Below are 501,883 nucleotides of genomic sequence, written 5' to 3'. Positions count from 1 at the left end.
GTAGATTGAGCATTTAGTTTAGTTAGGAAGACCTGAATTCAAATAAAATACCTGACTTCAGAAACTGCCTAGCAGTGTGACCTCTTAACCTCTGCCAATGCACAATGAAATGGTCATCCACTCTAATATCTTTGCTATGAAAACCCAAATGAGTCATGAAGAGTGGGATGACTGAATGTGACTGAACAGCAATATCCTATAACAAATGCAGAGCTATATTCTAGACAATTGATATTTTATCTCCCATTTCCATACCTTTGCCCAGGTAGCCTCCCCTCCTGCCCCTCAAATAGAATGCTCTCCCTTCTTGCTTCCGTTTTTTAGAAACCCAGCTCCCTTTAAGGCCCCATTTCAAGGACTTCCTCCTAACAAAGGCCTTTGCTGGTTCTCCCAGGAAAGTTCCCAGTTAGTTCATTATTTTGCATTTAGGGGCATTTTTTGGGGTTTGTTTTTATATTTCAGTATGCATATTGTTTCCTCTCAGTTGAATGGAAGTTCTTTATTTAATTGTTTTTCAGTTTTGTCTGACTCTTCATGATCCCCTTTTGAAGGTTTTCTTGGAAGAGATTTGTTTGTCATTTCCTTCTCCAGCTTATTTTACAGATGAGGAAACTTAGGTAAACAGGGTTAAGTGATTTGTTCAGAGTCATACAACTAGTCTATGTCTGAAGCCAGATTTGAACTCAGAATTTCTTCTCCATTAAATATGAGCTCCTTGAGTGCAGAAAATATTTTTTGCCTTTCTCTGGTTGGTTAGTGCTTAGCACAGTATCTGGCACATAACAGGTGCTTAATAGATGTTTATTGACTGACATTGACATAGTGCAGCACTCTAGCCATTGTGTCATCTAGCCAGTAGGGACGTAGTTTTTTTGTAACCTCAGTGCCTAATAAAGTACATGGAACAAACTAGTCACTGGATAAGTGCTAATTAAATTGAATGATTTGTTTTTCCAGCTTGGTAGGACCTGTCATTGGTGAAACTTTCTCCTTTTTTTTTGTTTCTTTTTTTAAAAATAGTATTTAATTTTTCCAATTAAATGTAAAAGTAGTTTTCAGCATTCATTTTTATAAGATTTTGAGTTCCAAATTTTTGTCACTCCTCCCTCTCTGATCCTCCCTCCCCAAGAAGCAAGCAATGTAATATAGGTTATACATCTGTAATCATGTAAATATATTTCCACATTAGTCATGTTGTGAAAGAAGAAACAGAACTAAAGGGAAACTTTCTTTCTTTTTTTTTTTTTTTAATTAAAGCTTTTTATTTACAAGTTATATGCATAGGTAACTTTATAGCATTGACAATTGCCAAGCCTTTTCTTCCAATTTTTCCCCTCCTTCCTCTCATCCCCTCCCCCAGATGACAGGTTGACCAATACATGTTAAATATGTTAAAGTATGTTAACTACAATACATGTATACATGTCCTAACAGTTATTTTGCTGTACAAAAAGAATCGAACTTTGAAATAGTGTACAATTAGCCTGTGAAGGAAATCAAAAATGCAGGTGGACAAAAATAGAGAGATTGGGAATTCTATGTAGTGGTTCATACTCATTTCCCAGAGTTCTTTCGCTGGATGTAGCTGGTTCAGTTCATTACTGCTCTATTGGAACTGATTTGGTTCATCTCATTGTTGAAGAGGGCCACTTCCATCAGAATACATCCTCATACAATAATGCTACTGAAGTGTATAATGATCTCTTGGCCCTGCTCATTTCACTCAGCATCAGTTCATGTAAGTCTCTCCAGGCCTTTCTGAAATCATCCTCCTGATCATTTCTTACCAAACAATAATATTCCATAATATTCATATACCACAATTTATTCAGCCATTCTCCAATTGATGGGCATCCACTCGGTTTCCAGTTTCTAGCCACTACAAAGAGGGCTGCCACAAACATTCGTGCAGATACGGGTCCTAAAGGGAAACTTTCAAGAACTCTGTGTCACCCTCAGATCACAGTGAGACAAAAGATATTAGTGGATTATCTTTTATTACTTAAATGTACACATAGCACAAATCACTTTGAAAGCTGTATACTACAAAACTGCACTTTTAAAATTCCAAGAAGCATATGAACTATCATAATCACTCACACCAATCAAATGGAGGACATTGTGTGGGACCTAGTAGGACTTGCTAAGACTCTTGAATGAAAAAAAGTGTCCAGGGATAATAGGTGTAATGAAACATATATAAATTAATTATTTAATAAAAGATTAAAAAATTCTTATCACAGTAAAATTGCTTTTATTTTATTTCCTAAGCAATGCTATGAAATATTTTGTTTGCTCATTAAAATAATTTGGCACAGTGTAGGGTTGGTTATGGACTTCTACCACCAACCAGCTTTTGTGGAAAAAATATTGGCCAAGCTAGTCAAACGCTGGCCAGTTGGCAAGCCTGTATCTCCCAATGCTATTGTCCTTTGTTTCTTAATTTAGATCCCTGGGGGAGTATTCAGTGAAGAAACCTAGGAATATGCCTTCAAGTATAAAGCTGTAGCTTATGTAGTGTTATGTTCCCAGTGCCCAGGAATACTGCTTGCATCTCCTTGGGAGTTCCATTGTTGCAGGCATAACCATGAATAAAAATTACAAATTGCATAAGATGTGTGTTGCCCACACAAATTACATATGTCCGTACAGGTTGGCCAAACGTGGCTTGGAGAATACATTGAGGGATATCTCTGGAGCCTTGCCCACCCTCTCCAAGACTGTGATTCCTGTCTTAAGCATGGGGAGGCAAGGGAGAAGGTTGCCAGTTTTATTTTCTAGTCTCTAGACTTAGGGTGCTACCTGCCTACCTAAATATTTCTGGAATAGGGGTAAAAAGTTATTTCTGTGGTCACTCTTAAGCTTGTTTGGAGAGGAGGGAAGGGGGAGGTTATCCCAAGCTTCCACCTGCAGACTTCATTCTTTCCCACACAATGCTATTTCCATAAAAGTCAGTCACAAATGCCAAATAACAAGCAGACCCACTTATCCAAGCAAACAGAAAATCGAAATTGGAGAAGGTGTTTAGATTAGAATATTCCAAAAAACAGAGTACATATACCAGTAAATACATGTGAACTTTTAAAATGAGAAGATAAGATCTCAGTTTGTCCAAGAAAGAGATACCAATCTCAGCCAAGGAAAAATTCCCCAAAGTCTAGGGAGGGAAATTGGATAATTAGGGAGGTATGGAGGAGCGAGCTTTCCCTACATGTCTGACACTTCTTTTCTTCCTCCACATGCCTGAAGTTAGTCCCTAAGAGTCTGGAACCCTCTCAAAGGAAGAAAGAATGTCTCCCCTCTTCAAAAGAGAGTGACTCCTTTTTTGTTTATACATGTGTATGTATGTGTATGCACATATTTATATACATGCATACACATCTATATTTCAATTATTAAGCATTGAATTTTATTTCTCCCTTTCTTTCTCCCCCTCACCCTGTTATGGGCCAGAACTCTGAAATTGAAACAAAGGATTCTTGCAAGATACTAAGTGGAATTGATAAAAACAATGGTTATCTAGTTTAGCATGATGACTAATAGTTCTCTAAGTTCAGTATGATTCATTTAATCTTACAACAAATAATGGTTTCCTAGTGATATAATGATTGGCTTATACTCAGTGTAGACTCTCAGGGGTCCTCAAACTACGGCCCCCACGGGCCAGATACAGCAGCTGAGGACATTTATCCCCTTCACCCAGGGCTATGAAGTTTCTTTATTTAAAGGCCCACAAAACAAGTTTTTGTTTTTACTATAGTCCGGCCCTCCAACAGTCTGAGGGACAGTGAACTGACTCCCTATTTAACAAGTTTGAGGACCCCTGGATTGTAGAGCATATAAACTAGGAGCCTCAACTAGGTTCATCAAGATTCAGAGGCTAGAGAAGAGAAGAGAAGAGAACTGGAGACAGGAACTCAAGCTCTCAGAACCAAGGAGAGAGATTCATTCAATCTTCAGTCAGGCTCCTAAGGGACTGAGAGGCTCTGAGAGAGGGGCAGGGAAGACAAGCCCTTGGACTCAGATTCATTTACTCCATCTCACACCATATTGGTGGCAGGCTCTCCTCCTTAGCTTCTCCACTGAAACCAAGACTCCAGAAGGCCTCTAAGAAAGCTGCCCAGACCCAGACAAGGAGACAATCAAGGATTTGGACTTTAACCCCTGGCTATTCTTATGGTGATTACTGAAGTGAAATGAAGGCTGCTCCCAGAGACCCCAAGAAAACGGAACTAAGAACATTACACCACCCCGAGTTTGGAGGTGAGAAAAGGAGACATAAAACTGTTGTAACAAAAAAGCATACTCATGCAAGACAAATTCTCCTATCCCTCACTTAAAAAAGAAGTGTTGCATTCAGCACATTAATCTATCATCTCTCTATCATGAAAAGGGCAGCATTCTTCAGCATTGGTTCTCTGGATTCATGTTTGATCATTGTATGCACCAGAATTCTTAAGTATTTCAGAATTTTTTGTTTTCATAACATTGATCTTATGACACAAATTATTCTCCTTATTTGTTCACTTCACCTTGCATCATTTCATTCAAGTCATTCCAGATTTCACTGAAACTCTCTCTTTTGTCATTACTTATAATAGTATTCTATTTCATTCATGTAGCATAACTCATTCATTCATTCCCCAATTCCTGGGCATTCCCTTAGTTTTCAGTTCTTTAACGGTACAAAGAGCTGCATAAATATTTTGGAATATTATAGATCGTTTTCCTGTTCCTTTGATCTCTTTTGGTTATAGGTCTTTGAATTGTGTTGCTAGTTGTGTGACCCCTTTTTTAAGAGGCTTCTCCAGGTTCATCTTATGGGAACTGGTAGAGTTTACACACATTTGGGAGTACAATGGGGGCTATGTTTTCTTATTTGTTGATTTTTAAATTCTGATTAAATGTTTTATTTTAAGAATGTTCCCAAAAAACTCTGCATACCCTTTGATCCAGCAGTGTCACTACTGGGTCTATAGCCTAAAGAGATCATAAAAGAGTGAAACGAAACTACATGTGCGAAAATATTTGTAACAGCTCTTTTTGTGGTAACAAGGAGTTGGAAATTAAGTGAATGCCCATTGATTGGGTAATGGCTGAATAAGTTATGATATATTAATGTATTGTAATATTTTTCTTTTTTAAACTTTTTTTTCTTTATTAAAGCTTTTTATCTTTCAAAACATATTCATGAACAATTTTTTAACATTAGCCCTTACAAAACCTTGTGTTCCAATTTTCTCCCTCTTCCCCCATGCCCTCCCTTAGATGGCAAGTAGTCCAATATATGTTAAACATGATAGAAATATATTTTAAATCCAATATATGTATACATATTTATACAATTATCATGCCACACAAGAAAAAAAGAGAAGCCAAATAAAATGCAAGCAAACAAGAAGAGTGAAAATACTATGTTGTGAACCACACTCTGTTCCCACAATTCTCTCTCTGGTTATAGATGGCTCTCTTCATCACTGAACAATTGGAACTGGTTTGAATGATCTCATTGTTGAAGAGAGCCACGTCCATCCGAGTTGATCATCATATAATCTTATTGTTGCCATGTACCATGATCTTCTGGTTCTACTCATTTCACTTAGCATCAGTTCATGTAAGTCTCTCCAGGCTTCTCTGAAATCATCCTGTTGGTCATTTCTTACAAAACAATAGTATTCCATAACCTATACCATAATTTATCTAGCCATTCTCCAACTGATGGGCATCCATTCAGTTTCCAGTTTCTGGCCACTACAAAAAGGGCTGCTACAAACATTTTTGCACATGTGGATCCCTTTCCCCTTCTTTAAAATCTCTTTGGGATATAATCCCAGTAGAAACATTGCTGGATCAAAGGATATGAACAGTTTGATAACTTTTTGAGCATAGTTCTAAACTGCTCTCCAGAATGACTGTATTTGTTCACAGTTCCACCAACAATGTTGTAATACTATTTTTCTATCAGAAGTCATGAGCAGGCTGATTTCAGGAAAGCCTGGAAAGACTTACATGAACTGATGCTGAAGAGAGTAGAACCAGAAGAATATTGTACACAGTAATAACAAGATTGTGTGATAATCAATTATGATAGACTTAGCACTTCTCAACAATACAGTGATCCAAGACAATTTCAATAAACTTGGGATGAAAAATACCATCCACATTCAGAAAAAGAACAATGGAGCCTGAATGCGAATTGAATGTTTTCACCAATGATTTGGTATAGTTTTTATTTCTCATGATTTTCCCCTTTTGTTCTGATTTTTCTTTCCCAATATGATTCATATGGAAATGCTTAAAATGATTATACATGTATAACCTATATCAGCTTGTTTGCTGTCTCAGGAAGGGAGAAGGTAAGGGAGAGAGAAAAAAATTGGAACTCAAAATCTTACACAAATTAATGTTGAAAACTATCTTTACATGTAATTGGAAAAAATAAAATACTTTCAATGCGTATTCCTCACTTGATTGACTGGTAGTAAGGTTCAAATTGAGTTCACATGATTTTAGGGTTTGTATGTAGCCTGGCTGAGGGCTCAAGGCAAATAAAATATAATGATTCCTAAAAATCATCCCACATGGAACCCATAGTTCAATCGAATTCAAAAGTAAGTAGAGCATGGACTGTATAGAAAAAAAAAGTACTTAGATATTGTTTTCTCAAAACAGCCTTAAGATTCTGCTTTATAATGATGGTTTTAGGAATGATAGTCAATTATGTGCTTCTTCAAAAAGGCTGCTTATTAAATGGAGAACTAGAATGAGTCATTTCTTTATGTGCAAGGCTTGTTAAAAGGGGTGGTGGTGATGGATTTTAGGCAAGGGAACTCTAAGTGGCCCCATCCATCCTCATGTGTCATGAAGGACTATACTATAGTGCATAATATATCTGCCACTGATAGGACAGGCAGTCCTGTTTGTTCTTAAGCAGCAATTTACAGTCTTTTCTAGCCAAGGCTGCAATCCAGATAAAATACTAGTCCTAGGGTGGGGAAGTGTATGTGTGCGGATAATGTGAATGGATTTAAATGCTCAAGAGAGAAGTTAGCATCTTATTCTAGAGGCAATAGGGAGCTACTGAAACTTCTGGAGCAAGGGAGTAACATGGTCAGATTTACGTTTTAGATCTTGTTTTGATAGTTGTGTGAAGGGTGGATTGGAGAGGAGAGAGTGATCTTCGACAGCAATCTGGTATGATAGAAAAGGCATTGGCTTGCTCCTCACTGAGTCCCATTTAGATACTGGGTTGCTGCCAGGGAAATGGTATTTTGCTGGAGTTCATTCACCCCCATCACTTATTATTTGCCAGGTTCTAAGGCTACATAGAAAAGCAAAGACACAATTCATTTGCTCAAGGAGTTCATATTCTAATAGGGGAGATTTTGTGCAAGTAACTATCTATGTAAAAAAATATATATCCTGGAAATGGAAGGTAAGAAGTTATTGAAAAGTAAATACATAATTGAAAATGATTGGATTTGAGTTGAGTCTTGAAGATGGCCTAAGGAAGTCAGACACTTCCTAGGGAGAAGGAATACCAAGGATTATCTAGGAGTTCAACAGCCTTATTCTCCAAATTAGGAAATTATCCAAGGCCGGCCCTCAAGGTGTTTGTGTTTGTGTTTGCTGGCACACAATTTGCACTGGAAAAGTGAAATCCTAATCTGTTTCTCGTGAACTATTGGCCCAAAAGTCACCATCAGCACAAAGACCTTGCATTAATCTCATCCATTATCCAAAGCCTCCAGGTCTCCCACTAACTTTCTGGTTTCACTCACCCTAATTAGGTCTGTAGAAGCACGAACTGTAATGTTCCCCCAACTTCTGTGGGGACACCTCAGTGTCTAAAGGTAAATGGGGGGAAGGGGAACTAGTGGGAGGAAAAAATGGGAAAGTACCTTGCCCTTGCCCCAGGTGCTGCAAAGCTGAAGATCAGACCAGCCTGGGGGCAGAGGTGGGAGGGATCTGGTATCTATTTAATCACCCCTGGTTGGTATCTGTATCACTCTTAGCCAGTTCACTTTCATCTAAGCCTGCCAGGTATTGAGCAAGCTGTGAAACTGTCCTGTTAGGATTGAATAGAAAGGATATTTTCTGCATGAATCTACAGTCCCCAAAGCTTTCTCAATCTTCAAATAACCTCACTGATGGGGATCAGGGTTTTTGGTTTTTGTTGTTGTTCAGTCATGTCTGAACCTATTTGGGGTTTTCTTGGTAAAGATACTGCAGTTATTTGCCGTTTCCTTCTCTAGCCCATTTTACAGATCAGGAAACTAAGGCAAACAGGGTTCAGTGACTTGTCTGAGGACAGTGTCCGAGGAAAAGATGATTTTTTTGGACTCTAGACCCAGTGCTCTATCCACTGCAACACCCAGCTGCCCTAATGAGGGTCTATAGGAATGACTAAAGGTAACCTCTTATTGGTCCTCTGAAGATAGGTGTCTCTCACCTGAATGGCCAATCAACCATTGTGGCTCCTTTAGCTTCCTCTCTGATATGGTTAGCCATAGCCCCTGAGGGAATGAATCGCATAGAGGCCATTCCCAATTGGGACTGGAAGGATAAGGATGTAAAATGTGATTCAAATTGAACTTTGTTTTTATTATTTACCTCTTTGGGTCTCCATTTCCTCATCTCTCCCCGGCATTTAACTATGGACCACCCTCTACTTCTGCACACTGGCACTTTTCTGAGTTTTCTCTCTGGTTCTCCTCTTATCTGTCTGACTGTTCTCAGTCTATTTCACTAGCTCCTTATTCATGACACTCAGAACTGGGGGTGATCCTTAAATATCAGTCCGGGACCCTCCTCCCTCCTTTCTCCCTCTCCTTCCTTCCCTCTCCCTCTCCCTTCTTCCCTCTCTCTCTCCTTCCCCCTCTCCCTTTCCCTCCTTCTCTCTTTTTCTCTCTCCCTCTTCCTCCCTCTCTCCCTCTCTCTTCCTCCTTCCCTCTCTCCCCACCTCTCCCTCTCTCTCCCTCCTTCCCTTTCTCCCTCTCTCTTCCTCCTTCCCTCTCTCCTCCTCTCTCATTCTCTCTCCTTTCCTCTCTCCCTCTCTCTTTCTCCTTCCTTCTCTCCCCTTTTCTCCCTCAAGTCTTTCCCCACCCTAGACCCTCTAACACAGTACTGCCCAAATGATTTCCATAAGTGCCAATCTGACTGTATTATTTTGTTGTTGTTATTATTGAGTTGTTTTAGTCATGTCTAACTCTCTGAGACCTCATTTGGGGTTGGAGTGGTTTGCCATTTCCTTCTCCAGCTCATTTTACAAATGAGGAAATTGAGGCAAACAGAGTTAAATGACTTGTCTAGTAAGTACCTGAAGTCACATTTGAAGTCAGGTCTTCTGACTCCAAACCCTACACTCTTTCTCCTTTGGTACCTTGTTGCCCTGACTCTACTCAATAAGCTCCAATGAACCATTATTGCTTCTAGGATAAAATATAAACTTCTCCATTTAGCTTTTAAAGACCTCGTCCCAATCTATTTCCAGCCTCTTCTTTAACATTCTTAAATGCTGGAATCTAGAAAAACTGACCTTATCTATATTAGTCAAAAAGATTTCCTCTTTTTTCCCTGTTGCTTCATAGATTCCTTTAAGACACCGCTGAAGTCAGGCTGATTTCAGAAAAGTCGGGAAAGACTTAGCGGAATTGATGCTCAGTGAAGCTAGTAGAACCAGGAAAACATTGTGTGATGATCAAGTGTGATGGATTTGGCTTTTCTCAGCAATGTGGTGATTCGAGGTAATTCCTATAGACTTGGGATGGAAAATGCCAATCGCATCCAGAGAGAGATGAAGATTAAATGTGGATTGAAGTTTAGTATTTTCACCTTTTTGTTTGTTTCTTTCTCATGCTTTTTCCCCTTTTCTTCTAATTTTTTTGGTACAACATGACAAATATAGAAATATGTTTAAAAGGATTGCACATATTTAACCTATTTTAGATTGCTTGCTGCCTAGGGAATGGGAGGGGGAAGGAGGTAGAACAATTTAGAACACAAAGTCTTACAAAAATGAACATTGAAAACTATCTTTACATGTATTTGGAAATTAAAATACTTTTTAAAAAAAGACATAGCTCATGTTTCACCTTCTACACAAAATCTTTCCTCATCCTCCAGTCCCAGCTGTTAGCATCCTTTTTTTCCTGATCACTTTGTATTTCACTTCTTTACATTTCTTTATATTTTTAATGATATTGTATATACATGAATTTATATATATATATATATATATATTTGTGTATATCTTTGGTGTCTCTCACATTAGAATGTCAATTCCTTTCAAATAAGATTTGCTTCATATTTTTTTGTATTTGCATGAAAAAAGGCTAGCATTTATTTAGCATTTAAAATTTGTAAAGCGTTTATATATTAGTTCAGAACAACTCTGTGAAGTAAGTGCTATTATTATCCCCTTTCTTTGGATGAGAAAACCGAGCAATCGAGAGCTTAAATGATTTTCCCAAGGTCACACAAATTGTAAATAGTTGAGGTAAGATTTGAATAGGATGGCTAGGTGGTAAAGAGTTTAGAGTACATGACCTGGGGTGGGAATACTCATTTTCCTGAGTTCAAATCTGACCTCAGACACTTACTAGCTGTGTGACTCTGGGCAAGTTACCTAACCCTGTTTACTTCAGTTTCCCCAGTTAAATTTTGTAAAATTTGCAAATTGAACTGGAGAAAGAAATGTCAAACCACTCTGTTATCTTTGCCAAGAAAACCCCAAATGTAAATAACTGAACAACAATAATAAAAATTACAATTTAGGCTTTTCTGACTTGGAGTCCTGAACTAGATCTACCTAACTGCCTATACAGTAGGTATTTAATAAATACTTATTGATTGAGTGAAGGTCTATAGCTTCTCCCTCAATCACGCTGTGAAGTAAGTATAACCACCCCCAAATGACAGAGGAGGGATCTGAATAAAAAGAGGCTAGGGGATGACTAGGGACTGTCCTTGATGATCCCCAGGCCAGGATTCTTGCAACTGCAAGGGCTGCCTCTCTCTGACTAAAAGGAGCAGGGCAAGCCTGCATTATTGTCTATTGCTCAAGAAATTAGCCACCCAAACTGTCATTTGGATTCCATACCCAGAGCGAAACAAGATTGAGAGGGCGTGGAACAGCTGAGTTTCTAAATGTGCCGGAGGTTATTTCTCAATAACTCTCTGTCTCTCTGCTTTGAAGGAGAAAGGTGAGGGATGGGGTGGCAGCTGGCATCGGGCGGCTCTCGGGGCTTTTCTTGAGTAGGAGTTTTACCACCGCTTGTCTAAGAGGCCCTGGCACTCTCTGTTCCTTCCAGAAGAAGGAAAGTGCTACGTGAGATGGCCCTAACAGAGCCCAGCTTCCTGTAGAACACAGCGAGAGCTATGGGGGAAGATTCTGGTCTGATAATGTCCTGTACCCAGGCCAGGGAGACTCTCCCTGCAGGGCAGGAGAAGGTGTCGCCTTGGCAGGACAGCCTGGCATGGCTGCCCACGTAATGCCTTCCTGTCTGGGTTTCCTTTTAAAAGGTCTGATGTTCTGGCCAATTGGTGTTGTGGGCTAGGAAAAATGAGTAAGCAACAAAAGATTGTAAATTTACCAAATATATTTAATACATAATTGTGTAAAGTGGTAGAGAGGATGATCTAGTTGACAGAGAGTCAGTCTTAGAGTTGGAAGTCCTTGGTCCAATCACAGCATGATTGAGGGAGAAGCTATAGACCTTCATTCAAGCAATAAGCATTTATTAAATGCCTACTGTATAGGCAGTTAGGTAGAGTTCAGGACTTCAAGTCAGAAAAGCCTAAGTTCTAATTTTTGTTAATGTTGTTCATTTGGGGTTTTGTTGGCAAAGATAATAGTTTGACATTTCTTTCTCCAGTTCATTTTGCAAATTTTACAAATTTACAAAATTTTACAAAATTTAATGACAAATACTGGTTATAGGATCTTGGGCAGGTCACTATAATATGATACCTGTCAGTATTCCAAACAACTCTTTAGGACTGTAAGTTTGAAATAGACATTATTGCCCCAATTGGTGGAGGAACTTTCACACCAGGAGTTCCTTACCTATACTGATAAAAATTATGGGTCTGAATTCATATCCTTCTCTACCTCTCTACTACCATAAAAAGTTCAGAGTCAGGCATTGGGATATAAAGACATAACAAAAAAGTCCTTGCTCTTGAAAAATAATTGACATTTCTATAGCACCTTAGGGGCATAGGGAGATGGACCTGGAGTCGGGAAGATTCATCTTCATGAGTTGAAATCTGTCCTTAGATACTTCCTAGCTGTATGACCCTGCTTAAGTCACTTCATCCTATTTACCTCAGTTTCCCCATCTGTAAAATAAGCTGGAGAAGGAAATGACAAACCATTCCGATATCTTTGTCAAGAAAACCCCAAACACAGAGCATTGGAGTACCTTCCGACTTGGAAACCCTCCTATGCTACAAGTGCAAGGATCAGGGAAGTTCATCCTAACATGAACCTGCTTGTTCTAACTCAGCTTTATTAGGCCATCAGTGACTTCTAGAAAATTACAGAAGTTGGGTATTAAAAGGATTTAGATTTCAAGGAACTTGAAGCATTTGTACTTTGAAGTGCAAAGAGTGTGTTAAAGACCATGAACTTGCAATGAGGGAAAGGAGATTCTGAGTCTGAAAGTGTGCCCCCCATGTGAGTAGAATCTTACACTTCTTCCCCCTTCTCTCCCTCCTCCCTTTACCTTAGGATAAAATTATACTTTTCCAATTACAAGGCCAGTTAAAAATCAATACAAAGGTAGGGGAAAACAGATCATTTTTCTTATGGAAGTAACTGTTTTCATTAATTTTTCATTAGGCTTGCATTTGTTTTGCTATCCATCACTGAAGGAGCTGTAGATTACATTTGGGCTACTGCATGGTCCTTTGAATTTAGAAGATACTGCCTGATAAAAGCTAGGAGTTTTATGATCAGAGACATAGCAAGGGAACCTGGGGCAATTCATGGGGCTCAGGTGAATAAAAAGAAATTTTTGTTTTTATAATAATTATATTGGTTAAAAAGTTTACCTAGTGACCCTCCACTCTCACCCCACCATATTGCTAAAGAAGTCCTACTTATGAAATAAGCAAAGTATTGATCATTCAGCCCATTTATTTCTCTCACACACAACCAGACAGGTTCATTTCTATTGAGATTTTTTTTCCTTCTGGAGCAAGTTATAGGATTCAATTAGTTGGTATGCTTTACTAGTAGTGCTAGGACTTATGCCCTTGAGTCCTAGGGTCCAGATGATCATAATAACAGCAATGATTCACATTTTTATAGCATTTTAAGGATTCTAAAGTACTTCATGTAGAATAGTACCTCATTTGATTCTCCTAGAATCTTGTAAGGTAGATGGTATTTTTAGTCTTATTTGTTTAGATGAAGAAACTGAGGCAGAGAATGAGTAAGTGGTTTATCCATAGTTACATAGCTAGTGTCTGAAGCAGGGTTCAAATCATGATCTTTCTGGCTCTGAATTCAAATTCAAGGAAGGTTCAGTTCCATGAGGTTAGCCCTTTAGGATTCGTTTTACCTAACCTTCCAGCAAGGTTGTAAGAATTATAAGCTAGTTCTGGGGCAGCTAAGGGATGCCATGGTGCACAGAGTGCGGGGATAAAGTCAGGAAGACTCATCTTCCTAAGTTCAAATGTGGCCTCAGATACTTACCATAGTAAGAAAGTAGATTGTAAGAATTGGACATGACTGGAAGTGACTGAACAATAAACAACCTTTGAATTCCAGGGGAATATGTGAGCCAGGATGACTTCCTGTTTGTCAGGAGAATTGAAGCTCCCTTAGTTGAATTTATAAGAGAACTGATGAAGTCTGAAAGTAGATTGAAGCATACTATTTTCATTTTTTTAATAGTTTTTTTCCCTTTTGTTCTGTTTTTTCTTTCACAACATGAGTAATATGGAAATATGTTTTACATGATTGTACACCTATATCAGCTTACTTATCATCTTAGGGAGAAGGGAAGGTGAGGAAAGAAAAGAAAATTTAAATAAAAATTTTTTTTATTTTAAAAATGAATGTTAAAAATTCTTGTTGGGACAGCTAGATGGCCCAGAGGTTAGAGCACCAGCCCTGAAGTCAGGAGGATCCGAGTTCAAATATGGTCTCAGACAATTAACACTTTCTAACTGTATGACTCTGGGCAAACCATTTAACCCCAGTTGCCTCAGGGGGGAAAAAATTCTTATTACATGTAATTTTAAAAAAATACTATTTAAAGGGGGAAAAGAATTGATCAGAAAGGAATTGTGAAATAAGCAAAATATTGGTGAGAAAATCATACCACTTCTTACTTCAAACTGTGGCATAATAATTATTAGTAGTAGAATTATTAACGATGGTAATAATGATAATAGCTCACGTTTGCATAATGCTAAGGCTTATGAAACTCTTTCCAAGCATTATTTGAGCTGATCTTCTCGAGCAATAATCCACTTTATAGATGAGAAAAATGAAGGTCAGAGAAGAGAAGTGAGTTGGCCATAATTACAAGGCTACTAAATAGAAGAGGTAGGATTCAAAGCTAGGTCATCTACCTCTAAGTTTGGTGATGTATTTTACCTCTTGCTGAAAAAGCTACTGCCCAGTGGCATAACAAGGTTAGCTATCCTGGGAATGTAGCTGTAGTTAGGAAGTCAAACATATTGAGGAGATATTGGAATCTTAGTGTTGGGATATTATAGTTTATAGACTATTAAAGTGATTTGGAAGATATCTTAGAAGTCTAACTTCTTACTGCTTAAAACCCCTCTCCCTAAGTGGTCATTTAATCTTATCTAAAATGGCTTCAGGGATAGGGAACATAACACCTTACAGTTTTCCAAAGTGGTGGTACTGGGATGGGCCTAGGAGGTGGAGTATGACATAAAGGCTAAAATTATTAGCTATTTTTCAGTACAAGTCCTCTCAGATACATACTTTTTCCTAACACAAACAAAATTCATTGCATAGTTGGCAAAAAGGAAGCCTACAATGACACATGGGCTCCAACTGGGTGAGTAAGTGAGGGTGGCAAAAAGGAGTGCTCTGTTCTGAGGCCACAGGCAATAATCCTGGAAAGGAGAATAGGTGGTGATCCCACCATTGGATTTCTCTTCCATCCATCATCAGGTAATAGGGGAAAAGGGTAGGAATATCTGCATGTGAGAGGCATAAAAGGAATGGTGGTTGTTTGTGGCTTGATATGTTTCTTTGCTGATCTCATGCCCCCCATCAGCCTTGTCCTATAATACGTGGAAAAGGAGCCCAAATTCCTATTTTTTTCATACCCTGGACCTCAGAGGTGCCCTAGAAGAAAGCATCAGGGTATCATCATTAAATAGTCCCTCTTGTCCCCATCTTCCATTCCACCCCATTCCCTGCTGCAGATAAAGATACTTTCATAGGACAAGGTCCAGTCAGGCTGGATCAGAACTTTCGTTCCCAGGTAAATCATTTTGGGTAAGTCACTTATCCCTTTGGGCCCAAATTTCCTCAACTGTAAAATAAAAAAAAGAGATTTGAACTAAATAAATTCAAAGATCCCTTTTATTTCTTTGATCTATGCAGGGAATACAGTGCTTTAATACTTATTATTTTATTGTATTTTTATTTTTTCTTATAAAATTGTAATACATTTTTTCATTTTACTTGAAAAAATATGAACTAAGAAAATTATTTGCATGGATTTTTGCATGAAACATAGAAGCTGCAACAATTTTTTGACGTATAAAATGGAGACTTTTGCATAAAATTTGAAAATGATTGTACTACATCATGAGAGAGCTCATTTCATTTTCAGTCAGACAATAAACATTTATTAAGTGCCTACTATGTGCTAGGCACTGTGCTAAATGCTAGGAATGTATAATTAAGGAAAAAACAATCCCTGTTCTCAAGATACTAACTGTCTTATATGGGAGATCATAAGCAAACAAATATGTACAAACTATATATGGAAAAATAGGAAATAGTTGAGGGAAAAGGACCAGAATCATGAGTATCTGTCAAAGTTTTCCTGTAGAAGAGAGGAATTTTAGACATTTCTCATTACTGATCCAAATAGGCCTCTGCAGTTTTCATCAGAAGTTTCTAGCTTTTTCCTTTGGGATCTTATAGAATTGTAATTCCTCTTCCTGATGACAGCCCTTCTGATGTTGAAAAAATTCTTTCCTTTTGGCTTCCCCTTTCCTTCAATATGTCCCCAAATGACATGATTTCAAGTCACACCACCATCCTGGACACCCCTGCCTTGAACCCATTCCTGGCTGAATTTTTCCTTCTTTGAATGTGGATGGCCAAAACATAACTCAGTTCTCCAGGAAAAACCCAATTAACAGAGTACCACACAAAAGTGAACTTCCATCATCGCTGACACATCAGTTATCTATGAATGTGGCTGATGTCACATTCTCCTTCTAGTGCCCTATGACAATGTCTCTCTGTGGCATAGAAGTGATTCTAGTTTTTTAAAGACTGAGTTCTTAGAGCAGAAACTTGGGGTAGGTTCTGCTAAGCTGGAAACTTTTTAAAATTTTTGATGATAGTATTTTATTTTTCCAAATACATGCAAAGATAGTTTTCAACTTCACCTTTACAAAACTTGTGTTCCAAATTTTTTTCTTTCCCATCCCCTCCCCAAGACAAGCAATCCGAGATATGTTAAATGTGCCATTCTTCCAATATTTCCATATTTATTAAGCTTTGTAAGAAAAATCAGAGCAAAAGGGGAAAAAATACAAGAAAAAAAATTGAACAAATAACAACAAAAGGTGAAAATACTATGCTTTGATCCACATTCGGTTTCCATAATTCTCCCTCTCTCTCTCTCTGGATGTGGATAGCACATTCCATCACAAGTCTATTGATATTTAGACTAGAAAAATTTAAGAGGCCCTCAACAAAGGATCTTCTCTGTGTGTCATCCAGGACTGATGGTTACTAGTTTGGCCACAGGATAACAAATTTTTCAGTCAAAGAAAATCTAGACTGGTTACTGAGGATTGGAGGGGTTGTGATCAGCCTCATTTCCTCAAACTGACAAAATCATGGGTGCTCCAAAGATTTCCATCTTTGTCTACAATTTACTATACAGGCATTTAAATGGTATGGTGTGATGAGCTGCAGTCAAACAGGTTTGATTTCAAATCCAGTCTCATATATTTACTAGCTGTGACTGAGCAAGTCAGTTAACTACCTCAGTTTCCTCATATGTAAAGTGAACTGGAGAAAGAAATGGCAAATTACTCCAATATCTTTGCCAAGAAAACTCCAATTGGGGCCATAGAGAGTCAGATATGACTGAAACAACTGAACAACAACAACAGAAATAATAGCTTTTATGAGAGATGACTACCTGAACTAGAATGATAGCAAACAGTCAGCTGAAGCTACCCAGGCTTTTCAAATGATACAGTAATCAGCCACATCCCCCTTTATCATTCAAATCATGCATCTTAACTGTAGATACCCCTCCCCCCCCCCACACACACACACACTCTGTCCTGGTCTTCTTCTATTTTATTGCTTTATTTTTTTTTAAAGTGTTATGCTTTTTTTTTTTTTTTATTAAAGCTTTTTATTTTCAAAACATATGGACGGATAATTTTTTGACATTGACCCTTGCATACCCTGGTGTTCCAAATTTTTTCCTCCTTCCCCCACCTCCTCCCCTAGATGGCAAGAAATACAATATATGTTAAATGTTAAAATATAAATTAAGTCCAATATATGTAAACATATTTATACAATTATTTTGCTGCTTAAGAAAAATCAGATCAAAAAGGAAAGAAAATGAGTAAGAAAACAACAACAAAGAGTGAGAATGTTATGTTGTGATTCTATTTCAAATTGATCATTCTATCATTTCATATGTGATTGGTTGGTTGGTTATTGTCCTTTATTCTCAAAGAGAACCAAAATGACATCTCGTTAGAATTGAGTTACAGCTTGTCCAACTGTGGCTGATCAGATCAATACAAGTTTGGAATGCTTTACCACAGATTGGGCACAAATGGTCCATTTGAGCGTTTTTGTGTATCTTATGTTTCTTTTGAGCTAACCCAATTCTGCTTTGCTCACAGAGCCCAGCACCTTCTCTGATGAGGGCACAACATGCTGAGTGGTCCGGTGTCAGTGTCTCCCATGTCATATAATCGATTTTAAAGTTCTTAAGAGAAACCCTGAGGGTCCTTGTATTGCTTTTTCTCACTACCTTGGGAGCACTTGCCCTGTGTGAGTTCCCCATAAAAATTTTTTTTTGGGCAAACATACATTTGGCCTTAGAACAATGTGACCAGCCCAAAAGAATTGTGCTCCCTGAAGTAGAGTTGGAATGCTTTGCAGTTTAGTTCAAGAAAGGACCTCAGTGTATATGGTATCTATCTGGCCAGGTGATCTTCACATCTTCCTAAGACGATTCAGTTTCCTGGCTTGGTGTTGGTAAACTATCCAGGATTCACAGACATACAACAATAAATTTAGGGCGCAGCAAGATGGCACAATAGATAAAGCACCAGCCCTGGAGTCAGGAGGACGTGAGTCCAAATATGAGCTCAGCCACTTAATACTTCCTGGCTATATGACCCTGGCAAGTTGCTTAACGTCAATTGCTTTGCCATAATTAATTTATTAAACAAAACCAATAACAATGATGTCAGCACGATGGCTCCATAGACCTTCAGTTTGTTGATCAATCTAACACCTCTCCTCTCCCACACTTTCCCTCAGAGCCTCCCAAACACTGAGCTGACTCTGGCAGCGTGTGTCAACCTCATCATCAATATGTTCTTCTTATATTTAACATGTCTAAAACATACCACCCCACCTTCCTATTTCTGTAGAAGTCACTGCCAGTCACTCAGGGATGTAATTTTGGGGTCATCCTCTATCTTCACTCTCCTTCATCCTACATATATGACCAGTTGCTTAATCTTGTCATTTTAACCTTTACTTCCCATCTCTTTTCTCTCCCTTCTCTATTTATAGAGCCCCTACTTTCTAGTTCAAGCCCTTATTTTTATTTATATTTATATTTGCTTGAATTATTACAATCATCTCCTAATTTATTCTCTAATCTTCCATTCTCTCCTCCCTTCAATCCATTCTACAAACAGGAGCCAAATGATTTTCTTTCTTTCTTTCTTTTTTTTTAATTGAAGCTTTTTATTTTCAAAACATATGCAAGGATAATTTTTCACCGTTAACCCTTGCAAAACTTTATGTTCCAATTTCCCCTTTTCCCCCCTCATACCCTCTTCTATTTGGCAAGTAGTTCAATATATGTTAAACATGGTAAAAATATATGTAAATTCAATATAGGCATACATATTGTTGAGTTACAATTATCTTGCTGTTCAGATCAAAAAGGAAAGAAAATAAAATTCAAACAAATTACAACAAAAAGAGTGAAAATGCTATGTTGTGATCCACACTCAGTTCCCACAATTCTCTCTCTAGGTGTAGATGGTTCTCATCATCACAAGATTATTGAAACTAGCCTGAATCATCTCATTGCTGAGAAGAGCCATATCCATCAGAATTGATCATTGTATAATCCTGCCATTACTGTGTACAATGAAATCCTGCTTCTGCTCATTTCATTTAGCATCAGTCCATGTAAGTCTCTCCAGGCCTCTGTAAAATCATCCTGCTGGTCATTTCTTATTTCTTCTACATAATTGCTGCTGGTGTCCTATTGCCTCTAGAATCAAATGGAAAATATTTAATTTTCAATGCACTTTGCAATCCACCCCCCAACTTATTTTTAAGTCACCTTATACATTATTCCCTCTCCCATGCTCTGTAAACTGGCCTTTTTGCTATTTCTCATGCCTCATATTCTATCTTTCATCTTTAAACCTTTGCAACCATGCTGTCCCCCATGCCTCAGGTGCACTCTCATGTCTGTCTCTCAGCTTCCTTTGTTTCCTTCAAAACTTCGTCCAACTTGTAGAAAGTGAAATGAGTAGAAGAACTAGGAGAGTGCTATACATGGTAGCACCAATATTATATGATGACCAACCATGGAGGATTTAGCTATTCTCGGCAATATAATGATCCAAGACAAATGCTTTCTACTTTTAAATGAACTCAAGACACCCAATCCATATGACTTACATTCCAGAAGTGGCAACAACAGAGACAATTAAACAGCTGACATTTATATAGCACCTTAAGTTTTAACCTAAAAGACTATTTTATCAAGATCTCACATAGAGCAAGCATGAAATGATGGACAAAGAGTGATGGAATCTAAATGCAGATCAAAGAATATTTTTTGGGGGGGGGCAGTTCTTTATTTTGAGGTGAGCCTTTATGGTCTATATTCTCTTTTACAATCCAACTAGTGTGAAAGTATGTTTTTCATGACTGTACATGTATAACCTGTTCAGATTACTTGCCTCTCAGTGAAGTAGGTAGGGAGGGAAGGAGAGAATTTGGAGCTCAAAATTTTGAAAACAAATCTTGAAAATTGTTTTTACATGTAATTAATTGGGGAAAAATAAAATAATACATTAAAAAACCCAATCCTGTTCAAATGCCACTTTGATAAGAATCCCTTTCTGTTCTTCTCCTCTCCTACTTTACCTGATATTTATTATGCATTTATTTGCATATAAATCCATTTATTTATATATCTCTCTGACATTGTAAGTTCTTTGAGGGCACAACAACCTTCATAAATACATGGTAATTGATTATTTTGGGTTTTTTAAATTTGTATTTCACCGTTTATTTGTAAAAGTCTTTTTTATTTCTTTTAGAGCTTTATTATTAGAGCTTTTTGTTTTTCAAAACATTTGCATGGATAAATTCTTCAACACTAACCCTTGTAAAACCTTGTGTTTTAATTTCCCTCCCTACCCCATCCCCTCCCCTAGATGGCAAATAGTCCAATATATTAAACATGGTAGAAATATATGTTAACTCCAATATATGTACATATATTTATAAAATTATCTTGCTGTACAAGAAAAATCAAATCAAACAAGAAAAAAAAAGGAAAATAAAATAAAATGCAAGCAAGCAAACAACAACAAAAAGAGTGAAAGCTGCTAGGTTGTGATCCATATTCAGTTCCCACAGTCCTCTCTCTGAGTATAGATGGCTCTCTCCATCACAAGCCTATTGGAATTGGACTGAATCATCTTGTTGAAAAGAGCCACGTCCATCAGAATTGATCATCATATAATCTTGTTATTGCCATGTACAATGATCTCCTGGTTCTGCTCATTTTATTTAGCATGTAAATTCTCTCCGGGCCTTTCTGAAATCATCCTGCTGGTCATTTCTTACAGAACAATAATATTCCATAACATTCATATATAGTGATTGATGCTAATGTAGACATCTTTTCAATCATCAAACTATAGTCTTTGATGTGATTATAAATCCATCTCACCAGGCTATCGTGCCATCCACATCTCTCCATTTTGTCCACAAAGTTGCTAGGAGAGACTGTCAGATGCTTTCCTAAAATCCCGATTATACCTGTATCATTTTCCTGATCACCCATCCTGCAACTCTATAAAAAAAAAATGGAGCAAGGTTAATTTCACCTGACTCATTTGGAGTGGTCACTGCTTCCATTCCTAAGTAATCACAGACTATCTGTTTAATTCTGTAATTAAGCTCATTAATCTACAGTTTCCAAAATCCACTTTCTTTTCCCCTTTTGAATATTGAAGCAATATTTTTCTAGAAGTAAACTCCTGGCACTTCTCTTCCATGATTCCTTAAATCATTGGATTTGGACTCAGGAGACAGGTTTAAATCTTGCCTCTAATATCTAGTTGTGTACCCACAGGCAAAGCATTTCTAACTACTCTGGGTCTTAGTTTTTTTCATATGAAATCGGGATAATAACTGTGAGTACTTACTTCGGTAAAGTTGTAGTGAAGATCCAATTGACTATAAGGTACGCAAAGTACTTTGAAACGCTTAAGGTTGTTGCTCATCCTTTGTAATTGAAGAAAACAGAAATGATAACCCTGTGGGACAGCGAGTCTCAACTATGGTTGATCAAGATCAATACGAGTTTGCAAGGCTTTTACAAGAGGTCAGACACAATAGTCAATGAGGACATCTGGGATGGAGAGGTCTTTAGATTTGTGCATCTCATGTTTCCTTTGCTACTGTGATTCTGTGTTGCTACAGAGTACCGCCCTTCCTTCATGTAGCTATTCCATGCTGTGCCGGGGTCTCCCGTGTCTCATAATTGATGCTATAAGTTCTTTAGGGAAATCCTGTCTTTGCATCGCGGCTTCCTACCCCCTGGCCCGATGCTTTCGCGCTCTGGGTGAGATCTCGGTAAAATAGTCTTTAAGGTGCTATACAAATGTCAGCTGTTTCACTGTCACTGCTGTTGCCACTGCCGGAATCTAAGTCTTATGGATTGGGTGTCTTGAGTTCACTTAAAGCAGCTAGGTGCCCTATTACAATTTCTTTGCAGATCACTATCTTCAATTCACTCTTATCTATTTTTATTCTATCTTGTCCAAGCTCGTGATCATTCTCCTTGACAAAGAAAGAAGCAAAAAGGAATTGAACATCTCTCTTTGTTGTTGCTGTTAAGTCATTACATTCATGCCCTCCAGACTCTTCCTGACTACATTTTTTTTTTTTTTTGGTGACTTACCCAGGGTCATATAACTAGTAAGTGCCTGAGGTCAAATTTGAACTCAGGTCCTCCTAACTCAAAAGACAGTGGTCTATCCACTTACCTATCTGCCCTTTTTGTTTTTGTTTTTTGTTATTGTTAAGGGTTTCTTTTTTTTTGGTTTTTGTTTGTTTTTGCTGAGGCAATTGGGGTTAAGTGACTTGCCCAGGATCACACAGCCAGGAAAATGTTTTAAAGTGTCTGAGATCAGATTTGAACTCAGATCCTGACTTCAGGGCTGGTGCTCTATCCACTGCACCACCTAGCTGCACCCCCCCCCCTTTTTTTTTTAACTCAAACAAAATTTTTAAATTATTTTTACTTAACTGCTATTTTTGCAAACTTTACTTTGTTTGGAGGTTTAGCCTTTCCTATGTTACTACTATCACAAGCCCATGGTGCCATGCTTCTTTCCATTTATTCATGGTTATGTTTGTGTCTCTGATTCCATCTTAGGTGCATCTTTTAAAATCTGACCTTATAGTCAGTTTTTAGATGTTTACTTTTTTCTCTCTCATTGGAAAGATCAGAATTTATTGTTTGTCTTCTATCCCTCTTAATCCCATTTCCCTTTTAGAGTTTTAAACCATGGGAGGAAATGTATTCTTTTTCTGAATTTTTTCAAGTTTGTTTTTCAGAATATATGTAGGTACACATGCTGCTCTTCCTAGAATTTCCATTCTCATCTATGATGAATTTTCATCTGTTTACTTTCCCTCAAATTTCCTCTCACTTTTACTTTCTCAGTCAGATCTTCCTTATTAACCAGGATTGGGTATAATGGCAGCTTCCTGGTTACATCATCTCTCTTCGGAGAGATATTAATTCGTTCGTAAGACAGATTAAGAATTTATTACATGTGGAATATAAATTGTAGAAAGTGCGTGAGCAATTCTTAGCTCCCAACCAATTTTGTAATCTAAATTAGAGACTCATCCATTTCCTCTATCTGGCCTCCCAACCTATAGTACATTTTCACACATTCCTGTTTCTCTCCTTTAATTTTCATCCAGAGTCTCTCTACTATGTTTTATTTTTCAGGTTTGAAGATTTTGACACAGATGGAGCTCTTTTTTTCTAAACTGACATTTATGTGGATATTTTAAGTTTACAAAACTTTACATATATGGTTTTATTTACCTGTTTTACCTATTCTTGTTTCATTACCTATATTATCTTACCACAACTCTTCCTACTGATTATTATTATCAACTGTATATTCCAGAAGAAAAAATTCAGGCTTATACTGTGGTTTCCTACCATCTCTTTAAGGTTATATTGCTATATTTCAGCCTCAAGTGCCATTCCAGAAAATCTCAAGGAAAACTTAGAGGGCTTATATACCTTCTCATTTTCATTTTACTATTCCTTTTCTTGCATATTGGTACATAAATTAGTACTGTTCATGATGCCTTTCTCTTGTGAATTTCTAGACATTCCCATTCATCATTCTTTCTATATTGCATTTGATATGATCCCCACAATCCAGGTTGGCAATGTTATCTGGATATTTTCTCCTGCAACTTCTTCCAATTTCCCCTTTAAAGCTCTCAGGCTCTCTTGATAAGATTAGCAGGTTTTTATACTATCTACTTTTTTCTTAACCACAGGTTCATCATTGCTCTATCCTAAGTTATGGTCCAGAAATCCAAATCTTCTCCTCTGCCACTCATTTTTTAACACTACCTTTTTTCTTCCAAAGTTCTAAATTTCAACTGGAAGAAGCAATGAAAACACTAACAATTCCTCTATTAAAATTTTGTCTCAAAATTCGATCTCCAGAGTTTTTCCAGGTTTCTTCTGGGGTTATCTTTCTTTACCATATCAACTATCAGTAATGGTTGGTGGTTGGCTAGTTTAATTATGCAGTGTGAGGAGTGGCTAAGGAACTGAGGGTGTGTATAACATGGAGAAGAGAAGATTTTGAGGACATAGGGTATATTTGAAGGGTAGTCATAGGATAGAAAAAGTAGATACCTCATATGGAATTTCACAAGGATGCTCTGTATGCTTTCTAAAATTGGAAGGCAATGTACTATGGTGGAAAGAGTTTTGGATTTGGTGTCAGAAGATCTAGGTTTGAATGACATTTCTGTTATTTACTATCTGAATGACCATGTGAAAGTCTCCATGTTGTACTGTGCTATGGAAAAGCTTGTTTTGTTCCATAATTTAAAAATAAAATAAATTTATAATAATTAGAGGGTGGGCTAAATAACATTTTCGAGATATCTAGTCTTTCCAACACTGATGTTCCATAATTCTAAAGTAGTGATTTTTTTGTTCCTGGAGGTATTTAAGTAAAGGTTGATTATTGAGGGGATTGATGCCTTAAAAGGGCAGTTAAGTTAAATGTCCTTTGAGATTCTTTCCAAGTCTAAGACCCCATGTTAAGATTTTTTTGGAAGGGTAATTCTAGGTTTCTTTGACTAAACCAGGCAATACTTACATACTTTCTCATTTTCATGTTAGTATTCCTTTTCCTGCATATTGGGACACAGACACCAAATGCCATCAGTATTGTCCATGATCCTTTTTCTTATAAATTTCCAAACATTCCCACTTTCTGCAGTATTGAGTCTATTGTGGTTAACTATTCAGGAAAATTAAAAGTGGTAAGCTGTTGAAGGTTCTATGTCACCTACTAACCAAACAGCAAATGACAAGTTTTTGATTCGAGGTCTGGCACAAGAGAAGAGCATCTTCTCTAGTTCTCTTGGGGTTTTCAGTGTGGTGACTTGTCCCTGTGCTCTGCTGTTGATTCAGCAGATGATGAGCGAAAGAGCTGCTTTAGATCTTGAGAACACTGTGTCCCGGGTGCTGAAGCTCACAGCAAATGCCATGACTTTTGATTTAATTACAGTATCAACCTTCCATTAATTTGAGCCTCACTAAGTGGTGGGAGGAGAATGGCAAATCTGAACAGATACACACACACACACACACGCACACACACATATTTTACATAGGTTGTTAAAAGCAATCAACACCCAAATAGAGGCAAATGTTGAGAAGTCGGCTTAATGTGCTGGGGACCTATAAATTAAACCTTTTCCTTAAAAAACAGTGACTAGGCATGTTGAGGCAAAACTTGTTACACCATTCATTCCCTCCCTCCACTGGAGCAGCAAGCCCGGGACCTACATGATAAAACAAAGGCTATTTTGTGTCCATAGATGAACTCATTTATCAGCTCTATTCAGGCTGAAGAGACAGAGGAACAGATCAGTCTTTAAAAATTCTTCTTACTGCCTGCCCCTTCCACTCCCCCCTTTACTTCTCAACCAGCTACTCCCTGTTAACCCAGTCACCACAGACTGAAGTTGGCCAGAAAGAGAATTTTAAAATCCAGTCTCCCTACAAAATGGCAAAGTTTAACATGTTATAACAAGTTTCAAGATTGAATGAAGGCTTTTTCTGAAGTACAAAACATAATGTCCTTTCACCCCTCCCCCCCAAAGTATTTTTTAAACCTGGAAAAATTAGCAAATTGAAAGCATCATGGTTGATTGGTTTGATATCAAAATGTAGACTATTTGTTAGGTCAATAAAACTATTTTTCTTGGTGATTAAATCCAAAAGTTAAGGACAATTCATTTCAGAGCCTTCATTCAGAAAGCAATGAAAAAACGGGCATTCAGCAAATGAAGCTGCCCGAGTGTTCACTGGGTTGAGGAATCTTGACTTTGGAAGCTTTTGTTTTGATGTTAATGAAACGAGCCAGACAAACTTTTATTGCAGGTTGAGCTTTTTGAACATTTTTACAAAATGTCTGACTTTACAACTAATGTGACAGGGATGTGATTTTGTTTCCTTTGAGCACAGATGTTCTTTTCTCCTTTGAGGTGAGAATAAGGCTGTTATTGGAGGGGAGGAAGAAGAAAGGGGGTTTAGAGAACTAGCTCCAGTTGATGAATTTAATGCCCCTTGATCAGTCCTGAAAGGTCTTGGCTAAGCTGCCATTTTACATGGCTGAGTGCATTTGGCTTAATTTATGGAGGCATATGGATCTTGTAGACATTCTCATCTTCTAACATCAACTTTGCTGACTTTGGGTGCTTCCAATAATCATTCTGGTTTCTGGGAGCTGAATCTTTCTGTCCCAATGTGAACTCACCATTCACTGCTTCAAAAACAGATGCAAAAGGAGTTAGTTCCAAGTGCCTCCTTTTAGGTTAAAATCAAAACAAACTTCAATAAGATCAATAATATCAAATACTAGTGTTGTGGTTCAACTGTTAGTGAGTTACTAAAACTAGCTCCTTCCTAGTTTTACCTTCTTTCAGGTTGGGGGGTGGGAGGGATGGAGTGGGTTGTCCTCTCACTTAGAGAACTCCTTTGCACCAAGCTCTAAACAATAAATTGGGTTCCTTTGACTATTTCTTCAAGGTCCTGTGCCCCCAGAGAATTCTGCTATCTTCTATTTGTATGGCTGCTTAGACAGATCCCCTGTGGGAGAGAGGGGTTGGTAAACAGTCCTAATAAAATAGAAACTATTTTAATAGTCAGCATGTGAATTTTTAATGAGTGCCAAGATCAAGTAGATTGATCTCTTGGCTAAACTTGCTTGCAGGAGTAGTTGGGGGAGAATTGAATGCATGGAGGCTGTACATTGTCAGACAGGATTCTTTTAAAAGTGAATTTTAGGGGACAAGAGGTGGTATAGTACATAGAGCACTGCTCCTGGAGTCAGGACACCTGACACTTACTATCTGTGTGACCCTATACAAGTTACTTAATGCTGATTGCCTCCAAAAAACTGAAAACCAAATCAAAAAAGTGAATTTTAGGATTCCCAAATATGATTTTTTGTATTATATATTGAAGCATTAGAAGCATCTGTGGTATAATAGTTATATTTGAATCCAGGAAAATCTGGGTTCAAGTTTAGTCTTTTATAACATATTTAGTGTGACTCTAGGCAACTCATTGAATCCATCAGTAATCTAGACAACTCTCTGGGACTTTAAATTGCAGAGAAAATGCTGAGCTAAGTTGATAGAGGGAGTTTGTTTATTTGAGAGTTCCCCAAATCAGTAAAATCACAGGTCTAGATCCTACTGAAGCCATTTTCCCACTTGTGTGAACAAATCTATGAAATTATGGCAACCAGTGGGTTAACTAATATTCAGCTGTCAAATAGTCACAGGATCATAGTTTAAGAGCTGGAAGGGGTGATAGAGGCTATCAAGGACAGATGAAGAAACTGAGTAACATGCACATTTTCTGAGGGCACAACTATGTAAAGGATTACTTTTGCAAAAATGCAACTTGCTTAACAGTATTTCATCATTTCCTCTTGGGGCGGGGGAAGAGAATCCTACTCAAGAGACCGAACCTTTAAAAAGATAACTCATGTTTCATAACTACAGCTCCAATAACTTCTACAGAGATGTTTAGGATTAATGAATAAATTGTTCACTCCCCATTTTAAATGTCCCATGGGCGCAGATGAAGAGGCCAGGGTTGCTCAAGTCCCATTTTTGGGTAATGCTTGAGTAAACCTGGGTAGAGCTGCACATGTTAAGCTGCCCCTACTGGTCTTGCTTCTTTCCCCAGGAATGGAAGCTTTTTAATCACCTAGGTTTGGCTTGACTGCCTTAGTCAAGTTTTAGTGAGCTAATTGCATCTGCTTCTCTGGCCCTCTTGACCCTGTTAGTCAACAGCAAGATTAAAAGCCTGTACTGTCTGTTCCTTATCCTGACAAGTACAATTTGAAAGACTGATGGTAGGGGTGGGGGTGGAGATGAAGAACAAGGTGATTCATACTCCCAGTCTACTTACCAAATGGGAGAGACAGAGATTGAGAGACAGACACACAGAGAGTGTGCTTCTTGACATCACGTAGGATACAGTTTGGTTAAGCTCTGTGTCCCACGTCAAGGAAAGGAGATGCCAGGGGAATCTTAAAGGAAATGCATGGGAGAGGTAGGGTGTAATGAAGGAAACTTTCACACCATTAACACGTTAAGGAGAACTGGCAAGCAATTGAACAAGGCTAGTCCAACCCCCTGATTTTAAGTGAGAGCACACTTAAGCCTCGAGAGGCTGAATGATTAGACTTCAATCCTACATCAGTGAGTGAGCCAAGATTCAGACTCGGGCCTAGCACTCCTCGCTGTATTGTGATGCCTCTTTGTCCAACCTTTGATTTTACAGAGGGCAACTGAGCGCCATTACAGGTCCTGGAGCCGGAAAAGGCCTAAGAGAATCTGAGCTTGTGCTTTATATAAACCAATAGGCCAAGGCTGATGAGCAAAAGGAAATGTGATGATTAGGTTTAGAGATTGGACATGTGTAATTTGTATCAGTCTGCTTGATGTCTTGGGGAGGAAGGAGGTAAGGGAGGGTAGAAGTAACAAATTTGGAACTCAAGATCTCAAAAAAATGAATGCTGAAAACTATCTTTGCATATAATAATTGGAAAAAAAATAAAATACTATTAAATGAAATGAAAGTTAAAAAAAGAAATGAAAAGTTAAATGAAATGAAATGAAACTTTAAAAAAAGAAATTAAATTTTCTAAAGGAGAGATTAAAGCATGAGAGACTATGTGGACTATTATGGATTATATAGAGATGGATCATATAATGTTCTAAGTCAGAGTTTCTGGCATGAGGTATTGTCATGTCATCTTCTCTATAACTTTTGAGTTTTTATTAAGGACATCAACAGACCAGGGCAGTATGTGTAAGGCAAGTTCTCTATCTTAACTGGTAAAGGAAGAAGCCTTATCAATTCCATATTACTGCTGGACCCTTCTGCACCCAACCCCCAAGCTCTCTTGTTGATACTTTTTCATTAAGCTTCCAAAAAGGTGGGAGAAACAGTATTAGTATTGTTAACTGAAGTATCACTGAAGACACTTTTTAAAAAAACCTAAAACAAAAACAAAAAATCTTGAAAAAATTATATGTAACAAGTCTACTTGCAGAGGAAATGTCATTAGCTTAATCTTTTGCCTTTTGTTGGGTATTACATGGATATATATATATATATATAAATTAAAACTGCAGTAAAGTTTTAGTCATAATGATTTGTTATTGCTTGAATATTTAACATTCCTCCCAAGGCAGTACAAAATTTTAGCTGGGGTCTAGTATATCTGAAGTCCTTAGAATGATACAGACATTCATCATTTTTAATTGTTAGGAATATAAACAATAGTCAATAAGAGGACTAAAGCTCTGAACATACACTGCACCTTCTTACTTTTATGCCTCAGCTTACATAATTTCCTCTATCTAGAATCACCTCTATCTTGACCAATGGAGCTATGCTTGGAGACTCAGCTCTTCTATGATTCCCAATTATGTCACCTGGCAGCAACTACTTTCTAATAGAACCGTTATAGTACTTAGGCTGGGCCACTTTATGTTAGTCATCATACACCGGAGTTCAGTTATTTGTGAATACATTTTATCTTCCTTAAAAAGACCGCAAGATTTTGGAGGTAGCAGTTTGTTTTCTTGTATACAGCATACATTTTTTTGTAACTTACAGTAACTCATACTGTACCTTGCACATGGAAAATGCCTTATAAATTCTTGTTGATTGAACAAATGAGTGTTGGTTACAAATATAAGTAATAGTCATTACTCATCTGATTCCCACCTACAACCTAGTATGAAAATTTGTCTATTTGTTATATTTTATCATACATGTTTTATATATATGTATACACATATAAATCTAGGCCTTTGCTGAGAAAGCATTACATTAAAACATTTCAGAGAGCTAGCTATTTTTCAGTCTTTGTAAAGTCAGGTTCAATAAATAAACTAAGTTATTCATCATAGAAAAATGATTTAAAACCAGATTTCCTTTTATCTATTTTTTTCCTAAGAACATTCCTAGAAAGGAACAATCCCAACATCTTCTGACCTGAGTTGAATTGCACTTTATGCACAGGTTTCAATTTTCATATCAATCATTCATTCAACCAACCAATAAACATTTATTAACTACCTGTTGTGTGCAGAGCAACGGAAGTGAGAGGGATGGTACAAATTATAGATGAAACAGAGTTCCTGCCCCTATGGAGCTTTCAGTCTAGGAGAGGGACAAAATAAAAAATTAACTAATGCATACTTGCATGATAAGTATTTGAAAACTGAAAGTTTTTAAAAACTGGTGGCAATTTAATTGTCCTTTAAGGGATGGACAAGGATGTAATAAACAAAAAAGTTTAAGGGACTCCGCTTTAGGTAGAAAAGCAGGGTGTATGAAGGCACAAGTAGCATTCCAAAGAAAGAGAAACCCAATTTGGCTGGAGTTTATAGGGCATGAAAGTAAATGATAGGAGTTAAGATTGGAGAGAGTGGCTCAAAGTTGGGTAGGTCTTTCAATGGCAGGAGAAGGAGTTTGAACTTCAGTTGATAGTGGGAGCCCCTAAGATTTGTGAGTAGTGGATGACATGACCAAATAAATATAGGAATAAAGATAACTAGTCTCTAGCTTGTATGGAAGTTCAGTTGGACAGGGAGAAATCAGTTTTGAAGACCTATAGGAATGCTCATGTTACCAGTTCACTCAGGTGGTAATAATATGGACAACTTATGCGCCAAGGGATGTTACGGGGAATTGTGAGAGGAGGATCAGATGGAGAGACATTGCACAGAGGGAGTTAGCAGGATTAGGTAATAAAGAGAAAAAGGTCAAAGCTAACTAACACAGGTTTTTGAACATGGAAGATTAGGTAGATTCTTTTAATTTACCTCCATGCACTAGGGGCTCCAGCTAAAGTGAACTTTAACTTTTGAACATTACTTGTATCTTTATTCACCCACATTCACGGCTACCATTGTTGGAAATAGCGAAGGAGACAGTTTAGGAAGAAAAATAATAAACTTATCTTGGGACATACTGAATTTGATATTCTTGTGGAGGATATGATTGGAGATAACCCGTAGAGAGATGATGGTTGAGGTCTTGGAAGTGAATGAAACTGCCAAGAAGAGTCTAGGGGGAACAGAGACAAAGACATAATTTTTGGGAAAAAAGTGCTCATGGTTAGGAAAAGGAATTAGGAAAAAGCAAAGACTAAAAGAATTTCTGAAGCAAAGAGTGGAGTGGTTGTGTTAAGAATTGTAAATGACAAGGGAGGACTCAGAGAGTCATTATATTTGGTGGTTAGGAAACTATTGGTGACTTTTGATAGGACAGTTTTAGCTGATTTTGTTTGGCGAAACCAGACTCTAAAGAGCTGAAGAGAAAGTAGATGGTGAGGAAATAGCAGCATCAAATATAGATAATTTATAAAAAAAATTTAGTGACAACAAGAGGAAAATGGGCAGATGGCTGTGTGGCATAGTAAGGAAGTCTTTTATTTTCATTTATTTAAGGGACTATGATCATCTGAAATCCTATTCGTTTTAATTATAGTTTTCATTTAGAAAGTAAAATGAAAACAGTTGTAACTCAATAATGTTTCTGAATTGCTGCAGATTCTTCATTATATGAACAACCTAAAGGTTTCTAGCAATTAAAGAAAAAATCCCAACAGTGCATCTTCCCATTGATATATAAAATACATGATAGTGCATTGTAACTGGACTAGACTTGGGTGGGAAGGAGGTGGATTCATTCTTAGGTGACAAAAGTATTCTGGCTTCAAATTGGAGAGTTCAGTTGGCACACAGTAGATGCTTAATAAATGTAAACTGAGGGTGGTTGTTCAAGTCCTTAGCCCAGTCTTTGATTTCATGAGTGTTTGAATAATGGAAGGTAACAAAATTTGTCATGACAGAAATGCAATTGACGGTGAGATGAAGACTAAAAAGCGCAGATCTATACGTAAATATAGATCAGAGAAGAACTAGCAACATTGTGGAAATCTGTGGTCAGGTTGCCTTCGTGCACTTGGGAGTGTGACAGGAACTACTAAGTGTTACTTTTAGTTTCTGATATCAGAAATATTTTCCTTACTGGTGGTTCCCAGGTGTTGATTTAGAAATTTTATAAAAGGAAAAAATTAAGGATGGAAATAATCCATTCCCACAGGGACTTCCCTGAAGTAGAAAGAAATTATAGATTATCTGTCAATCTTATCAGCATTTAAATATATATATGGATAAAGTGGGGGGAGAAGGAAATGGAAGGCTCAATTCCAAAATGACTACAAATATTAGAAACAAGTAAATCAGTATGACATTCTGATAAGGGTACTAACCCTGGAGACACATGACCTTTGTTCAAGTTTTATTGCTAATTTTATAGCTCGTATGACCGACCTTAGGCAAGTTCTTGGGTCTCAGGTTCCTCTTCTACAAAGAGGATTTAGACTAATCTGAAGTCCCCCTGAGCTAAGCTTTCTCAACCCCTTTCCCTCCACAGCCACAGCCATAAGGTGACTTTCTTGACAAGTTTCCCTCCAGAACATAGACTGATTTCTCTACTTACTGGTGGTTAGGGATGAAAAGGGAAGCAGCAAGCGTTTCTGTGCTTGCCAGTAATGTGGCATTAGGGGAACACGGTTCAAAATCATCTGCCTGTGTCTTATTCCCACCAGTGGAAACAGGCAGAAATGCAAGATGGCCACCATTTCTCAAGCCACTTTCTGATATACAATACAGTTAGTTAAACCCAGCCTGTTGTCCACTGTAGCGGGTTCAACGGAGACCCCGATTATTTTAAACAGCGTTTATTGTATTTAATACATTATAAAATTTGAAAAATTGTAGGAAAGCCGCAGATTCAAACCAGAGCAAACTCTAACAAGTAAAATTCTGGCCCCTTTGCAAAACTGTCAGTTTAAAAACAACGTGATGTTCACATTGGCGAGGCAGACGAAAAGGTGAGACTTTGTACAAGCTATGTTTTAAACTTTCAGTCTAACAACTTTCAGACGCAATGTGCTTGTGAATGGGGTTCTGAAGTCCTGAACTGTCCCCTCTTCAAGAGAGGCTTCCAAACCTCCATCTGCAAAGGAATTCAATTCAAGGTATAAAAAAGAAAAGAAAAAGTGAGGGGAGAAAGAGAGAAAATGGATGGCTGTTTGGCAATGGAAAACGTAAGGAGATTGTGTCCTCACCGGTCATGGCTTGTTTATTGATAAGCGGGCCTCAGGAAGGCCTAGGACACTTAATGGCCATCACAGCACCAACTTCAGCTACCACATCATCATCATCATTATTATTTTTTGCATTTCCTACCTTTTGACATATATATTTATATTTATATATTTTTTACACCTTGAGGTTATTATTACTATTCCAATTGTTCCCATATGAATACAGGTATGGTCTCTATTTGATATAAATGTGTCTTTATTCGATTTTCATTCCAAGACTTGGTTTGGTGTCCCAACTGCACATGAATGTCCCTTTTTTTCTTTTCCTTTTTTTTTTCTTTTTGCATAAGAAACATGTCCATTCAGTCCAGAGGCTCCTGCTTTATTCGAATGACAGAGGGTGCACGAGATGTCCGTCTGAGCTCTCGCCTCAATACGTATTCACTGAATTGGGAAGAGTCTACCCCTCCTCCACAGGAGCCCACAATTTCAAAGCCTCTTTGCTGCAACCTCTCAAGTACCTGGAAGAGACAAAAACATATATTCAGATGGGAGGGAAATGAACCACTGGTCACTAGGAAGGAGAGGAATACTGAGGTGTCTTGTCAACATAAAACAGGGTCAGACTGCTGCCTATTTTGTTAATCTTCAGGTCCAACAGTTCTCATAAAAAGCCATAGTTGGTCTTTGCAAGTCCAGAAGCATTTACCTGTTGAGTACTGGGCTAAGTGCTGGAGAAGCAAAGAAAGACAGGCAAAAACACAGTATTTGCTAATAGGTTACATGCTGACATCAACCAATTCCAATTTTTCTGGAGGTACAGAAGCACTCAAGTAAAGCTTCATTCACATAAGTTTCCCCATTAGAATATAAACTTCTTGAGTGCAAGAAGTATCTCATCCTTCTCTGGAATCATGGATGGTCATTGCACTGATATTTTTTACCGTTTTCAAAGTTGTTCCTCTCTACAATGCTGTTGTTGTATTAATATTTTCCTTACTAGTTTATAAAAATATTTAAAACTGTCAAATTTCATAATATTGATATTATGAAACAAATTATTCTTCTATTTCTGTTTTTTTCATTGTACATCAGTCTATAAAGTTGTCTATTTCCACATTTTTAAAAATACAACAGCAGTGCATCACATTCAATACACTGTAATTTATTCACCCATTCATCAGATGATGGAGATGCCTTTCATTCCAGGGTTTTGTCACTAAGAAAGCCTCTAGAATTATTTTTGTACAAATGAGAGCTTTTCCTTTTTCTTTAATTCCTCCAAGCCTACCACTAACATTGCTGAATCAACATGCATATACTATTGAATAACTAACTCTGTATAATTCCAAATTTCTTTCCAGAACTGTTGTACTCATTCACAGGTCCACCAACAATGTATCAATCTGCCTGTTTTCTAACATTTATCATTTTCCTTTTTTGGTTGGTCAATCTGAGGGGTGTGAAATAGAATCTCAGAATTGCTTTAATTTGCATTTCTCTAATTAATCATGATTTGGAGTATTTTTTCCATAATTGCCTGTTAATATCTTTAAATTATTTATCAATTGGGAAATGCTCTATTATAAATATGAATCATTTCCTTACATATCTTAGAAATTAAAACTGTAGGGCAGCTAAGTGGCACAATGGATAGAACACCAGCCCTGAAGTCAGGAGGACTTGAGTTCAAATTTGACCTCAGATACTTAACACTTCCTAGCTGTGTGACCCTGGGGCAAGTCCTTACCCCAACTGCCTCAGCCAAAAAATAAAGAAAGAAAGAAAGAAAAGAAAAGAAATTAAAACTTTGTCAGCAAAACTTGCTGCAAATAATTTTTCCTCGTTAATTGTTTACCTTTTAAGCTTAGCTTTATTAATTTGTTTATATAAAAAACTTTTAAATTGGATATAATCAAAATTATACATTTTATGTTCTGTGATTTTCTCTGCTCTTTGTTTATCATATTTCTTCTATTCATATTTGTGACCCATTTTCCTACTTTGCTTAAAATGTGACTTTTTATATCTAGGTCATGTATCCATTTGGAGCTTATCTTGATATAAAGTTCAAGGTATTGGTCTAAATCTAGTTCCTTTCATACTGTTCCCATTTTTTCCAAGCAGTTTTTGTTAAATTTTTTATTGTCCAGTTGTTTCAGTCACATTTGACTCTTTATCATCCCAAATGGGGTTTTCCTGGCAAAGATACTGGAGTGGTTTGCCATTTCCTTCTCCAGCTCACATTACAGATGAGGAAACCGAGGCAAACAGAGTTAAGTGACAGTAACTATCTGAGACCAGATTTGAAGGCAGGCAGATGAAACTTCCTGACTCCAGGCCTAGTGCTCTGTGTTCTATGGCACTACCTAGCTGTCCTTTTGTTATATATAGTAAGTCCTAATTCCAGAAGTTGGAGTCTTTGTGTTTATCAAACACTAGGATACTACTAATACATTTGCTTCTGTATGTGGTGAATCTAAGCTGTTGCAATGATTAATCTATTTTTTTTAACCAATATATCAGCTGTGTAATAGATTTTAAGATTTGGCATAGTGAGATCTCCTTAATCCCTCCCCCCCTTTCATCATCATCATTATTATTGTTGTTGTTATTATTGAGATTTTTGGCCTTTTGGGCCTCCATTGGAATTTTGTAAATTTTCCCCCTAATTCTATAAAGTACTTCTTTGGTACTTTGAATGGTTTGACATTGAATAAGTAATTTAACTATATTTTCATTTTTATTGACGCCTACCTAAGAACAACAACAATTATTTAGGCCACTACTTCTGTAAATAATGGTTTGCAGTTGCATTTATACAATTCTTATATATTTCTTGATAGGTAGATTCCTAATTATTTTATATAGTTTATTTATATTAAATGAAATTTTTCTTTTTATCTCTTCCCACTGGGTTTTGCTGGTATTATAAAGAAATACTAATGATGTAGATGAATGATTTATATTCTGCTAAAGTTACTAATTAGTTCATTTAATTTATAATTGCCTCTCTAGGGTCATTTGCAAAGAGTATAATAATTTTTTAATAATAGCTTTATATTTTCAAAATACATGAAAAGATAATTTTCAACATTCACCCTTGCAAAACTTTGTGTTCCAAATTTTTCTCCCTCTCTTCCCCTAGACAGTATATAATCTGTGTTATACATCTGCAATTCTACTATACATATTTCCATATTTATCATGCTAAACAAGAAAAATCAGATCAAAAAGGGGGGGGGGGGGAAGAGAAAGAAAACAAAAAGCAAGCAAACAACAAAAAAAGGTGAAAAAATTATGCTGTGAACCATATTCAGTCCCCACAGCCTTCCTTCTGGATGCAGATGGGTCTCTCTATCACAAATTTATTGGAATTGGCCTGAATCACACTATTATTGAAAAGAGCCACGTCCATCAGAATTGATCATAACATAATCTTGTAACAGTATACATGGTTCTCTTGGTTCTACACTTCACTTAGCATCAGTTCACGTAACTATTTCCAGGCCTTTCTGAAATTATCCTGCTGATTGTTTCTGATAGAATAATGCTGTTCCATAACATTCATATACCATAACTTATTTAGCCATTCCACAACGGAATGATAGGAATCCACTCAACTTCCAGTGCCTTGCCATTACAAAAAATGGCTGCTATAAACATTTTTGCTCATGTAGGTCCTTTTCCCTTTTTTTTAATGATCTTTTTGGAATCAGTAGAGACACCGCTAGATCAAAAGGCAGTTTGATAGTCTTTGGAAATAGTTTCAAATTGCTCTCCAGAATGGTTGGATCACTTTACTACTCCACCAACAATCTATTAGTAACCCAGTTTTCCCACATCTCCTCCAACATCATTATTAAAAAGTAATAATTTTGTTTCTTCTTTTCTATTCTTATTCCCTCAGTTTCTTTTTCTTCTTATAGCCAGTATTAATAGTACTATGTCAAACAGAAATGGTGGCAGGGGACATCTTTGTTTCACCCCTAACTTTTTTTGAAAAATCTAGTTTATCACTATTATATATGATGGTAGCTAGTAACTTTTTAAAGAAAAGGTTCATTTATTCTCATGTTTCCTACTATTAAAACATATGCATACAAATGGCTGTTTTATTTTGTCAAAAGCTTCTCTGCTTCTATTCATATAATTTTTGTTGATTTTGATATTAATATGGTTAATTAAGCTTATGGATTTTCCAATATTGAACCAATCTTGCATTCTTGTTGTAATTCCAACATGATTATAGTTATTATATATTATTTTAGCCTATTACTATTTTATTTAAACATTTGTAGTGATGTTCATTAGGGAGATTGATTGGCAGTTTTCTTTTTTGATTTTTACTCTTCATGGTTTATGTATCAAGATCATATTTGTGTCACAGAAAGAATTTGGTAGGATCCTTTCTTTTATTATTTTTTTCCAAACAGTTTATATAATCTTGGAATTAAAATATTTTTGAATGTTTGATATAATGCACTTGTATTGCAATCTGTTCCTGAAGTGTTTTTCCTCTTTCAAATCCATTGTTCAATTTCTTCCTTTAAAGTTGAATTATTTAAATTATTCACTTCTTGTTCTGTTATTTTGGGTATCACATTTTTATAAATATTAATTTATTTCATTTAAGTTGTCAGTTTTATTGGCATAGACTTGGGCAAAACTGTTTCTAATAATAGCCTTCATTCTTCACTTGTGAATTCTCCTTTTTCATTTCTGATATTGATAAAAATTAGCTCACGCTAAAAGTGATTCAGTTCTCATCTACATAAACTAAACTATTTAAATCTGCATAACTTTTACTTGCTGCATTCAATAAACTGAATACTTGGTGATCTGAATATGAATGCTGACCTTTATGTCTGGCTAATCCATTTCAGAGTAGATGATTTCCTGCAACATGCTAAAGGAATCAAAATGAAAGCTTTAAGGAAAAGTGCCTAGCATCGACAGGAAAGTAATCTCTCTATGAGACTTGACTAATGGGCTTTTGCCAAAAAAGTTTCTTTGACATTATTTGGAAAACATCCTCAAAGGCCCAGAAAAATTTTGGAAAAGCCCTTCAGCCTGGCAGCCTCTGTCTTCTGCAAGATCACGGCAATGGAATCGTGACTAAGATGGTCCCCAATGCTGACAGGCCTGACGATCACATTGTCATGAATTAGAATGGCACATGATTAGTCAGCCTCCAAATTAAGCCTGAGAGGCTGGGCTCTCCAACCTCGACTGCTTACAGGCCGCTCTACTTCCCACAATGCCCCCAGTTCTCACTGCCAAGAAACAACACCTGGGTGACTTGTATTTGATTCAGACTTTCCCACTGTGATTTTCTGGAGGTGAAGCAGCTGGGCTTGTGGCTCACAGGGCCTGTGGTGGAGACCAGGAGGAAACCCTCACCTTCCTGTTCTAACTAGAATAATCTGGTGAACCTGCCTTGCAACTGGATTTAAGCCACTGACTCACTGGGCTGGGAGAGGGGCCAAAGGTTCAGCAGGACTCGATGGACATAAAGGGACGGCTCCATTTCTTCCTTGAGGGAGGGAGTGGAGCAGGGAGGGGAAGAAGAAAAACTTCAGAGGTTCAGGGAGAAGACTGCAATCCGCTGTCCCGTGGTGCCCACCTGTGCAAAGACATTCAGGGGGTGTTTTCTGAAGGGCCATTTTCTGCTTTGGGAATGATCTACTTCAGATTTTTCAGATTCTGTAACACAAGGGAGTCTCTCTGCTATGGGCAGAGCCAAGTGTCAGAGGGTTAAGGGACTTCGAAGGAAGCTAGCTTAATTAATATTTTGCATAATTAATCCTGAACAAGAGCTGAAACCATTTATTCCTCCTAACTTCCACAAGTGATTTTAGCCACGGATCCAAGCGAACTGGCACAGCTGAGCTGATAAAGTACTGGTATGAGTTTTGAGTTCTGCTTTTATCTCTAATTATATAAGCTTAGATACATCATTTAACCTCTTTTTTGTGACCTAGTTTCTTTCTGTAAAATGGTGATAAGAGATACCTACCTACCTTATAGAGATAAAGGCATGTATAAACTTTGAGATATTTACAGGAGTAACACTGTATCCAATTTTAGAAAACATTTATCAACTATTATTAATTACTGGGGATCCAAATTTGAAACAAACCAAAGCAAGGATCTCATAATCTGATAAGCTTTGAATAAATCATTGTCAGATAGAATAGCCTTCTTAAACCAATGTCTGAAACACAGCTTACCTGAACTGAGTTGAGGTGACAATATCCATTCAGTGGAAATCTGATGACATGCGTTGAGTCGTGATTCCAACCTGCGTTGACTGAATTACACATCACATCTCCAATTTCTGGGAACACCTCTTCTATCAAAGATTTATCACCACTGAGTGTAATCCTCTCTCCAAGGTCTGGGGCAACTCGTACCACTAAGCACTCACAGGGTCTAGAAAAGCGGCCATTTTCTCGATCTTGTTTCCATCTTTCCATCTCCATTAACATGGGCTGGAGCTGAAAGTACTTTGCCTCTTCATATAACAAAGTATAGTCCTGGGAAAGAAGAGAAGGGTTTGGGGAAGAGGTGTTTCATTGTGCTAAACTATAATAAACAGTCTGGCAAATAGAGCATTAAAAAAACAAAACAAAAAAACCTGCCTCTGTGTTTAAAAAAAAAAAAAAAATTTTTTTTTGACTTTTTTTGTGCATTTTTTTACTAGATTTTTAAATGAAATCAACTACATTTTTTTTTTCTTACTTGAAGTTTGTAAAGACTGAATAATTTCATGCAATCCAGAGTTAGCCTGCACAAAGTCTGTGCCGTATAATGAAAAGGTCAGCGCCTTTGGGGTAGTTCATTTTCTTAATGGAAGGTAGGAAAACCTGTTTTAGCATGTAAAGAATTTAGGAAAGAGAGATTTTACAGATATATAGATGTGTTCTGTTTTAAGAAAACTCAAATATATTAGAATGTATAAAACCAATATATTTGAGGAGAGTTTTCAATTTAATAAGCCCTTTTGTGCATTTTAAGTTTGTTTAGACTGACAGAAATATGATTTATGTTCAAACTTTGGAGAAAAACCTATTGTGTAAAGTGAGGCACACCTGTAGGAAGAGATCTACTTTGCCATTCTTAATGAGCTCCGCAGAAAGCCTGTGCCTCTTGCCAACTCAGCGGTGGTGTGGCAAAATAATGAGATCACTCAACTGACAGGTCAGAACAATATCAGGTCTCTTCTCCATGTGAGCACAAGGCAGGCAAACATGTATGGGGAGGGGTGGAGGGAAAAGGGGAAAGGAATTCTCAAGTGTTTGTGAAAAGGAAGCCATTTAGATTTTTTGCATAATTCTGTCTCCTGGAAAAAAAAAAAAAAGATTGATACTGAGTTTAAAAATTCTTCTAGCACACAGGTATTAATTAAAAATCAGCACCCCAGGAGAGAAGGCTTATAGAGGCGAAAAAAGAATGAGAAGGGAGAGGACAAACAAGGTCAATATTGTGTTTGATGGTCGCTATAGCCACAATCATCATGGGGTAGGGGATGAGAGACAGCTTGCCCAGGCATGTTCATGGTGAAAGTTTCCACCTTCTGGCACAGTCCACGCAATGGGCTGGTGCTGCCAAGTGAGGACGATTGAAATCTTTTTGGCCCAAGTGTCGATCATCAAAAAGGTCTTTGTTATTTGGCATAGCAATGCTGTAGTGTAAGGAGGAACGGATGGAAATGAGTGAACCATTTTTATTTTATTTTCAATTTGCCCTTTTGCTTTTGACTCAACCAGAAGCAGAATTAGCCCCAGGGCATTAAAGGTAATGTGGTTCCAGGAAAGTACCAAAGAGCTCCAGAATTCTACTTGCCTGATTTTAAGTCATAAAGTAAGAGTTATATGAAATAAGAAACTTTTATCAACTAAAAGGTGGAGGAAGGTGTCAGTCTTAAAATGGACACGAATGGTAGCAGTAACTTTTATTTCTTCTCTTGCCCAGTCATTTCTCAACCAAAATACTTTTAATTACTATACCCTTTCTCCAAATGACATGACTTGCAGAACTTTCACCAGTCTGGTTGCCTTTTTTTCTGAACCAATTTAGTTTGTCAGTGTTCCTCTTGTAATAAAGCGCCCACAAAATCATTTATAGCAGGGTTTTTTTTGTGTGTGTTAGCAAAACCATGGAAGTAAAATGGGAGCCTATTATTTGGATAATGGATGAACAAATTGTGGGATATGAATACATTGGAGTATTACACCCTAAGAAATGATGAAAATGAACAGTTCAGAATTGAATGAATGAATGCATAAACATTTACTAAGGGCTTATTCTGTTCACAGCACTGGAATATAGATAGAAAAGTAAGCTGACTCTCTTTTCCCAAGAGTTCACTTCTATTGGGAGTGACATCACATATAGGTTTCAGTTACAAATCAGATAACTGGAAGTGCTGCCCCTCCCGTGCTCTTGGGCTTACCTACCATTCATAAGATTTGTATGAACTTAAGCAGAGCAAACAGAACCAAGAGAACATTTTGCACAAAGACCACAAAAATGTACATGGAACACTGATCAATGCGAGGCCCTAACCTGCCTGCTGCAGATTGACGGTGCCATAGGCATGGATTAATGGATGGGGCCAATGGTTTTGCTGGTTTTGCATCACTAGAACTTCTCTGTTGGGAAGTGGAAGTGATATTGACCAAAAAACTATCAATAAAACATTTTTAAAAAAACACCCAGGCATGAACAGGATAGTGGCACATGACATTGGGGGCACTGGGGTTGGTAATATTCTGAGCTGAGCCAAGATAAGGCAACAAGCAGGATTCTAAGTCAGGTGCTAGGAGAAAGGGCATCCATCATCTGTCCAGATGGATCTGTATGAACTGCCTGGAGCCTGGGCTTCCCTGTTTTAGTGACCACTTTCTCTTTTATGATAACAATCAAGTATTGCGCTGGATAAACTCCCTAACTGAAAAAGATTGTGGCTATCAAAAAATATATAGAAATTGAAAGCCAGAAGTGAAGACACACATTTCTACTAGTTTTTTCCTGTTTCTGTGAGATTTAATTTCATGGTATGGTATGGGGGACTCAGATGATAGCCCTTTGAAAAGGTCATGTTTTTCTAGATAGAATCTTAGGGAAAGAAACCTGGAAGTTCATCCAGCCCTATCTCATATAGGAATCCCATCTCTAATATATCCCCAGGAGGTGTTCATTCAGCCTCTACTTCAACATTTTTATTGATGAGAAGCTTATTACTTCCAAATTAAATTCAACAAACATAAGAACCTAAACTATAGTATACTTAAAGCTCTCTCTCTGTGAAATACATACATACACACACACACACAAATACACTATGCTGAATATCTAGAAAGACAGATAAAACATGATTCCTGCTTTCAAGCTAATGGAGCATCTAAAATATATGTACCGCCCTCACCCCTCCATGTATGTAATGTACCACACACATATATCTACAATTAGAGAACAAAATGGAATGTGATAAATGCATAAACACTCAAAATGCTCGGAGAATTTAGAGGCAAGGACACAAGGAAGACCATTTCATTTCTGGACAGACTTAATTGCTAAAAATTCTTTCTCATTTTAGGCCAGAGTCTGCTTTTCCTTTAACTTTTATCCAATAGTTTTAGTTCTAGTAGTTCTAGTCTTGTTTAGTTGATTAGTTGTGTCCATGTGATCCCATCTGGGGTTTTCTTGACAGAGATACTGGAGTGGTTTGGCATTTCCTTTTGAGGCTCATTTTAAGTTTGAAGTAACTGAGGCAGACAGAGTTAAGTGACTTGCCCAGATAGCAAGTGTCTGAGGCTGGTTTTGAGAGGAGATCCTCCTGACTCCAGCCTGGCATTCTAAGCAGTGCCTCAAATGATGTGGGAGACTCACATACCTTTCTGTAGCTACACAAAACAAATCTAATCTTTTAACCCTACAATGGCTAATACAATATTGAATAGTAGTTGTGATAGTGGGCAATCTTGTTTCATTCCTGATTTTACTGGGAAGGGTTCCAGTTTTTCCCCATTACATATGATGCTTACTCAAGTGTTTTTATTAGAAATGGATGATGGATTTTATTAAATGCTTTTTTTTGCATCTATTGAGATGATCATATGGTTTTTGTTAATTTGGTTTTTGATATAGTCAATTATGCTAATAATTTTCCTAATACTGAACCAGCCCTGCATTCCTGGTATAAATCCTACTTGGTCATAGTGTATTATCCTGGGGATGATTTTCTGTAATCTTTTTGCTAATATTTTATTTAAGATTTTAGCATCAATATTCATTAGGGAGATTGGTCTATAATTTTCTTTCTCTGTTTTCAGCCTACCTGGTTTAGGTATCAGTACCATATCTGTGTCATAAAAGAAATTTGGTAGGACTCCTTCAAACCTTAATTTTTCAAATAGTTTATATAACATTGGAGTTAATTGTTCTTTAAATGTTTGGTAGAATTCACATGTAATCCATCTGGTCCTAGGGATTTTTTCTTAGAGTTGATTAATAGCTTTTTCTATTCTTTTTCTAAAATGGGACTATTTAACCAATTTACTTCCTGTTAATCTGAACAACCTATATTTTTGAAGGTATTCATCCATTTCATTTATGTTATCAAATTTACTGGCATAAAGTTGGGCAAAGTAACTCCTAATAACTGTTCTAATGTCCTTTTCATTAGTGGCAAGTTCTCCCTTTTCATTTTTAAGACTAATAATTTGATTTTCCTCTTTCCTTTTTCTAATCAAATTTACCAAGGGTTTATCTATTTTGTTGGTTTTTTCATGGAACCAAGTATTAGTTTTATTTATTAATTCAATAGTTTTCTTACTTTTAATTTTATTTTTAGAATTTCAAGTTTAGTGTTTGATTGGGGGTTTTAAATTTGCTCTTTTTCTAGCTTTTTTAGTTGCAAGCCTAATTCATTGATTTTTTCTTTCTCTATTTTATACAAGTAGGCCTCTAGAGATATAAAATGTCCCCTTATTACCAAAAAAGCTTTAATAATAAAAAAAGAAACATACTATACTATATATAATGTGACCCTGGGGACAGTGCTCTTAGCCCATATCTAAAACCCTAAGTTGTAGAACAGTTGTGAACCCGTTTTATAGAAACAGTTTTCTCAGTAGGTTCTCCCTAAACCAATGAAATAACAGATACAGTCTAAAAAATTTTAATGTAATGGAATATCATGATGTCATAAATAATGACACTAAACTGCTAGTATGGAGGAAATTGTATGTGATAATATGTGAAATCAGTTGATCTAGAAGGGACCAACATTGATTATAATAACTCTATGTTACAACTAATTGCATATATCAAAGGTCTTTGTCTCCTAGTAATAGCAGCATGTGGGATAAGTTCAGGCAATCTCTGATCTCTAGCCTTCTTGTATATGCTTTGTTTTTCATATGTTTTCACCATCAGAATGTAAACTTCTTAGAAGCAGGGTCTGTTTTAGTCTTTCTTTGTATCTCTGCTTAGCCCCAGCACAAAGAAAAACCACTGCTTACAGGGACAAGTGATTTTGTCACTGTGGGAAATTCTTCTGCTGATACAGACTACAATTCACTTGTCACTCAAGTGAGTCTTTGGGAGCTTTCTGAAGTTTAGAGAGGTTGGAGAGGTAGTAAGTGACAGAGATGGAATATGAGTACTGAATTTGGGTATAATATTCTAATCTAGCCATTATAACATTTTCATTTCTCAGTACAATTACATAAAAAGACAAGAAAGAAAGAAGGAAGGAAAACAAGCCAAAAGTAGTGGCACTTTGGGGAGGCTTGGCAAGGAATCATATTGATCAAGTATTTGTAAATTTGTTTGGTTCTGTTTTTTTTAAAAAGGTTAAAGGTCTTATGGATGATTTTACCCTTTTATACACACACACACACACACACACACACACACACACACACGATTTTTTTGTTGACAGTTATTGATAAGTTTTTCATGGAAATGAGTCTATAATATGGAAATATGTTTAAAGTGATTGTATATGTATAACCTATATCAGATTGCTTGCTGTTTTGAGGATGGAAAAAAGGGAGGGAGGGAGAAAAAAACTGGAACTCAAAATCTTAGAAAAATTAATATTGAAAACTATCTTTACATGTAATTAGAAAAATAAAATACTATTCAGATTTTTTTTTAAAAGGGAGTAATAAAAAGAAAAATGAGTTGTTTGTCATGATTTGCTCTTAGAGAACTCATAGCATCTCTAGGCAATGGGGAAGGAGTCAGTAAAGATGTGAGCTCTGAAATTTCAATATGAAGATGGAATCAGATGGGTTTCCCTCCACCCTGCTGTCATATGTTGACATTATTCTAGTCTCTCAAATCAATGGCTTCTCTCTCTTCTTAGTTTATTTAAATTGCTGGGAAGAGTGTAAAAATAAAACCTCTTTTTCATAACTGTGACACTTTGGAGGCCAGGCCTCCATTCCTCAGGACATTAAGTCTAGCATTCACCATTATTATAGTTATAGTTAAAAACTTCTCTATCATGTTTATCCTTGGTTAGTAACTCATACCATTTTCTAAACACATTGTTCAAATTAGAGTTTTATTAGAGAATTTCCCTGTATAACCACTTTGGTTTCTTTAGATGGCTGTCCTACTTCTTCCTCTTGAGGATCATCTGTGATTATATTATTAGAATTTCATTTTTAGTGCTTTCCTTTACTGAGTCATGTTTTTTGGTCATGAGATGATACACATTATTCCTTTGGACTTTTGAAAATATGTTTCCTCAGAATTCTAGGTACAACTACTTCTTTCCAAGGCTCGAGCTCCTATTACATCACTGACTAGTTCTTTCTCCTTTCTGATTAAAATTAAGTCTGACTTAGCAGGGCCTCTTCTTGTTTCTCCTAACTTTTGAGAAGTGAGATAGTCCATGAGATTAAGCAAACAATTTATTAGAAAGCCTGACTTATCAGGAGATTTCCAACAGATGTTTTTTTGTGGCTAATCAAATATTCTTCTATTATCTTTACCCTAAAAGTTTACTACTCCTTTGAACTTTACACACTTGGAAGTGTACTCTGTCCCTGTGTTCCCTTCTACTAATTGGGTAGTTCCAACTTCTACAATTTCCATTAAAATTTTTTAAATTCAATTTTATTTTATTTTGAGATTTCACTTCCTCCCCCTTCCCCTAAGTAGATAAAGCAAGAAAAACAAAACACATTACAGATATGTATAATCAAGTAAAACAAATTCCCCCATTGAACATGTCCAAAAAAAAAAGCCTCAATTTGTATTCTCTACATCACCTCTATGTGAAGGTGGGTAGCACATTTCCTCAAGAGCCTTCTGGACTCCTGTTCTTTGTTGATCAAAGTTCTAAAGTCTTTCAAAGTTATTTGTCTTTACAATGTCAAATTTATTATTGCATAAATTACAGAACTGTCATTTTAAGGAAAATATCCAGGTCAGCCATGTCTTTATTCTTCTTCATGTTTCACTCCAGAGAACAGGTAATTTCCCTCCTTGCTTCCTGCTTCTACTCCCTACCCTTCCTTTCTATCACCCTCTTTTTCAGCTTCTTTTTATGTGTTGTCTTCATTAGAATAATATAAGATTGTCTTTCTGCTTGCATTTGTAGTCCAAGCACTTGGCACAGAGTTTGGAATATATTATTTGCTTAACAAATGCTAATTGATTTGACCACAGTCTCTATCTGTTCCTTTATCCAATTAAAGACTATGATGTTATTCTGAACATACATGTAATCACTGAACCTTAGTTCACTTCACACCTGGATATTTTAATATGCAGACCAGAGAATATATTAATCCCAAAACAAGATTTCTTAACCTTTTTTTCTGTTATGTAATCTTTTGATAGTCTGTTAAAGCTTTTGGATACTTTCTTAGGATAACTGTGTAAACACATTAAAAAAAAATTCATTGGATTGCAAAAGAAACCTACTATATATGAAATATAGTTGTCAAAATGTTAAAGAAAAAAAAAATTTCATGGACCTCAGATTGAAAACTCCTAGTCTAGAGTATTATTTTTCAAAATGAAGTCTTGGTTCTATAATAGTTAAGGTAAGGCTCATAAAGGAAAAAAACAAAAACAAAAAACAAAAAAAGAAAAAACAAAACAAAACAAATAAACCTCCCCCCCAAAAAAAACCAAAACAAAAACAAGTACTTAGAAGGATTAAGACCTTAAAGAATAAAAAATTAAGTAGAAAATACTAAGAAAAAAGAGGGGGAAATGTGAAATTTATTTACATTCTAGATATCTATATAGAAAAGTTTGGGAATGAATAGTCTTCAAAGACATTTCCAAATTTTCCAAAGACATTTAATGATTAAAAAAAAAGAACAAATGGTGATTGCTTAAATTGTACCTTTGAAGATTATTCGGATTGCTAATTAGGAATTTGGCTCAGGTATAAATTTTACAGAAACGAAATATGAAGGGACAATGGATGATTTATAGACAACAGACATTGTACTTTACAGATTTAATACACTTAATAAATTATTATAGTATTAAATATAAGGAAATCAAAGTAGGTAATAAAAAACCTCCCTTTTTGCCACACACCAGCATAATATAATCCCTCCACACCCCAAATTCCTTGTCCCTTTGTCAATGTCAGGAGCCATGAGTGACAAGGAGAAAGTACTTCTTACAATGTTTAACAGGGAAGGGCGAAAAATAAGATTTTTTTTTCTGAACTCAAAATTATCTTGATTATCTAAGAAATATTACTATCTCAACTATTTTTGTTTAGTGGCCTAGAATTTCTCTCATTCTCAATTTCCTTCTGGAAGTATTCAACAACAACAACAACAACATCATCATCATCATCATCATCACCATCAGTATTTTTATAGTGTTTTAAAGTATGCATAGCAATATACATAAGTTATCTCATTTGATTCTGGGAGGTGAGTGCTATTATTATGCCCATTTTACAGCTGAGGAAATAGAGAGCTTAAGTGACTTGTCCAGATTCATCTAGCTAGTAAACATGTGAGGTAAGATTTGAATGTAGTTCTTCCAGGTTGTTGCACCAGAGAGCAGCCAGAAGATATATTGTAATTTAATGCTATTAACTCATAGTTGAGAAGAAAACTATTTCAAGGATTAGGTTTTATGTTATTTAAAAATAAAACAAAACATAGACTATAGATAAGTTCTAAGCCAACTTAAAAGATGTCTGTACAAAAAAAGAGTGAATAATGGTCTAGAAAGGTCTTAGAATAGGGCTCATATCTGGATGAGGAGGTCCTACTTCTAAATAGATAATCTGGATTCTAAAAATCTCCAGTTAGAGAGATTCCTCTGGGAAAATGTTTTCTTTCCAGGGCTTAACTGTTATCAGCAAGTTCTCCTTAGGCAATATCTAATTTAAATTCTTCTTTGTAACTTAAATTCACTTTTTCTTATTCACTTCTGAGTAAAAAAAAGAGATAGGACCTTCCAGTAAATAATTTCATAATGCTAAAGGTATCTTTCAGCCTTCTGTTGAAGCTACATAATTCCTATTTATTTCCTCTCCTTGTAGAACCTGTTTTATTCCCTGAAATTACCTTATGGGCCACTAGATACCAAGTTTTCCATATTTTTGTTAGGTCTACAGAGTTCTAAATAGTAATAAACAAGTCTAGTGCTAAATTTACATCAACTAGTCATTTCCCTCTCAATTCTTTCTACCTCTTCTTCAATATCAGGAGGTAAAATGGCTCTTCTGAGCAATACCAAGGCCTCTACATGTGTCCTTGAACCCAGTTCTTCTCACATCTAGAATTTTATCTTTTGCCCATCTTCTCCCTCTTAATTTTTAATCTCTCCATATGCATTTCTTGTCTACAAACATACTCAGATTTCTCCAACCTTAAAAATAAAGGTCTCAAGCTATCACTGCATATTCCACCCCTTTTTCATGGATAAACACCTAGAAAAAAGTCTCTAAACTCATATTTTCACCTTTCATTCATTTCTTTACCCTTTGAAATCTGACTTCTCCCTCTTCTACCATGCAACTCATTCCGAAGGTCATCAATGATTTACATTTCACAGTGTTCATTTTTTATTTCGAATCCTTCTGTAGCATCTGACCAAGTTTTCTTGCTTTGTATTCTCTTCTCCCCTTGTGGTTCTCATCTCACCTTAAAATGAAAACTTTTCTCTTTGATGTTGAGAGCTTCACGGTAAGGTCCCAGGCTATCTTTTCAGCCTGGTTACATAATACTCCTCCTCACACTTTTCTGCCCTATCTGTTGTTCCCAGGTCCCACACTTGTGCTTTTGTACAGTGCTCTCCTATGCCTGCAATCAAGACTCATCTCCATATGTCCTTCAAAGGATCTTTTCTGATTGCCCCAGTAGTTGAAATCACTTTGTGGTGATGTTTTGGGTACGGAAGCCTCACTATGGTGCTCTTCATGCTGAAGGACTCACATACAGGAAAGGTAGTATGTGATAAGCTCCTTTGGTATTTCAGTAACCAGACCTGCTGAGATATAGTCTATATCTGGCCTGCCTTATATTGAATATGCAAAACCAAAAATATTTTGGGGTTCTAATGTGCTTTCTTTTCCTGTCCTAAATGTAGTGGTCTATATTTAACATAGCTTGGCTTCATTTTTGACAACCTGTGGGAGTATCTCTGAATTCTAATTCAGTTGTCCAAGTCATAGGACTGATGGCTCTTAGTCATCCCCAAACTTAATCATTTGATTTAATTCAGTCAACATTTATTTAATTCATAGTATGTGCAAAATGCTGGGCTCTGCTCTGGGGATATAAAGTTAAAAAATGAAGTAGGCAGGGCTGCCTCCAAGGGGCTTAGAGACTTTCTTATCAATTCTGAAGTGTTCTAAATTTACTGTTGGGAGGTGACACAGAACTTTGTGGTTGGTGATGGACTTGGAGGCAGGAAGATAAATCCTACTTAGACACTTAATAGTTGCATTAGCCTGGTAAGCCACTTTACCTGAATCTCAGTGTCCTTGGCTGTCAAAATGATGATAATGAGGGTAGCTATTTCCCCTCTGTGAGGACCAAATGATAGTTACCACTTATATTAAATCTACTCCTAAATAAACTAAAAATATGAAATTTAAAAATTTTCCACTTCAAAACATATCATAGATCTTTATTATCTGTAGTTTAATACAGAAATCTCACCTTAAAATCATCCGGAATGAGTAGTTTTGATGTTCGTAGAAAATTTAGTATATATCTGAACATCTGTCCATCTCTGTCAATGAAATAATGTTGTTTCAGACTGTCCAAAACAATTGGCTCCGTGCCATCAAAAAGTCTTCCAATTCTGTGGTGGAAAAGAGTGAATGAACAAAGAGGTTAGAATTACAATCAATATTCCATTCAGCCATCGAGCCTGAAAGCCATAGATTTCAATCATTCTAAAAAAGGGAGGAAAGGTCAGATGGGGGACCAGCCTTAGTTGTCTTGCCTCTGAAATACATAGTGCCTGCATGTCCCTCAACAAGGCAGTTACATCTCTGGCTACCCTCAAGCAAATGTCAGAACCCAGGTTGTAGAGGAGGGACTGATATGGAGGAAGGCTAATTGGTAGAAGGAGTTTCCTTATCAGGGAGGAATGAAATCTGTGTGGGTAAAATCAGGAATCCAGACCTCCCCCTCTCCTCCCCCCCCCCCAAAAAAAAAAAAAAGTTCAGGTGATCACAGAGCTTGGCTTGACATATAAGCAGTTATAGTAAGAGAGTCGTGAAGATCTGTATTAAGGAGACAACTTTATAGCACTCTGAAGCAAGAACCCTGGCCGCAAGCTTTCACTTTTAAAGAGAACATTCAGATGGCTTTTGTGGCAAGGTGCTGCTTCAGCACTGGAGAAAATACAATTTCAAAGAGCCTGCTGAAGAATTGTTTGAATTATTTTTTTATTGCTATATGAACAATTTATTTTCACCCAACATTTAAATGCCTGTTATATTTGTTAGATACTAGAGAACACAAAGATGAAAAATGATAAAGTTCTTATTCTTAAGAAGATATATCCAAATAACTACAATACAAGGCAAAGCAGAATGTAAAAGAGGGTGTACTGAGATCCAGAAAAGGGGTTGTAGGAAATCATAAGGAAGATTAGTCATAAGAGGTAAGAGTCAATACTTTTAGTATAGGGGGATCAGAAAAGGCTCCAGAAGAATTAAATTGGACCTTGAAGAAAGAAAAGGATTTTGATAGATGGATAGGTAGGAGTATATTCCTAACAATCTATGTAAATGAATAAGAAAGGCAGGCAAGATTAGTGAACCTCAATTAACGCAGACTAGTTAAAAAGTTAATGCAGGAAGAATTTCTTGTCTTTAGGAAATTTGCTTCCAGTGTACTCTAAGGACAAAGTAGTGTCTGATGGCTATCATCTAGATAGCCATTTTTTTTTTTTTTTTTAAGAAGGAAGAAAAATAAAAAGTTCTGGCATAAAGGTACCTTGTCGAGGTTTGAAACACTAACTTGGATCCATCCTTTTTTTCTGACTAGCTCAAAGAGGTGATGGCAGGAAAACATTTAATGAGTCATTAAAAAATTCTCCAGGAGATGCCAAGTACTAAAGGCATGAGTATTTTAATGGAATTCAAGGAACCTGATCCATACCAAGATGGGAACTGCTACAGATCATTTTGCTTTTCTCTTCTTCTCTGCCCCCCTCTCACCCCCATTTATTGGGACAGGGAAGGGAATAAGCATTTATATAGTGCTTACTATATGCAAGGCACTGTGCTAAGATAAGCACTTTACAAATATAATCTCATTTCATCTTAATAAGGAAGAATTTTTGTGATAAGGTTAACTTGTCTGTCTTGAACTTTTGTGACTACATTACTTTACAGAACAATATCATTCGAACTTCATTTAAGAAATCAAGGGGGAAATGCCCCTCTTCTAGCAAATTGGACATAAATGAAATTTGACATGAGAATTGAAGTGAGAAAAAAAGCAAAGAAAAAGTAGATGGATGGCACATGTTATGAAAAGGATGGTTGAAATTATAAATTATAGAACAATTGTTTTTGCTGAAAAAAAGATTTGGAAGTAACAGATGGAGATAACAGGAATTGAAAGTGAAAAGCAAAATCAGTAAGTATAATAAAAGATAACAAGCTGATCACAGGGACTTGCTATTTACCTGTCTGATCAGAAACCACAACAAGAAAAGTTTTATTATTTATTTCATGCCAGCAAAGTACTCTGTGCTATTAAAGGCGGAGAAGATGACATGGGTCTTATCCTAGGGCTTTATTTGATCAATTAAACAGATAAAAGGTCCCCAGCTGACAGATTTACCTGGTAAAGGTAAATCAGTGGCAGTTTTGGCAGGGGGAAAGTGGAAAAAACTTTTGTTAGGGGAACATAACTGAACAGTTCTAGAAAGGAAGGGCATGAATAGAAAGCATGATGGCCAGAAGATGAAAGTCTCCAGGCACCCTGGCAGGACAGAAGAAGGGGCATCTTGTTACAGCCAACTGGGCTAAGTAAAGAACACTGAGTCAAAGAACATTTAGGAGAAAAATAACAATGTGAAAGGAAGATGGTGCTAGCAATGGCAATACTAGATCAAAAAAGAGAGATCATAAAAATAAAGGTTATAGTACCTGGTATTCTCAACCAATGCTCACTCACTTATTCAACAAATCTTTATAAAATAAAGATACTGCTACCTGCCAGATACTGTGGTAGGAAAGCAGGGGTGGGATGACGTGGTGGTGGGAGGGGGCAGGAGAAAAGAAAATTTATTAATAGTAAGGAAGGTTTGGGAAGCACTTTACAAATATCATCTCATTTGTTCTTCACAATATCACCCTGTGATATAGGTGCTGGTATTATCCCCATTTTCCAGGTGAGGAGACTAAGATTTTGAGAAATGATTGGCACAGGGATGCCCATCTGAAGCTAGATTTGGAACCACATCTTTGGGCTACAGATACCAAGCTCAATCCATTTTCCTGGTTATGCTACTTGTCAAGCAGGAAGGGTCTTAACTGAGGAAATGAAGAAACAGCTTAAATTGCCAAAAATTACACAAGTGAAACTATGGTAATATTTCAGTCTTCTGGATGGGTAGTACAATTTGAGTAAATGATAGACTGGAGAATTTCAGGTCAATTAAATGGATAAAATTACAAAGTTGAGCTGGCTCTAATTATTGAAACATGTGAGAAGTACAAGAAATCAAATGGCAGAAACTTTTTAGCTCTTGCTCTTGAAGGGCACCTGAAGTTGAACAGATTTTAGGGACCTTAGGATATCTTTACTGTTCACTAAATGACTATGACTAAGGACCATTCAAAGAGAAAATGATACAATGCAGTTGATATTTTTGGATTTGTTGAACCCAGGGATTATATTGAGAGCCTTCTTAGTTAAATATCTTTAAGGGTGCAGAAGTAGTTTATCTTTCTAATGTCTGATAATGTGTGTGTGTGTGTGTGTGTGTGTGTGTGTATTCATCTGTATTCTTCCCTGTTCTTTTGCAGAGTTGGCTTATGTTTCTGGAGTAGCAGAAAGACACTTAGGATATCTTAAGTATAGATAGATATACTATATCTATATACTATATAGATATAGATATATAATACTAGTATACGCTCTATATAAGATACTAATATATATAAGATACTCTCCTTAAGAGTGTGGACTTGTGCAATGGAAAGAACCTTATTTGGCCAGTTTGCTGGGATTCCTTTTCTCAAGAAATTCTCTTTTGAGTAGATTAGGGATTTATACAGTGCCTACTATGTGTAAAAAGAAAAAAAAAATGAAACAGTCCCTGCCTTCATGAAGCTTATGTTATATGTGCCAGGAAACATACTAAGTGGTTTTGATTCTTACAACTCTGTGAAGTAGATGCTTTTATTAATTTCTATTTGACAGCTGAGGAAATTGAGGCAGATGGAAGTTAAGTGATTATAAGTATCTCAGGTTAGATGTGAACTTCCTAACTCCAGGTCCAGATACCACAATGCCTCTAGACTCAGGATGTTTTTCCCAGGCCTAAAAGCAAATTCCACTGAACAAATATGTATTTCTGACAAAATACTGTCACACTGTCTTACCTAGAAATAAAACTATAAATCTGTATCATCCTATTTGCTTGCCTTTCATTGCTTTTCTTCTTTCTTGCTTTAAAATAGAGGAAACGTGCTTTATTATACTGGACTTAGAGTTGGAGGAGCTGGGCTCTGGTTCCATCTCTGCTGATTATTACTTGTATGACTTTAGGCAAATAATTTGACTTTGTGATCCTCTGTTTTCTCATTTGTAAAATCCTGTTGTAAAATGGAATTTCACAGTTTGAGGTTCAGGAGAAATGAAGAATGTAAAGACATTTGTGACTATAAATTATAACTCAAAATAGTGATTAATATTCTTATTGTCTTTTATTAAAGAAGCACTTTTTAAGCTCCAACTATGTACCAGACATTGCAGTAGATATTGGAAATATAGAGACCAAAAATGAAATAGTCCCTGTCTTCATGAGACTTGTATTCTATTTCTCATTCTTGTTACTTCTTCACTTTTTATCAGAGAGCAGGTAGGGAAACCCAAAAGAGCTATCTGCTCTACATGTTGCTTCTCTGGACACTGACCTAGGGTACCAAGATAAGAGACTTTTGATTGGATTTATAGATATTGCAATTGAATTCTAGCTACAGTAGCTGTTTTTTTTTTTTTAATAAGTTCCTTAATTTTTTATTCTAGTTACATACGATTTGATGTAATTTAATAACAGGACATACATAAACATATTGAATAGAATTTATTTATTACACAAACTCTGGCTTTTCTTTATCACTGTTTTTCTTGTTACCCTATATTATTAAGCAACCAGAGATGGAGTGATGGAGTTACTGTTACTTTAATTGTTACTCATGTTACTAGTTATTCACGACCCATGTTATTGCTCTGAAAACAGGCTGCATCTTTGAAATGAGCTCTCTGGGAAAAAACAAAAACAAAAAAAAACCCACGAGTTTAAAATGGGGCAGGCTAGGTGACACAATGGATAGAGTGCAGGGCCCAGAGTCGAGAAGACATCTTTCTGAGTTCAAATCTGACCTCAGACATGTACTAGCTGTGTGATCCTGGGCAAATCACTTAACTGTCAGCTTCAGTTCCTCATGTATAAAATGAACTGGAAAAGGAAATGGCAAACCATTCCAATAATCCTTGTCAAAAAAATTCCAAATGGGGTCATAAAGAGTTGGACACCACTGAAACAACTAAAACAACATCATCATACACTGAAAAACAATTACACAAAACTATTATAGTTGAAAAAAAAAAAAAGAATATTAGTCATTGTGTTTTTCTTTAAAATTCCAAATTTGAAATTGTTCATCTATTTTATTTGCATAAATTAACGATATATACACCAATAATGATATCTGTATAGAGCTTGTTGTAAAAGCTAATGGAAGCAATTAAAAGCTCTAGAGGAAATATTTTCTAAGTAGAAGTAGATCAAAATTTTACCTACAATGGGCATTTGGAAAGCCCTATGCAATATTGGCAATATTTTTCTTGATTAAGCACAGAAAAGGAGAAAGAAAAAATCATTCAGAAATGAATGAAAAAGAAAAATGATAATAGCAATAAATTAAGGAATTGCAAATTTCCTAGAGAATTAATGGCTGAAATATGTATAGCTGATAGTTTAAGGTTGAAGTTTGGGGAATTAAGCTGCTCAGCTACACGGATCCTTCAGAAATATTTCAAGTCTTTATACCAGAACAATTTCAAAACACAAGTTTATCCAGGTAACATATTGATTGTAATAATAATAATAATAATAATAATAATAACTAGCATCTATATAGTACTTTAAGATTTGCAAAGCTCTTTACAAGTTTGACCTTCACAATAATGAGAGGCATATTATTATCATCATATTATAGATAAGAGTTAATTGAGGCATTCAACCCAGGGTCTGGCATCTAAGTAATTGAGGCAAGATCCAAACATATTTAGGTCTTCCTGATAACAAGTCTCGCTGCCTCCAAGTATGCAAACAAATAAACAAAGTAAAATGAACTGAATCCAAAGAAGGAAAGTTAAAGAAGCAACATCCTTTTAATCTTTGGAGATGCTGGATTCCTGATGAGCTGCTGCTTTGATGTAATTTGATCTAGGAGGATAAGTGAGTGAGTACTTATGGTGGGAATGGATGGAATGTTTGACATGATGCAAATGAAGCATATTTTCTAATACAGAGCTGGGGAAAAAAAAAAACCACTAAAAATGTTCGGGTATAGTTCAGGTGCCGTCTCCCTTTCTGATCTAGAAAGAATAGAATTTTTCTTATATAGAATCATTAGTTTATATCTGTAGACACCAGAGAGAATATTTATTGCAATGAGTTATTCTTTATAAAGAATTTATAAATGGATCAATCAAACACTGTTGCTACAGGCTATCAGAACAGCATGTGGAAATAGCTTCTTTCTAATCATCTTCATTATAAGAATATTTTTTTACCTGTAGTAAAATTAGAATGTAAGAGTATTTCTAATATAAGCAAATAAAACTTCTGAAAAGGAAATAATACTTTATTTTGCTTATAGCTTTTATTTATATATCTAAAACGTCTGTCACAGAATACTGAAGTTAGAAGAAATCTTGAGAGCACATGAGAACATCTGGTATTGCCCCTTAGCTTTAGGCAGATGAATGTCTAAAATAAAACTTTCAGAGCAAGTGGCTGTTTAGTCTCTTAATGCTTTCTATAGACAAAGACTGCAAAGCCACTATTGTCAGCCAATTTCACTGTTTCCAAGCGAAATCTTTTTGCTGAAACATAATCTACGTTTTCTTGTTTGGTCCCATGGAAACATGGAAAAATCCACTCAGTAGCATCCTTTTTATAAAGACCTTTCATATGCTTAAACACTGTCAACCTTTACTTGTCTCTTTTCTCAGCTTTCAGAAGTTACTTTTCATTTTTTTGTTTCTGGGCTATGTATTTCCCTGATCCTCTTTCTGTTTCTTCTTTCCTTTTAAAAATGTGTTGACCAGATAAAGTACTCAAACCACCAAAAAAAAAACAAAAAAAAAAAAAAAAAAAAAAAAAAAAACCACATAGAGATCTTAAATAAATTAATCCTAGAAAAAGAAGTAGAACAAGTTGTGAAGGGATTATCAAAGGGGGGTGGAGAAGAAGCTCCCTAGTTCTAATAGATCCACAGGAGAATTCTGTCAAACTTTGAAAGAAAAATTAGCAACCAGAATACACAAATTATTCTCAAAAACTGAGAAAGAACTCTACTAGATTCTTTTTATGAGACTAATATAGTTCTAGTACCTAAATCAGGAAGGATAAAATATAAGAGAACTACAGATTAATATTAATATCAATTCAATTTTTTCTTTTTGATAAGCCCTTTTTATTAAAACTTTTTGTTTTCAAAACATGCATAGATAATTTTCAACATTCATTCTTGCAAAACCTTGTGTTCCAAATTTTCTCTCTCCCTTCCCCCCCACTCCCTCCCCTAGATGGCAAGTAATCTAATATATGTTAAACATGTGCAATTCTTCTATACATATTTCTATACTTATCATGCTGCACAAGAAAAATCAGATCAAAAAGGGAAAAAATGAGAAAGAAAACAAAATGCAAGCAAAACAACAATAACAACAAAAAGTGAAAATACTATTGTGATTCACATTTAGTCCCCACAGTCCTCTCTCTGGGTGCAGATGACTCTCTCCATCGCAAGATGATTAGAACTGGCCTGAATCATTTCATTGTTGGAAAGAGTCACATTCATTAGAATTGATCATCATATGATCTTGCTGTTGCTGTGTACGATAATCTCCTGGTTCTGCTCATTCCACTTAGCATCAGTTCATGTAAGTCTCTCCAGGCCTTTCTGAAATCATCCTGCTGGTCATTTCTTACCGAACAATAATATTCCATAACATTCATATACCACAATTTATTCAGCTATTCACCAGCTTATGGGCATCCATTCAGTTTCTAGTTTCTGGCCACTACAAAGAGAACTGGCACAAACATTCTTGCACATACAGATCCCTTTCCCTTCTTTAAGATCTCTTTGGGATATAAGCCCAGTAGTAACACTGCTGGATCAAAGGGAATGCACAGTTTAATACCCCTTTGGGCAGAGTAACAAATTGTTCTCCAGAAGAGTTGAACCAGTTCACAACTCCAAACATCAATATCTTTTCTTGTCATCTTAGTCAATCTGACAGTGTATAGTAGTACCTCAGATTTATCTTAATTTTCAGTTTTTGAACAATAGGGATTTAGAGCATCTTTTCATATGACTAGAAATGATTTCAGTTTCTTCATCTGAAAATTCTATTCCTATCTTTTGACCATTTATCAATTGGAGAATGGCTTGAATTCTTACAAATTTGAGTCAATTCTCTACATATTTTAGAAATTTGGCCTTTATGAGAACCCTTGGATGTAAAATTTTTTTTTCCCAGTTCATTGCTTTCCTTCTAATCTTGTCTGCATTGGTTTTGTTTGTATAAAACTTTTAAACTTAATATAATCAAAATTATCCATTTTGCATTCCATAATATAGTCCAATTCTTCTTTGGCTACAAATTCCTTCTCTACAGATCTGAGAGGTAGATTATCCTTTGTTCTAATATGATCATTCTTTATGTCTAAATCATTAACTCATTTCGACCTTATCTTGGTATAGGGTGTTAAGTATGAGTCAAGGCCTAGTTTTTGCCATGCTAATTTCCAAGTTTCCCAGCAATTTTTGCCAAATAGTGAATTTTTATCCCAGAAGCTGGGGTTTTGGGGTTTATCAAACACTAGATTACAATAGTCATTGACCATTGTGTCTTATGAATGTAACCTATCCCACTGATCAACAACTCTATTTCTTAGTCAATATCAAATGATTTTGATGACTGCCCCCCCCACCCCCTCCCACCCTGGTCCCACTTTCCTATATTAAAAATAAAGGGGCAGCCAGGTGTCAAGTGGATAGAGCACCAGCTCTGAAGTCAGGAGGACCTCAGTTAAAATCTGATCTCAGACACTTAACACTTCCTAGCTGTGTGACCCTGGGCAAGTCACTTAGCCTCAATTGCCTCAGCAATAAATAAATAAATAAAAACATTTAAAACCACTTGATTATCTCAGTAGATTCAGAAAAAGTCTTTGACAAAACACAAAACTCACTTATGCTAAAACTCCCTACATAGACTTTTTTATTATCATAAAAATTATCCATCTAGAATCAAAAGCAAGCATCTTATGGCATATAAGCATACTGGAAACTTTCTCAATAAATTAAGGAGTAAAGCAAGATTGCTTACTCTCACCTGTATCATTTGATATGATTCTGGAAATGCTCACACAGCAATAATACAAGAAAATGAAATTAAAAGCATAAAGATATGTAAAGAGGAGATAAAACTTTTACTATTTCTGAGGATATGATAGTTTATTTAGAAAATCTTAGGAATCAGCAAAGATACCAACTGAGACAATAGCTTCAGCAAATTCACAGGTTACAAAATAAACTTCCCCAAATTAATAGCATTTCTCTATGATATAACAAAATCCACGAGGCATTAATAGAAAAAAAAAACTTTCATTCCAACTAACTTCAAAATGCATAAAATATCTGGACATCAATAATGGCCTTTAAGATTTGTAAAATGATTTAGAAATATCATTTTATTTTTATTAACACAACAACCCTGAAATGTTAGGTGCTAGGATTATCTCTGTTTTAAAGCTGAGGAAACTGAATGAAGAAAAGAGGTTAAGCGATTTGCCTGGAGTCACACAGCTAGTAAGTATCTGGGTCTGAATGTGAACTCAGATACTGATATTGTACTTATGATAAGGTAAGCAGTCAAATGGGAAAAAAAAAATCTTTGTAATGAACTCTGTAAGGTAAAGGTTTGATATCCAAGATATAAGCAATTAAGAGATATATAAAATAACGAATACCATTCCCCCATAAGTAAATTCCTCCATAAAGATTTATAAATGGTTCCCAAAAGAAGAAATGTAAACTATTAACAATCATGGGGGGGAGGGGGAAATGCTTCAATTCACTAATAATTAAAAAAATGCAATCAATTTTGAGGTCTTATTTTATACTTTGCAAATTGTCAAAGGTGACAAAAACTGGGAATAGTCAATGCTGAAGCTTACTGGAAGATAGGCACACTACTGCATTATTGGTAAAGCTGTGAATCAGCATAATGATTTTGGAAAACAGTTTGGAATTATGCAAATAAGGAGACTAAAATATTCATATCCTTGACCCAAGGATTATAGCACTAGTTTTATACTCCAAGGAGACCATTGCTAATGAAAATGTCCCTATGTACACACCAAAATATTTATAGCAATATTTTTTTTGGAAAAAAAAATATATATCAACTAGAGAATGGCCAAACTATCAATAATATATGGACAAAATATTTATAGCAATATTTATTTTTTTTTTGGAAAAAAACATGTATCAACTAGAGAATGGCCAAACTATCAATAATATATGGAATATTACTGTTCCATAAGAAAAATATGATTAATAAGGAAAAGAGGTATGGAAATAATAGGAAAAAATAGAATAAATTGAAACATGGAAAAATAAATGGATGTAGAATGAGATAAGCAGAGTTAAGAAAACAATACACAATGACAACAAATATAAATCATTAAAAAATCCAAAATTTACAAAATTGCAAAGAACCAAAATGGTTCCAAAACACAGATATGAGATGTCCCCACCTTACCCCTCTTAAAAAATGGTTGGTCCTACAAGTGTGCTATATTGCCCATATTTTCAAACTTTAAAAAATATATTGATCAAGATCAATCCTGACATCAGGAGGACCTGAGTTCAAATTTGACCTCAGACACTTACCACTTCCTCTGTGTGACTCTGGGCAAGTCACTTAAACCCAACTGCCTCAACAAACAACCGAAAAATGGATTGATCAGTTATACTGATTTTTTTCCCCTTCATTTTCTTTTATTTGGTGGCTTTCATTATTATATTATATTATATTATATTATATTATATTATATTATATTATATTATATTATATTATATTATTATCAGATGGCTTTCAGGAATGGGGAGTGGTAGTGAAGGAAATTATGGGGAAAAAAAAGATGAGTAAAATGTGTATGAAAAAGAAAAAAATTTGCTTCCTTTCCACCCTTTTTTGTTTAAAAAATAGCATTTACTATGTGAGGTGGCTGAGGAAAGGGGAAAGGAGACTGGGAACAATTTTTTTATGATATAAAAAATTCAAGAAATAGCAACAAAAAATTAAAAAAAAAATATTGGCCTAACTGGATACAATTTGACTCATATGGTATATTAGAGAAAGATTAGCTCCTTGTTCTTATATGTCGTATTTTTTTCTATTTTGCTTTCATGAAATTAAAAAAAAAAAAACCCAAATAGCTTGCAATAGTGTGTAATCCCGAGTCTTTTATTGTTAAGTGTGTTTCTAGTCAGTGTTTCTCTCCTAGATTTGTTAGAAAGTTTTTTTTTTTCTCTCTAGTCCGTAATCTTTCTCTATTGTCCACAGTGAGTTACACTCTACTTCTGAAGTACATTTTGAATTTTATTCTTGGATTTCTGAATAGAAAACTTTTATGATCTCCCTGTTTGGTCTCAATTCTTGATCTCTTCAGCCATATCATCAACAATGGGCCTTAGGACTGGTTCCTGTGAGATACCTTTTTATGCCATCTCAAAATGACATCAAACAAACTATTTACAATTACCTTGGAGTCTGTTGTTCATCCTATCAACATCCTATTAATCGTGAATTTTCATAATTTTCTTGTTTATGAATAGGAATACTATGTAGAGTAAAAGCGAAAGTCTCACTGAAATAAAAATCAGTGTACATATTACTTCCTTCTTTGACTCTATGGCCAACATTTCTGTCACAGAAAAAAATAAATTGGTCTAGCATGTTTGCCAGGCAATGTTAGATACTCATTAGCATTTTATATATTTGTAAACTTGTTACTTATTTTTCTCAAATGTCAATTTATAGTGGAATTATACTATTTTTAAAAGTGGAGATAAAATTTCCCTTTTTCTTAATTTTCAAGAAATTTCATTGACTTCTCAAAAATACAGACTAGTGCTCTCATTATGGTGCTTTCCCAAGTCCTGACCTACCCTCGGGGTGCAGGTCATTGGACTCTGATGAATGGTACATTCCATTTTTAGATTCACTCTATTATTTCTTTGCCATGGAATGTCCGGCTTTTCATCTCGACTGGTAGCAGCCTCTTCTAGAGGCTTTCAGGAAAGCTCCCACTGCGATACTTTGTTTCATTCCTTCTTGGGTCAACTCTTCCAAAGCCTTGGCAACTGCCTTGCTGCTGCTCTTGTATTCTTCCCCTCCCCCTCCAGTTTAGGAACCATGAACTGTGACCAAATAAACTCTGCCTGTGTTTCTTAATGAGGATTGTCAATCTATTTTTCTATGGTCCCCTCACCATCATTGTAAACTTTGCAGACCAAAGTGTTCCACCCTGGCCACCACCCCACTCTGTCTATGTTGTCTCCCTATAAGCAACTAAGCTTTTTCAGGATAGAGATTGCCCTCCTTCTTTCTTCTCCTCCTCCTCCTCTTCCTCTTTTTAAAATACAAAGTGTGCTTGGCACATAGCAAGTGCTTTTACAATCACGGATTTGTTGATTCATTCATGTTTCCATTACCACCTGGATAAAGAGTTCAAAAGAAAAAGTCTCCTACAAGAATTCAGCTGATTTTTAAAAAAAATTATAGATCTCTATGATTTTTTTGTTTTTGTTACTTATATTTCCTCCTGTATTTTCTACCCCCTTCATTCCCAGACATCCATAACTGTAATAAAGAAAATTTTTAAAAGAACAAAGAATCAAGGTGATTTTCTATTAACTCACTTCTTCACACACACACACAGAAAAGGAGTCTTAAAAGGGCTTAGAGAGTTTATTTCAACAAACAAATCTGAATGTTTAAAAAATGCAGACAATGTTACTATGATTAAAGTCCTAGACTAACACACAAAAATCTCTGTGCACACAAAAGTTGCTTATCTAATAAAAGCTTGCAGAAAATGTTGAAGTGATCCTATTCTTCAGATCTTAAATGTGAATGAACAGTCTGTTTCAATCCACACCTCTATTTTTTAAAACTCCAACATCTCTACAATGTGATTTCTTTTCACACATCTGAATACTAGCGCATGGGAAAAATAAAGATGAGCATTCTGGATTAGTTTGTGACCTAAAAAGGTAGCATCATACAAGATCACATCTTGATAGCAGCACTATCTTATTTTCCATTTAAACTTGAGCATTAAAAACAGTTGAGACATCATTCCATGCAAATTAAAATGATCTATTTCTCTATTTTTAGTGCTTTGTCCTTTGCTCTCTCAATAGGTGGGGGAAAGTGTGAGAGGAAGGGAGAGAATCTGGAACTCAATTTTTTTTTTAAATGAAGGTTAAAAATGAATAAGCATTTTAAATAATATGGTGTTCAGTCATATCTGACTTTTTGTAAGCTCAGTTGGGGTTTTCCTGGCAAAGATATTAGAGCAGCTTACTCTTTCCTTCATTTTACAGATGAAGAAACTGAGGCAAGCAAGGTTGTCATTTGCCCAGGGTCACATGACTAGTGTCTGAGTCTGGATTTGAATTTAGGTCTTTCTGACTCCAAGTCTAGGCTCCAGCTACTGGGGGATCTTAAACTGTCAATTAAACTGAAAGCCAAAAAGAACTGAACAAATCTGAAATAACTGTTTCCCTTCAGCAATTTTCCATAGTCTATAATGCATGGGAAAGTTTTAGAACAAAATCAGACAATGAAAAGATAGGGATGGAGCTGGAGCTGTGATTTCCAGGTATAGGGAACTCTCAGGGGAGGAAATTCTTTCAACTCAGTTTGGCACTTCCTTAACAAATTATAATCTGAGGAGAGTTGCCAAGAGCACCAAAAGGTTAATTAAGGCTCTTGCCCAGGACATCATACAGTGTGGTTCAATGGATAGAACACTGGGATTGGAGTCAGGGAGACCCCAGTTTAAATTGGTCTACAGACACTTACTTATTGTGTGATCCTGGGCAAGTCACCAACTTCCAATAGCCTTAATCTCCTGGGGAAGGAAATGTTGAGCATCCCAGTATCACTGCCAAGAAAACCCTAATGGATAGTGTCATGAAGAGAATTACTAAACTTCAAGCCTTGCTCTCTAGCCAAGTTGATATGGATTGTTTTTTTGAAAATCAAATTGTCATTCCTTTTTATATCCATCTGAATATTAATGAAAAATATGTGAGGATTACTTATCTCTGGTGAAATTAAATATAAAAACAAAACAAACAAACAAACAAAAAAACAAAGCACAAAACTCTGTGAAGCCTTTTAAGGCAAATACTGAACAACTGATGCTTCTGCTAGAACATCAGAGCTGTTCATGAGAAAAAATATTAATCAAATTAGTACCTCCTCAGTGTTAGCAGATTTTGGTCTGCCTGTTTCTTAATTGTTCTAATCTAAACCAACGAACATGAATGTAAGAGAATAATAAATATGAAACTAAATGAAGTAGAATAAATTTTAAGTCTTTATATTAAGAACTTCTACATAGAGTATTAGCGAATCAGATCCAAATATTAAAATTGTTGCTTGCAGTAATGTCTTAAGCACAGAAAAGAAACAAACTGAATTTGAGTGTGTGTATATAAATAGAATGCTACAAAAAAGCAATTAATTATTAAAAGCAACCCAAGTTGCATATTCAAGAAGATGCAGAAATTTAGATCCACAAAACAATTTTGTTGAATAGAGGAAACAGCAGAATCAGCTATAGATCTGACTCAAAAATATAAATAGTTTCTGCTTTCTTACCTAGGGAATATGAGGAAAATAAAAACTTTCCAAAATATCACTTAAAAAAACCTTTAAATTATTGTATTGATACCTGGGAAATGAAAAAAAGTAGCATATTTTAACACTGTAAAATCCTGTTTACAAACTGGCCTCCTTTGTTTCTAAACTGGTCCGGACTATCAGAATTCTTTATAGGAGCTATTCTAATTAGAAACCAATCATATTAAAGCTATGACATTGTGGGAAGTCTCCTGCTTGTAATTTTACCTTTTTTTTTAACAGAAAAAAAAGATAAAAAGTCTAGTCAGGATAAAGTATTATTGAAAGTTCTAGCCAAGCCAGCTGTTTCTCTTTGCAAAAAAACAATTCTTTCCTTTGTAACAATGCCAGCAAAGTAGTGGCTTTCAATGGCTCTTTTAAAAATTTACTCTCATGAGTTAACCGTCAGATGTAAAAGTATACACATATGTATATGTATACACCCATACATATAAACAAAAAATTAAAACATTTTACCTGGGACAAGGTAAAAGTTTGAAATGTTTTTGAAAGCCTGCAGCAGACATATGGAAATATCTCCAAATAGAAAAGACACCTATTTTACTAATGATTAGCTCCTCCCCTTCACCTCTTAAAGACACATATCCTAGAAACCATTCAAGGATTTAAAAGTTTCAAAAGGCTAGGCAAATAGTAATACTTCTTTTTCATTTTCCCATTGTTAAATGTGAACAAAAGCTCTGGGGTTGAAGGAACCGCCAAGTGATTCATAAACTCCCACAAACATAGATTGAAACAAGACTCTAGGATGACAAAGCAGAAAGGAGGAGTTCTTGCCTCAGGACTACTGAGTTATGCACCTCCTTAAAAGAACTGAAGTAAGCTAGAATTGGACAAGAGTTATATTTATAAGTATTTCAAAAGCATATAAATGTAGAGAAAAAAAACCTTCTAAAATACATAAAGCCATCTAACTCTTTCACTGCCCCACCTTAATGCTTAGTTTGCTAAAAGAATACCTCTTGCATCATTGAATCAAAATGGCAGCATGAGAACCATGCTCTCAGAATGCATGTATTCTGAGCAATTTTAGATTTAGTGCATACGTGGCAAGATCAATTAGACGCTAAATGAAATGAAAATGATAAATGAAAAATATGAAGCTGAAATCAAGTCTTATGATTCAAGGACAACCCTCCAAGGTATGTGTTATTGGGAAATTATGAAAGAAAAACGTTGACAGCATTCTGCCTTTGGCTGCTTTGGATTCAACAATGCAACCACTGTGGAAGTGTCTAAAGCAAGAGAACACACCCCACTATGCCTTATTGTCTTGTGTAGGAAGTTTAAGGATTTATCCAGAAAAATTAAATTGGTCTGTAAGGATATGGGAGTACTTAATAAATAAATCTCTCAAACAACAATGTCCTACCCAAATCTACTTCAACAGTTACACCCTGTTTAACCAAACAATCTACCCTCCTTTTCCCTACTCTAATTAAAAAAGAACCTCTTCCTTTTCTTATCCCTTCAAGAGAACCTTGGAGGCAATATTTATTGCTACTGCTTCAGATTACCTCATGAAGATAATCATTTGATATGTTTTGTATGCAATACTACCACAATCAGAAAATTGTTCCTTTCTTCTGGAAACCCAGGAGATAAAAACTAGGCTATAATCAAGAATGTTATTTTTCAAATACAAAGACATGATCTAGACAAAGAACAGAAAGAGGAAAAGGTGTTGGACTGGGAACATTGGACTCAGATCCTTATCTTGTCACTTCCTATCTGTGGAATTCCAGGTATATCATTTTCCGTCTCTGGGTCTCGATTTCTTCTTCTGTGAAATGTGGATATTAATACTTGCACTGTGTGCAATCAGAATTGCTGAGATGGATGTTGTCTGTCAGCTATTAAGACTGATGATACTGCTTATATGAACTACTACCTATAATCTCTGAAAGGTAAATAGTTTCTAAACTGTTAGATATATCACCACCACCTCAATGCATGTTTGTTAGGATTTGTGCTAACCTACCAGCAGCTCAGATGACTAAGTTGATTGGTGTTGGGACAGGAGTTGGGAAGATCTGACTTCAAATCTAGCCTCAGGCTCCTAGGATTTGTGTGATACTGGGCATTTTTTAACCTGTTTGCCTCAATTTTTCCAACCGTAAAATGGAAATAACAGTACCTATACCTACTCCTGCTGTGAGAATTAAATGAGCTATTTGTAAAGCCCTTAGCACAGTACCTGGTACACTGTAGGTGTTAATATTAATGCTTATTTTCCCCTTCCCCCTTTCCTACTCTACCTTTAATTTGATTTCAGGATTTTGCTGATATGAATGACAATTTTTATTCTCTTCTGTTCTAATGTGTCATAACAGTTTTCACGAAATGCTACCTGCACTACATCGTCAAGATGATGTTTCGATGAAGCATCAAACCCAGAGCCCTCAAGATAAAGGATTTAGTGGGACACACTGAAAAGATCATTTTTCTCCGTTGTATTGACTGTTCCCAGCCCTTTTGGACTAGAAGAGTTTCCATTTTTTATGTAAGCTTGTGCAAGGCCCTCAGGGCTTTATAAACTCTTAAAAAGAAATCAATGTTCAGATGGGTAGAAGAGACCCAGGAAAGCCTAATGAGACTGGGTAGGAGTTCTGGAACTCATTCAGCTTGGATCATGAAGACATGTACGGGCGAGCTCCAATGCACCTCTCAGGGAAAAGGAAGCCCTCCAAGCTCAGAAATATTTGCTACTGTTTAAAGCTGGTGGTTAACTGTTTTGCACAGCTATAATTTATCTTCTGCATGGGGGAAACACAATAAAAAGAGTTACACAAGAGTAAAAATAATCATTACCACAAAAGAAGATAAGTAGCAAGGTCGTTACTAAGCAAACTGATACATGGCCTTTATGTAGTAGCAGGAAACCATGATCGAATGACAAGGGTCTCTGTTCTATCAGCATGTCATCTTGATTAAATTCAGACAACTCAGTTAACAGCCAATGGGATTGGGGGAATAGAAAAATGTAATTTTTCTTCTGCAAAAGAAACTGCTAGATTTCAAAGCCGTTTTGTATGGATATCAGAACTTCTAGGTGAGGTTGGGAATATTTTAGTCTAGATGCATAAAGTCTATTAATAGTATAATATAATAATAATTCACATTTTCATAGACACTTAAAGTATGGTAAGTACTTACTATACTCATTTGATCTCCATGTTCCCATTCTACTGAGGCCAGAAGATTAAGTGACTTGCCCTGATTACCTCTTGGTCCTACAAGGGCCATTTAGGGCACATTTGCTAAGAATTGATCAGGTACTTCAGTATAAGATACTTGGAGAAGAGATGAGAAATGTTACCTTTCTGTATCTTCAGGCTTAATGATAACAATCTTTTAGAAGAACACTGATAATTTATATATTGATACATTATAAAGTCTGAATTTCTGATGAAAAGTAATGACATTTTAGTGCATTATCTAAATGGTGATAATACATTAAACTGAAAGATAGACATGGCATATTTTAATAGTCTAGGACCAAACCTCAGTTACACTTCAACCAGAACGCATTTAATACATTAATGGATTAATGGATTGTTCCATCATTATTTCCTGCCATTGCAGTCCTCTCAGTCTCTTAAAAACAACACTCATTTCAAGCCTCTAGATGTATGTGTATTTTAATTCTATTTGAAAATAATTTTAAAAATCTATAATGAGGAAAAATTTAATTATTTACAAAGGACATCAATATCAAATCAACTTCAATTCAAAAAAAGGTTACTACTACAATAATGGGCTAGATAGTGCGACGGTTCTTAGGTTCAGAGAAGAAGTAGGTCCTGTCATTTGGCTTAATGGCCTGGGCAGATGATAGTGATACAAATGCAAGTAACTATAATACAAAATAATACACACTAGTGTCCATAAAAGAAGGACAGTCTTGGGGAGGGTGTGTGTGTGTGTACATGGAAGGCTTATTGAAGGAGATAGAATGAATGGGTTTTGGTTGAAAGATGTTATTATAAAACTCATTTGAACCAGAGATGCGATTGAAGGCAATTGGGCATGTGGATATGGAGCTCAGATGAGAGTTCCAGGGCTAGGTATTTCAATCTGGATGTCATCTGTTCAAAAAGATACATGAAATCATGGGAGTGAAGGAGAAAATAAAAAGGGATAAAGAAACAGCCAAGGAAACTCAGAGAGAAGTAGGAGAATGAAGCAAGTGATATCTTAGAAACCAGAGGAGATGTTATCAGAAAGGGGCTCTTCAATGGTGTCAATTGCTCCAAGAGATTAAAGAAGATGAGGCCTGAGAAAGGATCTTTGGATTTGGAATTAGAAAGTCAGAAGAAAGGCATTTCCATAGAAAGATGGAAGTCAGGCTATGAGAGGCTGAGGTGAGGGGGGAGTAAGGAAGCAGAGGCAGTAGCTGGATAAGCTGTCTATGATTTTTTCCACAAAATTGATTATAAAGAGGACAAAGAGAGAAGTCAAAGAAAATGAAAAAAAAAAAAAAAAAAGGTTAAAAGATAAAGAAGATTTTAAAATCCTCAAAGGAGAAGGTTTTATGTGAAGATTAAGGAGACCTAGAATTTATAATTCAATGAAAAGAAACTAAATAAGAAAGTGAAAGTCAAGATACAAGAAGAGGGAATAATTGATAGAACAAATTATTGAGGGAGGAAAGTGGAACTAGAGTCCTGTAAACTAGTGGAGAAATTACCTCTTGGAATAGGAGGGAAGTAAAAAGGGGAAGATGAATAATAATGCCAAGATGTTTTGAGGAATTTTTGTCTAATGCTCTCAGTGAAGTATGAGGCTAAGACACCTACTATATGTATAGGAGCTGAAAGTAAAGCTGGGAGTTTGTAAAAAGAGGTTAAGTTTTGAAATAGATCTCTGATGAGAGAACTAAGACCAGAAGGTTAAGAGATTCAGGATTCCTTTATGCTCTAAAAATTACTGAAGACCTCCCTCAAAGAAGGTTTTGTTGTTGTTGTTGTTGATATGAAATATCTCTTGATATTTATGATATTAGAAATTAAAACTGAAAATTTTAAAATATTCATTTTAAAGTAATAATAAAAACCCAATTTTATCAAATGACATTTTGTGAAAAGTAACTGTTTTTCAAAACAAAAATTTAGTACAAAGAGTGGCACTGTTTTATACATTTTTGCAAATTTCTTTGATGTTTACCTTAGTAGAAGACAGCTGGATACTTCTATCTGCTGCTTCTGTACCCAGTCTGTTGCAATATGTTATTTTGGTTGATGTATATAAAGAAAATATGGTATCATACAGATATGGAATTGGAAAAGAGGATTTTAATAGACAAATAATGTATTATTATGAACCTAGTTTTGACACTGCATTAAAAAATCTTGGGGACCTTGGAATACATCTTGAGAACCTCTGGTTTAGAAATTTTACTGAATGGAATTCAGGAGTCTTAAGTATTAAAATGAATACATTCCACTGTATAGATATCATGCTATATAATAAGTCAAGGTTTATCATCATGCTTGATAATCAAATATTTCATATATAGACAAAAATTTTGGTTCTGGTGTGGTATATTTGCCCTGGAGTGGTTAGAAGAATTTACAATTTGTGCTATTGGAACAAAAATAACTATATGAATGCTTGTTTTCAAGATAAATGAACATTCAATAAATACTAATCTACATGATCACAGCACCATGAAGCTGGAGACTTTTGTCCTCATTAATCAAATAAAAAATTATTTATCTTTGTTCATCCTGCATTGCACATAGTAGGTATTTAGTAAATATCTGTTGATGCAAATTAGTCAATTTTCCTCCTATAATATAGAAGTGGCAAAATGTATAATTTAACTAATACATGAGAAGTTTTAAAAGATACAGGCTGGAAACTATGCATGGACACACACTTAAAACCATACACCAAGATAAGATCAAAATGGGTTCATGATTTAGGCACAAAGAACAAGATCATAAATAAATCAGAGGAACATAGGATAGTTTACCTCTCAGACTTGTGGAAGAGGAAGGAATTTGTGACCAAAGAAGAACTAGAGATCATTATTGATCACAAAATAGAAGATTTTTATCATATCAAGTTTTTGTACAAAGTATATGTACAAGCTTTTGTACAAACAAAACTAATGCAAACAAGATTAGAAGGGAAGCAATAAACTGGGAAAACATTTTTCTAATTAAAAGTTCTGATAAAGGCCTCATTTCTAAAATATATAGAGAATTGACTCTAATTTATAAGAAATCAGGCCATTCTCCAATTGATAAATGGTCCAGGGATATGAATAGCCAATTTCAGATGATGAAATTGAAACTATTTCTACTCATATGTAAGGGCACTCCAAATCACTACTGATCAGAGAAATGCAAATTATGACAACTCAGAGATATCACTACACACCTGTCAAATTGGCTAAGATGACAGGAAAAAATAATGATGAATGTTGGAGGGGATGTGGGAAAACTGGGACACTGGTGCATTGTTGGTGGAGTTGTGAATGCATCCAAACTTTCTGGTGGAGTTGTGAATGCATCCAAACTTTCTGGAGAGCAATCTGGAACTATGCTCAAAAAGTTATCAAACTGTGCATACCCTTTGATCCAGCAGTGCTACTACTGGGCTATTAGTAAAGAAGGGAAAGGGACCTGTATGTGCCAAAATGTTTGTGGCAGCCCTTTTTGTGGTGGCCAGAAACTGGAAAATGAATGGATGCCCATCAATTGGAGATTGGCTGAATAAACTGAGGTATATGAATGTTATGGAATATTATTGTTCTGTAAGAAATGACCAGCAGGATGAATACAGAGAGGCTTGGAGAGACTTACATGAACTGATGCTGAGTGGAATGAGCAGAACCAGGAGATCCTTATACACTTCAACAATGATACTGTATGAGGATGTATTCTAACGGAAGTGGATTTCTTTGACAAAGAGAAAATCTAATTCAGTTCCAATTGATCAATGATGGACAGAATCAGCTACACCCAGAGAAGGAACACTGGGAAATGAGTGTGAACTGTTTGCATTTTTATTTTTCTTCCCAGGTTATTTTTACCTTCTGAATCCAATTTTTCTTGTGCAATAAGAGAACTGTACAAATATGTACACATATGATTGTATTTAAGATATACCTTAACATGTTTAACATGTATGACAGTGCCTGCCATCTAGGGTTAGGAGGGAAGGGAAAAGTTGGAACAGAAGTGATTGCAAGGGTCAATGTTGAAAAATTACCCATGCATATGTTCTGTCAATAAAAAGCTATTTAAAAAAAAAAAAAAGAAAAGAAAAAAAAAAGATTACAGGCTGCCCCTATTTGCTAGTCAGACTTTTTGGATGCATGAATTCTTTCATGTTGGACCTGAGTCTCTGACCAAAGAGGAACGGGTTCCCACAACTCTGCCCTGCCACTAACCTCATCAGCAGGATTTGAAAATCCTTCCCCATGGCCAACTCTACTGTGATTGCAAATACAATATTTATTTCACTTTTGCACCACATATTAGAAAAGGTTTCAAAATGGCACTCCCCGATGACTAAAAACCATTACATTGAATTCCCAGTCCCTATATTTATGCACACCTGCATCTTTGATTTCCTTCACAAGCTAATTGTACAATAATTCAGAGTCTGATTCTTTTTGTACAGCAAAATAATGTTTTGGTCATGTATACTTATTGTGTATCTAAGTTAATATTTTAATATATTTAACATCTACTGGTCATCCTGCCATTTAGGGGAGGGGGTGGGGGGGGGTAAGAGGTGAAAAATTGGAACAAGAGGTTTGGCAATTGTTAATGCTGTAAAGTTACCCATGTATATATCCTGTAAATTAAAGGCTATTAAATAAAAAAAAAAAAAAAAAAAAAAGAGAAAAAAAAAAATGGCACTCCCCAATTACTTCACTTGGACCCATAATAGATTCTAAGCTATCTGAATACAGGGGTGAGTTCTTTTTATCTTTGTTTACACTGCAATGCCCTGCACATATAGCAGGTGCTTCATAAATGTTTATTATCTCAGTCTACATTCATCACATAATAGTATAGAAAAAGAAATATGAATCATTTAAATTTCATTTCTTCACCTCTTTGCACTCAAATGCTCTAATGGAGGAGACATTCAGAAGAAAACCTTTCATTTGGTTGGTAGCTGGATCTGTTCCTAGAATGGGACTGGGTGAGTTTATACTTTTATAATGTTCTATTTAGAGTAATCAGGTTGCAAAATCTTTTCCTGGCTCCAGATTTGAAGCAGGAGATACAGATCTACATGACCTGCTAGAGGAGCCTGCAGTGATATCTTATGGTCCTTGGAGACTCAGAATCTTTGACCTTGGAGCTGGTACAATCAGAGTCACTAAACAGCTCAAGACTTTAGGGAATAACCAAGCCTGAAGACTATAGTTAGATTCTCATCTTTCTTATCTTATCATTGTAGAGTACTTAACATAGGAGTTACTGATAGGGAGTTGTCATTTGGACAGGGTAGCAGCAAATTTAATTGATTTGCATAAGCATCTATTATAATACAAATGATTTTATTTTATTTTTTATCTATAAGGGAGTAGGTTCCCTAGGACTTTTTATTGTCCTTGGTAACTCAATGCAAATATCTACACAGAGTCCTAGAAGCTAGAGAAGCTTCAAGATGGCAGCAGAATAGCACTGGGTTAAACTACACATCAGATAATCCGCTTCTGGATAACTAGATGTTGGACAGAGTTTGCTTAGAGGTATCCTCTCAGTTCCTCACTAGAGATTCAGTGTTTTAAAGTGAAAAAGAGCCAAAACCTACTGAATATTTTCCTGCACATCCCACTCTTCACCCACCCCTTTTACTTCTATAAACAAGCAGCTACCCATGGGGTGGTAAGGTCTCAAGGCCAACACAGCCCATAAAGGCCTCTTACAGACACCCTCTGTATAAACACGGGCCTACAATGCTGCAGATAGTTATCCTCTTTTTTGACTAGATCTTCCTTTTAAACTACAGACAACTGTAGAATACCACTCTGACTTCTATATCCCAAAGTGTGGGGGAAGTTCTTAATCTGTGAAGAACACATCTACAGAGCAATTGAGATGTGATGGTCACTTACTTTCTGAGTTTGTACTGCCTAGTTTTACTCTAAACACTTTTTTGTGTTCTTTCAAAAATTCTACTTCTTAATTGTGATGACCGTGTATTTTAAAATCAGCCGGAGTCAGGAATTCAGGTTAAGAGAAAATCTTCAATCTTTATTCTCAGCAGAGGTGAAGAAGGATCGGAGGTAAAAGGGAATTGGAGGTAAGAAGCTAGCTAGACCAGAAGCCACACAACCAGCAGCTCCGAGCATGGAACCCAGACTCAATCTGCCCCAGCCTCTCTTCCTGTCTCTCTGCCTCCACCCACCAAAATCGTCATTTCCTATACAACACATCAGGACTTGCACAGAGAGTGGGCGGGACCATTCTTTATCCAAGCATATATATTAAGAGTATGGTCCAATTACTATTTAGTCTCACGTGCTTGGGACCTCAGTGCATCAACTCAAGCCTCAGCCCATTAAACTTAATCTTATACTTTTTAATCTTTATCTAGAAATAAGTCTGTCAATGGCTCCAAAAGGACCATACCTTTAAAATTAAACCATAAAAAAAAAGAAATCCACACCTTTAAAATTAAGCCCAAATTGCTGACAATTTAATAACAATTAAAATATATCACACAACTCTATAACTGTTTTCTCAGGATACATGTTCTCATGGATATCGGTTGTATCATTGATAGGATATACCATTCATTCAACTGATACAACCAATATCAGCATTTATTAAATGTCTATTATATAGCAGTGTGTACTGACACTCAAATGGTGAAAATATTTTCAGACAGATTTTCAGATAGACTGAAGTCTTTCTGCAAGGCTGTCTTAGCTTTTTCTTATTTCATGCAGTACTTTGTTTAATAAAGTTCTTTTTTTTTTTTTTTAGATATCTATGGATCTGGGAGTAGTATAAGCCTTCTTCTCACATTTATTTCAGTACCCTTTTATTTCTCTCACTCAGTTCTATCTTAATTAATCCCAAACATCTACATTAACCAAAAGCAAAAGTTTTAACAGTAAAGTTGCTATACTTAATTTATAAATTATATATATATATAATATATATATATAAATTGACATATAAATTATCAAGTTATATAAATAGTGGGGATGATATATAAATATATGTATTTACCATATGCTGGAGAGTAGAAAAGAAACTAACAGAACTCTAAATAGATAATTGGTAATAGTTCAGGTGTTATTTTGAGTCACTCAAACAAACAAATCTAACTGTAAAGCTTAAAATAAAGAAACGGGCATTTATGGACATAGATTAGTTACAAAATGAACTGAAACTACTCTCTAAAAAAAATACCTCCTTCATAATATAACCTTCAGACTTTGCAAAGGGGAAGTAGAAGGCAAGCCCATAGTGTATCTAAAATGGTATTTGGTTCCCAGATTTCTCAGGTCGCAAGGAAATGGGAAGGCATCATATGATTTATTCCTCCAAATTATTCTCAAGGACAAGATTTTACAGGCTAGCTTGCTTAGAACAGAGGATAAAGCACACATTTTGTTTGTCTGATTTTGTTTCCTAATAGCAAAAGAAGCTAGCTAGAAGTAGTATAATGTAAGTTTCTGAACAAGAAAAGGGTCTTTCATCATAAAAGGTCTTTTGAAGTCAATTTCATTTACTCTCTGCCTAGGAAAAATGCTTTTGAAAAAAGGGGTACATAAAGAGATCATAAAGGGAAAACTATCCACATGGACAAAAATATTTATAACAGCCTTTTTTGTGGTAGCAAAGAATTGGAAATTGAGGGGATACCCATGAATTAGGGAATGGTTAAATCAAGTTGTGGAATAGGAATGTAATGGAATACTATGGTGCTATAAGAAATGATGAGCAGGCAGGTTTCAGAAAAATCTGGTTAAAACTTACATTAATTGATGCTGAGTAAAGTGAGAAAAACCAGGAGAACATTGTATATAGTAATAGCAACATTTTGTGAATATCAACTAATAGACTTAACTGTTCTCAGCAACATAAAGGTCCAAGACAATTCCAAAAGACTCATGATGGAAAATGCTATCCACATCCAGAGAAAGAACAATGGAGTCTGAATGCAGATCTAAGTATACTATTCTCATCTTTTTGTGTGAGTGTGGCTTTTCCCTTTGGTTCTGTTTCCTCTTTCAGTGTGATTAGTGTGAAAATATGTTTATATTATAGCACATGTATATAGGAAGGAGATAGGGAGAAAAATTTGAAACTCAAAATCTTATAAAAAATTAATGTTGAAAACTATCTTTACATGTAATCTGGAAAAAATGAAATACTATTTACCAATAAATAAATAAATTGTTAATTAAAGAGTGGTACAGCAAAACTGTAAGATGAAAAGAACAGAAGGAAAAAAAAAATGTCCCCTCATAACCTAACTTGGAGAATCTTTCAATTAATTTGCTGAGCATATTCTTCCTCATTTAAATTTCCTTGAAGCTGAATTGTCTAGTGACCAAGGAAGCTGACCCAGACTGCTATAAGCTCCTTGAGGCCAGGGCTTTGTTTTCCGTTTTCCTCCTTGCCAGGAACACTTACTTCCAATAAGAATTTCTGCCAATTTCAAATAGCAACAAAGAAAAAGAGTCTGTTAATCTTTATCTTGATAGAAATAATACTTTATTAGAAAAAGAAAAGAGTTACAAAGTAATGGAAGGACCAAAGGAAAATGTATCTTATGTAGTTCAATGTGAACGTAAAGAAAGATAGAACAAACAATAGGTAGATGATGGAGAGGACATTTGGCTCTGGGGCCTTTTCTTATCCAGTTCTTATCAAGATCTTATCAGTTTCAGAGCTCAGTAGAGCACAGCTTTTTAGAAAATTTTACATAAAGTTTAAATAATAAAATCATAACTCTAAGTGAAAGACGTGGATTAGAGGGCCAGCTTCAAAGATGAATAAGACCCAGGTTTAAAACCCACCTATCATGCATACTTGTATAACCCAGGGCAAGTCCTGTGATCGCACAGTTTTTTAGGCAATTTTGTTAAGTTGCAGAATGAAGGGGCCACCTGCACTGGCAAAGGGACTTTTCTTCCTCCGGAACTCCTTGTGCCAATGAAATCCAAGGTCTGGTCTCTATCCCTAAAAAAGCTAAAGTAAAGAATCACTGAGCCCAAAAACAAGATTAAGGAAAGTTTTTCAATTTTCCCAGATTGGGAAATTTACAAAGAATTTGTATTCACGAAGATTCAAACATTAAAAATTTAATCATCCTCAGACTACTAAATAACATCCATTTTACTCCTTTAAATACAATCTTTGTCTCTGTCTCTCTTTCTCTTTCTTTCTCTCTATCTCTCTTTCCCATTCCTCCCTCACCCCTCTTTCTCTCCTTCACTTCCTCCCCTCCCTCCCTTCCTTCCTCTCCCCCTCTCCAATGGCTAACAATCCTGCTGAAGCTAGCCAGAAAGCAGTTGGTTGCTGGCAAAAGCATCTATTCTATATCTTGGCATCTGTATCCAAAAGCTCCAAGCATACCCCTTGGGTGGCCATGGGTGTTGACTTCAATGCTGGAAGCTGAGTCAATTTAGTTTTGCAATTACACACATATGCCAGTATGCTTAGTAACTGCACTGCTATTTAGAAGAGCTCCATTTAGCATAATCTACTTATGTGGGAGTTTACTCATGTCCTAGGTTTAAAATATACAAAAGTTTTGTCAAGGAGTGAGGCTGGATGGTTCAAAGGATTGGTAACTTGAGATCTACTCTTTGACTTCTAGGTCGCTTGTTCACATCCAGCCCTTATTGTTAATAATTGAACAATTACCACCTCACAGTTTCAGTTAGCAATATTAGTTAATTTCCTATTTGCTTTTTTCTTTAAGAATACAGCAAAAAAACCAATAAGCACAACTGGAATTAATATTGCTCTTATTGGCAGTGGAAGGAAAGGGCAGACAGGAGGAGAGTCTAAGTTTGAAGGCAAATTTAAATTCTCCATTTTCTGTGAAAAGAGAAATTATGTTCCTCATAGTCACTGACAAGGATATATTTTAGAGTAACAATGGGAAGTGCCAAGGAGTCAAAATGTTAACAACAGAAGGAGGAGATTACATATTATTATTAATAACAAAATAGTAGCTAGCAAAGGATATCTATATATTTATAATTTTCAGATTTGTGTATATCATATGTATATAGGGACATGTCTTTTTCCACATGGAGTTATTTTTCTAGCTTTCCCCCAATTTTATTTAGTACCTTTTGCCATAGAACATCAAATAAGTTATAGTGCAATTTTTTGTATTAAAAAATTTATAAGTAAATAAAAACCTGAGGCTCCTCTAGTAAGATCAATTCTTAATACTGGGTTGGAAGTAGGGGGAAGGGGAATTGAGATCAATATTACCTATATGAAACAGGAAGAAATAATTGTTTTGCCTTCTAATATTAAAAAAGTTTTAGAAAGATTATTTTGTAACTACTCATTATTTCTTCAGTTCATTTGTATACTTTAGTTTCATTATTTATAACAACTGAGGTGAATAACAATTTGAGATATTAACCCAGGATTTCACATAAGAGATAAAACTTGGGTAGGTTTTTTTTGTTTTTTTGTTTTTTTTTTAGCATTACTACTAACAGCTACTTATCAGTCAAGAGGGGGGAAATACCCCATGAACCTAGCAACACTAGAACTACTGCTGACCTTGGTTAGTACATGTTAAAAATGGATATTTTCTTTTGGTAAAATGACCATGAAGTCAGAGCTTAAAGTAGTGACTAAAAAAAGGCTTAGACCTATATTTATCTAGTGAAACATTTTGTCTTGTCTGAAGCCAGTTTGCAAAAACCCACACACATCAAAATATGTATAAGAGGCACCAGAACACAGTAAATAGATAGACGGCTGGCCTTGGAGGAGAGAAGACTGGAGTAAAAGCCCCACCTCTGATAATATTAAACTTCCCAGTGCCCTAAACAATGGGCTTGTGGAAAAACATGTGGAAGACATGTGGAAGAACAGAAGCTGATCTAAATTGGGAGAGGGATCTAAATTCCATGAAATTCCTACATCAATGAAATTACAGGTTTGGATAAAAAAAAATTATTTTTTTTTTTCAAAAAATTCAGTTCTACAAATATTTATCAAACATCTACAATGTGCAAGATACAGGAAAAATACAAAAGTTTCTTCCCTTGGAAAACTAGGAGGCTGCACTATGGAAACAGATGAATGAACTGAAAGAAGTGTCAGGAGACAAAAATATAATATGTGAGGGGCTTCATCTGGAAGAAGCCACCTGAGCTGAGTGTGAGGGAAACTGGGAGTCTAAAGTGGAAATGAAGAGGGAGGATATTACAAGAAGTAAAGGCCCAGGCATGTGAGACAAATAGCTGAATTTAGAAATGGATTGGGTTAGTAGATTTATTGAGTTAACAAGCAGTGTGTGTGAAGGGGAGTGATATGTATTAAGTCTGGAAAGGTAGGTAGAAACTATATTCTGAAAACATAGGGATTCTTTTTTATTATAGAGATAACAGGGAGACACTGAAGTTTTCTAAGCAAAAAAGTGGCACAATTGATATCTCAGAAATTTAGCAGTACACAAGGCAGTGAAAGTTCTTTGAAGAATTTTTTTAAATTTGCAAAGAAACCCAGAATTGAAAAGAAAAAAATTCAGGAACATTTTATTCTTCTGGGATCTTTTGTTTGCTAAATGATTATATCCTCCTAACCACATCAAGCTCATTTTCCCTTTGTACTCAGGAAAAAAAACAAGAAAAAACTTCTGCTCTAGCTCCGAAATGAACATAAGACAGATGACAGTTGGAGGATGAACAGAGAAAAGGCTCTATGGGCCACAGAAAATGTTCTAAGCCTGATGCTCAGGCACCTGGAGCTGGACCTATTTGTAATCCATTTTCAAATGTAGAATTCTACACTGCCTAGTATAATGAAAAGGACATTGGAACTGGGAGACCATCATAGAATCATATATTTAGAGCTAGAAGCTATCTCAGAGGACCTGGTTCTCATTTTCCATTTGAGAAAACTGACTACAAGAAAAGTTAAGTGATTTGCCCTATTTTATGTATTAGATCCTGCCACATACCATCAAATCAAATATAGTACAATTTTGAAAAAACTTGAATAAGAGGCAGAGCTGGAATTTGAACGTAAATCCTTGGGACAGCCAGAGCACTTCTAAATCCTGGAACTGTCATTGTCTGGCTGTATAGAATTGGGCAAATCATTTAACTGAGCCTCGGCTTTCTCATCTATAACATGAACTGCCAGATAAAGAGAAAACACCATCAACTAATTGTTTTACTTTCTAATAAAATGTTGAGGAAGAATAGTCATATTTGGACTCTTATTGGTACAATTCATCTTAATTAGTACATATTGTTTGCTAGGTACTAGGCTAGACATTGGAGATCCAGAGACAAATAAACAATTGCTAACCTTAAGAAAGTTTCAGTCTATCAAAGAAACAACATATAAAATGTACACAAATTTTTGTTTGTTTGTTACATTTTGCTTAGGACAGGTGAGTGGCAAAGGTTTTAGGAGTTGGAAAAATTAAGAAAAATTTCATGTGATCACTTGAATAGAATTTTGAAGAAAAGAAAGGAATCTAAGAGGTGAAGGTGAAGTAGGAGTGTATTCAAGGCATGGGGCCAGCCAGCACACAGATCCAAAGAGAGACGATAGAGTATTGTGTGTGAAGAACAGCAAGAAGGCTAGTAGAGTGTAGAAAGTGGAATAATCTATGATATTGAAATGGTAGGTTGGGACAAGGTTGTGAAAAGGCTTTTAAAAGCTAAAAGGTACAAAAAGTACTTGATCCAGAGGGACTCTGATGCAGTCATTCAGTTGGAAAATTCTGTATTTCAATAAAAAGCTAGGTTTTATATATATATATAAATTTCTATATAAAGGTTATGCCTTTGTATGTTTATGCTAAGCTATTTATCTTCTCTTAAGTAGGAGAGAATTAGACTAGAGTGAACTTCATGCAAGACCTTTCATATTTTAAAACTTTATGTGTAAGCTCAATAAACTTGATTGTTTGAAAGGAACATTCAGATCTTTTTCAAAATGTAAAGTAAGCAATTCAACATTCAGTTGTTTATAGGAACTTTATGGATGTATACCTGTTTTGGCTCAAAAGCTGCAGATAGTTGTCATTTTGGAAAGAACCAAAATAGCTCTACATGCATTTGTATGATGGTATTGATCTTAGAATCCAGCAACCCTACATCGTACAGTCAGAGGGAAAAGTTAGAACTGTTAATCATTCATGAAAACAATTAGATTAGAATAGAGTAGAATGATGAGCAGAATGGATAATTGTGTCAGTTGTAGTAAAAACCAAACGCATACTCTTCGATCCAGTGACGCTGGCCTCCTGGCTATTCCATAAACAAGACAATTGATCTCTGGACTCTGGGCATTTTCTCTCTGAAATGCTCATTCTCCTCCAATCTAACTACTGACTTCCTGGCTTTCCTTTAAGTTCTAACTACTAAGTTTTATAAGAAGTTTTTCTCAAATCCTCTTAACTTCAGTGCTTTCCCTCCACTAAATATTTCCTAGTTATCTTGTATATAGCTCGCTTTGCATATATTTGTCTGCATGCAATCTCCCTCATTAGATTATAAGCTCCTTAAAGGCAGGGTCTGTATTTTGTTCTTCTTGTATCCCCAGAATTTAGCATAATGCCTGGCACATAATAGGTGCTGAATAAATTTCTACTAGTGAATTAATGAAAGGAGAGATATTGGAGGCAAAGAAACCAATAAGACAGCAGAGGCAAGACATACCACGTTATCTAGAGTAAGGCTATTGCTATAGGGATAAAGAAAAAAGGGGACTCTGATCTACAGTGGATATGTGGTCAACCAGTATGAAAAGACAATGTTATCTTCTCTTTAAAATTTTTTTTTAATTGATATTTTGTTTTGACATCACATTCATTTCAAAATATGTTCTTTTCCACTCCTTTAACCAGAAGGTTTTTTCACCTTCTTATCAAAGGTGCAAAAGAAATAAGATTAAAAAATCAGACAAAATTAGCCAACATTTCTATCATGTCTGACAGTATATACAATATTCCTTATATTTATGGTCTCTCACCTTTACAATGATTAGAAGTTGCATTTATACATGGTATTTGGAATTTTTGTTGTAGCTATTGTTGTTCTTTCTGTTTACATTGTCACAGTGACTGTATACAGTTTTTTTTTTTTGATCTGTTCATTTTACTCCATCTAGGTTCATATAAACCTTCCAGTGATTCTTTCAATTCTTTTCTTACAGAGCAGTAATATTCAACTGTATTTTTGTACTATAACTTGTTAAGCTATTCTTAAATCAGTCCTTATCTACTTGTTTCTATTTTTTCTCAAAAAGAAAAAGAACTATAAATCTTTTGATGTATATAGAACCTTTCCTTCTGTCTTTTATCTTCCTGAGATATATGCCTAGCCATTGGCTCTCTAAATCAAAAGGATGGGAATTTTTAGCCATTTTCGTAGGACAATTCCAAATGATTATTGTTTTGTTTGCATTTCTCTTACTCATTGTGTTTTGGAGCAATCTTTCATATGGTTTTAGTTAAAAATTCTTTTTTAGAACTGATTATATCTTTTGACCATTTATTCACTGGGAAGTGGCTTCTTACAGATTTATGCTAATTCCCTATATTTCTTAGATATCAGACCCTTGGCAGAGCCATTTTATGGCAAAATTTTTTTTCTCTATTTTGTGGTTTTTTTTCTTAGCTTCACCAACTTTGTGAAAAAAACTTAATATAATTGTATTCAATGTAACTAAAATTATTTTTTTGTTTTTTTGTTTTTTTTTTAACAATATTATAATTCATTTATTTGCAGTTGATGTTTTGAATCCATTGAAATTCTCCATCATTAACTGTTCACAGCCTGTCTTCATCTGAATATTTTCATGTGAAGTTATATTCACTAAGCTTCACAAGAATATTCTTCATGATTGCCTTGAAAATCATTTAACAACCATAACTTAAACTGAATTCTGTGAAATTATTTTTTTTTACTGTTTCTTATTCCATTTATTTATTTATTTATTTAATTTTATTTTTTAAAATTTAATAGCCTTTTATTTACAGGTTATATGTATGGGTAACTTTACAGCGTTAACAATTGCCAAACCTCTTGTTCCAATTTTTCACCTCTTACCCCCCACCCCCCCCCCCAGATGGCAGGATGACCAGTAGATGTTATACATTAAAATATAAATTAGATACACAATAAGTATACATGACCAAAACATTATTTTGCTGTATAAAAAGAATCAGACTCTGAAATATTGTACAATTAGCTTGTGAAGGAAATCAAAAATGCAGGGGCATAAATATAGGGATTGGGAATTCAATGTAATGGTTTTTAATCATCTCCCAGAGTTCTTTCTCTGGGCATAGCTGGTTCAGTTCATTACTGCTCCATTGGAAATGATTTGGTTGAATTATCTTTTTTTGTAATCTCTGTTTTATTTGGTTAAGAGTTCTACCATTTGCCATTGTTAAAAGTAACTGATCTTGTCCTCTTCTACTTTTTTTTTTGGGTCATGGTGTGATCTTTGATATTCAAGTCATGCATTTTGAGCTATTGCATATGGTAAAAAATAATGCTTATTTTGAACCTCATTGTTGCTAAACTGTGTTCTAGTTTTCTTAGAAGTTCTTGTATGTACCATTTTCAAAAGTGGAAATACCAAATGTTAACAATCACTTGAAAACCATACAGTTTCACTAATAACAAATGATACAAATAACTTTGTTGCTATAGCAGCTTATCTACCAATTTCATAAAAATCATTAAGAATTTAACTATTCGTTGTGCTGTTATAGAGAAAAAATTTATGCATTGATGGCAAAACTGTAAACTTGCAGAATTTTTTGGGGAGAATATTTTGGCAATAGGTAGAAAAAAGTTACAAAGATTATCATCCCCTTTGACCCAAATAATGTTGTAGTTGAGAATATGCCTTGTGTTATTTTGTTTAAAGGCATAATCTCTTCAAAGGTGTTTATAACAGTATTATTTGTGATGTAAAAAACCAAGAAATAACCTAAATGCACAGTACTGGAGGAATGAAAATTCCCCCATCGATGTAATAGGCTACTATTCTATAATTAAAATGAGAAAGTATGAGGATAAGGAAATGTGTAAAGGCATTTGTGAAATGATCCAAAAAGAAAAAAAGAAACCAGAGCAGCAGAGCAAACAATAATTATGAGCATATATGAGGGGAAATGAATAGAAATGAATACACAAAGAATACTGATGAAGACTTGGGAGGGAATGAAAAATAAGCTATGACAATGACAATTTATAGGATAAATTTCATCCCTTTAAATGCAGTAGTTCCAATGTAAGCTTGGTTGACTGTATTCATATTCATTATCTTAATAATCATTATCTAAAATTATTTTTTAAGAGAAGAAAGATAAAAGAATGATTTGACACTAAGTAGATAGCTTGCAAAGAAAAAAAATTGCAGGACTTAGCAATGAACTATTAAATAGCAAGGCAATAGGGGGAATGAAAGGAGCATAACCCAGAAGCTGATGTGCTGGAACCCACTGTGACAAGGAAGATAAAAATTGGAGAAAGCCTGTGAAAAGAAGATGTGTAGATTGATTTTTTTCAACCAAATTGGTGAAGCAGTTTAGCAAGTCAAGAAATCTTTGAAACACTCTGGATCAAGTGGGGCACTTTGACATAGATGGTAGTTAAACCTGCCAGAGAAGTTGTGTTGTTCAGGATTTTTAATAAGAGATTAAGAACTCTTGAGAGCATCCATAAACCAGTGAGTGGGTTGGTGAGGAAACAGACCTTCAGAGAAGGCACCACAGGAATAACAATGATATCTGAAAATATCTAATAATTGTGAAATAATTAAACTGACAAAAAACAAACAAACAAAAACAAATCCCAGCAATAACTACTCTGATTTTTTATCAGTGCCAAAGAAAAGTGATAGGAATGATCTTTCCAAAGAGCAAATTAGCTGATAGGAGAAGGTTAATCAGAAGAATTGTAACCAATTAAGAAACAAGGATCGGAAGAAAATGTTTTCTTGTTATATATAAATGTGTAATCATTAATGTAACATATGTCAAGAGTTAAAAAAACAAACTCAAGAAACGAAGTGCTGCTACAGATTATGCCAGCTCATCTTGCTGGAGTTTAGTAAATACTTGATTTTTTTTGGTTTTTTGTTTTTGTTTTTTTTGACACATATAATATGGGACATTTTCTTTTCTCCCTGGTATTCAGTATTTAAATGTAAAAGAAGCACTGATCTTTTCATTAATTGAAGTATGTAATAATAAAAAAAAAATTCTTTCCTAGATACAAGTATTTACCTGTGCAAAAATGTAATCACGATTAAGGTAACAGACCACAGCATAGAGTTCAATGCTCTAGGGGAAAATACTCAGTCAATAATGCTGTTAAGTGACTGATATGGTAATTACACATTTATAAACACACATACCAAAGAATATGTCAGGGAGTTAGTCAAGTTTCTGTGATAGCTTTGAGGTTAGATGGCTCCTTTTTAAAAAAGAATCATTCCCCTCCTATCTTAAGAACTTTTGAAACCAGACAACTTCTTGTTTTTTTCTATGAGTAGGAACAGAAATAGGAAGTGTACAGACTCATGTCAGCTCATTCCTACTCATCAACTAACAGGACTAGCAAAGAACTGTTGTTCTGAAGAAGCAGAGCAGAGAGCCAGAGTGGTCAGCAAGACCATTAGTAGATGTTCCAGAGCAAAAGTGAATCCCTTCTTTGTGATTCCATTAGAACTGAGGGGGGAAAAATCCCACAAGCATTTACAGTGCCAGATTTAACATAACCCTTCCCCTACAAACACTTCTTTTGCTTGAGCTGTTCAGGATCTGAGACCATTTTTGCAAGATTGCCTTGTGTACCAAGACTTTTGCATGGTGTCCTGAAAAATCCTCCCTCACTGGAAAAATACCGTATCTCCCTTTTCTGCTTTGCAATCTGATTATCTACAATATTCATGACCCAACTACCTGCCTCTAGACACATGTATAGGGATTTATAAGGAATTGTGTCTTGGAACAGAAGGAAGAAAAATAAGAGAGATAATACTTCCTTTGGAAATACATTAAGAAATATGAAGTTCTTTAGAAAAGTCAAATACAGTAGAACTCCATCATAACAAAGCTCATTATAGTATGAATTTGGATTCTGTGGGTCAATTGATGGCCTTGCAAATAAAACTGGATACAGTAAAAATCCATTACTACACAGTAAGTTTATATGGCAGTTAATCCTCTTCCCCAATGTCAGTGTTATGAAGGAGTTTCACTGTATCTGGCCTTGAGAAAAACAGTTAGATTACCAAATGCATACACTTTATGTCAACTGACTTGCCAGTTTTCAAATTACCTTGATTCAGGGTATTTGGTGAGTGTGGCCAAGCTGCTGGTATACATGTGACCACCCACATCAATGTGGACGGGTGCATTGGATTTTGTGAGCTGTGCTGGAGTAGGAATGCCTTGATTGTTCAATGGAGATGCAGGGGATCTAGTGATCAGAGGTCTTGACATATTGGGCCGACTGTCCTAAGGAGAGACAAGCAAGTTTAGACATTTTTCTTTTTTCTTTCCTTTTTTTTTTAAGGCAAAAAAGAAAATATACATAACATACTGAATAAGTCAATGATTAAAACTGACATTCTTTATATGTTAAAAATCTGAAAACCAGTGAATCTTTAAAATTTCACCAGTTCTCATTTGTACTATAATGAATGACAGAAAAATAAATGCTTTAACTGACAAAAGAAAGGAAGATTTTACATGTTCAATGATAAAGATTTGTTCTTAATTAATATTTACTACAAATAATTTTGTGAAAAAGAAGGGTCCCTTATACTAATGAATTCAGCTTCCATTTAACAATGGGAAACTTCACATGAAGAATCACTAATCATTTTAAATTAGAAGATAATCAAAGCCTAAAACAATAAGCATTTAAATAAAAATGTCCATGATTTCTCTTTGATATGCATTTAGACTAGATGAATACAAACCTTTAGCCTTTATGTTCCACAGACTGTTTTCTGGAATTTCTTTTTGTCAAATTAGAAGTTAAATGAATTTGTTAAGCTGTTCCAATACTTAAAGTAACTCTAAAAATAAGTCAATGGATTATGTTTTTAACCAACCACTTAGGAAATGCAAAATTACTAAAGGGTGTATCACTTTTTTTTTTTTTTTTTTTTTTTACTTTTTGTCGAACTTAATTCTTTGTGTCTTTTACCTTCAATAATGTTTGCAAAAAAACACACTGCTTTCTGTGAAAAACAAAACAAATTACACCCCAATTGATAAATGTGTCCTTGTGAGGCATATGTGAGGGACAAGGGCAAGTGTGCAACTTTTTAAGGAAATCAAACTTCAAAAGAAGAACAGAAGTACATGCTGATGCATCAAATATTAAATATAGTCACATGGGAATAGGTGTCATAAGGCAAACATCTTTAATTTATATAAGACAGGATTCAGGGCAATTTGTCTTGATAATCAGAACATTTCTGGGTTGCTGGGATTAAGAAAGAGTATTGCTGAGACCATGAAATGCTGCTTCCCTCCCAAGTTTATGATACAAATATTTCAAATACTGCTTGAACTAGATTTCACACTGCTTAAAAAATTAAAGCACACATTACAAAGAAAGCTAAAAGTCAGGTATTTGGCACATTGTTATTCGTTAAAGGGACTAGGATTTAAGGTCTCCATCTCAGTAATAAATTGAAAGTATTTAATGCATGGTCTCTCTAAGATGAAAGTCACAAATACAGTAACAGACTTATAAAAGAGAAAGAGATTGTTCTTTGGAATAAGCAGACAATGTGGGTCAAATATAGTGATAAGGCATAATAAAAAGCAAAGAAATGCTTTTGATAAAGATCATAAGGGGAGAAGTCATGGAGCTTTTGTTCATAAAATGCAATGTGATAAAATATAAATTTGCAAAACATCGTATGTTTTATGATCTGGAACTGCTTTAGGAGCTACCTGGGGCACAACTGCTGGAATATTTAGCATTAACCACATGTCCAGGCATGATGCAGAATACACATGCTTCTTAGAATGCTCAGTCGCTCCTATGAATGGAGCAGTGATTGGGCTTTTGTACACACGGTTTACCATCTGTGTTCTATATGCTGCACTGAAGAGAGCCAACAAATAGTAAAAGAAGAGGAATTAATGAGGTGGTGGGTAAGAGGAAATATGAAACAAAGACGTGAAATTGGTAGAAAATATAAAAATAAACAGCCAAAGAAAAGAAACACAAAGAGAAAAGTAGCATTTGGAAAATGTTTTAAAATTTTTCTTCTTAAAATGGAAACATAAAACATATGCTACCTTACTTCTTTTTAGAGAATGATTTTGTGGCTGAGAAACACACACTCACATACACTCACACATACCCCTGTTATGACTGAACACATCACAGCACCATGAAGTCTGTAATAGTTTTTCAATTGGACATATTCTATATCCTGCCTGAGGGTGCTCAAGAGAAAATGAACAGATTTGCAGGGTTAATATTGTAGTTAGACTGTGACCTCATTCAGTGAAGCTATAATACTGCAAGGACTGTATAGAAGGAGAAGAATTTAAAGCATAGCAGATCACCTGAAGGGTTCCAGATTTCTTGGGGTATATGCCATTTAGGCTGTAAATCATAAATACACAGAAGCTTCAAGTCTAAAATTAGATCAGTGCTTCTCAAAGAAGGGGTTATGAATCCATATGGTTAAAGCCCAATGAGGCAAAACTGGTACTCCATTCCTTGGTGTAGCCATCCCTTTTCTTGTCTCTTTATCCTGTGTCCCCATGCTTAAGGGTCTGGGTCACTCCAAGGCTAAGCTGATAACATCTGAAAGGGTTTAAAGTTATACTCCTCTTAAAGGTGCTTGTATTTTGCTAGTGGACTTTCTAGTAGTCACATATTTCAGACAGGGTGGGAGAATGGGGTCATTATGGGGAACTGAGATAATCGTGAGAGTACATGGCTGCTTGCCCTTGTTAAGGCTAACCTTGGCGGCTAAGACCCATGGAGCTCAGAATAGCTATTTGACGGTAGCTATCACAGGTTTAGTTCAATTTTTTTTCTTTTTTACTTTATCTAGTCTTTCCCTCACCACTTTCCCACCACCCCATTACCATCTTGTGCTATACAGATAAAAATGCTACCGATCATTTTAAACAGGAAAGCTGTTCCAATATATAGATTATATCGGCCAGCCAGAATGTGGATCCACTAACACTACTGGAAAGAAAGACACACATCTCTGCCCGATTGGTGGCAGGCCAGAACATCTCTAATAGTCTTTTGCCCACTGCTTGGAAAAAGGTCTCACCATCCCAGCATTACAGAAATTTTACTACTTTTCTTCTCTTTGAAGGAATAATGCAGAAAGAGAAGACTGATAACACCTTCCTCCCAGAATAATTGTGAAGATGGAATGAGGATGATATTTGTCAAGAGTTTTATAAATGTTAAAGTACTATATAATGCTATCACCATCACCATTATTTTGAAGTATTTTGAAAATCTCTGGGTTAGATCAACAATAATTTATATTTAAAACTTCAAGATACTCAATAGTCTCCTATGCCTGAATAATTCATTTCTCAATATTCAGATCAAGCTACTTGTAACTTTTGAAAGAAAGAACTGAGATAAATATACAAAAATTAAGTTATAGTAAATAATATTTATGTAGCATTTTATGGTTTATAGAATAATTTCCTCAACTATGAAGCAAATAATGCAAATATGAATCAGAGGCTCAGAGATGTTGTAATTGCTTTTGGTCACACAACTAGTAAAAGCTGAAGTTGAGATTCAAATCTAGATCTCTTCCCTTAACCCAAATCTTTAAAAACCTTAAAAAAGAAAAAAAAAATCTTTATTTGACCATCACCCATTCAAACTAGCCTACTATTTCACTCTGCTTTTCTACAGCCAAATAATTAGAAAAAGCTGTCTATTCTTATCTGTATTTCCTTATCTATTATTAACTTTTCTTTCCCTTCTAATTTGGCTTCATACTCATCACTCAATTGAAGCTGTTTTCTCCTAGGTAACCAACAATCTCTCTTTTAAAATAAAATCAATTTTATTTTATTTTCATCAAGATCTTCATTCTCTCCCTTCCATCTTCCACTCCACCCTCATCCCACAGAGAAAGCAAGAAAAACAAAAACCCTGCTATGAACATGTATTATCAAGCAAAATAATATCTATTCTAAACTGGCCATATCCAAAGAAGGAAGATATGTGTCAATATTCTCTCTCTCCTCTTCTTTCCCTCACTCCTTCCACACCTCTCCCTAGTCTTTATTGGTTATTTCATCAGTACTTATGGATTCATTTGTTTCTCTCTGTTTCTGTCCCCTTCCCCCCCCCTCCCACCCTCTTTCCCTCCTCCTGCCTTAAACCTACTTCTCCTTAAAATTTCCCTGTCTTTCTACTGAGGACACCACCAGCCAGCCAGGTTCAGGGCCCTGAAGACATCATTAACTCTTCATAATCTCTCAGCCTTAATGTTAAGAAAAAACTTTTAAGATACAAACATTAGAAAAAATTTTCTGACAAGTAGACTTTTCCAAAAAGCAATGGAAAGTGATGAGTCTCTTCATTGGAGAGTTCTTTAAGCAAGGGCTTTTGTAGTGGAATATTTTTCAGGGACAGGTAGATTAGATTCTGAAATGTGATAATACTGAAACTAAGTCAGTTGCCAAGTCATGTCAATTCTAACTCTCTTTCATTCCCTTCTCTTCACTTTCACAGCAGCTTCATCATCTCTTGCTTGGACCACTATATCTGCATATTTGTATTCCTGCATCCAGTCTCTCCTCACTCCAGAATCTCCTCCATTCAGTTGCCAAGAGTCTTAGTAAAGCACATATCAACCTATAATTTGCCTGCCTAAGAGTCTTCAGTTTCCTATTGCGATTAGGATGATTTTAAAAAGCTTTTGCCCATCTGGCAACAATTCACCTTCCAAGGTTAATTTCCTATTATTCCCCTTCACAATCTCTACATTTCAGCCAAACTGGCCAATCTGCCGTTTCTCAAAGTTGGTATTGCAGCTCTTGGGCCCATGTTTTTATGCAGGTTATCCCATATGCCTAGAATGCATTCTCTCCTTTCCTCCAAACTCGTTGGAATCCTTAGTGTCTTTCAAGGTTAGTCTCAGGTGTTATAGCTTTCCAGAAGTCTTTTTTGGGTTCCCTCCCAATTAGTGTCCTCTTTCTCCTCAAATAGCCTTGCATATACTTAGCTATGCAAATACTATATTCCCCCAATACAAGGTAATCCTTTCAATTTACCTCTTTGTATTCTTATTTAACTAGCACTTGGAATTAGTTATAGGTGCTTAATAAAAGCTAGATTTTGATTTGCTTCTGTCAAATCCTCTGCTCTTTAAATGCCATTACTCTGTCTTTTATGGATGCTGTTTAAGTATATGACTGAAGTATGTGTGGCCATTACAAATTACTTTCTACATGTTTACTTAGATTATGGATGGAAAATCAAATGCAAATGAGCTCAGAGTCAACAAATATCTCTAACAAAAACAATGACATTAGCTTTTTGAATTATCAAGTGCCTTTCTTTGTTGTGTCACATTTTGTAAAAAAAAAAAAAATAAAAACAAAAGCAAAACCCATTTAAAAATGAAGGGTGGAGGGAGGAGGAAGAGAGGAACACAGTTTTGACCTGGATACTCTTAAAAAAAACAAAAACAAACAAACCTATCTTAAAAGAAAACAACAAAAAACCTGACAACAACAAAATCCATCTTCAGAAGGGAATGGCTGCCCTGAGATTTTCATTTCTGATTGTTCCTTTGTTCATAGATTGTCAGGATGATCAATTTATTTTTTTTTAACTTCCATATATCAGTTTGTAGCTGAAAAAAACTTTGTAGTTTTGCACATCCATCTCAACTGCCCAATACCAATGATTTTCCGATGGCAGGATCCTGGAAGGGATTTGGCTTCAGGCACCTTTCAAATGAATCTGATGAAAACCTTAGCTCCTAAGTCTAACCTTGCTGTATGCTAAGGAAATGGGAACCTGGGGAGCAATGCCTTAGACTAAATGAGATGAAGTTTCAGCTTGAAAGTGGTAATGACTTTATTTGCTGGGGATATACACCATATCAAGTTTTACTATGATGGTAGACTACTAACTATTTCACTGTGGAAATAAGCTGACTCTTTAGTTATTCTCAGAATTGCATTTCAACAGAATAATTTTATTAGTGTATTGAAAGAGTTTTCATTTTCCATATTAAGTGACAGTAGAGAAAGGACTTTAAGCAAGATTACAAAGTTTGCACAAAATTTAGCTAGGGTAGGCATCCATAAAGATATACTGAGTGCATCATCAATACCTCGGAAATTTGGAATGATTAAGAATAGGCCTCTTTGGTGAACTGAATTTCCTGGTTAACTGATGGTCAAGGACCCACACATCCTTGTCTGAGGCCAGGATACTCATTCAAGAAGGTTGGAACAATATTATTTCCTTTGGGAATGTTCTGTCCATGGGGTAATGTCTTGGCTTATGCATTCTTAGAAATACAGCACTTTCTTTACCTACCACAAATCTTTAGTCTGGTAACAATATAACTAACTGCAATATCAACAAATTTTAAAAGAGATCTCATAAAAGCACAAAGTAAAAGTGTTCTCAGATGACTTTAGCTAAGCAGAAAATGCCTATGGGGAAAATAAAACCATTCCCCCAAATTTCACTTAAGGAAAGCAACAAAGTCCCTTTGGTGGAAATACAATACCCTATCACTTTTCTGGAGGTAAATTAACCAGCAACATCACTTATTTGAATATAGAAGAGAAACAGAAGGAAGCAAGAAAGGTTTGGGAGAACACTAAAAAAAATGTCAAAAATCCATGAACCTCATTTCTAGCAGTTCTCATTTAAAAGTCTACTCAGTAAGTGAGAGTTATGCTGAGGCATAATGGAGAGTGTTGGGTTTGGAGTCAGGAAAATCTGGATTTGAATTCCTTCTGACACTTATTCACTGTATAAATATGGTCAAATCACTTAACTTCTCTGAACCTTGAACTCAGGTACAACTTATTCACCAAGTTATTGTGATCTTGATGGATTTGGCTGAAGGCAATTTCCACACTGGGAAGTCACTGATAGCAAATGGGTTATACATAATTCTAAATCCCAAAGTTTCTTGATCCTCAGCATATCAGAAGGAATTAAGCAGAAGGGAGAAAGATCCTGCTATTTGGACACACTTTTCATCAAAAATAGTAAGATATAACATCTAGAATCACAGAATCTTAAGAATCAAAAGGTTGTACAGAGATCATCAAATTCAACCTGTACCCAAATTATGAATCCTGCCTAAAATACCCCTAATAAGTGATCTTCCAGTCTTACTTGAAGACTTTCTAACACAGGAGCCTCCTTTCTTTCTCTAGCCCTGAGGCCAATTCCATTTTTGGATAGTTCTAAATATCAGAATAATTTTCCTTAGGATGAGTTGAAATATTTATACCAGTAACAGCTTCCTCCCACTGATTCTAGTTTTGTCATCTAGACTTTGTCATCAAGTCTACTTGTGCTATTACTCCATATAACAATCCATCAGGCACAAAGTCATTTGCCATTGTGCCATGACAATAAGGGAGGAGGCAAACTAAAAAAGTAGATAAAAAGAGCTTAGAAACCATAGCAGTCTTGGGACCACTTACTGCAGAGGCACAGGCACGCGCATCTTAGTGGAGATTAGAGCATTGGGACATTACAGCCCATTAGCTAATATTTATAATAACATTTATAGAAATGGCATTGTAAAGGCTTACAAAACGCTTTCCTCAAAACCACTTTGTGTTAGTGGAACCAAGAGAATATTGTATGCAGTAACAGCAACATTGTTTGAAGAACAACTGAAAAGCAAAGTTATTCTGAATATTATAAATACTCAGGATATATGAAGGAAAATGCTATCCATCTCCAGGGAAAGAACTGATAAACAGAAGTATGCATAGTATGGTTTTACATATACATATATATTTATTTATATACACATACACTTATACGTGTGTGTGTGTGTGTGGAAAGGGTAGTTTTCTCTAGTGTGAAGTTGGAAGGGAGAAAGTTCAGAACTTAAAATATTAACAATAAATAAATAAAATTGTTTTAAAAGAGAGAAACAACCTGTCCATGTTGATAGATAGTGCAAGCATTATTATTCACATTTTACAAAGTAAACTGAGGTTCAGAAAGATTACATGACTTTTCCATACAGATAGAAAATGTTAAATCTAAGATGTGAACCTAGATTTTCTGACTCTAGTCTTCCATGTATTATTTCTCAATTATAAGGTATATCAAGAAAATGTTAAATTATATTCAATTTGTTGTTCAATTGTTTCAGATGTTTGACTCTCCATAATTCTATTTGGGGTTTTCTTAGCAAAGATACTGAAGTGGTTTTCTATTTTTCTCTCCAACTCATTTTACAGATGAGGAAACTGAGGCAAACAGGATTAAGTGACTTGCTCAGGGTGACAGCTAGTTAATATCTAAGGCTACATTTGTACTCAAATTTTCTTGACTCTAGATCCAGTGCTCTATCCACTGCACCACTTAGATGCTCCTATCCAATTATAAATGTTAAATTATATTGAATGATATTCAAATCTTAAATCATATTCTTCCTTTCCTAGAAAGATAGAAACTGCCTTACTAAAATGTTATCTGTATACAATCTGAGCATCCTTACCCCAATTCCCACCTCCACCGAGTGAGACCCAGTCTCTTATCTGCTACCTTTTCCCCTGAGGGTTCTTAGGGTACCCTACAATCCCCCTCTGGCATGCTTTACTCAGTCAGGATTAAGTAGTTTTTAAAAAAGGCATATTCCCTAAAGTGGTACAATAAGAAAAGTTGGTACAAAGAATGACCACAAAGGTCAGTGACACATTCTTGCCTATGTCGGGAGTACACAAAGAGTGGGCCTGAGTTTAGAGAACAAATGCAGCACAGGTAACTTGTAGCTCTTGACAGCTGGAAGCCTTCCCCTGCCAATTGCAGGATGTGCAGGAAGTGAATGTGTATCCACCTGGCCTTGGCTCTGGATGCAAACAGTGCTGCCTGCTGATATGGGGACACCAGCAGAACCCTGAAGGGAAGATGGGAACAGCCAGTCTGGAGGCAGGAGACTGTGTAGTGTCTTTGCTAGTTCTTGGGTTCTGGGTGTCCAGTCTGTTCTTGGCTGCGAACGATGCAGACTTTGTACCAGTAAGGTCTAATTTTAAATCTCATCTCAGACTAGAGGACTAGTTGTGTAACTAGTCACTTAGCCTCTGTTTGCCTCATTTTCCTCCTCTGTAAAATGGGAATAATAGCACCCACTTCCCAAAGCAGTTGTGAAGATCAAATAGACAATCTTTGTAAAGCATTTTGCAAACTTTAAAGCACTATACAAATGCTAGCTATTATTATTATTACGTATCATTACTGCTATCATTATTGCTGCCAACAACTGATCAGGGATGCTATTAGGGATATCAAGAGGAAAATGAGAAGTCCAATATCCTCCGAACCCTTTAAAACCACAAAGGTGATCAAAGGGTGGTAGACCCTTTGGCAGGGCAGCAAGACTAAAGGTAAGCCATGGCTCTTCCTTCCTCCTCCCTCCCCTTCTGCCCCCCTTACTCCAGGTGGTAACTTCTCAGAAATGTGCTAGAAAACCTAAAAATCTCCAATTTCTAGAAAAACCTTTTCTTTTATCAACTCATTTGAAAATTTATGGATAGTTCCTGTGAGTCTGATCTAGTTTCACAGGCTATTGGTCGTGTCAATTTATCCTTGACAAGCTAAAGGTCAGGATTTTTAACCTTTTCCATGTCACGGATCCTATTAGCAGTTTGATGAAACCTATGGATCACTTTTCACAATCAGTTTTTAAATGCATGAAATAAAATAATGTAGAATTACAAAGGAAACAATTATGTTGAAATACAGTTATCAGACTATATATACAAGCCAGGTGACCCAAGAATCCCCCCAGATCTAAGATCTTTTTGAATAAATGAATGAGACATGCCGTTACAGAAGTAAGGCAACATAGCTAAAATAGGATTGGGGGGAGGTATCAATCTCACCTTTATAACAATATGTGTTGGAATAAATTTTGGAATATCTACTTAAAGTGGTAAAGATTAAATATAGATTTGGCATTTGGCGAAGTAAACTCCCGTTATGAGGCTACTTAACGTGAAATAATGCATTACTTAACAAAATGAGTGAAATATGATCTCACATTTGAAAAACCAAGTTTAATTAATGACTCAGTTTATAATAACATACTATATGCCTAACAAGATGAGTTCCTCTGTGATTGGGTTGGACTACTTGGCCTCCAGTGTCTATTCCAGCTCTAAATTGATGATCCTATAATCCTATAGAGGGGCTCCATTTCAATGAGGGAAATGACCTCTGGAACAAGAGAGTATTTATGCTGGCACAGCAAGCAATAACTTTTGTCACAAAACAATTAGAGAACAGGGGCAATATATAATCAGATTCTAATTACATAGAATACTCAACAACCAGAAAAACAGTTAAAGAATGGGGAGATCAAGGTAAATAATGAATGACATAGGGATGACTCAAGAATAAAGGGCTGTAGTAAGGGAAGAAAGGAATGTTTAGGAATGTTTAGAAATGCGACAAACAACAGATGGTTGTCAAAGAGAGAGGGAGGGAGGGAGGGAGGGAGGGAGAGAGAGAGAGAGAGAGAGAGAGAGAGAGAGAGAGAAAGCGGGGCAATTATATAGTAATTATTAATAATTAGTGTTATTGTTATAATTGTAATTATTAATATTAATTACAGAGTAAAGAGTAATCAGGATTGCAGAGGCAGGTATAAACATATAAATCTCAATTTGCTTTAGGAACTCTTGACTAGCAGAAAAAATCTAGATTAGATTTAGTTTCTTCAGACAAATCTATAGTCCGAATCATAGAGGCATAAAACAAAATGCTTCACAAATTCTTTGTAAAAGAGAGGTAAGTAGGTAAAGCAATGAACTCATTCGAAACCCACTTTGCCCACGTTCAAATACTTATAAACTTCACCAAGGTATGCTAAATCTTTTGCCAGATGTGGATTATCCATAAGACATATTTTAGCTTAATTGATATATTATTGTTTGAATAAGTTTTTCTGCCAAATTGCAAAATATAATGGAGAAAATAATTTAGGTAATCATATGAAGAATGATGACTTATTTGTTTACTGAATTTATCTCTTCATTCTCTAAAGACAATAAACTTGTATATGAGAAAATTCAGGTGAAAATCTGTCATATCTTCTTTTATGGTAACATAAAACAAATTTACAATTTTTTTTTCCTCTAGTAGTATCGCTCATATACTTTTTCATATACTTTTTTGAAGATCCTTAAAATCACATAGTAATTTTTTAATCTACTTAAAATTTTGGTATTTTATGCATTTCTTAATCTGAAAAGGCAACATTGGAAGATAAATTCATATTAAATAGATCCTGCTCTGATTTAAATATAGTATGTTCCTTTTAAAAAAGGAAAATTACAATCAAAAGTGTTGCTTGGAGAGAAGCACTTTGGTTGAATATTTCTGAGGTATGAGGAAGGAAAGATCATTTCCTCACAGTTTTGTACTTTAGATGTTATTTATCATACATAGAGATGATTTTATTTACACATCATCACCAGGATGCACAGTTTACTTTCCCAAGGGTGGTAATGGATTTGCATTGACCATTCCATTCATGCTTAGTGTATGACCACAAAGAATTTATAATTAACTGGTCTCAAAGGGGTTCTAATCCATGACAGTGGTCACATAAGCTTGGCTCCTTAATGGAGCTAATAGGCCATTGGCAGTAATAGAATTAAATAATAAATTTGCTTTAATGGTTTCCTGAATTTGAAAGTGTTTAATATTGGGTGTCCCAAAAGTCTTAGTGCAGTTTAAAACTTAATAGCTTACTGATGCTTAAAATTCTGCTAAGAATTTTTAGATACCCTGTTTAATTTCAAGGATGAAATGCATTTGGGGGAATAATAATAATCTACATTTACAGAGTACTTTAAAGTTTTTTTCTTATGACTACCCTGGGGGAGATAGGATATTATTTCCGCTTTACAGATGAGGAAATTGAGGCTCATAAAAGTGAAGTGAGTAATCCAGTGACTCACATAGATAATAACCAGCTTTTAAAATTCCAGGTCAGGGTAAATTAAAACTCTATAACCCTCTCCTGAAATAGGTGAATATTCCTGACCTTCATTTTAAACAGACATAATTGTTATTTTAATATGCTTTGGTACAATGATTTTTTAGAATGAATTTAAGAGTTGTAAAATAAGAGATAAGAAAATTAAGACCTGTTAACAAGTATGTTTGTCTAAAGAGAAGGACATTCACAAACATATATTATATATATAGCTACAAGCATGTGAATAGGTACAATTCTGCAAAGTTTATATTCAATTATTTGTATATTCAATAGATAGATGTTTAACACCTACCATATGAACTGTGCTATTTAAAGTTACAACATCATTGGGAAGACAAGTCAAACACATAATATATCAGTATAAGTACTATGACAAGGCATATTTGATTGAGTTATATTCATTCTGTTTACTTGAGTACCTACTAGATACAAGTGCTAATGGGGAATACAAATTTGAATAATGTACATTTCCTATTCTAAACATAAGGCTTGTAGACAAACAAATATGTAGTAATCACATAGGTACACAATTGAATAATAGGAAAATAAGTGCTATATGTGTAAGAGGGAGGTTTTAAAAGTGTGACCAAAGGAAAGTGGAATCCGAAGGCTTTATGATAGAGGTGGCATTTAAATTATGTTTTGAAGGTAGTTTAGAATTTCAATAGGTAAAGAGAAAGTAAACACATTCCCAGCATGGAGAAAAGTAGAAGAGAAGGTATTGAAGCCAGATAGCATAGAGTATTTTGGGAAATGTAAGCAATCCAGTTTCACTGCAGTGTAGTGTTCTTGGAAGAGAATGGTATGCGATAGAGTACCTGAGTAGCAAGATAAATAGTTTTTACTTTATAAAGTAGGCATTGGCAAGTCATTAAATGTTTTTGGGTAGAGTAGTCACATAATCACAGCTGCTAGAGTGTTAATATGGCAGTAAAACACAGGATGGATCAAAGGAGGAAAGCACATGGCAGCAAAGAAAAAGGCTTACAAAAAAAGTTTGTAATTAGTCTAGGCCAGAGGTTCTAAGATCAAAAGGGGATCCACAGATAGATTTCATAAGGTCCATGAACCTGAATGGGGGAAAAATTACATATTTATTTTCATTAATCTCAAACTGAAATTTAGCATTTCCTTTAGAAAAAATTATTCTGCTAAGTGGTCTATAACCTTCAAAAGACAGTCAAAGGGATTGTCCATGACACAGAAAAGATTTAGGAAGCAGTGAGGCAGCTCAATGAATAGCTGGTCCTGGAATCAGAAAGTTCTGTGTTCATATTTGACCTTAGATATTTAACACTTACTAGCTGTGTGACTCTGGGCAAGTCACTTAACTCCCCCTCCATTTTTTAAAAAAGAATCTTTGCAAAAGATAAAGAATGCCTAACCTTGGATAATGGAATGAATAGCAAAGGAAGGTTCTTTATCCTTGGTGATTGGGGAAACTAGATTATCATTAATAGAAATAAGAAAATCAGAAGAAGTAATAATTTGAAGGCGGCATGTGATTAAGTTATTTTTTTGAATATGTTGACTCTGAAGTTCTAGAGTGTCACATTTTTAAAGTTAAAAAGCATCTTTTAGGCCTGGAGAGACTTACATGAACTGATGCTGAGTAAAATGAGCAGGACCAGGAGATCATTATATACTTCAACAACAATACTATATGATGATCAATTCTGATGGACATGGCTCTTTTTAACAATGAGATGCACCAAATCAGTTCCAATAGAGCAGTAATGAACTGAACCAGCTACACCCAGCGAAAGAACTCTGGGTTTATGTTCCAAAACTAACCCAGTTTAGTTTTGGGTTTAGTTTAGTGGTTCCAAAACCCAGTTTAGTGGTTATGACTATGAACCATTACATAGAATTCCCAATCCCTCTATTTTTGTCCGCCTGCATTTTTGATTTCCTTCACAGGTTAATTGTACACTATTTCAAAGTCGGATTCTTCTTGTACAGCAAAGTAACTGTATGGACATGTATGCATATATTGTATTTAACATATACTTTAACATATTTAACATGTATTGGTCAACCTGCCATCTGTTGGAGGGGGTAGAGGGAAGAGGGGGAAAATTGGAACAAAAGGTTTTGCAATTGTCAATGCTGAAAAATTACCCATGCATATATCTTGTAAATAAAAAACTATAATAATAAAAAAAAAGAAAAAGAAAAAAATCTCTTAAATAGTAGAATATATACACATATGCACATATATATTTATATATGCACACACATATATAAAGCTGCACATATATGTATGTACACATACACATGTTTATACACATGTATGCCTAGTGAAGCATTTGATAAGCCAAAAATTCCCTTTGTACTACACATAATTGTCCTCTAAATTGTAATTTGGAAGTTCAGACTTTTGTTTGCATTTTCTTAAAGGAATGGGAGGAAGGGGGATCACTTTGTTGTCTGTACACATCTATATTTGGAATTAAACTTCATTTAGAGAAGGGTATAGCTATACTATATCTAACTTTCTCAAATCTTATATTTTCTTTTTTTTTTTTCTTAAAAAAAGAAAAACAAAGACTGACTATCCCATCCTCACCTAGGGTACAAAGGAGGTAGCTCTTCACAAGCCAGAGCCCTCTCTGGTCATCCTAGAGCTTTGACCCAATTAATTTCTGACCCAGACTAGTTAACTCTTCTAAAGCAATCTGGTGGCCCTGGCAAGGCGGGAATGGCAGTAGGTTTATTATATGAAAGTTAAACTTACTGTAGACACCCAATTAGCTTGGCCCACTAAACTCAGAACTCCAGAGTTCCTGAGATCTATCAGCTTCAACCTCCCTTTTAGCTGGAATTAAAGGCTTGTACCAGTGTTTTGGCTTAAAATATTTTCACTGATAAGATTTCCAAAAATTTTTCCTATATACATAATATAGTCAAAAGCCACTGACAGTGAGGAAACCTGAATTCTGGCCAATGATTTTCCCTTATGACCTAGCATAATAATTTTTGGTTGCTGTTCATGCATTTCTCCTCCTTTATAAAATAGCAAGAGTAGGGAAGTGGATTAGAGATGGCTCCCTAAGGACCAGTCCTGAAACTCTATGACTTCAAAAATGACAGTAATTCAAACATTTTCCTTGTTAAGTAAGTTAGTGCAATTAGGATTGATATGAAACATGATTTTAATGAACTGAAGTCAGAACTAGTGAAAAACAATCTGAAATGTTAAAAAATGTTTTTTTTTTAAAAGGCCAGCTGCTAAGGAAAAAACAAAACAACAACAACATCAACAATAACAACAACAACAACACATTAAAAGTTCCTGAACAACAAGAGTATCCTTCTGACCAGTTTAAAAAAATAAACTATAAGGTGCCTAGTAACACAAAAATGTCTTATATGAAATAATGTGACTAAGAGGCCAAATGTCTATTCCAGAATGATACTCGAATATTGGTTTCCTAGGACAGTTTGAAAACTGCTTATCTGAAACTTTCCCAAGAAGTAAAAACACTCCCTTTAGCGCTACAAAATGGATGTTTTTAATAAAGTAATAAGCGATTGTTAGAAAAAAAATTCAGAGTTGTCTTTTTCAAATAAACATATTGGGCAGTCAATCAAAATAAAAAGAACTATGTTCCATATTCATAAAGTAGAATCAATGGATCATATGTTTTATTGATTAGCACATCAAAGATCTTTTACAAACACTATTTGAAATATGGTGCTGTTACTATCTTTAATTTTAGAGATGCTGATCCATCGCCTTTTCTCTTCCCCTTGATTTTAGGGTCATGTTGATGTGTGGGTACATTATTCTGGTAGCTGAAGCCTGATTTCCTGGTGTTAGCCTTATAATGATCTGTGGAAGGGCTCAAAGCTTTGACAGCCAGAAGCAAAATGTGGTCAGTGAACTCTGCAGTGGCCAACAGTGACCTGCAGCAGAATTGTTAGACCCAATGTCAACAAAGTAGATTTGTGAGTCTTGAGCTAAGAATATTTATTTCAAGGAGTATATTAGCTGATGAAAGTGTTTCTATCCAAGAGCAGATGGATGAACAGATAATCATTTAAATAAAGTTTACAAAGAAGGCAAATGAACAATAAAGAAGGTCCTGAAAAATTTCCTCCTCAGCATTTTAATGCAGTGGTTCTGTTGCTTACAATTTTTACACTGTAAAGGAGATAACAACTTTGTTTCTGGATAAATATCTTATGTAAATATTGTACATTAGCAGGAGTAAAAACAAAACAAAACTTCAAGGCAATTATAAGATCAACCTACTGGAAAAACTGCTTTCCAAATGTGAATGCACTTGGGAAAATATATAACAATAATTACAGCTGGAATTTACACAATTTCTTATCTCCCAGGGTCTTAAAAGAATTTTGCAACAAATATCACCTCATTAGTCTTTGTAAGAATACTGTGAGGGAAGAAGGAATACCCACTATTCTCCTTTTGCAAGAGAGAAAACTTGAGATGCAACACAATTTTTAAAAAAAGTCATTGTGTGGAAAATGAATGGATGCCCATCAATTGGAGAATGGTTGAGTAAGTTGTGGTTATATGAATGTTATGGAATATTATTGTTCTGTAAGAAATGACCAGCAGGATGAGTACAGAGAGGATTGGCAAGACTTACATGAACTAATGCTAAGTGAAATAAGCAGAACCAGGAGATCATTATATACCTCAACAACAATACTGTATGAGGATGTATTCTCATGGAAGTGGATTTCTTCGACAAAGAGAAGATCTAACTCAGATTCATTTGATCAAGGATGGACAGAAGCAGCTACACCCAAAGAAAGAACACTGAGAAATGAATGTAAACTGTTTGCATTTTTGTTTTTCTTCCCAGGTTATTTCTACCTTCTGAATCCAAGTCTTCCTGTGCAACAAGAGAACTGTTCGGTTCTGCACACATATATTGTACCTAGGATACTCTGTGACATATTTAACTTATATAGGACTGCTTGCCATCTGGGGGAGGGGGTGAAGGGAGGGAGGGGAAAAGTCGGAACAGAAGTGAGTGCAAGGGATAATGTAAAAAAAAATTACCCTGGCATGGGCTCTGTCAATAAAAAGTTATATAAAAAAAAAGTCATTGTGGAGCGAGAGGTTTCTAGTGATTTGAACTTGAAATTTTCTAAGGGTCAGGAAAACCATAATTTTGGTTTTGCTTCTTTAAGCCTATCTGGTGGTCTGTGGATGCACTGGGGCTTGGTTTGGATCTGACTTTAAAAAGCCTGGGGCTTTCACCATTTATCTGTGGATTAGACTGTATGGTACTGGACCACTTACACTTCAAGATTTAAAGATGTGCCCTGGGATTTCTTTAGCATTGTTACTAATCCAGCTCAATTTCCTTAGATAGTGACTTTAACCATGAGATACAATTTATGAGGTCAAGAGTGAGAAGGAGATCTAAATGCTATTTTTTCCAAAAAGAAAAATCAAAAGGATTATACAAATAGGAGAAGGGAAAAGGGAGAAGAAGAAATATGAGGGGCAAGAAAGATTACAGATTTAAAGCTGGAAGGGACTCAGAGATCATCTAGTCTTAACTTTGGATCTGTGAACTATTTTTAAAAAATTAATTTGGTTAATTGTATTTCATCATGACAGGTTTCCTTGGTAATCCAAAGTATTTTATGTATTTGAAAACATTATTCTGAGAGAGAGCCATGGGCTTCACCAGAAACTCCCTTGTTTGTTTTACAAGAATGCTAGAATTCTGAAGTTTTTCACTTCTATACTATGTATTTAAAGTCTCCCCTTTAGTTGTCCAGAGAGAACTGGAAGCTGGAAAAGTGTTTAATTGTTATATTCTTTCCAGCAGGATACCCAAATGATGGTATCCTGGTTATCATCTGACTGAAGATGATGGGGCTGGAAGCTAATTTTTCTGAGATGAAATTTCAGCAACACAAGTCCAAAGATTACTTACTCTGTCACAGTAAAAACAAAAACTTCATAAATATCCAATCACATTATTAGCATAAATTGCTTTTGATTAGGCACCAATGAGGTGATGCATGATTTTTTAAAATATATAATCAATAAATCATTCATAGGGCAGCTAGTTGATGTAGTGGATAGAACCCCAGCCCTGAAGTCAGGAGGACCTGAGTTCAAATCTGGCCTCAGATACTTAACACTTCCTAGCTGTGTGACTCTGGGCAAAAGTCACTTAACCCCAATTGCCTCAGCAAAAACAAAAACAAAAAAAAAAAGATGTCAATGCAGAATTATAAAATTTGCTGAAGTTTGGAACTGTGCTCAAAAAGTTATCAACTGTGCATACCCTTTGATCCAGCAGTGTTACTACTGAGCTTATAGCCCAAAGAGATCTTAAAGGAGGGAAAGGGACCCACATGTGCAAAAATGTTTGTGGCAGCCCTATTTGAAGTGGCTAGAAACTGGAAACTGAGTAGATGCCCATCAGTTGGAGAATGACTGGATCAGTTATGGTATATGAATGCTATAGAATATTATTGTTCTGTAAGAAATGACCAGCAGGATGATTTCAGAAAGGCCTGGAGAGACTTAGATGAACTGATGCTGAGTGAAATGAGCAGAACTAGATCATTATACACGACAACAACAAGACTATATAAAGATCAATTCTGATGGATGTGGCTCTTTTCAACAATGAGAGGATTCAAACCAGTTACACTTGTGCAGTGATGAAGAGAGCCATCTACACTCAGTGAGAGAACTATGGGAACAGAGTGTGAATCACAACACAGCATTCTTACTCTCTCTTGTTAATTGCTTGCATTTTGTTTTCTTTCTCAGTTTTTTTCCCCTTTTTGATCTGATTTTTCTTGTGCAGCAAGATAACTGTATATTTATACACTATATATATGTATACACATATTGGATCTAACATGTATTTCAACATATTTAACATGTAATAGACTACCTGCCAACGAGGGGAGGGAGTGGGGAGGAGGAGAAAATTTGGAACAAAAGGTTATGCAAGGGTGATGTTGGAAAAATTACCCATGCACATGCTTTTTAAATAAAAAGCTTTAATAATAAAAAAATAAAAATAAAATTTGCTAATATTACAAGACACCAGTGTGTGGATCAGAGTAGTGAAATTTGTGGGCTACTAGGCCTTGGGTTGAGAATTACTGTTTTAAAAGACCAGAGACTTGTTATAGTTGGACAAAGGGAAAATACTTTAAGTAACTGGTAAAATGATAAACTTCTAACTAGTTCCTTCTTCACTGTGGAATCCATATACCTTATTCTGATATGAAGGTATAAGGAAGACATGAACTGAAAAGATGGCAGATGACCAATTTAATGGTGTTTTTATACATGTAAACACACACACACACACACACACACACACACACACACACACACCAGTAATTCTCTAGTAAACTGAAAGGTGGCATTAGGAAAGATAAGAGAAGAGGAGAATACATCACCTTGGGAGATACCCCACGAAATTGAAAATTTTTTGCACAAAATAACTGTTATTCAACCAGAATCCTAAAATAAAACAAGTTAAGAAAATATTGGAGTAACCAAGATTTTCTGGCCCTGAATTTTTCCATCTCTCTCCTTCACACACTTTTCTTTATCTATTCTACTAATTGAAAATGGAATGTCTTAAGTAATGGAGCATAAGTAAGGAAAGGAGAAACAAACTAACCTGAAGCTGGATTTGTCTGAAAGCTGAGGAATAATAAAATAGACATGTAGCTGCAAGGGGAAAGTAAATAAGCTACACAGGTCAAGAAGAAGCTTGAGGAGACCTATGTGAACATTTATTTTGGAATATGAGTACTAAAATATTTTGAAATAATGTTTAAACATTTTCAAGGTACATTCTGAAATTTCACTACCCACCCACACCCATCCTGTGCCATTCTTCACAAAGTTTATTTGGCAAAGAATTATTTTAAAACAAGCGAGAAGAGATACAGAGGAAACTGGCTGGTTTGGGGGTTTTAAAATGTAGCTTTTCTTTTTCTTTTTCTTTTTTTTTGGAAATAACAATTATAACCTCTTTAGAAAATCACTTTCAAAATGCCATGCTATAATTAAATGTCTCTTGCACAACTTTCCTTATTTCTCCAAGGCTCTCTAGATTGTCCTCCAGTAAATTACCCTGTCATATTACAATCTGCTTTATGCCCTTTAGGGTATATCCCACAAGGAGGGTCATCCCCGCTGACCATATCCCGACTCATTACCTGCATCACTAAGAAAGAATATAGATCAGTAAAAACATTGGCTCAAGTAAGGGAAGGACTGGGAGGACCTTTGTTTCTGATTTTACCTTGGTTCCTAAAGCTAACTGTTTAAGGAACAGTTTTGGCCTGGATAAAGGCTTTTTTCATAAACAAAAATTGGTTTATATATTTTTTAAATTTTTTCTCCCTCCACTTAATAGTACTTAATTTTTTCCAGTTACATGTAAAATAGTTTTTAACATTCTCTTTTATAAAATTTTGAGTTCTACATTTATTTTCTCCCTTTCTCCTTTTCCTCCCCCCACCCTAAAATGACAAGCAATCTGATAAGGGTTATACATGTACAATCATTTTAAATGTACTTCCACATTAGTCATGTTTGTTTGCATTTTCGCTGTATTTCATTTCTACACATCTTTTGAAGATTTGCAAAGGGTCTTATACCTGTTATTTCGTTTTAACCTCACAACAACCTTTAGAGAAAGGTTGCTATTATAATCCCCATTTTTATAGATGAGAAAACTGAACCAGACAGAAATTAAATGACTTGCCAAGGTTTCCAAAGCTACTGAGGGAAAATGTGGGCTCAGAGCTTCCCAAATCCAGTTGCAGCACTTTCTCCATAGTACCACTTAGCCATTTCATCTCCCAACATACATTCAGGTTCAGTAAGCATGTTCATGAACTCAGACCCTTCAAATCATAACATCTGGCTTAAACTGATAATCCTGCAACTAGAAGTGGGCTAAAACAATCACAAATTGTCTCATTAGGATGGACCACTCACTGCCTTTTAGCCATAACACAAAACAAACAATATTTTAGTTTACATAGATGTAAGGTGTTTTAAAGATTACACCAGTTTGCAAACTGTCCAAATATTTCACAGAATGTTTTTTCATTAGAGGAAAATCAATTCCATGAATCAAAAATTTTTCTGACTCTCAACTATTACTGTCTGCCTCTTAGGGGCAATTTTAAATGAATGGGTATTCAGGTGGATTGACAGAGTAATACCGATAATACTCAAATAATAAGTACTGTATCAGAATGTAATGATTAATAGAAACTATGTATAAAAGAAACAGAAAACTGTAGGTTTTAATTAAACTATACACACGATTAATACTACATCTCATGTCATATAATCACTAAGCATATTAACAATATTCACGAAGTTAATAGTATTATCATAATTTTTTATTTACCTAACAAATTATTTTATTGATTTAGTCTTGTCCAATTCCCTCCCCAAAATTATATACATTTATTTTTTTTTTTTTGTTTCAGCAGTAACTACTTCCCCCAATACAACCACATGTGTAGCAATGATTATTGATTATAGTAGTAAGTAAATGAAGAGAAGGAGAAATGAAGGGAACAAATGCATTATTCATTCATTCATTATTGGAATTTTTTTTTAAATGAGGGGAAAATATTGAATTTGGTAAATCTGCCTTTTTAAAAAGCTATCCCTGTTCTGTATTTAAAACAAACACTGTAAAAAGCATCAAAAGCAAACTAAATCTGATCTACAAAAATACTTATAACAGCTCTTTTTATGATGACAAAAGAACTGGAAATTGAGGGAATGCCCATTAATTGGGAAATGGCCAAACAAGTTATGGTATATAAATGCTATGGTTGATAAATAGGATGGTTTCAGAAAAATCTGGAAAAACTTGCATGAACTAATGCTGAGTGAAGTGAGCAGAACCAGGAGAACATTATAAACATGAACATCAACTTAGTATGATTATTACCTGTGATTGACTTGATTCTTTGTAGCAATAAGATGATCCAAGATAATTCCAAAAGACTCGTGATTTAAACTATCCACATCCAGAGAAAGAACTATGACTTCTAAATGCAGATCAAAATATACTATTCTCACTTTTTTGGATACTTTTTTCTTTTTGTTTCTTCTTTTTCTTCTTTCACAACATGAGTAAAGCAGAAATTTATTTACATGATTGCATATGTATAATCTATATCAGATAGCTTGCTCTCTTGGGGAAGAGGAATGAAAGAGAAGGGAGAAAATATTGAACCTATAAAAATGAATAATGAAAACTGTCTTTACATATAATTGAGAAAATAAAATATTCTCTGCCAAAAATAAACAAATGAATAAAAATGATATTAAGTATAAAGTATAAGGAATAAAGAAAATATTAAAACTACATAACAATTGTGTAAGATTACAGAACTCATTGGCTGATTACAGATTTGGAGCTGGAAAAATTCTCAAAGTCCATTTGGCCCAACCCCCTCATTTTAGAGAAGAAAAATGAGTTCCATGGAATACCAGAAATTAACTTGCTCAAACTCATATATGTAGTAACCATTGGATATGAGATGAAGCAACTGACTTTAAACATAGATTCAGAAGTTCACACATTTTAACTGATAATGTAGTGATTTTTTCCAGACGGACAATAACAAAATAAATTTTAGTTTAAGAAAATCTAAATTCCTGTATGCTTCAATATTTCTATAGTTTGGTCATTTAATTAATTGTAGGTGTGTCTTCCAAAGGGCCAGACTGAAACCTACTCATACATTCTTACTCTTTTGACAATTATACCTGTCTAGCCATAAATCCTAATGCTGGATCAACTCAATGTGTTTCCCTTTTTATTTCCTACTTATATGGATGCCAGAAGCAAATGGGCTGCTTCTGTAATCCTTTGCTCTTGCTCTGTGACAAACCCTCCCCAATTTCCCAATAATATAACTCTTCGATGACATTTCTATGTTTACTCTTGCCTGAAATTCACCATTGATTATCATATGTAGGTTTTCTGTGTGTCTGTCTCCGCATTACCATTAGGTGACTGAAAATTCTGAATCTTTTTTGATGGCCTTACCATACACCTTGCTACAGTGCTTTTTTGGGATCACTGGGTCTTCCCATATCGTTCAATCCATTATCCCTTCTCAGATACACAGCACTAAACTTCTAGAACTTCTCATCCTTCCTTCCTATCTGTTGCCTATCTGTATCAGAATGCAAGTTCCTTAAAGACAGGAAATCCTTGGTTTTTTAATTTATATCTTCAGCATTCAACATTGCATATGTTCATAGCAAGCACCTAATAACTGCTTTTTTCAGTTACTGAGTTTTTCATTCATTCTTCAGATTACAATTTTCTATGATTTGTAGCTATATAATGCCACTTGATACTAGAATATTAGTGTAAAGATGAAACTATCCAGATATCAAGTATCTTCTTTTTTTTATTTCTTATGTCAGCAGAGTGAAAAAGAACACTGGACTGACTAGGAATCAGTTCTGGACTATTCTCAGTCCTACCAATAATTAACAATGTTATACTTTTTACTATTTTTTTATTAAAGCTTTTTATTTTCAAAATATATGCATGGATAATTTTTCAACATTAACCCTTGCAAAACCTTGTGTTTCAACCCCTCCCCCCCCCAATTCCTCCCCTAGATAGCAAATAATCCAATATATGTGTTACTTTAGACATACTGCTTAAACTCTCAGAATCCCAAGGACCGTTCAGGGCAATTTGTGTCTGAGCAAAATTCACTTCTCCATTATTGCCAAAAAATACTTAACTAGTGAAGAGTTCATTACCTCCCAAGGGATCCTGTTGCACTATAGGTTAGCTCTGATCCTTAGGAAGGTTGCTTTCCATTAAGTCACTGTCTCTGCCTCCCTGCAACTTCTGACCTAACTCCTGTTCCCCAGTTTTCTTCTCTGAAAAACAAGACTGCAGAATGAGAAAAGAATTGGAAGCCCACTGATTGGGGGGGGAATGCTTTTATCAGCAGAGCCAGTGGTTAAGTTCTCAGTGTAAGCTTTTATTTATACCCTGGGCATCAGTAAATGCCTCAAATCATGGCTTGACATGTTTTGTTGATTGCTTTGTAAGAGAACTATGAAAAAAATTGCAATAATGCAAATTAAACTTAAAGGTGTGCCCATGACATTGATACATTGTTGGTAGAACTGTGAACAGATCCAACCATTCTGGAGAGCAGTTTGGAACTATGCTTTAAAAATTATCAAACTGTGCATAACCTTTGATTCCAGCAGTGTTTCTACTAGGCTTATATCCCAAAGAGATCTTAAAAGAGGGAAAGGGACCACATGTGCAACAATGTTTGTGGCAGCCCTCTTTGTAGTGGCCAGAAACTGGAAACTGAGTGGATGCCCATCAGTTGGAGAATGGCTGAATAAATTGTGGTATATGAATGTTATGGAATATTATTGTTCTGTAAGAAATGACCAACAGGTGGATTTCAGAAAGGCCTTGGAGAGACTTACATGAACTGATGCTGAGTGAAATGAGCAGAACCAGGAGATCATTGTACACAGCAACAAGAAGATTATACATTTATTGATTCTGATGGACCTGGCCCTCTTCAACAATGAGATGGTTCAAACCAGTTCCACTTCTTCAGTGATGAAGATAATCAGTTATTCTCAGAGAGAGGACCGTGAGAACTGAGCGTGGAACATAACATAGCATTCTCGCTTTCCCTGTTGGTTATTTGCTACCTCAGTTTTTCTTTTTCTTCCTTCTTGACCTGATTTTTCTTGTGCAGCAAGATAACTGTATAAATATGTATACATATATTGGATTTAACATGTATTTCAACATATTTACATGTACTGAACTACCTATCAGCTAGGGGAGGGGGTGGGGGGAAGGAGGAGAAAATTTGGAACAAAAGGTTTTGCAAGGGTCAATGTTGGAAAAATTACCCATGCATATGCTTTGTAAATAAAAAGCTTTAATTAAAAAAAAAAAAAAGATTAGGGATGAATTTGATTGGGATGTCAATAAAATTTGTTTAAAGTGAAAAAAAAAAAGTGTGTCCATGGTAATTTTTTTTCCTAATCACTGGTACATCTGAGGTTCTATCATTCTATGAATTCAAAAGACAATAAGTAATTAAAGTAGCCCTTCTCAGGCTTAGGATTCCTTGTAGCAGAAATAATTGAACACTCCTATGTTTCTAATACTGTGCAATTTACTTTGGGCTTGGGCTTCCAAGTGTGGAAATCAACAAACCTTTGGATGACTTTTTACAGATCAAAGCAGGAACCCAAATTATCTTTGGCACAGAGGAATGAAGATAGGGATGCTACCCAGCATAGATTTGTACATTTTAGAAATACTGACTGAAAAGAAGTCTGCTCTTGCCTTAAGCAGCCCAGGAAATGCTATTTTGCAAAGGAAGAAGCACTGGACTTGAAGTTAAGCTGCCTGAGTTACACTGCTGCCTTTGCTACTAATGAGCTGTGTGACCCTGGGCAAGGCACTTCACTTATCTCAACCAGTTTCTGTCTCTGTAAAATGAAGATATGGACTAGGTGCTCTCTGAGATTTCTCTGAGATCTAAAATTCTATGCTGTAGTGAAGAGGACACAATGCTTGAAGTTGGAAGAGCTCAAATGTAGAGCTTGCCTGGAGTTGGAAGACTTGAGTTCAAGTCTGTGGCCTCTGACACATGCAGCAGCCAGGTGACTCAGGGGATAGAATGTGGGCCTGGAGTCCGGAAGGCTCATCTTCCTGTTGTTCAAATTTGGCCTTAGACACTAGCTGTGTGATCCTGGACTAGTCACTTAACCCTGTTTGCCTCAGTTGCCTCATCTATAGAATGGGACACAATGAAAGAAATGGCAAACCAGTCCAAGAAAATCTTTGCCAAGAAAACCCAAGAAAATAATGTTATGAAGAGTTGAACACAAACTGAATATGACCCGGAGTTGTCTCAGTGTAGTGGAACATTGGGACTACAGTCGGGGAGATTTGAGTTTAAAATCGGCCTTTGATGCACCAGTCGTGTCACCCTGGGTGAATCACTTAGTGTCATAAAATGATTTAACGTTTGTAAAAGGTTTTGCAAATCTTTAAACACTATATGATGCTAACTGTTAGCATTTATTTCAATAACAACCCAGGGAAAACTGTTAGCACGTATTCCTATAGCAATTCAAGGAAAGTAAGTTACTTTCTGAAACACATGTTTATTTTTTTCAATGTTTCTGCACTAGTTGCTTCAAAAATCAGGACAAACTTAATTTTCAGTATTGCAGTTAAATGGCCATTAGTCTGATCATTCTTTTGTGAAATTACCCCTTAAGTGTCATGTTTCAGTGTGCATGGCTTTTTTTTTTTCGTATTTTATATTATGAATCCTAACGGTTAAGGGCTAATCCAAGCATTGCACTAGAAAACACAGGGAAGTAAGAAAAGACAAAGTCTCCTACCTAAGCCTCTCCTTTCTAAGTTTTGATGGGATATTCTCTCTCTTCTTCTCCCTCTCAGGAGCTAATGTTCCCATAATCTCTCCCTTAGCAAAAACTGCTGAGCTGATAAATTCATTCACACTAATGTTTTAGTTTAAAGTTTTACTTTTTCCATGGGTAATTGCTCTTTAATAGGGCTTAGGATCAAAGGAACTCATCTTTAGAGATGGCATTTCTAAGACCAGTGATCTTATGAAGGGAGATCTGTTCTGCTTTCCTTAAATTAACCACATATGCAATCAACCATTCTGGGTAAAAGTTATATTAGCTTTTTTATAAAAGGCTTTTAATTAAGCAGAGAAGTTAGTAGCTGAGTAGAGGTGGATTTCTCCCTTTTAAACTATTGCCTCCTCCCTTTCCTAAAGCAGGACAAACTTCCAGCACAGCATTTCCCAACTGGAACCCAGAACAGCTCTGGGATTGAATTCATAATAAGGGAATCCACAGATGCTTGGAAATGAGGTCTTGTGGGCAACTCTGAGATGCAGAGTTGGGAAATTTCATGATAAAAACGGAGGAAATCAAACTTATTTTTATACCCAGAAATTGTCATATGTAATAAATACATAGGTATGTAATTTCATATTAATATTTCAGAGAGAAAATATTGAAATTTTCCTATGGAACCCCCACAGCCACTGCAAAAAAAAAAAAAAAAGTCAATGGTTCTGTGGAAGATGGATATGGTAATGGAAGTGGAATAGAATAAAAAAAGATTACATTTTAACTCAGTCTTAATGCCAAAGAGCAAGGTATAATAAGAGGCAGGGTAGTATAGTAGAAGAAACAGTGGAATTAGTCTGAAAGCCAGCTCCTCTGTTAGGCTAACATGGGCAAATTAATTTCTCTCATCTGTAAAATAGAAATAATAACACTTGTAGTTTTCAGAGTTGTTAGGAAAAGCTAGCTGATGAGATAAAGATGAAACACTTTGTAGTTTTGAAGGGCTATACAAATATGAGCTATTAACTATGCATGTCTTCTGTGACCATCTTAGTCTGAGAAATGCTGTGCTGGAATTTTGTCCTGCTTTAGAAGAGGAATGGCAGTAAGTTAAAGAGAGGAGTCCACCTCTACTTAGCCACAGACTTAAGAAAATCATTTAATTAAAACTTTTCCTAGAACTTTAATTCAGACCTGGCTATGAGCGGATGTGGTGTGATTTCAGGGAAACCAAGAAGGCTTACAAGCTAAAACATCAATGAAATGCCATCTCTAACGATGAATTTTGTTAAAAGCCTATTAAAATGCAAAAACTCTTAGAAGGGTAATATTTTAAGCTATATCAACAATAAAAACTTCAATAAAGTTACTTTGGTTGGAAGGAAAAGGTTTTGGTGAGAGCCTCATAACTACAGGAGCTTCCCTTTCCTTTTGGTCTTTAGGTCTCTTGCCTCTCCAAAAATCAAACAAACAAATCTGAAGCACCCCTGGGCAATGAGGAGATCCCATGACTTGGTTGCTTTGTGGGGGGAAAGAGGGAGAAATATGGAAATGTTAATTTGGAGGTTGGCATGCAAATACAATGGAATCCAGTTAATGAATGTTGTGCTGGTGTGCATTTGTTAAACTACTTAGAGAGGTATCTTGCTCTAACAAATTAGAGTTCAGAAAGAACCAAAATACTTTTACAAGATTTAGAAACGGAAGGGATTCTTTCAGGTCATTTAATTGAACACTTTCATTTTATAGATGAGGAAAGATTTAGATATTCATTCTAGAACACAACCCAGATTCTCTGATTCCAAATCCCAGCACTCTCTCCATCACAATTACTCCTGAGGAGGTAGCACAACGTGGTACAGTGGAAAGAGCACTGGTTCTGGAGTCAGAAGACCCAAATCCAACTTCCACCTCCATTCATTGTTGTTCAGTCCTTTCTCAGTGACATCCAACTCTCCATGACCCCTTTTGGGGTTTTCTTGGAGTTCAATGACTTGTCTAAAGTCACACAGCTAGTGAAAACCAGCCTTCCTGACTCTCAGCTTGCCTTTCTCTTAAGCGGTTGAAAGTACTCTTAACTTCTACCACAAAAGTGGAGAAAAGAACCCCATGTGGAAAAATGTTTGTGGCAGCCCTCTTTGTAGTGGCAAGAAATTGGAAACTGAGTGGATGCCCATCAACTGGACAATGGCTGGGCAAATTGTGGTATATGAATGTTATGGAATATTATTGTTCTGTAAGAAATGATCAGCAGGATCATTTCAGAAAAACCTGGAGAAACTTATGTGAACTGAAGCTAAATGAAGTGAGTAGACCAACAGAATGTTGTACACAGCAACAACAAAATTATGTGATGATTACCTGTGGTGGATATGGCTTTTTTTTTTTTTTTTTTTAAACAATGAGGTAATTCAGGGTAATTCCAATAGACTTGTGATGGACAGAGCCATCTGCATCCAGAAAAAGACTATGGGAACTGAATGTAGATCCCAACATAGTATTTTCACCTTTTTTTGGTATTGTTTTCTTGCTTTTCTTTGCTCACCTTTTCCTCTTTTGATCTGATTTGTTTTTTGTGCAGCGTGACAAATGTGCAAGAATTACACGTTTAATCTTTATTGGATTACTTGCTGTCTAGGGGAGGTGAGGAGAGAGGGAGAAAAATTTGGAACACAAGGTTTTCCAAGACTAGATACTGAAAACTACCTTTGCATGTATTTTGAAAAATTAAAAGCTATTATAGTAACGATAACAACAAAAAAGAATGACCTCTTCTTTGTTTAATAAATAGAAGGAAACTTCTGTACTTTTGATCTTTTGATACTGCATCAATTTTAAAAAACTAAAATTTGCGACTAGGGAAAAATTGTACTATTTTGTTTTCAAATCAATTCTTCATGTTTAGAATTAGGTGGAATTGATTACAGATGATAATCTGAGTCTCCCAACTTTCACAGATATTTCATAAAAATTAACCATTCTTGAAGGAATCACTATTCCTTTCCAGGATTCATTGTTTTATTACATCCCCAATTTTCCTTCTCAGGGATTCCTCCTGTTACAAAAATGTTTAATTCATTCTTGTTTTTCCAAAAAACATGTCAACACTACATGTCAACAAAGAGTTTTTAAAATGAGATTATTTCATATCACTGTTGATGTATTCTAGTTTCTGACCAAATTGGACTATAAGCCATGCCCCTAACATCCCCACCACCCCCATTTCCCTTTTGACACACCTTTGAACACTCTTTTCTCTAAATCTGGACTTCTTCCTAACTTCTACTTCTCACTATCTATCTTTCTTCAGGAAAAAGCACTAAAGAATAGGGAGGGAATCTTAGAATAGTAATTTCCAAGATTCCCTCCCTATTCTTAGTGCTTTTTCCTTCCTCAAAATATCTTGTATTTATTAATTTGTGCTTATATTAAATCCTTTCAGAAGAATGCAAGTTCCTTGAGGATAAAGATCATTTAAAAAATTTTTTTTGTCTTTGTATTCCCAACATTTAGCTTAGAATCTGTATATAACATAGTAGGCATTTAAATACATATTTACTGAATTCAAAATTGTTTTGAAGCCTGGATGAACCACCTATATCCTTATCCTTAAATATCTTTAAAACTGCTTATTATCCAAAGATTTTTTACCTCCCTAAGAAAACAGCATCCAGTTCAAAAACTCTGCCTCATCAAGACCAGCACACACTCCCATCTCCCATTATACCTTTCCCTGGAAGGTACCAAAGTAAAGTATAATTGCCCAGACACAAGCTTTGTCTTAACTAGTTTAATTTCCCATCTGAAACCCTACTTTTCAAGCAGTAAAGAATTCCCAGAAGCTCTTCTGTTAAGAGCACCACCCACTCTCTGAGTTGTATTGTTAGGCATTGTGTGCTCTGAGAAAGCAGGGCTCACCAATCTGTATCTTAGGGATCAAACCAGCAAGGCAGCCACAGACAATTTCTGACATTACTAACCAATGACACAGAGATCACGATACTCAAACTGCACATTCAGCTTTTTCCTTAAGACCCCATATTTGTATAATTCAATGTCACAAAATTCTAGAGTGTATCAGGCTTGCATTTATGAGAAAATTTTAAAAATCATTGCAAATGTGGCTCCCGAGCCAAAAAATTGTGATCACCACTGCACTAATCATTTTCTTACCTGGCTTTTGGCTCTGGCTCAATTTCTCTCCTCTCAAAATAAGTGATTTTTAAAAATAGTTTATAATTAGAAAGCACTTTACAATTTATAAAGAGTTTTCCTCCCAACCAACAATCCTTGGAAGTAGGTAGGCTCACATGCTTTATGAATTAGCCAACAGAGACTAGACAGAGGAATACATGGCAGTGCAAGAACTGAAGTTTTTTGATTCCAAATTCAATTCTCTTTTTCCACTTTGGCAATCTCCCTCTTCGTAGTACAATTTCAGTTCAAAAGATTCGATTTAGCTCTTAGAGAGGAAAGAGAAAATAGAACAGAAATTAAGAGATTGTGATCTTTGTATTCAATCATTTTTCAATCAGGTCCAACCCTTCATAATCCCATTTGGGGTTTTCTTGGCAAAAATATTAGAGTGGTTTGCCATTTCATCTCTAGTTCATTTTACAGATGAGAAAATGGAGCCAAATAGGGTTAAGTAACTTGCCCAGGGTCACACAGCTAACTAAGTGTTTGAGCAGATCTGAATTTAGGAAGATGATTCTTCCTGACTCCAAGTCTAGCACTTTATGTATTAGGAATACAATAATAAATACTGAGAATAAAAATAGGTTTATAGTCCCCTATTTATTATGCTTGTGTTTTCTTCATAAATGGAGAATGCTGGTAAATAGTTACCATGTAAGTGGGATTTTGATTCAGTCCACATCAACAGATATTTATTGGTTATCTATATGTAGAGAGATTAAAAGATGAATAAAATCTGATACCTCTCCCCTAAAGGAGCTTATGATCTAGTAAGAGGGATAAGATAAATACAGAAATACCTGTAGAGCAAGAAAATAAAATAATTACCATCAGAGAGGGGCAAACAATATGCTATGAGGTGTTAGAAAAGTTTAGGGTACCAGGAAAGGTTTTATGAAGGAGATAGCATTTGAACTGATTCTTGAAGGACTGACAAAATTTTAAAAGGTACTGATGTAAGAATAGAGAGAGTTGAATAAAGGCAAAGGAAGTGAAAGGTCATGGGAAAATTCTCGAGGGGTGTATTAAGGCCACACTTAGTGAATATTTAGAAAGGGATAAGATAATTACAAAGAGACAGCATGGCTTTATCAAGAATGGATTGTATCATACTAAATTTATTCCTTTTTTTATAGAGATTATTGAACTGATATGTGAGGAAAATGTGTATTACTCTTCAAAGAAGTTGAAGAAATGAAAAGTAGATAATAGAATTAAATAGGTTTAAAATTAGTTAGATGGCCAGATTTTAGTGAAACTGGGAAGGCTAAATTAAAACCCACACTCTCACACCATCAATCAGTGCTGTTGTAAGCCAAAATGCAGTAGGATTCATGATACAAGAAAAAGACTAAGAACCTCTTAGGTTAGGTGATCTCTAAGATTTCTTCAAGTAAAATGGTTTTATCACCCAGGTTCTCTAGCTTTTTATGCGTCCATAGGATACAAAGGGGCTCAAATTGTTATAAAAATATAATTAATGAATTGATAATGCTATAAATGATAGTTAAGTAGTCTAGTAGACAAAGCTCCTGGGCTGGAGTCAAAAAGACCTTGAATTCAAAATTAATACACTAGCTGTGTGACCCTAAGCAAATTATTTACCCCTGTTTGCCCCACAGAATGGGCATCCATAGAATGAATTGGAGAAGCAAACCACTCTCATATTTTTGCTAAAGAAAACCCAAAAAATGAGATTACAAAGAGTAGGATACGACTAAAATGACTGAACAATAATATTATAAATATATTAATAATCAATGATGAACTCTTCCAAGAATATTACTTCAATTTGATTTTTGTTGCACATATTAAAGTTTTCCTAAACATATCAACAATCAGATTTAGGCCTTTTCTCATTCTGAAGCAGCCAGCAACCTGTACACAAATGCAATAAAATAGAATCATGAACCTGTTATCTTAATTCTTGAGCTTCAGAGAAACATTCTTTTTCTTATCTCTGTCCAGAACATTCACTCTACCATTCCCCTACAAAGAACATCCAAAAGTCCAACATCTAGGGACTAGGATGGAAAGATGACAGGAAGAAACTATTCTCTTCAGCATAAAGGACATCAAGATATTTCATCCCATTACTGAAATATTCATAAAGTGCTTAGCCTAGTGTATGATATATACCATAGAATATATGCATGCTTATTCCCTTAATTCCTTCCCTTCTTCAACCTCCATCTTCAAATAGACTTGGGATCATAAGGGGTCATTTGGTCAACAAACATTTATGAAGTGTCAGCAACTGTGCTAAGTGCTAGGGATACAAAGAGACAAAAACAGCCCCTGTGTGAAGAAGCAGGCTTGTCAAGAAAATTTAACTATATCTATCTATCTAAACTATTGGGGAGGAAAGGGGGAATAAAGATTAATTTAGATGATTTAAGTAAAAATGTAAGCTGTTGATAACAAGAGACAACTCCAAGATAAATTATGTGTTGTTTGTTTAAAAAAAAAAAAAAGCTACAGTTGAGACTACACCAAAATCTTAGGGCAGTTAGATTGAAAAATGAGCTTTCTATGTCTACATGGAAGTTAAAAAAAAAAAAAAAAAAAAAAAAAAAAGGGCAACTGCTCTCACAAAAACAATTGCTGCTTCTCTGTTTTCCAAAGAAAACCTGTAAAAAGAAGCCTTTTTTCCCCCCTCCTGTAAGAACCCAGCTTGAACCTTGTTCTAAGTGCTGCTATTTGGTCAAATAGAGTGGTCTGTTTAGAGTCAATGGACTTCAAAGCAGACTACACCTCCGAAACTGACCTTTTGTGGAACTTTAAAAATCACTTGATGTGATTCTAACATTTGACAATTTAAGAACTTTTTTTCTCTTCCTGATCTGATCAAACTAGACAGGTGAACTAAACAGAGCTCAGGTAATGCTTTGTTAATGTGTTGTTTTTTTCTTTCCATATAAAAGAGTATCTTCTTTAAGTCTGAGTCTCAGTTCTCAATAAAAATAAAAACAGTGCCCGGTTTATACACAGATGAAAATGGAGAAGAAGGAGAAAGACTGCCCAGTGCTTGTTTACTCTTTACCACTTGCTTTGTACAAGAGTCCTAAGAAGAGGTTATGAACATTGAGTAATGTGCAATCAACATCCTCTGAGGAAGAGAAAGGATATAAAGCAGAAGCCAACAAATACAATCAAAGATAGTCATGCCCAAGTGTGAGACTCTAGGGTCACATCTGTCCTCAGTACTAAAAAGTACTGAACTCTCATTTCTCCATACAGTGTCTCTTTGGTATCTCACCAGTTCTCACTGGTTTAATGATCATAGCTACCTAGACATTTGTAGATTTCTCAACATGTGTTCAAAAGAGAGTTGCATTGGATTTGCCTCCTAATTAATCCTTTCCCCAATCTTTCTATTTCTACTAAGGGTACCAGCGTCTTTCCAGTCCACTACCTTGGAATTATCCTAGTTGTTTCACTCTCCCTTCCCTTTTCTTCCACCAAGTCTCATCTGTTCTATCTCCATAAGACTGTTTACATCCACACCTTCTGTTCACTTATACAGTTTCTACATCATTAGGACCTCATCTCCTCTCATTCTGACAACTTTAATAGCCTTAATAGTTTTTTTTGCTTCCAATTTCTCCCTTCCCTGATCCATTTTCCACAGTTGCTAAACCGATATTTCTAAAACACAGAACTCTTCATGTAATACCTATATCCCAAAATCTTATTTGGTTTCCCATTATCTCCAAGACAAAACACAGACACACAGATACACACATACTTAAGCATGGCATTTTAAACTCCTCTAGAAAATGGCTCCCTCCTATCCAGTCTTACTTCATATCACTCTCTTTGGGCATGAGTCAAGTCAGCTGGTTAGCTGTCTCCCATAGTTGACTTTTCAATCTCCTGACTTTGCAGAGGTAATGTCCCATACCTGGGATGTATTCTAAAACCCTTGGCTTCCTTCAAAACACAGTTCATGAGCTACTTCTTAAGATGCTCACTTTAAAATGTTAAGTTTTTATTTTTTGTTTTATTGATGACTTGTTTTTAGATTACATTCACTTGTGGCTACATCAATGCCAATGCCAGCAACCAAAGTTTGCTTCTTTGTGACATTACTATGTGTACATGTTGTATTTACCTCCAGTAAAATAAAAGGTCCTGAAAGTAGGGGCTGGTTTATTTTCATCTTTGTATCCTTAGTGATTAGAACATAGCAGCTGCTTAATAAATGTTTGCTGACTCAAATTACGCTTTTGAGTTTCAAGACTCATAAAGATGATGGAATAATTCCTTGCTCTCATTCCAAACCCAATTCAGCCCTAAGCAGTAAGTAGATGGCTGCCCAAGAGGTATGACTTAAGGGTAGGCCCCAGCCAGCTACCCTCAGATGACTTCTCCATCGTTCTGCAATTTCCATCATTAGGAGTCACTCCACTAGTACCAAAACAAACATAAGGGTACTGCTAGAATGCATTTGTCACTGTGAATGAAGGGAGAGAGGTGATGTGCCTTTCCTCCCAAATATAAAAGATACAGATACAAGAGTTATCTCAATAGATATGGCAATTAACGCTACTAAAGATCATAATGTGACCAAGGACAGAAATTGCAAATCAGTAGCTTATGAGTGAAAAAATAGCTTATCATGTCAACTATTTGTCATAATGGAAGACTAGAGTAATGTGATACAGATGGGTTTCAAAGGCCAGGGAAGAAGATGAGGCACAGCAGAGACCAATCTTAGGCTAGCTAAGAAACTAGAAAAATGGCTCCTCAGGAATAGGACAGGGATGGATTTGATGTCTTAGATTGAAAGGGGACTGTGGGACAAGGAGGGCATATAATATGGATACTAAGTCCAGGCAGGGGGACAATGTAATACCTGGCTCAGGCACTAAAGAGTGACTTGGCTGACTTTTATAATTTGGCTTAGAATCTGTTTTAGGAAGTATTTAACTTCCATCAGGTATTTCCTGATGTGTTTGGAAGTTAAAATACCTGTAGATAAACAACACAGGACACAACACTAATAAATCTTTTGAATGTAAATAGGGTTCCATGAGTGGAACCAATGGCCTTTTAATTAAAAAACATTCTTCCTCTTGCCCTGGGATCCCGTAGAAGACTAAATCGAGAGAAGAACATATATCATAATTACAAAGCATTTCCTTCCAAATATACTTGCCCCAAAACACACAGAGTCCTTGGACATAAACTTAAGGTACAATGATACTTGAGAGATCTGCATGTAGGAAATACAAATAGCAAAGGAAACACTAACAACATCAAAAGAATATTCATCAAGGGAAACTGACCAGTTGAAGAAAATATGAAAAAAGGCAGAGAGGCTTATATATATATGTTTTTATTAACTGTACTTTATAACATTAGACAGTAATATCTAAATTACAATAAAAATATAATCTTTGAAATTGGGAAATAGCTCCAATTCCAAATATAGCACTGATAAGCTTTGAAAATACTGGTTTTATTTTCTATGATTTTCATAAGATGAAAGGTAATTGGGCTCCTGATTCAAGTCTCAAAGGTATAAAATAATTTGATGGTTCTTTCCCCAACTCTTCGCCATATACAACATTGTAAAAGGTACATCTAAAATCAAATATTCATTTTTACATCTAAAAAAGGGTTCCTCTGAATTTTAATTGTTTTTTCCCTTAAAGAAATCAGAAAACAAGGATAGTTAGGGACAGGGAAAGGTAAAAGAGAAAGACTGATGCAAAGTAAACAGGGAAGGAAAACATAAATGGAGATATCCTCATAGAGAACAGAAAAGATTTGCCTTGATTAGCATGCCATAAGCCTATGGCCAGAGTCTCAAACTTTCCTCTTCCAGATTCCCCTGCCTCATGCACCTCATCCTATTAGTTCCACTCTCTAGCTGCTCTCATAATGAGCTCACTAGTCCAGGACACATGTGTCTTTGTGTATTTAGTTGAATGCACTTGATTTGTTTTGTCCAGCAAGAAGTAAATAAGACGAAACAAAATTAAATTTGGAATATGAAAAGTAGATAGCTCATCAAAGTCTTATTATTCTCATCTTTTCTCCTAAGTGGACTTGGATAGAATTTTAAACTTAATTTCATAACGACTAATTTTATTTTCATTTTTCAAACAAGAATGGAAATCTTAAGTTCTTACTATTCAAGATTAAGTAGTTGACAATAAAGTTAGCTTTCAAAATTCTTTAAGTAAGAGACAGGTAGGTAGGCAGTGGATAGAGCACCAATCAGGTAGGCAGTGGATAGAGCACCAATCCTGAAGTCAGGAGGACCTGAGTTCAAATCTGATCTCAGACACTTAACACTTCCTGGCTGTGTGATCCTGGGCAAGGCATCAAACCCCAATTGCCTCAGCAAAAAAACAAATCTCTTTAAGGAAAAAATTTTAAAAACCATTAGAAATAATTCAATATTGTTTTCCCAAAACAATCACCAAATATATATTAAATGTTATATGTAGAAAGAAAAAATATATTATTACAAACCAATTGGAAAATGTTGATCAAATTTCAACTATCATGTATTGAGTTTAAAACAAATGTTAGAGATATGATGACAATGGCATTTGAGGGGTCCTCAAACTATGGCCCGCAGGCCAGATGCAGTAGCCGAGGACGATTATCCCCCTCACCCAGGACTATGAAGTTTCTTTATTTAAAGGCCCACAAAACAAAGTTGTTTTTACTATAGTCCGGCCCTCCAACGGTCTGAGGGACAGTGAACTGGCCCCTTATTTAAAAAGTTTGAGGACCCCTGAACAAATCCTTAAAAAAAAAGGTTACCAAGAATCAAAGAAAATACTTTATAACTGTCTTATCTTAAATAAAGTGATATAGTAGCTAAAAATGATTTCTATAAAAGATAAATTAGGTGGTAATTCACTTTACAATAGAATTCTACACTTTAAGTAGCAAGCTCCCAACAGTGTTCTTCCAAACTACACTTAAAATACAATTTAATTTGTATATAATAATAGCCAACATTTGTATAATAATTATATGCTGGGCACTGTGCTAAGGATTTTACAATCTTTTTGATCATCACAACCACCCTGGGAATTAGATGATATTGTTATCTCCACTTAAGTGACTTGACCAGGGTCACATAGTTGGCCTGAGGTTGATTTGAACTCCAGGCTTTGTCCATGTTACTTCCTGACTGCCTAAACCATTTTTCAATACAGTTTTTTTTTGTCTAAAAGGAGAATCACCTTCACCTGCATTATAAAACACTGTATAAGGCCATTCAAAGATAAAACATTAGCAAACTGCTCAGGGCTTCTTGGTACCCCCAGACTCAAATATAAACCCCTGTTTGGCAGAGCCTTGTTGACTGGCTTTACAATTTACAATGCACTGTGTTCATAACAACTTTGTAGTAGTGTAAGCATTACTATCTTTATTATACAGATAAAGAAAATGAGATTATCTAAGATGATGATGAGTTCTATAAGAACATCTTGCATCTGATCTGATTAGGTTATTAGCTTATTTGTTTCCTTTGGGACAAACCCTACAGCCACCTAACTATCCCTACAACTACTACACGGCATGATTGCTCACTGGACACTCTCAATTTCTTCAACTAAGGAAAAATTCCTGGCTCTCAGCCTTTGCATCTCTCTGTGGATCAGTTCTAGGTTGATCTCCTTGGTGCTCTTGAGTCCGATGACATCCTTAATGCTCCATCAGTGACCACAATGCCTGTTTCCTCTTGGATATGCAAATTATACAACAAACCTTTTACTAACTTGAGTTTCTTGTTAATGCGACATTAATAAAAATGGAAGAGAGAGAGGAGAAAGGAGGACAGGGAGTAGGAAGAGTGCAGATGGATTCACAAAACTGCTGAATCCTGTGGCGAAGTGCGGCGAGTGTTGAGGACTGCAAAAGCATAGTCAGCTACCCATCCCTGGAGACTTTTACCCCTAGAGGATCACTACTATATGGCCCACACCATCACTCCCCAGTAACAGTCTTCCACCAGACACCTCTATTATGTAACTGCTCTCACAGGGTCTGCTCTATTCTCAAATCTGGGCAGAAACCCTAGAGACAAGAGGTGTCTCTTCTATTTCTTTTTATTCAGTCACCTTCTGATTATTCCATGGAACCAGCAGATTCAAATATGCTCAATGAAGGTTTTTCCCAGCCCCAAAGACCTTAGGCAGGCTCCCTAAATTGGTGCAGGTTTCCTTCAAGGGAGACTGCTGAAAGTTACTCTATGGTTTTTTGAAAAACTAGCATCATAGGGTTGTCTGGGAGATGAGAAGTAAAATATAGTTATACTTGGCTAGCCAGAAAGTTACTTTTTACATTTTAGTAACTCATATGTTACACTTAGAATATCAAGACATAATATTTTTATTCTGTACTACTACTGATCTTATCATAACTAGCTTGTATAATTTTTTTTTTAATCTTAAGAACTGAGAAAACTACCATCCCCAACTTGAAAAACTCTTGTCAACTGAAAAATCTATGCAGGGAGAGAATAGAAGTATATATTTTTTCCTAGGAAAAGAGACAAATATAGTCCATGAGCTTCTCATTCAGGCTTCAGTTGAGTAAAAGGAATTACCTAGGCTTTAACTGTCCGTAGGAAAGATGAGAATCAGCTGACTAATGATGATGCAATCACATCATAGAGGTTCCAAAGAATCTGGCAGAGTTGACAGTAAAAAGTTGGCAACAATGGCCAATGGGGAGGTCCTTATTCTGTGAGTTAAGAGGCACGAATTCTAGTTCTTTTCTTGCCACTGATTCTGCAAGCCAATGCAAGAGATCTGGAGTTAAAAGGCTTGCGTTCTAACTCTGACTTTATGGGTAGTCTCTGTTCTGTCATATGTAAAATGAAAATGGAAGATCTCTACAATCTCTTCTAACTCTAAATCTTATGATTATATCTCACTCAGTGATTCCATTCCCACACCCATAAAATAAAAAACATATGGATAGAGAGCTGGCCTCCAAACCAGGAATAGTTAGCATTTATACATCACTTTAAGGTCTACAAACCACTTCCTGCACCTGTTAACTCATTCAATTCTCACAAATAAGTGAAGGAGTGCTTTAATTATTCTAATTTTTCCAAAAAGGAGGGAAGGCACAAAGTAGGAAAGAGACTTATCTGGAATCACATAGGAAGTGTCTGAGCTAGGGTTTGAACTCAGGGCTTCCTGACTCTAAATCCTGTGTCCTATCTACTGGGTCACCTGGGTTCCAGGAAGACTGAATTTCAAGTTCTCTTTCTGACACTATCCTTGTGACCATCGATGTCTTTTAACCGTAGTGCAAAACAACTCTCTAAGAACACAAGTAACAAAAAAGGTGTTGACCTATACAGGCAAAGGCAACTTCATCTCAGAGTTCCCTATTCTGATGACATCATAGTTCTAGTCCCTATCTCTATAATAAGATAATGACACACAGTCTGGTGTATAGAGAACATAATAAGGAACCAGAAAGACTATGAGTTCAATAGCCCATCCCCCTCAAATTGGCCTATGATCAGTGATTCTGGGCAAATCACCTACTTCTCAGGACCCCAAACAATTCTGAGTAGCATTAGGGAAAGGGGAAAAAAGAGGGGGGAAGAAATGTTTTTTTATAAGTTCCTTGTACCAATGAAAAAAAGTCCAGACCAACAATTAGAATATATCTATTTCAATCTTATTTTAGCTATTTTGAAACCAGCATGAGAAATATAAGGGGAAAAAAAATTCTATCTATGAAACATGCAAGTTATTAGAATAGCACAATTATTGAATCACCATTGAATAAGAAATACCCAATATACCAAAGATATTTTTACATAGATGAGAACATAGTCTTTGGTTAATAATGCTATTATTTGTAGAACCTGCTAATGTTAATAGTTTGGGCTTTGTCCAAGTAACAGCAAACTGATAGAACAGAGATCTTTTCATATCATTCATATAAAACACAAACACACACATACAGGAAAACAAAACCCTTAAAAAATGGGCAAGCAGATCTATTCTACTGGTTCAACCAAATTTATGCCCCCAATAATGATTTGTTCACTTGCAATTGTTATTTTATGATGATGTTAACTAGACTTCTAAAAATCTGGTAAAAATTTCACATAAAGCAATGAAGTCCTGTCAAATGTAATTATTTACCTTAGCTTGATTTATTGTTAATAGAAGTCAAAATTTTGCAAGTCTAATCTTTCTTTAGAGCACTCAAGTACCATTTATTCATTCTACTTCACATTTCTCCTTAATATTTTTTCTGTATTTTGAAGGCTATTAAGTTCAACTTTTCTGTATTAGGAGGTAAAGTTATTTAAACAACTCCATGGTAGTCTGAGCCTACAGAAGATGCCCAGAGGTATTTGTCAACTATATAGAGTTCTTGTTCTAAAGGGTTTATATGAGGGTTTGTTTAAAAAATAAAAAAAGCCTCTTTCTGCAATATTCCCTATTTTACTTTATTGATTAGGTTTTAACAACAACAACTTTTTAAAATTCACATTTCTAGTTTTAAGATTTGTTAAACACATTGTCTAAAGTGATCCTGTTAGGCAAAGCAGAAAAATATTATCACCATTTAACAGATGAGGAGACAGAGGCTGACTTGGATAATACCGTTTATAATGGAACTGGGACTCCCCCTCAAGTTTCCTAACTCCAGGCATAAGGCTTTTTCTACAAACTACACTATTTCTCACTAATATCAGAAGTGGTATTTATCAATCAGATTCCTCCATTGGGCCATTTGGGCACAGTCAGTAGTAGCAAGGCTTAGGTTTCATAATCCTAAAGAAAGATTTTGTTCTGTATCCAGAGATTGCTCCAAGGCTGTTACTTCTAAGTTTCAGCTGTACTATACATACTTCTCTTCCTCAACCTCTCAATATGGGATTTCCAGTTACTACTTGTACCACTTCATCCTCATTTTCCCCCTATTTCCTTGGTAGTGCTGGCTCCTGTCCTGTGCCTGTTCAGGTTTTATGGAAAGAAGCTGGTACCAAAATAACTGACCCAACAGCAGTGAATTCCCCATTTGAAGCAGCAGCAGAGTTCTTAGTTTTTATTTGCCTGTTCCTTCCTTTTACTTATGTGTATGGGGGAAGGGAAGGGAAAGTTAATTGAGTTGATCAATCAATCAATTATCCTCCCCTCCCAAAGTAAATGACAAGATATTATGTCCTCATATTTCTGTCAACAATACACTATAGGTGTGAACATGGTTTTCAATGAAATGGGAAAGTCCTGATCAATTTAGATGTTTTTTTCAGAGCTACTGGCTGGACTGGAGTATGTATGAACTGCTTGAGGAAATTTGGTAAGGTCACCTATATCATAGTGAATCAGTTCATAACCTGTTGGGAAGTGGAGAAGAGAGAGAAATCAAGCCCCTAAAAGGAAATGGTTGAAATGAGTAAAGGGAGGGGATGAAACCTGGCCTTGGCTTCTATCAAGTCCCTTCCTGGCTGGAGAGGGACCAGGTTCATTTCAAAGGACCAGGAGGATTTTACTTTTTATAGGAGCTGTGTGAGTTTCTCCCATTGTCATATGTGCCCCAAGACTGAGCCTCTCTTTACCCTGGAATCTGTGTACATTGGTTAGAGTATATTGTGGACTTTTGGGGGGATGCTTTGTACCAATTATGCTACCAGGCCAAACACCTGTTTCTTAAAAAGTGATCATTTGGCTAAGCAATATCAAATAATAATCAAAGGGAGAAACATGACAATGGGGACTTGTAAACTACAACACTAGAAAGGACACCCCTAAATATTTAGGACTAATGTTACAGACCTAAAAAAGAAACATAGCCAAGTAAATGGGAGTTGGAAGAATATTTACTCTTGTAACTATGTTATACTTGCTTTATAAAAAGCATCAAAGGGGGACCAAGAAAAGTAATGAATTTATAACCTTCCCATAAGCCACATGATTCAGTTAAAGAACTCCACTTGAGCACCTAAAGATTTAGTGAGATCCATGTTATATGGGTATTTTGCCTCAGGATATATTTTCTATTACATCTTGATTAGATCTTTTCTGATGAAAATATAGTCAGGAAGATAGGACTTTCTTTTTAACCTACTGCAAAAACTATTTGCAATTCACTTTTGCCTCATTAGAACTAAGGTAGGTTTTTCTGGGGGGAAAGAGGCTATTTGATGAAATCTTAAATCAGCCTCAATCACAATTTTGAATTCTAGATTTTTAAGATATCTTAATACAGCATGAGTCCAGACTGGATATCATTGATACATTATTTTTAAAAATTCAAACAAAAAAAAAAATCCAAAATAATTATGTACTATTCCTTACCTATTATTAGAATAAAACTGAGTTTTGAAGATCAGGTTATAGCTTTTTTTAAATAAATAGTCTGTTTTGCTGAGCTACAAAGAATTCTACTCTTGTGTTTCCTTTTATTCATTTCAAAAGAATTTTTTAAAAAAAGATTGCTATATTTATAATATCCTCAGGGTCAGTGGAACCAAATATCATAGGACTCTTAACATTGGAGTTGTTTAGGCTAGGGTGGAGCTCAGAAATTAATATCATCTTCATGACACAAAGAAATGAAATTTAGAACTTGAGGAACAAATTATATTTTTGCATTTCAGCTAACATAATACAGTAGTTTTAAGTTAAGAAACCCATGATTCAACATGACCACTCTTCCTATACTTCAAACTGCTTCTTTGTCTTTGGTACACTATTATTCAGTAAGCTTTCAGTTCAATTAAATCAACATCTATTAAATGCCTACTGAAATGTCTTAGAATAGTAGAATAAGTAGTGTCTTCTATGAATTTTGTCCAGCTGAATTTGTCCACCACAAATTCACTTCAACCAGGCTCTTGCTCCTCTTCCTTGGCAATCCTACTAATACCTTACCTCATTTCTCTTAGTAAATGTCATAAACATTTTCCCTCTTCCTCTCCTCTCCTCCACTATATCTCATGATAAATAGTGCACACATTTAAAAGCGATGATCTAGCTTCCTGCTTCACAGAAAAGACTGAGGCTGTCTGATGGAATCTCTCTCTCTCAGTTTTCCTCTTCCACTCCTCATAACTTGTCAATATTATCACCCATGCTCTCTTTTCTCTTGATTACTCCTTGCTCCTCACTAACTTTTTATTTTGATCCCATTCTTTCATGGTCTTGCTGCAATAACTTCCCTCTCATTTTCACCACTAACCTGCCACCCACCTACAAAACATGTTCAGGCCTCTCCAATCCTAAAATTTTTTTCTTGATCCATACCACCTCTCCTTCTTCCAGGTACAGTCTTATTTCTTTCTGCTTACCTTCATAGCTAAATTTCTTTAAAATAGTATTTATACTACCACCTACTCACTAGCTCAAAACCTGGGTAATCAGGTTCTCAAAATTCACCACTGATCTTCTAATCATCAAAACAAATAATCTTTTCGAAGTCCTCACCTTCTCATCTCTCTGGAACTTTTGAAATAGCTGACTTCATCCCACTAGATATTTAGACACTTTCTTTCCATTTCCTAAAAAGATACCAGACTTCCCTGGTTCTTCTTCTAACTAACTACTCTTCTGGTTCCTGATCTTCTTGACTCAGGACCTGCCTTTGGTCCTCTACTCCTCTTGCCCCACCATCTAATTCAATCCTATGACCTTCACTGTAATTTCTATACAGATGAGTACCAAATCTATATGCCCAGTCCTGACTTCTCTTTTGAATTCCAGACCTTGCATCTTCAACTGTCTACAGGTTATCTCTATCTGGACATGCTCTTGGCACTGCAAACACAACACATTCAAAAACCAACTTAATTATCTTTCAGCTTCAAATTTCACTGTGTCTACCATCCACTGAATTGTCATGTTCATAAATCATAAAACACTTAAGTGTTTTCTCTTTCATTGCTTCTTATGATTAATCAGTTCCCAAGGCCTCTTGAATTTATCTTGGAAATAGCTGTGGCATCCATTTCTTTTTTTCTTGTTACCACTATATTCAGTACAAGTCCTCATAGCCATCCAACTGGACTCCTAAAATAGTCTACTCACAAATCTCTACTCTTTACTGCTTGCTGTTCTCCATTCATCAACAATACTGCTGGCAGAATAATCTTTCATATAAATGAGATTCCTACTTCTATGACCAAAAATGTTTTGTGGGTCCCTATTGCCTAATAAATTCAAAACTCTCTGATCCAGGCTACATTTTCAGTCTCTTGTTACTCTTCTCCCTGGCATAACTCTCTGTCCTTCAAGATAGACTGGGTTTCCTACCTCCAAGCATTTTCCCAGTCAGCTCCATATGCCTGAAATGATTTTCCTTTATCCTACTGAATTCCTATTAATCCTTTTAAAGCAAAACTCAAATGCCACCTCTTTTTCCCTTAAGTACTCTAGTTGCCAACAACCTTCCTACTCAGAGCTCATATAGTACTTTGTTTTGTTAACTGATTAATGCTATTATCATGTTGTGTTTAATAGTTAGTTACCAATGTCTTATCCCTTTACCAGACACTTTAGTTCCTTGAAGAAAGGGATCAGATCTTACCAATTTTGCATCTCTTACAGCACCTAGTGAAGAACTCGGTAAATAATAGTTGCTCATTATTATTTGCTATTCTCTCAAAACTCTCAAAATCTTGTCAAATTGATCTCTGAAGAAACTCAACTCCATTTAAGTTATTAAACCTCTCCTTCACTATTTTCAGTATCTTTCTTTTTACAAATTACATTTTTTGTTCCATTAATGTTCTGTCCTTTCTTTCCATTAAAGGATCCGTATGTTTGCAGCTGCCCTTCCCAAAGACTTCCTTGCAATTTAAATAGTATGTATGGTAAGGAATAATGATTTTAATCCATTTCATTCTACCATTCTGGGCAGGCAAGCACTCAATGCCAACAGCAAGAGAACAAGTTAAAGACTTCTACAGAGGAGCCCTGTCATCCCATGCCAAAATTTAAACTCTCACCCTATAAAACTTCACACCATTATTAAGCATTTTCTATTTGTAAAATGCTTTACAGTCATATTTTATTAATTATTTTATTAGTTGTAACTTTGCATTAGAATTGTGTGGATTTTTTTTTTTTAAGTGCTTGCTCTAATGAGAAATGTCCTGGATTGACAGCAAGAGAGAATACAGCTCCATGCTACAAAGCATACAGAGAACTGGTATAAAAACCATGAGATCTCCTCTATGGTTCCATTGATGTGTCCTGGCTAATCAGAGTCATGGTTAGTACTGGGCTATGTCCCTTCAGTAAGCTACCTATTAGAATGTCTGCTCCTCAGGAGCAGGAACTGCTTTATTTTTGACTTGGTATCACCACCATTTAGCATATGCCTACCTTTTGGTAAGCATTTAATAAATTATTGCTAGCTGATAGATTCATCTTCTTCATTGAAATTGATAGATTTTATTGTGTTTTTTTTAAAGGCTGAAATTAATCCAACGGTCACCTTATAACAACGTAAATTACTTCTTGCAATTAGAATAATCTAGACAAATATGAATATGAAAAAGCTTGACTACCTATGTTTCTCTTTAATTTCCTGACATTTGCAAAGCTGATTACATTTTGGGGATCCATTTGGTTTCCATATAGGTGAACCTAAAACTAACCTCTCCTTGTAATACCCTGATTTTGTCTTTAAATTGTCCAATATCTGCGACAAGCAGAGCTGTAAAGCACTACAGTCATTACAAGCCATTCTTCTCACTCCATAGATGATAAAACTGAAGCACAAAATTGGGCCCTACCTAAAGTCACATGACAGCAATAACTTTCAAACTCACCCTTTCAAAATCTGTATCACATACTCAAAATCTGAAAGAAATTAGAATGGGTCTATAATACAGTAACACCTCACACTTTCCATAGTGAATTAAAGTTTATAAAACATTTTTATCATAACTATTCCATAAGTTAAGTCTAAAAATTGTCATGTTATGGGTAAGACCTTCAATAAAAATTTTTTTTAGTTATTTATATTTCTTCAGTTACTACTCAGAACATAAGATTAAATTTTATATGATGGTGAATCTAAAGTAGTTTGAATATTGAGTTTTTTCTGTTCCACAAGATTGGAATATAGTAGTTAATAATGAATTATGAAGATTTTTCATTATATGGAGATGGCTACTTATCTAAAATACTGATATTTTAAAGACATACCAAGTCCTTCATTTAAATTCAACCATGTTTAAGACCTTATTAAGTGAAAGACATTCTGCTAACTTTGGGGTGGGATAGGAAGAACCAAGGGGAGGGGAAGGGTGGTACAAAGACAAAAAAAAATAAATAAAAAGCCCCAGAACCCCCCAACATTCTGTCCTTTGCAATTTTTATTCAAAGGAAAATTTACAAGGTATGAAACCCCAGCATTTGTAACATTAAAATTTCTAGAACTTTTCAAATTCTCTTTACATATTATCTATGTTTTATTTTATTTTATTAAATATTTCCCAATTCCATTTTAATCTAGTTGCTACTGCACTCAGGAGTGTCCTGGGATCACATGGCCAGCCCCCTGGTTCCTACTGGTTCAGGAGATCTTTAAAATTCCTCCTAGCTTTAAAATCTTATCATCGTAGAAATTTAGAAAATACAAAGTTAACTTCTAGTTCATTTATGGAGCCCTTACAGAAAACCTGAAATAAAGTCCGTAATACTTTTGTTTGGGTTTCCAAAAAAGATATAGATATTATGATGATCAACTGTAGTGGACTTGGGCTCTTTTCAACAATGAGGTAATTCAAGCCAATTCTTTGTGATGGAGAGGACCATCTCCATTCAGAGAATGAACTAGGGGGGTTAAATGTGGATCACAACATAGTATTTTCACCTTTGTTTTTGTTTGCTTGCTTGGTTTGTTTCCCTCTTTTTTTTTTCCCCCTTTTTTGATCTGATTTTTTTGGTGCAGCATGATAAATGTGGAAATATGTTTAGAAGAATTGCACATGTTTAACCCATATTAAATTACTTGCTGCTGGGGAGGGGGAAGGGAGGAAGGTAAGGAGAATAACATGGAACACAAGGTTTTGCAAAGGTGAATGTTGAAAACTGTCTTTGCATGTATTTTGAAAAATAAAAAAACTATTATTTAAAAACAATAACTACACATATATAACCTAAATCAAACTGCTTACCATTTTTAGAAGAGGGAAGAAGGTAAAGGAGAGAGAAAATTTTGGAACTCAAAATCTTGTAAAAATGAGTGTTAAAAATTATCTTTACATGTAATTGATGGGGGGGGGGGGGGAATATACTATTAAAAAATAAACGATGTATTTAAATTCATTTTAATTAATTGTTTGGCTTACCCCCAGCAATGCATTATTTTCAACATTTCCACCTGAATACAATCCAGAGGAAATAATGTCTTTTTCTTTGTCCTCTGCTACCTTTGTTTTCTTCTTTGGTCTTTTTCTACTGAGATTTCTTTATTAGTATTAGACTTGCTCATGAGCTCTCTTTTCATTTCCAAAGTCTAGGAAACCTAATTGAAAAATACTTCTTTCTCAAATGACTATTGATTTTATGCTCATTTAAAAGCCCCATTCATACCTAAATACAACATGGTACTAAAGTGCCAAAATAGTTAGTAGCTAAGTAAATGTTTCTGTTGTTTTGCAGAATATTTTTTTTAGATACTACAGCTAATTAGACATGGGATCATATTACACCACAGTCATTTTTTAAAAATGATTCTTATAAAACATCAAAAATCTTTCTGGAACTTCACTTCCTTTAGTAAAAATGATAGCAAGTTGCAGCATGTTTCTGAATTGAGTAGAATTGGCAATTCTAGGGCTACTATCTGCTGCACTTATGGAAAGCATATTAGTAAAAAGAAAAGACAGGTTAGTTAATATATTTATGCTTCTTATATTCCCTAAACAACTTTTGCTGAGAGTTGTATCAGTCTTCCTCAATCTGATCAAAATGAAATACATATTTTATAGGTTTTTTTTTAAAAGGAAGACAGGGTACCAATATTTGTTTAAGATATTTAAAAAAAACCCACACCAAATACATTAAATCCTGCATTTTAGGAAACAAAATAAAAGTTTTAGTGAATTATATCACAAAGATCACCAAGGTAAACTATTCCAAAACTTCATACAATAACCTTATAGCCTAAGTATTCTGGTTACCAAAGCTAGTAGAAATATAAGCTCAATTATAGGTAATAAATTATTATTTTAGTATATAAATTAATTACATGACCCATAAACTATTTGGTAAATATATAAGAACATTTCTTTATGTGCTATTAAAAAAGCAGTGACTCCTTTGACTTTGGAATTTATATAAAATATTAAGACTCCTAAATTGCTGCATTATAGCAAGGTCATTGAATCTGAAGTCAGAGTATCCAGCTTTGAATCTTGGCCCTACCACCTGCTACCTGTATGATCTGACTGAGCAAGTCATTTTCTAAGACAATAAGTAGCTGGTAAGGATCTATTTCTATCTGAGTTTGTTACCACTGGTGTAGAATATCTCTAAAGTTCTTCTATTACTATAATCCTATGATTCCATAAATGTTAACTTCCAGTTCATTTATATAACATTCATAAATTTTATATATGTATATACAAGCATTTGTACAAGTACATATAGACATGACTATGTATATATATATATATATATATATATACATGTGTATGTGCACATGGGTATATACACATATATCTATATGCATGTATAGTAAATTTATTTCTAAGACAAACTTATTAAGCATAAGAATCACAGCATTAGGACATGAAATAAAAGACATGTGTTTTTCAAGTCAGCAGTTTTATGGAAACCTGTCCTTTGCAAGTATATTACCCATTTTATACCAGGAAACTTTGAACAGACGTTTTAGTATTCCCCCAAATATCCTAACCTCCTCAATTCCTCAATTTACTCATTTCCCATTACCTACTCCTCCACTCCCCACCACTGCTATATTCCCAAAAGATGCCCATCAACCACCAAATGCTCTACACCCATATCTATGACCTTTAAAACTTCTTTATCTACTATGTTACTACTGAGCCTCATGCTCTGCTTTGCAACTTCAAATTTGGTTCTTTGTCCATACTATGACTTCTAACCCCTCCATCTCTTGGTTCTTTCCTAGGTCATCACTCCTGCATTTTTCTCTCTTCTTCAACTTGACTCTTAGGGGAACCCATTCAGCTGTACACTGTCCTCTTTTTTTTAGTCTCTTGCTCCTTTATTGAAGATTTTGTCCATCCATACTCTAGCCTTGGATTATTCCCTTCATGTCCATTCATGTGCTACTGAATGAAGCTGGAGAAGATCATGAAGTTTTTAATATAATTTTAATTGAGTCCTTCACTGGGATGAGGCAGTTTACTATCCCATTCATCATAGCAGTTTTTCTCAACTTTTTTGTGCTACCTCAAACCTCCCAAGGCTCCCCCTTCCTACACCCTTTCAGTGTGAACATTGATTTGTATTTCACCAAAAAAATGGAGGTCATTCACAGAGTTCCTTTCCTCCCCAGTGCCTCATCTCACATCACTCACTTTCCACTACTGTATCTCCTCCACCCAGTTGACATGAAATGGTCTTGCTAATAAGCTAAATCTCTCTATAGATATAGGTGACTCCTATCTATCCCATCTTCTCCAGCAGAATGCCACTTATTTGTATTAGCTGCTTCCCAACCTACAAACAAGTCCAAGTTACTTGATCTATTTATCTTCCCTAGCTATCATCTGATCTTTCTTCTCTTTTGCAGTTAAACTTGAAAAGGCCATTTATCTACAGTAGGTACCTCTACTACCTTTCCTCTCAATCTCTTCTTAGCTCTTTTCAATCTGGTTTCCAGCCTTCAACTTAAACTGCTTTCTCTGAAGTTACCAATGATCCCTTAGTTGCCAAATCTGACAACCTTTCCTCAATCTTCACTTTTCACTTTTCTGCAGTTTTTGACACAATCACACTCTTTTAGATACTCTTTTAAGTTTTCATGACAATGCTCTCTCCAGGTTCTCCACCTGGCTCTATGATCCTTCCTTCTTTGCTTCCTTTCCGCAGTCATCCATATCACAGCAGCTAATGATGGAGGTCCTCCAAGATTGTGTTCTGGATCCGATTCTCTCCTCCCTCCATACGCATGTTGATCTCATCAACTCCCATGGAATCAATGGTCATGTCTACACAGGTGACTGATTCTCAGATACTCTTATCCAGTCCTAACATCTCTAAACCTGCATTCCTGTATCTCCAATTGCCTCTTAGAAAACTGGAACTGGATGTTCCACAGCCCTCTTGCTCTCATCTGTGAACTCATTATCTTTTCCCCCCAAACCTCTTCCTAACTTCTTTCCCTCATCCTTCCAATTAACCAGGCTCCCAACCAATGTGTCATTTTCAACTCCTCATTCTCACCCCCTTGATTCAATCAATCCTCAAGTCCTGTTGTTTCCACATCCGTAGTATCTCTCATATACTCTCTTCTGACATGTTACAAACCTAGAATAGGTCCTCATTACCTCAAGTCTGGATTATTGCAATAGCTTTCTGGTTAGTTTCAAGTCTCTCACTTCAATTCATCCTCCACTCAGCTTTCAATATCTTACTAAAACAGTTTTGAGTACATCACTACCTTTACTCAATAAACTCCAGTGTCTTACTATTACTTCCAGGATCAAATATAAAATCTGGTCATTATCCCTCCTCATTTGACCCTCTTTCTACCTTTCCTGTCTTAGATTTTTCTCTCCTCCAGGTACCTATGATGCAGTGAAACTGGCCTCCTCAGAACATTTTCACTGGCTGTCCTCCATACCAGCAATCTTTTTTCCCTTTTTATCTGCTTTATCTTTATCTAGCTTCTCTGGCTTCTTTTCATTCTCAGCAAAAGTCTTACCTTCTACAAGAAGCCTTCTCTGGTCTTAATCTAAGTGCCTTCTCTTTGAGACTACCCTCTCCTTTATCCTATCTATATCTTTTTTTTATACCAAGTTGTTCCCACTATTAGTCTGTGAACTCCTTGAGAGGGAGGTTGTTTTTCTGCTTTTGTTTGTATCCCCAGTGCTTATCATAGTGACTGGTCCACATAGACACTTAATTGCTAGTTGAGGGGCTTGCAAGTTTAGTTTAATAACAGTAAAACTATAATAATAATAACAAACTAACTTTGCAAAGGTCAGCAGCTGCTACTGGAAAATGCTTTCTGATGTCAGGGCATGATTTCAAACCCTTCAGGGGTCCTCAAACTTTTAAAATAGGGGGCCAGTTCACTGTCCCTCAGACTGTTGGAGGGCCGGACTATAGTAAAAACAAAAACTTTGTTTTGTGGGCCTTTAAATAAAGAAACTTCATAGCCATGGGTGAGGAGTATAATCGTCCTCAGCTGCTGCATCTGGCCCGCGGGCCGTGTAGTTTGAGGACCCCTGCTAAGTTTTGAAGAGAAAAAAAAAACCAAGCAAAATGAAAAAAGGAAAGTAATATTTCTACTTGTAATTAAAATTGCCTTCTTATAAATCTTGTTCTGGTCAGTGAATATTATTTTCTCTAGGAATAATTATCAACATTCTACCTTGAATCATACAAGTAGCCAAAAGCAGTGAAAGGAGATAATGGTGTTTGGCTCAAAGAATTGAATTTAGCATAGGTATTTTATGTAAACAGAGGAAAAAGAGAAGGGGACAAAGGGAGGGAGGGAGAAGGGGAAGTACAAGAAATCACTAGAGCAAGTACAGCAGTATGCATCAGATTTAATATCTACCACAAAACTGTCAGATTTCATTTGAAGGGAATCTAAGACAGACCCACAATACCTCAACAGATAGGAGAAAATATAGGAATTGGAGGGACTTTGTGTATGAAGTCTCACCAAGATACTTTCAAGAAGAAAAGTTGTCATTTGGAGGACTGAACATTAGCATATTTCTACATTAAAGAAACAAAGCAACACAAAAAACCCTGTGATATGCAAGTATGCTGGGAAATAAAGTACAAATACACTCCAGATCCAGAAATGACCATAAACATTAACAAGATACTTAAAATATTACATGGTACAAAATATGAACATGCTATAAATAATATCATTTATTCTTTTGGTTCTGCATATTTTTTAAATCACTTTTCTAAGATTTTTTTTTCTCCCATCATCTCCATAGATAGCTATATTAGTGTCAAAACAAGAAGCATCTATTAAGTGCTCACTATGTGACAAGTACTATGCTAATTATTGGGGTTAAAAAAAAAAGGCGCTAAGTCTTAGCAAAGAAGAGCCTATGGTATAAGCATTATATTCTTTTCATTTCACTTGTACAGCAAAGATACTCACCAAACAAGAATGATAATGATGATTTACTAGCAGCATCATTTTATATTTCATACACTCATCCAAAGTGCTCTAAGTGCTATTTAAAAGCAATAAATCCTATAACCTTATGTTTTTGGTGAGAGATAACATGAACCCCTTAATTGTAGATAGAGAATCTAAGGTCTCAAATTCTGAAGTTATGAACTCTTCCCCCTATTAGTCATCTCCTTAGAAAGCATTTAATCTGAGAGATAGCTTAAATAATTAGAAAGATCAACTACTAAAAATTTCATTTAGAAGTACAGCCTATATATGTACACTTGCTTCTATTTAAACTAGTATTGTAAAGAGGTGGTATGAGATATTGAAAAGGGTACCAAAGAAGATCAGAAGACATGCATTCTTGTTACTGATTCCTCTATTACAAGACCAAGGACAAGTCACAACCTCTGTGATTGGGTAAAAGAATATATTAGCAACTTGTTCTACCTACTTCATGGAATTGTGAAGATTAAACAAGAAAATTTGTATGAAGCTTCACAAAAAAGTAAGGAGTTATTATTTTGTTTCTTAGCATTCAACATAAAAACAATAACAGATTTTCAAACTATCTTTCTCCTAAACTATGTCCTAAAACTTCTTTTCAAAATATTATTAAAGAAGTAATCTACAGCAAGTTCAAATTATAAAACTGTTATCTTATGCTATAAACTCATGAAAAAATTCCCTAAAGTTCTCTTTTACTGAGGCTAATTAACAAAACTGAATGGAAATAAACTTTGCCTAACACACAGGATCACCACAAGCATATATTCTAGGAGACTAAAATATTAGGAAATTCTGTATCATACCACAATGATGATAAAGGAAGAGAGAGGAGTTGGATAAGAAAGAGTATGGTCAGACATAAGGCACACAGTTTATGATGTTCTTTACCTCCCTCCTCTCCCTGGCTCTCCAAATAACCAGTGACCACATACCATCTAAAGTTCTTGTCTTTTTTTGTTTTTTTTTGAGGCAACTGGGGCTAAGTGACTTGCCCAGGGCCACACAGCTAAGAAGTATTAAGTGACTGAGGTTGAATTTGAACCCAAGTGCTCTTGATTTCAGGGCTGGTGCTCTATCCACTTCACCACCTAGCTGCCCGCCCCTCGTCTAAAATTCTTTAATTCGTCAAATATTGACATTGTTATTATTCGAAATGCTTACCTTATCAAAGCTCCAGTTGAAACTAAATATCAATTTTAAAAATCACTTATTATTTGGGGATATAAAATTTCATATAAATGCAAATTACTTCTTTAAATACTAGCTTTATGCCAGGCATTGGTTACAAAAGATAATAAATGGAATAATCTACTAAAAATAAGTTAAATTATTTCTACTATACAATCTTCTTAGTTTATTTAAGTAATTCACATTGGTGTGACTAAAACCTGATTGTCCCAGTAAGTCATTTAAATTTTAAAATATCAGATAGTAATTTCTGTGAATTTTTACTCAGTAAATCATAAGTGAGATATTTTGAGTTGTCATATACTCAGCTAGTATATAAAGAAGTAAAATACATACACTTTTCCACTCCCGTCCCATATTTCACTTTTCAAGTGGTTCTAAACTACCAACTAGGACTCAGGGGGGGGAAAAAAAATCACCAAAAGAGTTGCTTAATTGCTTGTTGACAAGTGATGAACATTTGTGGAAAACAGCACTGAAGAAAGAGGAACATGATTTCAGAAATCATATAGCAATGCCCTAAATAAAAAGGTCTCCTGTGAAAGAAAGTTCACACTTGGATTCAAAAAAGATAAATCAGCAAAAAGGACACCCTTTATAACCCAACAGTATATGAGCACCTAAAATAATCTATAATTAAACTTTCAACTAAAGTTTAAATATTTTTGTCATTCAATATTACAAGACAGCCTCTACTTATAAAAATTTTTCATTAAAGACTTGCCCTTAAATTTACATGACACAAATAAAAACTAACACACCGAAGGCTTGCTGTCAAATACAAATATGTGCATTTTGGGAAAAAGAAAGTGCTACATCTGATTTTAAAAGTATGAGCTGGTAAGAAAAGTCTAACTGGAAAGAAAGTGATGAACAGGAGCCAATAATTGAACCTAAAATGGGTCTAATTAGGACCTTCCCCCTAACCAAAGAATGTGTGTAATTTGATCCTTTATCAAGTTTATAGCTATGGGCATTTGATAATACAACCCCATATTCAATGTAATTACAGCCCACAGGCCTGACTGTAGTAAAGTATTTCAAAGGATTTTACCATTTACTTATTTCTAGAACATATATAATATCAGGAAACTCATTGTCATAAAGATCACTTTCACCAATTAAAGATCAGTTATGATCTTTCTTTCAAAGAATAGTGGGTAATGTTTTTACATCATCTCAGAAGTAAAAGTAAACAAAAAAATGCTGTAATTTAAAACATTTCTGTGTTTCAGCTCTGAAATACTTTTGCATTTAAAAAAAAATCAGCAGTAGCACTTTTTGGAGAGGTAGTAAGGAAAAAAAAGGTTGTTTGCCCCTGAAACTCTCCAAGTCCTGAAGAACTCTCCTTCTTGTGATTCAAAACTAGCAGTTTTAGATCAATTAATTTTCCTTCCCTATTCCTTATTAAATTTTGCCCAAAGAAATTAAAAGGCAAATTTTAACTAGCATAATGCAGGGTCTACAATGAATTTGGGAATAGAAAATATAGAGAAATAAAAGTCCTACTGAATAACAGGGTGAATAAAAGTTTGAAAACCTCAACTTGTCTTTTTAGTGTCTACTATCCAAATATAAATGTCCATATGCATTTCTCTTTTAAATTAGAGTAGTTTAGATCTCAAAGTTTAAGCTGAAACATGTTTCAATAAATAGTTTTTTTATTTTGCAGCCAAAGAAAAATTTTTGAATGTTAATGGACTATAGATAAAAATCTAGTCTAAACAGCCCCCCTGAACTGCAGTTAAAGAATTGGTTTCTCTTTGCAGGAAATTCATTTTGTAATTAAAGCTTTTTTACTTGGAAGCCCATAATTAAAAGTTATTATGTTATACAGGACATCAATAGAGATGAAATGGGATCAAAATTCTTGCCTACCATCTAAATAACACATAAGGAAGATAGCAGAGATCTAAAGATTTCTCATTTGGGGATATAAAGCATCACATAAATACAAAAAAAAAATAATCTCCTATTCAAAATAATTTTAATCGTTTAATAGTGATGAAAATATTAATACAGTAAGTTAAAATATTGACTTCTTTTTCAGAATGATTAGTACAAAATTAATACAAAATGTACAAATTAATACAATGATTGAACCAATCATGCTGAGATATTTAGGTCATAGGATTTAGAGCTGGAAAGGACCTTAGAGGATATTTAGTTTAATCCCCTCTTGGAGGAAACTGAGACCTATATGTTAAGTAACTGAATAAGTGAGAGGAGCAGATTTTTAACCTGGGTGACTGACATTCAGGAATCTTTCTTCATTGTACCACACTGCTTCTCTATTTCTTTATTCTGATCTAACTTTATATGTTCACTTAGATTAAAATACAATGTGTGCCAAATGAGACAGAGGATTACCTTCTTAGTAGTGCTAATGGCAAACTGATTAATTACAAAGATTCTTGGTATAAAAAGTATATACATGTACCTAAATTTCAATACTTTCTCCCTGGCTCCACCTTTTATAAAATAAGAAAAAACTTTTTGGGAGAAAAAGCTTCTACAAATATCTCACGCTAACAGTGAAACTATTTTTGTGTATTTGTTTTAAACAAATTCATTAACTTTAGAAGTATCAATTAGTATCAATTAGTAGTAATAATTAGTATTAATTCTAGAATTAATTAATTCTGCAAGTTTGTTAAATACACATTATTTTTATGTCTTGTAGTGTTGATGGCATAAAGAAAAGGGATTTTTAATAAACATCTTAAACTGGATTTTATTAATTATTTCAACTGATCAGCAACTTCATATTTTGTTTCTGTAGTGGATTAAATGATCCTTGTACTTCCTACCACAAAACCCAAAGCCAGAGCTAGTTCCCTAATTCTGTCAGCATATGGCTTCTCTTCAAAGACTGAAGGCAATGAAAAATCATGTGCTCCAAATCAGGATGCTGGCCCTACTTTGAGCAGGGTTTTTTAGAGGTTTTCAAAACCAGCTCTTGCCTAGGCACAAAGTCATGACAGTGAAATACCAACAAACTGACTGCTTCAGTGAATTTCTTGATCTTGGTTAGATTTTATGCGAATGGGATATATTTAAAAGGTATTTATTTGGAAATAAAGCAATTTAGAGTTAAAACAAATTAAACAAGAATTTATTGCAATGAGCATATGGATATCTTCAAGTCCATTTACATAGGCTTATCAGTGGACCTCTGTTTAGTACAGAATAAATAGTATATAAAACTGGAACGGTTATTTAACTGGGATAGCTAAAACAGACTTTTACTATTATCTCATCTCCCAGTGAAGTGAAAGATGAGCCTGTAAAATTACATACTTCTAACTTACATAACTTCTGCTAGACAGAACAACTCTTGTCAGTGGCATGGAAAGTGCTATATTTCAGTGCAAATGGGAGCTACAGTGAAGATGTTATAGGGGTATGGTGTTAATCTTTTCAAATGCATTGTACAAGATTTCCTTCCTAGGGCTATAAAGCTGGAGTAATGCCTGGATGATCCCAGATCACAAATAGTGTGACAAAATAAACAGTTGAAACCACCTCTTTTATCTTGAACCAACATCATAACAATCCTGTACAGTTAAAAATGTTAAGTTGTCTCTGAATGAAAAAGTTATTTAAAAATCGATAAGATCTAGGTCCTTAAAATTCATACTTTAAAGGAATAGAAATTGAAATCCCATGCTCCTTTAACCTCCAATAGGACATCTTCATCTTTTTCAACTCATCAAACTTTCTATAGGGTCCATGTCCCCACAGAGGGACATCTACATTTAAGAGCAGAATTTTGGCAATTAGTTAAAATAACTTTTTTTAAAAGTAATTTACAATGTTGGAGGACAATAAAATTATCAGTCTGTGGCCTTTAAGTTATCAAGAAATCTGTAATACTGGTCAGCAGTGGAATTTAGTGTCACACCACTTGATAAGGTCTAGTCAGTAATAAGGCTAGAAAGTCTATGTTTATAATTAAGGAAAAACGATTGAGGTTCGAGGTACAGGGCATTTCCTGGGGATTAATGACTAGCTGGAAGAGTTGATGGCTTAAAGCAATGCCTCGGGCCATTAACCCCAGCCGGCCATTAATCCCCAGGAAATGTCCAAGACCTCAATCGTTATAGCTGTTTTAATAAATACAGGAGGGAAAAAGTTTAATATCAGCTTCCCATTTAAACTAAAAAAATCCATTCCATATTTATGATGCTCAGGCTTAACATACAGAGTCCCCATAGGAGTTACTGTTTTAAAGATTTCCTTTCAAAAAGTTTTTTTAAATTTCTCTTAAAAATGGAAAGAAAAAAGGATGTGGAAGAATGCAATTCTAACATAAAAGAAAAGTTGGATTTCATGTCTTAACGGAGATGTACTTAAAAAACAAACAACATTTCCACAGAGTTCATCTATATTGATGGTTGAAGTGTTTGATAATATGGATCCAAAAATCCACATTCAAAATCCACTATAGCCTTAAACTGAAGGCTAGAATTATCTATGGTACTTCAAGAGAAAGTGTAAGACTTAGTACACAATTTCATAGATCCAGACTTTAATACTCAGGTTAAATAATGTTTCTCTAAAAGAAAATTCAGCGAGAGAAAGTACACATGAATGTCTAGTGAAACAAAAACACTACTTCCTAGTCTGATATGACCTCAAGGAATATTAAGAAGGCACAACAAAAAGCTGTCTTGTTGGACTACTACAATCTCAAGTAAACAGAACTTTTGATAAATGTGCTTAAACTTCACACTTTTATCTGTTCAGTTAACATTCTAAACCACTATTTAAAATAAGTTACTGTTTCACCAAAGAACCCAAACCTTATTATATCTTTTTTTAAAAGAGAACTAACATACTTGAAAAAAAAAATTTCCCCATTCTTATTAATATCACAAATGAACCATATACCACTAGAAACACAAAGATACACACAGCCTACAGGTCATGTGTATTTTAGAGAACTTCCATGTTTATATTAGCATTCACAGCCCCCTTTCTCATTTGGCCTTGAGGCTTGCTGATTAGCTGGTAAACTGTTTGAAAGGGTCAGTTTGTCCAGAACTGGAATTTCCACTTTGGAAAGAGCACAGAGGTACCTTACATCTGTTCATTAAATGGCCTGACTGACAGTTGAAATTCCTAATTTTTTTCTTGATTATAAGTGAGCAAAAATTCTGAAATGTTCCTCTAATAGAGTGGGGAGGGGAAGGGCAGGCAGGAGGATGGTAATTCTAAATTCCCATTGTATATTTTTTAAAAAGACAACTTATTCTAATCTCAGAAGAAACAGGAGAATCTGGAAAGTAAATATAATTTTTAAAGTACTCAAGGTTTATTTGTTTTCTTCCCACTTCACCAGAATAGAGACAGGAAGTCTTCCTTTTCCAACTATCAATGATCTCTTTCTCCCTTGCCTTCTTACAGCACTTACTGCCTACTCTACTTACTGTCCATTTATCACTGAGTGGAAGAACTCTACTTCTGGCAGAGGCCTTGGAGATCATTTAGGGCAACTCCATCATTTTATAGATGAAGAAATTAAGGCCCAGATAGGTTAACTGACTTGTCTAAATTTATATCACAAACGAGTGACAGGATCAGAATTGGCACCCAGGTCTCTCAATTTCCCCTTAAGTGCAGCTTCCACTGTTTTGTTTTGTGATCACCTATGATAATGTATGTACACATGTGGGTGTTTTATGTCTTGTTTCTCTAACTTCTCTTTATATTCTTCATAATGCCTGGCACAGTGCTCTACACATTGTAGGCACACAATAAATATTTGTTAATTAGCTCGTAACTGCAGGTCTCAACTCTTAACTTGAACAATAATTTAAACAAGTTGAGTTTAATTTCCCCTTACTATAAACTAAGCTTCATATTCTATTTAATGTTACATAGAATTATTTGTTGCAGTATATTTTGGCACCAAAGTCCAGCTAACAACGTAAAAAAAGTATTCCTGAAGCTAAATGCCTTTTACCAAAACAAAAACAAAACCCTGTGGGAACTATGGTTGGAGTTTTAATGATTTGTAATGATGAATAGTCTCCCCCCTCCCCCAACTTCAAAACTTATCAAGAATATGTAAAGAAATATTTTTATGGTCATTCTATTTATTAAGTAATTTTTTTTTAAAGCGGTGCACTTACACATATGCCCGTAAACCAGGCACGCAAAACTTCTCTAACTTAAATGGCTTTATGTAACTCTTGAGAGGCTTCAGTAAGTTCAACTAATCCTATTGTTCTTGGCACACAGAAGTTTTAAAAGCTATTGCTCAGCAGTGATTTGCCTGCTCTCATACCACCGGTTTAAGAGTAATCTTCCCTTAAATCTCCAAGAAAGACCAACGTAACAGCACAGTGAAACGATTCAACGCACTTCGCATTCTACTTCTTTTTAAATGGCCCAAAAGCACAGACCTGCATTAGCACAAAAAGTTAGTCCCGAAGTGGCACCAGAGAAACATTTCATGCATAGAGTTTGGTTTTGGTTACCTGGGTGGGGGAAACAATAGCAGGTGAAACTACTGTGGGAGAATTGGTGCTTCGGTGCCCATTGACTTCGGGAAGAAGAGGCAGGGGGTCGTGTTTCACCGAAACTACTACCACCGCCGCCGCATCTACGGGCTCCGAGGGGCGGATGCACAGTCTTTTAGGGGAAGAGGGACCGCAGACTTCACTTGCCCCGAACACGGCTTCGTAGAGGGCCCGCTTGGGAGCAGCCTCCGCTTTCACGTCGGCCACCACCTGGCTCTCTTTGGGAAGGATGTAAGTGTTCCCCAGCGAAGGCGGCTGGGGGCGGTGGTGATGGTGGGGGGCGGAGGGGTGGTGATGGTGGTGGTGGTGGTGGTGGCGAGCTCCCCCGTTCAGAGCCTCGGCGTAGCAGCCCTGCGGGGCGGGGGGTCCCAGCTTGGTGCCTATGCCTGCGATGCTGTTGAGGGTGGCGATGGAGACGGCGCCGATGCAGTGGTTGGTGTACGTTTTGGACAGCTTGGCTGCCTTAGAGAGCATCTGCATCCTGGTGCCAAGTAAGTTCTTGCCGATGGCTTTGTTCTCGTACCAGGTCACATCGCCCTCGTTGCAATGGTCCCGGGGCCTCTGGAAGAAAGCCTTGCAGAGTGGGTTGCGCTTGGACAGGTACTTGACGAAACTAGCGTAGGGACAGAACTCCGTGCCCGTCTCGTACATGCGGGGCAGATTCTCTTCGTCGCTGCTCTCCGCCCGCTTCTTGCTCCAGGACGACGAGCGGGACTTGTGATAGGGCCCCAGGGACTTGAAGTAGACGAACTTGCGGCCGTCCTCGTCCATGGCCAGCCCGAAAGAGTCCTCCTCCAGCTCCCGCTGGTTCTCCCGGCCGCGGGTGCAGAAGTACATGCACGCCTCGAACCAGACTTTGTTGAGCAGCCCGAAGGGGGTGTTGGTGCTGAAGACGCTGGAGGTGTACAGCTTGCGCAGGTCAGCCCGGGTGATGGCTTGCTTCTGAACCACCGGCCCCGCGCCCTGCTCCTCCAGCTTGCGGATCACCGCGGCCAGGGTCAGGTTGGCGCTGCGCAGCTCGGGGTCCTTGGTGAGGTCCAGGGTGCGGCAGTAAGGGGGCTCGTTGAGGTAGCGGTTCAGAGAGCTCCGGATGCTGATGAGCGACGACTTGCTGTAGAGCTGCCCGCTCTTGGAGCGGGCCTCGGCGTAGAAGGAGCGCAGCACCCGGCACAGCGCCCCCTTGTCCATGGTCTCGAAGTCCGGGCTCTGCGACTTCTCGCTCAGGTACTCCCGGAAGATGCGCACGGCATAGCGGGTGGCCAGCCGGGTGTTCTCGCTCAGCCGGGCCCGCTCGGGGCGCTGCAGCAGCTCCGGGTCCAGCTCCGGGTCCTCGGCCGGCCCACTGCGGGGCGGCAGCAGCAGCGGCTCCGACTCCGGGTCCAGCTCCGTGCTCTGGTCCATATGGATCATATGGACCGGCTCGGGCTCCAGCTCTTCCCCGGCGGAGTATTCGGGCTCCAGGGGCTCGTCCCAGTCCAGACCCATCTCCTCCTCCTCTTCTTCCTCCTCCTCCTCCTCCTCCAGCCCCCCACCTCCGTCCTCCTCCTCCTCCTCCTCCTCCTCCTCCTCGTCCCCCGTTATCTGCACCTCCTGGATCTCGTCGTCGTCGTCGTCCTCCTCTTCGCCGGCGCTGCAGTAGTGCGGGTGGCTGGGCCGGCTGCTGCCCCCGCCGCCGCCGCCGCGCTCGCCCTCGCCCCGCTCCCCATTGTTCTCGGCGGCGGCGGCGGCGCCGGCGCTGGCGCTGCTGCTGGGGCTGGTGTTACAGTCCCCGCTGCCAGGCATTCTCGCCATATTGCCGTCTCTCTGCCAGTCCTCGGGCAGGGCGCATGCGCTATATTGGACCGCAGCGCTGAGAGCTTTTGTGTTTAATGACCTTCAGCTACCGGGAGGCAAAGCCGGGCTCTTAAAGGGGCCGCGCTCCAATTGTCAGCGCCAGCCGCGCCGCGGCGGGGCAGAGACAGGCGGGATGCAGGGAGGGTGCAAAGTTGGGAGGGCACGTCGGACAGAGAGAGGACCACAGAGCAGTAAATGCACCTTACACCCCCGCCCCCCGTCCCAACATACGCGCGCGCGCGCCTCAAGGAAAAGTTTTAGGGGGAAAATGGGGAGGGGGGAGAGGAACGAGGACGGGGAGGTCGGTAGGGGAAAGAAACACGCCCCACTTACCCTCTGTCTGGAGAGTGGCAGTCCCGGCCCCGGGAGGGCGGACCGGCAGGAGGGCTGGCCTCACTTCTCTAAGTAATGCCCGAGGAGCGGCGCCCCCTCCCCCACCCCCTCATCGCCCCCCCCGGAGCTCGGGGTGGGGGGCGGCGGCGGCGGCGGCGGACCGATTCTCGGGGGCTGCCCGGAGCTTCCCCAGCCGCCCGGAGCGGAGTAGAGAAGGTAGGTAATGAGGAGGGTGGAGGAGAGAGACGAGGAGAGCCCCGCACCCCTCCCCGCCCGCGGCCAGGGCGCAGCCGGCGAGGCTTGGGAGAGGGACTGGGCTGGCGGCGGCGGCTTCTCCCCCACCTACTGCTGGCGGCGAGGCGAGGCGCAGGGGCCCGGGGCCAGCGCGCGGCTCCCAGCTCACTTTCCGACTCACACAGAGGAGCGAAACACGCCCAGCATCTACCTCGTCCCTTTGGACTCCTCCGACAGACACTTTTAAGTTGTTATGAAAAGCCCGGGGCGCTCCCCGAAGGTCTGGGGCAAGTCCGCGCCCGTCCAGCCTGGGGAAAGAGCAAGGGAGAGAGAGAGAGAGAGAGAAGGGAGGGGCAAGAGGAGAGGTGGACGCGCAGCAGGGGATGGGTGGGGGGGAGGTGTTAGAGACCCCCGGGACCCCTCCCCTAGCTTGGCTCCCTCCCCCGTCCTCCCTTTCACTAGACGGGGCTGACCACCCACCCGGGCCAGTGGCTCCAGCGGATAGAAGCTGTCGCCATCCCCATCTCCGGTCCAGCCAGAGAAAGTGAACAGGGATAAGGGAAAGTAGCTTCCGCGACGTGGTCCCTGATGCGACTTATCTCCAACTTGCGAGGACGCTCAACAAACCAGAAGTACCAAAGTTCCCTTAGATCCGTGCATTGCAGAGCTTATCCACCAAAATTTAGTCAAGAAGTTATTGGAAGCACTTAACTACGTCCCAGGCGCTGTTCTGAGCGCTGAAGATATCAAAGACTAAGTACTGCTCCTGCCCTCAAGGAGTTCACAGTCTAATTAGGAGAAACAACATGCAAATACCTAGATACAAATAAAATATATGCAGAATAAATTTGTAGGTAATCTCACAGGGAAGTCACTAGCATTAAGAGTGTGTGTGTATGGGGCGGGGGGGTTTGAGAAAGGCTTCTTGCATAAGAGTGGGATTTTAGGTGAAACTTGGGGAAAGCTGGAATAGTTGGGAAAACTTTCAGGCATAGGGGACTGTCGGTGAAAAAGCACACAGTTGGGAAATAACACGATTACTGCTCGAACCCCATATCCCTAACACACCCAGGCTCCTGGGGGAAAAGGGTGGGGTCAAGTGGCAAAAAGCCAGAGAAACTCTTTCGCCCTAGCTTTCGCTCCAGCTCTTGGTAAGTACTCCTTAAAAGTAAGTGACCCCTAGTCCTTACATGAGTCTTCATTGATATTGAACAGACATGTTCTATGGGATCATAAACACGTGTACCATTACACAAAATGCCCTTTTATTCCATCAGGGTACATTGCGATCTCCATATTCGAGAAGAGGTGGAAACTGAGCCCAAGAGCGGCTTCTAGCTGCGGGGTCCCTTTGGCTCTGATCTTTTATTTTCTCATTCAAGTGTATTGTACCCTAAGATTTGAGTCCACATCAAACTCATTTCAGCAAGGAAACTGAAAAAAAAAGGAAGTTGCTACTTCCCACCTCCTACTTCTCCCCACCCCGAATAAAACTTTATATAATTTTATCCATCATTGAAAGATTTCTTATGTGTATGTATGCACACACACACATACACACACACACACACACACACACAAGTGGCGTTTTAATGTTTGTTATACTTGAAAGTTTACTTTTTGTTTGCTCTACCTAAACTACTTTCGCTCTGTATTTTGCTGCCGCATTTTTTTTTCTTTTTTTGGACTAAGCAGAGCAGAGAGAAAATCGTTCCAAGTGGTAAGCAAGTTAAAGCAAGTCTCTTTTCTTGCCTCCCCGCCCCAATTGTCTTCGGGGTTAGTGGAAAGAACAGTCTTCCCACTAAGCATTTGGAGAGAGCCATCCCGGAAGGCTGTGTGTGAGTGAGCCCCTAGGGTTAGAAGACAACGCATTGACAGCTCCCACTAGAATCTTTAGGTGAAGGAAGAAAGACTGCTGGCTCCATAGGACATCGCAGCGGCCGCTCCCCCAATCCCCTACCCTAAACCCTTTAAAATAAGGAGAAAGGCGTTATTAGCTTCTCTGAGTCCAGGGCGGTGTATGGCTAAATTTCGCTGTCGAGCTCCTGAGTGGTCGCTCGGACCCGCGCGTACACACACACACACACACACACACACACACACACACACACACACGATGAAATGAGTCTTTTACAGAAGTCTGTAGAAAGGACCCTCCTGAGACCAAGACAGCCTGCCTCATTGACTAGGGGATGCTCTCAAGTTCTCAATTGTCCCACCTTCTTTCCGTCCTACCCTGCCTGAGTTGGGAACTTGGACAAGAGTGTGGAAAATTGAGTCTCATCTATCTGTTATAATGGGTTTTGATTACGGCAATATTCTTACACAGCCGAAAGTATCCACAAAAAAGCCGTTTACAGAACTCTGCCCAAGAGTCTAGAGGTGTGTCCCTACACTTGTGCAAGGGAATGAGCAAGTACCGAACAGAAGAAACATTTGGATCCTGCCCAGGGAGTAGGCTATCCACTTCTTTCCCTCCTCAATAGGGTGCTGCTTTGAATTCTATGCAATTTGCCTGAGGCAGTGTGCCGGTTTGGATGCTCCGGGAAACAAAGTAACAAAAAACAGTTTCCAGTTGACGTCAACTTATTTCCAGAAACGAAAATATTTTTATGCTCCCAGTACAAAACCACCCTTAGGGCAGGTCTACACAGGCACAGGGACACGCACACATACAAACACAAACCCACCATTAAACTAATACGGAAGAAAAAAAGTTTCAGTAAGCTCTATCCAAATACAATTAGCTGGACCCTCAATTAAATTGGATATGACACAAGCTCTTTTGGAACTTTTTCCCCATCCTTTATTATAAGGTGAAGTAGCTCTACTAACCACATCACTTTCAGAGAGACGTGCAATTTTAGAAAGACCTCAGAAATCTTTGGGCACAACCATCTTTAATAGATTGATTTCTTAGATGCTAGCTCAGTTGACTCCCTCATACAATAAGACTATATCAACATCAGTCGGCTATATTATGTGACCAAAATTGCATTTTTAAGGATATACAGAAACAGTCAAGCAATTAGAGAGTTGCGGATTGTTTTGTTTTGTGTGTGTTTTTTTTTTTTTTAACGGAGGGAAGTCTTGAACAAACTTGGACTCCTTAAACTAATACAATTCTCTGAATACATCATTTTGTACAGCTCTCCACTAGAATGCGAGAAAAGCTATCTTTTGATCTAAAAAGGCAATGCTGACTATTAGCCCATTCATAGGCAGACACTTTCTCTTTTCACAACTGCCAAGGAACAAAGAACAAGCCGGAGAAGTTTCTCAGTGTTACGCGTTCTAGGAGGCTTCAGCTCAAATCTGCATATCAACTGCAAAAACTGAAAGCCACCTTAAGAGACCGACCACTAGAGTTCAAAGATATGTTTTATTTGAAATACATAATTCACTGCTTCTTTATGACTTAAAAAAGATTCCTAGTTTTATTGCAAGCTATCCTACAAAACTGCTTACAACTCCATTAACAAGGTGTTTTCGATTTCAAAAGGTACAGCATTACTTTATTTTATGTCTTTCATCATCGTTGTTTAAGGGTCAGCTAAATATCTATTTTGCATTTCTACTACATTAAAGTCTTTATCCCCCAGTCTTCATTGTGGTGTGGAGAAGACCTGTGTTGTGCGAGATTATGCCAAAAAGAGCACAAAGCAGGTCAAATCAATCTGAAGAGGTTTGGAATATAGCCCAAGGACAGACTATATCTAAGGTCTGATGAACAGCCTAGCTAAAAGAGGAGAGAAGCTCTATAAGTATTTGTATTCCCAGCATTTAGCACAGTGCCAGGCACACCTTAAGTGCTAATGCTTATTGACACTTGACTGACAGATATCACCAGAAGGCAGGCCACCAAGCTATACAATGTTTCAGCCGGGGCATCTCAAGAAGACTCTTAGAGCTCATTTACTAAGGTTTAAAGGAGTCTGATGAAATCACAGATCCAAGAATATAGAAACACTGTATTTACCTATTTCATTTCAACTGTAACATGGTCTCTTGACTAATTATTTTTTTTCCTTCATTCTTGTATCTAAATTTCTATTTCACAAATTTTTTTTCATTTGATGCCTTAAGTAAGGAACTTTGTGTTATCTCTCTCATATGTATTGTCCCTGTGTTTCAGGACTGAAAAATTGCATTTAAAATAGACTACAAGGTAAGTTTTTTTTTCTAGCTAGCTATGAATAGTGTAAATATGGTTTTTGCCAGATGTTACCGGAAGAGAGAAGATCCCTCTTCCTCCCCAGTGAAGTTTCAATAAAAAGAGCTAGCTAGAAAGACCACTTTCCTAGCAGGGTGAATACTGACCCTTCAATAACCAGATCTAGAGAAAAGGAGATCTGCTCATTATGAAGGGAAGGTTGAAGAGGACCGACATTGGTAGGTTTGTGTGCCCCAGATGGCAGGGTGTAGAAAAAGGATTTAGTTCCTAACTTAAAAGAAACAAAAGAAAAGTTATATCCACTTGCCTCAGTTACTGAATACCAAAGAAAATGCTTTTGAAATGTGTTTATAGGATTAAGTATGGAATAAAAGTGCACTCCTTTTGTTTTGAAGTTTGCTCAGTTTAAAATCTATTTGATTGCAACTGGAGATCATCTAGTGCAATGTTATGAATTCAGATTAGAATTTAATACATAAAAACACCAAATGAAAGGATGAATAGAGCCAGAGAATGGAAAGAAAAATATTTGATCAAAATTTGATTGTTCACTACAATCGCTATAAGAGAATCTCTATTTCTCAATAGAGTGAAAGCGGGAGAAGGGATAATCAGTGGAGGCTCAGGGAGTCTAGGGCTGGGAGGAGAGCCTGACAAGCTAAGGAGCAAGAGCCAGCTTCAGCCTCTATTCCTATTTTCTGTATACAGAGGACGCAAAACCCAGGCCTACTTGGCTAGACTGCTAAAAAGCAGCTGCAGCTGAATGGGTCAGAGCCCTTGAAGAGAGTAAGAATGAGGACTGCAGAATCTTAGGACATAAAGAAGACTCCCCGATCCCCTTTAAAGGGATGCTCTCTATTGAAATGGAGAGGCAGTTATCCAACTGCATAAGTGTTCTAAGTGGCGGGATGATTGTCTGTTACCTCCACTTTAGCTGCATTACAATTTCAAAACAGAGCAGACTGAATCTAATTTAGCAAATGACTAGTAACTAAAGGAGAATTCGGTTAACAAGTCCTGATATAATCTTCCTGTTTTTGTTTTGCCCAAATTTTGGACGATTGGTTTAGGATCTTTTTTAGCTTGCTGGGCAAAGGAATGTAAGTTTTCCTCAGGAAATGAAGCTGTGGCGCCTAATTATGTATATTTTTCCTTTGAGTGATAAAACTGGGGGAAAGACAGCGTCATCTCCCTAGGTAAAGTTAGAGGCTTTGAAAGTTAAATGTAAAGTACAAAGATTCAAGCACCAAATTTTAATGTTAGCTCTCCTATTATGTACATTCAAAAGATATATGGCACTTAATCAGCTCTAATTTCTCCTATCATATTATAATATTTACTTCCAAGACACTACCATGCTATATTAAGTGTAAATGAAAGGAGAAAGCCATGTGAGTTCATTTGTTATTGTAATATCCACATTTATATCCACATTTTCTAAGATAATTTCAAATATTACAAGTTTCTTTAAAAAGTCATTTTAATGGTAAATTTCATTTCCTACGGGGAAAGCCTAAACACATTATGATATATATATGTAATGAAATGTTACTGTGCCATAAAAAATGATAAAATGGACACTTTCAGAGAAAACTGGGATATTTTCAAAAGAAATTGGGAATATTTCTACTAATCGATGCAGAGTGAAGTGAGCAAAAGTAGGAAAAGAATTTATAAAATGTCAACAACATTATAGAGACAGCTTTGAAAGACTCTAGAAATCAATGAATGCAATGGAAAACCATTTGTTTAGAGGAATGAAGATTAAATATGCCACCTAATAACTGCCAAGAAGTGATAAGGATTAAAAAGCAAATCAAAAATACATTTTTGAAGTATGCATATTTGTTATGAGGGTTTTCTTTTTTTTTTTTTCTTCCAAAAAGGAGAGGGTGGTGGGAGAAAGAGATAATAAATGCCTGTAAAAAAAAAATAACAAATAATTAGTAGTATTATATTTAGAACTTAAGGTTCTTAGATTAAATTTATTGAAAATTCTTGAACATTATGTGATTGGTGAAATTTATTAGCACAGTAAATCTAACTTCTATCAGAGCTTAATCTGATGCTTCATCATAGAACAGAGATGACCACATATTCTGCCAATCAAGTGGAACTGGCAAATTTCTAGTAGGGCTGGGGCAAGAGATTGCCTGTCACCTCAACCAGCCTAGTTAATTTGGATGGATTCATCACGAAATTGGTGCATGGTCATAACATTTTTGGCCATGGGTTATTTACAAAGGCATAGAGGAGTTGCAATCTGTATCAACAGAGAAAAGAGTCACACTAATAAAACTACAAACCCTTGAAGTAGTGATTTTAAGTCTAAATTACAGAAACATGTTATTACACAAGTTTTAAAAAACTGAACTTTGTTGCAGCTTATATTTTGTAGTAACTTTACTGAAAGATAGGGCTTTTTACAATTCATTATCACTTTTGCCAGGTTGTGGGCAATGGAAAAATAAAGTGATAAAATACAAATCAGTGAAACTTGCTGTTTTTTCAGCAGTTCTGTACATAGGGTTGGGGAGGGAGGAAGGCAAATCCATTTTTTAAAGTAATGATTCTTTTTATTTGTTTTCTGTTGCTAAACATAATTGAACATTTCTATAGAAGGGGCATTGGGAAATTTTATTTGACATAATAGAGTATCTGAATATTAGTTTAATCATTTAAAATTATAGAGCCATATGGTATGATAGAATTCTGGGATTAGAATCTGAAGTATGGATTGAATCCTGGTTTTTTTTATTTCCTGTATAATTTTTGAGCAAATAATTTCATCTCTCTGGATCAGTTTCTTCATCTGTAAATTCAGAGGACTGACTTAGATGATCTTAGAGGTCCCTATCAGTGGTAAGTTTATCACCACACATATTTAGATTTGAGATGATATCTGGTCCATTTAAACAGATATACTTTCTATATTATACTACTAATGTAATCGAGAATCATATTATCTGGACAGCTAGATCCACAGTGGATGGAGCATTGGCTCTGGAGTCAGGAACACCTGAGTTCAAATCCAGTCTCAAATACTTTAACACTTCCAGCTGTGTGTCACTTAACTCCAATTGTATTATCAAAAAGAAAAAAAATTTAATAGTTAATCATATTATCTTGTTCTAGATTACCCTATAACCAGAGCATATTGTCAAAAATACAAGGTTTCACTTGTTTCACCCTGATTGGTCCCAATTAAGGCAGAACCATTTTTCTATGTATTATAAAAAGGGCACTATATCTTTTGGGTACACAGTAAATATTTGTGATGATGAAGATGATAGAGGTAGTGATAATAACGATTCAGGACGAAAAATGTAGAATATAGGTCAGAATATGGGTCAGGGAACTACAGCTAAGTTAAGTCCCTTACATCTAGCAGGTACTTAATAAGTCTGCTGAATTTGAACTGGTGACCTAGAAATCAAAAAGTTAAAGTGAAGGAAAAGCAAATGCCAATAATTCGATACTCTTATGACTTTGGAGAAAGTTTATAGACCAGATTTTTAAGTTCTAGATATCTGTATTAAATATTTAGTCATTCAGTTACAAATCTGGAGATTTGCTGAGAAGTAGTTATGTGATTGCCCCATGGCTATGTTTCTAAATGAACTAAAAAAGAAAAAAAAAATCCCCCTTCAAATACCCAGAAGCACTAACCCACATTTTGAACTAATTGACTTACTTTTTTGTCAAGAAAGCTATTTTAACTTATAGGGGCACAATGGTTTACCTGAACAATTACACCATCTACCAAAAAAAAAAAAACCTTCCTTTGACCCTGCTTTCATCCCTTACTGTCCTATATTTCCTCTTCCTGTCACCAACAAACTTCTTGAAAGAATTATTTATATACATACTACTACTTTTTTTCTTTTTTCCTATTTTCCTTCTCTCAACCCCTTGCAATGTGGCTTCCACTTCCACTGCTCTACTGAGGCAATGCTCTGAATTCGGAAAATATGGACAGAAGGGTAGGTTAAAACCAGGTTATAAAGGCCTTGAAATGCCAAACAGAGGGATATACATTTGGTCCTAAAGGTAATAAATACTGGTGTTTACTGAGTAGGACATATGGTGAGATCATTAAGTATTTTAATCAGATTTTTAATACTTTGGAAAAAATCATTTTGATAGTTGTTTGGAGGATAAATTAGAGAGAGAAGAGATGTGAGATAACAAAAATAATTTGGAGGCTATTACAATATTTTAGGCACGGAGAATACCTGAACTAGAGTAGTAGCTGTGTGACCAGAAAGAAGGAAATTTATTTGAGATGTTGTGGAAGTAGACTCAATGAGACTTGGCAATTTGATTAGAAATGTGAAGTGAGAAGGTAAATTGAACCATAAAATAAATTAGGGACTTTTAGAGGGAGTAATTAGAAAGGACATTTCAGAAAAGGGCTGGGAAACTAGAATAGGAGTAGGTGGGACTGGCTCATGCAAGGGCAGGAAGGCAGGAGACAGAATGTTGGGTAACAGGATAGTTCTAAGTCAGTCTGGTTGGAATGTAGAGTATGCAGATTAAAGTTATGTGAAATAAACTTGGGAAAGTAATTGGCACCTTTGACTGGATATTCATGGTTGGTTGAGATGAGACAGAATGAAAAGTAAAATTAGGAGAATGCCAATGTCAATTAAGACCCCAAAGATGAGGGGATTGTAAGAGTTAGAGTTCTCTTGTTTCATGGTTGAGAAAATTAAGGCTCAGCAAGTTGAATGTTCTTTTTTCCCACTGTGAAACATTTCCTCCTGTTTAGACTACTGCTATAATCTCCGACCTGTTCTTTCGGGTGCTAAACCAGTCTTTCCAAAGCATAACTGATCATGTCACCTATTGCCCCCAAACTTTCAATGTCTCTTCATTGCTTGTAGAATCATGTCCTAATTCCTTAATTTAGCATTTAAGGCATTCTATCTCCTAATCCCAAAAGGTTTTTTTTAAAAGCACATCTTTCATTTAGAATTCAGTGCAGTTTATACTTATTAAAAAAAAAAAAAAAACCCAAACCTATGTTAACTTTACTGTACAATACTATGCGTTCTCTCTTTGCTCCTACCCTTTATAGCCTCCCACCTTGCCCCTTCTCAGAAAAAAAAGTAAAACAAAACAAAACAAAAAAACCTCCAAATGAAAAACGAACAAACAACCGAGTATTTGAAATTATTCAATTTGAAAATTGAAACTGAGATTTAAAAAATAATCCTTTGGACTTTTGACCTTCACAATTATCTTCCTCTTTAAGAACTGAAGCTACTTGAGGACAGGGACTGACGATGTAATGAGAGGTGAAAATTCACATTCTGTAATTTCTGTAACACCTAATTAATGGAGAATGGGGGAGGAGGGACTTGCTCTTTAGGATAGGAAATAAAACACTTTTTTTGTGGTTCCAAAGGTGCCTAACCTAGGCACCTTTTCTTGCAATAAAGTAAAATAAATTTTTCCTGCATTCAAAAAGAAAAGAAAAAAAGAAAGCCCTGCCACCATCTCCTGATTGAGGGTTTGGCTTGAGACTTCTTGCCAAGAGGGATGACCTTTGCCCCACTCTGGCCATCTACCCAAGTGTCCACTCCATTTTCTCCATAGATACTTCCATACCACATGTGTATCCTCAGACCCCTCTTGTGTCACCTTCCTCACAGTCTGGCAAAGGAAGGGTCTACTTATGTAAAGTGAGAACTATCTGTCTGAACTTCAGAGATTTGTTGCTTTATCACTATGGGCTCTCTCTAATAACACAGATTCCTAACCCTTGACAACTAAGTGGATGATCTTTAGGAATGGCTATAGTCCTAAATTTATCACCCTGGAAGAATGTGACAGAAAAGAAGAAGCAAGACTACTGAGCACTTGGAACTGAAAAACAATCTGGGGTGTCTAACCAAAGAATATGGAGTAAGAAGTTCAGAGGGAGAAGCAGTTGTCTTTCTTCCAAGTAATGACAGTGATGTGGGTCAATGGGAAGAGAGGAAACAAAGGTGAAAAGAGGCAGAATGCACAGAGACTTCCTAAGAGGTGCTGAAGCAGCTATTTGATAATTACAACATCGACCTGTGGTCTACAAGAACATATCCTTTTTACTTCTTAATCCATGTTTCAATTCATGCCATTCCAACTGCTTTAAGATATGTTCCTTACCTATCTTTCCACCTATCTAAAGCCTACTCATTATTTAAATCTTCCTTCAATATCCTTGTCAGAAGTAATAGTTCCTTTCTTACACAAGTTTTCAGTCTTTTGGACCTTGTATTATTTTTCAGTTATATGTCTTAACTCCCCAATTCCTGGAAGGTAGACACTGTGTCGCATAGATTTCCATTCGCTCTCTTACCCACAGCTCAAGCACAGTGTTTTGGATATAGTATTTCATATTTTCAATCAGATATTAATATCAATAAACTATATCAGTTATTGTTAATAATTGTCATTACTATCAGCTAAATTAGTATAGTTTTACCATAGATGATAGAATTTAGATCTAGAAGGGATTTAAGAACTTTTCTAGTCCAAACCTTCTTTATATCCCTAACTTACCCTACTCCCAACCCTACTTTATATAGAGAGAGTCTGAGACCTACAGAAAAATAGTATCTTCCTATATTTCCAGAGGTAGAAAGGATCAGGACAGAAAGGAACAAGATCGAGATTTCCTTTCAGGTCCTCTGAACATACATTCCCCTAAATATCCTGGTAAAATTCTAAAAACACATTAGAAGGAGCAATGATAAAGAAAACTTAAGTCCAGGAAAGCACCTAGACTGGAGAAAAGTTAGGGTAGGTGAAAAGCAAAATTTAGTGGCAAAGTGGATAAAGTCCTGGATCTGAGGGTCAGGAAAGCCTGAATTCAAATCCAGTCTGAAACCACTAGGTTCCATAGTAAGAAATAGTGCCAGAGCAGCACTCACCTTGCAAGGGCCTTATCCACAGCAAGAGGGGACCAGACCACCATCCAGCATCCTGTGAGTAATTCAGGAACTAGACAGCCCTATCTAGATGACCTGAGCCCAAATCGTCGTAGAAGATAAAACCAGACAAATTAATACATATGCTCTGAATAGCATAATATCTTAATTTTAAGTTAATCAAGTTGTAGGGAGAAATAGATATTTAAAAATGGAGACACATCTAACAAACAGATAAATGAGAAGAAGTGAAGGACCTTAATAGAATCTAGAAAAATTAAAGATAATAGATCTGAATGAAAGTAGAATGGTATTTTTTACAAAAACTGATCATATATTAGAGCATTACAAATCTTAGAAATAAATGTAAAGAAGCAGAAATGCATTCTTTAATGACCATAATACAATAAAAATTGCATTCAGCAAAGACCTTTGAAGAAAGAATTAATTGGAGACTAAATAACTTAATCCTAAAGATTTAGTGAGTCAAAAAATAAATAATAGAAACAGTAGAAAATTTCATTTAAAATCACAGTAATTTAATATACCAAAATGTATTAGTTGTAACTAAAGTAGTTGTTAGGGGAAATTTTCTATCTCTAAATACTTTCATCAGTGAGTGAAAGGACAAGTGAGTGAATTGGATGTGTAACTAAAAATGCTAGACAAATGAAAAGTTCCTCACTCAGGAAGAGATTTTAAAATCAAATGTGAGATTTACAAAACTGAAAGCAAAAAAAGAGAAAAATCAAATTGATAAATACAAGAAGTTTTAAAAAATTAAAATAGACAAAAAGCTAATATGATTTTTAATGTTTAATGGAATCATACTTGTAAATTCATCTGATCCTGGAGAATTTTTTACCTTGAGTTCATTTTTTTGATTCAATTTAATTTTTTTTTTTTATAATTGGGCTATTTAATAATAACCTAGATAGAGGTATTAATTTCATCTATCAATTTTGTTGACAAATAATTTGACAAAATACTTTTTAATAGCCTCTTGTATTTCTTCTCTATTTGTTGTAAACTTTACCTTTTTAATTTCTGATAGGAACAGTTTGATTTTCCTTTCTTTTAAAAATGAACTATCTTTTGATAGAAGTGAATTCTATCAAACATTAAAAGAATGATTAATTCCAGCATTGTATAAACTTTTCAAAAATAGGCAAACAAGACACTCTTCCAAACACCTTTTATGAGACAAATATGGTCTTGATGCCTAAACCAGGAAGAAACAAAGCAAAGAAAGGAAAGATAATAGATCATATAACAAAAAATAAAACTATACAGTTATAGCAATACATGTTAAAGAAGCTTTTGACAAAATACCTCTATTTCTATTTAAAAAAACACTAAAAATAAAAGGAATAAATGATATCTTCTCCTTATACTCTGATTTCTTCCATACTATTTTCAAATATGCCTGAGTCTTTTCTTCTTTAAAAAATCTTCATAATCCCACCATACCCTCAAGCTATAATTCTATATTTCTCCTCTTTTTCTCACTCAAGTTCCTAGAAAAGAACTGTGTATAATTCCTGCCTTCATTTCCTTTCTTCTTACTCTCTCTGGAACACTTTGCAATCTGGCTTCCAACCTTATAATTTAGTGAAGCTGCTTCTTCAGAGTTATTAATGATCTCTTACTTGCTGAGTCTATTGACCTTTTAAAAGTCCTTCTTTTCAACCTATCTGATGTATTTGCTATTGCTGATCACCCTTTCTTCATGGATAGTCCTTTCAGGGTTTTCAAAATCTTGCTCTATTTCTGGTTCTCATTCTATCTATATTACTGTTCCTTTTCTTTGTGAAAAATTTTATACTTTATTTTTTAAAATTAAGTATAAAAACAATTTTAAATCATTCATTTTAAAAATTTTGAGTTCCAAATTCTCTCCCCACCAAATCCCTCCTTGAGAAGACAAACAATTTGATATAGATTATAATGTGCAGTCATGCATGGAAGATTTCATATTAGCCATGTTGCAAAATATAACACAGACCAAAAATAAAACAAAACAAAATGCTAAGAAAAAAATTTTTTTAAAGTATGATTTGATCTTCATTTAGACTCCATCAGTTCCTTCTTTGGAGGTGGATAATTTTCATAAGCCCTTCAGAATTGTCTCAGATCATTATATTACTGAGAATAGCTAAGTCATGATCATAGTACAAAATTTCTATTACTGTGTATAATGTTGTCCTGATTTAGTTCACTTCACTTTGCATCAGTTCATGTACGTTTTTCCAGGTTTTCTTTGAAAGCATCCTGCTTATAATTTCTTATACCATGATAGTATTCCATCATATACCACAACTTCCCAATTGATGGGCATCTCCTCAATTTCTAATTCTTTGCCATCACAAAAGATCTGCTATAAATGTTTTTGTACATATAGGTCCTTTTTCTTTCTTTTCTTTTTTTAATCTTTTTGAAATATAGAACTAGTAGTGGCTTATTATTGAGTCAAAGGGTATGTAGCATTTTATAGCTCCCTCAGCATAATTTTAAATTGCTCTCCAGAAAGGTTGAATCAGTTCAAAACTTCACCAGTAGTACACTAGTGTTCCAATTTTATCATGTTCCCACCAACATTTGTCATTTTTTCCCCTGTCAATCTGATTATTAGTCATCTGATAGATATGAGATAGTACTTTAGAGTTGTTTTAATTTGCATTTTCTTAATCTATAGAGACTTAGAGCATTTTTTCATATGTCTATAGATAGCTTTGATTTCTTTTTCTGAAAACTTTTGTTTATATTCTTTGTCCATGTATCAATTTGGGGAATCTCACGTTCTTATATTCTCTATATATTTGAGAAATGAGATCTCAGAGAAAATTGCTATATTGCACCTTCTCCCCAGTTTTCTGTTTTCCTTCTAATCTTGGCTGCATTCTGTTATGTTTGTGCAAAATTTTTAAAACTTCAGGTAATCAGAATTATCCATTTTATATCCCATAATGCTCTCTCTATATTGTTTGGTCATAAATTTATTCCTTATCCATAGACCTGATAACTAAGATATTCCACCCTCCCCTACTTTGCTTATTACATCTTCTTTTATTATATTTAATCATAGACCCACTTTAATCTTCATATACAAAACTAGGAGCTGATTTTATGGGGAAACTAATAAAACAGATAAATCATTGGTTAATTTGATTTTTTTTTTTAAAGAGGAAAACCAAATTACCAGTATCAAAAATGAAAAGGGTAAGTGGCAATAAAGAAGAAACTAAAGCAATTATTAGAGCTATTTTGCCTAATTATAAGCCAATAAATCTAACAATCTAAGTGAAATGAATGAATATTTACAAAAAAATATAAATTGCCTAGATTAATAGAAGAAGAAATAGAATATTTAAATAACCCTATCTTAGAAAAAGAAAATGAACAAGCCATAAATGAGCTATCTAAGAAAAATCCCCAGGACCAGATGTATTCACAAGTAAATTCTACCAAATATTTAAAGAACAATTAATTCTAGTGTTATATAAACTATTTGGAAAAGTGGACAAAGAAAAATTCTATCAAATTCCTTTTACAATTGTTCTTTTTCTATCTTCTTTGGTGGTTTATATCCATGTAATGTCTCATTCACTCATAACGTAGACATGTGTATTCCCAGTGTCTCCCATGAGATTTACCTTCAAGTGCTCATTACCAATGACAAGTTTGGATAACTCAAATGGGGTGTTCCTGAGACATCTTCGACTCAACATGTTCCAATTTGAACTCGTTGTTTTCTCCCTCTTTTATTCCAAAATCACAATTTCTGTGAAAGGCATTAACATTCTTTTTGTCTTTTGGATTCATAATTATAACATTATCTTTGACTCCATATTTCCCTTTACGTTACATATCCAATCAAATGCCAAATCTTGACCTTTCTACCTTGACATACCTTGAATATGACTACTTTTTTTACACACACTATATATACACATACTCACACATTCACACATACACAAAGCTACAATCTGAGGTCAGGCCTTTAACACCTCCTACTTAGATTGCAACAGTATCCTCCTACCTGATCTCCCTTCTTTTAAGTGTCTCACGTGACACTACAATCCATCATACATGCTGCAACCAAAGTAATTTTCCTTAAATGCATATACTCTATCCCTTTAATAAACTCTAATAGCTGTCTTTTTACCCCATGAATACAATATAACTGGATTGTTTAACTTTCAAAGTCCTATGTAACCTGGCCCCAATCTTCTTTCTAGACTCTAGGACAGAACTGGATATCTGTTACTTTTGTTTTCTTTAATTCAATCAACCATCCCTACAACATTCCAAATCAAATACTCCTCCCAGCCCAAAGTTCCACCTCTTTAGAACATAGTCTCCTTCTATTAGAATGTTAAAGTTCCTTGAGGGCAGGAACTTTATCTGCTTTTGTATTTATAGCTTTAATCGTTTAACAGTGTTTGGCAAGTATAAGAACTTAATAAATGCTTTTTCTTTCTTTCACTGATTTATAATCATGAAAGTCCTTTAATATACAAAAAATAATTAGACCTAGTAGTTGATGGTATAGTGAAGGAATGCTTAATTTCTAGAGCCTTTTTTAGGGATGAAAAAATTTTAGACTGAATTTCCCAGATGTGCAAAATTTCTGGAAAATTTGCTGAGTGGTTAATGCTACTTAGCAATGATAGAAATTATATTAAGCCTTTTTTCTCAATAGAAATCACATACATAACTTCTGGACTCTATAACAGTGTGATCAACATTAAACAATTTATTTTTATGACGATTCATTAGTTCTGCTAAAGGAAAGTGAGGAAGGATTTGCCCTTTAGAATAGAATACAATCTGAACCTACAACTTCTCCTGGAAAGTACTTTTGTAAACTGTTTAGTACAAACTTCACACTGGAAGCTTTAATAGGTATATGAACAGATATATCTTTCTGATTATCTTCATATGTCATACATATATAGGATATACATTTTCAGAAAAGTGTCTATTTGCAAACACTCAGAACTCAGCAAAGGAGGGTCAAATAGAAAGAGTGAGAAGTGAGCATGGTTAATATATGAAACTTAAAATATATAAAAATTATATTAGATAAAACAGATAAAAACCTGTTTTCCAAATCAGCATTCAATGTTATGTAATTATTACTGTCCTCATGGGGCTGTTGAAATAAAAATTCAATGTCAATAGTGTAAAAAACTTATTCCAAGAATTCAAAAACAATCTCTGCCTTAAAATATCTTACTCAAACCCTTCCCTTTCCCAAACTTACCTATTGAAGTTGAGAGCACCACCATCCTCCTAGTCACCCAGGCTTCCAACCTAGTTATCATCCTCTATTCTTCATTCTCTATCACGGGGCTCCCCACTCCCACCCCCACCTCATCCAATTGTCGCCAAAATCTATAGTTTCTACCAACTCAAAGTCTCTCCTACTCACATTCTTCTCTTCTGTGATACTGACACCCTCCGGGTGTAAGCGGTCATCACCTCAGGCTTGAACGATCGAAATAACCTTCCCGTGGGTCTACCTTCCTCAAGTCTCTCTGTTTCCACTATTCAGCAATCGAAATGACCTTCCTAAAGCACAGATCTGACCATGTCACCCCTTTTGGCAAACTCTAGTGGTTTCGTATCATCTCCAAGGTCAAATATAAAAATCTCTGACTTCCAAAATCCCTCCTCACCTGGCTCCTTCCTACCTTTTCCCAGTCTTCTTACACTTTACTCCCCTTTGTGCACATTCAATTTCATCTCTAGACTCTGCATTTTCACTGAATGTTCCCCCAGAATACTCTGCTTTTGTCTCCACCTCCCACTTTCCCCGTTTCCTTTAAATCCACCTTTTACAAGAAGTCTTTCCCAGTCTACATCAATGGAAGTGCCTTTCTTCTTAAATTATCTCCGATTTGTCTTGTATATATCTTGTTTGTAGAAGGTTGTTTGCATATTGTCACTTTCATTAGACTACAAACTCCTAGAAGACAAGGACTATTTTTGTTTTTCTTCACCTCTCCTATGCTTAATACAATGCCTAGTCTTAGGAAGCACTTAGGAAAATCTGATTGATATGATTTATATCAAAGAAGACAATATATTCACTCATAATTATATACAAAGTAAATCTATAAGGCATTTATAAAAATAAATATATGGTAATTATCTTTTTGTGAGGGAAAAATTTCACTTAGTCTTGAAACTGTGCCTTTTGGTGTTAATGGAGCTTTGTGATTTATTCTTCCTCTAAAATGGATGGGTGAATAAGATTTTGTATTTAGAATGATCTATCACAGCAGTAGTTATTAAACTCTTTACAATGATCTCATGAAAAGCATAACAGGTGCCAAGTTTATCCATTATTGCTGTGATTATTTGGATGCATTCTTTGTTTTTGCCATTTATTGAATTTTATTGCCATCACAGAATACTGGGGGGGGGGAGGGTGCTGGAGGGAGAGACTTTTACTTTTTATTTAGGACAACCAGCATTCTGCTTAGCTTTTGGCAAGAATTCTTGGTAGCAATGACAAGAAGGGCATTTCTGACCCTCATTAACTACCTACCTTATCTAATGGCTCCAGCTCATTTAGCTTGGACGGTTTCCCTTTTGAAAGATAATGCCTAAGCAGAAAGAAGCCTGTAAGCATTAGGCTGTTCTTTGCCTTGACGCGTCATAAACGTTTCCTTAAAGACATTGACCTTTTCTTCTCATAAGTCTCATTTTACAGAGGGTATTAGATCAAACAGGCACCCTAATTTTTCAGCATAAGAGAAGAGAGAACTCCAGAAGCAAAAGTAACAAAATCTGTCTTGGATCCAGTCCTGTCCTGTTCTTACTCTGATTCTACCTCTCTTCTGGCCAGCTCCATCCCTGTTTTGCAGAGGTTCCCAGACCAGTTTGAGTTGCTACTTTTGTCTTTTCTGAGACTAAACTGATGAAATCTCTGTATTTAAAGTAACTATAAAGTTACTATAGCACATTGAGCCCAGAAACAACTTTTACTTTGAAGAGAGATTATTGTTTGAAAATTGTTCAGACCTAAGAGGATGGAGGGATATATCACTAGCCTTGGAATCAGGTAGACATCTTCATGAGTTCAAATTTGGTTTCAGATACCCCTGACTGTGTGACCCTGGATAAGTCACTTAACTCTGTTTGCCTCAGTTTCCTCATCTGTCAAATGAACTGGAGAAGGAAATAACAGATCATTCCAATATCCTTGCCGTGAAACCTCCATTTGGAGGTTGCAAAGAGTTGGACATGACTGAAATGAGTCAACAACAAAAGAGGAGGGAGGATGGATATACTGAATGATTTTCAATTTGGACTAATCTATGTATGAAGCTTGAATTCTAAATAGAAGAAGTGCTGTTCCTGCAGCTCATATAGACAAAAGTATACTTACTCAGGTAATGTGTACGCTGCAATGCAGGATAACCTTGAAGACAAAACACAGGTTCCACTGCTTCATCAGAAAGTCATAGCCCACACACCTGTCATTCCCCTAGTGGCATCTTAGTTATATGATCCCCAAACTCTTTCTTGGGGGGATTTGGAAAGGAGGACTGGTAGCAATGGTGGGTGTCATTTGTGGGAAATGAAAACTAGAGTGGAGAGGTTATCTCCTTGGCCAACCCTGGAGCCAAAGACCCTTTATCCCTGAGATAGGTCAAGAAACTATTTGCCATTATTCATGGTATTATGGGCCCAGGGAACAGAAGGGAAGATATTCTCTTGCTTGATTTAGAGCAATGGGAACCACATCTGGGTTCTCAAAGACACAGAAATTAAAAGTTAAAAAAGAAGGTAAATGTTAAAAATTAGAAGTTATTCATTTTATATGAGGAAATTGAGGTGCATAGAAGGCTTTCTCAAAGTCAAAGGGTAGCAAAGGGATCATTTGAAAACAGATTTACTGATATCACATCCACCGATCTTTTCCCTTAATCATTGTTTTTCATAGAGTTTCTTGGAAATATAGAAAAGAGGAGGAGTAATAGAGAGCAAGAACTCAGTTCTTGTAGACTCTTTTCTCCAAAATTAGTTTCTAAAACTGATTAATATAATGAGGTCTCAGTCATTTTGGCTATGACTTTCTAAAAACAGGTTAATAAACCTTACCACTTTAATACAGACTCCCCAAGCATGTCTCAGAGGACTGGAACTAGATCTATGTTTTTTATTGTTGTTTATTCACTCAGTAAACATTTATCAAACATCTATTTGTATGCAATGCATTATCCTGGGTACAGAGAGACCTATAATGATAAAACACAGTCCCTCTATTTATAACAATAGCTCACATTTATTATTGAATTTTAAGGTTTAAAAATATGTTTCTTATAACTCTGTGCATTAGCCTACAACAACATGCAATTAAAAACTTAAGTGTGTTTTGATGATGTTGATGGTAGTGATGATGACCATAGGTAGGGCATCAAAATAGATAAAATGTCAAGATTGCCCTTGCCTCCTCCACTGTCCTTCACTAAATTCCTACTCCAATGTCCCATCATGGTACCCTAGATTTTAGAAGAATGTCAAAGAAGCATAGGTGCTGGCAATTTCCATCAGTCTGAAAGGCTTCAAATGCAGACTTCGTAATGGACTCCAACAGACCCCAGTCTAGCTAAGTTGAGAGAAGCTCACGAAAAAGTTTGTTACATAGCTATGAATTTTTTTGGCCTCCATATTACTAAAACCATTTATTAAGATGTTGAAAAGTAACAATCTGAGTTATGTGGAGAGATCACTTAAAGGGACCTTATTGATTATTTGGTCAATCCCTTCATTTTACAGATCAAAAATTAAGGTCCAGGAAATTAAATGACTTATCCATGGTGGTAAGGATAGCTGCCAAGCCACCCACTATCACCCTCACTTTTGTGGTGTTTTGAATAAGACTGATATATCTTCAAATCAATCTGTTTAACTTGAATTTGAGTTTCATCATAATGGCAATAATGAACTTGAAAATTATATAATTGTAATAATAATAACTAACATTTGTGTAACACTTTATGCTTTTCAAAATTCTTCACATATATAATGCATTGCAATTAATTAAAATTTAACTTCATTTAACATTGAGCTTTTAAAATGATTAATAAGGCATGCTCTTTCTTTCTCTGTTCATGTCATTTGAACAGCCCTGCTTCATAGATATCAGACATACTTCCAAGCATATCAAAGTTAGGTAGAATATTGAGAATATCTAATCCAACCTTTCTTTACTTGTGCCTAAAACACATAGTAACTAAAGTCTCTGCATATCACCAGTATATGTATATCTACTTTTATGTGAGTCAATTCATAAAGAGTTAAAGTGGAGGAGATATATTTATGCCCACCTGCATTTTTGATTTCCTTCACAAGCTAATTGTACAATATTTCAGTCTGATTCTTTTTGTACAGCAAAATAATGGTTTGGTCATGTATACTTATTGTGTATCTAATTTATATTTTAATGTATTTAACATCTACTGGTCATCCTGCCATCTAGGGAGGGTGGGGGTAAGAGGTGAAAATTGGAACAAGAGGTTTGGCAATTGTTAATGCTGTAAAGTTACCCATGCATATAACCTGTAAATAAAAGGCTATTAAATAAATTTAAAAAAAAAAAGAGTGGAGGAGAGATTGACTATTTTAAATATGATTCTGTCATTGATGCCATCAGATAGTATTTTGTGATTATGTTTTCCTTCCATCCCATTATGAAAAAAAGGTAGACTATCAAGATTTGCTTTTCCCAATACCAACAGACTTTGTGATGCAAAGTGCCATTCACACACAGAGAAAGGACTACGGAGACTCAATGTGAATCAAAGCATAGTATTGGTAGTTGATTGTTTGCTTTTTTAAAAATTTCTTTTTGAATTTTGAAATATAAGGTTTTGCAAGAGTGACTGTTAAAAACTCTTTTTATATGTATTTTGAAAAACAAAAACTCTATTTTTTTTAACTTAAAAAAAAAAAAAAAGAACAGCCAGTTCATCAGAAAACAGTACATTAAGGATAGAGACAAAGTAAAGAATCAAACATACTTCATAAGCTCTTACTCCAGCCTGATAATGACTTCTAGTTCCGTCCTCAAATTTGGAACTAAACTAATGGGGAGAGAGGAGAAGGTTAATCAGAAGAATCTCTCAGTTGTGCCTCTTCCACTAACATCCTCCATAAATAATTCATCATGGTATGTGGAGATTCCCTGACACCTTAATTGGCATTAATCATAATTATAAATAATAAAGATTTATTTAGATAAGACTTTTCCATATATAAATACTCTCCTCATTCCCGTTTCTTTCCTAATGAATGACAACTGTGAATTTCTAGGGAAAGTGCAAAATAATATAACCACAGTTCTGATTCATAAAACTTAGGAGAAACTGCCATTATCTTCAAATAACTCTATATAAGAACTTTCACTGGATGCCATTGAATGAGGTTTCCATGGAGAAAAAGTTACTTCTATATGCTCTAAACCGTGCAGTGGTTAGAATGCAGGTTAGAGTAGCCAGGAAAACCTGAGTTTAAATGTAGCCTCAGACATTTGTAAGCTATGTATTCCTGAAACAAATTATTTAACTTGGATTGGTCTCAGTTTCCCCATCTGTAAAATGAGAATAATAATATCACTTACCCCAAAGGATTGTTGTGAAAAATCAAATGAGATAATAGTTGTAAAGCACTTAGTTTAATGACTGTTCCATAGTCAATGCTATATATAAACGGTTAGCTATTATTAGGCATTTTTATTGATGTGGGGAACTTACCCCACTAAAGATTGGCCAACTCTTTTGTAATTTATTGCCTTAGAGAGGTGCCTGGGGCCACTATGCATTTAACTGACATGCCCAGGGCCACACAGCTGGTGCCAGTTAGAGGAAAATCTTAGGTTTCTGGACTCTGAGGCTGGTTCTCTCTTTACCTGGCTGTTCTCCATTTCTATAGAAGTAATTTTAGAATATGTATCCAGTTTCACAATTGTGACCTTCAATAAGCTAACAATAAAAGAACCCTTTTAAAACTTTGATGACTTTAAAGGTGGAAGGAGAAAAAAATGATCTTGGACTTGGCCCTAGAAATCTTGTTTTGAACCTAGATATATGTATTATTATCTTTGTAACTCTGGATGACTCCCTGAATGTTTTTTGGTCTAGTTTTCTCCTTCTGTAAAATGGGAATAATAATAATATCATTTCATCTGTCTTTTTAAAAAAATGACAACATTCAAAAATACTATGTAGGTAAATGTGAAATGCTTCAATTTATAATATAATATTGATATTATAAAGAACTGATAACATTGTTCTTTCAGTATGCTATCCAAGGAACACCACATTAGTCTATCTAAAATGGAATAAATTTAATTTCTTTAACAGTGGTATTGCAGTTGGCAAATATTGTTGCTTCAGTTCTCTCTCTCACTTATACACACATTTGTATACTATCATATGTATATACATATTTATACACACACAAATACTTTTATATTATATGTATACAGGAAGGAAGAAAAGAAGAAAGAAGGGAGGGAAAGAGGAAGGAAGTAAACAAGGAAAGTAAGGGAAGGATGAAGGAAGGAAGGAAAAGAAGAGGGAGGGAAAGATGAACAAAGGAAAAGAAGGTAAGGGAGGAGGGGAAGGAAGGAAAAGAAGAAAGGAGGGAAAAAAAGGAAGGAGGAAACCAAAAAGAAGAAAAGAAAGGCTGAAGGAAGGAAAATTGTGACACGGTAGAATTCATGCAGGCTTGGAAAGGGAACACAAAACAGAAGCATTATTGTTTGTTTATTTTGGTTCTTTCTTGTTAAAGGGAGTAAGTAAGATTTTGCATTTTGTTTAGTATGTTTATTTGATTGTTTTAGTTGATGATTATTAGGTTTATAATAATAAAAAAAAGGAATGGCAATATTATTTTCCTAGTATATTAGGATTTAAAGGCCTTAGTTAGGTCATCGGCATGGTTCAAATAGGGATGTGTTAAATCATTTTAATTGGTTCGACATATTATTTTGTTATGTCAGAGTGACTAGTTGAATGTGTGTGTGTGTGTGTGTGTGTGTGTGTGTGTATGTATGGGGATGCTAAGCACACATCATGAAGGATTTTGATTTAGTGAATAAGCTATTATGACATTGGAATGGTTAGCCTGTATGGTTAGTGGAAGTCTTTTGACTAAAGTGAGATCCTAATATTTGGAATTGAGGGATTGGGTAAGGCATTTAGTTGCTTTTTGAGACAGAAATTGAGAGTGAAATGTCCTATTATATTGATTAATTACTTGGAGTGGAGTCACTGAACATAGGTTTTTATATGTGTTTAGGATGTTTTCAAATCAATCAACCAAGTAATTTAATCTATGACTACGTTGAGAACTATAAACAAGGATTCATATAAAATTGCAATAAACATTTATTAAATGTCTACTGTATACAGAATGAGACACTAGGTAGCACAACGGATAGAGTACTGTCTATGCAAACAAACGAACCTGAGTTCAAATTTGGCCTCAGACATTTATTGTTGTGTGATCCCAGGCAAGTCACTTAAACCTATTTGCCTCTGTTTCCTCATTCTCACCCATGAGCTGGAGAAGGAAATGGCAACCCATTCCAGTATCTTTGCCAAGAAAACCCCAAATGGGATCACAAAGAGTCAGACACAATTAATAGACTAAATAACCACAAAAACATACAGAACACTGCTAAATACTGGGTGATAAAAACTGGGATTGTGATTTTATTGATACCTAGAGCCTTTTACCAAGGCAGCTAAAAATTATATTAAGTGACTTGCCTTTACTCCCATAGCCAATGTGTCAGAGGTGGGAATTGAACCCCAGTTTATCCTGGTTTCTACACTCTCTTCCTACCTATTATACTATACCATTTTATCTTTCCTAGGGGAAGATTGCTGAAATTAGATAAATCTTTTGTCTCTTGAAGGTAACAGACTAAGGCTTGGTACAGTGATTTGCAAAGAACAGGCTCTTAATAAATGCTTTCTGGATTAGACTGGATTAGTTAAATACAATAATTTAGAAATTCCAAAGTGTTTATTGCTGTTTTGTTTCAACATTGATAAGAAAACAATAATGATAACAATAGTAAAAATCATAGTATTATAGATATGACATTAGTCATAGTATTATATAATATTACATATGATCAATATAATAATACATAATATGGTATAATTAACACAAAATAATAAATGCTTTACGTTATGTTACATAATATATCATGATACTTTATTACATTATTATATTTATAGCTCACATTGTATAATACAAAGTTTATAAAACACATGATCTCATATATGATCTCATTTGATCCTCACAATGAATCCTACACTTTTTGTGTAAGGAAGTATAATCCTACATTTATCCATGTGAGCTAAGTGCTGAGATATTATCTCCATTTTACAAAAAGGGGAGTCAAGTCTGGATTTGCCCATGGTTACTCAACTAGTAAGTGGCAGATGCTGGATCTGTACTTATGCGTCTCCTGACCCAAGGTCTAGCAATATTTTTGCCAAAACTAGCACAAACCAACATAACAGATGTAGTAATACTGTAAAGGCAGATAAAGAGGCTTTTCTAAAAAGAGTTTAACTTTGGAAATAAGCAATTCAAAATGCTTTATTTGGTAAAAGTTAGTTTTTTTAAATACAGACTCAGATCAAACGTAGTGACATTCAAATTGATTTGCTTCACAAATCCCACCTTTCCTTCAAGGCACATTGGATATTTAGAGCTTGAAGGAAGCCTGTGGGCTATGGTAGTCCAAGAGTTTAAGAGACTTCCCTAACATCACATTAATTTTCTTTAGCTATGGAAACTCATGGCCATCTCTCTATCTTTTGGGCTCTCAGGCTCCCAGTCTTCACCCTTTACTCATTTGATGTAGCAGCTTGGTAGGAAAATGCTGGCATTGGGCTCAGGATGACTTGAGTTCAAATCCCTAGCTAGACATAATTATTGTGTGACCTTGAGCAAATCATTTAATTCTATCAATTTCAGGTTCAGAATTTGTAAAATGAAAGTAATAATAGCATAAGGTTGTTGAGATGATCAAATGAGATATTTCCTTCCCCCCTTGCAAACCTTAAAGGGCTATGTAAATGATAGCTATTATCACCACGTATTACTGCTTCCTTACATCTCTTGTTTTGTTATTCAATCTCTAGAATTCTTTGGATTCCTTAATAGTGTCTCACACACAGAAGTTCTTCAAGAAATACTTATTGTTTGAACACATGTAATAAAATATAACTTCATCTCAGTAGGGTATAGGAAACTTCCATTTAGTTGAAATACAAACAATAAGAAAACCCAAATATTAATAATTAGCATTTATATAGCACTTTAAAATATGCAGCTCTATAAAGTGGTGGGAACTATTATATCTCCAGTTCAGTGACAGAGAAGCAGAGGCTGAGAAGCATTTTAATGACTTGTTCTGGGTCTCAATCAGGATTTAAACTCAGGTCTTCTGGATTATTTACTGTGTTATTTCATTACTTTTAAATAACATCCTTTTTTTTTTTTTTTTTTTTTTTTCCAACTACAAAGTGATTCAGGCCAATTCCAACAGACTTGTGATGGAGAAATCCACCTGCATCCAAAAAGAGGACTGTGGGAGGGAGGCAAAGGGAAGATAGGGGGGAGGGGGAAAGAGGGTGTAGTGGGTAGAGCCCCAGCCCTGAAGTCAGGAGGACCTGAGTTCAAATTTGACCTCAGACACTTAACATGTCCTAGCTGCGTGACCCTGGGCAAGTCACTTAACCTCAATTGGCTCAGCCCAAGAGAGAGAGAGAGAGAGAGAGAGAGGAATGTGGGGTCTGAATGTGAATCCTAACAGAATTTTTATCATTTTTTATCATAGTTTGTTTTTTTTTTTTCTCTTTCTCATCTTTTTCCTTTTTACTCTGATTTTTCTTGGGAAGTATGAAAAATATAGAAATATGTATGGAAGAATTGTACATATTTAATATATATTGGGTTACTTGCTGTCTAGGGGAGGAGGTAGGGGAAGGGAGAAAAATTTGGAACATAAAGTTTTGCAAGAGTAAATGTTGAAAATCATCTTTGCATGTATTTTGAAAATAAAAGGCTATTATTAAATAAGTAAATAACAGCCTTTATGTTTTTTTTTTGTTTGTTTGTTTGTTTGTTTTTTCCTGAGAAAGATAGTTGAAAAGAAGTAAATCAGTGGCTGGAAGGAACTCATTTTAAAAAAGAATTGGCAGAGCTAGGACCATTCAGTTCAATCTCATCTGCAATTTGTGTCTATACTAATTTAATATCACATTAAGAATTAATATTTACAAAAAAATTTAACATTTATAATGATGACTTCTGACCCTTCTGAGACCTCAGAAGATAGATTAAATTATGTTCAGTATAGTTTTACTTGTCTATTTTATTCCAGTAATTCAAAAATCCACAATCTATTTATGATAAAACTGGTAAATCTTCAGTTAAACAGAATATTAATTTAGGCAGGACACTGGTTTTCCTCCTAAACAAATGAGAATTTACTATTCTACTAAAATATAAGATCAGTAAAAGTTTCAAGGTATATTATTGGATCATATTGGTATTGGTATTGATATTGGTAAATGAAAGTGAAGATAATATCTCTTAATTTTAGTGCCTTCCTTCTTTTATTTCCTCTTTATCTTATATTTAGCTTTTTTTGTACTTGTTTGCTTGTTGTCTCCACTCTTAGAGTGTGAGCTTCTTGAGAGCAGGAACTGTTTTTTGCCTTTTTTGTATCCTAAGCTTAATAAATATTTATTGACTTGGCGATTGGCTAAATTTTTCTGAATGATTCTACTCTGGATCACAGTATCACAGAATTTTAGAGTTGGAAGGGACCTCAAAGTCCATCCAGTCCAACCTGTTAGCTGAATAATTCCCTCTATTACATAATTGACAATTGGTTAAACAATCTTGGCTTGAAGACTTCCAATGAAGTTAAAGCCAAGTCACCTGAAATGTGGCAGGATGACTATGTTAGATGATCTCATATCATCATGTTGCCCATTCCCAGGCTAAAATTGTTACTCCTGGGCTCTTTCAAGTAACAAGTGTTGCTAAGACACGCAGCAACCAATTATAGTGCTATCTCTGCTATGGGAAAAAAAAAAACCCAACAACTTGTAATTAAATTTTGCAGGTGCAACAATCTTACCACCATGAACCTTAGAGGAAATCTGTGAAATTATCCTGAGCAATTTTCTCTGGAGTAATTTGGAAATTAGCCCACCTGGAGACATAAACCCACAATTTCCTCTGCCATTGTATAATATCAATCTTTATCTTGTCAAAAATGCCAAGGCTCCTTTTGCATTGAGAAACTTGAATCTGAATACACCAATCCAAGCAGTAGTGAAGAACATTTCAAAAAGCCTGAACTTGTGGCCCACATTTGTAGTTATGCCTTTAATATCATAAACACAACCGAAAGTACTGCAGGGTAGAAATAATCTGCCAGAAAAGTATTATTGAGTTGTGGCAACTCGGATACATGTGCAGACTTGAAAATGTTTCTTGTGCCAAAGTTTGAGTTCCTTTGTAACCACACACAATGTCTTTCCAACTGGCATTCAGAAGAACATGATGTGCTAACACAATGCAATGGGAAACAAGGCTTTTTAACACTATATACAATCCTTTTGTCAGGAAAACTTTTGGGGAAAAATTGTCTTTCAAATCTACTTGTTGTCTGGGTATAGAGGGATAGAGGAGTATGTAGTATAATATAGACATCAGAAAAATGTATTTGTCTGTTACAGAGATTCTATATTTCAATCTATGTTTGGTATAACTGTGGGCAGGTATTTTCTTCGTTTCAGGCACACTATCCATAAAAGAAGGATATTGTTTATATGTAAGAGATCTTTGGAATGTTCATTCATGGCTAGTATGATTCAAATAATCTAATATCCTTGAGGCTTTGGTGGGTTGTGTTTTGATTTAATTGCTCCTAATTTTTCTTTTCTTTTTTTTTTTTAAGCTTTTTGTCTTCATTTCTATTTTCTCCCGTTATATGTTAAGCACCTTTTTTTAACATTTGTTTTCAAAATTTTCCAGATTCTGCTCCTTCCTCCCTACCCCCCCCCCCCATTGAGAAGAGCCCATGTGAAGTCATGCAAAACATTTCCATCAAAGTCATGTTGCAAAAGAAAATATAAATCCCCCCTCAAAAAAAAAAAAAAAAAAACCTCCTAGCTGTGTGACCCTGGGCAAGTCACTTAAACCCAAGTGCCTCAGCAAAAAAACAAAACAAAACCAAAACCAAAATAAAACCCAATCAAACAAAAAACACTCAAGAAAAAAAAAAGATCATTAAAAAGTATGCTTCAGTCTATGTGGAGACACAATCAGCTCTTTCTCTGTATGTGGAAGCATTTTTTTTATCAGGAATCCTGCAGAGAAGTCTTGGATTCTTTTATTGCTGAGAACAGCAAAGTCATTCACAGCTGCCCATCCCACATCTTTGCTATTACTAAGTACATAGTACATTTCTCTTTGTTTGAGCTCATGGAGAATTTTCCAGGTTTTTCTGATAGCATCCTGCTCATCATTTCTTATAGAACAATAATATTCTTTCATAATCGTATACCACAATTTATTCAGCCACTCCCCAATTGATGGGTATCCCTTCAATGCCCAATTCTTTGCCCTGAGAAAAGAGCTTCTATAAATGTTTTTAGAACTATAGATACTTTTATTTTTCTAATCTCATTTGGGATTCATGCCTAGTAATGGTATTGTTAGGTGAAAGGATATACATAATTTATAATCCTTTGGATATAGATCATATCTTTTGATCATTTATCAATTGAGGAATAGCTTTTTTTTTTTTTTTTAAATAAAATTGACTTGGTTCCTTATACATTTGAGAAATGAGGCCTTCATCGGAGAAACTTATTTCAAAAATCTTTTCATAATTACAATTGCTAACTGGATTCCTCCCTCCCATTTATTGTTCTGTCTTTCTTTTCACCCTGTCCTTTCTCAAAAGTCCCTCCGTCCTTTTGCTTTGCTAATCCTCCTCCAACGTGGAGTCTCTTCAATCACTCTCTCCACTTTTCCTTCCTTTCCTTCCTTCTTTCATGCAGGGTAAAGTAGATTTCTACATATATATTGAGAGTGTATGTCATTTCCTCTTATTAATTACTCCTAATTTTTCAAGGCTGCCAGAGCTCAGAAAATTTATTTTCCAGCTGTTTCTATTATTCAAGTGCCTGATACTGAAGCAAAACTCTGGTGGCAGTTACAAAAGTACATGGACTTGATATTACTTATTATTGCACAGATTAGTTATTTTTACATTTCTCTCTCCATCTCTGTCCTTCTATATTTCCATCTACTTATTTATACATACTACATTATACATACATGTTTAAACATCAAAGATTGGTATTACATAAATTCGTTCTAGACATCTGTCTACTTTGAATATGATTAATCCTTTTCATTTAATTTTCTATTTTTCATTCCTGATGATTAAAAGAGCAATCAGTACAGATGCTAAGTCTGACATATTTACAAAGGTTCAACAATGTGGAAAACAGTCAATTGGTCCTGGATTTCCCCTTCATTACCATCTCTTGTCATGGTCTTTTTTCATTGCTTCTTTCTGACTCAATTTGAAGATAAGTCTTTTTGGAGTAACCTTTCTGGGAAAAAATGAAACTTTCTACTACAATTGTTAAACCATTGTATTTTGGATTCCCAAGAGAAAAGTTTTAGAAACTGATAGCATTTTTACTAGTTTTCCCAATCTTTCACAAGTTTGACGGGTCTTGATCTGTCTTATGCTTTAGAATAAGTTTGTATAAAATCTGAGTCCTTGCAGGAAGTTATGAGGAATCATAATGCAAGGAAAAAACTAGTTCTTATTTTCTATCGAATCTTTAGTACAGAGTTACCAAATCCATAAAGGCATATGGAGTTAATCTGGTTCCAGATGCCTTTGAAATATTACATTTTCCAGTTTTCAGTATTAAAAAAAATTAGATGGGGAGGGAAACAAAGCACCTACTATGTGCCAGGTAGTATGCTAAGTGCTTTACAAATATTATCTCAGTTGATCCTCATCTAGTGTCATAATATTGTACTGCTGCCCCCACCCCTCCTCGAATCACAGAGGGTTATACTTTTAACCAGAAGAGTCAAGATTCCTTTGTACTTGAAGAGGTAGAGAGATCTCTTTTACAGTGGGATGTGTCAAAAGAAACTATATTATTATTAGGCCCAACCTCAGATCCCATCTTTGCTTCCTCCAGCTAAACTTAGCAGAGCTGTGATGATTTAACAGGGGTGGGTAACCTTTTTTTCTGCCAAGGGCTATTTGGATATCATTTTATAACATCATTCTCAGGCCATACAAAATTATCAACTTAAAAATTAGTCTGCTACACTTGGTCAAAGATTTAATTAAATTACCCCTAATGTGATGACTGGAACTTGGGTTGCCTTTGACAGGGCCAGATCAAATGATTTCAAGGGTCTTATACAGCTCGCTGGCCTGTTGGTTACTACCCCTGATTTAAAACATGCTTTGAGTATTTAACTACAAAACTCAAAACAAATTGGTGGATAGGGAGTAGCAAACATCAGGGTTGGCTGCCTAAACATGCCATTTATTTGTTGGATCTTCATTACCTGCTGCTGTATAGGGAGTATGTGAATATGAATAACAACTTTTTGTTTTCTTTTGTTTTTTTCCCTTGCAAAGTGAAGGGATAAAAGAGTGTTTGAAATGCACTAAAGCTTTCTGTTTCATACCTGGTTCATTCTAGTTTTTCTTCTTGGGATGCCAACATTAAATACTTTTGGGAAATGATTTTCAGTGAGGTCATTTCCTTTGCCAGTACCCAAATTACCTACTCAGCACTGCTGTGGTGGTTATCTGTGTAATTTTTAGTTCTAGGGAGAAGAGCATGGTGCCAATTTCTTAAGAGGTGCTTATTATGAATAATAGAAAGCAAATATAATGACCACACATCCATTGCACAGGAAATAATCACAATAAAGAAACCCCTTCAATACAGATTTGTCATTTATAGTTGACAGAACTGCTAAAGGAGGTTCCTAACCATCTCTTCTTCTCCCCTTTCCTCTTTAGTGAATAGAGGAAGGCATGTATTTGGGAGAAAAGATAGACACAAGATATAGGAAATAGCAAAGGAATTTCTTCTCTTGAATCAAGAACATTCCTTGAAATAATTAGAAAAGTCATCCAAAGACTTGGATACACTAGAGGGAAATTTCGTTTATAGCATTTTTTTAAGGAAAAAAAAAAAAGTGATTTTTCTACAAGCTATCTATAAATATCAGAAGATATTTCCTATCTGTATAATGTATAATCTGTATATAATCAGGTTTTGTATGCTGGTAAGTATTTAACAACACTTTTAAGTATTCTCTACATCTCATCATTAAATCTAAAAAAAAAAAAATCACAAAACAACAAATAAATCAAGCCCTGATTTGTAGCATTTTCCCATTCTTGAGGTGTAAATGCTTATATTGAAAATTAAACAATTGGCTCTGGGAAGCTAGTAGGACAAGCCAGTACCCATACTTCCCTGTTTATAATTTAGGGAGTGGCTTGAGGTTTGCAAAGTGCTTTCCTCAGAACAGTCTGAGGTTGGAATTACAAGTACAGAAACCTCCATTTTTATTTTTTTTAATTTTTATTTATTTTTGCTGAGACAGTTAGGGTTAAGTGACTTGCCTGGGATCACACAGCTAGGAAGTGTTAAAGTGTCTGAAGTCAAATTTGAACTCAGAACCTCCTGACTTCAGGGCTGGTGCTCTATCCATTGCACCAACTAGCTGCCCCCATACTTCCATTTTTAGAAGGAAATGGAAATTCAGTAACATTAAATGTACTTGCCCAATGTCACACAGAGACAGAGACAGGGATTTGAACTTAGGTCTTCTGATTGTATGCTCTGTAATCATTCTATAACCAAGCTGCTTCTCACATCTGTGTTCCAGAATAAAGGTTTACTATCTACTCCAAAATCATTAATTCATTTTCAGGCTTTTTGTTATTATTTTTGGCTGCTGCTATTCTTTCTATTTACATGATTGTATTTATTGTGTATATTGTTCTTCTGGCTTCACTTACTTCACTTTGAAATAATACAATAAATCTTTCCATGCTTCTCTGAATTCATCATATTCATCATTTCTCACAGCAAAGTGATACTCCATTCATTACCTTCATCTACTACAATTTGTGTAGCCATTTCCCAACCAATGGGAATCTACTTTGTTTTCAATTCTTTGCTACTACAAAAAGTGTTACTTTTTGTATGGAAGGAGGTTGGCCTATGACAGATTCCTTTTCTGGGTTGATGTAGTATCAGTGTGGAGTTGCCCTCATATTTGTTCTCATCTCAACCCTTCCTTTTTTATTGATTTCTAAGCAGAAGTCCTTTCCATGGGGCAGTTTCATTTTTATGGGAGAATGGGCTGTATTTTTTCCAATTCTATTAATCCACCCAAATAGAGAAAGTAGATCCAAAAATTATCATACATACATAAACACACACACACACACATACATATATATATATATATATATATATATATATATATATATACACATATACACAAAGCATATGTCCATTTTATTAAAATTTAAATTACAAATTTATTATTGAAAATTTATAAAAGAAAAAAGAAAAAAAATCCACAAAATATTTATAAAAGAAATTTTAGTAATTAAACATTCAAATGTTTTTGTAAACTTATATAATTTATTCTTCTGAAATTATTAAAGCTTAAGATCATGCTAATACCTTATAGTAAAGCATAACAAACAGTAGGACAGTTTGTGTTTGTCTGAGAATCTGTTCAGTACATGAACAGGAATAGAATGGGAAGGTAGGATGTTGCCTGATGGTGATAGAAGGTCTTGAAGGTTAAGGAAAATATTTTAAACTTTACAAGGTAGTCAGGTAGTGTGGTGCGCAGGGAGACCTACTTGTTCTTTCAGATGACTGGGGGACTGGTTTTTTGGTGTGGAAGAATGAATCTGAGTGATTAGTCACTGAAATTTGATATGTTCTTGGATAAGAATGGGATAAAGTCATATGTTTTACAAGAATGTGGGATAACCAGCCAGCTAATAGCATGCTTTTCCTTTCTGTAGTGCTTACTGCCTTTGTTGACTGCCTGAGGATGTATTTTTTTTTTCTCTTTATTATTACCACAGTTGGACTTGGCAATAAGACTTTTGTCTTTGATTCTAAAAGAAGCCATAGAATATTTTTAGTTGAGAACAAAATCACCTGAAGTATCAGGGAAATGAGACTCTGGTGTCTACAACTTTAAGGAAGATTAAAATCATTTGGCTACAGATATCCTAGGCTAAAACAGAAGCATAAGATAGGTCTTTTTTCTTCAACCTGTATATTAATGGGTCTTCAATAACAAAAAAAGTATTATGAAGTCCTTTCATGTTATAATTTCAGTCACCATTTTAATTGTGCAAAGTTTCCCTGGCAAATAACTGAGATTTTTTGGTAAAAATCCTTCCACTTATAGATAGTTGTAAGAATTTTTAATTCAATTCAATTAATTAACATTTATTAAGAACTTTCTGTGAGTTAGGTATTAGATGGGACACAAAGTTAAGATATTGTTTGGGTTCCTGCTCTCAAAAAACTTAGTTTTATAAATGGAATTGGCACCAGCATAAATAACTTTGACATATGCAGCACAACACACAACAGACGTAAATGAGTAAAAAAGAAAGGTACAAAGAATTCTTTGAGATCCAGAGGAGAAAATATCATTACTAATTGAGGGAACCAGAGAAGGATTGCTAGAGGTGATAACTTAGCTAGGTCTTAAAATATGAGAAGAATTTCTACAGGTGAAAAGTGTTACAAGCACAGTATGTCCCCAAAGTCCTGATGCAGCTTTAAGATTTTTAGTTTTAAGAGTAAAAATGCTATAAATTTATAAAAGCACTTTTAGTGAAAGGACAGTTTTTAAAAATATAAATATATCTCTCTTATGTGCAATATATGAGATATATCTCATGTAATATAATATCAGAAACATTAATATCATTATATTAGAAATAGAGAATATATAAAAAATGTTTCCCACATATGAAAGATATATTAACATAAATTAAATCTTAATATTATAAATATTTAATAAGAAATATTTTTATTAAAATTCAACATAATCACTGTTTTCTGCTATACATTTCTCTAGTTGATTTTCAAATTTTATTTAAAAAGTTTCATTCAACTCAGTGGCTGAAAGGATTACATTTGTAATCCTAGCCTTAAGATGGGAAAAGGAAGAGAACAAACATTTATATAGTATCTATTTCATTTCAGATAACTGTGTTAAGTGTTTTATAAATATTATCTCATTTGATTCTCACAACAACCTTGCAAAGTGCAAGATGCACTTGCTAAATAGCTGCTATTGTTACAGTTGAAGAAACTGAGGCTAAGTGACTTGCCCAGGATTATATAGTGAGAAAGTGTCTGGGACTCCATTTGGTCTCAGATCTTCTTTACCCATCACTCTATCCATTGTGCAACCTAGCTACCTCATCTAAAGAACAAGGTTTGGATGCATTTACTTTGATGTTATATATACATTTTGATGTGACTACAAAAAAAAAAAAAGTCTATTGGAGATAGATCTAGTGACTTAAGTGATTGAGAGAACTTCTTCTATTGATCCACCAAATAAAGCAGATCCAAAAATTATAATACATATATATATATACCACACAATGCACAGGGTTGTCCATCTTATTAAAATTCAAATTACAAATTTATTATTGAAAATTCACAAAACAAAATAATTATAAATTTTACTAATCAAACATTCAAATGTTTTTATAAATTTGTATAATTTATTCTTCTGAAATTATTAAAGCTTAAGATCACACTAAGACCTTATGGGAAACCATAACAAACAGTAGGACAGTACATGATTTTCTGAGAATCTATCCAGTATGTGGACAGGAATAGAATGGGAAGGTAGAGTGTTGCCAGATGGTGGAAGGTCTTGAATGTTAAGGAAAATATTTTGAACTTTACATGATAGTCAGTCAGTTGGTCAATAAGAAGGTTAAGCACCTTCTATGTTCCAGGCACTGTACTAAGTGTCAGATGTAAAGAAAAGTAAAAACCTGTCTGTGCTCTCAGTGGTGCAGTTATGTAGCACAATGAATAGAGTACCAGAACTGGAGTCAGGAAGACTCATCTTCCTGAATTTAAAACCAGCTTCAGCCACTTACTATTTGGGTGACCTTGGGCAAGTCACTTTATCTTGTTTGCCTCAGTTTCTTCATCTATAAAATAAGGCGAGAAGGAAATGGCAAATCACTTCAGTATCTTTGCCAAGAAAACTCCAAATGAGGTCACAAACATGATTGAACAAGCTCTCAAAGAATTCATATTTGATTGGAGGAGAGATCATGAAAACAGTTATAGATAAGATATAGATAGGATAAATTATAGGTAATCTTAAATGAAAGTTAGACTTAACTTTAAGGCGGATAAAAAAGGCTTCCCGCAGAAGGTGGGACTTTAACTGAGATGAGAAGAAAAACAGGGAAACTAGGAGGCAGAAAGAAGATGAAGGAAATTCCAGACAGAGGGGGCAGCCAGAGAAAATGCCCAGAGTCAGGAGATGTTATATCTTATTGGTGGAACAATTTGGAGGTTAGTGTCACTGGATTGAAGAGTATATGGAAAGGTAAGAAGGGGTCAGGTTATAAAGCACTTTAAAAGGCAAACAGAGTGATTTATATTTGATTATTGGGGACATTAAGGAGGCACTAGAGTTTACTGACTGGGTAATGGTGATAGTGATGACTGGTCAGATTTCTGCTGGGAGAAGAATGCATTGTAGTGGAGAGAGACTTGAGACAAACAGACTGATTAGGCTATTTTAAGTCTTAGCCTGAGGTGATGAGAGGGGGTGTCTTTGCCAGAATGGTTGGTCAATCAGAGGAAAGAAGGAAAAGATTGGATGGAATGAGATCACTTGTGTATGTAGAGGGATTTGGTTTCTTCATGAGAGGGAGGAGAGAAGAAGAGAAATTGGAAATTAGGAAGAGGATAAGACTTTGGAAGGAAAGATAATAAGTTCAGTTTGGGATGTTTTGAGATTGAGAGTCTATGGAACATCTGATTTAATATGTCTGAAAGGCAGTTGAAGATGGGAGAGACTGAATATTGGGAGAGAGATTAGGGCTGGACAAATAGAACTGAGAATCATCTACAAAGAGATGATAATTGAATCCATGTGACCTGATGAAGTCAACAAGCAAAATAGCATTTAAAAGAAGAGGAGAGGGCCTAGGGCAGAGAGGCCTGGGAAACCCCCTAGTGTTTGCAGGTGTGCTGATCCATCAATGGAGATTCAGAAGGAAGGATCAGACTGATGGGATTAAATTAGGATTAAAATGCACCAAAAGCATTAAGAGCAGAGAGTATCAAGAAGAAAATGATTAAAGATTTGAGGAAAAGTCAAGAAAGAAAAGGGATCAAGAAAAGGCCATTAAATATGGCCTTTGAAAGAACACTGGTAAATTTAGAGAGAACAGTTTCAGTTGAACAATGAAGTGGGAAGTCAGACTGTTAACAAGTCAAGAAGAGAGAGAAAGAAAAAAGTGGAGGTATCTGTTGTAGATGGTCTTTTGGAAAATTTAACCATAAAAAGGAGGAGCGCCATAGTAGGAGTTATCAGGAATGGATGAATCAAGTAAGGGTTTTTTGAAGAGTGGAGAGACATGGGCATATTTGTAGGTCATAAGGAAGCAGTCACTAGACATAGAGGGACTGAATGTTAGTGAGAGTAGTTATAATAGATGGGGCTATCTTCTGGAGAAGATGGGATGGAACAGGACCACTTATGCATGTAGAAGGATTTAACCTCTTCACATGAAACAGGGGTGAAGGAGGTGAAACAGTGATAGAAAGCATCTGAGTGATAGGATGAGGAACAGGGGAAAAGGGAGCTCTTGTAAAAGTTTTCTATTTTTTTCCCCAGTGAAGTAAAGGGCAGGTATCTCATATAGAGTACAGAGGAAGGGGGAGCTATGGAAGTCTGAACAGAAGTAGGGAGTTGCTAAAGTGTTTTAAGCAGATGAGTATTACTGAATTGCATATTTTAGTAGGAAGAACAATAGATTTTGAGTCAGACCCAGATTCAAATTTACTTTATTACCTGTGTGGTTTTTTGAGGCCTCAATTTCCTTATCTCCAGAAGATAGTAATAAATTATATCTGAGATCACTTGCCATTTGGAATTATATCATTTTCTCTATTAAAGTTATGAAATTAATTCCAATTGAGGTGCTATATGTCACAGTGGGATAAAGTGCTGGGCTGGCGTCAAGAAGACCCGAGTTCAAATTTGGACCCAGATACATACTAATTGTGTGACCCTAGGCAAGTCACTTAATCCTATTTGCCTCAGTTATCTTATCTGTAAAATGGGAGTGAAAATAATAGAACCAATCTCAGGATTGTTGTGAGTATCAAATGAGATAATAATTGTAAAATGACTAGCACATAATAGGTGCTATATAAATGTTAGCTATTATTATTATAGAGATACCTAAAGATTGTAATAAACTTAATTGACCACTATCTGAAGAGACAGTTAACCATTATATCTCTAAATGGACACCATCCTTTCTCTGAATTGGGTTTGATCTCTTTAGTGAATCCATAGAGTAACATGAAAAAAAATGCCCAAGATCATAGTATCAAATGCCTTCTTTCCCAAAAGCAAGCCTGTATCTGTACTTCTAACATAGGAGACAGAATCCAGAGGGTTTGACTCTGGGTTGCTTCTGGTCTGGAGGATCTGGGATGTTTCTTGCACTTCAGGGAGAAATCTGGCCCCAAAGCAGGGATGGGGTAGGGTGGGTATCTGCTGGTATTCTGGCCTGAAAGGTCATCTGAGTCCTAGAATTTAAGTCTTAGATTTGACCTTGAAGACATGCTGGTATAAGATGGGCACATCATTCTCCTCCCATCTCCAGCCTCAATTCATCTGGAAAGTGAAGAATTTGGACTGATGTAGCCATCAGATTCTTTCTGCTCCTAACATTCTATGACTGTGGTTCAGAAGCTGAACCAGGAAGATTATCTAGAAGTTGGTATTAGTAATATGTAAGGCATAAGATATTAAAGGGGGGCTTTTTTCCCAATTATATTCATAATAGGAATCAATACTATACCATAAAGTATTCTAACTAGATGGATTTCTTAACCTATAGGGTTAATTATACATTTGATCAGGAAAAAGAAGCATTCCACAGTGTAGTGTAAAGAACACTGACCTAAAAATCAAGAGACCTTGGCTGTAGTACTAGTGCAGTCACTAATTAGCTGTGTGACTAGCTAAGTTAATTGATCTCTCTGGGCCCCAGTGTCTTCATCATATCTCCTTGATTCTGTGATTTGCAAGACTGGGCTCAGAGAGGCCAAGAAGGATGTTGAACTAGTTGGTCTCTAAGGATTGATCCTTACAGCTTTAAAAATTCTGGGATTTGTGTTTCAACTCAAAATGTATTTGTTTGAATGACTAAGATTCTCCTTGTCTTTGGGTTAATAAATGATAGTGTAATACACTCATGCCAAAGGCACAGAGGGCCAAGGGTCACCATTTGGGGATATTTCTCCGCTTCTGGTTCAGAGCCATCATCCAGAATGCTAGAGAAATCTCTCTAGGGGACAGTCCAATTCTGCTGATGCAAACATGCTGACCACATTATATCAGAAGCAGCTTTATTACTCAAACAACCCAGAAAGGGGAACACAGAGAAACCCACATGTGGTTTCCTTTGACCACATGATCTTTAATTGAGTGCATCTGAGAGATCATAATGTTCACATCACTGGTCTGATAGATGTCTTTCCACTGTCCGTTTTTCTTTAACTGGGGGCTTCCAGTGGCTTCTCATGGAGTATAACTACAAGGCTAGAGTTCTCATATCTAGAAAGAGATGCCCTTCCTGCAGTTCTATTCTGGGGCTTGGGAAACAGCCTCGACACATTAGTTCTCTCGCTCTCAAGAGGCAGAAGGGTAGAAAGTAAAAGATTGGATTGGGGTGAAGGATTTGTGGTTTCATTGTGGTTCTGCCACTTATCAGGGGTGTGACTTTGGCTCCTCATTTTTACCTCTCTAAGTAAAATGAGGCAGTTGGAATAATTGATCTCTAAGATCTCTTTCATAGAGATCACTCTATGGCCTCTTTCACTTCTCTAATATTTTTTTCCCACAAGAGAATCTCTCTTTGCTTTATCGAAGAGCATTCTTACTCCTCTCTATGGCCTGGGCTCATCTGATCTCTGTTACGAAGTTAATTGACAATTTTGATTATAAGAAACCGAAAAGATTTTGCAACAACAAAATTAATGTATCTAGGATAAAGAAGGGTAGTAGATGATTCAGAAAAAAAATCTTAGAGATATTATATCTCTGAAAGGGTTTGGTATTCAAGATATATAAACAACTCAATCAATTAGTCAGTAGTCATTTATTAAGCACTTACTACATGACAAGCATTGTGTTAACAGCTAACAGAAGAACAGATCAAAAGTCACTTTTCAAAAACAAGTGGTCAAAGCTTTTGAACAGACAGTTCTTGAAAGAATTGCAAACTATTAATAATGCCGTGAAAGGATGTACTATATTACTAACATTCAGAGAAATGTAAGTCAAAATAACCCTGAGTTTTCTCTTTACTTGAGCTAATGGGCAAAGATGACAAAAAGTAGGAGGTCAATTTTGGAAAATTTGTGGAAAGACAGACAAACTAATTAGTACAACTATCCTGGAAAGCAATTTAGATTCTACAAATAAAGTAGATAAAATGTCCATTTCCTTTGACCTAGAGATTCATTCTATTACTTGTGATTTACTCACAAAAGATCTTTAACAAAGAAGAAGGGTTACATATATACCAAAATACATAGTAGTGCCTTTTATGTTAACAAAGAATTGGAAATTTGATCCTGTCATTTAGAAAATGGCTAAATAAATTGTATATATGAGTATAATGGAATATTACTGTACTGTAAGAAACAATGAATGTTTTTGGCATCAATTAGGAACTTATTGAATCATTATTGATTGTGTGATGCCAGTTCTGAAATCTAGATCCAAATAAAATAAGACTGTTTTCTGCATGCCATCCCTTCAAGGATGTGAAACCCCTAGGTGGCTTAATGGATACAACACTGGACTTAGAATTAGGAATACTGAAATTTCCCTCACTTATTAATTCTGTAATCCTGTTTCTTTCATTAATAATAGCACTCTTTTGCCAGCGTTGTTGTCAGAATAAAATGAGACATATGTATATTGCTTTGAAAACTTATATAAATGTTAGCTACTATAACAACAATAAGGAGTTCTGAATTTGGGAGGGGGGGAGAAACAATGAATATAATGAATAGAGAAACAGCTTATGATATATTAATGTAATAAAATATAACTATGTTTTAAGAAATAATGAGGGTGAGAATTACAGAGAAATATGGGAAAACTTACATGAACTGATGAAGAAAGCAGAGTCAGGAAAGCACTATGTACAATGACTAGAACAATTAAAAAAAACCCAACAACTACAAAACAATCAAAATTGAATATTGTGAAAAAATCAAGAACAACCTTATCTCCAAAGAAAAGAGATGAGAAGAAAAGTCCTCCCACCTCCCATTCCTTGGGGAATGGGGAAGGGACAGATATAGAACATTGCATACAATATTAGATTTTTTTTTTTTTGATATATTGATTGGTTGGAATGGGGAATGGACAGATATAGAACATTGCATACAATATTAGATTTTTTTTTGATATATTGATTGGTTTTTTATTATTGAATTTATTCTCATTCCTTTTCTTTTCTTTCTTTTTTTTTTTTTAAACTTGTTTTAAGAAATGACTTTTTGGAAGGAGAAGGGTATCAGGACATCTAAGCAAAGGTGCCTTGAGGACAGTAGGAGATGCCCAAATCGGAGGAAGAGACATAATCAGATAAAGAAATAAATATTTAGGAGCCATCTGAATATAGGACCTAGTCCAAGCAGTAGGAGTGAATAAATTGCCTGAGGAAACAAGCCTACTAGGAGAACTTTGACTAGCTTTCTCTTTCACTTAAATTCCTTAAATAACTGATATTTAAAACAAATCTCTTCTTTTATCTTTCACCAGAAAAAAGCAGGACTGGAAGCAAAGATGTGTCTCTTATATAAAGAGATGGAAGAATATAACTGGCCCACAGCCCATATGGTTCATTGGCAATTCATGGCCTTCAGCATGTTTAGGTGAACCTCCAGTGTCAAACTCATGGGAGATGATGAAAGAGAATGATGTCTAATAAGTAGGTGCCAATGGATTAAAGATAATAAATACATCATTGAAATAAAAGAATTCTTGTAGTTTTGGAGTGACCATGTGCTATAGAGTCAGTTGTTTCTTCAAGAATGACAGTAAAGGAGAGCCTGGATGAGTGAATGGGAACCCCCACCAAGAAACCTATAAACTTTTTGAAAGGACGTTGAAACTGGGTATCCTGTCCCTATCCCCCAGCCTGAGAAGATCTGGAAACCTCTGTAGTGCCCCATTCTTGATCACACTATAACCAACCATATTTCAGATCTGGTCCTTCTACCCAATACTGTGATAGAAAGTTTGAGTTGGGGGAAGAGAGCATACATTGGGGGAAGCTGGCATCTGTGCTCCTTCTGGGCCCATATTGCATTAGAGGGACTTCTGCTACCGGGGGATGAAGGGCATAGGCTTAACTCAAGGGATAACATTTACATTGAGCTTTAAGGTTTACAAAGGGCTTTACATATATTAGGTCCTTTGAACAGAAGCGGAAACTGAGGCTGTAGGAGTTTGTACAGGGTTATACTTCTAGTTAGTATCTGAGGCAGAGTTTCAACTCTGGTCTTTCCCACCCCAACTGTGGCAATCTACTACACATCTACAATCTTTAATCTCTATGGGTTCCTCCAGATTACTGTTTTACTGCAGTCCCACAATCAGGTTCCTTAAAATTGCTATCCTTAGAGGAGTACAAGCAACTTCACATTTCCTGCCCTGGGGCAACATTTGATGGCCTCTCCCTAGTTACATCCATCTCTTGGCATACAGTAATCTTTACCAAAAATAAATAAATAAATAAAATAAAATAAAATAAGGACTATATGCACTCTCTGCAGCCAAAAGTTTTGTTTCCTATTGGCCTTAAATTCTTCTAGCAAATTGAAATCAATTGCTCTCTTCCCATATAAATAGTTGCATGTGTGTGTTCTTCCCCGCCTCAATCCTGTAGTATCTTGATTTTCTGACAGTAATGGCTAAAACAAAGATTTAAGCCCAGGTCTTCTGACTCCGATTGCAATGATCTTTCTACACATGATATTGATTCTGATCGCCAATCTAACAATTTTATAGATCTTCCATCTAAAATCTAATAGGACTGGATAATTCAAACGTCCTTGCAATGAGCTAATGTATATAGATGTATGTTATAATGGTAATGTCTTCCACACAGGAGCTATTTTTATGAAGAGGATAGCGCCTTGAATAAATAATATAACTAATAATAACAATAACATGAGAATGTTGTAAAATGCTAAGGAGAAGCTGAAGTTGGACTTGGTGTCAGAAGAGACTGGAAGGTACAATGGATAGAGTAGTGGCCCTGGTGGTAGGAGGATCTGAGTTTGAATTCCGCCCCCCGCCCCCCTTGTTGTAAGACTCTGGGCAAATCATTTAACTCCATTGCTTTCAAAACTAAGATGAAGAAGAGGAAAAAGAGATTAGGACACTCAATCTCCCTGAATCTGTTTTCTCTAATGTAAAATTAGTGAAATAATATCTCACCTCACAGGATTGTTGTGAGGATCCAATGAGAAACTACATGTAGGGTTCTTTGCAGTCCTTAAAGCATATTAAAAATATCAGTTGTAATTATTTGGAGTATCAATAATAAAAACCAACTATGAGACAGGCACCAAGAGGACAAAAAAATGAGTCTTTGCCCTCTAGGGAGCATTCAATTGAGGGAGACAAGTACATATACAAACATATGTAAAACATACACAAAATAAATACAAGGTAATTAGAGAGGAAGGAGATACCAGCAGCTAGAGGAATCAGGAAATGCCTTAGGTAGATGATGAGGCTCTAAGAAAAGTAGAGATTCTATGAGATGAGGAGAGGATATACTCCAGGCCTAGGCGACAGATAAGTCTGTGCAAAGACATGGAGGTGGAAGATGTAATCTCCCATGTGAGGAGCAGTAAAAAGGCTAATTTGGCTAGACCATGCATACAGGAATGCTTATCTTCTCTATGGCTTCCAAGGCCCACACAAGGGTAGTTTTTGGCTAATGACCAGAAACCCTGAGGGCCTTCTCCTCTCAGATTTATTTATTTATTTACTTAGATTTTGGGGGGCTTGGAGAAAGAGGAGGTCATTTGCCTCAATTGCTAACTAGTTTTTATCACTAAATGGGTGTGTCCTCAGTCAAACTGAGACCAGTTGAAGAAGACCTTAGCTTAAAAAAGCCAAGGTCTCCTATTGCATCCAGGGCCATCTCCAGTTGCCTTGATCTATATCTGGTCACTGGACCCAGAAGGCTCTGGAGGGGGAAAGTGAAGCAGGTGACCTTGCACAGTTCTCCCTCATTTAAATCCAATTCACTTGCTTGTCTTGGCACCTCCCTGATATTAGGGCCTCTTTGAGAACAAAGGGCAAACAACAATAACAACAACAACAACAACACAATTGTTGTAATTACTTCTTCCTCTACCTCTTTCTTAAACTGTAGGATCTTTCATTTATTTAAGGTCAAGACCAGAAGCAGTACAAAACTTTTGTGAAATTTGCAGTAAGATAGAGAAAAGATCCCAATTCCACTTAAAGAAAATGTTTTAATGAGATAATTCAGATCAATTCCAATTGAATTGTGATCGAGCCATCTGCATCTAGAAAGAGGATTGTCAGGACTGAATGTGGATCACAACATAGTATTTTCACTTTTTAAAAAAATTGTTGTTTGTTTTTGTTTTCTTTCTCCTTTTTCCCTCTTTTTTGATTTGATTTTTCTTGTGCAGCATGATAAATATGGAGATATGTATAGAAGAATTGTACATGTTTAACATATATTGGATTTCTTGTATAAGGGAGGGGGGAAATGGGGAGGAAGAAAAATTTGAAACACAAGATTTTGCAAGGGTGAATGTTGAAAACTATCTTTACATGTATTTCTAAAATGAAAAGCTATTATTAGGGCCTAAAGGCAAATTAGAAATCATTCAGATAAGACCTAGAAAGGTTAGATAATTTGTCCAAAGTAACATGCTATAAAACAGAGAGACAGGCTTCCTCATGCTGAGTGAGACTAGTGCTCTAGCCCATAAGTAAGAAAGGCTGAAGATTGGTTGAATGAAGGCTTAATATGAAGCCTTTATCATTCAGGACTGAATGAAAGTTATGACTGTGGAAATGGAGAGGAAGCAGACAAAAGATTGACAAGACAGAGGATGTAATGAATGTGAGGGGCAAACAAGAGAGAGAGCCCCAAAATGGTACCAGAATTGTGATCCTTGAAGATTAAAAATAAGACTAATTAGGTAAGAAAAAAGGATTGATAATAAACACACATTTCACATTCGATTTTAGGTATTAGGGGAACATTCAGATGTGGGTACCCTGAAGACAGTGGGAGATGCCCACTTTGGAGGAGAAATAGAGAGAAATACACAAATATTTAGCAATTATTTTTATACAGGTCAGGAAAAAACAAACTGCCTAAGGGAATAAGTGTTATAAGAAGTTGAGGATCTTTCAATTTCATAGGATTATAGATTTAGAGTTAAAAGGAAAAAAAGGCTATTGAGATCTACCCCCTTATTTTTACAGAAAAGGAAGCTGAGATCTAGTTATACATAGGGTCATGTTGCTAAGAAGTATCTAAGGCAGAATTTGAACCCAGGTTTTATTGATTCCAAGTTCAGTACCCTCCTCATTATACCACAAATCTTCTGAAGTGTTTTAAATAACATCTCTTCTTGTCTATCTGTACTCATAGACAATTAGCACCAAGTTTTCCTGTAATAAGCAGCTGTAATAAGTAGGTTTGCACTTACAAATGACCTGAAAACTAGTCAAAGCCCTTTAAAAAAATCATCAGTCTATCTATATGTTTTTCTTAAAAGTTTCCTTTGGGGTCATCAGATTTAGCAATTAAGAAATCACAGATACATTTAGGAGAAACTAACAGTAAGCATGCAATGGATAGAGCACTGGCCCTGGAGTCAGGAGAACCTGAGTTCAAATCTGACATAAGATACTTGGCACTTACTAGCTATGTGACCCTGGGCAAGTCACTTAGCCCAGATTGCTTTGCAATAATAATAATAATAATAAAATAAGAAAATCACAAATTTAAAAAAAGAGAATCTCCTTTAGTATTAGTCACTATGCTAGGCAGATGTGGGTATATAAAATAGCTTTTGTTCCTGCCCTATAGAGCTTACATCTTCTCAAGGGAAACAGCTAATATATATAAGTAAATGTACAATATGATCAAGATAAGATCAAGGATCAAGATTGTCCTTCATTCTTTTATTTATTTTAATAATATTTTATTTTTCCAAATACATGCAACATTTTCTTCCTTTCCTCAAGACAGCTAGCAAACTGATATAGGTTAAACATGTGAAATTCTTCTAAATATATTTCCATCTTCATCATGCTGTGCAAAAATAATAAGATCAAAAAGGAAAAAAAAACACAAGAAAAAAAAAACCAAGCAACCAACCAACCTGACATTATCTTACAGGAAATCATAAAGGAAAACTCCATGATATTTTAGAATCAGAAGGTAAAATAGCCATCAAAAGAATCCACTTATCACCTCCTGAAAGAGACCCCAAAATTAAATCCTCAAGGAATATCGTGGCTAAATTTCAGAACTATATTGCAAGCAGCCAGAAAGAAACAATTTAAATACTGAGAAGCCACAGTCCTTAGGATTACTCAGGACTAGCAATTTCCACTTTAAAAGATTGAAGGGCCTTGAATCTGATATTCTGAAAATCAAAGGAACTGGGATTATAGCCAAGAATAAGCTACCCAGCTAAGATGAGCATGATCTTTCAGGGAAGAACATGGACATTCAATGATATAGGTGAATTTCACCTATTTCTTCTCTCTCTCTCTCTCTTGCTGAGGCAATTGGAGTTAAGTGACTTGTTCAGGGTCACACATCTAGAAAGTGTTAAAATGTCTGAGGCCAGATTTGAACTCAGTTCCTCCTGATTTCAGGGCTGGTACTCTATCCACTGCACTACCTAGCTGCCTCAGTTTCCCCTATTTCTAATGAAAAGCCCAGAACTGAAAAAAAAATTAATCTCCAAACACAGAACTCAAGAGAAGCATAAAAAGGTAAAAAGGAAAGAACTCTTGAGAACTATATTTCTGTTATGGGTATACTTAGAGAATGTGGGTATAATTTCATTTTATTATGGTAATATGAAAAAGAAACTAAAGGTGGAAAGGAGATCATATTGAAAGAAGAGGAAAAAGGAACTAAAATAAGGGAAATGATATCCCACCAAGAGTCAAAGAAAATCTATTATAATTGAGGAAAAGCAGGGAGGGGATGAGCATTGTGAGAATCTTAGTCTCATCAGATTTGGTGTTAAAAGAGAATATCAGACATATTTGGTATCATAAAGAAACATGTCTTACCTTATAGAGAAGAAGGAGAGAAAGGGGGGAAAGAAAAGGAAAGACTAATAGAAGGGAAAACAGAAGAATTAGGGGAAAGGTGTAAAAGAGGGGAGGGGCTCTAAAGAGGGAGGACTGTTGAGGGAGGTGGTCATCAAAAGCAAAATTTTTTTTGGGGGGGAGAAGAGGAGGAGGAAAGAAAAGAGAAAAGGATAACAGTAAATAAGTCAGGAAATACTGAATTAGTTATTTTAATTGTGAATGTGAATGGGATGAACTCCCTCATAAAACAGAAGTGGATAGCAGACTGGATTAAAAGCCAGAATCCTACAATATGTTGCTTACAAGAAATACATTTAAAGGATAGTGATACATATAGAGTGAAGGTAAAGGGCTGGAAAAGAATCTATTATGCTTCAAGTGAGGAAAAAAAAAAGTAGGGGTAGCAATTCTGATCTCAGATCAAGTATCTAATTACAAGAGATAAGGAAGAAAATGCTATCTTACTAAAGAGTACCATAGATAATAGAGCAATATCAGAACTAAATATATGCACCAAATGGTATAGCATGGAAATTCCTAGAGGAGAATTAAGAGAGATGCAAGAAGAAATAGATAGCAAAACTATACTAGTAGGGGATCTCAACCTTGCTCTCTCAGAACTGGATATATCAAACTACAAAATAAATAAGAAAGAAGTTGAGGTAAACAAAATGTTAGAAAAGTTAGATATGTTAGATCTTTGGAGAAAATTAAATGGAGACAGAAAGGAGTTTACTTTTTTCTCAGTGGTTTATGGAACTTATACAAAAAATTGACCATGTATTAGGGCACAAAAACCTCAAAATCAAATGCAGAAAGGCAGAAATAATAAATGCATTTTTTTCAGATCATGATGCAATAAAAATCATATGCAATATGATTTTATGCAAATTTCGCCTGGAGAAAATAGACCAAAAAATAATTGGACACTAAATAATATCACCCTAAAGAATGAATGGGTGAAAAAGCAAATCACAGATACAATCAATAATTTCATCCGAGAGAACAATAAGAATGAGACAACATTCCAAAATTTGTGGGATGCAGCCAAAGCAGTAATAAGGGGAAATTTTATAGCTCTAGGTGCTTACTCCTCTTCTCCCCCTTCTTCTTCAAGAGAAAGAGAAAATCAATGAATTGGGCTTGCAACTAAAAAAGCTAGAAAAAGAACAACTTAAAACCCTCAATTAAATACCAAACTTGAAATTCTGAAAATAAAAGGGAGATTAATAAAATTGAAAATAAGAAAACTATTGAATTAATAAATAAAACCAAGAATTGGTTTTATGAAAAAAACCAACAAAATAGATAAACTTTTAGTTAATTTTATTAGAAAAAGGAAAGAAGAAAATAAAATTGTTAGCCTCAAAAATGAAAAGGGAGAACTTTCCACCAACAAAGAGGAAATTAGAGCAATAATTAGGAGTTATTTTGCCCAACTTTATGCCAATAAATTTGATAATCTAAGTGAAATGTAGAAATATCTACAAAAATATAGATTACCTAGGTTAACAGAAGAGGAAATAAATTACTTAAATAGTCCCATTTTAGAAAAAGAAATAGAACAAGTTATTAATCAACTTCCTAAGAAAAAATCTCTTGGGCCAGATGGATTTAAGTGTGAATTTTACCAAACATTTAAAAAAGAATTAATTCCAATACTATATAAACTATTTGAAAAAAGGAAAGAAGGAGTCCTACTAAATTCCTTTTATGATACAGATATGATGCTGATAGCTAAATCAGGTAAGGTGAAAAGAGAAAAAGAAAATTATATATCAATTTCCCTAATGAATATTGATGCAAAAATCTTAAAGAAAACATTAGCAGCAGGATTACAGAAAGTCATCCCCAGGATAATACAACATAACCAAGTAGGTTATGGTTGGAACATATACCAGGAACATAGGGCTGGTTCAATATTAGGAAAACTATTAGCATAATTGACTATATCAATAACCAAACAAAAATCATGTGATTATCTCAATAGATGCAGAAAAAGCATTTGATAAAATCCAACACCCATTCCTATTAAAAACCCTGGAGAATATAGGAAGAAACAGACTTTTCCTTAAAATGATCAGTAGTATCTATTTAAAACCACCAGCAAGCATCATATGTAATGGGGACAAACTAGAACCATTCCCAATAAGATCAGGGGTGCAACAAGGTTGCCCTCTACCACCATTACTCTTTATTATTGTATTAGAAATGTTAGTTTTGACAATAAGAGAAGAAAAAAGAGATGAAAGAAGTTAGAGTACGTAATGAGGAAACCAAATTATCACTTTTTGTAAATGATTATGATGGTATACTTAGAGAACCCTAGAGAATCAACTAAAAAATTATTAGAACAATCCACACTTTAGGAAAGTTGCAAGATACAAAATAAATCCACATAAATCATCAGCATTTTTATATATCACTAACAAAATCCAACAGCAAGAGATACAAAGAGAAATTCCATTTAAAATAACTGTTGATGGTATAAAATACTTGGGAATCTATCTGCCAAGGGAAAATCAGGAACTATCTAAGCAAAACCATAAAACACTTTCCACACAAATAAAGTTAGATCTAAACAATTGGAAAAATATAAAGTGCTTTTGGATAGATTAAGCAAATATAATAAAATGACAATACTACCTAAAACTAATCTATTTATTTAATGCTATACCAATCAAACTCCCAAGAAACTATTTTACTGACCTAGAAAAAATAACAAAATTCATCTGGAAGAACAAAAGATCAAGAATTTCAAGGGAATTAATGAAAACAAAAAAAGGCAAATGAAGGTGGCTTAGCTGTACCAGATCTAAAGCTATATTATAAAGCAGTTGTCATCAAAATCATTTGGTACTGGTTAAGAAAGAGGGTAGTCAATCAGCGGAATAGGTTAGGATCTCAGGACAAAATAGTCAATAACTATAGCAATTTAGTGTTTGAGAAACCCAAAGACCCCAGCTTTTGGGATAAGAACTCACTATTTGACAAAAATTGCTGGGAAAATTGGAAACTAGTATGGCAGAAACTAGGCATTGACCCACACCTAACACTGTATACCAAGATAAGGTCAAAATGGGTTCATGATTTAGACCTAAAGAGTGATATTATAAGCAAATTAGAAAAACATAGAATAGTTTGCCTCTCAGATCTGTGGAGAAGAAAGGAATTTGTGTCAAAAGAAGAATTGTAATTGAACATCAAATAGATAATTTTGATCATATTAAATTAAAAGGGTTTTATACAAACAAAACCAATGCAGACAAGATTAAAAAGGGAAGCAATAAATTGGGAAAACATTTTTATATTTAAGAGTTCTGATAAAGGCCTCATTTCTAAAATATATGGAGAATTGACTCAAATTTATAAGAATTCAAGCCATTCTTATTCTCCAATTGATAAATGGTCAAAGGATATGAACAGACAATTTTCAGATGAAGAAATTAAAACCATTTCCAATTATATGAAAAGATGCTCTAAATTGCTATTGATCAAAGAAATGCAAATTAAGACAACTCTGAGATTGACTAAGATGACAGGAAAAGATAATGATGAATGTTGAAGGGGATGTGGGAAAACTGGGACACTAATACATTGTTGGTGAAACTGTTAACAGATCCAGTCATTCTGGAGAGCAATTTGGAACTATGCTCAAAAAGTTATCAAACTGCATAACCTTTGATCCAGCAGTGTTTCTACTGGGCTTATATCCCAAAGAGATCTCAAAGGAGGGAAAGAGACCCACATATGCAAAAATGTTTGTGGCAGCCCTTTTTGTAGTGTTAAGAAACTGGTAACTGAGTGGATGCCCATCATTTGGAGAATGTCTGTATAAGTTATGGTATATGAATGTTATGAAATATTATTATTCTATAAGAAACAATCAAGAGGATGATTTTAGAGAGGCTTGGAAAGACTTACATGAACTGATGCAAAGTGAAATGAGCAGAACCAGGATTTCATTGTACATGACAACATCAATATTATATGACAATCAATTCTGATGAAAGTAACTCTTTCCAGCAATGAGTTTTTTGATAGTAGTTCCAAAATCTTGTGATGAAGAGAGTCATATACATCCAGAGAGAGAGGACTGTGGGAACTGAATGTGGATCACAACATAACATTCCCACTCTTTTTGATGTTGTTCACTTGCATTTTGTTTTCTTACTCATTTTCTTTCCTTTTTGGTCTGATTTTTCTTGTGCAATAGTTGTATGAATATGTTCACACATATTGGATTTAACATATATTTTAACATGTATAATATATATTTTATTGCTTGCCATCTAGAGGAGGGGAAAGGAGTGAAAAATCTGAAACATAAGGCTATGCAAGAATCAATGTTCAAAAATTATTTGTGCATATGTTTTGAAAATAAAAATTAAAAATAATTTAAAATAAACTACAAAAAAATTAAAAAAATTAAAAATGGAGAAATACATTAAAAAGGAAGGAAAAGAAAATTTGGATAAAATTACCTCATATAATCAGGATACACAAGTAGATATCAAAACAAACAAGGAGAGAAAGGAGGGGAGAAGCTAACACTTGAATCTTTTTAATCATGTCTTTTTTATCTTGTTCACGTGAAGATGATTTTTCTGTCCTTAAGTATAAAACTTATACTTTATAAAGTATACTTATACTTTAAACATTAGGTTTAAATGTTAAACCTAATGAATTTTTACTTATCAAATTCAGCCCAGTGTTTTCCTCTGTCAAGTTCTCTAAGGATTACGAATCTATCCTGTAATGATTTAGCTATCCCATCCAACTTAATATCATATGAAGATGAAAAGGGATCCCTATGACTCTCCATTGGAGATTCCCTATCACACTGTCAAATCAAAAATATTTACTCTTTCAATCTGACCAAACAGTCCTGAATCATAATTTTATTTTCATTGAATCTATATTTTGCCATATTCTCCACAAGAGTAGAATGAGATACTTTATCTAAAGTTTTGCTAAAATCTAGGCAAACCATATCCTCAGCATTCCTTTCATCTGCTAGCTTTCATTCTGTCAAGAAAGGAAATGAGGTTAGGATGGCACAATGTGTTCTTGGTGGAATTGTGCTGGCTTTTTCTGATCATTTTCCTTTTTAGATGTTCATCAACCATCTCTCTAATGATTCATTCTAGAATTCTATTAGGAATCAAAGTAAAGCTCACAAGGTTGTGGTTTTCAGATTCTGTTCTCTTCTCCCTTCTATCCCTTTCCAAACTTTTCATAACTCTTCTGTTTTTTTTTCCAGAATTTTAAAAATATTGCTGACATTCACTCAGTAATCACATCTGTTATTATTATCAATACCTCAGAATGCAGTTTTTCTGGACCAGATGACTTGAATTCATTAAGAGCAGCCATGAGCTCTCCTACTAGTGGATCAATTCTGTTAGTGATTTTTGTTCTATCACTTCTAGTACAAAAATCATTCTGACAAAATAAGAAATGAGCAGTTCTTCTTTTTCTCTCTTGTCATGTATCATTTTCTTCTTCATCTCAAGCAAAGGTTCTACTACCATCCGTTCTTTGAAGCCCCTTTTTCTCCCAACAGCTAAAAAAGTCCTAGCACTTCTTATGATGTCTTTAACTTCCCTTGACAACCCTAATTCATTCTGACCAGAAGATCCAGAGCAGCCTTGTTGCTACTTTTACAAGACAATCTTGTCATGATCACACACATATGTGTGTATGTACAGATAGATAGCTACATGCATGCATATGGATATATACCTATATCTAGTTTTATAGCTATCTATATATCTCTATCTAGTGATATAGATTCTATCTATATATTTTTATCTTGCTATATAGAAATCTATCTATGTCCATATGCTTTATAAGACCTTTTCATGATGTTTTATATTAATAGATAGAAAGATAAATTTAGATGCAGATAGAGTATCCTTACCTATCCACATACATATCTATCAATACATTTATAGTTAGAAAGAGATCTATGTGGTCTACATATATAAATTTAGACATTTTTATAGATAGATCTACATTAATGTCTACACACATATATATGTATTAGACATAGATAAGAATATGTGCATATTTATACATGTACATATAAATATATATTGTATATTTATAGCAATATCTATTACCCTTTAAAAATCTTTATTTAAAACATACTAAGATAGTATTAATTAGCATCAGTTTTGCCAAAGAGAGAGACACACACACACACGGATCTATCTTTGTTTATTGATGTATGCATAAATATTTTTAAAAGGGATATATCTAGATAGATATTTAGGCAGATATCTACACATATTTGTATATATATATATATATATATATACCCACAGACAGAGAGACAGAGACATAGATACTCTTCTCTTCCCTAAACTTTGTTTTTATGTTCTGTATGTTTCCTTTTAAAACCTAAAATCTCACCTTAGTTGGTGAGCTCCCTGTGCATTTATATTGTTTTTTTCAGACAAATCCCATTTTTCCTCTTTATTGGAATAGTTTCCCTTTGTGTCGTTAGAACTTTTTTTGCCCCTAAAACTTATTTTGAGAAGGTTAGAGAAGTCATGGCAATTGGAGAAAGCATCTCCTCCTCATCCCCCTAATTTGCTGGTCACATGACTCAGAAGTCATTTTCTGCTTGAATAGTTCCTGTTCCTTTTCAGCTTTTCAGTCCCTTCAGTCCTCTCTTTCCTCTCTTTCATCAGACAATTTAAAATATGCTTTCTAAGCATCTAGGAGGCCTGTCAGATCTGCCCAAATCTCTTCTCCTTTATCATAAACCCTAGGAGTGAGCAGCCACTTCCTCCCAGGGGGCAAATCATTTCCATACCAACAACACATTCCTCTCTGTTACCAAGAATCAGATCCAGAATAGAATTCCTCTTTTTGGTTTCTTTCCTGTTATAAAGGAAGAAATTATTCCTAAGGCAAATTATCAGCTGAGAGAGAAGACAGAAGGAGAAGGAAGGGCAAGAGAGATGCTTTAGATGTCCAAATAACTGGAATTTCCAATAGCTGCTATTTCTTGTCTCTCCTAAACTGCCCACCCTCCATTGTTGTGATTTACTTTTTGAATAAATGAGCCTTAAGAAGTTCAAAAATTTTCCCAACTTCTTAAGTATAGTGAGCCTTTGAATGTGTAGAAAATGCAACTAACAAACCAAAATAAGCAACTATTGTTGGTGTTATCAGCAAGTGCCTTTCTGATCTCAGCTCATTATGCTGAAATAATGACATTTTTTGAAAAGCCACAGTTTTTGGGAACTGCCAAATCCCTCTTTAAAAGAATTTTTTAAATAGAAAGAATAGCAGATACAATTCTGTATACATATACATATAAGCGTGTATAAACATATGTGTCTAGGATACATGCATATAAAATACATATACATCTTTATGATATATTTATATATGAAATCTATGGACATGCATGTATCATCAGATGTCCAGAAGTTCAGATTATGAGCTTCTTATTGTGAAATTTACACTTAATTTAAAGAAAGTAGAGAAAATCAGCAGACCATATAGTTTTGACATAAATAATATCTCATGGATATGAAATGGAAGTGATGAACAGATTTAATGTATTAGATCTGGTAGACAAAAGTACCTAAAGAATTTTAGACACACCCTTTAGATTCACAATATTGTACAGGAGGTAGCAAGAAAAATTATCCCAAAAGAAAAGAAGAGCAAGAAAGCTAATGGCTCTCATGAGCCTTTACAAATAATTGAAGAGAGAAGAAAAGTGAAACGGAGAGAAGAAAGGAAATTGAATGCAGAATTCCAGAAAATAGCAAGAAAAGATAAGATTTTTTAAAATGATCAGTGCAGAGAAATAAAAGATAACAATAAAGGAAATACAAGAAATCTCTTCAAGAAAATTGGAGATGTCAAGGAAATGTTTCATGCAAAAATGGGCATGATAAAAGATAAAAAAGGTAGGAATTTAACAGAAGTAGAACAGATTAAGAAGAAGTGACAAATCTGGAACTGTGCCCAAAGAGCTATCCAACTGTACTTATCCTTTGATCCAGCAATATCTCTACTGGGTCTAATTCCCAACAAAATCATAAAAGGGGGAAAAAGACCCACATGTGCAAAAATGTTTGTAACAGCCCTTTTGTAATGGTAAGGAATTGGAACCTGAGTGGATGCCCATCATTTGGGGAACAGCTGAATAAGTTATGGTATATGAATATTATTGTTCTATAAGAAATGATGAGCAAGCTGATTATAGAAAAGCCTGGAGAGATTTATGAATGAAGTGAATAGAACCAAAAGAACAATGTATACAATAACAACAAGATTATGTGATGATCAATTGTGATGAATTTGACTCTTTTCAACAATGAGGTTATTCAAGGCAATTCTAATAAATTTGTGATGGAATGTGCTATTTACATACAGAGTGAGAACTGTGGAGATTGAATGTGGATAAAAGCACAATATTTACACATTTTTGTTTGCTTGCTTGTTTTTTTCTTTCTTATTCCCCCTTTTGATATGACTTTTCTTACACAAATATGGATATATGGGCATATATTTAGAAGACAAATATGGACATATATTTAGAAGAATTGTACATGTTTAACCTATATTGGATTGTTTGATGTCCTGAGGAGGGGGGAAGGTGAAAGGGGAAAAAATTTGGAAGACAAGGTTTTGCAAAGGCGAACATTGAAAACCATCTTTGCATTTTTTGGAAAAATAAAATATTATTAAAAATAAGAGGTGGCAAGAATATATAAAATACATTTTCAACATTATTATTGATATTATCAATAACCACAGATATCCTGTATAATGAAGCCAAATGGGCCTTAGGAAGCACTACTAAAAAATTAGACTGGTGGAGGTGATGGAATTCTAGATGGGCTGTTTAAAATCCTACAAGATGATTCTTATTAAAATGCTGCACTCAACATGCCAGCAAATTTTAAAAACTAAGTAGTAGCTTCTGAATTGGAAAAGATCAATTTATGTCTCAGTTCTAAAGAAGGGTGATTCCCAATGTTCACGGTGCTGAACAATTACTCTCATTTCATACCTCAGAAAAGATTCTGCACGCTAAGCTTCAGCATGCTATATGTGAACCAACAATTAGCAGAAGAACAGGCTGGTTTTTGAAGAGACAAAAGAACTAGAGACCATTCAGTGGACTATGGAGGAAGCAAAAGAGTTCTAGAAAAACATCTCCTTCTGCTTCATTGACTCCTCTGATTGTGTATATCCACAACAAAACGTGACTAGTCTTTAAAGAGATGGGAATACCAGATCATCTTTCTTGTTTTCTCGGGTCCCTCTTTGTGGCTCAAAAAGCAACAAGAAGCCCAAGAACTGAATATGTAACAGCTGATTGGTTTAAGATTGGGAAAGGAATACAACAAAGTTGTATATTGTCACCTTATTTATTTAATTTATATCAGAGTACATCATATGAAATACCAGCTGGATGAATCAAAAGCTGGAATTAATGTTGCTGGGAGAAATATCAGCAATCTCAGATATGCAGATGATATCATTTGGATGGTAGAAAGTGAAGAAGAATTAAGAAGCCTTTTGAAGAAAGTGAAAGATAAGAGTAAAAAAAAATCTTGCTTGAAACGTAACATAAAAGAAAAAAAGATCATGACAATTGGTCCAACTACTTCCTGGAAATAGAGGGAAAAGAAATGGAAGCAGTATCAGGTTTTATATTCTTGAGCTCAAAGATCACAATACACAATACACAAAATCACTATGCAACTGCATCCATGAAATTTAAAGAAGCTTGCCCTATAACTGTATGCATATGTATGCATATATTGTATTTAACATATACTTTAACATATTTAACATGTATGGGACTACCTGGCATCTAGGGGAGGGATGTAGAGATATCACTTTACCAAAAAAAGTTTGTATAGTCAAAGTTATGGTTTTTCCAATAGCTATGAGATTTGGACTATAAGGAAAACTGAATGCTGCAGAATTGATGCTTTCTAATTGTGGTGCTGGAGAAGAGTTTTTGAAAGTTTCTTGTCACAAAGTGATCAAACCAACTAATACTTAAATAAATAAATTCAGATTATTCTTTGCTTGGACAAATATTAAAGCTGAAGTTTAAATACTTTGGTCATATAATGAGAAGACAGTGATCATTGGGAAAGACCCTGATATTGGGAAAGATTGAAGACAAAAGGAGAAGGGGACAGCAGAGGATAAGAAAAATAGATAGGGTTATAGAAGAAGTGAACATGAGTTTGGACAGAGTTTGGGAGATAGTGAAGGACAGAAGGGCCTGGTGTGCTACAATCATGGTCTGACAAAGAGTCTGACACAGCTGAATGACTGAACAAGAACAAATATGTAATATATACCCATCTATGCTATATGTATATATAGTTATAAGATATAAAATACATGCACATGTATACATACATATATTTAGGATATGCACATATAGATCATTTACATGTATGTATATTTGCATGCAGATAACATCTAAATATATATTCATATTTATATACACATATATAAGATATGCATGTATATACAAAAATATGCACACATATGCATGTATATATTTAAATTTATAAGCAAAGAAGCATGATTAAGCTTTTTCATCCATAGAGAGATTTATTGGCAAGGAGTAAAATCTTACTTGCAAAATTCTGTGTTGTGTTGCTATTTTAGAAGTCCTCATTTACAATCTTTTTATTTTTCATGCCTTTCCATGGTTATGTTTTCCATCATTCTTACTATATGTATATTCACATATCTTCTTACATATGTCTGTGTATCAGTGCTGTCAGCTCTCACAAGCTGGGAGCTGTGTTTTGTCATGAATACCATTTCAAGCCTTATTCGATTCTTAAAAAATACCAGTTGTTGATGGTGATAGAATATTTTATACTTAACATAATCTCTTGCCTCCAAAGAAGTGAAAATAGCCCTGAATATATGATCTCCTTTATTCTCAGGTTTTTAATTAGTATTTTTATATGTGTAGGAGTACTCAAATATACCCAAAAAGTTAACTTAAACCTTTAAAATAGAAATTCTAAGTTCTTTTCTAATCCTTCTGTATAATCTAGATTACTTTTTAAAAATTTAAATAATATTTTATTTTTCCAATTACCTGAAAAGATAGTTTCCAATATTCACCTTTGAAAAATCTTGTGTTCAACAATTTTCAGATAAAGAAATTAAAACCATTTCTAATCATATGAAAAAATGCTCTAGATCATTACTGATTAGAGAAATGCAAATTAAGACAGTTTTGAGGTACCACTTAGATTGGCTAAGATGATAGGAAAAGATAATGATAAATGTTGGAAGGGATATAGAAAAACTGGGTCACTAATATATTGTTGGTGGAGTTGTGAACGGATCCAGCCATTCTGGAGAGCAATTTAAAACTGTTCCCAAAGGGCTATTAAACTGTGCATACCCTTTGATCCAGCAGTGTCTCTACTGGGCTTGTATCACAAGGAAACCATTAAAAAAAAAAAATGGAAAAGACCCACATGTGCAAAAATGTTTGCAGCAGCCCTTTTTGTAGTGGCAAGAAACTGGAAACTGAGTGGATGCGTATCCATTAGGGAACATCTGAATAAGTTGTGATAAATGAATGTTATGGAATATTACTATTCTATAAGAAATGATCAGGAGGATGATTTCAGAGAGGCCTTGAGAGACTTACATGAACTGATGCTGAGTGAAATATGGGTAGAACTAAGAGAACATTGTACACAGCAACAAGATTATGTGATGATCAACTCTTGTGGATGTGGCTCTTTTCAACAATGAGGTGTTTCAGACCAGTTCTAATAGACTTGAGATGGAGAGAGCCAAATATACCCAGAGAGAGACTGTGGGAACTGAATGTGGATTACCACATAGTATTTTCACATTTTTTGTTGTTCTTTGTTTGCTTTTTCTTTTTCTTTTTTTATTTTGTTCCCTTTTTGATATAATTTGTGCAGTATGATAAATGTGGAAATATGTATAGAAGAATTGCACATGTTTAACATATATTGGATTACTTGCTATCTAGGGGAGGGAGGTAAGGAGAAGGGAGAGAAAAAATTGGAACACGAGGTTTTGCAAGGATGAATGCTGAAAACTATCTTTGCATATATTTTGAAAATAAAAATCTATTATTAAAAAAGAAAAATCTTGTGCTTCAAATTTTTTTCTCTCTCCTTCCCTCTTCCCAAGACAATAAGCAATCTGATATCAGTTAAACATGGGCATTTTTTCTAAACACATTTTCATACTCATCATGCTGGACACACACACATGTGTTTTGAATCAGATCAAAAGGAAAAAAATACAAGGAAGAAAAAAAAAAAGCAAACAAACAAAAAGGTGAAAATACTACATTCAGTCTCTATAATTCTTTCTCTAGATTCAGAGGGCTTTTTCTATAACAAGTTTATTGGAATAACCTCATTGTTGAAAAGATCCAAGTTCATTATAGTTGACTATCGTGTAATCTTGTTTTTACTGTGTACAATGTCTCTTGGTTCTGCTCACTTCACTTAGCATCAGTTCATGTAAGACTTTCCAGTCTTTTCTGAAATCAGCCTGCTCACCATTTCTTATAGAACAATAATATTCCATTACATTCACATACCATAACTTAGTCATTCTTCAGCTGAAGGGCATCCACTCAGTTTCCAGTTCCTTGACACTACAAAAAGGGATGCTACAAATATTTTTGCATATGTTAGTCCTTTCCCATCATTTATGATTTCTTCTTTCTTTTTCTTCCTTCTTTCTTCTTCCTCCTTCTTTCTTTTTCTTTTATTTTTTTGAAGGCTATTGGGGTTAAGTGATTTGCTCAGTGCCACACAGCTATTAAGTATCTGATTTGAATGCAGACCCTCCTAAATCCAGGGCTGGTGATCCATCTATTGCACCACCTAGCTGTCCCAGTTCTAATCTCTTCTCCACATTAACTAGTTATATGACTTTCAAAGACTTTGCTTCTCCAAATATTAAGTTTCTCATCTGGAAAATAAGGGAGCTGGACTAGATAATTTCCAGATTATCAGGGTTTTTTTTTTTTTTTTTTTTTTGATCCTGAATTTCTTAATCTAGTTTTCCCTTAATTACATAGTTCTCTTACACAATCTTCTTCCTCACTTTTTCTAGTTTAGGTTATTTTCTCGCTTTCCTATAACAGTCATAATTTGGTTCTCTTCTCTCCAAATCACAAGACTACCATTGTAGTTCAGGCCTTTGCAGGAGTATCCACATTGTTCTCCTTGTCTCAAGCGTGTCTTTTTAATGCCACTTCCATACTGCTGCCAACATTATATCCCTAAAATACAGATCTGATCCTGTCACTCCTCTGGGAACAAAAATGAAATCCTCCATTTGGCATTCAAAGCTCATCAGAACTTTCTTTCCTTTTTTATTTCTTTAACATGGGAATAGAGATGGTTATGTGAAAAAGACCTGAAGGGGGTGAAAAAACCTGAAGGACCTGAGTTTAAATCTAACCTTAGATACTTATTTGTTCTGTGAGCCTGGTCAAATTATTTGACCTCTGTCTGCTCTAGTACTATTTTCTGTAAAATGGGAATAATAATATTACTTGTCTCACAGGATTGTTGTGAAGATCACATGAGATATTAATAAAATACCTGATTCATAAGAGGTTGTTAGGATTCTTACAAGGTATTAAGATAGTGGAATTGATAGAGAATAATTACCTAATTTAGCATGGTTCAGTATGATTGATCTGATCCTACAAGGAGATGTTATGGGCCAGAACTTGAAACAAGATACTAAGTGGAATTGAGGAGACAGTGGTTAAATTTAGCATTGATTTTAGACAATAATTACCTAATTTAGCATGGTTCAGTATGATTGATCTGATCCTACAAGGAGATGTTATGGGCCAGAACTTGAAACAAGATACTAAGTGGAATTGAGGAGACAGTGGTTAAATTTAGCATTGATTTAATACTACAACAAATAATGGTTTCTTAGTAATATAATGACTGATATATACTCAGGGTACAGTATATAAGCAAGAGGCTCTCAGGGACAGACACAGAAGCCCACTAGAAGCTCTAGGAGGAGGAGACAGATTTATTCCATCTTCCACCTTTATGCTGCCTGGAGGCTGGAGGCTGAAGCTGGCTGAGGCAAAGGACTAGCGGCAGGAGCTCTCAGAACCAAGGAGAGAGATAGGCCTCCAGAAAGCTAACTGGGCTGGAGGAAAGGAGACAAGACTTGGAAAGAGACAATAAAGGATTTGGACTTTAACTCCTGGCTGTATCTGGGATGATTACACTGAACTGAAAAGAAGGCTGCTCCCAGAAGCCCCCAAGAAACCTGTTCCCAGAGAACATTGCATTTTAGAGAAGAACATTACAGTAGGTCTTAATAAATACTTGTCTCTCCATCTTACCTTCTATCCCCCTCTGCTTTTACATATGCTACAGTCTATTCAAACTAGACTAAAACATTCTACAATATGTGCTGTCTTTGTTATACTAGTTAATGTTTTGAGAACAGATCTGTGGAACAATTCTTAGTACATTAATCCAATTCCCTATGCTTTGTAATGTTTTTTTCTCTTCAGCTCTACCAGCTAAAAATTCTAGCTAAAATCTCACCTTCAAAAGGAAGCTTTCCCTAGCCCCTCTTAATTTCAGTGCCTTCCTTCTGTTAATTTTCTCCCAATTATCCCATACACAGTTTTCTTTGTATATATTTATTTGCAGGAGACCAGTCACCAGATTTGCATACTTAGCACTTTCCTGGCTGTGTCACCCTGGGCAAGTCACTTATCTCCAATTGCCTAAGCAGAAAACAAACAAAAGACCTCTACTCATTGACCATCATACTGATACATTGGTGCCTCTTTTTCATTCACATTAATTTAGGCCATACTCACTTCTTGCCTAGGGTATTGCAGTGACTTCCTAATTAGACTCCCTGGCTCAAGTCTCTCCCTACTCCAGACCATCCTATACACACTGCTGCCAAAGTGATTTTCTTTAAGTGCAGATCTGATGATGTTACTTGCCTGCCAAGTAAAATCCAATGGCTCCTAATTGCATGTAGGATAAAGTATGAATGCTTCTGTTTGGTTTTAAAGCACTCTATAATCTGATCCTCTCTCTCCTTTGTGAGCTGCCAAATTGGCCTATTATCTGTTTCTCATACACCACCCTCCATTTCCCTATTCCTCAAGTGCCAAATTCACAACTTTAGCATTATCTTTGACTTCATTCACTTTCCTTTTCCCACATTTCAAGACAGTTTTCAAATCTTGTCCATTCTTCCTCCAAAACACCTTTTTGAGACCTCTCTCTCTCTCTTTAAATTTATTTTTTTATTGAAACTTTTTATTTACAAAACCTATGCCTGGGTAAATTTTCAACAATGACCTTGCAAAACTTTCTGTTCCAAAATTTTCCCTCCCTCTCCTAGATAGCAGGTAGTCCAATCCATATTAAATATGTTAAAATATATGTTAAATCCAACATATGTTTACATATTTATACAATTATCTTGCTGCACAAGAAAAATTGGATCTAGGGGGAAAAAACCTGAAAAGGAAAACAAAATACAAGCAAACAACAACAGAAAGCATTAAAATGCTATGTTGTGTTCCACACTCTCTTCCCACAGACCTCTTTCTGGGTACAGCTGATTCTCTTCATCACTGAACAATTGAAACCAGTTTGAATCATCTCATTTTTGAAGTGAGCCATGTTCCATCAGAATTAATCATCATATAGTATTGTTGTTGAAGTATATAATGATCTCCTGATTCTGTTCATTTCACTCAGCATCAGTTCGTGTAAGTCTCTCCAGGCCTTTCTGAAATCATCCTGTTGCTCTTTTCTTACAGAACAATAATATTCCATAACATTCATTTACCACAATTTATTCAGCCATTCATTCTCCAATTGATGGACATCCATTCCATTTCCAGTTTCTTGCCTCTACAAAAAGGGCTCCACCAATATTTTTGCACATATAGGTCCCTTTCCCTTCTTTAAGATCTCTTTGGACATCCCTTTCTCTTTACTTAAATAGCTAACACTTTAGTTCAGGAGCTCATTGTCTCTCCCTTGAACTATTGCAGTAGCATCCTAATTGTTTTTATCCCTGCCTCAAATCTCTTTCCATTCCAGGTTATCCTATATATTCTTACCAAAGAAACAATCCGTGGGGCAGGCAAGCCAACCTACTTTAAATAGCCAGGCACTCTGAAGGTGGGATAGGAGGCAGTGTGGGAGATGTGAGTCAAATTGGTACTACTATGACCAATGTCTCCAACTAATGACCAATTGTATCCACAGCTACTGAAGACCCAGAATAGAAAATTCTGGACATCAAAGCCCATGCTATTGTCAAATGGTTCTCTATCAAAAATGTGGGTTTATTGCTGAAAAATGACATTAAAGAAAATGCATCATTTTTTGCTTGCTGCTGCATCCTAAGGGTTTTGGGTTCTTTCTGTTGGACTTGCAGCTGAAATCTCCTCCTATGGATGCTCACATGTACATACACATATCTACACACATATTGTCCCTCCCATTAGAGAGTGAGCTTCAAACCATGCATACCCTTTGACTAGCAATGGTACTATCAGGTCCGTATTCCAAAAGAGATAAAAACAAAAAAAGAAAAGGACCTGTATGTACCAAAAATATGTATAACAACTCTTTTCTGGGGGGCAAAGAATTGGAAATCAAGGGGATGCTTGACCACTGAGGAATGGCTAAGTAAATTATGGTATGTGAATATAATGGAATACTATTGTGCTATAAGAAATGATGAGCAGCATGCTCTCAGAAAAACCTGGAAAGACTTCCATGAGCTGATGCAAAGTGAAATGTACTGTGTATAAAGTAACAGTAATATTGTGAGATGATCAGTTGTGAATGACATAGCTATTCTTAGCAATACAATGATCCGAGATAACTCTAAAGGAGTCATGACGAAAAATGCTATCCATACCCAGAGAAAGAACTGATGTGTCTGAGTACAGATTGAAGCATACTTTAAAAAAAATTTTTTTTATTATAGCTTTTTATTTACAAGATCTATGCATGTAATTGTACAATATTTCAGAGTCTGATTCTTTTTGTACAGCAAAATAACGTTTTGGTCATGTATACTTATTGTGTATCTAATTTATATTTTAATATATTTAACATCTACTGGTCATCCTGCCATCTAGGGGAGGGGGTGTGGGGGGGTAAGAGGTGAAAAATTGGAACAAGAGGTTTGGCAATTGTTAATGCTGTAAAGTTACCCATGTATATATCCTGTAAATAAAAGGCTATTTAAAAAAAAAAAAAAAAAGATCTATGCATGGGTAATTTTTCAGCATTGACAGTTGCAAATCCTTTTGTTCCAATTTTTCCCCTCCTTCCCCCCATTCCCTCCCCCAGATGGCAGGTTGACCAATACATGTTAAATATGTTAAAGTATAAGTTAAGTACAATATATGTATACATGTCCAAACAGTTATTTTACTGTACAAAAAGAATCGGACTTTGAAATAGTGTACAATTAGCCTGTGAAGGAAATCAAAAATGCAGGCGGACAAAAATAGAGGGATTGGGAATTCTATGCAGTGGTTCATAGTCATTGAAGCATACTTTTTTTTTTTTTAACTTTATTTTTCTTGTTTTCCTTTTTGGTTTATGTTTTTTTGCCCCACAATATGACTATTATGGAAATGTTTTGCATGACTACACCTATATAATCTATATTAAAAATTGCCTGCATTCTCAATGAGGGAGCAGAATGGGGAGGAAGGAAGGGAGAGAATCTGGAATTCAAAGTTTTAAAAACAAATGTTAAATGTATGGGACTACTTGCCATCTAAGGGAGGGGGTGGAGGGAAGGAGGGGAAAAGCTGGAACAGAAGTTTTTGCGGAGGGTCAATGTTGAAAAATTATCCATGCACATGTTTTGTATATAAAAAGCTATAATAAAAATTAATTTAAAAAAATATAGAAAAGATAACAATATAAAAGTTAAAATAATTGTTTTCACATGTAATTGGGGAAATAAAATATAAAAGAAATTAAAGAATGTGAGGTCTATAAGAGAAAGTATCATCTTTGATTTCCTTTCATATCAATGAATGTAATATAATGTTTTACACATAATTAATGTTTTTTCACTTATTCATTCACACCCACAGCTGTAAGTAAGGAGGAAAACAAGGGATTTATTCTTATTATACAATAAATTTAGGGGCAAATGACAGGATCTCTGATCCTTCAGTAATTTAGCATCTATTTAACAAGAATAATTGGTTAAAATAAAAAGCTACCACAGGGGAAGTAGAGTAAGTTGATTCCTTATTCTTTCTTGCATAAGCCCACCCTGATCTCAATTGAGGTCTCTGTTTCTCTACCCCTTGGATGGTGTCCCAACACTCTCTCAAGTGAGGACATGTTTCATAAACTTGTCATAGGTGTAGTTTCTAATTCCTACCCAGGTTACAAAAATTCCCAATTGTAACTCCTTAGATACCTCCAATTATAACAGGCTCTTTGATGAGAAAGAAGTCTGGCAGAAATATAGACCAAGAGACAAGTTTCCTTTGGCATTCTTTCCTCATGCCCTTCTTTCCCCCACTATTTATAGGGATAACCAACCATTTTTGACATACAATGAATGAATGTCCCTTACCTTAATGGTCACAGTGTTAATTCATTATTTTGTATTGAATCCAATAGACTATATTTATTTTTAAAGGGAGGAAATTCCCAAGATATTTACTACTCGTGAATAAGATCTGACTTCATCAGAAATCTGTGTGCTCAGGAAATGTAGTTTTAACATCAAAGTGAACAAAAGCAGGACAATAATAATAACCTTAATTCCTTTCTTTGCCAAGATAAGGTATAAACCTCAATTGGTTATTTTTAACAGTAACCAGATTAGGGATGAGTGAGTTTTATAGAAAGTAAAGGGGAAAAAAAGGGATTAGAGCCTTTCCCAGAACCCCAGGAGGGAATGTCAGACCTGGGATTCTCACTGGGGAGCTCTCGATTGCCAATCTTATGCTCAATTCACTAACCTTCTCTGGATTGCTAAAGATTAATTTTTAAAGTGACAGCTAATTGTACTACCAGGGCCTCTACAATAGAGTTAAATACCCCCCTGTAACAGCCACTGCATTGGGGATGATGCACTCTCATAAAAGTCTCCAAGCATTAAATATGTAAGACAGTATTAAAACAAAATTAAACATCTGAAGTTCCTGGCACCGCTGCATCATGGCCTAATTCTCCAATGTGCAGTGATTTAAAAATAAAATCAGCTCCTGCATCTCGAGGATGGTATATCTCCATGCTGTGCAAATTAAATGAATGATGTTCAGACCGCATGGCCTCTGATTATGCACGGAGTTCAGCCCTCAGGAGGTTAATGGGGCTGTGTTACTAGGTGATGTACCACCAGGTCTAGAGGTACTGCAGGACAAAAGGTCAATGTGCAAATTTCCTTGCCCTTTAAAATTCTGGTCAGAATTTGCCATTTGAAATATTAACTGTTTGGGCTTTTTGTCCCCCTTTCCCTTTAAGATGGTTTTAATTACTTACATTAGGATAGGATTGGAAGCTTGCCTTTGAGGTCTAAAATGGAGGACAGGGACCGGGCTCTAATTCTTCTAGATTTTTAATACACTGGAATATTTTCCATAACATCTACCATCAGAATTAACATGACTTTATAAGGATAAAATCAATCGCCTTCCTGCTTGGAAACATCATTTAAATTTCAAAGGCTCCAAAACAATGGCAATAAAGCATTAAAAAGAGAACTGATATGCATATGAAGTGACTGCTTCTAAAATGGTAATGTGTTGTACTTTCAAAGATGTCTTGAATTTAGATATATATATTTTTCAATATAGCAAATATGCTAGTGATTCTAGTGTCTCAAAGAAGATCCCTACCTAACTAAGTGATTTAACCTTTTAGTGGTTTAGTTTGTTACCCGTAGAGAAGGGATGTGACCTTTTGGACTTCACAAAATGTTTGCTTTACAATTCTCTGATATACTTATTATAGAATAAGTATTATAGAATTGTATTATTATAGAATAAGATATATATATATATAAAGTATTTTACCAACTTTAAAGTGCTAAGTGAATATCACCAATTATAAATTTTGTGATCAAAGAATGAATTATTAATTTTTTTGGGGGGGGGTTTCATTGAAAGTAGGAAACATAATTGATCTTTGCATTCCCCAAGGGGCTGGTATGGTTACTGTACACAGAGTAGATATTTAATAAATCTATACTTGTTTAATATCATTGAATCAAAGAGTTTCAGAAGGGAACCTTAGAAAGGAACTTAACTGAAGTTCCAACTGAAACTTTAACCAAAATTCCTTTATGAAAACTGACAAGCGATTACATTAATTTAATAAATTAGTTAGCAATTTCGCAAACCTTTAAAGGTTTGCGAAATTCTTAACAATGTTTTCTTATTTGATCTCCACAACAATCCTGGAAGTTAAGTGCTATACTATCCTCATTTTGCAGAAAAGAAAACTGAGATTGAGAGACATTGTGTGACTTAGATTAATGGAACTTGAGTTAACAAGTCTAGGGTTTCATGTTTTGAAATATGTAATAATTACTCTTTGGCCATTTAAATTGTTGTTAATCTACCCATTCTAGTTCCACACGCTTCAATCAAAGGGATTAGAGAGAAATTTTTTTTTTTTTAATTCCATAAGAGTATTTATCCATAGTCTTGTAATTTAAAGTCTGGATATGGGTTTATCACTCACCTTTTTGTTTTTTTCCAAATTAGTTGACTCTGCTCTGTCTCATCTATAGTCTATATTTATCACTTTAGAAAATAAAATTTAGAGTGTTTTGCATAAATTATTTCATTTATCTTGACAATATCCCTAATAGGTAAAGAGAAGGCAAGTATAAACATATGTATTTTATACATAGAAAAACAGGTTTTGTTTGACTAAAGAAATAAACTATGTCCTCCCTTTAAAAATTTCTTTTTGATTTGTGATAGGTATTGCTCAATTTAAAAAAAAATAGCTTCATCCTTCCCTTTTCCAAGGTTGAAACCTGAATTTCAGGGACATCATTGCTAGATATTTACTGAATTTCAATTGTGTGTAAGGAACATTTAGAAGGGAAATGGGAGATGGAAGACAGGGATAAGTAAGAATGTACAATAAGCAGATATAATTCAAGCCTATAAGGTATTTGTAATCTAAGGTGGAGTCAGATAGGAGAGATAAACAACTACAATTTGTTCATACTTGGGAAACTATAAATGGATACATCACACCCACATAACTATGATGCAAAATATATTGTTATTTTAAACAGTGGAAAGGATCCTGGCACTTAAACAAGAATGTATAGTGAAAAGAGTTCTGTACTCAGAATTAGGAAGAACTGGTTTTAAGTGCTGACTCTCACATTTACTAGCAAGATATAAGTAGGAGTTAGTCTTTGAACTCTAAGACTCAGTTTCTTAATTGATAAAATGGCAACACAAATTTTAGTACAAGTTCCTTCACAAGATTATTATGAAATTTAAATGAGTATGAAAAAATTCTCGATACAACTACAAAACATTATGAACAGCAGTTTTGGTTGTTTTTTTTTTTTTTTTCAACTGGCTGCTCATATTAATATATGAAGACCATTTAGGAAGGAACAAGCAGTCTAAGAAAAACTATATATGTATATGCATTTATATAGCAACTACTATGTGCCAGGCACTGTGCTAAGCATTTTACAATTTTTATCTCATTTGATCCTCACAACAACTCTATAAAGTAGGTGCTATTATTACCCTCATTTTACATATAAGGAAATTGAGGCAAACAAAGAGCAAATGATAAGTCACACAGCTGGTAAATTTTGGAAACTGGGTTTGAACTTGGGTTTCCCAACTCTTAGCTTTTTATTTTATCCACTATGCCACTTAGTTGCCCAAATTTTTTTATACCCAATTTACTTATTATATCCTGTTAAAATGGCACACTAAATAGGACCTTCATAACAACTAATTTTTAAAGTTACATACAATTTTTTTTTCTTGAGGAATATCTTCTCTAGGTATATGTGTGCAATTATTTTTACACACCAAAACCAAACCAAAACAAAAAATAAATAAATAAATATACACACCAATCAAGTGAGCAGAACTAAACAGCATGACTGATATACCAGAAGCCTAAACATTCTGCCCACCTGAGTATGGAAATAGCAAGAAAAATATTTTCCATTCTGACCTACCTGAAAAAACAAAGAAAAGACAGATGAGGATTTTGTTGGATCACAACAAACTGAAATGTCACTCAAAGGATTTAGATTGGAATGATAATGTAGAATTACACATTACTCTCTTTCATACATTCATTGGTTCAGCCAAACTAGCCTTTCTATTTCTTAATCCAACATACCATTTTCCCTCCCTGTGAATTTGTACATATTGTCCCCTAAGCCTGGAATGAATTCTTTCATGTCCTACCCTTAGGATATCCTATTTTTTTCAAAGTTCAGCTTAATGGGGCCTTTCCTTTTTTCCCTAATTTTTTTTTTTTACCATGTATATACTTTATTATTATTTTAAATAGTATTTTATTTTTCCAAAATAGTTTTCAATATTCACCTTTGCAAAACTTTGTGTTCCAAATTTTTTCCCCTCTCTTCCTTCTTCCCTCCTCCCCAAGACAGAAGCAATCCAAAACAGTTAAACGTGGAATTCTTCTAAACAAATTTCCATATTTGTCATGCTGTGCAAGAAAAATCATATCCAAGGGGGGGAAAAAAAAACCATGAGAAAGTAAAAAAGATCCCAAGCAAACAACCAAAATAAAAACAAAAAAGTGAAAATACTATGCTTTGATCCACATTCAGTCTTTATAATGCTCTCTCTTTATAGTGCAGATGACACAATATTATAGACAAACTATGTATTTATATGTATACACGTTGTTTCCCTCAATAGAAAGTAAGCTCCTTGAAGTCAGGACTGTTTCTCTATTTCCAGAGAATAGAACAATGTTAGGCTGGAGGCACTTTATAAAAGTTTGTCTTTTGATGGCTTGACTGAATGATGGCTATATGGCTGAGTAGTCAAATCCAAGTTCTCCGACTACAGTTCTAAATATCTTTCTTTTTCTATATCTAGAAATCATTTTCCTTCCAGCTTCCATATCATGAATCAGGTAGGTGGTGGAGTAGCTAGAAAGTTGGGTCTGGAATAAGCAAGATTTGAGTTTGGCTCAGACACTTCTTAGGGGAAATAACTTAACCTCTGTTTGCCTCAGTTTCCTCAAATGTAAAATGGAAATAACACTACCTACTTAACAGGGTTAATATTAGGATCAAATGAGATAAAAGTGTTTAGCATAATACATAGCATAGTGTATAAGTACTATAAAGTACTTATCCCTTTCCTCCTTACAATTAATATTTTGAGATTAATAAGGACAACACTCATCATTGCCAGTTAAGGAAGTATTTTCTTTTTCTTTCCCTTCCATTTAAAAAATTTTCTTTTATTTCTTATTTTCTTTTCAATTTCCATTTATCTTAGCTTCTTTTCCTCCCTCAATAATATTTTACTTTTCCAAATACACATAAAGATAGTTTCCAACATTCATTTTTGTAAGTCTATGTTTCAAATTTTTTTCTCTCCCTTCCTCGAATTCCTCCTCCCTAAGACAGCAGTCTGATATAGGTTAAACATGTATAGTTCCACTAAACATATTGTACGAGAAAAATCAGACCTAAAGGGGGAAAAAAACAAACAATAAGGTGAAAATATAATGCTTTACATTCAATCACAATACTTTTTTCTCTGGATTTGGATAGCATTTTCCATCCCAAAATTATTGGAATTGTCTTCTACCACTATATTGTTGAGTCTCTTATTTCTAATTTATTTTATTTATTTTTCCCCTTCTGCTTTTCTTTCCCACTGATCTACCCTATAATAAAGAATAAAAGAGATAGAAGGAAAAGCAGAGCAGCAAAATATTTGGGCAATTTCTAAAGCAATAGAAACCCATTATCTAATTATCTAATAAGGTTTTAGACATTAAAATCTATTCTTTAGAATTTAATAATAATAACTAACTTTACATAGCATTTACTATGTACCAGGTACTGTGTTAAAACACTTTTAATTATTATCATTTGATCCTCACGATCTTGGAAGATTGGTGCTATTATCTCCGTTTTATGGATAAGGCAACCGAGGCAACCAGGTTCAGCGGTTTCCCTTTGAGTCACACAGCTGCTTAGTGTCTGAGGTCAGATTTGAACCTTGGTCTCCAGCCCAGTGCTCTATCTACCATTTAATCTAGGTAATCTACAAAAAAGGCTTGTCATTCCTATAAACTCTGGTCCAGCAATTCAGTAATTACCTTGCTTTGCTATTTCCAGGTTGTCTAGCCTGACCCTGACTACGGAGAAGAAAGAACGTTTATTTAGCCCTTTCTGGTGATTGGGCCAATGCATTTGGCACAAGTTGGAGCTTCCAAAGTAATCTTTCAAGGTCATCATCTCTCCAGGCTTAGTAAATTTGAAAATATTGTTCAAAAATACATTTGGTTTCAAGCATATTAGGCACAGGGTCAAAGAACAGGCATTACAGTAAAGCACAGTGGTAGTTTTGCTAGCTCTGAGGAATGTCAGCTGTCAGCCAGTCCTGAAGAATATGCGCAATATCTGAAATTTGTCAATGTGCCCTTTTCCAATTGGGCTTTAGGAAGAGATCTACTACCAAGGTGCCAGGTATCAAATTACCTTTTGAAATGTGTCAGGAGAGTTAGAATAAGCAAATAAGAGGCTTTTCCTTTGCTTCATAGTTACTTTGATGTTTTTTGATGCCTCTATGATCTCATTCATATGGGTATTCCATTCAATATCCTGACCACAACCTATACCCCCCCTTATCCTGAATGTTTGCCCATGTCCTCAGTCTTCAAAAAGGGGGACAATCTCATGCAAGGAGCCTTCCTTTAGTTCTTTTGACTTTGAAGTAAAAATAGCACAACTGAGGAATGAACATAAAGGGAAAAAAGTTTTTGTGTGAATAATTCTTCTTCTTTTTTTTTTTTTAATTTAATAGCCTTTTATTTACAGGATATATGCATGGGTAACTTTACAGCATTAACAATTGCCAAACCTCTTGTTCCAATTTTTCACCTCTTACCCCCCCACCCCCCCCTAGATGGCAGGATGACCAGTAGATGTTAAATATATTAAAATATAAATTAGATACACAATAAGTATACATGACTAAAACGTTATTTTGCTGTACAAAAAGAATCAGACTCTGAAATGTAGTACAATTAACTTGTGAAGGAAATCCAAAATGCAGGTGTGCATAAATATAGGGATTGGGAATTCAATGTAATGGTTTTTAGTCATCTCCCAGAGTTCTTTCTCTGGGCATAGCTGGTTCAGTTCATTACTGCTCCATTGGAAATGATTTGGTTGATCTCGTTGCTGAGGATGGCCTGGTCCATCAGAACTGGTCATCATATAGTATTGTTGTTGAAGTATATAATGATCTCCTGGTCCTGCTCATTTGTGTGAATAATTCTTATAAGCTTATTGGATTAATTGCCTTGAAGAGGATCATAGTGGGCTACAGATCCAGTTACTCCATTTCAACCCAGCATTTTAAAATTATAGTGCAAGTGACTAACATTTCTATTTCTCTCCTGTGAAATTATCTCACATTAAGGAAACTGGTATGTAGGGCAACTTTTGTTGCCTATTTCCTTTCACAAAACTTAAATAGGTGTGTGCCTTCAATTCTCTTTTCAAGATGGGATCGGATATTTAGAGTTGGGAGGAATCATCAGTAGTTTATAATTGATTATTCTAAGTAGAATCATAAATAAACATTTTTTCAGTTGGGGCTTCAAAAGCAGTTGAGCAGGGACAAGGTGTGAAATAGATGGTAAAAAGGAATTTCAATAAAAAATAGTCATGATGGGAGTAGGGTGATTTAACAGTGGGAGTTACATAGAAAATTGGACATGGGAAAAGATTGTTACCCTAATGGGATTTGGGGTGTCTCACACAGAATCATGGACAGGTAAAAAATGTGGGACAACTAAGCGTTGAAGGGGATGCTGGGCCTGAAGTTAGGTTGAGTTATGCTTTGGACATTTCTTAGCTTTGAGACTCTGACCAAATCACTTAACCCTATTTGCCTCAGTTGCCTCATCTGTAAAATGAGCTAGAGAAGAAAATGGTAAACCACTCTAGTGAATTAGTCTAACCATTCTGAAAAGCTGTTTGGAATTATGCTCCCCAAAAGTGACTAAAATGCTCATATCCATATGCCATAAGGACAAAGATATCAAAATACCAAATTTTAATAATAATAAAATATATAACAATATGTAATAATAAAAAAATAATTAATAAAATAATAATAATATATAAGCAGCATTTTTAGAATCAAAGCAGGTATTATCAGGTAGGGAATGGCTAAACAAATTAGAGAATGTGGATGAAATGGAATATTACTGTGTTATAAGAACTGCTGAATAAAAAAAAATTCAGAGAAGTATGGAAAGACTTTTATAAACTGATGTATAGTAAACTCAGTGAAAATAATTTCTATAAATATATTTATTCATACATATGAAATATATAGTATTATATTATAAATATGATGCTAGTCCTATACAGCTGTAAACAATAATATATGTTGTAGTTATACAACAATATATGTTGTAGTTATCATCTATCTATCTATTTAGACTACCGCTGTAAACAATACAAAAACTAAATCAAATGCTACTTCTATATATTTATAATGACAAAGCTTGGACTTAGAGAAGAGAGAATTGAGAAAATGCATCTTTCTCTATTCTTAACACAGGTGGGTAGCTATGGGTATAACTACAGTATATATTGTACCACAATATTGATTGGTTTTGTTGAATTGTTTTCTCACCTCTCTTTATTTTCTTTTTGTTTTTATTACAAGGGATGGCTCACTGGGTGGCAATGAAGGGAAAGCAGGGGGAACTATGCCAGGCTTCCCCTCAGTATTAGCCAGCTAGTTTCTTTCTTTTTTTTCTTTTCTGTCCTTTCCTTTCTTTCTTTCTTTTTAAGCAAATAGAGGGGTGAACGTGTAACTGGAGATGGGCAGAAATGAGAATGATAAAATAAGACTCTTTTCTTATTTGAACTTGAAATATTTTGTCTAGGAATAAAGAGATGATGGCAGTGCCATGGTCTACTGTAGTCTGCAATATCATGTTCAGTTCTAAGTACCACAGTTTAGAAAGGGCATTCATTAGTATGAGTGTGTCCATAGGAAAGCAGCCAGAATGGTGAAGGTCCTTCTTCCAGGTCATGTCACATGAGGATGGGGTGAAGAATTGGGGGATATTTAACCTAGAAAATAAAACACTCAGAGCTGGGGGAGAAGTTTAAATAGGGTACCTCTTTTCAAGTACCTGAAAGACTATCTGGAACCAAGTAATTAGACGTGTTTTCTTTGATTCCACTGGCAGAATCAGTGGAGGAAAACAGCAGAGATAAACTGAGGCTAAATTACAAGAAAACTTCTAAAAACTAGCTTTCTCCAAAAGTGGAATCAGGTGCCTCAGGTAGAAGGTATACCTCCTTTCACAAGGTGTCTTCAAGGAAAAGCTGGATGACCCTTTGCTCAATTCTTCATCTGTAAAATAAGGAATTTAGACTAGGTGGTTTATAGAAATTCAAAATCCTATTATCTTAGGAAAGACTATTCTCATATATGTGAGTGTGCACAGGCATATGCATGTGGTGTCTGTAGAGAAAGAAGGTGTGCAAAAAGTATTTTATAAATCTTATCTTACAACACTCCTGTGGAGTAAGTGCTATTATTATTCCCATTTTACAGATGAGGAAACTGAGGCAGACAGTGTTTAAATAACTTGCCAGGGGTCACACGGTTAATAAGTATCTGAAGTTGGATTTGAACTCAGGTCTTCCTCTCTCCAAGTCCCTTGTACAACCTAGATGCATATATATGTATATGTGTACATATGTATTATTTGCATGTATATACACATATATGTACAAATGATGATTTGTAAATATGTATATATGTATTTATCGTACCACTTCCACATATGTAGAAAGGTACCATTCATTTCATGAAGCTAGATTTTAAAAGTCCTATTCACAAAGCAAAATTCTGAGTTGCCCATAACTTGGCCGTATAATCTCAGCACTAAGGAGAAAGTGGGAGGGGAGGGATTGGGGGGTGGAAGTGGGGGCAGAATGACTTTGTTTTTACCCTTTCTGCCCAGGGTACATGCACTCATATATAAATGCACAAGGGGGCAGACCAGAGCTTCATTGGAAACCAAAGTCTTGAGGATCTTGAACTTTTGGAATTTATGGTTAACAGTAAATTTTCAAGAGAGAGGAAGAGAGAGACAGACAGAAAGATGGAGAAAGTATATGTGTGTGTGAAAGAGACTGAGAGACAAATGGGGTGGGTGGGAGAGAGCCAAATCTTTACTTAACTGAATTATCATACATTCTAACAAACATGCTATATAAATACAGAAAATGCTGAAGATATTCAGGCAGGGTTCATTGGTATGGTAAACAGCTTTTGCTGAATTCAGTTTTCATAAGAAAATCTGCTGGGTAGGGTTTTAGTTGAGGTCTTTCCATCCCTCCTCAAGTCAACTATCTTTTCTCTGATGAATATGAACATTTAAGAGAGAGTCTGGAACTGTGCAAAGAACATATAACTGGAAATGGAGAGTCCTAGTTTCTAGTCCTGATTGTTTCTTACTAATTTTATAATAGGGACCAAGCCATTTTCATCATTTCTTAAAGGAAGAGTAGAATTAGAAATCTCGCAGCTCTAAAATCTTTATTTCTCTTTATTTCTAGTTCTCTCCTCTCGAGCTCCAGGCTAATGTCTCCAGCTGCCAAACAGATACTGTCATTGAATATCTTGTCTTAAACTGAACATCTCATTTAAGTGGAACTTATTTCCCTTGTCCTTCCCTCTGCCATAACTAGTTCATTGACTTGTTTATCTGCCAAACATTTACGAATGCTCACAGAACTGCCTTGCACACTTATGGCTGGGTAAAATACCATGGAACCTCACCCTCCGAAGTTCTCTAGATCTGCCAATGGTAAAACCATTCTTTCTTCCACCCACATTCCAAATCCTGCACTAATCTTTGACTTACTCCCCTAATTCTTCAACCGCATCCTAAATCATTATTTCCTCTTGATTTTTCATTTGAAATAACTCTTCCTCTTCCTCTATTTTTCTCACATTTGCTCACTAGTCCTTGCCTTCATCATTCCTAGACACAGTCTGACCACATGCTGTCCTATTTCAATTCACATTAGTCTCAGGACTATCTGATTTTTCCCTAAATTATGCTTTCATTAAGTGACTAACATACCCCCAAATTTTCAGTTAATTCTCTTTTTGCCAAGAGGGTTATCCGACTCCATCTTATTTATTTAATCTTATTTCCCACAACATCCTGCCTCCACTCCAATAATGTCACTCTCCTCAATATCTTGTGAATATGCCATGTTCACTCCTGTTTTTGCAAATTTAATCGCTTGATTCTTAGTATTTGGAAAGTCTTTCCTTTTCCTCTCTGACTATTCAAATATTGCCCTTCCTTCAAGGGTTAGTCTTCTCTACCTCCTCCTTGAATTCTTCCTTGACCACTCTAGTTTACATAGGATCATGATTTATCACTGAAAGGACCTTAGAAATCATCCAGACCAAATCCCTGATTTGATTTCAGCCCATTGGATCATAGATGAAGACTTAGAAGGGATCTAAGAGACCATTCAATGCAACCCTCTTCTTTTATCCAGTGTCTCACAAGTAATAAACAAAAGATGTGTGATTTGAACTACGTCCTCTGGCTCCAAGGCCAGAGTTCTCTCTATTATACTACTTGCCTCATCAAGTCCTAATTGATATCTCATATCCTAACAACATCTTGTTATTAGAACCTTGGGGCAAGATTTTGACATTTTTGTTTCTGGGATATTCTACCAAGATAAAACATATGGCACATACAGGGACCCCCCACAATCTACATGTGTTACAGTATAATGACAAGAAGGAAAGTACTGTCAGCTTAATGGAAAGAGCCAGAAAACTACTTAGATATTTTGCAGCAAAACAATCTCAAATGTTTACCTCCTTAAGTCGAGCATATGTATTACTATAGGGAATTCCAATCATGAGACTGCTGTGGTAGCATAGAATTGTGTTCAAATCATACCTCTGTTGCTTATTATCTGTGGGTATTATTATCTTTGGGCAAATCACTTTACCTACCTAAGTTTTAATTTCCTAATGGGTAAATGAGAGGGTTGAATAAGATGACTTCTGAGTCCCTCCCAGCTCTATTTTGAAATTTCTCTAGCATCAACCATCCCTTTATAACTGAGTAGACAATCTGAGGGAACTGACAAAGGCATGGATTTTATTTTGAATAATAATTCAAAATCTGAATTTATTAGAGAAAGACCTAGGGAGTTTACTGAAGCATATAAGGATTAAATAATTTAACCAGAGTCACATAGCTAGAAAATTTCAAAGATAGGATTTGGACTCAGGTCTTTCTGGATACAAACCCAGTGTCATATTTACTAACCTTTCATCTTTATCATCATTTGAAAAACTGATGTGCTTTAATCTGACTATTTATTATAATAAAACATAATAACCAATTGAAATTAGATTTACAAAAACAACTCAATGTTGACAATGTTAGCTATTTAGTATCTTCTGGAGAGATTTTTTCATATCTAATTTAGTCACTGAGATGGCATGTTGGGCAGATCTAAATTTAAATCTGGCCTCAGACATTTCCTAGCAGTGTGACCCTGGGCAAGTCACTTAACCTTTTTTGCCTCAGTTTCTTTATTTGTTTAAAAAAAAAGCTACAGAAGGCAATGACAAATCACTCCATTTTGCCAAGAAAACCCTAAATGGAATCATGAAGAGTCAGAAATAACTGAATAACAATTTGATCAATATACAATATTTGCTAATTATACTTAGTATATACTGTACTGTTCTAGAGATATAATGGAAAGATTCATCAGAAATTATAGCTATGGCTTATAAAAAGCCAGATCCCATAATAACAGCAAACATGTTAAAGTTTTCAAAGTTTACATCTTTAAAGTTTACAAAATATTTTTCTCTCAACAATCTGCATCTGCATCTGCATCTTTGAAGGGGACTCAATGGAAAATGCTACCCACACACAAAGAAAGAGTTATGGAGTCTCAATGCAGATCAAAGCACACTATTTTCATTTTTTTTTTCTTTCTTGTGGTTTTTCTTTTTTTGTTCTGATTTTATAATTGTACATGCATAACATCCTTGTATACATCCTGCATACATCCTTGAATAAGATGCCCCTTCTGAGTTAAGCTAATCAATTCTAACTCATCACCATGCTGTTGATTCAAACCTTGACTGACAACCACCTTCCTCAGCTTCCTTTCCTTCCTGATTAGAGAGAGACAGAAAGTGGACTGTTTGGGCTCAATGTACTCTTCATCTGCAGCTCTGCCTGGTTTCAGTTCCTCTGAACAAAATACCTTCTAGTTCCCTGACTCTTTTTGTGTATTTTCCCTCTGCTGAGGGTAGAGACTTTCTTTTTATTAATTGTAGCCCCTGTGCTTAGCACATAGTAAGTATTCAATAAATGTTTATTGAAGTGGAATAGATCAAATTTTAAGTAATCTAAACCAAAGCTTCTTAAATTGTAATCACAGCCCCATATGATGTATAACTGAATGTGGGGGTTGTGAAATTATGATTTATTATCATTAGTAAATGTTTGACTTGCATGTCTATTTTATATATCTATATATTCATGGCTGCACAAATTTTTTTGGATGAAAGGGGATTGTAGGTATATGAATGTAAAGAAATATTATTGTTCTATAAGAAATGATGAGCAAGCAGATTTCAGGAAAACCTGGACTTACATGAACTGATGCTGAGTAAAGTGAGCAGAACTAGAAAAATATTGTACACAGTAACCGCAACATTATGTGTTTGATCAACTTTGATAGAGACAATTCCAAAAGACTCATGATGGAAAATGCTATCTACCTACCAAGAAAGAATTATGGAGTTTGAATGTAGATCAAAGCATACTATGTTTTTTTCTATCTTGTGGTTTTTCTTCTTTGTTCTGATTGTTTTTTTTTTTTTTTTTTTTTTTTTTTTTTTTTTACAACATGACTAATATGGAAATATTTAATATGATTGTACATGTTTAACCTATGTCTTGGGGAGGAGAGGGAAGGAAGGAGAAAAAAATGGAAATCACAATGTTATAAAAGTAAATGTTAAAAACCATAAAGTTAATAATCAATTAAAAACAACTAAAGAAAAGAAAATGGATTATGACTGGAAAAAGTTTAAGAAACCCTGGTCTGAACATTATTTTCTCTGTTTTCACAGAGGAGGAAACAAATTCAAAACAACAGATAGAAGTTGCAAGAAACAAATTTTGGTCCAATGTGAGGGGAAAACTACCTAACAATTAGAATTATTCCAAAGTAAAATAAGCGGCTTTGGGAGGAGAGAGATTCTTCCTTCATTAGAGTCTTTCAAGCAAAGAATGCATGCTTGCCCTCTGGGGATATTCTAGAAAGGTGATTCTTGTTCAGGTATGAGTTGGACAAGAAAACCTCTGGATTCCTGGAGAAACTACATAATATATCCTGAGCTTTTCAAACTTCTGTGAACATGTTTCTCTACCCTAGTATCTTGTAGAAATGAATGCTTAATAGAATTACTTAGATATTTGTTAAATTGAATTGAATTTGCAATGACCAGTCATGATTCCAAAGAATCAATGATGGAGCATACTACTCACTTCTTCACAGAGGTACAGAAAGAGACATATTTTTGACCAATTCAAGAATTTGTTTTTGCTTAACTATGCACATTTCTTACAGAAGTTTTCCTTTTTTCCCTTTTTTTCTTTTTCAAGAAATAAAGGGAACTAGAAAGAGAAAAGTAATTTTTGTTAATTGAAAATACATATGTAGTAGATTGAACTGATTTGAAGATGTGAATAAAGAAGATGCAGGGCAAATGCTCCATTCTTGGTGCTGCCATGACACTCATTTTCCTTTGTTCAATCTCACACCAAATAATGTTCAGCTCACCATACCCCTTACTTCTGCTAATAAAAATACTGTTCTTCACACAAATGCCAACCTCCACATCTATCACCATTTAGGATATACCAGCCATCCTCCTACTTGCTTCCCAATAATCTTCTTCACTCAACTCCTAATAGGATCCATTCTAATCAATATGGTACAAAGCATATCCTCTTTTACATTATGTTTAATTTGCTGACTTTTTCACGTACATTTGTTTTGTCTCTCTATTTAACTTGAACGATAAATAGAACATAACCTGTGTTCTATTTTGAACAGCATATCTTTTTTTAACATTATTTTTAATTTGTTGACTTTTTTCTGATTCTTTTTCTACAGCAAAATAACGTTTTGGTCAGGTATACTTATTGTGTATCTAATTTATATTTTAATATATTTAACATCTACTGGTCATCCTGCCATCTAGGGGAGGGGGTGGGGGGGGTAAGAGGTGAAAAATTGGAACAAGAGGTTTGGCAATTGTTAATGCTGCAAAGTTACCCATGTATATATCCTGTAAATAAAAGGCTATTAAATAAAAAAAAAAAATTGTTGACTTTTTTCATGTACATTAGTTTCATCTCTTTATTTAACTTGAACAATAAGTAGAACAGAAACCTGTGTTCTATTTTGTCCACATCTGCCTATAATTCTTTTGTAGAAAAGCCTCCCCAAATGAGAGGATATGGATGGTTTATATTCTGTCCATGTCAGTAAGATCCAGGGAATCATTAGATAGTTCCTAATATACTGCTAAACACATAGTAGGATCAATTTATTGTTTTCGATTATGAGTGTTATGTTGGAATACTACATTGTGCAGTGTTGTGGTGTGAGAATATACAGTATTTCCAAACTATTTTAGTATGATAATGAAAGAAGACTAAGGTTTCCCAAAGCATCTTGTGCCATTGCTAGTGGTCTTGACTTATGTCTTGCCACTGAACTCCAATGATTCTAAAGGAGAAAATGAGGTTAATGGCTTTGCACACTGTCTCATTTAAATCCAATTCACTTGCAAGTCAAGACATCACTCCCTCCAGTCACTGGTCTTCTAAAACAAAGGACAAACAACAGCAAGTGTGGTTGTATAATTTGGAATAAAACCAATGTAAATGTTATTATACTTCCATTTAAAACATTCTTCCCTAGAGTAATTATTTATTAAACAACAATTATGTGATAGTAGCACTGGGACCCTGTCAAAATGTACATTCTATATTTCATTTTCAATCTCTCACTTTCTATTGCTTGCTTTTTTAATGCCTAAGAATCCTCTTGACCCTCTCATTCCTCCAAGTAATTATGCCATAGTTCTCCTTCCCTTTACTGCTAAATTTCCAGAACATGTAGTCTACACTTGCTGTTTTCTCTTCTTGATATTGCTCACTTTTCAACCTGTGGCAAATTATTCACCATTATTAGTCTATTGAAACTAAATTCACAAAAATCAATGCCTTCTTGAAAGATGAAAGAGTAGGCCTCAGAGTGAGGAAGACCTAAGTTTAAGTCCTGGCCCTTACTATTAACTATTCTCATATTTTATCCTGTTGTTTCCCATTTTCTTGAGTTCCTGCAGGCCAGCTCTTCTTCTCATTTACCCCCCCTTCACCTGCCCCACATGTTCTTTATCCCTGTTGAAATCCTTTCCTTTCTTCAAGGCCAAGCTTAGAGATCACTTACTCTGTATTCTTTTGTCTCTCTCTCTCTCCAAATTTCTTTCAGTACTTTAGATATCATTTTTCCCCTTAATCATATCAAGATAGTTGGATATTGTATCCTCTTTAGTAGATTGTAAACTGAGGGCAAAAAAAAAATGTCATTTTTCTTTCTTTTTTTTTTTTTATTTAAATATTTATTTATTGATCAGCAGCCTGGTTTCCCAAAAGCCTGGAGAGACTTATGTGAACTGATGATAAGTGAAGTTAGAACCAAGATAACATTGTACACAGATTATGTGATGATGGACTTTGTTCTTATCAACAATGAGGCAATTTAGGGCAATTCTAATAGTCTTGTGATGGAGAGAGCCATCTGCATTCAAAGAGAGGATTATGGAGACTAAATGTAGATCACAATATAGTATTTCACTTCTTTTTGTTGTTTCCTTGTTTGCTTTTTTTTCTTTCTCATTTCTCCCACTTTTGTTCTGACTTTCTTACTTCTTTCTTTCCTCCTTTCCTCCTTTCCTCCTTCTTTCCTTCCTTCCTTTCTTTCTTTCTTTCTTTCTTTCTTTCTTTCTTTCTTTCTTTCTTTCTTTCTTTCTTTCTTTCTTTCTTTCTTTTTTCCTTCCTTCCTTCCTTCCTTCCTTCCTTCCTTCCTTCCTTCCTTCCTTCCTTCCTTCCTTCCTTCCTTTCTTCTGAGGCAATTGGGGCTAAGTGACTTGCCCAGAGTCACATAGCAAGGAAGTGTTAAGTGCCTGAGGTCATATTTGAACTTAGGTCCTCCTGACTTCAGGGCTGCTCTATCTACTGTGCCCACCTAGCTGCCTGCTCCTATTCTGATTTTTCTTGTGCAGCATGATAAATGTGGAAATATGTTTAGAAGAACTGCATATATTTAACTTATATTGGATTACTTGTTGTCTAGGGGATGAGAAAGGAGGGGAGGGAGAAAAATTTGGAACACAAGGTTTTACAAGTGTGAATTTGGAACACAAAGTTTTACAAGGGTAAATGTAAAAACTATCTTTGCATGTATTTTGAAAAATAAAAAGCTATTATTATTTTTTAAAATAAATTATTTATTAATTTATAAATTAAAACAAGCATTTTCACAATATAGTATAATAAAAAAAGATCATTGCTATGAAATGGCAAATCTATTGTGTACAACTTGTGATTCCTTCTAAATGTATATATAATAAAGTTATCATGTAAATTTCTTATCTCCCCTTTTTTCTTCCCACTCTCGTCCCCAGATAAAGAGATTAGATGTAAATTGTTACATATGTGTAAAATCATTCTATATATGCTTCTATTTATCAGTTCTTTCCCTGAATGTAGATAGCAGCTTTCTTCATATGTCCTGTATAGTTAATTGGATATTTATAATAGTCAAAGTGACTTATTCACTCAAAAATCATTCTTAAAACAAGTAGTTTTTCATTTTTTCATTTCAAGAGCTATACACAGTAGGAATTTGCAGATGTTTACTAAAGAAGTGTCTGTGGAATATAGAAGTAGGAGGAGTTGATTAGAAATCAATAAATCTGATACGTAGTACTGGCTATGACACTAATTGAGATTTCGAATGAGTCAATTCATCTTTTTGGTCCTAGGGTTCCTCATATTTAAAATGAAGCTATTGAACTAGATAAACCCTAAGGTCTAATATTCTAAGATCTTTTGACTGATTGAGGTATGAATTTAATGTGAATACAGCCATTGTTAACAACTATAACTATTTTTAGGTTAATCCATTTGTGCTGTCTTTGTCCATAATTATCCACACACCTCTTCTTCATGCATCTGTACAAAGAAGGGAAAGATACCTACATATCTGTAATATACAGTTAGCTAGTAACTCCATTACAACTCACCTGAATTTTTTTCAATTATGCCAAAGGCATCTAAGAAGGGCAAGCTGAAAGTTTTCAAAGGAATGGTTTGCATTTAGCAGGGAAAAAAAAAAGTGTCCCAAGTAATTTCTAAAGTGGTAAAATTCCCCTTTCTGCCCTTTTTCTAGAGTTTTAAAAATAGTCTAAATGGAATTTCACTCTACTTTCTAAAATGAAATTTACCTTTAGGCTGAGGAAAGACATTAGAAATTTCATCCCAAAGAATTTTGGAGAGGAGGGACGAAAGGGAGGTGGAGTTTTAAGTGCCTGAAGATAGGGGCTTCTAATTAAACTGCCCTCTCAACCATAACTCCAGAGTGTGTGCTATAATCATCACAATTCAGTTTAAACCTGGGTTTGAATTATAATTTGGTTAGTTCAGAGGCTTTCAACTGTGGATCATAGTTCTTAAAGAGCTTTTGATGACTGGGAGTCAGAGGACCTGGCTTTGAACACCAGCTAAGCTCCTTAGGATCAGTGAGAAAGGCAAGTTACTTTTCTTTTCTCAGCTTCTGTTTCTTTATTTGTAAAATAAAGGGTTTGGACTGCTAGAATCTATTCCCAGTCTATATCTATATTCTGTGACTTTTCAAAGCTGTATAAAATATGAACTTTTTTTGCAGTTAGGGTAAATATATTTGACAAAAATATAATACGTAAAATAATATATAATACATAATAAAAAATTTAAAAAGTTCCTTGACCTTATGAGGCTAGGTTGAATCACAAGAGTTAGAGTCAAAAAGACTGGAGTTCAAATCCTTCTTTAAACACTAGTTAAAACAGGCATTTAAGCTTTGCATGCCTCAGTTTCCCTATCTATAAAATGAAGATAATAATTGCCTCCACCTTAAAAAGCTTTGCATGAGTATCAAATGAGTTAACATGTGAATTGTTTTGCAAATCTTAAAATACTATCTGTTATCATTATGCTGTTGTTTTTACATAGCTCAAGAAGCTCTCATTATCAGGAATTGTTATGTCACATTAGTAGTGTACAAAGAAAATAACTGTTCCAACATCAGTAAGACATGCCCTTTTCCAAGTAAGTAAAGTGACATTGTACTGATAGATTACTTTCTATTCTTCTTTGTGATTGTTAAGCATGCATTTACAATGCACAAATCCATAACCTTCACCAGCTCAGTGAAGAACTGATTTATACAATCATAATTTAGTTGATTAAGAGATCAAGAAATGCAACTACCATAAAACATTTCATTCATGGCATGAGTTGAAAGGAACCTCAGAGACCATCTATTATTCAAGGTAGAATTCTCATTATACAGTAATCTCTTCTATATAGTAGAGTTAGGAGTACAGTGCCCCTACAATCTGAAAAATCCATATAAAATTTTTTGGTCCTTCCTTTGTACCAGAGAATAAATCTGAATTTTTTTCTTTTTATTTTATGGGGTGTTTAGAGTACTTTATTGTAAAATTTGGATTAAGTATTTGGTTAGAAGTTCTGTGTCATTGTCTGGCCTTCACATGTCATTTGAGGCTTCTGCAAAATTTCCAAAAACCCCTGCCATTTAGTTTTTTTATGCTGATCAGTGATATATTGAAACTATGATGGAGAAAGTCATGATGTAGAAGAGATAAATGTAATATCTTAGAGCTCCAAAATTATATTCCCAAAGGATAGTTTTGGCTATGTCATTCTCCTAGTCAAGAAGTTTTAGAAATTCCCTTCTATATTTGGATTAAATATGAATTCCTATTTGATAGTAAAAGCCTGGATTCAGCTTAACATTCCAGGTTTTTCCCCCCATGTTACCCTCCTTCTCACACATATATGCAAGCTCACACAAATAGACATAAATATATATATATATATGGGTTCTGTTATTATCTAATAAAAAAAAATGGAAACTCCTTGAAGGCAAGATCTTTTGCATTTTTTATTTTGTATCACCAGTGCCTCAGATATCTGAATCTCCATTTTCTTAACCTGTTCAACTTCCATAATCTGCTCCTCTGTTCACCCTCAGCTACACACTGAAATGGTTCTATTCTTTGTTTTATCACTGCTTTATTGACTTCCACATTCAACAACTTAAAAATTTCTTTATCTGACCATAATCTTTTATCATTCACTCTCTTTATATGCCTTTCTACTTTTAAGCCTATTTTTCTATAAGGAAGGATTGATTAATCAATTATTGCATTCCATTTAGAGTAAATAACAGGATGCTACATACAACCTGATATACTTTCTCTCGAACTCATACACTGCTGAATGGGGCTCAGGAAAGTCATATGATAGTATTGTCTGAGTCCATGATAAATTTATGTTTTACAATCTTAGCTGGACTTTCATGACAGGAAGGTAAACCTCTTCTCTCCTTAAACTTACACACACACACACACACACACACACACACACACACACGCCTCTCATAGCACATTCTTCCCCATCCTCCTACCTATATATCTCATCTTATACTTTATCAATAAAATCAAATCAAGACCATTTCCCATGAGCTCCCTTTCCTTCTTCACAATGGTTTTCACTTCAATATCCCTGGACATAACTTTCCATTTAATCCCCTTTTATTCCAGTCTCTGATGAAGAAGTGGCTCTTCTCATCAAAACTAACTCTTCCACAAATACTCTTGATTCTATTCCCTGTTGTCTTCTTCCACAGATTGCCCCTATTATTTAATTTCCACACTCATTCTTCAATCTTTCTTCACCTACTGGCTTCTTTCCTACAAACATGTCTCTTCTATTTGTAAAAACAAAACAACAAACAAACAAACAAAAATTGTCTCATTGGATGCTTTCCTATTCATTATCATATTATAATCTCTTTTCCCTTTCATGGTTAAACTCCATGAGAAAGGATTCATGATGAAAAAAGCTATCCACTTCCAGAGAAAGAACTTATGAAGTCTGAATGCAAATTGAAGCATACTATTTCTCATTTCCTGTATTTGTGTATGTGTATGTTTTTTCCTTTGGATCTGTGCTTTTTTTTTACAACATGACTAATATGGTACTGTTTCCATGATTAAACATATCAAATGTTCATAATTGAACTTAAACCAAGTTCTTCTTGTCTTACGAAGGGAAGTAAGGGAAGGAGGGAGAAATTTGGAACTCAAAATTTTTTCAAAATAAACGTTAAAAATTATCTTTATACATAACTGGGGAAAAAAGTAAAACATCATTTATAAAGACTCCATGAGAAAGCCATCTTTAAATGGTGCTTCCATTTCTCCTCTCATTCTCTTCTAAATCTTTTATAATATGGTTTTAACTTGATCATTCAACTGAAACTTCCCTTTTCAAAAGTAACAGGAAACTTTCAAATGTTAATCTAATGACCTTTCCTCATTTGTGATCTTCCTTGATCTTTCTGCAGTCTTTGACACTATTGATAACTCTTTTTTTCTCTAAGTCTCCATGACACTGTTCTCTCCTGATTCTTTTCCTATCTCTTTGATTGTTCTCAGTCTCTTCTGCTGGTTCTTCATCCATGTCAGGCCCTTTAACTGTGAGTATTCCCCAGTAATCTCCCTTGGTTCTTTTCTCTCTCTCACTTTGTGATTTCATTAGCTCCCATAGGTTCAATTATCATGTGTATGCAGATGATTCTCAGAGCAATGTGTGCAGCTGCACACTTTCTGGTGAGATACAATCACGTATCTTCAATAGCCTCTTGTACATCTCATACTAGATGTTCCATAGGCATCTCAAACTCACCATGTCTAAAACAAAATTAATTATCTTTCCCCTTTCACCCTCATCTCCCTTAACACTGGACTAGCACTGCCACTGTTTTCCATGCCCAACTGTCTGTCCCAAGGGAGAGAATTCTTACTTATATCTCTACTTTTTGCTCCTTTCACAGACACTGACATCAAGTGTCTTCTCTGTCTGTGTTCTAGCCTGTGGAAAAGAATAACTGTTCAGGAAGACTGATGAGAGGCTGACATCCAGTGTATCCACAAGGCCTGATACATGTAGCTTGGAATTGCAGAGAATTTACTACAGAAGTTTTGAAGTTAGCATTTTCAGAGTTAGCACAATCACTTTCTCAAAATATTTAATTTAATTTAATTTTTAACCAAATGTATTTGGAAATCCACAAGTTTTTTTTTTTTTTAATCTTTTTCTCCTTTTCTTCTTTGCTCCTTCTCACCTTCTTTTTGGTTTATCACTAATTAGGGGCCTGACTCTCTCATTTTGAACACAGGCCCAGATTTTCAATGGGAAAGTACAGAGAACTATACAGTTTTAACTTTGGCTACGTGTGAAAATTATGTTTCTCACATTGAGGATCAAGAATATCTAATAATGTTCTCCCCATCACTAAAGGACATTCCAGATTGCTGGGGGTGGTTGCGGAGGTTAGTGGTGAGGAGGAGGTGTGGTGTGTGTGTGCATGTGCTCAAGAAGATAAATGTGTTAAAACTTCTATTATGGGGTCAACCCACCTAGTGTGGCAGCTTTCTACACTGCTAACTTCAAGAACTGGAAATGGCTCCTCAGAGAGGAGATGGATCTGAGGCTGTGGGGAACCCATGTTAAAGAAATTCAGGGTGCTTCTCATGGGAATGAATCGATGTGTTGCTCTAGGATAGCCAGAGGAATACAGGCCTAAACCCTTTTTTAGGAATGGGTATTGGAAGAGAAGAGCATTTACAAATGCCATATTTGTTCATCTTAACATCCCTGGTCTAAAAATGACAGTAAAGGTTCATGGGATTATAGTACTAGATTTAGAAAGAACTCACCTATTCCAAACCCTTCATTTTACAGATTAAGAAGCTAAGGTCAAGAGAGATAAAATAATTATAATAACAATAATAGGTTTATAAAATGCTTTAAGGGTTTTAACACCACCCCTTTTTAAAAAAAAATAATCTTTACAAGTCTATGAGGTAGACCTGACTAACTCTTAATGACCCCATTTAAGGTTTTCTTGGCAGAAATACTGGAGTGGTTTGTCATTTCCTTCTCTAGCTCATTTTACAGATGAGAAAACTGAGGCAAACAGGATTAAGTGACTTGCCCATAGTCACACAGCTACTAAGTTCCCAAGGCCAGTTAGAAACTTGGGAGGATGTCTTCCTACCTCCAGGATCCATATTCTACCTTCTGACCCACTTAGGTGCTATTATCATCCCCATTTTACAGATGATGAAACAGAGAAATTAAATTACCTGCCCAGGATCACATAGCTGGCAGGTACCTAAGACATGATTTAAACTCAAACAATCTTGACTCCAGGCCCTATTCTCTATCTTCCATACCATCTGGCTGCTCTAGGTGTATTAAAGTAACAGGATAGCAAGCATCAGAGCTAAGATTTGAATCTAAGTCCTCTGCATCCTGAACCTCAGGGTTCATGACCACTGTGTCATAATTTAGAGCAGGTCATAACTGCTTTCTTTGACATCTTTTCAAAATTCTGTGCCCCTCAAGCATTTCTAGTTTCCATGAATAATTTATTCTAGACCCATCATACATAAATTCATCAAAACTCTTCTTGAACCTCTTTTACATTTTTGTTCTGTAACACTCTGGGAGTATAGGTGGAGTAACAATTTCCTCTGTAAGTTTGCCCCTGCTCTGAAAAGCCCAACTTCATTTCATTTGTCCTACTGTGACCATTTTCAAATTATGGGCTGCCTTTTAGTTTGAGAATATCCATCGATTTCATGGATTCTGATAATATCCTTATCCCAGTCATCACCATTCCAGACTAGTGTCCTTTAAAAAAATATGTTAAAGGTTTTGCAGAGTGAATGGTGAAAGCTATCTTTGCATCTATTTTAAAAATAAAAAGCTATTATCAAAAAATGAAAATAAATAAAAAATATGTTGATGAAAAAACTACCTCCATTTCCTAAATTGTGTCAGCTATCTTTCTCAGGATGTTTTACATCAATTTTAGAGTTTTTTTGGAGGAGCTGACTAGAAATACCCAAAGTCAAGCTACCTATCCTTGAGGCAACAGTTATATGAGGGGGTCCACAAAGTTATACATGTACTCGGGTAGGAAATGAATAAATAATGTCTTTCAATATACATAGTACTCTTTTAAAAATGTGCACAGATGCTGTTATGATGAACAAAACAAAAATTTGTTAAAAGTATCACTGAATTTATAGTAGCTTTCTGGCATCATGTATTTTTCCTACTAAATGTATGATAGTACAATTATTAAAATGTGAAGGCTAGAAATGGTACTCAGTCTTTGAAAGTTTAGGAAACCCTAGCATCTAATGTATATCAGGTCAAAAGCTCATGAATTTAGAGCTATGATTTTATACAAGAATAATATATTTCTTGCCTGAGTATTGTTTTTAAAAAGCTAGCATTTTGTCGACTTTTTAAATATAGTTATAACAATATGCTGAATGGTTTTATATGATCTGTGATACAGGTGTCAAACAGTAAACCTGTAAGCTACAACACTTTTGAATGGCCTGTATCATGTTAAAATGCAATTGGAAAATATTTAACAAAATAAATAAAGATAAGGTACAACATAGATAATGTTACATTTAAAAACCTAAGTCAACATCTGACTGTTTTCTTATGAAAGGTTTAGTGGCCTCTGGTTCTATTTGAACTTGACAACACTGGTCTACAAGTTAGTATACTATACTGGACAAAGTGCTGGAGTAGGGAGTTAGGAAGACCTGCACTCCAATTGCACTATGGATGCTTATTAGCTTTGTGACTAAGGGGGCAGTTCACTTAACTCTGAATTTCAGTTTCTTCCTGTATAAATGTGGTAAAATGACCAAGTTTCTGAAATTGGCATGGGGAGGATAGATGAAGGACCAAAGTCTTTCCATTACACACAAGAGATTAGGGAGAATCCAAGGCAGCAAAAGAAGGATAAGATACACTTCTTCTCCACTGTGTCAACCTCCAAGAAAAACTGAGTTCTTTATATTTACCTATTTCATTTCCTTTTCTTTTTTTTTTTTTAATTTACTTATTTCCTAATGGACCATACTGAAAAGGCATTGCTTCCTCTTCATTTCTCAAAGCATTTGATTTCTTTAGCATGTGTTTAAGTGACAGGATCCTTAACCAGGGAAAAATTGGTTTTTTTAGTTGACAAAATAATAAATATTGTTAACTTGTTTCAACAAAGAAAGGAGAAGGTATAATAATGGCAGAAAGCTGTTATGAAAATATAATCTGTGACTTAGAATTTAAATTCAGAATTTACACAGATAGGTTCTATTTTTAAGGATTTGCAATAATGATCTCCTTGGCAAATTCATCAAAACTTTCCTTGACTTTCTTTTATATTTTCAGTTTGTATCTCTCTGGGAGTATAAGGGGAGTAACAATTTCACTAGGTTTACTATTTGCTCTGAAAAGCAGAACCTTGTTTCATTTATTCTAATGTAACCATATTCTTTTTTTTTTTTTTTTGAGCAATTTAATCATTTTATTAACAAGGCCAAGAGGTTATTTTAAAATGGTAATTTGACCATCTCTTTTAGATCAAAGACAAACACTTTATCAGGGGTTTCTTGGGACTCAGGGGAGACATTAATGTGACTTTTCAAACTATGGGCTGCCTTTTAGCTCTAGTGTACAGATATTTGGTGACCAATCTGTGTTGACCCTATCCATCATTTTCATAGATTCTGATAATATTCCCACCTCAGTCATTACCTTTTCAATCCAGAGTGTCCTTTGGGAACATTAGAATTTGGTTCATGTCTAGGTCACTACAATGAAAGGAAAGGGCCCTTAGCTCTCATGCAAGGCATTCAAACTAAAATATAATGAATATGGGGCAGATCTTATTTTATGCCGCTTTTTAAAAAAATACAGAAAAAAGCAAAGAACTCACACCAGAGCCCATAAATAGTCTAAACACCTCTTGTTTCCTCTCTGGTGACCTGGTGAGTACCGCTTTTTCTTGGGGATTTGTACAATTCTCTGGAATTACAGTACTAGATCTGAAGGTCTTCTATAAGGGAAAATGCTTTCAGAATCACTAGAGATCAAGTTTTCTCATCTTTGCAATGATTTTATCCTCCCCTAGGGTTTTTTAAAACTTTTCCCACTCACAACCCCTTTTTGTGACCCATAGGTATTTACAAATAATAAATCATAATTTTGCAGCCTCCACAGTTAGTTATGAGATCCCATATAGATTCACAAAACACAGTTTATAGATGATTCACAAAACACAATTTAAGTAGCTAGGCTATAGAGTACTACACTAAAATTGAGTGTCCTCTGTCCAACAAAGGGAAAACCATTCAGGACCAATAAAAAGCTTGCAAGAGTCAATAGAGCTGATAGTGGGGAAGGACAAGGTTCAATTTTGCTCTTTGATATCAGGGCTCTATCCCTAGGGTTTAGTTCTTGCCTGGCCTAGGTATTCATCTATTTAGAACAGGAATCACTTCCTTTTAATGCTGGCTTATGGTACCACAGTTCCCAGTTTGGCCACCAAACTATTCCCAACCATTGCCTCTGTTCTTTGCTATTTTTGGAATTATGCAGTTCCCTTCTTTTTTAAAGATAGATGATTCACTAGAAACTGAACTGGTTTCTTAGAAAAGCTATAGGACTATGGACCTAGGTAGGCTTCCCTACAGAGAATTAGACTATTCATATATCTCACTGGTTTCTCTCTAGCTGTCTCAACTCTGGCACTCTCCATGTCTATTGGAGGCAGCTAAGTTGTTCATTGGATAAAGTGCTAGGTATGGAGTCAGGATGTCCTGAGCTCAGATACTTACTAACTTAATGTGAACAAATCATTTAATCTTGGTTTCCTCATCTGTAAATGAGGGGGTTGGACTTGATCATATCAATGCTTGATACAAAAGCCTCATCCATCTTAACTTTATTAACACTGATAACAATAGCTAAATCTACTATGTTCTAGGTGCTGTGTTAAATGCTTTACAATTATTATCTAATTTAATCCTCACAACAACATAGTAGAGTAGATCTATTTTCTTCATTTCATTGTTGTTCAGTCATTTTTCAATTGTCCAACACTTTGTGACCCCACTTGGAGTTTTTTTGGCAAAGATTCTGGAATGGGTTTGCCATTTCCTTCTCTAGCACATTTTACAGATGAGGAAACTGAGGCAAACAGGGACAGCTAGTAAGGTCAGAATTGAACCCAGCTCTTCCTAGCTATACTAAACAATGAACGTTAAGAGAATTTCACAGAGGGTCCTACTCAATATATTCTGTATTACAATTTTCTTTTCACTTCAACTCAAGAGTGAGACATTTTCAATATAAAACTAATGAAAAAAAAATCCCACAGTGGTGATAAAGATACACATAGCAAGCTGATAATATCCACTTTCCACAATGACTTAACAGAACATATCTGTTAAGAATTTATAAGGAGAGCTGTATAGAGAAAGATTCTTAGATATTAAGATGAACTAGATTGAATTATCAAAGGCAGAACCGGGAGCAAAAGATGGAGGATGCAAAAGGAAGATAAAGATATGATATAAAGAAAAACTCCTAACTATTAGAACTATCCAAAGATAAATAGCTTGTCTGGGGAGGTAGCTCTTCCCCTTCACATAAGATCTTTACTAGATTGGAAGACCAAGTGTCAGCAATACTAAACAGGAAATTCTTCTTCAGGTGTAGGTTGGAGTAGAACGGTTTGTAATCCTTCCCATCTCTAAGATTCTGTGATTCAGAAAGATTTTGAAATTTTTGTAACTCAAAATGAGTCAATTCACTTGTGAAATGAATATCATTATGATATTCATTTTTTGAATAAAGACCCACAATGCTTTGAACACAGTAAGTGCTCAATTAATTAAATTAAGTAGAATCGATTCTTGATTATATGTATAAATATAAGAAAATGTAGGAGTAGACAATCCAAAATAGTGGATAATCCAGAAATCATTTATATTGGAATTTAGAGTATGATGGCTTTTTTTGTATTTATATTTGAACATAGGTATATTGGATATAAGATTTTCCTTCTAAAAAAATGATAACATGCTGTGAAAATCCAACTATAAGAAAGGTGGCAACTATCCAGTTTCTTCCCTCACTACTATACTTTTTATTCCCATTGCTTGCTACCTTGGAAATCATCTATAGACTAGTATAGAAAAGATGATTAGGTTCCAACAGAGTTAAGATGTTAACAAAGCTGAAATTAAGTAAATAAGCTATTAATGAACTATTGAGTTTCTAATGGACCCTAATCTTCCTAAAAACTTGAATCATATATAAATTTTGTGTTTTCTCTTGTACCTAATCCCATGCTCAGTACACAATAGTAACTTAATATTTGTTAAATGAATAAAACAAATCAAGGAATAAATGTAAGTTAGACACTAACTATTCACATAATAGAAAAAATTTGCCTAAGATAAACAACTATGGGTGATAGACAACTGAAATAAACTATAATTCAAATTTATCATGGTAATAGGTAATAGAAATAATATACACAATTGAAATAAAAATATAAACCTAGGATAGAGCACCAGCCCTGAAGTCAGGAGGAACTGAGTTCAAATCTAGCCTCAGACACTTAACACTTCCTACCTGTGTGACCCTGGGCAAGTCACTTAACCCCAATTGCCTCAGCAAAAAAAAAAAAAAAAAAAAGTATCAACCTAAAACTTTTTAGTCAGTGAATCAATCTTGACTATTATATATTGATCATCATATAGATTGATCATCTACTTTGAAGATTAGCTTCAGAAAAGTTTTATTATTTAACATTTTATTTCTCCCCAGTTATATGCAAAACAATTTTTAAACATTTGTTTTTAAAATTTTGAGTTTCAGATTCCCTCCCTTCCTCCTTTTCCTACCCCACATTGAGAAAGCACATGTGAAGTTATTCAAAACATTTCCATAAAAGTCATGCAAAAAATCTTGAATCCCAGGCTGGAGTCACTCTCACACTTTGAATCTGGTTAGGGCTATCTCTCCCTGATTGTAATTAAATATTATGCCTTCTGAGTATGAACTCATTTTAATATTAATTTAACAGTTTGAAAGGACAGATCTGAAAAAAAGTCAAGAATAAGTTACAAATTCAATATAAATGATTTGAGATTATCTACCATTGTTTTCTTCCATCAAAGTGAAAGGTCAAGAGCTGATTCCTCTCTGAATTTTTTTTTTTTTGCTAAATTATTTTTTTAAAAAATAGTAAGTTGATCTAAAATTATTACTTCCCTCTTCTCTACTTTCTGGAAGAAGTAGGGAAATAGCTAAAAGGTAGACAGCAATAAGAACCAGGAAGAGTTTCAAGAAAATTGTCTAATTGTTCAAAAATCAGCAGCATGTAAAAGAAAGAACAAGGGACTTGCAGTTAGAAGACCTGGATCTTATAATGACTCTGCCAATCACTATCAAACTAGGTGACCTGAAGCAGCCAGCTTCATCCCTCTGAGTCCTAGTTTCCTTAGTGATTAAAAAAAAAGTGAGAATAAACTGGATGGTCTCTAATGTGCCTGCCATCTGTAAAAGTCTATGTTCTAACTAAGTCACTTCTTGCATAACTAAGAATTGACCTCATATTCCTGGGAAAAAGTAGAGGGGACTTTGAAGAAACAGAACAATTACTGTCATACAGTATTATATAAATATATGCAAAATTGACTTATTAGCATCTGTTGAAAAGAATTTAGAACAGTTTGAAATAAACAACAGCTCACAAGCACTTAACTACTTCTGTAATAAAAGAAGTATGGAATTATAGAATGTCAGAACCCTTATTTGGCTCAGAGTTTATCTAATTCATCAACCTGAATCGCTGTCCTCCCTAAAAACTCCTGCAGCAGAGGTAATCCAGCCTGCATTTGAAGGCACACTGGGAAGGGGAACTCCTTATCTGCTTTTGGATCGCACTAATTCACAGAATCACAGAATTTTAGAGTTGGAAGAGACCACAAAGGACCTCTAGTCCAACCCATGCTGGAACAAGAATTCTTTCTACAAAACAACTCATAAGTGGTCAAACAGCCTCCACTTAGAGACTCATGGGGACCAGAGAAGTCATCATCTCCCAGGGCAGCCATTTAGATTTTGGAACTGCTTTAAATTCATCTCTGCAGTTACAACTTTCATCCACTGGTCCTAGTTCTCTCTGGGCAAATAAGGCAAGTCTTTTTTTTTTTCAAATGATCTCCAAATTCGTGAACATGATTATCATGTGCCCTACTATGCCTTTTCTTCTTGATCCTAAACATAATTCGTCTCTACAGCAAGTGAGGAGGCCAAGGGTAGAAAAGGCAAATGGGAGTTGTCTGGATTATTTTCAGGAAATTGCAAATCACTTTTACTGACCCCAAGCTTCTCATGAAAGCAAATTTTTTCAAGACTAACATTTTACTGGCGTCGTTAAATGGTAATGAGATATGGAACACAGCTGCCTCAGAAAAGCTAAGCATGAACATCATACAGAAGGCAATAGTAAGGCTGCAACACAGAACCAATGAGGAACTCTAATGAAGAGCAGAAATGAAGGATGATATCAGGGAACTGAATGGTAGGAAGAGCAGACAGTATGACCACTAGTAAGAGCAAGAGATGTTAGATAGACAACTAATACACTTCACTGCTGCCTTTGGAATATCAGGAGAAAATGAGGAAGGCCTCTAGGACATAGGGTGGACTTCCTATGGTGAACTTTTGGGAGAATATGGACAGCTCTTGGCCTGGTTCACTGTCCATCTTTATTCTTTGTCCCATATATACATTACTGGGCTAAATTTTTAGAGAGAGTCTATCCAAACGTATGTTGAAATTTGTGTAATAAGCATTCTTCATCCATTTGGCCTTTCCTGTATCAGATATGCAAGCCAGTTCTTTTGAATGATTGAAGAGCACTTCCAGGAGGCTCTACAATATCTTGGGAATTAATATAATCAATACAAGGTCATCCTTGTGCAGAAGCATCTGGAGGACTTCATCATCCAGAGGAAATTCCTCTTGTACCTGGACCTTGTACCAAATTGCCTCTATCACAGAGGTGGCTGTTTTTGACAAACATCTATATTCCTATTTTATGCCTCTCTTGATTTTTTTTTTTATTACTAGAAGATCAATGTATAAGGTTATTTCTTTTGCTAGATATTTCTTAATGTAGGGAGGGGAGACACCTTGCTTGGTAAAAGAGCCTGTATTGGCAACATTTTGTTCTACTAAGTTAAATACTTCTTTATAATTAACAAACTAAAAACACAATGAGATCTTATATTGTTTACATTTTTTTAGTTGATTATGAGATGATAACAACGTAGTTTGGTGTTAAACATTGTTAACAAAAAGTTTGCTTGCTTCTGATCAAATATCTTTCATCAAGAATGCTTTCAATTAATGTATGGATAGCTCTCATAAAGATTTTGAATAGATGTGAGACTAGACACTAAGTTGGCAGTTATTGAAATTTCTTGGTTTCCTTTCCCCCCCAAATTAATAATAACCAAGATTTTTTCCACACTTTTGGTATCTTCCCTTCTTTCAGATACATTGTATATTGGTCCTTCACTGTTCTCACAGTTATATTTTGCCTCCAGCACAGAGTTACTGTATATAAACTTGATCTAATCCTGCTGATTTCCCCATTTTTGTTCTCTTTAGTGCCATTTCTATTTCCTCAATAAGGCCCATAGGGACTGTAAGGTTAAGGTCCAAGTGTAGTGGTTCAACTATCCTTGATAGAGAAAATGATTTAAAATTTTTTTTTCTTGCTGTTGTTCTACTCTAAGCTTTTCATTTTTATCCTTAAATATCCTTGGGGATGGTTTTGCTTAATTGGATATTTTACTAAGCTTTCTTTAAACTAGTTGTACTCTTCTCTGTTTCTTTTTGCTTTATGAGATCATACTGCCCATAATAGTCCACCATCCTTCTTTGTAAGATTTTAAAGATGAGTTTATATTCTAAACTGATGTTGCCTTTGACAACCTTCTCTGTTCATTTGGCAAGTGCCAAATGTTTGCTAACCAAATACTTTCTGGGCTTTTTTGTTGTAGCAATTAATTTATATTGATTTCACTCCTGGATAAATTTATTACAGTGAGTATTGATATCATTTCTGTTGTCTGTTTCCTATATTTAATTGCTTATAACTTGTTTAAACCTAAAATTCCACACCATGTTTTTCTCATTGTTATTCTTGCTTACTACCCACTACCTTCTTAACCAGCACTCTACCACCCTTACTGCAGAAATGTACTCCATTAAACTGAAGGTCATTTAAAAGGGTTTTTGTTTTTGTTTTTTGTTTTATGAGTTGCCATGGGGGGAAATATCGTTATCACATGGTCAACCTTTGTAATTAGCTAAGTTGGTCCTTGGTAAACAGATGCAGTATGTTAATGGAGTCATCCTTAAAGATTGGAGGCCACTGGTAGCACACTGGATAAAGCATGGGGCCTAAAATAAGGAATAACTGGGTTCAAATCTGATCTTAGACAGCTACTCACTGATCAAATCACAACTCCTATTTGCATTAGTTTCTGTCACTGTAAAAATGGGGATAATAATAGTGACTACTTTCCAAGTTGTAAAGATCAAATGAGATAATATTTGTTAAAATAAATAAAATGTTTAGCACAGTACCTGGAACATAGTAGGTACTTTCTCTATATGTTTATTCCATCCCAAGACTTTCATGCATGGTAAGGTCTGTTGGAGTCTGTGTTCTGCTGGCATAGGCATCAGAAACCAAAGATCACCTTCATACCACAATGAGGGCCAGGAGAAGGACTCTAGCAAGGCTCACAAACTATATCAGAATTTCACCAGCAATTATGGTCAAGATCACTGGCCCATATTTGAAAGTATTGACTTTCATTTTGTTGTACACTCCTGTATGACTCTTGTCACCCCATTTGGGTTTTCTTGGCAAAGTTACTAGAGTGGTTTGCCATTTCCTTCTCCACTTCATTTTATATATAAAATGTAAAACTGAGGCAGACAGGGTCTGAGACCAGATTTAAATTCAGGAAGATGAGTCTTCCTAACTCCAGGCCCAGAGCTCTATCCACTGTATCACATAAATGCCTTAAGCTCCTAATTATTTCTAGCTATTTGACTATAGGTGAATCACTTAATCTCTTCAAGCTTCAGTTTCCCCATTCAAAATATAGGGACAATATTTCTTCAACCTAACTTCAAAGAGTGATTGTGGAAAGAACTTTATGACTTTTACCATTGCTGTATAAGGGGGAGTTTTTGTTCTTTTTATTTCCCTTTGGATCATCTTATCCATCTGCAGTTCTGTTTTGACTCCCCAACCTATACTTTCTCTAATTTTTCAATAGCGTTTTAGCAATAATATTTGAAAGTTTTTTCAGTATCCTAGAAGATGGTTCGTTATAGGTCTGGTGACTTGAATTCATTAGGAATCGCTAAGAACTCCTTTACTATCCCTTCATTTACTTTGAGTATCATTTTTTTGTGTGTGTGTGTGAAACAAATTTTATTCCATTTTTCAGTCTAAGGACAATTCTCTTTGATAAAGAAAATAGGAATAAAATAGATGAGTAATTCTCTCCTCTCATATACCCTGAAGTGATACACAAACTTTTCTGTGATCTTCTTTTAGCATCTTGTAACTAAAACGCTCTTTTCTGTTGTCCTTGTTGTCCATTGCTAACTTCAATTCATTCTGAATATGAGTGTTTCTATACACTACTCTTAAGCAGCAATGCCGTTCTTGTCTATTCATCAACAAACTTCTTTTCTTTCCATTCCCTTTTTTAGGTTAAATATGTACAATTCTTCTAAACATATTTCCATATTTGTCATGCTGTGCAAGAAAAATCAGATCAAAAAGTAAAAAAAAACTCTAAGAATCAAAGAACAAGAAGAAGCAAACAATAACAACAAAAAAATAAAAATACTATGCTTTTCCCCACATTTAGTCTCCATAATTTTCTGTTTGCAGATGACTTTTCATTCCAAGTTTAATGGAATTGCCTTGAAAAGAGCCAAGTCTGTCACAGTTATCACCACATAATTTTATTGTTACCATGTAAAATATTCTCTTGATTATGCTAACTTCATTTAGTATCAGTTAGTTCATGTAAACTTTTCTAAGCTTTTTCTGAAATCAGCCTAGTCATCATTTGTTATAGAACAATAACATTCCATTATATTAATATATCACACCTTATTCAACCATTCCTCAACTAATGGGCATCCACTTAATTTCCAGTTCCTTGCCACCACAAAAAGTGTTGCTACAAGTATTTTTATACATATTGGTCCTTTTCCCTCTTTTATAATCTCTTTGAGATACAGACTCAGGAGAGACACTGCTGAATCAAAGGGTATGCACAATTTTATAGCCCTATGGTCATAGTTCCAAATTTCTTTCCAGAATGTTTGAATCATTCCACAAATCCACCAGTAATGCATTAATGTCCCAGTTTCCCCACATTTCCACCAACATTTATCATTATCTTTTTCTGTCATCTTAGCCCATCTGAGAGGTATGAAGTGGTACCTCAGAATTATCTTAATTTGTATTTCTCTAGCCAACAGGGATTTAGAGCATTTTTTTTTTTTTTTTGGTATGACTAGAAATGTCTTTAATTTCTTTGTCTGAAAATTATCTGTTCACATCCTTTGACCATTTATCAACTGGGGGAATGGCCTGCACTTTTAGAAATTTGAGACAATTTTCCATTTTGGAAAAGAGGCCTTTATCAGAAATACTGGCTGTAAATTTTTTTCCCCCAGCTTTCTGCTTCCCTTCTAATCTTGGCTGCACTGGTTTAGTTCGTAAAAAACCCATTTTTAATTTAATGTAATCAAAATTATTCATTTTGCATTTCAAAATATTCTCCAGTTTTTCTTTTGTCATAAGTTCTTCCCTTTCCCACAGATCTGAGAGGTAGCCTATCCCTTGTTCTTCTAATTTGTTTATAGTGTCACCCTTTATGTATAAATCACAAATCCATTTCATCTTGTACAGAATGTTAAATGTTGATCAAAGTCTAATTTCTGATTTTCCCTGCAATTTTTGACAAATAGTGAGTTCTTATCCCAGAAGCTGGAGTCTTTGGATTTATCAAATACTAGATGATTATAGTCATTGACTGTTGCGTCTTATGAGCCTAACCTATTCCACAGATCCATTATTCTATTTCTTATTATCAATTGGTTTTGATGACTGCTGCTGTATAATATAGATTTGTCTGGTACAGCTGGGCCACCTTCCTCTGTTTTTTTTTTTTTTTTTTCATTAATCCCCTTGAAATTCTTGACCTTTTATTCTTCCAGATGAATTTTGTTATTATTTTTTCTAGCTCTGTAACATACTTTCTTGGCAGTTTGATTGGTATTGCAGTAAATAAGCAAATTAATTTAGGTAGAATCATCATTTTTATTATCTTTCTATTCCTTTTAAAAGTCCAAATTCATTGATGATTTTAGGCAACTTTGTTGTTGTTCAGTTACTTCAGTCATGTCCAACTCTTTGTGATCACATTTGAGATTTTCCTGGACAGATATTGGAATGGTTTGCCATTTTCTTTTCCAGTTCATTTTACAAAGGAGGATAGTGAAGCAAACTGGGTTAAATGACTAATCCAGGGTCACACAGCTAGTAAATGTCTGAGGCCAAATTTAAACTTAGGTCTTCTTGACTTGGCCAGGTGCTCTACTGAGCCATCTAGCTGCCCTTTTCAGGCAACTAGTTTCTCATTATCTTCCTCTTAAAGATACTTGCATTTTTACCATAAAAACATCCCTATTCCATTGTGCTGACCTGCCCTAGAGAACATGAAATCATGAGAACTTTATTATCTTTTTTCTTAATTCTGAAGCTCATTTTTCCAAGGCTTAGGATAATTTTCAGACTGGTAGATAAGCCCCTTTGTATCTATCATAAACTCACCTCTTAGCAAGGTTCTTATCATTTCTATTTAAGCAGTCTGTTATTCCTTATTAGTCAGAATCAAGTAAAGAATAGCAATAGAAAAGCAATAACAGAATGTTATTTCTTCCACATTTTTAAGGATAAATTTATTATGAAGATAAATAAAAATTTTATCAATGGCTTTTTTTTTTTAAATAAAGACCTTCAGCTAACTCGATAATTATAGTTCAATGGGATCAAGTCTACTTCTGATACCTACTGGCTATGTGTCCATGGACATCTCATTTAACCTCTTAATGCCAAAAAATAATTCTCTATAACTACAAGTTTCATATCTGCATTGGTAAAGGGACTTTCCACATGGAGGAGTTCATTATATCAATAAATAATAAATAATAATAATAGTTAACATTTATATAGTGCTTATTATGTGCCATACACTATGCTAAGCTCTTTTACAGATTTCATTTGCTCCTCATCACAAATTTAGGAGGAAGATAATATTATTATCCCCATTTTACTGATGAGGAAACTGAGATAGACAGATATAAATAACTTGCCCAGAATCACACAATTAGCAAATGTCTGTTGTTCATTTCTTATTTTCAGAAGACCAATGATATCACAGACTAATGTTCTATTTAAACTTAGGTTTTCCTGACTCCTAATATATTTTATTGACTTTTAAAATAAAATAAATGCTATCATTTAAAAAAATACCACTCTGGCCACAGAACACTCTCTTGAAATAATTAAGTACAGTTAAGTAAAAGGCTCATTGACCATGTATGACAGAGTATTTCTTTTTTCCTCAAATTGAATTTACCACCTTCCTATGTAGATGAGAGAGGTATGTTTTATCATCAGCCACTAGGAGTGAAGGGCAGTCATTTGATTTTTTTTTTTTTTTAGTTATGGACTAGATTGCCTCTAAGCCTAAGGTTGCTGCTATCTCTAAACCTATGACTTTATGATCTATTGATCCAGGGACTTTTTTATTTGTCCCATGACAAAAGTAAATCCTTAGTGAAGGATTTCTGAGAAACATGAGAAAACTTGGATGAAATGATTGAGTGAAGTGAACAGAACTAAGCAAATAATTAATATTAATTAATTAGTACAATATACTTTTGTAAGCAACTTTGAAAGATTTAGGAACAGGGGCAACTAGGTGACACAGTGGATAGAGTTCTAATCTGGCCTCAGACATTTGATACTTACTAGTGCATATCTGGGCAAATCACTTAACCCTGATTGCCTACTCCTTCCCCCAAAACAAACAAACAAAAGCAAAAGCAAAAAGAAACACAACAATTTAGGAACTCTGATTAACACAACGAACAACTAAATTTTTAGAGGATTTAAAATGAAATATGCTACCCGTAATTTGAGGCATTTTAGGTAATGGGGGTGGGGGGGGGAACATAGATAATGTAGGAATTTATTTTGTTTGTTAAACATGTAGGTTTTATTTTTGTTGTTTTCTCAATTGGGAGAAGAATAGAAGATGGGTAAGAGAGGATCCAGAAATCTGAAAATAAAATTTAATTGGAATATTTTTTAAAGTAAGTTCTTAGTTGTTTGCATTCTGTTTCCCCACTAGAAAGTAAACTCCCTGAGGTCAGATACTGTTTTGGGTTTTTGTATTTTCACTATTTAGCACAATTCCTGGCACATAAGAAGCACTTAATAAATGGTTATTTGATTAATATATGCTCCCTATGGTCTTAACCTAGTCTTAAACTATGTTTCTTCGAGGGCTTCATGGCTACCAAAAACAATCAGTTTTACTCAAATGTGAAAATAAGTTTTAAATGACTGTATATGTATAATCTATATCAGATTGTTTATTATGTTGGGGAGAGGGGAGGTAAGGAGAAAAAATTTGGAACTCATAATCTTAGAAAAATGAATGTTTACAACTATCTTTACATATAATTGTAGAGATAAAATAACTATTGAGAAAAAAAAGAATCAGTCTCACTAATGTGCAGAATAGTTTGTTAATTATTTATTTGCTATGATTTGAGGGATATGAAAGGGTTTTTTTCCCCCTCACCAAATAATTCAAGCTTTATCTCAATGCCTGAACTTTTTACTGTTAGAATCATTACTTTGAAATAAAACAAGGTAGCTCTAGAAGGCACTACTTAAAATGCATTAGGTGAATTATAATATTATCATGGATTAATTCAGATTAGCTAGCTATCATCTAGTTTATATCCTAAAGGATAGGGCTAAGGTCAGGTTAGTTTTTATGAGAAAGGCTTAAGGAAAGTCCAGAACATGATGCTACAGGAGAGTGAAGCCTCAGTGAAGTTTTTTAAACAAGGAGAAACTCTGGATGTGTAGAAGACCTTTAAAGTTACCAGGTGACTTTGGGGGAGGAGGTATTTTTTCCAGATTCTAGATTATCAAGATGTCTTCATCCAAGTCTTAGCAAGTTCCTGAGCAGAAAAATGTGAATTTATGGGGGAAACCACCAAATTCTATTTGACAGGATATCCACCTTCATTCTTTCTATTTATCTCTTTAAAATCATCTTGGATAGGGAGTGGAGGCAATTTTCTTTCATATGGAAGTTGTCTGAGGAGTTTCTAGTCTAGCTTTTGTTCTTTGGTATGGAAACCTTTTTTTTTTTTTAAACCTCCTTTTTAGTTTCTGTAGAATTGTTGAGAAATAATATTTCTCCAGTCTAATACCAGATTTATTTTTTTTCCAGATTAATTTCTAGACTTTTCCCCTTAGGGAACTGGGAAAAACTAAAGCTAAGACCTTCTTTTGAAATGGAGTAAGAGCAATATAACCAATTCAACTCTTATCAAGATAAAAATCATTGCCTCCCTAGCCCAAGAAGTGATTGACACACAGACTCACCGGAGGATAAAGTCTTTTCTTTTGAAATTCGAGGTTAAGATATTGCTGATAGGCAATGAGTGGTCCAAGGAGGAAATAAGTAGTTGTGGAATGTTAACTCCAAACTGTATTTTAGCATATTATGATCTTTTCCTTGTTCATGATTCCTATAAAAGTTACTTCAGATCTTCTTAGGGCATGTCAGAGGGCATGGGGTAGGGGTGGGGGAGAATGACTAGATTGGACATCTCCTTTCTCTTTCATTTTTTTTTTTCCTTTTTGATCTGATTTTTCTTGCGCAGCATGATAAATTTGGAAATATGTTTAGAAGAATTGAACATTTATTAACCTACATTAGATTACTTGGAGGTGGTGAGGGAGGGAGAAAAATTTGGAACAGAAGGTTTTGCAAGGGTGAATGTTGAAAACTATCTTTGCATGTATTTTGAAAAATAAAAAGCTATTATAATATACAAAAAGAACTCAAGAATGTTGTTCTCCATGTTTGATGTGTTCATGATATATGATAAATGATATTATATATTCTACCCAACAGAGTTCAAATTTGGCCTTATATACTTAACTGGCTATATGTCACTAAGCAAATTATTTGACCTGTTTGCCTCAGTTTTCTCTTCTGTACAACTGGGATAAATAATGGTACCTCTCTCCAAGAGTTGTGAGGATCAAATGAGATGATAGTTATAAAGCATTTAACATAATGTCTGGCACTTAGAAAGCTCTATATGAATGCATGTTGTAATTATTATTAGGCTACAATGGATAGAGTACTGGGCCTGCAATCAGGAAATCCTAGATTCAAATCCAGCCTCAAAGTACTGGCTGTGTGACTTGGCAATTTCTGTCTGCCTTAGTTTCCTCATCTGTAGCATGGGGATAATAATAGTACTGACCTCCAAAGGTTGTTGTGAGAAAAGTTTTAAATGACTTGTCAGGATTTATTTGCCTAAGTAAAATAGAAGCAAAATACCCTAAAAAGAAATAGAATATGCTATCCATTTTCAAGTTGTTGGGTTTTTTAAAGTAAAAACTTAATTTGGTAATGTTTTACATGATAGAATAAGAAACTGTAAACTTGAAAGTTTTAGCACTCATCACCTAAAGGCTTTGCAATGAATTTGAGATGAATAAAAATTATGCTAATTTGCAAAAGATTTAATGGAGTAAAATACATAAATCTGAAAATAACTTGAAAAAATGATTTAAAAGCAAAAAAGTATAAGTTTAAGAAGGTAATTAGTAGTACTCTTCAAATAGAGAGTAGATCAACAGCATTAGAAAGAAAGTGAAATACCAAATGAATTAACAATTGAACATTCTAAAAAAGAAAAATGCAATTCTATGATTTTCAAGGCTCAGTATGGGTTAATCATTTAGTTAAAAAAAAAAGAAGAGAATTAAAAAAGGGGTTAGATGTCATTTACACTGACAATATAGAACTGAAATTTAATTAAAAGGCAATGAGAAGTGTATAAGATGCTCTTAAAAGTAAAAATAGTGGATCAGTTAGGTGGTGCAATGAATAGAGAATAGGTCCTATGATCAGGAGGACCTGAGTTCAAATGGGACCTCAGACACTAGCTGTGTGACACTGGACAAATCACTTAACCCTAATGGCCTTCTTTTCCCCGCCTTCCCTCCCCACCCCCCCAAAATAAAAAAAATTCTGTGAATATAACTCTACAAACATTGGCATTAACTCACCTAGACCCTTCAGATGCATGTCTTAATTTCTGATTCCCTAACAGTAGGGAAATAGAATGAGTGATTTTTTTCACTTAAACAAGTCCACAAAAAGAAACTATGTGGTATAGTCGACAGAGAGCTTGGAGTTAAGAAGACCTGGCTTTAGACACTTATTATCTCTGTGGTCTCAGGCAAATAGTTTAACCTCTATTTGTCTTAGTTTCCTCAAACAGGTAATAAAATGACCCACTTCCCAAAGTGGTTATGAGAATCAAATGAGATAATATTTGTAAACCACTTTGCACAGTGTCTAGAATACAAGTGCTATTTAAATGCTAGCTATTACTATTATAATATCACTTCCAATATCATCATCATCCAAGATCCTCATTTTTCTAGCTATCAGAATCTCCATCAAAGGCTAGAAGAAAAGTCCAGGATTTTGTAAATGTCAATGCTAGGTTTTGTTAGCCTTTAGATATGATGATAGTGAAATTGGTATGCCTGTAAAGCTGTGAAACTCCACTTTTGAAGTTGTACTTAATCTTTGCTCATGATTTCCAAGCTTAATTTCAGAGAGTCTGGCATTTTTGTGGATTTGGGGAAAATTGCTGAAGTTAAATAACAAGAATTATAATTGAGCAAGTTAAAATCTGGATTTATATTAGGTTTGATAAATTAATTGGGATCCAATATTATTCATGACATGGTTGGTATGTGCTCTCCATGGTAACACCTTTATAGTTGTGACAGTAAAAGTGAGAAATATCCTGTCCTAGCTTCTGAATGAAAGTTGTTTATCTTTCATTTTCAATCTGATTTAGCTCATAAGAGAGTAAACTGGGGCTGCTATGCTTGCTACAGCTTCCTGGAGCCATAGGTGAGAGCTGAGTTCGAGGCAGACAACAAAAATGAATGAGTAGCCCCCAAAAGGCTTAAAAAATCCTCACACTAGAGGTCCTAGTCCCATTTGAACATCCCATACACCCCAAGAATGCAATACAAAAATTTATATTTATAGTTTTTTCCATATAGATAATTTAGAGATGTATTCTATGGGGTTAATTTATTTGACTGGTGATTAGTTTTACATTTATGCTGAAGCTTATAAAATTGTTTTATGTAGGTGTGAAGTTTTTTTCTTCGTGATTTTGGGGATTTGTTGTATGGAAATGTTATTGATTTGGGGATGATATGATTTATTTGTAATATAAATGAATGAATGAATAGAGTATTGGTTAAGCATTTACAATTTACATTGGTTAAGCAAAGCACTGTGCCAACTACTGGGGAAACAAGAAGAAAAGTAAATTTTTACTAAAGGAGAATTCCTTCTCTCAAAGAACCCCCATTTAAATTGGAGAGACAATACATAAGGAAGTACTATATTCTCTTTAATCAGATGCTATGATGACTTCTAAATTAGGACCATGGGTAATTAGAGAATTTTTTGCTGCAAAGAGAGTCTTTTTCCAGTTAATGATCCTTCTAAAGCATTAAAACATTATATATTGTTTTGTCAAAATGTCATTTTCCTGGGGGGTAGAGCCAAGATGGCAGAGAAAAGGCAGTTACTCACCTAAGCTCTCTCCCAAATTCCTCTGAAGACCTTTAAATAATGCCATAAACAATTCCTTGAGCAATAGAACCCACAAAAAGATGGAATGGAATAATTTTCCAGCCAAAGAAAACTGAGGTCTCTCATAGCTGGGTTAAGAGTGGAACACAGTCCAGAACAGGTTGCACCAGTATAAACTGCGCCCCAGAAATCAGAATCAAGCTTTGAGAGCCACTAAATTAGCAATGGCAGTAGCTGCTTCTAGAACTCTCAGCCTATAGACAGTACGAGGATGAACAATGGTCAGAAAGAGATTATAGGAGGTCTCTTTGCTAGCACTGAGGCAGGGTTCTGTTTCTTTGCCTATACTCAGATCCAGGTGGCAGTCCTGGGTGACTATCCCAGGATGAGGAGGAGTACTAAGAGTGCTCATGGTCTCTCACAAACCAAGACCCAGAAGAATAGCAAACATACTACTCCTTAGATCATACCTTGTTAGAACTGAAAATTTACAGATTCCTAAAAGTATCTATGAAAACAGTTGCACAAAACCCAAGAACTTGGGACAGTGCACCCTCCAATGTGGAAGCAGAATTCTATTTTAACAGAGTTGAAAGTCAAGTAACAAGCTGAGAAAATAAACAAACAACAGGAAAAATTCTGACCATTGAAAGTTACTATGATGACAAGGAAAATCAAAACACACTCTCAGAAGAAAACAAAATCAAAGCTCCTACATCCAAAGCCTCTGAGAAAAATGTGAATTGAGATCAGGCCATGGAAGAGCACAAAAGAATTTTGGAAATCATGTAAGAGAAGTAGAGGAAAAATTGGGAAGAGAAATAAGAATAATGAAAGAAAATAATGAAGAATGGTTGTAAAGGAAACACAAAAATACTGCCCCCCCCCCAAATTACCTTAAAAACAGACTAGGCCAAATGGCAAAAGGGGTACAAAAAGCCAATAAGAAGAAGAATGCCTTAAAAAAGCAGAATTGACCATGTGGACAAAAAGGACACAAGTATTCATTGAAGAAAAAACTCCCCAAGATAGTTGTGTAAATGGAAGTTAACAACTTTATGAGAAATCAAGAAACAATAAAACAAAACCTCCAAAATGAAAAATATAGAAAATAATATGAAATATTTCATTGGAAAAATGACTGATCTGGAAAATAGATCTGGGAGAGATTATTTTACAATATTGAACTATCTGAAAGCCATGATAAAAAAAAAAAAAACGAAAAAAACAACTGAACATCTTTCAAGAAATTATCAAGAAAAAATTGTCCTGATGTTCTAGAATGTAAGGATAAAATAGAAAGAATCTACCAATGACCTCCTGGAAGAGATTCCAAAATGAAAGCTCTCAGGGATATTATACCCAAATTCCAGAGCTTCCAAGTCAAGCTGCCAAAAGGAAACAATTTAAACGCTCTTGGAGTCACAGTTAAATTAACATGAGACATAGATGTTTTTACACTAAAAGGTCAGAGGGCTTAGTACATGATATTTTGTAGGTCAAAGGAGCTAGAATGACAACCAAAAATTACCCAGCAAAACTGAATATAATTTTGCTGGGGGGGGAAAGTGGATATTCAATGAAGTAGATGACTTTTAAACATTCTTGGTGAAAAGACCAGAGATGAATAGAAAATTTGACCCTCAAATAAAAGATTCAAAAGAAGCATAAAAAGGTAAACAGGAAAGGGAAATCAGAAGGGATTTAATAAAATTATGCAGTTTACATTCCTACATGGGAAAATAATATTAGAAACTCATAAGACCTTTCTCATTATTAGAGCAGTTAGAAAGAGGATATATAGACAGAGGATATACATGTGAATTGATTGAAGGGATGATATCTAAAAAAATTAAAATTAAGGCGTGAGACAGCAATGTACTGGGAGAAAGGGAGAAGCAGAATGAGGTGAATTATCTCACATAAAAGAGGCAAGAAAAAGCTTTTACAGAGAAGAGGAAGAAGGAAGAATGTCTTCTTGTATAAAATGACTAATATGAAAATATTTTACATCTTTGCATATGTATGATTTATGTCTGATTGCTTACCATTTCAGGAAAGGGAGAGAGAATGGAGGTATAAAATTTAGAATTCAAAACTTTAAAAAAACCTTAAAATTTTTTTTAAACATGTAATTGGGGAAAAAATCAAATATTGTATATAAAGAGGGGGGAAAGAAGGTATCTATTAAATATGCAGAGCAAGATACTGAATTTCTGCAATGTTTTGTAAACAAATTGTTACCTTTAGGGACCTTACTGATTTTTATAATGTTAATGCATTTTGTAACATAATGTAATTTAATTGATAATCCAATAATAGAACTGCAACATTATTTTACAGGATCTGAAGTTGGGAAAGAAAAATAAATGATTAAACTCTATACTAGGGATTTTAAAATGATGCTTTGACAATCAGTTACTTCCCATTTTTCTTGCTGCTTAAGACTATAGTTGTCCTGTAAATCCAACTTGACCAGATCTACCTAGCATTTGAGTGTCCTTATTGTCCAGGAAAGATAAACCAATTTTAAATGAATGCTTTGGGATAAATCCAATGATGCAGTTTCCATCTGCAGTACACATGAAGACCTAGAAAAAGACGACCCGTTAATAGTCATTGCTCTGGATCCAGAATTTCTGGAAAGACAAATTATGGCCACATATGGTGACTTCACTCATCAATGCTTGACTATACATTCAAGAAATCAAGAATCCCTTCTAACCCATTGCTGTAGGATTTTGCCTAGATATTTTCAGATGGGGAATGCAGCCATTCATATTACGAGTTCTATAGCTATGACCTGTGAAGGTAGTCTGGGCCCTGACTAATGGACCCTGGAAGTTTGCATAAATAGTCCATCCTGATATATGGGATCTTAATACTTTCTAGTAGCAAATACATCTTGAGGATGAGAATGTATATTGGAAGAATCCACTTATAGATTCAGAATATTTATTCTGTAATAACTATGGCTAAAGGGATCACACAGTGGATCCCTGTCATAATCCATTAGACTGTAAACTCATCGAAGGCAGGGACTGTTTTTTGTCTCTTTTGGTATCCCCAGCACTTATCCAGTGCTTGACACATAGTAGGCATTTACTAAATGCTTATTGATCTATTCACTATCAAAATAAAACTCAAATTGCCATTAAATTGGACTTCTTTGATGCCTGTCAAAACTGTTCATCTGTATAGCTGGCTGGCCATTGTTTAGAAAATTAACAGAATACTCAAATATATTTGGAACCTGGGTCTTGTCTGTCTATGCTACTGCTTTTTGTTCCTTAATTCAAGGAAATGTCCTGAGTCTATCATTCTTTTTGGTATACTGTTATAGCATCAAGAATAGTCTTGATTAACTTATAGTCTTGCTGTCTTCAGGGAAGCAAAACACAGAAAATTATATTCTTTGGAACAACTAAAGTGATATGTCCTGCTGCTACAAAATTTAGCGTCCAGAATGAATACATATGAGATATGGATTAAAGGGAAAATATTGAATATGTTTCGAATTGTTCAGGAACACAAAGGTGAAAATTGTGGTGTGAAACAAAACCTCCTTTTATTTTCTCCAGAAATATTAAAAAATATTTCTCCAGTCTAAAATTCTTTCCAGATCCTTTTTGTCTTTTTTAGGAAAATGGGAAGAACTAAATCTAAAGCCTCCTTTTGAAATGGAGTAAGGATAATAATTAAATTTAACTTTTTTTTTTTTTTTTAGATACATTGTCTCCCCACACCCAGAAGTAATTATTGGTATACTGACCCACCTAAAGATAGCACCGTCTCTATTGAAATCCAAGATTAGAATATCCACTACAGAAAAGAATTCTTTTCAGTCCTGGAGGGGAGCACTAAAAGAAGGAATAAAATAGTTCTGGACTCTTAACTCCATTCTGAATTTTTAGTATATTATGATCTCTTTCTTTATTCAGGATTTCTATAAATGTAACCTCAAGTTGTGGAATCATTTCAAAGGACTGGAGAACTTTACCAGTTTGACCAACTCCCTCCAGTTAGAATTGCTTGGATATAGATTAATGATATATGAAATAAAATTATTTTCAGCAGTCTTGAGTCCAAATTGCAGAATATATTATTATTGATATTAATGTTTTATCTTTGACAGGGGTGTGGCTATTCTCTGTAAGACTTCATTTATTCACCAAATACGAAGGTAGGAGTTAAGTTCTGCTTGCTTCTGTGGTTTTTGCAGTAAAACAAAATTATCTATACTTCAAATCTTGTTAGTTTAGTTTTATAATGGAAAGTCAATTAACTTTCATTGCTTTTTTCAGATTTACTTGGGCTTGGATATATAGAAATCTTAATTGTTCAAGAAATATATATTTAGTTATTTTGGACAGGACTGTCAAACTTGATTATTACCTTTTCAATTTTACCCAGGCTTCCTAGCTCTCATATCATTGGTAAACTGCCAGCTTATGTTAGGGAACATTATGGAAAGTGAGGACAAGAATCCCTAACATACAGAGCAAATACCAAAACTTAATGAATATTCACATTTAACCTACTAATTCCAAGGAAGAACTGTGTGGAGAGATAAATGCTGAAACAAGTGAGAAATCAAATATAAACTTCCTTTGGTTCATAACTTTATGTATAGTTTAAAAGAAATCATAGGATTCAAATTCAAATTCTATAATTGCCATGTAGTATCTGTGAGATTTTTTAACAAGTCACATCATGGTGATGTCAGTTTTTCCATTTATAAAATGAAGACATTGACCAATAGGGGTTTATTAAACTGGAATGTGAGAACTTGTTTATTAAAAACTATAATTTTTAAACTGGTGTTTTAATAGGATTGACTTAATTTGTAATCATATCTATTTCATTTTTTGCATTTTAAAACATTATTCTGTGAAGAGATCCCCAGGGTTCAACAGGCTGCCAAAAGGGTCTGTTACAAAAGAAAGGTTAAGAACCCTGGAACAAGCTGATCTCTGAGGTTCCTTTCTGTCCTAAATCTATGAAGTAAGAACTAGGTTTAACCATGCTACAGGCATAAATGAGCAAAGCAAACATGCACAACATTATTGTACCTGTGTGATAGGAAGGGCTACTTAATCAGGAAGGGTTAATACCAATTAACTTTTCCTAAGCCTATAGTAATAGGAATAAGGAAAGATTATCATGTGGAAGGAATGTCATTGATAAACATGAGTGGTACCAATGCAAATCTTTGCAGACCGACCCAATGCTTTTCGAAAATGATTTGTGAGGCTGTAAATATAAAAGGGCACCTGATGGAAATTTAGAATGGTAATGAATTTTAAATTGATTCCTCTATGACATATAATTACAGTAGAGCCTCTTTATACCATTCCACATTGATCACTTTTGTCTCTCTACTCCTATAGCACTTGTAAATCTGAATCTTACACTTTAGCACTTCATTGGGTTTTAATCTTATATTCTCTAACCCCCATATTCATCTGTCTATGCAGTTGTATTAGTCTATTGAGGCATTATACTAGGATTTATAAGTAGCCCTGTATTCTCAAAGGTTATGCTATCAAATCATAAGCTCTGGGAGCTCATCCTCAGAAGACTAGTCACCTCAATGAAATTTTTTAAATATTTTTTTTATTTTTTCCAATTACATTAAAGATAGTTTTCAATATTCACTTTTATAAGATTCTGAGTTTCAAATTTATTTCCTATCCTGCCTTCTTCTCCTTTCCCTGCTTCAAGATGGCAAGCAATGATACCCAGTGAAAGAACTCAGGGAAATGAGTTTGAACCACTACATAGAATCCCCAATCCCTCTATTTTAGTTCACCTGCATTTCTGATTTCCTTCATAGGTTAATTGTACACTATTTCAAAGTCCGATTCTTTTTGTGCAGAAAAATAACTATATGGATATGTATACATATATTGTATTTAACATATTTAACATGTATTGGTCTACCTGCCATCTGGGGAAGGGGGTGGGGAGGAGGGAAATAATTGGAACAAAAGGTTTTGCAATTGTCAATGTTGAAAAATTACTCATGCATATATCTTGTAAATAAAAAGCTATAAAATAAAAAAAGGGAAAAATGAATAAAATCTCTTGCTTAAAAAATAAAAGATGGCAAGCAATCCTGATATAGGTTATATAAGTACAATCATATCAAACATATTTCCATATTAGTCATATTATGAAAGAATCAGAACAAAAGGGGAAAACCACAAGAAAGAAAAAAATAACAACAAAAAAAGTAAAAATAGTATGCTTCAAGGTACATTCAGAATCCATAGTTCTTTTTCTGGATGTGGAAAGCATTTTTTCATCACGGCTCTTTTGGAATTGTCTTGGATCACTATACTACTGAGAAGAGCTGAATCTATCAAAATTTATTATTGCACAATGTTCTGGTACTATGTACAATTTTCTGGTTCTGCTCACTTCACTCAGCATCAGTTCATGTAAATTATTACAAATTTTTCTGAAATCCATTTGTTCATCATTTCTTATAGTACAATAGTATGAAGAATTTCTTTAAAATCATGGCAACTCAAGAAGGCAAAGAGAGTTTGTGATTTTTATGGTTGGATTCTAGCCCATGTTTTATAGAGGCAATCAAGCATCCTCAAAATATACATGAAAGGGATGTGTGAATTCCTAGAAGATAGAGACATACTATTTTTGTATCCTCCAAAGTGATTGCCTAACAAAATTCTGGATACACAGTTAGTGCTTAATAGATACTCAAATGGTTCAGATAAAAAGAAATATTTGGGGACCCACAAAATTCATAATTTAATAAAGTCCTTTGTAGTTTTTTTGTGTGTATGTTCTATGAAATTTATTTCACAAGAAAGGAACTCACTCCACTTTGCATCTGTTGCTCTGCCTAATTTCAACTCAAAGGAAAAAAATGCTTCTGAGTTGGGTATGCTTCTGAGTTGGGTACTCCCTGCCCCTTCCCTTTCCTGCCTCCTTTTGTTTGTTGTTCTCCCCTTTAGATTGTAAGTTCTTTGAAATCAGAGACTGTCTTTCTTTTTATCCATTGTATACTAATACTTAGCACATTGCCAGGCATATATTGGGCCCTTAATAACTGTTTATTGGATTGGATGGCTTGGGATATCAAATTCCTCTAAAAATAATCAAGTCCAGGGATTGCTGATAGGCAATTCTGAATAGTTTTGAATTTGTTTATTCTGGAAAACAGGTTGTAATTATGTTTTGAGAAGTGACCAAAATCATCCAGAGAACTCATAGTTAGGCATATCCTCAAGATGGTCAAAGACACAAAGAACGAACACATATACACTAAATTATTCATGTCAACGCTTTTTAAGGTAATAAAGAATCAGAAACAAAGTAAGTGTTCATTGATTGTGGAATGCCAAATCAAGTCGTGGCACATAAATATACTGTAATATCACTATACCATAATAAATAAATACAAAGAAGCCAATGAAGTATAGGAAAACATTTAAGATTATCCAGAATATAATAAGCAGAATTTAAAAATTACATATACAAGGACCACAACAATGTAAATAGAATCTAAGAACAAAAAAATTGAAATGAATGCTATGTAATTATGAGGAAAAAGTTGGCCCTGCTCTCTTCAATAATGAGATGATCCAAATCGGCTCCAATTGTTCACTAATGAAAAGAACGAGCTACACCCAGTAAAAGAACTATGAGAAATGAGTGTGGATCATAACATAGCATTTCTACTCCTTCTGTTATTGTCTGCTTGCATTTTTGTTTTCCTTCTCAGATTATTTTTACTTTTTTTCTAAATCTGATTTTTCTTGTGCAGCAAGATAACTGTATAAATATGTATACATATATTGTATTTAACATATACGTTAACATAGTTACATGTATTGGACTACCTGCCTTCTAGGGGAAGGAGGGGAAAAGTTGGAAGAGAAGGTTTTGCAAGGGTCAATGCTGAAAAATTACCCATGCATATGTTTTGTAAATAAAAAGCTATAATAAAAAAAATTTAGATAAAAAAAAAAAAAGTTGGCCCTGGAAAAGAATTGAGAAAATGTATCTTCCTTTTTTTTTTTTTTTTTTTTTTTTCAGAAGTGGGGAACTGTGGGCTTGGAATATTACATATATATGGTCAGACTGAACTAAGATGTTAGTTAATTTTACTGAATTTAATGAAATTTACTGAATTACTGAATTTTACTGAATAAAATTACTGAACTTTACTCTTTTAAATATTGGTTGCAAAGGATGGGGAAGGCAGAGGAAAGATATATTCTGAAATGAAACTAAAATAAAAGCAAAAGATCAAAAATATGTTTCAAAGACAAAAAGAAAATAATCTCAGTTTGTATTAAATAGCTAACTGTATAAAATAACAGGAATCATCATTGTTATCAGCATAGTGACACAGCTAAATGGCATCAAGGCTTGTAGTATGGTGGGAAAAAGATGGTTTTGGCAAAGGACTTGAGTTCTAATCTCATATCGAGATTTACTATCTATTTATTTTTTACTATTTACTATCTATGAGACTGAGTAAGTCCCTTAATAGCTCTGGGTCCATTTTCCTCATTTTACAAATGAGATTTCACTAACTGAAAATCTTTTTAACTGAAAATCTGTGGTCCTGGGATGTGATCTCCAAGGAGACTAAATTGCACAGTTAGGGAACTATGAATGTGTAAAAATGTATTCTATTAGCTTGTCCAAATCCAGATTAAAATCACTGTTCTGTTCTTATTGCAACTCACTCTGGATACCTGAGGGGAACATGCAGGATGAAGGCAGGAATTGCATGTGTTGCAGGAGTGTGTGTGGTCAGTGATTAATTCTGGGTTGTGGATTTTTTGATTAGGGCAGCCTGGCTTGTGCTGCTGGGGCTAAGGAATGGAAGGAAAATCAGCAAGTTCTGCTGGCATCTTCCATAGCGGATGGGGGAAATGATGACTGGAGACTTGATTGAGACTATGAGAAATACCTGAGGCTATTCCAAGCCCTGGCTTGTGAGTGGGTACCACTGCCATCTGCTGGACAGAATGGATATCAGGCTTGTTTGGATAAGCTTCTCTGTTACCTATAGGAACTGCTGAACATTTTCCTTTGTGGGGAGAAATGCGGAGAAATCTTTGTTTGGAATCACACCGGCTGTTCTCCATGCTAAGTAGCCAGAAGCTCTTGCACACTTGAGACTGCTGAGCACAGTTTGCATTCCTGGGGAAGGTGAGATGGGCTTCTATGAAAGAAAGGAGGGAAAGGCTGCTAAATTTGGTGACTACTTAAAGGAAAAGGCTTGAAGTCCTGGGGTGCATCCACATTTATCACAGACCTACTGTCGCATGTTCCCAAATAGCCTACCTGATTAAAAAAAACTCAGCAAAACAAAACTATAAGCAGTCTGAATAATGATTTCTTCCTGCTGGATTTGGAATCTTGTGAGAAAGGAAGTAATTGCTCGCTTGAAAAAAAATTCTTTATGAGCTGTTATGCTACTTCTGCTCTTGTGTGTATTGAAATAACAAAATTTTAAAGAGTAGCACATAGCAGAAAATAGGAGTTTTTCATTGACAAAACTTTTTTCCTTATCACAATCCATAAATTTCCAGTAAGCAAACTGCTACAAAAATGATAATAACATTTAAAACACACTTAAATTTGACAATATACCCAACACATATTATGTCTCACAGCAATGGAAAGTAAATACAAAACTCATCTTAAAGAAGATTAAACTAAATCTGAAGGAAGTTAAATGATGTGACTGGAGTTATACAGCTAATATATCTGAGGCAGGATTTGAACCCAGGTTTTACAGATACAAACTCCTACATGCTATCCACCCTACCACAGAGCTACCTCATGACCAATTACTGCAGGGAGCATATATAAAAAAGATTTTTAGATAGGTTATTCCTTGTTCCAACATATATTTATAATATGTTTAATATTTCTTCAATTCATAACTTTTCTTCTCAGTGGCAGTCTGTATATGTAGCAACTTCTGAAGTCAGTTTTCAATGAATGAAAAACAAAGCCAAATTTTACATAACAGAATATATGTTGGGTATTGATTTTTTTTTTCCCCAAGGGCAAGAAAAATATTATTTAACATTTATGGAAGATAAGTCTTTTTTTTTTTTTTTTTTTAATGGTCAGGCAGAAGACAACCATATATATAAGTTAGGAAATTTTTTTCAGTCACATCCAAATCTTTTTGACCTGATTTGAGGTTTTCTCTCCAAATATGCTGGAGGGGTTTGCCATTTCTTTTTGCAGTTCATTTTATAAATGAGGAAACTGAGGGAAACAGTGATGTGACTAGCCTAGGGACACAAATTGGTCTCAGGAAGAAGAGTTTTCCTGACTCTAGGCCAGACACACTATCCACTGTGCCACATTGCAGTCCTATTTTAATGTCTATGCGGTATTTTAAGTGTTATATCTTGGAAGAGTTTGGAGCCAGAGGACTTAGCTTAAATTCGATCTCTGGTGCTTAACTACCTGTGTGACTTTTGGCAAATGACTTAACTATATGGGTCTCAGTTTCCTCATCTGTAAAAAGAGTAGATTGTATCAGATGATCTCTAAGGTCCCTTCCAGCTCTAAATCTATAATCTTTTTAGGTTATGCATTCTGAGTATTAGGCTACAAATGTTACAGATGAGGAAGCTAATACTTAGAGAATTTGCTTCTCAAACTTAGCAGGCAGTACAACAGGAAGATGATGAAACTCCTGATTTTGCTTTCTTTACCAGGTCTGTGTATTTTGAAAGTCTTTTGTTTCATATAGTTTACAGATCATGAGCATCTGGGATGGCAAAGTCTACTTAAAAGGTTGCTCTCAAGTTTTCATAGATCAATGCTGTCCGTATCTAGGTGATTGTGGGCAGCAGCTCAGTTTGAGATAGGTCTGGTTAGAATATGGTTTATTGAATAAGTTCTCCAGGATCTTTTGGGGTTTGTTTCTGTAGTATGGAGATTTCTTTGTGGTTGATAATCCATGTTTTATATGGGTCTTCTATCTTGTCATTCAGTGGTTCTTGGAAAATACCATTTCTGGCAAAAAGAGGAGCCAGTGATTGAAACAATGTCATAAATAGGATTTTGGCCAGATGTTACTAGGGTCTTTTGTGACTCTGCAATGAAATCTGACTATCATGCATTAATAATGACATGGCAAAATGATATAAGTTTGAGTAACCTTATCCTGGGTTACATTAGCTATTATTCTTCAGAGAGTTAAGGGAAATTGATTTGTATAGATAAAAAGTCAATATCCATTTGCATACTGATAATAAAAATCAACTTTTGTTTAGTAAATACAAAATAAAGATTCTTATATAAGTTCTTTTTAGACACAGTCAAACGAAAGGGATCCTCTTTATTTCAAATAAATTCAAATAAATAAATATTTATTTATTTAATACTAATTACATTCAAGGTTTTGGAAATAGAAAACCAGAAAAAAAAAAAGTACTGGCCCTCAAGGTGCTTATATTCCAGTGGGAAGAGATTATAAAATGCAGAAAGATAAGTAAATGCAAGAAAGAAAGCCACAACTACTGAGTGAATTTAGAATGGTTTTAGGTAAAATCTGATCCATGAGGGAAATTAGGGATTGTAAGGGGTGAAAGTTTGAGGACAGGCAGTACAAAGGGATATCAATTTAAGGAAACAGCTGGTAGCCAAAAGTGTGGATACAATGAGTATTGAAAGGGAATAATATGAAATAAGTCTGGAAAGATAGATAGGAGATAGGTTGTTAAAGAACATCACCATTACAACATTCATAAATGGTCATCGACTGAGGAGGAACCCATTACTATCTTTCAACTGAGGCAGCACATTACACTTTGCATGACTATTTCTTAGAATGTTTCCCTTTATTTCAAGCTTAAATTTGTCTCTTGATCATTTTCACTCAGCACTCTGGGGCCAAGAACAAATTAATTCCTCTTCCATGGAATAGACCTTTAAATACTTGAAGTTTTCCCTTTTCTTTCTTCTTTTTTTAAAAAGCTTTTTATTTACATACATATGTATAGATAGTTTCAAATATTCACCTTTGCAAAACATTGTGTCCCCAATGTTTTTTCTCCCTTCCTTCCTCCACTCCTTCCCCTAGACATCAAGTAATCCAATGTATGTCAAACATGTACAATTTGAAGTCTTCACTTATTGAGGCTAAACATCACCATTCAAAAGGATGATATTAGAGAGGTGTAAAGAGACTTCATTTTATACAAGGGTGGAGAAACTAAGACCAAAATACAAATAGTGAATAGTTCAATTTTGCTGGAATGGAAGGCATATAAAGGGAACTAGTTTGAAATAATTCTGGAAAGTTACTTTAGAAGTGGACTACAGATTGGGATAAGAATTCATTATTTGACAAAGACTGCTAAGAAAATTGGAAATTAGTATAGCAGAAACTAGGCATTGACCCACACTTAACACCGTACACCAAGATAAGGTCAAAATGGGTTCATGACCTAGACATAAAGAATGAGATTATAAATAAATTAGAAGAACATAGGATAGTTTATCTCTCAGACCTGTGGAAGAGGAAGGAATTTGTGACCAAAGAACTAGAGATCATTATTGATCACAAAATAGATAATTTTGATTCTATTAAGTTAAAAAGTTTTTGTACAAACAAAACTAATACAGACAAAATTAGAAGGGAAACAATAAACTGGGAAAACATTTTTACATAAAAAGGTTCTGATAAAGGCCTCATTTCCAAAATATATTGAGAATTGACTCAAATTTATAAGAAATCAAGCCATTTTCCAATTGATAAATGGTCAAAGGATATGAAGAGACAATTTTCAAATGAAGAAATTGAAACTATTTCTAGTCATATGAAAAGGTGCTCCAAATCACTATTGATCCGAGAAATGCAAATTAAGACAACTGAACACACCTCTCAGATAAGCTAAGATAACAGGAAAAGATGATGCTTGATGTTGGAGGGGATGTGGGAAAAGGGGGACACTGATACATTATTGTGGAACTGTGAACAAATACAACTATTCTGGAGCACAATTTGGAACTGTGCTCAAAAAAAACTATCAAATGTGCAAAAATAATTGTGGCAGCCCTCTTTGTAGTGTTTAGAAACTAGAAACTGTGAGTGGATGCCCATCAGATAGAGAATGGCTGAATAAGTCATAGTATATGAATGTTATGGAATATAATTGTTCTGTAAGAAATGATCAGCAGGATGATTTCAGAGAGGCCTGGGGAGACTTACATGAACTGATGCTAAGTGAAATGAGCAGAACCAGGAGATCATTATACACTTCAACAACAAGACTAAAAGATGATTGATGTGGCTCTCTTCAAACATGAGATGATTCAGACCAGTTCCAATTGTCTAGTAATGAAGAGAGGGGACCGTGGGAACTAAGTGTGGATCACAACATAGCATTTTCACTCTTTCTGTTATTGTTTGCTTGCATTTTTGTTTTCATCAGTTTTTTTTTTTCTTTCTAGATCCAATTTTTCTTGGGCATCAAGATAAATGTATAGATATGTATACATATATTGGATTTAACATAATTCAACATATTTCACATGTATTGGACTACCTGCCATCTAGGGGAAGGGTTGGGGAAAGGAGGGGAAAATTTGGAACAGAAGGTTTTGCAAGGGTAAATGTTGAAAAAATTACCCGTGCATATGTTTTGTAAATAAAAGAAATAATAAAAAAATTTTTTTAAAAAGAAGTGGACTACAGAACGCTGTGAATGCCAGAATAAGTAGTTAAGTAGATAACAGAAAAGGGTTTCCAGGAGAAGGTATAAAGAGCTGAAGAGAGGAAAAATAGGATGAGAACTAAAGAAAGAGTATTTAGAGACTATTGGTAACCTGGCGGAGAGCAATTTAAATTAAGTGATCAGCTTAGAAGTCATACTGCAAGAAGTTGTAAAAAATGCAAAAGACAAATGGAAGGATGGTAGTTGATACTATTTTCCCTAGGAGTTTGAATGGATAAATTTAGATGGGAGCAGCATGTTTGGTGGATTATGGAAGGAGACCTAGCCTCAATCTTGGTTTCCTCATAAATAAAATAAAGTCCTTCCAAGTTTGGATCCATGGTCCTATGAGCCTATGATTTCCTCTAACAGGAAACAAATTGGAGAGGGAGGGGAAGCAAAGACATATCTTACCAATGAGACCTTTATGGGAACAGAAATTGAATGCATTAAGGGAATTCATCTCTGACCAACCTGCCCCAGCCAAAAAGTTTATTAAACTAAATCTATAGATGCATCTGTGATCCTCTATTATAATTTCACAAAGTGTGAAAAAAGTTTCTTTGATTTGGAAGAGGAGGTTGGCCAATAGCCTAGAGACTGATAACACTTTAAAAAGCTAAGTCTTAGAGTCAGACCAGGAACAAGGCAGCAGTCAAGAAAGAACTTAGCCTCTGAGAGGAAATCAAATCTTTATTCTCTCTCAGAGGATTGGAAGAGGAGAAAATTTTCTGACTCCTTCCCTATATTTAGCCATGGTCTTTTGAAATCAAGTTATATAACCAATAGGAGATAGATATCACACTTATCAAGAAGCAGATATTGGGGGGGGGGGGGAATCCAGATAGATATGGTGAGACAGACAAAGAGAGACAGACAGACAGAGTGTTATTTGAAGAGAGAAGAAGTAGATTTTTTAGCAGAAAAGAAAAAGAGGTGACTATGGACTCAAGGAAAACTAGCCCTAGCAATAATAGTAGTTAATATTTATACAGTGGTTTGATGTTTGCACAATGCTTTGTTTATATTAATTCATTTGATTCTCACAACAACCTCTGTAAGATTTTACCTATAGAAAAGCAAATCTTAAAGAAGTTAGGTGACTTTCCCAAGATCACACAAGTCATAATGATCTGAGGCAGGATATAAACTCAGGTTTTCTTGAATGTAAGCCTATTACTTTATCAACTTTATCACCCAGTTGAATAATCTGAGTAGCCTGGTAAGTAAAGGGGAAAAGCATATAGACTCCATGAGGAAAGAAAGGAAATTAATACACTTCAATTCCTGTGGTGAGTTGCCCTGGCTACAGGTTTTTTCTACAGATGTGCTCCACAATTATAGTCTCAATTTGTGATCACTATTCCTTTGGATGTTATGTGTATTAGTGAGAGAGTACACCCAGATTTCTGTGTTTGTGTGATGGTAGGGGTAAGGGGTGGAGGGTGAGAGGTGATTTTTTATTTCTATAATCCTTTCTGTGCCATATTAGCATGTTTGCTATCAGCTAAAATGTGTCTATTGTCTAACTGTTAATAAGAAAACTATTAGTGGAAGCTTTCGAGCCTTTGCATTTGGAATATAGACCTACATAACTTAGAACCTGTGAGTGCTAAGTATTCTGTGAGGAATCACATTAGAAGCTGACCCACAAATTGGAGAATACAAGAAGAGGGGCTACACCTAACTGAAGGATTTTTTCCTCAACTAAAGGATTACTCATTATCTGAATTAGCAAAAGCTTTTATATTTCATTTTGGACCACAACATATATATAATTTCCCAAAATACAGTTCTGTTATTGTTATAAAACAAGTTTTTGAAGCCACACTAGATTGGAATAGTATTAGGAGAATGAAATTCAGATTAAAATTGTAGGATGAAAGAGGCAAAAGTTAGTGGTGAAGAGAGAAAAATTATATTACACTAACTGTATATTTACAGAAAGATAAGAGAAAGAAGTATAAAGAAATAGTAAATTCAGTTATATTTAACAAATCATGAGTTTTGTTTTTTAAAAAAGTAATGTTTTTAAAGAAATAAAATTAGAATTTCTAATCATGTGGACAACATAAACTAGTCTAGTAGGCAGTACTGAAGTTAAAGAGCTTCAAAAGCTTATTCTCTTACGAGTTTTAGAAATTCCTCCTGAAATCTTTTTACACAATTGATTTCCACTGCCTGTTAAGAAAATATTTGCTTTCAAAAAGGATAAACTGCAGGCCAATCCTTATCCAAATTATCACAAATCCCAATTTAGCAGGGAATTAATGAGGTTTTACACTAGAGTATAGTAAAGGAAAATAAGGGAACAAATTTTTTGGACTCTCTAATAAACAAAATAGAAAAATTATATATGACTCATATCCTATATATCACCACTATGTTAGGTACCTTAGTTTTGAAAAGAACCACTCAGGATATAAATCTAACTCATTTGAAATGTTGCCTAGTAAAATATGTGCAACTTTCTAAGCCTTCTCACTTAATATCTCATATTATGAAATGTGGCTTGTGATGAAAGGCGATTTCATTTTAAATTACATTTTCTGCATAACATTTCTTCAGTTTAATCTCATCAACAATCATGTATGAGTTCATTATTTAAGTTCAGTAGAACTGGAGCTATCGAGAGAGGATCTGGGTTCAAATTTCCTCTTCTACTTAGTAACTATATGATTGCACAAATCACTTCATTTCTCCGCATCTCAAAAAGTAAGAGAGTTGAACCTTTATTGTTTTTAAAGCTCCTTCTAAGTTCTGAATTTGTGATGCTAAAATGTAATTGTCCCATTTTCATTCAATTATACATAACTGTAGCCAACATTGTCAGTGAGCCTACAAAGACTTCTATAAAGATATTATTGTTCATAAAAGTTAAAAAAATATAGTTTATAAAAACATAACCTAAAATAACACAAAGACTTGGGAAGCTGATTTATCATAACAAAAATGTTTGAAGGGCAGTAGTTTGAATTGTAATTCAAATGAAAAGCATAACCTTTTCAGAGAAATGCCAGGGCAAGTGATCATTTCTGAAAGAGAGCATATTTAATCAGATCTTTATGGACACTGAATCTTTCCCATTATAATATCTCTTCCCCTAACTTTAATAGTTCTTTATGAAAACAAAATGCACAGATTAAATAATTTTAGGGCCAAAGAATATTTTACAAATTAAGTGGCATGTTTTTATATTAGATTCATCTTTTAAAAATCATTATCAAGGGTCAGTCTCTTCCCCTCATTTTCCTAATAAGGATGTAATCTATTCTGGGCAATAAATGCTATATGTTGAATAAAAATAAAACTTTCCAAAAATCACAGAATATGAAGGAAGATGTTAAATTGCTATTATGTAAAGATGGACACAAACAGAACTATACAAACCTAGTATTCAAACACTAAAGAAAGAATTAAAAACACACTATGTTCCAGTTAGAAGAGAGACCTCTAGTGTGTATGTGCTAAAGCTCCTTTAGTGTGTGTATGTGTATATGTGTGTGTGTGTGTGTATGTGTTGAGCTCCAGGCGTAATTAATACACCAGAATCACTGCAGTCATTTTGAATACTCTGATGGTAAATTTACAAAATATCACACACTAAGTTAATTTAGAAATGTCTTTATTAAGTTAATGCCATTTTGCTTAGGTAGTATCAGTTGCCTTGTATAAGCAAACAACGAACTTTATTTTGTGATTCAAAGTTTAAAAATTCCATGTGGTCACCTCCTCCTAGTAATAACGAAAACTTCAAACCTACTCTCATTATAATAACTGCTAACAATTTTTTCAATCAAAGAGCAGTAGGAAGCCTGAACCAAACTGTTACAATCAGTGTGCATTCTCTTGCACCCCAAGCACCTTTATTTCACCAAGTGGTATAAAAATAATAGCAATAAATTAATCATGCTGGTTGTTCATTAACTTATTAAATAAATAAAGTGATTTGTTGTAAAGGACAAAGATGGCTTAACTGTTAGGTTCCACAAATTCTAAAAAAACTAGGTACCTCCTTGGTTTGGAGATCAGATGTCATTACATTTTTTGAGAATTAGTTTCAGTCTTTAAAAAATCCTCTATTTTCTCTTCTTCCACATTAAAAACACATTTGAGGTACACAGAGAATGTTTTTCTTTCAAAACACACACACACACTCACAAAACAGGAGGTCTCTTAAGGAGTCTACTGCTGAGAAGGTAAAAGCATTTTGCTCATTTTTAATTTGCTAAAACAATCCAAGCCTGCTTGGTACCCAGAGGGTATTCTCAAATAAACTTGTATCTCTAGCTGCCAGCTTAGTTGATTGAAAACAGAAGGCGAACATTTCTTAAAGAATGAGTATGTTAAACTGTTATGTCTCTCCTCCACCCCCACTCTCCCCAATCAGGGACAGACATACAGATACACACAGAGAGAGAGAGAGAGAGAGAGAGAGAGAGAGAGAGAGAGAGAGAGAGAGAGGAGAGAGAGAGGATTTACTCGAAAGCAACCAGTCCTATTATCTAAGAGATAATGCAGCACTTGTACCAAATTACTTTTGCTCACTGTTTTGCACCTTTTAGAGAGGAAGTCAAAGCCACAGAGATATGGGACAGTTCCTGCGAGCTGCTCCCAGACTCACAAAGCAGCAATTCCTATTTGCAACTTTAGTAACTTTGTTGGCTCTCGCTCATCCAGCCTCCGGAGCAGTCACGTTGAAAGATATTTTGATAACAGAAGACCACTTCAACTACAGTGCAACTGTTAGAAAGCACAAAGGCAGATGCGTAATAGCTAGGACCTAGCGGGTGTAATGGGAATAGTGAGAAGTAGTAGGATGGCTCAAGTGGGGGAGTGTGAATCAGTGGACACATGTTACTTTCATCTATCACCGCGAATAAAGGTATGGGGCTCCCTGAGCTAGGAACTGTCTAAATATTCCTTCTTGCTTATTGGGAAAAGAAAAAAAGAAAGAAAGAAAGGAGAGATTTCACTTTTAACCTGACCTCCCAATGAAAAGCCCCATTTTCTTATGTTGTCTTTACAGGCAAGACGTGGAGTCCTTATTTAGTCCCGGAGGGGGTGGGGGTGAAGGAAAAGGAAGCACACACAGCACACTTCAATGAAAGTGGGTGAAAATAATCTCCCCTTCTCCCCTAGGGGAAGGGTTTGGATTAGGGCCAAAGAGCTCCTACTCCCTACGCCTCAGGCCATGGGTGCAAACCAAGCGGGCGAGGCAGAGAGGAAGCTCTGTCCCTTTAAGGGAACCTAGGCAGACAGAAGGGGAGGGAAGGATGCGGGCTTCGGGCTCAGGCGCTGCAGGCACCGCAGGGAAGAGGCGAGCGCAGCAAAGCCACAGCCATTACCTGCAGGGCTCACATCCTCCTCCTCCTCCTCCTCTTCCTCCTCCTCCCCCTCCTCTTTCCCCTACCCCCGCAGCCAGTCCCCGCCTCCCAAGGAGACTTCTAATCCAGAGCATGTGCCGTGCCCTTTATCGCGGAAGGGAGGAAAAGAGGGGGGGGAGGAAGAGGAATGAGAGCTTTAAAAAAATAAATGAAACGTTTGCACCCAAAAAAGGCGGTGTTGTGTGTGTAAGGGTGTGTGTATGTGCAGCACAGACAGACAGAAGCTGGAAAGAAGGGGGCTTTAACAGGTCCCCAGTGTCTGCCCAGGGGGTGAATGCACAAGAGATCCGACCAGCACTGCAGGGGGGAGAGGAAACCACTAGCAGTCGGCTGCATACAAAAGGGAGACCAGGTCCCTCTTGAGAAAAAAAGAGAGAAAAGAAAGAAAAAAGAAAATAGCCCCGGGGCAGCATCTGCACCAGAGCCACAATGGCGCCTTTCACGGAGCTTTCGGGGGCACCGGGGAGACAGGCAGAAGCTGGGGAGCAGCGGCGAGCAAAAGCCAGGCGGCCTCGGGCCTGGCCCCCCCACTCCCCACCGAGCGCTCCTGCTGGCAGGGGGCGGTGCGGGACGCGGGGGGCAGCTCCTGCCGCCTGCCACCCGATGAGCCATCTCCGTGCACTTGGCAGGGGGTGTTTCAGAGGGACAGACCGGGAGGGGAAAGGAGAAGAGAAAAAGGGTTTTGGGGGGGGGCCGGTGGAGCGAAAGCAGGGCTTGGGTTTAGGTGCGGGGGGGCGGGGTAAAGCGCTCCCAGGGCTTCCAGGAGGGAGCCGCGGCCGCTTGGCACAGACGGGGCTCCCGGAGAGCCACCTCCAGCTCCTGGGCACCGCCGGGATCCGGAGGGGCATTGCAACTCTCGCCGCCGCACACGGTGGCAAACCCCAGACTGGGGCAGCCCGGCCCGCCGCCGCGCACTCTTCTCCTCCCCCCTTCTCCTCCAGCTGGCTTTTCCAACGTTTGGTGGAGGGAGGAGGGGAAGGAAGGAAGAAAGAAAGGGAAGGAAAGGAAAGGGAGGGAAAAAAAAAGAACTGGAGGAAGTGGCAGCCGCTGCCGCCGCTCATCGGAGAGGAATTTGCCAACCCCACCGTGGCTGGCTCTGTGTGTGCGAGAGTGTGGAGCGCTCTCTCCCATGCCTGGCACATGCGTAAAAGCGAGTTGCGCCCAAAGTCCCAGCCATACCCTCCTTAGCAAATAATAACAAACCCAAACCGTCAGATCTTACCTGAAACATTGAAGCACAAAGTCTCTTTCCAAGTCCCCTTCCTTTCCTCTCCCCCCTTCCGATTTCTCTCCCAGCGATCTGCTCAGCTCGCTACACCAGAGAGAAATGCAATAGCTTGGCTAAGGTAGACAGAACAAAATACAGAGAAGAGTTGCTCCAGGGCTTTGAAACCCCTCAAGGCAAGGATCAGGATACAATTAGCTCATGCCTCTACCTCCAGTCTAAATCAATCTCCAAAATAAAACTTAAATCAAATTAACTGATCACACGGGCAGAAAATTGATCTCCTTCAAAAATAAAGCTGTACATATATGTATTTATAAATAGATAAATAGATATATATATAGGGATTTTTTTTTTTGAGATTTTTTTTGGGGGGTGGAAAACCAGTCTCGTTCCAGCCTCCAACTTGCTTTTTACTCTCCTCTTGCACAGAAAAGCTGATTTTAATCGTTGTGATTAGTTTTGATGTAACGTTTCCGCAGGCGATTTCTGCAAATGGATGGAGTGTTTCTTTGCCAAAAGAGGGAAAAGCAGCAGATGATGATAATTATAAGGATTGTGAGTTGTTTCTTTTTATTTGTATTTAGATCTTCCTCTTCACTTTCCCGAGTTGACCTGACATTGCCATTGCACTAAGGTCGGGCAACTTGTTGATTAACATCACCTCCTCCTTGGATCAAAGGATATGTGATAATTTGGCAATAGAGCAACACATTTTCTGTTCCCTTGGCTATATAACTTCCCAAATGACGTGTATAAAAATAAGCACATGGAGTCTGCTTTGCCCCAATCAAGTCTCAATCAGTGCCTCAGGGTGATACACAAACTCATTTCAAATGTTCAACCATGCAGAATTGCAAAAAGATTGAAGGAGTTACACTGCATTTTTTTTTTTTTCAAAATAGCAAAATTAAAAGAAAACAAAATCCATGGAAGCACATTCAAGCATCTACCATTCAGGTTCATGTAATGAATGTTCCCAGGCTAGCCACTTCTTTCTCCCTTCCCTTCCCTTTTTCTCCTCAATGACTCATATATAAGAACAAGTTCTCTATACTTCCATTATTTGACAGAAAAGCTCAATCTTTCAGGATAGTAAACTAAGCTTGAACATGTTTTGATGGTTTAATTTTACTTTAATTCTTACCTTTTCTACTCATTTTCACTTCCCTTTCTTTGACAGGTCTTTGTTCAAAAAGATTGTGCTTGGGCTGTTATCTTAATTTCTTTGTAGTTAGGATGGGGTATTCTCTTATAAACTCATGGGTCACCTCCCATTAGTGTCACATCCTTGCAGGATACTTTTTGAAATGGTATGTTTCTGAGCACTTCACAGTCCATTAATTCAAAGACTTTGCTGACATTTCTTATGAAAAAGACCAGACTGTAAGGCCAGAGATATTCAATAAAACCCTAAATAAAATCAGACATGTCCAGCAAATACCTGCAATTGGCAGCTTGGAGTATTTTTTTTTTTTTTTAAATCATCCTTTCACCTTCAGGCAAGCCATTGCTATAATGCCACAAAAAAAAAAGGAAGGTCTGATCTTACTGCTTAAAAATATAGTCAATCAGACTAGACTGGCTAATAACATGGACTGATTATCACAGGCAGGGTGATAGTGGTCAGTACTCAGTCTTTATTTAACAGGAATATTATGACATAGCCTTCTGAATTGAAAGTAGCTACAGTTTTGTAATTAGAAAAAGAATGATATATAATATAAATGTATATATACATACACAAATAACAAGTATACTATGGCTTGTGTATATATGTATGTGTGTACATATATATTTATATGTACATATATATCTATGTTTTTTACATAGGTATGTATGCATATATATCTATGTATGCCTAGGAGGCAGCTAGGTAGCCCCGTGAATGGAGCTTTGAGCCTGGAATCGGGAAGATTTAAGGTCAAATCTGGCCTCAGACATTTATTAGCTATGATTCTGGGCAAGTCACTTAACCCTGTTTGCCTTAATCTTAACAGAAGAAAGAAATGGCAAACCATTTCAATATCTTTGCCAAGAAAACTCCATGGATGGTATGGTCCACAGTGTGGGTAAGAGTTGGACATAAGTGAATCACTGAACAGTAACAACATATGCATATACATATATGGAAGCACACACACATATTGAGTGTATGCATATGTGGATGTGTATGTAAACAGGCCATAGCATACCTGATATATATAATCCCCATAAGCACATGTGTGTGCACACACATACACACACAGAGACATATACATTCAGACACACATAAACAGAGACCCAAATTGTGTAGTCTGATCTGCAATAGAATAACCCCATAACTTCTGAATTTAGGGCTAATTACAACTTGATTTTTCTTATTGTTGATAGATAAGATATAAAATTTATAAAAGTATAGGGAGAAAAATAACCAAGAAGGAAAACCTCTAGTCACTGGTAAATTTTCATTTCCATTTGGAATAATAAATATGTTGGCTATATAAATACAAGATATGCCTAATAAAGTAATGTGACATTTTAAAACTAATGATACACAAATTATACTTTATATCCAAACCAGTGTTTGAGTCTTCTTCTTTTTTTTTTTTTAAAGCCACCTTGAAAGCTAGCTCCTTTTCTCATGGATGATCAAAACATTTTTATTTTCAGACTATTCTGTAGTTTAAAAAAGGACACACACACACACACACACACACACACACATGCACATACATACACACACATTCCTGAAACAATCTTTAGTGGTGATGACTCTTTATACTTTGAGAGTTTAATTTTTATAAATAATCAAAAATCATTCAGAAGCAATTTCTATGAATAAGATTGGGAATCATGTGAGAAGAGTAAAGCCTCCCAGTGTGGGCACTTTGAAGGGAACAATGCTCATTTGGGTCTATGCATTCTGAAAGGTTTATTTAACATAAACACATGCAGACACACTCTATAGCTATGACTTTTTAGTTATACCTTGTACAAACAATGCTCTCAATTTTTTTTTAAAAAAACATCACTTTAAAATAACCTCCCCCTTTTTAAAAGAATCATTTTTCTTTATCAGTCTCAGACTGATTTGGTGGGATTCCCAGTGGCAGATAGGCTGCAGGATAAGTCCTGATGTTATTGGAATAATGATCTTGAATCTCTCTTATTTCAGAGGGACTATAAGTTTAGGTATAAGGGATTGCAGAGGGCAAAGCTGGCCTGCACTAGAGGACAATAGTGAAAAACATGTTTTTAAATGCTCGGATTTTGCTCTATGTAATGCTATAAAGATGAATTTGAACTCTTCAAATAAAAAAGATAATGTATTTATTTAAAATTAGAAAATGAATGGTTTATTAATGCTACTTGAAAGTATGACATCCTTAAGAATGGGAAGAGAACCATGTCCTGTCTATAAACCATTTCTAAAATAAGAACTTTCATTAGCATAATTTTTTTTATGTTGAAAAAAGCTTAAGAAGTCCATTTGTGAAGTATATCTGTGTATACTAACCTCCTTTCTTGTATTATTGCTGTGTCCCTTTTCTCAGCACTTAAGGAATCCACAGAGCATGTATGTGAAAGCTATTTCAGTATTCCTTTTCTAATAAATAAATGAACTAATGTGCCAGCAGCCAGGCATTCATTAGCAATGTGAAAGATCAAGAAAGGAAAACTTCAGGAAGGGAACAGGTAGTTTTTAATCTTTTAAGATAATTAAGAAAATAAAATCAAGAACTACTGATTTTTAAAGGCATGAAAACTATTTTTAGAGTGTTTAGATCCCAATAAAATGAAAATGAACAGAAGTTTAAAATGGTAATGATTCTAGAAGAGATAGGATGCTCCTTAAAAAGAGCAGAGGCTCAGCTGCAATGTGAACTATAAGACAGCTCATTTGGTAGCACTATTATCACTGAGGCCTCAAATGACTAAGTTTACACTGAATATCAACATTTTGTCTAGGGATAACCCTGCAGTATATTACTGGTGACAATGTTAGATGATGTGTACATTAACCTCTGGAGATGAAATGTGAAATTGAGGAACCTTCCATTGTGGGATTGGGATGCTCAAATCCAAGTTAGATTCCATTTCACTTTCTATTAAAGAAGACAAGCCCCAGTGCTTTGGTTTAACTTCTTCATTCCCAGTTGTATGCTTATTTGCAAAATCAATTAACTCTTTCTGGCCATTGAACTATAGGTATTGTCTTTTAAGGGTTGTTTGTTGTTATTTTTTTAAAAATGATTTTTAGTTTCTCTCTGTGTATCTCTTTTTCTCTTTGTCTCTCTCTCTCTCTCTCTCTTTCTCTCTTTCTCTCTCTCTCTCTCTCTCTCTCTCTCTCTCTCTCTATGTCTCTCTCTCTGTCTGTCTCTGTCTGTCTGTCTGTTTGTCTCTCTCTCTCTCTCTCTCTCTCTCTCTCTCTCTCTCTCTCACACACACACACACACACACACACAAAGTTCTCACACATTTACTCTTTCCATTTCTCTCCCTCTCTCATAACAAAGGAAGGCAGTTTAGGGCTGAGAGATATCCAGTAGTCCCTACCATTAGTTTACCATCACTCTACTGATAGGACTGAAATGTATGTTTGATCATCAGTTTTCTGGAACCAAGATTAAACTTGCCAGTTAGTGCTGCCTTTTTTTACATCACTTTGAGCCACCTTTGGTGAATTTATTATAGCAAGGCATTGACTAGGGTTGCAATTTGCAATAATGAGAAATGCCTACAGAAATCAGATCACAGTTCCATTGGACTCTATTCCCCTATTGCAGTTTTTTTTGCCCTGCATCAGCCCATGCAAATCTTCCCATACTTCTCTTAGTTCTTCAACTTTGTGGGTTTCTTGTCACAGTCATATAGCATAACTTGTTCAGACATTCCCTAGTCAATGGATACCCACTTTGTTTCCATTTTGTTTTTGTTTTTGTCCAAAGAATGCTCCTATGAATATGTTGATATTAATGGAACCCAGGAAGTTCAAATCATGATATCTTTGAACTTGGAGATAATTTTTACTCATGAGAAAATCAAACTTGAGTTACTTTATTTTTATTTTTAAAGTCTTTTTCAGGAAAATCACCTGGTTTTTATCAGCTTATTTGAGGCCCTGCCTAATGCAGTGGAATGTGAACCTTTCTCTGTAGTTGAATAAGAGCATTAATGAGCTCAAAAATGTGCTACTTGATTCCTGAATTTTTACTCAGACTCTCACCTGTTTATAATTAGCTTCTTAGAAACTACACTAGCTTTCTAGATTATTGTCAATATTAACAGGTTACAATATCACAGTTTTTTGAAAAGGTAAAGTTAATGTCATAGTTTGAAGGTATCTGTTGAGGGCAAGATTTTGATTAAAGTAATTCTGATTGTAAATAATGTGACCCTTGTGTGTCCCATATTGAATTAGTCATATTGTCCTTTCAAAGTTTTCCAAAGTTATTCCAAAGTAAATATGACAATTTCAAATTAAAAAAGGACAATATAGATGTTAAATGAATATAATCTAACTATTGTCATACCTCTTGAACCACAACTAAAAGCCTTTTTTTTTTTTTAAAAAGAGAGAAGGAAATCCAAAAAGGTTATTTAAGCAGAGATCTATCTATCTATCTATCTATCCTTCCATCTATCCTTCTACCTATCTATTTCTTTCTATCCATCTCTTTGTCCATCCATTAATTCATCAATTTATCTATCTATTTGTATAGTTGGGTATTCAGATTTTATCTATAGGCTAGGGAAGGTAGAGGGATGTAGCAATATAGACTGAATACTGTTACAGTAGGATGAAGCACCCCTATTCACATTTATTCATTCAGCAATCCCCTATTAAGTTATTCCTATACCAGCATTATGGCAGGTATGACTAAGAGTATAAGAGGGAGATAAGATATAAAAGTGGTTGACAATAATGCACATATTACATGACAGAGAATAAGGAGAATAAGGGATTGCTAGGGAGGGCTTTTTGGAACCGAGTTTTGAACCAAGGATTGGGCGTGGTTTGGTGGAAAGTAAATTGGAGTATGAGAATGAATGAGATCATGCCATATGAATATCTGTTTAAAAAAAAAAAAACTGGGGATGGAGAAAAGAAGACTTCTGACTTCAGTGTGTAGGGGTATGGAGAAAGGGAGAGGAGGAGGAGAGTCACATTAACAGTCTCCAGGTTTTTGAAGGACTGTGTGATAGAGAAATTAGACTTATCCTGCCTGGCTTAGAGTGTAGAGGGATAGTAGCAATGGATGGAAATTGCATGTAGGCAAATTTTAACTGGGTAAAAGTAAACATTCCTAGCAAATAAAACAACTTAAGAATGAAATGAGCTACTGTGGGAGGTAGTGGGTTCCCTGTCACTAAAATCCTTTAAATCAATGCTAAATGAATATTTATTGGAGGGAATTTGTAAGATAGGGGCAAGATAGGGGTTGTTGTTCAGTATAGGTCCTTCCAACTCTGAAATTTTTTTTTTATTAGAAATTTGTAAAGAACCGTATTTTTACTACATAGTCGTATTTTTAACAAATAATCGTAAATGGATTTTAATATATGAAGTAGAGACAGTATCTAGGAAAGTATTGTAGTTCATGTTGATGTCACAAAAGAAGGAAATTTGTATATCCAGGAACATCTATCTAGTTGAACTTTCTGTGGCAAGCATTTCTCTTATGACGACAACTGAATCTAATTTCATTAGAAATCATAACAATTTTGAGATCTTATCAGAGGACAACTTTTTTCTGTTCCTTTGACATTCTTATCTTTTGACAAAAGTTCTTCACATGTAAAACAATTAATTATGGCTATATGAGTGATTGTTGTCTCATTGAAGAAAGACTTGGTTCCATTTCCATGGTGAACCTTCTCCTTCCCTCAACTGTTGCTCATCTTTTAGAACATTCAGCAATAGAATAAAAGGCTATTTTTGAAAACTGTAAATTAAATAGAAGAAAAAAGAAATAGGAAAAGGACTGGCTCAAAATTTTAAAAAAGGATTCATTCAATTAACCTACTCTTATTTATTTCTATAACCTATAATAACTATTTTTTTTTTTCAAGGCTTAAGGAAAGTTTTTTCTTATGATTCCATTTACACTGGTGGATCATTCCATTTCAGGATTTTGCAGTGGCCATTCTAGGGGAACTTTTTTTTTTTAATAATAAGATAAACATTTCATTAGTTGCTTTGTACTATTTCATATCTCAGTGCTTTATGGCTAACCAGTTGGTATCGAAAGGTACTTTCCTCTATTTGTGGTGTAATGTGTCTCATTCACAGCTCATCCGCTAAAGAACCACTTAGTTTTGCTTCACTGTTCCACTGCCCGAACCAATGCTGTTCAAGAGAAACTCTATAATACAATTGAGGCCCCTTCAGGGCACCATATACATTTATGTAAGTTATCTTTTCCTGCATCCTTTGGGGGTCAGAACCTCTCAGCTTTGCTAACCATAAAGAGTACCCCTAAAGCATATTAGCAACTTTAAAAAAATCTAAGAGATATGGATGTCATATTTCAAATTTTAAAAGTTAATCAGAAAAATACACAAGAAATTTCTCAGAATGAATAATGAAATTTATTATATTAATGCCATAATTAAAAGAAAAAAAAAATCTCTTTCTAACAATGGTAGAGATACCTACAAATGAATAACCTGAAGGAAGCAAAGATGACACATTGATCAAATAAATATAAATTTTAATGTATTATCTTTAAGTTATCTGGGAAGAAAACAACTTTTAAAATATGGTCTAATGATTTTTTACATGAGTTCAATTCTGATTAGCTAAATGGCACAATGAACATATAAGAGATGAAGAAGTGGAAAGCAGAGACATGGGGAGTATGAAACATGAGTGTTTTCATTGTTTCAACATTATTATTGTTATTGTTATTAATAACAATGGCAATAATAGTGATAAAGGAACAATTACAAATAATTGTAGTGAACTTTCATTGTGTAAAAGACCATCTGGCTGTTGGAGTCAGACATAAAATTCTAAGCTCAAATCCACAGTCTGTCCCTCTAAGGTTGCTCTGTAGATAATGGATATCTTAATTTAAAAAAAAAAATAAAACAGATATCCATTGTACCAATGTATAGCATCTCCTGCTGAGAAAACAAAGCCTGCTTGTCTATTAGCCTTCTAACTGTTGATGTCCTAGCAAGGCAAGAGCTCTGTGATCATGAGAGTAACTTACTGTTTTCTCTTCTGAAGGCTTTTGATAAGTAGAGCATGTATTCCGCTGTGTAATCCCTAATTTTTGCGCCAATACCAATCTTCCCAAATTTCCCTTTCCTCAATGAACAAAACTTAAAGCCGTAATGGATTACACTGAATTGGATTCTAGGTGCAGAGGATCCAAATTTTGCTCTACCAAAAATAAATAAATAAAAAAAAGCCATTTTAACTATATATAGGAGAGAATATTCAATGAGAACCTCCTATCACAATGCCTTGCACATATTAGATAATGAATATTTGTTGTTTCTCTTTAAAATTAGAAGGCCTGGGTTGTTTTTATTTTAGGGGTTCTCTTTACTAACTAAAAGTATGGGACGAAAGAGCACAAAATAATGACAGGGCATTCAACTCTCCTATTAACAAAAGTCATCTACATAACATATGGGAAAGAAGTTTCATGTGGCAAGAACTACTCGAGAAGAAATGTAGCTGTGAACCAAAGGAACTCATCATATCAGTGTGATCCAAATAAGACCATATATCTTTGTGGGGCAAAATTCCTATTCAAAGCAGAGAGGTGTGGTGAAGATTTGTGAGATAAAGAACCAGCTAAAGCACCTGCAAATTTTTGAACATTGGGATAGTTAGGTTTATATAGACAAATCAGCCATAGACCTCACTTACTTTTTAGTATTAATTACCCTGCATAGAGACACTATATCACAATATGATAACAGCAAATCATTTGGATGACTTTTTTTTTTTTTTTTTTTTTTGCCACAATCTCAGCTTACCTTGACTCAGTTTAGCATCTAGGAAAGATTAGATTTATTGGACAAAGAAGATACATATAGAACATACAGGAGATAATTTTAGAGTGGCAGTGGTATTTGAGCTAAATCTTGAATGAAGCCATAGAATCTTGGAGAGAGATGAAGGCAGGAGAATATTTCAGGTTTCTGTGTATGAGGGCAGAAGGGAATAGCGAGTGAAAATGTCCCGAATTGGTAGATGAAATATCATTTATGAGAAATAGCATCGTGGATAGTACAATATAAGAAGAAAAGGAAGATATAAAGAGGGACAGGCAGGTGGCTCAACGAATACATTTCTGGGCTTGGAATCCTGAGTTCAAATCCGACCTCAGACACTTGCTAGCTGTATCAGTCTGGTTTACTTGGTTTTCTCATCTGTAAAATGAACTGGGAAAGGAAATGGCAAACCACTTCACTATTTTTGCTAAGAAAACCTCAAATGGGATCATAAAGAGTCAGGCACAACTGAAAAGACTGAACAACAAGAAAAAACTCAGTGGACCTGTTTTTCTATAGGCCTTATATGGAATAGGACAATTCATTGGGAATTCCCTCTTTTGACTCTTTGGGGAAAATGAAATTTGTTTTTTTGGTTTTTTTTTTTTTTTTTCTAAAAGGAACATTATTTTGTCCTGCAAAGCATAGAGGAAGAAGAAGGGAGATTAGGGGATAAAATGACCAATTTGTCTGTTTTTACTTTTTTTTTTTAACTTTTCAAAGTATTCATACATAGTCTTATAAATCAATTGTTTTGTCTTTGTTCCTTTATAGTTAACTAACTCCAGTGTTAGCACCACTACCTCTGTTCTTTTCCTCCTCTTCATTTTTTCCATTTCCAAGTCCATTTCTGTAAAATATAGAACAACTTCTTGTTCTTTACTATTAGTCCTTTCACCATTTCCTTGTTTATACCACCCTACTCTTGGTGTCTCAATATGAAAATCAGACTTTTCTCCAAATAGCATATATATATATTACAGAAACAAGATTTTAGAACTGAAAGGAAACTTTGAGATCATTTGTTCCATTTTACAAGTGGAGAAGCTAATGCCTAGAGAAGAGATAAAGGTGATATATCTAAAGTTGCATAGGTGACAGTGACAGAGTCAGGACTTAATCCTAGGCCTTCTGACCCCAATAAAATTCTCATTTCACTGTTCTCATTCCAGTTCTCATTCCACTGAAAGTCCTTCCCACAAATTCTTTAGGTTATCAGCAATTTAAAATAATCTTCACTTGAGTTGTGCCAAAATAATCTGTTAAAAATGGACTTAACTCAATAAAACATTTTTTAAAAATCCATAGGTCACCAAACACCCGGTTTGACTGATTTTTCTTCTATATAATTGACTTTTTTTTTTTTTTTTTAACTCAATTGACAGACTCTATTAGTTCATTTAATGCCAGGTAGACACAACTCTATTTCTCTGGGCAAATCTAACTTACCATGTACTCATTTGTGGGTTAGTCATAACCACAAATCAGACACATTGGACGAGTTGCATCTGTCTTTGGAAACCCCAATATAGGGCCCCTCTGTCCTGTGAGTGAGCAGGAAATGAGTGGGTCTACCCTGAAGGAAGGTCCAGTAATTGTCAGTGGTAAGCCTGATTCTTTCTGTATCCCACCGCTGGAGGCTCTCTCTCCCCTCCTCCTCTCCCTCCCACCCCTCTTCTTTTTTAAGGAAAGCAGAGAGTAGGATAGAGGAAGGAAGGTAACACGACACTGCAGAAACTATCTGTTTTCTCTGTTATTGCCCTGCATAATAAATACCCTGCAACACAGAGCTTTACCAGAAGTATGAGTAGCCCTTCCCTTAGAATCCAGGGCAAACGAAGGAAAAATATAGGACCAAAGATGCATGGCTACAGACAGCAAAAATACAGGACTTCAGAACACTGGAGCACATTCATTCTTATTGCTGTTTGGATGCTCAAGCCATACTCTTCCCTAGCCCTACCAACTGTAAACTCATTTGAAATCCTTCTTCTCTTCTAAAATGCCATCCTTTGTCCTTGTTAGTTGAGAACAAGGGGGAAAGTATCTTATGAGACACTCAAGTTCTATGGAAATGCCTTCACCTCCTAATTAGCTACCATTTAATTTAAGGGGAAAAAAACTTGATTGGGTATATTTTCCTAATTAGACTAGGAAAACCTAGGGGAGTGCAGATACTGCCTCCCTCAGGAAGGCCATTCACGACAACCAGGAAACCCAGACTTTCCAAAGAAAAGCTTTTTTTCTCTTTGTCATTACTTTCTCAAGCCTCTGCATAGGATGAACTGGAATTTCATATAGATTGAAAGGCTTTATATTCACTGTATACATACGTGATATAAACCAAGTTAAAAAAGGATTATACAAAATTTTGAGTTGAATATCTTAAAGCAGTAAGATTTTTCCAGTTTTTCCACATATAAAGTGACGTGAAGTTTATATATATATATACATGTGTTTATAAAGACATGTGTACTGCTATATATTACAGATATACAGATGTCCTTTTCAGGAGAGTAAAGGAAATTGTTCATGAAAATGAAAACTAATCTCATTATTTTCAAATGAATATAAGATTTTTCTAAACAGGGTCAGATTATTGACCTATGTAGTCTGATATCTTGCTTTTGGCAATAGCCAATACATAATACTTCAGACAAATGGGCTGGGGGTGGGGAAGGAACCCTCCACACACAAAGTCAATTGTACTATTTTATATACAAGGGGAAATGTCTTTTCTAAGCTCCACAGGTGATCAGTTTATGCCCTGAAGCATGAGAATTGATTATCCTTGGCTTGCTGGACTCTAAATGCTGTTAGTGGTCATCAAATGGCCTAGAATTATGTTTAATTCTAGCTAGAATATTAGATCGAATACCCTCTTGAGTTTGATAGACTGTTAAGTGATAGTTTTAAATCATAGATGTAATAATCATAATTGTAATATGACAAAATACTTTTGAAAACGGCTATTTTTAATATACGGTTAATTTCTATCTATATTTTTGATATCAAAAGTAGTGTCTGAACTTTGAATCTTTAAGATATGTATTAATCAATATGCACACATACATATATCCTTTTCTTTCTCTCCCTCTCTTTATCCCTCTCTCTGTTTCTATCTCTTTCTCTGTCTTTGTCTTTCTTAATAAACACACCACTCAATCACAACAACACAACAAAGATAGGCTTATACAGCACCAAGAATACCATCCAAACATCACTGGAAAATTATTGCTCATGTAACATTGTAAATAGGCACTATATTATTTATATTGATGTCCTCTCTCAACTAGAATTCTTGTATAATCATCCTGGAAGTTAGTCTACCTGACTCTAGAAGTGCATTGATTTTAGTTTGATTGGATGTCAAAATCAGACTGGTCAAATTTTTTTCCTGTGCCAATTTAGAGCTGAATTCTTATCATCTTCCTGGAGTTCGTGCAAAAATCATATGGAACCTCTCAAACCTTTATGCTAACATTATTTGTGTTCTGCTTTTAAATATCCTTTTTAGGACAACATCCAGTCAATTAATTGAGAAATCCTGGTGAAAGTCCCTGGAAGATGCCTATGTATTAGTTTCCTAAAAAGCAAATCGAGTATTTGATTATTACAACTATAAGAACAATAGCAGGGTATGTGATAAAACATTGAACATAGGATTTCTCAATTAACTGACCTATCAAATTGACCTATCAAACCTATCAATATTTAAGGAACTAAAGGTTTTACAGATGGATTTCATGAAAGATGACTGAGTTGAAGAAGAAAAAGAAGGAAATGACATGAAAAATAAGGAGAAGAAATTGTAATCAAGATTGGGTGGGGGGGTTGGAATTGTGACGAAAGCTAAAGGTTGAAATCTGGGACAAAAATTTGGGAAGGCTTTAGAAGCTAAAGTAGAGTGGGAGACTTAAAAAGACATAAGCTAAAGGAGGAGGACTGAGCTAAAGAAAAATGTTAGGACAAAAGGAGAATAGGCTCATTTAATGAAATAAAATGTTCTTGGAACATAAATAGTTGGAAATAAAAGTTAAAAAAAAAGATAGGAAAAGAGAGGGATGAAGATTCTACCTTTACAATCTCTCTCTTATACATGCCTTCTCTCCTCTGACATTGCTACTGCCCTGATAAAAGCCCTTATCACACCAAGCTTGGATTATTGTGATAGATTTCTGGTTTGGTTTCCTTTCCTCAAGTCTCTCTCCACTCCAATCCATCTGCTCAACTATCAACTTGATCTTCCTAAAGGGCAGATCTGATTATGTCAAATTGTTTCCCCAATCCTCCAATTCAGTGAACTCTAGAGATTATTTCCCCTAAAATCAAATTTAAAATTCCTTTCTTTGGCTTGTAAAGCTCTTTCTAACTTGCCTCCCTTTTACTTTTCCACTCTTCTTAACATCTTGCCCTTTTCCATATACTGTAATATCAAGTGACCCTGATAGTCTTCTTTTTCTTTGAACAATCTCCCAATTCCATGCATTTTCACATGCTGTCTCCCATGCCTGAAATTTTTTCCCCTTTTCTTTTGACTTTTTGGTTTCCTTGGCTTCCTTCAAGTCTTAGCTAATATGTCATCTTCTATCTTTCTTGGATCCCCAAGAGAGGTTGCACCTCTCTGTTGACCATCTCCAATTTATCATATAGTTATTTATATGTTTTCTCTCCGGTTGGAAAGAAAACTCCTTGAAGCAAAGAATTTTTTTTTTTTTTGCCTTTCTTTGTATTCTCAGGGTTTAGCTCAGTACTTGGCACTTAGTGAGTACTGAATAAATACTTGTTGATTCAGTTGGACCTTGGGAGAACAATTATTAGGCTATTACAGTAGTCTAGCAAGAGGTGATTAGAGACTGAAGTAGGATAAAGGTTGTGTGACTAGAGAGAAAAGGATGGATGCAAGAACTTTTCAGGAAGTAGTATCTATAAAATTTAATAACTGTTTGAATATAAAAGATTAGGGACAATAAATCTTAGGGTATGAACTTGGTGACTTGAAGCTCAGTAGTGCCTTCAACTAAATTAGTTTGGAGGGAAGACAATTTTTTTTTCTTTTTAGAAAGATGTGTTTGAGTTCAAAATGTTTAGTGAGATACTATGGAACTATTCCCATATGGGACATTCAGGTGGAAATTTGTCCAACAGGCAGTGGGTATTGTGATATTAGAGTTAAGGAAAGATTTTGGGTATAGATAGAACATTCATAGAGTATTTGCTATGTATCTAATACCGTGCTAAGTGCTGGGAATACAAATACAAGCAAACAAGATAATTCCTACCCTCAAGGACTTTACTTCTATTTAAATTTTATTTATTTATTTAATTTGTCATTTATGGAATAAAGCAAGCATTTCTACAACATAGTATAATAAAAAATGATTGCACATGAAACTGCAAATCTATTATGTACAACTTGCTATTCCTTTAAAAAAATGTAATAAGTTTATCAAATAAATTTCTTCTTTTTTCTTTTTTCCTTCCCTTTCCCCCATTAGACACACATACATATATTCAATATGTGTATATATATATATATATATATATATAAAATCATTCTAATCACCAATTATTTTTCTAGATGCAGTGTTTTCATATGTGCTGTGTAGTTAATTTGTAATTATTGTTACTGGAAAATTACAGTAACAATTATTGTAAATTGTTATTTATAATGGTCAAAATGATATTCACTCAAAGTTGTTCTTAAAATAATATTGCCATTATTGTGCACAAAATTCTCTTGATTCTGCTCATTTTGCTCTTCAAGGAGCTTGCATTCTAGTTGGGGGAAGATAATGTATAAAGTGTGATTTGAAAGAGGGAACAGAGAAGAATGTATGTACCAGCATGATTTAGAACGGTGGCCAGAAAGTGACAGACGTAAGACCTGGTTCTAAGCAATCTAAGGCCAAAAGTTCACCTTTCGGAGACCATGATAGTTCCAGGGGTAAAGTCCAAAGTTCTGATGGAGAAGAGATAGAGATTATGTTCAAAATCTATGCAGCACGGTTTGGAAACAGTAGCTAGGAAGACAGATGTAGAGATGTGAGAGTCATCTGTGTAGAGATAAGTGAATCCATGAGAGCTGATAGATTATCAAGGGAGAGAGGATAATTTAAGAATAGATCTTAGAATAGCACTTTGAAAAGATGCTCTCAGATTAGTGTATGAGAGGAAGAGGAGAATATAGGAAAGGATTGCCTAAGGAATGATCATACAAATAACAGGAGAATCAAGACAAAGTATGTCAAGGAATTTTAGGAACCACAGAGTATCCAGTTGCTTTGGAGGCGCTAACTAGGTGAGAAGAGTTGATGATGCTGGAACTGAAGGGATTCACAATCAATTGTCTACTATGATTCTCTTGGGAAAACACAAATTTGTTCCTGTCCTCCTCCAGCCCAAACCTCCACCCCCATCCTGTAATTGTTTTACTTTGTTACAAAAAAATCTCTCAGGGAGTGGGGGTAATCTGTGAATGTTTGTAATGTAAAAATAAAATACATCAATAAAATTTTAACAACAACAAAAACAAACTAAAAAGAAAGAAAAACAACAGAAGTGTCAGGATCTCATTCTTATTTTTAGGAAACCTAGAAAGTCTGCTCAAAATGTAGGTTGGTGTCCCTTCCAGAAAAGGTGAAGGGGCTAAAGGAATACCTCTCCACTCTGTTATTAGAGAATGAAGTGTTTCTTTAAGAAAAGGAAGGAGACCTCTAATAATAAAGTTGTTGAATATGCCTAGATACTTCTTTCTGCTATCTCCTTTTTAGTAATAAAAAAGAGAAATCCTGGTCTTTGACAGGTGGTTAGAGGGTGGATGATCTCCAAGGTATGATCAGGTAGATACCTGGATGTCACCAGAAGAGAGATCACCCAGTAAGGATCAAATTAAGAATTGAGCAGCATTAGTTGGTGACTTCTTGCTGAGGATTACTGAAACTCATAATTATTGACATCATAGAGAAAAATACGGAGGAAGAAGAGGAGGAGGAGGAAGGGGAGAAAGAGGAGGAGGAAGATGAGAGGAAAAAAGAGGGAGAGAGAGAGAAAGAAGAGAAGAAAAAAGAAGGTGGGAGAGGAGAAAGAGGCTTTAATGTTGGTGCATGTACCCATGATGTCACATAACTTCCTAATTCCTTTTTAAGTAGTATTTAATTTTTTCCAATTACATATAAAAATTACAATGTAAATTTTTAACATTCATTATTTTTTTTATTTCTAAATTTTCTCCCTCCTTTACCTCCCCCCTCACTAAGACAAGAATTTTATATAAGTTATATGTAAAATATATTTACATATTTAAGCCATGCTGTGAAATAAGAAATAGAATAAAAGAAAAAGAAGAAACCACAAAAAAGTAAAAAAATAGTATTCTTAGATTTGCCTTTGGACTCCATCAGAACTTCCTAATTCTTGCCAAACCAGATTATTACTTCTTCTGACAATTACAAATGACACCTTGGCAGAAGGAATCTACCAACCACTTTTAAAGATGATGAAGACTTTGGACAAACAATTGAAGACCTTAGATATATAGTTGCTGTGTTTTGTTTCGTTTTTTAAATTGGTGCTGCTAAAAGAAATTTGAAGATCTAATATTTGATAACTTCTTAAGTGGAAGGAAGGTGAGGAAGAGGTAATATCCAAAAACAATTGAAAAAGCATCGGTCTTCAGAGTAAAGAAAACCTGACTAAGGAAGATATGAGTTTAAATTGTCTCAGATATTAATTAGCTGTATGTCTCTAGACATGTCAATTAACCATTATAAAATCCAATTTCTTCATCTACAAAATGGGGAGAAAATAGTACCTCCCTTACAGGATTGTTGTGAGAATAAAATGTGATAATATTATGAAGTGCTTTGCAAACCTTAGAACACTATATAAATAATAGCCATTAAGAAAGCTTGAGTAACTGGGAGGACAAAATTATCTATCTATCTATCTATCTATCTATCCATCTGTCTGTCTATCTGTCTGTCTATGTATCTATGAACAGGCATAGATAAATTTGGAAGGAGAGAGGGTCTGAGAGGAAGATAATTAGTCAGATCAAATCATTTCAATGTTATTAAATGTCTATGATATGCATGATAGTGTATTAGATGGTAAGAATATAAAGACAGTCAATCCTTGTTCTCAAGGAACTTACATTCTGCTATGGGGGAGATAGAACATGTACACAAATAATGCCAGTAAAAAAAAAAAAAAAAAAAAAAAACTAGAAAGAAGCACAGAAAAGCTGAAAATAATTTATTACATTGGTTTTCTTTAAATGGAAATTTATTGTGTTATACTGAATTCTCTCTTCTCTTCTGTTATGCACATGGAAAGGGTTTTTTTTTTTTTTTTCCCTTTCCTCATTTTGTATTTAATTTTTAAAATGAATAAACAACAAAAACAAAAACCAAATAAAATCAGTATGAGGGAATTTTTTTTCTTTTTCTATTTTTTTAAATTAAAGCTTTTTACTTTCAAAACATATGCATGGATAATTTTTCAACATTGATCCTTACAAAACCTTGTGTTCCAAATTTTCCCTTCCTTCCTCTCGTCCCCTCCCCTAGATGACAAATAATCCAAAATATGTTAAATATGTTAAAATATATTAAATTCAACATATGTATACATATTTATACAATAATCTTGCTGGACAAGAAAAATCAGATCAAATCAGAAAAAAATGAGAAAGAAAACAAAATGCCAGCAAACAACAACAAAAATAGTGAAAATGTTATGTTGTGCTCCAAAATCAGTTCTCACAGTCTTCTCTCTGGGTGTTGATGGCTCTCTTCATCACTAGATTAATGGAACTGCCTAAAATGATAAAAGTTGAGAGACAAGAGAATGTTAATAATGGGGTTGGGGGAGGCAGGGATCAGAAAAAACTTCAAGGAAGCAGTGGCATCTGATTTGAAATTTGAAGAAATACAAGTATTATGGGAGGTGGAAGTGAGGTAGATGTAGCTTATCCTAATACATTGAATATACTAATACATGGAAGTGGGAGATGGAATAGTATCAAATTTAGCAAACAATCAATAATCCACTTTTCTTTGAATGCCAGATCTTGAAAGGATGTAGTATGACACAAGATTGCGAAGATAGATGGGAGTTATTTTGTGGAGGATCTTAAATTTCAATCTAAGGATTATCAATTTTGTCCTATATGTGATAGAAGATACTAAAAGTTTTTGACATCAGAAACTCAATTTCCTTATCTGTAAAATGAGAATAATAATATTGGCATTTCTTACATTACCAGGCTACTGTGGTGGGGGGAGAGGAAGCTTCTTTCTCATTACTTGTGATGATAAAGTCTAAAATTTCCAACTTGTTTTCCTTCCTTAGTCCCTCTTTAAGTAATGTACAGTCATTATTTAGTAACTAACCATCTTTGTAGCATTTATGTGGACTGCTTCCACATCTGCCTTCTTTTTCTTAAGGCAAAACTGTCTTAAATTGTATACAATTTTGTAGAGCAGTTCTTCCCAAACAAATTTAGCTACTGAATAAGGAGGCATATTTCATTTTCATTCTTTTAGAAAGGCAAAGCTTTTGACCTTTAGAACTTTAGCATTCTAAAGTCTGTCAAAGTTAGTTTTCTGAATAATGTATTGTCATTGCATAAATGGGTTTCCTAGTTTCTTCTCACTTCATTCCTTATCACTTCATAAAAATCTTTACAGTTTTTTATGAAATTGTCCATATCATAATTTTTATGATACAAAATTCCATCATATTCATTTACCATAATTTGTTTAGACATTTCCCCAAAAGGAGGACCTTATTGATGTCATCTTTTTCTGGATAGTCAGTTCCCTTCCCTTTCTTGGACAGGTTGCCAATCTTGAGTGACACTATCCTAATGGTCACGATGCTTGACAATTCAAATCCAGTTTAAACAGATGAGCACACTTGGGTTTTAACTTTAAAGAGGCATAGAGAAACAAGAAGATTGAAGACTTCAGAGAAATTCTAGGGATAATGGAGAATGGAAGAAATTGTACACAATAACAAGCACTGAATTTCTTGGAAAAAAAAGCCATAGGGCTCCCAAGAAGAACAGCAAAATTTAGCTCCTTTTTTAGTCTTCCAAAACAAAGGGTGAAAAGACTCAGTTCCCATGCAAGTACTCAGGCTAGCAATATTAAGCTGACTTTATTTAACTTTTGTCTAACTTTCAGAAAACAAGGGAATCACAACTAAACTCATAAACAATGCAGACAATTCTTTTTTTTTTCCATTTCTAAATGGAAATTTCTAAATTCTAATTCTAAATTCCATTTCTAAATAAATTCAGTGGCATAATAGTAATTGCTGGCGTTAATGTTAAGTGGTTTACAAATATTATTTCATAATCCTGGGAGGTAGATGTCACTGTTATTTCTATTTTACAGTTGAGGAAACTTTGGCAAACAAAGTTAAATGACTTTTTCTGGGCTGCCTAACTATGAAGTATCTGAGACTGAATTTGAATTGAGGTTCCTGACTCCAGGGCTAGTGCTCTATCCATTGTACCACCTCACTGCTTTTATAAGTCACTTTTATTAGCTGACCAATATAAGTCGGTCAAAAAGCATTTATTAAATGTACCTGGTACTGTGCTGAGTGCTAAGGTAAAAGACAATCCCTGCTCTCAAAGAGCTCACAGTCTAATGGGGGAAACAAGAAAATAACTATATACAAACAAATTGTAGATGAGATAAATTGGAAATAATTAGACATTAGAATGAAAGGGTGATGTCCATCTTCCTTCAGGGTCTAGTGAGAATGGACCTCTATCCCATGCTGCTCTTCTCTTCCCTCTCCAGGACCTACATAGTACAAATGAAAGAAAATGACCAGGATGAATCTCATCTTTTTATCCCTTGTAATTCCTAAATTCTGGATCCATATTGGTTTAGAAACTCTGTCATTCTGCTACTGCTTCTGATCATTGCCATCTCTGATTACTTCTTTAGGAGTGGATTTTTTGTGGGGAGAGGAGAGTGAGGGAGCGAGCATGTGGTTCTTTAAAGCGTAACTTTTTAAATTGTGATTCTTGAATCCCATATAACTGAATGTGGGAGTTGCAAAATTATGTTTGATTATCAGTAAATATTTGATTTGTATAACTATTTTTTAATCTAAGGTCATGTAGAAATTCTTAGGCAAAAAGGAGTCATGAATGGAAAAAAGTTTAAGAAGCCCTGCTGTAGAGAAGATAGATAGAATATAGACCACACTTCTTTCCAGGAAATTTTTTTTTGAGAAACGAATCTTCTCTTAGTTTCTGAGTTTCCTGTCTTTCATAATGAACCTCCTCTCTTTTAAAGGTCAAGCCCAACCTCAGATACGTGTACTGACTGAATCAATTATCAATCAGTCTATCTTAAGTGAGATCTCAATAGAACAAGAAATGTCTAAGACAAAAGCAGAGAACTGAAATGTTATCAAGGATGTATCATCAATGCCAGAACAAAGATCTCTTTGGTAGGGATGATAAAGATTTTGTACCCTGTATAGGAGATTCTACAAATATCAAAACAAAGAATCACATGAATGTGGCAAAATAGTCCTAGAATAGTGTGTAGATGCATCCTTGGCATTTATGTTAGCTGTAAGCACATATCTAACTTCTTTTCACTGCTTTGGAAGAATGGTAAAGTCAAGAAGGGTGGTACTTGTCCAGCCTGATCTACAACTTGCTCAGTTTGTGTCTGTGAGTAGCATAAAGTACCAGCACTGTGCTCTTGCTCGCTCTACCTTCTGGACTTCCAGGAAGTAAATAGAGAAATACTTTCCTATTGGTAGGGGAAAGAAGATGTTGCAGGGAAGATAGGAAATGTAAAAGAGTAAGGCATACCACAGACATATAGTGAAGTGTTATTAATATAATTCTAATTACTCACTTAACCAATAGGTATTCATTGATCTCAGCATTATGCTAAGGCAGTGGTTCTCAAAGTGGGGACTCCTAGGAGTCTTCAAGACCTTCTTAAGGATTTTGAGAGTTCAAAGTAATGTTCACAATAATACTAAGTTATTTTAATTTCTAACATAGTAAATGTAGTTGTTACCCATCTTAAAAAACTCTGAAGGGTCTTCAATAACTTTTATGAATGCAAAGGGGTCCCACAAGCATTTGAGGACTAATGAGTAATTATTTGAGACATGACACTTGAAACCTCAAGGAGCTCAGACAAGATGAATCCTAAGCTGTTTGATGCTGATTATAGTCACAATTGGTGTTATGGGAATGGAGTAATCCATATAAACGGAGACTGTTGGAAAAGAGACTGTGATGTTATGGAAAGAGCACTGAATATTGTAATAAGCCAGAACTCTGTACTTGAAACAAAGATTCTTACAAGATACTAACTTAATGAATTGATAAGACAATGGTTATCTAGTTTAGCATGGTGATTAATAGTTCTCTAGTTCAATATGATTGATTTAATCTTCCAACAAATAATGATTCCTTAGTGATAAAATGGTTTATACTCAGTATATATATAATCTGGGACAAACTCAGACACAGAGATTTATTCCATCTCCCATCTTTGTGGTAGCTGAAAGCTGGAGCACAAGCCCTCAGACTGAGACAGACTTCAAGACAGAGACCCTTATGGTGGTCCTCCTGCCTCCCCCACAGAAACCAAGACACATTCCCAAGGACCTCAAGAAAGCTGGCCAGGAGTCTCAGGCAAGGGAACTAGACTTTGAAGGAGATAATAAAGAATTTGGACTTTAACACCTCACTATTCTTGTGGTGATTACTCTGCTAAAAGGAAAGCTGGTCCCAAGACCTCCAGAAAACCAACTAGAAAACTACAGAATATAAAATCAAATAATTGGGATTTGAATTCTAATTTCACTACTTACTTGGTATATGCTAGGCTACATTTCATTAGTCTAAAACATTAGGATGTTTTACCTGGATTAGTCCCTCCTGACTTTAAAGCTTAAGAAGTAAAATTTCAGCTGAACTTTTATTACTAATTTTGTTGTTGTTGCTGAGGCAGTTGGGATTAAGTGACTTGCCCAGGCTCACAGAGCCAGGAGGTGTTAAGTATCTGAGATCAAATTTGAACTCAGGTCTTCCTGACTTCAGGACTGGTGCTCTATCCATTGCACCACCTAGCTGCCGTCAGCTGAACTTTTTTTTTTTTTTTTTTAAATTTAATAGCCTTTTATTTACAGGATATATACATGGGTAACTTTACAGCATTAACAATTGCCAAACCTCTTGTTCCAATTTTTCTTTTTTTTTTTTTTTTTTAAGCCACTTATTTTTATTGCATAGACTGTAACATTCACTTAGCCATTACTGAATAGCTACTATGTGCTAATAGTAGTACAATACTAAAAAATAGCTTATATTAAATATCACTTTAAAGATTACAAAGTGACTCACATACATTTTCTCATATGGAACAACAAAAAACATATTGGTAAATCTCTTCTCTCCTTAGTATAGCTGTTGTGGCAACATCTATCCAAGAAGCAGCAAATAAAAAATAGTGAAATGCCATCTGAACTAGTGGTAGATAGCATTATTCTTGTCATTTTTAAAGTAAATTTTAACTTGTAGCTCTTGTTTTTACATCATAGACATTTCCCAATATATTCTTTTTTTTTTTTTTTTTAATTTATTTATTTATTTATTTATTTATTTTTATTTATTTAATAGCCTTTTATTTACAGGATATATACATGGGTAACTTTACAGCATTAACAATTGCCAAACCTCTTGTTCCAATTTTTCTTTTTTTTTTTTTTTTTTTTTTTCCCTAGATGGCAGGATGACCAGTAGATGTTAAATATATTAAAATATAACTTAGATACACAATAAGTATACATGACCAAAACATTATTTTGCTGTACAAAAAGAATCAGACTCTGAATTATTGTACAATTAGCTTGTGAAGGAAATCAAAAATGCAGGTGTGCATAAATATAGGGATTGGGAATTCAATGTAATGGTTTTTAGTCATCTCCCAGAGTTCTTTTTCTGGGTATAGCTAGTTCAGTTCATTACTGCTCCATTAGAAATGATTTGGTTGATCTCGTTGCTGAGGATGGCCTGATCCATCAGAACTGGTCATCATCTAGTATTGTTGTTGAAGTATATAATGATCTCCTGGTCCTGCTCATTTCACTCAGCATCAGTTCATGTAAGTCTCTCCAGGCCTTTCTGAAATCATCCTGTTGGTCATTTCTTACAGAACAGTAATATTCCATAATTTTCATATACCACAATTTATTCCGTCAGCTGAACTTTTAAGAGAGAAAAAGAATGTAGACATGCAGACAGGAGCAAGGGATGTCATGACATTGGGCAAGGTATGGATGCAGGTTAGGAATCATCATGGCATATGGAGTAGGCAGCAGAGAGAATTGCTTAACTAGGGAGAAAATACATGCTCCAGTATAGTAAGAAACCAGATTCTACAAGGAAAGTGAGTCAACTCAAGAGGTCCTTGAAAGATTTGGATCTACCTATTGGAAATCATCATAAGTTCTTTTATTTGTCATTTAATTTAATTGATTAAAAAATTAACAAGCATTTAGTATTTTTTCTTCTCCCTATCTACCCATTGAGAAAAAAAAGAGAGAAAAATAAAACCTTTGCAACAAATATGTATAGTTAAATAAAACAATTTCCCACATTGGCATTTCTACAACTGTGTGTATAATTCTGCATCATTTGTCTATCACTTCTCTGTCAAGAGGTGGGTAACATTCTAGATCCTCTGGAATCATGGTTGATCATTTCATCTAGTTCTTTGCTGTTGTTATTCAGTAAGTTTTCAGTCATGTCTAATTCTCTGACCACATTTGGAGTTTTCTTGGTAAATATGCTGGAGTGGTTGGCTCTTTCCTTCTCCAGCACGTTCACAGATGAGAAAACTGAGACAAATAGAGTTAAGCCCAGGATCATATAGTTAGTGTCTGAAATTTGAACTTAGATTGGAACTCACCAAGATGAGTCTTCTTCACTTCAGGCTCAGCACTGTATCTACTGCGCCACCTAGCTGTCCTTAGTTTTTTGTTTTTAATTGTTAATTTTTGCAGTAGTGTTGATTTCTTGTAAATTATTCTGTTGGTTCTTTTCACTTCCTTCTGCATCAGTTCTTCCAAGTCTTTTGTAAGACAGGCTTATGGGCACTCCCTTTGTTTCCAGTTCTTGGCTAATCTAAAAAGAACTTTTATAAATATTTCTGTACCTATATGACCTTTTATTTTTCCTTTGAGACAGAGCTCTTATATGGGCATCATTGGATCAAAGACTATGAATGCTTTAATAAGTTTTTAAGCAACTGCATACTGGAATGACTGGGCCTAATTATGCTCACAAATAGTGCATTAGTATGATTACTTTTCTGCAGCCCCTTCAATATTTGTATTTTTCTTTCTTTTTCTGTCATCTTTGACAATATGACAGATATGAAGTAGAACTTCAGATATGCTTTAATTTACATTTGTCAAATTTGCATGAGTGAACGGGACACATTTATTCCCTGCATGACTGTTTATAGATTCTTGATTTCTTCCTTTTAAAACTGCTTGCTCATATACTTTGATCATTTATTTATTGGAAAAGAGCATTTATGAATTTGAATCAGTTCCTTATACCTTTTAGAAATAAGATCTTTATCAGAGAAATTTATTCAAAGATTCCTCTTCCTCTCACCCAGTTTCCTGTTTAATATTAGCTGCATTGGTTTTGTTTGTACAACCATTTTAATTTTATGCAGTCACAACTATTTTATCTTCTATGATAATTCAACCTCTTGTTTGGTCATGAATTCTTCTCCTATTCATTATCTAAAAGGGCATTTCTTCTTTACACCTTTAATTGGTATGACCTTTTATATCAAAATTATGTACCTATTTGGACCTTATCTTGCTAACTTGTTTTAGCTATTGGTTTATGCCTATTTTTTGTCGATCTGCTTTCCAGTTGTTACAGCAAGTGTTTTCTAATAATACCCTTTGTAAGTTTTTGTATAGAAGAGTTGCATAATATAAGTGATATGTTAAGATGCATCTTTCAGAGGGCATATAGGAAGAATTATAAGATTGGAGAGAAACTGGAGACGGAGAAAAGCCAAAAGGCTGTTGCAATAATCAAGGCAGTATCATTTCTCGAATACATAGAGAACTGAGTCAAATTTACAAGAAAACAAGTCATTCCTCAATTGACAAATGGTCAGATGAAGAAATTAAAGCTATATTTGTACTCGTGTGGAAAAGTGCTTTAAATCACAATGGATTAGAGAAATGCAAATTAAAGTAACTCTGAGGTATCATCCCATATTTATCAGATTGGCTCATATCACAAAAAAGGAAAATTATGAATGTTGGAGAAGAAATGGGAAAATTGGGACACTAATGCATGGTTGGTGGAGTTATGAACTGATCCAACTATTCTGGAGATCAGTTTGGAACTATGCCAAAAGGGATATAAAACTGTGCATACCCTTTAATCCAGGAGTGTCTCTATTAGGTTTGTATCCCAAAAACGTCATAAAAAAGGGAAAAGGACCTACATGTATAAAAATATTTACAGCAACTATATATAGTACATAATTAGAAATTGGGGAATGCTCATCAATTGGGGAATGGCTAGACAAATTGGGGAATGTAATGCAATACTATTGTGCTGTAAGAAATGATAAGCAGATAGATTTCAGAAAAACCTAGAAAGAATTTCATGAACTGATGCTGAGTGAAGTGAGCAGATTCAGGAGAACATTGTACAAGGTAACAGCAACATTGTGTGATGATCAAGTCTGATAGACTTTTTAGCAATACGATACAAGACAATTCTAAAAGATTCATGACAGAAAATGATAACTAAGTCCATAGAAAGAACTGAAGCGTGAATGCAGATTGAAGCATATTATTTTCACTTTTTGTTTCCCCCCTACACTTTTCTCTTGTTCTGTTTTCTTCTTTCACAACATGACTAATATGGAAATATGTTTAATATGATTGCACATTTATAAGCAATATCAGATTGTTTGCTGTCTTGAGAATGGGTGAAGGGAGGGAGGGAGAAAAATTTGGAACTCAGAATATTATAAAAATGAATATTGAAAACTTTATATGTAATTGGAAAATATACTATTTACATTAAAAAAAAATAAAGCAGGAGGTGAAGAGACTTCAGACCAATATAGTGGCATTAAAAATGGAAGGAGAAAAGAAAGATACCCTTTGATCATGAGACTGAGGGTGGGGCAGGTAGACTGAGGCTGGTAACTGTGATTATAGGACAGGAGTTCTCAATCTTTTTTGATCCTCATGTCCCTTAGATTTCATTAAGCATCTTCAAATTCAGTAGTCAACATGAAAGGAAAGAAATTCTCGAGTTTACTATGTATATGCACATAACTAACAAAATCAATTAAATCCGATATGATAAATACAGCTATTTACCAACTATTCCCCATACCACTTTAAAAGGGTTTTCATGTGTATCCCCAGGTCAAGAATCTCTGATGTGGGAGTTAAAAAGAATAGCTATTCAGCTCTGAACCTTTGTTGAGTGGAGTAAAGGCTTTTCTGCACCTTTGAAAGTTTCTACTATTGGAGTGACTCTTCTCCTTATTAGAAATCCTAAGCTTTCAGAAAGAAACCATGAGTGTCTATTTGTATCTGTTTAAAACACAACATTACTAGTTTTTTTCTGCATTTTTCCTTCTTTAAAAATTTTTTTTATTTAAAAGTCACCTCTTTTTTGGCCCTTGCCAAGTGCATTTACTGAATGATTCTATAAGAAGTGAAGAAATATATTATTATTCTTTTGCTTTTATCATTCCCCTTCCCTTTTTTTTTTTTAAAGTTTGCTTACCTAACTGAAATTGTGTAATGTACTTTACAAGTTTGCAAACTGCTTTAACATGCACCATCTTATTGATTCTCCAAACAACCCAAAAAGCTAGTTAGGACAGATTGCACTCCAACCCAGATTGTCTCCCTCCGGGTCTGGGGGTTACTATGGGTTCATCACAGAATCATGTAGTGCAGAGTTCCATGTAACAGAAAACCACATACTGTCAAGGGCAAAGAGAGTCATTAGGAGAGCAAATGGATACCTGGGCTATGTGGGCTCTCTTTTCTTTCTGTTGCTGTTGGGATGGGACTTGCCAAATTGTTTGCAATTTCTCTTTTTTTTTTTTTTATTTTTTTATTTAATAGCCTTTTATTTACAGGATATATACATGGGAAACTTTACAGCATTAACAATTGCCAAACCTCTCGTTCCAATTTTTTCACTCTTACCACCCTCCCTAAATGGCAGGATGACAGTAGCTGTTAAATATACTAAAATATAACTTAGATACACAATAAGTATACATGACTAAAACATTATTTTGCTGTACAAAAGAATCAGACTCTGAATTATTGTACAATTAGCTTGTGAAGGAAATCAAAGAATGCAGGTGTGCATAAATATAGGATTGAGATTCAATGTAATGGTTTTAGTCATCTCCCAGAGTTCTTTCTCTGGGTATAGCTAGTTCAGTTCACTACTGCTCCATTAGAAATGATTTGGTTGATCTCGTTGCTGAGGATGGCCTGATCCATCAGAACTGGTCATCATCTAGTATTGTTGTTGAAATATATAATGATCTCCTGGTCCTGCCATTTCACTCAGCATCAGTTGTTAAGTCTCTCCAGGCCTTTCTGAAATCATCCTGTTGGTCATTTCTTACAGAACAGTAATATTCCATAATTTTCATATACACAATTTATTCAGCCATTCTCCAACTGATGGACATCCATTCAGTTTCCAGTTTCTAGCCACTACTGAAAGGGCTGCCACAACATTCGTGCACATACAGGTCCCTTTCCTTCTTTATAATCGCTTTGGGATATAATCCCAGTAGTAACACTGCTGGATCAAAGGGTATGCACAGTTTGATAACTTTTTGAGCATAGTTCCAAACTACTCTCCAAAATGGTTGGATTCGTTCACAACTCCACCAACAATGTTTGCAATTTCTCTAAAGAAATACGTTTTTCCTACTCCAAAAGAAGAGCTTCTAAAAAAGCTTGCACACATTGATATCAGGGAGATGATTAGGTGTGAATAATAGGAGTAAACCTTATATAACAGATGAAGAAATTGAAACTATTTCTAGTCATATGAAAAGATGCTCCAAGTCATTATTAATCAGAGAAATGCAAATTAAGACAACTCTAAGATACCACTACACACCTGTCAGATTGGCTAAGATGATAGGAAAAAATAATGATGATTGTTGGAGGGGATGTGGGAAAACTGGGACATTGATGCATTGTTGGTGGAGTTGTGAACGAATCCAACCATTTTGGAGAGTAGTTTGGAACTATGCTCAAAAAGTTATCAAACTGTGCATACCCTTTGATCCAGCAGTGTTACTACTGGGATTATATCCCAAAGCGATTATAAAGAAGGGAAAGGGACCTGTATGTGCACGAATGTTTGTGGCAGCCCTTTTTGTAGTGGCTAAAACTGGAAACTGAATGGATGTCCATCAGTTGGAGAATGGCTGAATAAATTGTGGTATATGAAATTATGGAATATTACTGTTCTGTAAGAAATGACCAACAGGATGATTTCAGAAAGGCCTGAGAGACTTACACAAACTGATGCTGAGTGAAATGAGCAGGACCAGGAGATCATTATATACTTCAACAACAATACTAGATGATGACCAGTTCTGATGGATCAGGCCATCCTCGGCAAATCAGATCAACCAAATCATTTCTAATGGAGCAGTAATGAACTGAACTAGCTATGCCTCAGAAAAGAACTCTGGGAGATGACTAAAACCATTACATTAAATTCCCAATCCCTATATTTATGCACACCTGCATTTTTGATTTCTTCACAAGCTAATTGTACAATAATTCAGAGTCTGATTCTTTTGTACAGCAAAATAATGTTTTGGTCATGTATACTTATTGTGTATCTAAGTTATATTTTAATATATTTAACATCTACTGGTCATCCTGCCATCTAGGGGAGGGGGGGGGTAAGAGGTGAAAAATTGGAACAAGAGGTTTGGCAATTGTTAATTGTTAAAATCGTGTATTTTAAGATCAGCACGAGACAGGAATTCAGGTTAGGGGAAAATCGTCAGTCTTTATTCTCAGTGAAGAAGGATCGGAGGTGGAAGAGAATCGGCGATAGCAATGTGTGCAGCTGAGTCAAGAAGCTAGCTCGACCAGCAGCCACACAACCAGCAGCTCGGAGTCTCGAACCCAGCCCAATCTCTCCCAGCTTGTCTTCTCCTCTCTCTCTCTGCCTCCACCCACCAAAATCGTCATTTCCTATACAACACATCAGGACTTGCACGGAGAGTGGGCAGGGACCATTCTTTATCCAATCATGTATATTAATAGAGTATAGCCCAATTACTATCTAGCCTCATGTACTTGGGACCTCAGTGCATCAGCTCAAACCTCAGCCCATTACATTGTTAATGCTGTAAAGTTACCCATGTATATATCCTGTAAATAAAAGGCTATTAAAAAAAAAAAAATTAGAGCATTTCATCATGATTTTATAAATAGTTTTTTTTCTCACTTGAAAATTGTTCATGTCCTTTTGATCATTCTCTATTGGGAAATAACTATGATTCTTCTTGATATGTCCTTTATAGATTCTGAATGTCAATCTTTCTATGATATATTGCTTTCAAGTATTTTCTCCAACTACCTTTTTCTTATAATTTCAGAAATTTTACTTTAATTGTGCAAATCCTTTTATTGTTATGTAGTCAAAAATTCAATTTGCTTAATGAAAATGTTCTTCCTCTCTATAAAGAAAAATATTCTTTTGTTATTAAAATGATTTAAAATATATATATAAAAAAAAAAAAAAAAAGAAATGACCAACAGGATAATTTCAGAAAGGCCTGGAGAGACTTACATGAACTGATGCTGAGTGAAATGAGCAGGACCAGGAGATCATTATATACTTCAACAACAATACTATATGATGACCAGTTCTGATGGATCAGGCCATCCTCAGCAACGAGATCAACCAAATCATTTCTAATGGAGCAGTAATGAACTGAACTAGCTATGCCCAGAAAAAGAACTCTGGGAGATGACTAAAAACCATTACATTGAATTCCCAATCCCTATATCTATGCCCACCTGCATTTTTGATTTCCTTCACAAGCTAATTGTACAATATTTCAGAGTCTGATTCTTTTTCTACAGCAAAATAACATTTTGGTCAGGTATACTTATTGTGTATCTAATTTATATTTTAATATATTTAACATCTACTGGTCATCCTGCCATCTAGGGGAGGTGGGGGGTAGAGGTGAAAAATTGGAACAAGAGGTTTGGCAATTGTTAATGCTGTAAAGTTACCCATACATATAACCTGTAAATAAAAGGCTATTAAATTAAAAAAAAAAAAAAAAAAGAGTAAACCTTATATAACATGAATGATCGCAAGGTGTTTTATAAGTTGTCTTATTTAATCCTCAGAATAACTTTAGGAGGTAGATGCTATTATCATCCCTATTTTGCAGATGAGTAAACTGAGGCTGAGAGGTTAAGTGCTTTGTTCAGGCTACCATAGTTGATAAGTGTCAGAGGAAGGACATGAATTCAGATCTTTCAGACTTCAAAGCCAAGACTTTAACCATCCTCTCTCAGTGTGGGTAAGGGTACATTCTGGACTTCAAATAAGGGGGAAAGTGGATTTTGCTCATCCTGACTTTCCTTTGTTGTCCAAAGCCTGACCCTAGCCAAGTAATTTTACATTGTTCAATGTTTAATTAATTAAGTTAATTAATTAACACTTTCCCTTTGATCGTTCTCATTTTAATTCCTAAAAGCAAGATTTCAAAAAATGTTTTTCTCCCTTGGGGTTAAGTACCTTAGGTTGTGAACTACAAGCTCCCTTTTCTTTTATAGACTCTTTAAGTCTTTGGTAAACCCTGTAAGGGAAATTCTGCCTTCTATCCAAAAGGGAAACTCAAAGCAAATACTAAACTATTAGTCCTTCCTTGGTCACCTTTAAGCACCCATTGTTTGCTGTGAGTGTGGGAGGGAAAAAAAAAAAGAAATCACTTTTTTTCCTCCAGGTGTTGAGTCTCTAATTGGAGAATCAGAATGACTATACATGAAAAACAAATAGAAAAGGATTGCTGGGGCTCTATATAATTAAGAGCTGGATGATAGACTGCTACTGAAGTTCAAAGCAGAAAATGTTTACTGTGAACTGAGTGAATTAGGAAAGACCCTATGGAGGAGATAGGTCTCGAACTGAGTTTTGAAGGGAATACAGGAAGTGAATAAATGGACAGGAGAAGGAAGATAAGAATGAGCAAGAGAGGAAGGAATGGATATGTTTAAAGACAAAAAGGAAATTGAATTAAGTGGAGGATCAATGTTGGTGAGGACAGGAAATAAAGAAGTTGCCTGCAGGATTTGAGGATTATAGACTTAGAGCTGCAAGGAATCTTGGTATTTTCATTTTTACTAATAAAGGTAAAGAAGCTCAGAGAGATAAAGGGCTTCGCCACCATGGCCATGCAGATCTTAATGGAAGAATCGGGGTTCAAATTCAAATCCTTTCATTCCAAATCAATATCCTTTCCACTGTGCCATGATTCAGATTTGCCTTGCTTGGCAGAAAGAAGATGATTAGAGAGTTTTGATTTGTTTTTAGCAAGGCCATGAGTGACACAATACAACCTAGCTTTAGGAAGGCTGATCTGGCTATATTGTATATTGTGAATATGGTTCTTAGGGAAAAAAGTCCAGAGATAAGAGAATTGCTTAGTGGGATTAATTTTACGATTGACAAAATATTGATTTGTGTGTGTGTGTTTTTGTTGTGTTTGTTGTGTGTGGTCTCATGCTAATGTATCTACCCTGGAATATGAATTCTGGCAGGAAATGCCTTCTTATGACCTTTGTAGCCACATTCCTTATATGATATTCATATATCATATTTAGTAAATATTTGTTGATCGTGGCGAGATGAGACCAGTATTGGCTGCTTTGCTAAAATATAGAAAAGTTTCATTTTATGTTTTCTTATATTTTATTTTCATGCCCAAATTGTCCTTGGGGTAGGAAGGTCTTAATTTTCTTCCTGAGACAAATACCATAAATATATTTCCTATCTCCTTTTCTTACTTTACCATTTTTTTGTGATTGAACATTCTTTTTTTTTTTTTTTTTTTTTTTTTTTTTTTTTTACTACCAATAGGATTACAGTTTTAATTATAGAAAGTCTCTCCACTTAGGCCCTCCTCAGTTTTGTTTTGTTCTGTTTTAACCTTTTCCCAAACTTTAAAACAAGATTCTCTACTATCTATCTCCTGGAGTACAACTCAAATCTTTCTCCTTGAGCTGAGTTGTAGAAACAGAAGAGTTCCTTGGGAGGCTGTAAAATGACCTGTAAATAGCCTGGGCCTGGACAGACAAAAAATTGAGAGCCTACAAGAGAAAGCACAGGTTACTAGAAGAAAGGAGTATCAGAAGTGTTTATTTCTGTTTATCTTGCATTTCTAGTTCAAATAAATTGACCCTTTTCAACAACAGAGCATATATTTTTAGATTAACTTTGGATGGTAGCAATGAGATGTGGAGAGGGAAGGAAGTGGGGAGCTTTAATTTCCTATATATTTTGTGAGATAAAGTTTACAGTTTTTAAAGTATTAGATTATTCGCCAGTCATTTTTCTTCTTAACTATATCCAATTTACCTCCTTTTATACTTTGTTTTTGTGCTCAGAGGCATCCAGACCTTCTGCACTTTAACATGGTGTCTTAACTAGCCTCCAGATGGAGTCTCTTAGTTGAGGTTCTCTTGCTACTCATCCACTTTGCCCTTCAGCCTACTATTAACCATTTTCCTCTTAGTCTTAAGGTATGCTCTTTCTTTTCAAGTTCATAGTCAATGAGCTTCCCTTTGGGAGTCACCTTCAACTATAATACCAAGCCTAACAGATAGGGGCCATGGGTTACCCAGTATGGCTTCTACAAGCCATCCCCTTCTAGTTATGTAAAAAGTAATTTAATTGTTGTTTCCTCTCCAGTAGAAATTTAAACAAGTTCAAATGCAAAACAGTTGTTTATAGTGTCAATACAACCGCATTTTAACGTAGCCCAGTGGGTGGGTTTCACAGATAGTTAAAATCACAGGATTTTATGTTTCTCTCATTAGAATTCTCATTCCTTAGCATTTTTTTCTTTCCGTTTTGACTAATTCTTAACTGTCAAAAACAATTTTGTTTTTGACAATGCTGTTTCTGTTAATGTTCTACATCTTCTTATCATTTTTTTAAAATTACCAAGATTCATGACCCAAATAGCCTTTTTGCTTGCTTTTGCTATGTTTTTGCAATGCTTCCTATAAGAGACAGATAGAAATTCGATTTCCTAGGGTCCATCTCGCTCTAGGAAGCCTATCTTCACATACGCCACAGAATTCTTTCTTTGGGTTTGCCAGAGCTTGTATCTTCATTTTACTAGGGTGTTCCTCTCATCTAACTGCTCCTTTCTCTCATTACACCCCACTTTGTATGCTTTGCTCTATCATTTGACTTTCCTGTTTCCACATTAGCCCATTCATTCCTTTGACCACTGGGAATGCCACTTTACTACTCCCTAACCTCAGGAAACCAGATCAGGTGCATGCCAGACCGAATGATAGAGTTTCATTTCAATTTAAAGCAGTTTTCTGGAGAACACTTCGTAAAAGTTCCACTCTATAATGTAATGTCTTTTTGCTTCTTCCAGGCCCTTAAAATAAACACTTATTTTTCACTCTCCACGGTCCTTTTCTGCTACCATTCCATGTTAAACATTATGTTCCAGTGGTGAAAAGGGTCAATTCACTTGAACTAGAAATTCAGGGTAAACAGAAAAATACATTTTCTGATTCTTCTTTTTTAAAGTAACCCGTGTCTCCACTTCTAGCTTTAAGTCCAATCTCTCCCAACTTCTCTCTCCTTACTATTACACAGGAACTTTGGCTATTTATTATCTCTCAAGTAACCCTTCTGTCTTTCCAAGGAGACAGAGCTCAGTGTCTCCAGGAGATAGATGGTAAGGAATGTTGCTTTAGCTCCTGGTCTTTGCTGAGTATATATCTTCTCACTAGAAATGCAAAGCAATGAGGCTGGCAAGCATAACTTCTCTGGATCACACCGGCTCATCCCTTAAGATTGAATATAAATCACAGTCCATAAAAATGCATAAATTTTCAGTCAGATGACCTAGGTTTGATTCCTTGGTGTTGAACAAACTAGGATTAACCTTTCTAGGATTTAACAGTAATTCTTTCATTCTTTCCACTATATCATGTTGTCTCACATCTGTAAGATGAATAGGATAAACCTTGATGCCCTAAATTTATGATCCTCTAATAAGAAAGTAAAGTGGTTTGATTCGTTTAAGTAAGATATTGATTACTAATAGTGCACAGTAGTGTATGTTCAACCTAGGACCTCCGTATGAACTGAAAAATATGAAATTTAGAAATTATTTTATTTTATATTATCTGTTCTAGCCATGATCCACTCATCAAGGCAAAAGGATTTCCGTTCTACCCTCCAGACACACTTTCTAGGGAGTAGGAAACAAGAAGAGGGTTCAGGGAATGAGTCACAGGAGATAGAGCACAGGTAATAATTAGTCATAATCTCAGAAACTATACTTCCAAAACCAGGGCCTTTGACTCCTAGATCTTCTTTAGGTTTTGAAGACTTTTTTTTTTTTTTTTTTTTTTTTGCAAATGTCAATTTTCGGTGATTATCTTCATACTGACTTGGCCCCGAAGCCTCAGGAAGACTTATAGTACAGCTCTATTTCAGTCATAATTTTCTATGTTTCAATCTATTGCCTGCTTATCTTTATTAATTCCTTTTGTTTATATAACACAGTTATTCCTAGATATTATGCCAACCGCAAAGTGAGTCTTCCCTTATAACAAGAAAAAGCAGTTAAGTAAAATCAAACAAAACTAAGACTGCATCTAACAGAATTTGTAACATCCTACACCCATAGTCCTCCATCTCTAAAATAAAAGGAAATTCCTATGTCCATTTCTTTCTTTCTTTTTTTCCCCTTTTTTAAATCTTTGAATCTTAATATCTAGTATCAAGGTAATTGATTTTTCTTTCTAATTATGGGAACATTTCTATAAGTCTTATTCATTTTATCTTGCATGCATGCATACAGTAATGTTTTAATAGCCCCAGTGATCAATTAAAACAATAGAATCAAAGAATTTTAGGATTGGAAGAGACCTTAGAGATTATTCCACCAAGGCAGAAATCCTCTCTACAATATTCCTGACAAATGGTCCAACCAGATTCTGCTTGAAGATCAGTGGTGTTTAAACTTACTATCTTACATAGTTATATCATATATCTAGAGTTGGAAGGGACCCAAAGCATTACATGCCTAGGCTCCTTTAGTCCTTAGGAAATTCTGAGTACAAATTGTCGTTTAGCGTTACATACCCACTGTCCATCTACCTTCCTTTGTTTATATCTCTGTCTCTGTTTATCTCTCTGTCTTTCTGTCTGTCTTTCTCTCTGTCTGTGTCTGTCTTTCTGTCTGTCTCTGTCTCTTTCTGTTTCTGTGTCTGTCTTTATCTTCTTCTCTGTTTGTAATTGTCTCTTTCTCTTTCTGCCTGTGTCTGTTACGTCTGTCTCTTTCTATGTCAGTCTGATTGTCTCTCTGTCTTTCTAACTCTGTCCTTCCCTTCCCCCCCCCCCACTTTTGTCCCATTAAAAAAAGGACAAAACCCCAAAACTTGATCGTGGATGTGTTTGGGATATATCAATGCATCAATTTATCAGTAAAAGCCAAACTTCTGAGACAAATTCCCTATTGCCAAAATATATATTCGTCTCCATTTTGATATCTTTCATTCACTTGGATTAGTATCTATTCCTTTAAAAGGGCAACGTCCTGCATCTGTTAAAGGGATAATTGGCTGATTTGCTATTCTTTACCCATTCTCTTCCAAATTATGATTTTACCAGCTGTGACCTCAACTAGGCAGAAATATTTTCATGATATCATGGTGAGGATTCATGCAGGAAAACACTAATAAAGTATAAAGAAAATAGCATTAGAAGCCTCAAGGTTAACTGTTCCTCCACTGACACTTTGAGTCAGAGACATAGTCAATTTTAAACAGATTTTTTAAAAAAGGACAAATCAAATAAAAGCAAAAAAATCAGATAAAAACCAAAAGTTAGCTTTAAAATATTTTAGTTCAAATTGAAGTTTTGCCTATCTCTTTATAGTGGAGATGTACAATCAGAGGGGGAAAAAACTTTGACAGACTTGTAACTTAAAATATTCTTGTTTTCCTCCTTTTGCTTGGCCACTGGGTGATTGGAACTATGTATTTCCATTTTCCTCTTTACTTGTTTTACAAGGTAATCCCCATCTCCTTTTCATTCTGAAGTTAACAAATACCAAATCCATTACATTGAATTCCCAATCCCTATATTTATGCACACCTGCATTTTTGATTTCCTTCACAAGCTAATTGTACAATAATTCAGAGTCTGATTCTTTTTGTACAGCAAAATAATGTTTTGGTCATGTATACTTATTGTGTATCTAAGTTATATTTTAATATATTTAACATCTACTGGTCATCCTGCCATTTAGGGGAGGGGGTGGGGGGGGTAAGAGGTGAAAAATTGGAACAAGAGGTTTGGCAATTGTTAATGCTGTAAAGTTACCCATGTATATATCCTGTAAATAAAAGGCTATTAAAAAAAAAAAAAAAAAAAAAAACAAATACCAAATCATTATAACTAGCATTTCCAGTAATGCATTGTGGAACAGAATGAGGGGATTGTACATGAAACTGTGAATGTCTGTTATATAGATCATATTTTTCTTTTAAAATTTAAAAGTTAACCATGTAATTTTCAAAGATCTCTTGCTTGTTTGTGATTCAACTTTCTATCCTTTATCTTCCTTCTATCTCCTTCCCTCATCCTATCAAGACAAAACAACCAACCAAATAAGATATATATGTGTGTGTATATACATATATATATGTGTGTATATATATATATATATATACATATACATATATGTATATATATATATATGCAAAACAAATCCCCCAAATGCCCATGTACAAAAATGTAATGTCTCATTCTGCATCCTGAGTTCATCACCTCTCTTTAAGGACGCAGAATGAAATTATTCATCATCAGTGCTCTGGAATCCTAGTCATTTATTGGATTGGTTAGATTTGTGACTTTCAAAGTTGTTTGCTTTTAAAATGTGGTTATTACATAAATTGTTCTCTTGGTTCTGCTTATTTCACTCTGTACTAGCTTATACAAGTCTTCTCAAGTTTCCCTGAAACTGTCTTTATCATTTTTCAATCAATTTTCAAATAATATTCTATTACATTTATATATCATAATTTATTTAGTCATCCCCAATGGAGGGGCATGTTTCAGTTTATAGATCTTTGACATTAACCGAAGAACTGCTATGAATATATCTTTTTGTACAGAAAGATCCTTTTCCCTTTTTGTTTGATCTTTTTGGATTGTAGGTTGAATAGGATTATATGTGGGTTTATTTTATATCCTACAACTTTGTTAATGTTATTTCAATAATTTTAGTTGATTCTCTGGGGTTTTCTAAGCTTATCATCATATCTCTATAAAAAAGTGATTATTTTTATTTTCTCTTTGCCTCTGCTTATTCCCTCAGTTTATTTTTCTTGTCTCATTGCCATAGTTAATATTTTAATGACTATCAAATAAAATGGTAATAATAGATATCTTTGGTTTAACTCTAATTTAACTAGAAAAGTTTCTATTTAATCTCATATATAATTCTGTTTTTTAAAATCTAGTTACCATTTACTATGCTGAGGAAAAATCAATTCATTTCTATGTTTTTCAGTGTTATTAACAGAAATGTATTGCATTTTGTCAAGTGTTTCCTGCACCTATTGATATAATTGATATAAACATGTGATTTATATTATCAATATTGTCTATTATGTTCATAGTTTTCCTAATATAAAAGCAACTCTATATTCCATGGTTAAATCTAAACTGGTCATATTGAATAATTTTCTTATGTTACTGTAGCCTTTGCTAATATTTTATTTACAATTTTGTTGTCAATATTTACTAGAAATTAAGGTCTTTCTCTGAATAATTTCTTCAAATGACTTTTTTCTCTCTTTCTTTGATGTAGTGATATAGCCTGATTGATGATATTACAATTGTTTCCTTATTAGCATACAGGAAGACAAATTCAAAATTTGTCTTGTAGCAAATTCATTTAAGCATAGAATCAGGAATGTCAATTGACACAAATGTTAAAAAACAACTTTGTTATAATTTACTCTAATTTCTTCTGTCTCTTCAAATGAGCCTTAAATACAAATAATTACAAGTAGATATTATTAGTTTACTTTGAAATAACATTTTTCATTTTGCTATCTTTAGTTTCTTCATCTTATGAATAGAAAGAAATATACTGCATCAACTGATGCAGCTAATATAAACCTTCTGAGCCAATTTGTCTTTCTCTTTCTCCCAAAGTTAGAAAAATAAAGTCAAGGGTTTTGGGACAAGTGAGTTTTTTTTTTTTTTCCTTCTTCTTCTAGGTTGAGGTACAGGAAGAAATGAGATCATGAGGGATTTCCTTCCAAATGCAATAACGGAGGCCCATTTGTCATTTGATTTCAGAGGTTTAAAACTTGTCAGATGTGGGAATTGAAGGTGAGTAACTCAGTGAAGGTCAAAGTAGGAGAAACCAGGCAGGAGCTGAATATGGATTTGAACTGTTGCTTCATTAACACAAAATGTATATATGTATACATACATATATACATATTTATGCACATACACACGCACACACACTATCTATAAAATTCTTAGTTACCTACCTAGTGTCCCTTCAAGGAATTAGCCGAGGTGTGCTTGGGAGAAGTACGAAATATAAAAGATCAGATAAATAAGAATAGTTCACATTTTCATGGCCTTCTAAAATTTACAAAGCATATTTTTTACAATGACTTTTGAGGTGGGTAGTGAGAATATTATTAATCCATTTAACTGATGAAGAAACATAATGACATGAAAAGATTTGTCCATCATTAAATAATTAGTGTACATATGATCGAGGGCCTGAACTGAAATCTCCTGATTTCAGGATTAATGTTCTTTTTCCTATTCCATATAGTGATTTGGTTCCATCCTACTTGTTCGACAGGTGGATTGGAATTAATACCTCATAATTCCATTGAAACTATCCTAAAACATATTCTAAAATGCATCATAACTAATTTTGCTGTATTAGGTGATTGATTAGAAGGTTTTCTGGTCCATTTGATGAAAGAAGTAAGTTGCAAGGCATATCGGGTATAAACATTTCTATTTCATTCCATTTAAAAAAGATTTATTAAGATTTATTAATGCTAAGACAAGACAGTGTATTAGATATTGGCAATATAAAGGCAAAAGACAAAACTGAGAGCTCCTGCTCTGTAAGAGCTTACATTCTACTGCAGAGAAACTCCAAGTCCACAGATAACTAATATAAAACATATATAAAATAATTCAAAATAATTTCAAGATCCAGAGAGTGCTGTGAGCTGAATGGATTCAGAGAGGTTTCATATTGAAGGTGACACCTGAAATGAGTCTTGAAAGAAGCTAAGTAGATTCCAAGAGGAAGTGAGAAGGATGATTATCCTAGTGGTAAGAGGCAGAATATCATGTGTAAAACTAGCTAATGTGTTAATTTTATTAAAACAGAGAATATAGGAAAGGCAGTACAATGATGGACAAGTTGAAAGGGATCTGGAGGCTAGATTTTAGAAAGATTTAAATGCTGGAATGGGGATTTTAAATTTTATTTTAGAGACAATAGCCGGTGAGGATTTTTGAATAGGGGGATAGGACATGGTAGATGCTCTGGGAAATAGGTGATCTTAAACTTCTTTGGGATGATAGTTTCTAATGTGATATCTGTAACAGCCTATAGCTGGAGAGTAATGAAAAATATAATCCACTCTTCCAAAAGAGAACGTTCTATATCTTCCTAGTGGAATCTGCCATATTATCATAAATCAGTCACCTAGCATAAATCTATGGTGCATAGAGTGCTTGGAGGAATGACCCCTTTGCTTAGAACACAGAAGAACAAGTATGCGAGGATTGTCACTGAAGTGCCTTCTACTTTATACATATAAATATGAATGAATGTGTGATTTTTTTAAACTTTGAATTTTTTTTTCTTTCTTTGAATCCTGAAGCTTGTTTATTTGCTTATTTTAAATTGTCAGTCAGGGACTGAGGAGTTTCATTTCTGTGTGTTCCTCCAACTCTTTTTGCAGCTTAACAAGTCAAATACAAAACTCAGGGGAACTAACTAGTCACATGATGGTACAGTGCATCACATCACATCATTGATTGGTTATACTGCACTGGAATGCTGTAGAAGAGCCTGAAACCAAGAAATCTGGATGCCTTAAGCTTTGAGCTTTCCAATTAGGCTGAAAGGTTCCCTTGATAACCAGTAGTGCTGAAGCTTTTAATATTGTTTGCTCTATCAGTTATCAGTAGCATGTACCAGTTATGAAGGCTGGCAGATGACTTCACACCAGTAAAGCAACACACCTGACTCACATGATCAAATATTCTATCTGAAAAAAATCTTCCAGTTTACCATAAACTGGGCATAATTGGGAGCAAATGCTGCTCTCCCTCCTTCAATGCTATCTCTGCCTGTGCAGCCTATTTTGCATCCAAAGATACATTTGAAAGTAGAAATCCCTTAGAGCTAAATATTCTAAACTGACAGAAGAATTTCTAGTGGCACACCAGCCTAGAGCCATGTTTTTATGAGGACATCACTTTCTATTTCTAAGCTTCAGCATGCACTCATGCTTCCTCATTGCTGGGAGCCATGCCACATCAAGTTGCCTCCCTCTCAGCTTTTAATGTTTTTTTAATGGAGTCCAGTTTTCCGCCTAAGTTATGGCCAGCTTTCTGACAAATTGTCAGACACCTAAGCAGCCATAATGGAGGTGTCCCGATGTGACACAGGAAAATGGGAATGACAAAACTCCCATGTCATTAAAAAAAAGTATTACAAATAATTCATTTTTATCTGATCTTTCCTGAGTCTCTTATGAAGGCTGAGAGGGGTTTGAGGAACATTTAAAAATTAATATGCAATATAAAGTCTTTCCTTGTAAGCTTATAAGCTAAAAGAATAATTTCAGAATCAGGCTAGAGAGAGGGCACATTGTACATTTAAAGAGAACTATGTGGGATTTTTTTTTTTAAAGCATAAAATTCTTCACTTCATAATGAAGTTAGTTTACTGAAATAAAACAAATATGTTTGGTAGGTATCAAGTTATGCAGAATATACAGATACATTAACATGTATGTATATGTTTATTAACATACATAGCATTTATGTACATGCATATACACATATATGTAGAACCTATTTCCAGTGCTTAGTGCATTGCTTGACACATAGTAGGACCTTAATAAATGTTTATATATGAATATATATATTTACACACAAATACCCAGAAATATATACACGTACACACATGTATACATTCATGCATACACAAAGATGTTACTCTGTATAAAAAATGCATTTTGAATCCTTGAAAACTCTATCAAGAAATGTAGGGATTTTTTACGTAAAAGGAATTGTGTGTTCCTTTTATAAGTCAGCAACTTAAATGCTTTTATCTATACAGCTCGGGAGACATCTGCAGAGCATTCAGCAATTAAATATGCCCCCAGCTGAACAATAATGTCAGTGCCTGGCCTGCATGTGAATGAGTCCTAGGAAAGTTAAAGGTAAGTGCCCAAGCTGTTGTCAAAAGCCTAGGTTTTAAGTTCCTCTTAGAACCATCTCAGAGGTCAGAGAACATTCATGAATTTGTCCAATTCAAATAGACAATTATTTACTCCCTTGACAAGTTACTGAACTTCTCTCTAGGTCTAAACTCCCTCATCTGTAAAATGGGATCTTAAATTTAAGGATTTTGAAGATCCTTTTTGGTTCTAAATCTACAATTCTAGGACTAAAGACTCATCAAGCAAAATAACAAGTACATTTAGTTTCTGAAATTAAGATATTGACTAGAGCCCAGCCTTAAATTATGGGAGATATTAGATTACTCCTAGGATTGATATGAACAGTGGAGACTTGATTACAAACTCCCCACTGTTAAGGGTCATTTTTTTATACCGGGGATCCCTGATAACACCTGGGTTAGTACCTTCTGTGTAGAATGTCCTCCATAGTGACTGCTTTATTGTTTGAAAACAATTCCATTTTAGATTGCTGAAAGTCTTCTTTGTAGTCCATCAATTGTGGCTAGTGAGATGACTTAATAGTTGTCCTTCATTTCCTCTAAGAGGTTTATAACCCTATCTAGCATTGTTAATCGCGTCTATGAAAGTGATATCAATGGAATAATAAGAATGGAAGCAGTGAGTTCTATAAGAAGAATATTCAGAAGGGTCTATGAGCTGATTAATGTTGCAGGAAATTTTACAACTTTATGGTGGGATGTTATAGTTGATGTTAATAAATGGTATTAATTAAGACAATCTCATGCCTATAATGTTAACTACCCTTTCCATTACCAGGCATAGAATCACAAGCTTATAGAATCTTAAAACTGAAAGAAATCTTAGAAATCTAGCTCAATTCATACCTGAACAAGATTACCCACTAGGGACAGCTAAATGGTACAGTGGATAGAGAATTAGCCCTGAAGTCAGGAGGACCTGAGTTCAAATGTGATATCAGACACTTAACACTTCCTAGCTGTGTAACTCTAAGCGAGTCACTTAACCCCAATTGTCTTGTCAAAAAAAAAAAAGCTGTAATCTTTGTTTTAATATTACTAATAATTAATTAATTAATTAATAATTAATATTAATAATATTAAAACAAAGATTACCTGCTAGGATAAAACTAACAAGTAGTTATCCAGCCTTTGCTTGAAGACTTCTAGAGATGAGGAAACCCCCTGCTTCCTAGGTATCACTTTGCATTTTATCAAACCTATAATTAGTTGCTAGGAAGTTTTTCTTTATATTGAACCTACATTGTCATCTTTGTTACTTCCATTCATACTCCTTTGGGCCCAATATAACAAGCCCTCTTCCACTTGATAGACCTTTAAATATTTGGAGAAAGCAACTATAGTCTCTCAGTCTTCTCTTCTCTAGGCTTGTTCTTCAAAAATCTACATATGGCATAATATTAAATCCATTCACTATCCTGCTTGGTCTCCTCCGGATGTTCTCCAGGTCATTAATGTCCTTCCTAAGATGTAGTGCCCAGAACAGAACACAATGTTCCAGACGTAGTCTGGCAAGGGAAGAGTAAAACCAGGACTACTAGTTCCCTAGTCTTATGTTTTAGGGAGTCAAAATTTGTATTCAGTTGAATACTATGGATTCCTATTGAAATTGCAATAAAAATTCCTTAGATCTGTTTTTTTAAAATACAGATTTCTGTCTGTCCCTGCTTCTTCTATTTTGTACTTGTGAAGTTTATTTTTTGAATGCAATTGTAAGATTTTACCTTTTTTACTTTTTCATGTCAATGGAAAGGCTCAAGGTGTATAAGCCCATATGTTACTCAAATGGATCTGTAATTTCATTAATTTAATAATTCTCTCTAATTATACAGATTGCATGAGTATTCTTCCTATGCTGATTTTTATTCTTCCAAAAGTTCACCAGAGAAGGTCTACTCAATCTGCTAGAGGCTTTCCTTGCTTTCTCCTGACATTGCAAAGGAATAGTAGAACATTTTGTCCATCTGTAATCACCTTTTTTCATTATGTGACTAGGCTATCTGCTCTTTTTGCCACACACTTTCCTTGATGACATCTTTTATACCTGTTCTTCAGATTTCTTTTTTTCATTTGCTATTTCCTATGCAGATGAACAGGCCAAACTCTTCTTACTTACTACATAGCCCTTTTAGGGCTATGCTCCCCCATATGCTCTTTTTTGTATATGACTTTGAGTTGATTTCATCAAGTTCCAAGATATAACAGAATTTCCTAGAATGGCTATGTAATCTGACTGCTTTTCCTGTCTTTGTCATGTTTAGTACCATTTCTAGTTCCTTTATAAATATCTCAGGAATGGTGATGAAACAGTCCAAATATGGTAGTTCCATTATATTTAATGCAAAAACAAAACAAAAAACCCACTCAATTTGTTTTTTACAATTTTTTTTCCCATTTTTTCTCCTATGTGTAGTCCTCTTTCTATTTTTCCCCTTGAGTGCTCTTGGGACAATTTTTCTTAGCTGCATATTTTGTCCACATTATAAATAAGAAATTATGTAGGAAAAGTCATATCAAGGATGTTATCAAGACAAGGTATAATCTGAAAAGAAAATGAATTAGTCACATTGTGAAAGCAATAAATAACCAACTGGTAGCTTCTATACCTCAGTGGTATTCTTGGGATGTCAGGAGAATTTAAGAAAATCTCTTGTGTTGACTTTGTTTCAATAATTTTTTGACTGACACTGAAGAGCAATCAGAGATAGGTTGCAAGTTGCAAAAATCATAAGGAATACTCACATTGATGAAGTTAAAGATTCATCTGAATTGAGATTCAGCATAAAGTTCTAGCCTAATAGAATTTTATTTTTGAATCCTGACCCTGAGAATTGTGTTAGTCATTTTTGTCAGCTTGATGTCATCTGCAAATCTGATGAACACATACATATTTTTTCCCTTTGTCCAAGACAATAGCAAAAATGTTAAATGTTATTGGGCCTATCTTAGATCCTTAGGATACTTTAAAAGAGACCTCTTTCCAAATTGATATTGAAATTCTGGGTCCAGCCATTCAACAAGTTTCAATTCCACCTAAATGAGCCCTTATTCTGCTTTTCCTTTGTCCAAATCATGAACAAAAATGTAAAATGGCATTGAGCCAGGCACAGAATCTTGGTGCTTCCTACTGAAAACCTTTCTGAATTAGTATTGAAACAGAGTCCTACCTTTCAACAAATTTTAAATTCATTTAACTATGCTCTTATGAGCCTTATATCTTTCCATTTTATCCACTGTAACAAGAGCCACTTGTTAAATGCCCCAAAAGAGAAAATTAAAAGTAACCAAAAGAATAGTGATAGTAAAGCCTTATGAAAGTTAGATTTGGATTTAGAGGAGCTGGGTTTGGATTCTTTCTCTAGTCCTTAATTACCTGTGTGACTTTAGTTACTTAATCTAGACCTTTGTTTCCTCATCAGTAAAATGAGAGTTCCATTAGCTGACCTCAAAGGTTCTTTCTACCTCTACTAGATTCTATATTTTCTCTGGTTCTGTAGTTGACTCTCCCTTGACTCTCCCATTTTAAGACACATTCTCAGGGCAATTTAGCAAAAAATAAAAAATAAAAAAAATTACTGTGGCTTCTCCACACGTACCAACTACATGGATTAATAAGGGACTTTACCCTTCAGGGCTGCCAATTCTATCAGCACAAAATTCACTAAGCATTTTTCCTTGGGATAAGAAGATAAAAGTGCTTTACCATATGACTCACATTTTAGGTGTTTGCTCTTAAATCAATTCCTGGAATCTTTTGCATGGGTAACATCTGTTAACACACAAAGGCAGATTTGAAATCTAATTCTAGTGCCCTGACAGAGCCATGGATTCATTAAACAGACTGGCTACTGATTTCTTTTTCCATGCTCCTTTGAATTGGATGTGTTTTACTGGAGTGGACCTAGTGTGATGGTGCCCAGTTTTACTTTTCATCTCATTTGCCCTCTAGGTAATTTTAATCTGATACATTTTTATTTGCATGTTCTGAAGTAGCATCTTCTTTTTTAAAGTATATTCTTGGGAAGGGTAACACTGAAATGAGCTTTTGTTCCCCCTAGGGACAAACCACTAACATACATCCAAGGGCAAAATCTGTCCCTTGATACACAAGTTAGCCTGGGGATGTCCTAGGTCTGTGTGTATTGCTTAGAAAATGCTTTAAAAAATAATTGCCTTGTGATTAGAATCTGGTGCTAATGGTATGTTTCCATTCCTTAAATCTCAAATCTTTATTTTGTTGAAACAATGAACTTCTTTTCACCTTGTTGCTGGCTGTTTCCCTCCATGGTTTAAAACACACACACACACACACACACACACACACACACACACACACTGTCCTCAATCTCCTCAACCCCATCAGAAGTGATTCATATGTAATCTATAGATAAAAACACATTTTCTTTATTCTAAACTAGGCTTTCATTTAGGTATTTCAGGATAATCAAATAATCAAAAAAAATTTATTAAGTGCTTGTTATGTGTAAGGAACTGTATATAACTAATAGAAGAGACAAAGCAATATGCTGGTCTCATATAGTACCTCAGTGGACAAATTTGCTTTATTTTGCATGACAACAACTATAACTGATATTCATATAACATTTTAAAGTTTAGAAAGTACTTTGTATATATTGTCTCATTTGACCCTCCACAATAACTCTGTGAAGTTAATAAAATGATCTCATTTTATTTTTAGATATCTTTTTTAAAAAGTAAAATATTAATTTTAAAATTTTCTTTAATTCTAATTTTTTAGTTTAAAAAAAATGTCTGTTGTAGTTTTGGTGGATAACATCAACCTTCTTAAGTCCAAGTCTTTCCAGATCCCATTTGAAAGATTAGGAAGCTGATGTTCCAAAGTTTGACTTGTATATGGTCATAAAAATAATAGTATACCAGACAGGAGATTTGAAGGCAGATCTTGACTTCAAGATCAATATGCTATCCATCATATCACACTGCCTCCTAGATATTTGAACATAATCAGTTTAACCACATGTGATGAGCAGAGATAGATATATGAAGTTTTCTCACAAATCGTTAGATAAGGCTCATTATTAATGTTTTTTTCATAGTAAAGTTTTTTTTTTTTACATGCTTTATGATCATTTTATTTCAGTTCTTTGGCCACAAACCACTGTGTTTCCTTTTTATCTCTGCCTATTCTGGAAGGTTAGTATATGATAGCATTTTAAGACATACATGGAAAAAGTCATAATCAGTTGCTTTGATATCATAAATGTCAAAGTCCAATCTGGTGCTGAGATGATAGGTTGTTATCATGCTTCATTGATTGGCTTTTTAAAAAATAATGCTACAATCCAAAATCTGATTCTTAGAGGAAAGAAATATCCTAATAATCTATTTTCAAAAGAACAATTTTGCATTGCTTCATACCTATCTTCAGAATAATATCTTAACTGTTTTCTAGGTAATTTTATAGTTTAAAAAAGAGTTTTAAAGTAAGTTAGTAGCATTCAATCTTTTAGGGAAACTGGAAGTTAGAAATATCAAAATACAGAGGTATGGTAAATATGTGTTTATCAGTTGGGGAATAGCAATAACCTTATTTATTATATTTTGATGATCATTTTTTAAGGTTGGCAATAGTGATGAGGGGAGGAGGTTGGGAACCAGAGGATGAAGAAGAGCTAGTGATTGGTCTGTAAACCAGAGAATGAAACTATTTCCCCGGGAGATTTTCCTGTAATATTTAATTGGTGCATTCATTCATATGCCAGCTTGACTCAATAAAAAAAAAAATGCCAAAGAGAAAAGAAAAATTAGTAGCAAAACAATAAAAACTATCTCCCCATCCCCTTATAAACCCCTTTAGGGGGTTTCCTTGGAGCCTTAGTTCTTATCCTATCCAAACTTATCAGTTTTTGCTTTTATGCTGGAAGCCCCTGGGGAAAAAAAAGGCACTTAAATCTTCACAACTACTCTTCTGGGGAAGAAAGGTTTGACGGTGCCGTCCAGAGTTAAGCAAAATGGCCCTAGGAAAGGCCAGGGGGCTTCCATACTGCAAAGCCTTGGGAGACTCTCTCTATTTCACTGTTTCTCTTTCTCTGTGTTTTTCTGACTCTCATCCTCTCTCTGTTTCTCTTTGTGTGTTTCTCTGTCTCTCATTCTCTCAGTCTCTGTCTCTGTTTCTCTCTGTGTGTGGGTCTCTCTGTTTCTCATCCTCTCTTTCTCTCTCTCTCTCTCTCTCTGTGTCTCTCATCTCTCTGTTTCTCTGTCTCTCATCCTCTCAGTCTCTGTCTCTGTCTCTGTCTCTCTCTGTGGGTGTCTCTTTCATCCTTCCTTTCTCTCTCTCTCTCTCTCTCTCTCTCTCTCTCTCTCTCTCTTCCCCCTCTCCTTCTCCTCAGGGATCAAGTGCCCTTTCCCCAGTCAGCTTGCAAACAAAGGACAGAGCCTCAAAGCTGCATTCCCCATTGCATGACCTCAGGGCCAAAGGCAAAACATTTTATCTCTGGGTCCTAGTGACATAAGCTCCCCAGGCTGTGCAATTGCGGTTTATGAGGTGATGAGAAACCTTTGATGGAATTACTACTTGCTTTTTTTTCTCAGTCTTGGCATGTATTATTCTATATATTTTTTAGATAAGAGGAAAAGTTTCATAACCAGACTCCAAGGTAGGCCAAGAGAACAAACAAACAAACCAACCTTAAATCCAACAACAATAATAACAAAAAACATCACTTGTTCTATTTGAAATTTGTAATGGAGTCAAAACATGGTCTGGATTCGCTGAAAAGCTTCACTGGCAGAGGCCGGCCCAACTGCCCCAGGCACAATCCAGCAGGGATGGAAGAGGAGGAGGGAACAGATTCAGTTACCAAGTTTCAGACACTGTAATATTTGCATCCAAAACACAAGGACTTCTATTGACCCAGTCTATTGTAACTGGAAGGGAAAATGCCTAGGCACCTCCTATAAGGTATAAACTCCATTTCTTTCATTTCTTGTTGTGGGGAACCCTCTTTTCCTGTGGCCTAGGGCTGAGTGATATTGTGTACATATTGAATTCTGAACTGGGGAGAAATACCAGTTTTATCCCCTTTGACTCCAGGTAAAATGCTGGGTTGCGTGTGTGTGTGTGTGTGTGTGTGTGAGTTGTTGTTTGAATTGTAATAAAGATGTGTATCTTTATGTGTGTGACTGTGTGAATGTGAATGTAGTGTGAATATGTGTCTTGGGAAAGAATTGCTGTCTTTTGGACTCTGTTCATTGCAGCAAGTGTGTGGTGTCCTCCAGACATCATTGGATTTAATCCCATCAGGGCTTGGGTTCCAATTTTAGCTCTTCTCTTTACCATCCATGTGACCATGGGTAAAACACTTAGCATAGCTGGACCTCAGTTTCCTTATTTGTAAAATGAATGGGATTAGTCTATGAATGAATATATTTCAAGGATAATTTTTTAGAAAATAGAAATATTTTGATAAATGTATTTTAATGTAGCATTTCAATTAGTTGTATTTCAACTAATTAGTTTCCTTTATAATCCTCCATATTTTATTTTACTCATTAGAAAAAGATTCTAATAGTCAACTGAATGGACTTGGCTCTTTTCAACAATGAGGTGTTTCAAGGCAATTCCAATAGATTTGTGATAGAGCCATTTGCACCCAGAGAGAGAACTATGGAGACTGAAAGTGGATCAAAGCTTAGTATTTCCATAATTTTTTGGGGTTGTTGTTTGCATGATCTGTGTAGAAGTATTGCATATGTTTAACCTATTGTTTGTTGTCTATGGAAGGAGGTGAGAGGAGGGAGGAAAAAAATCTGAAACATAAGGCTTTACAAAGGTGAATGTTGAAAACTATCTTTACATGTATTTGGAAAAAATAAAAAGTATAAATGAATTTTAAAAATAAAAAAAGGGAAAAAAAGATTCTGAGAAAAGGATCCATATAATTTCACCAGATTGGTAAAGGGATCCATGAAAGTTTAAGAACTCTCTTAAAGTTCTCTTCTAGCTCTAAATTCAATCAAAAGTTTAGATTCCACTAGAGTTAGATGGGAAAAAAACAGTGATTCTTCTATCTTTCACAAACTTAGAAAGAGCTTTTAAAGTCTCTTTCCCTGGAAGGATTTAGGTACCCCACCCATACCTCAAATTTTTCCTCAGCACATAGGTTCTAATTGTAAAAGAAGTAGGTGGCTAAAGCGACAGACAGTTTTGGTGCTTTGCTTTTGAGGACTAGTGTTTATTTCCGTGCCCCCTCCTCCCCCCCCCATCCCACTCCCCAGTTTAAAGAATCTCATACAGGCCTTTATTTTACTGCTGAAAGCAGAGTAAGAGAACTCAGATTTCATGCCCTGAGGTCTGAATAAAGGAATAAAAACAACACAACATTTGCATCTATTTAACAGTCTTGATTCTGAGTCCCCACAGCGCAAAAGGGAAAAAAATTCTGTATCTGCTGGTTAAATGGAGCTGTTCTGAGATATTTGCTGAAAACATAATTCAGAAAAAAGATAATCATTGTCATAAATGACCTAGGAATTCATGGCCTTACGATTGAAAACACAAAACCTAAAAAGGTTACATTCTCTTGCTTCTCTGCCTACCCCAGATATCAATGAACATCAGCTAAAGGTGGCTGGAGAACCAATTTCATGCATCTACTGTAGGAGGAAATGAACTGAGCCAAGGGCAAAAATAAAATTATACAAATGTTATTATAGACTAGCCTGCTTCTGTCCTAGTTTAATTCAAATTTCAATGCTGCAGGCTTTGCTCCTGGCAGTAGCCTTCCTGAATAAATCAACATTTGCTTACATCTAAATTATTAGAGAAGCATGTGACTTTGTTTATTGTATAAATTATACGCAAGGTTAAAGCATTAACTGTTCAACTGGCTTTGTTCAGCCACCTAGCTACCTCTCCATCCCCAAATCACTTCCTCTCCAAATAGAAAGGGAGAAAAAAAAAACAACAACTCCAAACTACTTATTTTTACACAAGTGAAACAATAAAAGAACTTCAAACTCAATGAGCCTGCTTCTATGCATCCGGCAAAGACGCTGCTAAAGAGAAGGTGGGAGGGACCTTTTCCAATTAAAAACGAAGTGCAGTAGACAAGAAAGCATTTGCATTAAACTATGAGGTTATGTCTATGCAGTACAACATGAAATGAAGATCTGGCAATCTTCCAGTTAAATTGGTTAATAGAGATGGCCAGAGTAATTTGATCTCTCCTCATCCTCATACCCTGGATCATTTTGGTTTTAGCTTTAGGAAATAAGGAACTCCAAATTATATTAAAATATTGAGTCCAAAATAATGGCAACCAATAAGGAAATCATTGTGTGTGAATCTCACTAGGAATGATACACTGACAACCTCTCTATGTCTACATCACAGGAAGCCGTGGGTAGAGATTTGGCAATTATCCAGTTTGGTTGCACAGATTGAGCAAATAAACCTGAAACAAAGTTGCTCTGTAGAAAAAGCACTGGTCTTAGAATCAGAATACTTAAATCCATTACATTTCTGTGGACAGATTTATAAACTCTTCTGGCCTTCAGTTTTCTCCTCTGTAAAATGGGAGTAATATAATATTGAAGTAGTGTAAGTATAATAATAGTTAATACTACTTCATGGTGCTATTGTGAGACCTTGTTATACAATAAATGTAAGGGGCTTTGTAAATCACAAATCTATAGTAGAAATATGAATTATTAAAATCTGAGTTTAAAAATCTGGCCTCTTGAAATAGACAATGCAACCTAATCTAGTCTAAGCCAATCCAACATTCATTTTATTAAGTGCCTATGTCAAAGTTTAAAAGAATCCCTGCCCTTTAAGAGTTTTCACTCTACTGGAAGTATGGATACACTAAGTTGAAATAGACAATGCAACCTAATCTAGTCTAAGCCAATCCAACATTCATTTTATTAAGTGCCTATGACAAAGTTTAAAAGAATCCCTGCCCTTTAAGAGTTTTCACTCTACTGGAAGTATGGATACACTAAGTTAGATCTATCCATAATCATTTGAGTAGAGAGGAATCACTAATAGCTACATGTACTTTGAAAGCTTCTTTAGTAGAGGTCAGCAAATAAATTAACTCTTGAGAATGTTAAGGTTTCTAAGGAATGGACTGCCCAGGGAGTGCATTCTAGATATGGAATCTAGAATGGAGTGCCTTCAGACAAAGTAGGGAAGTTTGAAAAGAGATAGGTAGAGAGGATGTAGGAGATGGGGGGAATTGGTACTTTACCTCCCTCCTCTAAATGATTCAGCTGATATAATCACATATGATGAGGTACTGCTATGGTTACAAAATTTTGATTTTGGTTTTCATCAACCATTTAAAAGCATGAACATCTCTCTTCAGTGGAGTCATAAGGATCAACAGGATTGGCTGAACTGAATGCCTCAGGAGACTTTGGATAGCTAAGTCCTGGAGACAGTTTAGGAGTTAAATTCAGGTGAAGAACCCAAATATTTTTCTCTTGGGAAAAAGGAAGTAAATTTCTCTTTTCTGTCTCTATTATCAGCCATGGTGTCTTTTAATAGAATTGCTTTCCCAGAATAAGACACATGATCCAGAAATTGGAGAATAAGTTCTAGATAGTTTGAAGCACAGTGAAGGGAGAAAAAACATCCTATAGGTAGACTCAGAACAGAGAAATATTCACTCAACATCAGGAAGTAGCTTGAAGGAGTGGGATCTCTGGCAGAAAAAAGGATACATGGCTATGGACTCGAGAGACTAAGGCTTAGCTAGCAATTGAGAATTGGTCTGTGGAGGACTATTTCTGGGAATCCAGCTAAGCAATTTCCCCAGCGTCGATGCTGTGCTCCTGAGAAGGTATGTAAGGAATCCATGGGAGAGAAAGGACTTTGAGGTCTGACAAATCCCGAAAAGTGAGTAATCTTGGTTCATATGTTTTCCATAAGTTTGCCTCATTACTATCATACTCTATTTTTGTAAATATTCTTTTCACAGACACTGCTTGTCTTCAGTTTTATAATAGTATTTTGTAACTACATTTTATTACTATTCCATGTGAGTAAATAGCTTTATTTTGAGTTAATCATGGCCAAAGGCTGGCTTTAAGTGGGAACCATACCTGTAGTGGGCCATGTGCTATACTTTTAGGGGTATAACTTCATAGGGTACACCCAAGAATTTGGGCATAGTTCTGCAATTTGCAAACCTTTGAGTTTAGAGTCATGTGAAGGATCTTTCAAAAGGAAGATGATGAATGAGGTAGTTGGACTAGATCTCTAAGGTCCTTTCAAATTCTAAATCTATGTTCTACATAGATGTTCCATAAATCATGTTGATTTATATTAAAATTTTTAGGAACACAAAGAAGCATACTTGTATTTACCAAAGCTCTATGTCACCTTGTCATTATATTCAAAAAGGCCTTTGTATGAAAAGTTCTTCCCAAGAAGTGCTTTGAAATAAGGCACAATAATTGTTGAATTCTTACAAAGTTATAGTCACTAACCTCTTTTCTCTGTGATACTAAAAAGGACTTCCAATGGAGCAAAAATAGAATTGGACTCTAAAGGTACAAAAATTGATGGAAGCCATCAGCTTCTGGTTTAGAAGTTAGTTTTAGATTTACTTTTCCTTCTGCAATCTGTCTCCACAAAATTAGGCTTCTCATGTTACATCTTCTTTTGGAAAATTAATAGATCTTTTTCTGGGAATTTTTCTTTCTTTCTTTTTTTTTGGGGGGGGGGATGATTTTAAAATTCCAAATTTAGAAACTGTCAGCTAAACTTGGTGACTCTCCCATTCACTAAATGAAAAGAAAAGAAATGGGATAATTCATAAAACCATGAACTCCAAACTCAATTTGGTTTAATAATGTATATGTAAACTTTAACAAAATTATATGATATACTTTTAATTTTTTTATCTCCTAATGATTTTTCTTTTTGCATATTTGTTCTTTTTTCACATAATTGTAGTTAAAACACAGATTAGTGTTTGAATTCTGAAGAATCGCTTTATATGTCTTTTCATATTTCTTTGAATTCATATTGGCCATGTTTTATGATGCAATATTATCTCATTACATTTATGTATATCATAATTTACTCAGTCATTCCCTGATAATTGAACATATGGGTTGTTTCTTTTCTTTTTTTTTTTTTTTTTGTAGTTATAAATAAAGCCACTATGATTAATTTTGTAAAAATAGATTTTTTTTCTTTTTATAATATATTTAGAAACTACAAGTATGATCACTAGGTCAAGGGACATGATAATTGTATAGCTTAATGATTGCTAAATTATTTTTCAAAAAAGATTATACTCTCACACCTTCACCAAGAGCATGATAGACTACCTGTTTTTTCACAAGGTAGTAACAGTGAATTTCATAATTTTTGGCTATCTTTGATATTGGCATAAAATGGTAATGAGGAATCTTTCTTACTCTTCTGTCAATATTTATATAAGTTTTTTATGATCTAGTTATTCACCAATGCCTTAACATATTGTCAACCATGTACATACTCTGTTCTAAGACGTTGTGTTGATGGTTGGATCTTTCCTAAAAGTAAATTGTTTTCAGCAGAACAAGAAGATAAAGGCTTATTGCTGCCCTTGGTGTTTTATATAGATTTCATCGAATTTAGACAGCAACCTTGGAGTTTATTTATCTGAACTCCCTCACTTAATAGATGAGGAAACCATGGGTTCCAGAGATTAAATGGCTTACCTAAAGTCATTCACTTAATAGGTAGCAAAGCTCGTCTATGAACTTAATTTATATCAATTGAGCAATGACAAGTACTAATTTAGTCCTATACATGGGCCCCTTGTTTCTCTCTTATACTATATTTTATACCTATGAATAGAGCAAGACTTCTTTTGACATGGGTATAATGGAACCTATGAAGCAGGGTACTGGCACAAACATGTTAAGCGAAATACTTTCTGATTCCTCCCCCCACAAAAATGTAGTTTTTTGAAGCCTCCCTGGCCATAGGTTCTCAAAGGCTATACTGATAAGTCACAAGGTCTTAAAAGGTCCACTCTCCATCTGGGAGTGCTTTAAGTATGACATGAGCAATGGATTGTACTTATAGTCTGATCATAAGTATGGAGAGGCTTCTCACCTAAGGCATACAAGGTGATCTTTTTTTATTGTTTTTTTGTCTTCTTTTTATCACAGAAATATATGACATGGACAAAGAGATAAAACAGTTCTTAGTACTGGTTCCTTTCTACTTCTTTAGGAGTAGTAATAGAATAACAGAAGATGCTAGGACAGGAATCTTACTGCATTTAGATAATTTCCAAACACTGCTTCCTCTGTTGGTGCTATTTATAAAGACATGAAAAGATATTGCACTGAATAAGAAGGTAAGTCTCTTCACCAGAGGAAGAAAGAACCACAATGATGAAATCAGCTTCATTTAAATATCTAAGTATGAATGATATTGTGCCTATAGGAACATTAAAAGCAGTCTATATAAGATAGAATATATCCAGATGGCAACCATCTGTGAGGGAATATGGTATAGTAGAAAGAATATTGGATTTGGGCTCAGAAGACCTTAAGTACCAGTTCCCATCTCTACCATTGTGTGATGGTAATAATGAAATTATGAATGAATGAATGAATGAAGCACTTATTAAATGCTTATCATGTGCAAAGCATTGTGCTAAGATACAAATAGAAATGTATGACTGTTCCTATTCTCAAAATCCTCACATTCTTTTTTTTTTAAAAATTAATTTTATTTTAGTTACAAATTCCCTCCCTTTTCCTCCCACAGAGAAGGCAAGAAAACCAAAATCCATAACCAATATGTATAATCATGGTAGTTCATTCTGTTGACCAATGTTACTAAGTCTTTATAGTTAAATAACATTACAATATTGGTGCTACTATATAATAACTTTCCTGGTTCTGTTCATTTCACTTTGCATCAATTCATACACATCTTACGAGGATTTTTTTTCCTCTGAGGCAACTGGGGTTACATGACTTGCCCAGGGTCACACAGCTAGGAAGTATTAAATGTCTGAGACTAGATTTGAACTTAGGTCCCTCTGACTTTAGGGCTGGTGCTCTATCCACTGTACCACCTAGCTGCTCCTCTTGCCAGGATTTTCTGAAATCATCCCCTTCCTCATTTCTTAGGGCCTCAAAGTATTCTGTCACACTCATATATCATAACTTGTTTAGTTGTTCTTTCATTGATGGACAACCCTTCAGTTTTCAATTCTTTGCTACCACAAAAAAGCTATTATAAATATTTTTGTACATGTGGTTCCTTTTCCTCTTTCTTTGATCAAAGAGGTTGCATTCTAATGGGGAAGACACCACATATGAAAATTTTCTTCACATAGTTCATCTTCACATAATCTTGTTACTGTGTACAATATTCCCCTGGTTCTGCCTACTTCAATTAGCATCAGTTCATCAAAATCTTTCTAGGCTTTTCTAAAAGCAACCTGATCATCACTTCATATAAAACTATAATATTCCATTATATTTGTATACCACAACTTATTCAGCCATTCCCCAATTAATGGACATCTACTCAATTTCTAATTCCTTGCCACCACAAAAAGAGCTGCTATAAACAGTTTTGCACATGTTGGTCCTAATGGATAAGTCTTGTGACATAATTTAATCAAATCTTCTTATTTATAGGTGAAGAAAGTGAGATTTGAGAAAGAAAGGGTCTTCTAAAAGAATTTGCGTACTTGTAGTAAGTATTGGAACCAGAATTTGACTTCACATCATCTGCTACCATATCTTGTATTCTTTCTAAGACGTATACTATTCTTCAGTTACCCGGGTAATGGAAGCTAAAAATGTTTTAATTATTCAATTAAATCAGACACACTTTCAATTTTAAGTAGCTACCAAATTCAAGGTAAAAATGTAGTGGATTTTTGTTTGTTTTGGTGGGAAAGGGAGGCAAGGATATGGCAGTGAGGGAAGAGAAATTTATGCATGTGATTTACATACATAGATCCAACTCAAATATCCTTGCCTTATAATTTCTGATTTTCCACAAAAGATTGTGGATCCAATTCTATAGAAATTTGTCAGGATTTAAATTAATGGATTGAATAAGAACTATTGACAACTTCTGAAGATCTATTGGAGGTATTTTGTAGCACATGGAGAATTGGAAAGAGAACATGGGTTATATCTGCTTTAGAAAAAGGAAGTACAGGTGACTCTTATAATATTATATTTTTATAATAAAGTCTTCTGAAGATGGTTTCACATAATTTTTCCTTGTGGATTATAGAGCCTTTATTTAAAGAGGGGAAATCAGCATAATTTTTCTCCTTATACTGCTTTTTGACATTTTTGGAATACTCCTTCATGCTCCTATAACAGCTACCTCCTCCCTTCCTCACCTCTCCTTTTCATCTTTCTTTGGGTGTTGTCTTTCCAGATTTAATTGTAAATTCCTTGAGGGCAGGAACAGTTTTTCTTTTTAAATATATTTGAATCCGCAGAACTTAGCATAGCATCTGATACATAGTATCAACTAATCAACATTTATTAATCACCTACTATATGCCAGCAGCTTAATAAATATTTATTGACTAAGCTAAGTTAATGTCATTTTTTTTCCTGCTATACTCTACTATCCAGAGATCCAGAGACAAAATCTACTCAGGGTAACAGTAAGGTAGTGGTAGAACTAAGAATACAATTCATAGTTCTCCGAGTCAAGATTGCTACTCAATTTGTAGATGCTTGATTCTTTAGCCAAATCAGTATAATACCAAGTGAATTTAAGAAGTAACAATTATCCTATAGTTTTGAATCTTTGTTGTTATTATTTGGTCATTTCAGTCATGAACAACTCTTTGTGATCCTATTTGGAGTTTTCTTGGCAAAGATACTGGAGGAGGTTTGCCATTTCCTCCTCCAGTTCATTTCATAGAAGAGGAACTGAGGCAAACAGGATTAATTAACTGCTTCAGGGTCACACTATTTGTAAGTGCCTGAGGCTGAATTTGAACTCAGGAAGATGATTCTTCCTACTTCAGGCCCAACACTCTGTTCAGTGTACTACCAGGATGCCCAGTTTTGGATTGTAGGGACAGTCAAAGTAATCCAGACAAGCAAAGGAAAATCTTTAAACCATTTTCCTCCTGTTGCTCTACTGTTCCAACAATCTTCAATGCCTGCTATTTAAAGTATGAATTCTTATTCCTGCTATTCAAAAAAGTTCACAATCCTGTCGTGTTTTTTTCAGCTTTATCTTACAGTATTTCCTTTCCCATATTCCATATTTCAATCAAATTGGACTATCAAAATCCTCCTCATCCCATCTCCATGCCTTTGCTCCTAACATTTCCCATGCTTGGAAGAGATTCTCTTATTCCTATCTCCATCTGTTGAGTTCTTTATTTTCCTTAAAGATCCAAATTATGTTCCCTGGACTTCCCTAAGAAGTCTTTTTTGATTCCTGTCTCCTTCCCCCTCTTTCTATATTCTTGTCTCCCAGGTGAAAGTGAACTCTCCCTTCTCCAGTTTTTCAAGGTACTTTGCCTGGATCTCAACTTTGTGTTTGTCACATTTCTATTGTAACATAATTATTTATGCACAGATCTTTCTTCCAATTAGATTATAAGCTCCTTGAAAGCAGATTCCATATGGTAGTCAGTGCCTAGCACAGTCCTTTACACATAGGAAGTGACTGATTTATATTTGTTGTTTTCTAATGTCTCACAAGGAAGAACACAATTCAAAACACATGAAAGGAGGTTGAGCTCAATACTTTGAGCCATGGGTCAGATGATTTAGCTCATGTTATATTCATGAAAGGAAACCCTCCCAATCAGGTTTAGCCTCTGGCAAAATGGTGACTTAGTTGGAAGTTTTTTTTTTTTAATAGAATCACAAAGTTGGAAGGTGACCTTAGATACCTCTTAGCATTCTAGCTCTCTGCTTTGTTATGACTCCATGATCATGGTGACTGCTGTAGAGTCTTCATCTATAGGATACCTGGGTTCTAGTCCTGGCTTGCTACTAACCAGATGTGTGACTTTAGAAAAATAATTTAAGTTCTTTGAGTCTTGGTTCCTTCATTCTAAAGAAAGAGGGTGGACTAGATCAGAGTTTCTTAAACTTTTTCTACTTGTCATCACTTTTCATTCAAAATTTTTTTACAGGATCCCAAGTGGGACGGGTATATAAAATAGATCTACAAATGAAACACTTACTGAAAATAAGTCATAATTTTGCAACCCTATATAATTTATGTGATCCCATATGGGTCATGACCCACAGTTTAAGAGGCTTTGGACTAAATAATCTTTACAGAAAATCTTCCATGTTAAACATTCTATGGGAGACATCTCTTCTCCCTACCTCTACCCCCACTTCCAATTCACACATACAGAAGAGTTCATATTGTATAAATTTGACTTAGTTTTTTAAAGAATGGGCAAAGTAGACCTTTCTCTCACTATTATTTTATTCAGTAGATGTCCAAGATCCATTTGGACAAAATAAATCTTCAACTTTGGAGGAAAATAAATTTAGATGTCTTTGAAACAAATTATCAGGTACAAAGCAGGTAGTTTTCAAGTTATACATGGGCAATATATGGTATAGTGGATAGAAAACTGGACCTGGGAAGATCAGGGTCAAAGTTCTATCCCTGATATTTACTTACTGGCTGCATGATCTTTTTTTTTTTTTTTAATTTAATAGCCTTTTATTTACAGGATATATGCATGGGTAACTTTACAGCATTAACAATTGCCAAACCTCTTGTTCCAATTTTTTACCTCTTACCCCCCCCCCTCCCCTAGATGACAGGATGATCAGTAGATATTAAATATATTAAAATATAAATTAGATACACAATAAGTATACATGACCAAAACGTTATTTTGCTGTACAAAAAGAATCAGACTCTGAAATATTGTACAATTAGCTTGTGAAGGAAATAAAAAATGCAGGTGTGCATAAATATAGGGATTGGGAATTCAATGTAATGGTTTTTTAGTCATCTCCCAGAGTTCTTTTTCTGGGTATAGCTAGTTCAGTTCATTACTGCTCCATTAGAAATGATTTGGTTGATCTCTGCTGAGGATGGCCTGGTCCATCAGAACTGGTCATCATATAGTATTGTTGTTGAAGTATATAATGATCTCCTGGTCCTGCTCATTTCACTCAGCATCAGTTCATGTAAGTTTCTCCAGGCCTTTCTGATCATCCTGTTGGTCATTTCTTACAGAACAGTAATATTCCATAATATTCATATACCACAATTTATTCAGCCATTCTCCAACTGATGGACATCCATTCAGTTTCCAGTTTTTTGGCTGCATGATCTTGGAAAAGTCATATGACCTCTCAATGCTCCAAACAAGTCTTTATAAGTTTGCAGAGAAAGTGTAGAACTAAATTGGGAGAGGGGATCTCCTCAGCCAAGAATTCCCTATATCACTGAAATAAAACAACTTCTTTCCCTATCCCTTTCCATTCATGGACACCTAAGTGGAGAAGTGGTTAGAGTGTTGGGGTTGGAAAGGAAGACTCTTCTTCATGAGTTCAAATCCTGCCTCAGACATTAACTAGCTGTGTAATCCTGGACATACCACTTAACCTTGTTTACCTCAGCTTCCTCAGCTATAAAATGAGCTAGAGAAGACAACGAATGGCAAAACACTATAGTGTTTTGCCAAGAAAATCCCAAGTGGGGTCACAAAGAGTTGGACAGGACTGAATAAGAACAATGACAAAATAGATTAGAATTCAGAAGAATGAGAGCAAAAGAGGTACGTCATGGAAGGCATAAAGCAAATGGGCATTATTTGAACTAAAATGAACAGAGAAATAGGAAGAAATAAGACAGGATAAGCATAAGCAGGAGGAGAGAATAAAAGAGAGTTGAGTTGTTGTTTGAAATGCAATAAAGGCAGAAATAGATAAGCCCTAAAAATCCTTGATGAAGACACTAAAAATAAATGTAGTTGTTGGCAAGCCTTAACATCCACAGAGTTGTAGAGGTTGTTAGTTGAAGACCTGAGCAGTGCACACAGAGCAACAGGATCCATAGATTTCTGACTTAATGATGCTAGTAGTCTGTATGACCACCTAAATTGCAGCAGATTTATTATTTACATTATAATCGCATTTAAAAATTAAAACATATGTCTGTATGTTCAATGCTTTTAAAATATTGTTGAACTGAGCCACAGAGTTTTATGTCCAGTAACAGGATGTAATTTCCCTGTCAAATCAAATTGTTGTTTGTTTTTTGTGTTCTACATTATTATGGAAATTTCATAGTTTATCAGCTCCAATGAGGTCTACTGAAATGAACTAGCCACTTATGTGAGCTTCCCTCCCTCAATGCCCTGATTCTTTTTCTATTTATGCTAATGTTATTTTATGCTAATAATGTGCTATTTTTTGTTTGGGTACCAGTATAACCTGATTCATTTGAGGAAAGGGAATATTTTTAAAGCTCTTGGGTGAATGTGGTAATAACTGAACTGGTTTTAGCCAGAGAAAAGTTAGTGTTTGCTTTATTATCCTCTTCTTGCACCCTGTATTTTGTTACCATCTTCTAGGGTGCATTGCTCAACTGAACAAGTGAGTTGTTTTTTATCGTTGAGTCATTTTTCAATCCTATCCAACTCTTTGTGATCCCATTTGGGATTTTCTTGGCAAAGATTCTGAAATGGTTTTCCATTTTCTTCTCCAGTTTACTTTACAAATGAGGAAACTGAGGTAAAGAGGGTTAAATGAGCCTAAGATCATATAGCTAGTAAGTGTCTGCAATTGCATTTGAACACAGGAAAATGAATCTTTCTGACTCCAGGCCTGGTATTCTATCCATGTGTCAACTAACTGCCCATGTTGTTGCTTAGGGCTCAGTTAATTTTGCTGACTCCCACCTCCAGTTTGCTTAGTTTGACTCCTAGTGAATATAAGTGTAATGATAATTGATTGTGCAACTAAGCAATCTTGTGAGAAACTCCACTGTCTAAGAGCAATTTACTGGGCTGTATTTCTTATCTCGATTCAAAGCCAAAATCCTGTTAACAGTAATGTGATTTGTGTGCCTAGGTTCTTGAGTGAACAATGTTATAGGTGTATGTCACCAACCATTGTTGTGCTGGACACAGGGATGTGTTCTTGGTCTTTACATCTTTTGAAAACCTTTTAAAATTAATGTCTCAGGATATTTCTTTTCTCTAACTGTGGATCTTATAACTTGCCTTCGTGTGTGTGTGTATGTGTGTGTGTGTGTATGAGAGAGATACAGACAGACAGATAGACATAGAGACAGAGACAGACACAGAGAGAGAGAGAGAGATGGAAAGAGAGATAGAAACAGAGACAGACAGAGAAACAGACACAGAGAAAGAGAGTGAGAATGAGAAAAATTTTGTCTGTTTAGAGTCAGTGGGAAAAGATGTTTTCCTTTTTGTTTACCTCAGTTTCTTCATCTATAAAATGATCTAGAGAAGGAAATGGCAAACTAGTATTTTTGCCAAGAAAACCCCAAATGGGATCATGAAGTGTTGGAAGTGGCTGAAAACAACAGAACAACAAATTTGTTAATGGAGTTTAATGTTTGATGGAAAAGTCCATTCCAAAAGTTTGGCCCCTTATTCCCCAATAGTTAACTCTGGCACTTTTTTCTTAAGAACACTGTTGGAACAGATGTACCTGGCTGGAAGCTGCCAGTTAGAGGCCAAATAAAATTGTGACTATGGCTCCCACTGGTTTTTTTAATTAACAACCAAACTCATTCATTTCCTTAGCCAGTCTTCAAAGTCTCACCCTATCAACTCAAACCTTATAGTGCACTAACCTATAATACAAAATCTCTGCTTTAGCTAAGCCTGTTTTCTCATGGTATTCTGAACAGCAGACTATGTATGTTCTCTACCTCATGAAAAGTTTGCTGGAAAAAGGAAGACAGAGTTCAAATCCAGCCTCAGATACTTACTAGCTGTGTGACCCTGGGCAAGTCCCTTAATCCCCTAAATACTGTGATGTGATAGAAAAAAGTGCTGGGCTTGGATCCCAAGGCCTGCATTTCAGCTCTGGTTCTAATGCTTATTAGTTATGGAAACTGGCCAAATTTCTCATCTGTAAAGTAAGAATTATAATATTGACAATATCCCTCTTATTATAAGGATATTCGTAAATGAAAATGCATTTGCACTTTTTTATTTCTTTCTTTTTGTGAGGCCATTGGGGTTAAGTGACTTACCCAGCTACTGCTAGGAAATGTTTAAATTACTTGAACTCAGGTCCTCCTGACTTCAGGTGCTCTATCCACTGTGCCATCTACTTGCCCCTGCACTTGCATTTATAAGGGGCCATATTGCCCAGCTAATCAAAGTTAAGCCAATAAGCATTTATTAAGTGCTTACTATCAACAGGAGACATGCTAAATGCAGGGAAACAAAGAAAAGCAAAAATGCCTCTGCCCTTAAGGAGCTCACAATCTAATGGAGGAGACAACATACAAACAACTATGATGTACAAAAGTTATGAAAAGAGACTTCTTGTAGAATATGGGATTTAAGCTGAGACTTGAAAGAAGTCAGGGAATCTGGGAGTCAGATAGATGAGAGACAGAATTCCAGGCTTATATGACCATTGATCTCCCACAAAGCCTAATACAGTCCTCTGAACACAATGGACAAGTATTAAGCTCCTGTTAGAATGCCCAGGGATAGAAGAGAGGGCATCTTATGTGAGGAGTAGCTAGGTGGTCCAGAATGGAGAATCAGGATACACTTGGAATCAGGAATTTATATTTAAATTCTATTTAAATCCCAACCTAGATACTTACTATATAGATTAGTGAAACTCAGTCAGCCTCAGTTTCCTAATTGTAAAGTGGAGATTATAATAGTACCTATCACTTGAGTTGTGATAAGAAGCAAATGAAATTATTAATACATATGTAAACTATTTTGCAAATATTAGCTATCATTAAGCAACTCATTCTAATTTTGGAAAGCAATGATTATTAGGAAATATTCCTTTAAATGGAACCTAAATATACTTCTCTGCATTTTCTCCTCATTGTTTGTACTTCTTCCCTCTGGGGTCAAGCAAAAACAATTGTGATCCCTCTTGAAATCCTGGAAGACATGATCAAGTCTTGAATGATAGCTGTCAGATACTTGAAGGGCTGTCTACATGACAAATACTTGACCTGTTCCTTTCAAGACATGTAATTAGTGGTTTTGAAGAAAACAACTGAGGCTCTTACTGGGCTATTATTTATTCTTCTTTAGGGTCTCTAAGTGTTCAAAATTTTGATGGACGGGGGGATTCACAGCTGATTTAACTTAATTTTAGTTTTAACAGGCACTTTTAATTGTCTGTTGTGTCCAGAGGACTGCATTAGGTTTTATAGGAGATCAATGCTTAAAAAAGACAAATTTCCTACCCTCATAATAATTCACATTTATGTGAGGAAATAGAATGCTTTCCTCACCAAAATTCTGTGAGGTAGGTGTTGCAAATATCATTATTTCTATTTTATAAATGAGAAAATTGGGTTAGAAAGAGTCAGTGACTTGTTCAACATCACATGACCAATAAACAGCAGAACCAGAATTCAAACCTATATCCTTCCTAACTCAAAATTCAGCACTTTAAGAAAAAAAAAAACCCATAATACCACTATTCTATGTATTCTTTTGTGTTGCTTATAATCTAGGAAGGAGATGAGATTCAAAGACAGTTTGTTGTAATAAACAGTATAATACCATAAATGCATTAGAAAGCTGCAAAACAAAGTACTTCATAAAATTGGGGTGGGGGGTTTTGGGGGTAGAGGAAGAAGGTCATTGTAGGGCAGGAAGTCTTCTGGAGAAGTTGGCATTTGAATTGGGCTTTAAAATAGGAATTCAGACTGAAGGGGGAGTGGGGATGAGTATGTCTGGGAAAGGGCCTTACCTGGAACAAAAGAGTATTTGACAAGCAGAGATTTGTTTGGTTTGGTTTGGTTAAAGCATTAAGTGTGTAAGGTAAATTAAATTGTATAGATGCCAGCCAAATGATTCTCGCTTCTCTTTACTATTTAGATAACAGGGAGACATGGAAAGGTTTTGATCTGGGTAATGACATGGAAACATATGAGGAAGATTATTTTTAAAGCTCTATGAAGGATCAAATGGAAGTGAGAAGACCTATTAGGAAGCTATTGCAATAATCCTGACAAGTGGAAATAAAGCTGGTTTATGCTAGGATGTGGTAGTGGTAAATAGAGAGGTGAGGGACAGATAGGATTGATTTTGGGAAGGGGCTGAAATCAACTGGATCTGCCAATTCCCATTCCTTAATAAAGAAAAATTCTTCTCTCTTATTCCTTGACCTCTGTTCCCCCTCCTTCCAGCTCTTACCAATATCCAGCTAGCCTCCTTAGCACAAGGCTATACCTTTTCCCAATTTCAACTCAGTGGTTAGCTATTTCAACTCTACACTGTCCTCTGTCTTGAATCCCTTGCCCTTTTGGTCTATCACCTCTCCCTCATTTCTTGGCAATCTCATCCTGGATTAATACTACTATCCACCATCTTGTTCTACTCATGCTGCTTAATATAACTGGAAGATGTTTTTATAACAGTGCTGGTTTGGCATATTACAAATTAATGCTTTCCAACTTCATGACTAGGTCCTCAATGTAGCAAAGAAGTCCTTTTGTTCCTCCTTAGTTGATTTCTTTTCTCACTTCCCACAAAAACTGATTCCATCCTCAAGCTTGTTGTTAAATCATGTAGGGCCTTGAATATTATGCAGAGGACTCTGATTTTTCCTTACTTGTTAGGCAGTAGGGTACCTCCCAAAAATCTTTTCCCTCCTCTCTTTTTTCCTCCTCCCTCTCATACTTTGTTTCTTACTTTACTGATAAAACCGAACTCAATCTATATGAACTCTCTTCTCCCATTTTCTTCATCTCAAAACTCCTTGACAACATCATGCACTCTTTGTTCATTTTCCCCTTTATCTGACAAAAAGATATCTCTTTCTTTGCCAAGGCAAACTCTTCTACATGTGCCCTTTTCCTTTGCCTCCCCACTTCTCTTTAATCATCTCTCTCTTTCTATTTTAAATTTTCAGTCTTTCCCTATCTACTGCTTTCTTCCATTTTGCTTTCAAACATATCCAAATCTTCCCATCCTGAAAAAAAATTTTATTATACTCATCATCTCTCTTTCCTTTCTCAGCCAAAGTCCTTGAAAAAGCTTCCTGCATTCATTGCCTTCACTTTTTAATCCTTTGAATTCTGGCTTCTAACCTTGTCACTCAAATGAAATGTCTCTGTCCAAAGTTACCAATGAGCTTTTCTTGGTCCTCACCCTTCTGGACTTGTCTGGTAGATTTAATGCTATTTACTACCTTCTTACTTGGATATTGTTCTGTCTCTAGATTTTCATGATACTCCTCTCTCCTGATTTTCTTCGTACCTGGCTGACTACTCTATCTGAGGCTTTTTTTGTTATCTCATCACTCATACTATGTTTCCTAACTGTGGATGCATTCCAACATTCTGTCATAGGCCTGTTTCTCTTCTATATTTTCTCTTTTGGTAATCTTACTAATAACCCTCCCAATAAGAAGTAAGAATATGAATATTAGAGATTAGAGAGATAACGAGAACTAGGAGAATATATTGTTTCTAATGTCAAAGAATAAGAAACTATCTAATGTAGGAGGATAGGTTATAGTGTTAAAATCTACAGATAGGTCAAGGAGGGTCTGAGGGAAAGGCCATATGATTTAATTATTAAGAGGTCATTATCTAAGAATTGACTCAATTTATAAGAATTCAAGTCATTTTCCAATTGATAAATGGTCAAAAGATATGAACAGACAATTTTCAGAAGAAGAAATTGAAACCATTTCTAGTCATATGAAAAGGTGCTCTAAATCACTATTGATCAGAGAAATGCAAATTAAGATAACTCTGAGATACTACTACACACCTCTCAGATTGACTAAGATGACAGGAAAACATAAGGACAAATATTGGAGGGGATGTGGGAAAACTGGGACACTGATACATCTTTGGTGGAATTGTGAATGCATCCAACTATTCTGGAGAGCACTTTAGAACTATGCTTAAAAAATTATCAAACCGTCCATACCCTTTGAGCCAGCAGTGTTTCTACTGGGCTTATATCCCAAAGAGTTCTTCTTTTCTTTCTTTCTTTTTTTAAATTATAGCTATTTATTTACAAGATATGTGCAGGGGTAATTTTTCAGCATTGACAATTCCAAAACAATTTTTCCCCTCCTTTACCCCACCCTTCCCCAGATGTAGACCACTACATGTTAAGTATATTAAAGTATATGTTAAATACAACATATGTATACATTCCATACAGTTATTTTGTTGCACAAGAAGAATCGGACTTTGAAATAATGTAAAATTAACCTGTGGAGGAAATAAAAAATGCAGGTGGACAAAAACAGAGGGGTTGGAAATGCTAGTAGTGGTTCACACTCATTTCCCAAAGTTCTTTCACTGGGTGTAGCTGATTCTATTAATCACTGAACAAATGGAATTGATTTGTTTCATCTCATTGTTGAAGAGAGCCATGTCCATCAGAATTGATCATTATATAGTATTGTTGTTGAAGTATATGATGATTTCCTTCTCATTTCACTCAGCATCAGTTCGTGTAAGTCTCTCCAGGCCTTTCTGAAATCATCCTGTTGATCATTTCTTACAGAACAATAATATTCCATAACATTCATATACCATAACTTATTCAGCTATTCTCCAATTGATGGGCATCTGCTCATTTTCCAGTTTCTGGCCATTACAAAGAGGGGCTTCCACAAACATTTTTGCACATACATACCCTTTCCCTTCTTTAAGATCCAAAGAGTTCTTTTTTTTTTTTTTTTTAAATAATCTGCCTTTTTATTAAAAATGTTTTCTTTTTATTTATTTATTTATGTAATAGACTTTTATTTACAGGTTATATGTATGGGTAACTTTACAGCATTAACAATTGCCAAACCTCTTGTTCCACTTTTTCCCCTCTTTCCTCCCACCCCCTCCCCCAGATGGCAGGATGACCAGTAGATATTAAATATATTAAAATATAAATTAGATACACAATAAGTATACATGACCAAACCGCTATTTTGCTGTACAAAAAGAATCAGACTCTGAAATATTGTACAATTAGCTTGTGAAGGAAAACCAAAATGCAGGTGGACAAAAATATAGGGATTGAGAATTCAATGTAATGGTTTTTAATCATCTCCCAGAGTTCTTTTTCTGGGCGTAGCTGGTTCAGTTCATTACTGCTCCATTGGAAATGATTTGGTTGATCTCATTGCTGAGGATGGCCAGGTCCATCAGAATTGGTCATCATATAGTATTGTTGTCGAAGTATATAATGATATCTTGGCCCTGCTTGTTTCACTCAGCTTCAGTTCATGTAAGTCTCTCCAGGCCTTTCTGAAATCATCCTGTTGGTCATTTCTTACAGAACAATAATATTCCATAATATTCATATACCACAATTTATTCAGCCATTCTCCAACTGATGGGTATCCACTCAGTTTCTAGTTTCTAGCCACTACAAAGAGACTTGCCACAAACATTCGTGCACATACAGGTCCCTTTCCCTTCTTTATGGTCTCTTTGGAATATAAGCCCAGTAGTAACACTGCTGGATCAAAGGGTATGCACAGTTTGATAACTTTTTGATCATAGTTCCAAATTGCAAAGAGTTCTTAAAGAAAGGAAAGGACCCACATGTGCAAAAATGTTTGTGGTTTTTGTAGTGTCATTAAACTGGATAAGTAAAAGATTATATCTATGATTAGAGATTAACTATTTCAGTTTTATTTTTGAATAAGGGAACAGATTCAAGGAGGATAAGTACTGAGGGATACTCAACTGGTCAATTAGGACGATAATAAACATTTAGTAAGCACTTATTAGACAATGTGCCAAGCACTGGGGTTTAGAAAGAAAGGCAAAAGACATTCCTTGATCTTAAGGAGCTCATAGTGGAACAGTCTATGGCAGCTGGTGCCAGAGTGGGAATGAGTATTCTGAGTTGGAGTTCAATGAGGCTTTAGGGAGCAGTTCTTACACCTGAGGCAAAGTACAGGGAAATAGTGATCAATTGGGCTGTGGTCACCTGGATCTGTTCTTCAAGGTTCTTCAAGGTTCCCAAGGTGCCTGGGAAATAATGAGCAATTTATCTTAATTCTGATCTACTTAAGTGCTATTTTCCCAGTACCGTAGTTGTTATCAAAATAATTGAAACTAAGTTCAAAAATCTTGTTTAAAATTTTTTTTATTGTATTATAATGAGATAAGGCTGTTTTGAAAAGCTGTATCTTTCCCCAATTGATAAATGAGCAAAGGACATGAATGGGCAATTTTTCAACAAGGAAGTCAAAGCTACATATGAAAAAAAAATGCTCTAAATTGATATCATTTTACACCTACCAGATTGACTAAAATGATAGAAGGGGAAAATGATAAATATTGGAAGAGAGGTGTAAAAATTGGGACATTTATACATTGTTGGTGCAATTGTATTCATTAATTTTGGAGAGCAATCTGGAATTATATAAAACTGTGTATATTCTTCAACCCAGCAATGCCACTACCATGTCTATTTTTCAAGGTGATCAAGGGAAAAAAAAGAATCTATATGTTCTAAAATACTTATAGCAGTTCTCTTTACGGTGACATAAAACTGGAAATTAAGAAGATGCTCATCAATTAAGGAATGGTTAAACAAGTTATAGTGTATGGTTGTGATGGAATATTATTATGTTATAAGAAATAATGAATAGGTTGATTTTAGGGAAAAAAAACATGGAAAGAGTTGTGTGAAATAATAAAGAATGAAATGAAAAGAACCAAGAGAATGTTGAGTATAGTAACAGTAATATTGTTTGAAAAATAACTATGAATAACTAAGTTATTTTAAGTATTCTAAACACTCAAGTCAATTATAAAGATCTCTAAGGGAAGATACTACCTACTTCTAGAGAAAGAACTGATAAATACAAGTGTGTATAGTATGGTTTTACTTAAACACTTATCTATATATTTGTGTCAAATTGTGGCCTTCTCTAGTGTGGGTTGGGAAGGGAAGGAGGGAGACAATTTGGAAGTTAAAAGTGTAACAAAAAAAAGAGCTATGCCTAAAGAATTCTATGTTGGCAATAGTTTATGTGCTTAAATCGTTGCTGGGTTTTTGCTAAGAGAAGTATATGTAAGGATGAAGAGGATGAGACTATACATGTTGTAGGACTATTCTTTGTTCTTCCCATTCTTCCCACTAGACTATGGGTCTGTTGCCTTCTGAGCTTCTATGCTTTCCCTTTCACCATTGAGGATTGTCCTTTGCATTGCTATGCTGATCTATTTATGCTCAACTTTTTTCAACAGTTCTATCTAAAAAGTGAAAAAGTCATGGCTACAAATTCATGCTGATTGTTCTTCCAAAGATAAACAATGTATTTGAGGTGTATATTTGAGAACTCAGGCTCAGCATTATCCGAAGAGCCAGATATAAGAGCAACCACCTGATCATTGGCCTTAACATTAACCATTTAAAGTCACATGAACAGTATTCTTGCTCGTTTATCATTTTTGTCTTAATAGTTTTCCAAGAAGGGAAAGAAAGTTGTGTCTATAACTTTCTAATACACTGGTGAGTGTTTTGATTTGAAGATATCTTTTGATGTTGATATTAGAAACCTGTTAGTCTTAATGTATTAACAAACTAAGATGGTGTTGAGCCCAGGTATCTGAATGTATGAATTGATGACCATCATCATAGTTTTTCTATTGTCTAGCAAAATCCCTCTCCCTGACTTTCAATCAATCCATCAATAAACACTATTTTATTTATAAATATATATAATATATATGTAATATAAAAATAAATAAATCACTGATTGTAATAAATGACTATGTGCCAGAATCTGTGATCTCATTGATGTAGTCACTGCCTCTCATGGTACAGATTATGATCCATTTACACTGTGGTATCCTGTATCACTTTTGTTCATGTCCTCCTTAAACGTCCACCCAATATGCTAGGGACCTTCCTTTACCCTCTTCATTTTAGGGTTGCTAATGGAGCAGACTAGCTGTCTCTTGCTGCATGATGATTCCACCTTATTTGGAGGGCTGTCTTTAATTCAATTTTCTTTCTAGTTCTTTATGGTCTCTCCTTCTTCCTTTTCCCTACCCACTAAGAAAGTAAGAAAAACAAAAGACTTTCGAATAGACATGCAAAACAAATTCCTGCATTAGCCATGTCTCCCTTTACCCCTCCGCCCCCAAAAAAAGACAAAAAAGAAAGAAGAAAATATGCTTCAATTTCCACTCTGAGTTTTTCTGTTCCACTTTCTATTAGAGATGTATAGTATGTTTTACCAAGTCAAACTTCTTTAAAGCCTTTTATTCAATCTCACTCTCCTTGCCTAGACAATGACCACCTTCTTTCCTGACATGATCGGCTACTCATTGACTCTGAATGCTCACTCCTGTATTTTCATCTATGTTTATGTACTTCTCCTAATCTGTAGTGCCCTCTTCACACTTTGCCTATCCAAATTCTTTGGATTAAAAAAAAATTAACTTATTTTTAAAATTTCCTCCTTTAACTGAACAATTTTTATAAAAATCAAAAGTGAAATAAAACCCTCATAACAAACTTGCATAATTTACCAAAAGCAAATTCCCACATTGGCCATGACCACAAATCCCCGTCTCATTCTGGATTTTAAGTCTGTGGATGGTCATGGGTGGTATGGTTCAACTTCAATCCTCTGTTTTATGACTATTAGTTTCATCTTCCTTGATAGGGGAAGAGCCTGGATTTACACTACTTTGAATATTCCACATTCCAGGTCTTTGAAGACAGGCAATGTATATGTAAAAGGTAAAGTGAAGCTCCTCAATTGGGTCCCAGCTGGGCTACTATTGGTTCTTTCAGCTTTCTATTTCTCTGCTTTCCCATCTCTGAAAGAAGGGACTTGAACATAGTAAACTCAAAGGCCCTTTTCCATTCATTTTGATCTTCCGGAGGAACAAAGAAAGACATATATAGATGCTCAATGAATACTTGTTGATTGATTCACTGCAAGCTAAATCACTATGAAGTCGCTTATTTCATACAAGCAGAATAGCCTAAGTTACTTTAATACACCAAATAAACCAAGACAGTGATCTGATGCTCCCTTTGGAGGGGTGCTTTTTTGGCTGTTGGGGCTCCCCCTGTGGGAATGAAAGCATCTTCAAAGAGCCCAGTCAGCTAATGTTTTTCTCTGAATGCCCTCCTAATGAGGTATTTGATGGGGGCGGCACCATCCTAGTCGCTGGGCTGCTGACAAAATCCATTAACACTCTCTCCTCTCCCCTCCAGCATTGGACCCAGCTACTGCAGGTTCGGCTCTAGACTTCCGAGTGCCCTCAGGGGCTCTGCTCCACTGTGGGAATCTGGGCTGGGCTGAATTGAAAAAGGAAATTGGATGCTGGTATTCTTATGCCCACACCCAAATTACTAAGAGTGCCACCCACCTACCAGGCTGGAGAGGGGGATGGTGGAGTTTCAGTCAGTCTAATGAATTACAGCTTGAGAGAGGAAGGGGGTGGTGGTGGTAGCAGAGAGAGGAAAGAAAACAGAAGAAAGATTGTGAGAAGACGAAAACCCTCAGTGTTCTCTGTCTCTTTTTGAGGCTGACAGTACACTTACTCTCCAGATGAAATGAGGGAAGAGGGCTGATAAACAGGGAAATCAAGCTATAATTTTGAGGGAGGCAGGCAGCAATACAACAGTATAAATACTGTCCACCTCCAGCTCCTGTCATTAAAGGCAAAACTCAGATTCTTAAACCAGTACCTGAAGCCAACCATATGGAAGATACTTGAACTGACTTGGGAGACTATTGCCAAGAATTCCCCAATGGAAATGAAGCTTCAAAGAATCAGGAAGAAAAAAAATGGAGTCGTAGATTTGAAATCAGAAGATTTGAGTTTACTTACTGCTTAGGTGCATGATTTCATCTCTCTAGGTCTCAGTTTCTTCATCTGTAAAATGAAGGGTTGGGATTAGACTATCTTCAAGATCCCTTCCAACTAAAACAGTCTATGTTTTTATGATCTTATATAATGGCATAATTAGGTGGTGGTATATTGGATGGAAGGTTGGTCTTGGAATCTGGAGGGCTGGGATTTAATTCCTGCCTCTGATGTAAATTAGCTCTGATGATGCTAGCAAATTTCAACCTTGCAGGGAATCAGAAATCTCTTTTAATCAAGGGTTCTTAATCTGGGATCTGTGAACCCGAGGACAGATGTCATAAGTATGTGAATTTGGGTGAAGATAAACACCTCATCTTTATTTCATTATACTTGGTTTTCTTTTAGATAGATAAAACAAACATATTATTAAGTGCTTGCTATGGGCAAGTACTGTGGTGAGCACTGGGGACATCTGACATTGGGAAGTACATGCTCTCAAGGAACTTACATTCTAATAAATATAGGGATGGGGATGGGCAATGGAATAAAAGTATCCATTTGAGGACTTGGCAGCTGATGTACAGGTGGAGCAAATGTGAGAGTGATCCAGAAATGGAGAGTGAAAAGTGTGGTTGGGTTTCATTGTGATTTGGAGGTTCCATTCAAGGATTTTTTAATCATGCTTATAATCCTATAGATTTTATTTTCTTTTATTCATTTAAAACCATCCTATGAAAGGGTATATAGAATTCATCAAAGCCATTTGTGATACAAACAAGTTTTAAGAGTTGCCTTAAGACTTAAGTTGCAGTTGAATGGCCCATTTGCATTGGTGGAGGGAGTTTCTCTAATGAGAGTCCCTATAGTGATTAAATAACAGATCTTGACCAATAATAATAACATTGCTGGCAGAACTTTGGGAGGTGGGTAGAAATCTCTTCAACTTTATCAGTTTTATTGGAGTAAAGATAGATCTTAGTATAAATAGTGAAGTCTAATGCCAAAGTGGTAGAAAAGTATCTTACCAACTGGTCTTTAGGAGCTCAGAAATAGTGGCTTTTACAGCTTTTAAAGCCAGTGCTTTTACAGCAAGTATAGGAAAGTTTCAGGGGTTTGATAGTATAACAGACTCCTTTGTACTCCTTACTATTATTGAACCTGACTCTATTAAAGAAATCAGTGCATTTAGAGTGATGGAATTGAGACTGAGGGAAAGAGAAGGAAATAAGCATTTATAAAGCTCTTACTCTGTGCCAGGAAATGTGCTAATCCCTTTACAAATATTATCTCATTTGATCCTTATAACAACTCATTACAATAGTAGGTGCTATTATAATCCCATTTTACAGTTGAGGAAGCTGAGGCAGACATAGGATAAGTGACTTCCCAGAAGCACACAGCTAGTAAGTCTCTGAAGTTGATGAACTCAGGTTTTTCTGACTCCAGGCACAACAGCACTCTAATCACTGTGCCCCCTAGCTGACTTTAAGGCAGGATGACCTAATGAGTTCAAATTTCACTTCTGGCACTCATCGTGAGTTAACCATGCAGGTCTTCAGTTTCTTCTAAGGTAAAAAGTGTGCCTTCTATGTGCCAGTTACAGCACTTAGGAGAAGGCAAAAGACATTTCCTGCCCTTGAGAAATTCACAGTCTCTGTCTCTCTCTCTGTTGTTGTCTCTCTTACACTGTTTCTGTCTCTCTGTCTGTCTTTTTGTCTCTATCTTTGTATGTCTTTGTCTCTCTTTTAGATTGGAAGGTTTTTTTTTTAATTTTTAATAGTATTTTATTTTTTCCAAATATTTGCAAAGATAGTTTTCAACGAGAAGCTCATAATCTAATGAAATATCTACTTTACAAAGTTGTTTATGAAAGTTGATTGTGACAAAGTGCTTGTGACTTTTAAAGCCATATATACACACTAATTATTACTATTATTAGTAGTAATCCTACACAGCACCCTATTTTATACTGCTTTGGACTTCTGCAGGTAGATAGACCATTTCCTTCCCTTTGTGTAAACTCTTTATGTAAATTTTTTAAAAAAAAAGTTTCTATTTGTAATGACTCATTCTTAGAAGAGTGATTGTCGTTATTTCTATTAACAAAATTATACATGTATTAATGTAGTATAGCAAAAGAGGCATGGTATAGTTTGGCAATTCACCAAATGTGCTCTGGGGACTTCTGAAAGTCCCTGAGATGCTTTCTGGGACTCCTTGAGTTCAAAACTATCTATCTATCTAACTATCTATCTATCTACAACTATTTATAATAGTACATTTTAATTTATAGTATGGTAAATAACATGCACATATATATTTATGTATTTATATATTATAATCAATATGATACATATCTAATTATGCAATAATATATATACAAAATATACAATTATAAAGATATAATTATAGACAATATATATACATATAGTATATATATCTACACAGTGTATATATACATATATATGTATAGTACATATACATAGTATATATGTATGTCTCTGTGTGTATGTGTGTGTGTATGTGTGTATTCCACATGAACAAAAGCTTCTTGGGTTCTGAATAATTTCTAAAAATATAAGGAGGTCCTGAGACCAAAAACTTAACATTATTGCTATAGTGGCAAGAACATTAGCTTTACCAGCAGAAGATATGGATGAGGAGGAACAACATTTCAGAAACAGAGGACAGCCTCCTTTACTTCTTGTTCTTCTTCCTTCTCTTCCCCCCCCTCCCCTCCCACTCACCCCCATCCTACAGTACTATTGCAACAACACTTCCTTTGGTACGACTTGGTCAAGTCATTGTGTAGATAGAAGGAGACTAACCAAAGCTTACATATTTCTCCACCTTTCTCTCTATCTTGATGACCAGGAAAAGGAGATTTCCAAGCAAACATATAAGTAGAGTGGCTGGTCAATGGCCTAGGTGCTGTATTCTGTGGCAGGTAGCAATGTTCCCTAGTTACAAATAACTTTCTTCTCCAACCTATCATTGATGCCTGAAATTAAGGTATTAGTAGCATGTTATTTTTGATTCATTCCTTGGATTTAGAATTGCCCTCTTTAAAAATGCAAATAACACCGAGAGGGGACTCATTAAATCATTAACCTCTTAGTGGGAATTAGTTTATCAAATTGCTTTCTTTTGTGACAGGAAGTAGAGTGAAAACATTGGGCATTGGAGGGCATAGGGAGAGGAAGGGGCCCCTTTTGCCCTGTTCAGTGGGTATATTCTGAATTTAGTTGCATAGGCTCTAAAACGTCCATATTAAACATTCATAGAACCACAAAATTGTAAAATGTTAGAACCAGAAGATTTGTTCCAAAGTTTTCATTTTATAGGCAAAGAAGTTAAGAATTTGACAATCATAGAACAAGTTGGCAAAGATCTGCTGATCCTATTGTATGCCATTATGGTAACAAAAGTATAATCTTATTAATAGAAACTACTATTTATAGAGTACTTTAAGGTTTGTAAAGTGCTTTATATAAGTTGTCTCATAAAAACATAACAAACATAAAAACAAAAGAACCCTAAAACTTGAAGAGAGGATAGATCAGATTTCTTGACTTCTACAAACACTTAGCTACCACTATGCTATATTATTGCATGTTCATCTAAATGGTAGAATATAGAAGACAATGCTTTGATTTAGTAATAATAACTAACATTTTCAGAGCATTAAGTGCTGTGTGCTTTACAATTATTATCTCATTTGATCCTCACAAGCGTGAATGGGGATGATGTTAGAGTTGCAAACTGTGTGACCAGAATAATGGTGGTACTGTTGATACAAATAGGAAAATTAGGAAGAGGGTAGAAGTCAAGATATGTGATGAGTTACACTATTGATAGTATTAAGTATCAACAAAGACCTTGTGGGTACTAGTCTGATAACATTCCTTTGTAATAAACAATTCTCTTTCAAAGAATGTATGAGGCTTTGGATATTCTTGATCAAGAAGGACTTGATATCTCAAAACTAGGGGATCATTTTCTCCATAAAATAGTAGGATCTTAGTCTTGGAAGGGATCTCAGAGGCCATCCACTCCAATGCATTAATTAAACTTTGCTTCTTTTACTTCTTTATAAGATGTTATGGGCCAGAACTCTGAACTTGAAACAAGGATTCTTACAAGGAACTAAGTGGAATTGATGAGGCAGTGGTTATCTAGTTTAGCATGATGCTTAAAATAGTTCTCTAAATTCAGTACGATTAATTTAATCTTACTTACAACAAATAATGGTTTCCTAGTGATATAATGATTGGTTTTTACTCAGTGTAGAGCATATAAGCTAGGAGCCTCTGTCAGGCTCATTCAGAGGCAGAGAAGAAAAGAGAACTGGAGGCAGGACTTTAAGCTCTGGGAGTGAAGGAGAGAGAGATTCAGTTTTCACCTTCAGTCAAGCTCCTGGTGGCAGGCTGTCCTCCTTAGCTTCTCCACTGAAACCAAGTCTCCAGAAGGCCTCTAAGAAAGTTAGTTGAAGCCCCAGGAAAGGAGACAAGACTTTGAAAGAGATAATAAAGGATTTGGACTTTAACACCTGGCTGCTCTTGTGGTGATTACTGAACTGAAAGGAAGGCTGCTCCAAAGACCTCCAGAAGCCTCCAAGAAAACTGAACCAAATAACACTACAATAAGAGATACATCTTTCATTGGGGATGCTGCTGAAAAATGTAAAGGGGAAGAAAAATAGTGTTTGAATTAGAAAAGGTCAGATCCAGCATGGCACAATGGTATCAGGCATCAGGTTTTAATCCTGCTTCTTCTAGTGGTTACTTATGTGATCAATTAATCATTTAACCAATTAATATATTTTGGCTTCGGTTTCCTTAGCTGTAAAATGAGCAGGTTGGATTAACATTTCTTCCATCTAGGGTGGGCTACAGTCAGCTTGATCAGGCTCCAGAGAGCCAGTTGTTAAGTTTTCAGTGTATTTACCCTTCAGAAATGGGCAATTCCTATAAACTAGGACTCCATTTATTGTTTTGTTGATTGTCTAGATTTAAGAATTGATGGCGAAAATGTGGAAAATTAAACTTGAAAATGTGACATCTTTTCAGGGAGCTGATAATTTTTTTCCAGAGCATTCTTGCTTCCATCTCAAAAATATGGTTTCTTAAACTGTTGTGTACCATTAGACTCCTAAATCATCCCATTTGGATCATTACATTTGAGTTCCTTGGCTGGGGTACTAGGTCTCAAATTGTTTAGTCTTTAGGGATTTCCATTTAGAGGGTGAGCCCTACTTATTTCCAACAACTACCCTAGCCCATGGGAATGGGGATGGTTTTCAAGAAACCCCAGAGCCATTATGTATTGTCCTCTAGTCTCACACTCCAGAGCCTTCTGTGGGATGTAGTGGGTCTCACTGCAGTGTGGCCTATTTATGAGACTGCCAGGGAACTGTTCTCAGCAGGAGAGGAAACAGATAATGACATTGCTTCAGAAGGTTAATCAGAGCATGCTGATGGCTTTGCTTATGATTGCCAACTTCCCTTGACCTCTCCTTTGGAGACACCCTAGCTTAGTGGGAAGAAGGATGAGTGGGGAGTCACTGGTGACAGGTTTTTTTCTCCTTTACTTCCTAAAGAGATTGACATAATTATATACATTTCAGACTATCCCAGCTAGTTTTCCTCTGAGGATTCACAAACTCAAAGCACAGGAATACACATAAAGCCAAGGAAAGGTTTTAATCTTGCAGTGATACAAAGAGAATTTTTTTTGGCATAAGAACAGTTGTAAGAGACAGGGTGCTTATTGTTTGGTATGTCTGCATTTCATGCATGGCCAGGGATGAGTGGATAAAGTGCTTAAACTTAGTTGGGTGAGGAGGAGGGGAGAGTAAGAAGAAAAGAAGGTAGGAACTAAGGAAAAAGAAGCAATAAAATAATGACTCTCGAGGAAAAAAAACAAAACAAAACAATTCCTAATAGTTCAAAGGGCAAGGCAAAAGGCATCTAAATCATATCAACTGTCACTTCCCCTCCTCCAGCTACTGAGTTCTATTGTTTGATTTGCATTGCTAATTCATTTTGATAGTGTAATTGAATGAATATTGAACCTGAGAATCAGAAAATCTGAGTTCAAGTTCTTGTTAAATCATTTTAACTGCTCTGAATCAGTTTCCTCCGTTGTAAAAAGGAAAAGTTAAACTAGGTAATTCAGATATTTATAATAAATGAATAAATTTAGAAATTATAATAGACAATACTTAATAATAATTAAAAAGTAAAGTAAAATAAAATGACTAAGTAAAAAAAACTAAATAAAGCTTTAAAATTTGCAAAGCACTTCATATCTATTTATCTATCTCTCTGTGTTTTTGACTTTGATCCTCACCACAGCTCCAGAAGGTAATGCTATTATTACCTTCATTTTATAGGTGAAATAAAAACATGTTAAGTGGATAGAGATAAGAAAATTTAAATAACTTGCCTGCGGTCACACAGATAGTGGTAGATCTGGGACTAAATCCCCAAGTCTTCAGATTCCGACCCTGATGATTTTTCCACTATCCAGTGATATTCTGTGATCTCATCAATGTGAGTATTGGTTTGAACTATGCAGACTGCAAACTATCCATGCCTACTTAGCATAAATGACTATTACCTATGTCTTTCCACAAATTCACCTTAAGGAGATCCTCCCCTTGTGTAAGAACTACCTATAGCTTTCCTGACATTCATTGAAAAACCTGGCTAGTTGTCCCTTGGCTATTCCTTTCTCCTGCCTAATAATTAGCCTATCTTCCTTTTTGCTTTAATGTAAAGTAAAGGAACTTTAAGTGATTGCTATCATAACAATCAGTGACAGAGAAGAGGAGCTACTAAGTGACTTTCTATAACTAGAAAGTATCTAAAGTAAGATTTTAACTCATATATTCATTAAACAAAGTCCATTGCTTTATTTACCCCATTGCACTACCTAGGTGCCCATTGAAAATTTCTACAGATACAAGCAAAAACAATGATCAAGATGTTTATTAAGTAACAGGCTTTATAATAGAGCATTTCACTGTTTCAAATTGTAGACTATCTGATAGATCTAATTTGGTATAAGGTTCAACTTTTTTTTTTTTTTAAATCAGATTAAATGAAATTAACCAATATTTATTGAATGCCCTTGTGAGAAAAATATGTTTTACACTTTCTCTCTCTCTCTCTCTGTATATATATATATATATATATATATATATATATATATATATATATTTCCTTTTTATGACTGGAGGCGATCTTTTTGAAATGGTTACCAACAATAGAAACTAAATGGTGATGGTAATAGTATTTTTCCTACTTATCCAAATGAAGACGACCATCAGTGTAACCTTGCTGGTATTCCCTGATTTTCAAGTGGAGGAATTTATCACTTTATGGATTTGCTATTAGCTCTATTTACTGCTTTCCAGGTACTTGTTCTGATATTTCATGATTGATAAATAAAAGTGCTTGAGAGCAAGTCCAATTTTCAGGCTAACTTTCTAGCATAATTCCTTCCTTTAAGGTTTTTTTTTTTTTTTTGCAACTTAGCTTTAACTCTTTGAAGTTAAAAGTCAGTTTTAACTCTTTGTGAGATGACTTTCATTGACCAAGCTACAATTTCTCTCCTTTTCTTTGTGTTTTCCTCCCCTTTGCCTCAGGAAAGAATAATAAGTGTTAGAAGAGCCATAAGACAAAGAAAATGCTAACTAAACATTTTTGAGTATTGCAGATCCCCTTCACTCTCACTGATTATTATGGTAACAATCTCTTAAAGTTTCTTTATTTTGGTACAATAATGTAAAGAACTTTCATTAGAGCAAAAAGGAAGATCTAGTCATTAAGCAAGAGTAAGTAATAGCCAATGGACAACCAACCACGTCTTTCCATGGATGTCAGGAGAGTTTTAGGTAGAGCTTATACAAGGGGTAGATCTCATAGTGAATTTGTGGAAAGACATGGACAACAGTCATTTAGATTGGATAGTTTGCAGTCTGCATAGCTCAAAGCAATACTCACATTGATGAGATCACAGAACTACTTGCATGGGATATATATCTATATACATTGATATATAGATATAATGTAGTGGAAAAATCATCAGGGTTGGAATCTGGAGACTTGGGAGTTTAGTCCCAGATCTATTACTGTCTGTATGAACTCAGGTAAGTTATTTTCTGAATTTTAGTTTTCTTATCTATAAAACAAATAGTTTGAATTAAATCATGTTCAAGTTCTTTTAGTTCTAAAAGTTTATAATTGGTTTGTTTTGCTGTGAAGAAAAGGGATCCTTTTTATTGTCTCTTTGTACTCTGGAGCTTAATGATAAGTTATATTCAAGAAAACTGGCCTATCTATTATAACTTGGCTTAGGGCGTTCCTTTACTCTGCTCTAAGCTATTATAAGATGCTGTTATTTCCTGCAAAAAGGATTCTGAATCCAATTCCCGAGGTGATTGCACTTTCAGATTGAGTGACCTGCTTCTTTCTTGGACCTTCCTTGGGGGTCCTGCAGGACAAAACCAGAACTCTCAGATCAGCTCAGTCATTCTGTAAGTAGTGTGGAGGGGAGAGAAAGAGTTCAGGGGAGTGACATGTGAGCATGAGGATTAGGTGGGTGTAACTTGTAATAAAGACATGTACTTGGGGATAGAAAGTAAGGAAAGAGAGGGGATTCAAAGAAAGAAGGCAGCCAGAGAGGGTGGGCTGCAGGAAGGATAGAAAGTTCAGACTTTTTGACAAAGTTGAGGGCTATCAAAACAGAATCTGCAGATAATGATATTTTTATCCATACTTGCCTCTGACATAAAGAGTGGCTGCAAAAACCTTAAGTGTATAAATGGTTTCTTAATTTCTTATCTCCTTTGGTCTCTTAACACATACCACAGTTTGCAATCAATTTTTCAAAGCTTCAAGGTTTAAAGTGCATAATTCTTGAGAAAACATATCAAATATCTCTCTGCATTGATTGTGATATTGGTGCTAAACAGATAGTACTGCAGATATATCTTGAAGGTCAAATGAAGGTAGAGAAACTGCAAAACAGCATGACTCTGCACCCAACTGCAAGCTAATTGGGAAGAAAATGGTTTCAAACTGCCAGACTATGGCCTGATAACCAAAATCTCATAAGGACAAAAGGTTGGTGTCATTTAAAGGGGGATAGCTTTGCTATTTAAATTGTGCAAGCAAAAGAAATGAAAACCCCTCATGGGATGGGAAGTTCCATTAGTGGATATTACCATCCTTGCTTTTATCCCTTCCTATGCCACAAACCTTGAACATGTGCAGTGTGGCCTCAGGCACTCATTGGTTAATTTACTTATTCAAAGTAAGGCAAGAACAATGAACAACAACAACAACAACAATAACAGTGACTGAAAACCTTCAAACAAATTAAACCCAGAGTACAAGCAGCATTTAAGATGCTGTGCATAGTCTGGATGTATGGGGGTTGTGTGTGTGTATGTGTTTGTGTATGCACGTGTGGAGGCTCACTTCTAAAATTATTTATACATTTAACTACTGAGGAATTTTCTTCACCATACAAATACTTTTCTGCATTCAATGATGTGTTTTTAAATATAATAAATAATATCAATTAATCCATATACAATCATTTACTGAGTGCTGCTATGTACCAGATTACTACTATGTTTTTGAGGTTGGAGATAACAAGTATAAAGAATGAAGCAATCCCTACTCACTATAGGCTTACATTCTAATGAAGGAGATAATGAATTCATATAAACATGTATACAGCATATTGAATATATACCTCCACATATACACATAGTATTTATGTATGTACACATATAGAGTAGTTAAATACAATGTAGTTTAGAGGGGAGGTATCCTGGACTTCCTTTGACAAGACAAATTTCAAATAATGGAATAAACAACTGAAAATGACATTTCAGAGGATTATAATTGAGCGAACCAACTCAGTAAAAATCTAGTTAAAAAAAACTGTCACCAAAGCCTGATGGCCATGAAAAAAGGAGCATCACAGGCTAAGGAAAGATGGAGATTATTTTATGAAAATGTACAGATTATGTAGAATTATCCTTATATTTATGGAAGGACATGGACAAGAATCACCAGGATAAGTAGACATGGATGGATGATGAATTTATGGAAAGACATGGATATGGAGGCAGCTAGTGTTGCCTGGCGAGATCATTGGACCTGGAATCAGGAAGACCTGAGTTCAATTTTGAACTTAATCATTCCCTAGATGTGTGCTTCTGAATAAGTCACTTAGCCTCTGTTTACCTCATTTTTCTCAAAGTGTAAAAATGGGGATAATAATAACATCTACTTTTAGGACTATTTTAAGGATCATATGAGATAGGATTTGTAAAAGGTGCTTGGAATAGTGTCTGGCACATAGAAAGTACTCTATAATTCTTATTACTGTCTCCTTCCTCATCCTGTCCCTACCCCCATTTTTGCTACAAATATATATGCTGTATGCATATGTGAGGTATCCATCTCTTAGTGCTGATAACTGAGATATTTCTAATCCCCAACATAATGCCACATACTCTGAGAGGCAATGTGGTAGGGGAAGCGCCCTGTTTTTTAAGAGTGACACATCTTGGGGTTTGTGTAAAATGGGACAAGTAATTTTAACTTCATGCATTTGTTGCATCATCTGTAAAAGAGAAAATTATATTAGATAGTTCCTAGGGTACTTCTAGAAGTTCAAATTCCAAGAAATCATTCCTTTTTACTTCTCAGATGACAAAAAAAGATAATAATAAGTGTTGGAGGGGATATGGGAAAACTGGGACACTAATGCATTGGTGGTGGAGTTGTGAAATGATCCAACTATTCTGGAAAGAAATTTGAAACTATGTCCAAAGAGCTATAAAAGTGTACATGCCCTTTGGTCCAGCAGAATCACTACTGGATCTGCATACCAAAGAGATCATAAAAGAAGAAGAAGGATCTACATGTGCAAAAATGTTAGTAGTAGCTCTTTTTGTAGTAGCAAGGAACTGGAAACTGAGTGGATGCTCATCAGTTAGGGAATGGCTGAATAAGTTATGATATAGGAATGCAATGGAATATTATTGGTCCATAAGAAGTGATCACCAGGCTGATTTCAGAAAAACCTGAAAAGATTTATATGAAGTGATGTTGGGTGAAGTTAGCAAAACCAGAAGAACATTGCACATAGTATTAGCAAAATTATATGATGATCAACTGTGATGGACTTGGCTCTTCTCAGCAATGTGGTGATTCAAGACAAATCCAACAGACTTGGGATGGAAAATGTCATCTGCATCCACAGAGAGAAATATGAAGCCTGAATGTGGATTGAAGAAAAGTATTTTCACTTTTTTATGTGTATTGTTTGCTTTTTCTTTTTCATGGTTTTCTTCCTTTTGTTCTGATTTTTCTTTCCCAATATGACAAATATGGAAATGTTTAAGAGGATTGCACATATTTAACTTAACATATAAAACCTATTTAATCTCAGATTGTTTACTGTCTTGGGGATGGGAAAGATAAAGGAAGGAGGGAAAAATTTGGAACACAAAGTCTTACAAAAATGAATGTTGAAAACTATTTTTACATATAGTTGGAAAAATAAAAACTATTGCTATTGAAATCATTCCTTTTTTTTTTTTAAACAGGGAAAGTCACTTATCAGACTATATGTTTTAACCATATATTAACTATATATGGTTATACACACACACACATATACATACTTATATCTTTAACTATATCTCTCATCAAAAGGTGAAATATGGTTACTCTGACTACTTAAGCATTTATATTCATATTAAATTGAAATAGAATCACTCTTCCTTTGAAGAGAACTAGATCACTTTGGGCTAAGCCCATCTAGCTGATTCAGGTTTGGAAATGGAGTAAAATAAGACCCTTGAGTCATCTAAGAGCCAATAATGAAATTTATTTGACCACAGCATGGAAAATATCAAGCAAGGATACAGCCTTTATTTATCTAGGAGCAGTTTCCCTGCTTTCATATTTGTCCTAGTGGTTGGAAGTAGTGTATGTGGCAGACCAGAGAAGTAAGCTCATTTCCCTATTTCATTTTGGTATAGCAGAAACCAAGAAAACATGTCAATAGTTTAAGCCTTAGTCCTCTGGATTAATTGAATATTGAAGATTATTTTATTACCTTTATTTTAAAATTCTCATTTTAAACAGAATAAAAAGTATATGTTTCCATGCATGCAGTAAAACACAAAAAAGATAACCTATATAAAGCCATGAATTTCCATTTTACATGGTTTGATTTTATATATATAAATATACATAATAGAAATATGTATATATATATGCATAATAAGTAATAAAAATATATAATAAAATTTACATATTTTAAAACTGTCTTACTTCCCCTCATTGTTATGGCCTCCCTCCCTCCAAATTAACCTATTAAAAAGGGGGGAAATGACTTTAAATTCATACAGGAACCATATCTAGAAATATATATCTCTGTACCTTGTATCCATGACCTTTTTTGGGAGGTGTGTAACTTGTTTTTATCACAAGTCCTTTGCAGACATTATGGGTTATTGTTTTGATCAGAGTTCTTATATAAATTGTTCTCCAGGTTCTTCTTCTTTCACTTTTCATCAATTCATACTATCTAGTATTCTGTGAAATCTCTCATAATTTCTTTTGTTACAATATCAGTGTAAATAGATTTAAATTAATTTACCCTAGTTTGTTCAGCCATTCTACAGTTGTCCGAGAAGCAATCTAAAGCATTGTCTTAGGACTCCAGGTCTTTTTTTTTCTTCTTCCCCTTCTCTTTTAATTTATTTTAAATGTTCTTTTTATGATCAGGAAGCTTGTCTCATTTGCGACTATTTTTTAAAGTTTTATTTTTGAATTTTATCACATATTTACAGATTATTTTCACATTGTCAGAGCTCTCTTGTAACAAAGTAAAACAGTTAAGAAAAATCTAATAATGCAGTAAGTGAATTTGAAAATACAGGCAACATTTCACATATGTAGCATCCCCGTCCTGCTCTGTCTTTTTGAATGAACAGAAATCTATTTTCTCTGCTTTCTAACTCCCTCTATCCCTCAGGGGAAAAAAAGAAAAAAGAAAAACACATTCCTTCTAACATATCTGCATAGTTAAGAAAAACAAATTCCCTCAGTGGCTTATAAAAAATGTATGTATTTCACCTTGCACCCTAAATCTATCACCTCTTTATAATAGATTACATAGAATCAGGAATGATCATTGTATTGATCATCATTTTTACAGCTTTTAAACTTGCTCATTTTTACACTGTTATTATTATATACAAAGTTATCCTGATTCTGCTTATTTCATTCTTCATCAGATTATAAAAGTCTTCAAAATTGCTCATTTTTATAATATTGATGTTATAATATACATTCTTCATTTGGTTCCACATAGTTCACTCTGTATCAATTCATGCAAGTATTTCTTGTTTCTACAAAATCATCTATTTCTTAATTTTTTACAGCAGCACAGGAATACTCCATCCCTTTCATTGACCACAACTTATTTAGCCATACCTCAATTGTTGGGCATCCTCTTGTTTTTTTTTTTTTTTTTTTTTTTTTTTTTTGCCATCACAAAAAGGCTTCTCTAAACATATTTGTACTATAAACATTTTATTACTTGTGACTATTCCTTCCTCTGTAACTTTCCTCTTGACCCTTGGTTCCTATCCCCTTGTTACTTAGTAAGGGAAAACTAGCCTTACCTATATAACACCAAGAACAATGCTGGATCTCATCAAACAAAGGTGGTATAAGTTAAGAATATCTTTATGTTATATAGGCATTATGGAACTTCAATAAAAATTAAGGCCAACAAAATTTTAAATGTCTATACTATGTGCAAGACATCGTACTCAGTGCAACAGTTACACATTCATTTATCCATTCAATAAGCATTTATTATTAAGTAACTTCAACAACATTGTACCAGAAGCTGGACATTCAAAAAAGGAAAAAAATGAAACAGGCCCTGATCCAAGGATATTATATTCTATAGGAGGAAATAGCAAGTGCATAGATAAATAAATATGATATATGTAAAGTAATTTCAGGGTGAGGAGAGGAGGCTGGTGTGAAATCAGGATAGGTTGCATGCAAGAAGCAGTCTGAGTTCAGGTTTGAAGAAAGCTAGGGTTTCTAAGAGTCTGATGCAGTCTTACAGAAGATTTGGGGCCAGGACAGCTGGTACAAAGGCTTGGAGGTTGGAGATGAGATGTCGAGTAGTAAACTTGGCTGGAACATAGAGGTTATGAAGGGATGGAATATGCAATAAATCTGGAAAAGTAGGTTTAAGTCAGATTGCAAAAGGTTTTAAATCCAGGAGATGAGTATGAGAGTGGATCAAAGAAAAAAAAATACTTGATTTAGGGATTAAGACAATAATCCTCTAGAGGGGAGGTATCAAACAAATGGCTTGCAATACTCTGGAGTGAAGCTCTAATGAGATTAAAATGTGATTAGGAAAGATTTAGCAAAATAAATAAAAATATTATACAACACAAGTGATGTTAATTTGTGATTTTCCAAATCAAGATATAGGTAGAAGGGATACATAAGTACGGTTTAGTGGCTCCAGTTTCTACTGAGTTTGACACCACTAGTGTAGAGGGTCACAAGATTTAAACGTAGAATAGAAAAAAAAAAAAGATTATATAGACTAGGGCTTCTTAAACTTTTTTTTTTCTACTCTCAACCCTTTTTTGTCTGAGAAATTTTTGTGATCCCAGATATATAGGTATATAAAATAGCTTTATAAATCAAACATTTACTGACAATAAATCACAATTTCACGTCCCCCATATTCAGTTATGAGACTCCATGTGGGATTGTGACTCAAAGTTTAAGAAGCTGAGATATAAACTGTGATGAATTTCTATTCTGCTAATGATAGGAAGGGTAAATAAAAGAGATACACAAATAATTAAATTCAAATTTTGGTTCATAGGAAGTTAAGGATAAACCCGGAAAAAAATTCTCTAGAAAAATTTGAGGAAGGGGAAAAGTTGCTAGCTGAGATGATGAGGTAAGTTTTCATGGAGGAAATGTTATTTGAAACTTGAAAGCAAAGGATTCTTATTGGTGCATATAAAGAATGAATGCCTTCCAGGGAAGGGGAAGGACCTTTGCAAACAAATTGAGGCAGAAGATGACATGTTGAGGTCAAGGAATGGCTTGTTGTCTAGTCTGGCTGGAACCTTGAGTATAGAGTTAGGTGAAGTAGTGGTGGGAAAGTGGGTCGAAGTCAGAATGGGGAGAAACAAGTTAAGAAGTATTAATTTTATTCTTTAGGAATTAGCCACTGAATGATTTTGAGAAGGTAAGGGACTTGGTTGAATGAATGGTTAACTTTGGAAGATAATTTTAGCAGCTGCATGAAGGATGCCTGGGAAAGGAAAGAGATAAGCTTGGGAGACAAATTAAGAAGCTAGTTCAATAGTTCATATAGGAAGTGATGAGCTTCTAAACTAGAATTCTGACATTGTGAGTAGAGAGAAGAGGACAGATGCAATAATGTTGAGGAAGTTAATGGATTTTTGACAATGATTTAGAGAGTCAAAGATGATTCTAAGATTTCTAGTCTGGGTGACTGAGAGGATGGTAGCACCATTAATAGAATGGGCAAGTAGAAGAAGAAGCAGTTTTGATTGGGAAAATAATGAGTTTAGTTTTTGACATTCTGAGTTTGGGCTATAGGTGAGGCATTCAGGTGGATATATCCAATGGGCAGCTGGTGATATAGGATCTCTGTCCAGGAAAGAGATGAAGTATGGAAATTTAGATTTGGAGACTTGTTCATTGATGTGGTAATTGAATTAATGGGAGTAGACAAGAGCACTATTAGAGAATGTAGAAAGAAATAAGAAAATGTTGTAGGAGAGAATCTTGGAGGGGAGACACCTATACTTAGAAGATAGAAAGGTGATTATAAACCAAAAAAGAAAACTAAGTAGAAGTTATCTGATAGACTAATGAAGAATTAGCCAAAGGAAGAATGAATATGTGACAGGAGGTAGCCAATAGTGTCAAAATGTTGTTGAAAGTTCAAGGAGAACGAGAACTGAGAAAAAGTCATCAAATTAAAAAAAAAAAACTGATGGTTATGGGCAGTTGATGTGATAAGTTTCAGAAGAGAGGAACGATCAGAAGTCAAATTGCAAAAGGTTAAGGAATCAGTGCCATTTCCATTGTACCACTTTACCTCTGGCAATTTTTTTTGATGTGGATAAGAATCTACACATTTTAAAATGATAAAATAGAAGTAGAGAATATAGACTACTTTCTTTTAAAGTAATGTACCCATGCATAACAGAAATAGATGTTAGAGTCAAGGAAGTCTTTTAATGATACCAAAGACCTGAACATATTTATAGGAATGAGGGAAAGAAAAAAATAACAGATGTGTGTATGGGGAGAGAGAGAGAGAGAGAGAGAGAGAAAGACAGAGAGAGAGAGACAGAGAGACAGAGAGAGGCAGAGGTTAGAAATAGAAAGAGAGAGAGACAAAGTGGGGTATTATTCAGTAGGAAAAGCTCCTAAAGAAGATGAAAGGGAATAGGATCAAGGGCACAAATGGAGGGGTTAGCCTTTTTTTTTTTTTTTTTAAGATGTGGAGTGAAGAAAGATTAAAGTTCTCACAATGTGGGGGACCTCACTCTCCTACTTTATGAAGAGGATGGGGGTGAAATTGACGGTCTGATGAGAAAAAATTTGGAACAGCTACAGTGGGGAATATTAGTTGACTAATATTCTTAAGGACCTATTATGGGTCAGGCACTGGGCTCACACTGCTGATACAAAGAAAGACATTTTCTCTCCCAACTCCACCAAAAGTCCCTGAGCTCATAGTTCAATTTGGAAGACAACAAACAACTATGTATATAAAAGATATACAGGATAAATTGTAGATATTCTCAGAGGAAAAAAGCACTAAAATTAAGGAAACCTTCATAGATTTCTTGAAGATGGGCTTTAGCTTAGGCTTTATAGAATCCAGAAAAACTAAGAGGCAGAAATGAGGAGAGAGAGCCTTCCAGGCATCAGAGACAATCAGTGAAAATTTTTGGAGTCCAGAGATGGAGTATCTTGTTAGAAGAACAGCAAGGAGGCAAATTTCACTGTATTGTAGTGACATTCCCTTCCCTATTTTCCCTTTGCATCTCCAATGTTTAATATAACGTTTTTTTTTTTTTTCTACTTTCTAGTTTTATGTATTTTTAAGCACTTCTTAAAGTGCTGGGAATTCTTGATGTCATTTCCTATAAATAATTTTATATCATATCCTTACTTTGGTATTTCAAGAATCTATTATTTTGTTAGCATGGGGACTCCCTCTACTGATAAAAATCATAATCCTATAGCAATCTACTAGATGGTTTTTGAAAGTTGCTATGATCCTTAAATTCATCAATCTTGCAGTCAAACTAGTGAGGAGAATCTCTCCTTACTTAGTATGGTCCTTTGCATGTAGTAGGCACTTACTAAATGCTTGTTAAATTGGATTGGATTGAATTTACTTGCTACTCAGTGCCTTTTGGTGGTATATAAGTGATTGTGACTTTTTTTCTCCCTATACAACTTTTCTTGCTTCAAAAAAAACAAAAACAATCAAAATATTTTCAATCAAAACAGATGTCCACATTGGCTACATTGAAAAAAAAAAGTTTGTTCTATTATGTATTGAATCAGGAGTTGGGGAGCATTTTCCCTCATTAGTCCTCTGAAACAGCACATATTATTCATCACTTCTTTGGGGGAAATAAGTTATATACTCTATGCTTAAGACATTATGATCTTGAAACAAATTGTTGGTTCTTAAGAATGACACAGATTTTCTTAGTTAGGATGTATAGGTTGTAAAAGAAAAAGTCATGGGAAAGGAATATTTTATCAGAACTATAGGATCTAGTTAGAAAGGGCTCTAGAGATCATTTATTTCAACCCTTGCATTTTACAGATGGGAAAATTGAGACTCAGGGATAAGAATTAAGTAGAAGAGTATTCCATCACACTGACAGACAATAACTTGTTCATTCATTCCTAATACTAGCTTGTTCAACTGGCATGAGCACAGGTCATATCTTATATGCTAAAAAGCTTCAAATATTAATCAAGTGATCAATGGCTTCTGCTTTCTGAACTAAGTAAGGAGAGATTCTCCTTACCAGGTTGGCTGTAAGGTTGATGAATGTATGGGCCATGACAACTTTCAAAAACCATAGATTGCTATGTGACTATGATGTTTTATCAGTGGAGGAAGTCCCCATGCTTACAAAATAATAGCTTATTGAAATACCCAAGTAAGGTTATAATATAAAATTTTTATAGGAAATGGCATTAAGAATTCCCAGAACTTTAAGGAGTACTTAAAGCTACATAAAACTAGAAAGTAGAAAGAAACATTATGCAGAATTTATATTGTTTCCCCTTCCCCCCTTTTTTTTCTGGCACATGGAAGGTTCTGTCTAAGATCACTCATGTGCAACATATGTTTAGCCATTTTTGTGCTTTTGAAATTAATAGGTCCATGATCTGGCTGCCGACTGTCACTATATTAAAAGAACAATCTTATTTTTCAGGAGCAAAAGGCAAGCAACATTTCCCATTCTGTCATCATTGGGAGCAGGGGAAAGGGAGGTTTAAAGAAAGCATATCTCCCCTTCTCTGTTGTCCTTGTTCATTGCTTTGAAAGATGGAGATTCTAGGCCATGTTGGTATAGAATTCTGGACATGCTAGGGGCTCCCTGGCACTCAAAGAGATAAGGCAATTTAGTTTAATATAAATTGAATGATTCCAGCCTCAAGTCTCAATCAAAGAGATTTATTGTGGTTTTAAAAAGACACTGATGTTGACTTGACTAGTGAAAAGATGCAAGGGGAAAAGAGCTTTATATTAACCATTAAATGTTGAAAATAGTACTCATTATTCATCACTTCTTTAGGGGAAAATCAACCCTACACTCTATGCTTAAGACATCATGATCTTGAAGCTGCTGTATGGCACAATAGATAGAGCACTGGCTCTGGTGTCTGGAGGACCTGAGTTCAAATGTGGCCTCAGATACTTAATACTTACTAGCTGTGTGACCCTGACAAGTCACTTAATCCTAAATGTCTCACACCTCCTCCCCCTCTCCCCCCCCTCCCCCACACCCTTGAAACAAATTGTTGGCTCCTTCTAATAAGGACACAGATTTTCTTAAATTAATTTAAAATGTAAAAGAAAAAGTCATGGGAAACAAGCATTTTCATCAGAAATATTTAGTTAGACCATCTATTTCAACCCTTACATTTTATAGGTGGGAAAATTGAGGCTCAGAGAAATGTAATGATTTGCCAAAAGTCACAGACAGTAGGTTATAGGACCAGAATTTGAACCCAGAGTTTCTGACTTCAGAGTTCTTTCCACAGTTCCATACTGTCTCAAGATGTGTGCCTATGTAGGTGGAAATGGAGGATTGAAGAAATTATTGATATAATTGGTAGATTGGGCTTTTTTTGCTCCAGATTAGCTGCCTTTATTGATCAAATTCACTGAATGATTGCTTGTGCTCCCTTCACTTTGCCTGAAGAGGCCAAGATTTTATCACAAACCAATCATAAGCTTTAAAAAACTGGGCTAGTGTTTGGGTGGAATGCTAGAAATCCTGGTCTTGTTCAGTATTACATTATTACAGCTGTGTATTTCAGAGGGTTTTTATGTGGACAGTTGGCTCTTTTATATCTCACAACCATTTAAAAGTACTAACTCCCCTTAAAAGAACTTTATTGTTGTTACCTTTTTGTTTTTGCATTTGTTATTCTTCTTTTGTCTTGCCACTGTGCAACATTATTTCTCTCCCTGTAACAAAAACAAACATTTAAACAAAACTATACTGCATAGCAACATGTCTAGTAAAGTTGATAATGTTTCATAACCACAGGTCCCATCTCTCTATAAAGAGGTATATTTCCCTTCAGTTCCACTAATCCCATTTGGTTGGTGAAATATTTGAGACTAGAAGGTGCATTGATATATTTGTTCATGGTGACAGAATGAGTTCAATATAATTACAGGGTTAAATAGTAACAACATTGTTGGAATGAGAATTCAGAGCTCACTGAATTTTAGAGTTAGAAAGGTCTTCAGAAACTATCTATTCTGAGGTACACCAAGAAAATTCTTCCTTGTCCAAAATATTCAGCAGGGGTCATTTGACCTTTGCTTAAAAACCTCTCATGAGGGTGGGTTGAGAAGGGAGAAGTAGCTTTCTATCTGTCAAGACTGCCTGTTTCACTGTTGGATAGATTTAATTGTTTAATTGTTAGAATTTTGCCCCTTATTGGGCCTAAATTTGCATCTTTGTAACTTTCATTCATTAATTTTCGTTTTTGTGCCTTAGTGTCAAGCAGTACAAGCCTAATCACTATTCTAGATGGTAACTTCCAATACTTGGTCAGCTATTGCTACCACACCTTATCCTCCCTTTCCACTCTCACAAGCTTTCTCTTTTGTTATTTTAATATATATGCATATATATGTATTTATTTTAAACACTCTTTCCAAATTTCAAGTTCCAAATTCTCTTCCGTCCTCCCACACTGTCCCCTACTCACTGAGAAGACAATTAGACATAGGAAGTTGCGCAAAACATATTTCAATATGAGCCATATTTTTAAAAAAGCAAGAAAAATAAAGTGAGAAAATTATACTTCAATTTGCACTCAGAGTTTATCAGTTCTCTCTTTGGAAGTGGTTAGCATTTTATTTTTCATCATTAGTCTTTTGGAGTTGTCTTGGATGCTTGTATTGCTTAGAGTCATCAAGTCACTTATCATTACAACATTGCTGTTACTGTGTACATGATCTATGGGTTTTTCTCATATCACTTTACATTAGTTCATACAGATCTTGGCATGTTTTACTGAAACCATCCTCTCTCACTTTTTCCCAAAGCACTATAATGCTCCATCACAATTATATGCCACAACTTATTCAGCTGTTCCCAAATTGATGAGCATCCCTCAATTTCCAATTCTTTGCCACTATAAAATTGCTTTAATTATTTTTTGTACAAATAGGGTTTTGTACAAATAGGGTTTCCTTTGATTTCTCTGGAAAACAGATAGTAGTAATATTGTTGGGTCAAAGGGAATGCATAATTTTGTAGGCCTATCAGCATAGTTTAAAATTGTTGTTGAGAATGGTTTGACCAGTTCACCACTTTACCAATAGCTCATCAAATGTACCTATTTTTCCCACATCCCCTCCAACATTTGTCATTTCTGAAAGGTGTTAAGTGATATTTCAGAGTTGTTTTAATTTGTCTTTTTCTAACCATAGTGATTAAGACAATTTTTTTTAATGTGACTATAATTAGCTTTGATTTCTTCTTCTGAAAACTACCTGTTTATATAACCTTTGACTATCATTTGGGGAATGGCTCTTATTTTGTAAATTTGACTCAGTTTTATACTCAGTGTATATACTTTGAGAAATGAAGCCTTTATCAAAGAAACTTGCTATAAATTGATTTCTATTTATTTATTTTACTATAAATTTATTATTTAATTGTCTATGGTACCTTTTAGCAAAATGTAGTTTCTCTGATTATATCTTTTAATTAGGTCTATTTTTGCTTTTGAGACCATGATTGCTATCTTTTTAAAATTGTTTTTTAGTTGAGTATATTGGATTTAGTTTAGTATAATAGATTCTTCTCCAGCCTTTTATTTTAACTCTGTGTATAATTTGTAAACAACACATTGTTGGAGTCTGGTTTTTAATCTATTGAAACATCTGCCTTTATTTTATGAATGGGAGTGTATCTCTTTCACATTCAGTTATAATTACTGTTTGTTTCCCTTTATCTCATTTTCTTCTCTTTCCTGTTCTTTTTCTCTTTTTATCCTGTCCCTCCTCAAAGGTCTATTTTCTTTATAACTACTGTCTCCCTTTATCTGACTGCCCTTTAATCACCTCCCTCCTCTTCTCACTCCCTTTCTCTTGTTCCCTTTCAATCCTATTTTCCTGTTGGATAAATTTTATTTCTATACACAACTGAATATGTATATATATCCTTCCCTTTTTGAATTAATTCTAATGAGAGTAAGATTCAAGGATTGTACACCATACCTTCCCTATCCTGTGGAAGAGAAGGGAAAGGATTGTGATCTCTTTTATGTGAGAAATATTTTCCCATTCTATCCCATTCTCCCTTCTTCTAGTACTTTCTTTTTTCCCATCTCTTTATTCTTTTGGAGGAGAATTTCCAAAATAATTAACTCATATTCATGCCTTCTTTCTACATAAACTCCTTTAATTGCCCTAATAATGATAAAGTTACATGTACTGTCTTTCCATGTAGGAATGTAAACAGTTTAATTTTATTGGAGCTCTATGATTGCTCTTTCATATTAGCCTTTTTAATGCTTCTCTTGAGTCTTATGATCTTTTCATCAGGAATACTTGGAAATCCTCTATTTCACTGAATCATTTTGTGCCCTTTCTTTTCTTTCTAGAATATCATTTTCTAATCCCTTTGCTCCTTTAACAGAGAAGCCACTAAATCTTGTATAAGCCTGATTATTATTCAAATTTGGCTACATGAAACATTTCCTGTTTGACCTGAGAGTTCTGGAATTTGGCAATAATAACCCTAAGAGTTTTCATTTTAGGATCTCTTTCACAGGAGGTAACTGGTGGATTCTTTCAGTTTCTATTTTACCCTCTGGATCTAAGATGTTGGGGCACTTTTCCTTAACAATTTTCTGAAATATGATGTCTAGGCTCTTTCTTTGAGCATGGATTTCAGGTTGTCCCCAAATTCTTAAATTATTTCTCCTTGATATATTTTTCAGGCCAGTTATCTATGAGATATTTCACATTTCTTCTACTTTTTAAAATTCTTTTGACTTTGTTTTATTGTTTCTTGATATCTTATGGAGTCATTAGTTTTCATTTACCCACTTCTAGTTTTCAGGAATTATTTCATTCAGTGAGATTTTGTATCTCTTTTTCTATTCATCTACTTCTGTTTTTAAGGAGTTCTTATCTTTAGTGAATTGTTGTTCTTCTTTTACCATCAAGTCAATCCTATTTTTTAAGCCATTAATTTATTTAGTATTATTTTTAGACCTATTTTACCAAATTGTTAATTCTTTATATATATTTTTTGTACCACTCTCATTTCTTTCCTCAATTTTTCCTCTATTACCCTTATTTCTTTCTTTAACTCTTCCAGAAATTCTTGTTGGGCTTGGATCCAATTAGCATTTTTCTGATGCTTTGTAGTAGTTTTCACATTGTTGTTTTCTGAGTTTATATCTTGGTCTTCTTTGCCACCATAGTAGTTTTTATTGTCAAATTATTATTATTATTTGTTTGCTCATTTTTCCATTTTGCTTCTTGATTTTGGACTTTATGCTCACATGGGAGTGAGGAGATATTGCCACAAGACTTTTTTATGCTACTGTTTTCAGTTAGTTCTGTGGGTCTGTAAGTTTTTAATGCTTCCAAGCTAGTGAGAGTTATGGTCACTGTTCTTCTTCTCTATACACTGCTTTTTATCCAGGAAAGGCCCCTGATCCCCTGTAACTCTTTCCCTTGGAACCCCTTTTGTGACTGACACCCAGAATACTTCTCTGCCCTAGAACTCTCATCATCCAGAATTGTGTATGGGCAATAGATTTATCAATCAATTCCAGCTACACCCAGGGCCAGTAAAAGGTGTTTGTAATCTTTTTCTAACCAGTTGTTCCATTTTCTTACAAGTCTGGGTTAAAAGCTTTTGAAATTGCTGCTGCTGCTGCTGCTACATTTGTGGGCTCTGCAAAGGCTTCCATGCTGGTGTCACAAACTTCTCCTTGCCAATCTCTTAAGTTTTCTTAGGCTAAAAACAGCCTAACCCTTACCTTTTATTGGCCCTGTCACTCCAAAATTTGACTTGAAGTGTTATTTTAAAGTTACTTGGAGGGAAATATTGAGAATTGGTTTGTTTCTATTCTGACATCAGGGCCTCCCAAATTTTCTCTTCATTTGGTTAAACAGTCCCAGTTCCTTCAGATGATTCTCATATGACATCTTCTCAAGGTTCTTTTCCATCTGGGTTACTCTCCTCTTATATTTTCTAGCTTATTTAATCCACCTTTCCTCTTTGATGTCCTAGGTGTACCTGCTGACAAAATGAAGGCCATTTTGCTGTGATTCTTGCTGGATAAATAATGTAAGCTTTACCAGATGAAATAGTGCTATCAACCTGGTGGTAGAATGACTACAGACATGGTCATATTTTGTTTCTGATTTTTCAGCCTTTCTTGGTGAACTTGAGTTCAGAAAGCTTCTCTAAAACATCTCAGAAGAGAGATGGACAAAGGAAGTAAAAAGATGTGGGTTCTAGACCCAGCACTGCCACTAACTAACAAAGAAACCTGGTACTAATATTTTACTTTCTCTTGGCACCAGTTTGTTTATATGTAAAATAAGACAGTCAGATTGAATGGTTTCTAAGACTTTTTCAACATTTGTATTTCACTGGTCTTTGAGTATATCCTTTCTCTTCTGGATCTGGGAGATGGGTTCTATTTTTTTACACATTGCCTGCTAAAAGCCAGGACATCCATTTGCCCATTCTAGGCAAAAATGTGGAAAATTACCATCTTTTGCATTTGAAAATTGTGACTTCTGTGTGTTATTGTCCAGCAGAGGTTTTGAGTCTTCATTGTTACAATATAACTTGCTTTATCACAAATCATATATATTCTTGTCACACAAGCATAATTTTCTGACATTCAAATGTTTATTTAGAAAGAATAATATTAAAACATATCCCTCATTATGTCCCCCTGTATATTCACTCTAAGTGTTTGCTTGCTTATAGTTTTGCTTTTGCTGCCTAATGATTGTACTAGTGTAATAGACTGCCCTTTCACCACAGAGTGGCTCTATCCTAGTGATGAGCCCCACAATATTTAGGCAAATTGGCCCTTGGACAACAGACACAGCTTTGCGAGCTTGCCTAGAATTGCCTAGGGCATGCACTCTTCCTCAGATGGTAAAGCAGATGCCTGCAGCAATCGAACGATTGTGGTATTTCTAATGGAAGATTGGGTATATTTTGGGAGGTATAGTGGTGCAAAACCTCAGCCATAATCCCTTGTTCTTAATTTCAGACAGTAAAGAAATTAATTGTACAATATTTGGACAAATCATAACTTGAGTTCGTTTCCTATTTTTTAATAAAGCTATTGAGCTAGGTTCATTTAAATTTAGCAAACGTTTAGGAAGCAGCTATATTATACTATGCAAGGTACTGGAGATACAAAGATAAAAAAAAGTCCCCATCTTCAAAGGCCTTGCATTTTAGGGGTGGGGAAATAATGGCCCAATTTCCTCTCAGCCTAAGATTTTGTGAGATGAATTTTTAGCTATTATGAAGCTCTCTTATTTAGCTCAGTTTGGGTCAGGAGTAATGTTTGAGTAGAGAAATTGGAGATATAAATAGCTAAAACCTTTTGGGTTTTATTTCAATATTATTTTGAGGATTGTTTTCTTAAGGTGATGGCACACTGAAGAGTCACATGGTTCATGCCAATCAAAAGGGATTTGGTAAACCTTCCAACTCCAGTTAACAAGTTCCATAGTCTCTGATGACCTCATTTAGAAACAATCAAAAACTCTGCATCTGGCTTTTATATCATAGAGAGCTAGAGACTTCTTTTTGGTGATTTAAGATGGTCCCAAATCACAGTCTGCCTCTTACATAAAACAAGGTGTTTAGAATGCTATGAAAGAGTTATTCTTTGCTTAAAATGTATTGCCTAATGGCCAAAAGGCTTGTTTTAGGAAGAGAAATTGGTAGGCAATTCAATCCCCTATAACTGGTTGCTCTGCATATATGCTAATGAAGTGACCATCTGCATCACATAATTATAAGTTGCCTCCCCTGACTGAACTCCATGTGCTGACACAGACTGAGAGGAGGCGCACCCTTTTTGGCGGCCACTGCCTGAGGAAGATGAGTTGGGGAAACAGATCCTGTTTATTCCTTCACTGCAAGGCGCACAACCTGCTGAGTAGACAGGTGCTGGCTGTGCTGATGTCCATGGGCAATGCAGCCTGGTTGTCCTAGTAGCTGACATCTATATCTAGACCTATCTCGAATTTTTAAACTGACACAGCATGAGGAGTGTCACTCTCTATTACTGCATATCTATATCATATTAGAAATCCTGGGAGCAGAATGCCTTGATCACATCTGTCCTGCTCTTCTCAGCTGATAAGTCCAATAGTTGTGGTGAGACCCCTGGTGTGATATTGACTCGAGTTCTCAGTTTGCTTTCTAATCAAAGCTCCTGAACAGAGCTGCTGTCCAACAATTACTGAAATGTTGAAATGAATGATCCTGTTTGTTCAATCATTTCTGGTGAGATCCAACTTTTCCTTTGTCAGCTAAATATTTGATACTTAGATTTGATGTCTCTATACTTGCATGCAAGTTAGGCCATTTTTGTTAACTTCACAAATGGTGAAACAAATAATTGTCAGATTTAAGAACAGAGCAGGGCAACTAAATGGTACAGTGGATATAAAATGCTAGGTCTGGAGTTAGGAAGACTCAGCTTCATGAGTTCAAATCAAATCTGACTTCAGACACTTATCAGCTATATGATCCTGGGAAAATTATTTAATTCTGTTTGCCTCAGTTTCCTCACTTGTAAAATGAGCTAGAGGAAGAAATGGCAAATTGCATTAATATCTGCTAAGAAAAGAGGGATTATCTGTTAATGAGATGAACATTTGCAGAAATAGCTGATGCTGTTTCACATTGTATCTCAACTTGTAGAATGAGCTTTTTAAAAGGGAAGAAGAGTCTTAAACAAAAATTGGGATGTTATCCAGTTATTCTGATCATTTGAAATAGTCAATGTGATAGCATAGCATAGTGTTTACAGTAGAGAAAGACCAATTTAAACCATCTAACTGATGGTTCTCTCTTAAAGCCACAAAGACTTGCAAAGGCTTACTACATGTATGACCCTGAATAAGTCAATCTAGTCTTTCTGTTTAATCACATTTCTTTGGTTAGTTTCTTTCCTGTACTTGGAAGGTATTTTAAAATCACAGAAAAAAAAAATCCCAAACATCCATTTCCTTTCCCCTCAGCCCCCCACCCTTGAGTCTACACTATCCCAACCCAGACAATTACCATATATTTAAAGACTCTCCGAGAACTATTTCACAGGCAAATTTTCACTACCTATTGTGTCCTGTAGACACAACCTCTGGGCTGATATTTGCATGTCAGTAGTCCTGTGCTTTTCTGATTAGTGTCATGTTTACAGGCAACTGGGGGGGGGGTGTCCACAATTCTGAAAATAATCTTAATGTATTGAAATGTTTATAGTATATTGAGTTCTCTGTGGATGTGTGCTTTTGCATCCAAAAATATCCCAGGCAATGTGTATCCCAGGCAATGCGTAGAGATGTTAAGCAACATGATATTTCTGGAGACTACATATAAATACATTTTTTGCTTTCTAGTCTCTGTGTTTCTTTGTGAATAAACTGAAGATGAGAATATCATCTCCTTATCCTCACATAGGAAGCAGCATTCTTTTTCCATCAAGGATTATTTTTTTGGAACACTTTTGCAAGAAGTTTAGTTTCATTGTTTGTTTCTGTACCATCTCTCCAATGTCAGCACAGTTCCAGAAATGGGGTCCAATTCAATCCTTCTCTTTCTTTTTCTGAATTTTCTGAGTCCCTACAGGATTTTGTTTTGTTTTTTAAGAGCTTGGAAAGAACCTTGAGAAGTCAGCTAGTATAGACTATCTTCTATCTCAAGAAGGCTGCATGACAAACTCTGGCAAGAATATAACTATTTAACTCATCTTGAAAACATTAAGAAAAAATTGTCAGCAATCTCAATGGTTATTTTATTTGACCTCCTTTGATAGAAGCACCTTAGGATTGCTAGTGAAGACATTGGTATAGGACAAGAAAACAATTGAATTTAGTATGGTGCCAAAGATGCCATATGTGAGCTAATTTTCAGGGAATTGAGGATCTTCAGTCACTATGTTCCACTCCCCCACTTCCATGATCTATGTCTGTTCATGAGAATATGACTGCTCACTGTTTCCTAGATTTGTTCAACCCTTAGTTCATCTCTCTCCACTGTTGCATATGAAAATAGACAGTTAACATGTTTGAAATGCACCCTTTTCTTACTCCTTTTTCATAAAGTCTCTGTTTCTTCAAGATATATTTTAGGCACCATCTTTTACATGGAATCTGCCCTAATCACCCTTACTCCAACTAACTTGTATTTATTAATGTTTCTTCTCTTTATATTTATTGTATATACTTGTTATTATATGTGTGTGTATATGTGTGCATGCAACACACACATATATATACTGAACCCTTATTAGATTTAAGCCCTTTGGGAGTAGGGATTGTGCCATTTTTTGCACTTGTATCCCCAGAGCCCAGCATGGTATCTTTTACAGAGTAAGGAGTTAGTAAAACCATGTTGATTGATTACCACCCCACTGTATCATGCCAGAAGAAAAGGGGTGGCTAACTTGGAACTTTTTTTATTTTGAAAATTGCTTTTTCCTGCTTGAACATACATAACTATTATTCATCCAACAAATACTTATTAAATATCTACTATATTTTAGGCATTGCACTAGGTTATGGAGATACCAAAAAAAATTCCCCAAAGACTGTAAATTTAAGGTACTATGCCTTATGCCTTCCTCTTATCTTCCCCCCCCCAACCCCCCTCCATTTCATAGTGCTTATACAAGTGTGGGATCTCAATGTGAATACAAAAATTCTTGAGTCTAATACATTTCTGTTATTGATTCATTGAGCTAAAATCTATACTTTGTAAATATAGTAGGAGGTTAGATTGGAATACATACTAGAAAGCAAATGCTGATTTATGACTGAAGAACTTAAATGCTTTGGACTGATAAAGCAATTCCCTTACTGGTCTCTTGGTTCCATGGTGGGGGCAAAGAATGCATCATGATAGTGTAGCAGGAGGATGGACTGAATGGCCTACTTAGTAGACACTAAGGGGAATAAACCCATTCTTTAACATTCTTGTACCATTTGTGGGAACACATCATTGCTTTGATCTTCTCCCTGGCATGTTAGGAAGGGGCTAATACTCTCTCCTATCTTGGGAATATGGATGCTTTATGCACTTGACAGCTAAATCACATGTGTTGGTTTTGGCAAATGTGAGGATATATCTGAGAGCTCTAGTTACTGCTTTAGCTTTATATATTCTTTGTAAGCATAGGTAATCATATAATGATTCTAAGGACTTTGAAAATAATTTCGAGTGATTTTATAGGCCCAGTTATCCTGGATTCTTCAGGTGGAGTTGCTTGGCAGTAGGAGGAGTTTCCACAATAGAGAGAATGACCAAGTGGCAGGAGGAGGAACACAATTCCTGGCCTGGCTTGTCAGAAGGCAGGGAAATAAAAGAATTTGCTTGGACAGAACAGAAAGGGGTGAAGGTAAAATGATTCACTAGTACTATAAAATGCTCCATATTTTAAAGTAAATATTACCTTTCTAGACAGTACAAAAAATAATCTTTTTTGGTTCATGTGTTGAGCACTTCTTTTGTAGGAGGAAAAAAAGTGTGGATCACCTATTTTACATTGTACATTGAATATCTTTCTACTCTACCATTCATCCTCTTTTTATACAGAACTGGAGTCAAACTTAGATTTTATGTGATTTTTTTTCCTCAGGATTTTAGGATTAGAATGTAAACAGCCAAACAGAGAGAAAAAAAGAGTCCAATTCTTTTTTCTCTCCCCCAACTTAGTGTTATTTTATCTTTTTTCCAATTTCATGTAAATATAGTTTTGAACATTTATTTTTGTAAGATTTTGAGTTCTAAATTTTTTCTTCCCTCTTTTCCCTCTCTCCTTCCCAAGAAAGCAAGCAATCTGATATAGTTTATACATGTAAAATCATTTAAAATATATTTCCATATTAGTCATGTTGTGAAAGAAGAATCAGAAAAAGGGAAAAACTATGAGAAAGAGAAAAAAACAAATTGAAAAAAAATGACAATAATATGCTTTGATCCACACAGTATGCTTAGATTCAGTCTTCATAGTTGATTCTCTGGATATGGACAGCATACAACCATCTTTTGTAATTGTCTTGGATCATTGTACTGCTGAGAAGAGCTAAGTCTGTCATAGCTGATTATTACTCAATATTGCTATCACTTCACTTAGTCTGATTTCTCTTTCTTTAGGAGCCAGATTTCCCCAGCACTGAACTGGTTTTAAATGTGCATGGGTCCTGAACTGAGTGAGTGACTTTTTTGTGAAGAGGAAGAGAGTGAGTGTTCCTGCTGCTTGGGGTCAGCAGTAGTTCTTTATCTTGTTACATGTCTTCATGTCCTTCTGGTTATAGATTTTCCTTCTACCTCTGTCCATGCTTAGTTCTGAGGAATAGGGGATTAAAAGTGTTGCTTTTCTCTCATATTTATAGACTGTCCACTACTAGCAGTGGTACCAGAAACTTATTTCAAGTACAGAACACAGGACTCCTTCTGCTACTACAAATAAGAGGGTACAGTCTTTTTCCTAAGAGGGCTCAGAATTAGGTATAAATACCAGAACAAATAAGAAGGATATTGATAAAGGAAGATATAATATATACTAGTCTAAATGGTAGTCATAGAGAGAAGAGTTCTTCTGTAGAGAAGAATGTTAAGTATAGATTGAACTATGTGGTTTCTTTGGTGCCTTTCAACTCTAAAATTCTGGGATTCTATGAACCATTGATCATCCAGAGCAAAGGAGGGAATAACAACTATTATTTAATTTGTTGTCCCAATATCACTGTGAAGTAGGGAGGGGTCAGTTCTTATTGCTTTCATTTTAGAGATGAAGAAATAGTCCCTGAGAGAGTGAACAATTTGCCCATGGTCATACAGTACATAGCAAAGGTTAGAATGCTCAGTCCCCTTTCACTTTCATTTCCATTATAAATCACTAAGATCAATGGATCTCAGCCCATCTTTCAAAAATAATTCATCTTTCTAATTTATATACACAGAGATGTGATATAATCATCTTGGACATGGTTCCTGAGTGTGAGTATTTAGACTTTGGAAACTGGCAAAGATATAATCAGGGTTTCACGTAAGTTGATTGCCTAGGCTTAAGGAAGTCATGAAGAAAATTTTAATAATGTAGATGAAACTCCAAAGTATATTATTCCATATATATGCATTTTTTTCTTCCCTGGAGAGCTGGTTGTTAAATATTTACTTTCTTAACATCTTATGTTGAATTCAATACATACTCTCAGAGAGGGTGATACTATTTTGTTGGCAGAGAACTTTAAATAATTAGAAGACTATATTTTAAGAAAGAGGAGGAAAAGAAGAAGAAAGCTACTGATCTAATGATGTTTTTCCTTACAAGCAGCATTGAATGATATGCCTGGGTATTCATGCTTTTGCAAAGAATTAATTACCAGAATTCCGTAAGGAATGGGTTAAGCTTCATTTCCCCAGGCTTTTCTTTTCTCATGTAGCATTAAAAATATACATGACTATCTGTTTTCCAGTGTAAAACAGTTGTGGTTTATATATAAGGACTGAAAAGAGCTTTATTAATATATAAACTCAGAAGATATGAAAACCAGACCACTGTATTTTATGGTGTGTCTTTTTGTTCAGAGAAAGGCAGGGATGTCAGCCAAATGTTCAAAAGGCCCTTTGATTCAAGGCTCCTTACATGGCTAATCTTTTCCACGTTAGTACATCCCTTACCCAGTTGTAGCAATTAGTCAAGGTGGGCGCCTCAGATTTCTTCTACTGGGTTGCGATGTAACATCTGGCATCTAGTAACAAATGGGAAATTAAGTTGCTTCCTTTTAGATTTTATTTCACTCTTGTCTTGCAAGCCTAGTTACAGGACTAAAATCTCCAATTGCCAAGCCAACCTCAAGAAGTCTCTTTTAAAAAGTGAAATAATTGCGGCTGATAGGCATGTAGAGCTTGCTAAAGGAAGGGGGCAGAAGGGTTGAGACCGCCGCTCATGTTGGGCTGCAGCTCATCAGCTTCCTAACACAGGGCTGGCAATGTGCCCCTGTGTCAACATTATAGTGCAGAACTACCTCCTGGCATGAATGGGAGGTTTATTCTTTACGTCTGCTTCAATTGTTGGCTTCTTTGCTGGTTATTTTCAGAAAGAAAAGTCAGAAAAGAGGGAAGAGGCAGTTTACATTAACTACATTACAATTTTCCTGGTGTGGGTGTATAAATGGGAGCTAGGCTTACCAAAAAACCAAAACAAAACAAAACAAAAAACAGACAAACAAAACAAAAACCAAAAGATTAAAACTAGTTTAATTCAATTTTAATTCAGTTCAATGAAAAACAATTAATCTCTGTGCCTGGAATTGTGTTAGATATTGTAGTATTATGTGAACTATGTCTTATGGTCAGTAGACTTTTGACAAAAATCACAGGATCATAATCCAACCTCAGGGACAGCTATAAGAGTGCTGGACTTCTCTTTGAGTTCATATCTGATCTAAAACACTTACTGGATATATGACCCTAGGCAAATCCCTTACCTCTGCTTGCCACAGTTTCCTCATTTGAACAATAGCATTTACGTCCCAAGATTGCTGTGAGGAACAGATGACATACTAGGTGTGCAGTCCTTAGCAAAGTGGTTGGCACATAGTAGGTATCAGCTAAATGTTAGTGATTATTGTTAATATTGAATAGAATATAGATCTTGGAATCAGAAAGACCTAAGGTCAAATCTCTGTAACCAGTCATCTCACAAATTTGGAAATTCCCTTCAATGATACAAGTCACAATTCACCCATATTTTCCCACTAGTATAAGTCTTGTCTTATCATATGTTTACCATGGGGTTCCACTTGATGAGTAGATAGAGATCTTTGTCACTGTCTTCTAATATTGAGAGGGTCCCCACAGAGTTTTCTGGTTGTCTGATGGAGACAGGAAATTCCAAAGAATAAATAATTTTGGAATAAAGGTAATGAGCTTACTTTGAGCTATTTTGAAGTTTAGTTTTCAGAACATTAAGGAAAAGCAAATGGAAATGGATGTATTCAATGCTAGTAAACATTTTGTAGTCATTAATCTGTAGATTATCACTATTACTTTATACCTTGTCCACTTCTTATTCCAGTCACATATTAAAAGTACTATACATTTTCTACATACATAATCTATTCATTTTCTACATACATAATCTATTTCTCTCTTCTGATTCATATCTGATTATAGTATATTGTTCATATTATATCTTTTTTTCTGCTTTAATCCTTGTCTCCCCTTGCACCTATAGACAGTAGATCTTTAATAAATGTCTGGTTTGCCTTGAATTAGTGATGGATCAGTTTCTTTGGATGGTCCAAATATACATCATTGTTGGGATACGTTGTTTATACATTTGGGGTTTTTTTTCCTGTGTGGATAGTTAGATCAAATTCTTTTGAGTGATTATGTATTTCATTTAGGGCACTCTGCAATATTTCAGGCCTTGATGTAGTCAGCAACAATTATTTATAAATAGGATCTCATAATTTGTAAGAAATGTCTTTTTTTCTGGGTGTTCTCTATGACAATGTGAAACATTTTTGTCAAACATAACATTTATGCCTTGTATAATATTAATAAACGTATAGGCAAAGTACAAAGATCTATCTTTTTATCTATTTTATTTCCAAGGAGATATCTTGTTGAAGGATAATTTTTAAGGTAGCATTTTGCTTTGCCAAGTCAAATAACTTTATATTCAACAACAATAAACAATGGGGATCTTGTTTCTTTATACCTTTCACTCAACTATATATACAATTATAATGATGTAGTTTGTTATAGATTATCATTTGCAAAAGCCTATTTTTTTAATTGATATCTTCATTAAGGATTCCTCCCATACTGATATGGACTATTCAAATAAAAATTTTGTAGGAATGAGAAAGAAGGAATATGGGTTACTTATGATTTCTGTTTTTTTGATTATCTTTTTCAATATTCATAATGTCTAGGATTTTTTCCCAAGGATTTAGTATTCTCGGTATTCTAAAATTGTATTTTTTTGTTGTTGTCTTCTTCTAGGAACACTTGGGCTGTTCCACTTTCTCTCTCCATCTTTGTTTTCTTCAGTGTCATTTCTGTTTTATTAATCATAGATTTAAAGTAAGAGAGGATCTCAGGCTCTATTTTCCCTAAAAGGCAACAAAATCCAGGATTTGATTATACTTGGGGAGTGTAGAAATGTTCAACATGTTGTTCCCTTGATACAGCTCCCTTAAAACCTTTTATTGAATTTATAAAAGTGAATTCCTGGTCACCTTCATAAAAAAAGGCCCTCTGGATTATGGGGACTGAATGTGGATCACAACACAGTATTTTCACCTTTTTGTTGTTGTTGTTTGCTAGCTTTTTTTCTTTCTTATTTTTTTCCTTCTTGATCTGATTTTTCTTGTGTACTATGATAAATGTGGAAATATGTTTAGAAGAATTGCACATGTTTAACCTATATTGGATTACCTGGTGTCTAGGGGAAGAGGAGAGAGATAAGGGAAGGAGAAAAATCTGGAAGACAAGGTTTTGCAAGGGTGAATGTTGAAAATTATATGCAGTATTTTGAAAATAAAGCTATTATTTATTTTTAAAAAAAGGTCTTCTGAAGTGGGGTCAGGGCCCTACAACACTTCAGATTTGTTGAATTTCCCAAGATTATTTAAGTCACCATACTTTGATCTACTGACTAGATATGTTTCAATATAGAAATGAGAGAGATGTGTCTACCCAAATTAAGTGCCATCTTAGCCTTATTGAATATCCTTTTGATGCTAGGGCTAATTAAGCCTTCCTTTATTGACCTACAAATGTCTCATTTTGCCATAGCATTGAAGCTGAACTAACAAGGTACCAGCCTGAGTCAGGCTCACATCTGATGTAATCCAAATATCATTTTCATTGGTGGAGAAATGAGATTGCTAAAAAAATTCTGACAGTTCTTTTCCATTTTTCATTGGTTTAGGATTTCATATATACATGTTTTCAGGAAAATGTGATTTAATTTAATCTTTTTCTGAGCTTTTTAAAAACATGTTTTGTTTTCTTCTATTGTTTCTTGATATTTAATGAGGTGATGATGTTCATAATCTGCCATTCTTTCCCATGAGAGACAGTGTTGATTAGTTGATTAGAAGGTTGGGCTTAGAAAGACTTATTTCCAGGTCTGACACATACCAGCTGTGTAATAATGGGCAAGTCACTTAATTCTCTGACCTCAATTATCTTGGACTTCATGATCTTTAGCTCTAAATCTATGATCTTATGATAAGAACAAAATAGTTTAAGGATCTTAAAATAGAGGTTGAGAGCAACATTCATGGGGAATGTTCATTCAGGGTTACATAATCTTCTCTGTGATCCTAAAGAGGAGTAGGAGACACCTTTATTTGGATAAGGACTAGTTAATAGTTAATTTGATAAAATGTTGAGATTGATTTTTGATAAGTGTCAGGGCATTGTTGTATGATAAGAATTACTTTTGACTTTTGTGTTCTTATTGTGATCATCAAATATATATTTTTAGAAAAAGAAAACACAAAGCAAACAAGTGAGGGTGTCTCAGTATAGAAATGGCATTATGTTCTTAACTGTAGAGATTTTTAGCTATATTCTGAGTGTTAGATTGATTGTCAGATATGGAGAAGGGAAGGAATTTCCTTCCAGCTCATACTACCAATTATTTTTCAACTGTCTTTACTCCTGCTGACCTCCTAAGTATTTGAAGGATATTGTCTATTAGAATCAGGTGGGGTTATTCCACACTATCAATTTTTTTTTTGTCATGGCATTTCTGACTTTTTTGATGGGGACTTTAGTTTTCCTTGTTCACTTTGATACTAACTATTGTCACTTATAGGCGCTGGACCAAAAATTAAAATTAAGAGGTTTGAATGACAACTATAAAATGATCAAAATGACTAATGAAGCCAGAAAGTATGCAGGAGTGGTATTGGGAGGGTTACTTCTAGCTCATGCTTTTATAGTTTTCTCTAATGAGGTACATCACTGGATAACTGGTGTTATATCATAATCTATTATATCTCTAGCAGCTTCTGATCTGTCACAAAGAATAATTTGATATGACAAATCCTGTGAAAGAAAATAAGTCAAACTTTTCCTACTGCCCAAGCCATTCTGTAATAGAAAGCTAGGGCTAAAAGAAAATACACACTCTTTCAATCCACAAGGATGGAGTCACTGCTAATTCTTGTGGTCTAATATATTACTAGTTAAAAATATAGCCCCATTTTATAGGGCCCTGTTCTCTTAGCCACTCCAGAAGTACTATTCATTATCTCCTGAAGCTCTGCTTTTGGGTGGTGGTTATGTCTTCCTGAAGGCTACACTCATTGCCTCTTCCTCTTACCTATCAGGATTTTGAGGAAATCTTATAATCAAACGCTGGGATCTATCTCTCAGTGTAGCTATGTGATATAAGGAGATCTGTCTAGGTTGGATAAGATCAAATATGGCAACCATTTGGGAAAGTAAAAGGATATGTATTCAATATTTCTAATAGATGATTACAAATCTATGATATTCACTAAACTCAGAGGAGAATTGGGCTTTTTAAAAATAATATATAATTTTTCTGAATTTTCCTCTACTTTGGAAAAATACTTATAATGACTACTAGACAATAAACTAGAGGCATTAATTGTCACATAATAAAGGAAAGTATTGGAGTTGGTTTCAGGAAACACTGATTCCAAATCTAGTCTTTGGAACTTACTAGCTAAAAGAAGATGGTTAAATCACTTAATCTCTTTGTTCATTTACAAATGGTAATAAAAATCAACATACATGTCAAAGGATTGTTTTGAGGATCTAATGAGATAATATATCTCTTACAATTAAAATTGTTGCTAAGCCTAGGAGGCTGGTTGCTGCTTTCCTTCCCTCTCCCCAATGAGCCCCTCTTAATTCTGGACTGAAGGTAGAACTAGGTTCAGTCCTTGGTTAGTTGGTCTCTAATGAGAAGGGTTAGGCACCTTTTCTTTTATCTCTTTTTGATAATAGTTTTTATTTTCAAAATATATGCAAATATAGTTTTCAACATTTACCCTTGCAAAACCTTGTGTTCCAAATTTTTCTCCTTTCCTTTTCCTTCCCCCCTCCCCTAGACAGCAAGTAATCCAATATATGTTAACATGTAGGCACCTTTTCTTATAAATACTACATATATATGTATACACACATATATTCTTTAATTATGTAAAATTCCACTTACTTAAAGCTTAAGTTTAGTTCATATTGAGACAATAGGGAGGAGCTGAAAGATATTCAATTTATAACATGAGTCAGAAATGAAATAATTATTTATTTCCTATACATGCATAAAAGAAATGCAGAACACAAAAGGTTATTAGAAGTGTGCATTAACAAAGATTTACAACAAGCAGAAGTAATAACTACTGTAATACTGTGCCAAAGTGTTGAAACTTAATGATCAAAATATAAAACATTTTATGGTATTATAGAATAAATATTTTTATATTTCAACTCAGCTTTGAACTATACAAACAATTCCCTCCAGTTCTATGCCTTTTGGCAATTCAGGACCAGAATGAGCGCTTCTCTTCCCCTTTCCCTCATCCGAGCCTCTTATAGGTGGTATTTTATGAAATGAATAAAATACTCAATGATCTTTCAGCTCTGACCAATGGATTCCTTGATCTCTGAACTCACAAAACAATTGCATTTAAGACTGGACGTGGCCATTATTTTTGCTTGATGTCAATCAACTATGGTTAAGGAAGAAACACAAAGTATAATAGACAAGTAGAGGCTCAGGCTTCAATATTTCTAATTTACCCTTCCTACTCTAATTGCTATATAGAAGTTTTTCTCATGTTCTGGGGTGACTTCCTCCTCTCATTCCTTGTGGGAAAATTACTTTCCATTAACCTTGGAGAAAGGATGAAAGATATAGAAGTGGTCTTTTTCAAAACTTCCTTCCCCTCAACAACTCTATTGTTGGGGATGGAGCCAAGAGGGCAGAGAGGAGGCATGTCTTTATCTGAGCTCTCCCAGATGTCCCTCAAATTAATAACAAGTCAAACTTCTGAACTAGTTTTGGAGTGACAGAACCTACAAATATTTGGAGTTTAACAAATTTCCAGCAGAAGATAATTTGGAAGAACTTTAGAAAAGCTTTGTTTCAATGAGGAACAGAGGGAGGCAGGCCAAGCACAGTCAGTATGGAGACCCAGAGCAGTGTGGGCTCTATGGACTGAGGAATCTACTGGAAGGAATCTACAGCAGTGTTGGCTATTCTGTCTGGGTTGCAAGCCAGTAGATCAGCAGATTAGCTATAAGACTTCCAACACAAATACAAGAGGCAAATAGTGAGTCCTTAAATCCCAGAATATTGTGGGACCTAGCCATGCCCACCCAGCACTGGAAGTTAGTCAGCACCGACCCAGCCAGTCACTGTCACTTTAGAGGAAGCTTGGGCAATCTTCCCTTTGTCCTAAAAGTAGACTTCAAACTTTTAAGAAAATGAGCAAAAAAGCATAAAGAACTCTGACCATAGATAATTTTTATGGCAAAAGAGAAGAACAGATTTCAAACCCTAAGGACACTAAAAGCAAATGATTTCCAGATGATGATATGAATTGGTCTCCATCTCACAAGGCTCTTTTGGAAAAATTCAAAAAGGATCTTAAAAGAGAGTTTAAAAAATGGGAAAAGAAAATTAAAACTTTGCAAGAGGGTTTGGAAAAGGAAACACAGAAATTATCTGAAGAAAACTCCTTACAAAATAGATTTGACAAAATGGATAAAGAAAACAACTCTTTGAAAAACAGAATTTGTGAAATGGAAAAAATAAATACATTGAACAAAACAACTCATTTAAAAATTCATTTGGCCAAATACAAAAGGAGCTAAAAAAAGTCACTGAAGAAAATAATTCGCTAAAAATTAGAATTGAATAAATGGTGCAGGTTTTGAAGTCCTGCCTCAGTCTCATTAGCAATTATTTTTATGGTCATGGCAATGTTTGTTAGTCAATTGGCATACACATAGGGCTAACAATCATGCTCTTTCAGTGGTGGATATAGTCAGAGATGGATCCACCCAATATTTCCTGGGTCATCTTTGTTTTGAGGGTCTTTTCTTTTTCCATCTCTTTATGATGGACAAGGAGGATATGGCAAGTTGGCACCCATCAGATTCCTGATACATCTGTAGAGACACATGCAAACCCTCTGTCCCAAGCTGTTAGTCTGTCTGGTCCCTTCCATTCACTACTCTTCAGATCCCTGGTGATTATCTAAAAGATACTGGAGCTTCTTGTACTGGACATTGCCCTTCCAGAGGGTTATGAAACCTGTCTGTTTCATAAAATGCATCCTCATCCAAAATCAAAAAATGAATAATATAAAGAGTTAAGTTTAGAAATTCTCTAGGGTCAACTGTAGCAATATAAGGGGTTAAATTTATTTATTTATTTATAAATTATATAATCTGCACTACTCAATGAGACATCAAGAATCAATCAAACAAAACCAAAAATATGAAAAAATAGAAGAAAATGTAAAATACCTCATTGGAAAAACAATTGACCTGGAAAATAAATTTAGGAGAGACAATTTAAGGATTATTGGACTTCCTGAAAAACCATGATGAAAAAAAGAGTCTAAACATCATCTTTCAGGAAATCAAGGAAAACTGTCTTCATGTCCTAGAACTAGAAATAAAATAGCCATTGAAAGAATTCATTGATCACCTCCTAAAAGAGCCCCAAAATGAAAACTCCAAGGAAGCTACATTTCAGAATTATTGGATCAAAGAAAAAATATTACAAGCAGCCAGAAAGAAACAATTCCAAAATTGAGAAGCCACAGTCAGGATTATGCAGTATTTAGCAGCTTCTATGTTAAAGGATTGAAGGATGTGATATTCCAAAAGGCAAAGGAACTTGGATTGCAGCCAAGAATCAACTATCCAGCTAAATTGAGCATTATCTTTCAGAGAAGAAGATGCTCAAAGAGTTGTCAAACTGTACATACCTTTTGATCCAGGAATGTTTCTACTGGGCTTATGTCCTAAAGAGATCTTAAAGGAGGGAAAGGGACCCACGGGCAAAAATGTTTGTGGCAGTCCTTTTTGTAGTGGCAAGAAACTGGAAACTGAGTGGATGCCCATCAATTGAAGAATGACTGAATAAGTTATGGCATATGAATGTTATGGAATATTATTGTTCTATAAGAAACAATCAGGAGGATAATTTTAGAGAAGCCTAGAGAGACTTAGATGAACTGATGTGAAGGGAAATGAGTAGAACCAGAAAATCATTGTACAGGGCAACAAGATTATATGATGATCAATTCTGATGGACGTGGCTCTTTTCAAAAATGAGATGATTCAGGCCAGTTCCAATGATCTTGTGATGAAAAGAGCCATCTACACCCAAAGAGAGGACTGTGGGAATTGAGTGTAGATCACAAGGTAGCATTTTTACTCTTTTTGTTGTGGTTTGATTGCAGTTTATTTTCTTGCTCATTTTTTTCCCCTTTTTGATCTGATTTTTCTTGTGCAGCAAGATAATTATATAAGTATGTATGCCTATATTGGATTTAACATATATTTTATTCATGTTTAACATATATTGAATTACTTGCCATCTAGGGTAGGAGGGGTGGGGGAAAGGGGGAAAATTGGAATATAAGATTTTTCAGGGGTCAGTGTTGAAAAATCATCCTTGCATATGTTTTGAAAATAAAAAAAAAACTTCAATTAAAACAAACAAAGAAACAAAAAACAACTCTATTGCCATAGTATAGTAGGAGGACCAAATAACCAGTCAAGGTTTGCTCAATCTTATCAAACTGCTCAGTCCTTTTAGTATTGATCCACATGTGCCTGACTGGAAGTAGGCAGGACAACTCATGTCCCAGCTACATATTTAAAGTATCAGGTTTAGTCAAATCAAAAGCATTTATTAAGCGTATGCAATATATATGCATGTATATATTCATGTACATACATGTATAAGTGTATATGTCTGCATGCCAGGTACTAAGCTAAGCACTGGAAATACAGATACAAGCAGAAAAATTGATAAATCCTACCCTTAAGGAGCTTACATTTTAGTGGGATAAAGGCAGTACATTAAAAGAAGCTGAAAACATTAGGAGGGTGTTGTGAGAGATGAAGGTACCTTATTCAGGGACAAGTAAGAGAAAATCTGGAGAGTCAGAAGTATAGCCAATAGAGAAATAAAGACATGACTGTCCTGGACATCCTCTTTAAAATGGAGTCCTGGGAGAAATCAATCAATCAATTAATCAGGAGAGAGTACAAGGGTAGAAGGCCTTTCTAACGTGAGGAATCCAGGAGGGAAGTCATCTACTAGGATTAAGAGATTTCTATGGCAGGACAGAGAAAGTCCTGTGCAGATGAGTCAGCAGCACAGCCTAGAGAGAATGAAGGTACTTTGTAATCTTTAAAATGCCAGCTATTATTATTGTAATTATCAATTCATCTTAACTCTGTATTTTCTTAATCCATAGCACAATACTTTGCACATAAGTATTAAATAAATGTTTGCTAAATTGCTTTACAATGTAGTGATATTTTCCATCAAGAAAAAATAATCAGGTGTTCTGATATCAGTTTTTTTCCCCATGGAAAATTCAATTCAAAAGTTCACAAAACATATATTTAGCCCTTATATATATTTTATTATATGTTAGGTTCTGGGGATACAATGACGAAAAAATGACACAGTTTCTATAATATAAAGTGATAGAAAGAATCCTGGACTTGGTTTCAGGAAGAATCTGGGTTCAAATTGTGCCTTTAACATATGTAGTCATGGTCAGTCACTTATCCTTCCTGAGACTAATTTTGCTCATCTATAAAAGGGACCTTATAATATTATGTCATAATTGTATAGCATGATATATATACATGTGTATAGTATGATAATATATTATAAAATTACCTCACAAAAAACAAATGAGTTAATATGTGTAGAATAGCTTAGCAATTTTAAAGTGCCATTTAATTCTCAGCTATTGTTATTAAGTGAGAGATAAAATAGGTAGACAAATAAATATAGTATAACATAGACTATATTCAGGGCAAAGGAGAGACCCCGAAAAAAGTTTTCCTTCACTTTTAAATGAATTTGTATTTTGTTAATTTCAATAGTATCTATATACATTTGAAAAAGTGTGTATATATGTGCAAGATATTGTTGGTATATAGTAAATGTTATTTATTATGTTATATTATATTCTATATTTTGTTGGCATCAGTAAAAATCAAGAGAGCAATGGTTAGTTCCACATGGATCTGAAGACCACTTACAATATTTGGGGCCCTATGCATCTTTGGAAGCAGCTAGGCCCATTAGATAGAGTGCTAGGCCTAAAGTCAGGAAGACTCATTTTGCTGAATTCAAATCTGACCTCAGATACTTACTAGCTATGTAACAATGGGCAAGTCACTTAAACCTGTTTGCCTCAGTTTCCTTATCTGTACAATGAGCTGGAAAAGGAAATGATAAACCACTCTATCATCTTTGCTAAGAAAAACTCACAAAGAAGCAGGAAGAGTTGGACATAACTGAAATGACTGAACAACAAAAGGTTATTCATAGTTTTAGCCCATAAAGTCTAGAAGCAATGGGAACAAGTGCAGAGTAATTCTTAAGTAGGAAGCTCCCTTGTGTTTGTTTTTTTAATCCTTAGGTTTCTGGTGATCAGCACTTTATTGTTATATCCAAAATATTATGCTGTTTACTTGTATTATTTCCTGAAGTATGGTGTTCAGGTGTTTTTGATTTGTCATATTCTTCTGGGAGATCAGGAAGTAATCATAGGCATATCTTGCCTTCAAGGTCAGTCACTTTGGTTCATCTAGAACCTCTATGTTCTTTTAAAGAATGTATCTTTTCTCCTCTTTCACCACATTTTCTTCCATTTCTATACTTCTGTGACTCAAAATTGTTATTTTGTCTCTCAAAGGCCCTGCTTCTTTGGAGAAATTATTCATTGTGTCATTTAGGTACTGTATTTTGTGATTAAAAATTTGTGAGAGAGTGCTTATGTCCCACCTAGTTTCATTCCTAATATATTCTTTTAAAAGTTTTTTTGGAACCCTTATTTATAGAGTTTGTGTTTTCCCATGATTTCTAGGAATTCTCTTTTTTATTAAGAAATTGTGGTTCGTTATTTTTCAAAATATATTACTTTGAATTACTTTACATAAGCATTTGTTTATGTATTTTGGGTTTTCTTTAAATTTTTACTTATTATTCCTTTTATACTGAAGAAGATCTTTTTGGGTATATCTGTTACCTAAGTTTTTCTCAGTCTTTCTTCCTTGACCTTTTTTTCTTTCAGGCTTTCTTTTGTATTTCCAATTGCTCATCTTTGTTATTTACCCCTTTTATTTCTGTACAGACTTCCAGAGCTGAATGTCTTTAGCTTTCTTGTTTGTTGAGGGGTTTGGGAAACTGGCTTACATTCCCAAAGTAGATTTACTGAGAAAAAAATACTTCAGCTGTATTTCTAGTCCCTTTTTACTTCGGCTTTTAGTAATTTTTCAATTGTGTCTGACTCTTTGTGACCTCTTGGCAAAGATACTGGAGTGGTTTGCCATTTCCCAGCTGAGGAAACTGAAGGAAATAGGGTTAAGTGGTTTATTCAGGGTCATAGAACAAGTAAGTAGCTGAGGCCAGATTTGAAGTCAGGAAACTGAGTCTTCCTGATTCTAGTCCAGGTATTCTACCCATTGTAGCGCCTAGCTGTCCTTTACTCCAGCACAGGAACTCTATTTTATCTATATATAACTTTTCACTGATTTCCTGCCTGTATCTGCTAGTCTACCCCACTTTTCCATTAGATTTTTTTTTTCTGCCTCTTGTAGGACAAATGGGTGGAGTTCAAGATGAGTCACTGCTATGGGGGACTCTATTGGCTTCCTATAGTCACACTTGAAGCATAATTTTGAGAGGTTACATGAGTTGAATTCATCCTTCACAGGGAGTGGGTGTTATTAAATTAAGTCTAAATATATAACTTCTTGGACAAGAAAATAACCAAACAGCTCTACTGTCTTTATCAAGAAAACCTCAAACGGGGCAACAAAAAGTTGATATGATTAAAAACTACCTGGTAATATAAGTTCTATGATTTTAAAAAACTATGTTTCTCTTAAATTTTGGATTCATTTTTAATTACTCTATATCTGGCATATATTTTTTTATTTCTGATGTTTTGTAGTTGTAAAGATTTGAGAAAAACAATTACTCTCTCATTTAGTTAATCCCATAATCCAAAACATATTATTATAGGAAATTTGAGCAGGGAGAAATAACTTTAAAATGAGAGTGATCAGAAAAGGAAAGAAATGGTGTCTGAATGACCTCTGAAAATAAGAAAGAACAATATCAATTTTTAAAAATGAAGTAAGAGATAATGTATCATTTATCAATAGGATTCATGCATTTCCAATTGTCCTCTATTTAATCACATTCAATTTTATCCTCCAACCCTTGGGTGGAATATTAGACTCTTAAAAATCTGTAGAGGAAAGCCTTTTTGTGAGTTAAAAAAAGGTGGAAGAATGAATTCTTCCATTTTGCAAATCTTGAAAGGGATTTTTCTGGAGGGTATATTATTATTCCTAGTGGAGTTGAAGGGAAAGATGGATTTGACTGTCAAATAACTTATATTGATGTTTTTTCTGCTGTGCCATTTCCAATATATGTGACACAAATTTTGATACTTAGAATTTCTTTATTCCCCTAATTTTGACTATTGACTATATGATCACAACATATACATCCCTTGATTTAGTCCTATAATTGTTTGATTTTGGAGGCAATGTCCAGTTTGTATCCTTGTCTCTAGGGTTTTAATCTGTTGTTATCTCTTGAAAGATTTCTTTTCTTTATTCTTTCCCCTCCCCCCTTCTACCCAGTATATTTTTGCCCCCACTTCAGGGACTTATCATCTGACTTACCCCTTTATTTCCTATTTTCTGTTTCTCTGCATTTGCCTATTCTATCTGTTCCTTCTCTATAATTTTGTCTATAGATAGACCAAAGAGCAATCAGGATGTGGTTTTATGCTGGTGGGAAGTGGGACAAAAATCAACACTTTTTTTCTTCTCTAACCAATGCATGTCTTATGATTTCTATAGAACAGAGAAAAATGAAGGGGGAGGATGAAATAATTTCCTTACTACCACTTCACTTGTCTCTTTTTCTGTTTGATGAAGTAGAACCCATATTTGTCCAGCTAGGGATAAATATTTTCATGACAAAAACTAAGAACAAAAATGGCTTTCTGCTTATGGGTCAGAAAAGAGTTAAATTAAAAGAGTTAAAAGGCAGCATAGAAGTGATAATTTTACAGAACAGACATGATTTTAGCCTTAGCATCTACCAACTCCTATTATGGCCTGGATAAGGAAAATTGATGTCATTGGTTACAAGGGAGAGGCTTACAAATCATTATTCTCCGTGGTTGATGATAGACAAAGTAGTAGATGGTCTTAAGATTATTGTTGAGCTAATGGGAGGTTGAAAGACTTTACTTAATATACTGTAGTCCTTCACTGTAGAGGAGAGACTTACTAATCACAGCATACCTGTAGATCATGAACACATAGCAGGTGACTTTGAAGACTGTTGGAAACTGAAGACAAGTCATAATGGAGAAGTAAAGCCCTGAAAAGAAGAGTGGGGAACAACCAAAAAAAATTCTATCATCTCTAGTAGACACAAGAAACTTTAACATGTCAGAAATATGAACTACATCTTGCATTTTTACTGACTACATTTGCTTTCTCTATGTATGCACTACTTTATATAGTACACTGACATGACATTCACTAGAGAGGCATGTTCTACTTTTAAATATCTCACATGTAGTAGTTCTTCCCATTAAAGATGTCTATATTTATGGAGAAATAAGCTTCAGGCTTTTTGGGAGAATATTTTATTTCAAACTATTTTATTACTATGTTACACACCTTGGATTTTAACAATTTGTCCTTTGGCTTACTAGTAAAAATAAAAATACTGGTAGGAACATGAGAATTATGTTTTATATAAGATTCCAACTCATATAATACTTAGAAAGTAAAGTGCCATTTTGAGATCCACAAATGAAGGAGATCTTAGGTACTTTACTTCAGATAATGATTGTTAAGTAAGAAGGAAAATGATTAAGAGAAGGTTAAGAAAAAAGAGAATAAGCAATATTTATCTCCTCATCCCCTCTAAGAATTAGATGTAGTTGAGATTTCTTACTATAATTCCCCAAATAATAGTTGCAAAATGGTATGATGGAAAGAATACAGAATGGAGAACCAAGTGGCATTGTACTTTTCCACTAGTTGTATGATCTTAGGCAAACATTTCTCTGAGTCTCAGTCTCTTTTGTATTTATTTATTTTATAAATTTTTATTTTTTTTTCTGGTTTTATATATATATATATATATATATATATTCATTTAAAAAAACACACACACATTTCCTTATGTTGGGAGAGAAAAATCAGAACAAAAGAAAAAACCATGAGAGAAACAAAAACAGTAGAAAAAAAAAGTGACTATAGCATATCTTGATTTACTTTCAGTCTTCATATTTCTTCTTTCTGAATGTGGATGATGTTTACCATTCAAAGTTTATTGGGATTCTCTTGGATCACTGAACTACTAAGAATCAAATCTTTTATAGTTGATCAATGCACAATCTTGCTGTTACTACATACAATGTATTCCTGGTTCTGCTTGTTTAGCTTAGCACCAGTTTGTGTAAATCCTTCTAGGCCTTTCTAAAATCAGTTTGCTCATAATTTTTTATTGAACAACAATATTCCATTACTTTCACATACCATAATTTATTCAGCTATTTCCCAATTGATGGACATTCACTCATTTTTCAATTCTTTGCCATCACAAAAAAAGAGCTTCTGCAAACATTTTTGCCTTTTCCCCTTCTTTATGATTTTCTTGAGATACAGACCTAGTAGTGTGAGCCTCAGTTTCTACATTATTAACATGCAGAGTTTGGACTAGATCATCTCTGAAGTCTTTTTTAGCTCTGAGGTTTAATCATTTTATGATAATTGCTAATGCTAACATAGCTCTTTGCCCTTACAAAACACTTTGCTTTATCAGGCGACACAAACTATCACGTTAAAAGAGCTTTGCGGGTGGTTAAATAATGGCTAGATAATTGAGACTTTATGGTTTACAAAATGATACAACAGAGGAAGAAATATAAGTATTCTCTAATAACTGAGAAATAAGATAGATTATATGCTCATTAGACAGCTGCATTCTAACTGGCTCACTGATCAGCTCGGTTCTTCATGCCAGGAAAGCAGAAAGTCTTACTATTCTTATTTGAAGGAATACTTTTCCATTTGGTTGATTTTGGTTTTAACACTTGGAACCATGGAGATTGCTGTTATTTGTTTAACAATGGGGGGGGCAATAAGGGTCAAAATATATATGTAAAATTTTAGCCAAGCTGAAAACTAGAATTATAAGAGAAACACTACTATTTCTAGGAAGATGCACTTTTGTGAACAATCTGGTTTTGATCTTAATTGATTTTGTTACTAAAGTCATTTAGAAGAATCAGACCCTCCCATCAGTTTTTATCAGCCTTATGAAGTTCCTGCTAATACATTCGGCATACAATCAGCTCTGTGACTTGAATATACAATTACACAGAATTCAGAAGTGGAACTAGAAGTACAGGTTAAAATGAAGATAAAAAGAAATGCATTGTAGCCAGGAGAGTATCAGGGAAATCTTTCTAAGGGCCTGACCTTCTTAACTTGAGTTCCTCTCATCCATTATCTCTGCTCTGCCTCAGGCATTAGCTGTAGCTACATGATATTCAAGTAGTAGTGTGGTATAGTAGCATGAGCTTTGAATTGGGAAGTTAGGAGGACTGGGTTCTAGTTTTTCACTTGCCATTTAGATAGCTATGAGATCTTGAACAAGTCGTTTAATGTCTTTGGGCTTCAGTTTCATTATGTCCTCATTCCTCCAAGAACTATGCACATTTTTAAAGTGAATTTCTGAGGAAACTGAGACTTATTGAGAGAAAATGACTCACTCTAGTTTATATAGGCAGTATAATAATAATAGTTGACATTATACAGCACTTCCCAGTTTGCAAAATGTGTTTACATATATATATATATGTATGTATATATATACATATATATATATAAATATTGTTACATCAACTCTTGGTTATTATTATTACTTTCATTTTTTTGTTTTTTTTTTACATAACTTAAAATATTTTCCCCAATTACATATTAAAACAATTTAAAACATTTTTAAAAAGTTTTGAGTTCCAAATTCTTTCTCTTCCCTCCTCCCTTTCTAAGATAGTAAGCAACCAGATATTTATTACTTTCATTTTACAGATGAAGAAACTAAGAGTCAGCTAAGTTAAGTGACCAATCAGTGGTCACATGACTAGTATATTTTAGGTAGGATTTGGAGATGATAATTCATATTTACATTTCTTCTGCATTTATTATTTAGTATTACAACTAATTTACAGATGCTTCATGAAAGTTTTGGGCAGCAATTTTGCTCTTTTGTCTCTTTGAACTTCTTGAATTTGCTCAATTATCAATAAATGGGGATTTGCCATAAACTTACATTTAAAGAAAAAGATTATAAGTGGACACAGCTTATTTTACATATTCTCTCTTAAGACACACTTACAAACCACTAAATACATATCATACCTCAGTGAATGTTTTCAATGGCTGATTCATAAATAAGCCTTTTTTTTTTTTTTTGATGATATGGTTGGTTTCAACCAATTTTCAAAGGTTCTCTCTGCTGGCTGAAAATCCACATTATGTATGTACACATGGGAGAAAATTGATGTTCTGATGTATTTATTTGTAATATGTTCTGGCCCTACTCTCTCAGGTCTAGGTCACTTGCTACATCACACTTCAATGTCCAAAAGTACCTTGAGGATTTGTGGGTGTTTCTTTTGTACTGCCATCAGTTCAAGCTCCAACTAGTCATCTTTTTTCAATTGTTAGGGGACCATTAACAAGCAGCCCCAATTACCATTTAGCCACAATACTGATTAGCTTTTACAATAGCATATTTATTTAACAAATATAGCCAGAACAAATGTACAAACATTTCTCCCAACATTGCTAGGATATGCTCTCCCCTATGCCGCCTTCATCTGTGGTGGAGCAGCTTTAGACTGAACATAGTTCCTATATAGTATTAATCTCCAAAGCTTATATCCAGACATGACCTTGCTGCCAAAAGAATCCTTTGGGCCACCAAGTTTACTCATAAAGGTTAATCCTTCCTCTTCAAGTTATTGTTGTGTCTAGTCCAAATCCTGACTCTAAATTCCAATGGCTTTCTTTTTAGCAAAGGAGATACTGAGATCTTCCAGAAGAAATGGGGGCAAAAAGGCAGATGAAACTAAAAGGCTTTTTCGAATGCTTTCATAGCTAAAGAAAGTCCTCTTTAACAAATGGATTAGTTTAGCAGAACCAGTTACAGAATGTCTATGCATGCTTCATAGTGTATCTTTCTTTCCATGGTACTTTGCCTATATATCATGATTCTTTAGAAAGCAGCTCCTTTTTTTTTTTAAACTTTATTTTGTAATATTTTATTTTTCCAAATATGTGCAAAGATAGATTTCAACATTCACTTTTGCAAAACCTTGTGTTCCAAAATTTTCTCCCTCTTTCCTTCCTTTCCTCCTTCTTAAGACAGTCAGCAATCTGATATAGTTAAACATGTACTATTCTTCTAAACATATTTCTAGATTTGTTATGCTACACAAGAAAAATCTGATCAAAAAGGAAAAATGAGAAGAAAACAAGCAAACAAACAACAACAAAAGGTGAAAATATTATGCTTTGATCCACATTCAGTCTCCATAGTGCTTACTCTGGACGCAGATGGCAATTTCCATCACAAATGTATTAGAATTGCTTGAATCACCTCACAGTTGAAAAGAGCCAAGTTCATCACAGTTGATCATAATCTTGTTGATACTGTGTACAAAGTTCTCCTGGTTTTGCTAACTTCACTCAGCTTCAGTTCATGTAAATATTTTCAGGGATTTCTTAAAACAGCCTGCTCATCATTTCTTAGTGAGTAATAATATTCCATTATATTTATATACCATACCTGATTCAGCCATATCCCAAATGATGGGCATCCATTCAATTTCCAATTCCTTCCTACTACAAAAAGGGCTGCCACAAACATTCTTGCTCATGTGAGTCCTTTTTCACTCTTTTATGATCTCTTTGGTATACAGACCCAGTGGAGACATCAGGAAATAGCTCTTTTCAATCCTCTATGTGGAGAGGTACTTTCCTAGCTGCCAACCCTAGTGCATATGCCAGATCTTCAATACATATCTATCTATCCTTATAGCCTTTTTTCTTCAAGGAACCTCTTAGGTTCTGTAGGTCACTGTTTAAGTAATATTAGTGGAAACAAAGACATTGATGATGAGAAATATTTGGAAAAATAAAGTTTGGCTTGGTAGTACACATTTGATGATAATGGAAAAAATAAAAATATAATTTGAAAATTTTATATATCACCACTTGACACACTTCTCTACTCTAGAAAACTTGTGTAGCTATGTTTTATAGGTAGTTAAAAAATCTCTATTCCCATCAATTTTTGTCATGCACAAAATTTTCACCAATTATATCCATTCTTACCAAAACAAAAGAGATGATGCCATTGAGAAATGTATGAATTCTAATGATAAATGACACAGTACAGTATCTATTAATCCATAATAATTGAATTAGAAATTATTCTCATTTCTTCCAAAGGCTTGTTCAGATATTATTTTCTCCCTTCCCTGATCACTCCAATTAAAATTTTCTTCTCAAATATTCTTTGAAAAATTTGTCACAGATCGTATGACTAGCAAGATAAAGGAAAAGCCCCCAAACCTTGCATAAAAAGAAATGATATCTCAGATATAAAATAACTACAAGCAATAGTAACTTAAATGTATAGTTCTTTAGTATTGGTGCCTGCACCAAAATTGTTTGCAACTTATATGCCAGTGAGCTTCAGATGGACTTCGTATAAAATTAATGAGTCAATAAACATTTATTGTTCCATATTTTTATTTTTGGGGCAGCTATGTATGAATAGAGTATCAGGCCTGGAGTCAGGAAAATCTGAGTTCAAGTCCAGCCTCAGACACTTAACTAGCTGTGAGACCCTAGGCCATATGTAAAATAAGCTGGAGAGGGAAATGATGAACAATTCCTAATATTAAATAACTGAAACCTAAATGGGGTTATGAAGATTTGGACATGACTGAAATGACTAAATAACAACAACAAAATGCTTCAAATATTGAGATACAAAAATAAAAGTAAAATAGTCTCTGACTTAAAGTAGCCTATATTCTAATGAAGGGAGAAAACACATTATATCTATATCTGTATTTGTAACATATTATAATTGAGCATTATGCACATATAAGGATTAATCAATATGGAATACATATAAAATTAACATAAGAAATTTTGTAAGACAAGAACTAGCATTTGGGAGGAAAAGATTTCCCATAGAGGGTGGTGACTGAGCCAAGACTTGAAGAAATCTAGGGTTTCCAGAGATGGATATTAGGATGAACGGCACTCTGGGCATAAGGGTCAGCTATTAAAAGGGACCAAATCAAGAGATGGAATTCTATGTAGGTCTACACAGTTGGATTGTGAAATATATAGAAAGATGTGATGTGTAAGAAAAATATAAAGATAGGAAAGGGCCAGGTTATTAAATAACAAACAGAGGAGATTATATTTGGTCCTAGAGATTCTAAAGAGTAGATGTTTGTGAGGGTGACATGATCAGACCTACATGAAATCATTTTGATAATTGGGTGAAAGGATGGTTTGCAGAGGAGAGAGAGAGATGCAGGGAGACCAGTTAGGAGGCTACTTTAACAGTTCAGCAAAGAGGTTATAAAGACCTATATTAATATGGATAGTGTATGATTAAAGATAAGGGATCAAATAGGAGACATATTGTGGAGGAGAAATGATAACATTTGGCAACTGCTTGGAAATATAGGGTTGAGAAGATGCAAAAACTTGCTGACCTGGATATCTTGGAGAACAATGATGGCTTTGACTGGAAGAATACTAGACTATGTGAAAACTGATGAGTTCTGCTTTATAGATGTTGAATGGGAGATGCCTGTGGGACAGTCAATTCAAAATGTACATTTAGTGATGGAAGATTGACATTCACAGTCATGTCAAGAAACTATGTCAAGAAACATAGATCTGAAGGTCATTTGGATAGAGATAATTGTTAAATAAATGGGAGATGAGATCACTAGAAAAGACAGAGCAGAGAGAGAAAATAGCCCAGCATAGAACCTTGGAGTATAACCCCAGTTAGATCAGATGATAGTTATATACAAATGCACATTAATGTTAATGATTTCTTTATCTTCTATCCTTCAATTTTGCTAAAGTTATTAGTTATTTCCTTTTGGTTAGGCTATTAGGGTTAAGTGACTTGCCCACAGTTATATAGCTAGGAAGGATTAAGTGTCTGAGGATGAATTTGAACTCAGGTTCTCATGATTTCAGAGCTGGTGTTCTATTCACTGTGCCATCTATTATTAATGATTCTAAATAATTTTTAGGTAATTCTCTAGGGTTCTTCAGGGATACTATTATATTATCTATAAAAAGCAATCATTTTGATTCCTCTTTGTTTATGTGTATTGTCACTTTTTTTGTTGTGTTCTATTGTGATCATATTTCTAGCACTTTGTTAAGGAGCAGTAGTGATAATGGGCATCTTTACTTTATCCCTAATATTACTTGAAAGGCCTCTAACTTTAATATATATAATATTTCTTCTTGGAGTCAGATAAATACTATTTACTATGTTAGTTAAAGTTCTATTATTCCTGTGAATAATAGAAGTATTATTTATAATAATTATAATAATAATAATACAATATATAAAAAAAACTAAAAATAAAAGGAGAAATAAGCGGGGAGTAGGGATGTATCTAGCAAAATGGAGAAGTCTAGAGAGTCAGAAGCAAAGTCAAGAGAAGAATAAAATCAGCTGGTTAGGATACTTCCTCAAATGGAGATTACAAGGAGGAACTAATTAATCAGCTAGTTAAGGTAGAGATGTCTTCCAAGGAGTGAAGACTGCAGGGTAGATTTTCTGGGGTGATCACCAAAAAACAGGAGATATAATTATATGTCAAAAGTGGTATTTTTTTATTAGTATTTTCATTGGGCAGACAGGTGGTGCAGTGACTAGAGTTTTGGACCTGGAGTAGGGAAGACCTAAATTCAATTTTTTCTTAGAAATTTACTAGCCGTGTGCTCCTGGACAAACCACTTAATCTCTGTGTACCTCATTTTCCTCATGTGTAAAATGAGGGTAATGATAACAATAATAATAATAATAATAACACATCCACCAGAATTTCAGTGAAAATAAGATGAAATAATATTTGTAAAATGCTCAAAGAGCTACTTATAAGATAACTAACAGTTGTAGTATTAGTAATACATATTTATTATGTGAAAATATAAAGGAAAACATCTTTAAATTCCACAGCAATAATTTATCTAGTCAAAAATATAAACTAAACATATGAATATATCATATTCAGATAATAGAGTGTTATTCTACTCATATTCAATTGCTATCACACACACACAAAAAGATCAATAAAAAGTACCCACTGGTGGAAGAAGACAATGGAATGCAATTTAATGTGATAAATCTTTTGATTATCTTTGATTTACCTAGTATTTAGCTTGTTTTTACATAGTTTTTGTTGTTGTTGTTGTTTCTCCCATCAAACTGTGAGCTACTTGAGAGCAGGGTCATCTTTTGCCTTTCTTACTATCCTCAGTGCTTAGCACAATTCCTGTCACACAGTAAGTGATCAATAAATGCTTAATGACTGACTGATAGGAAGACACAGCTGTGATGAAAGCCTTATTATAACAATTATAGGTCTCAAGTCTCTTGAAGTAACTTTTGGCTGCATCCTGAATATCAAGCTCCATAATACTCCACATTCCTTCTTTTTCTCCTTGTGATAAATTGCTATTGGGGTATCATCTTTATTCATATCAGTATTTGCTCCTATAGATTTATATATTTTTTATAACTATCTGAATTTCTAAACTTTTCCAGTTTTGTCTACTGGCCTTTTCATGTCATCTGCACCTTCCATAAAACTCCCCTCCAACTTCTCATTTAATATCTTATGCTGACCTTTGATAAATCAAAATCATGGGGAAAGTCAAGAAGTAGAAGGGATAATCATATTTTTTTCTTGGTTCTGCTAACCTTACTGCAACAATTGGAATAAGTATTTCCCCCATGATTCCCTCTATTCATCTTATTCACTATTTCTTGTGGCACAATAGTATTCATTGCATTCATGAACCACTTTTTTAAAGCTATTCAGGGAGGATTCTGGAAAGATGGTGGAATAGGTTGGTAAATTTCAAGCCCTCCCAATTTCCCCCACAAAAAGAACAAATTTGTGCTTCAGGGTGAACATAACTGGTGAAAAACCAATAAGACTTGGGGCAGAACAATGGTCCTCCCGTTACAATCTGACAAAATCTAAAGAAAGACCGGGGGCCAGGATTAACCTGTCTGAAGTGCAAAATACCTCCAGGCTAGTTCTGCAGAAATTTCAAGTGGAGATTCCCTTGGGCTATCTGGTTAAGACTGGAGCCTCTGTAGGAACCCCAGAGACTTTTACGTCCTGGACTGTTTGTGAAGTTGGGGTCTGAGTCAGGGAAAGAACCTAGGCTGATTGGGAAGGCCAGGCCCAGCTGTGCTGCTGAGATGTGGCCCTAGGCAAGAAGGAACCAGCATCCTATAAGTGCAGAAGCAGGGACACTGGTGGCTGTGGGTACTTGCAGGAGGGTGGAGTTCTTGGTTAAAGGTTACTGGTTAGAGGGAAGAGCAGAAGAGAAGCTCAAGGCACCATCCCTCCATCCCATGATTAGAGGTGCTTACACTAATACTTTTTATTAAAAAAAAAATGAATTGGCAAAGAAGAAGAAATATACCATTGAAACATATTATGGGAATAGGGAAGATCAGGATTCATGTTCAGAGGAGGATGCTTCAGTTAAAAAAAAAAAAAAAAAAAAAAAAGCAAAGAGTAATGTGAAATGGCTCCCTGCCCAGAGATAATTTACAGAATTTAAAAAAGAATTCAAAAATCAAGTGAGAGACATCGAGGAAAAACTAAAGAAAAAAATTAAAACCATCCAAGAAAAACAAGAATATTATGAAAAAAAAAAGTCAATCAATTAGAAAAGAAGGTACAAAGTCTCAAAGATGAAATTAACTCTTTGAAAATTAGAATCAGGCAAGGGGAAACCAGGGAAGTTATGAGAGATTAAGAAATAACAAAACAGATTATAAAGAAGGAGAAAACAGAACAGAATGTGAAACATCTCATATAAACAAACAAACAACAGATCTGGAGAACAGATTAAGAAGAGAAAATATAAGAAAAATGGATTGCCAGAAAATTGTGACCAAAAAAAGAACCTTGACACAAAAAATGCAAGAAGTAATCCTAGAAAATTGTCTTGAAGTGATAGAATGTGAAAGAAAAGTAGAAATAGAAAAAAATCCACCCATCACCACCTCAAAGAGCTCTTTTGAGGAAAACACATAGGAATATTATTGAAACCCCCAAATCAAAGAGAAAATTTTGCAAGAAACAAGAAAAAAGAAACAATTCAAATATTCTGGAGCTACAATTAGAATTGTACAAGATTTATCAGCTACAATAAAAGATCACAGGTCTTGGAATCAGATCAACAGACAAGCAAAATAAATACACCTGTGGCCAAAAATATGATCTTCAGCAAAATCATCTATATTTTTGAATGACAAAAAAATGGACATTCAACGAACTTGCAGATTTTCAGGAATTTCTATCTACCAAACCCGAACTTAATAGAAAATTTAACATATAAGAGCCAATATCAAAGAGTAATTTTAAGAAACTCAATATGGACAAACTATTTAAACATGGACAAATTGTGTTTTTTTTTTTTTTTACATGGGAAATGCATACTTTGTGTTTAAGAAGGGTAAGCTCAAAAGAAAGATTGGTAGATTAAAGGTAAAAATAGACATTGTTACACAAATGAGAGGCAGAGTAAGAATAGATCTAGAGGCATTAGAGGGGGAGAAGGGCTCAAAGTTTTGAAAATCTACTCACATTGGGAATGGATTAAATAGACAACACTACATATATATATATATATATATATATATAGAAGGGTATGGCACCCTCCAAAATCTATAAAGAAATAAGGGGGGGGAAGGATATGTGGATGTGGAAGTAAAGGGTGAATGAAGAAGACAAGGAAAAGATGGGGGGAGGTTAAATAAAAGTAATCCAAGTTATGGAGCAGAATTTAATAGTCAGCAGGGATAGGAAAGATATATGTATGTAGGTATGTGTGTGTGAGTGAGTGTATGTATGGATATATTTACATATGTATACATAAATATATCTTTTCTTAACTGTAGCTTGCTTGAGCGTGGAAAGGAGTGAAAGGGAGATGCATATGTATGTACATGTGGGTGTGTATGTATGTGTATGTATATATCTACATATGTATATATAAATATATCCTTTTTTAACTATAGACTGCCTGCTTGAGAGTGATAGGGGGAATGAAAGAAGAATAAAGTAAAAAAAGGTATCCAGCAGAGAATAAAAGAACAATTTACAAGGAAATAAAGAAAAGATGAACACACGTGGATATAATTTCTTCTACATATATATATATATATATATATATATATATATATATATATATCTTCTTGAACTGGTAATTTGTTGTTATATATTTTGAATCTTCCCTGATATTCTGCTGGGCACATGATAATGTTCTCCTTTCTTTTGTTTCATTTTTTTTTTTTTGGTATTGTTTTTCTGTTTTTTAAAAATTCTGTTTCTTCAAATAAAATACATTTGGAAAAAAAAAAGCTATTTCCCAGTTTATGGGCATATGCTTCATTCCAGTTCTTTGTTATCACAAAAAATGCTTTATAAATATTTTGGTGTTTATGGGGATTCTCCTACTTGTCTCAACTATTCCTTAGTCTCTTTTGGCTCATCCTTTCACTTCCCATAACTTTGGGTGTGCCTCACAGTTCTGTCCTGGAATTTTCTCTTTCCATTTCAATCTCAATCTCTGTCTGTCTGTCTGTCTCTATCATTCTGTCTCTCTGTCTCTGTCTCTCTCTTTATCTAGTCCTAATCTTTCTTCGGAATTCCAATTCCACATCTCTATAAGCTCTTTAGATATTTCAAACAATATATCCCATAGATGTCTGAAACTCAGTATGTTCAAAACAGAAGTCATCTTTTTCACTGAATCTGCCATTTCCCCAAACTTTCTATCTTTTCAATCTCACAGATTCTCAACCTTCTTGTTATTCTTGATTCCTCATTAAACTGAAATATTCTCCAAAGTAATCAAAAGATCTCTTAACTGCCATATAGTTTTTTATTTCTTTTCCAGCTTTCTGCAGCAGTGCACTACCCTCTCCTGGATATTGACTCTTCTCTAGGCTCTGCCAATGAGTCTAAATATGTCACATATAAAGCTTCATACCTGTACATCAAAAAAAAAAAACATGGAAAAGGAATTTTTAACCTAAGAATTTCAGTGGATTTTCATTCCTTTATTTATTTGTTTGTTTGTTTATTTATTTATTTTTTATGAGCAGGGACAAATTATATTTATTAAATTTAAGGATTACAATGCAGTTAGTTTGATCAGTAAGAATTATTCAAAATTCTAGGAGGTGTTGTCTTTAGCTTATGGCTTTTCCAAATGCAATCTATTAAAAATATGTCATTTGTTTATAAAAATATGACACATTCCAATTAGTTTAAAGGAACAACTGACATCAAGGAAGATGGAATTTTATTAATCAAATTTAACAAAAATTTGCATAATTAGTAAATGGAATTAAAAAAAAGATTATCATGATTTAATAAACATAGATAGTGGTACACTTCTTCCATTTGAAGTTACTTCTGTTTTTGAAGTATCTTTTTTAGCTATAACAAACATTAAAATCAAGTATAAAACAAATTGACCTTAGAAATACATCTTTGAATTATTGTATCACAAAATGGTTAAACTAAAACCTTCACAAATAATGTGGTCTATTCACTGATGTTTTACTCACTCCAAATATCACAATTAGTAATATTTTTAAAGGGTTTTTATATCATTAATAAAATATTATTTTTAAAATACTTATCTCTTTTAAATTTCTATTTTTGAATAGTCAAATTCTATTAGTATAGTAATATATATATATATATATATATAATTTATAAATAAGTAGATATGTATATGCATCTGCTTAGTTTTGTTTTGTTTTTTTACTGATAGGAGTACATAATGAAAAAGTTTGAAATGATAGGCCCATAATTTCACAGCTGGTAAATGTCAGAATTGGGACTGAACTTCGTGACCAAAATTCACTGGACTTCTTATTTTTGTGTGAAGCAGTTGGAGTTAAGTGACTTGCTTAGAGACGCACAGCTAATAAGTGTCAAACCCCTGAGATTGAGTTTGAACACAGGTCCTCCTGACTGAGCCGTTGCACCACCTATTTGCCCCTGTTCACTAGACTTCTTGCTTCATTTATACTTTATCTTCTTGTAAAGAAAAACTCCCTACTTTAAATAGAATGGATTGCCTTAAGAGATGTTGGGCTTCTTACTATTATCTAATTTTAACGGCTTAGAAAGTTCTCCATGACAATAAAATCCATTTTTTGGTTGGGGACAAAATGAGCTCCTAGAGAGCAGGTTGTGTTTATACCTTTCTTTGTCTTGTCAGTACTTGGTACAGGTCCTGATACATAGTCAGAACTTAATATAAATGCTTGTTGGTGGACTATGGATTCCTTCTGTCCTAATGAATCTGAGGTATTGGCTCTTTGAAAATTAGTCTGGTTCCCTTTCATCCCCAAGAAAGAGAAGCTACTAAGGGGATAACCCAAATCTGGGCTTAATGTAGAATCCTCAGTCTGGGGAAATTCCTGGAATGGTCCCAGATCTAAGATAGTATTTGGATTGATTCTTGGGTGGCCCTTTTGTGCTATGCCAAAGGCTGCTTTGCTGTATGTCCAATTTCCAGGGTAACCCCAACCCCTTAGACTTGGAGGCCTGAGGGTCACTTACCAGAACATTCGTCCCATGGTATTCAAGGCTCTTGTCAAGTTTGCTTGTCGTTGTTTCTCAGTGTGTTCTATTTTGGGGGTACCCATAAGAAGCACAAAGTTTCTTTTTTTTTAATTTAATTTTTTTATTTAATAGCCTTTTATTTACAGGTTATATGTATGGGTAACTTTACAGCATTAACAATTGCCAAACCTCTTGTTCCAATTTTTCACCTCTTACCCCCCCCCCCCTCCCCCAGATGGCAGGATGACCAGTAGATGTTAAATATATTAAAATATAAATTAGATACACAATAAGTATACATGACCAAATTGTTATTTTGCTGTACAAAAAGAATCAGACTCTGAAATATTGTACAATTAGCTTGTGAAGGAAATCAAAAATGCAGGTGGGCAAATATAGGGATTGGGAATTCAATGTAATGGTTTTTAGTCATTTCCCAGAGTTCTTTCTCTGGGTGTAGCTGGTTCAGTTCATTACTGCTCCATTGGAAATGATTTGGTTGATCTCATTGCTGAGGATGGCTAGGTCCATCAGAACTGGTCATCATCTAGTATTGTTGTTAAAGTATATAATGATCTCCTGGTCCTGCTCGTTTCACTCAGCATCAGTTCGTGTAAGTCTCTCCAGGCCTTTCTGAAATCATCCTGTTGGTCATTTCTTACAGAACAATAATATTCCATAATATTCATATACCACAATTTATTCAGCCATTCTCCAATTGATGGGCATCCACTCAGTTTCCAGTTTCTAGCCACTACAAAGAGGGCTGCCACAAACATTCGGAAGCACAAAGTTTCTGTGAGAACAAAGTACTGAATTTGTTTGATTTATTAAAAATCCACCTTTGCCTGAGGGTCTCTGTGTGTGCATACAAAATACCTCAATTAAATTCAAACCAGCAGCTAAAATTCCCTGTCAAGAAAATGAAATGTCCCCAAAATACCCAATAAGGAATGCAACAAAACCAGAAAGACCTTTTGCCACTTCTTCAAGGTCAACAAAGTAGCAGATTATTAATTATTATTAGGTAGAATCTGCAAAGGAAGATTGGCTTCATGTGTAGGCTGAGTTAAGTGATATAATTCATTCAATTTGATTCATTACATGATTTTTTCTTGCCTTCATTTGACAAAAGTGTTCAAAGTACCTAGTGTATGCAAAGCCAATTGGAGAGAGTAATTAAAAAAAAGAAAAAGAAAGGAAGGAAGAAAGGAAGGAAGACAAGGAAGGAAGAAGAAAAGAAAGAGAGAAAGGAAGAAAGGAATGAAAGAAAAAAGAAAGGATCTTCTACTATCAAGGAATTTATATTCTTTTGAAGGATATAATAAATATAAAAGAAAGCAAAGGCAAAGTATGCACAATGTATTATAGTTATTTCCAGGAGAAGAAAGTGATTGTAGTATTTGGTGCATCTGTACAGTAGGCCAGTGAAAATCACTTAGCATTAACACAAATTCCTCCAGAACTCAATATGAATTAATTGCAAATACTAATAGAAAGATTTTAGAGGTATTCCAGTTGTTTATGTCACAAAGTTTTTTTTTTAAATAATATATAATCAAGATTAGCTTTGATGAGGAAACTGGCATTTTGAGAGAATATGAGTGGTCAGAGAAAGGAAAGGACTGAAGATCAGAGCTTATTCTTTATTATTATTATTATTAAAGCTTTTTATTTACAAAGCATATGCATGGATATTTTTGTCAACACTGACCCTTGCATAACCTTTTGTTCCAAATTTTCCCCTCCTTTCCCCACCCCTGATCTTATTGGGAATGGTTCTAGTTTATTCCAATTACATATGATACTTGCTGATGGTTTTAAATAGATGCTACTGACTATTTTAAGGAAAAGTCCTTTTATTTCTATACTCTCTAGTGTTTTTAATAGGAATGGGTATTGGATTTTATGAAATGCTTTTTCTGCATCTATTGAGGTAATCATATGATTTTTGTTAATTTGGTTATTGATATAATCAATTATGTTAATAATTTTCCTAATATTGAACCAGCCTTGCATTCCTGGTATAAATCCTACTTGGTTGTGGTGTACTAACCTGGGGATGATTATCTGTAATCTCTTTGTTAATATTTTATTTAAGAATTTTTCATCAATATTCATTAGGGAGATTGGTCTATAATTTTCTTTCTCTGTTTTCATCCTACCTGATTTAGGTATCAGCACCATGTCTGAGTCATAAAAGGAATTTGGTAGGAGTCCTTCATTTCCTATTTTTTCAAATAGTTTATATAGTATTGGAGTTAATTGTTCTTTAAAAGTTTGGTAGAATTCACGTAAATCCATCTAGTTCTAGGGATTTTTTCTTAGGGAGTTGATTAATAGCTTGTTTCATTTCTTTCTTTTTTTTTTTTTTTAAATAGGACTATTTAAGTTATTTACTTCCTGTTCTATTAATCTGGGAAATCTATATTTTTGTAGGTATTCCTCCATTTTACTTAGGTTGTCAAATTTATTGGCATAAAATTAGGCAAATAACTCTGATAATTGCTCTAGTTTCTTTTTCATTGGTGGATAGTTCTCCCTTTTCATTTTGGAGACTAGCAATTTGATTTCCCTCTTTCCTTTTTCTAATCAAATTAACTAAAGATTTATCTGTTTTGTTGGTTTTTTCATAAAACCATCTCAGTTTTATTTATTAATTCAATAGTTTTTTTTTTTTTTTTACTTTCAATCTTATTGATCTCTCATTTTATTTTTAGAATTTCAAGTTTGGTATTTGATTGGGGTTTTTAAATTTGTTCTTTTCTTAGTTTTTTTAGTTGTAAGTCCAATTTATTGATCTTCTCTTTCTCTATTGAATGCAAGTAAGCATCTAGAGATATAAAAATTTCACTTATTACCGCTTGGCTGCATCCCAAAAATTTTGGTATGTTTTCTCATTATTGTCATTCTCTTGGATGAAATTATTTCACCCATTCATTCTTCAGGATGAGATTATTTAGTTTCCAATTTCTTTTTGGTCTATTTCCCCCGACCCTTCATTGAATGTAATTTTTATTGCATCGTGATCTTAAAAAAATGCACTTACTATTTCTGCCTTTCTGCATTTGATTTTGAGGTCTTTATGTCCTACTATATAGTCAGTTTTTGTATAGGTTCCATGAACTGCTGAGAAAAAAGTTTACTCTTTTCTGTCTCCATTCAATTTTCTCCAAAGATCTATAAAATCTAGTTTTTCTAGTATTCTATTTGCCTTTTTAATTTCTTTTTTATTTATTTTGTGGTTTGATTTACCTAGTTCTGAGAGAACAAGGTTGAGATGTCTCATTGTCTGTTTCTTCTTGCAACTCTCTTAACTTCTTTAGGAATTTAGATGCTACACCACTTGGTGCATATATGTTTAATATTGATATTGCTTCATTATCTATGGTACCCTTTAGCAAGATATAGTTTCATTTTTTAATCTGTTTTAATTAGATTAATTTTTGCTTTTGCTTGATCTTAGATCAGGGTGACTACTCCTGCTTTTTTTTTTACTTCACCTGAAGCATAATAGATTCTGATCCAGCCTTTTACCTTTATTCTGTATGTATCACTCTGTTCTAAATGTGTTTCTTGTAAACAACATATTGTAGGATTCTGGTTTTTAATCCAATCTGCTATCCTCTTCTGTTTTATGGGAGAGTTCATAATTACAGTTAAAACTACTAATTCTGTATTTCGTGACATTTTATTAACCCCAAATTATACTTTTTCCTTTTCCCCTTTTCCCTATTCCCCAGTATTTTACTTTTGAGCACTACTTGCCTCAAGCAGTTCTTTCCCTTTAGAGACCCTCCCCTTTTCTTACAATACCTTTCCCCTACTATTTCTTTTTCTTACTATTTAGCCTACTCCTTTCCCCTCCCACTTTTCTATAAGATGAGAGATATTTAACATCTACTGGTCATCCTGCCATTTAGGGGAGGGGGTGGGGGGGGGTAAGAGGTGAAAAATTGGAACAAGAGGTTTGGCAATTGTTAATGCTGTAAAGTTACCCATGTATATATCCTGTAAATAAAAGGCTATAAAAAAAAAAAAAAAAAGATGAGAGATATTTCTCAGTGAAACCAAATATATCTAATATTCTTTCTTTGGGCCAAATCTAATGAGAGTAAGATTCACACAGTATTCATCATCTTCCCTTTTTCCCCTCAATTACAATATGTTTTCTTTGCCTCTTCCTGAGATGTAATTTCGCTCATTTTACCTCTACTTTCCCCTTTTTTCTGTTACAATTCTCTTTCCATCTCTAGTTTCTTTTTTATATTATAACAGTAAAATCAGATTATACATGTACTCTCAATGTATACCCATAACAGAAATACAGTTCTCAAGAGTTATTTTTTTCTTTTTACCTTTGTATGCTTTTCTTGATTTCTATATTTGAAGGTCAATTTTTTTGTTTGGCTCTGGTCTTTTCATCAAAAATAAATGGAATTCACCAGTTTCATTGAATGTCCATCTTCTTCCCTAAAAGAAAATCTCAGTTTAGCAGGGTCATTTATTCTTGGCTGCATTCCAAGTTCCTTTGCATTTGGGAATATCAGATTCCAGTCTCTTCCATCCTTTAAAGTGGAAGCTGTTAGTTCCTGAGTAATCCTTATAGTGGCTCCTTGATATTTGAATTGTTTCTTTCTGGATGCTTGTAATATTTTTTATTTTGTTTGATAGTTCTCAAATTTAGCCATAATATTCCTTGGGGTTTTACTTTTTGGGTCTCTTTCAGGAGGCATTTGGTGAATTCTTTCAATGGTCATTCTACCTTCTGATTCTATGATATCTAGGCAGTTCTCTTTGATGATTTCTGGAAAGATAGTGCTTAGGCTCTTTTTTTTTTTTCATCATGTATTTCAGGGACTCCAATAATTCTTAGATAGTCTCTCCTAGATCTATTTTCCAGGTTAGTTGTTTTTCCAATTAGATATTTTCCATTTTTTCTTTTTTTTTTTCTTTTGGTTTTGCTCGACTGATTCTTGTTATCTCATTCATTTCCATTTGTTCAGTTCTGAATTTTAGTGAATTATTTTCTTCATTTACTTTTTTTTAACTTCTTTTTATATTTGTCCAATTGAATTTTTAAATAAGTTGTTTTGTTCTTTGGAATTTTTTTCCATTTCTCAAATTCTGTTTTTTAAGGAGTTAGTTTCTTTTTCCTTTCACAAATTCTGTTTTTAAGAAGTTATTTTCTTTTTCTGTTTCACAAATTCTGTTTTTCTGGAAGTTGCTTTCTTTTTCCATTTTATCAAATCTACCTTTAATGAGTTATATGCCTTTTCCAAACCTTCTTGCAAAGTTTTCATTCCCTTTCCTTATTTTATTTTTTCTAATTCTCTTTTAAGATCCTGTTTTAAAATAGCCTTTTATTGACAGTACATATGCATAGGTAATTTTTTACAACATTGTCCCTTGCACTCACTTCTGTTCCAACTTTTCCCTTCCCTCTCTCCACCCTCTACCCTAGATGGTGAGCAGTCTTATACATGTTAAATATGTTATAGTATATCCTAGATACAATATATGTGTGCAGAACCTAACAGTTCTCTTGTTGCACAGGAAGAATTGGATTCAGAATGTAAAAATAACCTGAGAAGAAAACAAAAATGCAAACAGTTCACACTCATTTCCCAGTGTTCTTTCTCTGGATGTAACTGATTCTGTCCATTATTGATCAATTGGAACTGAATTAGATCTTCTTTTTGTTGAAGATATCCACTTCCATCAGAATACATCCTCATACAGTATAGTTGTTGAAGTGTATAATGATCTCCTGGTTCTGCTCATTTCACTCAGCATGTCAGTCTTCGAAGCCTCTCCGAATTCATCCTACTGGCCATTTCTTACAGAATAATAATATTCCATAACATTCATATACCACAATTTAACCAACTATTCTCCAATTGAGGGGCATCCATTCATTTTCCAGTTTCTAGCCACCATAAAAAGGGCTGCCACAAACATTTTGGCACATACAGGTCCCTTTCCCTTCTTTAGTATCTCTTTGGGATATAAGCCCAGTAGTAATACTGCTGGATCAAAGGATATGTACAGATTGATAACTTTTTGGGCATAATTCCAGATTGCTCTCCAGAATGGTTGGATTCATTCACAACTCCACCAACAATGCATCAGTGTTCCAGTTTTTCCACATCCCCTCCAACATTCATCATTATCTTTTCCTGTCATCCTAGCCAATTTGAGAGATGTGTAGTGGTATCTCAGAGTTGTCTTAATTTGCATTTCTCTGATCAATAATGATTTGTAACACTCTTTCATATGAGTGGAAATAGTTTTAATTTCATCATCTGAAAATTGTCTGTTCATATCCTTTGACCATTTATTAATTGGAGAATGGCTTGATTTTTAAGATCATTTTAAATTTCTTCTAGGAGAGCCTTGTGTGATGGGGATGAGGTTATATCATCTTTTGGGGCTTCATGTTTTGGCAGCCTTTGGTCTCCTCAGGGTTTGAAATCTGTTCTTTTCTTTTACCATAGAATCTGTCTATCATTAGAGTCCTCTTTACTTTTTTACTCATTAAAAAAAATTAGTTAAGGTCTGCCTTTAGGGCAGGGGAGGTTTTCCAAGTGGCAATAGTTGCGCTGGGTCAGTGCTGATTCACTTCCGGTTCTGGGTGGGCACGGTCAGGTCCCGTAAAATTCTGGCATTTGGGGGTTCACTATTGATCTTTTGTGTTTGTGTTGGATGTTTTATAACTTCTCTGCTGATCTACTGGTTTGTAACCAGGGCAGAGTAGCCAACACTGCTGTAGATTCCTGTAGATTCCTGTAGATTCCTCCCTGTAGATTCTCTGCCATGTGGAGTCTGCACCATCCCGAGGAGTCTGCACCACCTGGGACTCTGCATTGTCTGTGCTGGCATTTGAACTCAGCTGGTTGCACTGGCTGCCTCCCTTCAATTTCCAATTGAAACAGACCCTTTCTTCCAATCTTTGAAATTATCTTCTGCTGGTAATTTGTTGCACTCCCAATATTTGTGGGTTCTCCTGGTTGAGACTAATTCAGAGGCTGGATTCCATAATTAGTGTGAGGGTTATAGCGAAGGTCAGAGAGAAATGTGTGTTGTCTCTGCTATCTTGGCTCTTTCCCTATGATCAGCGCTTATTCTTGAAGAGAAGGCTTGCTAATTCATGGCTGAAGTAAGATTTGAATCTGGGTTTTTCTGATTCTAAATCCAGTCAGGGCTCTATCCATTATTCTATCTAGCTCTTTATCATTTCACAGGTGTCTGGCATTCTCAGGGCCTATCACATAGAGGTGCTTAACTACAACTCATGAAATAGAACACAGTGGATCAGATTGAAATGCTCATTTAGCCTTCTTGGGAGAGGTTTGCTTTTGTTCTTTGTCCCCAACCAAAAAATGGATTTTCTTGGTGTGAAAAACTTTCAAGCAATGGTAGGGAGCCCAACACCTGTCAAGGCAATCCATTCTATTTTGAAAACTATTTTAGAAAGTTTTTCTTTATACCAAGTTAAATTTTATTGTTGTTCAGTTGATTCCATTGTGCCTAACTCTTAGCGACCCCATTTGGGATTGTCTTGACAAAGACCCTGAAGTGTTTTGTCATTTCCTTTTCCAGCACATTTTACAGATAAAGGCAAACAGGGTGAAGTGGTTTGACTAGATCACACAACTAGGAAGTATCTGCAGTGAGAATGGAATTCAAATTTTCCTTATTCCAGGCCTGATATTTTATGACCACTTTGCACAGCAGATAGAGTTAAATTAATGTCATATAATTCACACTTACTGGGACTAGTTCTGCTTCTTGTAGTGAAGTAGAATATATTTAATCTCTTTTCCATGGTAGTTCTTGAAATTATTGAATAATCATAAAAGTAGCTTATATATAAAGAAGTACTTTAAGAATTGCATGGTGCTTTTTGTTTGTTCGCTTATTTGATCCTCACAACATACCCCAAGAGATAAGGTGATAGTATTATCTCCATTTTACAGATGAGGAAATAGAGGCTGAGAAAGATTATCTGAGTGACACAGAGAATGAACATCTGATTACAGATTTAAACTCAGGCATTTCTGACTCTAAGGTAACTATTCTATTACAATCCCACTATCTTTCTCTTCCTCAAATCTTTTCTCTTGGTGAAGCATCCCTATTCATTTAGCTAATGCTTGTGAAGATGAACTATCTGCCCTTCTTGTACTCTGCAATTCTCTCTAAATCCTCTAAAAACAATATATTGCATTTATATTGCAGATTACAGTCAGTTCAGTTATTGCACAAGACAGTTATTGAGCTGCAAGACTATTTAAAAAATCATTATTATAAGGGTGAAAGAAATCAGGTAGTAACTTATACCAGGAATTTGAGAATTTAACAATGGGGAGGGGAGATTTGGTTTGATCTAATATTATAGAGTTATCTAATATAATAATAGGTGGTTTTAAAGAAGGAAACATTGCTCCTTTGAATACTCAAGGACCAATATCATATGGTCCCTAAAAGAAACTAGTTTAGACCTAAAAAAAACCAAGGTTTTGGGAGATAAGAACATTGATTAAATTAAAATTTCAAATCTTTGAAAAGGGTTTTCTCTGTTGCTTAGACTATTCCTATTATGCCAGTTGTTCAGTCATGTCTGACTCATTATGACCCATTTTGGGATTTTCTTGGCAAAGATACTAGAGTGGTTTTCATTTCCTTCTCCAGCATTTGACAGATGATGAAAGGAAGCAAACAGGTTGAAGTGACTTGCTTAGGGTCACTCAGTAAGTGTGTGAAGCCAAATTTGTACTCAGGAAATTGTACTCTGATACCAAGTCCAGTGCTCTGTCCACTGCACCACTTAGCAGCTGTGCTATTTGCTAGTACTCTATGGAAAATGCTGTTGTCATAGGATCATAAATTCTTAGCTAAAAGGAATCTAAACATCATTTTGCTCAACTTTCATTTTTACAGAGAAGAATAAAGAGATTAAATCACCTTCTCAATTCACCTAGGTGCTGGGATTTGAACTCAGGCCCACTCACTTCCAAGTTTTCTTTTCCCACCATTTTATGAGTCAGAATGATTTTTTGGCTTCATTCTACAAGGAATCATTTTCCTATATGTGCTGCTGTCCTTTCAAAGTTATCCATTCTTTGATAATGTTGTACCAGGGAGACTTCACTGATATGGAAGATTCTTTGAAATGGAAAGTGACATAGTGACCTTTCTCTCAGATAGCCTAGTTTAGGCTTCATGCTTTAATGGATAAACAGTCCTTCATCCAAACTGTATACATTTCGAAAGATTCCCCTTCTCCCCTCCCCTATAGTGGTCTAGCAGTCACAAGTGGTTGCAGAAGTATTGAAATAGTGTTTACAAAATTATTATCTAATATTTCTACGGTGCTAGGAGGTACACATGCCTTACATGCTAAATAAAATTGGGTCAAAGAAAATAACCAAGTTCTTGCCCCAAGGAGCTAATGATTTGAATGATACAATTTTAGGGGAAAGGTGATTTGAGTTGCCAGGAACTTTTCTCTATATTGGAAGGTTTTGTTATTATGTTGTGTATTAAAATGGTGGGAATTACTAATAAAACTTCTTGAAATTACTTTCAGTTTTTTGTCAGGTAGTTTTGTATAGACATCCTTATAAGCTTCATACCCTAACCAAACTATCCATTTCGTTTATTAGCCTTCTTTTCATTGTAAAGTCACAGAAAAATTGCAGTCTCTCCCATGAAAAACTTATCACATCATTTTAATTTTGTTAATAATCTCATAAGGAGCCTCAGGTCTTACCAACACTAGGCAGAGTGCACAGAGTAAGAGAATCTGAGTTCAATTATTGACTTTTTGGATTTTGTGGTTTTGGATTTCAGTTGTTTTTCAATTATGTCTGACTCTTTGTAACTCCATTTGGGTTTTCTTAGAAAAGATACTGGAGTGGTTTGTCATTTCCTTCTCCAGCTCATTTTACAGATAAGGAAAGTGTGGCAAATAGAGTTGTGATTGACCCAGAGTCACATAGCTAGTAAGTGTCTGAGATATGATTTGAACTCATGAGATGAATCTTCCTGATTCTCTAGGTCTGGTATTCTATCAACTGTGTCACCCTGTCTAGTAACCCTGGACAAGTCACTTTAAATCACTGATCCTCTTTTTCCTCATCTTTCACATGAACAGATTAGAATAGGTGTCTGTGAAAGTCCTCTTGTGTTCTCAATCTATGATCCTGTGAATTTGTGTTTTTATTATGAATAATAATGTAGACAATAATGACAACAAATACCATAGCTCCAGCGTGAGTGTTGTGGACCCCAGAGAGCTTTATCTTCTGATATCCATGGTGGGCAGGCTAAGTAAGAGATTGGAATGTCGTCAAGCTTTCTTTGGAGGAAATTACAAAATGAACTTTAGTCACTACTTAATGGGAGAAGCGAGGGCCTCTGGCATGGAAAAGTGACAATAAACCTTCAGACACTGAAACATATGAAACAACAGTAAATCCTGACTCCTGAAAATACATAGTCTCATGGGAACAACTCTGATAGGCCATATTTAACCTAACGAAGAAAAAACGTAAAGGAAACATATTGCTAGTTTCAAATAGTTGAAAAATATTTGTATGAAAGAAGTCCAATTAATTTTTTTATTTCTCACCAATTGCTTTTATGGATTAAATCTATCTTCATCATGCCATGCTGGGTATCTTCTCTTCTCTTGAAACCCCTCTTCAGCTTCCTTTTGTATTTTGCCTCTCCTCATTAAATTGTAAGTTCCTCTAGTTTACTTCTCAGACCTGTGGAAGAGGAAGGAATTTATAACTAAAGAAGAACTAGAGATCATTACTGATCACAAAATAGAAAATTTCGACTATACCAAACTGAAAAGTTTTTGTACAAACAAAACTAATGCAGATAAGATTAGAAGGGAAACAATAAACTGGGAAAATATTTTTACAGTCAAAGGTTCTGATAAAGGCCTCATTTCTAAAAATATAGAGAATTGACTCTAATTTATAAAAAATCGAGCCATTCTCCAATTGATAAATGGTCAAAGGATATGAACAGACAATTCTCAGATGAAGAAATTGAAACTATTTCTAGCCATATGAAAAGATGCTCCAAGTCATTATTAATCAGAGAAATGCAAATTAAGACAACTCTGAGATACCATTACACACCTGTCAGACTGGCTAGAATGACAGGGAAAGATAATGGGGAATGTTGGAAGGGATGTGGGAAAACAGGGACACTGATACATTGTTGGTGGAATTCTGAATACATCCAGCCATTCTGGAGAGCAATTTGGAACTATGCTCAAAAAGTTATCAAACTGTGCATACCCTTTGATCCAGCAGTTTTACTACTGGGCTTATATTCCAAAGAGTTCATAAAGAAGGGAAAGGGACCCACATGTACAAGAATGTTTGTGGCAGCCCTCTTTGTAGTGGCTAGAAACTGGAAACTGAGTGGATGCCCATCAATTGGAGAATGGCTGAATAAATTGTGGTATATGAATAATATGGAATATTATTGTTCTGTAAGAAATAACCAACAGGATGATTTCAGAAAGGCCTGGAGAGACTTACACGAACTGATGCTGAGTGAAATGAGCAGGGCCAAGAGATCATTATATACTTCAACAACAGTACTATATGATGACCAATTCTGATGGACTTGGCCATCCTCAGCAATGAGATCAACCAAATCATTTCCAATGGAGCAGTAATGAACTGAACTAGCTACTCCCAGCGAAAGAACTCTGGGAGATGACTAAAAACCATTACATTGAATTCCCAATCCCTATATTTTTGCCCACCTGCATTTTTGATTTCCTTCACAGGCTAATTGTACAATATTTCAGAGTCTGATTCTTTTTGTACATCAAAATAACGTTTTGGTCATGTATACTTATTGTGTATCTAATTTATATTTTAATATATTTAGCATATACTGGTCATCCTGCCATCTTGGGGAGGGGTGTGGGGGAGGAGGTGAAAAATTGGAACAAGAGGTTTGGCAATTGTCAATGCTGTAAAGTTACCCATACATATAACCGTAAATAAAAGGCTATTAAATAAATAAATTTTAAAAAATTGTAAGTTCCTCAAGGGCAGGGACTATCTTTTTTCTTATTTTTTCTTATTTCTTATTTCTTTTTCTTACCCCATCCCCAGTCCTTAGCACAATACCTGGCACATAGTAGGCACTTAATGAATATTTATTGTATTTTTTGTAAAAAAAAAATTGATTTGTTCCATTTAGTATTGGAAGGGAAAACTAGGACCAAGGAAGGAATAAATTTTGAATTCATATAAAGGAAAACTTTCCCTGAGTTAATCCAACATAGAAAAGTCTGTCTTAGGATGTAATAGATTCTCTGTTGCTGGACAACAAAATGGAGGCTGGATGACTGCTTGTTGGGGACAATACAGAAGAGATTTTATGCTTTGGGTGAAGATTATTATATAACTTTTGAGATCCATTCCCACTATAGGATTCTGAGTTATTATTCGCGTCCTCAAACAATCTACATTTCTAACTGAAGAAAAATTTAGAGAACATTTCACTTGATTAAGTCTGCTTGATTCCATGTAAGATTACCAAAGATCACTGGCTCTACTTTCTACCCAGTTCCCACTAGTCATTGTCCAAGGAAGAAATCTCAGTAGATATGTGATTTGAAAGTTGCCTTCCCAGATGCTATAAACCTTGTCTTCTCAGTAGCCAGAAATACCAAAGGAAGGGAAATAAAGTGTTCAACACCAAAGTCCTTTATATTATCAGATGGCTCAGTATCAGAAAGGGAAAGTCTGCTTTGCCACTAAAGAACATGGGACCTTTCCATACAACTTACAGTTGCAACCTCTTACATGTGTGTTCTCCCTCCATTACAATGTGAGTTCATCTGAGAGCAAGTTTAGTCTTATATTCCTATTTGCATCCCCAATGCTTAGCCCAGCACACTGATACAGTAAGTCCTTAATAAATGCTCATTTGTTAATTCAAAGAGCCCATGAAGGCAATTAGACAAATGGGAACATGGGGAGTCCAGAACACTTTTTATGTCTTTGACAATTACCCAACTAATTCTTGTGATTTAGCCATTACACAATTATTTATTTCTGTTAGAAAAAGAAGCTGGAATGAATTAGAACCAACAGATACAGAAAATACATGCATTTATGGATTATCCAGATCTTGCATCTGTTCAAGTGAACAGAAGCTTACCCTGCTTTTCATTACATTTATTTAGACCTTATGGGGTTTTATGGAAGCTGATATGAGTTCCAGGGAAGTCTTGGTATAGATACCTATGGGATCTTCCTATCTTTAATATCAATAATACTTCCTTAAATAGAACTTAAAGGTTTACATTCACTTTCCTCACAAAACCTTTATATATTATCCACATTTTATAAACAAGTAAATGAGATTAGAAAAGTTAAAAATCTTCCCAGTTATACAGAGAATAATTATCAGTGCCTAGATTTGAATCCATTACTCTTCCATCTTCTTGGCAAGAACATCAAAACAAAATTTTCTTCCTGGCCATTACCCTGATAATGTTCTACCTCCAACACTGAGTTCCTGACAGACTAGTACCTCTCTGCCTCCTGGCCAGAGGGAGGGGGAGCTGCATCCATGCCCAGAGGGCTACATCAGGGACTTAATAGAAAGCACAGCAGCCCTCACCTCTTTCATCTGGTTGGACTTTATTTTGTACTTAAAAAATAACACATGCACAAGCCTATAATAGTCTGCTTTATTTATAACTATGCCATTTTGTTTTATTTTTATACTTAGAAACAGAATAAAGTAAGAAAATTACTTCCTTTTTTCTTCAAACACTGATAGAGTCCAGATTTTTAAATGATTGGACAATTAACAAGTTTACTTAAATAGTGTCATTTGTTTGCTTATGAAATTTTCAAATGTAGAGCTATGTCTGCTTTTCTCCATCTTCAACTTTCTTAAGCCTCTCTTAAGGGATTCTTAAACCTCATCTAAAAAGTGCTTCTTTTCTTCCATGACCACCTTCCTTAATTTTCCCCAGCCTATGATTTTTGGTTAGGTCTAAGAACATTATCTGGTTGAAAGACAACTCAAATGAACTAGCTCTGTGTTGTACATAAGCAATATGAGATCAAATCCTCTGTGAAGTCTGGATCTCAATTTATTGTCCACCTCAGGCATGTCTACTTTTTTCTATAAACAAATTGGAACTCCTCCCCCCATTCCCTTTTTGATCTGGAAACCTACTTCTTTTTAAAAATCTGACTCTCATTTTGAGGAATAAGAAGCTTTAAAAAAACCCCCCAAAAAATGACTTGTCTTTCTTTCTTTGAAGTTAGAGGATGTTGTAACAGTTACAATGTAACTGATAAAATGGAGGAATTGGGAGTCCTGTGCATTTTCTGTACAAGTTCCCACCCTGCTTTCCATCCTAGGAGACAGGAACCATTCTGGTCCCAAGTTTATGCCTCTTCAAAGTCTAAATCCTGTGGATTTCCCATTATGGCAGATGCAGCAGACAGGGAGTCAAGGATGTAGCGATATCAGGTGTAACCAGAGAGACTTTGTGTTTGAAGTAGAGCAAAGATTCATCTTCCGCTTCTTTTCTTTCTCCATCTCCCCAATGGGCCAGTTGTTTTCCCGGTAATCTGGATCTGGCTATTGGAGCATGTACAGTCTGGGAGTTCTGGAAACACTCCTATTCCTCCTGCTTGCTTCCAAAGCTTATTTGGGTTTCATTATCTTTTTCATCCAGGGTGAACATGAGCTATTAGGGAGTGCTCAGAAAACAATTGTTGGTGGGTAGACAGGAATGTTCTCACATTCTTTCAGGAGTATTTATTTATTTATTTATTTGCCATACAAAGGACAAAGCTTTGTTGTTCAATCAACTTTCCCCACCTGTCAGTACTGTAAGGGAGCCAGGCTTGTTTTTTTCAGTCCCTAGCTCCGTGGCCAAGTGAGAAACTCTTGTTGTGATGTATTAGATTTAAGGATGTCTTTGGCACAGATAGGCAAAATATATTTATTTTTTGGTTTAGAAGAAGGGGCCTGAGAATAGGCACAGTAGAAACACATAGAACAAAGAATGATCTTTCCTCTGCCTCAAAAAAAAAGATACAATTTCTATTCTTTTTTTTTTTTTTTAAACTCTCAGTATTCTTTGTGCAGGTTGAGGAAATGCCAGAGTCAACAGGTGTCTTGTATTGTGCCCTGAAGGTCAATAAATTAGAGCTTTGTTGGGCTAGGAAAGAGAGGGAATTCCAAAGCTTCAGATCCCCCAGTGGAAATGCCCCTTAGGCCAGGTCTAAATAAGGGAAATAGCACTGAGGCTAATCCAAGTTTTTTTTTTTTTTTTTTTTTTTTTTTTTTGCCAGGTCTATACTAAGATAATAACTCACTTACGGGTCCCCTGAAGTTGTTTGTTTAACTTTGTTGTCTACACAGCCAAAGGGAGTGATTCATTAGCAGGTGTGAATAACACTGAAAAACACCACAGGATAATATTTCTTTCTCTTGACTAACTTCAGAGCTTTTGTTGGAATCAAGTAAAATGACTGGGAGTAGAAAGCCTTTTAGGGATGTTTGGGAGGCAATTCATAACAATTAAGATTCAATATTTATAGTTTGACCATTTTGCAAAGTGCTTTTCTTCCAGTCACCTCCCAGGGTAGATTCCTCCATTTCACAGATAAGGAAAGCCTGGGGTTGAGAGGTTAAGTGACTTCTCCAAAGCAGGAATGTGAACACCAATGGTGAACACCAAAGTTAATTAGCATGAGCAGGAAGTCCCTGGTGGAAATGACATTCCTACCCCCAAATCATAGACTCCATAGGCTACTAGATTTAGAGCTACAAGGAGTCTTAGAGTACAGTCTCCAGGTCCATGTTACCTTTGGATTACTTGAAGATGCATCCAGCTAGTTGGAAAGCAAAGTGGATAGAGATTCCTCTAAGAGACCTACTAATTACTGAATGGAGCAGAAGTCAGTCTTACTGTAAAATAGAACACAGGAGGTAACTCAGATTGAGGCTTCCTTTTCTTCCCCATTCCCTTAGGGCTATCTTTAGAAAGGATTCCAATCTAGATGTAATCATTAGACTTCCCCAGTCTCTCTTGGGACCAATTTGTTGGATAAGATTGGACTTGCTATATTGAAGTTCTATAATCTTTGGTAGAAGGACTCAGAAATAGAGTGTGATAGGTAAGACAATGTTAAAATGACACTTCCAAAGAATGGATGTTTTCTGGGCTTGTGTCACCAAGTTTGCTTCAGTGAATGAAAGATCATTTCATAAGAACCCTGGGAAAGATTAGCATCAGAGAAGCACTAAGACTTAGAGTTGGAAATGACTTCAGAAGTCATCTTTCTGGAGGTATAAAAACACGAGGCAGGATGTATTGCAGTTACAACACTCTCCAATACAGAGCCAAATTAAAATGTAATTGGGAAATATTTAACAAAATAAAAATACAATAGAACACAAAGTTAATATGTGTTTTTCAAAGTCAATATACATACTCATGTATGGTTTAGTGCCTGTTTTTATTTGTTTGACCACTGATCTAATTCAGTGTGCATGTGCACACACACACACACACACACACAGAGGATACTTGTATATTTGTGTATATATACACCCACATACACAGATATACATTATACACAATATGTATGTATATGTATATAGTGTGTGTATCTGATTTTCCTCCACCCTTTTACTTTCAATTTAAGTCTTCCTTGACAGTATTTGTAAGCATTTAGGCAAAACTGTTTTTTACTTATGTTAAAGTTTGTTAACCACGAAATCTCCTTGTTTGTCTTTCAATTTTTGAAGAAGACCAACGATTTTTTAACTTATGAGTAAATTGGATTTGGGAGAAGCAGTTGTCAGCTCACTCTTTCTTCCAGAATCATCAAAGTCCAGGGGCAAGACAAAAGTTTGGACTACTGGCAATGATCCAGGATGCAGTGAAGGATGGGTATTTTCAATGACTGACCAAGATTTAAGTACTTTACATTGCTGGCTTCAGCCACCTTCATGGCCATTGGAATAAATTGCTCTTATCCACTCATTCCAATGAGGGGGGAGGGGAAATCTTCACAAGCTTGGGGAAGCTATCCCCTTAACTCACTGACAGGTTTGTGGCCCATTGGTTACCATAATCTGGTTTAGCCCGTCTGCCCAGATGGTTTTATCAGGGTGTGGTCACTCTACTTGCTATACCTTTTTGTAGCCACAGGCAAGAGTTGAGTGGCAGATGGACATCAAAAGTGAATGACCAGCCCTGAAAAGGGCTCAGAAGGCCTTCACACCAATGGTGCTGGTACTTTCTGAACATGTTATACTTGAATCTTCCTGATGGATTTGCTTTTATGTCTTCTTTCAGTTTTCAAATGTCCTTACTGCCTGGATTAGTTGATAAGTTCATATGAAAAAGAACTAGACTTCTTACTTAGTTAAAAAGTTCAATCTGAGCCAACAGTGTGCCAAAGCAATAACAACGACAAAAAGTTAATGCTGACTCAAAAAGCATAGTGTTCAGAATAAGGACGTAATAGTCTCTCTCTTTACTGTTTTCTGGTCAGACCATATCTGGAGTATCATGTTCAGTTCTAATAACATGTTTTAGCACAACGATAAACAGGAATATGTCCAGAAAAGAGAAAGCAAGGTGGTGAAGGAAATGTCAGCTATATCACATGAAGATTGGTAGAAGGAATTTGGAATATTTAGCTTGTGGAGCATATAATAAAAGCCTTCAATTACTTGGGGGACAGTAATATAGAAAAGGGATCAAACTTGTTCTGCTTGATCTCAAAGAATACAAGGAGTAATGAGCAGAAGTTACAGAGAGACAGATTTAATATTGATGAAAGGAAAAACTAGCAGTGAAAGCTCTCTCCAAAGTGGATTGGGTTAGTTCAGTAAGTAGTGTGTTTTCTTTATCATTGGATCCCATCCTCCTTCCTACTCCTTTCCCTTTCTCCTCTTCCCATCTCTTGTTCAAATTCTTCCTCTAATGGGAAAAAAAGGAAAAATAAACCTTCATAATATATGCATAGTCAAAACAAATTTCTATATTAGCCATATCTAAAAACTCATGTCCCGTTTTACAACTTGAGTCCATCACCTCTCCATCTGGAGGTGGGTAGCATGCTTTATCATCAGTCCTTTAGAATTATGTATTCTCATTGCATTTGTTAGAGTTCTTAAGTTGTTCAAAGTTGTTTGGCTTTATGATGCTATTGTTGTCTAGATTAGTCTGTGGGTTCTGCCCACTTTCCTCTGCATTAGTTTTGTATCACATCTCAAATTCCCCTGAAATTGTGTGTCTTTTTTTTTTTTATAGCAAAGATAATATTGATTACATAAATATACTGTAGTTTCTTAGACACTTTGCAATTGATGGACATGCCCCTAAGTTCCAATTCTTTGCTTTAATTAAAGAGCTGCTTTATAAAATTTTATGTAAATTTGGGTCCTTTTCTTCTTTTCTTGATTTTTTTGGAGTATACATCTAATAGTACTATTACTGGGTCAAATGGTATACACAGTTTTGTGACTTTTTGGGCATATTTCTAAATGGTTTTCCAGAATGACTGGACAAATTCACAGTTCCACCAATGGTTCATTGGTATACGAGTCTTCTTATAGTCCCTCCAACAATTTTTATTTCTTTTTAAAAACTATCTTTGCCAATATGATCCAGGTGAAATGGAATTTCAGTTTTTAAATTTGTATTTATTTAATGGGTAATGATTTGGAACATTTTTCTTATATGCTTATTGATAACTTGGATTTCTTCCTTTGAAAGCTGCTTGTTAATAACCTTTCTTCATCCACTTAGTCAAGCAAAACAAATTTCTATCTTAGCCATGTCTAAAAATGCATGTCTTATTCTGCAGTTTGGGTCTATTGCCTCTCTTCCATTGGGGAATAGTTCTTACATTTGGGAAATGAGACCCTGAATAGAAAAATTTTATGAAAAGAATATTTTCCTAGTTAACTGGTTTTTTTTAATGTGACCTATACTTTGCCCTCCCCACCACTTAATAATATTTTATTTTCTTTAGTTTTAGCATTCCCTTTAACAAGATTTTGAGCTCCAATTTTTTTCCTCCCTCCTTTCCTTTTCTTTCCCCTTCCCTAAACAGCAAGCAATCTGATGTAGATTTTACATGTACAATAATATTAAACATATTTCCAAATTATTCATGATATGAAAGAAGAATCAGAACAATCAAGAATCATGAAAAATCAAGAGAAAGAAAAAAACAAGAAAAATGAAACAGCATATTTAGATATCCACAGTTTTCAGACTCAATGGTTTTTTCTCTGGATATGAATAGCATTTTCTATCATGTGTCTTTTGGAATTGTCTTGGATCATTGTATTGTTGAGAAGAGTCAAGTCTATTAGAGTTGACATTGCACAATGTTACTGTGTACAATATTCTGGTTCTGTTCACTTCACTCAGCATCAGTTCATGTAAGTCTTAATGTTTTTTGTTTTTTTTTTAAAACTGCCTGCTCATCCTTTCTTATAGCACAATAGTATTACATTACATTCCTGCAATTTGTTCAGTCATTCCTCAGTTGAGGGGCATCTCCTCAATTTCCAATTCTTTCACAACACAAAAAGAGCTGCTATAAATATTTTGGTACATGTGGGTCATTTTCCTTTCTTTTATGATCTCTTTGGAGATACAGACCTAGGAGAGTTATTACTAAAGCAAAGAGTATGCACAGTTTTATAGGCCTTTGGGCATAGTTCCAAATTTGTGAGCTATAATTTTAGGAGTAGCTATCCACAGGGTGCCCTAGAACCCAAGGTTATAGTTGTCTTCTGGAGACCTAAACCAGTCTAAGTGTGAATTGGTAGAATAGCACAGAATGGGTGGTACACTTTAATTCTCTGTCAAAATTTGAGATATCATGTGGTGCTTATACAATTGCTTTATCCATATGTTTTAATTCTCATATGAGGCTGAAAGATTCTGGATTGTAAGAACCATGTCTTATATTTTTTTGTAGGATGCTATTGCATCTTAGTATAGTGTTTTCAATGAATGAATGAATGAATGATTGGATCTTCTGAGTGTTCGTAGAATTGCTCTAGATTTGGAGGTTCAACTATTCTGTATCCCAGATTCTGTTTGTATAGTTAAAGTTTTCATATTTATTTAAAGTCAGTTAATAAAAAGAAATCGAGATGACTACTTTGAACTGTGGTGAAATGAATATTAGCTTGGAGGTCTCAACATATGGGTTCTAGAACTATTCATTTCCAATTAATCTGTTGCTAATTAATTGTATTATCTTGATTAGATGAGTGGCAACTGTTCTGAAGCTCAATTTTGTCTGTAAAATAAAATGTTTACATTAGAACCCTTTAGATATCAGATCTTAAAATTATATGATTCTACAGATGCATTGTTGCAGTCTAGGAACTTGGAGAAAGGTTTTTTGTTTTTTGTTTTTTTTTTTTTAATAATAGGGTATGGTATGCTTACCCTGTATTATCCTGCTTACTGAAGTTTACAAATTCCAATTTTGATCCATATTTCTCAGGTCTTTAATAAAATCCCCAAATTTCTAGCACTTTTCACTCTATTATTTATTCATCATTTAACAGGTCACTGAAGGGGAGGATATATATACTTGGAGTAAACTGTTTCCTTAGCTCCTGGAACTGGGGAAAAGTTCTGATTTGTTTGTGTTGCTGAATTTTATGTTCAGAAAAAACAGATGATGATTTTGGGGACTGGTCAAAAGAAAAGTAATATGAAAAGGCATTGGTAGTCTGAGAAAAAGGACACATCAATATCAAAACATAATCAGCACTCCATGTATCTATTCCCATCTCCTTAATTGGGCTTCATTTCATGGATGGAGATGGAGATAGGCTGGGAGGTGTACTTTGCAAACAGCCCTCACCCTGCCTTGCAAGTAATCCTTTCCCCCCATCTTTTTGTCCCCTTGAAAACTCAACAAAGGCCCTTGCAAGTGTGACTCCCCTAAACTTCTCCTCCATTCTTCTTCTGTGATTGCATTTTCAGGTTTTTGGACTTCAAAGTTCATAGCTGCCTTGTGTTCTTGCTTTGACAGAAAGACATCCTCTCCCTCAGGCACCTTACCGCTTAACTCACTGCTTTCAACCATGGCCATATGGGTATGTGACCAATCTGTCCTCCTTGAGGAATCAAACCAGGGCATGCAAGGGAATCCATCTGGATTCTCTGCTGCTCTCTGGGTTGCTGAAGACAGAGAGAGAGAACAGAGAGAGAGAGAGAGAGAGAGAGAGAGAGAGAGAGAAGAAGGAGGGAAGGAAGAAAGGAGGGAGGGAGGGAGAGAGGGAAAGGAAAAGAAAGGGAAGGAGGGAAGGAAGGAGAGAGGGAGAGGGAGAGGGAGGAGAGAGCTCATGAGGAATGAGTATACTAATGAGGTGTAGATGTAATCAAAGACTTCCACTTATCCTAGGTGGCTCAGGACACACCAATATCAACTCTGGCATGGAGCCACACTTCTGATGGGTAAGTGTGGGTAAAGTTAAGTAGCAGAGAGAATTCACTACCTTTATGTACTCCTTGTCCTCAGGTGTTCATTTAAAAGAATCTGAGGCTTTTTTGTTTTGTTTTTGCTTTATATCAGAGGTATGTCTCAAGATACTCTCCACTTCTTCGATCTCTCCTTTGAATTGGAAGCACCAGAACACTATTCAGGTTGACCTGGGATGGCATATATTGATCAAGTTCTCACTCCTGGCTATTCAACCTTCAATATCAACAAGTGATCTCTGAGCAAATATTTTCTGATCAGCTCGCCCTGCCCTCAAGGAACTCATTGGCTAGTGAAGGAACCAAAATGAACTAGAAAGAAATTAACTGGCTGGAGAGACAACATAGCATAATGGAAGGAATGCTGGTTTGGGTGTTAGAAGATCTGTGTCTAAATCTTGCTTCACTTTGTCATGTGACATTGGGCTAATCGCATAATCTTTCTAGACCTCAATTTCCTTATCTGTAAAATGGAAATAATTCTTACATCCTGTCTCCCAAGATTGTGGTGAGGAAAGCACTTGGTAAACTCTACAAGTATATATAACTGTGAGCTATTATGTGGAAAGACAGCATTATACAATGAATTGACTTGGGGTCAGGAAAGAGCTGGATTTGAATCCTATCTCTTTCACTTGCTGGCAGTTTAGCCAGGAGTCAGTTACTGAGCTTCAGCAAAATGAAGATATGATGATTTTTTTTCTCATTAATCTTCAAATGTTTATCAATAACATTTGATCTAACTCTGTTTTGATCACCAGGTTAACTCACCTTGAACCTTTCTTAGAGTAAGATCCTCCTGAGGCCTTATCCATAGCTGTGGAAGTTCTCATTTGTTTGGCAATAAAAGCCTTTTCAGGCTTTTCCTGAATTGAATTGTCAATGAGTTCTCTTGGTCACAGTCACAAAGGTCTATTCACTATGATTAATTGTGAGCTAATAATAAAGCCTGTCTTATTTGCCTTCCTGATTTGTTAGAAGGTCCATTCTATATTTCCCTTGATTTGTTTGTGTGTGTGTGTGTGTGTGTGTGTGTGTGTGTGTTTTCATTTAATGGAAAAGTAGAAAGAAGAAGAAAGAAATTACACAGTGGCCTGATCATTGGGCCTTACAACTTTCTCCAAATCTCCTGTTTCCTGTTAGCTTCTAGTCTTCTTGAAGTTAGAACTCCAGTTACTGGTGATTTTGAAAAAACAAAACAAAACAAAAATAAAAACATTTACACACTAAACACATTAATTTCTTCCTTGTTATGGCTCCAGTTTATTTCTAATTTACAGTAGATTTCTGTGTCAACCTGCTTTCAGTTATAATCTAAGCTTACCTAAACACAACTTTTAAAATATATTTAAACAGTATACAACAAGGTTTTAAAAACAGAAATATAAAGTGATGATTGCTCTGCTATACAGAAAATATTTCTCATTTCCTTCCTTTCCTTGGTTTCTGTTGCCCTTTTCACCCTTCATTCAACTCTGGCACAGGGAGGCCCTGAGGGATAGGGGTGGAGGCTGTAGGCCCTAGTTAGAGTCAGGGCGCTGACCTCTGGATACCCTTACTATTGCTTGGGGCAGGACTAACTCCTACACCCAAGGAGATTTTTTTTTTTATTCGTCCGGCAGACTCTTTGCTACTGGCAAATGAAGAGACTAGGGAGCAAGGGGTTAACTCAATTGGTTAGAGCCTGGAACTAATGAAACGAAGGTCTTAGAGTTTTGCAAATGGGGGCTGTGGCCTGAAAGACACTAGGTTGATCAGTACACATAAATGACTGTTTTTGAAAAAAAAAAAAAAAAAGACTCAAATTAGCTCCTCTTGTGATAACTGGCCTGGGGTATCAATTTAAAAACAAAGAGCTGTAGTGCTTTCTTTTACTGATTGAGAAGTAGGATTTCAAAGACTTTGCTTACAATCCTTTTGAAGGAGACCATATCCCATTAGAAAAATTTATCTTTTTTTCCAAAATGATCATTTTCAAGACCATATTCTGAAACATTTTCTTTTTAAAAAAATGTTGGTGGATCTTTCCTACACAATTATAAATGGCTATCATTATATGGAGTTATCACAATATCTATCTTTTCTCCTAGAATCATAGAAAAGGATTATCTTTAGAGTAGAATATTAAAAGCAGTTCTTCATCTGTGTGTCCTACAGCAATCATTGACTTTCATGATTAACTAGTGCAAATGTGATCTGGGTTGTGTTAATTGTCAGTTTGTGAAACAAAATTTACAAACTGGGCTTAGAAAAATTTCTTTTTAATGATTCCAAGAATCCAATGACACTTTTACTGAATATAAGAAACTTAAATTAGTTTATGTGCCTGGCAAATATGTGCTGTATACTATATTCTTCACTTGGCTGAGGGACATTTTGAAGACATATAGATAGAATGCTTGAAGAAAATAAAACTATAAAGAAAAACACTTTATAATTATTAGGCTTAATTGAATGCAACAAATGCAATATGGGAACTTTATCAATAATCTTTTTTTTGGTACTAAACAAGTTATAATACTTTCCTTGTTTACAGGATCTAGGTCGACTTAGTGCTTCTCATATTCTATATATCTTTTATAAAATAATATTTCCCCCAGTTAAATTCAAGAAAATTTTTTAGCATTCATTTCATTATTTTTCCTCAATAGTATTTTATTTTTCCAAATATATATAAAGAAAATTTTCATTTTTGTAAGACTTTGTGTTGCAAATTTTCTTCCTCTCTCCCTTACTTCCCTTCTCCTCAAGACAGCAAGCAATCTCACATAGATTAAACATGTGCAATCCTTTTAAACATATTTCCATGTTTGTCATGCAGTGCAAGAAAAATCAGACCAAAAGGAAAAAAAATCAATACAAAGAAAAAAACAAAGAAAAAGGTGAAAATACTATGCTTTGATCCATATCCAGTCTCTATAGTTCTCTCTCTAGATGCGGAGGACTCTTTCCATCACAAGTGTATTGGAATTGCCTTGAATTACCTTATTATTGAAAAAAGCCAAGTCCATCACAATTGATCATCTCATAATCTTGTTGCTGTGTACAGTATTTTTCTGGTTCTGCTCACTTCACTTATTAGCATTCATGTTAACAAGATTTTGAGTTCCGAATTTTTCTCTACCTTATTGCTATTTGTTTTGGAAATATGTATTTTGTTTCACAATAGGAGACCTTTCGGGGACCTTGAAAAGATCAGCCTATTTGTTTTTTAGATGAAGAAACTGGGGGCCAGAAAAATAATTGGGTTGGATGAAGTAAATATTGGCAGTATTAGGTGGAAAGAAGCTTTTTGAGACTCCGAACCATGCTTTTTAATATTTTCTTTTTCAATTTTAGAGGTGTTTTAATTTTTGTTTTTGTTTTGTTTCTTGAGCACTCAGGAGTGTGCTGGAACTAGCTTGAGAGAAAGGAGTGTTAGCTTTTCAGTGTGAGCATTCACACCTTAGAGAATTCACACCTTGAAAATCAACACACTACAAATCAGAGTTTGTTGATTAGATGCACTCCAACAAATGATGAAAGGAATGTTAATAATGCAGATTGAATTTAAGTATGTCCTGCTTTCATTCCCGATCCAAATCTTTCCCCCTCCCCCAAGCTGGTAGTTAAACATATATCAGAACATCCCTTTTCTTACCTAATGGTGGTGGTGGTGATGATGGCCATAATGAGGATTAATGAAATGCAGGGATAATGAAGCCAAGGTAATGTGTAAACCAATCTACCTTTGTATCGTAAAGAGGTTCTAGCATGGTTACTAACTGTACTGCTGAATAATAATAAAGAGTAACAGTTAACATTTATATAGTCCTTGAAAGTATGCAATGGTCTTTATATATATTATCTCATTTAGTCTTCACAACTACCCTGTGAGGTAGATACTTTTTATATTCTTATTATTAGTCCTAAATGACAGGTAAGGAAACTGACTCTAAGAGAGACTCAGTGATTTGTGACGATCACATAGCTACATAGTATCTGAGCCAACTTTTGAACCTAGATGAGGTATCTTCAAGTACAGAGCTCATCCTACTTCACCACCTAGTGACCAGTCCTGGTACCTCCAAAGAGGGTGGAAAGGGGAAACTAACAAGCAACCAAGCCATCAGTAGCTGAGAGCATATACCCTATTCAAAACGGATCAGGAATGTTCTATGCACTATTCTTGTAATTCATTGCATTCCTTATGACAATTTTATTGTTCAGTCGAGTCTGGTTCTCTATGACTCCATTTATTTTTATTTATTTATTTATTTTTTTTTTTTTAGCAAAGATGCAGGAGTGATTTGCCATTTCCTTCTCCAGCTCATTTTCCAAATGAGGAAACGGAGACAAACAGAATTAAATTACTTGCCTGGGGTCACACAGCTAGGAAATATCTGAGGTCAGATTGGAACTCAGACTTTCCTGACTGGAGGTCTGGTGGTCTAGATGCTGTGCCACTTAGTAGCCCATACCTTATAACAAGGAGACTGTATTTAGAGCTGAGGTCGTCTCCTTTCTTATGTGGATACAGAAAGTAAAGACTAAGAACCCAAATTACTTGCCCAAAGTCATGAAGGTAAAGTGATTAAATTCATGTTTATTGATTCAAGATTCATTATTTCCCCCCTACTTTTCTTTTTAAATTTTTTCTTCTCCTCCCTTTTCTAATTGACATAGTTATGTAGGGTTTTTTTTTTTTATGGTTTACTAAGTATTTTCTTAAAAGTAATACTGGAATCATAGTAAAAACGCACTCCATAAATGCATTAAAATAGGATTGTAATCTATCAGTATTTACACGTCTTGGGAACTTTTCAATGCCCTCCATTGGGGGAGATATGGCTAAATCCTAGCTGTCACTCTGTTGTAACCAAATTTGTATCCTGTGATCAACAGACTCCTTCTTTACACGGGTTTACCCCTGCATTTATGTATTGCTTCCTGCTAATTTGGACAGGGCAATTTTGTTTGCCTGATTTCTTAAAAAACATTTTTCTTTAAGGGAGCATTTGAAAACAGCCCTTTCCTTTTCCAAAAGAAATTTGGAACTAGTCTAGTTGGGTTGGAATCTCCCAAAAGGAGCAGCTTTTGAAAGATGAGACAAACTTCAAAACGGCCACACTTGCTACTCATTTTCAGACACATCCTGGAAATGTAACTTCCTCTGTCCCAGTGCCAAGATACTCTGAATCCTCGAAGCTGGTATCGAAATCCCCCAGTGTTTACAAGGAAAGTGCTCTGGCAGCATTTAAATCGGTGGTGACTCAGAATGCATACGGTAAAACCGTTGCCTTTGCAAAGAATGCTGAGATCTCTGAATTGATTTTTATCTCAGGCCCAGGGTTTCTTTGAGGGATTAACTCCCTGGCACTTGTGCCTGCAGATGATGGATGCTTGAGAGAAAGAGGTTTAACAGTGTGTAGAGTGAGGTTTCCCTCCTCCTGCTGGTCAGATGGAAGAACTGTTCACTATTAAAAACAAAACAGCCAGGCCACTAAAACCTCCCCCTCAGTGGCTGGGATGCCTCTTCCTTTGTTTGCAGTGCTTGCTCCTGCTGAGCTCTAGGAGCTTTTAGTATCCTTGGGCATAGCATGGCAATTTGAGACCTGGAAAGAAAACTGGAGACTTTAATGATTTTCGGGCAAGGATATCAGGAATGAAACTAATGTAATGTTTTCTGTTTCTGTAATGCTCTTTGGTACCAATGCTCCAAAGTGTTTGGTAGCTCTTGCTTCAAGTCTCTCGGAGTCACCATGAGATAGGCAAAGGTCAATCACAGGCATGTAGGAATATCCCCACAGGCCCTCCTTGCTGCACAGATGGCAAGGCTGCCTGGACATATGGGCCTCATGAGCTTCCCTCCCCCTATTCTACACACATACACACTGGGTTTCGAGGAGAGCTGGTGGTGGGGATGGAGTGTCTCTAGTGAGAAGCAGTAGAGCCATGAGAAGTCTTTAGGCAGCTTGCCTCTGGTCAGTGTCTGATTGTGACATGTGGGACCCTCACTCTGAGATCCCCTCGGCCCCATGGTATATATATATATATGTATCCTTCAGATAGACTCCTAGCAGTGTTTGGTATTGTTATGAATACTATATTCTTTTAGATGATTCCACTGAGTTTTGAAAAGGTAAAGAAATTTGAGTAGAATTACTATTTAATTAGTCTAATGCTTTTCCCACCTAGATTCCATATACCTAATGTCTCATTTCTATTTGACTGTCACTTTAATAAAAAATCATAATCTGAAATGTATAGGATCATCATGCACTAGGAATATTTCTATTTGTATATATACATACATACTATTATATATATTATACACTATTATTTATGTATACATACACACACACACACACACACACACACACACACACACTTTTTTCCCCTTCAAGACTCCAAACAGTGAAATTGTCTATTTCAGATTTTGTGTGTTTGTGTATGCAAAGTCCAAACCAAAACAAGAAGCCAGCGGTGCTGGTGACCTTCAAGATTCCTAGAGAAAATGAATGGAGTAAAAAAAAAAATCACATGCATTTCCCCAGGGGTGGCTTTGCATGGAACATGAGCAGGAAAACTAATAGCTGACTTTGGTGTTCAGAGTGACCATGAACCATTGACACTGATAATGCAGAATTCTGGAAACTGCACAGACAGAAGGTGACTCTTATTCTGGAAATAGTTAATCATCCTAAAGCTGACCTATTCTTGAAACAAATGCTATCTAGGACTAACCATCAAGTTTTAAGGATCCAGATTGGAAAGCATTGATTTCGTTAGTTCTTAAAGATATCAGTTAATGCTCACACACCTGGTATTTTTGGCATTCATGGATAAGGTCAACATAGTCCCTTTCACTGGCTGCTTCAAAATTCTATTTCTGGGAATATGTTTATTTGGGGGGATTCCAAAGTATCTGATCTTAGCTTTGGATCACTGCTTTCTCTTAAACATTTGAGCATAGAGAGAAAAGAGAAAAAAAAGGACAAAATTGTAATCCATGTTGGGGCCACCTGAAGTGCTCCCTAACCTCTGATTTTTTGTACCTTCCCATAACTCACCCTTTCCTTTTACAGGACTTATGAAGCCCCACTGGATAGCCTAGGGCAGTGAATGAGGGTGGGGACAAGAAAGAGAGTGGTTTGAACCAGACTTTTAGGAAAGATAGAGTAGGCAATTATTTTACTGCTGTGATGGAAGGGAGTGTGTGCATTCATGTATGTATGTATATATATATATATATATATATATATATGTGTGTGTCTGTTTATGTGCACATAATACATGAAAACAAATGTAATAATAACTTTTTGATTTTTAATGGAGTTTCTATTTTCAATGAGGAAAATAATAATAATGATAGTGGTTATTATTTATTAATGATAAATTTTTAAAAAGATTATATAAATGTAAAACCATTTAAAATAAGTTGGATAACTTTTACCTTATAAAAACATTTTCAAAAAGTGGATCGAAATAATAATTAGATTTTTCAAATTCTCAGATATTTGTATGCTTTCAGAAAAAACTTGTCTAAAGTTCCATTATCATCCCTAACACAATGAAGTAGATAAGTTTAGCTTGGGGAAGGGGTTTGTGGATAGGGAACAGGAATGAGAAAGGGAAAATGGAGAGAAAAGAGGGGAACTTTTCTTCAGCCTGAATTTTAGCATGTGTTTGAATCCTTTTTTTTTTTTTTTTTTTAATCTAACACCCAACCTTCTTTATTTTAAGCTTCTTGAGGGCTCAAACTATTTTGCTTTTATCATAAGATCTTAGGTTATGATCTAGAAGAGACCCTATAGGTCAAGTCTAACCTCCTGATTTTACACACAAAGAACCTGAGACTCAGTGAGACCAGAAGGCTTGCCCAATCATATAGATAATAAGTGGCAAAGCTGGGATTTGAATCTTCCTCCTTTGAGATCAAATTCAGCATATTCCCCATCATCTATGGCTATGCTTTGTTTGTATTCTCAGTATCTAGCACAGAGTAGATATTTTTATAAATGCTTATGAGTTGGTTGTGATTGATAGTAATTGTGGGACACAAATACAGATAACATGTTCCATTTCTGGCATGCTTTTGTTATAATAATTCATACTTATGTGACCTTCTCTGGATCTCAAAGCATTGTGTTTTATATAGTTTTTTTTTTTTAATAGCAGCCTACTGAGTCCTGCAACCTTTTCACTGGAGGGGGCTTCTCTCCAAAAAAGGACCACAAGACTGAGGCACAGGAACACTGACAGAGCAGAAGATATCGGAAAGTAGGGCACCCTTCGGGGTATTTGGCAAATAACAAGGATCTAGTTATATCCCAAATGAAAAAAAAAAATCAAAGAATCCCTGTCTCATGCTAGAGATGGGAACCTGCCTCTAGCTGACAAAACCCAGACTGTGGCCTGGCTCCTTGACTAAAAAGAAAACGAAAACATTCCCCAGCTCTCACATACTGCCACCTTCTTTCCCTCAAGCCCTAAGGATGCTCTACGGAGTTTAATGCTAGGTGAAAAGGATGCATATGTAGCCTTGAGATGCTGTGGTCTGTGGTCCATTTTGGCCCTGCCTGAAGTGAGTATTTTAAATGCACCCTTAAAGGAAACCTGAAAGAAAATCCTTCCCCTGCCAAGACGTATATATGTGTGTAGAAAATAAATGGGACTTTTAGAAAATAGAAAGCCTTTAAGGAAAAGAAAAGCTTCAGGCCATAAGACTTGAGAAAGAGAAAACTGCATTGAGCTAGTGAACTCATTGCCAACTGGTCCTATGGGGGAACAGAGAATGCTTCTGGTAAAACATCATGGCCAAAGGAGTAGGGTTTTTCAGCCAACCCTGGAAGGACAGTAGGCAGAATAATTGGTTGATGTGGTAGCCTATGTATTTCAGACAGGCCAAGGAAGGAGAGTTAAAGAAAGAAATGTGACCCTGAGTGAGATTACTCTGAATTTTACCTTTGTAATTTATACCATTTGATCATATTTATACCTTTGTAGATTTTCATGTTTCATTAGAATAATTTTATTTTTTCATCTTTTTCTTATTATATGTTTAATTTTTTAAAAACATGTACAATTCTTCTATACATATTTCCACAATTATCATGCAGTACAAGAAAAATCAAATCAAAAAGGAAAAAAAAATGAGAAAGAAAACAAAATGCAAATGAATAACAACAGCAAAAGTGAAAATACTATGTTGTTATCCTCACTTAATTCCCATTGTCCTCTGTCTGGGTGCAGATAGCTCTCTTCATCATAAGACTATTGGTTTACTATTGAAAAGAGGTATGATTAGGACAATTTTATAAAGAATAAAGCATCCTCCTCATAATCATAATTCCTAACATGACCCCCTTGTTCCCATTTATAACAATGACTGTCTTAATGACTTCTGAGGGCTGGTTCTTAATGAGAAAAGGGCTTTATCATTTTACTTTATAGTACTATGGAAAGAGTCTCCTTAACTAAGTATTATACTCATTTGAAAAATTTGTAATCTGTGCTCTCTCCATATCTTCTTTATATCTTACTTCTGTTGTGCCCAGAGAAGACAGGAGGTGGGGATACCCAGAATGCTTTGAGCTTTGGCTGTTTTGTAACCTTCTTTTAATGTAATTTTTCAAGTGAATTTCTTGTGTATTTTACTGTCACACTTTTTAAGATAAAGTAACACCCTCTTGACCTATTGATTTTGATGGAATAGGTCTCAAGTGTTCAAATACAAACACTATGGATGTGACTGCAATGATAATATTTTTAGTTTACTAGATGTTCCTTAGCCCCTGGTCAAAATGACCACAGAGAAACTTGGTGTTTGAGGCACCCACCTGCTTCCCATTTCCCGACAGAAAAGTCACATATGAGGGAACACATTAGAGTCTTCACTTGTTAAAAACAAAACAAAACCTTCTAAATAATAGGATCCAAAACAATAAACAGCTCTGTGGTAGATTTATTGGCCAATTGAGAGGGAAATTTCATTAAAATCATTATTTAACATTTATAGAAGTCTTCATAATTACCTCATGTTCCCGCTCCTTTCTTCCCTCCCTTCTAACCCCCTCCTTCCCCCAAGTCACAGAAACTATAGTCTCTAAGTACTTTAATCAAAGTCACCCAGTAAGGATTATATTACACAAGTTCATAGTTTTTAGGCTATTACTGAGCCCAGGGACCCCAAACAGCATTGATTATCTGAGGAAGCCCCTGAGGAGAAACAGGTTTTAGCCTAAAGCCTGAAAGTGTCTTTCCATATTATTTCTAGCATTGTTGAAAAGCTCCCAAGAGTCTAAGTGAAAAAAATATTTTAAGATGTTTTGTGGCATGGTAGCATTTTTCTTTTTTTCATTTTTTATCTAAGACCTTAGTAAAGTATAGCTAGTCTTGCAGTCTTGAAGGCTATACCAATGGGACAGAATTCTGGCATGTGCTATTTCTAAGCTGGAAAGGCTTGTAATATGATTCTAGCTAAGTCATGGAGTACCAAATTAGCTAAACTCAGAGAGACTTATTACTAGCTTGGCCACAAAGTTGCTGCATTTTTTGGCCCTATCATATTTGAAGAACATCTTCTAGGCTGTGGAGGTATAGAGACTGGTCTCCATGTATGAAATATCTGCATGGATCCTTAAAGAATTGAGAGATGGCCTAGATCTAAATCATTATAAATATTTAAAAATATTTCCTTTCATAGAATTGCCAACTAGACAGCTATGCATGAAAAAGATTGTCTGAAACCCATGAGAATCACATTACTTCAAAGAAAATCAATGTTCCTTTTGCCCAAGGCATGCTAAAAGCAGGCCACAACTCATCCTAGATATCTTTGGCTTAGTAGCCTAACTTTTAAGTTCCTTTAGGGCTCTAGGTATAAACTGGTAGAGGAAACCAAGAGAACAGCAATAACTCTGAATCAATCAACAATCATTCTTTAAGCACTTACTATATGCCAGGTGCTACTGTGCTAGGTGCTAGAAATAGAAAAAAAAAAAAGGGAAAACCAAACCCTGTCTTCAAGATGCTTACACTGATAATTGGTAAATAGCAAATCAATGAAGGAAACAAGATATATAATTTGATAACATGAGATAAATACAGAGTAAATGGAAGAGAAATTTTATTTTTCTTCAGATAGTTCAGATTCTAGATCTAAGTATTATGATATCTAACAAATACAAGGTGTTTAATAAATATCTATCATTTGATTATTGATCTAATTTGTTCTCTTTTTTTTTCATTTTTCATACTTATTGAGGTTAGGGCCTATTTCATTTTTATTTTTATATTCCCAACTACTAACTTTATTAAGAACTTAAATATCTTTCATTTACTTATGAAATGAGCATTTATCAAACACCTAATATGTGCCAGACACTGTGGTAAGTTCTGAGGTTATAAATACAAAAATGGGAAGAGATCCTGACTTCTAAGAAATTATATTTTAAGTGGGGGAGATAATACATATGAGGGAATAATGTCCAGAGAGGATTTTGGTTTGAAAAGTTACAGCAGTGGTGAATGGAGCAGGGGAAGTTGATTGAAATACCCTTTCCTGTTGCAGTGGCAGCATTCATGAAATTATGGTGCCAGAACTCGAAAGTGGGTTGGGGGCAAAGGGTAGGTATTGGCAAGGAGACTGGGGAATTGATGGATCAATTTGATTTGTCCATTTCTCTTTTTAATTGATGTGAAAGCAGTGAAAATTGAAACCTAGATATTCTGTGAGGTTCTGGTCATACTTGGGTTGGGTTGAGATACTAGTTTATCTAAGTTTGAGTTGGTATCATCAGATTTGTAAGCATGTGTACTCTCCAGTTGTGTTAAGTTCACTGATGCTAACCCACAGCTCCAGGTCAAACCCAGGGTGTTGAGAAACTTATAAGAACTTCCCCCAGAGATATGGGGCAGGAGAGGGGGCTGAGGCTGCTCTCCCTGCTGAGTTAAGAGCTGCCTCCCACTTCCCCAGCAGGAGAAGGAGTGGAGTAGGGGTGAAGAGGCAGTTTTTCAGCTACTGCTGCATGTCAAATAGGACTTCCTGCTGTTTTGTTTACCCTATTAGCTAAATCTTCAAATTTAAGTCCAGGAGGTTTTTGCCAGGTGGCAAATATGCCAGGTGACTGGGAAGGGTAAAGCTTGGTAAGGAGAGTGGTCTAGGGCTATTTGGACCAGCATGGTGCTGTTTTATTCTTCATTATTTTCCCCTGACTTCTATAGCCTTGTCTTACTTCTAACAATGTATAAGTATGTGTATGAAAACCAGCTGTATTGAACAGGTTGATGTTAAGGAAATAGTTTCCTTAGCAACTGGAGACGTATGAAAAGCCCAACAAACTATTCCTCAACTCATTTTTCATGTTGTTTTCAGTGGTTCCCTGAAAGGAGGTCAGACTCTTTATATTAAGTTTATCTTACAGTTTTATTTGCAGCACATTTGGTTTCAGAGTAGAATATAATTGCTTACCATTATTACAACCCTCTGCATTTTGCCCCTCTCTTGCTTCTTCCTTTTAGAAACTAGGACATCAAGAAAAAGCCACTCATAATCCAGTGTCATCTGTGACTGGTTTCAATTTGGGAATAGAAATGCTAAGTCCATTGTGAATTTGTAGAAAATATTCCTACATCAGTGTTCCATGTTAAGTAAGAGCTGCTCAGGTTTTAAATAAAATTAGGCACTTATATTGTTGTTATCATTTGTCCTTCATTCTTGAAAAGGACCGTGAAATCAGGGAGATGATGTCATGACATGCAAATGAATTGGATTTAAATGAGGGAGCGCTATGCAAAGTCACCTGCCTCACTTTTTCCTCTGGTGCCATCTGGGTTCAGTGGCCAGACATATATTAAGACAACTTGGAGATAGCCCTGAATGTAATAGGAGACTTTGGCCTTTTAAAGGTAACCAGAGCTCTAGTTTGTTGCCCTATTGAAGTTAAGGTATAACAGTGTCATTTTATCTTTTTTCACCATCAAAACCATATACAAGACCAGCAATTGAAGTTTATGAGTAATCTGGAATTGTGACTAATCTTTAAATTTTAGATGCATAATTACAAAGCATTATTTTTACTCAATCAATTACGGCTAATACTTTTTTTCACCATTTGAGCAATTCTATAATATATTTTACTTGGCTACTTTACAGTTAGATAGTTACCAAATCCATGGAATGAAATATTCTTGTCTTATCTATGCTCTCTGATGAAAAAAACACAAGCTCACAAAATGTCTACATATTTACTTAAAAAGTTTTTGTTTTCCTTTTTATCATCAATTTAAGTGATCCACTATCAATCAGAACTTAGATATAATTTGTGAGCACAGTTAGCCAAAACTGTAAAAACCCATCCCAGTTATAATCAGCCTGCTCCTGAGATGATATTAGGGCAGACTGCTTTGTTCTCTGCACTTGGAATTGTGAGCATCTTGTTTTCATTCTACAGTAGTGAAGATTGATAAAGACTTGCCAGAATATCACCTTGAAGGAGGTAAATGATTTCCAAGTGGGCATAGGGGCAACTTTGTCTGAGACAAACTTATCAGAAACTTTAGAAATCAGTTTGGTTGATTGTTCTTAGAGAGCTTGATGTTTATATGAGGAACACATATAATTGTCAAGTTATACAAAAGTGCTTTTTTATTACAGAAAAACAACTTATCTAACAGCTACTAAGTTATAAAATGGAGACCTATAAAATGTTTTTTCATCTTAAATTAACATACTTATTTTCCACTATATTCTCTGAGTGGGGTAAAAATCTTGTTTTTAAGTAGCTTTTTTATTTTCAAAATATATGCAAAGACAGTTTTCAACATTCACCTTTGCAAAACCTTGTGTTCCAAATTTTTCCTCCCTTTTCTCCCCACCTTTTCCCCAGACAGCAAGTAATCCAATGCATGTTAAATATGCACAATTATTTTTACATATTTTCACATTTATCACGCTGTACAAGAAAAATCAGATCAAAAAGGGAAAAAATGAGAAAGAGAAAAAGGGAAGCACACAACAATAAACATGGGGCAAATATTATGTTGTGATTCACATTCAGTCTCCACATTTCTCTCACTAGGTGCAAATGGCTCTTTCCTCTATTGGAATTGGTCTGAATCACCTCATGGTTGAAAAGAGCCATGTCCATCAGAATGGATCATCGCAAAATCTTGTTGTTGCTATGTACAGTGTTCTCTTGGTTCTAGTCACTTCACTTAGCATCAGTTCATATAAGTCTCTCTAGGCCTCTCTGAAATCATCCTGCTGATTGTTTCTTATAGAACAGTAATATTCCATTACATTTATATATCATAACATTCAGTCATTCTCCAACTGATGAGCATCCGCTCAGTTTTGGTTCCTTGCCAAAACAAAAGTACTGCTACAGACATGTTTGCACTTGTGGGTCCCTTTCCCTCCTTTAAGAACTCTTTGGGATATAAGCCCAGTAGAAAAATGGATCAAAGGGTATGCACAGTTTGATAGCCCATTGGGCATTGGGCATAGTTCTAAATTGTTCTCCAGAATGATTGAATCAGTTCACAACTCTACCAAGAATGTATTAGTGTCTCAGTTTTCCCATATTCTCTCCAATATTTAATTTTCATAAATTTTTAATAGAGCAATCATATTCCATTTTATGTAAATACCATTATTTGTTTAGTCATTTCCCAAATGATGAGCACTGCCATAGTTTCTAGTTCTTTGCCTCTACAAAAGAATAATCATGAATACATATATATATGATTTGTTCCTCTCTTTCTTTTTAATCTCTTTGATATATATGTCTACAGTGGTATTGATAGATCAGATGATGGAAGATGAGACATTTTCTATGATCTTTATGTTTCAAACCTCTCCAAAAGTAGAAGTTGTGCATGAGAGATCAAACAATTTCAGTTGTTTCCATGGTCTAGAGCACTAAGAACCCTAAGAGGTAACAATTCAATGAACTAACAGCAAAGAGGACTAATACCAGCCCGGAATATACTCACTAAGCACCCCACTGCCCACACATTGGCTTGCAGCATTAATAATTAGACTTGGGTTTACCTTGGGATACATTTTGAATTACTTTATTCTTCAAAACACATTATTACACTCCCTCTTGCAGTTTTAGTGAGTATGGTCTCATTATTTAATTTTCCTTTTCTTTATATTTGTAAGTCTTTCTTATGATTACGTTTAGAATTTATTTGTCATTGAAATAATTAAAATTAACCTCTAGATGTCTTGGGATTTGCAGCATTGTGGGTTTTTTCCTTCCTGTAAGTAATCTGTGAATTCTTTCAACTGGTATTTTTTTTTTTCAGCATCCAGAAGTCCTGAGTGGTTTTCTTGTATTATTTCTCATTGTTTATAGGTTTTTTTTAACTTGTGTTTTTCTAAGAGACCTATAATCTTTAAGTTGTCCGTATGCAGTCTGTCTTTAAGATCAATATATTTTGCTTATATGGGGATCATGTTTTCTTTTAGCATTATTGTTTTTAGTTTCAGTGTATTTTCATTCCCACTTATTTTCTTTTTGGTTTCTTTGGTAAAATTTGCCATTGTGGATTCATATTTTTCTATCATGCCATTTTTTTTTTTCTTGTGCAGGCCATAAATTTTGCTCTTATAATTTCCATTTCTCTTTTACACCATTAAGGAAGGTCCTGTGTGATGACTGCATTAACACCCTGATCAGCCGGAGTCAGGATAAGCAAAAGCCCTTAGTCTTTATTCTTGGTCTTTAGGGGTAGAAGTGAAGGGGATGGAAGCAGGATCTCTGCAACCTCCTTCTTCTTCATCTACCGCCAAAATGACCCTTGCTAGTCTTACTCCTCCCCCTAGTCCCTCCTACAATCCTCTGTATACACCAATCATCGAGCTAGCACAGGATAGTGGGAAGGGCCATTTCCCAAGCATATGCCCATAGAGTATTGTTCAATCGGTAATTAGCCCTAAGTGCTCAAACCCACCTCAATGCAATGACTCAAGAGTTTCAGCCCTCTACAATCCTGCTATTGTTTCATGCTGAAATCTACAAGGTCTTTTGTTCCAGTAGGTATTGATTTATTTTCCATGTCTTGCAATATTTATTCATAGTTATCTGGTCTCTTTTAGTTGATCTGGAGTCCATATTCCCTTCTGTTACTAATATCTTTCCTCAGGAAAAAGAGAGTTTTTAGGAATATGAGTGAGATAAAACGTAGGGAAAAGGAAAAATCATATTTCAATGGTGGGAAGACATACCACTCTTGAATGCCTCTATGGGGGGAGAGATGTTCAATAAAGAGAAATGGGAACTTTTTAGCAAATATAAAGTGCAGGAATTTTATGTTTAGAAATCACTCATTTCCCTAAGGAAACCGGCATGGATTCAGAGAGGAGACTTCATGGTAAATGGAAGAAGAAATGACTAGGAGAAGGGCAAAGGTTACTAATGAATTGCACAATCAGAGACATAAGAAAAATTCCCACCATGGGGCAATATCCTCTTTCTCATCTATGGAAATTGATATTTTTTTATTTCTAAGAGTGAGGGACAATACAAAAAAAGGGGACAAGATCTAGAAGGCTTTAATTTGTCTTGAAGAGGCAATACAAAATAGATAATTTAGAAGCTTTAAATCTACAAAGATTACATAGATTGAAGATGGAATTAAATACATGTAATGAATATGAACCAAAGAATAAATCTAGAATTAGACAAAAAAGGAAATAAAAAGAATGAGGGAAATAAATTCTTTTAAAGAAAAATCCTTTTAAGAAAAAAAAAACACAGAAAAAGGAAAATTTAAAAACTCTAAAAAAAAACTAGTAGAAGAAGAAAAAAGGAAGGGGATCTTACCTGACTATTGAAAAGATAAAAAAGAGGGAAATAATTAATTAACTACATAAAAGAAGAAGTTACAATTGGAGGTGGGAGGTGAGAGAAAAAGAATCTTTGGGAATAAGGTTGCCTTAAAATAGATCATGATCACATAAGAATAAATGAAATGAAGAACCAGTATTGTATTTACAGAAGAAAAGGAGGACGGTTCTAATTATAGAAAAAAATATCTGATATTCAAGACAAATGATGGAAGAAATTAATCTATTCTCAGAACTTTAAATATGAATGGATTAAATAATCAGATTTGAAAAAAAAGAAAAGTTATACACTACTTAAGAAAATAGAATCTTGCAATTTGATACTTATAAGAAACATTTAAAAATTAAAGGCATTCACAATAAAAATAGAGGATTGAAGAACTTTTAAAAATTATATATTAGGTAAATCCCTCCCCCTTAATCCCTCCACTAGTTTATAGTCATATTAACAGACCAATCAAAATGGACACTCATAAAAAGAGATAAAGAAGGAAACTATATTATGCTTAAAGGAATCAAAGACAATAAACCAATATTGATATTGAATATATGCTCTTTTTAAGAACATTAAACATAATGTCCTACCATCTAAATTCAAAAAGGAAAAATTAAACTATAAAAAGGCTAAGATAGTAATATTTATATAATAGCAGAAGATTTCAATGTCTTCTCTATTTTGGATAAGTCCATCAGGAAGATAAACAAAAAAGGAAAATAGAGAATTAAACAAAATTTATAGAATCTTCTAAATAAGACTGCTAAAGAATACATATATATGTATGTAGACATATGTACATATATTCATATTTCTTAACATGTGGAATTTTTACAAAAAATGATAATGTATTAATGAACAGAGATATTGCAAATAAATGTCAAAGGACATATTTATTATTAATACCCTTTACAGATAATAACCTAATAAAAGTAGTAATCAGTTCAGGAAACACAAACAAAAGACATGAACACAAAGACTTAACAATGAAGTCCTAAATAATAAGCGGGTCTTAAAAAAATCATAGAAACAAAATTTACATAAAAATGACAATGATTAAACAATATACTAAAATTTCTGAGATACAGCTAAAATGGTCCTTAGGGGAAAAATAATATCTCTTCAAACATACATTAGCAAAATAGAAGAAAAGATTAATAAACTAAATTTGTATTAAAATTAAAAAGATAAATTGGAAACAAAAAACTATAGAAATGATAAAACTAAAAGCTAATCATTTTAAAATACTAATAGAATTGATAAATCTTTTAGTTGTTGTTCAGTTGTGTCCAACTCTTTGTGGCCCTGTTTGGGATTTTCTTGGCAATGACATTGGAATAGCTTGCCATTTCTTTCTCCAAATCATTTTATAGATGAGGAACTGAGACAAACAGGGTTATAGAGCTAGCAAGTATCTGAGATCAGATTTGAACTCAGCAAGATTAGTCTTTTTGATTCCAAACCTAGTGCTTTCCCCACCACTAAGTCACCTAGCTGCCCTGATAAAACTTTAGCCAATCTGATTTTAAGAAAAAAAGGCAGAAAATCAACTTAACAAAATAGGAGCAGTGTGATATCACAACAAACTCGAAAGAAATAAAAAAGAATTATTAGAATCTGTTCATCGTATGCAAATAAAACTGTGAATACAAGAACAATAGAGAAAAACTTCAAATACTCAAACTATTTAATAGAAGACCAATTAGAAATCATAAATAATTAAATCCCAGAAAAATAAATAGAACTACTTATAAAGAAACTAACAAAAGGGAGAGGGGGTAAGTCCTCCTACTCCTGATGAATTCACCAAACTTTTATTGTTTTTTCTTATTTATTTCTTCTTATTTCATTATATGATGTTTTATTTTTCCAATTACATACAAAGATAGTTTTCAGCATTCATTTTTGCAAGATTTTAGTTCCAAAATTTTCTCCCTCTTTCCCTTCCCTCCCTCCCTCTTCTCTAAGACAGCAAGCAATCTGATAGGTTATACATGTACAATCATTCTACCAAGCTTTTTTCCTTTTTTGAAAATTAATATTTTAAAAAAATTATATAAAAATTAATATTTTAAAAATAACTTTTTATTTTCAAAATACATGCAAAGATTCTCACTCTATTGTTATTTGCTTGCATTTTGTTTTCTTTCTCAGTTTTTCTTTTCTTCCTTCTTGATCTGATTTTTCATGTGCAGCAAGATAACTGTATAAATATTTATACATATTATTGGATTTGACATGTATTTCAACACATTTAACATGTATTGGACTACCTGCTAGCTAGGGAAGGGAGTGGGGGGGAAGGTGGAGGAAAATTTGGAACAAAAGGTTTTGCAAGGGAAAAAAGTAAAATAAATTTTCATGAATCAAAAAAAAAAAAAAAAAAAAAAAGGATTGTTGGGCTATTTAAAAATCAATCTAAATAAGTGGAAGTCATCAGGTGTGTGGGTAAAATAAAGAAAATCATGAAATAATCACTGTTTTCATTCAATTTGGGGAATGTGATTAAAATTTCAGAAAAAAATTGCCATGATTTATATTTGTTAAAAAATTGACATCTATTAAGCATATTGCATTAAAGTTAAATAAATATAAAAAAATACATGCAAAGATGTCTTTCAACAATTCATCCTTGCAAAATCTTGTGTTCCAAAATTTTCTCCCTCTCTTCCTCACACCCTTTCTCTAGACAGCAAGTAAACCAATATAGTTTAAACATGTGCAATTCTTCTAAACATATTTCCACATTTATCATTCTGCACAGGAAAAATAAGTTCAGAAAGTTAAAAAAAAAAAAAGCAAGAAAAAAACCAAGAAAAAGATGAAAATTCTATGTTGTTACCCATATTCAGTCCCTATAGTCCTCTTTCTGGATGTAGATAGCTCTCTCCATCATAAGTCTATTGGAATTGGTCTGAATCACCTCATTGTTGAAGAGTCAAGTTCATCATAGTTGATTATTGCATAATCCCTATTTGCTATATACAATGTTGTCTTGCTTCTACTAACTTCACTTAGGATCAGTTCATTCAAATCTCTACAGGCCTTTCTGAAATCATCCTGCTGATCATTTCTTTTTCTTTTTTTCTTTTCCTTTCTTTCTTTCTTTCTTTCTTTCTTTCTTTCTTTCTTTCTTTCTTTCTTTCTTTCTTTCTTTCTTTCTTTCTTTCTTTCTTTCTTTCTTTCTTTCTTTCTTTCTTTTTGTTGTTGAGGCAATTGTGGTTAATTGACTTGCCTAGGGTCACGCAGCTATAGGAAGTGTTAAGTGTCTGAGGTCACATTTGAACTCAGGTTCTCCTGACTTTAGGGCTTATTGCTGTATCCACTGCGCCACCTAGTTGCCCTCTGCTGATCAGGTTTTTGGAATTTCCTTGGATCACCAAATTGCTGAGAAGAACCAACTGATCATCACACAATTTTGTTGCTGTGTACAATGTTTTCCGAGTTCTGCTTGTTTTGGTCGGCATCAGATCATGTAGGTCTTTCCAAACTTTTCTGCAATCAGCCTGTTCATCATTTCTTATAGAACTATAGTATTCCATTGCATTCATATACCATGACTTATTTAGCCATTCCCCAATTGATGGATATGCACTAATTTTCCAATTCTTTGCCACCAGAAAAAGAGCTGCAACAAATATTTTTGCACTTGTGGATCCTTTTTCTGCTTTTATGATTTCTTTGGGATACAGACCCAAATAGTGGCAGTAGTGGCAGTGCTGGATCAAACATCTCATACCTTCTTCAACAAAGAAATTGCTATTTTTGATCAAGTTGAATTTATATAAATGATTAAAGCATGGTTTAAGGAAAATAATCAATAATATTTAAAATAATTACATCTCGAGCCATATGATTATCTTGTTAAATGTGGAAAAAGCCTTTAACAAATTTCAATACTTAATTATGCTAAAATTCCTGCAAAGTAATAGACATTAGTGTATCTTTTAAAATACCATTAAATTATCTATTTAAAACCAAAAAGAAGCATCATTTGTAGTAAATATATATCAGAATCTTTTCCAATAAATACAGGAAGATGTTCACTCTCCTTATTATTATTTGATGTAGCCCTGGAAATTCTAGCAATAACAATAAGATAAGAGAAATTAATTTGAGTTAAATGAGTAAAGAAAAGCTAAAACCATACCTATTTGCTGCTGACATGATGGCTTATTTAGAAAATCCTAGAGAATCAGCAAAGATGTTAATTGATATAATCAATATATTCAGCAAAGTTGCAGTCTACATATAAACACTCAAAATCAACTATTGTCATAAAACATCATAATCCAAAAGTTATAATAGGAAGAGACATCTCATTATAAATAACTATGAAATGCATAAGATGTCTGGGGACCAATCTACCAAAACATGCAAAATACTTATATAGATTCAATTACAAAGAACTCCTTAAAGAAAGAGTAAGTTTGTGCATACCCTTTGATCCAGCAGTGTTACTACTGGGATTATATCCCAAAGAGATTATAAAGAAGGGAAAGGGACCTGTATGTGCACGAATGTTTGTGGCAGCCCTTTTTGTAGTGGCTAGAAACTGGAAACTGAATGGATGTCCATCAGTTGGAGAATGGCTGAATAAATTGTGGTATATGAAAATTATGGAATATTACTGTTCTGTAAGAAATGACCAACAGGATGATTTCAGAAAGGCCTGGAGAGACTTACACGAACTGATGCTAAGTGAAATGAGCAGGACCAGGAGATCATTATATACTTCAACAACAATACTAGATGATGACCAGTTCTGATGGATCAGGCCATCCTCAGCAACAAGATCAACCAAATCATTTCTAATGGAGCAGTAATGAACTGAACTAACTATACCCAGAAAAAGAACTCTGGGAGATGACTAAAAACCATTACATTGAATTCCCAATCCCTATATTTATGCACACCTGCATCTTTGATTTCCTTCACAAGCTAATTGTACAATAATTCAGAGTCTGATTCTTTTTGTACAGCAAAATAATGTTTTGGTCATGTAAAAAAAAAAAAAAAAAGAGTAAGTTTAATAATTGGAGGAATATTCAGTCCTTATGGTTTGGTCCCACCAATATAATAAAAAGAATAACATACCAAAGTTAAATTTTTACTTTAAATACAAATTTAAGCATTAAATACTAACTAAATTATCAAAGGGATACTTTATGGAATGTAATGAAAAATAATAACAAAACTCATTTGGAAAAATTAGAAATTTAGAACATCAAGGGAAATTACAGAAAGAGGCAGGGCTAAAGGAGGAATAGCACTTCTAGACCTCAAACTGTATTAAAAATCAGGAAGTTTTCAAAATCATCTGGTATCAGTATTATTGAGTCTAAAGGTAGTCATAGTTTAGTAACTTTTTGGGTATAGTTCCCAATTGGGGAGATAGTTCTGATTTTCGGAATGGCTGGACAAAATTGAAGCTCCATCAACAGTGCCTCAATGTGACTTTAACAGCAGCCCCTTTAACATTGATCATTTTCCCCTTTTTGTTAACTTTAACAATCTGATAATTGTGAGCTTAATATAGCTTTTATTTGCATTACTCTTTTAGTTATTTGTAATATTTTAATTACGGCTTTAGATAATATAAGTAGCTTTTCTTGAGAGATGTTTGCTCATATGATTTGCCCATTTATCAATTATCAATTTTAATCAGTTCCTTATATGTTTTGGAATTAAGACCATTACCAAGGGAACTTACTACAAACATTTTTTCCCCCATTTGACTATTTTCCTTCTAATCTTAGCTGCAAGGCAGCTAACTCTAATTTTTAGGAAACTTTTCCTTATGTTATTTCTTTATAACTTATTCCAAACCATAGAATACATACTTTCCTAATGCATCAGAAAATATACTCTTTCATCAGTATTAGTATTCACAGATCATAACCCTTCTCTGCCTTAGAAAATGGTCATAATTTGCTATGTAGAGGGCTGGACCTCAGGAAAAGTATACCTGAAACAAGGATACTTACAACAGGGTGTTTACTCAGTGTGATTGATGAGATAATGGTTCTTTAGTTTACATATACTTAGTACTTAGTATGGTGATATAATAATTCTACAGTTGACACATGCTCAGTGTGCTATAGTGATGTAATTGTATTAAGGTATATAAGGGCTGAGAGGACTTGAAATAAGCAGACTTCAGAGAGACTCAAGTGAGAGTGTGCTGGAGCTTGATCTCAGACTCCAGACTCCAGACAGATCCTGGAGAAAGCTAGCCCGAACATTACATTGCTATGATAAAAAACATTATTATCTAGAGGTCAAATTTCTGGAGATAATTTCTCCAAAGTTAACTATGATGAGAGGTAAATAATTTGATGTATGTATGATCTTATTCCAAACTCTTTCACTTTGTGCTCTGCTTACATAGTCTTCCAGAATACAGGCTTACTTTCTTATCATTATGAAAGACTGGAATAGGGATTTAGTGAAGGAATGTTACATATGTATATGCACATATTTATATCTGACACATATATTGACAATGTTGCATATAGCTTTTAAAGAATAATTTTCTTGGTCCTCCATGTATTAATGCAATAAAATTTAAGGCCATGCCAATTGAATGTATAAATATATGTATACATATGAAATGTAAATGTATATATATGTTTGTGTGTTGTTGTTTATACTTCATTCTTGAAGAGGACCATGACATCAGGGAAGTAATACCATGACATGCAAGTGAATTGTATTTAAACAAGGGAGGCTGGGCAAGGTCACTTGCCTCACTTTCCCCTCCAGAGCCATCTGGGTCCAGTGTCCAGTTATAGATCAGGAGGACTAGAGAAGGCCCTGGATGCCATGGGAAACCTTGACTTTTTTTTTTTTTTTTTAAAGATAAAGTCTTCAACAGGCTTGTTTAAGTGAGGCTGCACCTATTCAGGGTGGAATACTAGCAACTGAGGCAAAGAATCTCTTCTTTTAAGTAGTTCAAAATTTTTAAAATAAATAAGTAAATGAATGACTGAATCTTGGAGGGGAAGACCCTCAGAGTTTTTGGCCAAAATAGAAATGCCTACAGTTTACATTCATTTTGAGCCAATCAGGACCTAAACAACATACACACACACACACACACACACACACACACACACACACTATATAAAGTCTAGAATTTGAATTCATTTGTGTCAGGGACTCTAGGTGTATAAATTCCCTTTAATAATGTAGATCAGCAAATGTCAGTGGAAATTTATAGGATTAGGGTCACAAAGGGAAGTATATGTTATAAATGAGTCTGAAACCTAGGTCTTGTTAAATTCTGAGCTGCCTTTATGAATTATGCCAAGCTTCCTCATATGTTTATATATATTTAATATGTGTGTGTATGCACACACATATATATGGATATGTATACACATATTTCTATATCAAAAAAGAAAGAAAGCAAACAAGACAATGAAAATGGAAGAAGAAGGAAACAGGCTATGTATTCTGTTGGTTTTGTCTTCTGGGAGCACAGACAGCATGTTTCAAGCTGTTTAGTGGTTATGTTCAGCAGTGGGAATCCCCGATGGCGCCATGCCCCCAGCCTTCCCTTTGGCTGCTCAGAAAGAGAGCTAATGAACAGGGACAGAAGCTACTAACAAAAGAAGAAATACTTTATTTATTATTTACTAATCTCCAGGGTCCCTGTGCTACTTAGAATTAGAGCAGTTTCTTATATAATTGCTTAACATTTTCTGGTTTTTCGCAGATGTACTTAGCAAAGCAAAGACAATACTGCAAAAAATACTGCTTGCTGGGATCTTTGTCAGGGAACAGGGGAAGGGAGCTAAGTTCTAACCTCTCAATGGATTTCATCATTTCTCCACATTCTTTTTCTCTGTTAAATTTCTTTGTTCTATGATTGGAGCCTCTCATCTTTTTTATTTATAAAAATATTTTAAAAAGCTCTCACATGAAGGGGAAAAAACTCTTGAAGTCCATCTAATTAAACTAAATTTTTGGGTTATTTTTTGTTTTTTAGAATAAAGTCTCAGGTCATTGCACACTAATTTTTTTTTTTTTAATTAAAGCTTTTTATTTACAAAGCATATGCATGGGTAATTTTTCCAACATTGAACCTTGTAAAACCTTTTGTTCCAAAATTTCCCCTCTTTCCTCCCACCCCTTCCCCTAGCTGGCAGGTAGTCCAACACATGTTAGATCCAATATATGTATACATATTTATACAGTTATCTTGTTGCACAAGAAAAATCAGATCAAAAAGGAAGGAAAAAAACTGAGAAAGAAAACAAAATGCAAGCAAATAACAACAGAGAGAGTGAGAATGCTGTGTTGTGCACACTAAATTTTGAAACCCTTTATCTTAAAGAATGCCCTGGAAATTAGAAATAACACTTGGGGAATAGTTTCCCCACTAATTCATTAAACATTATGTGATAGGTGTTCTAAGTTAAGTGTTGAAAGTAGGACTCAGCCTAGGTTACTCTTGATTTTTTGCCTAACTTGAATACCATATCATGAGCTCCTGACTGAGATCTTGCAGGCAATTTTATCTCATCTTTGTTGTTTATTAATATAATTGAAGTATCAAAAAAAGAGGAGGAGTTTACTTAGCTAATGCCAACCCCCTTCTTACTTTCTTGAGTAGATTATTTTAAATAGTTCTTTTGTGTCACTTGGAAGACTTGGCACAGTACTGAGTACATAATAGGTGTTTGTCAAATTCTTACTGAGGCACATTCTATACTCAAACTGGGCAGGGCTTGAGAAATAGATAGGGAGAAATAGGGAAAGAGAGAGGGAGAAAGAAAGAGAGAGGGAAAGAGAGAGAAAGAGAGAGAAAAAAGAAATGTGTTGTGGGGTGTGTGTGTGTGTGTTTTGTGGGTAGGGTGGGAGTGGAATGTTCCCTTTATTGACAGGAGGCAATTTAAAGGTTTTCTGGGGCAGAAAGTCTAAGTACTGCTTTGAGATTGTTGAAGAAAAGAAAGCTATTGAATCCTTGACTGGGAAGAGGGTGATACAGAATTGAAAGGGAGGAAAAAAAAATAGTTGCTTGATAAAAGCAAGCTGATTTTTAAAAATGGCTTGCTTTTAGATTAATGTTAAGAAATCATCTTATACCCATCATGACATCATTGCCCTAAGAGCCAGGTTTGGGTAGGAAGATAGCCTTAGGCTAGGAGTGAGGCTAAACTGAAATTCCTCCTCTCCGGTCCTTTTCTGTAAAGGTGTTAAAGGAAATTCCTTGGGCTTTCTTCTCAATTAACTAGGCAAAACTCAGGAAAAACTGAATTAAAAGAGTTTATTAAAAATTCGAGAGGGCAACAATACATTGACAGACTGATCAATGGGGAAGAGCAAAGAGATTCAAAATGAATAGTTTTTTGATAATTTCTATAATGAGATAAAAACCAATTCAGACAGGTCCATGTCAGCAAAAGGGGAGGGGCTGTTGCATCTCAACTCCTCCCTAAAGCAGCAGGAACGTGAGGTTTAACAGGTAGGGGTACAATCACCACAGGTAAAGGTACCTGCAGAGTAATAGGTAATACAAAAGCTGCAGACTGGTTGACGCCTTCCCCAACTGAGTCTCTCTTTACAGAGCCTCTCCTAACACTGATTGACAAGCAGGCTGGGGAATAGTGGGTTACTGAGTCAGCTTCTTTTTTTGAAAAATAGCATTTTATTTTTTTCCAATTATTTGTAAAGACAAATTCTGACATTCATTGAAAAAATCTGAATTCCTAATTTTCTCCCTTCCCTTAAAATGATATATATATAGATCTCTCTCTCTCTTTCTCTCTCTCTGAAAAAAAAAATATATATATATATATATGTATAGTTATCATAGCTTTCAATAAAGCAAATACTTTGAACCAACTAATCTCTAAGATCTCTTGCATCCCTAACATTCTGTGACTCTATGAATTCAATTTAATCTTCTCCCATATGCTTTTTCTTTTCTCAATCCTATATTTTCTTTTAGGAACTGCTAAGTGGTACAGTGGATAAAATGCCTATCATGGAGTCAAGGAAGACCAGAATAATGAATCTAGTCTCAGACACTTTTTTCTGTTTGTCCCAGTTTTATAATCTGTAAAATGGAATTAGCAATAGCATTTACCTCCCATGGTAATTGTGAAGATTAAATGGCTTAATTATTCTTAAATGATCAGCATGTAGTATTATATAACTATTAGTTATTGTTGTTATTGTTATTATTTCTTAAAGCAGCAATCCACCAAATGAGACAACTTCACGTATTCAGTATTTCTCTTCTGTACTGATAAAAAGTTCTTCTCTAGTTGTCCTCTTTTTATAGGAATAGTTCATTATATTTTTACACATATATTCTTAAATATTTAAATACCTGTATATAAATATTTAGATATATTTGTTTAGACATATTTAGATATAGATATGTATTTTTTATATAAATATATTTTAGATTATATATGTACTTAAATATATAAATTTTTTAGATATTATTAAAAGAAGAGGCAAAAATCAGTATGCAAAGAATTTATGTCACCAAGTTTGTCAACATTGCTTCAAGGGGAGGGAAGTTGTAAAAGATAATAACAGAGTCAGAAATTTAAAAATGCTTTGCATATTTTATTGGATACTACCTCTGTTTTAAGCTCTCAGAGCAATTCTGATGTCTATTTTCTGTCACTTTTATAAATAAATACTATCTTTGGTCACAGTCACCTAAAGATAGGAAAACAGAGTTAATTTATTTTCTAAATAGATTTTTTTTTTTATTGATGAGGCAACTGGGGTTAAGTGACTTGTCTAGGATTACACAGTTAGGAAGTATTAAATATCTGATGGCAGATTTGAATTCAGGTCCTCCTGACTCCAGGGCATGTACTCTATCCACTGTGTCATCTAGTTGTCTCCTTCTATGTAGATTTTTAAGAAAAATTTCCATGATCTCTGGTGTATAAATATAATGAGACTTGAGGCCTGACTAATTGAATTTTTACATCTTCTTTATTATTTGCAATGAGCAGAATCCCATTTAAAATATAATTTAATTTGTACTTAACTTATTGCCAATAATAATAATAATAATAGCTAGCATTTTCATAGCACTTTAAAATTTATAAAGTCCTTTAAATATCTCATTTAGTCTTCATAAAGTCTCTAGTTGGTAGGTTTTTAAAAATTATTTTTCTTTTACAGATGAGGAAACTGAAGCAGGAGTAGTTAGGTGACTTGCCCAGGGAAACACAGCTAGTTAGTGTCTGAGATAAACTATTCAGGTTTTTCTGAGTCCAGGTCCAGTATTCTAACCACTGTACCACCTACTTGTCCTTAATAAATATTTGCTGATTAATGATGAATGGCTATTTAACCATTAAAAATATGCAGAATGTTTTGCATACATTATCTCTTTTGTACTCTGGTATTATTATCCCCATTGTATAGATGAGGAAACTGAAATTTAGAGAGGTTAAGGGGTTTACCCATAATCAAATACCAAGTAAATGTCAGATCTGAGATATTAAACCTAGATCAGTCCAGTACTGTATTCACCATGCCATGTTATTTTACATATACTGTTGTAATATTCATATTATTGTAACAACAGTTTATACATCTCTGCATACAGCAGTGTCAAATCAGCATGCTAGTATGGGACAATGAAGTCTTTTTGAATAAAGAATTTTATATCACAAATATTTTCACAATTTTTGTCCATTCAATTATCATACAATTTAGCAAGATCTTGTCCTTGAAGGCTATACTGATCTAAAGCAATCTCTCTCAAGTCCTATCAAATTGAAAAGTGTTTGATTTTAGGCTTGGTGACAGACCAGGCAGGTGCATTATCTAAGGACCAGTTTAAGTAACTAGTTACCAGCTGGCCACAAGGTGACAAATTATTCTAGTCAGAGTAAGATGGGTTGTGATTTCAACAAGGAGAATAAACGACATCAGTGATTGCATTCATCATTCAAATAAGTTATCTTTTTGGTAAGGCATTTATGTAAAGTATTTTTGTATACTTGTATTATTAACAATTATTATTTATTAGAATGATTTGATGAAAATTGAAAAATAAGGTTTTAATTTCAGGAGAAATGACAGTGGTTAATTTCAGGAGGAATGAGTGTTATGGTTTCCTTCCTCTCTCCCTCTCCTTTTCTGGTGTTCTTTTTTGAGGGAGACAGAAGAAGAAAACCATAACATGTATATCTCACATCCAGAGTGGTGGTAGCCAAAGAAAGGGCAAAAGCTGGGGGGCGGGGATTGTCATTTTAAAGAAGTACTATCTCATGAGATAAGTGTTTGACATTTGGGGGAGTTAGCATACAGTGAGTAAGACTGAGGAGAATAATGGAGCAATTTAGATAAATTTGAGCAGAATTTTTGTGTGTGGAGTCATCTGAGATTATATAGGAGAAAGAAGAGGTTATATACTAAATCAACATGGATCCAAAATCTAATTTTTTAAGTTGTATGAGAAAGATGATTCTAGAAAAGCTTTGGTGGGCCAGTCATACAACTAGTATATATTAGGGGTAGGACCTGAACCCAAATTTTCTTAGCTTTGAGATCAGCTCTCCATCCACAGCTTAGGGTATATAGATGTAAAATATAATACAAGGAAAAATGTAATAGGGGCAAGGAAATATCCAAAGTATTCCAGGAACATTTGTGGAATATAGATTTATGGCTGGAAGGGATCTTAACACCTTGTCTAGTCCATTTTTCTCATTCTACAAATGAAGAACCTGAGGTTAATTGACTTGTCCAATGTCATATGGGTAGTAAGTGGGAGAACCAGAATTCAAATTTAACTCTTCTGCCCTGTCTAAATAATCTGTCCAATCTGCAAATAATAACCACTGAGGTTGAGCTCTGAGTTTATAACCATTTATTAAGGGGACATGACTCACTTTAATGAATGGGACCTCAGATCTTCCTAATGATTTAACTCACTTTCTCTAGGTCCTTGGCTTTATGATGGCTGATACCCAGATAATATAGATAAGCAGAATTAAATACATTGGTTGATAGACCTGTAACTTGACCTGCTGGGAGAGCAAAATAGGACCCCTAGACAGGTAGACTGATATACTTGATGATCATATACAAAGTCCTGAAGACAAAGTTGATTAGGGCGTCCACTTTCTAAAGATCTACATTGATGGTGAAGAGATATAATCTCCATCAAATGAAAGGAAAGAAAGAGTTGAGCTAATAGACTGATTGGGTCCCTAGATCTCTGTTGAATTGTAGCCTTATTATGTATTTATCTCAAAATGGAGATGAGGACCGTCCAGAAGATATTTCCCTGTAAGTATGTGTGTGCTTTGCTCCTCGTCTATGATTAAGGTCTTCTGATTAAGGGGAGGGAGGCAAAATATATTTGTTTAGTTTGACACTAGAGAGCAGAAATAGAAGCAATGGATGAAATTTTCTTTTTTTTTTTTTTATTAAGGCTGCTTATTTTCAAAGCATATACATAGATAATTTTCAACATTCACCTTGGCAAAACCTTGTGTTTCAATTTTTTCTTCTCTTCCCCCTTTTCCCCCCTTCCCTAGAAGCAAGTAATCCAATGTTAGACATGTGCAATTCCAGTAGCTGAAATTTTCAAGAGGTATTAGACATAGTGCTGATGTAACTAAAACTTCTAAAAATTAGAGCTTTCTAAAAGTAGAATGGCATACCTTGAGAGGGAATGGATTATTCCTCACTAATGGTCTTTAAGCAAAGACCGAGTGACCACTCATGGGGTGTGCTAAAGCAGAGATTCTTGATCAATTACGATGTTTGGACTAGATGGCCTTTGAGAACTCAATTTTAACTGAGATTATATAATTTTGTGATAAACATTCCATTACAATCAATGACCTTTTAGATTCTGCAAGTAATACTCTTAATCTTTTTCATTATACTTTATATATTCATAAAATTTAAGTATTCATTATACATTATATATAATGAAAAGGGAGACTTCTTCCCTGTCTCCACTTCAGTTATAAAGTTATAGAACTTTAAACAGTATAAACTGGATAAAGTTATAGAATCATAGATTTAGAGCTAGCAAGGACCGTCTGGTCCAACTTCCTCATTTTACAGATGAGAAAATTAAGGTCTAGAGAGATTATGTAAATTGCTTAGAGTCACACAACTATTTAATGGCAGGAGCCCAGTGAGGTGATCTCAAATATTCTTTTTCAATCTAAAATTCTATAATTTCATGAGAAAACACCTTATTACAAAATTAAATAGATTAGGAATATTCAAAACAACCTTTGAAAAACATGTTAAATTGATTTTAAGAATGTCTTATCCAGATATGTCAATTAAATGCAATATGGAAGAAGGAATAAATGTTATATAGAAATAGCATTACAGTATAATGGACTTCCAGATGTTCCTACAGAAAATCCCACCCACATGCTCCACTTACATCATTCTCCCTCTATTTTCTTATTTGTAAATTATATAGTATGTAATACAAATAATGTAATATACAATATAAATGTAATAATGTAATGTTACATTACATATATATAATATAAACATAAATAAAGCCAGAAAATTTTTGCTTAATACAAACACATAAGAAGATTAAAGAGAATCTATTCTTGCTCTCTCCCCCAATACTGTAATATTTGGCTTTAATTTTAATTCAGTCCAGCTACAACATAGGAATGTTGACATTTGGCCAAACTAATTCTATTTGCTTTCTGCTTATGTTTTTTTGTGTTCTAAGAAAGGAATATGGATTAATAGCCTACTTCTGTGCAGCTGAATTACTGATTCTACTGTCAAAATATACTATCTAAACCAATCCCAAGGCTTAGAACTTTTTTTCTTAGTAGCCTCTTACTGAGATTTTGTCATTGTTAATTTTCCCCAAAGTGGGTCCTTATAAATTTTCCATGTTTAATGTGAAATCTCTCTTTTGCAAGATAAATGATAAAAGAGAAAAAAAAATTCTAAACATCCACTTGAATAGCTAAACACTGCTCACCATTTAATGCTGAGCAGTGTTTTTCATAATTTAAATGTAATTATAAAAATGATTATAAAAAAAGTTTCTTTGGACTCTCCAATGACAATTTTATTTAGATCTTTTGAGCATCCATCCAAAATGTTACATGAACTTCAGATATAGCCTCTTCTATTTTATGATCTACTTTTGTACTTATAAAAAAAAGTCAAGTAATGCAACACACAGACACCTACATCTAGTTGGATTTGTGGTTTCTAGCTAATCCCTAGGCTTGCCGGGGTTCTTTACCTTTTTTATTTTTATTTTTTTAGGAATATGTACATCGTGGACCTCTTTGATATTCAGGTGAAGCCTTTGGATCCCTTCTTAACATGATACTTTTAAGTTTACAAAATAAAATAGGATCATAAAGAAAATCAATTCTATTGACACACAGTTATCAAAATATACTTGAAACCCTCCCAGAAGACTCCTATATCTAGACAGACTCTACTTTAGAAATTGGCATTTCAGGGAAATCTCTGGCTTTTCAACTAACAATTGGTTCAGTTTCCTCTGCAAACAATCTCTCTTCCTTCTTTCCAACAATCTGTCTGAGAGTCACTGGTTTTTCTTAGCTGGCAATGCAACGTTACCAGTAATTGCAGAAACCATTAATAAAGGGGGGGAGGGGGAGAGCAAGATACAAAAGGGAATAAGTATTGTACATAGCCTGCAGGTCTTTCCCTCCCACACATATGATTCACTGTTGTTCCCTGCCTCACATGGGAAAATGCTGTCCTGCTGAAAATACACCTTCAAGGCAACTCTGCCTCAGAGATATCGCATATGCATATTAATAACATACACTTTTGTAGTGCCTAGAGTTGTTTTTTAACGGAGCATGCTGAATGTACCAACAACTTTCTCTTGTCTCCTTCTGTGGGCATTAAGTGTATTTTCCAGTGTCCTTAGTCTCCTGCAAGAGAGAGAAAAAATGGCAGAGTTAGTAATTTTCCATTGCAGAGGCAATGGGGGAAGATTCCTACTCATCATTATATTGAAGGGGGCAGCCCTGGATTGGATTTCCTGGAATTTCCTGGAATACCAAAGCTTTGGGAACAGCCATTCCATAAAAAATACAAGGCTGAAAACAACTGAACAATAACAACACAATCAGCACAAGAATAAACAAAGACAGAAAAGAAATGGATAAGAAAAGGTATGAAGAGGGAGGCAAGAAGAAGCAGAGGAAATAGTAAGAATGAATTAAAAAGCATTTATTAAGTTTTTACTGTGTGGAAAGCACTGTATTCAGAGGCCATAAGAGCAAGAGGGTCTCACATCCTAATGGGGGGAGTGAGGGGAGGAGATAACACATGGAGGTGGTTTGAGTTACAAATCAGAAAGAAAGGTCCCTTGGTCCTTAGGGTGTTGTGGCAAAGCAGATGGTAATGAACCTTCTTTAATGTCATTTCTTTTGATAAGGTCATAGCGGTTTCTGATGCTGAACCATTTGACAGTGTCAAAGACTGATGCTAAGAACAATTTTTTTTTCTCGGGGCCTGCAGTAGCTGTGAGGAAGCAGAACTGCACCACCTCCAGATGTAGTTGTCAGGTCGCATCCCCACAGGGCTTGCCTCCTATGGAGGCCTCTAGGTAAAATAATAGATAGAGAGTTGGGCCTGGAGTTGGAAACATCTGAATTCAGATGTAGCCTTAAACAATTACTGGCTGTATGATGTTGAGCAAATCACTTGACCTTTGTCTGCTTCAGTTTCCACAATTGTAAAATGCGGTTAATAAATAATAGCACTAACCTCTCAAGGTTTTAAATGAGATATTTATATAGTTCTTAGCACACAGTAGGTACTTAATAAGTTTCCTTATTAAATAATAAATAATTAATAAATTTCTTTCCTTCCTTGTATAATGACTGAAGAGCTGGGCTGGAAGCAGAACTGATCTAGGAAAAGCTGCCACTCTTGGGGCTTCTGGGTTTACTTGCCTGCCATTGGTAGTTGGTTAGCATTTGATGGTCTTCTCCCTCAGTCAGAAGCTAGGCCAGAAGGAAGGGGTTGGGAGGTAATTGCTATTACCAATACTCTTGGGTTCAGGGTGCTGAGGTATTTTCAGTAGTATCTGAGAGAAAGTGGTGGTGAAGGAGGAGGTGGCGATGATGGTTTGACTTGCCTGTCTTGTCTCTTTCTCAAATAATTTGTATCTTCAGCTAAAAGAGAATTGGGATTAATCTGCCTACCTAGATAGATATCCTATTGAGTATTCATCATCATCAATCATCATCACTGATATTATTATCAGCATAGTGCCTGATATATGTTAGGTATTTAATAAATGCTTATTGTTGACTTATCTAATACAGAGACTTAAATGAATGAATGCAAAAAATATTTATTATGCTCTTACTATGTTCTAGTTATTACGTTAAGTACTGGAGATACAAATACAATGAGCAAGTGATTCTACGCATTGTAATAGGGGAATATAAGAGAGGTAAGGAATTTATGGTCAGGAAGGTATATTTGATCTGGGGAGGTTGCATGGATAGTGAATGGAGCCATTGGGCAAAATTTGATTCTAGTATCCTTTTTAGGAAAGGTAGTGTTGGATATGATTATTCTGTCTAGAGTAAAGTGAAATCAAATCAACAATGATTTACTTAGTGCTTATGGATAAGCACCAGGAATAAACAATAGATCAAAAACATGGCAGAAAACAATAGATTCTACCATGTTAGGAAGGCTTCTTTCTGCAGAGAACCTAATGCCTGACTGAGGGCCAACATAGTGATATATTCAGATAGACATTTCATTAGAACTGCTGGCAACCATGTGGTGAATGTTCTTCTCTTCTCCCAGTAGAAGGCAAGGTTTTTATGATGATTGATCAAAGTTAATATAGATTTAGAGGTGGAAGGAACTTTTGAAGGCATCTAAAAAAAATCTATGTGACTCCCTGTTGCTTACTAAATAAAGTTCAATCTCCTTACCTTAGGTTTCATAACTCTTTGCAATACAGACTCAACATGCGCAACATTTCTAGTCTTATGATTTAGTCCTCCCTTTTAATTATTTGACTCTAATCAAATTGGACCTGAACATATCCCATTGTTCTTAGCCTCTGTTGAGACCCTTTCCCCCAGAATTTTCCTTATCTCCCATAAAGATAGATATATCTATTCATATATCTATGATATATATTCAAATTCTACCTTTTCTTAAAAGCCCAGACCTTTTTATTTTTTTCTTTTGAACCAAACAAATTCCAGAAAAGATGCATTTCCATAGACATAATGAAGCAGAGAAAAAGGATTATACATGAAACTGTAGATTTTTATGTGTCCAGTTTCCTTTCTTTTTATTAAGTAAATAAATTTAATATGTAGATTTCTTTTTTTTTTTCATTTTTTAATTTATTTTTTATTTTTTATTTAATAGCCTTTTATTTACAAGTTATATGTATGGGTAACTTTACAGCATTGACAATTGCCAAACCTCTTGCTCCAATTTTTCACCTCTTACCCCCCTACCCCCTCCCCCAGATGGCAGGATGACCAGTAGATGTTAAATATTTAATATGTAGATTTCAAAGCCATTGCTTGTCTATGCTTTTTGGGGTTTTTTTCAGTTCTTTTTTTCTGCATGTTTAGAAAGGTTATTCCTGTGATCGTCTCATGGTATAATGGTGCTTAATAAATACTCTCTATCTTTGTCTCTGGTCTCTCTCTCTCTCTCTCTCTCTCTCTCTCTCTCTTTCTCTTTCTTCTTCTTCTTCTTCTTCTTCTTCTTCTTCTTCTTCTTCTTCTTCTTCTTCTTCTTCTTCTTCTTCTTCTCATCTCTCTCTTTTTTCCTTTCCTTTTCCTCCCCACTCCTCCTCCTCCTCCTCCTCCTTCTGCTCCTTCTCCTCTTCTTCTTTCTCCTCTTCTTTTCCTCCTCCTCCTCCTCCTTCTCCTCCTATTCTCCTCTTTTTCCTCCTCTTTTCCTCTTCCTCCCCTCTCTCCTCTTCCCTCTCCTCCTCCTCCTCCTCCTGCCTTCTACTGGGGGAAGAGGGGAAAGTTCAAAGTTTACTAGATAGTGGCCAAGTTTTCCTTTGAGAAGCCTTTGAATGTAACTAGGTCCTTGATCAGCCATTAGGTCCTTTCAAAAGGCAGTCTTCTAAACATATAGAAACAATGTTCTCCTGTCCTGTCCTTTAAAACCCAAGGTCACCTTTATGCTTCATGGAGCATTAGAGCAGGACAGAATAATAGAAGATATTAAAGGGTTAGTCCTAAGAAATTAAACAAAACATAGTATAAATAATTTGTTAGTGAAGCAGATATTCAAACACAGGTGAATTGCTATTGTTTTCTAAGGGAGTCATTTTTGGGAAGCTTATACAAGGACTAAATCATAGAAAAGGATTTGAGAACTGGAAGGCATTTTAGAGAACATCTGGCTCATTTTATAGATGAGGGAACAGTCCCAAAGGGGGAAAAGGGACTTGCCTGAGGTAGCACGATTAGCCAGTACTAGAGTCTGTTAGATGGATTCCTGTTTGGGACTATTCTCATATACCATATTACCTTGAAAAAAAACTAAATGGGAAACATTTATTATGAAGTTTCATAGCAATATCCTTAAATGAGCCGTCATTCCTGGCTGCCTGCAGTAACTCATAGGATTGTTGTGAAGACTGCATGAAAAGCTATATTTGAGAATGTTTAGTAAAACAATTGGCATTCAGTGTACTTATGTTTATACTGCAGATTACATTCTGAGTTGTATATTATACAATGGACTTCATTGTATGACACCTACATTTTAAATCTTGTCCAACATTATCTGTTTATGGAGATAAAGGCCGGAAAGGCAGTTAGGGCTCTAAATTGGGGATCCAATTAATGCTTGATCTGGTGGGTAGTTTGAGGGGGCTTATGCTACTCCTGAATGATGAGGGTGTGGTTATAATAGAAATTACTTGGCAGTTCATGAAACTTCAGATATAGTGATAGACTTTAGGGAAAGTCATTTTACCTTTCTTTGACTTGGTTTCCCCATATGACAAACAAAGGGTTTGCAAACTAGATAACTTTTAAAACTTCTTTTAGTTCAAAGAAACAGTATTATTACTTCTGGCTCTGTGCTACTGCCTTCTGAAATTTTTATTTTTCCCTGCTACTCAGATTAAGCTGGAAATCCAAGGGGAAATATGTGGCATATGTCACTATTTTCTGATTCTGCAACCCAGCAGAATCTGTATAAGGCCTATTTGTAATCTAACTGTAACCAATAACTGAACTTGTTCTGTCTCACCATGGCACCCTGAAAAAAAAATCGTTGTAACAAAAAAGCATATACACAAAGAGTTATTCCCCACAATGACTATGTCTGAAAATGTGTCTCCTTTTTTAGCTTTAGTTTAATATTTTATGTCAGAAGATATAATGCCAGATAGTGTTATGAAGTCTAATTAGGCTGTAAGAATTTCTCTGAATTCTTATGGAGGTTAATGAATCTTTTAATCTTTGCTTTTTAAAAGAAAAGGTTGGGAGGTAAAGGGGTAAATAGTAGGGATGTCAGGTAGGTAAGGCGATGATAACAGGAAATGTATTATGTAGGGATACTAGTAGGAATTTCTGTGGTTACTCAACTTTTGCCAGGCTTTTCCCTACTCCTAGTCCAAATCTGTTGTGAAATAATTTATTATTTCTCAATTCAGGGCAATGAAATGAAAACGACCTAACTTTTACTCAGTCAGTCATATTTGTTGAGCAGTGTCCAAATTAGATGGTATGATATAAACCAGAGAAATAACCCATTTGCTAAATATGCTGCTCACGGTGCTCAAGGAGTAGCAGGACCTAGTACCCCTCTGGGGCCAGGATAGACAAGTCTAATCTGTCTTCCATGTGATGATAGGTCTTCAGATCTTGAAGAAAACTTTCGTGTTTCCTTTGTCTTCCTTTTTCAATGCTAAATGTCTTCAGTTCTTCCAGGCTGTCTTCTTGTGGGATGATTTCACATCCTTCCACTATCTTAGTTACTTCTTTTCTGTATGTTGTTATTTAGTTATTTTGGTCATGTTCAACTCTTTGTGATTCCATTTGCAGTTTTCTTGGCAGAGATACTGGGGTGGTTTGCCATTTCCTTCTCCAGCACATTTTACACATGAGGAAACTGAGGCAAATGGAGTTAAGTGACTTGTTCAGGGTCACATAGAAAATAAGTGTTTGAGTCTGGATTTGAATTTAGGTCTTCCAGGCCTGGCTTTATCTCCACTGTGTTAGCTAGCTGCCTCCTCCTTAGTATACTATCGAAATTATCAACGTCTTTCTTGAAATGTGATACCTAAAACTAAATACAGTATTTCATATATGGTCAGGTCAGGGGTGAGTACAGAGACACTATCACCTCCCTAATTTTAATCACTGTACTTAAAAAGGCTCTAGCTTTTTGGTTGCCCTATCACATTGTCAATTTATATTGTGCTTGCCAGCCACTAGAATACTCAAGTTTCTTTCTTTTTTTCCCTCTCTCCCCTGGAAAACTGCAATTTAATCACATATTTCTTCCCATGTTATTTTTGCAAAATCGTTATTTTGAACCCAAGTATAAGGCTTGATAATAATAATGATGATGATAATCATGTATTTATATAGTGCCTTAAGATTCACTAATATTTCCTTACAATAACCCTTGAGGTAGGTTCCATCATTTTCACCATTTTACAAATGAGGAAACTGAGATACAGATACATTAAGTGACTTGCTGTGGGTCATACAACTACTAAGTATTTGAAAAATGGGGGATATCTAGTGAAAATAAATAGTCAAGAGAAGAAGTGTCTTGTTGAGGAACAGAAAGGAAGCTAGTGTCATTGGATAGTAGAATAAGAGGAAAATAAAACAGCTAGGTGGCCCAGTGGAGAGAGCTCCAGGCCTGGAATCATGAAGACTCATTTTCAGGAATCCAAATCTGAACACTTATTAGCTCTGTGACTCTTGATGAGTCACTTTACCCTTTTTGCCTCACTTTCCTTATCTGTAAAATGAGTTGGAGAAGGAAATGGCAAACCACTCCAGTTTCTTTGCCAAGAAACCCCCAAGAAAGTCATGAAGAGTAAGACATGATTCAATAACAACAAAAGTGTAAAAAGAATTTGTTTGTTTTGTTTTGTTTTTGGTCATATAATAACCATCCTAGTTCAGGTTCTCATTAGTTTTCAACATGACTATTGTATTATCCTTTGTAATGATTCCTTTACCTTTAGTTTTTCCTTTCTCTTATCCATCCTTTACACAACTGACAAAGCATCTTTCCTAAGGCACAGGTCTGCTCCTGCCATTTCTTAACAAATCCTACATCGACTCCCTCTTGTTCCCCAGATAAAATATAAACTCCTTAGTCTGACATTTAAGGCCTTCCACAGAGCAGATTCGACTTGTCTTTTTGAGTTTCCATTATGTTATGCCCCATCAATCACTTTATATTCCAGTTAAATTGGACTAGTTGGAGCACTCTGGACTCAATATTCCATCTTTCCACTCTATGACTCTGTGCATTCTATGCTTGCTTGAACTACATTTTCTCTTCATCTTCACCTTCCTCTTTCCTTTAGCACTCAGTGAATGGATCCCTGCTCTGTTAGTTTCTCTTATCTCCTTCTTCCCTGAGCTGCTCTCCCAAGGGATGCTTCCTTTCTTAAATCTTCTTAAAATATTTTGGATCTTCACTTTGCTCCTAATACATACTAGCACATGTGCAATCTATCCTTCCTGATATAAGCTCCTTAGGGTCAAGGGTTGTGTCATTTTCAATTTTATGTATTCCTTCTACTTAGCACATTGCTTTTCACACACACACACACACACACACACACACACACACACACACATTTAGGGAGGTGGATGGGACTATAATTCCACTGGTATGGAGAACTCCTAATGAGGAAATTCCCTCTAGCTACTTACTTGTTTAGTCTTAGACCACCAATTGAGGCACTGAGAGAAGTGACTTGCCAAGGATGACATAGCCAATGTGTATCAGAGGCTGGACTTAAATTTACATCTTTGACTCTAAGACCTAGTTTCTGCCCATTATACCATCCTGCTTTATACACAATAGGAGCTAAACAAATCATGTGTGTGTGTGTGTGTGTGTGTGTGTGTGCGCGTGTGTAGGCAATGAGGTTAAGTGACTTGCTTAGGGTCACACAGCTAGTAAGTGTTTAGACTGGATTTGAACTCAGGTCCTCCTAACTCAAAGATTTTATGCACTGAGCCAGCTAGCAGCCCACTTCCTTTCCCCCCACTTAAAAAAAGTAGTTGAATTGGAGATGAGGTAGCATGGGTAGACTGTGCTTTGTACTCCAAATGGGAATATTCTTGTTAATAAAAATGCATGTGATTTAAGTATCAAAAGATGTATTTTTACATGTTTATTTGTATATATGTTTATCATTTGTACTCTAACTTCTTCCTTAAAGGACTTGTTGGAAGCTTATAGTTTATAACAGTTTAAAGAGGAGAAACAAACAAGAGATAAATAAAAGCTATATTTATAAATTTATATATATACATATATAAATGATAATATTTCATATTAATCCTTGTGGCAAAAATACTCTCTTCCTTTTGGTAGGAATTATCTATAATGCTTTTAACGTATGGTCCAAATACTTTAGAATATAAAATGGTAAAGATAGGATTCTGGAACCTACTGTCCTATAAGCCTCTGGGACAATGAATCACTAGAGAACATCCTAGAAAATGGACATAGATAGTAACTTGGATCAGTAGGTTAATTGCATAGTTAACTCAAGACATGATGCTCATCTGCCCTACAACTGAACTAAAAACTAGAAGTGTTTCTTAGAAAGGAAGAGAAACCTAGAGAATGGACTAAAACAAGAGTGCTGAGATTTTGGAACAGGAAAAGAAGAAAAATTGCTTCTAGTTGTTATGGGAAAATAGTGGGAAAGCATGGTGTCTGGCACATAGGCATTTCTATGACTACTTGCAGAAAATTTCTGGGGAAAGATGGTGGTTATCATGGAGAATATATAAAAACATTGAGGCCTAGTTGCTAAATAGAGAAATATATATGAACCCTGATTCACTAGGACAGTATTGCTAGCCTGATATGAATGATTAGTGAGCTGAATCAATGCCAATCAGATGGTAGTTGAAGCAAGAAAAGGAAGTGGGATTGTTCTCATAGGGTGTGCTAGCCAAGCCAATTTGACTACATTGAGTAAGAATTTTGTACTCTGCAAAAATCATTTTTTTCTTTGCTTTTAGTGTGTCTTAGTAAAGTTTCTTTTGGAAATTGAAAAAAAGTGCAGTTTATTTCAGAGGTAAATACGTTTTTCTTTATCTCAGTCAATATAGAGAAAGTGTATGATCCTAGAGGCAGAGGTGATGTTGTCAGCGACCATACTAGCTCCTGAATCTGGTTGAAACTGGTGGAGCTGAAGAGAGAGAAAGATGGAGGGAGAGAAAAGAGACAGAAACAGAATTGGAGAGAAAGAGACAGACAAGAAATGGAGACAGAGACACAGAGATAAGATGAAATTATGAGAGACAGAGCCAGAGAAACATTGGCAAAGAGACAGAGCTTAATAATAAGTGATTAATAAATGAAAGACAGAAACAGAGACAGAGACAGAGACAGACAGACAAGAGACAGAGAGATAGAGAAAGGTAGAGAAACAGAGAGAGAGAGAGAGAGAGAAAGAGACAGACACAGAAATACAGAGAGAGACACACACACAGAGAAAGAATGAGTGTCTTGGGGAAAGAACCAGGTTTACTTATAGCTAATGTGATATGTTCATGCCTTGATTTTCTGTCGCAATTCCCTAAAAGGTGGAGGAGGTAGCATGGAATTGTAAATCAGTGAGGGCATTTCTTTGAAGAGCTGAGATAATATGGTCTAGGCACTTTGTAGGAGTGAACAATAGAGAAATAATTATTCTTGAATCCAGCCTGCTGCTCTCATAAAAGATTATTTTGGGAAATCCTTCCCTGTAATTTGCAAAACTTTATCTTTTATTGAGGAGATAGCTATTATAGAGTATTGAAGAGATGTACAACAGAGTAAGAGGCCTATAATTTTGAGATGATTAAAGGATATCCCATTGTAAAGATGAACACTTGCTGTCCATCCTTGTAACATTAATTAATTTGGCAAAAATAAGTACCTGTCATTCAGGACAGATTCTGAAAAGTTTCAGTGGCGGGACATTTTCTCCTGGGGTCATCTGCAATTTCGTCTTTGTTAATAAAATTCTTCAGGATAGATGAGATCACTGACTCCAGCTGGCAAAATCTTTGGTATCTATAAAAGCTGGTGGAGTGCTCATATGATTGATTATTTTTAGCAAAGTGACTTATCTAGCCCCCATTGGATATTTGTGCTTTTTGTCTTATATGAGCCACATGGAGAACAACAATGCTTTGGGTTTGCATTTGCTGTCTCTTAAACTGAACCCACAGACTTTGGGAGTATTTTTATATAACCCAGTTCCTTAGAAAAAGTATGTCACTTGTATAGATACTTAATAAATTTTCAACTATCTCCAACTGATTTATATTTATGATGCAATCTAGATAGCCCTGTCCCCAATTTTTGGCTTTCTGTTCTTATCAAATCAAGGGATAATGTATTCTATTTCTTTTGGTAGGAGAGTAGTAAGGTGGTATTGGTGGAGGCAAAGAATTGTGTGGTTGATGAAGATTTTGTTTTTCTTTTGCTATGATTTCATCAGTGTAGGGAACTCCTATTATGCAATTTCTGTCTAACTATGCAAATATTCTGCAACTTCAAGTCTTAGAGATTTGGCTGCATATCTTAAAACTAACTCTTCCTGACTCTGAAGCTGGATTTCTATCCTTTATATCAAACTCCTTCTCAGTTAAAGGAAATAGTTCTTAAAAATAACATGTTGAATGTTTCAGGTTGCTAGATTTTGAAAAGTTGACTAACTCTTTTAGTCAATTTTTGAAAGTTGACTAAAGGAAACATCCTTTTTGAGAAGAGTAAAGTGATGGTCTGAACAACCCAGGCTAAGAGTCACAGGCTACAAAAAGTCTGACTGGTGCAAAATTCTGAATTTATTCTATCTCTTTATTTGTGTAATGTGGGAAGAGAATAGAAACTACAGACAATAGGCCAATGAGCTTAACTTCAATTTCTGTAGAAATACTTTTATGTAATTATTTCATTTGTGTCTGGCTCATAGTGACCCTATTGGGGATTTTCTTGGCAAAGATACTAGGATGGTTTGCTATTTCCTTCTCTAGCTCATTTTGCAGATGAGGAAACTGAGGCAAACAGAGTTAAGCTACTTGCTTAGTACAGTAAATGACTGAGACTGGATTTGATCTCATGAAGATGAGTCTTCCTGCCTGCAAATCCAGTCTGGGTCTACTATACCACCTCCCTGCCAATTACAAGAATAAATATCTAACAGCTGGAGTGATAATGACAAAAAGCCAGCATGCCTTTAAAGGCTTATCACATTCAGGAAGAATTAGAATTGTCCTGTTTGTTTCTGGTGAGAAGAACTAGAAGTGATGTGTAGAATCAGTTATTCAGTAAGCATTTATCTAGCTCTTACTATGTGCCAGGCTCTGGGCTAAGCTCTGGTAATAATAAAAAAACTCCAAACAAACAAAAAATAAGATCCCTTCCTTTAAGGAGTTCTATTATAATAAAGAGTGGAGGAGCAGCATGAAAAGAACTCATATATAAAATACATCCAGTGTTAGTGGGAGATAATCTCTGAGGAAAGGCATTGGTGTTGAAAAAGGGAGGAGATTGGGAAAAGTTTCTTACAGAAAGTGAGATGTGAGTTGAGTTTTGAAGAAAGCTGGGAAGCAGATAAGAAGGGGGAAAGCCTGAAGGACTGATAGAGGAAAAGTTAAGAGTAGGAAGATGGAGCATCATGTGGAAGGATTAGTATTGTTGGGTTTTAGAGTATATGTAGGAGAATAAAATGTAAGAAGACTGAGCAGGGAGAAGGAGGTCAATTTGTGAAAGGATTTAAAAACCAAGCAGAGGATTTTATATTTGATTAGACTTGATTATGCATTTGATCCTGGAAGTAACAGAGAGGCACCAGAGAGGGAAGGGGAAGGAATAATATGGTCAAGTTTACACTTTAGCAAGATCACTTGAGCAGAAGTTGCAATGGAATAAATTTAAGCTTGATCTCAGGAAAAAAAAACCAAACCAAACCAAACCAAAATAAACTTCCTAATAATTAGATCTCTCCACAAATGGAATGGATTCCTTAGGGAAGTGTAGTGGTTTCCTGGTTACTGGAGGCCTTAAGCACAGATTAGATGACTACTTGTCAAGGTCATGGAGAAAAAATGATTATTATTCATATACAGGTAGCTTCTTTTTTTTTTTTTTAGGTTTAAGAACTGTAATTTCCTTAGACTAAAAAAGACCAAAAAGTATCCACTGATACAAGACTGAAAGTGAATGGAATATAAAGGATATCTATTTTTCAATCTATTTTTCTTTTTCTTTTTCTTTTTTAATTTATTTAATAGCCCTTTATTTACAGGATATATACGTGGGTAACTTTACAGCATTAACAATTGACAAACCTCTTGTTCCAATTTTTCACCTCTTACCCCCCCCCACCCCCTCCCCCAGATGGCAGGATGACCAGTAGATATTAAATATATCAAAATATAACTTAGATACACAATAAGTATACATGACCAAAACATCATTTTGCTGTACAAAAAGAATCAGACTCTGAATTATTGTACAATTAGCTTGTGAAGGAGATCAAAAATGCATGTGTGCATAAATATAGGGATTGGGAATTTAATGTAATGGTTTTTAGTCCTCTCCCAGAGTTATTTTTCTGGGCATAGCTAGCTCAGTTCATTACTGCTCCATTAGAAATGATTTGGTTGATCTCGTTGCTGAGGATGGCCTGATCCATCAGAACTGGTCATCATCTAGTATTGTTGTTGAAGTATATAATGATCTCCTGGTCCTGCTCATTTCACTCAGCATCAGTTCGTGTAAGTCTCTCCAGGCCTTTCTGAAATCATCCTGTTGGTCATTTCTTACAGAACAGTAATATTCCATAATTTTCATATACCACAATTTATTCAGCCATTCTCCAACTGATGGACATCCATTCAGTTTCCAGTTTCTAGCCACTACAAAAAGGGCTGCCACAAACATTCGTGCACATACAGGTCCCTTTCCCTTCTTTATAATCTCTTTGGGATATAATCCCAGTAGTAACACTGCAGGATCAAAGGGTATGCACAGTTTGATAACTTTACAGGTAGCTTCTGAAGGTCTTTCTAACTTGTAAATTCTTTAAGTCTGTGATTCTTTGTGGAAACAAATAACTGTTTTGGAGAAGAGCATAGTTGTGGGCAGAGGCCCAATTTAGCACAGTATGTTCTTCTTCCCTTAATATCTCCCACCCTAGACCCTTAGAGATCTAATTTATTAATAATATTAATAATTATTTCATAAGTCTTAGGCATTCATCTTCTTGAATACTATCTATTTTTGCTCAAATGTAGACAATTGGTAAAAAATGAGTAGCTCGTGAGACCAACCCATCAAAATCTTTTACCTGAGATTATATGTTGCTCATGTATTCATTCAATAAATATTCATTCAGCTCCTCCTATGTTAAATGGGTCTTTGTAAGCATTGTGGATTCAGCAATGAAAGATGAAATAACCTTTGCCCTCTGTGCCTGATGAGTTAACTACATAATTCAAAAAAGGAAAAATCAAAGACACTGAAGTTTCAGCCAGAGATTTGAGTAAGATTTTCAGGATTTTTTTCTTTTTTTAGTGTAGGAAATAGCCTAACAGAAAGACTATCTTGTGATAAATTATTTCATATTGGCCTTAGAATGTTGGAGCCAAAAGGAACTGAGGGAGTATTGAATCCACTCTGCTCTTTTTAAACAAAGATATTGAAAAAAAAGTCATTTGCCCCAAGTCACACAGATCATTGTTAGTGAGAGAGCCCTGACTGGCTTCTTGATTCCTAGATAAATTCTTTGACCCTGCCTTATTTGGGGATGATATTTGAGTCCTTTATAGATGCTATATCAGCAATACAGAAGACAGTAGAATAAGAGAAAGAAAGCTATCAATATCATTATCTATCTTTGCAAAAAAGTCCCCTCAAGTATTATTAAGTGCCTACTATGTGCTAGGTATTGAAACAAAAAAAGGCAAAAATTAATTTTTAACCCCAAGGAGTTTATAGCCTTTTCTTCTACTTCCTATTAAAGGTTATCCTATGTATGTGCTGTGTGTGTATGTACATATACAACATATATTTATATACACATACACATATGGCACATTGGGCTCACTCATTCTATCCTAGATGAACCAGCATTCTCCAGTCATCACCCCAGAGTTTAGCTATTATTCCATTTTTTCAGGATTCTAGGTAGGGTTATACTGGTAAATGATTAACAACTCTTTTTTACTTTTATCTGTGTCCCCAAAATTTCCTCCAGTACTTTTTCAAGACAAGACAATTAACAAAAAAAGGTCCAATCTTGAATTGTAGCATTTGTCAATTTTTTTAGGTATAAGCAATTGAATTGAAAATTTTAATAATCAAATTTCATTGAATTTACATGGAATGGAATCACAATTTGTCTACATTAAGTTTTTTTAATAATTTGATTTTTTGAAAAGATCTGCATGGACTCTTAGATACCCCTGCATCTGAGGGTAACTGCTGGGTTGGGGATATCTAATTCTATTGTTCATATGTACCCATCTGGTCTATTTCCCATAATATCAATTGAAATGTTAATACTTTATTCATATCTATTAACCACTTAACATAGCCTAACTTTTTACAAAGGATATTTATTGAGAAGGAAGGCATAAAAAGGGGTATCTGGGTGATACAGTAGATAGAGTGTTGGGTCTGGAAGGCTTCAACTTTCTGAGTTCAATACTTAGATACTTCCTTAGCTGTGTGACTCTAGGCAAATCACTTAGTTCTGTTTGCCTCAATTTCCTTATCTGTAAAATAAATTGGAGAATAAAATGGCAAAGCACTCTAGTATTTCTGCCAAGAAAACTCTAAATGAGGGTATGAAGAGTTAGACAAAACTGAAATGACTGAACGAAAAGATATTAAAAAATGCTAACGTACATCAACATCTGTCCAAACTGGGAAGTTTATGCTCCCTTGCACATACCAACTCAATGTCTAAGGAGAATAGATCCAAATTTAAAATGTTGGCTACAAGATATCCCCTCACCTCAAACCAAGGATGAATAGATACTTTTTAGCTATGGGAATGCTTTCTTCTTTTTGCAGATTCTCTACCAAGTTTGGGTGTGACATATTCATTGATTTAAGTTCCCCTTTGCTCAGCTGTTGTGTCTTCTGGCTCCTCTGCTAACTAATCACTAAACTCAACTGCTCTGGCTCTTACAGATTTCAATATGGAACCTTCTTGGTATGGAACCTTCCAGCCTTTGAAGCTCACAAAATTATAACCTGGCTGGTTTCACTTCTAAATATTCTGGTAATAACATTCTGGAAAGAATAAATACAAGAGAAAGAATAAATAGGCATTCTCATGTTGGGTGGGATAAAGGAATTGATATCCTCTCTTCTGAGATCCATTCATTTTTCTTCACTTGGAAGTTGCCAAGGAAGAGAATGAGAGATTATCCTTTCTAACTTCGTGTTTATGTACTTAGTTCAGCCTCAGTCACTAATTGAAAGGTATCATCAAACTGTAAGCCAACAGAAAATACCCAGAGGATACTGGATATATTCTTCTACTAACATACCCAGAAACCTGCTCATCATTCCTCCATATAGGGTGATACCTGGCAGAACATATTGCATCAACTTTAAGGACTGGCTCCTCAATGGCCAGTATCTTCATTATAACCCTCCTTCTCCTGACATACATGAAAATATATTTATACAAAAATGCATATATATGTATATATACACATACATGTATACAAACTTTGAAGCTCTTCCAGCACTTAGTACAGGGTTCTTAGTAGTAGAGTTTTAATACATATTTCTTCAACTAATGAATGCATATTTGATTAACAGTAAGAGAAACCAGACTATTTTAGGTAAATTCTTTTGCATTTATCACCTACCATATGGTGGAGCTGTAGAACCACAAACAGCTCATTGGTTTTACTTTTTTTAATTCATCACCATCCATCTGTTACTGATTGGCTTCAACTTTATAGTAAGCTCTTACCTCTTTCAGATAATACTTTTATACTGATTGTAAACCATAACAACAGTTTCTATTAATATTTGTGAACAGGGGAAAGAATACAGACAATTCTTGCTTTATATAAGTGGACCATTTGGTAGATTTCTAAAGCAATTTTATAATGCAAACTTTCCCCTACCCACCCACTTCCCTTAGCCTATATAACAAAGGCATATAGGAAATAATACTTTTGTGCAAATCATGAAAGATATTAAAATGCAGCCATTAAATAATGTAACCTAATAATAAACAGAATTATTAGATGAATGATAAAGTTAATGATAAAGTATGCAGAGTTATTTTACAGTAAGATCAAATAGCTAGACAGTATGACAATTTTTGTCCTTCATATTTTTTAATCATTTCCAAGTTTATTACCTTATATTTATGAGATGGTTTACGTTTCCCCTTATAAACATGTTTTCCACTAGCCATGGTCAAAATATAAGGATCACTTATAGGAGAGGCACAATTCACACAATGTCTGTGACATGTAAGACTGACTTAGAGATGCTTCTCGGCATGTAAATGACATCCCTTGTATGATAGAGTTTTATTATATAACATTTGCTTTGCGTACAGAGTTTTTGTAACTTTTTGGAATGGGGATTTCTTTTGGAATTCTTTACATAAAATCGATTTATATAAGGAGAATTTATACAAAGCAATAACTGTACTAGATTTCTATTCACAGGGTTAAGGTAGAAATTCTTACTCCTCTACTACCTGTTTGATCTTGGGCAAGTTATTTTACTTGCTAGGATTCAGTTTCTTCAAGTGTAAAATGAGAGGTTTGGTCTTGAGATCTGAGATTCTGTCCAGTTCCAAATCTATGATTCTCAGATAAATCAGTGGGAGATGAATAGGGAGAGATTTGCCTCAAGGGAACATTACACAGATGCTCAAAGAACAGTCATGTGTATGAAATACAAATGAAGGGATGAACAGAGGAATTATGCAGGAAAATATTTTAAAATATGCCCTTATTTGCGGTATATTGTTACAATGTCATTTGTGATAAATTAAAAAAAGAACAAACATTTATTAAGCACTTACTTTGTGCCAGTCTCTGTGCTAAGCCCTGGAGGATAGGAAAAAAATCCAAAAATATAATTTCTACTCTTAAGGAGGCCATATTAGATGGCATACAAAAAACTTTCCAAAATAGGAGACATATGTAATGTAAAGTGAAAGGTAATCTCAGAGAGAAGGCATTAGTGTTGTGTGGTAGTAGTGCTGCTGTTGAGGCTGAGAAAGGTTTCCTTCTGAAGCTGTCCTGAAGGAAGTAAGCAAAATCAGGAGATGGTGTTTTCTATGTGAGAAACAGCAGGTAGGCTTGGGTTGCTTGATTATAGAGTGTTTGGGAGGTAGTAAAGCCTAAGTAGACTGGAAAGGTAGGAGGCAGACAGGTTGTGAAAGGCTTTGGATGCCAAACTAAGGCTTTTATATTTGATCCTGGGGGAAACTGGTAGCCAGTGGAATTTACAGTGATAATCCTACAGTGATACATTTGAAATGTATTTAGTTCTAGGCTTCAAATTTAGCAAATATATTGACAAGCTGGAGCATGTCCAGAGAAGGGTTAGGAGAGTACCGAGGGAACTGAATATCATGTTGATGATGGGGATGTTTAATATAGGGAAGAAGAGATTTAGGGGAGATGTGAATGTGGGCTTTAATTCTTTGTAGGTCTGCCATGGGGAAAAGACATCACAGATCTGATTGCAGCTTGTAACAAAGTGAAAGAAAGAAAGATATCATGTCTCCCTTGCATCCTTCCCTAGGAGGAAGCTGTAGTTGGTCCCAGAGAATTGAACTTGGACCTATCATTTATAGTTGTATGAAGTCAGATTTAGGTTCATTGTAAAGAAATGGAAAGCTTGGAATTAATTATAAGTTGTCTGTCTGAGTTCTGGCTGTCTCTTACTGTCTATATGACATTGGACAAGTCATAGTCATTCTGAGATTCACTTTTCCCATGTCTAAAAGCAGATGGTTCTGGCTCAGGGATCTTTAAGGTCACATTTCAGCTTTGAATTCTATCAACTTTTGAGGTAATAATGTGTCATTGGGAAGAAAATGTTCTAAAGTTTAATGTGATATGTAAAAGTGAGTAATTATTATTACCTAGAAATGATTTGGACAGTAAAGACTAATAGGTCTTTGCTCAAGATAATTTGCTTGAAATAGGGATTTGACAGGGATTTCTCAAACCCTGTTGTTTTGTTGCATTCGGTTATTTCAGTCATGTCTGACTCTTCATGGCCCCATTTGGAGTTTTCTTGGCAAAGACATTGGAATGATTTGAAATTTCCTTCTCCAGATCTTTTTACAGAAGGGGAAACTGAGGCCAATAGGATTATATAGCTAGTAGGTATATGAGACCAAAGATTTGAACTCAGGAAGATGTCTTCTTGACTCCAGGGCTGGCACTCTATCCACCACCCCACCTGGCTGCCACCATCTTGAAACCTATCTTTTTCTTATTTTTATAAGTATTGGCATAGCTCCATAAATTCCAGATTTCCTGGAACAGCATTGAAATTAAAAAAATGCTAGGAAGTTAGGTGGAGGCAGCTTAGTTGAGAGAGCTCTGGACTTGGAATAAAGAAGTTCAAGTCTTTATTCCTATGTTAGCTGTGTGATCTTGGGCAGATCACTTAACCTCTGTCTGCCTCATTTCCTTTGTCTGTAAAATGGGGATGCACCTATCTCTTAGGGTTGTTGTGAGGTTAAAATGATAAACTTTTTATAAAGTTCTTTGTAAACCTTAATGCTATTTACTTTTAAGAAGGTTTTGAGAAAGATGCATAATTTGTCAAACCATATATTTCAATTTTTGGTATAGAAAATGTAGTCCCAGGTTATAAAATGGGCACATATGTATATCTATGTGTATGTATGGCTGTCTCTATATTTATTTAACTGTCCATTCATCTATCTATAGATAGAAAAGGAAGAAGAGAAAGAGAATTACATTTGTACATTTTAAGTATTCCTATATCTGAGTGATACTTTGTCTGCTTTAGCACTAAAACCAGGGGATAGAAAACTGTCCCTGAAATCAGGAGAATCTGAGTTCAAATCTGGCTTTAGACACTTAACACTTACTAGCTGTGTGACTCTGCAAGTCACTTAACCCCAATTGCCTGTCCAAAAAAATAAAACAAACCAAAAAACCCCCCAAAATTCAACACACCAAAGATCTTAATCATCTTCATTATTATTATTATTATTATTATTATTTTTTACTAATAACCATACTTTATATATCCATAGTGCTTTACAGTATTCAAAGTGCTTATGTACAAATGATCACATTAATTCTTAAAACCATTTTAGTTACACAAGGAGAAGTATACTTTTTTCCCCATTTTCTAAGATGGTGACATGGTATTAGAGAGATAGCGACTTGTCTGAGTCAGAACTAGAATTAGAATTTGAACTATAGGTTGGGACAAGGAGGAAGACCAAGATTTTAATCAGCACCAGCACCAGCACCAACACCAGTAGCAACAACCAACCTATCTGTTTGTTATAATCCTAAATCAAAAGGAAAGGGTGCTACCATAAGGTGGCACAGTGTGGCTATCATTTAAACTGATCTGAAGCAATCTGTTACTGACAAAACTATGCCCACCACATGCCTTTATAACTCTCAGGTTGCACAAGATTCCATGGGGTGAAATAGATGCAGGGATCTTTTATCCAGCTTTTCGGCATCTTTGTTTTCATGTTTGGTCTTTGGTTGTATTGATTCTTTGTACAAACTCTCCTTGGCTCTCCTGTTGCTTCTTAACAATGCTTTTCCTCTACTGTTTTTATCTCTCTTGCTACAGCAGCAGGGTTTTCATTGGCAGGTACAAAGTATATGTCAAAACCTGCCTTGCATTCGGACCAAGATCTGAATTTTTGTTTTTTGCTACAGTTATACTGTGAGGCAGTAGTTATGAAAAGGTCATGGGCTGCATATGTCTTGTGGAGAATAAGGTACTAAGTCTTCTTTGTCTAGAAGAGAAGTCTTCAAATGCTTCCTTAAAAGTGAAAATAGTTTATAAAAAATAACAGCTCAAACGCTTGTGCTTTCTGCTAAGAATTCTCAGGCCATGCTAGGATTTGGTTTCTTTTTCAATAACCTTTTTCTATAGTTTCTAAAAACCAGGGTCAGGCAGACCTTAAGAGGTAAAGTTGGGTTAAATTGTTAACCTAGTAGTTTGAGAAAAAAAGATTAAGAAAGTCAAGAGAAATCGAAAAAGTTTAACAAATTTTGCTACCTGTTTTGGGATCAGGAGCCACATGCCTTTTAGCTCTAGGTAAACATCAATGTCTTATTTTTATGAAATTTGAATGTAACAAAAACCCAGGAAGGGATATAGAGATGGCAATGGAGATGCCCCACCCCATATCTCCTGGGAAACTAGATTTGCTACCTTTGTGAGTACTGTTAAGAGAACAACAAAGACTTGATGTGCCCTTCTTGCTTTCCTATTTTAAATAGGTATTATTATGCTAGAATTATATCTATCTCTTATACATTAGACATTTGAAGTCTAGGGTCAGAATGCTTTGGGGGCTTAAGATATCATCTGTTTTCCCTGGTTTTCTGTTTTTCTCTCCCAGAAGTTTCTTAGCCAATCAGTCATTTTCTCTCTCTGTCTCTCTGTTTCCTCTTTTTCTGTCTCTCTGTGTGTATATATATCTACATGTAGATATATATATACACACACATATATATATATATATACATATAGACACAGCACCACAAGATTGTTTTCCAGAGGAATGCTAAGTTTACTTGGGGTGGTGGAGATAAAGAAATTTATGAATAACAAGTTTTTCTTTGACATATTCAGAAGTAGTTTCTCATATACATCATGATATAGACTTGACTGTCATTTCAGGAATCTATACGACACACAGGACAGAATCTTGGAGCTGGAGTCAGGGAGATCTGATTTAAAATGTCAGATTCTTACTAGTTTTATGATCTTGGTCAAATCACTTAACCTCCTGCTGGCTTCCTTTTCTTTAGTTGTAAAATAGGAATAAATAATAATAATAATATCTACCTTTCTGTGTTGTTGTAAGAATTAAATATTTGTAAAATGCCTAGCACAGTGTCTGGCATATGTAAATGCCAGATATACTACTCTTACTCCTTCTTTTTCTCTTTCTCCTCCTTCTTCTTCTACTACAACTATACTATTACTATTGTTATGACTATTACTGGTACTTCTACTACTGCTACTGTTACAGTATGTCTTCATATGAGACAGGGTGTGTGATCAATTTGCCTTGTTCTTGATTCTTTAATCCCTGTCTCACATGAAGATGCCTCACATCTATCATCTATCATCTGCACACTTTCTTATCTTCTGTCTTGCTTTGTCTACTGACTTCTTCCCTACTGGGTACCCATATGCTCATGTCTCACCTTCCTCAAAAAATCCTCACTTGATCCACCCATCTCACATCATATCTGTCTTCCCTTCTTCTCAGGATGTTGAGATGATTGAATGAGGTAATGATAGAGTATTTAACACAGTGCCTGCCTGACATGTAATAAGCACTATAGAAATATCAGCTATCATCATCATCATCATCATTATCATTGTTATAACTTTGTGTCTAAAACCCTTGAAAAGGCTGTTTACAATTGATGCTACTATTTCTTTTCTTCTTACTCTTTTCTTAACTTTAAATCTTTATTTCTAATCACATCATTCAAATGAAATTACTCCCATATTCAAAGTTACCAATGATTTCTTTCTTAATTGTCAAATCTAATGGACCTTCTTTAATTTATCCTCATCCTTCTTGAGCTCTCTGTGACCTTTGACACTATAATTGAATCCATGGAGCTCATAAGTCATCAAGTGAAATAGAATTTTTAAAAGAAACAAAGAGGACATGGAGCCCTAAAGAAATACCCACCAATAGTGAACAAACAGGACCTCAATAAAAATACGAAAAGAACTAGAATAGATTAGTTTCATCAAAACAAAACAAAAACAAAAAATAAAAATACCTAAAAAGAAGAAAGTATTAATAAGGGGGTAGACAATAGTGCCTTCCTTCTGAGATTATCCCCACTTTATCTTGTATATATTTTGCTTCTAAATAGTTGTTTTTGTGTTATCTCTTGCATCAGATGGTAAGCTCCTTGAGGATGGGGACTGCCTTTTGTCCTTTGTTTATATCCCCAAGTGATAAGCACAGAGTCTGGCTCAGAGTAGTCATTTAATTGGTTGATTAGTTTTTGCTTTTTCTCTTCTGCTATTGATAAAACCTCATTAAAACAGCCATTTTGCTAACACATATTAGGTGCTGTATAAAGATGATGACAATAATGATGATGATGAAGATAGGTTGTTAGAGCTGAACAGGACATGGGCATACTGGGGTAGATGTGGGTGTGTGATATATCCCATTTCAAACAAAGGTCTCCCAACATATGCTGCAAGATAAGAATTTTCTATCATAGATCTATTGATAGCAATAATATTTTAGTAGACATCTCCTGCTCTGAAAGCTAATTCTGGAAGGAAAATGATAGATAATTTCTCTTCAGGTAGCTTTGTATAAAAAATAGTCAGGATAATCATGGTACCTGCTGATGCATTAATTATGACAAATAATCTTTCTGTGACCAGTTTTCTGAAATAACTGACCAAAGTGAAAATTATACTCTCAGACAAGTAAACCAGCATGAACTCTCTTCCCAGAATATTTACTTACAATGTAAGGGGAAAAAAACTATAAAACATACATGTTTATTCCCATGTCAAATAAGAGAGTGGGGGAATATTCTGGTTAACTGAATTCATGGCTAATCCCAAACTCCTTTCTGATTTCAACTGTTTCTGAAAATCTTTGTAAAGCATATTAGTACACTTTCCTTCCTTAGGAAGTACAGAGCAGTAAATGTAATTGCATCTTTCTTTGATGATTGAGGATCTTACGGTGCCTCTGGGTTATAAGTCTAGCTATAAATTCTCATTATATGGTATTGTCGATATAGAAGATGCAGGAAATTGGGCTAAATGTGTACTGACCCCAAGATATAGCCAGGAAGTTACCTTTTTTGGGGAAAGAAGAAAAAGAAATTTCTGATTGCAGTTTGCTGAATTATTCTTTGTTTCTCATAAAGGCCAGTATAGAAAATCAAGGAAATAAGTCAATAAGCATTTTATCAAAAACCCACTATTCCAAACACTGAAAAAAATAATTGGAAATTTTGGTCATTTAATTAAGATTTCAGCATTTAATTTTTTTTACCCAAAGTAAGAAATGCACACAAAAACAAATAATATGATTTAGAGTTGTAGGAGGATGAGTTAGGAGTCATGTCTGAAAAGGCAGAGTGTTGGGTATGAACAATCAGACAAGGCATAAGTAGGCTTTCATGCAAATATCCATTTATTTATACTCTGGGCAAAATTTACAGAATTTGAAAGTTGGACGGACCTAAAAAGTCATTGAGTTTGACACAAATACTAAAGAAATCCCTACTATGGTATACTTAATAATTGGTTTTCCAGTACTTGGAGATCTTCAAGGAGAGGGAACCCATTGCTTAAAAACTATCTGAAAAATCATTTCAACATAAACCACATGACATAAAAAAGCAAAGTATTGACTCCTGATATTCCTATGTATTTAGTACTTTCCCTCTGAGATTAGCTCCAATTTAGTTTGTTTATAGCTTGTGTGTATTTAATTATTTGCATATTAGCTCCCCTGTCATAGGGACATCAAGGTGGTACAAGGCCGGACTTGGAACTAAGAAGAGTAATCTTCCTGAGTTCAAATCAATCTTCAGACACCAGTTGTGTGACTCTGGGCAAGTCATTTAACACGGGCTCAATTTCCTCTTCTATAAAATGAATTGGAGAAAGAAATGGCAAAACCTTCTAGTATCTTTGATAAGAAAACTCAAATGGGGTCATGAAGAGTTGGGCACAAAAGAATGACTACACAATAATGCAAATTGAAGGTAGAGATCCTTTCTGCATTTCTTTGTTCTCCAGCATTCAGCACAGTGCCTGGTATATACTAAGAACTTAATATATGCATGTTACTCACTTTTTTTTTTTTTGCCAATATTATCATTTATCCATCAAAATAGTAAACTTTTGTCAGGGTGCTATATACCAGTGAGGATAGAAATATGAGATAACTCCATTTTTTAAAATAACTTTTCATTGGCAGTACATATGCATGGGTAATTTCTTACAACATTATCCCTTGCACTCACTTCTGTTCCAACTTTTCCCTTCCCTCCCTCCACCACCTCCCCTAGATGGCAAGCAGTCTTATACATATTAAATATGTTATAGTATATCCTAGATACAATATATGTATGCAGAACCAAACAGTTCTCTTGTTGCACAGGAAGAATTGGATTCAGAAGGTAAAAATAACCTGAGAAGAAAAACAAAAATGCAAACAGTTCACACTCATTTCCCAGTGTTCCTTCTCTGGGTGTAGCTGCTTCTGTCCATCATTGATCAATTGGAACTGAATTAGATCTTCTCTTTGTCAAAGATAACCACTTTCATCAGAATACATCCTCATACAGTATCGTTGTTGAAGTGTATAATGATCTCCTGGTTCTGCTCATTTCACTCAGCATCAGTTCATGTAAGTCTTTCCAAGTCTCTCTGTATTCATCCTGCTGGTCATTTCTTACAGAACAATAATATTCCATAACATTCGTATATCACAATTTACCCAATCATTCTCCAATTTCTAGCCACCACATTCATTTTCCAGCTTCTAGCCACCACAAAAAGGGCTGCCACAAACATTTTGGCACATATAGGTCCCTTTCCCTTCTTTAGTGAGATGACTCCATTTTAACAATTATGGTGTTCAGATAGGAATAGGTCCTCAGGAAATTCATTTGAAAAAATGTCCTGGAGGCTTAGCAGCAAAAGATGATTCAGCAATGTAATATGGTGGCCAAAAAAGTTATTGGAATTTTTTTAACGTTTAAATTTTATTTTATTTTCAAATGATCTCTTCTTTCTCCTTCCTATTTCTGACTTTCTCCCCCTTTAAAAAAGTAAGAAAATAACCTCTCTTTACAAACATATATAGTCAAGCAAAACAATTTTTTTTCCACTGGTCATGTCCCAAAAATATGTCTTATACTGAAACTCTGCATTTATCATCTCTCTATCAGGGGGTAAAAGCAGCATATTTCGTTATGGGTCTTCTGGCATAGTGGTTGTTTACTGTATTGGGATTTTCTTGGCAAAGATACTGAAATGGTTTGTATTTTCTTCTCCAGCTCATTTTACAGATAAGAAAACCGAGGCAAATAAGATTAAGTGACTTGCCCAGGGTCACAAAGCTAGTAATTGTCTGAAGCCAGATTTGAGCTCAGGGAAATGAGTCTTCCTGACACCTAGCTGACCATAAAAAGTTAATACTTCCTCTATAAGCTAATTTCATGGGTTTACCAATCATTTGGCTATTGGTTTTGATCATTTCCTATCCTTGTTTATATAGGATGGTTCCCTGATATATTTTTCTGTATTTTTTTTTAACTAGTATACTGTAACTTTGATGACTACTACTTTGTAATATAATTTGAAGTCTCTTAATGATTAGGCATTTTCTCATTATTTCAGAAGAGACTGTGGATCTTTTGAATATCCAACAGAATTTTATTATTTTTTTGGTTATTTTTTAAAAAAAATTTTATTATTTTTTTGGTTATTTTCATAGGTGAACCCTAATTTCATTGGTATAGCACTAAATCTGTAAATTTATTCATATTATTTTCATTATATTGGCACAGCCCAACTATAAGCAATGAATATTTTTCTCTAATCATTTAATTTCATTTTATTTCTGTAGAATGTTTTGTAACTTTAAGCATATAAATCATATGGGTGGCTTGAAAGTATAAGCCCCAGATATTTTATTACTTGTGTAGTTGTTTTGAATGAACTATCTTATTATAATTGTTGGTTTTATTTTTTGTTATTTTTTGTTCTTATTTGTTTTAGTCACATTTGATTTTTCATGATCCTATGACTCCAAGTCCAGCACTCTATACACTGTCACTTAGGTCCCTTTTCTTTATGGTTTGATAATTTTATGTATAACTACTGATGATTTTTGTGGACCTGTTTTGTATACTGTTACTTCACTGAAAAAATTAATCAGTTCAATTTATTTCTTTACTGATTCTCTTGAATTTTGCATTGCATAATTTGCAAATAAAGATAAATTTGGCTCATTTTTGCCAGTGTTTATGCTTCTTTTTCTATTGTATTATTTCTATAGGAAGCATATCCATAACATAACATAAAAGAATATCTTGTTAGAGGAAATTTTTGGCAATTATTGAAACAATGTATTTTTTGTTTATCTGCTTAGTTATGCTAATTGCTTTATCCATTGTTGATTCCTTGTATGAAATCAGTTTTGTCACATGAAATTATTTTCTGAATCATATCAATTGATCAATCAACATTCCTTTATTAAAAATTTATTCCATATTAGGAACTTTATTAGGTGCTTCCAGATAAAAAGAGAAAAATGGACAAATTCTTGCTCCCAAGAAGTTTAAATTTTATTGGAAGGGTCAACATACATATATATATGCATATATATATGCAACATACATATATGCAAAAATGGAAAACAAAGTTAAAAAACACAAGGTATTAAAATTTGGTGGTTAAGGAAGGAGGATATTAGCAGTTGCAGAAGGAGAATAGAATGGGAAAATTAAAGATACAATGATATTCTAGACATGGTGTGGCCAGTTCTGCATTCTTACATTTCCATAGTTCTCTTTTTATTCTTTGTCTCCCCCTCGTTTGAATGTTAGGATTATTGTTGTCTTATAGAGGGAATTGGGTTGGCAGTTTGTGTCTATATTTTTCATAATCCTTTTTGTAGCTTAGGTTTTTTTTTTCCTTTGTAAAGGTTTGATAGAATTCTCTTGGTAATATGTTTGACTCTAGTTTTTTCCCATTGGAAAAGTCATGTATGGTTTGCTTCATTTCTTTTTCTAAGATTTGGCTACTAAAGATAATTCCTGTTTTGTTAGTTTATGTATTTTTTGGGGAGATAAACTTCTTTTAGATTTTTAGTTTTACAGACATATAAATTCACTTGTTCCTTTTTTATTTTGGTAATTTAAGTTTCCTGTATTTTTAAATTAATCGTATTAGTTGATGCGTTACCATTTTTGTTAGTATCTTCAGTTTTATAATCTTTTTATTTTTATCTTTCTTGAAATTTACAGATCTCTTCTTTTAAATTTGTTTTACAGTTATTCATTTGTTTATTTTTCTAGCCTTTTAATTGAATATTAAGTTGATTCTCTATTCTCTATTTTGTTAATGTTTTCAGAGATATACATTTTACTGTGAAGATTACTTTACTTGAGTCCTACTGGTTTTTGAATATTGTCTCATAATGCTCATTACCTTTAACATAATTATTTATTGTTCCTATTATTTATTCTTTGATGCATTCATTATTTAAGATGTCAATATTTAGTGTTTATTTTGATCTGCTTCTTCCCTAATATTTATTTTATTCATTAATATTTTTATAACTATAAAGATGTTCAGTGTTTTTCTTTTCTTTTTGATTTCTTTATGATCTTGCACATGATCAATTTTTATAAATGTGCCATGGGGTATGTGTTTGCTTTAATAATACAATTTAGCCATCTCCATAGGTCAGCTAAATCTAATTTTCCAAGAGTATGTTTAGATCTATATTTTCCTTTTAAAAAAGATTTCTGTTGGATTTATTTAGCTATATCTTTTTTACAATTTACCTTGTTTTTCTCTTAAGGAATCTAGATGCCATGAAATTTGGAATTACTAAAATTTTTAGAATATCAGTGGTACCTTTAAGCATCATATCATTTTCCTGGGTTTCTCTTATAATTGCTTTGATTATCATTGCTTTGTTGCTTTATTTGAAATTGGGATTACAGTTCCTGATTTTTATAGTTTCCTAAAACATGATAGATTTTGTTTCATTCCTTATTCATGAGGGTATGAGATTATTTTTCTTTAAATATTAATTCTTCCTTCTACTCTTCTTTTGATTTTTCCAGTTAGTTTTTACTCCTTAGATTTTTTTAAAGTAAGCCAAAATGTGCTCTCTTTTCCTCAAAGCATCTCAATGTGCAAATTTTATTTTAAAAATGGATTTTTATTAATATGTTTATGCTTATATTATCTAAATTTTTGGGGTCCTATTTCTTCTCAGAAAATCAACCCCTATAATAAACAACTTTTAAAAAGGAAGATTAAAAATAAACTCCAGTAAAATTGATAGATTCATAGGCAAAATCTGTTGTTATATATTATATTACACAATTATTGACACTGAATTTTGCAAAGGATCAGGGTGAGGTGTTTCTCATATTTCTTTTCTGGAGCAAGTTTATTCTTTATATTTTTATGGCATTAAGTTTTGATTATTTAGATAAATTTAATTCCAAAGCACAGAAAATAATAAACAAAAGATAATTCACACCCTACATTCTTGGTTTTGTCTAGCCCCAGTCACATGAAAATAAATATTTAATTTCTTCATTTCCCACTGCTATCTGAAAGTATTTAACTTTCTTCTGATTGGTTACTTTGCATGTTAAACATCTTGCTCACTTTTGGATTCTTTTGAAGGAATTAATAAAATTCTCCCTTTCTGTTCAAGCAGTAATTATTTTATTTTATACTTTAGACTCAGTTTCTCAGGATGTTATTTTGGAGTGCTAATTAATGTTTTTAAAGATAAAATATTCCAGTTTTTTTCTTATTTTTTTGTTCATTTTTCAGTCATTCAATGTTCAGCATCATGGCAAAGATATTTTGCCATTTCCTTCTCTAGCACATTTTATAGCCAAGGAACTGAGGCAAAGAGGATAAAGTAACTTGCCCAAGATCACACAGCTACTAAGTATCTGAATCTCATGAAGGTTAGTCTTCTTGATTCCAGGCCCTGTGCCACTTAGCTTATCCTTTGAAGGTGGAAGGTTTAGTTGTTGTTGCTTGCAATTTTTTTTTGCTATTATAATTTAGAATTTTGATTATAATGTATCTTGGCAAATTAAACTTGCTTTTATTTTTTCTTCTATTGGTGTTCTTTGTACCCTCTCAATCCATACTCTGACATTTACTTGCAATATTTCTGAGAAATTTTTCCTATATACTTTTTAAAATATGGTATTTATATTTTCTTTTTTCATGATGTTTTTCTGGACCTACAATCCTTAGATACACATTTTACCTTCAAGTTCAGGAGGTTTTTCAATTGTTTTTATTTGTTTTGTAGTTTGTTTGTAATTTTGTTCAAATATTTTTTCTTTTGCTTATAAATTCTTAGGGTCTCTTTCTTTAATTTTTCTGAAAAGTGAGTGTTTTGGAATATATCTCAATCTTTTATTCTAGTTTTCTGGACTATTATTACTCATGTTTGCCAGTTTACTTCCTAATTAATAAGACTGATAATTTCTTGTTTCTTTTATATTTTCACTTAATTCCTTTCCCTTCTGTAGGTCCAGAATTGTTAAAACTTTTCCTAAGTTCTTGTTATCTATTCTTTATTAGCTGAGACCACCACTTTAGACAACATTTGTGGCCCTTAACCTGGAGTGTGATTAGTTAGTACACTACTGATATGCTATTCTAAGAGGCCATTATAGATGGATCGCTCCTCCACTTTTCCAACTTCAACTCTTGGACGTTTACAAACTTTCTTCAGTTCCTTGCCTAACCTAAGGGGGCTGTTTGTAGGAGGGTCACCCAAACATTTCTGAGAAAAGACAGAGCCACCTTTAAAACGACTTCCCTTTTCTATCTTTCTTGCTAGCTACTTATTTCAGAGATTTATAATTTCAAATTCAAAGCTTGAAGGAATCTCAAAGGAAAATTAGCCCAATAATCTCATTTTATAGGCAAGGAAACAGACCCAGGGAGGCTGAGACTTATCTAAATCATTTTAACTTGTGCCACAGTTCTGGGTCCTACTTACTTCCATAATCTTTTCTGTCAACTCCATATTTTATAATTATCTTTTCCCCTTCTTTTCAAGGTTTGGGGATACAGTGATTTACAATCTTTAATCTTACCTTGGAGTATTATGTTTCTCCTTCTGTCTCTCATCTTTCCAAGAGATTAACTCCAAAAAACAATGCTTAAAGGTAGAAGATGCAGGTAAACCAGCCAATCATCTCTAGTTGCTGAAAATGGGGTGAGAGAGAGAAAAGACCATGGAGTGGGTTAGTGTTGTAAGTGACAGAAGCAATAAGTTGGTAAACTAGCCTTCATTTTTTTGGGGGGGGGGAGTGAGAATTACCTTTAGGTAAATTCTTTAAATTTTTCTCTTCTCATTGTATCTGCTTCATTTTAGGGCATTTTTCTAGTTTTTTATATATTTTTTTAAGGTGGTAGAGTGTGAATTGTATTGTACACCACATTTTTTCAAGTATTTTACCTGTTTCCTTTCTTGGCTACCCATATGGAAAAATTAGAAACAAAACAACAGGTACTCAAATATGTTTATATCATATTACCTAATATTCATTAAACTCCTTTGCAAGCTTTTCATTACCAGCCTCAGTTCCAGGCTGTCAGACATCACTACTAGTCAATGTTTTTGTCAGAATAATTCCTTGATGTGTTGAATGTGGCAGTGTGGACTAGACAATGGGATAGCAAACATCCACAATAACAAGCAATGTCCCAACAGCAGACTTGTCTTATGAGCTGATTTCTCATGTCAGTGACTCGGATTCCTCAGGCCTTTTCTCTTATTTTTATTATCAGACATCCTGTATGTACTCAGTCAAAAACAGAGCAGTCTAGGAACTCATGCAGTTAACTTTCCAATTAGATAATTTCTAACATGTGGATCTGTTAGAGTTTACTAACATCAGTACTTCTAATATGATTTGATATAATTTGCAAACTGTGACTGAAAAGAACATTAACATTCAATGTTGCATCTCCCATTTGCTATCATGATCCTCCTTTCAGGTTCCAGAGGGTAGGAACAGTTACTGAGTACTTAGAAGGAGGGATATTGTTGTTTGTCCTTTGTTCTTGAAGAGGATCAATGATATCAGGGGGGTGATGTCTTGATTTGTAAGTGACTTGGATTTAAGTGAACCAGAGCTATGCAAAGTCATCAGCTCCACTCTCTCCTCCAGTGTCAAGTCAGTGGAAACAGGTTTGATATGGTAGGAGGTGGGTGAAAGAGCTTACATTAAAATCCCATGATGAGCAAGGTAGGACCAGGGATAGGAAATGATTCTGAGTGTCAGTAAACTGAACATTCAAGGAGCTGAAAGAACCAAACTAAGGGAGGAAACAGATGCAGGAGTGTCGAAGAGGAATGACAAAAATCAATTCCACAGAAATAAAAATAATAAAACTTCGGAACCAGTATAGGGAGCGCAGTAGCTGACATTGAAACTAACCAAGTGAGAAGGCCAGTGACAACAAATGAACAGCCTTTCCATGTGCTATATATGCCTTTACAGAGTTGAGATGGGTTGGTGATGCCTTTTTTTTTTTTATTAAGGAGGAATTTTTTAACATTGCTAAACAATTAAGAAAACCTAATAAAACTTTTTAAAAAAAGCATAATTAAAAGCATTGTCAATCCTACTAGGCTATGCATATTAATTAAAAAAAAAAACATTAGACCATAACCATTGATCAAAGGACTCCATGGTGATCTCTGAGTTGATTTCATACTAGAAAAGAATAACCAAAAAATAACATGGTCATTACAAAATGTAAAGGCACTTGTGAATATGGCATATCTATGTATGAGCTCCTACAGTAAGGGCTTCTTTTTCAATTTGTTCATAGTCTTAGATTGTTGATGACATTGTTCCTTTTTTAAAATTATTTCACTTTTCAGCTATAAAAAACAAGTATTTACATAACATAGTACAATAACAAAGATGATTGCATATGAAACTGCAAATCTACTATGCACAACTTGCTATTCCTTTCAAATATAGAACAAAATTATCATGTAAATTTCTTTTTCTTTCTTCCCTTCTTCTCTTCCCCATCCTCCACCCTAAAGATGGCTGCTATTAGAAGCACACTAACACATGCACATACACACAAATATATCTAAAATTATTCTATTCATACATCTATTTATCAGTTCTTTCTCTGGATGCAGATAGCATCTTTCTTTATATATCCTTTGTAGTTAATGTGGACATTTATAATAATAAAATAACTTTTTAAACTCAAAGTCATTCTTAAAATAAAGTTGCCATTTCTGTATACAATGTTCTCTTGGTTCTTCACATTTCCCTTTTCATTATTTCATGCAAGTCTTTCCATATTTTTTCTGAGATTCTTGAATTCACTATTTCTTATAGCACAGTAGAAAAAGGTGAAAGATTTATACAATCTGAATAGTACCTTATAGCACAGTAGTATTTCCTCGTAATCATATATTTACTTGTTTAGCCATTCCCCAGTTGATGACATTATTATTAAATAATCAAAAGATATTGCCTACCTGGAATTTTGTGGGCAAGCAAAGCTCCAATATCACGAGGTGAAACATCAGAGGTGAGAACTCTTGTGTCATGGGCTACTGCTTCTCTTATTCTATTTTCTATCTATTGTCTAGGAAAAGTGAGGTCTCATCTTGTGTTTCAGAACAGATGCCTGTGAGCCATGAATTAGTGAGTGAACAAGACCATTCAATTTCCAGTAACCCACAGAGATTATCAGATCCCCAAGATGGGTAGAACTCTGGGGAATATCTAACACAGTCACAAAAGAAGTGGATCCTTTATAGCAGCAGCTTCTTTATATGAGGTGTCTGAACACAGGCTACAAATAGCCTCCAATCCTTATTGGGAATAACTTAAGTGGCTGGGAGAGCAGATTTGTGGAGGGGACACCAGCAACAAGTTCTTATATTAATACAGTTGAATGAAAAAATAAGGTTTTACTTAAAACTCTTGATTGCAGCTGGAGAACTGATTTGCTACTACCATGTCCCATGATTTTTCGTTATAGGTATAGTTACAAATATGCCTGACATCTGTGCTGTGTTGAAACCAAAAATATGGATACAATGGTTCCTGTTGATCAAAATGTAAATTTAGAAATCGGTGACTGTTTAACATTCTAAAAAGCAGACTTGGCTATTAATGAGTAATGAATAAGCTACTCTTATTCTAACCCTTAGATATCAGTTCTAATAATGCAAACCAGATCACAATAGTAGAGGCTTTTGAGAATAAAGGAAGATATCATAAACATATTGGATGAGTAAGGAAGAGATTACCTTTCTTCACTGGGGAAGATTCCACTCACTGGAGCCAGTGGTACCTCCAAAGAGAGAAAACAGTCATAAAAATCTGTAATCTAAGATCCTATCTCTTACGGTTGTTGTTCACTCATGTTTAACTCTTTGGAACCCCGGAGATCAGATTGTGCCAGTACTGTTCATGGGGTTTTCTTGGCAAAGTTACTGGAGCCATTTCCTTGTCCATTTCCTCTCTCTTATAGCACATCCAAATCATAGGCACCTGTATTCCTTCATGCATCTCTTTTAGGAAAAGATTGTATGGTGGTGGGGAAGGAATACTCTATCTGATAAATCTTTGCTAAATGTCTATCGCTTGATTGTTGGAGGGGATGCGGGAAAACTGGGACATTGATGCATTGTTGGTGGAGTTGTGAACGGGTCCAACCATTTTGGAGAGTAGTTTGGAACTATGCTCAAAAAGTTATCAAACTGTGCATACCCTTTGATCCAGCAGTGTTACTACTGGGATTATATCCCAAAGAGATTATAAAGAAGGGAAAGGGACCTGTATGTGCACGAATGTTTGTGGCAGCCCTTTTTGTAGTGGCTAAAAACTGGAAACTGAATGGATGTCCATCAGTTGGAGAATGGCTGAATAAATTGTGGTATATGAAAATTATGGAATATTACTGTTCTGTAAGAAATGACCAACAGGATGATTTCAGAAAGGCCTGAGAGACTTACACGAACTGATGCTGAGTGAAATGAGCAGGACCAGGAGATCATTATATACTTCAACAACAATACTAGATGATGACCAGTTCTGATGGATCAAGCCATCCTCAGCAACGAGATCAACCAAATCATTTCCAATGGAGCAGTAATGAACTGAGCTAGCTATGCCCAGAAAAATAACTCTGGGAGATGACTAAAAACCATTACATTAAATCCCCAATCCCTATATTTATGCACACATGCATTTTGATTTCCTTCACAAGCTAATTGTACAATAATTCAGAGTCTGATTCTTTTGTACAGCAAAATAATGTTTTGTCATGTATACTTATTGTATATCTAAGTTATATTTTAATATATTTAACATCTACTGGTCATCCTGCCATCTAGGGAGGGGTGGGGGTAAGAGGTGAAAAATTGGAACAAGAGGTTTTGCAATTGTTAATGCTGTAAAGTTACCCATGTATAAATCCTGTAAATAAAAGGCTATTAAATTAAAAAAAAGAAAAGAAAAGAAAAGAAAAAAAAAATAAATGTCTATCGCTGTTATGGGGGTAAAAGGAAACTTGGTGGTATGTTGGATTTGGACTCAGGAAAACACGTTCAAATTCTGCCTCAAATACCAGTTATGTGACTCTGGACAAGTCACTTAACTTTCATTTGTCTCAGTTTCTTTGTTGTAAAAAAAAATTTTTTTTTTTGCCTATCTTTCAGGGTTGTTGTGAGAATGAGACAACATGTGTAAAAGTTCTCTGCAGACTTAATATAAATGTTTGCTATGGTTATTAATTTCCCAATGCTCTCCACTGTTGTTTGAAGATGAGGTCATCAGTTTTTTGTTACCCTTGCTGTTAGGCATATCTTATGACCGTCTCATATGTTTTCTTTGTCAAGGGGTCAATTGCTAGGGGCTACTGAGTATTGTTTTATTTAAGTTGGATTTAGTCCTTCCCTCCCCCTCCCTCCTTTGATTTTTCTACCTTTCTTCCTACAGGTAGGGTTAGTTTGCTCAGCTGACCTGTAATTAGCAGATCCCTGCCAAAGCCCTAATACAAACAGAAGCTACACTTATTAGGTCTATGTGAAAAAGCACTTGAGAAGAAATCTATCTTTCAGCTATTTCTCTCCCCTCACCCTCTTCCACTTCCACTTTAGAAGCGTGAAGTACTAAGAGTGAAGCAGTTCCTATCAGATGACCTTGAGCTTCCCAGTAAAGGAACCGATTGTCCTATACAGAGATGGATAGGGGTGGGGTTGGAGACAGGGGCTGGAGCAGACTTAAAAAGCTTTTGAACAGGCTTTGTGAGGAATGTGATAGGGAGTAAATATCCCTTTATCGAAATGAAACTTGACCCTGACCAAACCTGACCCTGAGCAAACATGAACCTGTTTAGCAACACCTTTTTACCAGGAGGCATAGGCGAATAATGTGGTGGGCTTAATCTCCTTATGAACAGTAAGGGGCAGGCCAAACACTGTTATTATTAACCTTATCAAGTTATAGTCTATTCCTTCTTAGAGCCCTACTAACCCTGGCTGGACTGCTGCCCCAGAAGAATATCTAGGATCTGCTGCTCATCTTCTCTATCTCTCACTCAGGTCAAGTTGGTATTGCCAGATCATACATCTCTTACTTTTATGATAGGGGCAGTGGAATATACAGTGTATCATCATTTCTAGCTTGGAGGAAATGGTTGGGAGGGGCTCTCTAGAAACTCATCAATTTTGTTTTTACAATTTACAATTTACAGGGATCAGTGCTGAAGTAATCCAAAAGTGTATTTAGTATTAGTAAAGTCTAATCTCATGACTGGCAGTTAAGTGGAGCAGTGAATAGAGTGCCACTTCTAGAGTCAGGAAGATTTTTCTTCCTGAATTTATATCCCGCCTCAGATACTTACTTAGCTGTGTGATCCTGGACAAGTCATTTAACTCTGTTTACCTCAGTTTCCTCATCTGTCAAATTAGCCAGAGAAGAAAATGCAGACCACTCCAGTATCTCTACCAAGAAAACCCCAAATGGAGTTATGAAAAGTTAGATATGGCTGAAAAAACCAAACAATCTCATGAGAGTGAAGAATGATTTCCAAGTTAACTGATGAAAGAAGTAATGCTATGTTGAATCATTTCTGATATATATCATGCCTTAGGATGACATGGAGTCATACCTTAGGAGTGGATAGAGAACCTGCCTGGATTTAGTAATCTTAGGTTCAAGTCCTAACTTTGACAAGGATTGGCTGTGTGATCCTGAGCAAGTCACTTAACTTCTTAGGTATTCCCCACGCTTTTTCATGTCACCATTTTCTATACTCCAACCTGGCCAGCCAAGCTTCCTTCCTTTGATCCACTGATTATGATTGGTGGACATTCTGTCTACAGAACCTTTCAAAATCCTCTGGACTATATAGCCCAGTCATTTTCATGCTGCATAGTTAGGTCATATATTTCCTACTCCCTTTCCTACTCTAGCTCTAAAGTAGTCATTAAATTAACATTACCAAATGTCCTTCTGGACCATCTCTCCCTTGTTGTCTTCTCCTAATAAGGAGTTATTAACCTTTTTTATAGACCCCTCTGGCAATCTGATGAAGTCTATGGACCCCTTCTAAGAATAAGATTTTTAAGCACATAAAATAATAAAAATGATATTACAAAAACAATCATATTGAAATTCAATAAAATAAAAAAAACCCTTATTAAACAATTTTACAGACTTCAAGTTAAAAACTACTGCCCTTTTGTTGGTGAAGTTGTGAACTGACCCAATTATTCTGGAGAGCAATTTGCAGCTGTACTTAAAGGCTATAAAGCTGTGCATATACCCTTTAATTTAGCTATATCATTGCTAGGTCTATATTCCAAAGAAATAAAAAAGGGAAAAGGATCCATTTATATAAAAATATTTATAGCAGCATTTTTTGTAGTGCCTAAGAATTGGAAATTGAGGGGATGCCCTTGGTTGGGGAAAGGCTGAACAATCTGTGATATATGATTGCAATGGAATACTATTATGTTATAAGAAATAACAAGCAGGATCATTTTAGAAAATCCTCAAACTGAAAAACATGAACTGATACAAAGTCAAGTGAGTTAACCAGGAGAACATTGTACATAGTTACAACAACAGTCTTGACTTACATGACTAAGCATAGAATGTTTCCCTTGGATTGGTAAATAGGGATGACAAAGACTAATATGACTATTTAATATGATCTATCTTAATTGCTTCAACTGGGAGTGCATTTTGTCAGCATATTTCTTCACATTCATCCCTCTTTCCCTCCCTCCTTTCCTCCCCCCTTCTCCTCTCCCATTCCCCCTTCTCTTTCCTTCCCTCTTTCTCTCTTCCTTCTTTTCCTTCCCTCCCTCTCTTCTTTTTCCTTCCTTGCTCTCCCGCTCTTCTTCTCTTTCCCTCCCTCTCTTTCTCCTCCCTCTTTCCCTTCCTCTTTCTCCCTCTCTTTCCCTTGCTCCTTCTCTCTGCCTCCCTCTCTATTACTCCTTCCCTCTCCCTGCCTCCCTCTCCCTCTCTCCCTTCTTCCCTGCCTATTGGAATGCTGGTGAATTTTAAAGTCCTAGGGACTTCTGCCTTATAATCATGACAACCTCTAGCTGTCCTTAGTATCATCAAAAGGCAACCTCCCAGAAGGATTCTTGATGTATCTGGGATTGTGGCTCCTGCTGATATCAAGCAGATGTTGTGATTACTGCTGAAAGTAAAGAATCCAATACATTGTGAGAGAGAGAGAAGAGGAGAGGGGAGAGCAGAGGAGAAGAGAGGAGAAAGAGGAGAGAGACTGAGACACATACACACACACACACACAGACAAAGACAGACAGAC

The 501,883-nt window shown here is 35.2% G+C and overlaps 1 protein-coding gene and 1 long non-coding RNA gene across 4 annotated transcripts; one reads left to right on the top strand and one right to left on the bottom strand.

Annotated features, from left to right (window-relative positions):
* Positions 1–33,870: 33,870 nt before the first annotated feature.
* KCTD1 (potassium channel tetramerization domain containing 1) lies at positions 33,871–278,168 on the bottom strand. 3 transcript variants are annotated; one of them, XM_031946494.1, is made up of 5 exons: positions 278,144–278,168; positions 87,160–87,338; positions 50,874–51,018; positions 39,933–40,238; positions 33,871–34,220 (listed from the first exon to the last, which is right to left on the bottom strand). In XM_031946494.1, the coding sequence occupies exons 1-5, from the start codon at positions 278,150–278,152 to the stop codon at positions 34,062–34,064; spliced, it is 798 nt and encodes a 265-aa protein (XP_031802354.1). In that variant the 5' UTR covers positions 278,153–278,168; the 3' UTR covers positions 33,871–34,061. The 3 variants fall into 3 exon arrangements, with proteins under 3 accessions (XP_031802354.1, XP_003760036.2, XP_031802355.1); XM_003759988.4 differs by lacking the exon at positions 278,144–278,168 and adding an exon at positions 147,707–149,603; XM_031946495.1 differs by lacking the exon at positions 278,144–278,168 and adding an exon at positions 149,915–149,987 and having other exon boundaries at positions 33,938–34,220.
* A 153,312-nt stretch (positions 278,169–431,480) lies between these two features.
* LOC116421311 lies at positions 431,481–432,931 on the top strand. Its single transcript, XR_004231627.1, has 3 exons — positions 431,481–431,587; positions 431,896–431,948; positions 432,067–432,931. It is a non-coding gene; the product is annotated as an uncharacterized LOC116421311 (long non-coding RNA).
* The last annotated feature ends 68,952 nt before the right edge of the window (positions 432,932–501,883 follow it).

This window comes from Sarcophilus harrisii, chromosome 1, assembly GCF_902635505.1.
Source record: "Sarcophilus harrisii chromosome 1, mSarHar1.11, whole genome shotgun sequence".
In the NCBI taxonomy this organism is placed as follows: domain Eukaryota; kingdom Metazoa; phylum Chordata; class Mammalia; order Dasyuromorphia; family Dasyuridae; genus Sarcophilus; species Sarcophilus harrisii.
The sequence above is the reverse complement of the archived record's forward strand: the minus strand, read 5'-3'. Positions and strand labels throughout refer to the sequence as shown.

Excerpts from the sequence above, each read along its gene's own strand:
- KCTD1 (XM_003759988.4), bottom strand. The coding sequence starts at position 149,539 with ATGGCGAGAATGCCTGGCAGCGGGGACTGTAACACCAGCCCCAGCAGC. Across the intron at positions 87,339-147,706 it reads CTATTGTTTCCCCCACCCAG|GACAGTCGGCCCAATATGTC; the intron begins GTAACCAAAACC and ends GTCTCTCCTTAG. Across the intron at positions 51,019-87,159 it reads ACCAAATACCCTGAATCAAG|AATTGGAAGACTTTTTGATG; the intron begins GTAATTTGAAAA and ends TTTCCACCACAG.